At 38.7% G+C, this 576,716-nt stretch overlaps 1 pseudogene across 1 annotated transcript; it reads left to right on the plus strand.

The window, feature by feature from the left end:
- Nucleotides 1-63,184: 63,184 nt before the first annotated feature.
- Nucleotides 63,185-357,617, plus strand: LOC149146361 (RNA polymerase sigma factor sigB-like; annotated as a pseudogene). Its single transcript, XR_016264739.1, has 6 exons — nucleotides 63,185-63,406; nucleotides 63,660-63,946; nucleotides 354,640-355,665; nucleotides 356,160-356,397; nucleotides 356,535-356,675; nucleotides 356,945-357,617. The product of XR_016264739.1 is annotated as an RNA polymerase sigma factor sigB-like (transcript).
- Nucleotides 357,618-576,716: the final 219,099 nt, after the last annotated feature.

Raw genomic sequence — 576,716 nt, forward strand, 5'->3', positions numbered from 1 at the left:
CTGATTATACCTTGCTTGTGTTTCTGATTTGGCCTGAAACAGTTGATTTTTGAGCATTTTGTGACCCAGAACCCAGGAGAAACGAGAGTTTCTCCTTCAGCGCAACTGCTGTGAAGGCAGTCTGCATTTCAACGCAGGTCCCGTGAGGGCTACCTGTGCTGAATGTCAAGTCCTCAGTGTTTAGGTTGCACTGAACCAGTTTGGCCTTGTGCAGCTGGGGTTCTCTGCTCTCTGTTGCCCTGTTTTGATCTCTGTTTTTTGCAGCCTTTAACCAGCATAGGTACCAGTCTGATAACTCCTTTTCTTTGCATAGATTCCGCCTCCTTTTGTACAAAAAGACTGTGAGTGTTTTTATGTGTTTTTACGTCATTTACAGTTTTCCTTTGCATGAGTGAAATAATCGTCCTGCAGCCCTTGATTCAGATCTGATTGACTGTGATCTTAGGAGAGAGTTCATTGGCTGTTTACAGTTGATTATCGTTTGCTTTTGCTTATTGTTTTGAGTTTGTCTCTTTTAAGTGTCGAAACAAGTATTCATTTCGAAAGTCGCAAAGTGATTGTAATCTCTTCTACCCTTGTTGTTTTCGAAAAAGTAAACTTGTTTGTATCTGTCATTTAAAAGCAAATTCAAAGTTGTACAAAAAGCTTTCTTTGTAGGCATTAATACTAAGAAAGCGGAAAACAAACACCTGCATTGTGCATTTGCATTTTGATAAGTTTGCATGATTGATTTAGGAAAGAGTGCATTAGAGTGTGCTGATTGCTCTTTGAGAAAAGATGGTGTCTTTCTTTTCCCTTAGTAGCTAGGATTTTTTAAGTTGAAAAGATATAAAGCTTGCTTATCATCTTTACACTGCATTTAGGAATTTGTATCATACATCTCGTGGTGAACCTTGAAAGGCAAACTTTAAAAAGATCAACCTAAAATAAACTGAATGAACCTAACAACGCTTTGTAACATAACGCACAACATAGAGGTCTAGGCTAGAGACGTGTTCCGGCGTCGTTAAGCCTAGTGACTGTCGATCTCGTGGAAGGTGGGTGATTCCTCCTGAGGGACGATAGCGCTAGTACGGATTGTGCTCCCACGTACCGTCGCGTATATATTGGGAGACCCCTATAGGCATATATCCTTTATCCTTAGGAAGCCATGTCGGCCGCCCTACTGATCGCAATGCAGTGAACACAACATTCACGAAGATCGACCGCCCGTACCCTAAAAAGTATTCTGCGGTTTTGCGAAAAGTTTGGCACACCCTCTGCCTAGAACTCCAGAGCAGTTTCTTTTGGCCTTTTTCAGACTCTATAACAGAAAAAGTCCATCCGAGCATTTGTCACTTCGGGCTCGTTAAAACATCGAAGGAGACTAGAGTCATCTTTAGCTTTTTCTCGACTCTTTAAAAGTGAAAAAGCAAGTTGTGTCTAAAAGCGTCTAATAAAATTCATTCAATTCGGAAACACCTTTTTCCCCTTTTGTATTTTGGTTGATCGAGTAATCCGCAATCGTGGAAGAAAGTCAATTGAAACCCCGTCGTTCGTAGAGGCTTACGAGTCAACCGTATTTGTCTCCGGAATCGAAAACAGTACGGACAAAGCGAACTCGTTTAACCGGTTCAAAATCTCCTATCAAAGTTAGAACAAGTGTTCCGACAACATCTGAGATTCCGATTACTCCAAACATTTCTGGAAACCCTGCCTCTATAGAAGAAGTTCAACAGCCACAGAGGGACAGTAATACTGATCCTAGTCTGGGGGCAAATACTTGTGCTACTGAGCCAGTTCCATCTGTAACCGGTTCAGAGAGTCTTGCTCCTCAAACAACTGTCGCTGTCGATTCAACCCCTTCTTCGGCACCAGAAATATTTTACGGACCTGACGGTCTTCCTCTTCCACCGGTTTGATTGCGATAGAGGAAATTGCAGAGGACCCGCAAGCAAGTACTCCAACCCATTTTGGAGTCGGGGTCACTCTATTTCCTTCATCAGAAGTTAATCCACCACAAGTGGAAGTTCCTGTAGAATCGCTAAGCAATCTATTGGATAGACTCAAAATGTCTGAACAACTGTCAACATCGAGGACTGTGTCGAATGACACAGCGACAGCAGAAGCCCCTGCCGTCACTCCGACGATGTTTGTCGGCATACCATCTGTCCCGACTAGCTCGCAATAGCTAGAAGGAGTCCACCAAGGGACTATTTCGACAGTGTGGTCTGTTCCAGTTTGTTCGTCCGGAATAATATCCGGCAACTCTTATGTTGAGACTCGCCAGATTGATCCATTTGGAGGTCAATTTGGGCAATCCAGTCCCCAAGGACAAACAATCCCCTTGAGTTCCGGATTGCTACCGTATGGGGGGCAGTATGCCCTTTCATTACCCCCTCCGGGAGGGTACCCATACGGGAGTTCACAACAGTATTCAGGTTATGCTGGAATTACATCAAGTGGTTGGGTACCTATGCTACCTCAACAACCAAGGGTTGTATATTCTATGCAACAGTGTGTACCTGTGACAAACATCCCGACCAGACCGGCTGTTGTGACAGTGTCACAAGTTCAAGCGATGCCTGTTGTATGTCAACCTCAGATTTCTCAGGTTGTAATGCAACAGCCCCTTGACCCTGGGTCACAACCGCAATCGCCAACTGGTGGGGCGACACAGGTCCAAACAGGTACAATTACCCCACACCTTGGTCCAACAGTTAGTATAGCACAACAAAACATGGCCTCACAACCGTGGCTGGTGCAATACCAACAACCACAATTCCAGCAAGTGTACCAAGGTTCCGAGCAGCAGATCTTTGCGAACAGTGGACAACCGTATATTCAAAACGGTCAAAACCAACCGCTTTACAGTGGTCAAGTCCACCAACCGTATCAATCATACCAACATCAATTACATTATGCTGGTATGCAAAGACCCATTGCTCAAGCGATTCCGTCGTACCCTGGGTATGCTTCACCTAACCTGAATCAACAGTTACCATTTGTGGCAACTTTAGAGTTACCCGATCTACACCGGTTAACCAACGATCTGATTGCTTACGCCCCTTGGTGGCCAGCGATTCCTCACAAACTTCCATCTGACATTCCTAAATTCAATGGAAATCCAGGTGAAGACCCATCGAATCACGTGATGACTTTTCATCTGTGGTGTTCATCAAACACCCTGAATGATGATTCGATAAGGCTTCGCCTTTTCCAGAGGACGTTAACGGGTCCAGCGACAAAATGGTATATTGAATTACCTAGAGCCTCGTTCGACAATTTTAGCTCCCTAGCCACGACTTTCTTAACCCATTTTCAATTACCGATAAGGTATGAAACGGGAACAGAAATATTAACCAACTTCAAACAGACAACTGCCACTCATATATCCGATCATATACATGAATGGCGTCGTCATCGTAGGATGGTTAAAACATACGTTCCCGATCAGCTGTTAGCTGAATGGTTTATAAAGTCATTACTTCCTGCTATAACAGAAGATGTGGCAAAGGGGGGAGTCATAACAGAGGAGCAAGTTATTGCTCGTGCACAATATCTAGACTTAGTGTATACTCAGTCTGCCACGCTCTACGATAAAATACCTGACGCCCCTAGACCGGAATTTTCAATTCCTCCTCCTCCTAAATCCAATAGTGACTCTCATGCCGGCGATGGCGTGATTGGCACGGCAAACGCGAAATCGATAAAGGCTTCGTCTAAGAAAGCCCGTAAGAATTCAGATCAAAATGCAAAAGAAGAAATTCTTGCTTCGGAAGTAAATGCCGTATCAGCAGATAAAGGCAAAGAAACCAATCAACCAGGAAGCAAGAAGAAGCAAAACAAAGGGAAGAAGAAGAAACAGGGTGAGTCATCCCCTCAAAAAACTTCTTCAAACCCTCCTGGGAAAGGGAAACCAAATTATCCATGTCAAATATGTGATGAGGAGGATCATTGGACAGCCGATTGTCCATACAAAGCTGAGCTTAGAAGATTCTTTAAAAGTTCGCAAACCTCAGTTGTGTTAACTGATCCGTTCCCAAACCCAGGTCAAAATCTGGTTGATAGTGGAAATGCTTCCCCGTCGCAAGTGCTTATGTTGTCGGTTTCAAAACAGCAGAATGATGCTTTGATTTCGACAAGGAACAAAGATTACGGGAATCCGCAGCTGTCGAACGACAAAGGTAAAGATCAACCAAGTAGTTCGACAACAACTTCGACAGAAGTTGTACCACCCATCATTCCTGAATTAACAATAAAACCGCCAAAGGGAGTAGTACACAAGTCGACATTTAATCCTCGCGCCAGAGCGGCGCAGCATTATAACATAGTGGAAGATTTGGCCCAATCGCCATCCGCTATGTCGACTCTTGAAGTACTACAAAATTGCCCATCCCAAAGGCAGGCTTTGTTATCGGCTATTGGTGGGGTTGATCCCAAGGATTCCAATCTTGTATCCTTTAATCACAAAGGATACGATCCTCAGTTACCAGCTCAACTAGCTTTCCTTATTCAAGTGAAAGCCCTCAACAAGACTGTTCACCGAACAATTATTGATGAGGGGGCATCTACATGTATTATGTCGATGAGTTGCTGGAAGACTTTAGGATCTCCGACCTTGTCGCGATCTTCGACGACATTGAAAGCATTCGACGGAAGGACATATACCCCGTTGGGTATCCTTAATAACTTGAAGGTTGAACTAGGAGGAAAAACAGTAGAAATAGATGTCGAAGTCATCGATGGGAATCTTGACTACAACATCCTACTGGGAAGACCATGGATATATGCCATGGCAGCTGTTGTGTCGACTTATTTTAGGAAGATCGCATTCCCGTTTGAAGGAGGAATTACGATCGTTGACCAAAAAGACTTCCTACCTAATGGTTCCCAAGTTACAGGAAGCATTCCCATGATCCATGGAAGCAATCATTCACTCCAAAATATCGGAGTAGGTCTCCTAAAAGACCCTGCTTTAATGGGTACTTTTTCCCTACCGCCTCCAAGTAATCTGGCGGAAGTGGCCACAGTGGAATATGAAACCTTCTACATCTAATGGATTTGGACTCCGAGGACGGTTCTTATCTCATGTCAACCTCGTTAAAAAATGAAACAAGGAGTCATGAGGATAGTTCTTTTACTGTGTCAACCTCATTAAAAAATGAAACAAATCCCTTTTCAAATCTCAAAGGTAAACCTTCATTCCAACCACCGAGTTGACTGCAATGAAGCTTGGGGGGCATGCACCTCGATTTGCGTTATTATGCTGGGGGCATGCAAACTTATCATCGAGCAGTTTTAGCACATAGTTCATGCTCGTTAAAAAATAAACGCAAGATCCGAGCAGTTTTAACGTGGCCTTCATGCTCGTTAAAAAATAAACATAAGCAATGAGCAAGTGTTTCCACCAGCGTTTAAGCTCATTTTAAAATAAAAAATGAACCTACCCGGTAAATAACCACTGTGAATGTAACCTTATCAGCCATTAAAGCCTTGGTCGTGTTTGCACCGTCACCTCCACTTTTCCATTGGCCGATCGTTCACCTCCATATGTTTGTTTACCCATTTTGAGGAACAGCTGCGAAGAGTGATTTCACTAGCCATCCTTGTGACACTGCCGTGATTGGAAAATTCCAACCTGTACCTGGAATCAGCTGCTAACCCGTTTTATCACTCGTTCCTCAAAAGACGAGTCTTCTTTAAGCTCTTTTCAACTGACTCGTAAAATATGAAAAGATGGCCGAGTTTTGGCCTTCCAGCTCGTTAAAGCGACCGGAAGAGCTATCCCTCCTCTAAATTTTAATCTTTTTGGACCTGAGGGATTATTGCACAAAAAGATCGAGCGCTTGTTTTATTCGGCTCGTTAAAACTATCGAAAACTCATCCCTTCTGTATTGTTTTATACTTTTTCGGACTTAAGGGATTAGATGACGAAAAAGGAATTTTGGAGTTGACTTTATGTACCTTTTCAGACTCTCTAAAAATGAAAAGGACCGAGTTATCCTTGTCGTTAGACTCGTTAAAATCATTAAATAGCGACAAACTTGTCTTTAGACGAGAACGAGTTTCACTATCGCTAGGCTCGTTAAAACATAGCGATGGGCTTGCCCGAAGGGCAGGTTATAGAACAAGCATATGTTATCCTCCTCAAGCTTGACAAAAATAAAGAGGTACTGGTCAGCAATGACTGGGGAAAAATTGGGAGAAACTAAAGAAAACTTTGATGGTAGCAAGTCGCTCTTGAACATGACACTTTTCCTCCGTACCACATTCGGGTTGGGTTGTTTCATTCACCGGTCACATCCATGGTCTCGCCATACCATCCATAATTGGGGTAATGCTACCGATCCATCGCATCAGTGTCGCCATATGTTCAAGAGAAGTCATTCAGAAAGAGTCAACCGGGTCCCATCCACTACCATACATTATCCTTCATCCATTCATGACCGCCACCCTGAATCATATGTCACAGTTCGTTTTCACCTCCATTAAAATCATTAGCTCCGTTCCGTGTCACTGATGTGGGATTCATCAAGGCCCTCCTTTGACGGATCGCTTCTTGTCGACATCAGCTCATTATCCAAGAAGTTGATCTAGGAACAACCCCTTCAGTACTTTGAAGCTTGCATGCCTCAATGGCAAGTTTCTCACTTCCGGCGACAGGTATACATCAATGACCTTCGACCAGAAGATTTTGCGTGGTGTTCGACGCCAAGTCCTTTATTCACACCACGTGAATTGTACTGCAGTACCTTGAGGGTCATTATCATTATCGGTGATTCCTCTCGCGCTTGTTAACGGTTTACATCATTGACCGGTAATCAAGCGATGTCTTTCCATGTTCGACTTCAGCGCAGTTCTCACATGGATCGACTTGTACTTAGAGTGAAGATCGAACGAGTTTGAAGACCCCGGATCTAGTTTCATCCATCCGGGCTGCGATATATATTCAAGAGAAATAAAAACATTTGACATGTACATCATTGCAGCAGATGATCATCCTACTCAAAGGATGATAATTTCGCCAAAATTATCAGTCTACCATCAGACGATCGTCTGTTCTATGTACAAAAATGAATTTATAAAGCTGAGCATGGGAATGCCCGCCTCAGCTAGATCATGAAAACAGTATGAATCATAATGTATTGTATTGTATCTTATTACAGGTCTCCTCCCAGCAAATGGATGAACTTCGGACCCTCCTGGATAAAGCATTTCCCCCGATAAACGGCCTCATACTTTAGGGGGCAACTGTTATAGACATTTTTGTGCCTTACAGTATTGAGCATGAAATGTCCATAATCTAAGGGATCCAAAGTCCCTAAAACATGTTGTTCCGACCCCTAGAGGAACAAGGCTAACTAACCACAGCAATTCACAGAAGTTCTCCACCTGAAACCACTCAAAAACAAGTCAATTCAGGATCATGTCAACTGCTCCACTGAGCATCTGCGCTGAATGTCAACTACTCCACTGTCTACCTGCGTTGAATGTCAACTCCAACAAAGGCTACCTGCGCTGAGCGAGATTGGACAAGTGGCAGGCTCATTCCTCAATGTGTCAATGCTCAGGAAGCTTCCAAAATGACACTTGCCTCAGGGAATTCGACTGGTGATGAGTAAGAGGTTCCAAATCTCCAAGTGGAAGCAAGAACCTCCAAGTGGACTCAAGAACTGAGAGAGGGAGAGGACACTAGTCAGATCTCAAGCTGACTCATCCTCTCTCCAAACATCTATATATGGATCTCTCCTCCATGAGATCCAAGGGGCTGGAATTTTGTTATTGCAAAGAATTGTTGTTGGTTTGAGATTGGAAACATTGGGTGCTTAATGCTTTGAAGGGAGTTGAAGAAGGAATTCCATTCTGCTGGGAAGGAGATGCTGGATTGGAGCCCTCTGGGTTGTATCTCTTCCTGAACCTTGTTATCAATCAATAAAGTTATCTTGGTTTTCTCCTATATACTGGTGTATTTGTATGATTGCATTAGTGTATTTGATTTACTTCTAATCCTGAATCATTTATGAATATGAATATTTGCCTTTGTGTTGTGTTCTTCTCTCATCACAAGTAGCTACTCTCTTGTCACAGGTAGCTGTTCTCTTGTGATCTCGTGGGAATCAAGTAGCTGTTCTCTTGAGCAAGCGAGGAGGCAAGTAGCTGTGAACACCCAAAGAGAAGAGGATCTAGATCGAGGGACAAATGGAAGACAATGGTAAGTCTATCGATCTCCTCTCTTTCACATTTCATAAAGGAAGAAACCAGAATAGCTGTATCTGTTTGTTGCTAAGGCACTGTCACACCTTAGGTGGATAGGATCGTCCTGCATAGGCATTTTTCCCCACAACACATACAAACGTAAGTTCTCCACATTGACAACAGAATACATTTGCATGTAGGAAGGCAAATCTAATTGAAAAGCATTATTTCCAACCTTCTTGAGGATTTTGAATGGACCATAACGAATAGGCTTCAGCGTTTTACCTTCTCCTTGCATCCTTTCCTTACTAATGTACAGCCATACCTCATCCCCTTCTTGAAACTTGTGATCGACTCTATGCTTGCCGTGTCTTTCCTTGTACTTGCCTTGACTCTTCTCAAGCTATTCTTGAATTTGCTGATGTATTTGCTGAATTCTTTCAATGAATGAACGAGCTTTGTCAATATCCCTATGTCCCTCAATGGCAACATCTTTCTCAAGAATGAAATCAAGAGGTGATTTTGGCAAGTAACCAAAACAAGCTTCAAACGGTGAGGTGTTTGTGGAAGAGTGCTTGGCACGATTGTAAGCATGCTGTATGTAGTGCAAATGTTCATCCCAAAGCTTGGGATGTTTGCTGCAATAACCTCTCAAGAGGTGCACAATGGTTCTGTTCACAACTTCAGTTTGTCCATCTGTTTGCGGATGGAAAGCAGTACTTTTCTTCAACTTTGTGTCCATCATCTCCCATAGGTTGGACCAAAAATTCCCCACAAATCTGGAATCCCTGTCACTAATAATGGAAGTAGGCAAACCAAAGTGAATCCATACATGATGAAAAAATAATTCAGCAGTTTGTTCAGCAGTTATAGTTTTCTTACAAGGCATAAGTATACACATTTTGCTGAAACGATCAACTACTACATATAAATAATCATGCTTCTTTCAAGATTTTGGCAAACCTCCTACAAAATCCATAGAGATGCTCTCCCATGGTCTAGAAGGTACCGGCAAAGGAGTATACAAACCAAGCTTCCTGTTCCTGGGCTTGCTTGTAGCACATAATGAACAACCTCTTATGAACCTTGAAACAGAATCTACCATGCGAGGCCAATAGCAATACCTCTGTAGATGTGCAACTGTTTTGCTCACACCAAAATGGCCAGCAATAAGAGAAGAATGAGCTTCTCTTATGACATTTATCCTCTCCCCCTGTGGTATACACAACTTGCCCAAATGAAACAGCAAATTGTTATGCATGTGATAGTCATTTTCCTCCACATGATTTCCTTTACTCAAGTTAGCATACACATCTTTAAAGTCATCATCAGATGCATATTGTTCTATGTAACTATCATGTACAATGGAATCATTCTTAAGTAAAGTAACAGCACCAATAATAGGCCTTGAAAGCATATCAGCAACCTTATTCAAAGTACCTTTCTTATACCTTATTACCAAATGGAACTGTTGCAAGAAGCCCATCCATCTGAAGTGTCATGGCTGTTGTAACTTGCTTTGTGATTGCAAGTACTGTAAGGGCTGATGGTCGGTATGTATAACAGTTTCTTTGCCCATCAAGTAGTGTTTCCACTTTTTGACGCTTTGTACCAACGCATACAACTCCTTATCATATGTAGGATAATTTACAACAGCACCATTAAAAGTTTCAGAATGAAAAGCAATAGGCTTACCATGCTGTAGAAGAACTGCACCCATAACATAATCACTAGCATCAGTTTGTATCTCAAATGGCTGTTTCAAATCCGGTAATGCAAGGACTAGAGCTGAACTAATCTTCTCTTTCAAAAATTCGAAAGCTTTTTGCTGCTTGCCTCCCCATTGGAAAGCATGCTTCACACTTGTCACTGCATGCATAGGAGCTGCTATAGAAGAGAAGTTAGAGATAAACTTCCTCCAATATTGAGCTGCACCCAAAAAACTTCTTACCTCTGTTATGGATTTGGGAGTAGGCCACTTCACAATAGCCTCAATCTTAGCAGGATCAATTCTCAAAGCACCTCCTCCTACTATGTGTCCCAAATAAACCAAAGAAGTCTTTCCAAATTCACACTTTGACATTTTAAGAAATAACTGATTCTTCTTCAAAACCTCAAGTACTTTTCTAACATGCATGACATGATCTTCTCTAGACTTGCTGAAAATTAAGATGTCATCTAAGTAGACAATAACGAAATCATCAAGAAAAGGACGCAAGACATCATCCATTACCCGCATGAAAGTTGCAGGTGCATTGCACAAACCAAACGGCATCACAAGCCACTCAAAGAGTCCTTGTTTGGTTTTAAAGGCTGTCTTCCAAATGTCACTTTCTTCAATTCTTACTTGATGATATCCACTGCGCAAGTCTAGCTTAGTGAAATATCGAGCATCTTTCAGCTGGTCTAGCAAATCATCTATCCTTGGGAGTGGGTAACGATTCTTTACCGTTATCTTGTTCAAGGCCCTGAAATCAACACACATACGCCAAGTGCCATCTTTCTTTGGAATCAATACAATCGGTGACCCACATGGCGAAGTACTTGGCCTTATGAAACCCTTGTCCAACAAGTCCTTGATTTGCTTCTTTATTTCAGCATTCTCCATAATAGACATGCGGTACATGCCTATGTTTGGAAGAGGACAATCTGGATGCAAATGGATTTCATGTTGAATCTCCCTCTTAGGAGGCAAACCTGTAGGCTCCTGAAACATCTCATGATATGCATCAACTACATCATACAGATCTGATTTAAGTTTTGGATCACAATTGTCAAATGACTCATGATTCACATCAACCTTGGGCTTAATCATAAGAAGAACAAAATTCTTACTTGAATTGACCAGCCTTTTTACCTGTCCTGTATTCACCATCGCTATATTTGTCTTCTTGCGATGAGCTCTAACAATGAACTCCTTGCCATCTTTGAACAGATGATATTTGTTTTCATGGCGATGAAAGATAGCTTTCCTGTCAAACAAGTAAGGACTTCCCAAAACAATTCCTGCTATATCAAAAGGTACCACATCAAGTTCAACTGTGTCAATAAAATGTGCAGTAATTGCAAAGCGCAATGTGCACTTTCTTGAAACTTGTAAATTTGCATCCTTGCAAATCCATCCAAGTGGATATGGCTTCGGATGTGGAACGGTCTCAAGTTTAAGCTGCTTGACCAAGTCCTCTGATATAAGGTTTGCTTGTGACCCACTATCAAAAAGTGTGTCAATTTTAGTATGTTTTGAAATCACCCTCACATGAAACAGTTCAATTCTTTCTTCCTCATTAGGAGCTTGTACATGGAAGTTTGAGGTACTAATGCTGGCTTGAGTTTCAATTTCTTTTCCCTTCAAGTTTTTCAAACCCATGGCTGCAATTTTGGTTTCATCACCTAAATCTTCCCCTAAATCTTGTGGTGTAGATGTAGTAGCAGTAGTTTTCTGTTTCCCTTTGGATTTGTTAAATTGAGGTCTTTTTTCAGGATATAATTTCCAACAGTTTTTTCTCCTCATGGCCTAGTTTAGAACAGTGTTTACAGATCACTTTCTCACTCTCCTGTTTGACAGATGCATTCTTTTCGCTCTTTCCCTTGGAGGTTTTCTCTTTGTTTTTCCCCTTGGGGGGCTTGTTTCTACCCTCTTCAAATGTGTTTTTTCCCCTTGCCTCTAAATGGGTAGCTTGGACACAAACCTCGTCCAGGCTAGTAGGGTTAAACATCAAGATGGTGTGTCTAAGGTAGCTATGCAAGCCACCGATGTATTTCAGCAAGGTTTCTTGGGTCTATAAATCTACCCCTAACAAGAGAGCTCTTCTCCCGAATTCTTGGGTGTAGTCTTGGACACTCTGACCCTTAAGTTGTCTGAAATTTTGCCAATTCATAATGGCTTTCTGCATGTGAGCAAGAGGATAAAATTGTTTTCTAATGGCTAACAAAAATTCAGGCCATGTTAAGGTAACCTTACCAAATTTCTTGATCTCCTCTTTAGTCTTGGCCTCCCACCAGACCAATGCTGCTCCATCCATTCTCAAAGAAGCCAACTGAATCTTTGTGGCATCATCATGCATATTTTGGATCCTCAAGTAAACTTCCAACTACCTAATCCAGTTGTCAAGCTTTTCTGCATTCACTTCACCATTAAACATAGGTAATTCGAATTTTACATCAAGCTTCAAAAAAGGACTTTTTCCAGACGATCTATGCTTATGAACAAAAGAAGACGAGGATGAAGAGGAAGAAGGTGAAGATGGGGGTGGTGGATCACCATTTCCTCCATGTCCTTTCTTGGAATGATCATCATCCTTCTTACCTCCTGAAGATCCCTCTCCTTCATGTGGATGTTTGGACCCTTCTCCAGCCAATTTCTCATTTCTTTCTTGGTACAATATCCTCACCATTTCAGTGAGGTCTAAGAAAGCCTTTCTAAAGACTCTTTCTTCTTCTCTTGGATCTGTCTCTATAGGAATTTCTCCTTCATGTTCAGACATCCTTGAAGCTTCTGCTGAGACTCTTGAGGGTGAAATTGAAGGTGGAGGTGATGGCTCTCTGGCCTTCCTTGACTGAGGATTCTCTCGTTCTCTAGTCAACTGTCCTTCCCCTCTTTTAAGTTTCAACCTGGTAAGCATCAATACTTTGCAAGACAGTTAGAAGATCTTTGCACAAAACCCTGAGCTCTGATACCAACTTGATCTGAATTTGAAACTACTTGAAATTTGTTTGCAAGGTATTCAATTCAGAATTAAACATGTTTAAAAGATTTCCATGTCTTGCAGAAAGAAAACACATGAAATTTTCAGCTGTTCATGACCCATTTAAGCATAGCAGAGTTATTTCCTTTTACTGTTTAACACATTAAAACAAATTTTATCTGCAAAATAAATCAACCACAAATTCAAAAGAAGTTGATAAAGCAGTTCACCCCCTCCAGGGCTACGTCTGCTGGGTCCAAAGCTCCCAACCGGGCTTGTCCTTGTTTTTATTAAATGCTCAAATTGAAAATACAGCTGAATAGAAGCATCTACAGGAGAAATAGATGGTAAAAATGGATTTAGAACACTTGAATCCTTCAGGATTGACTATTGGATCACCTCCAATGGATACCTGCAACCCTATACAGTCTTCACAAAACTGGGCCCTCGTGGCTCCTAGAACTTTCACAGCTCCAAAACCTCTGCAAATGACCTCAGATGGCTGTAAGACCTGCACCAATGGCTTCATAAGGTTGAAAATACCCAAAATCAAAAAAAAATTCGTCCAAAACCAACTTTCCTAGCCAAAGTTATGGCCATTTAAAGTTTCTCCAGTTTGCCCCAAGAAAAACTCCAGCTAACTTTAGTTAACTCCAGATAGCTCCGCCAATTATGGCGGGTCCGCCAAATTTGGCGCTCCTGCCAAAATTCCGCCAACTTAACTGCAGTTACATTTAATATTTGGTGGTTGCCTCGGATTTCGTAACCGGCGGAATATTCCTTTTTTAATTTTTTTTGAAAAATTAAAATTTCTAATGTTATGGACAAATTCTTCTTTTTGCCATAACTTCCTCATACGGCGACCGTTTTTCGAACCGTTTGCGGTGCTGGAATCGGGAAGACGAGAACTTTCCAGTCATTCAACTTTGAACCAGTTCTAAGCACTTTAAATGTTGAGCATTTTACGACACTTAGGACATGAGCACCTGATCATTTACCTTCCCTTTTTGCTTGATTAGGGTTTCATTGAGTTTCTCCTTTAACTGCTTGACCTTAACCCTAGCAACCTAATCCCTTGTGTAATAATGCATGGTCATGTTTCTTTGTAGCCTATTGTCTCTGTTAGCCCTATTGAGAAGATTCCCCAAATGACGATTCACCTTGCCAAGCCAAAATTCTCTATCCTCGTCGATTTCTGTTGAAATTAGGTCAACTGAAGTCATCTGCTCGTTTCACTGTTGAAGTGCTCTTTTGAGGCCTCTGGTCCTTGGCCTTTTCCTTGTCACCTACTCCTGATGTTCATCGAAATCCTCTACATCCATCACTTCTTTTCCCTTTATATCCTCTTTTCCAACATCAACCTCATACTTTTCCAAAAGTAGTTTCTTTACCTTCAAATGCTAATTTTCCTGCTCTAGGAATGAAATCATGAAGTTTTCCTTTGATAAATTGTCCTTGAGCTTTTCTATCTCAGCATATTTCTCCATGATGACCTGCTCCATTGCCTTATGCTCCTCATTAGCCTTCAAATCAACCATGTCAGTGTCAAGATGAAATGTTTCCTCATATTGTAATGGTGCTTCATGCTGTGATTGTAATCCGTGCTTTGTTGATGATGCTAATGTAAGCTTGGCCCCTTCCACAAGATGTGGAGTAAACACAAGCCTCCTTCCTTTCTGATATGTCTGAGTTACTTCAGGCCTAGGTATCCTCTCAACTACAGGTCTGCTAGATGAACTACCTTTCACATGCTTAGGTGGTGTTCATGATGTACTAGGGCTTGAAGATTGACTAGTAGAAGACAATAGAACATTTGACTGAATGAAAGTTTCCCAAGTAATATTATTTTGAGTCAGCTGATGCAATACAATAATCTTGATGAAGGCATGGTGAAAAAGGCTTTTTTCATGGTCACTCTGCTTATGCTACACCTTTTCTACCATCTTATCCAAACTTTTGTAGAGGTAGTAGGCTAAGTTTAGTGGCTTTACCCCTATGAAATGTATGAGCAATCTGACATGGTATTTGTACAATCTTTAGAATCTGCCTTCACATGTAAATTACTTCATTATAACCCTCATCAATGGAGAAAATTTTTCAAGGAGATGTGCAAAAGGAAAAACCTTCTTAATGTTGTGTCTATAGTGGCCTTCGATGAAAGGTTGATAGTTTTGCAAACCCAAATCTAATTTCTTAAACCATTTTTCTCCATGACTGGGTATCCATGTGGCTACTACTATGATTTTAGTTGAAATAGTGAAAGTGGCACCTGAAATAGTGACCTTATCTCTCCTCAAATGAGTGGCAAACAAACTAGTCAATTTGTCATGGTATTTGACTCTTTGAACTAACTCACAAAACCCTAAACACTCTACATTCTCAAAGCACTGCTTAGACAGTGGGGAAGACATCATCTCCTTAGTGTTTAATGGTTCATATCTTAAGATTTGACCTCCTTTGTTATAGGTTTTCTTCTCCTCCTCCATTTGACTCTGTGCAAGTAAAACCCTAATTAGGAAAACAGTAGATTTGAATGAGGGGATAGGATGGAGGGTTTAGGGAAGGGGGAAAAGTGTAGAAAAAATTAGGGAGATGAGCAAGGGTGTAAAGGACCTTTGGGAAGTGGAATGGGGGAAAATGAGTAGAAGGTCTGGTCTAGAGAATTAAAACACAATCAAACTAGGGAAACAGAGAAAACGTAGTGTATGGAGTAATATAGGTTTTGCAACATGAAAACAAGTGAAATAAACTTATGGAGAGGTGAAGAGTCTAAGACTTACCTGTAGAAGGCTGTTGGAGACTTGAACTGATGTTAAAAACCTTTCAGAACAGATGTTAGGGCCAGAACAAAGAAAACGCAGTGAAAACTTGACAAAACACAGCGAAATCTGGAAAACGCAGCGAATTCCTGACAAAACGCAGCGAGACAGTTTGGATTGCCCTTGGAAGTGTTTTTGCCTCTGAAAATGGTGAGGAAATGACTTGTGGTAAATGAGAGATTCTTTAGCAATGAATATAAGAGAGAGAGGTGGAATGAAGTGGTATTTATAGCTTGTGGAACTCAATTTTATAATGGTAGGGTGGCCCACCATACATTTTCACTTTGCTTTGGAAACAAATATGTAACTTGGAACTTTAAAATGCAGCTTTGAAACATAAAACTTATTACATCAATTTGAAATGAATCATACTTTAGAACAAAACCTTTTGAGCAGAACCCTATCACTACTCCTTCATTTACAGGTTTTATGAATGACATGACAGTTTGAATGACTCTAACCCTAATGACCTAATGGTGACAATGAGCTGAATGAAGACCATGATGACATGAATGAGAAGATGATGATGAATTTTCAGTGATGGAACATCCAACTAAGTGATGGTAGTGACCAGAACATGAAAATTTTGAAGGAGCAACAATAGACCTAGACACACTAGCCAGTGACCAAATTTTATTTTGAAAACCTAGTGAAATGATAAAATTTGACTTGAGACCCCTAAAAAAACCTTGTAAGAGCATATTTGATCACTGGTGACAAGCAGAACTGACTGAAACTAACATTGGCTCCAGCTGGGGATGGCAACTCCTTGGAGGTGTCAAGAACATGGTAGACCATGGAGCCTTATTCATTGGGCATGGAGTCAAAATGCAAAGACTAAACTCAAACTGAAAACTGAATGACTGACCTTGACAAACAATAAATAAAAAAAACTGAATCTTTCAAACCAGCAGCTAATCAAAGAAGTCTTATGGCCTTCTCCTTGGGCTTCAAACTCCCATGATAGCCACTTCACACTCTGACAAGAAAGTAAACTGGTATATACAATGATAATGAAAATTTCCAGAAATTGCTCAAGTAAGGTAGTGCTTGAGAAGCCTACCATTGATCTCTCCTCCTGAGTAACTTTGTCCATTCATTTCTTCCAACAGATAAGCATTCTTCCCTCTGAAAGCTGAGATTACGTACGGTCCTTTCCATAGATTTTCAAACTTACTGTATTTGCCTTTTTCTTCATTCTATGCATCCCAATGAATAACTACATCACCCATGTTGAAATTATCTTCTTTAGTCTTGTGGTTATAAATCTTATTTATCCTTTCTTGAAGTTTAGAAGTATTATGAAATACTTCTTCCCTGGTTTGTTGTAAATGGATCATCTGACTTATTCTTCATTGCACATCATTCAGTTCGCTTCCCACTTCCTGCAGAATATTCATGACCGGGATAGCAAGAGATGAAGGAAAGATAATATCAACCCCATACACCAACTGAAAAGGAGACATGCCTATGGATTTCTTGTTACTTACTCTGTCTGCCCATAAAGCATTAATGAGATTTTTATGCTAGTTCTTCTTATTGACCTCCAACACTTTCTTGATTATGTTGATCAAAGATTTATTGGAAGATTCAACCAGCCCATTCCCTTGCGGATAATAATCGGTTGAATGGTCCAATGTGATATGATACTTCTCACAGAACTCCACCATCCTTTTTGACTTAAAAACAGTAGAATTATCAGTGATTATCTTATGCAGGTAGCCAAATTTAGACAAGATATTAGATTCAATCAACTGAATTACAACAGAATCAGTAGCTTGCTTGGTTGGGATTGCTTCAATCCATTTCATAAAGTAATTCGTGGATGTTATGATCTATTTGTGTTGTTCTAACGATGAAGGATGGATCTCCCCAACAAAATCAAGACCCCACTGCTAGAATGGAGCCGAGACTGAAACAAGCTGCAATGGCAATGGAAAAAGTTTTCTTTTCCCCTAAAAAATCTGGCATTCATTACAGCTCATCATTGTTTTATACACATCAGCAAAAGGAGTCGGCCAATAAAACCCAACCCTTAAAATTTGTTGGCTATAGTTTTCTAAAAGAGGTGGCCATCACAATCTCCCTTGTGGAAATCACTCATCACATCTTTTGCTTCATTTTCAACAAGACAATTCAGCAACACACCACCCGGATCTTTCCAAAACAAGACACCATCAAGAATGCAATATTTTGAAGCTTTCAACTTTAATGATCTACTTTTACCTTTGGGCACTTCCGATGGAGGATTTAAATGCTACAATACATAGACTATATCAGAGTACCAAGGAGATGAAGTAAACATGTCTGATACCTGTACCTGTGAATCTTTTGCTTCTTCTTCAGAGAGGGCATCTATCAAATTGATATCTAATGCATGAAAATTAGATTCAGCCATGAGCTTTGCCAAACCTTGTCCCTTGATCAGATTTGTCGGTTTTATCTCCAAATCATATTCTAGCATTGCTGTGATCCATTTTCCCCGCCTGCCTTCCGGATCTATCTGCATGAGAACTTCTTTCACTGTTGTTGTTGGAACATAAGCTACAATATGTGAATGCAGAATGTAAACTCAAAATTCCTTAAGAGCTTTCACCAAGGCTAAAGCTTGCTTCTCAATAATGTTGTACTTTAGTGCTGCATCTCTTATAGTTCGACTAAAAAAAGCTATGGGCTGCTCATTTTTCTGATCCCTCTTTTGCATTAGGACAATTGCTAAAGTATGCTCGGAAGCGAATGAAAATATAATAAAATTTGAAGTATAATTGGGACTGATCAAAGTAGGAGCAGTAGATAATGAAAATTTAACCGCATTGAATGACTTCTTAGCATCTTCGGACCATCTTACCTCACTGTCTTTCTTCAACATATTGGTCATCTCTCTCAAGTGTTCAGCAAGGTTGGGGATGAATCTCCTCAAAAAGTTGATTTTTCCATTAAATGATTGAATCTATTTTTTGTTTCTTCGGAAATCTAACTGTTGGATTGCTTCAACTCTAGCAGGGTCAATGTGAATACCATCTTTGGAAATATTGTGCCCCAACAGTTTGCCTTGCTCCATGGAAAATAAGCTCCTTTTTGGATTCATTGAAATGCCAAATTTTCTGCATCTCTGAAAAACAATTCTTAGATGATGTAGGTGCTCTTCATCAAATTTAGAAAAAATTGTGAGATCATCTAAATAAATAACCAAAAAGACATCCTTTTCGTTGGCAAAAGTAATGTCCATTGCCCACTGAAAAGTGGTCCCTGCATTCTTCAATCCAAATGGCATCTTGGCATACGTAATGTATCCCATGGTGTCTCAAGGGTTGTTTTCAATTGATCTTCTTCATGCACCAAAATTTGGTTGTAGCCCGAGTATCCATCAAGAAGTGACATCCTGCAAGACCCAACTATCCTCTGCAGAATATGGTCCATCTTCAGAAGAGGATAATTGTCCTTTAAGGACACTTTGTTCAAGTTTTTGAAATCAATACAAAGATGAATCTCCCCTGTCTTCTTTCTCACGGCACAAGATTTGACATCCATTCAAAAAAATGAATAGAAACTATAATACCATATTTGTAGAGTCTATTTTCCTCTTTCTCAATGGATGGCAGCAATTTAGGATTAATCCTCCTCAGCTTCTGGCAGAATGGCTTCTGATCAGGCTTGACTGGTATAGTATGTTGGATGATATTCTTATCATACACTTTAAGATCTGAATAGTCCCAAGAAAATACATCTGAAAATTCTTTCATCAATGCAATGTACTTACTTTTCACCTCAGGGGATAAATACTTCGACAATTTGACCATCTTGGGCTTGTCTATTGTACCAATGTTTATATCTTCAACACCTTTTTCTGTGGGGACCATTGTGGGCTTTTTGGAAACATCATCATGATCAAATAACTCTTCCAGAGGCACAAGACCTTGAGGAATGTTATTGTCTTTCAGCTGCAGCATTTCAACCTTGGTTGCTTCAATTTCTGGATCATTCTCATCAAATGCATCATCAATATGGGAATTCAAGAATTCATCTTCCATCTGCAGAAAATTATTAATCTATTTTTCATCCCAAAACACCTGCCAATATCTGAGATTTTTAGGGACAGTTGGGCGGTGTTTAAAATGAATTGAATACTTCTTATTTGAGTGGATAGGAATCTTGAACATACTTGCTGCAGTAGTAAGGGAATTAGCCATAAAATTCTGACTTCTAGGAATCAAAGACAAAGTATATTATGAAAAAAGTCTTAAGAATATCAAGGACAACATTTTGATAATCTCCCATCCTTGGATGATTGGCCTGGTACTCCCCTTTTACCTGTTTAATCACCAACTCGGAGTCACCATAAACTGAAATTTTCTTTGCTCCCAGCTTTTTAAGAATTTTAAGGCCAGTAATTAGTGCTTCGTACTCCGCCTCATTATTTGAGCAATCAAAAGACAACTTATATGAACTCAATCTTACATTGCGAGGAATTTTACATGACTGATGCAAGGGACCATGAATCCACATGCCAATCCCAGCTCCTTCCTTTCCCAATGCACCATCAAACTCCATGGTCCAAAGACCATCTTCTTCATCTGGAAACAAAACTTTGGAGGGCTAATCTATCTGAATTTTCAGAGGATGACTCACTCTCTCAACAATCTGTGTTTTGGCACTGGTTCAACAATCTCTTCAGGTGAATTTTCCAGCTGCGAACAATATGCGTCATTTTTCTCTTTTTCTACAATCAAATCTTCTTGTACACTACTTATAACATCTGAAACTTCTGAAATTTCAACAATCTGACTATCATCATCTATTGGACTCATATCACTATACAAAATGAAAGACTCTAGGTCAGTATGTACATCATGGATTGGGTGATTATTAGGTCTCTCTTTGCTACTAATCATGAATTTCATATTATTCTCTCGATACAGTTTTCTAAGCTACCCAAATACAGGTATAGTGGCATATGAGAAATCAAGTTGCAAGGTTCCTTTCAACTTTGCCCCCCAAGACCGTGAGAGAAACATGCCAAACCGTGGAGGTATGTCAGCGACCATTGCATCCATCAACACATTCATCGCTATAATTTGGTCCAGGGACACTACTAAGTCTTTGATAAGGCCAAGGCATTTGACTCTTCCTGAATCAAATGAATAGAGGTCATGGTAAGGTTGAGTGATCTCTAATCCCAGTTTGTCCATAATAGCTTTTGGCATAAGGTTATGTGAGGCATTAGAATCAAACATGGTATTATGGAGTATAAACTCATAGAGTTTCAAACTAAGATAGAAAGGTGGGACTTCATTATCCTCAGGACTTCCCTCTACAGCTAGACCAAGCAGAAATGCAGGCGCATCATCTGCAACATTTACCATGTCTGACATCTAATCTGCTTTCAACATTTTAGCAATCTGGGATTTGTATTTTTCATTCTTAACTAGTTCAGTTAGAGTAATTGAAACTTTCAACTTTGATATTTCATTCTCTAAACTAAACAGATTGGATTGCTTGTCTACCTCTTTTGTAGTGATGTCCTTCTTTTCAGGCTACCCTTTGGGATGAGACTCCTTTCTCTGACCTTTAGTTTGAGCTTCCTTGTCCTTCCTTACATTATTGGTGGAAGCTTCATTATTTTTGTCCCAACTTAAAATGATGATCTCCTTTTCTCTGTTTTGATCTGTAGAAGTTGCTTTGTCTTGTGCATCCCTCTGAGCATTTTTCCTTTCTGATGCAATACGACAGCCACATTCCTACTCCTCAAATTGTACTACTTCTACAAATGGCTGAGAGCATTTTGATATCCACGTTGGTACTCTTTAGTCTACACTTCCCATGAATCGTCATTTGCAAGGACAAGTTGTTGATCACTTGGTACAAGAGATTCCTAAGAAAAATGATCTTCCTCAGTCAGAAAAGTAGGTAGTTCATCTTCCTCAAAGAAATGATTAGCTTCAGCAATGTCTTCTTCATCTTCTTCCAGACCTTGAGTGTAGTTTTGTTGAAAAGGAGTTCTGACCTGTCCCTGAGGATCCTGAGTTTTCTGCTCTTTCTGCTTATTTCTGAATTTGTCCCTATAATTTGGATTCCTTATTGAAGGCTCCACTTGTTGATCAACGACGGTCATTCTGTCCATCATTCTTTCCATGGTCTTTATGAGAGTGTCCAGTTTACCATCAGTAGAAGAGGAGGACTCCTCCTTAATGGTGACTTTCTTCTCTGGTTTCTCAGGTTTTAATTTGGACTTCTTGATTAGTAAATTAGCCTCCACACTCACTGCGTTCTTCTGCATTTCTTCCAAAGTTGCAGGATCTCTCTTCCTAAGATGATAGGCCATATACAGGTCAAAGGCATGAGGATAGTGAAGGAGTGCTAAACCAGGGGGGTTTCATGTCATTAGGGATGGAATCATACACAAGATTGAACCTTGTTGTGAAATCCTGCACTGTCTCATTCGGATTTATTTTCATGGAATTGTACTCTGCCAAAATTTGTAATGGATTCTTCTTCTCTTGCCACTAGGCTAAGAACAACTCTAATAGCTGCCGAGAGAAATTGATGGAATTAGCTGCCAAACTAGGAAACCATTTCTTAACATCTGTGGAAAAGCTCTAGGTTATGATTCTCATTTTCATATCTTCATCATCAACCTCCTCAAGATCAATGAAATATGCCAGTTTGTCAACATGTTGTTGCGCTATGATTTCGAGACTGCCATCAAACATAGGAAGTCTTTGGCCATAGTTTTTAGGTAGAGATGCAAGTTGACCAGGCAATACTAAAGGAGAAAAACTTGCCATGACTGTTGGAGGAAGTTGTACGGGAACTACATTGGGTTGTCTTGATTGAGATGATGATGTCAAAGGAGGCAGTGGTGGATTAACAATAACGGATGTGGTGGTTGATGTATTTGGAGGTACAGTAGCAGATGTAGCAGCAGACAAAATTTCAAGATGATATTGGATGTAGGCCTTTTCGATGGTGATTTAAAGTTGGTCAGCAAGGCTTTGGATCTTATCAAAGTTCGACCAAACCTCGTGATCAAGTTTATAAAACAGAGATTTAGCATAAATAAAGTAGGAATCAAACTTTATAGGGTCAAAAACTACTTTTGTAATAGAAGATTCAGACTTTGATCGAAAAAGGGATAGCTCGAATTGAATATCAAAAAAGATCTTCAACAGTGAATAATTGATCAGGTAAACAAGTGGTTCTTACCAATTTTTGAGTTCCATTTTCAGGAAGAGGGGTTTTGAGTTTTCTCAGTGGTTTCTCTGGATCATCAACAACCAGAGGTGGATTTGGGTTAGGATTTGACCTCGTGTTTCGTTTAGGAGCACGACCTTTTTACACCTTGAACTTGATGTGATTTTTAAATCAGGCTTCTTTGAATACTGGAATCTGTCACCCACAGAACCAGTCTTGAATGCACTCTCAGAACTAATACCAGGAATAATATATCAGTCATTTCCCCGGAAACAACACCAAAATGTTATCCTCTACAATATCCCAAGGCTAAGAAGGGAAATTGAAAGAGGTAACCTCAAACCACTTGTGGTCCAGTAGCTAGCCCTGCTAAACCAGAGAGGGATCTCTCTATGAATTCACAACCAAAGATGGCTGGAATGGGAAAGGATTTTAGGCTATATATGTTAGGCTCAGGCAGGGTTTTAAAAGTTTAGGGTTTTGATGTTGGATAAGGGATCAAGACTAGGTAGCGAGGTTGAAAGATAAAAGGGTTACAGCAACAAAGATATGGAGGAGCAAGGTAGCAATAATTATGTGATGGCTTTAGGGTTTGTTGGTGTAGTGTAGTGTCTGGAAGAAGAAAAAGGTCTTAATGAGCATGTGCCCCATGAATTCATTAAGCAAGAAGGAAATTAACACACAATGATATTCCCATCAAAACATAGCTTTATGCAAATAATTATGCTTATAAACTTTAAGGAAAACCACTGAAGAAATGATGAATGGAAAGAGAAGGTGAATATATTTCGTATAAAGCTATAACAGAGCAAAAATAACATTACAAACGTACTGCACATGAACTCCTAGATAATAGCTGCAAACTGCATCCTTCGATTCCTGAAAATGTTCAAGCTATAACAGTTCTCTCATCTGATGTCCAACCCCTTCTATGACTGAAAGATAGATACATATAGATCAAAGCAACATTTCCTTGCTCTTAGGGGTCGAATCCATGAGTCTAGGAACTGCTACATGAGGTGTTCCAACCAAACCCTAATGTCTAGGGAGGTTAAAACAACTCCTCCAATTAACTTTGACTCAAACCACTCTCATTAATGAAGCCTAATTTTACATCAAACAACTTTAACAACACTATTTACTCACTATTACATCATATTTACATCAAGATTAATCAATTACACCATAGAAAGTCAAATCCAACTGACCAAACTGGAGAAAAATTGTCACAGGCAAAAAACGCAGCGAGCCTGGAGAAAACGCAACGAATTTGGGAAAACTTGTTTTTGAAGGCCCTCTTAAAGTCCAAATTCTTATCTTGGTGGATCTTTGGAAATCTGAGGATGTCTGCTACATGATGGACTCTTTAGGAGCTGAAAAAGGTTACTCTTTCCCATAAAAAATGCATTCTCCCATAGGTACTCTGGAAAATGCAACGTGGTCTTCATCAGGGTAGCAGAAAGGTGGTTTTTAGGTGGTTTTTGGGCATTTTCTCCTGTCAAAACCTGCTAAAAGTATGTTACCCTCAGGCAAAAAGTGATGTATGAACCATGCCAAATCCAAATATGAAAACCAAAAGTGATTTGGAGCTCCCTAACAAAAGCGCAGTGAGGATCACATTGCATTTTTGTCTCCATGACTATGTCAAAAAGTGTTAAAATTCTCAAAACACCAAAATTTCTCCAAAACTCTTCAAAATTGGTTTGTGAGGTCCTCAAGTGCTATGCTATGCTATGAGGGAGGCATCATCAAGCTTACCTTCCCTTTTTTCTTGATTAGGGTTTCATTGAGTTTATCCTTTAACTACTTGATCTTAACCCTAGCAACCTAATTCCTTGTGTAATAATGCATGGCCGTGTGTCTTTGCAGCCTGTTGTCTCTGTTATCTCTCTTGAGAAGCATCTAAAAATGACAATTCACCTTATCCAGCCAAAATTCTCTATCCTCGTTGATTTCTGCTGCAATTAGGTCAATTGTAGTCATCTGCTCCTTTTGCCGCTAAAGTGCTCTTTTGAGGCCTCTGGTCCTTGGCCTTTTCCTTGTCACTTGCTCCTGATGTTCATCTGAATCCTTTGCATCCATCATTTCTTTTCCCTTTATATCCTCTTTGCCAACATCAACCTCATACTTTTCCAAAAGTAGTTGCTTTACCTTCAATTGTTGATTTCCCTGCTCTAGGAATGAAATCATGAAGTTTGCCTTTGATAAACTGTCCTTGAGATTTTCTATCTCAACATCTTTCTCCATGATGACCTGCTCTAATGTCTTAGGCTCCTCATTAGCCTTCAATTCAACCATGTCAGTGTCAAGATGAAAATTTTCCTCAGCTTTCAATGGTGCTTCATGCTGTGATTGTAATCCGTTGATGTTGTTGATGTAAGCTTGGCCCCTTCCACAAGATGTGGAGTAAACACAAGCCTCCTTTATTTCTAATATGTTTGAGTTACTTCAGGCCTACGTATCCTCTCAATTGCAGGTCTGCTAGATGAGCTACCTTTCACATGCTTAAGTGGTGTTGATGATGTACTAGGGCTTGCAGATTGACTAGTAGAAGACAATAGAACATCTGACTGAATGAAAGTTTCCCAAGTGATATTATTTTGAGTCAGTTGATTCAATATAATAATCTTGATGAGGGCATGGTGAAAAAGGCTTTTTTCATGGTCATTATGTCTATGTTACACCTTTTCTTCCATCTTAGCCAAACTTTTGTAGAGGTAGTAGGCTAAGTTTAGTTGCTTTACCCCTGTGAAATGAATGAGCAATCTAACATGGTATTTGTACAATCTTGAGAATCTTCCTTCACATGTAAAGTATTTCATTATAACCCTCATCAATGGAGAAAATTTGTCAAGGAGTTGTGCAAAAGGAAAAACCTTCTTAATGTTGTGTTTGTAGTGGCCTTTGATGAAAGGTTGATAGTTTTGCAAACCCAAATCTAAGTTCTTAAACCATTTTTATCCATGATTGTGTATCCATGTGGCTACTGCTATGATTTTAGTTGACATAGTGAAAGTGACACCTGCAATAGTGACCTTATCTCTCCTCAATTAGTGGCAAACAAACTAGTCAATTTGTCATGGTATTTGACTCTTTGAACTATGTTAGGCCCCTATACTACTAGTGTAACCCCTTATTGTTATTAGTACAACCCACTTATTATATTGATGTACCCATGTAGTGCCCATATTGTTAATATTGTGCCCCACAGAAGCCCACTATCGTTATTATTGTGCCCTTACATTATTATTGTTATGTCGGCTCTAATTATGTTATAACCCCTTAGATTCCTATATATAGAAAGGAGGTCTTTTCATTTGTATCATCCAAGAATTGCTCATTTGTGTAATGTAAAGGAGGTTTCCCCCTAAAAGAGGCTAAATTCTAAGGCGTTGATATCTCTTTTCTATCTTTTTGTGAGTTGGTTTCATAACATTTGGTATCAGAGCTTTGGATTCTAGGGTTTCGCTGCTCCAAACAGATCATTGTGGCATTTTCGCTATAACTTTTTTTCTGTAATGTTTCAGAAGCTAAAAGAAAAACCCATTTGAGAAGAAATCGTGATAAATCTCGGGTCCGAACTTCAAAGCTTTTCGTGCTATATTTGCAGAGATATGATCTAATGAAGTTGGTCTTTTTGCAAACTCCTGAATTACATTCCAAACAGGTGACCTGGGGAAAATCGTCATAACTTTCTCTCTAAGCATCGGATTGAAATTTCGTAAGAAGTTACAGAAAGAGGATGGAATGTAGTTTCCTGTATATATTTTTTAGAGCCAAAGGTCAAAACAGTGACTCATGGCACGTCGTACAAGTTCGCTCTACTAAAGCAACAAAGGCCTTCGAGCATCTTAAAGAGGCAATGTGCCAAGAACCGGTCTTAGCTACACCAGACTTCACAAAAACCTTTATTGTGGAATGTGATGCTTCAGGAAATGGAATTGGTGTTGTTTTAATGCAAGATGAAAGACCCATTGCTTTTGAAAGTCGTCCAATCAAGGGAAAGTTTTTACACAAAGCTATTTATGAGAAGGAAATGTTGGCAATACTCCATGCACTTAAAAAATGGCGACCCTACCTAATGGGAAGACACTTTAAGGTAAAAACAGATCATTGTTGGCATTATGATTCTGGTTTGGATCTATAATTCAGGTGTTGTACTTGATGGCAACTCACTCAAGTGGCAAAACTCTGTTCAGGCTCTCAAAATGATGAAAAATAAGAGGTTCGTTGGTGCATCGTTCAAAAGGTGCGGACCCGCAGGTTCGCCGTTCAGGAAGTGCGGACATACCCGCAGGTTCTCCGTTCATAAGGTGCGGTCCCCCAGTTCACTCTCTCCAAAGCAGAGAAGCGCGCTCACGTGGGGTTTCTTATGTTTGGCCCTTGGTATTTAGCCCGTCGATTCATGATCTTATGGTTTTGGCTTGTGGTATAGGATCTAAATTGTTGAACCCCGGTTTGGATCCCTTGTATTAGTGTTTGATGGTTTTGTCCCATGGTGTGAATAAGGGATTGACTATAAAAAGGGGAAGGAGATCACTTGGCAAATCACTGGTGAAAATTGAATATCTTAAAATCTGAAAGTTTGGGCGATTGGTTTTAAAAAGCTAGATCTAAATCAAGGAGAAAATTTAAGGCGAATCTATTGATAAGTCGTGATCTCTCGGGCGCATGATCAGATCTGTGGATCTGACTAACTGTGGCACATTGGAGGACTGTTAATTTGGCCCTAATCAGAGGTTCGCAGGCGATCCACGGCGTAAGTGCGGGGGTACGCAGTGCAGGAGAAGACGCAGTGCGGGGGTACGCAGCGCAACAGAAGGCGCAGTGCAAGGTACGCAGCGCAGAAGAAAGCATGGTGCGGAGATACGCAGAGGCACAGAAGGAACAGTGCGGAGGTACGCGGTCTGATAGACAGTGCAGTGCGTATCTGAGTTGAGGTACGCAGTTCAGCAGAAGGAGAAAGTGTGTTGGTACGCAGAGCAGCAGAAGGATACGGTGCGGATCTGTGCAGTTCAGGCACAGAAAGAATGCAGATATCCGCAGGTTTATATCGGTGAAGTTGCAGATCTATCTTGAAACATTTGTTGGCTGTCTTTTATCTATTGCTGCAGAGATCTGGGTTTAGATTTCTGGTACTCTTTTCTGTTCACAGCATTCTGAGAAGTTGGGTGATTCATTGGTTGATTGTATAAGGATATTGGGTGATTTGCATGTACTTGATGATTATTTGATCTTCTTGGATCCAGTCTAAAAATTAATGAAACGTGGTCCTTAAAGAAGTAAAAGAGTAAAGGGGGTTGTAGCTCCCTTCCAGGAGAGACTGGAAAATGAGAGAGGGTTGTAGCTCTCTGCAGGTTGCAGCCTGCGTACTGGTAAAGGACTGCACCAGTACAAAATCCTTGTAAAAGAAGTTTCTAATTGAAAGAAGATAGAGACATATTGCAGCAGGTGGTTTTCACCCACATTGGGTTTCCACCTTATATCTGGTGTTCTTTGGTGTGCTTATCTATTTTTCTTGTTCTTGTTCATTATTATATGGCACTGACATACAAATTAATGATCAATATCTGAAGAATAAATTAAAGTATAAATCTGGAAGGCATATTGAAAAGAATTTGAAAACACTGATTCACCCCCCCTCTCAGTATTTTTTTTCAACAATCATGATAGCCTTAAATACTTTTTAGAACAAAGATTATCCTCTGAAGAGCAACAAAAGTGGGTCACAAAGATGTTGGGTTATGACTTTGAAATCATCTACAAAAAAGGGAAGCAAAATGTGGTGGCAGATGCACTCTCAAGAAAGGATGAGGATGTGGAAGCATTGTTGTGTGCCATTTCTATTATCCAAACAGATTGGACAAACGAAGCAAGGGATGAATGGAAGAAGGATGAAGAAGTATGGCCACTTATCAAAAGTTGCAAAAGATCCCAATTCAAACAATATTGCCAGAAATTGAAGAGGAAGGAAAAATTATATTGGAACCTGGAGCAGTCACAGAATCAAGAACCCGACAGCTACGAAATCAATCAATTTCAGAGTATCTCATCAAGTGGAAGAACTTACCCGCTGAAGATTCCACATGGGAGGACAAGAATTTTATACAGAAGCATCAAGAACTACTCAAGCGTTGAGGACAATGCTTTTTGAAGGAGAGGGGCATGTTAGGCCCCTATACTATTAGTGTAACCCCTTGTTGTTATTAATACAACCCACTTATTATATTGATGTACCCATGTAGTGCCCATATTGTTACTATTGTGCCCCATAGAAGCCCACTATTGTTATTATTGTACCTTTACATTATTATTGTTATGTCAGCTCTGATTATGTTATGACCCCTTAGACTCCTATATATAGAAAGGAGGTCTTTTCATTTGTATCATCCAAGAATTGCTCATTTGTGTAATGTAAAGGAGGTTTCCCCCTCAAAGAGGCTGAATTCTAAGGCGTTGATATCTCTTTTCTATTTTTTAGTGAGCTGGTTTCATAACAAACTAACTCACACAACCCTAAACACCCTGCATTCTCAAAGCACTGCTTAGATAGTGGGGAAGACATCAACTCCTCAATGTTTAATGGTTCATATCTTAAGATTTGACCTCCTTTGTTAAAGGTTTTCTTCTCCTCCTCCATTTGATTGTGTGCAAGTAAAACCCTAATTGGGAAAACAAGAGATTTGAATGAGGGGATATGATGGAGGGTTTAGGGAAGGGGGAAAAGCATAGGAAAATTTAGGGAGATGAGAAAGGGTGTAAGGGACATATGGGAAGTGGAATGGGGGAAAATGAGTAGAAGGTTTAGTCTAGAGAATTAAAACACAGTCAAACTAGGGAAACAGAGAAAATAGAACGTATGGAATAATATAGGTTTTGCAACATGAGAACAAGTGAAATAAACTTATGGACTGGTGAATAATCTAAGACTTACTTGTAGAAGGCTGCTGGAGACTTGAACTGATGTTAAAAACCTTTCAGAATAGGTGTTAAGGCCAGAACAAATAAAACGCAACGAAAACTTGATAAAACGCAGCGAAATCTGGAAAATGTAGCGAATGCTGAGAAAAAGCAACGAATTCCTGACAAAACGCAACAAGACAGTTTGGATTGCCCTTGGAAGGTTTTTTCCTCTTAAAATAGTGAGGACATGAATTGTCGTAAATGAGAGCTTCTTTAGCAATGAATATAAGAGAGAGAAGTGGAATGAAGTGGCCTTTATAGCTTGTGGAACTCAATTTTATAATGGTAGGGTGGCCCACCATACATTTTCACTTTGCTTTGGAAAAAACTATGTGACTTGGAACTTTAAAATGCAGCTTTGAAACATAAAACTTATTACATCACTTTGAAATGAATCATACTTTAGAACAAAACCTTTTGAGCATAACCCTATCACTACTCCTTCATTTACCGATTTTATGAATGACATGACAGTTTGAATGACTCTAACCCTAATGACCTAATGGTGACATTGAGCTAAATGAAGACCGTGATGACATGAATGAGAATATGATGATCACTTTTTAGTGATGGCACATCCAACTGAGTGATGACAGTGACCAGAACATGAAAACTTTGAAGGAGGAGTAATAGACCTAGACACACTAGCCAGTGACCAAATTTTATTTTGGAAACCTAGTGAAATGATAAATTTTGACTTGAGACCCTTAACAAAAACTTGTAAGAGCATATTTGATCACTAGTGACAGGCATAACTGACTGGCACTAACATCCCAATCGATAATTGGCCCATTTGCAACCCTTCTCTAGCTGTCTCAGCGATGAAATACATTCATTGCAGTGGGATTGATGCTCAGACATCCTATGCCATCTCAATTTATAGGGTGGTCATGGTATTTTCAGTGGCCTCCTGGTCTTACAGTATTTATCTCACCCACCAGTCGACTCCTTTGCTTTATCATCATCCGTAGGTACTAGTTCAATAGAAAATTCATGAAATTTGGTACAAGCTCATCCGGGGTGTTGGGTGTGACCGTGCATCCTCGACTCAAGAATCTCTATGGAAAGGTGTGGGCATACCCCCACTCACCTGATGTAGGAGCATCTAGACTTAGCCAACAATGTGAAGGTCTGTTCACATGTTGTGGCTAAAACAAGTTGAATTTCACTGACCTCAGTGGTCAAAAGTTAGTTTTAACTAAGAGGGTTGGATCTCTCAAGAAATGATTTGTATTTCATTATTGTAATAGTTAAGAAATTGTCTTATTTTAGATTCAGGGATAAGTTATTAGCATAAGTGTGTGATAGAGCTTGAAAATAGAGATTGAGTTGTTAGAATGATTAAAATAGAAGATTGAGTTGTTAAGCACAATTAGAGTGGGATTCGATTCATAAAAATAAGAAAATGTAATGTAGATGGATTGGCAGAGACGAGGGAGGATTGAGCGAAGCGAGAGTCAAGTAATAGAGCGAGGATTTCCAGATTGAAACAGGGGTATTTTAAATCGTTGTAATTGAGCCAAAGGGCCAAGACTCTGTAACATTGATAGTATTGATTAATTGATGCCGTGTGTGATTATATATCGATTCTGTGGAAACTCTCGTTTTGCCTTTGTTTATTTGTTTTCGAACAAATCAAGCATTTCCTCTGTTTTTATGCTTTATGTTATAAAACTCAGAGTTCAACGGGAATCACAGTCCTTAGTGTTAATAACAGTGTTGAAGCCCGCTTAAATCCCAACCGTTGATCTAAGTTCCAACCAATGGTGCGAAATCCTGCCGACCGTTGGATCATCCCATATCGCATCACAATATTTGTTTACAAGGGGGGTGGACTTCAGGCCTTAAGGAATTGCGATGTGCGATCACCGAAATATTGCATCGCAATAAAGCATTGGTGTGTGATAGGACCTCAGGCCGTAAGACAGTGCGATGTGCGATTGCGATCCATCGCATCACAATATTTCATTGGAAAGGGAATGGGCCCTGAGCATTAGGAAATTGTGATATGCAATGGGCGATGTGATCATTGATTAAATCACATCACAAAGTTTCATATGTATGTATCGAGCCCTAAGCGCTTGCCCATTGCGATTTGCGATTGTGATATAACGTGGACCGTCGGATCAATGTGTTACGATCTACGGTACAGTACTTTCAAACGGTTCTATTAAAAAGTGAAATATCTGTTGTCGAGCTTGTTTTAGAGGAAATCAAAGTAGTGCAGTGGAAGGCTGGAATATCAAGGGAAAAGCAAACGTGGGGCCGATTGTTGAGATTTCTTAAAACAATTGATTCTTGCGTCATCACTGCGGAGCCCAATTGGTCAGTGAAACTCCTCCAAGGTTGACAATTTGACCAACATGGCACCATGTCAGTTTACTTTTCCCCTTGGAGAATTCTCGTCGACACATGCAAATGTTGAAATATGGAAACAAGAATACTCCAATTTAATTTGTCCTTGAATTAAATTGTGAATTAAAATTGAATTTAGTCTTAACAGCTACTTGGAAATAATTAATTAATTCGATTTGAATTAACTAGTTAGAGAAATTGAAGTTAGAATTCTTTCTAAAGTCATGCAAGAGTTATCCCTTAAATTAAGGAGATAAGATTGAGTTATATTTGAGTTGTAATTAGCTAACTCAGTTTACTGAGTTAAGTCTAGTTAAATTAGTTCCAAACTGTTTGAGGAACTAAAAGTGAGTTAACAGTCAGTTGATGTATGCATGCACTCAACTAGTGCTACTCTAGTTAACTGAAGATTCCCTCATCAGAAACTCATGGATGTCTATTCTGAGAAATACCTAGTTGAGATTAAAGTCAAGGACAGTGTACTATAAGTTGCATGTGTTTTCTCAAAGAGAAAACTCATTCATGCAGTCAAGGATTCAGTCCTTGAGGATTGCGCAGTTTTGGAGGAGATCATCCACTTGGTTGAAGGAGAATCATCCCAGAGGAACAACGCAAGGAAATAGGAGCTTGGAGGGTAGAGAGGAAGGCAGGAGAGAAGCCAATATTTCCTGTGAGCATATGTGAGGATTGTACTAAGAGCTCGCTAGATGTGAGAGCTAAGGCTTTGTATAATTCCTATGTATTTCCACATGTATGATAACACAATAGTGTGGGGTTTTTAGCTGAGGATTTCCCCAAAGTATTTTCATGTGTATTGTGCGATTAATTCTTCTTCTTTTGGTTATATGGTTCAGCTCGACCTTAAAGCTTCCGCAAATTGATAGTAGAAGTAGGTTATAGTATTCTAATTTGATTTATATTGCATTATCAGGTTAACCTACCATCAGATTTTCTACATGGTATCAGAGCTGTGAATAATATACTGAGAAGAGAATTCGAAGTTTGAAGTTCAGGGTTGCAGGTGCAAGTCGAATTCATATCATACTTCAAGGTTGGCCAATGGCATTCTATGGCTTGAGACTTGAGTATGCCTTGGAAGGTAGCTCGAATTACATAGCATGGAAAGATAGAATGGAGGATGTATTAGAAGATGATGGCTTGAAGGAATTCATTGATCAAGAAATCCAAAAGCCAGCTTCAACTAATGCACAAAAGTTGGTTGAGTGGTAGAAGTGTGTGGCGAAGGCGATATGGATCATCCTTGAAGGAGTTCGAGACCATATTGTCTCGAGTATCCATGGGAAGGATACTCCATTTTCAATGTGGAATACATTGAAGGACCTCTATAAGAACAATAGCGACCAAAGGAAATTGGCGCCCAAGGATAAGCTTCAAAGAATCAAGATGGAGAAGGGTGATCCTATTTCCACATATCTGAAAAAGCTCACCACCTGTAGAGATGAGCTTGGAAGTGTGGGAATAACTACTGTCGATGATGATATGGTGAGCTTCGCTCTCCTTGGCCTTCTAAAGAGTTAGAATAGCTACCAGGACTCTGTGAATGGAAGGGAGAAACTGTCAGATTGGGAACGAATGTGGTCGGATCTTATGCAGGAGGAGATCAAGAGGAGCACACGAGATGGTTCTTCATCCAAGAATGATGGTGAAGAAAATATAGCCTTAGCAAGGCAAGGAAAGGGAAGGGGAAGGCTTCCGATTTCAAATCGAATTCTTCTCATGGAGGGAAGAAGAGTGACATGTCTAAAGTAAGATTCTTTAATTGTCACAAGATGGGACATTATGCAACTAATTTCCCATCGAATAAGTCCAAGAAGGGATCCTCAGAACGATCGGAAGGTGAGGCATTATCCTCTCAATTTGAAATGGACTTTACCCTCATCGTATGCATGGTGTCATCGATGATGGGTTGTGTCTGGTATTTTGATAGTGGAGCCTCATTCCACATGACCGGTGATAAAAATTTATTCAGTGCGTTGGAGGATAAAGACCTCAAGATGCGCATAGAGATGGGTGACAACAGAAGGTATAGTGTTTCAGGAGTGGGCACGATTTCTTTTTAGACGGAGCATGGAGCTCCTCTCACCTTAACCGATGTGATGTATGTGCCTGGACTAAAGAAGAACTCGGTATCATTTGCGATGTTGGAGGATAAAGGCTATGATGTTGTCTTCAGTAAAGGAAAAGCGTTCCTAAGACACATAGCCACAGGTCAGACCAAGAGGATAGGGATTCAGGTGAAGAATCTCTATAAACTAGAGGTAGATGATTGTGCAACATTGAGTACGAAAGCAGAATTGGTGCAAAGCCAAGACATTGGCGAGTTGTGGCATAGGTGGTAGGGCCATTTGCATCATGGGGCTTTGAAGATAATGCAGCAGATATCTACAAGAATTCCCAAAGGTAAACTTGAGCAAGTTGACACATGCAAAGGTTGTACCTTAGGAAAGTACACCAAGTCTTTCTTTCATGATCGAGACAGTCAAGCAGAGGCTTTCTTAGAGCGAGTTCATACTGATGTGTGTGGACCATTCTTGACGGCATCCACAATGAAGCAAAGGTATTATGTGATTTTCATTAATGACTATTCTCGTAAATGCTGGATTTATTTCATGCAGAAGAAGGACCAAACTTTCACAAAGTTTTGTGAGTTCAAAGATTTGGTCGAGAAAGAGTTAGGGAAGAAGATCAAGGCCTTGAGAAGTGACAACGGTGGAGAATATGTCTCTCAAGAGTTTAAGAACTTCTGTTCAGCGGAAGGAATTAAACGAGAGTTGACGGCACCTCATAACCCACAACAGAACGGGGTGGCCGAGAGGAAGAACATAATTATTGTAGGGGCAACGCTGGTAATGTTGCATGACCAAGGCCTACCACTTCACTTGTGGGCTGAGGCATGCAACACAACGGTCTATTTGCAGAATAGAAGCCTGCATGGCATACTTGGGGTGAAGACACCATAGGAAGCTTTCTTGGGTAAGAGACCAGATGTGGGTCACTTCAAGATCTTTGACTCATCGGTATATTGCCATGTGACAAAGGATGCACGGAATAAGCTTGAGCTGACAACAGGGTTGGAAATATTTGTGGGGTACACTGATACACCTCACAACTATCGGGTGTACTTACCTACTAGTTGGAGGACAGTGGTTGACATAGATCTCAAGTTTGATGAGCAGAAGGCCATGCGAGTTTCCCTTGAGAGGGAGCTCCAACTACATGCTGTGGAGGAATTTTTGGTTCCTAAGGAGGAGGAACCTCAAACTGATGCAGAGCAGCCACATGCAGAGGTTCCAGAAGTGGAGACATCCACTCAAGCAGAGTCTTCAAGAGATGGATGGAAGCGCACAAGAGAAGCTGACATATTGTTGGAGGATGTGAGAGAGAATGTGGGAGCACCATCTTCTCAGCACAGACACAGGAGGTCACCTGAGAGGTACACTGGATACATGGCCCTTGCTAGCGAATGTGTTGAGACAGGCCATATTCCTTTGAGGAAGCAGTGCAACAGCCGATTTGGGTTGATGCTATGGTGGAGGAGTATGACTCCATAGTTCGTAACAGTGTTTGGGACATGGTTTCGAGACTAGAGAACAAGTCAGTTGTGAGTTCTCATTGGATTTACAAGGTAAAGCAAGCTGCTGATGTTAGTGTCGAGAAGCATAAGGCAAGATTTGTTGCCCGTGTCTTTTCACAGGTCGAGGGGATTGACAATGATGAGACTTTTGCTCCTGTTGCAAGGTACTCATCTATCAGATCTATGTTGGCACTATCAGCACAGATGGGTTGGAAGATCCATCAGATGGATGTGAAGACTGCATTCCTCAATGGCCAGATTGAGGAAGAGGTGTACATAGAGCAGCTGGAAGGTTTTGAGACCTTCAATCGTGAATCGCATGTGTGCTGACTCAAGAGAGCATTGTACGGGTTGAAGTAAGCACCTCGTGCTTGGTACACCAGGATAGACAACTACTTCACCGGGTTGGGCTTCACAAAGAGTGAAGCGGATGCGAACCTGTACCACATCGTGGTAAAAGGTAAGTTTTTGATCATCGTACTTTATGTTGATGATATCATATTGACTCGTGATGATCAGTTGATCGTGTATTGCAAGGAGGACCTTGCAAGAAAATTCGAGATGAAAGACATGGGTCTCATGCATTACTTCCTTGGCATGGAAGTGTGGCAGAAGGATGGGGAGTTGTTTGTGTCTCAGGGCAAGTATGCCAAAGAGATACTCAAGATATTCCACATGGAGAAGTGCAAGCCCATGCAGACTCCTCTAGATGGTAACTGGAGGAAGGAGGATGCTACTTTAGGAGAATTAGTGGAGGCTACTGTGTATAGGCAGGTTGTGGGTTCACTAATGTACTTAGTGAACACACGACTAGATTTGTGCTATGTGGTGAACCAGCTGAGTCAAGCGATGGTTCAGCATACCAAGATGTTTTGGAAGGTGGAAAATCATGTATTTAGATACCTCAGAGGCACATCTCAGTATGTATTATGGTATAGACGGATAGAGAGAGTGAAGATACAGGGCTTCATTGATGTAGATTGGGTAGGGAGTCCATCAGATCGGAAGAGCACATCAGGAGGGATTTTCAACCTTAGGTCAGCGATAGTTTCTTGGTACAGCAGGAAACAGAGGTCGGTTGCACTCAGCTCGACAAAGGCATAATGCATTGTTGCAAGTCAGGCAGCATGTGAGGCCATCTGGATGCAGGATATCCTAGTTGGTTTGTTTGATCAGAGGATGGATCCAACTGTGATCTATTGTGATAATCAGAGTTGTATTAAACTCTCTAAGAATCCAGTATTTCATGATAGGTCCAAGCACATCAAAATTCGGTATCATCATCTCAGAGACTGTGTAGCAAGGAGGATCATGTTGCTGCAGTATATTTCGACAGAGGAGCAAGATGCTGACATTTTGACAAAGGCATTGTCAAAGTGTAAATTCGAGTTCCATAGAGACAGGATCGGGTGGCAGATAATCCCTTTCTTGTTGAGAGGGAGTGTTGAATATGGCAACAAGAATATTCCAATTTAATTTGTCCTTGAATTAAAATCGAATTTAGTCTTAACAGCTACTTGGAAATAATTAATTAATTCGATTTGAATTAATTAGTTGGAGAAATTCAAGTTAGAAGTCTTTCTGAAGTCATGCAAGAGTTATCCCTTAAATTAAGGAGATAAGATTGAGTTAAATTTAAGTTGTAATTAGTTAACTTATTTTACTAAGTTAAGTCCAGTTAAATTAGTTCCAAACTGTTTGAGGAACTAAAAGTAAGTTAACAGTAAGTTAATGCATGCATGCACTCAACTAGTGCTACTCCAATTTACTGAAGATTCCCTCATCAGAAACTCATGCATGTCTATTCTAATAAAGACCCAGTTGAAATTAAAGTCAAGGAAAGTGTACTTTCAGTTGCATGTGTTTTCTCAAAGAGAAAACTCATTCATGCAGTCAAGTATTTAATCCCTGAGGATTGCGCAGTTTTGGAGGAGATCATCCACTTGGTTGAAGGAGAATCATCCTAGAGGAAAAGTGAAAGGAAATAGGAGCTTGGAGGGTAGAGAGGAAGGCAAGAGAGAAGCCAAGATTTCCTGTGAGCATTTGTGAGGATTTTACTAAGAACTGGCTAGCTGTGAGAGCTAAGGCTTTGTATAATTCCTATGTATTTCCACCTGTATGATAACACAATAGTGTGGGGTTTTTAGCTGAGGATTTCCCCAAAGTATTTTCATGTGTATTGTGCAATTGATTCTTCTTCTTCTGGTTATATTGTATAGCTCGACCTTTAAGCTTCCGCAAATTGATAGTAGAAGTAGGTTATAGTATTTTGATTTGATTTATATTGCATTATCGGGTTAACCTACCATCAGATTTTCTACATGGTATCAGAGCTGTGAACAATATACTGAGAAGAGAATTTGAAGTTTGAAGTTCAGGGTTGCAGGTGCAAGTCGAATTCATATCATACTTCAAGGTTGGATAATGGCGTTCTATGGCTTAAGACTCGAGTATGCCTTGGAAGGTAGCTCGAATTACATAGCATGGAAAGATAGAATGGAGGTTGTATTAGAAGACGGTGGCTTGAAGGAATTCATTGATCAAGAAATCCCAAAGGCAGCTTCAACTAATGCACAAAAGTTGGTTGAGTGGTAGAAGTGTGTGGCGAAGGCGAGACAGATCATCCTTGAGGGAGTTCGAGACCATATTGTCTCGAGTATCCATGGGAAGGATACTCCATATTCAATGTGGAATACATTGAAGGACCTCTACAAGAACAATAGCGACTAGAGGAAATTGGCGCCCAAGGATAAGCTTCAAAGAATCAAGATGGAGAAGGGCGATACTATTTCCACATATCTAAACAAGCTCACCACCTGCAGAGATGAGCTTGGCAGTGTGGGAATAACTACAGTCGATGATGATATGGCAAGCCTCGCTCTCCTTGGCCTTCCAAAGAGTGGGAATAGCTATCAGGACTCTGCGAATGGAAGGGAGAACTGTCGGATTGGGAACGAATGTGGTTGGATCTTATGCAAGAGGAGATCAGGAGGAGCACATGAGATGGTTCTTCATCCAAGAATGATGGTGAAGAAAATCTAGCCTTAGCAAGTAAGGCAAGGAAAGGGAAGGGGAAGGCTTCCAATTTCAAATCGAATTCTTCTCATGGAGGGAAGAAGAGCGACATGTCTAAAGTAAGATGCTTTAATTGTCATAATATGGGACATTATGCGACTAATTTCCCATCGAAGAAGTCCAAGAAGGGATCCTCAAAACGATCGGAAGGTGAGGCATTAGCCTCTCAGTTCGAAATGGACTTTACCCTCATCGTATGCATGGTGTCATCGATGATGGGTTGTGTCTGGTATCTTGACAGTGGAGCCTCATTCCACAAGACCGTGATAAAAATTTATTTAGTGCCTTGGAGGAGAAAGACCTCAAGATGCACATAGAGATGGGTGATGACGGAAGGTATAGTGTTTTAGGAGTGGGCATGGTTGCTTTTCAGACGGAGCATGGAGCTCCTTTCACCTTGACATATGTGATGTATGTGCCGGGACTAAAGAATAACTTGGTATCATTCGCGATGTTGGAGGATAAAGGCTACGATGTTGTCTTCAGTAAAGGAAAGGCGTTCCTAAGACACATAGCCACGGGTCAAACCAAGAGGATAGGGATTCAGGTGAAGAATCTCTATAAACTAGAGGTAGATGATTGTGCAACATTGAGTACGAAAGCAGAATTGGTGCAAAGCCAGGACATTGGCGAGTTGTGGTACAGGTGGTTGGGCCATTTGCATCATGGGGCTTTGAAGATAATACCGTAGATATCTACAGGACTTCCCAAAGGTAAACTTGAGCAAGTTGACACATGCAAAGGTTGTACCTTGGGAAAGTACACCAAGTCTTCCTTTCGCGATCGAGACAGTCGAGCAGAGGCTTTCTTAGAGCGAGTTCATACTGATGTGTGTGGACCATTCTCAACGGAATCCACATCAAATCAAAGGTATTATGTGATTTTCATTGATGAATATTCTCATAAATGTTGGACTTATTTCATGCAGAGGAAGGACCAAACTTTCACAAAGTTTTGTGAGTTCAAATATTTGGTCGAGAAAGAGTTAGGGAAGAATATCAAGGCCTTGAGAAGTGACAACGGTGGAGAATATGTCTCTCAAGAGTTTAAGGACTTATGTGCAGCTGAAGGAATTAAATGAGAGTTGACGGCACCTCATAACCCACAACAGAATGGGGTGGCTGAGAGGAAGAACAAAATTATTGTAGGGGCAGCACAGGTAATGCTACATGACAAAGGCCTACCACTTCACTTATGGGCTGAGGTATGCAACACAACGGTCTATTTGCAGAATAGAAACCCGCATCACATACTTGGGATGAAGACACCAAAGAAGCTTTCCCCGGTAAGAGACTAGATGTGGGTCACTTTAGGATATTTGGCTCATCGGTATATTGCCATGTGACAAAGGATGCATAGAATAAGCTTGAGCCGACGACAGAGTTGAGGATATTAGTGGGGTACACTGATACACCTCACAACTATTGGGTGTACTTGCCTACCAGTCGAAGGACAGTGGTTCACATAGATCTCAAGTTTGATAAGCAGAAGGCCATGCGAGTTTCCCTTGAGAGGGAGCTCCAACTACAGGCTGTGGAGGAACTGTTGGTTCCTAAGGAGGAGGAGCCTCATACTGATTTGGAGCAGTCGCATGCAGAGGTTCCAGAAGTGGAGACATCCACTCAAGCAAAGTCTTCTAGAGATGGATGGAAGCGCACAAGAGAAGCTAACAGATTGTTAGAGGATGCGAGAGAGAATGTGGGAGCACCGTCTTCTCAGTGCAGACAGAGGAGGTCACCTGAGAGGTACACTGGATACATGGCCCTTGCTGGGGAATGTGTTGAGACCGGGCCATCTTCCTTTGAGGAAGTATTGCAGCAGCCGGTTTGGGTTGATGCTATGGTGGAGGAGTATGACTCCAACTGATTCAAGCAATGGTTCAGCCTACCAAGATGTTTTGGAAGGTGGCAAATCATGTATTTAGTTACCTCATAGGCACATCTCAGTATGGATGATGGTATAGACGGACAGAGGGAGTGAAGCTACAGGGCTTCACTGAGGTAGATTGGGCAGGGAATCCATCAGATCGGAAGAGCACATCAGGAGGGATTTTCAACCTTGATTCAGCGGTAGTTTCTTGATACAGCAGGAAACAGAGGTCGGTTGCACTCAGCTTGACAGAGGCATAATGCATTGTTGCAAGTTAGGCAGCATGTGAGGCCATCTGGATGCAGAAAATCCTAGTTAGTTTGTTTGATTAGAGGGTGGATCCAACTGTGATCTATTCTGATAATCAGAGTTGTATTAAACTCTCTGAGAATCTAGTATTTCATGATAGGTCCAAGCACATCAAAATTCGGTATCATTATCTCAGAGACTGTGTAGCAAGGAGGATCATGTTGCTGCAGTATATTTCGACAGAGGAGCAAGATGTTGACATTTTAACAAAGGCATTGTCAAAGTGTAAATTTGAGTTCCATAGAGACAGGATCGGGGTGGCAGATAATCCCTTTCTTGTTGAGAGGGAGTGTTGAAATATGGCAACAAGAATATTCCAATTTAATTTCTCCTTGAATTAAATTGTGAATTAAAATTGAATTTAGTCTTAACAACTACTTGGAAATAATTAATTAATTCGATTTGAATTAATTAGTTGGAGAAATTCAAGTTAGAAGTCCTTTTGAAGTCATGCAAGAGTTATCCCTTAAATTAAGGAGATAAGATTGAGTTATATTTGAGTTGTAATTAGTTAACTCAGTTTACTGAGTTAAGTCCAATTAAATTAGTTCCAAACTATTTGAGGAACTAAAAGTGAGTTAACAGTCAGTTGATGCATGCATGTGCTCAACTAGTGCTACTCCAGTTAACTAAAGATTCCCTCATCAGAAACTCATGCATGTCTATTCTGAGAAAGACCCAATTGAGATTAAATTCAAGGACAGTGTACTATCAGTTTCATGTGTTTTCTCACAGAGAAAACTCATTCATGTAGTCAAGGATTTAATCCTCAAGGATTACACAGTTTTGGAGGAGATCATCCACTTGGTTGAAGCAGAATCATCCCAGAGGAATAGCGCAAGGAAATAGGAGCTTGGAGGGCAGAGAGGAAGGCAGGAGAGAAGCCAAGATTGCCTGTGAGCATCTGTGAGGATTGTACTGAGAGCTGGCTAGTTGTGAGAGCTAAGGCTTTATATAATTCCTATGTATTTCCACATGTATGATAATACAATAGTGTGGGGTTTTTAGCTGAGGCTTTCCCCAAAGTATTTTCATGTGTATTGTGCGACTGATTCTTCTTCTTCTGGTTATATTGTTCAACTCAATCTTTAAGCTTCCTCAAATTGATAGTAGAAGTAGGTTATAGTATTCTGCTTTGATTTATATTACATTATCGGTTAACCTACCATCAGATTTTCTACAACAGATAGTGTGGGACTCGGTCACATTTCCTCTCACAAAGGGCTGACAATTCTACCCAACCCACTCAAGGATTACAATGGACCATTCAATTGCAATCTCAAGGGTGTCCATAGAGGGCTTAGTTGAAGACTCTGTGACTCAAATGTAGCATCATGCCGAGACTGCCAAAGCTCAAAGGTCAACTGGGTACAATATTTGGAAGGAAACTTTAGGCAGGAAGGCACAACAATCAAAACTTGCCAACTCCTATCAAGTGCCTATCATATAGTTAGTCTAGTGTGTCACTAAAACCTCTATCATGTAGCAACAAGATCATGGAGATGCCCTCTTAATTTTTTCGAATTACGGCTAGCCCATTAGAGGGAAGTCGTCCATTTTTTAATCAACAATTTTGTAGCTCTACCCTGAACTATTAGAAAATGAAAATGAAAATGAAATTTTAACGTCCATGACACTAGATATAGTCTATGGGACCACTAGCTTCCCTATTTTTTTCCTTTTGCAATTCAATCATCTTATTATTCAAATTAATAATGAGCTTACCCAACCTTCTAATAGTCCCCTCACTGAAAAGACAATGCCAAGGAACCGATGTTAACATACTGCTATAACTGTCTCCGATGTCTCTGAAAGCATCACATTCCAAAATGAAATATTTTTCTGATTCCACTGCCTTGGAAGTGAAAAAAGCACACAACCGTTCTTCCCAAGCTTCTTTAGGTCTTTTCCACCGACCTATTTCGCACCGTAGTTTATGCGAGTTAGTTCTTAATTGAGCAATAAGAATCTTTGCTCTCCACGGAATGATAGCTCCAGTGTACTCTTTTTGTTGGAGATCACAAGTGGGGTTGAATTCTTGAACATAGTACTTCTTCTTTCTACCCACCTCTTTTCCCCATATATACTTACGAAAATTCTCCATAACAAAACTCTTTAAATCGTTGCTATTTGTGGGACATGCATTGAGGTAAATATTCCATTTTTGCATCCATTTATTGTTTTGTCCCATCCATGATTTCTTTCTTTCACTCATTCATTCATTGAAGATAACTTTATGCCATCTACCTTCTCCCATTTGCTCAATTATTTGTAGATACCTTATGAGACGCACCATAATGATTGCTTCGATGGAAGTTGTTGATGTTTCACTCAAAATTATCTCATAAGAAACTGAACATTTTATTTTAAACTTGCTCATGATCAAGCTTTTTTGGATTTTCTCAACTTGCTTCCATTTTGAGATAGGGATGCTGCTAGCCCACAATTCACATCCATGTAATATCACGGGACAAACTAGAAGCCCAAAAATCACTTTAATTGTTTTCCAATCCCATAACTCTACCTCTCTACATCTGTTTTGAAGAGCATATAATGCTTTCCACCCTCCTAAAATTCTCATCTTTCTGCAGTGCCCAATTAATCTTGTTGTTGAAATCAATCTCGAGGTACTTTTATTCATTTACTTCTTCAAGAATGTTGCCTTCAAAGAAGAATGTATGCTGGCTCTACTTCTTTTTATTTGAGAAAATCATTATTTTGGTCTTGCTGGTATTGACTTGCATCCCCACTTCTTTACAAAAATTCTCAAGGGAATATAGGTGCATTTGCAACCCCTAGGTCGATTTAGCAATCAATACAAGGTCATCAACATATAAAAGAAGCTTTATCACAAACTCTTCGAAACGAAAACCATCCCCACCTTACAGATTTAGCAACTCTTCCAATTTATCAATATATAAACCAAAAAGAGTTGGGGATAAAGGGCATCCTTTCTTTACAAGGTCAGCAACATATAAAAGAAGCTTTATCACAAACTCTCCCAACCGAAAACCATCCCCACCTTACAGATTTATCCATCTTCCAATTTATCAATATATAAACCAAAAAGAGTTGGGGATAAAGGGAAACCTTGCTTGACTTCAATGTCGCTTCTAAAGCTTTCTGAAATGCCTATTGAAGTTCTAATTTTGACTTTCACCTCTTCATAGAGCCTATGGACAACAACTCTATAATGCAAAGGAATTTCAAGTTCTTCCATTCTACTCCACAACTTATCTCTAGGGACTATGTCAAATGCCTTTTTTAAGTCAACAAAGCAACAAAATACTTCTTCTTTTTCCTCCCAAACCTTTTCAATAATATGTCTCAACGTGATACCATGATCTACTGTAGAATGTTTTGGCCTAAAACCTGTTTTCCCTTTTTCCCTCTTTTCTTTGACTTCGGCCGAATTATTGATTCTATTTTCTACCATGTCACTGAAGAATTTTGCAAACAAAGGATTGATCATAATGGTTCTATAGTTGGAAGGATTATTAATGTCTCCACTTTTAAAAAGGAGTATTGCTATACTAGTTGTCCAATCTCTTGGGAATCCTTGCCGAATGACATTGTTGAATATTTCCATGATGTGCAGTGCAAGAATGTTCATTCCCCACTTTAGATATTCTGCTTGAAGTTCAACCAAGTCCTTTGCCTTTCCTATTTTCAACTTCTTAATTCCTGTCTCTACTTCCTGTAATGTGAAAAGCTTTGTAGTCGTGTTGATCCTGGGAGGAGGCTTCTCCTCTGATTCTTTCTCATAAATTTGCATTGCATAATCAAACCATTGATTGGTTGTAATATTATTTTCAATTTGCTTCTTCCTTTGTTGAAGTTCCTACCAAAAAAACTTTGGGTTGTTCTTGCTCAGATATATTAACTCTTCTCGCCTTGTTTGTATGAACTCATATTTTTTCCTTTTTAAAATTTTCTTATATAACTTTACATTCTTCTTCTCCTCGCTTGCCTTTTTCAAGGTTTTCCTTTCCATTTTTCATTCCTCATCAAACCAAGCATATATAGGAAAACAATTTGACTCGGATTTCCTATTTTTTGCTCTTTTGCACTTCTCAAGTGCACTCTGAATTATATTTGTTAACTCATGACTATTGAGATTTTGGGAACCACTCTTCCCCTTCTAAATTGATCTCTCCAACATTGTTTAGAAGATAGTACAATTTTCTTGTATTAGAAGAATTTTCCCCCTTGATATTGATTGCCGAGAGCATTGGGTTTTCCTCCTATGCTCTCTTTCTTCTAACCAAGATAGTGTTAGGTCCCTATAATACTAGTGTATTCCCTTATTATTATTGTCATTGTACCCCTTATTGTTATTGTTGTGACCATTTTTTCCCCATATTGTTATTATTGTACCCCATAGAAGCCCACTATTGTTATTGTTGTGCCCTTACATTATTATTGTTATGTCAGCTCTGATTATATTGTGACCCCTTAGACTCCTATATATAGAAAGGAGGTCTTGTCATTTGTATCATCCAAGAATTGTTCATTTGTGTAATTTAAATTATTTTCCCCCTCGAAAAGGTTGATTTTGAAGTCGTTGATCTATCGTTTCTTCTATTTTATGAGTTGGTTGCATAACATTTGGTATCAGAGCTTTGGATTCTAGGGTTTCACTGCTCCAAATAGGTCATCGTGGAATTTTCTCCATAACTTTTTTTCCTGCGACGTTTCAGAAGCTAAAATAAAAACCCATTTGATCTGAAATCGTGTTGAACCTCGAGTCCTAATTTCAGATCTTGTCTCACTATAGTTTCAGAGATATGATCCTAGGAAGTTAGGGTTTTTGCATGATCTTGAATTACATCCCAAACAAGTGACCTTGGGAAACTCGTCATAACCTTCTCTCTGAGCATCTGATTCACATTTCGTAAAATGTGACAGAACGCAGATGGATTATAGTTTTTTGGGTATCATTTTCAAAACCTAATGTCGAAACCGTGATACATGGCACCTCGTACAAGTTCACTCTACTTAACCAGTCTATAATTAGGTCATCGCGAGAGATTGGCATAACTATTTCGTCGGGAATCCAATTGTGATCAGACTTGTGGGGTTGGAAAGAGGACCCAGAGAGCTATCAAAGGAATAAATTTCAGAACTTGGATATCCGAAATTACAGAGTTACAATAATTTCAAGATCAAGTTTATACAAAGCGGAAAAAAAAAAAAAAAAAAAACAAAACAAAACAAAAAACAAAAAAAAAAAACAAAAACAAAAACAAAAACAAAAACAAAAACAAAAAACAAAAACAAAAACAAAAAACAAAAAACAAAAACAAAAACAAAAACAAAAAAACAAAAAAACAAAAAAACAAAAAAAAACAAAAAAACAAAAAAAACAAAAAAAAAAACAAAAAAAAAAACAAAAACAAACAAAAACAAAAAACAAAAAACAAAAAACAAAAAACAAAAACAAAAAAACACAAAAAAACAAAAACAAAAAAACAAAAACAAAAAACAAAAACAAAAAACAAAAAACAAAAACAAAAAACGAAAAACAAAAACAAAAAACAAAAAAACAAAAAACAAAAAACAAAACAAAAAAACAAAAAAAATAACAAAAAAAAAATGTGTGTAGTTGTTTTTTTAATTTGCATAAGTGTTGTTTGAGAAAGTAGTTTGAATTGATTCAAAGGGGATTGTGAAGCATAATTATCATTCATTGATGACCCGAAGAAAGAAAATGAAAACACCTAGTAAGAAACCTAAAATCTCTACTATGATGCATGAAGAAGAGGAAGAAATGCAACATGATATATCAAAATTACGAGACCAAGTGAAACAGATTTCACTCTCACAAAAAGTAACTTAAACTAAGATGGATGGTTTAAAGAATGGAATGGAAGCTAAGATGGATAGCATGGAAGCTAAGATGGATGGTATAGAAGCAAAACTTAAAGGCAACATGGAAGATTTGAAGATAGATTTGACAAAGTTGCTACAAGAAATGCTTACTAATGGCGAAAGGGTAGTAAAGGAAACTCATGATGAGAACAAAATAAATGTTAGTCATGATTTCATAGACTCTAACGTTGGATTGAAGACCCACCATGTTCCAAAGATCGATATGAAGAAGTTTGATGGCAAGGATCCCGTAACATGGATACTACAAATGGAGCAATATTTTGATCTCCATAATGTGCAAAACACACAAAAGGTACGCATTTCAACTTTATATTTGAAACCCAATCAATTTGTATGGTATTGATGGCTTTGCTCTTGTAAACGAATTGTCACTTAGGCAATTTTTATGAAAGAAATGATAGCACATTATGGGGATACAAAAAGCAACACCTTTTTTAACCAATTGATAAATCTCAAACAAAAGGGTTCAATGGTGGAGCACATTGAGGACTTCCAAAAATTGAATATAAGGGTAAAATATATTCCAAAGGAGCATAGGATTGATGTGTTCATAGGGACTTTAAAGGATACCATCCAACATGAGGTTCAGCTTTGGGAACCTAATTCATTGGAGAAGGCATTCAGGTTGGCAAGAAAAATTGAAAGAAAAATTATGGTAACAAGGAAGCCTACCAATCACAACTATAAAGATGGAAGTGTTGTTGCACAACCTACAAGGTTGACACCATAACAGTTGGAAGAAAAAGAGAAAAAGGGCTTTGTTATAGTTGTGATAACAAATACACTAAAGGTCATAAGTGTGCTGAGAAGAAATTATTTTACATAGATTGTGAAGAGGAGGAAGAAAAGGAATAAGAAACATCAAAAGAAGAGGATACACACCAGGAACAAACCCTAGAGAAAGAAGAATTGAATCCAACCATATCTTGTAATGCATTGCTTGGAATTACCACTCCTCAAACTATCAAGATAGAAGTACATATCAAGAAGAAAAAGGTAATAGTGTTGATTGATTCGGGCAGTACCCATAATTTTATTCATTGTAAGATAACCAAGGAGTTGAATTGCTTCCTGTATCCAGCACCAGATTGTCAAGTGATGGTCGCAAATGGAGGAACCATAAATTGCTCTGGAAAGTGCCATAATATCAAGCTATCTATGAGAGAATATGTGTTGAATAGTCCAATGCTTTCCATTCCAATGGGTGGTGCTGATGTTGTACTAGGAGTCCAATAGCTACAATCTTTGGGTACGATAGCTTTTAATTTTCAAGAAATTTTCTTGAAATTTGTTTCAGAAGGAAAGGAAGTTGAATTAAGGGGTGTCCCAGGGAAACTGGGAAAGATAATCAGCTCTAACAGCATGACAAAGCTTCTAAGGAAAGAAAAACAAGGTGTAATTGCACAATTATGTTAGCTAGAGGTTCCCACATTGGAATCATCTATTTCTCTAGATCTCCAAAAATCCTTGGACAATCATTCCAAGGTATTTGAGACTCCCAAAGGCCTCCCACCTATTCATGATCATGATCATGCTATTCATTTGATTCCAGGAAGTGTTCCTCCAAACATCAGGCCTTACAAATATCCTTATGCCCAAAAGAGTGAAATTGAATGTATGGTTGCAGAAATGCTAGAGGCTGGTATAATTCAACCTAGTGAAAGTTCTTTCTCTGCTCCAGTAGTATTGGTGCACAAGAAGGATGGATCATGCCGCATGTGTTCGGATTATAGGGAGCTCAACAAGCTCAATATTAAAGATAAATTTTCCATTCCTGTCGTTGATGAATTATTGTATGAATTGCATGAAGCAATTTACTTCACCAAGTTAGACCTTCGTTCAGGATATCATCAAATCGGAATGAATATTGAAGACATTCCGAAAACATAATTTAGAACTCATGACGATCATTATGAATTTTTTGTCATGCCTTTTTGCCTTACCAATGGACCTTCTACATTTCAAGGTTTGATGAATTCCATTTTCAAACCCTTCCTTAGAAAATTTGTGTTAGTATTTTGATGATATACTAATATACAACAAGTCTTGGAAGGATCATGTTCAACATGTTGATAGAGTGCTCAAACTATTGGAGGAGAAACAATTATATGCAAAAACCTCCAAATGTTTCGTTGGGGTACAAGAGGTGGAATATTTGGGTCATATTGTATCTCCTGAAGGTGTTAAGGTAGACCCTAGTAAAATTAAAGCCATTAAGGAATGGAAAATCCCCACATCCATGGCCTTCTCAATTCATAGGGTGGTCATGGTATTTGTAGTGGCCTCCGGTCCTTATAGTATTTATCTCACCCTCCAGTCGACTCCTTTGCTTTATCATCATCTGCAGGTACTAGTTCAATAGAAAATTCATGAAATTTGGTACAATCTCATCCAGGGTGTTGGGTGTGACCATGCAACCTCGACTCAAGAATATCTATGGAAAGGCGTGGGCATACCCCCACTCACCGCGGAGCCCAATTGGTCAGTGAAACTCCTCCAAGGTTGACAATTTGACCAACATGGCACCATGTCAGTTTTCTTTTCCCCTTGGAGAATTCTCATCGACACATGCAGATAGTTGCGGACTCAGTCACATTTCCTGTCACAGAGGGCTGACAATTCTACCCAACCCGCTCAAGGATTACAATGGACCGTTCAATTGCAAGTTCAAGGGTGTCCATAGAAGGCTTAGTTGAAGACTCTGTGACTCAGATGTGGCATCATGGCGGGACTGCCAAAGCTCAAAGGTCAACTGGGTACAATATTTGGAAGGAAAATTTAGGCAGGAAGGCATGACAATCAAAACTTTCCAACTCCTCTCAATTTTCTATCATATAATTAGTCTAGTGTGTCACTAAAATCTCTATCATGTAGCAACAAGATCATGGAGATGCCCTCTTAATTTTGTTGAATTATGGCTAGCCCATTAAAGGGAAGTCATCCATTTTGTAATCAACAATTTTGTAGCTCTACCCTGAACTATTAGAAAATGAAAATGAAAATGAAATTTTAACGTCCACGAGACTAGATATAGTCTATGAGACCACTAGCTTCCCTATTTTTTTCCTTTTGCAATTAAATCCTCTTATTATTCAAATTAATAATGAGCTTACCCAACCTTCTAATAGTCCCCTCACTGAAAAGACAGTGCCAAGGAACTGATGTTAACATACTACTATAACTGTCTCCGATGTCTTTGAAAGCATCACATTCCAAAATGAAATGTTTTTCTGATTCCATTGCCCCAGAAGTGCAAAAAGTACACAACCGTTCTTCCCAAGCTTCTTTAGGTCTTTTCCACCGACATATTTCGCACCGTAGTTGATGCGAGTTAGTTCTTAATTGAGCAATAAGAATCTTTGCTCTCCATGGAATGCTAGCTCTAGTGTACTCTTTTTTATGGAGGTCACAAGTGTGGTTGAATTCTTGAACATAGTACTTCTTCTTTCTACCCACCTCTTGTCCCCATATACACTTACGAAACTTCTCCATAACAAAATCTTTAAATCCTTGCTATTTGTGGGACATGCATTGAGGTAAATATTCCATTTTTGCATCCATTTATTGTTTTTTCCCATCCATGATTTCTTTCTTTGACTCATTCATTCATTGAACATAACTTTATGCCATCCACCTTCTCCCATTTGCTCAATTCTTTGTAGACACCTTATGAGATGCACCATAACGATTGCTTCGATGGAAGTTGCTCATGTTTCACTCAACATTATCTCATAAGAAACTAAACATTTTATTTTAAACTTGCTCATGATCAAGCGTTTTTGGATTTTCTCAAGTTGCTTCCATTTTGAGACAGGGATGCTGCTAGCGCACAATTCACACCCATATAATATCACTGGACAAACTAGGAGCCCAAAAATCACTTTAATTGTTTTCCAATCCCATAAATCTACCTCTCTACATCTATTTTGAAGAGCATATAATGCTTTCCACCCTCCTAAAATTCTCATATTTCTGCAGTGCTCCCAATTAATCTTGTTGTTCAAATCAATCCCAAGGTACTTGTATTCATTTACTTCTTCAAGAATGTTGCCTTCAAAGAAGAATGTATGCTGGCTCTACTTCTTTTTATTTGAGAAAATTATTATTTTGGTCTTTCTAGTGTTGACTTGCATCCCCACTTCTTTACCAAAATGCTCAAGGGAATATAGGTGCATCTACAACCCCTAGGTTGATTTAGCAATCAATACAAGGTCATCAACATATAAAAGAAGCTTTATCACAAACTCTTCGAATCGAAAACCATCCCCACCTTACAGATTTAGCCACTCTTCCAATTTATCAATATATAAACCAAAAAGAGTTGGGGATAAAGGGCATCCTTGCTTTACAAGGTCATCAACATATAAAAGAAGCTTTATCACAAACTCTCCCAACCGAAAACCATCCCCAACTTACAGATTGAGCCACTCTTCCAATTTATCAATATATAAACCAAAAAGAGTTGAGGATAAAGGGCAACCTTGCGTGACTCCGATGTCACTTCTAAAGCTTTCTGAAATGCCTGTTGAAGTTCTAATTTTGACTTTCACCTCTTCATAGAGCCTATGGACGACAACTCTATAATGCAAAGGAATTTCAAGTTCTTCCATTCTACTCCACAACCTATCTCTAGGGACTATGTCAAATGCCTTTTTTAAGTCAACAAAGCAACAAAATACTTCTTCTTTTCCCTCCCAAACCTTTTCAATAATGTGTCTCAACATGATACCATGATCTACTATAGAATGTTTCGGCCTAAAACCTGCTTTCCATTTTTCCCTCTTTTCTTTGACTTCCGCCCACTTATTGATTCTATTTTCTACCATGTCACTGAAGAGCTTTGGAAACAAAGGATTGATCATAATGGTTCTATAGTTGGAAGGATTATTAATGTCTCCGCTTTTAAAAAGGAGTATTGCTAGACTAGTTGTCCAATCTCTTCGGAATCCTTACCGAATGACATTGTTGAATATTTCCATGATGTGTGGTGCAAGAATGTTCATTCCCCACTTTAGATATTCTGCTTGAAGTTCAACCAAGTCCTTTGCCTTTCCTATTTTCAACTTCTTAATTCTTTTTTGAGAAGATTCTTCGGCGAAAATCACATTGAGATGCTTTTGTCAACGCGTTTCGAACCAACCAGTGTGGTTCATCGTCAGGACAAGTTGAATGAACAGATCTCGCTTTGCATATTAAATAGATAGGGCAGAACATCCAACGGCTATATTTCTAGACCAGGTAACGGCTATATTGACAACGGCTAGATTTGACCGGGAAACGGCTAGTTTGAACTTGATAAGGGGTATAAACTTTATTTAATTAAATAAGTTAATTCGGTTATTTATATTCTTATTAAAATAAAAGTAAATGGACCATTTTATAATTATAAATATATATTAAAATAAGTAAATTATAAAATAAATTAATTTAAATTGTTAGTTATCAAAGTTATTATATATAAATATTAGTTAGTTATAAAAGTTATAAAAATTAGAGTTATATATAAAAAGTTAGTTATATTTTAATTAAAATATGAGTTAAAGGGACCTTTTCATATACATATATCTATAAATATATATTAAAATAAATTAATTTTAAATTAATAGTTAAAAAGTATTTAAACATATAAATATTAGAGTAATTTAAGGGTTAGAAAAAATATTATAATATTTAAAAATTAATTAATAGTTTATTTAAGGGTAAAAATTAGTATATTATCCTAGATTAGTTTCAAGAATATTTTCCTTCTGTTATTAGAATAAAACAATAGCATAAATAAAGTGCTATTACAATAACTCCACCTATATCAACCACAACAAGGGAAAAATTACTAAAAAACAACCAGATCAAGCTAAACCAAGGGAGGGGAAGAAAGGAAGAAAACGACTAGGAGGAGAGGGCTGGGACCTAGCAACTACTGATCTTCCAACCATCCTCTCTATTGAGATTGTTCGGCCTTTTTTCAATCTCAAGGGCTTCCCTAAATTTCCGGTGATGGAATTGCGACACTCTAGCAATAACACTAGCTTCCTCGATACAGACATGATGATTGGTTTTCTCCACATGTTTTGCTAAAGTGGAAGACTTGGTTCTCCTATGCTTAAGGTCAGCTGCGTGCTCACTAATCCTTTGATTAATGGAGCGACCAGTCTCACCAATATAGGGGGTCCCACAAGAACAAGGAATAATATATACCCCTTTCATGTCCTTGGGGTCAATAGGATCCTTCACAGATCTGAGGGACTTACGAATGGTGTTAAGAGGTCTAAAGGTTGAGGGGACATTATGCTTCTTAAGAATCCTCGCAATCCTATCTGTGGTCCCCTGAACAAATGGAAGATGGACACCAGGAATCCGTTCTTTAGGTCCTCTTCTAGTTAACGAATTCTTAGCTGCTTTGAGGAAAGCCTTTTGTCCCATGTGTCTGCTATAACCGTTCTCAACAAAGACATTAAGGAGATGGGATTTCTCCTCCTCGAAGCTCTTTTCATCAGAGATACTTAATTCTTGTCTCTACTTCCTGTAATGTGAAAAGCTTTGTAATTGTGTTGATCCCGGGAGGAGGCTCCTCCTCTGATTCTTTCTCATAAAGTTGCATTGCATAATTAAACCATTGATTGGTTGTAATATTATTTTCAATTTGCTTCTTCCTTTGTTGAAGTTCCTACCAAAAAAGCTTTGGGTTATTCTTGCTTAGATATATTAACTCTTCTCGCCTTGTTTGCATGAACTCATATTTTTTTCTTTTTAAAATCTTCTCATATAACTTTACATTCTTCTTCTCCTCGCCTGCCTTTTTCAAGGGTTTCCTTTCCATTTTGCATTCCTCATCAAACCAAGCATTTACAGGAAAATAATTTGATTCAGATTTCCTATTTTTTTCTCTTTTTCACTTCTCAAGTGCACTCTGAATTATATTTGTTAACTCATGACTATTGAGATTTTGGGAATCACCCTTCCCCTTCTGAATTGATCTCTCCAACATTGTTTAGAAGATAGTACAATTTTCTTGTATTAGAAGAATTTTCCCCCTTGATATTGATTGCCAAGAACATTGAGTTTTCCTCCTATGCTCTCTTTCTTCTAACCAAGATAGTGTTAGGTCCCTATAATACTAGTATCTTCCCTTATTATTATTGTCATTGTACCCCTTATTGTTATTGTTGTGCCCATGTTGTCCCCATATTTTTATTATTGTGCCCCATAGAAGCCCACTATTGTTATTGTTGTGCCCATACATTATTATTGTTATGTCAGCTTTGATTATATTGTGACCCCTTAGACTCCTATATATAGAAAGGAGGTCTTGTCATTTGTATCATCCAAGAATTGTTCATTTGTGTAATTTAAAGGAGTTTTCCCCCTTGAAAAGGCTAATTTTGAAGTCGTTGATCTATATTTTCTTCTATTTTATGAGTTGGTTGCATAACATTTGGTATCAGAGCTTTGGATTCTAGGGTTTCGCTGCTCCAAACAGGTCATCGTGGAATTTTCGCTATAACTTTTTTTTCTGCGACGTTTCAGAAGCTGAAACAAAACCCATTTGATTTGAAATCGTTTTGGACCTCGGGTCCTAATTTCAGATCTTATCTCATTATAGTTTCAGAGATATGATCCCAGGAAGTTAGGGTTTTTGCAAGATCCTGAATTACATCCCAAACAGGTGACCTTGGGAAACTCGTCATAACCTTCTCTCTGAGCATCTGATTCACATTTGGTAAAAGGTGACAGAATGCAGATAGACTATAGTTTTTTGGGTATCATTTTCATAACCTAAGGTCGAAACAGTGATGCATGGCACGTCGTACAAATTCGCTCTACTGAACTAGTCTATAATTAGGTCATCGCGGGAGATTGGGCATAACTATTTCTTCGGGAATCCAATTGTGATCAGAGTTGCGGGGTTGGAAAGAGGACCCAGAGGGCTATCAAAGGAAGAAATTTCAGAACTTGGATATATGAAATTATAGAGTTACAATAATTTCAAGATCGAGTTTATGCAAAGCGGGAAAAAAAAATGTGTGTAGTTTTTTTTTTTATAATTTGCATAAGTGTTGTTTGAGAAAGTAGTTTAAGTGATTCAAAGGGCATTGTGAAGCATCATTATCATTCATTGATGACTTGAAGAAAGAAAATGGAAACACCTAGTAAGAAACCTGAAATCTATACTATGACGCATGAAGAAGAGGAAGAAATGCAACATGATATATCAAAATTACAAGACCAAGTGCAATAGATTTCGATCTCACAAAAAGTAACTTAAACTAAGATGGATGGTTTAAAGAATGGAATAGAAGCTAAGATGGATGGAATGGAAGCTAAGATGGATGGTATAGAAGCAAAACTTAAAGGCAACATGGAAGATTTGAAGATAGATTTGATAAGATTGCTACAAGAAATGCTTATTAATGGCGAAAGGGTAGTAAAGGAAACTCATGATGAGAACAAAAGAAATGTTAGTCATGACTTCATAGACTCTAACGTTGGATTGAAGACCCACCATGTTCCAAAGATCGATATGAAGAAGTTTGATGGCAAGGATCTCGTAACATGGATACTACAGATGGAGCAATATTTTGATCTCCATAATGTGCAAAACACACAAAAGGTATGCATTTCAACTTAATATTTGGAACCCAATCAATTTGTATGGTATCGATGACTTTGCTCTCGTGAACAAATTGTCACTTGGGTAGTTTTTATGGAAGGAATGATAGTACATTATGAGGATACAAAAAGCAACACTTTTTTAAGCCAATTGATAAATCTCAAACAAAAGGGTTCAATGGTGGAGCACATTGAGGACTTCCGAAAATTGAATATAAGGGTAAAATATATTCCAGAGGAGCATAGGATTGATGTGTTCATAGGGACTTTAAAGGATACCATTCAACATGAGGTTCAACTTTGGGAACCTAATTCATTGGAGAAGGCATTCAGGTTGGCAAGAAAAATTGAAAGAAAAATTATGGTAACAAAGAAGCCTACCACTCACAACTATAAATATGGAAGTGTTGTTGCCCCTAGCCTTTCACAACCTACAAGTTTGACACCACAACAATTGGAAGAAAAAGAGAAAAAGGGCTTTGTTACAGTTGTGATAACAAATACACTAAATATCATAAGTGTGTTGAGAAGAAATTATTTTACATAGATTGTGAAGTGGAAGAAGAAAAGTAACAAGAAACATCAAAATAAGAGGATACACACCAGGAACAAACCCTAGAGAAAGAAGAATTGAATTCGACCATATCTTGTAATGCATTGCCTGGAATTACCACTTCTCAAACTATCAGATAGAAGGACATATTAAGAAGAAAAAGGTAATAGTGTTGATTCAGGCAGTACCCATAATTTTATTCATTGTAAGATAGCCAAGGAATTGATTGCTTCCTATATCCAACACCAGAGTGTCAAGTGATGGTTGCAAATGGAGGAACCATAACTTGCTCTTGCAAGTGCCATAATATCAAGCTATCCATGGGAGAATATGTGTTGAATAGTCTAATGATTTCCATTCCGATGGGTGGTGTTGATGTTGTACTAGGAGTCCAATGGCTATAATCTTTGGGTACGATAACTTTTAATTTTCAAGAAATTTTCTTGAAATTTGTTTCGGAAGGAAAGGAAGTTGAATTAAGGGGTATCATAGGGAAATCGGGAAAGATAATCAGCTCTAGCGGCATGACAAAACAAGAAAGAACAACAAGGCGTAATTGCACAATTATGTTTGCTAGAGGTTCCCACATTGGAATCATCTATTTCTCCATATCTCCAAAAAGTCTTGGACAGCCATTCCAGGGTATTTGAGACTCCCAAAGGCATCCCACCTATTCGTGATCATGATCATGCTATTCATTTGATTCTAGGAAGTGTTCCTCCAAACATCAGGCCTTACAGATATCCCTATGCCCAAAAGAGTGAAATTGAACGTATGGTTGTAGAAATGCTAGAGGATGGTATAATTCAACCTAGTCAAAGTTCTTTCTTTGCTCCAGTAGTATTGGTGCACAATAAGGATAGATCATGTTTCATGTGTTCAGATTATAGGGAGCTCAACAAGCTCAATATTAAAGGTAAATTTCCCATTCCTGTCATTGATGAATTATTGGATGAATTGCATGAAGCAATTTACTTCACCAAGTTAGACCTTCGTTCAGGATATCATCAAAGCAGAATGAAGATTGAAGACATTCCGAAAATAAAATTTAGAATTCATGAGGGTCATTATGAATTTTTGGTCATGCCTTTTTGCCTTACCAATGCACCTTCTACATTTCAAGGTTTGATGAATTCCATTTTCAAACCCTTCCTTAGAAAATTTGTGTTAGTATTTTTTGATGATATACTAATCTACAACAAGTCTTGGAAGGATCATGTTCAACATGTTGACAGATTGCTCAAACTATTGGAGGAGAAACAATTATATGAAAAAACCTCCAAATGTTTCTTTGGGGTACAAGAGGTGGAATATTTAGGTCATCTTGTATCTCATGAAGGTGTTAAGGTAGACCCTAGTAAAATTAAAGCCATTAAGGAATGGAAAATCCCCACATCCATAAAGCATTTGCGAGGATTTCTCGGGTTGACAGGGTATTATCGCAAGTTTGTTAAGAATTATGGGGGAATAGCGGCACCTCTAACAACATTACTGAAGAAAGATGGATTTTCTTGGACTCCAGAAGCAACGAAGGCCTTTAAACATCTTAAAGAGGCAATGTGCCAAGCACTAGTCTTAGCTACGCCAGACTTCACAAAAACCTTTATTGTGGAATGTGATGCCTGAGGAAATGGAATTGGTGTTGTTTTAATACAAGAAGAAAGACCCATTTCTTTCAAAATTCATCCAATCAAAGGAAAATATTTACACAAAGCTATTTATGAGAAGGAAATGTTGGCAATACTACATGCACTTAAGAAATGACGACCTTACCTAATGGGAAAACACTTCAAGGTAAAAACAGATCATGATAGTCTTAAATACTTTTTAGAGCAAAGATTATCTTCAGAAGAGCAACAAAAATGGCCACAAAGATGTTGGGTTTAGACTTTGAAATCATTTACAAAAAAGGGAAGCAAAATGTTATTGCTTATGCACTCTGAAGAAAGTATGAGGATGTGGAAGCATTGCTTTGTGCCATTTCTATTATCCAACCAGATTGGATAAATGAAGCAAGGGATGAATGGAAGAATGACGAAGAAGTGTGGGAACTCATTCAAAAGTTGCAGCAAGATCCTAGTACATCTAATACATTTCGCTGGAAAAAGGATTCGGTATGGTACAAGTATCGCTTATACCTTTGTAAGAATTCCCAACTCAAAAAAGAAGATTCTTCTAGAATTGTGCACATCTCCCTTAGGAGGGAATTTAGGAGTTTTAAAAACTTACCATAGGGTTAAGAAGGAATTTTTTTGGGATGGCCTTCAATCTAATATTCAAAAGTTTGTGGCCGAATGTTTGGTTTGCCAACAAAATAAAGTTGAAACAATTAAGACCCTAGGTCTATTACAACCTTTATCCATTCCAAGTCAATGTTGGGAGGAGGTTTCAATGGATTTTATCACAGGTTTACCCAAGTCCGGAGGAAAGAGTAGCATCATGGTGGTAGTTGATAGACTTACCAAGTATGCACACTTTTGTGCATTATCTCATCCATTTAAAGCCAATACAGTTGCTATTGCATTTATGGAAACAATTCAAAAGCTACATGGAAACCCAAAGATTATTGTAAGCGACAGAGATCATATTTTCATTGGAAATTTTTGGATAGAATTATTTTCTTGTCTGGGTACTTAGTTAGCTCATAGCTCATCTTATCATCCTCAATCTGATGGGAAAACTGAGATAGTGAACAAATGTTTGGAAGGATATCTTCGTTGCTTTGTATATGATAAACAAACACAATAGCTCAATGGTTGCCTCTCGCTGAATGGTGGTATAGCACTTCCTTCCATACTGCAGCAAAAATGACCCCATTTATGGCGCTTTATGGATATCAACCACCATCCATCACATCATATTTAAGAGAAAATTCTAAGGTTCAAGCAGTGGAAGATCACATTGAGCATCAACAAAAAGTTCTCCAACTCTTAAAGGATAACCTCACTTTGGCGTAGAATAGAATGAAACAACAGGCAGATCAACATCGCAGCGAAAGAAGTTTTGATGTAGGTGACTGGGTATTTCTACGGCTACAACCATACAAACAAATGTCCCTCAAGCAAGCTAAGAAGGATAATAAATTATCACCAAAGTATCATGGTTCGTACAAGGTGTTGCAAAAGATTAGTACTATGAAATACAAATTGGAACTTCATGCATATTCTCGAGTGCATTTAATTTTCCATGTTTCATGCTTAAAGAAGGTTATAGGTGACAAGCTCCCAGTTCAAACAATATTGCCAGAACTTGACGAGGAAGGAAAAATCATATTGGAACCTGAAGCAGTCACATAAACAAGAACTCGACAGCTACGAAATCGATCAATTTCAGAGTATCTCATCAAGTGGAAGAACTTACCCGCTAAAGATTCCACATGGGAGGATGAGAATTTTATACATAAGCATCCAAAACTACTCAAGCATTGAGGACAACACTTTTTTGAAGGATAGGGGCATGTTAGGTCCCTATAATACTAGTGTATTCCCTTATTATTATTGTCATTGTACCCCTTATTGTTATTGTTGTGCTCATGTTGTCCCCATATTGTTATTATTGTGCCCCATAGAAGCCCACTATTGTTATTTTTGCGCCCTTACATTATTATTGTTATGTCAGCTCTGATCATATTGTGACCCCTTAGACTCCTATATATAGAAAGGAGGTCTTGTCATTTGTATCATCCAAGAATTGTTCATTTGTTTAATGTAAAGGAGGTTGCCCCCTCGAAGAGGCTAATTTTGAAGTTGTTGATCTATCTTTTCTTCTATTTTATGAGTTGGTTTCATAACAGATAGCTTTATATAAATTAAGTTATGGTCTGATTTTAAGTCCCACATATGCTATCTAATCCTAACTTCATTTATCCTTTCTATCAAGCTTTGTGAACAAATAATGTAGTCAACAACACTCGCCCCACTATATGTGTTGCAAGTGAACTTCCCAGACCTTTTCCATTTATCTAGACCATTGCAAATAATTAAGTTGAAAGCACCATACAACGTGAGCAACTCCTCTCCAAAATGATTGCTAACTTTGTCATCTTCTGAACATCTCAACCATTGGGGATTCTCCTCTTCAATGAGCCAGATATGATTGTGATCCTCTTTGCAACAAAACATACTTGCTTGTTGATTTGTTGTTTTAGCATTGAAATCTCCCACTAAAATAACTTCTCCTTGCTGAGAATATACAACAATATCTTGCTTTAAAGCTGCATATGGGTCTTTGCTATCTAGCCCCTTATTTTTGTAAGTTTTTGAGACTTGAGGTGCAAAATAGCATGCTGCAATTCTTATGTGGTTCTCATTCTCTGTTATTTTGAACCATAAATATTGTTTATTTGAATCTTCTTTCACAAACTCTATATGATGACCTTCTTTTTCTTTCACTAAAACCAGTATTCCTCCATACCCTTTGCCATTTTCTACTGCCTCGTTCCAAACTGCTAATTTCAAATAACCATCATGTTCATGAGTTCTATGAGACAAATTATGTCTCTACCTTTTGCAATAGGCCCTATCCCAGGTCCCCTCCTCCAAGGGTAACCTCTACAGTTCCAACAAACTAGAATTTGGTAGACCTGGGTAGGATTTGATTGCTACATGGCTTGGCACACAAGACTCAACTTTGAGTCTTCACCCCTTTCATCCATGTTGATCTCGTTGCTTTCCTCCCTATTATAGAATTAATTATTTTTTGTTTATTGCCAAATTGTTGTCGTGCTTTGTCACGAGGCCCAAACATAGCAATAATTGCTTTACCATTGTACAACCATGCTCCTTTCCCTTTGTTTCTTGCTGCTCTACTTTTCTCCACTTCTTCTCTTCTCTCCTCTTGTTGTTTGCTAGTTAGATCTTCATCTAAGAAGAAGTGTGAGCCTTTCAAGAGATTCTTTTTGGTTAAGAGATAGTGTTTGTCTTGCACAATTGCTATGATGAATTTTATGGGTCAGGGCCTCTCTTCACATATTTTTCCCACCCTTCTTGCTTGACAAATTTGCCCTCTCCAATGTAATTTCTCTTTCAAGAAGTTTGTTGTCAAATTGAATGTGTTTTCCTTCTTTTCATAGTCTCTTATTCCCCGTATAATAAAGTTTGTTTCTCTATATTTTCTGTCTCCATGTTCTCTTTCCTGTGCTCTATGAGAACTTACATCTTCTTTTTCCTCCATCCTTATGTAACCATTAGTGTCCTCAGCTTTGGCTTTGATTTCTTTTGGAATGTTTTCCCTCTTGATCTCTTTTGCCTTTTTTTCCTTCAGAAATGACTACCTGCTGAGATATTTGTGTATCCACCTGAGCTGCTTTAGAGATTATCACTTCCTTGTTTGCTACCATTGATTCTTTCATGATTTGCCATGTTGTCTTCATGTTTTCCCATTGTTGTTTTCCTGTCTCTAACGCCTCTTGTAGCATTGTTACTTGCTCTTTTAGAATCATATTACCTTCCATTAAAGATAGATTTGCAAATGTAATCTCTGAAATTTTGTGGTCCCTTTCTCGTTCTTTGGCTTCCAAAATTTCCAGCCTTTCCCTGGCCTTCATCAGTTCCTTGACATAGAGATCTGACAACCAAGTAAGAGGTGTAGATGCGTGACTGTAAATGGTTGACTCTTCTTTGTTTTTGCTGCTCTTATTTGCTTTCTTTTTCTGGGGTTGTTTTCTTCTTCTTTGTTCCCATTTAAAGCAAGCAAGTCTGCGCTTTAAAATGCCCCGATATTGTTTTGCATTTACCCAAATCCACTTCCCTGTTTTGTTTGCTGAAGCAATTTTGACTTGGCCTAAGTGATTTGTTTCCACAAAATCTAAGATTTCCTTGCCATTGTTTTCATTGTTGCCATTGTTTTCCATTTTGGAATGTAAATTTAAGTGAAGGTTTGCTGGAATAAGGGGCACTGATACTGAAATTTAACTTCAATGTACAATGTTTTGAAGCTGGGACTTTAAATCTTGTGCGAGCATAAACAAAACCTAAAATGATTCACAAATGTGTGCGCAGAACATGAAAATAAATTGAATAAACAGAGGAGCATTTGAACTTATCGGGCCAAAGATTTTCTTTAGCGAAAACCCTTAATTTTCCACCCAATGAGATGAAAAAAGAAAAATCACTAGCCACGAGGTCATAGCTCCGAGGTGAATCAGCAGGTCGTGGTTCTCAAACGCAAGTCTGACAGTAGGAAATAAAGGGAAGAATTCTGCAAATTTGAAACCCGCTAAGAAAATGACAGAAAGAAAAATCGTGCAAGAAAATGGCAGAAAGAAAAGTCGTTTCTGGAGAAGAAAAATCGTTCCAGGAGAAGAAGAATTGTGCAAGAAAATGGTAGAAAGAAGCAAAGTGAAGAAAATGCCAGAACCCCCTTTCAAACGATCACAATGGCTCTGAACTATTAGCCTCTATGGATGGAGCTTGCGGGGAGTGTTTCAGTGTCAGTTTTACCGCAACAAGGTCACTCGAGAGGCATATGGAGCCTTGGAATGCTGACTGAGGTATGTGGAGCCCTGGTTTGTTGTATTTATATTCAGAATGCTCACCGAAGCGTACGACAAAGTGCTCGTGACAACGTACAAGAAGCCATGCTTGTTCTACTGTAACAAGTATATTCTATTATAAACATGTGAAAAAGTTAGTAAAAAAAAACATATGTAATCTTAAGAAGCTCAACATATGGTATTGGACAACTTTCCTAATAAAACAATCCATAACACTAAAACAAATATTTTATGTTATAACCATCCATACCACTAAAACAATATTTTATATTTTTTCAACATAATATAAAATCAATCAAACCTTTGAAATATATATATATATATATATATATTTTTTTTTTCTTTTTATAACTAATTCAAACGTTAAACATTACCGCATTTCTGCCTGGCAATTATAATTAATTTTAGATGATTAAAAAAATTAATTAATTGGCATGGACCGTGAAATCCATTCAATTAAAATGTAAATCGTACCACATGTAAAAATTCTTGCTGGAATCTCGTAAAAATAATTTCAAAAATGGAAATGCTACCGTGTTTGAACCGGTAAAAATAATTTTAAAAATTAGAATGCTAAGTGTTTTTTTATGGTGGAAAAACTCTGAGCACCCTAAATTAACGAAGATTTTCAAAAAATTATGCCGGAATTATAATCTTGCCAGAATTGCCGACCATACCTTGTCTACCTTGTCTTAGATACCTACCTGTTCAGTGATACGGCGGACAAGATTTATCTTGCTCTTCTCAAAACATTTCACAACTAACACTGCGCTGCTCCGTGATTATTATTTGTCGGCCAGCGTTTGCAGCTGCAACCTGCCTGTAAGCATGCCATGATTTATATTTGCAAGAGTTGAGTAACATTAAATGTCCAGTTGTAAATAAGAATTTTACTGTCCACACACGGTCACTCACTGCGGCCTCACCACAAGCAAAATTCCTGGGTTATAACAACAAGGGCGTATGCCCTCCACAAGAATTGCAGATTTTAGTGTCCTCTGAACTCACCCAGTTGTCTAGTGTCCTTCATATTCTTTAGTAGCTTGTCATAATTTTCATGAACGTGAACGTGAAGGGTGTTCTGGGGCAATGGCACCGCCCTCGGTATGGGCATGGAGCTCATCATTACCTTCGTTGTCGGTCACTGGACGTGGGTGGAAGAAATTTGAACGAGAGATGAATCCTTCCTTCTGGTCATCATCAGACTGTCTAAATCCTAGTATGTTTGTATGTTATGTTGTTTCTTTACACACAAACATATGCTGAAACTATCAACAGCACATTCAGTACATGGGTTGTAATGTTTATTGTATGACCTAATGAATCCTTCCTTCTGGACATCATCAGACTGTCTAAATCCTAGTATGTATGTATGTTATGTTGTTTCTTTACACACGAACATATGCTGAAACTATCAACAGCACATTCAGTACATGGGTTGTAATGTTTATTGTATGACCTAAACATTTCAAGTTTGAATTCTAAAAGTTTGTAATACCCATGAAAGAAATGGAATGACTTAACCAACAATTAGTCTACTAGAATTTTTACAAGCAGATTAGAGTAATGTCTCTATGTGCCCTACCATTGAAAGAAATGGAATGACTTAACCAACAATTAGTCTACTAGAATTTTTACAAGCAGATTAGAGTAATGTCTCTATGTGCCCTACCATTTCAACTATGTTTTCATGTTTCCCCGTCTTTTTTCGCTTAAAATTATGAAAAGTTTCAGGGCCCTTGCTTGTAGAAGCTTTGACAGCTGTTAATAATGGAGTCTACTGGAATGCTTCTCTGCCTTGTATAAAACTACGAACAAGTGCTCAGTATATCAAGGATTATTCGTGTTTAGCTGCCATTTTTACCATTCCTTCGAGTAACTGTTATGGTGTGTCAGGGAAAAAACATCAGATGTCCCTTAAAATAATATCAGTTCTATTTTATTCTGTTGGGCTGTGGTCTAGTGGTAAGTTGAAGCATTTACCTTGATGATAGCCCAGCGTCAAAACTTCTTGAGAATGCTCCCCATGATAATGTGTTGACCAAGTCCTGCCAATATGTGAGGTCATATTTGTTATCACTCTAAAGTTTCCCTAGGGTTGTCATGTTGTGTTTAAAGCTAAGTCACCTGACACAGGGATTCGGGACACGTAGGGTTCGAGATTCATGGTGTCGGATTTGGACATGTTGACCCCCCGGAACAGGACACTAGGATTCGTTATATACTATTTTATTAAAATATATATATATTAAAAATTAGATATTTCTTACACAAATTTTAATTAATGATACACATTTATTGATTTCAAATATAGATCTTCATCTATAGCTATTAGCATGCATAGTACATGCAAAACTCAAATACATGTCAATCTATTATCTATTTCTTATGCTTGGCCCTCTTGCCACCCCGAGAAATGTCTAATTTTTTAGTCTTGTTGGAAAATCAGGGTCTTTGTCATTAATATCACCCTCTAAGCATTAATATCCAGAGGTATTTTTGTCATTACCTCTATATCTGTATAGGGAGATTTGTCATTAATATCACCCTTTAAGCATTAACATAAGATAGAACAAGCATAACATGTCAAGTCAAGATTTTGTTTGAGTGATGCGTACATTTTTAGGAGGGTCATGATACAGGAGTTTGACAACCAATGTCACTAACATCAAGGTACATAGAGGGATTGGTGCTCTTGATTAAATACGAGTTCCATACCCTAATACATGACAAAATTCAATGGAAACATTGCAATCCCCCAATCCTAAAATCCTGAGAAACTGATAAGTCTGCTGGATTTTGAATGAAATCTAAAATTCTACTTTCTCTATATGAAATCCAATGAGGCCGGAACCACTCTCAAACATCCTGAGTCATTTCATGGTAATGTTAAAAATTTAAGTAAAAGGATGAAAATGAAGATTAAGGAGAATGTCACTTTTACTTTTAAGAATTTAACATTACCATGAATAGCATATCAATACTAGGGCCTAGACTTGATCATTAAGCTGCCAAAACGCTTGCCAAATGAAAATATGCGTCGCTATAATGACCAAATGCGGTCTTTTCATACCTGTGCAGGTCACTTTTTCTGCCTAACGAGTCCTAGAAAACAGGACACGCTGCCAAAATTGTGACACGACCTTGGATTCGACGAGTCAGGAAAGGACGCGACGTGTCATGGTTTTTGGACACAAATCAGGGCAGAATCGCGTCGGACACACTGGATTCGGGATTCGTGGGGCCTATAGGATGAATCCGGTTATCTAGGTTTAAAGAAATGATAGAGGTAACCACAAACCTACTTTTGAGATCAAGATCTAGCCTTCCTAATGCTCAGAGAGGGCTCTCTCTTAATGATTTAACTTTGTTGAGTTAATTGATTTTAGGCTAGCTATTTAAGCTTGATTGGGTTTTGATTTGATTTGGTGGTGGAATCACTGATTCAGAGGGATAGATAAGTGTCTTTTTACCATTGGGCCATGGAGTCCAAATGTCAAGAAAATAGGACTAAATCAAGTTCTAAAAATAATGTTCACAGGGCAAGGTAGTTGAGTAAATTCAGATCTTTTAGGTTGGACGGTGGAGTGGCTTTTCAATTGGGGTCAAGAAGCAGTTAAAGATTCCTCAAACTGGATAATGAGGGAAATGAAAGAGGTCAATCGAAACTAGGGAGCAATGAAGAATTCCCTACTCTGGATATCAGAAGAAAACATCAAAATGAATAACTGTTCAAGGCAGAGTGTACTTAAACAAATTTTGTAGTAATATTCCAGTTATTTCATTCAAATTAGAAAACATTTTAACAAAATAACAATTTAACAAAATGAAAGATACTTCACTGAAGTGGCCCAACACATGAATCCTGTAATGCAATGCCTTTATTACTCAGTCCAGTCTGTTGACTTGAAAATGTTACAATAAACCCTCAGGTTTTAGATCAATATAACTATAGAAATGTTCAGCAATCCACACCTAATACTTCAAATTATGAAGTATTCATACAAAAAACTTATTACAAAATATCCTAAACTGTTTTAGGAATTATTCAAGGAAAAAGAAATATCTTCATGCAAGAAGATAGAGACAGATATGTAACTGATGCAAGCTGTCCTTTTTTTATTGTTTGATGTTTTGATCTTTTGCTGCTTTCTCTCTTTGGCTGTTGTTCTATGCTGGCTGTCCCTTTACTCTGCCTTTGACTTTTAAACTCTGTCTTTTACTTGATACTCTTTGACTTAGCTGATCTGTTAGTCTCTGCTGTTTTACCTTGGCTACCCTTGACTGCTCTATTTTACCTTTCATCTTCATAGTAAATCATTCAACTTTTCCCAAGACTCTGCATCTGGTAATTTAATATTTACCATTCTTCTGTAGATTTCATCAGTTTTTGTGTATTTTGCAAAGGTAGGCTTGTTTATAAAGAGATGTTTTACCTCATGCTGGAGGTAAAAGAGGTTCTCAAAAGTTTGATAGAGCACTTTTCCTGTAGGAATCCCTTTCATGGAGGAACTGTTGGCTTGTTCCTTTGCCACTTCTCTGATTCTCTTATCATAGTCTTCATGTGGCATCAACCTGTCATTAATCACCAATGGATTAGGTAGACCTTTCTGCCTCAAAGCATCAAATTTCACCATAAACCTAGCTATTGCTAGCTCCATTGTTTGGCATTTCTCCTCAAGTTGTATCATCAGGTTTCTCTTGGTGATTACCTTCTTTACCTCTAGTATGGTCTCAGTTCTATCAGCTATTCCAAGCTCCTGCAATTCATACTTGTTCTTTGAGTTAAGGAACTGGATTATTCTTGAGGCTTCTTCTGGCTTATTCCCAAGTTCAGCTCTAACCCTTTGAATTGCCTCACCAGCCTCTTTGACCAAATCATTCTGCTCAAATATCACATGTATAGATGGCCAAATATCATTGACTGAGTCAATGATATTGGCCCATAAAAGTTGTTTTGCTTGGGCTAGTGGCTCTTTCAGTGTCAATTCCTTCTCTAACTTCTGTATCCTTTCATTCAACCTGTTTGATTTCTGTGTTTCATTCTTATGCATGATTTGAGCCAGTTTCTTTTCATCCTCTAGACTTTTTATTTGTTCTTTAAGTCTATTTATTTCATTTGTTTGGATGGACATATCTTCCATGGATTTGATCAGTTTACTTGCTTCATCACTAGGATGAGCTGCTGCTGTTGTTGATGTAGTTGCTGATGCAGTGGGAAGTGCTGTAGCTACTGGAGCTGTTGTGGCCAGTGAGGCTGCCAAAGTAGAAGGAACTGCTGTAGTAACTGTAGGAATAACAGTGGCAGTAGCTGCTTCAATGCTGGCCTGTTTCTCTTGTACTAACTTATCCATCTCATTCTCCATTTCTTTTAATTGAGCATTTAACTGAAGAATGAGGTCCATCATCTCATCTTTTTAGCTTTGATTCTCTAGAACTTCCTTGGTTTGTGGATGTTCAAAAGGAGGCAATTTTAGCTGCTTCTTCAATGCAACAATGTCTTCATTCTTCTTTTTTATGAGCTTTTCTGCTGCCTTGATGTCATTTGGATTATATCCAATCTCAATAACCAATTCTTCTAGTGATTTAATTTTGTTATCCTTTGCTTGTGAGGATGCCTTCTCTAGTTTAAACTGTGTTGTGATATTCTCTAGAGAATTTTGAAGTTTTTGTACACTCATAGCTTTGTTGGTCATAGTTGAGTATATCATTTCTCCTGCTTGCTTATGAAATTCAATCTGATCTATAGGATGAACATTCTTGGCCAAAACTTCAAATTCTGTCTTGTTGTAATCTGCTGATGACTTAGGCTGCTGTACTGTGGGCTGCAAAAAGGTCATTTGCATTTTCCCTGTTTTAATGTCAAAAGCTGAAAGTAACCTATTCTGATTGCTAGGAGTCTGTTTGAAATATTGGGCATAGGTTTCAACTTTTAATGCTTCATTTCTCAATTTGATTTCTTTATACTTCTCCTTTATATCTTTTTCTTTATCCACTGGTTTGTTGGATGAAGAGACTTCAATACTAAGCTGCTTCTGAATAATCTGAGTATTAGAGGTTGAAGGCTGATGAGTTTCCTCTGAAACTGCTGGAACTGTTGTTGAAGTTTCTAAGTTTACTTAGTTTAGAAACCCTTCATGCACTTTTTTTATTTATTCCTACCTACTTGTTATTTTTTTTTAACAAGTTATTTACAAAGTAAATACTGAAAATAAACACCAGTGCATGCTCAACATATTACATATCAGCAACTAAAAGAAATAAGAACAAACACACCACATGACACCATTATTTTTGGACCAATGTCCTCAGAAAAACCCAATGCGGGAAACAGGTGCAACTATCTGAGGGTTTTCTTATTAAGCAATATCAGAGTACAATCTGGGTGCCGAAACTGGCCTACCCAATAGAGAATTTCCTTAGCAGCTATACCTCACAGTTTGAGAGAAATCTCCTGGCTGAAACCCCGGAAAACCCTTCCGGCAGCTCCTTAGCACAAAACTGCTCCTGCAACCCCAACGTCTGCCCAATCTGGACTGCGTTAGCCCCTCTCTGTCTCACGCTGGCCCTGCGTCAGCCTTTCTAGGCTTGCATCAGCCCCAGGAGGCCCTGTGTCAGCTCTGGGAGCCTCTGCGTCAGCTGCGCTGGCCCCTCTGGTGCTCTGCGCAGCACTTGGCTGCCTCTGTGTGGCCCTGTGTGAGCCCTTGCTGGCTTTGCGTCACCCTCCTTGGCTGCTGTGCTGCTCTCCCGGCACAATCTCTGCCTTATGTGTTTCTCTGTACTCAATGCCCATCAGTTGCTCTCCCGATCACTGATTCTACCTCTCTTAGCAAACCCCGCTCTAGAGAATAGAATGACTGATCACTCTAGTGTATTCTCCAAGTGACCCTCAAGCCTCCTCTTATACTTTTCTTATTGACATCTCAACGGTCGAGATTAAGTCCCTAATCAACGACTAAGATTAGATCTGACTTGATCCATGTCTTTTGGACCACTCTAACACAGATTCATATTAATACACATTAATATTTTATTTTCCTTAAGTTTAGGCTTAGGGACTCCATTAAAAATATTAATTATTTTAATATCTTCTGATCTGTTTAGAATTTGCCCAAACCCTTTTTGGGTATTGGAGATCTCATGTGCCCCAACCTCTCCACCAAATTTCGTGGCTAGAGCACATCCGATGCTACCCCAAATCAACACTCCCTCTTAGCGAGGACTGTGCTCTAGCAATACTCCTCACTGAGTATTACTCTGATCATCCAGCATCGGTACCTGTGCTGATGCTAGGCCTTCCTGCCCAACATCCTCTGCACTGCTGCCTCCTGTACTGCTGCCCATGGTTTTGCCACTGCCACTGCTGCATCTGTACAACAACTCCCTCTGCATCCGTGCTGCTGCTGGTCCTTTCTCCTAGCACTGCATCCGCACTGCACCTCCTCTCATCATGCTGCATCGTGCTGCTGACCGCTGCACTGCAACTCAGTTACTGAGAAGTAAGTAACTGATCTCCCAACTGATCTCCCTGTTGGGCTAGAAACACCCTTTGATGTTGAAGCTCCCTCTGCCACTGAGAAGTGCTCCCTCTCTGACCTTTGCACTGCTGTAACAACTCCCTACATCTCGCACCGTTGCACACCTCTCTATGCCTTCCTGCACTGGTGCAACACTCCTGTGCCTCTCGCACTGCTACAACTTGCTAGCTCTGCGCTGTCTCGGGACTCCTGCACTGTAGCTCTCTTTGCCGCTCCATCTGCATCCATCTCTACCCACTTAGCCAGTCCTGCTACTCCTCGTCGGGGCTCCCGTAGCAAGGTCTAATCCAAGAGGCTAGGTACCTCGAGGATCCTGCCCCTCATCGCCTGTAGTCCGCCTGACTACAGCTCGATGTCTCCCCACTTTCGCTCAAGTGGTGCGTGTGCACTCATGGCACAGTCATCGTCTGTTAAAACTTCCTTCTCTGTCCGTGTTGGCACTGCCTTAGTCTCGGAAGACTCTCCCTTACTCTTCTTCCTTGGGCATTGGGTCGCATAATGAACCATCTCCCCACAGTGGAAGCACTTGATCTTTAGAGGTCTTTCTTCTTCCGTTTCTCCTTCTTTCCGTCAGATGCTAGGCCCACATCATGCTCCTCCTACTTGACCTTGATCCCTTTGCTGCTGCTACCTGTCTTCGACTGCCATTTGATCTCTCCTGGCGAAGAGCTGCCCACATCTCGTCCCAAGGTAGGAGAGTCCCTCTGCCCAGGATACTCTGGACAAACACTTCCCAATCTTCTAAGACAACATTCAGGGCTGTCCTCACCATAAGCTCCTGATCCGGTGTTGCTCCTATAGCAGTCAATTGGTTTTGGATCTCATTCAGTCCTCCGAGGAAGGTGTTAATCGATTGACCCTTCTTCATCTGATACGACCTCATCTGGTTCTCGAGCAACATTCTTCTCTGCACAGAAGTATGCTGGTACAGGTTCTTCAGAGCCTCCCACATCTCAACTACCGTTTCCTTCTCGGCTATATGTGGTACCACATGATCCTTGACCCCATCAAGTATAATGCACTTGGCCCTTGCCATCGCCTCTTCGTACTTGTCGTTATCATTTGGGTCGACTGGGATAGATATTGTCTTCAAGGCGAAGTTCTTGACACGATTCTTGTCAAGCACTGATGAGATTTTGGTCTTCTAGACTGCGAAGTTCGATGCTCCGTCCAGTCTATCCTGGTCTCTTACCCCGTGTAGTGCCATGACGCTCCTCTACTTCCCTCCTGGAAGTTCTCTGTTCGACTCCTCTAACTCTCTACTTCCTGTCTGGTAGTTCTCTTCTGGACTCCCTCTGAGTCCTGATTTCCCTCCTGGAAATCCTTTTGCCGCTTGTCGAGATGCCCCCTACTTTGATCGTCTTGTGCAACTGCACTACTGATCTAGGTTCCTCAGCTAGAAACCCTCGGTAACAACTCCTCTGGCCCTGCTCTGTCAGGTACTGTTCAGACTACAGTACCTCACCAGCTCCACTCTGCAATATTTCTGCAGCCTTCTAGACTCCAACAACTGCCTCTCTGTGAACTGCGTTAGCCCCTCTCTGTGCCACGCTGGCTCTGTGTCACCCCAGATGGGTCTGCGTCAGCCCTCTGGCCTTCTGCGTCAGCAATGCTGGCCTCTCTGAGGCTCTGCGCAGTTCCCGGCTTCCTCTGCGTGGCTCTAGCTGGCTCTGCGTCACACTTCCTTGGCTTCTGTGCTGCTAGAAACAACTTCTGTCACCTCGGGACAGCTGTTTTCTGCTGCTATTGCTCCGCTCGGCTGATGTCTTTTAGTCCTCCTATGATCTGCAATCACCCTCTGATACCATGTTGAAGTTTCTAAGTTTACTTAGTTTAGAAACCCTTCATGCACTTTTTCTGATTTATTCCTACCTACTTGTTATTTTTCTTTAACAAGTTATTTACAAAGTAAACACTGAAAATAAACACCAGTGCATGTTCAACATATTACAGATCAACAACTAAAAGAAACAAGAACAAACACACCACATGACACCATTATTTTTGGACCAATGTCCCTGGAAAAACCCAATGCGGGAAAACCGACGCAACTATTTGAGGGTTTTCTTATTAAGCAATATCGGAGTACAATCTGGGTGTCGAAACTGGCCTACCCAACAGAGAATTTCCTTAGCAGCTATACCTCATAGTTTGAGAGAAATCTCCTGGCTGAAACCCCGGAAAACCCTTCCGGCAGCTCCTCAACACAAAACTGCTCCTGCAACCCTAGCGTTTGCCCAATCTGGACTGCGTCAGTCCCTCTTTGTCTCACGCTGGCCCTGCGTTAGCCTTTCTAGGCCTGCATCAGCCCCAGGAGGCCCTGCGTCAGCTTTGGGAGCCTTTGCGTCAGCTGCGTTGGCCCCTCTAGTGCTTTGCGCAGCACTTGGCTGCCTCTGCGTGAGCCCTTGCTGGCTCTGCGTCACCCTCCTTGGTTGTTGCGCTGCTCTACCGACACAATCTCTGTCTTCTGTGTTTCTCTGTAATCAATGCCCCTCAACTGCTCTCCCAATCACTAATTGTACCTCTCTTAGCAAACCCCGCTCTAGAGAATAGAATGACTGATCACTCTGGTGTATTCTCCAAGTGACCCTCAAGCCTCCTCTTATATTTTTCCTGTTGACATCTCAACGGCCGAGATTAATTCCCTAATCAATGACTAAGATTAGATCTGGCTTGATCCATGTCTTTTGGACCACTCTAACATAGATTCATATTAATACACATTAATATTTTATTTTCCCTAAGTTTAGACTTAGGGACTCCATTAAAAATATTAATTATTTTAATATCTCCTGATCTGTTTAGAATTTGCCCAAACCCTTTTTGGGTATTGGAGATCTCATGTGCCCCAACCTCTCCACCAAATTTCGTGGCTAGAGCACATCCGATGATACCCCAAATCAACAGTTGTACTCTCTCTGACCACTGTATCTGTATCAATGATTTGAACTGTCTCAACTGTCTCTTCTTGCTCATTTACAGGATTTAGCTTGGGCTTCTTCCTGTACATGATTTCAAATCTGTCATCTGTTGTATCCTTGTTTGAGCAAGAACCTTCTTCCCTAGTCCTTTTTGCATTTCTGTCCTGTAGGGCTGGAGTATGCAGAATGGAACTAGTATCCATCTGTTTCTCCATATCTATTAAGGTGTTTTCCAACCACTCTGACTGGTTGGCATATTTTTCAATGTCTGGCCTGGACTCATGCATAAAAGGGCTCAATTTAAACTTGAGTCTTAGTTTGTTTATGACTCCTAAAGGATCATACTGCCATTTGAAACTATTACTGAATTTCATTTCCTGCAAACATTTTTCTACTTCTTCTCTAGCCTCCCTATTATTGCAGATAAAAGGACCAAGTTGGTTTTTGATTTTAAACTGTGTTTTCTTCCTGGCTGATAGAAAATTCACATCATCTGAATTTATGATCTGCCTGATATACTCTAATGCAAATATCCTCATGGGGAGATATTTGGGCAGCTTATAGGGAGTGAGTTGGCATCCATACACCCTTATTTCAGTGTGGTTCTAGTATAAATACTAGTCTCCTATTCTACTGTGTTTGGACAACTGTAAAACTTTCTTTATCTCATCACTGATCCTGGGTTGATTGCTACTGCTTAGCATGTTAACCATTGGGTGAACAAATGAATCAATGAACTCCTTGTAGCTGAAAACAGTGGAATATTTTTGGATTAAGGGTGTCCAAAAGATAATAGACCTAGGATTGCCCTTAGTGTCCAGCTTTTGGATGTTAACTGGAAACCTGTCTGATTGGAAATATAGGAACATATGGAACAATACTGAAGAGTATTTAAATACTCTTTCATTTGGAAATCTAATCAATGGATCATGGATTTTGTTTGCTAAGAACTGGGCAAAATTGAAAACTGTAGCATACAAGACAACATGGTTACAATCTGTCTGGCTCTCTCAGAGAAAATGGTGGTAGAGTATGGAGGACTGTCTATAGGAATATGAGCCTCTTCTAAGATGAAAGTCTGAAAAATTTGAGATCTCTTGGGAAGGTCCAGCTTTAAGTACAGTTCAAGTAGGTTTTCAATAGAAAATGGGGTTTCATTTGGCTTTGGATGGATCTGCAACATTTCATTTATTGACTCTGCAGTGATTGTGAACAAGATTTGCTGGTTAGGAGAGACTATGGCTCTTTGACTTGGGATATAGCAGAGTTGGCATAGGTGGATGATTTCAGGGAACTAGTATACCCGTGGGAACAAGTATTTGGGTAAATTTGATTCTCATAGATGAATGTCATCATTCTGGTTTAGGAATTTATCTTTACTCCAGCAGTGAAGTTTTAATAGATGGCTAGGGGAGGCTGTGTCTTTGATTTGGAAATCTCTGTCGGCCAATGGGAGGTGGTCAATGTCCAAGTGAGGGGTTTGTAGGGGTTTTGCATTCAAAATGCTCTGGGAAGCCATAGTTTTGTTTATTTTATTGAATTAATTACTATCTGGCTTAAGGAGTAAGCTTAGGACCTCTGGAATAGTGTGAAAGGTGAATACAGTTTGCAGAAAAAGGGTTTTTTGGATGCACAGTGGGTTTCTTTAGTTTGGCAAGGTTTTTAATTAGTTCAATTGATTAACCTATTATAAACACTGTGCAGAGCTTTAAGTACAGGGCCTTTCTGGTACTTTCAGGAATACCTGGAAAATGAAGATTTGGTATGTAGACAGGTTCTCTGGGGGCAGCAGAGGCTTTCTGAGGCTTCAATGGTCTTTATGCTACTTCAAATCAGAATCTGCGGCGTCTTTTGGTCGTAAATGGGGTTAAAATAGTTGAGCAGAGTTTCTAGGGTTTAGAATTGGTCGGCAGAGGTTCTTGGCAACAGAATAATAGTGAAAAGGATAGAAAGGGCATTTTTTGGTTTTTAACCAACAGTGGTTAACTTTTGGGTGCGGGGTTTAGTTTGAACAGTGGGCGGTTTCATCTTACGCGGGGAGGCGGTATTATGGCTTATCGCACCGCTTTTGAGTGTAGGGTGGTATTTTTTCAGAGGACGCGATATAACGTGGGGCTGCCACGTAGCAAAAAGGCGATTGGGCAAAACCGTGAATCTCGCGTGCTTTTGAGATATTAATAGTCGGACGATCGGAGCGCGCGATATGGGTATGGGCCGTTGGATCTGGAGGTGGGTGATCGAAGGGTTATCGCGTGGCAGAGTTGTGAGGGCTGAGTCGGGGTGTGGGGTTAGGTTTTAATTAAAATGTAAAGGGAAGTAATATATGCGATGGGTATTAATAAAATGCGGGACCCGGGAAGAAATATACTAGGGATATAAGTTAAAAGGGTATCGGGGAGGGTTTTTCAATGGGGCCCGATACATTATTTAAACTTAGGATAAGGGGGTTTTAGTGGGTTTAAATAGAAAAGGGAAATTGATAAGGGGAGAATGATTTTTAAAGGGAAATGTCTAGGGAAAGGTGTGAAATAAAGGGAAAAAGGGTTAAAATGAAGGGAAAGGGTTTTTACAATGGAAATGTGTTAGAATAAGAGGAAATGAAAAGGGAAGGGTCCTTTGGAATCAAGAAGGGGAAATTAGTGAATGAAAATTAATGAAGGGGTAATGAAGGGAAATTAATAAATTAGACATGTAAAGGGTTTAGTGAAATGAGAGGAAATTAGTGAATGAGCTTTAGTATTCAGGCCTAAAATTATATAGAACTTTTAGGGTAAATACCCAAAGTAATATACAACTTTTGTGAATGTCCTTTTTCTTTGATAATTCCTCCTGCACATGAAACATAGGATTAAGCATGATGAAGGTGCATTTGAGCTAGCAACCTTATGCATTCCAAAACCTCTTTTACCTACCCTTTATTTACCCTAGCATTTTCTCTTCATTAATTGGGTGCATTTGAGCTTGTTGACCCTTTATTTCTTTTTCTTTGATAAGCAAACTATCTAATTCTAGTCTTATAACTTCCAATGGCTCAGATTAAACTGATGAGCTCATTATTATTCTCTACCTAACTATTGATCTGCCAAGATTAAACAGTTTGGCTAGATCTTTATTCTCTATCTATCAACATGAAATTTAAAGCATGAATGAATCAAGATTAAACTATTTGACCATCATGGATTGTGGCATTTTTGACAAGCTGCACACAATCTTATTTTGCCAAGTAAAGTAAAAAGTAGTGGCATTTGAATTTGCATCACTTTCAGAATCTATTTTTTATCTCTTTTTGGTGGGGTTCATATTTTATTTTATTTTTTGATCCTTTTCTTTTAGTCTTTTGATTTTTCTTTTAGGACTTACCCTCTTTACATTTTTTATTTTTAATATGGAAAAACATTTTGCAGAAAGCAAAAGTGTGTACAATATTACAAGACTGATCATAGCCAATTCAAAATTATGAATCCTATTATTATAGGACCCTAACAATATTAATGTGATAAACACTGGTTCCCTGATAATGTAGAGGTATTGTTAATGGTGGTATCTGTTCTAATGTTGTCACAGGGGATATTACAGAGGTGCTGTTATGGTGGATTCTGTGCTAATGCAGTTTTAGTGGATGAGGCTGGATGAAAGTCTTGGTGACTTTGACAGAGTTCGATCTCCCATAGTGACTGTGCCTCCATAGGTTGAATTTATTGCCAGACACCCCAGTCTATTGTTTTGGTTAAAGATCCATATCCACAAATAGTTAGTCTTAAATAGTTCCACTTTCCAATCTAAAGGGTTTGACCAATGCAAAATTCAGTGCTATTTCACTCACAATAGGTGAAAGGCCCCATCCCTGATCTGCAGTAGTTTCTCTTTGGGTCAATGTAAGTTTAGGTATGGAGTTTGGGACACAGAGGCTTGAAACCTATTATATTTTAATTAGGTCATCTGACAGTCAATCTCGAGTGGGTTGGCGTCAAGAGAATTATGACTTACTGGCAAGGGTGGTCCTCAAAAGCAATACCTGCTCCTCAACTTTCTATCTGCCCTTAGTAAACACCAAAATAGTTTGTCATTCGATCAGGAATTTTGGTTGTATTCCTCCAAAAGTTTCGAGGGCTGTGCTCTGTCTCACATCATCTGAAGCCTGAGTTTGATTTAAACTAGACACAAATATTATGAATCTATTGATTGGTGCTTGAAACATTGACTACATATCATCAAATTGAAAGAAATGACACTATTCAGCCAGTGTATGCTTCTAATGTGCTTTGAATTTCATTCATCCCATGCCACACCTAACTTGCCTTTGAAGAAATTCGTGTGTATACTGTTTAGCTAAACCAAATGGTTCTTCAAGGCATGGCATGGGAAAATCCTGTTAACTTACTTCTTGTTAGTCGGTTTACTTCTTAAGCAAACCCATTCCACACCTTTCAATGTTTATATTCAGCCTGCAATCCCCAGTCAATATCTCCTTTTGAGCTTTGATAGAGGTTTGTTTGTATGTTTTCAGGCTAACAGTGTCTCAGTTCTCCATCGTAAATTTCAGACCAGTTGTAATTTCAATTTATGCTGTTGCTAGGTATTCTTTGTATAATTTAACAATCTCCTGCAGCTCTGCTGGAGATAACTGTCTATTTATTCCAGTGTAGATACTTGTAACATTTGTAGACATCGTGGTGATCAAATACTTGTCATTTTGCTCCAAACCATACAATATTTTTTTTTTCTTAGGAAAAACTCATTACATTTTATTATTGAGATGAATCACAAAGTTGCACTCTGAAGATGCTCTTCGCATCACCAGTATTGCCAAAAGCTTTACAAAGAGGAGAACAAAGTCTCTGGACCCAAGAGGTGATATCCAAAAGGTTAAGAAACAGGATCAAGAAAAGGGAGCAGATCTGTCCTCCTTTATGATCATCATCATCATCGACCCAAAAAGAAACTGTCATCATCAATTGAAGAAACATCAGAACTTCAGTGAAACCCATATATATATATATGAACTCGGGGGGTGGGGGAGAGGGCGAGTGTCCCCACCCTATGCTGTTCAATATATATATATATATATATATATATGAACTCGGGGGTGGGGGAGAGGGTGGATGTCCCCACCCTATCAACAAACCATTTGATCAATCAATGCTTGTTTTGACAACCTATCTACGTCCTGATTGAAAACTCTCTTTATATGATAAAACTGAATTTCTTCAACTAGATTAACAGCAACTAATACCTGGTTTACCAGAGGTTTTAAAGTGATGTTTTGAAGCCTTAAAAGTTAAGAGCCTTCTAAGTTCTACAAATTCAACAACTAGGTTTGAATATCCAAAAACATGCAGTTGGGAGAGTCCTTTTTCAGATGCAATCTTTTGTAGATTTAGGAGGGCATGAAATTCAGCCCAATTGTTTGTATGTCTTCCTAATCCAATCTTGAATGAGAAGTACCGTTGATCAGGCATATGTAACATCCCACCAGCACCATGGGTCAGGTTTACCCCGTCTTGTTCCATAGAGAAAGACCCAACTTCTGGATTTGTCAATTTCTGAGGCTTAAGGTCTGAAAATCCTTCAGTTTTGGAGGTGGTTTCATATCTTCATAAACATATTGAATTTTTTGGAAAACTTCCAAAGTGGAAAAGGACAGACCCTGAGATAATATAACATTTCTGGTATCCAGATTGCCCATGATATTACACAGGGTAATGCTTTGTGGTCCTGCTATCTTCCTGATCTGCTCCAGGCAAACCTAGGAAACAACTGAGTAATTAGTCTATAGTCAGCACTAATTACTCCTCTGTACAGACTGGTGCTTCTCCTGTCGCAGGGGGGTGTCCCTAATAATCATGTTTTGTCAATACTTGAGAATCTGCACGGTTAGTACAAATGATAGCCACACAAAGCATTTGTCCTGGATATGCATGCAAGCAACCAAGGACACAAGAAAGCTCAAGTTAAATGATATGAGAAGATTCCACTTCACGAAGAAGCCAGACTATGAAGGATGAAAGAAGAGATGGATGCACCTTAAGTGAATAATATCGAAATAAAGGCACTTAGGCCACACACACTACTGCAACGAAAGCAAAACTATTCAACCAAAAGATTTGAACAGGTGTAACATCTGGCATAATCAAACCCTACTCTGTTTTGACCAAAAAATTGTTTGCAGCATGATGGCAAGTACAAAATTGGTTGCATAACAAGAATCGCCAAGAGTGGAGGCAAAGAAAGAATAAAAGAGAAGGACAATGCTGGCTCGATGAAGACTGTTGCTCAATCATCTCTAACAGAATCCCAAAAACTCTATACTAGGACAGCCTAACCATGCATTTTCATGCACACAACAATTGCCAGAAATAGTTAACCAGTGCTGTTATGTGGCCGTCTACAAGATATTGCCTAGATCTCAATGTTAACACCACTCTAGAAGAAGTTTAAGCTCAAATTTGTGCATGGAAAGGCTGACCACTAGCTGATACAAGATAAATCTGCTATTAACTGTCACTAAACTCTAAGTTATTGACCCTGTACAAGCTTAGTATCGAAGCCTTAAGCCCAAGTCAACTGCTGTTTGGATAATGCCCCTGTTATATGTGCTGTAAATAGGCTGCTACAACAACTAGATCTCACTGTGCCAGCCTAGAAAAGATCTCTGGAAACCATGCGTTCTAGAATCTATTTCCCAGACAGTCAGGAAGTAGACAATTTGCCAGATCTGTTTGAATTTTGAAACCAATACTGTGGAGGAATGAGTTGGGAACCACCAAACAGCAGGTTAATATGCTTGCAAATTGTCATTTTGATGTAGTTTGTCAGCGTTTAGGAGGAAAACTGCTGTTATTTTGATGCAATTTGTCAGTGTTTAGGAGGAAAACTGCTTTTAAGTGACTTACAACTCACCAAATCTCCCAGTATAGACTGCTGGAGCCCTCTTAAAGCCACATACATGCCCTGTCCACTCAACCATTGAAATTCCCTTGGATAATGATGGCTCAATGCAAATTCTCAACCAAAATTCCAATTATAAAGATGAGGTCAATGTATACAATTTTTTAAGCTAGCAGACATTTCAAAATAGGAGACAAAGTTATCTCATACGCAGGCTGATGAAGAGCTCAAACAGTGTTCCACGGGGACGCGTCCCCTAGGGTCGGGTGCACGCACCCCTCGCACCCGGGATGGGGAGTCTATTGGAGGTGCGATTCCCCACGCGCCCTTTTTGGGGAGACACAAGGGGGTGTGTTTCCCCAGTGTGGGGTACGAGACTCCCCAAAAGGGGTGCGTCTGGGCGTCCCCCCTGAAAAGTTCAGTATGTAGTATATAATATATGGTAATATACTAGCATGTTTTGCTTTCAATTTAGTTTCTAGAATGATGAATGATGAATTTAATTTTAAAATCAATGTAGATTGTAGAATGATGAATGATGAATGATATGGATCAATGTATTTGAATATTTCATTATTGATTTTTTTTATTGAATCTCATGGTATAAATGAATAATGAGTATGTCATATGAATGATGTATGTATCAAAATGAACGATGAGAATGGATCAATGTATGCCATTATTTAATTCAATTATGAATTTAAATTTAATTTGTGGATCAAATTTCAATTTTCAATGTATTGGTATCCATATTACTATAAGTCTATTTAATATTTATGCTTTCATTATTGAACAATGAATATGAACTTGAATTTTATATATCTATATATATAATTAAAAATTATATACCCCGATGTCCCCCCGCACCCTGGAAATTTCCCTAAAATTTGAGGGTACTCCCACATGTCCCCCCTGTGTGTCTCCCCGCACCCGCGTCTCCCCACAACGGAGTCTTCGTGGAACATTGAGCTCAAAGCCTCAAACTAGTCAAAAATAATGAAGTGCCAAGTTTTTAGTTCACCAAAGATATCATATTGAATTACGGTTTTAGTAGACCAAGTTTACTAAGGTGACTTAGGTTCCAAAGATGGTAAAGTGTCATCCATTGTGAAATTTAGAATTGAAGTTATGAGGATAGGATATAGGTTTGACTAGACGAACTTAACAACTTGCCAAAAATGCCAAAGGGGTCGAACTATGGTTTGGAAGATGGATAAGCTCAATATCAATTTGACCTAGGGTTTGTCTCATGAGACAACCCTCCCAATGGTTGCCATGTGTCACATTGAAACACTTCCACTTGCTCAATTTAAACCCATTCATAATTGCTCACTAGAACCAGGAATTTGGAGCCTATAGTTGCCATAGTAAGGATAAATATAGCCATGCCAAAAATAGTAGTCCAACTCCTAAAAAGTAAGAAAAATAGCATGCCAACTATAGCATGCCTAAATATAGCAGCCTCTTGCATGTCAATGAAATCAATCTCATCAGACTCTTTTTTGCAATGAATCCAAATGTATGCTCAGAATCAACATGCCAGCCCTAAAACCATAAATGCTTAAAATTGTAGTGTCATGAAAATGCTTTCGTGTCACTCAGAAAAAGCTCATTGGCATCATGAACTTGCAAGGACCAATAATATGTTATCCACTCTGACGTGGACCTTAAAACTTTGGCTCCCAAAAATAGCAAATTCCTTCAAATATGGTGAATATGCCCTTGAAATGGAATGTAATCATTGTGAAACCCAATGCACCTGTCATTAATTGCTCGCCCAGTGCAAGCTAACTAGACCTTAACCCTCTAGTTGCACATGCAAATTTGGGGGTTAACAAGTCCTTCAAACTTGGGTCATCAATCCATTGTTTTAGTTCAACACTCTTCACCCATTGGAACCTTGATCCAACCCATCATCACATTCGTAGAACCATGACATCCAACTTGTCCTTGCCACTAAGAGAAATGTCTAAGTATAGACACACCCAAAAATCAACCTTTGAAAAAGAACCGAGGCTATCTGATCTCCTACTTGATCAGCACTGACAGTACTAGGGTTGGCCACAAGGTTGACTTTTGTTGACTAGTTTTGAATGGACTTTTTTCGGACTGTTTTGGTTGACTAGACTTGCTGTTGGAGGCCGAAGTTGACTGGGTTTGACCGAGCTAAATTGAGGAAGTATTCTGCCTTGTTGACCAACGTTGACTTTCTAGTTAGGGCTTTCTGTTTCTGCTGTTTGACTGATCAAATTTTCATTGTAATTGGACAAGTGAATATTATACATTGGACTCTCTCTCTTAGCTGAACTTTTGAAGAATTATAAGAAGAATTTCAAGGGTTTCTCCACATTGGGGTTTGTCCCTGTCTGGTGCCATATCTTGTGTCCTCTTGTCTTGGCTACTCTTCTACTGCTATTGTTTATGTTCTATCTGCATTTTACTATCATGTTGATGTGATTTCTAAACTGGATATTGATATTGGGCTAATAAATAAATTGAAGTAAAATTGCTCTAAGCATAGAACATACCATTGTTATCCTAAAATTAACAACCACAAACCTAGCCTTATATTTCTCCATGTTGCCATTTGTAGCATACTTGATCTTGTAGATCCCTCGAGAGCCAACTACTGAATTGTCCACTAGTCTAGGCACGACCTTCCATACATCATTGATCATGATGGTGTTGTACTACTCCACCATGGCATCCTTCCACACCTGACACTGTGTAGCCTCCTGATAATTGGAAGGCTCTTTGTTAATGACCTCTGTCAACAACGCCTCATACCTGTCTGGTTTCCTGTGCTCTGGATACTCGCCCTAGGAGCTCCCACAAACTCCTGCGCATCTCTCAATGTCTGAAGCACCTCCCCGTTTCTTCTTCCGCTAGTGGTGGGTAGAACTATTGATTTCTGGTAGCATCGGATGTGATATAAGTCTCAAAATTTGCAGGGAGGCTTAGACACATGCATTCTCCAATACCCAGAAATCATTTTGGGAAATTCCACCCGGAGACAGTTTTATTAAAATAATTAATTTTTTTAATGGGACCGTAAGTCTAAACTTAGGAAATTAAAATAATTAATGGTTATTAATTTAAATTGTGGGTGTAACTTTTAGAAGAAGATGAGGATCAAGCCAAAATTATCTAAGCCATTGATTAGAATTTAATTTAGGTTGTTGGTTGTCCAACAGAAAGATATAAGAAGAGGCTTGAGGGGCACTTGGAGAGCACACAGAGGGGAGATTAGAAGTTTGATTTTCTGAAGCAGAGTAGCTGCCTGAGAGATTTTCGATAGTGATATTTTGGAGTGAGGGGCAGGGATAGTATCCGAAGGGAAATCTTTCTCGGTCTGAGAATACTTAGCAGAGAAGGAAGAGAGAGATCTAGCAGAGGCAGCGCAGAGCTAGAGAGGTTGACACAGAGCCACGCAGAGGCAGCACAGAAGCTAAGAGGGAATCCAAAAATTTGTTGAAGGAATTGATTGCAGAAGCCGGAAGCCAGGGTGTGAGACCGGGAGGTGCAAATCGGAGTTCCTGGGCAACAAATCGATCAATTGAAGGGTTGGTGCTAGGTTGTCGTAGTGACTGCGCAGAGGCAGCCAGGGGCAGTTCATTTAGTGGCTGGATTAGCCAGGATTTCCAGTGATATTGTGAGGTAACCTCATTTATCTCTCTGTCAGTGATATTCTTTATAATTGGATTGTCAGGAAGGAATCCAAAGATTGTATTAAAAAATTACTACTGCTTAGTAATAAATCCTCAACTGCTGCACTGGTTTTCCCGCATTGGGTTTTTCCGGGGACATTTGTCCAAAAATTGTTAGGATATTTCGACACATAGGAAATAGTTAAGTATAACTTGGTCTAGTGTAGAGTTAGGTAAAGTGTGTGTTTCTTTACTATGTACTTTTGTAACTTATAATCTGACGGTCACGATATGTTCTAGATATGAAGTGATCTGACGGTTCATTCTCTCCTCGGTATTATCGACACTTGATCTGTGGCTTAACACCCAATTGGTCCATGATCTCTATTTAAAGAGCATGGAGGGTCATTTGTAAGGTGACTATTCATGAGAGAAGCTTATGTAAATTTTCTTTCTTTTACATTAATAAATTGCCTGAAGTGGCTGAGTTGGCTTAGGTCGTGGACTTTTCCCTCTTTGAGGGTTTTAACCACGTTAAGAATACTAGTGTATTGATCTATGATCTGTTTGTGAGCGGTGTCATTTGGTGTTCTATCTGAGGAACTTACCCTGTAAATTCCTACATGGTATCAGAGCTATTTGAGGGCCGCATCCGTTGGTGATCCAAATCCGAAGTCAATACAACTGCATCCGACTGTCGTTTCCTAGATCTACTGTTTCTGACCGCTTTCGGGCCGAGAGGATTGCTCTATTGTGTTAGGAGCATCTGTTCCAGTGAGGAACCCCTTTCGTTTCATGCGAAAAGGTTTCCGGTAGCCCTAGCTATGTCATTTTTAAGATTTGGAGGTATACAGTCTTAATTTGCAGTTTTAGTTATTTATCTCTCTGTTTATTTTGGTTTATTTATCTCGTTTTTATTACTGGATCTATATATTTCATTTCTACGTATGCTCTTTGCCTCGCGACTTTGTGCGATCTAAGCAAATTAGAAACAAAAAGGAAAGATTTTTCTCATGTGTATGCTCTTTTCCGTCGTGCCTTAGTGTGATCTCGGCCAATCAGAAACATTGAGGAAAATATTTAGTTTCTGGCGAAATCTAACATCAAGCCGTAAGGCTTGGTTTTTTTTGCATGTTCGTTTTTGGGTTGTGTGGTTTTCTTTGTTTTGTAGGCAAAAAGGGGTTTTTCAAATAAGCATGCACCCCAAAGCTTTAGTGAGTAAAAAAAAACCCTTCCTCTTTTCCAAAAATTACTAAGCTTTTAAACTAGCTCACTTGGTCCAAAGCTACTTTATGAGAATAGAGTTCTTGGGTTCAAATCTTTCTTTTTGTTGAGTTATTTTTTCAAAAAACACATGTAACTTATGTTTTAAAGTTACTTTATGTAAAAGTGTTCTCACCCATTATAAAAAGTGAGTCACTTATAATTCTAAAGTCACTTTATCTTTTATTTAAGTTACAATTTAGTGGGTAGCTCATAAAGTACCATTGTAAAAGTGACTTTCACTTATTTATAAAAGTGGGTCACATAAAGTAATATTTTTTTTTAAAAGTGAGCCAATTAGATTAAGTTTGGAAAATGGGGGATTTTTTTTTATTTTAAATATAACATTATCATTCATTTCCAAACATTCCCGTACTTCGTCGGCATCTTCAACAACCTTTCTTCAAAAAGTCATAACTTCTTCATTCAGAAGCCGTTTTCAGAGCCGTTTTTTTTGAATCAGCCTAATTTTCCGAGATCTTTCCATTGGAACACTTAGTTTCAGCATCTATAGCTTCAGTTTTTGTTAAAATGGAAAGTCCATGCCAAGTTATTCTTGACAGCACCAACTACTTCCAATGGTTGTCCTACATTGTGGATTTACTTAGAAGTAAAGGTCTTTATAGAATAGCCTCAGGCCAAGAATCTAAACCTAAAGATGAAGATAAGGCAACAAAATGGGAAAATAAGCAAGATCAAGCACGTGGGTTGATAGGGATGTCTATTTCTCCAGACCTTAGATTCCATATCGCAGAACTTGATACCCCTGATGAAGCAATGAAACAACTCAATAAAGTTTTTGGAATTAAAAATGAAATTAAAGCCCATCAACTCGAAAATGAGTTGCTTACATTGGACCCCAATAATTTTTCTTCTATTGAAGATTTTTTGTCCAAGTTCAAGACCCTTAGACTTCTCTTGGAAGGTGTTAAGGTTAAGAAAGAAGATGGTAGCCTTATCTATTCCATTCTTACAAAGTTAGGACCAGCCTACTCTGTGTTTGTTTCCACTTTCCATTCTACTAGAGAAGCCTTTATTTCTCAAGGACAAGCCTACAAGTCCCCCTCTTTTGATGCCTTTTGTGATTCTTTAATAAGAGAAGAAGAAAAACTCTTACATCTTGGTCTTCTTAATACTGGAAATTCTTCTAAGAAAGCCTTAGCAGCCCAACAACAACCAAATCCAAAGAATTCTAAGAAGCAGTATCCTAAAAAGAATGGTCCTAAACCAAACAAGGGTCCTAAACAATTTCAGTTTCAAAATGAAAAATCAATTCAACAAAATGATAAGGCAAAGGGAAGAAGATTGATAGACATTGCAACTTTTGTAATCGAGATGACCACTTAGAATCCAAATGCTTTAAGAAGATGGAAGCCTTGGAAGCAGCAATGAAGAAACATAACATCCATTTGGAGCACTCTTCAACTTCAACTTCAACTTCATCTTCAAGAATAGCACTTTCTACATGTGGTTGTTGTTAGCCCCCTAATTTGCTCTCTTTTTGCCATTTTCCCCTTCTTAAATCATAACCATTTACCGCTATTTTACCTCTCTTATACACCCTCATCTTGCACTAGTCCAAGAACAATGACATATTTCGTATGAACTTTATATTTCATATTTTTAACTTAACTTAGCATTAATTAATTATTTATTACATGATTTCTTGCTTATAATCACTCTTGTAACTTATCGATATCTCCAATGTTTATTTGGTAGTCAAGTGCTTACCATAACCGCTGATCCTAGTGCAGGATCGGATCTTGCACCAGTGCCAGCACAACAAATCCTTGCAGCAGATCCGAACCTCCTTGATCACCGCCTCATTTTGAGCAGCTTTAGCCACAACAACAAGATAGATCTGAAGGCAGCCGAGCTCCAGCCACGACAGCAAGGTCAATCCAAAGGCAACCAAGATTGAGTTTATGAAGAACGAACAGCTAGAGATTGGCTACGGCCAGTTTTGTTGAATTGTCTAATTTTGAAGGCCGAGAAGCTAAATTCTGCATATCGGTTATGTAATTGGTTAAACGATCTTTTTGGCCTTTGGCCAAAGATCTATATAATGAAGAATGTAAATAGGATGAGATAAGTTTTTGATAGAAGTTGGTATAGAACAGAGATACAGCCAAAGAGGCGGTAATAGGCTTGTATTTTGTTATCGCCCGAATCTGGGCTGGACTATGTATTCACGCATGTATTTGCCTCAGTGAATTAATAAGAAGGGAGCTCCGCCTCATGTTTTATAAATCGTATTTTTGTGTTTGAAAGCTGATGAATTGATAAAGTACTGAGCAACGTTTCTATTTGAAAGGGAAACGCGCTGGTTGGCTAGGGCCCAGCCAACCCAACACGTTTACCCTATTTCCTGTTTCTTGTAAATTATGTTTATATTGTCAAGTGTGATTTAATTTCAAGCACATGTATTCCTGTTTGAGTGAAAGCGGATCCGCTGTGTGAAGTAGTTAAATTTCTTTTTCCTGCACTTGATTTCGGATTGGTTTTCCCGCCTGGTCCAAGCAGGAGAAATAAACCTGCACCAGTGCACATTGGTGTGCTATTCATTTTCCTGTACCTGATTTTGGATTGGTTTTCCTGCCTGGTCCAAGCAGGAGAAATAAACCTACACCAGTGCACGTTGGTGTGCTATTCCTTTTCTGCAGTTCTGTTTGGTTGGTTTTCCCTGCTTGGTCCAAGTAGGAGAAATGAACCTGCACCAGTGCATGTTGGTGTGATGCAGCAAGCCTTTCTAGTTTACTTCTCGCAACTTTCTTTCTTTCATTAAACACTTTATGACAGGATAAATTATATGGATTGTTTCTTTATTTCTGCACTTTGTCAAAATCAGAAACATTCATTTTTATGTGTGCAATTTGATTTCACAGTATAATAACACTTGCAGTAATTAAGCACTTATTTTAAATGCTAAATGCAAGAAGCTCTGATCTGGTGCAAGAACTAGTTTCTTGCCACGGGATCTGAGTGCTCTGAACCTGAAAAAGTTCAAGCCCTTGCAGGAAGTAAAACGCTTTTAGTAAAGACACCATTTATACCCTCTACATAAATCTCTGTTCCTGCACTAGTGCAAGCAGACTGCGATAGTGCAGGACAGATTAGTGCAAGAAGGAAATCTCTACATAAGCAGGTTTGAAGGGCCCATTTGATGAGACTGCTAAGTGTCTCTGCTAAAGAAAAACACACACTCAGTAGTTAATCAATAGTTAGCTAGAGTGATTGCCCCTTTATTTCTAAATCCCTTTTGCAAATGCATTCTTCCTTGTTCCAGTCTTAGATTATTTTGATGGTTCAAGTTGCCTTTTTCTCTTTTTAGTTTGATTCTGCAATCTTTCCTTTAAAGAAAGTAGGGATTGACATTAGAAATATTCATACCATCTCTGGCATTGCCTGTGCTTCGTCTCTAAGTTTACAAATCCCCCGGGTTGACAATTTAAGTGTTGAGGAGTTTGCTTAAGTGTAATTCCTGCACCCAACATTTTGGCACCGTTGCTAGGGAGGCGATTTGATTTGGTAATAATTTTCTGATTATACAATAGAGGTAATTTTTCCTTTATTTTTTGCAGGAAAAACTTCTTTGAAGGAATTTTACTGGTGTTGATTGATTTCTGACAAGCATTTTTTATTTAGGAATTGTTTTGTTATTTTTCTTTCTTTTTTGAAATGAATGCCTAGAAAAGGTAGGGGTTCAAAGCCCACTAAGGGCCGAAAGAATTCTGAAAACAATTCTCATATTGGGTCTCCTTTTGTGAGCAGGAAGCCCAATCCAATTCAAACCCATCACGCAGGAACAGTCCACCTGGATTCTGGTGACAATAGCTCAGGTGTGGTTCAGTCTATTGGGAGTAAAAGGGAAACAATGGCAGACCATGAAGATCATGTGGAAGGGACTGATGAAAACCAGGTAAGTAGGGAACAATCCACTTTTGTGTTTCCAATTGTGGACCCCGATACTGTGGCAGAAATGAAGAATATTCCACCATCAGCTCTCCCTCATTTCCATGGTAAAGTTTGTTGAAATGTGCAACAAGAAATGCTAAAAATAGAAAATGCTAAAAATAGCACTGCTATAAATAGCCCGGCTATAAATAGTAGTTCAGCCATTGGTGATCTTAGCAAAAATGGGTGAAAAGTGAAAGTGCTAAAAATAGCTTTTCTAAAAATAGCATTTCGGGATCCCTTCTTATTTTAGTCAGTCCCTGGACTAAACATAGGAAGTAAAATTCGAATTTGATATCAACAACAATTTGAAAATTAATTAATTAATTCATCTTGAGTTAATTAGTTAAGGAAAATCAAACTTGAAGTCTATGTGAGGACATGCAACAGTTTCTCCTTTGATTGAGGAATTTAACCTTCAATTAAAGAGATAAGGATGAGTTGTAATATTCAGTTGTAATCAGTTGACTTAGTTTAACTTAGTCAAGTCCAGTTAGATTAATTTAACAGTTTGTTAAATTTATGAGAGTTCAGTTAGTTAATGCTTGCATGCATGTAACTACTGTATTTCAGATAACTGAGTATTCACTCATGGATAACTCATGCATGTCAGTTCAGTTAGAGACCCAGTTGAGATCAAATGGAGGGATAGTGTACTATCAGTTGCTAGGATATTCCTTGGTGAATATTCCTTGCATGCAGAAGGAATTTATTCCTTATGGATTGCGCAGTTGGACCTGAGGTTACAGTGAGTGTAATGAGGCCAATTCACACATGTGATATCATTGGACCCCAATCAAAACTGCGCAAGGAAATAGGAGGCTTGGAGGGCTTGAGGAAGATATATTCTATGTCTTTTGAGTCTGTGAGCAGTATTGTTTGATTACAGAGAGAGCAAGATAGCTTGAGAGCTGATTCTTTTTGTAACTTGAACAAGATTGCCACTTGTATGATAATACAGAGTTGGGGTTTTAGGCTGGTGCTTTCCCCAGTGATATATCTTCTGTGTTATGGTTGATTACTTCTCATTCTCAGTTATATCTGTTCATGCTTGATGTTGCTCATGTTCGATTAAGCTTCCGCTAAATTGTTTGTAGAAGTAGATCGAGTGTTTTGCTTTAGTACATTGCATTACCAGGTGATATACAGTGGGAAAATTCTACAAAGTTCATGAAGATCCTGACTCTTTTTTATTCGAGTTTGATATTCTATGTAGAAGTTATGATTATTCAACTGATGCTTAGAAGCTAAGATTATTTCCTGTTACTCTCAAGGACTCAGCTTTACGTTGGTTTATGGGGTTAGGAGGAAACACTATAGCCTCTTGGGAACATATGAAGAGAGTGTTTTTGTCTAAATATCAAGAATATTGCAAAACTCGGGACATGCAGGATGAGATTTTTACAATCATATAGGATGATGATGAAACTCTTGAAGATTACCTAGAAAGATTTTTGTATATTTTACAAAGGTCGAAACTTAATCTTGATTCCAGTACTATTAGAACCTTGTTCTTAAGGGGACTTATTGATAATGCTAGAAATAATTTAAATCTGTTAGGGCAAGGTGATATTTCTTAGCAAACTTTCGAACAAATTTGTGAATTATGCAGGAAATTTTCAAGAAATCAGTATAGATCCGATAGAGGAACTCGAAATAGAAATAGAAAAACCGAATCTATTGATGCTATGATTATTGGACTAGAAAATAAAATGGAAAACATGAAAATTGATATAATGAACACTGTTACCAAACAGTTGGACTCTTTAAAATTTCAACAAAAACTCATAAAGGAACAAGAGTCATTATGTATTTTCTGTCCTAAATGTAGAGACAAGCATCCTCCTAAAGAATGTCCTCTTAATTTGAAAGAAACTAATAAGTGTGCTATTTGTGCAGAAGACCATGTCACAGAAAAATGTCCCTCTATACCAAGACTTAAAGCTGTATTTACAGGGGGACAGCCTGAAGCTGAATACTTGTATGCTATGGGAGCAAAAAGAAATTGGCCTCAGGTAGGTGCAGGTATGGCTCCTGAATTTTCTCCACACTATTTTGGTTATAATTCACATGCATATTCTTATCCTAACACTAATCAGCAATGGCAGTATGGAAACCAATATCAGCATGGACAGCCTTCTCAACCATGGAAACAAGGTTGGAGAGGGCCAACTCATTCTTCATATTCCTACCAGCCACCCATGTAGTCATATCCATCTACACATACACCTTATTCAATGCCTCAACCTCCGAGTCAGTCTACTCCACCATTACCTTTACCTCCACCTTTTCGACCTCCTTAGTTGCCTGCTCAACCTATGCCCAATCCTAACAATAATAAAGCAGTGCAAATGATCTATGTAACAACCCAATCTTTATTCGAGTACCAGTCTATTCCAGTTGGGGTTCATGATATTCAATTAAGATCGGGAAGGACTGTAACATCAGAAAATCAGAAGCAACCTGAAGTGATTGTTGAAGAGAAAGAAGAAGAGGAAACTCTTAATCATTCTCCGAAAGCTGTCACTAAGCAACCCTTACCCTCTGAATCCTTGCCATCTTCTTCCAACCAGCCTTGAGAAGACTCAGCCCATTTCCCTTATCCATCAGCATACTGGGTCTTCACAAGAAGATGAGATTCAGGATTTCCTGAATAACCTAGACACTATGCCTAATTTTGAGCTATTGAGCCAGATTTTCAGCCTAGATTTTCAAGATAACCATGATTCTCATTCTTCTGTATCGCTACATTTGACCACCCCCTTGAGTACTCCTGAGCCTGATATTATTCTTGTTGAGATTAGCCCCGGTAAATCCTTGTATATTAGTTTAGATTTAGACTCATCTCAGCCAGAGCAAAACCATCTTAGTGCCTTTGCATGGGGCTATGAAGATATGAAGGGTATTCCCCCTGAAACTTGTACACATCACATCTATATTCAGGAAGGAGCTCGACCTGTCCGAAAACCCCAAAGGCGAATGAATCCAGCTCTAAGAGATATTGTGAAGGAAGAAGTACAGAAACTCTTGGATGCTGGTTTTATCTATCCCATTTCCGATAGTCAGTGGGTCTTTCCATTAGTGCTAGTACTTAAGAAAGATGGGAGATGGCGTATTTGTATTGATTATCGAGAATTAAACAAATCCACTCTCAAAGATTACTTCCCTCTCCCTTTCATTGACCAGGTGCTTGATACCCTTGCAGGAAAGAAAGATTTTTCCTTTTTGGATGGCTTCAGTGGTTATAACTAGATACAGATTGCACCCAAAGATCAGGATAAAACTACTTTTACTTGTCCATGCAGTACATTTGCTTATAGAGTGCTCCCCTTTGGTTTATGTAATGCCCCGGCTACCTTTCAAAGGGCAGTCCTGGCCATTTTTGTTGATCTAGAATTTGTAGAAATTTATATGGATGACTTTTCTATGTTTGGTGATTCTTTTCAAGAAGCTCTCGGAAATTTGGAAAAAGTACTTCTTCGTTGTTAGGAAGCCCATCTCGCCTTGAGTGACAAGAAATGTAGATTAATGTGCAAAGCGGGAGTGGTACTTGGCCATTTGATTTCTAGTAAAGGTATCCAGGTTGATCAAGCAAAGATCGAAATCATTTTGCATCTTCCTGCACCCAAAACTCAAAGGGAAGTAAGAGGTTTTTTAGGACATGTAAGTTACTATAGGGGATTCATTGAAAAGTTTTCTAAGATAGCTGCCCCTCTTTTCCAACTTCTAGCTAAGGATAGTGAATTTTCTTGGACCACAGCTTGCCAACAGTCTTTTGAAACATTGAAGGAAAAGTTAGTACATGCACCAGTTTTGAGAGGTCCTAACTGGTCTCTGCTTTTTCACATTTTCTGTGATGCTTCAGATTTGGCTATTGGCGTAGCTTTAGGACAAGAGGAAAATAAGCAATCCTATGCTATTTATTATATTAGTAAGAATTTGTCTTTCGCTGAATTAAATTATACAGTTACAGAGAAAGAGTTTTTAGCTGTAATTTTTGCAATTAATAAGTTCAGACACTATATTACAGGATATGAAGTATTTGTACATACTGATCATTCCGCGATCAAATATTTGATGAACAAGCCATTAACTAGCAGTAGAGTGACTAGGTGGTTACTATTGTTGCAGGAATTTAACATTACTATTGTTGATAGACCAGGAAAATTTAATGTTGTAGCAGATTTTCTTTCTAGATTAGATAATCCTGGTGAAGCAACTCTTGTTAATGTCAGGGTCAACTGCGGGGGTTGGGCTATGAATTATAACCCGTTCTCCTTGTTCCCCTGCATAACACTTTACCTGTCTCCCTTGCCGATATTTAATCGCACTTCACTGACATGTTTGGGCTTTAATCGATGGATTGGGCCCACTTTCATAACATCTTTAACGTTGCCATTAGTGTAAAAATAAAAATTTAAATGACAGAGTAGGCTACAACATTACATATCGAGTCTCAAGATTCATCAATCTTAAAGTTTCAAGCTTTCAAAATTTGATATATAACATTTATCACTAAATTTGTAACTTGTACTTGTAACCATTACCATTACCAAGTAACCAAACGATAACAAAGAATACCTAACATGAAATGAAATGTTTCAAATTTCAACTTTCACGAAGCATCATTTTCATAATTCATTACCAATGAGTTATAATTGCCAACTTCAAACTTCAAATTTAAATTGTCATATATTGTTTACAAAAAATATCATAATAAATATGAAAGAGTCAACGGTTATAAAAACTAGTAGAAACTATAAAAGACAAGTAAATCTATTATCTATTGCTAATGCTTGGGCCTCTTTTCGCCACGAGAAATGTCGATTTTTGAGAAAGCATGTAAAATGATGAATTAGCTATAAAAAGCATAAAAACATGGATTAAACCATATAGCATCAATCATCTAGTAGCTACAATCTTCGTCAACCACAGGTCCACAAGTTACAAGTTTTGATTTATATAGCATGTAAGGGTGCACATAACCAAAATAGCATCAAGTGCAATCCATCTCTAAACCGAAAATACATCAACAAACATGCTCTAGATGGCCTCTATCATCCAAAAAAATCATGCTACAACAAATACCTACATATCATCAAAATCATTGCCTATCTTGGGATCCTTGTCATTAATATCACCCTCTAAGCATTAACATAAGATATAAAAATTGTAGCATGTCAAGTCAAGATTTTGTTTGAGTGATGGGTACATTTTTAGTAGGGTCATGATAGAGGATTTCGACAACCAATGTCACTAACATCAAGGTACATAGAGGGATTGGTGCTCTTGACGAGTTCCATATTCTAGTACATGACAAAATCCAATGGAAACATTGCAATGTTGAATTTCCACAACCTTGGTGTCTAGGATAGAATCTTAAATCTCTGACGCTACCAAACCAAGAATCTCAACAAAGCTACTTTGCACAACAGAACAATATAATGTAGTAAATCAATCACGTGCACAATAAGAACAATAACAACAATATATGTAACCCAACTTCATTATATTATCAACATATAATACAATAGTCTAGGGCTCCCGTACAAGGGATAATGGCCCTCAAATATCCACAAGTACAAGAATACAAGATACAATGACAATCTCGCTGCTCTAGTGCACAATCACAACCTCTATGTCGTATCTCATCCTGTCGGTCCTTCGCTTCCGATCTTCTCTCTAGCTGCCCCTTAGTCCATCAAGAAACAACACATAGAGACTCCAGGAGGGTTGCCACCTATCATTGTTGCAAGTCACTTCTGCTACAATGAACACAGGCTGATCCAATTTGCTCCTCTAGGCTGGCCAACACCTGAGCTCCAATCTGCCAATCTAGCAGACACTTTTGTCCATCAAAGTGCTGCACATTAGGCTCCAATCTTCACCCAATCATGCAACAGTCAACGCCCTTCTTGTTTGCTTCTCTAGGGCTACTTTGGGCTACCTACACGCTGCCCTCCAACATTCCAAAGGTGCCCAATTCAATCGTTGTAGAATCTGCTCCTAGGAAAGGGCTTCTAACCACCAAGTCAAGCCCAACCACTTGGCTTCCACAGGTTGCTCACAAATCTGATCCAAACTGGTCAATACTTGACCCAACAAGGCAAAACTGGCTGCAAACATACCCCAGGTTTGGTATTCGAATTGATGTATCATTATGATCTGGTTAAGGCACAACTATGATCCACGTTAGCCCTACAAAACACCCTCATAGGCCCTTCTCTAGTTGTGACTTTCCCTTACAAGGCACCTCTGCCCATACGTTGTTGTTCTAGGCACAAACTAATCCAAAACAACCCTACGACACCCTTGTTCTAGGTGTTAAGGCCTACGACCTACCCACAACAGTCTCCAAGGCTTACGACCTACACAAAACATAGGACCCACACTAAAATGACACCAAAAAAGACCTCTGAATAACATTCTCTTCTCGGCCCTGCTGTAGGATAAACTAGCCCTTCAAATAGTCATGTAAAGGCTACAAAACTAGCCTTCCCTCCTTCGCTGAAGTGCCTCCTAGCCTGCGACCAAACAAAAGGTCTCCTCTTCCCTTAGACTTGTTTCTTCTTTACTCCTTTGCTACCCTTGTATTGCACTCTTGGATGTGTTAAAATGAATCTCATCACCACTTATTTATACTAAACAAGAGGGCTCCAATGAATTACCTAAGTGACATGTCTTTTGAACATAACCATCTCATGTTATCAAAAATCAACACTCCCTCTTAGTGAGGGAGGTACTTCGAAGACTAGGAAGTAGCTCATCATCATCATCAGTGATCACTACTTGCAACACTCGCCCAACTCCTGGTGCTCACAACTGCAGCAATCCCTGTAGTATGAACTACGCCTCTCTCGGAAGTGTCACTGTCACTGGAAGCATCCTACTTCTTCTTCTTCTCCTGGAATGTCTTCCATTCTCTCCATGATTCCTTCTTGGTAGCTGTAGGAGCACCCTTTCTCCCCACTGACCACACGCTCTTCTTGGGCTACAAAGTCTCCCTCTGAACCTGCAAGCTCCCTCTAGAACTCGACTCCCTCTGAGCCTCTAGAACCTGGACATTCTTCTTTGGAACTTGCATTTTCCCTTTTGAAGCCTGCATCTGCACTTGCTTCTCTGGAACCTGCACTTGATCCTCCTTCTTCTTCTCATGATCCATAGGCTTGCCCGTCAGCTTGTATAGACCATGCTCTCTAACTCCAAGCACAATTCCTGCGGAGCTAGAGTCTCAAATCTGAGTCTTGCCTTCCCCTCCTGAAATAAGACCTCAAACCCCTTCTTCTTGATCACTGAGATAGATGTCATGCTATATCTGTGTCCTGGTACAAACACTACATCCTGTACCTGCATCACTCGTCCTGACTCCATCCTGAATGGCACAACTCTCGATCCTCAAATCTCCTTCTGACTCTTTTTGCCCAACACCATGTGCAACTTCAAGTCCCACTCAACTAGAGTCTTGAATATCTCCTGTGACCCTGTCATATGTTTCGACGCACCACTGTCTACATACCATGCTTCCTCATTAATGGTACCCTGCGAGAAATGAGAGATCATGGCAAAGTCTTCCTCCTCCAACCTTCTTATGAGAGAATCTATCTCAGCAGAAGTGGCAACACCGGTGACTTGCTTCCCTTTCTTCTTCTCGTCATCTCCTGTCTTCTTCTATATTGGACATCTCGACGAAAAATGACCCATCTCGCCACAGTTCAAACACTTGATTTTACTCAAGTCCTTCTTTTGCTTACCCTTCGCTCCTGCCGCAATTGACACGTCATCATCTAAAGCCCTCTTCTGCGGATGACGATCCTTGTCTCACAACTCTTCCTAAATGAAGTCGTCCCACTTCCTATTCCAGTCTAGCAACTTCTCTCTGGCAACGATCCCCTTGATGAAGGGCTTCCATTCCTTCGTGAACCCTTTCAAAGAAATCCTCGCCATATCAGAATCTGAAATAGTCACACTGATGGCAGCGAGCTCATCTTTGACCTAAGATATCCTTGTTAGGTACAAAGTCACTCCTTCACCCTGTATTCTCTTGGTGGACTTCAACTTATCCTCCAATACTAGTACCCGGTTTTCATTCTTATTCTGAACAAATTCTAAAGAGCCATCCACATCTCATGTGCAGTGTTCTTCTCGGACAATGAGGTATTAGGGGATCCTTCACACCATCTAGGATGATCAATCTCGCCTTTGTATCCAATTCCTCGTACACGTCCAACTCCTTAGGGTCAGTTGGTTTCTTGATCTCTTTCTTAGCAAAGTCCCAGATCCTGTTGACCTGCAATACCAACTTGATCCTTTCCTTCCAAGGACTATATTTGGACAACCCTTCTAACCTATCCTCATACAGGAGATTAACCTACAACTTCAACATTGTAGTGAGCCCATCAAACTAGGGCAAACGATATCTCATAAACCGACCGTCGGATCGGCTTGATTCCACCACCAAAAGTTGCGGCTTCTAGAGGAGGTTCAAATGAACCTACAATGCAGTTCAGATGAGGAGATCTTCTAGTCCACGCAGGTCAAACTTTACTTCTGCAGTTGCAGCTTCAGTTTCGGCAGCTTCCGGCTTCAAACTAGGGCAGTTGATATCTTGCAAACCGTTTGTCGGATTGACTTGATTCCACCAACAAAAGTTGCGGCTTTCAAAGGAGATTCAGATGAACCTACAACGCAGTTTAGATGAGATCTTCTAGTCCACGCAGGTCAAACTTTACTTTTTCAGTTGCAGCTTCAGTTTCGGCAGCTTCCGGCTTCACATGTGTGAGGGAGAGACCCTTTTCTGCGCAGTAGAGAAGAGACTCTTTTCTGCGTAGTAGAGAGAGAGAGATGTGATGAGATGAGTGAGTCCAAATGAGGAAAAGTCCTCCTATATTTATACACAACGTTGGTGTTTGAATAGATGCGACTGTTGGGCTTCTGAGCCTACATGAGTTGTAGGTCGGCTTGATAATAATTCCATAATCAAAATAAATTCATATCTCCATGAATAATTATCGGAATCGGATGATCTTTATATCAATCCTACACCTCTCGACGAGAGGAATCTAATAAAAATATTATCAACCATGAATAAGATGACCCACATGAAGTTTTGCCCTGGTTGCCAATTTTAACACTCCCTCTCAACTAGGGAGAACTTCATCTGCAATCTGTCTATCGGTCGTTACTATTCATCCATCAAATGCACTGCCCTATACAACCTCACCCTTGCCTTGCTCTGCTCTATTCTGCCTGTTCTGCTTTGTCTTGTTCTGCCTTGTACTGATCTGTACTGTTCTACTCTGTTCTGCTCTGCTCTTGCATTGTTCTGTTTTGCTCTGCTTTTGTTCGAATTATGAAGAAAAAGAAATGATCGAGGATGTATCATACTGACTCAAAGTCAGTCTCAGAGTATGTACCATTGGTCGCAGACCAGTCTTAACCAATCTGAAGTCCGCATCATAGTGAGTACAACTCCACTGGTCCTAGACCAGTATCATCCTCCACTGACTCAAAGTCAGTCTCAGAGTGCGTACCACTGGTCCCAGACTAGTCTCAACCGACCCGAAGTCAGCTTCATAGTAAGTACCACTCCTACCACTGGTCCCAGACCAGTATCACAGTCTCAGAGAGTGTACCACTGGTCCCAGACCAATCTCAACCGACCCGAAGTCAGCGTCATAGTATGTACCACTCTCACTGGTCCCAGACCAGTACTGCACTGACACGAAGTTAGTCTCAGAGTATGTACCATTGGTCCCAGACCAGTCTCAACCGACCCGAAGTCAGTGTCATAGTATGGTACAACTCCTACCACTGGTCCCAGACTAGTATCGCAGTCGCAGAGAGTGTACCACTAGTCCCAAACCAGTCTCAACTGACTCGAAGGCAGCGCCATAGTATGTACCACTCTTACTCGTCCCAGACCAGTACTGCACTGACACGAAGTCAGTCTCAGAGTATGTACCACTGGTCCTAGACCAGTCTCAACCGACCCGAAGTTAGTGTCATAGTATGATACAACTCCTACCACTGGTCCCAAACCAGTATCATTGATCTCAGATCAATGGAGGTCATCCTAGCGTAGGGAGTACAGTAGATACAACGATGCATCCATCGGTACTACTATGGTCCCTAACTTCATTTCCCTGCTCATTGATCAGATGAGAGGTACTTCCCATGAGTCCCATACTGCATGGGTAGGATGCCTCGACAGGAGAACTAATCAATCCTATCGTCACAGGAGAACACATCAATCCTGCTACAATCTCCATGGAGAACACATCAATCCAGGCTGCCATGGAGAACACATCAATCCACGCCTCACAGGAGAACACATCAATCCTGCTACAATCGCCATGGAGAACACATCAATCCTGGCCTCACAGGAGAACACATCAATCCTGCTACAATCGCCATGGAGAACACATCAATCGAGGCCTCACAGGAGAACACATCAATCTTGCTACAATCGCCATGAAGAACACATCAATCCAGGCCTCACAGGAGAACTAATCATCCTGCTACACAGGAGAGCGAATCATCCTGTTCCACAAGAGAGCGAATCATCTTGTCCCACAAGAGAGCGAATCATCTTGTTCCAGTGCGCACCACCAAGGGAGGGTGAGTCACCCTGTGGTCGTATGTTGCTCCAGTAAGAACCACAAGCCCTTAGAGCTCCCAGAGCTCAATGTATGCAACATGCAGGACCCTTATACAAGGGTTTCTTGTCAACTCCAAGTCGTTTGGGAAAATCATAGATTAGATCTTTCCTCGAAGCTTTGATAAGGTGTATCTACCTGTACATCATCTTAATGCGATGGAGCCTCCTTGCTCATCGACTTACCATATCTTAGATGATGTCTATCAGCTGGAGCAATCGAAAAATACGGGATTCCTCAATAATCGAATCCTACCTCTGGTTGTTACAGAGAATCACAGTGGTATGTGTTCAAACAACTCACTGAAGAGCTTCCCCAACCAGGCAGCTTCATACGAGATCATATCCGTAGATATGTATCCAGTCTCGGCGATGCTTATGGCAACCGACTTCTGCTTCCTGCTCATCCATTATATCGAAGCAGAATCCAAAGAGAAACAACACTAAAAAGTGCTCCAGTGATCCTCCACACTACCTGCCTAATCAGCATTTGAATAATCATGCAGTTTCATATTTCCGGCAGTGTATCTCAATCCATGAGAGATTGTATCCTGAAGACATCTCAGAAGATTCTTGGCACCAATCTAGTGAGGCTCAACCAAATATGAGCTCACAATGCTAACTGCAAAACATATGATCGGACGGAGGTTCACCAAGAACATCAATGCGAATGAGTTTTTGAAACTTAGAGGCATTTCCCAAATCTCGTCCGACATCACTACCATATAACTTCTGAAAGTTAAGATCCTCGAGGTAGTCACAGGCTTGCAATCCATCATACCAAATCTTTTTAGAATCTTCACCACATATTTTCCTTGAGATAGGAAAATTTCCCTTGGCTTCTGCCACACTTCAAGTCCTTGGTCCTTCATTTCAAATTCAGAAGCCAACTCCCTCTTACATTTGTGAATGAGAGGGTCTGCACCTGTTAGAAAGAGGTCATCCACATACAACACCAGTATGAGAGGCTTGTCATCTTCAACCTTAAAGTAAAGGTTAGGATCGGCTTCACTCCTAGTGAATCCCAGCTTCATCAAGTAGCTATCGATCCTTTCATACCATGCTCGGGGTGCTTTCTTCAGCCCATAGAGAGCCTTCTTCAACTTGCATACATGAGATTTTCAATCATAAATCTCAGATCCTTCGGGTTGCTCCACATAGACCTCTTCTTTGATCGAACTGTGCAAGAACGTGGTCTTGACATCCATCTGATGTAGGTTCCATCCTTGTGAAGCCACAAGGGCTATGATCAAGCGGATGGTCGTATATCTGGCAACAGGTGCAAATATCACATCATAGTCTATACCTTTCTTCTGGGAGAAACCACGAGCAACAAAACGAGCCTTATACTTTTCCATACTTCCATGTACTGCATTTTTATCTTGTAAAGCCATTTTTAATTAACAATTGTCTTGTCCTGGGGTTTGGGAACAACTTCTCGGACATCATTCTCCATAATGGTCATAACATACTTCCATACTTGATGCTTGACGGCATCTGAGAATGATGAAGGCTCATTTTGTATAATCGTGCTCATGATGGTCAGGTATCCCTGATACCTGTTAGGTTTCTTACTTTCACGGAAGGTTCCTCGGGGTGCAGCATGTCCTTCAACATCATCAAGTATCCCCCTAAGCCATGAAGGCCTCTTCCTAGAAGAGGAAGGCTCAGGTGGATAAATAGGATCCATGGGTTCCTCCACATCAGGCATTGTTACATCATCTACCCATAGAGACAACTTCCACAATCGTACGGTTCTTCCTTTCCGCCACACCATTCTGCTCAGGAGTATGTGGTGTAGTAGTCTCCCTCTTAATGCCAGCCTCAGATATGCCTGAGTGAACCAACTGTAATATATTGGAGGTCTTGCTTTGGCTTGAGGGGAATGGTCCCCTTTTGAGCTTTCCTTTGGTACATCCTGGACATACACCTTCTTTCTCTACTCAAAATTCAGGCATCCCTGTCACCATTTGTCTTACACCGAGTAGAGCTTTATAATGAAGGGGGGGCAAACCTTCGATGCCAAAGTTCAGACTGAAGAGATGTGTCATAAGACATGACACCTTGCCATCGCTGAAGGTTACCTTGTAGCGTTTGTCTTCCATTGCCGAGATGGATACTAGGTTCTTAATACATCTTGCAATTTCTAGCCTTCTTGAATGGTTGTCCTCTTCCTTGATTCCCAGCTCTCCTCTTACCTTTGCTATGAATTTGTCATTCCTTTGATTGCCATTAGAGGGATTTTAATCATTGTCCCGGTGTGAGTCCTTTTTATCGGGGCACTCCCTTGCATAGTGACCTACTTTATCGCTGTTGGACACAAATTGTCATTGATGTCAATATGGCAATATTAGAGGAGCAGATGGAGCCAAGAGGAACAACAGAACAGAGCCATCGGAGCAGATGGAGATGAGAGGAGCAAATATGCCACAGATAACACTATCGGGAGCCATCAGAGGAGAAAACACATATATATGCATGCATTTAAACATTATCGGGAGTCCATAACACTATCGGCGGCGAAAACCATGCATATATGTCTTTAACACTATCGGAGGCACAAATGGAGGCCAAGGCATCTACATAGGAAAATACACTATCAGAGGTAGAAAGCGGACCTGAATTTTTTATGAACAGGAGCATTGAGTCCTATCGAGGCCGACACACTATACCACATCGGCACTTCGGGAGCAGGCGCTACAATACGTCAAGTGGACCATTGTGATCGCCGATAGCGATTATCGCATCGGGAATTCAGAGTAGAAGTCATACAGTGGTAAGCGGCCCCTTTGCGATCGCCGATAGCGATATCGCATCGAACCTCCGCCAAGGGCAACCCCCGATTGCGATGAACTGTTGCGGACCCGACGAGTATATCAACTACTGCTTAATATCATATCGCATCCACAGCGATCGCAAGTCCTAAAGGGATGGCGCGGAAGATGCATAAGGTTTATCGGGCGGGGAGAGCAGGCTTAAGCGGTAAGCGGTAATGCTCGCACCGCCCTTGGGAGTCAAGTGGTATTCGTACATGGGCTCGCGATTCCATTAGAACTGTGACGTGTGGCAGCAGGGAACAGTTGAAAACCGCTTTATCGTGAGTTAACGCGCGGGCGGTTCGCAGGATCAGGAGGAGCGAACGTCGTCAGATCGCCTGATGAATGATCGGACAGCAGGTTTAACTTCACGTGTTTTTTTTTGACTGATGTGACAGGAGAACGGTGGATTAAGGATTATGTGAAGGCGCGCGGTTATATGGGTTTAATACTTAGCGCCTAGGGGCTTGACGGAACAGAGGTCTATGCTGAGTTATGGAGGAAAAACCAGAGAAGGCGAGGGTTAAGAGAGTATAAGAACAATAAAGGAGAAAGAACAAACAGACTGCTACGGGCTGCCTCGGCGCCTATCACACGGCCAAGCTTGCGTCTGGTCCTCCAAATGTCAAGACATGTAGCAGAGCTAACAGGGACCTCTCTGATATTTTTTAATAAGCATCATTTCTATTGTAATTCGGCCCCTCTTCCTCTTGAACGTGTCCCGTGAAGCATTGGTTAATTCGAGCGCAGAGGAAGCTAAAGCGAATGGAGGAGGGAAGCCAGAAGGTCAAGCGAGTGTTGAGGAAGCCGAAGCTCAAGCGAGTGAGAAGGAAGCCAAAGAGCCAGCGAGTAAGCGGAAACGAATGGACAAAGGCATGAGAATGTATAAAACAGTAAAAACAGAGAACTGTTGGTGCTGTTGTGATGGTGAAGAACCAGAGTGTGAGGTAGCAGAAGCAGCAGAGGCAGAAGAGGTAGCAGAAGCAGCGGAGGCTGTAGAAGCAGGAGAGGCAAGAGAGTAGGAGTGAGAGAACCTCAGCTGAATAGAGTGCAGCAACAAACCAATGTATACCAAGGTTGGGTTGGAGCCCAAGAGGTTGAGCCTCAGAATTTAACAGGACTAAATTCATTAGGGGTAGGTGCTCCTAAGTGCAGAACCACTGCTAAACAGAGTTGGTGCTTTGGAGGTTGGAGCCTCACTGAAGTCCAAGTTGGAGCTTGGCAACTATTCACAGTCAGATATATACTTATATTGTATTTATTTCATTGCATTGTCTTGAGTTTTAATAAAAGCATTTATTTTCGCTGTTGATCTCTGTGTTCTGTGTATGCATATACATATCTATATATGCTTTTGGCAATCACTAGAACAATTAAAAATAAATAAATAAGAAATACTGATTCACCCCCCTCTCAGTATTTCCAACAATCGCAGATGTAACATCGTCCTTTTCTTCCACCCTTAGGTCTAGCCTTTCCTTTTGATTTAGTCTCGGAATTATTTCTTTTCTTAGCATGAAAAGAAAAGGTAGCAGGAGGACCTTTAGACATGGGCATTTCTTGCTCTTTTACCCTTGTTTCTTCTTGAATGCATCTAACCATTAATTCCTTGAAACCAGGAATTATATTATTGTTCAGAAGAGTAGTCCTGAACACGTACCATTCAGATGGTAATGCTCCAAGAGTCGTGTTGGGTCCCTATAATACTAGTGATTACCCCATTACTATTGTAGTTGTACCCCTTATTAATATTGTTGTGCCCCTATTGTCTCCATATTGTTATTACTGTGCCCCATAGAATCCCTCTATTGTTATTTTTGTGGCTTTATATTATTATTGTTAGGTCGGCTGGGTTATATTGTGACTCCTTAGACTCTTATATATAGAAAGGAGGTTTTGTCATTTGAATCATCGGATAATTGTTCATTTATGTAATGTAAAGGAAGTTGCCCCCTCGAAGAGGCTGAATTCTAAGGCGTTGATCTATCTTTTCTATCTTTTTCTTGCGCTGGTTTCATAACATTTGGTATCAGAGCTTTGGATTCTAGGGTTTCGCTGCTCCAAACAGGTCATCGTGGCATTTTCGCTATAACTTTTTTTCTGCGACATTTCAGAAGCTAAAAAAAAAAACCCATTTGAGAAGACATCGCGCTGAATCTCGGGTCCGAATTTCAGAGCTTTTCGCGCTATATTTGCGGAGATATGATTTGAGGAAGTTGGTCTTTTTGCAGACTCCTGAATTACATTCCAAACAGGTGACCTGGGGAAAATCGCCATAACTTTCTCTCTGAGCATCAGATTCAAATTTCGTAAGAAGGTACAGAAAAAGGACGGACTGTAGTTTCTTGTATATATTTTTCAGTGCCAAAGGTCGAAACAGTGACTCGTGGCACGTCGTACAAGTTTGCTCTACTGAACTAGTCTATAATCAGGTCACTGTGGGAGATTTCGCATAACTCTTCCTTGGAGAATCCAATTTGGATCACACTAGTGGCATGGAAAGAGGACACGAAGGGCTATTGCAGATCACAATTTCAGAACTGGATGATTCGAAAGTACAGAGATACATCAGAGGCAATATTGAGCTCCTACCAACTGAAAAAAGGTGTGTAGATTTTTTTAAATTTTTGTTTAAGCTTGGTTTGAAAATTTATTTTGAAGGAATTCAAAGGGCTTAGTAGAGAATTATTATCGGTAACTGATGCCCCGAGGAAAGAAAATGCAAACACCTAGTAAGCAACCTGAAAGCTCTAGCATGACTCATGAAGAAGATGAAGAAATGCTACATGATATATCAAAATTACAAGACCAGGTGCAACAAATGTCACTCTCACAAAAGCTAATAGAAGTTAAGATAAAGGGTGTGGAAGTTAAGATGGATGATTTGAAGACAGATTTGAAGAGAGACATGGCAGATTTGACAAATTTTCTATAAGAAATACTTACTAATGGTGAAAAAGTAGTAAAGGAAACTCATGATGCGAACAAAAGAAATGTTAATCATGATTTCATAGACTCTAATGTGGGATCGAAGACCCACCATATTCCAAAAATCGATACGAGGAAGTTTGATGGCAAGGATTCCGCAACATGGATATTACAGATGGAGCAATTTTTCGATCTCAATAATGTGCAAAACACACAAAAGGTACGTATTGCAACTTTATATTTGGAACCAAATCAGTTTGTATGGTATCAATGGCTTTGCTCTCGTAAACAAATTATCACTTGGGCAATTTTTACGGAAGAATTGATAGCACATTATGAGGATACAAAAAGCAACACTTTTTTTAGCCAATTGATAAGTCTCAAACAAAAGGGTTCAATAATGGAGCACATTGAGGAGTTCCAAAAATTGAACATAAGGGTAAAAAATATTCCAGAGGAGCATAGGATTGATGTGTTCATAGGGACTTTAAAGGATAATATTCAACATGATGTTCGCCTTTGGGAACCTGATTCATTAGAGAAGGCGTTCAGGTTAGCAAGAAAAATGGAAAGCAAAATTATGGCAACCAGGAAGCATACCACTCACAACTATAAAGATGGAAATGTTGTTGTCCTTAGTCTTCCACAACCTATAAGGTTGACACCACAGCGATTGGAAGAAAAAAGAGCAAAAGGGCTTTGTTACAGTTGTGATAGCAAATACACTAAAGGTCATAAGTGTGCTGAGAAGAAATTATTCTACATAGATTGTGAAGAGGAAGAAGAAAAGGAGCAAGAAAGGTCAAAAGAAGAGGATATACTTCAGGAACAAAGCCTAAATAAAGAAGAAATGAATTCGACCATATCTTGTAATGCATTGGAAGGAATTACCACTCCTCAAACCATCAAGATAGAAGGACAAATCAAGAAGAAAAAGGTCATAGTGTTGATTGATTCAAGAATTACCCACAATTTTATTCATTGTAAGGTAGCAAAAGAATTGAATTGCTTCTTATATCCAGCACCAGAGTGTCAAGTGATAGTTGCAAATGGAGGAACAATAAATTGCTCTGGAAAGTGCCATAATATCAAGCTATCCATGGGAGAATATGTATTGACTAGCCCAATGCTTTCCATTCCAATGGGAGGTGTTGATGTTGTACTAGGAGTCCAATGGCTACAATCCTTGGGTACAATAGCTTTTAATTTTCAAGAACTTTTCATGAAATTTTCTGTGGAAGGAAAGGAAGTTGAATTAAGGGGTATTGCAGGGAAACCAGGAAAGATAATAAGCTCTAACGTTATGACAAAGCTTCTAAAAAAGGAACAAAGAGGTGTAATTGCACAATTATGTTCGCTAGATGTTTCCACATTGGAATCATCTATTTCTCCAGATCTCCAAAAAGTCTTGGACAATCATTCCAAGGTATTTGAGACTCCCAAAGGTCTCCCACCTATTCGTGATCATGATCATGCTATTCATCTGATTCCAGGAAGTGTTCCTCCAAACATCAGGCCGTACAGATATCCCTATGCCCAAAAGAGTGAAATTGAACGTATGGTTGCAGAAATGCTAGAGGCTGGTATAATTCAACCGAGTCAAAGTTCTTTCTCTACTCCAGTAGTATTGGTGCACAAGAAGGATGGATCATGGCGCATGTGTTCGGATTATAGGGAGCTCAACAAGCTCACTATTAAAGATAAGTTTCCCATTCCTGTCATTGATGAATTACTGGATGAATTGCATGGATCAATTTACTTCACCAAGTTGGATCTTCGTTCAGGATATCATCAAATCAGAATGAAGACTGAAGACATTCCGAAAACAACATTTAGAACTCATGAGGGTCATTATGAATTTTTGGTCATGCCTTTTGGCCTTACCAATGCACCTTCAACATTTCAAGGTTTGATGAATTCAATTTTCAAACCATTCCTTAGAAAATTTGTGTTAGTATTTTTTGATGATATACTAATTTACAGCAAGTCTTGGAAGGATCATGTTGAACATGTTGACAGGGTGCTACAACTATTGGAGGAGAAACAATTATATGCAAAAAGATCCAAATGTTTCTTTGGAGTACAAGAGGTGGAATATCTAGGTCATATTGTATCTCATGAAGGAGTTAAGGTAGACCCTAGCAAAATTAAAGCCATTAAGGAATGAAAAATCCCCACATCCATAAAGCATCTGCGAGGATTTCTCGGGTTGACAGGGTATTATCGCAAGTTTGTTAAGAATTATGGGAGAATACCAGCACCTCTAACAACATTATTGAAGAAAGATGCATTTTCATGGACTCCAGAAGCAACAAAGGCCTTCGAACATCTTAAAGAGGCAATGTGCCAAGCACCGGTCTTAGCTACACCGGACTTCACAAAAACCTTTATTGTGGAATGTGATGCTTCAGGAAATGGAATTGGTGCTGTTTTAATGCAAGATGAAAGACCCATTGCTTTTGAAAGTCGTCCAATCAAGGGAAAGTTTTTACACAGCTATTTATGAGAAGGAAATGTTGGCAATACTCCATGCACTTAAGAAATGGCGACCCTACCTAATGGGAAGACACTTCAAAGTAAAAACGGATCATGATAGCCTTAAATACTTTTTAGAACAAAGATTATCCTCTGAAGAGCAACAAAAGTGGGTCACAAAGATGTTGGGTTATGACTTTGAAATCATCTACAAAAAAGGGAAGCAAAATGTGGTGGCAGATGCACTCTCAAGAAAGGATGAGGATGTGGAAGCATTGTTGTGCGCCATTTCTATTATCCAACCAGATTGGATAAACGAAGCAAGGGAGGAATGGAAGAATGACGAAGAAGTGTGGGCACTTATTCGAAAGTTACAACAAGATTCCAGTACGTCTGATACATTTAGCTGGCAAAGTGATTCGTTATGGTACAAAGATCTCTTATACCTCTGTAAGAATTCCCAGCTAAAACAAAAGATTCTTATGGAATTGCACACTTCTCCCTTAGGAGGGCATTCAAGGTTTTTAAAAACTTACCACAGCGTTAAGAAGGAATTTTTTTGGGATGGCCTTAAATCAGATATTCAAAAGTTTGTGGTGGAATGTTTGGTTTGCCAACAAAATAAAGTTGAAACAATTAAGACACCGGGTCTATTACAACCTTTATCCATTCCAAGCCAACGTTGGGAGGAGGTTTCAATGGATTTTATCACAGGTTTACCCAAATCTGAGGGAAAGAGTGTCATCATGGTGGTAGTTGACAGACTTACCAAGTATGCACACTTTTGTGCATTATCACATCCATTTAAAGCCAGTACAGTTTCTACTGCATTTATGGAAACAATTCAAAAGCTACATGGAAACCCAAAGATTATTGTAAGTGACAGAGATCCCATTTTCACTGGAAATTTTTGGACAGAATTATTTTCTTGTCTCGGTACTCAGTTAGCTCATAGCTCATCTTATCATCCTCAATCTGATGGGCAAACTGAGATAGTAAACAAATGTTTGGAAGGATATCTTCATTGCTTTGTATCTGATAAACAGACACAATGGGTCAAATGGTTGCCTCTGGCTGAATGGTGGTATAACACTTCCTTCCATACAACAACAAAAATGACCCCATTTATGGCACTTTATGGGTATCAGCCACCATCCATCACATCATATTTAAGAGAAAATTCTAAGGTTCAAGCAGTGGAACATCACATCGAACATCAACAACAAGTCCTCCAACTCTTAAAGGATAACCTCGTGTTGGCACAGAATAGAATGAAACAACAGGCAAATCAACATCGCAACGAAAGAAGTTTTGATTTAGGTGATTGGGTATTCCTACGGCTACAACCATGTAAGCAAATGTCCCTCAAGCAAGCTAAGAAGGATAATAAATTATCACCAAAGTATTATGGTCCGTACAAGGTGTTGCAAAAGATTGGTACTATGGCATACAAATTGGAGCTTCCTGCAGCTTCTCGATTGCACCCAGTTTTCCATGTTTCATGTTTAAAGAAGGTTATAGGCGACAAGCTCCCAGCTCAAACAATATTGCCAGAACTTGACGAGGAAGGAAAAATTATATTGGAACCGGAAGCAGTCACAGAAACAAGAACTCGACAGCTACGAAATCGATCAATTTCGGAGTATCTTATCAAGTGGAAGAACTTATCTGCTGAAGATTCCACATGGGAGGATGATAATTTTATACAGAAGTATCCAGAACTACTCAAGCGTTGAGGACAACACTTTTTTGAAGGAGAGGGGCATGTTGGGTCCCTATAATACTAGTGATTACCCCATTACTATTGTAGTTGTACCCCTTATTAATATTGTTGTGCCCCTATTGTCCCCATATTGTTATTACTGTGCCCCATAGAATCCCTCTATTGTTATTTTTGTGGCTTTAATTATTATTGTTAGGTTCGCTGGGTTATATTGTGACTCCTTAGACTCCTATATAGAAAGGAGGTTTTGTCATTTGAATCATCGGAGAATTGTTCATTTATGTAATGTAAAGGAGGTTGCCCCCTCGAAAAGGCTGAATTCTAAGGCGTTGATCTATCTTTTCTATATTCTTCTTGAGCTGGTTTTATAACAAGTCGTGAGTGCTATTTCTCTGTCAGTAATAGTCTCCCCAATAGATAGGAGATCGTTCTTGATCTCGGTGATTCTTAAGAAGTATGTTTGCATCTCAACTTGACCCCCCTTGATTTTCCTTAGTTTATTTCTAAGAAACAAAACTTGATTTGCATCATTAACTTTAAATAAACTCACCAGTCTATCGTAGATTTCCTTAGGGGTGTCTAGTTCAGAGATGTAGGCCACCAAGTGCTTGTCGACAGAGTCCCGGATGATCTTCTTTGTTTTGACTTCTACATTTTTCCATTTGTTCCAGGCAGCAGCGGATGCATTTGATGGAGGCTCAACAATATTGCCTCTTACATGGTCCAGCACTCCTTGATCTTCTAGGGTTAGATCGACAGACATCTTCCATCCGTGATAGTCAGCTTTCTCACGGAGCTTGTCTTCGGCAGGAAAGAGTGTTGAAGACCCCATAGTTCTTTTAGGATAGCCTTGCCAATCTTCTCTTCGGTGATTGCTCTTGCTCTTGCTCGGGCTTTGTCTTCACCTCAGCTCTGATACCATGTTAAGTTATGGTATGTTCTATGCTTATAACAGTTTACTTCTTTTCTTGTTATTTCAGATTAGCAATCACATGTACATAAAGTAAAGTGCAGATAGAACATTAAACGATCGACAGAAAACAAGCCAAGACGAGACACAAGATGTGGCGGCTAGCTAGGGACAAACTCCACAATGTGTGGGGAAACCCTTTGATCAAATCTTTTTCTATCTTCAATAATTCGGCAGAGAGAAATAGTACTGTTGACCACTACAGGTCAACTACCCATAGCAGTACACCCCCTTTTTTCTTCGCAAAAAGGGATAGCGCTTGATCGATGTGTCCGTGCCATTCGACAATCATCATCGACTTGATCATATTATGTTGTAAACCCAGTCTGCATGTATAAATTGTAAATAATCTTAGCAGATATGAGTCATGTATGTAAATTGCCTAGGTGGACCTAATTTTCTAAGTGATAATCTACGTTCTGGAAGGTTTTTCGTCTCACCGATCCATGATCGGCAGAGTTTTCCTTCAGCCTAACCCCAAAGCCGGAATGGATTTTGTCATTAGAATCTTAGGAGAATCCTAGTGTGTTAATCTGCTAGATTATATTTGTGTCGCAGAACTGGGTGGTTTATGAGGGTCTATGTCAGATGGGTTTTCCCCCTTGAAATGAAAAGTTGTAAAAGTCATGATGTAATGAAATGTTTTAATCCCCTCATAAGTCCTAAGTCCTAGGTCCTAGGTGATTTTTCCAAAGGCTAAGTTCGAGGATCCATTTAAAAAATAATAATAATAATAATAATAATAAAAATTTAAATAAAAATAAAAAAATAATAAAATAAAGTAAAAACCTAAAAATAATAAAATAATAATATTTTGAGTAAATAAATGCTGAATTTCAATTTTTTAATGCATTAAAAATTCGACGGATGAGATTAAGAGATATCTTGATCCTCATCGACGGTCGAGATCATTTTGACGTGGATCACTCGAACTAGTTGTTGGGATTTTTTCCTTTAAATAGGGTGCTAGGGGTCATTTGAGAAGATTGGATCTTGGAGTCTTGTGCTGAAGAAGCTCTCTTGTAAACTTTTTCTGGTGCTAATAAAGAAAGACTTTGGGGTTGAAATCTTGCTGGTGTTACTCTCTGGAAGTGCTGTGAGCATTTTATTTTCTGCATATTTTAATTCTTAGCCATTAGTAACAGCTTATTAAAGAGTATTGTTGAGCACAGGTATCTTGTTCACTTGCTAGGGTTTGAATGGTATTAGAATTTCTGAAGTAATGGCAGGTATCTCCATTGCTTTTTGAGATCTAGTACTGTTTTTTCTCTCTTTATTGATGGTTGAAGTGAGCTGTGCAGGAAACCCTTATTGAAGAAGATCAGTGGGCGTTTGGGGAAGTTCTCGGCTGAACCAGCCAACTCCCGCAAGCACTCTCTTGCAGAGCCCAGCCAGTTTCGATCCTGGGTTTATTATTTAAGTTTGTTTTCTGATTTGCATGGGAGATTTCTAAAGCATTTCATAGCAAATCTGAAGTTCTGAAAATATTATTGATGATAACTGACAAATTTGGCTGTTGTAGAGCTATAATTTTGTAATTTTGGACCAGTTTGCAGGGTTTTAGTTTTAATATTTGCATATATTCTCCGGGTGCTTGTTTTCCCATTGCAGGTTGCAGGTCTGATAAAAATTTCTTTTATGTAAAGCCAGATCTGGCCCCAGAAAATAGCTTTTGCAGAGGTGTTTGTCTCAGATCTGAAGAAATTTTTAAAGTCTCTGAAAAATTTCAAGTGTCCTTGCAGTGTTTACTATACCCCTCACCCTCCTCACTGTACGCCATCATCAGTTGTTGTTCTACAAACGTGCCGAATCTGCCAGCAAACCTCTATCTTCACCTACACGCAGTCATTCCTACAACATACATCAAATTCCTGGTTTATTTGCAGCGTTGGTTTTTTTTTTTTTTTTTTTAAACGCCCCTCACGCTATCTATCTCACGCTACCGGAATCTCTGCGTACAGTCCTCCATCCTCCCGCTGCCACACTCATCTGCGTCCCTCAAACCAAACCATCGCCCACGCTGCTTGCAATAGACACCAAAATTGCAGAACGCGTTTTTTTTGGGGGTATACACGGGCCAGACCTGCGTGCTGAGAGAAGTAAGTCTTCAAGCGTTCGAAAGTCTTCTCTTTCCGTCCACCATCGAATGCACTCATCCGTTGGACAACCTGCGTGCTGCTTTGAGCATTGTTGGAAGCTACAAACCCGTCTGCAACCTTTCCTTCCGCCGTCAAACTCCCGCCGTCAAGCGCAGCACCAAGCAAGCTCATCGACTTTCATTTCGTTGTATATTGCAGGTTTCGTTCTGATATGTATGGTTCGAATTTTTTTTTTTAGATTTAAGTCTTAGCTTTAGTTTAGTCATTGTTTTTCTTATTTAGGCTAACACATAATTTTTATGTATCGCATTTTTTTTTTTTTTAGTTTTCTGGGTTATTTTATTTAGTTTAGTGTAAAAATTTCTTTTAGGATTTTAGATCTGACTAAATTTTTTAGTTCTAATTTAAAATTTTAAAACTTTAAAAGATCATAAAAAATATAAAATTATAAAAAGATATAAAAAGGTTCCTTTTTATTAAATTTTAACTTCAAGTTTTGTCTTAGTTTAGATTTTTTTTTTTGTTTTGTTTTTAAGTTCTGTTTAAAAAAAAAAATAAATTTAAGTTTCCGTTTCACATTAAAGTTTAGGTCTTAGATTTTAATTTAGATTTGATTTTTATAACTTTAGATTAGATTATATTAAATTTTATTTTTCTAGTTTTGTTTTTTTTTTTTGAGTTTAAAGTTCAAAAAATCATAAAAAATATAAAAATAAAAAATCATAAAAATTATAAAAGACATAAAATTTACTAGTTTAGGTTTTGAATTATTTTAGATTTAAATTGGTTGGAAGTAAATAAATAAATTTGATAAAAGGTTTCCTTTTTAGTTTAGATTTTTGTTTAAAAGTTTCATTTAGCGTTAAATTTTTGACTGTATCTGAAAAGCATAGAAATATTTTGGAAATATTTTGCCAGATTCAGTCTTGGCTCGGGGATTTATCACGTTTTATTTTTTCCTGCTGAGATTAAAATTTTGATGTGGAATTAATGTTCATCATTTTGATGTGATTTAGTATGCTTGAATGATCATGAGTGTGATATCTGGTTAGCGTTTAAAATTTCGTGGTTGTGTATCGAACTTTATCTTTCGAAGTTTTGAATTGCTGGAGTATCATTTAAGCATTTTCTCGCATTTAATAAAAATAAATCTTTGTTTGAGTTATTTGATGATAAATGATTACTCTACATGGTTTATATTTCTGCAGCATCTGATAATTAATCGTTTAAACATTAACTCCACAAGGCACTGGTCTGTTAACTTAACAAAATCAATTTAGTGCTTGTTTCTTCGTGTCTCCCAACCCAACTAGTCCACAGTTGGTCTTCATCATCTCATAGGGTCTACCCCCCTTAGCCACGGGAGACAGGCTTAAACGGAGAGATTGGGGATCAGGGTGACAACCCTCGGTCTGAGCGTTGTCGTGACAATCTGTGCGACAACATTTTTTGGCGCCGTTGCCGGGGACAGAGTTTTTTTGTCCTTGGTTCTTTCATTTCGAGCTTTTTCGTGTTTCACTTCTTGTTCAGGTGGCGACTCCACTTCATATATTATCTTCAAGAGTGTATACTAGAAGACATCCAAGCAGTCTGTGCAATCCTACTCCTGATCCTGAAAAGGTCCTCAGGGTACGATTACACAAACTCTCTTCTCGTACACTTCTTGTTAACTTTGGACAAGAAGCCCTTTCTGATATCCATTTGCTTTTTAATAGTCAAGTTAGGCACAACATCATGGATATGTATGCCCCTTGCAATTTTTCTAATATTCCAGGGTATCCCAATGCTCTTCCATCAGTTGGGATAGATAAATTGCCTAGCTTTCAGGGAGATAATGCTATTAGTGCAAATTCGCATCTAAGAGACTTTAGTATATGGATGGCTAAATACGCAAGGTCTCCTGATTTCGATCATGAAGATGTTAGAATGACTCTTTTCATTTTAACCTTGGGGGGTGATGCTCATGAATGGTTTACTGAAAAGCCTCAGAATTCATTTGATTCCTTAGAATCGATCATTAATGCATTTAAAGAAAAATATGGAGATAAGAGAGAAGGAAGACACCTCGTAAAAGCTATTAGCCTAATAAAAAAGAGAGAGGATGAAACTGTTGAAGAATTTAATAAAAGGTTTAATGGTATTGTTAGAGAATTACCTCAAGACTATAAACCTACAGACAAAACTCTCCAAGATTTTTACATTGATGCCTTTAGTCCTGAGCCATCTTATGAATTAAGGTGTGCTAAACTTAATGATTATAGAGATTGCCAAGCCTTAGCTATAGAGCTTGAAAAGGACAAGGCCGCATCTGGGAAGTCTGAGATCCCAGGTTTCGATAGGGCTGCTACGAAACTAAAGGAACCTAAAGGAAAAGTAGTTCAAGAACCTGAAAGCGAGCTTGTTCTCAAATTGCTTCAAAAGATTGAAACCATGGAAATTAATCATAATAAGGAGATAAACACTTTGCAGAATAGGTTGATCCAAAGGGAAAGAGCGCAAACGCAGAATTTTCAACCTCGAAATAATAATAATAGAAATAACAATTGGCAAAGGAAGGGTCAATCTAGTGAGCAGAGACCTCCTAATCCGCTAAGTAATTTGGTTGATAATGCTCCTCCTTACTGTCGGGTTTGTGATGCTCTTCATGAAGAGGCCACTTGTCCCATCGTTAGAAGAATTTTAGATAATGGAATGTTTGGAACAGGTGATCAAATAAATGTAGTAGGCAACAAGTTTCCTTTGTCTATGGATGATTGGATAGAGATCAAGGAAAAGAGTCGTGATGTTATGAATCCTTCATCACCTTTTAGTATAAATAACCTGGAAAATGAAGATGACATTTTGGCTAGGTTATATGGTGAAAAACCCTCTCCCGAGCAAGTCTTGGAAATTGCTAGAGATAAGCGTTTCACCTATCAGAGAAGGGATAAAGATCAAAGCGGGAATCAAATTCCCCCTCGAACTTTTAACCCTGGTGTAAACTCTGGATTAGATGTCGATTTGGGAAGTTGGTTTAACAATGCAAAAATCTGGGTTCCTGTCTCCGAGATTGCTAAAATCCCTTCCCAAAGAGACAAGTTACTAAAAGCTATTCAAGGTCCTCAAGTAAATACTTCTCAACAGAAGACTCGGGAAGTTGACTATCATGATGCTCCCATATATTTGCAAAGCTTAGATGCTGATAACAAAGATCACCAGCCTTTCTTTATCACCTTGTTAGTTAATGGATATAAATTGAATAATTGCATGTTGGATTCTGGTGCATCAGCTTGTGTAATGACTAAAAGGGTCATGGAACAGCTTAACTTAAGAGTTTCTAGACCCTACTATAACATATGCGCCATGGATTCTAAGAAAATCGAAGTGCATGGTTTAATCAAAGATTTGCAAGTTCATCTATCAGTTTACCCAGACATCATGGTTGTCATGGATATTGTTGTTGTGGATGTGCCTGATGCCTGGGGTATGCTGTTATCCAGAAAGTGGGCCTTTGATCTAGGAGGAAGTATTCAAATGAATTGGTCATATGCTATGATTCCTTCTCCTAGGGGTGATGGTTTTGTAAGACTAAATAGAGAGCCCGAAAGAAAATTTCATGTTGAAGATCCTAAGAGACCTCACAACGAAATAATCAAAGAGCAATCTGACATTGGGAACTATGCCATCATGTCTAATTTTATAATTCCTCCCAATGATAAGATTAAGGATCTCAAGGGTAAAGTTTGGTATATGTACTTCGATGGTGCATCGTCTAGGCATGGTAAAGGTGCTGGAATAGTGCTTAAATCTCCCCTTGGTCACATTTTCAAGTTTGCCTATCGATTAGAATTTGAAGCAACCAACAATGTTGTTGAATATGAGGCTATATTGTTGGGACTTGAGTTGGAAAAAGCTTTGAAGATCAAGCTGCTTAGCATTAAGGGGGATTCTGATTTAGTTATCATGCAGCTTAAAAATAAATCCACATGCAAAAATCAAAGACTAAGGAATTATCGAAATGCTGTGTGGGATACTATGGAGCACTTTGATGCTCTTGACCTCAAAGCTATCCCAAGAGAGCAAAACAGTTTGGCAGATGAACTTGCCGTAGCCGCTACTACTTTCCAGTGATGAGCTAATTAATGATAAGATCAAAATGGAAGTAATATTTAGACCATCTGTTCCAGATAACTCAGAGCATTGGCAGGTCTTCAATGATGAAAAGCAAGTCATTCGTTTTCTTAATAGTTTGGATGAGTTTGAGGATTTCCGGATAGTTTCTGAGGAGGATGGATCTTTAAATCATGAGCATATCATAAATCCTACTCCTAGGAATGTGGTTGCCTTAGAGCAACATTTTGATCAGCATGATGCCACGAAGCTAAGAGAAGAAAATAAGATGGACCCAGGCGAATATCTCGAGATAAACATTGGTACTTCTGAAAACCCAAAGATCGTTAAAATTGGTAGAGGTACTAGTGTGGAGGAAAGAAAAAAGTTAACTGATTTACTTCGCGAATATCGAGATGTTTTAGCTTTTTCTTATGATGAATTAAAGGGCTATAGGGAAGATGTCATGGAACATACTATCCCCTTAAAAGATGAAAATGCTAAACCCTTTCGCCAGAAACTTAGGCAAATTAATCCTAAATTAGCCCCTTTAGTTCAGAAAGAACTTGCGAAAATGCTTGCAGCAGGAATTATCGCTCAAACAAGGCATTCGACATGGTGTTCGAATTTGGTGATTGTTAGGAAAAAGAATGGTACGATAAGGCTGTGTGTCGATTTTCGAAACCTTAATCTAGCATGCAAGAAAGATAATTACCCTTTGCCAAACATGGAAACTTTGTTGCAAAGAGTGACCGGTTCTGGAATGATGTCGTTGCTAGATGGTTTTTCTGGGTACAATCAGGTATGGGTTAAAAAGGAAGATCGTCATAAAACCACATTCACAACGCCATGGGGTACCTTTGAATACATCAGAATGCCGTTTGGATTAACAAACGCTGGGGCTACATTCCAAAGGGCTATGGATTATGCCTTCAAGGGGTTAATCGGGAAATTTATTGAAATTTACCAAGATGATCTTACTGTTTTTTCTAAAGATGGTATCAGTCATGTAAATCATCTTAGGCAGGTTTTCGATAGATGTAGAGAATACGGGATTTCTTTGAATCCAGCTAAGTCTGTTTTTGGAGTAACGGAAGGGAAATTACTTGGCCATATCATTTCTAAGGAAGGAATCAAGATTGATCCTGAAAGAATTGAAGCAATCCAAAAGATTCCTCTCCCTCATAATCTTAAATCCCTTCAGTCTTTCCTTGGAAAGATAAATTTTATTAGAAGGTTTATTCCAAATTACGCAAAAATAGCTAAGCCTATTCAAAGTCTTCTAAAGAAAGATGCAAAATTTGTTTGGCAAGAAGACAACAAAAAGGCTTTCCAAGAAATCAAATGTGCTATTGCAAGAGCTCCTGTCTTAGTTAGTCCCGATTATTCCAAGGATTTCATGATTTTTTCTTTCGCTTCTGAAGATACCATTGCTGGTGTCCTGCTCCAAAAGAATAAAGATGGTCACGAGCAGCCTATCGCTTTCATGAGTAGAGCACTTCAAAATTCCGAATTGAAGTACAATACCATGGAAAAGCAGGCTTATGCCTTGGTCAAGTCTCTTAAGCACTTCAAAACTTATGTGGGTTATTCTAAAATCATTGCTTTCGTCCCACATTCTGCTGTTAAAGATATATTAACTCAAACCGATTGCTTAGGGACTCGTGCTAGGTGGGTTACTAAAATACAAGAATATGATTTAGAAATCAGACCCACCAAGCTAGTCAAAGGCCAAGGTTTGGCTCAGATGTTGACTGAAGGTAACGAAAAGACTCTTGGTTTGTTTTGTCTTAGCGATCTATCTTCGCCGGAGTTGCAAAGATTAGGAGAGCATGAGTGGTACAAGGACATAGTTTATTACTTGATGAATCTTGCATGTCCTAACCATTTAGTTGCTCATAAGAGAAGGGCTCTTAGACTGAAAGCCACTAAGTATTGCCTTATGAAGGATGGCCTTGGGTGGAGAAATCCTGAGGGCATAGTGCTTAGGTGTGTTGATGACGTTGAGTCCAAGAAATTAATCTCTGAGTTTCATTCAGGATTTTGTGGTGGTCATTATGCTGCTAGAACTACCGCCCACAAAATCCTGAGAGTTGGCTATTATTGGCCTTCAATATTTTCTGATGTGCACAAGTTTGTTAGAGCCTGTCAAGCCTGTCAACTATTCACTGGGAAACAGAAGCTTGCTGCCCTGCCCCTACAACCTGTCATTGTAGAGGCACCTTTTCAGCATTGGGGTCTGGACTTCACAGGGAAGTTCCATGAAAATTCTAGCAATGCCTACTCATGGATTTTGACTGCTACGGATTATTTCACTAAATGGGTTGAAGCCATTCTTGCTAAGAATGCCACTGAAAAGGTTATTATGGATTTCATTGAAAATAATATCATTACTAGATTTGGTGTCCCTGCTAAGATCACTACTGACAATGCCAAAGCTTTTAGTTCCTTAGAGTTTTCATCTTTTTGTTTCAAATATGGCATTGTCTTATCTCATTCGTCAAATTATTATCCTCAGGGTAATGGTCTGGCTGAATCAAGTAACAAGAATCTCATAACCATTATCAAGAAGATAGTAGAAGATAATAAGAGATCATGGGACAGCAAAATCAAGTATGGTTTATGGGCAGATAGAATCACTAAGAAGAAAGCTATTGGTAGATCTCCCTTTGAATTAGTTTATGGCTTGGATGTAACTTTACCTGTGCACCTGAAATTGCTAGCTTATCAGCTCCTTCAAAATTTTTCTACTAATAAAGATGTTGTTTAGAATAGAATAGATCAGATTGTGGAGTTAGATGAAGCTCGTAGAACAGCTTTTGATGCTATATGTAAAAATCAATCTAACATTAAGAAAAGCTTTGATAAATTCTCTCGATCTAGATCTTTGCAGGTGGGAGATATGGTACTACTTTGGGACCGCAAAAATGAAAAACCAGGAAAACATAAGAAGTTCGACAGTTTGTGGCTGGGACCGTACATCATTCGAGACATAGTTGGACCAAACTCATTCCACTTGAGCAGATTGGATGGCGAACCACTTGATCTACCTGCAAATGGCCAAATGCTCAAGTTGTTCTTCAAAGATGATATCTGATGCCATAGGGCATCCTTTGTATTGTATTTCTATCCCTACTCCTTGTCATTTCAGCATTTCATTTCTGTTTTAGGATTAGATTTACTTTTCATGTTACTAGATAGTTAAAGAGCTTCTATCTTTTATGTGCTTAAATGTTATATGATGATTTTTGAATGGACGCTACTTATTTCTGCTGTGTGTTGCGTGGATGCAGATTCTGGATTCTCACATTCCTACAGTGCAGCAACGTGTCCCCAAGTAGAGCCAGATGTTGACCACTACAGGTCAACTACCCATAGCAGTACACCCCCTTTTTTCTTCGCAAAAAGGGATAGCGCTTGATCGACGTGTCCGTGCCATTCGACAGTCATCATCGACTTGATCATATTATGTTGTAAACCCAGTCTGCATGTATAAATTGTAAATAATCTTAGCAGATATGAGTCATGTATGTAAATTGCCTAGGTGGACCTAATTTTCTAAGTGATAATCTACGTTCCGGAAGGTTTTTCGTCTCACCGATCCATGATCGGCAGAGTTTTCCTTCAGCCTAACCCCAAAGCCGGAATGGATTTTGTCATTAGAATCTTAGGAGAATCCTAGTGTGTTAATCTGCTAGATTATAGTTGTGTCGCAGAACTGAGTGGTTTATGAGGATCTATGTCAGAGGGGTTTTCCCCCTTGAAATGTAAAGTTGTAAAAGTCATGATGTAAAGTGTCTTGAGGGTTATGAAATGTTTTAATCCCCTCATAAGTCCTAAGTCCTAAGTCCTAGGTCCTAGGTGATTTTTCCAAAGGCTAAGTTCGAGGATCCATTTAAAAATAATAATAATAATAATAATAATAAAATAAAAATTTAAATAAAAATAGAAAAAATAATAAAATAAAGTAAAAACCTAAAAATAATAAAATGATAATATTTTGAGTAAATAAATGCAAAATTTCAAAATTTTAATGCATTAAAAATTAGACGGATGAGATTAAGAGATATTTTGATCCTCATCGACGGTCGAGATCATTTTGACGTGGATTACTCGAACTAGCTGTTGGGATTTTTTCCTTTAAATAGGGTGCTAGGGGTCATTTGAGAAGATTGGATCTTGGAGTCTTGTGCTGAAGAAGCCCTCTTGTAAACTTTTTCTGGTGCTAATAAAGAAAGACTTTGATGTTGAAATCTTGCTGGTGTTACTCTCTAGAAGTGCTGTGAGCATTTTATTTTCTGCATATTTTAATTCTTAGCCATTAGTAACAGCTTATTAAAGAGTATTGTTGAGCACAGGTATCTTGTTCACTTGCTAGGGTTTGAATGGTATTAGAATTTCTGAAGTAATGGCAGGTATCTCCATTGCTTTTTGAGATCTAGTACTGTTTTTTTTCTCTTTATTGATGGTTAAAGTGAGCTGTGCAGGAAACCCTTATTGAAGAAGATCAGTGGGCGTTTGGGGAAGTTTTCGACTGAACCAGCCAACTCTCGCAAGCACTCTCTTGCAGAGCCCAGCCAGTTTCGATCCTGGGTTTATTGTTTAAGTTTGTTTTCTGATTTGCATGGGAGATTTCTAAAGCATTTCATAGCAAATCTGAAGTTCTGAAAATATTATTGATGATAACTGACAAATTTGGCTGTTGTAGAGCTATAATTTTGTAATTTTGGACCAGTTTGCAGGGTTTTAGTTTTAATATTTGCGTATATTCTCCGGGTGCTTGTTTTCCCATTGCAGGTTGCAGGTCCGATAAAAATTTCTTTTATGTAAAGCCAGATCTGGCCCATAAAATAGCTTTTTGCAGAGGTGTTTGTCTCAGATCTGAAGAAATTTTTAAAGTCTGAAAAATTTCAAGTGTCCTTGCAGTGTTTACTATACCCCTCACCCTCCTCACTGTACGCCATCATCAGTTGTTGTTCTACAAACGTGCCGAATCTGCCAGCAAACCTCTATCTTCACCTACACGCAGTCATTCCTACAGCATACATCAAATTCCTGGTTTATTTGCAGCGTTGGTTTTTTAAACGCCCCTCATGCTATCTATCTCACGCTATCGGAATCTCTGTGTACAGTCCTCCATCCTCCCGCTGCCACACTCATCTGCGTCCCTCAAACCAAACCATCGCCCACGCTGCTTGCATCAGACACCAAACTGCAGAGAGAACGCGTTTTTTTTGGGGTATACACGGGCCAGACCTGCGTGCTGAGAGAAATAAGTCTTCAAGCGTTCGAAAGTCTTCTCTTTCCGTCCACCATCGAAGGCACTCATCCGTTGGACAACCTGCGTGCTGCGTTGAGCATTGTTGGAAGCTACAAACCCGTCTGCAACCTTTCCTTCCGCCGTCAAACTCCCGCCGTCAAGCTCCTGTCGACCTGCGCAGCACCAAGCAAGCTCATCGACTTTCATTTCGTTGTATATTGCAGGTTTCGTTCTGATATGCATGGTTCGAAATTTTTTTTTTAGATTTAAGTTTTAGCTTTAGTTTAGTCATTGTTTTTCTTATTTAGGCTAACATATAATTTTTATGTATCACATTTTTTTTTTTAGTTTTCTGGGTTATTTTATTTAGTTTAGTGTAAAAATTTCTTTTAGGATTTTAGATCTGACTAAATTTTTAGTTCTAATTTAAAATTTTAAAACTTTAAAAGATCATAAAAAATATAAAATTATAAAAAGATATAAAAAGGTTCCTTTTTATTAAATTTTAACTTCAAGTTTTGTCTTAGTTTAGATTTTTTTTTTTTTTTTAAAGTTCTGTTTTAAAAAAAAAAAAATAAAAATTTAAGTTTCCGTTTCACATTAAAGTTTAGGTCTTAGATTTTAATTTAGATTTGATTTTTATAACTTTAGATTAGATTATATTAAATTTTATTTTTCTAGTTTTGTTTTTTTGAGTTTAAAGTTTAAAAAATCATAAAAAATATAAAAATAAAAAATCATAAAAATTATAAAATTATAAAAGACATAAAATTTTCTAGTTTAGGTTTTGAATTATTTTAGATTTAATTTGGTTGGAAGTAAATAAATAAATTTGATAAAAGGTTTCCTTTTTAGTTTAGATTTTTGTTTAAAAGTTTCATTTAGCTTTAAATTTTTGACTGTATCTGAAAAGCATAAAAATATTTTGGAAATATTTTGCCAGATTTGGTCTTGGCTCAAGGGTTTGTTATGTTTTATCTTTTCTGCTGAGATTAAAATTTTGATGTGGAATTAATGTTCATCATTTTGATGTGATGTAGTATGCTTGAATGATCATGAGTTTGATATTTGGTTAGCGTTTAAAATTTCGTGTTTGTGTATCGAACTTTATCTTTCGAAGTTTTTTTTGAATTGCTGGAGTATCATTTAAGCATTTTCTCGCATTTAATAAAAATAAATCTTTGTTTGAGTTATTTGATGATAAATGGTTATTCTACATGGTTTATATTTCTGCAGCATCTGATAATTAATCGTTTAAACATTAACTCCACAAGGCACTGGTCTTCTAACTTAACAAAATCAATTTAGTGCTTGTTTCTTCGTGTCTCCCAACCCAATTGGTCCACAGTTGGTCTTCATCATCTCATAGGGTCTACCCCCCTTAGCCGCGAGAGACAGGCTTAAACGGAGAGATTGGAGATTAGGGTGACAGCCCCCGGTCTGAGCATTGTCGTGACAATTTGTGCGACAACAAGTACAATAAATCTAATTTATATCAGCAGTAGCAAACCCTAGATCAACAGCATCAACATTAGCGGCTTCATCATCAAACTAGGGCAGACGATATCTCACAAACCGATTGTCGGATCGGCTTGATTCCACCGGCAAAAGTTGCGGCTTCCATAGGAGGTTCAAAAGAACCTACAGCGCAGTTCAGATGAGGAGATCTTCTAGTCCATGCAGGTCAAACTTTACTTCTGCAGTTGCAGCTTCAGTTTCGGCAGCTTCCGGTTTCAAACTAGGGCAGTCGATATCTTGCAAACTGTCCGTCGGATTGACTTGATTCCACCACCAAAAGTTGCAGCTTTCAGAGCTCTTTCAAATGAACCTACAATGCAGTTCAGATGAGGAGATCTTCTAGTCCACGCAGGTCAAACTTTACTTCTGCAGTTGCAGCTTTAGTTTTGGTAGCTTCCGGCTTTAAACTAGGGCAGTCGATATCTTGCAAACCGTCCGTCGGATTGACTTGATTCCACCACCAAAAGTTGCGGCTTTCAGAGGAGGTTCAGATGAACCTACAACGCAGTTCAGATGAGGAGATCTTCTAGTCCACGCAGGTCAAACTTTACTTCTGCAGTTGCAGCTTCAGTTTCAGCAGCTTCTGGCTTCACATGTGTGAGGGAGAGACCCTTTTCTGCGCAGTAGAGAAGAGACTATTTTCTGCGCAGTAGAGAGAGAGAGATGTGATGAGATGAGTGAGTCCAAATGAGGAAAAGTCCTCCTATATTTATACACAACGTTGGTGTTTGAATAGATGCGACTGTTGGGCTTCTGAGCCTACATGAGTTGTAGGTCGGCTTGATAATAATTCCATAATCAAAATAAATTCATATCTCCATGAATACTTATCGGAATCGGATGATATTTATATCAATCCTACACCTCTAGATGAGAGGAATCTAATAAAAATATTATCAGCCATGAATAATATGACCCACATGAAGTTTTGCCCTGGGTGCCAATTTTAACATTCACCTACAATGTGACCAACTCCTCTTAAGCTGTACTTCGTGATGCACTTCTTTGATTCATTGTCTCCCAAAGTAGCTTAGACATGATCTGATACCATGTTGAATTTCCACGACCCTGGTGTCTAGGATAGAATCTTAAATCTCCGACACTACCAAACTAAGAATCTCAACAAAGCTACTTTGCACAGCGGAACAATATAATGTAGTAAATCAATCACATGCACAATAAGAACAATAACAACAGTATATGTAACCCAACTTTGTTATATTATAAACATATAATACAACAGTCTAGGGCTCCCGTACAAGGGATAATGGTCCTCAAATATCCACAAGTACAAGAATACAAGATATAATGACAATCTCGCTACTCTAGTGTACAATCACAACCTCTATGTCGTATCTCATCCCGTTGGTCCTTCACTTCTGATCTGCTCTCTAACTGCCCTTTAGTCCATCAGGAAACAACACATAGAAACTCCAAGAGGGCTTCCGCCTATCACTACTGCAAGTCACTTTTGCTACAATGAACACAGGTGATCCAATTTGCTCCTCTAGGCTTGCCAACACCTGAGCTCCAATCTCCCAATCTAGTAGTCACTTTTGTCCATCAAAGTGCTGCACATTAGGCTCCAATCTTCACCCAATCACGCAACACTCAACGTCCTTCTTGTTTGCTACTCTAGAGCTACTTTGGTCTACCTACATGTTGCCCTCCAACATGCCAAAGGTGCCCAATTCTATCACTGTAGAATCTGCTCCTAAGAAAGGGCTTCCAACCACGAAGGCAAGCCCAACCACTTGGCTTCCAACGGCTGCTCACAAATATGATCCAAACTGGTCAATACGTGACACAACACAAGGCAAAACTGGCTGCAAAAATACCCTAGGTCTGGTTTCGAACTACTGTAGCACTGTGATCTGGTTAGGGGACAACTATGATCCACGTTAGCCCTACAAAACACCCTCACGACTATGATGCACTTGGCAAATGGCCCTGTACTTGTATGTTGATGTGGCATCACTTACACCATCATCTGAGCTCTTACAAATGATCTATAGGCATCTTCGATTTACTTGGAGACCCATGATGTCACTTGTGTGTCTTCACAATCATTGGGAGCACCATAGGTTTATTATGTGGAGAACAAAGGGCCAACCCCTTGTCCATTTCTTTTGGAAGTCCAATTGATCATTTTGGCACTTATGAACTTCATCAGGCCTCTTAGAGAGCCCAATGACATTCATTATTGATTACTCAACCTCTTGGGAGGCTTATTATGTTGTTTATGAGCTAGTTTGGTGGGCTTGTCACCAAATGATAGTTGTTTGCACATTATTTTAGTTGATGGGATCAAATTAGGTAATTCGAACTCCTAATGAGTGTATAAATAGAAGAGACTTGAATTCATTTTGTATCATCACTTGGATTGGATCATTCTCTCTTGAGAATTTCACATTTCTTTCTTGGAGGACAAATTGGAGCATGGACAAATTTTGATATTTGGATTAGACTTTCTTATCTTGGAGCTTCTTTGTTGGCAAATGTATTGATGGTTGGATATATTCTCTTACATGTAAGTACGATATTGATGCTATTTTCTTTTACTTTGTCACATAAATTGATCATGGGATTTTTGCTATTTTAGGGCTAATTACTGCATGCATTTACTGCTTCATTGTAGAATTATGTTTCTATATAACATATCTCTATGTATGGGCCATGTTTGTTGAACGAATTGTCCTAGAGATTGAAGTTATCTTGATAATCTATCTTCATTTGCAAGCAAAGTATAAACGCTTTAAGGTTCTTTCCCTAATGTTGGACGAAGTTGCCCTTAAAGTCTCCTTGAACTAGAAACAAGATCCATTCTCATAATTCTTCTTGACTCCATATCCCCAAATCAATTAGGCACTGATCCACCATAAGGTGATCACCTTAAAACCTTTTTCTTCACCTTATTCCCCTCTTTTCTAGGTGTATCCATGCTAGGCTACCTAGGGCATCACTTTCTCGACAAAGTAGCCATAGAAAAAGTTCGATCTCCTAGCCTTTACTGTGCTGGTGTGTCCTCAAGGTCTCCTCCAAATTTGAAGAAATTTCGATAGAGGGATTGTGAGATATTCCAAGCCCGAGTTCTGAGATAAAACTTGGCCCTGGTGTTCCCTAGGCTAGTACCTCATAGGATCAATTTGACACCTTTAAGTGGAAATTCTTGTTTTGATCCTTTCCCCTTCCTTGTTTAGGTTAATATCATCATCGGTTGCTAAATTCCCTCCCCTTAACCTACGCTGGGTCCACTTGGTCCTATGTGGTTCCATACCTTTGAAAAATTAATTCTTCAAGAACCACTGGGGAAATCAAATCCAGTAAGGATTTTAGGGATTGAGAAACTCCTTTACAAGGCATATTCCTTTAACCTAGCCCTTAAATCCTCACCTCCTCCTAGAAATCTTTGTACCTTGCTTGAAGAGAAAGCAAGCTCCATTCTTAACCACCTTCTAGGAAAAGGATCATTAAGGTCACTTCACATCTATTTGTTGTTTCATCTTTCATAAGTGACTTTCTATATACCGGGTCTCCTCCCATCGGTGAAAATCCGTAAAGAGTAGGGAGTCTTAGCTGAGGTGACAGTGGGCTAAGTCTCCATTGTTGTCCTTGATCTAGTAGATGTCCCTTTAGGAGTCTGTTTAGGCCCCCTGCTAGTTTGAGTCGTAACAGTCCACACATGGCTTCTTTCTTGTGAAAGCTTCTTCAAATGTCATATTCTCTAGGATTTTATGAGGACTTCTATTTTGTATATATATTGTTGTCATTGTTGCTTCACCCCATAGAAACTTTGCTTGATCTTGATCAAATATCATAGTTCTTATACATTCTTCAACTTTTCTATTTTTTCTTTCTGCAACTCTATTCTGCTTGGGATTTTAGGGGACAATGAGATCCCTCTTAATACCCCCTTCTTTACAATATGAAACTATTGCTTCTGAAGTGTATTCCCCACCATTGTCAAATCTTAGAGTTTTTATCTTTCTTTCGATTAGGGTTTCCACTTCAGATCTAAACTCCTTGAATTTTTCAAATACTTTGTCCTTTGTCTTGAGAAGGTAAAGCCATGTCTTCCTAGAGTGATCATCAATAAAGGTCACAAAATAAAGATGGCCTCCAAGTGATTTGTTAGACATAGGCCCACTCACATTAGAATGAATGAGGTCTAATATTTCCTTAAAACTTGTATCATTGCTTGTGAAAGGCTTCCTTATATTCTTTCCCAAAGCACATCCCTTACAAACTCCTTCACGATCTTACTTGATGTTAGGTTTTGTAACTTATTTTTACCCCTGTAATATTTTCTATACTTTTCCTGCATTTTCAAAATATAAAAGAAAAATAGAAAATAGAGAAAAAGAAAAAATAAGAAAAAGAGAGAAAGGAATGAAAAGAAAAGAAAATAGAAAAAAACAAATAAAATAAATTTTCACTCTTCGGAAAGCGAGCACATTTAAATGTCGCTCACTATAGCTTGTTACATTTAATATTTTAAAATAAATTGTTGATTTGTAATAAGGTGATGTGACCACCGCCCGCAAATGGTTAACAAGCCCATATATTCCAATGGCTAAGACTTAATGCACCGAGATCAATGGTCCCAGGCGAATAGCGGGGTCCCTCGCATTCTTGAACAATAATTGAGGAGGGGGGGTCCGCAAAGTTGATTCTTTAAAACCCGCCTTTCCTACGTGGCAAGTGCTCAACAATTGTGGCCCCCTCTTCTCGATACCATTTACCATCTCCACCCCCCTGCAAACCACTCACCCACAGTGTCATATCTCCCGCCATTTTTTCCCCCCGCCATTTTTGCCGTCTGCAAACGTTCCGATATATATAGCCATTTCTATCCCTCCCGCCAAATCTAGCAAATGACCGTTGCCCATTAATTTTCTCCCGCCAACGTTCTTCAACATTTAATCCTCCACACCAATAACAGTCAAGTTAACTAAAAACCGTTATTCACTCCTAATAAAACACTGTTATCCTTTTCAAATCGACCATTTGCCAATTCTGCCTGTCACTGTAATTCTCAGAACAATACTGCAAGCAAAATCCCAGCAAACAGTGACCTCCAACCGTCATCATTTCCAGGTAACTCTCTCAATTTCCTCAGTAATTTTGTTTTTCCTAATGGCTTCCCATAAAGGAAAATCGAAAATGCCTGTAGATAATCCTCTGCTACCCCCCGTCATTAATTTGGACGAACTCCCACTAGTTGACACTCAGTTTAAAATTGTAGAGACCAATTGTGAATTCGACCTGTACGAACTTCACAATTGGGCATTTCAAAAATACAAAGATGCCAATGATGAATTATATTTTTGGGAATCCCTACTACCCCAGTTTTGTTTCCCTCAAACCCATCATTTTCCAGAATTCGTTGCTTGGTGTGGAGCCCAATATCTTCCTAGCCAAAGAGTTGTAATCGCTCAGAACAATGAAACTCTTTTCCATATAACAACTGAGTCAATTTGCCAAGCCCTACAGCTAAACCCTCAAGACTTTACACCCTTTTTTTTTTTTTTTTTTTCTGATGCCCTAATGGAAATCTATCAGAAACTTTCTTTCTCACAAAGAGCTCATATATTTGAGTCATTTTTACCAGAAAACTCAGAATTACCCAGAACAAACCCACCTTATCCCTCTGCAATGTTTCTTGAGATGTCTAGGCAGGTTATCTCCTTAGTGTCTTGTTTGTTAGGATATCCCAGTGATCAATGGGTTGATGAAGTCATTTTGGGCTTTCTATCAATGTTCTCTTCTGGTAAAAAACCTTCAATTATGTTCAACTACAGTCAGTTTCTTTCCGATGTAATTCATGATCAATTTTTAAAGTTCAGTGCTGAAGGATCATTTAAGCATTAGTCAATTTTGGTTTACTTATTCTTATATCATCAGTCAGAAAGATTCAACTTTCCTTTACAAAAGTTGGATGCTGAAGGTAAACCTCGGTCAGTGATCCATTGGACATCTTTAGTGAGAAAAACCTCTGAAGAGTTTTCTTTCAGTGATTTTGTCAATCAATTCTTGTATATAGCAACTTGTTTGTTAAACAGTGATGCAGTCCCCAGGGTTTCAACGGAGATCAAAAGAATTTTACATCTGAGTGAGTAGACTAAAGTTGGAGACTGGTATTTATACTAGAATTTCACTGAACTCAAGATTTATGGCTGCGAGCTTCAACCATATAAATTACCAGTGTTCCTCCCCATGAGGATTTTTGCACTCGAGTACATTAGACAAATGATGAACATGGATGAGGTTCATTTTGTTTCTAGAAAACAAAAAGATCAGTTTAAATTGAAAGCACAGGTTGGTCCATTCATAGTCAACACTAGAGTTGTAGAAAAAGAAGTCAATGACTTATTAAGCCAGATGAAGTTTAAGTTGAGTTTTAGTTGGTCATATGATCCATTAGGAGTAATCTCATCAATGAGAGTTGCTCAGAAATCTGCACCATATATGCATATGGCAAAACTTGAAATTGAGCAATATGCCAACAAGGAAGAATGGACAGAGAATACATTGCAGGAGGTTGAGGAGCCAATTTCTAGTCAAACAACATTGGAAACTCCAAGAATGACAAAAAAAGAGCTAAAGAGACCAAGAGAAAGTATATCTCTAGCAGGGTCAGAGTTACAGAAAGCAACATTTAAAGTATTCAAAAGGAGGAAAACTATAAATCTGGATGAAGAATCTTCAGAAGCTCAAACTTCCGAAGAGCTTACTATAATTGTACTATCAACACAATCTCCTTTTTCATTACAACAAACTCCCGAAGCTACATTGGATTCTCCTTCTTCTCCTTCTTCAAAACAACAAAGTATTTTTGCAAAATTCTTAGAGATGAAGAAGAAAAATGAGGCACTAAAGACTTCCACATATGCAAAGTTCTGGAGACAGTCTTCCACAACTCAGACTAGATTACTTTCTTCCCTTGACAGTGAAAAAGGTCAGTTCCAATTAGCATTTTTGGAACCAAAGGTCCCTGTGCCTAAAAGTGCTGAAGATTACAAAACCTTTGTGTTTTCATTTGACACCAAGCAAATACATCCTATTGATCAAATTGACCTTCACAAGCAAGCAGGAGAAATGATATATTCATCTTTGACAAGTTCTGCCATGGCAGCTTCTAAGCTATAGGCTTCTCTGAATAACATTCATTCCCAATTAAAATTGGAAAAGATGTCTTCCTTAGCAAAAGATACTAAAATCAAAGGGCTTGAAGATTTGGTTATAAAATTAGGATTAGATCCTAAAGATATAAAGGCAGCTGAGGAAATAATCAAAAGCAGAAATGTTGATATTCAAGCATTGAGGAAACAATTGAAGCTGCCAACAACTGAACATCCACAGGCTCAAGAAGTCAATCAGTTAGAGAAGGAGAAAGAGAATATGCTTCGAATGATTGTTGAGTTGAACATACAAATACAAAGGATGGAAGCATAAATCGAAAAAGGTTATTGAGGAAAGAGAGCTACAACTCAACACTTTGTTGATTTTTGGTAGCATCGGATGTGTTCTAAGTCTCAAATTTTATAGGGAGGCTAGGGCACATGTATTCCAAAGAACCTAGAAAGCGTTTTGGGAAATTCCACTTGGAGACAGTTTTATTAAAATAATTAATTATTTTTAATGGGTTCCTAAGTCTAAACTTAGGAAATTAAAATAATTAATGGGTATTAATCTAGCCGTGGGTGTAACTTCTAGAAGAAGACAAGGATCAAGCAAAAATGATGTTAGCCATTGATTAGCTTCTAATCAGGCCGTTGAATGTCAACGAGAAGATTATTTAAGGAGGCTTGAGGGTCATTTGGAAGTGATACAGAGAGTTGATTAGTCAGATCGAATTGCTGAAGCTAGAGCAGCACAGTGATTTCGTAGTGATCACGCAAAGAGGGGCAGAGAGAGTTTTGGCTGGAGTATCTTCTCCGGAGCCAAGAATACTCAGCAGAGAAGCACAGAGACACACAGAGGAGGCAACACAGTGTCCAGAGAAGGTGACACAGAGCCAGGTAGGGCTCACGCAGAGAAGCGCAAAGCGTCCCACTTAGGGGTCAGAAATTTGCTAGAGGGTTTGATGTTTTGAGTCGGGAGGGCTAGAGTCAGCTCCTAAGAGAAAATTGATTCAGCAAAGAGGTGATGCAGTGCCTTAAAGGCTGTGACGTAGGCCCGCGCAGTGACTGCATAGGGGGAGCGCAAAAGTAGCCGAGGGCTCGTTGGTTTAACTGCCGGATCAACGGGACTTGCAGTGTAGAGTGAGGTAATATCACTAATTTCTTCTGTTGAGTAATATTCTCTGTACTGGATTGCTAGGAAGTCATCTAGAGGTTGTATTGAGAAATAACTTTTACTTGATAATAAAACCCTCAGATCTACTAGACCGGTTTTCCCACATTGGGGTTTTTCGGGGACATTTGTCCAAAAATAACTGTGTCATTTATGTTGTATCTTTATATTGTTGAATTTCTTGTTTCAGAATATATTATTTTAAATGTAGGCTGTAGTGTATGTATTTCAATGTTTGTCGTAGAAAACATCAAATAACTTGTTTATGTAAATTAACAAGTAGGAGAAATTTCATCAGTTGTTGCAATAGGGTGTTGATTTGGGGTAGCATCGAATGTGCTCTAGCCACGAAAATTGGTGGAGAGGCTAAAGGACATGAGATCTCCAATACCCAGAAAGGGTTTGGGCAGATTCTAAACAGTTTGGGAGATATTAAAATAATTAATATTTTTAATGGAGTCCCTAAGTCTAAACTTGGGGAAAATAAAATATTAATGTGTATTAATATAAAACTGTGTTAAAATGGTTCAAAAGTCATGGATCAAGCCAGATCTAATCTTAGCCGTTGATTAGGGACTTAATTTCAGCCGTTGATTTGTCAACGAGAAAAGTATAAGAGGAGGCATGAGGGTCACTTGGAGAACGCACTGAGGGAGACCAGTCAATTCAATTTTTGGAGAGGGGTTAGCTGAGTAATTGAACCAGTGGTCTGGAGAGCAGTCAGGAGGCAGCAAGTACAGAACAAAGAGATGGGAGATCAACATAGAGGCAGAAAAGGCAGATGCAGGGCCAGAGGAAGCCATGCAGAGGCAGCGGAGATTGTGCAGAGCCAGCAGGGCCTGCGTCATCCACGCAAAGCCTGCAGGAGTGACGCAGAAGGCTAGAGAGGTTGCGCAGAGTCTCAACAGGCTGACGCAAAGGGTTTCAGGTCACGCAAAGGTCAGTAGGGCTGACGCTGGGTTCAGAAGAAGTGTTGGAAAATTTGTCAATCTGTGGGTAAGCCAGTTTGGCATCCTATTGTCCCTTGCTGCACCGGTTTTCCCACATTGGGTTTTTCCAGGGACATTAGTCCAAAATAACTGTGTCAATGCGTTGATTCTTGTGCATATGTTTGTTTCTGTATTACTGTGTGATATCTGCAGTAGTATTTATTTTAATGTTTATTGAAGTAAATTCATGAATAACTTATGGTGAAATAAGTAGGAAAAATAAATTAGTTGCTGCAGTGATAGAATTTTCACATGGTATCAAAGCAAGTAATTAGAGACAAAGGAAAAATCAGTTATGGGTCGAGACCATGATGCAAAGGCATCCACCTCAGGGGACTCATGTAGATTTTTAGAAGATTGCACAAGAGAAAGAGATTTCGATTTCTCTATGTTGGATTCCAGGCTGAAAGAAGAAGTGGCGTGCATGACTAGTGTTGCATCATCAGAAGTATGGTATATAGATAGTGGAGCCTCGTGGCATATGATGGGAATCAGGGAGTGTTTCTCAGAATATCGAAAAGAGAAGATGAATTTTAGGATCACCATGGGGAACAAGGCAAAGTGTAGTCCAGTAGGAAAGGGTACCATAGTTTTTCAGATAGAATCGAGAGAGCGGTTTTGTGCCACAAATGTGCTACATGTACCAGGATTGGGGATGAATTTACTTTTCGTGTCACAACTACAAGGCAAGGGCTATGACGTCTACTTCATCAAGGAAAAGGTATACGTCAAACACCCGTGCTGGAAAAAGAAAGTACAGATCGAGATCAAAAGGAATCGGTTGTATAGATTACAACTAGAATCACCAATGGCACTAATAGGCAGTCATGGGGACAAGGACTTGAATGAACTGTGGCACAGAAGGATGGGTCACTTGCACCATGGAGCTCTGAGAATTCTCAAGAGCACTGTAACAGGAGTTCGGGATCTGAGTACGGAACAAGATGATGTATGCAGGGGATGAACTTTAGGAAAGTATGCCAAGGCAGCATTTCCTAGGAGCAAACATAGGGCCAAGAGTGTACTAGGATTGATACACTCAGATATTTGCGGACCTATGTCCGTCAAAGCTCTCAGCGGTGCCGAGTATTTCCTTACCTTCATTGATGACCACTCGAGGAAAGCTTGGATTTATATTCTGAAAACCAAGGATGAGGTTTTCTGTCGATTCAAGGAGTTCAAGGCTCTGGTGGAGAATCTGACTGGGAAGAAAATAAAAGTTTTGCGCTCAGATAATGGTGGAGAGTATGTCGATAATGACTTCATTGATTATTGCGCTAAGGAGGGCATCAAAAGAGAGTGGACAACTCCCTACAATCTGGAGCAGAATGGGGTGGCAGAAAGGAAAAACAGGACAAGGGCCATGCTTATGATCAGGATATGCCAAAATCCCTGTGGGCGGAAGCATGCAGCATAACTGTCTATGTTCAGAACAAGACTCCTCATCAGGCATTGGACAAGATTACTCCAGAGAAATTCTTCACTGGGAAGACGCCTGAAGTCAGTCATTTCAGGATATTTGGGAGTTTAGCATATTGCCGCATACCCAAAGAAAAGAGGAAGAAGCTAGATCAGACTGTAGAAAAGGGATATTTGGTGGGATATAGCGAGAATGCTAAGGCATACAAAATCTATCTTCCAGGGGGTAGGAAGGTAGTAGTACGACGAGATGTAAAGTTCATGGAGGACAGAGCTTTCAGAAGATCTCGCGAAATGCCTTTCGCGGAGCAGTCGAAAGAGGATCCGTTGGTCATGCCTTTTCAACCAACGGAAGTGAAGAATTCTTCCTCAGGTCAGGACGATTCTCAGGATGAGGAGGAGGAGCGAACAGAAGAACCTACTGGCAGAGGAAGAACTAGCAGGGAACTTCGTTAGATTCTGCGTGATGCAGAGAACTTCATCGGGGAGCCAAGGAGTAGTAGGAGGGAGCGAAAACAGCCAGACAGATATCAGGTGTTAGTAGCTCAGGATGGAGAGCTTACCAGTTTCAAGGAGGCAACTCAACATCAATTCTAGCTAGATGCGATGGTAGAGGAGTATAACTCCATAATGGTGAACGATGTCTGGGAAGTGGTGTCAAGGCCTCAAGACATATCTGTGGTAGGTTCAAGATGGATCTACAAGATCAAATATGTTGCAGACGACAGTGTTGAGAAATACAAGGCTAGGTTTGTGGCTAAGGGGTATGCTCAAAAGGAAGGGATTAACTATGAGGAAACCTTTGCCCCGGTAGCCATGTATACATCTATTAGGACCGTGATATCTCTTGCAACCCAGATGGGATGGGAGATCCATTAGATGGATCTCAAGATGACATTTCTGAACGGGGTAATAGAAGAAGAAGTATACATTGAACAATCAGAGGGCTTTGAAACTCATGAAAAGAAGTCTCATGTATGCAGCCAGAAGAAAGCCTTGTATGGGCTGAAGCAGGCACCAAGAGCGTGGTATGGTTAAATAGATGGCTACTTGCAGAAGATTGGGTTTGTAAAGAGGGACGCGGATCCGAATCTCTACTATCTAGTCGTAGAGAATGAGCCGCTTATCTTAGTATTATATGTGGATGATCTCTTTCTGACAGGATCATCCAGACTCATTGAGGACTGCAAGAAGAAGTTAGCCATAGAGTTCGATATGAAGGATCTGGGACGAATGCACTACTTCCTAGGGTTGGAAGTTTGGTAGCAGAAAGGAGAAATCTTCCTTGGGCAAGGGAGGTATGCTACAAAAATCCTAAAAAGGTTTGGGATGGGAGACTGTAGACCTATGGCTACGCCAATGATCACCAACTAGAAGAAGATTGATGCATCAGAAGACAAGGATGTCGATCCCACCCTATACGGGCAGCTCATAGGGTCCTTGATGCATCTGCCAATGGTCAATACCAGGCCAGATATTTGCTATGCTGTCAACACCCTTAGTCAGTTCATGGTGGAACCAAAGAGGGCACACTGGGCAGCATCCAAACACGTTCTCAGGTTTTTACAGGGAATAGTTGATTATGGGCTCTTATACACCAAGGGGAAGGATATCAGGTTGAGTGGATTTACTGATGCAGATTGGGCGGAAAGTTCAGTGGATCGGAAAAGTACCTTTGGGTGTTGTTTCAACATTGGATCAGGAATGACCTCCTGGTGCAGTAGGAAACAGAAGTCCGTGGTTCTGAGCTCATCTGAGGCAGAATATATGGTAGCAAGCACAACTTCGTGTGAGGCCATATGGCTTAGAAAATTGATGGTGAACCTATTCAGAAGAAATATGGAGGCGACCAGGATCATGTGTGATCAATGTTGCAGGGGAGCGCCCCCCCCTCGATCCTGCTCCCAATCCGCGCTCTAGGCAGGAGCGGCTCGGGAGTGGGTCGGGAGCGCGCTCCCGAAAAGGGAGCGATTTCGGGAGCGTTTAGCCTTTATTGCAAATTTTTTTTTGCAGTAATGTTCCAAATGCAATGTTTTTCAAAGAAACAAATAAGTTTTGAGTGGGGCAACTTAATGATCAAGCCTATGGCCCTAGTATTGATATGCGATTCATGGTAATGTTAATTTCTTAAAGTAAAAGGATGAAAATGAAGATTAAGGAGAATGTTTTCATCCTTTTACTTAAATTTTTAACATTACCATGAAATGACTCAGGATGTTTGAGAGTGGTTCCGACCTCATTGGATTTCATATGGAGAAAGTAGAATTTTAGATTTCATTCAAAATCCAGCGGAATTATCAGTTTTTAAGGATTTCAGGATTTCAATGTTTCCATTGAATTTTGTCATGTATTAGGGTATGGAACTCGTATTTAATCAAGAGCACCAATCCCTCTATGTACCTTGATGTTACTGACCTTGGTTGTTGAACTCGTCTATCATGACCCTCCTATAAATGTATGCATCACTCAATCAAAATCTTGACTTGACATGCTATGCTTTTTCTATCTTATGTTAATGCTTAGAGGGTGATATTAATGACAAAGATCCCTATACAGATAAAGAGGTAATGACAAAGATACCTCTGGATATTAATGCTTAGAGGGTGATATTAATGACAAAGATCCTGATTTTCCAACAAGACTAAAAACTAGACATTTCTTGTGGTGGCAAAAGGCCCAAGCATAAGCAATAGATAATAGATTTACTTGTCTTTTCTAGTTTCTAGTAGTTTTTATAACTTTGATTTTTTCATATTTATTATGATATTTTTTTAAGCAATATATGACAATTTAAGTTTGAAGTTGGCAATCATCACTCATTAGTAATGAATTATGAATATCTTCATGAAAGTTGAAAGTTGTTTCATTTCATTTTAGAACATTTCATTTCATGTTAGATATTATTTGTTGTAATGGTTACACTTAGCTTACAAGTACAACTTTGGTGGTCAATGATGATAACTGTTATATATTGAATTTTGAAAGCTTGAAACTTTAAGATTGATGAATCCCGAGACTCAATATGTTGTATGTTACTATGTTACTAACTTGTGGACGTGGTTGATGAATATTATAACTTCTAGATGATTGTTGTTATATGGTTCGATCTATGTTTTTTTGTGTTTTTTATATCTAATTCATAATTCTACATGTTTTTGTTGACATATATGTATCAAAATATAAAAATATAAAAAATATATATATTATATAAAAAACGCTCTGGGATTCGCTCCCAAACTGGGAGCATTTGAAAATGTCGCTCCTGCACCCATTTTCGCTGCCGCTCCCTGCTTTCGCTCCCGCCCCCAAGTAACACTGTGTGTGATAATGAGAGTTGCATCAAACCCTCTGATAATCCAGTGTTTCATGATAGGTTGAAGCATATTGATATCCAGTGTCACTTTGTTAGAGATTGTGTCCAACGAAGAGTTGTACAGTTGAGCTAACAGGTGGTAGATATCCTCACTAAGGCCCTTGGAAAGTCAAAATTTGACTACTTCAGGGATAAGATGGGGATGGTAAAGAACCCCTTTCAAAAGTAGAAATGAGTATGTTAGCAACACGAATGAAGAGGGAGTTGTAGTACAGATGCAGTGTTGGGAGAAAGGACCAGCAACAACAGAGATGTAGAGGGAATTGCAATGCAGAAGCAGTGTTGGGAGAAAGGACCAGCAGCAGCGTGGATGCAGGGGGAGTTGCAGTACAGGATGTAGTAGTGCAGAGGATGTTGGGCAGGGAGGCTTAGCATCAGCACACAGACTGATGCCGGATGATCAGGGTAATACTCAGTGAGGAGTATTACTAGAGCACAATCCTCGCTAAGAGGGAGTGTTGATTTGGGGTAGCATCGGATGTGTTCTAGCCACGAAAATTGGTGGAGAGGCTAAAGCACACGAGATCTGCAATACCCCGAAAGGGTTTGGGCAGATTCTAAACAGTTTGCGAGATATTAAAATAATTAATATTTTTAATGGAGTCCCTAAGTCTAAACTTAGGGAAAATAAAATATTAATGTGTATTAATGTAAAACTGTGTTAAAATGGTCCAAAAGTCATGGATCAAGCCAAATCTAATCTTAGCTGTTGATTAGGAACTTAATCTTGGCCGTTGATTTGTCAACGAGAAAAGTATAAGAGGAGGCTTGAGGGTCACTTGGAGAACACACTGAGGGAGACCAGTCAGTTCAATTTCTGGAGCATGGTTAGCTGAGAAATTGAATCAGTGGTTTGGAGAGCAGTCAGGAGGCAACAAGTACAGAACAAAGAGACGGGAGATCAACACAGAGGCAAACAAGGCAGACGCAGGGCCAGAGGAAGCCATGCAGAGGCAGCAGAGACTGCGCAGAGCCAGCAGGCCCGCGTCATCCACGTAGAGGCTACAGGAGTGACGCAGAAGGCCAAAGAGGTTGCGCAGAGTCTCAACAAGCTGACGCAGAGGGTTTCAGGTCACGCAGAGGTTAGTAGGGCTGACACTGGGTTTAGAAGAAGTGCTGGAAAATTTGTCTATCTGTGGGTAAGCCAGTTTGGCACCCTGTTGTACTAGAAAATTGTTGAATAATAAAATCCTCCCTTGCTGCACCGGTTTTCCCACATTGGGTTTTTCCGGGGACATTAGTCCAAAATAACTATGTCAATGTGTTGATTCTTGTGCATATGTTTGTTTCTGTATTACGGTGTGATATCTGTAGCAGTATTTATTTTAATGTTTATTGAAGTAATTTCATGAATAACTTATGGTGAAATAAGTAGGAAAATTAAATCAATTGTTGTAGTGATAGAATTTTCACATAGGGATTCCAGGTTTGAGGAATTTCACATGGTATCAGAGTGGTGCCGGTGAAACAAGAAGAGAAGTGCCAGAGAACCCAACGCTGAGCAAAGAAGGAGATCAAATAGTTGCATGAGGCAGCAGTTCGAATACCCAGAGCGATTGCGCAGTCCAAGCTAGTAGGGCTGAATTTTCGAGGAAAGTCTCTCTGAGTGAGGTGACAGAGAGGAATGGCTTCCAGATTGAAATCTTTCCATGCCAGAGGGAGCAACGCAGAGCCTCAACGTTGAGGAAGGTGTTGGTGGGACACAGTCTGTTGCAGGTAGCTTGCTGGGCAGAAAATCGTCAGAAGGGAGAGGAGAAGCACAGTAAGGGAAGTTTTCCTCAGTAGACTCCCGCCAAGAAGTCCGTTTTCTTATCCGCTGAGCAACACCTGTAAGAAACAAAGAAGAACAATTCAACATTTTTGTGGCAGAGATGGTAGCTAGTGGACTGAGAGATCAGGACAGGTTGGATGGGGCATCCAACTATGTGATCTGGAAAGCAAGGATGTCGTGCCTTTTGGATGAGCATTTTCTCAAGGTCTATGTTGACAGCGTGGTGGCTGAGCCCTCGGATCCAGATCAACTGAAGAAATACAAGGGAGAAATAATGAAGGCCAAGAGGATGATCCTTGATGGAGTAATGGATCACGTGGTATGTCACATTGCTAACAGAGGGACTACTAAGGAGATGTGGGATCCCTTGGCAATGCTATATCAAGGATCTTCTGATCAGCGGAAGATGTACTTAGAGCAGAAACTGAGATCTGCACAGATGTAGAAGGGAGAGCACATATATCCGTTCCTCACTAAGCTTCAGGAGACCCGGGATGAGTTAGCAGTTGTGGGGTCTACACCTCAAGGTTTCGAGATGGTGAGACTAGCCCTAAACTCTGTCTCAGAAGATTGGCAAGTTTTGTCCACAACATCCTGGGCAGGGCATCTTTTCCAAACTGGGATAGTATGTGGGCAACTCTCAAGCAAGAAGAGTTGAGGAGAGATCTAGTCAAGTGTAAGCTTGACGGAAGCAGCAGTAGTGGGTTGAAGCCCAAGGAGGAGGAGGAAGAGAATGAAACCCTTGCATCCAAGGGGAAGCAGGAGTACGAAGGTGGAAGAAGGACATCTCGAAGATCAAATGCTTAAGGTGTGGTGAAATGGGTCACTATGCAACACAGTGTCCTCTCAGGAAGAAGGAAAAAGACGAGAAGCATGATCCGAAGGATGCACCCGCAAAAATCGAGGAGGATGAGTTTGCCATGACAACCGAAATACCTCCAGGAGGGAGGTGGGCTGATTTAGAGCTATAGTTCGAAAGAGCTACATATGGGCAGGATCCTTGAGGAGCCCACCTCTCGAATCAATTCCTTGCTATGGGAGCCCAGATTAGAAGTAGTAGGATGGACCAGTGTCAGTTGGTGCAGAGGAGTGTTGGAGTGACAGATGCAGTGCCTAGAGCGCCAAGTCTGAGCAGCATAGTGTAGAGTTACAGTAGTGCAGGGAGGCACAGTGCAGTAGCAGCAACACAGTGGCTTCAGAGGGATGGCATGGGACTAGTAGTAGTCTGATATTCAGCATCGAGATGCATCATACCGAACACCAGTTCAGTAATTTTGGATGCTTTTTCGTTGCTGATGCAATAGCAACAACAGTTTGCAGTGTAGGGGCAGTTGGCAGTGGCAGTGCCAACAACAACATGAATGCAGAAATTTAGAGGGAGTTGCAGTATGGATGCAGTGTTGACAGTGGCAGGGTCAACAACTCTATAGATGCAACAAAAACACGGTAGTTGGTTGAAATCATGTCAGACATCAGCAACGCAGAGGACGATGTTATGAAGTCAGGGTGATGCTTCAGTGGGAGACATTGCTAGAGCACATTCCTCGTTAAGAGGGAGTGTTGATTTCTGGTAGCATCGGATGTGCTCTAAGTCTCAAATTTTACAAGGAGGCTTGGGCACATGTATTCCAAAGAACCCATAAAATGGTATGAGAAATTCCACTCGGAGATAGTTTTATTAAAATAATTAATTATTTTTAATGGGTCCCTAAGTCTAAACTTAGGAAATTAAAATAATTAATGGGTATTAATCTAACTGTGGGTGTAACTTCTAGAAGAAGACAAGGATCAAGCATAAATGATCTTAGCCATTTATTAACTTCTAATCTGGGTCGTTGAATGTCAACGAGAAGATTATTTAAGGAGGCTTGAGGGTCATCTGTAAGTGATACAGGCATTTGATTAGTTAGATCGAATTGCTGAAGCTAGAGTAGCGCAATGATTTCATAGTGATCACGCAGAGAGGGCAGAGAGAGTTTTGGTTGGAGTATCTTCTCTGGAGCCAAGAATACTTAACAGAGAGGCAGAGACACACACAGAGGAGGCAACGCAGTGCCCAAAGAGGGTGACACAGAGCCAGGAAGGGCTCACGCAAAGCAGCGTAGAGCCTCCCACGCAGAGGTCCAAAATTTTCTGGAGGGTTTGACATTCTAAGATGGGAGGGCTGGAGTCAGCGCCTGAGAGCAAATCGATTCAGCAAAGAGGTGACGCAGTGCCTTAGAGGCTGTGACGCAGGCCCACGTAGTGACTGCGTAGGGGGAGCGCAGAAGTAGCCGGGGACTTGTTGGTTCAACTACCGAATCAACTGGGACTTGCAGTGTAGAGTGAGGTAATCTCACTAATTTCTTCTATACTCGTTGGTTTTACCGCATTGGGTTTTTCCGGGGACATTTGTCCAAAAATAGTTGTGTCATTTGTGTTGTATCTTTCTATTGTAGTGTATGTATTTCAATGTTTGCTGTAGAAAATTGCAAATAACTTGTTTATGTAAATTAACAAGTATGAGAAATATCATCAGTTGCTGCAGTAGGGATTCCGGGTTTGAGGAATTTTCACACACTGGAGTAAAAACTTCTACAATAGCAACTTCAACAGTAGGAATTTCTATAACAGTAGTGTCCACAACAGAGACAGAGCCCACTGGCCAAAATTCAGCAGAGCAGTTGTCAAAATCCATTGGAGACCTGTCAAAAATCAAGATGACAAGATAAGGGCTGATAATGCATATCTGGTCAAAGTTTAAAAAAATTTCAGATTAACCAAGCAAATAGAGAAATATGAGAATGAGTCATTGATTGCACAAACATTAGCCGAGGCAAAGGAGAAGATATGGATTGATATAAATTCTACCATGACTGAACTTTGGACATCTATTCAAATCATTTTTGAACAGGAGGAGTTAGTGCAAAGATCAAAAGCAATCATCACAGGAATCAAAGAAGATTTGGAGCACATGCTTGGAGAAGCTAATAAAATAATCAAAGTACTCAATTCTAAAACAAAAGAAGAACTGGAAGAATTTGGAATTGAGGACAGAACTGATACTGTCCTAGAGGTAAGAAGAGTTTTGACAAAAAGAAATTTGATGTTACAATTAGAGAACAAGTGTCAAAACTTAGAAGCACAGATTAAAAAGTTTCACAGAAAATTCAATATTCTACATCAAAAAGGACTTCCAGCTCTACGACATTCTAGTGGCCAATTGATTCCACTAGAAGATTATCAATACAAATTGCACCAGATAGCAGCAGACAAACCAAATTTGCCAAAGTCAAAGGGATAATCAGTGGTAAAGCATTCCTAGAAGGCCTAGAGTATGATCTTTTCATTCAACATGAAATTAACCATTTGTTCATTACTAGGCCAACTTTTAACAAAATTTTCTATCCCAGATGATAAAAGATGGGATAAGTTACTTGAACTCATCTAGTAAAACATAATGAAAGGAATTCAGTGACCAATCACAAAAAAAGGAGCAGTAAGTTGAAAAGGAGTAGAAAGTAGAAAATCCAGTTAAAGGCAACAATCATCAAACAACACCCTTAAATAATGTGATGATTATTCAAATCAGTTTAGAATAACTATTTTCTTATTCTATTTTTGTAAATCCAAAACAGTTATAGATATTATTTGATTTTGTAATAAATTTTATTTTTAGATCTAAGATATTTTCGAATTAGATTCTATAAGTATTTTGTAATTTGAAGAAGTCAGGGTTGAACCCTTGTAATGAACCACTGACATGATTGTAATGTTCAAAGCTATTTCTGAAGATAATTGAAGGATTCTGGATTCATTCTGAACTTGTGTATCTATGTGAGTTTGCCTTATTATCAATTGATGAGCACCAGTATTGTAGCAAGAATGCTGCAACTCTTGGGGCTACCAACTTTACTTCATCAACTCGGGGTTCATAAAAACTTGGAGGTGACAATGCTATATACACAATAGATGCAATGGTCTACTCTTGTCACTTTTCAACTGGGGCGATAGACCACTAGGGTTTTTCAAACCAGTCTTCTATTGACTAGAAGGAGTCTGACTACCAAATGGAAAAGGGAAAATTATCCTTAATGAAAGAAAAGGAATGCTGCCTACTCTAGGGAATGAAAGATTGAATTGGAAGATGCTTATAAAGTGACATGAAATCATCTAGCCACACATTTACACATTTTGCTTGCAAAAGAAACCTAGCTTAACCTTTTTTATAACATGTGATGATCTAGACTAACTGAGCATGGAATCTGATCTAAGAAGTATTATGACTGTTGCATGCATGTGCTAATTTAGAAATTGCAGAAAAAATCTTTTTTTGATGTTTAGTTTTATGAATGCAAATGCTAATTTTCACTTGTTCTTTGGCAGGGGAGACAGGTATGGACTAGTCTCAAGGGTATGGAAGCCAAGTGGAGGCCTAATCTAAGCTCAGATGACAATTTTTGCTAAATTCAGGCTTAAAACAGGCTGCTACAAGGTTTCCTGTAGTACTACTACAGGATGTCCTAGTTCTACTACAGGATGCCCTGTTTTACTACAGGAAATAGGTCGAAAGCTTAGGAGATGGTAGGAAAGGTAGAATGAATTGTGGGAAAGGTGTCTGATGGAGAAATAAGGAATGGAGGAGGTGAACACTATCCAAGGCTCAGTCAAATGCTTCAAGATAGTTGGATTTGCTTAATGGAAGTGACAACTTTGCTTACAAAACAAGAATTTGGATTTAGGGTTTAGTGGACCTTGGCAACATGGGTGGATAGGACTTGGATGAGGCGAATGAGATGAGGAATGCCTGAAATTAGAATCTCCTGCAACAACATACACTCTTGTCTTCATTTATGCACAAATTCATCTATACATGGAAAAGATTTATTGAATGGAAGAAAACAGAGTTATTATTAGCTAGTGGCTAAGTTCATGAATGGAAGTGTTGTTACACCATAGCAAGACTCAAGAGATCAAAATGACAATTGCAAATAATTCTAAGAAACTCAAAGACAATGATCTATTCATCAAGAAACCCTAGATTATGTAGTAATCAAACAAGAAATCTGTTTTTGGGCTATGTGAAGGGAACCCTCAAGTCATGATCCTATAAGGAAGATGAGGTGAAAGCCACTATCACAAGATTTTCTAAAGTGTTTACTGTCACTATGATACCACTGATCTAACTATCCACAAATGGAAGCAAACTAATTAATCACCCAAATACTTGCAGATTAACAAAACCAAAATCACTTCAACAACTAACTATGAATGTAATCTAAGCATACATGTACAAAAAGAGGAACCTTTGTTGCTAGGGTTGGGCCCTAACCCAAGAGCTTCAGCCCTTTGAGTCAACTCAGTGTTGGATCAAGGGAATGCTTCTCATTTTCATTAAAATATCAAAAATACATAAGAGTCATCAGTCACAATGTCTTAGCTTGAAAATGCCTCTTGGTTACAACAAAAAAATTCGAATCCTAATGAGGCTCTAGGCCTTCTTATTTATACAACTGAAGCTACCAACGACTTCCTTAACTTTCGGGCGGCTTGGCTCCCATCTCGAGATCAATTGGTCTTCAAATATCACTAGCTTGGCTGCCAATGACCTTAATGGCTCGGTTGCTTGTAACTCCGCGATGATGAGATTTTGTGGAGGAATCTTCGAGTGAATGAGGCGTTAAGGAGGGAGATCCAATCTCTTGAAATCCCTCTTGCTTGTCTACTTCGAGTTCCTGCACTTTAATTAGCCAAAATTTGCTCCAAAACCTGCAATTAATGCTCATTAGACCATAAGACATGACATCTCATCTTTACCCTTCTCACTAAGCAAAATATAACAAAACATGTAAGGAAATGTGAGAAAAGTTGATTTTAATAAGCTGGAGAGTGGCATTAAGGTCCATATAATTTACCCATTGATAAGCCTCATCATCACCCCCCGAAAGTGTTGCTCACCCTCTGAGCAACTCAATCTATGCCCATGTCTTTCATTGCTTTGGTGATCTCCCTGACATTCCAGGCTTCTGTTGCTGTGTCCTGCTCTTGTGGATAAAATCCTGTATGCTTTTCTATTTCCTCCCACTGCTTTCTTTCTTCTTCTTCCTTTCTTCCTTCTAACATACCCAAGAGCAATGGTGGACTGGGTTTCAAGCCAATCCAGTTTACTTTGAGTCTCTGCAGTGCCTTCTTATATAGTGGGATCCTCTCTAGTGCATCCCTCATTGTTTTATGGGAATGATACTCCTTGATCTTTAGGCTGTAGGATAAGGTGCTCCATCTCCTTTGGCATGCTTGCTAGCTTTCATCCCATAGCAATCTCAAAGTGTCCTCAAAATGAGTGACTGCTTTCTCTTGTGTAGCTAGGTATCTTGGTGCAAGCTGGGGATCATTGGCAATGAGGTTGTGGGTGCTAGTGACAGCCATGGAGTTGATCTGTTCTGCTCTGATGTAAAGGGGCTCTATTTCTTTTCTTTCTAGTACTCTTTTTACTTCCTTAGCTCTGTCCTCCTCATGACTCATCCATGATGCCAAGGCCATCAGTTGTAAGTCCCCCAGCTTTGGATTGGGGTCCCACACATTCAAGTCTGTTAAGGCCAAGTTATGTAAGTAGAATTCAAATATCTTGGCCCTGTCCTCCAGGGTGCTTTGGTCACAGAGCTCAATGAACTGCCTATAGTCTTGGAAAGGCATAGTCCCTCGTTGTGCTAGGGTTTTTATCTGAAACTGCAGCCATTGTTCTTTGAGGTACAAGGCATATGATTTTGCTGGCATCCTGCACTGGAGTGCCTCCATGGAGAGACTTGCCATAGTTGCCAATTGGCTCTCTTTTTCCTGTACTTTCCTCCTCAGCCATGTGTTCTCAGCCTCTAGTTGAGATTTCATCACTCTTTCCTTGTCTCTTATCTCACTCAACTCTCTTCCCATCTCTAGCAGCTTCTCTTCCATATGGCCCACATCCTCTACACTTTTTGATTTAGCAATTTTCATCCAGTGATGTGTCCTTGCTCTCTCCTTTTCAAGCTCAAAGAATAGAGGGATGGAAAATTTTTGTGGTATTACTCTGCCTCCCTCAATGAATCTATAATAGGAGCTAAGATTTGGCTGTGGGCTAGGTTCCTGCATCTCTTGGGACTCTCCTTTACTGCTTTTGAAGTATTTGTCTCCCCCTATACTTGTGTTGCTGCTTCCTTTCCTTCCCTTTGTCCTTGTTGTCCTTCTTGCTCCTGTTTCTATGTTTCCTGTAGTTTTGACAGAGTTTCCTGTAGGACTGTCTATGTTTCTTGTAGGAGGCCTTTCCCTTTTTGAAAAGGGGTCAAAGGTTCTTTAATTTGTTTTGCTGAGGTTGACCTGGTGACAGGCCTCCTAACATAGGTGATTGGTGACCTTGGGGAAGCCTGTTTTGATGTGCCCTCTTCACCTCTCATTCCTAGAGAGACTAGCTTTTCTTGTTCTCTTGGTGAGTCTTCAATGATTATAGGAGTCTTGGTAGGTGTTTGAGGTCTCCCTTGTTTTATCCTGGTGCTCCTCCTTGTTTTGAAGTATAGGGGAGTCTGCCTCTACCTCTTTCCTGTTGATTTTATAGGTGTACTTAGAGCAGTCAAGGCAGTAGTTGCCTCCTTCTTTGTGGGCTCAGGAGACACTCTTGGGGATTCCTCTCCTTCCTTGCTATGTATTTCAGGACTTGATTCATCCTTTTGTGCTTCTTCCCTACTATCCTTTTCTTCCTCTGTTTCATTTATCTCTGCCTCCTCTTCTTCCTCTGGTTCTTCTTCTTCTTCTCCATGCTCCTCTTCTTCAGGCTCTTCTTCCTCTTCTTCAGGCTCTTCTTCTTCTGGTTCTTCTTCCTCTTCCTCACCACTAGAATTGGGTCTCTTTCATACTCAATGGCTTGAATTACATCTTCTTTATTCATGTTTGCAAATGTTGACCACATAATAAGGATTCTTAATTGGCTTAGGGCATCTTCTAGTATGAGCTTGATCAGTCCATGATGTGCCAACTGTTGATGCTTCCCTTCTTGTACCTTGATGCTCATGTCTATCATTGATTGCAACAAAAAGTAGGGCACACTAAGTCTTCTATGAGGAGGTAACTCTTCTCCAAATCTCAACTCATGGAGGAGTCTAAACTGGTAACCATAGACTATACTGAGCCTTCCCTCACAAGAAATATACTTGAGAATGTGATAGCTTACTTCATCCCAAGGATATGGAATGATCTCCCTTCTAATCCCATTTTTGTCCTCAATTGGTTCCTCACCTTCCAAGAAAAAGTTCTTCTTGGCAAGAGTGCTGCTAGCTTTATCCTCTTTTCTCCATTGTAAACCTAGAGGAAGTGTAGTGATCCTGCTAATGCTTTCAGGGGTAATTGTTACTGACAATCCCCTCACTACAGCAGTGGCACTGACTCTAGCTTGAGGTATGAGTGACATTGAAAATTCCCTAGCTATATCATCATCATAGCCTCTAAGTAGCTCGAAGAATCCCAACCATTGATGCCTTGTAAAGATCTCTACCACAGGAGGATGTTGATGTATTCTAGTTGTTTTGGTGGGTTCCCTTTTGTTGAAACCCCCTGTCATCTTTTCTCTCTGTCAATCTAATTGTATGAAGTTTGGTGGCTATAGCTTAAGAGCTTTCCTAGGTGACTAAGGGTTTAGAGTTTAGGAGGGTGATGACTACAATTCTCCCTTTACTCTACACAATCCTCCACACAATTCTACCTATCTCTATGCACACTGTAATTACTAAAAGAAATGACAATTTCTTTTCTTTTTCTCTTTACAAATGAAAGCATAGAGGATATGGCACCTACCTTTCACTGCAATGCCTTGGTCGAGGATAATTCTTGAATAGCTGGGCCCTAGGCACCCCCTCGTAGCATTTTTGACAATTCTCACTGTTTCCTGTAGTTTTCCTGTAGGTGCTCACTGTAGGGTGGCTGAGACTAGCTTTCCTCACTATTTCTTGTAGTTTTCTTGTGTTTCTTGTAGGTGCTCATTGTAGGATGGCTGAGACTAGCTTTTCCCTTCGATGGCTCCTCCAGGTGGTCCCAGCTCTCAAAATCTCGAAATGAATGATGTCTTGCATGAAAGTTAGGGAATATTTCTATTTATGGTCGATTTCATTGAGTGATGTGCTGGCTGGTTGAGTACGTAATTTCTCCTTTTGGACCGTTGGCCCACTATTAGTTATCATGCAACCCTTTCTCATAATCATCACCCACTCCTGTACAACGTAACTCGACCACCTTTCCAATTCATTCCCTTTGATGTGACCTTGCCACGTGTTCAGTTGACTAGCACTTTAACTTTTTGTTATCGGGCTGAGGGTGGCCAAGTTAACTGGCCACCTTTAGCTTATAAAACCAACTTTTTCATATTCCTATAGTTTTAATCATATTCGTACTTAGGAGAGAGTGTGGATGAGGTGACATACCTGTGGCTTCCTTTGCTTTGTTGATGCATGTTGGAGGGTGGCTCTGCTGTGTTGCTTATGGTTCAGGTACATCTTCTATTCTGCTCTTGTTTTGTTGATTTACTCTGCTGATAGGTTGTCTTGTTGTGATGTGCAGGGGTTGGCCTCTTCTATTGCTACTGAGCTTTGGAGAGGTGCCCTAGTGCCTACAGGTGTGTTGTTGCTCTTCCAATGCATGGGCGCTGAAGGATGAGCCTGGAGACTGCTGCAATTTCAAAATAGGCTGCTACAGGGTTTCCTGTAGTACTACAGGAAATCTTGTAGCTGCCTTTTTTGAATTTATGTGGTCTTTCTTTTGCTTGGAGGGTGAATAGATATTGAAGGGAGTGGAAGGTGTGGCCATGGAGTGGTAGGTGAGGTAGGCTGCTGGTGGTGTGGCTCTTTGATTTTTCTTTGTTTTTCCTCTTTTTCTTTTTGTTTTTTTCTTATATTTTTTTTCTTCTTCTAAGTGGATTTCTTGATGGACATAGAGGGTGACATGGTCATGAAATGGTGTTGGTTGAGATGTGGTGAAGTCAATGGCCTTCTTTTTCAACCCAAAACAGGTCTGCATCATGATTTTTCAATCGAAATTTCTTTCCTGTAGATTTTCAGGACTTCCTGTAGTACTACAGGAAACTCCTGTAGTAACTATAGGAAATCCTATAGAAGTCACAAAATTGCCTGAAAATTGGATTTTTGATGGTTGGAGATGAGTATGGATGGATGAAACATGGGGGTCATGGGGGAGATGAAATGAATGAAGGAAAAATGGGGTTTTGCATGGCTTGCTTCCCTCTGAACTTGGTGTCCATTATCTTCTTGAAATCCTGCAAAAACCAGAATTGTTATGAGTGGGCAGGTTTGAGGTCCTTGCCATTATTTTTGTGTTGTTTTTTCTTTTTCTTTTTTTTTGAAAGACAACCAGGTTGCTTCAAAGGAGCTTTTCACCTAGGGGTCTTTATTTTTCTCTTTTTCCCTTTTTTTTCACTCTTGGGCCGCCTCAAGGAGGTTTTCACCCAGGGGCCTTTTATGTTTCTCTTTTTCCTTTTTATTTCACTCTTGGGCCACGTCAAAGAGGTTTTCAACCCAAAAGTGAGCCTCAGGGGCCTCATGGAGGTTTTCACCTTGGTTTCTTATTGTTTTTTTTCAAAGATTCAACAATATTCAAGAATTTGGTGAGGTGGAAGCTGAGACCCCTTCAATCACCATTACTACCTTATTGATACTACTGATGAACTCCTTCTTTGACAAAGGCTTGTTGTAGGCTTTCAATTGATACCCATTGACAAGCAAGGGGATACCTTCTTCATCAATGGTTCTTATCTGAACAACCCCATTTTCATGGCACTTTTCTATCAGATATGGGCCCAATCATCTAGTCATCAACTTACCTTTGAAATCCTTGAACCTGGAGTCAAACAATTTGTCTCTGATATTTTTGTCATGCCAGACCTTTCTTTGTACTTGAGTCACCTCTGTGTGCAGGAGGGCCTGCATCCTGAATTCATCTAACCCATTGAGCTGGAGCAGCCTCTCTTGCTGTGCCCTTGTAACATCTAGATCCAACTGTGTTTCCATCCTTAAAGTGTTGTACTCAAACTCAATGGAGAGCAGAGCCTTCTTCCCATAGACCAAATCATAAGGGGTGAAGCTAGTGGTTGTCTTCCAAGTTGTATTGTAGGCCCAAGTGGCCTCCACTAGTCTGTCAGCCCAATCCTTCCTGTTGTTGCTCACCACTTTTGTCAGAATGCTTTCCAATGCTCTATTGGTAACTTCTACTTGTCCATTGGCCTGAGGGTGGTAAGGAGTGGACTTCCTGTGCTTGATCTTATGTTGGCTTAATAGATTCTCAATCATGTGTGAGGTGAATTGAGTGCCCTGATCAGTGACTAGCTCTCTAGGGTATCCAAACTTGTAAAACACATTCTCCCTCAAGAACTCAACCACTTTCTCTTCTGTGGCTACCTTGACAGCTTTGGTTTCAGCCCACTTTGTTAAGTAGTCAGTGCACACAATGATGTACTTTTTCTGTCCTGATGGAGGATCAATGGGCCCAATGAAATCCATGCCCCACTTGTCAAATGGCTCAAAAGTCACTTGAGGTTGCAAAGGCATTTCATCCCTGGGAGTAGGTTTCCCCATTCTTTGGCACCGGTCACATTGGCTGGTATATCTTCTTGCATCTTGGTGGAGAGTGGGCCAATAGTAGCTAGCTTGTAGTACCTTGAAGGTTGTCCTTTTGGCTGCAAAGTGACCTCCATAAGGCCCATCATGACAGGCCAGAAGGATGTCAAAAACTTCCTCCTCCTTGACACATCTTCTCAGAATTTGATCTGGGCCCAACTTGAAGAGATTGCCCCCAATCCAAGTGAATGGGGCACTTTTCCTTATAATTATGCTCTTTTCCTTGGAGGACAGATTTGGAGGGAATTGTGCAGCTACTAAGTAGTTGGCTATGTCAGCAAACCACAAAGAGAGAATTGAAATGGCGAATAAATGCTCATTTGGTAGCTGGTCATCAACCATTCCTTCCTCACTTGTAGGCAAAGCCAATCTGGACAAAAAATATGCAACTACATTTTCTCTGCCAGGCTTATCAATGATAGTTAGATCAAACTGTTGTAACAAAATCAACCATCTAATAATTCAGGCATTCACATCAAGTTTGTTCATCAAATATTTAATAGCAACATGGTCAGTATGTACAAAGGTCTGGTAACCAGTAATGTAATGTCTAAATTTATTCAAGGAATGGACAACAGCTAGGAGCTCCTTTTCAGTCACAGTGTAGTTCAACTCAACTTTGGACAGATTTTTGCTGATGAAGTAAATGGCATAAGGTAGCTTGTCATCTATCTGGCCCAGAGCTGCTCCTATAGCTTTGTCAGAGGCATCAACATGGATGTGGAAAGGAAGAGCCCAATTTGGGCCTCAGAGTATAGGTGCAGTAGTCAACTTGTCCTTTAGGGTTTCTAGGGCCTCTTGGCAGCTTTCTAACCATAAAAATTCAGAGTCCTTGGCCAATAGTCCAAACAAAGGTGAGGCTACCTTGCTGAAGTCTTTTATGAATCTCCTATAGTATCCAGTTAAGCCTAAGAAACTTCTGACATCCCTCTGCTTTTGAGGAGTAGGGACCCTCTTTATGATAGCTATCTTATTTGGGTCTACTTGCAGTCCTTCCTGGGATATTGAGTGACCTATAACAGTCCCTGCAATCATCAAGAACTCACACTTCTCGGGACTAAGGGATAAGTTCATTTCAATGCATTTGTTTAATACCTTTCCCAAGTTAGAGAGAGCCTCTAGGAAATCACACCCATAGGGGGTGAAATCATCCATATAAATTTCCACAAAGTCATGGACTAGCTCTACAAAGATGCTCAGGATTGCCCTCTAAAAAGTGGCAGGGGCATTGCATAACCCAAAAGGAAGGACCCTATAAGCAAAGGTACCCCAGGGACAGGTGAAGGTGGTTTTATCCTGGTCCTTTGGGCTGATCTGGATTTGATTGTAACCACTGAATCCATCCAGGAAAGAGAAGAACTTCTTTCTTGCCAGTCCATCTAATACTTGGTCAATGAAAGGTAGAGGGAAATGGTCCTTTTTTGTGGCTTTGTTTAGCTCTTGGTAATCCACACAGATCCTCCACTTTCCATTTTTCTTTGGAACCAGAACCAGAGGAGACACCCACTCACTATCTGAGATGGGGTAAATGAACCCTGCATCCAACAACTTCTGCAGTTCTTCTTTGACTATATCCTTGAGGGTTGGGTTCATTCTCCTTTGAGGTTGGCGCACTGGCTTGCAACCTTCCTTGATGTAAATGTGGTGAGTACACACCGAAGGGTGCACTCCCTTCATTTCCTTGTAACTCCAAGCAAAAAGCATCTAGATGCTTTCTTAGCATGTCACATAACTCCTCTTCCTAATGTATAGAGAGAGAGGGGTTGATTTTCAATGTTCTTTCTGGACCAAATTCTATCATCTTGACATGAGTAGGGCTTGAGTCAACTAGGCACAGATCAATCCAAGGGTTATCTTCAGCTTTCTTCACTAACTCCTCAAGAGACATGGTGTTGGGGGGCTGATTTTGGAGGATTTTCTCAATCAGGTCATCTTCATCAGGTTGCCCCCTCCTATAGTAGCATCTAGGGTACAAATTGGGGAAGAGTAGACTTCATCTTCTTCCTCCTCTTCTAACCATAAAGGTAAGTCATTCTCTAGAGATGGTTGAGCAGGAGGGTACAAGACCAATTGTTTGGACAAATGCCCATTTTTAATGGTCATATTCCCAACCCTGCAACTTATGTAAGCATTAACAGTGGCTAACCATGGCCTCCCAAGGATGAGAGGATAACCATTGAAATTGGTCTTAGGTTGGAGAACTAAGAAGTCAACAGGGTATTCCCAGGAATCAATGGAGACCATCACATCCTCAACAACTCCCTCAGGAGCTACTGTGGACTTGTTCGCAAGCTGCAAGACTGTTGTGGTCTTTCTTAATGATCCCTGGAGATTTAGTTTAAGCATAGTCTCCTTAGTCATCACATTGATGGCAGCCCCAAGATCGATCAAGGTATGGGGGACAATGATGCCATCGATGTGCACATCTACCACAAGACTTCCAGGATCTAGATACTTTGGGAAAATCACCCACCCCAACATTAAGTTAGACAATTGTCCAATGACATTAATGGTAGGGGTATCTTTATTTCGCCTCCCAGGATGTTTGAAACTTTTCTCCTTTGATTAACTTGTTGTAGATGGGGACATCCTTGATAGCTTGGAGAAGCAGGATTTTAACACAGGTTTTTCAATTCACCCAGAAGTTCAGTCTCTTCTGGGGTGTGCTGGACAGGATGGATTAATCTCTCAGGAAAAGGAGGTGGATTTGCTTGAGGGACACTCTCCTCCTTTTCCTCTTCAAGCTCCTCAGGTGGAGATGGAGGTTGATTATCTGGAAGCACTCTTCTAGACCTGAGGTTAATTTCTTGAATTTCCATAGCATAGGCAGGGTAAGATGCTTCTCCATTGTAGACCTGTTGTGCCTATCTGTTGTTCAGGTTCGGATTTGGTTGAGCAGGCATCTAAGGTTGCTTAGGTGGAGCAGGGTGTTGAGATGGAGTTGGAGGTAGTAAAGCTAGAGCTTGGTTGTATGGGGGCCTCCACCCTTAGGATGGTGCATTCCACTAAGGTTGTGGAGGAGCATATGGCTGAAATGGTTGGTTGGCAGGTTGGGAATGGTATTGAGGTGCAAAAGACCAGGGAGAAGGTGTGGACCATGAAGGATGAGCAAGAGGGCACTAAGGGGGAATGGATGTATTTTGGTTAGGGTTTTAATATGAATAGGATGCCCCTTGCATGCCTTGCTGGTATGGTCGAGGTCCTTGAGGCCTCCTTTGGTTGATATAGTAGAGTTGTTCAGTCACCCCTTCAGTTCCCTGATACACAACTTTTAATCCAGGCAGAGAAGGGCACTTGTCTGTGGAGTGGTTTTCCTCACAGACCAAGCAGATTTCTATAAGATTTAATGGACATTCGTTCCTAGGGTGCCTCCTGGTGCATCTAGGGCAGAAGACAACTAAGGCTCTCTCTGCTTCCTCCTGCTTCCTCTTGATCTGCATGGTGTCCATTTGCAGAGCAAGGGTATGCATCATTTCACTCTTAAAGTCTTCCAACATGTTCCCAATTTCACTTTTGATGGATGTGTTGGAGGAGGATGAACTGGCCAAAGCTTGACTAGCCTTACTGTTAGGCCCCTATACTACTAGTGTAACCCCTTATTATTATTAGTATAACCCACTTATTATATTGATGTACCCATGTAGTGTCCATATTGTTACTATTGTGCCACATAAAAGCCCACTATTGTTATTGTTGTGCCCTACAATATTATTGTTATGTAGGCTTTGATTGTATTGGGACCACTTAGACTCCTATATATAGAAAGGAGGTATTTTCATTTGTATCATCAAAGAATTGTTCATTTATGTAATGTAAAGGAGGTTGCCCCCTCGAAGAGGCTGAATTCTAAGGCGTGGATCTCTCTTTTCTATCTTTTTGTGAGCTGGTTCCATAACATTTGGTATCAAAGCTTTGGATTCTAGGGTTTCGCTGCTCCAAACAAGTCATCGTGGAATTTTCGCTATAACTTTTTTTCTGTGACGTTTCAGAAGTCGCAAAAAAAACCCATTTGAGAAGAATTGGCGCAGAACCTTGGGTCCGAATTTCAGAGCTTTTCGCGCAATAGTTTCGGAGATATGATCTGAGCAACTTGGTCTTTTTGCAGACTCCTGAATTACACTCAAAACAGGTGACCTGGGGAAAATCGTCATAACTTTCTTTCTGAGGATCGGATTGAAATTTCGTAAGAAGGTACAGAAAGAGGACGGACTGCAGTTTCTGTTTATATATTTCTTAGAGTCAAAGGTTGAAACAGTGACACGTGGCACTTCATACAAGTTCGCTCGACTGAACTAGTCTATAATCAGGTCACTGCGGGAGATTGTGCATAACTCTTTCTTGAAGAATCCAATTTGGATCAGACTTGTGGCATTGGAAAGAGGACATAGAGGGCTACTACAGGTCACAATTTCAGAATTTAAAGATCCGAAAGTACAGAGTTACAGTCGTTTCAAGGTAGAGCACCTAAAATCAAGAAAAAGCAAGATGAGGAAGTTTGATGGCAAGGATCCGGTAAATTGGATACTTCAGATGGAGCAATATTTTGATATACATGGTGTACAACTGTTACAAAAGGTATGTATTGCATCTTCATATTTAGAACCAGATCAATTTTTATGGTACAAAGGGCTTTGTTCTCGTAAAAAACTTGTTACATGGTCAATTTTCACGGAGGAAATGATAGCACGTTATGAGGATACAAAGAGCAACACCTTCTTTAGAGCAACACCACAACAATTGGAAAGAGTAAAAGGGCTTTGTGACATAATGGAAAGCAAAATTATGGAAACCAGGAAGCACACCCCTCACAACTATAAAGATGGAAGTGTTGTTTCTCCCAGCCTTCCACAACCTACAAGGGTTACACCACAACAATTGGAAGAAAAAAGAGAAAAAGGGCTTTGTTACAATTGTGATAGAAAATGCACTAAAGGTCATAGGTGTGCTGAGAAGAAATTATTTTACATAGAATATGAAGAGGAGGAAGAAAATGATCAAGAAACATCAAAAGAAGAGGATATACGTCAGGACACCACCCCAGAGGAAGAAGAAATGAATCAGACCATATCTTGTAAAGCATTGGCAAGAATTACCACTCCTCAAACTCTCAAGATAGAAGGACATATCAAGAAGAAAAAGGTGCAAGAAGTGAAAGATCACATCGAGAAAGAAGAAATGAATCCAACCATATCTTGTAATTCAATGGATGAAATTACCACTCCTCAAACTATCAAGATAGAAGGACACATCAAGAAGAAAAATGTTCAAGAAGTGAAAGATCAAATCGAGCATCAAGAAATGAATCCGACCATATCTTGTAAAGGACTGGAAGAAATTACCACTCCTCAAAAGATAGAAGGACATATCAAGAAGAAAAAGGTTCAAGCAGAGAAAGATCATATCGAGCATCGACAGCAAGTTCTCCAACTTTTAAAGGATAACGCCACTTCGATGCAAAATCAAATGAAACAACAGGTAGATCAACATTGTAGTGAAAAATGTTTTGATGTAAGTGATTGGGTATTTTTACTACTACATCTCAAGCAAGCTATTTATGAGAAGGAAATGTTGGCAATACTACATGCACTTAAAAAATGGCGACCTTACCGAATGGGAAGATGCTTCAAGGATGAGGATGTGGAAGCATTATTTTGTGCTATTTATATTATCCAACCAAATTGGATAAACGAAGCAACAGATGAATGGAAGAAGAACGAAGAAGTATGGCCACTTAGTCAAAAGTTGCAAAAGATCCCAATTCAAGCAATATTGGCAGAAATTGAAGAGGAAGGAAAAATCATATTGGAACCTGGAGCAGTCACAGAAACAAGAACCCGACAGCTACGAAATCGATCAATTTCAGAGTATCTCATCAAGTGGAAGAACTTACCCGCTGAATACTCCACATGGGAGGACAATAATTTTATATAGAAGCATCAAGAACTACTCAAGCGTTGAGGACAACGCTTTTTGAAGGAGAGGGGCATGTTAGGCCCCTATACTACTAGTGTAACCCCTTATTATTATTAGTATAACCCACTTATTATATTGATGTACCCATGTAGTGTCCATATTGTTACTATTGTGCCACATAAAAGCCCACTATTGTTATTGTTGTGCCCTACAATATTATTGTTATGTAGGCTTTGATTGTATTGGGACCACTTAGACTCCTATATATAGAAAGGAGGTATTTTCATTTGTATCATCCAAGAATTGTTCATTTATGTAATGTAAAGGAGGTTGCCCCCTCGAAGAGGCTGAATTCTAAGGCGTGGATCTCTCTTTTCTATCTTTTTGTGAGCTGGTTTCATAACACTTACCCTTCTTTCTAGCTGCCCTAGAATGATTTTTGAAAACTGTCTTGATATCATCATAGGGTAACTAATAGATGTCCCCTCCTGACAACAGGTTTAGGGTTTCTAGGAGATCTTCCCTGATCCCTCTAAGAAGGACTAGCTTAAGCGATTTAGGATCAAGGGTGCACCTGGCCCTTTTGTAGCTGAGTTGGAATCTTTCCTCATAATCTTCTAAAGATTCATCATGTCCCAAGGTCATTCTAAAAATTTCCTCTTTGGTATCTTTGGACTTGCAGTAGTCCCTATACTTATTGTTGAAGGCTTGTTGCATCTAAGCCCAGGTGGTGATGTTGTCCCTAGGTAAACCCATGAACCAGCGCAAGGCTACATCTTTGAGAGTGGATGGGAACAATTTCAACTTCTGGTCATCAGAGGTGTAATCATAAGTTCTGCATATGACAACAAATTCAAACAAAAAGGTACCCGGGTCCTCTGAGGTTAGGTCAGGAAAGTGAGGAAGGGCAGAGGGGTTTATGTTTTTCATCCTTTCATCCCCATTAGTTTTTCTGATGGGAAAAGCACCCTCAGCTCTATTCTTAGCTCCTTCTCTGTCTCCAACCCCATTTCTATTTTCAGCCATGGTGTAAGTTGGTGGAATGGTCTCTTCTTCTTCCCCAATAGGCTCTTCAAAAATCTCTGGTTGTTCACCTAATGGGTCCTCTAGCTCACAACCACCAAAGAAGAGGGAAGGTTGGTTGTTTGATGCACTGGGGTTATTTGGCAAAAAACTCTCTAAGTTGTCTCTACTCCTACAAGGCACGAAAGGAGTTTTTTTTTGTTCTTCTTTATGGTTTTTTTAGAACTACTTGCAAAATGAAAAGAAAGAAAAACCAAATTGCAACTACTCGATGAATGGAACTACTTGCAGAATTGGAAAGAAAACAAAAGATTGCAACTATTTGCTGAATGGAACTATTTGCAGAATTAGAAAGAAATAAGGAAAGAAAGAAAGCATAAATCACATCTACTTAGACAACTCCCCAACAACGGGGCCAAAAAGTGATGAGCACCAGTGTTCAAGAAGAATGCTGCAACTCCTGGGGCTACCAACTTTACTTCATCAACCCGGGGTTCGTACAAACTTGGAGGTGACAGTGCTGTATACACAGTAGATGCAATGGTCTACTCTTGTCACTTTTCAACTAGGGCGATAGACCACTAGGGTTTTTGTAAAGTTTTGTAGATGTTCTATGCTAAGAGCAATTTCACTTTTCTCACAGCAATCATACATGTAGATAAGCAAAATGCAGATAGAACATATAAGCAGATCTTACAGAAGACAAATCAGAAACAAGAAAAATGTATGTGTTCGTTTCGGCGGTCAACAGGATGCTTCAACCAGCAAAGTCTCCTTTGGTCAGCCAGCCCAGCATATGTCACAACAACCCTCCAGGTAGCTCGTACTTTTAGGATGAGAGAGGAAGATGTGAGTTGTGTTGTGTTCAAATTCTCTCCAACTTTTCCTGTATATATATCCATTAATGAGGGTGTGTGACACATCTGTTGGGCATGTGAGCCTACATTACAAAACTGGCTGACCTTGCACATATAATTTATTAAGAATAATAAATTCAAAATATAAGTTCTGCTCATCGGATTAAGACTATTTTTATATGGATTTTACACCTCTCAGAAAGAGGAATCCAACAAAAATATTAGCCTCTTAATCTGAGCATCAGAACATGGAGTTTGGACCTAGTTGTCCAATTTTAACACTCCCTCTCAACTAGGGAGAACTCCATCTATTAGTGCAATTAACATCGTGAGTCATCCCGCCGAAACTTGCTTTGCTGGCTTCTTTATTTCAGAACAGAAGTGGGTCAGTCACAAAGACATCATTCCCCGACTGACATAATCAGTCCAGAGGTCCCAGACCTCACAAATCTTGATCCCAGATCAAGTGGTTGGACCATGCCATCCTAGATAGAGAGTACGGCAATCTCTGATGCGTCCATCAGTCTTTGCTAATAGTCTCTAGCTTTTCCACACCTCATTGGCCAAATGAGAGGTACTTCCCATGAGCCCTGAACTCAATGGGTAGGATGCATACGGGGCACAGATTAAATGAGTGGCGAACCAGCTCAATAATCACAAGGGTGGGGCAGAAGCATTATGAGTGCTTATAGCTCCGAGAAGCTATCCCCAAAGCCCCCCAGAGCTCCCAGAGCTCATCGTCCAACAGGACCCACATCATAGGGTCTTTCCACGACACCAAGACTCTCACGGAAGGTTAGGAACTTGACCTTCCCCAGGGGCTTAGTGAGAATATCCGTGACCTGCTCATCAGTTCCTATATGATCGAGCCTTACGGCGCCTCGCTGTACCATATCCCGGATAAAGTGGTACCTGATATCAATATACTTGGATCGGTCGTGGAACACAGGATTCTCAGTCATACGAATCCCACTCTGATTATCACAGAGTATTACAGTGGTATCTAGCACATGTTGGAACAGCTCACTAAAGAGCTTCCTCAACCAAACTGCTTCACAACAGGCCATACTAGCAGCAATGTATTCGGCCTTCGCGGTGCTCAAAGCCACCGACTTCTGCTTCCTGCTCATCCATGAGATCGAAGCAGAACCAAGATTGAAACAGCATCCAAATGTGCTCTTACGATCCACCACACTGCCAGCCCAATCGGCATCAGTATATCCCCGGAGTATCACACTCCCGGCAGTGTATCTCAGCCCATGGTTTATCGTGCCCCGAAGATATCTCAAAAGATTCTTGGCACCAACCCAGTGAAAATGATGAGGCTCAACCATCTGTTGACTCAAAGTATTCACTGCAAAACATATGTCCGGACGGGTGTTCACTAAGAACATCAAAGCTCCTATGAGTTGACGATACTCAGTAGGATTGGCCAAGATAGGCCCTGCAGCGCTGCCACTCAACTTCTTAAAGTTGAGTTCCATTGGTGTCGACACGGACTTACAGTCCACCATCCCAAATCTTTCCAGAAGCTTCACAATATACTTTCCTTGAGAAAGGAAAATCTCTCCAGGTCTCTGCCAGACCTCCAGGCCTAGGAAATAGTGCATCAGTCCTAGGTCTTTCATCTCGAACTCAGCAGCAAGCTCCCTCTTACATTGATGAATGAGAGGGTCATCACCTGTCAGGAAGAGGTTGTCCACATACAGCACTAGAATGAGAGGCTTTCCTTCCTCAACCTTAAAGTAAAGGTTTGGATCAACATTGCTTTGAGTGAAGCCCAGCTTCATCAAGTAACTATCCATCCTCTCATACCAAGCTCTGGGTGTTTGCTTTAACCCATAGAGGGCTTTCTTCAACCTGCAGACATAAGTGTCTCGATCTTGAACTTCAAATCCCAGAGGTTGTTCTACATACACCTCTTCCTTTATTGCACCATGCAGAAAAGCGGTCTTGACATCCATCTGATGAAGACTCCATCCTTGCGTAGCAGCAAGGGCTATGATGGATCGGATGGTGGTATATCGAGCCACAGGTGCAAATATATCGTCATAGTCAATTCCTTCCTTTTGAGAGAAGCCACGGGCAACAAATCTTGCCTTAAACTTTTCAGCACTCCCATCAGATCCATGTTTAATCTTGTAGAGCCATTTAGCGGTGACAACAGATTTGTCCTTCGGTCTCGGGACCACATCCCAGACATCATTCTTCATAATAGCCTCATATTCTTCATGCATAGCATCCTTCCAGACTTGATGCTTGATGGCTTCCTCAAAAGATCCAGGTTCAGATTGTATAATAGTACTCATGGCAGCTAGATACCCTTGGTATCTACACGGCTTCTTGCTTTCTCGGAATGTTCCCCTTGGGGCAGCATGACCCTCAGCATCTTCGAGGGTGTCCCTGAGCCATGATGGCCTCTTTCCTAGAGAAGGGGAAGGATCAATAGGGTCCATTTGCCCTTCAACATCAGGCATAGTCTCATCCTGGGGTTCTTCCAGATTTCCAGGTCTTTCTTCATGGTTTTCTTCAGATCTAGGAAGATCTACTACTTTCTTCAGGGAAGCATCTTCGTCAAAAGTGACATCATGGCTTTTCCCTTTGACCAGGTACATAGACTCTATATGCCTTAGAAGTCTCACTGTAGCCCACAAACATTCCTTTCTTCCCAGTAGCATCCAGCTTACTTCTCTTTTCTTTCGGCACATGAAAATAGACAGGACATCCAAAAATTCTAAAATGTGAGACATCAGGTTTCTTACCAGAGAAAACCTCTTCGGGAGTTTTGGAGTCCAAAGCGGAATGAGGGCATCGGTTTTGAATGTACACAGCAGTATTTGCAGCTTCTCCCCACAGAAACTTTGGAAGACCATGGTCACATAGCATGGCACGGGCAGCTTCCACAATAGTCCTATTCTTGCGTTCAGCAACACCATTCTGCTCAGGAGTATATGCAGTGGTAGTCTCCCTTTTAATGCCAGCTTCTCTGCAAAAGTCTTTGAACTCATTTGACTCATACTGCATCATGCATCATCATGCTGCTCTTGATCTCATGCATCACTGTGCAGCCCATACATCATGCTGTCCATGATCTACATCATGCTACCCATACATCATGTTGTCCATGATCTGCATCATGCTGCCCATGCTCATGATCTCATTTATCATGATGCTGCCCATTACATTATTCACCACAGTTGCACCTTTACTGAGATCATGCTTGCTGTACCTTTTGAAGTTGTTACAGCAGCATCTTCCCAATGATGAGATCTATTGAGATCTTCACTATGCTTTTTGTTAGATAGCTTCATTTAGGGCTTCATTATTATAATGACAGTTTCATCATGATTACATAAACACTATATAGAAACTGTAATGATAACTGAGAGATTACCGTTGTGACAACATTTGAGAAGCTCATCCTTAAATTGATGCCGAGACATTACTGCTGAGCTTGCTGTGGTTAAGTGTCTCTATTTACAGCGAGTAACTATCTTCCTTACTGCGGCTACCATTGCCTGAGTGATCTTACTACGTCTTGCTGCGTTGTTTATTTCTTGCATAATTTCCGCATGTATGTTGCCTTCATTTCTTGCGAAATTTGCCAACGAGTATGGTCTCTCTACCCTGTGTATAGATGAGGGAATTACATTGACTGTAAGGTCTCTCTGCATATAAATGAATTACGTTGACCGTGCAGAGAGCGTAGAAATGTCTTGGTGATTGCGTATATATTACAACATATTGATATCTCCATGTCTGCGTAGAAGGAGTCTTCATTAACTACGTAGGTCAACATATTGTGGCTGCGTGCATTTGGCTGTGGCTCCATACGCTGACTTCGGCTTTGTGCATTTGCTGCGGCTTCATGTATAGATTGCATTTTATATGTCTCCATGTACGGTGTTATACACAGCGTATGAGATCTTCCATGTTGTGCGTATACCATGACGCTCAGCACATACATAACATATATTAATGTCTGCGTATACATGACAAATTATTCCCTGCGTACACATTTCCATGACTGCGATATTACTGTATACATGATAGCGTTGAATTTCCCTGTGTATACATGACCTCATTGAATTTCCGTAACTGCGTTATGACATCGTATAACCTCATCATGTACAACGTGTAATCCATCGTGGACAGCGTGAGAACTATATATAATCTCCAGCGTAACAATATCTTTGTTTCCTTTGCCTGCGGATCTTTATGACATGCGTATGTGTCTTCATTGTTAGCAGAGACTGCGTTTACTCCTTCCCTTACTGCGGCTAGGCTCCACTACAGCGTAACGTTGACTGTGGAAAGCATGACCATTGACGCGTTAATATTTCTCATGACGGCATGAAACCAGCGTATCCACTACAACATATAGGTTTGCATGCGTGACTGTAATTTAGGGCCTTTCCTCTGGCTGTATATATATAACCTCAGCGATGTGTACAGGACCTCTGTGACTTATATAATATTGTATAAAACTTCTGCGGCTGATATAACTCTTCTGCAATGCGTACAAGACTTCTGTGACGTGTACAGGACCTCTGCGTGTATATATATAACCTCATGCGATGTGTACAGGACTGTCTAGCGAATAATTGCACAACGTATATATAACTCCAGCTACACCTCAGGACTGTGGAATTTAGACTGCGGTTGACTGTGTCCTTTTATTACTGCGTCCACCATTTATCATACAGCGTGTAAGTTCCTTAAGAACAACGCATATATGTATATATTGTGCTCCATAATATTTCTACAGCGAAGCATATATATATTGCGTTCCCAGCGTATGGCTGCGTGTCATTATTATCTGCGTGTAAGATACTCTATGAACTGTGCTTTGACAACAATGTATATAATCCTTTATGAACAACGTATATGATCCTCTATATAAAGGCATCCATTAACTGCGTTTAGGGCTGCTTAGAACAGCGTATAAGTTCATGACTGCGTTCTCCGTTAGGGCATCATACTAGGCCGGTGAAATCTAGTGTGAATCTCCTTCTCCAAAAACCCAAGACGTGGAGAGGAGATCACTTGAAGTGAGTTTGTCTTCACCTCAGCTCTGATACCATGTAAAGTTTTGTAGATGTTCTATGCTAAGAGCAATTTCACTTTTCTCACAGCAATCATACATGTAGATAAGCAAAATGCAGATAGAACATATAAGCAGATCTTACAGAAGACAAATCAGAAACAAGAAAAATGTATGTGTTCGTTTCGGCGGTCAACAGGATGCTTCAACCAGCAAAGTCTCCTTTGGTCAGCCAGCCCAGCATATGTCACAACAACCCTCCAGGTAGCTCGTACTTTTAGGATGAGAGAGGAAGATGTGAGTTGTGTTGTGTTCAAATTCTCTCCAACTTTTCCTGTATATATATCCATTAATGAGGGTGTGTGACACATCTGTTGGGCATGTGAGCCTACATTACAAAACTGGCTGACCTTGCACATATAATTTATTAAGAATAATAAATTCAAAATATAAGTTCTGCTCATCGGATTAAGACTATTTTTATATGGATTTTACACCTCTCAGAAAGAGGAATCCAACAAAAATATTAGCCTCTTAATCTGAGCATCAGAACATGGAGTTTGGACCTAGTTGTCCAATTTTAACAGTTTTTCAAACCAGTCTTCTATTGACTAGAAGGAGTCTGACTACCAAATGGAAAAGGAAAAATTATCCTTAATGAAAGAAAAGGAATGCTGCCTACTCTAGGAAATGAAAGACTGAATTGGAAGATGCTTATAAAGTGACATGAAATCATCTAGCTACACATTTACACATTTTGCTTGCAAAAGAAACCTAGCTTAACCTTGTTTATAACATGTGATGATCTAGACTAACTGAGCATGGAATCTGATCTAAGAAGTATTATGATTGCTGCATGCATGTGCTAATTTAGAAATTGCAGAAAAAGCCTTTTTTGATGTTTAGTTTTATGAATGCAAATGCTAATTTTCACTTGTTCTTTGGCAGGGGAGACAGGTATGGAGGGAAAGGTATGGACTAGTCTCAAGGGTATGGAATGTTGAGAAGTCTAAGGGCTTGATTAGTTAATGATTTCTCTATCTTGATAACTGCTTGTGAAGTAATTTCATTCTTTAGACAATTTAAACAAGATCTTTCAAATGTTAGAGATTATTAACTTCATCAACCAACTACCATGCATAATAACAAAAGAACAATGACCTAAGATAGAGGCAGCAGCCAGGGAAAAACCTGTCCAAACTTGAGAGGAAAACCCATGGTAATTCTTCTTATAGTTTCTTCTCTTGACAAAATTTCCAAGACCAATACAAAGACCCTTGAGACCAAGTGACTCCAAGATCAAGGCTAGAATATCATCTTACTGCTGTCTTCTTCGCTTGCTGCAATATGGATCAGATCTGCTACCAAAGCATGGATGATTTGGCATGCTACTCCCTTCTCCTCTTCCTCCAATCTTGTTCTTGCTCAAGATAGTCCACTAACCTAGTGGATCTTCTTAATGCTGCCCATAAACTAGATGATCTGTCCTTTTGTAACTTCATCAACCAACTACCATGCATAATAACAAAAGAACAATGACATAGGATAGAGGCAGCAGCCAGGGAAAAACCTGTCCAAACTTGAGAGGAAAACCCATGGTAATTCTTCTTATAGTTCTTCTCTTGACAAAATTTCCAAGACCAATACAAAGACCCTTGAGACCAAGTGACTCCAAGATCAAGGCTAGAATATCATCTTACTGCTGTCTTCTTCACTTGCTGCAATATGGATCAGATCTGCTACCAAAGCATGGATGATTTGGCATGCTACTCCCTTCTCCTCTTCCTCCAATCTTGTTCTTGCTCAAGATAGTCCACTAACCTAGTGGATCTTCTTAATGCTGCCCTTAAACTAGATGATCTGTCCTTTTGAGGTTGTTGCTCAGAAACCCTAGGTCAAGGTCTGAAACTGATACCTTTCTTCCCACGGGTGAGTGATCTTTTGGCCTAGAAATCTTCCCCTTCATTTGCTAGGCTAGGAGACTCCTTCTAGGCATCCAACTGAATTCTTTTAGACTGCAATTCAGCCCTAGACATGAGGACTTCATGAATTGTAATGTTTCCCTAGATATGAACAATACTTCCGCATGTGTGGAGGGTTTGGGCTCTCCTAGCCCTCTTAACCCTTCGCTCTACTAGCCAGACTTCCTCGCACAAATCTGTCTCCGAACTAGACCCAAAACGAGATGTCTCCTTGATGTTGAGGGCAGATTGAGTGATGCCCTACCTTTGCACGTGAGGCAGACTTCTGCGGCTTTGACTGCGGCTATAGACGGTCTTGACTGCAGCTCCTTTCTCCTCCTTATCCTCGCACCCACGAACAATATCCTTCACATAGAATAAGACCCAAATCATTGATGATCCGAATGCATGAGGAGAGGCCTATTTATAGTGTTTGAGGCCTTCTTTTCAAGCCGACATGAACTCTCTTAGTCGACTTCAAGCCGACTTGATTATTCATTTATAAATATATTTTTATGCCGAAAAATATATTGCTTCTATTGCATTCGTTTGGAGGGATCATTTAGTAGCTCTTTTGATCTTGTCTTTGAGGGAGCTTTTGAGTTTTGACACATGATTCTGCCCTTGATCTTGGAGTCATACTTGTACATTTCAAGTGTAAACATTAATGACACAACCTATCACCTAGAGCTCATAATGAGAGCTACAAAGATAAATACATTTTTGAGCATGAAACCCATGACTCAAATTCACAAAATATTTTGCTAGATACAATATACATCATTTGCTTTGGAATGTGACATTATGAAGACCGAACCTAGTTACACTTTCTTCAACATGGAAGCCAAGTGGAGGCCTAATCTAACCTTAGATGACAACCTTTGCTAAATTCAGGCTTAAAACAAGCTGCTACAGGGTTTCCTGTAGTGCTACTACAGGATGCCCTGTTCTACTACAAGAAACAAGCCAAAAGCTTAGGAGATGGTAGGAAAGGTAGAATGAAGTGTGGGAAAGGTGTTTGATGGAGAAATAAGGCATGGAGGAGGTGAAAACTATCCAAGGCTCAGTCAGATGCTTCAAGATGGTTGGATTTGCTCAATGGAAATGACAACTTTGCTTACAAAACAAGAATTCGGATTTAGGGTTTAGTGGACCTTGGCAGCATGGGTGGATAGGACTTGGATGAGGCGAATGAGATGAGGTATCCCTGAAAATTAGAAGCTCCTGCAACAACATACACTCTTGTCTTCATTTATGCACAAATTCATATATACATGGAAAAGATTTATTGAATGGAAGAAAACAGAGTTATTATTAGCTAGTGGCTAAGTTCATGAATGGAAGTGTCTTTAAACCATAACAAGACTCAAGAGATCAAAATGACAATTGCAAATAATTCTAAGAAACTCAAAGACAATGATCTATTCATCAAGAAACCCTAGATTATGCAGTAATCAAACAAGAAATCTGTTTTTGGGCTGTGTGAAGGGAACCCTCAAGTCATGATCCTATAAGGAAGATGAGGTGAAAGCCACTATCACAAGCTTTTCTGGATGTGTTTACAATCACTATGATACCACTGAGTTAACTATCCACAAATGGAAGCAAACTAATTAATCACCCAAATACTTGCAGATTAACAAAACCAAAATCACTTCAGCAGCTAACTATGAATGTAATCTAAGCATACATGTACAAAAAGAGGAACCTTTGCTGCTAGGGTTGGGCCCTAACCCAAGAGCTTTAGCCCTTTGAGTCAACTCAGTGTTGGATCAAGGGAATGCTTCTCATTTTCATTAAAATATAAAAAATACATAAGAGTCATCAGTCACAATGTCTTAGCTCGAAAATGCCTCTTGGCTACAACAAAAAAATTCGAATCCTAATGAGGCTCTAGGCCTTCTTATTTATACAACTGAAGCTACCAACAACTTCCTTAAATTTAGGGAGGCTTGGCTCCCAACTCGAGATCAACTGGTCTTCAACTATCACTGGCTTGGCTGCCAATGACCTTAATGGCTCGACTGCTTGTAACTCCGAGCTAATGAGATCTGGTGGAGGAATCTTTGAGTGAGTGAGGAGTTAAGGAGGGAGATCCAATCTCCTAAAATCCGTCTTGCTTGTCTACTTCGAGTTCCTGCACTTTAATTAGCCAATATTTGCTCCAAAGTCTACAATTAATGCACATTAGACCACAAGACATGACATTTCATCTTTACCCTTGTCACTAAGCAAAATATAACAAAACATGTAAGCAAATGTGAGAAAAGTTGATTTTAATAAGCTGGAGAGTGGCATTAAGGTCCATATAATTTACCCATTGATGAGCCTCATCATCAATTATGTTTTTCATATTTATTTTTGCACATGTTCAAGGTAACATAGAAGTTTGGGCCAGGATAGATTGAATGTCAATCTCCCTGAAAGCCGCTGCAAAGTTATAATTATTAAAAGAGATTAATTAACTTAACAATTTGTCTTAGTTAATTCCTCTAAATCTTTTAATTGTTTCCTTTTGTCATCTCTTGGATGTGTATTGTCTGGCTATAAAAAACTTCTACACGCATCTACTGTATATGATAAATTAGATGTTCAATATGAATGTTTAACAATTATATACCTTCTTAATTTCTTCTTTTCAAATCAATTTAAAGATTAATTCTGTTAGGAATGAAAATCAACCCTTTGGTTTTCTTAAAAATACTTAGAAATTATATTTGTTTAAAGGTTTAATGCATTTGTCATCCACTTAAATCAAAACCGTACTTAGATGCTTTGGCACAGTTCCCCATTCTAGAACTGTCTACAAAGATACAACATTAGGGATGCCATTTACCATTTGATTGAGAGAGGGAATGATCTTTTATCGTATATGCCCATATCTTCTATGCCATAGTTCGATAGGATTGATTTGTTGGAAATACTGAGAGGGGGGTGAATCAATATTTTCTTTCAATTGTTATTATTACCAGTTAGATTCTTCACAATTTAATCAGAGAAATGTATAAGAATAATTTTATTGAGTATAAAAGGATAAATACAATGTATGATAATTATTCCCAAGCACCAACTTGGTTTTGATGAGGCTCCGACCTCTAGGGCTTCGACCCTATCTAATCCAAGGCACCTACCTTGTGTTTAGGAGCACCGACTCCAAGGACACCAATCCTGTTGTTCTTAATAGAAAGTATAAATATAACTTACTTGAATGTTCTTATTCCAGAAATACTTGAGATTAACTTCACTTACTTTTCACTGTACCTTGTCCACCACTAGACTTCACTATTGCTGCAATCTCAGTTCATAAACCATAGCTCAGCTACATAACAAGCTCCAAGCCACTGTACAAATTGGTCATTTCACTTCACTGCATCATAGAGAATCCTCCACTATCATTGCTGTTTGAAAAGAGTGTCCAGGTCTCTATTTGAAATACCTTTCCACAGTTCGAGCAATACTGGAGCCAAAAAATCAGAGTTACTGTGTTAATGGAGGCATAGTTATGATCCACTGTGATTAAGTATCCGTCACGATCAGAGTTTCTGCACCGCAGTCTAAGCCTGAATAAGATGGTCCACCGCTTAAACTGTATACAGTTCTGTTTTAAGATGATGTCTCTGTCTGCAGTCCTTAAATACTTCTCCACAACCTTTTACAGTCCACAGTTCATTGATTTAATCAGCAGTTGGACAGACCCACAATTAAGTAGACCCTTGTGAAGTATAAGTGCAAACCCCTTATCCGCACTTCAGTTTTTAGGCACAACAATCCGCAAATTAGTTCTTAAGGTGGCTAGCTCTGTCCTTAGTTCACGAGATGTGAACTGTATATCCTTATCTTTTCACACCAAATTGTTCTGTCCTTCAAAAATGCGGAGTTCCTTCTGTATATATACTTGTTTGCGTATGAAAAACGAAAGGTCGTGTCTCCTAGCTAAGCCGACATGAGTTTGACAAGTTCAGGTCAGCTTACTGACCATAATTATACCCTTTTCTTAAAAAATTCATATCTCCTAAAATATTTGGAGTTTTGGGGCATGTGATAGCTCATTAGAAAGCTAAAAGTATGCTCTAAAATATGGTATGGGTCTCATGATGATATTCTTCCTCTAAGATGGAGAAAAATATTATTTAATGTGACTGATCATCATTAGTGTAGAAATGGAGGTAGGGCAGAGTGTCTTTGAGTGTTGGGCTTCTCCATCGTTTGGTTCCTTCATTGATTGCCACCAAGTCCCTGCCTTCTTCAATATATTGACATCAATGACAACTAGATTAACAATCTCCCCCTTTGTCATTGGATGGAAATATTTTTCTTCTCTCCCCCTTTGACATCAATGGCAAAGGAGTGCACAAGGACTCCCCTTGTCGAACTGCTCCCCCTATCATGCAGCATCTTAAGAATCAGCTTAGTGTGATGCTAGAGCAATAACCCCCATCTTTTGGTGAAGATGTTCAAATGCTTCTCGAGGAAGAGGTTTTGTGAAAATATCAGCAATCTGCTCCTTGGTATTGATATATTCCAACTTTATGTTTTGTTCAGCTACTTGTTCACGAAGGAAATGATACTTGATTGGTATATGTTTGGTCTTTGAGTGCATCACCGGATTTTTGCTGAGACTGATAGCACTTGTGTTATCACAATAGATGGTGATTGGTTGATTGGTACCTATGTTGACATCTTTCAGAGCTTCCTTCATCCATAATATTTGAGTACAACAATCTGCAGCAGCTATATACTCGGCTTCAGTTGTAGATAGTGATATGGATGTTTGTTTTTTGTTGAGCCAAGATACTAGACAATCTCCCAAGAAGAATGCATTCCCACTATTACTTTTTCGATCATCGACACTTCCGGCCCAATCAACATCGATGTATGCAGTCATAATAAGAGTTGAGCTCTTAGGGTACCATAGACCAAAATCAGGAGTTCCTTTCAAGTATCTGAGAATTCTTTTTACAACCAACAAATGGGATTGTTTAGGAGCTAATTGAAATATTCCCACCATTGCTACTGCTTGCATAATGTCAGGTCTCGTAGCAGTCAAGTATAGGAGGGCTCCAATTATTGACCTGTAATGAGTTGCATCTACCGGAGGAGAGTCATCATCTTTGCTTAATTTGCAATCTATGGTCATAGGTGTGCTCATGGGTGCACAGTCTTCCATTCCATATCTTTTAAGCATGTCTTTAAGATATTTTGCTTGAGATATGAACATGCCTGCTGTGGTTTGAGATACTTGTAGTCCAAGGAAGTAAGATAACTCTCCTATCATCGACATTTCGAACTCTTTTGACATATTTTGAGCAAACTCATGGCTCATCTCATCATTATTGCTAGCAAAAATCAGATCATCAACATAGACAAGAGTGACTAGTAACTTATCCTCATCTATCTTCATGTAGAGATTACTTCCTGCCACCCCCTTCTTGAAGCCTTGTTGTTGTAGATAGTGATCCAATCTTGCGTACCAAGCTCTAGGAGCTTGTTTCAACCCATATAATGCCTTTTTCAACTTACAAACAAAGTCTTTTCCTTCTGCTAGATTAAACCCTTATGGTTGCTCCATGTAGACTTCTTCCTTGAGTTCCCCATTCAGAAATGCTGATTTTACGTCCATCTGATAGACTTTGAATCCTTTTGAGCAAGAAAATGCCAAGAACATCCTTATAGCTTCCATACGAGCTACCGGTGCAAAGGTTTCTTCAAAGTCGATTCCTTCAATTTGTGAATAACCTTTACAAACAAGCCTTAACTTATTTCTGATGATTTGTCCATCTTCATTCATTTTGTTTTTGAACACACTTGGTTCCAATTATATTTTTATCCTTTGGACGAGGTACCAACTCCCATGTCTCATTCTTCTCGATTTGAGACATTTCTTCTTCTATCATAGATAGGAGAGCAACATCATTTTTCCTAGGTGTACTTGTCATCCTTCTTCGAGTTTGTATCCCCTCATCTAGATTGCCAATAATCTGCTCTTTCGGGTGATCTTTTTGGAGGAACTTCACCTTTGAAGGGGTTTGAGATGATTCTTTTTCCCTTCGTTTTTCTTGATCTTTTTCCTCTTTTCAGGTTCTTCTTCATTTTCTTCAATGGGAGGGTCAACTTCATGATCTTCAATTTCCTTTTCCGGAAGGTATTCATCAATCTTCACATCAATGCTTTCCACTATTTTCTGTAGTCGATTATTGTAGCACTTGTAGGCTTTGCTCCTTGTAGAATATTCAAGGAATATTCCTTCATCAACCCGAGAATCAAATTTTCCTGGTGAGTCATCATTGATTTTTATGAAGCACTTGCTTCCAAAAATCTTGAAGTATTTTACTGAAGCAGGTCTTCCTTTCCATAATTCATAAGGAGTCTTCTCATTATTTGGTCTTAGTTGAGTTCGATTCAAGGTATAAACTGCTGTCTTGACTGCTTCTCTCCAAAATTTTGGTTGCAAGTCAGCTGCTAGTAACATTGTTCTTGCCATTTCTTGAACAGTTCGGTTTCTTCTTTCAACAACCCCATTTTGCTTGGGTGTTCTAGCGGCAGAGAGTTCTCTTTTGATTCCATGTACTTTGTAGAATTCATCAAATTCTTTTGACGTGAATTCTCCCCCTCTATCCGTTCTAAGACATTTAATCTTAGAATCCTTTTCATTTTCTACAAGAGCTTCAAGATTCTTAAAGCATTCAAATGCTTCGGATTTATATTTTATGAAATATACCCACATCATTCTAGTATAGTCATCAACAAATAAAGCAAAGTACCTTTCTCCTTGGAGCGTTGGAGTTCTAGTTGGTCCACATAAATCAACATGAATGATCTCCAAAGGTTTTGATGTAAAGAACTCCTTGGTCTTGTGGCTGGTTCTAGTTTGCTTTCCATGTTGACATGGACCACATACACCTTGATTTGGCTTGAATAACTTTGGGATGTCTCACACTACATTGATCTTGCTGATATTGATCAAGTTATCGAAACTTGTATGTCCCAGTCGCTTGTGCCACAACCAACTTTCATCTGTTTGACTTAGATAACATTTATCTTCTTGAATTTTGTTTAGAATGTATATGTTATCTGATGTTCTAACTCCTTTCGCCACAAGTTCTCCTGAGGAAGAGTTCCTTATTTCACAATCTTTGGTGCTAAAGACAACATTATGTCCTTGATCACAAATTTGGCTAACACTCAAGAGATTGTGTTTGAGCCCGTCTACTAGCGAAGCATTTTGAGCCTGTTGACCACTACGTGTCAACTACCCATAGCAGTACACCCCCTTTTTCGCAAAAGGGATAGCGCTTGATCGACGTGTCCATGCCATTCGACTTTCATCATCAGCCTGATCGTGTCATGTTGTAAACCCAGTCTGCATGTGTAAATTGTAAATAATCTTAGCAAATCTGAGTCATGTATGTAAATTGCCTAGGCAAACCTAATTCTCTAGTGATAATCTACGTTCCGGAAGGTTTTATGTCTCACCGATCTGTGATCGGCAGAGTTTTCCTTCAGCCTAACCCCAAAGCCAGAATGAATTTTGTCATTAGAATCTTAGGGTAATCCTAGTGTGCTTTGAGTCTATGTAAAAGTAATTTGGAAATAATTCTAACTATTTGGTTATGTTATTACAAATTGCTTGATCTGCTAGATTATATTTTTGTCGCAGAACTAGGTGGTCTATGAGGGTCTATGTCAAATGTGTTTTCCCCCTTGAGATGTAAAATTGTAAAAGTCATGATGTAAAGTGTCTTGAGGGTTAGAAAATGTTTTATCCCTTCATAAGTCCTAGGTCCTAGGTGATTTTTCCAAAGGCTAAGTTCGAGGATCCAATTAAAATAATAAAAATTAAAAATTAAAAAATATAAAAATAAAATAAAAACAAAAATAATAAAATAAAAATAATAATAAAATTAAAAAATTAAAAAATAACCTAAAAATAATAAAATAATAAAATAAAATAAAATTTAAAAATAAATTAAAAAATAAATAAAATAATTAAAAAAAAAATAAAATAATAAAATAATAATAAGTCAAAATTTTGAGAAAATAAATGCAAAGTTTTAATTTTTTAATATATTAAAATGCATTTAAAATTTCGACGGATGAGATTAAAAGGGATTTTGATCCTCATCGATGGTCGAGATCATTTTGACATGGATCACTCAAACAAGCCGTTGGGAATTTATCCTTTAAATAGGGTGTTGGGGGTCATTTGAGATCATATTCGATCTTAGAGTCGTGTGCTAAAGAAAGCTCTCTTGTAGTCATTTTTTGTGCAATAAAGAAAGACTTTGGGGTTGAAAATCTTGCTGGTGTTACTCTTCTGGAAATGCTGTAAGATGTTTTATTTTTCTGCATAATTTTATTTTCAGCCATTGATGATAGCTTGATGAAGATTGATTCAGGCACAGGTATCTTGTCTGATCTCTGGGGTTTGAATGATAGTTTAGATTCTGAAATATAATGGCAGGTATCTCCATTTGATCTGGATTTCACTATTGTTTTCTCCCTCTATGTTAATGGTTGATTTTAAGCTGTGTAGGAAATCCTTTTTTTTAGATTACCGGGCATTCGGGGAAGTTCTCGGCTGAACTAGCCAACTCTCGGATTGCGTTTTCTGAAAGAGCCTAGCCATTTTTAATCCAGGGATTATCATTTAAATTTTTTTATGAATGCATGAAGGGTTTTCTGAAGCATTTCACATTAAATTTAAATTCTGAGAATATTTCTGTGGCATAGCGATAAATCTGGCTACCTAGAGCCTTCAATTTGTAAATACTGTAATTCTTTAGCTGGTTTTTGGGTTTCTTTTTCAGGTTTAATTCTTGCACATTTTATTTCTGGGTGTTCGGTTTTTGCAGGTTGCAGGTGCAGATTTTGAAAATTTTTCAGGGTTTTCCATCAGGCAATCTGAAGCGGATTGATTTAAAATTTTTTACAATTTCTGAGGAAATTTCAAGGGTTTTTTGCTGCTGCTTACAGGGTTTCTTTTCTGCAGAAGGATTTTAAAAATTTGTTTCAGGTGTGCACTGTTCAACCTCCAGATCTGCATACTTCAAGCTGCAGCATTGGCCATCAAATCCTTCATTCTCATGCTTCCGCATTTCTTCTGCCCCACGCAGCTCCCTTGGCTTACATGCTACTGTCCAAAGCCAAATTCGCAGTCACTTTTCCTCTGCTCCACGCATAACCCATTGAACTGCCATAACCTACGCTGGCAAAGAAACCCTTCACGCTGTTCCATCGAATTTTTTCTCTGCCAAACGCTCATCACCTGTGTATTTCCTTTTTAAAAAAAAAACCTCACATTTGCTCCACCACGCAGCCATTGCTATTCCTTTTTTTCCACTCTTTCTACCCACGCTTCCTACGCTCCTCCACGCTAAAACCTGCAAACCCAATGCAGCTAAACCTTCCATTCAGGCTGCCAACTGCCTCACGCAGTCCCAATCCGAGGCTACATTGCATCCCGTACATCTTCCATACTCCCTCTCGCTGTTCCGTCATGCTGCCTTCGCCGCCTATCCAATCTGCAAAACAAACACAATAAAAATTCAAAGGCATTTTGATTTTCATTTTCAAACATTTGATACGATTAAGTTTTTTTTCCTTAAAGATAGATGTTTCGATTCCAGTTTTTTTTTTTTTTTTTTTTTTTTTTTTTTTTTTTTTTTTTTTTTAAGTTAGACGTTTGATTTTAATTTTTTGTTTATGTATAGTTTAGCTTAGGCTTAGTCTATTTAGATTTTAGAATTAAATTCTTGTCTTAGTTTACATACATTTAATTTTTGTTCGATTAAAGTTATTTGTTTTGTGTGATTTTTCTTAAGATGGGCTTTAGTTTTGACATTTAGAATTTTTTTTTAAAGTTTAGTTTTGTTTTCATAAATCAAAAAATCTCATAAAAAATAAAAAATGAATAAATCATAAAAAAATAAAAAAATAAAAAGAATTTCAATTTTCTTTTTTTTGTTATAGATGAGGTGTTAGTGCTTTTATTTTGTTTTTAGTTTAGCTTTTTAGTCTTAGTTTTAGTCTTAATTTAGATTCACTTTTGTTTAAATTTTAATTTTAAAAAATAATATCAAAAAGCTTAAAAATAAAAAATTGATTTTCATTCTTTTTTTTAGATTAGCTGTTAGTTTCAAATTTGGTTTTGTTCTATTTTTTAATAAATCAAAAATCATAAAAAATATAAAATATAAAAAATCATAAATGGTTTAAAAAATAAAAAGGTTTCTTTTTAGTTTAGAATAGATTTTAGTTTTATTTAGATTTTAGTTCTTCTGTTCTGATTTGTTAATTTTAGAATTTAAAAAATAAAAAAAGTTAAAAAGGGTTAGTCTTTAGGTTATTTTTAATTTAGATTTAAGTTTAGATTAGATTTTAGTTTTGTTTTATTTTTAGATTTAAAATTTCATAAAATATATATATAAAAATTAATTTTTTTTGAAAAAAACTAACAAAAAATTGAAAATTCATTTTTGATGTCTTTCGTGGTATCAATGTTCCACTTTTCTATAGTTAAATGTGCTTAAATGTTTATCTAAAGTTAGCTATATGAAAGTGGTAAGTGGTTAGCATTTGAATTGTATGGTTGTTTAAAGCATTTAATCTTTAGAAATTTAATTGCTAGATCATTATTAGAGCGTTGTGCATTTATTGAACATCTTACATTGCTTGGGTTATTTGATGATAAATGATTGTTTTACATGGTTTATATTTCTGCAACATTTAATAAATAATTATTTAATCATTAACTCCATAAGGCACTGGTACATTAATTCCTAAAATCAATCAAGTACTGGTATCGCCTTGTTGTGTCTCCCAACCCAACTGGTCCACAGTTAGTCTTTCTTCATCCCATAGGGTCTACCCCCCTTAGCCTCGGGAGACGGCTTAAACGGAGGGATCGAGGATTAGGGTGACAACCCCCAGTCTGAGCGTTGTCGTGACAATCTGTGCAACAACATTTTTTGGCGCTGTTGCCAGGGAATCGATTATTTTCGGCATTTCAACGACATTCATCATTCATCTTTCATCTTTCTCATCTCTCATTTGAGCTGGCAGAGTCAACATTTTTTTTCTTTTTTTTTTTGGCATCATCTGGATCTTTTCATCGCTTTATCTTTCGTCATATCAGCAACTACTCTTCAGTTCGTTTCTTGTTTGGGTGGCGACTCCATTTCTTTTATTTTTTTCCCAGACAAGAAGCGTCCCTCATATCTGCTTGTTGGTTGCTTTTTGGATCCTAGAATTAGATTCATTGTTCAAGTGGTGACTCCACTTCTTTCATCTCTTGATTTTCTTGAGCAGAGATCTCTTTCTATTATCCATTTGGTCCCTCGTTATTCATCATGGTTTATTCATTTAAACCATGTCATTTTACTGATGATCTCCATGATGTTCCGGAAGTGGCCATTTCTAAATTACCTTTGTTCTCAAGTGGTGATTCAGTGGCTGTTAAAAAGCATCTAGGTAAGTTTACTCGTATAATGATCATGTATTGTAGATCTCCTCAGTGTAATCATGAAGATGTCAAAATGCGTCTATTTGTCCTTTCTTTAGATAATGATGCTTTGATTTGTTTAATAATTGTCCTGAAGATTCTTTCACTTCTTTACAAGACATTGTCGATGCTTTTAAAGATAGATATGGTGATCCAGATAGCTCGCCTTGTGCCTCTAAAATTGTGCAACAGAATGAAAGTAATCTTATAAAAGGTCCAGCTGTCGATGAAAGATTTCAAGACAATTCTTCATATCAGAATGTGCCATCCACCTGTGCCATTGTAGATCAAATCCATGATAGTGGAAAATTAGGGACAAATTATAAAATCAGTGTCGACAATGAAAAGGAAGATCAGAAGCAAATTATAGAAGAATTAATGCAGCTGTTAAAAAATATGGAGATCAATCAAACTAATTATGCCAATGATGTGAGAACTTTATGCACCCACCTGGAAAACGTAATAAGGAGATGAAGATCATGCAAAATTAGCGTGCTAAGGAAATTGAGGTCATGAAAACTAATCATGACACATAAATTAGTTTTATGCAAAGCAAGTTATCAGGCTTAGAGGAAAATATGACGACCATGAAAGCTAATCATGATAGGGAAATTAATTCTATGCAAAATAAGTTATTGACCATGGAAGAAGACCATGCCAGGGAAATCAGTGCTATGAAGATTGAACACTCTAGTCAGATGGACGCCATTACAATACAGGTTCAGAAATTTCAGCAGCCGTCAGAGGATGAAAGAAACTAGAGAACGTCAATAGATCAGGAGCCTCCTTATCTGTTACGGCAAGCTCCATCTTATTATGAGGTCCTTTGTTCCATTGAAAAGTGGATAATTGAAGGTGACCTGGATAAAAGGGAAATTAATAATCAGGTTGATGCTCACACGGTTAATCCACCAGTCATAGAAGATCAAGTTATAACTCATGGCACCTGTGAGATTGATCCATCATCCTTGACAGGGCAGATGCAGAATGAAGAAAGACATGTCACGCATATCTTACATACTTCATCTGAGAGCTTTGAAGCAGAAAGTTCCACATCATCAGTGATACAGCCTGCCACGAAGAAAAAGCGCAAGAGAAAGAAAATGAGAAAAAGATTTGATGCATCAGACGGCCACGAGTAGCTTGATTTTTGGATAGGGAAAAGTCCTACCGTATGTAGAATTGGACATGGCACATCTGACAAGCAGCCGACAGATTTGCCTAAAAGCAGGCAAATGCTCAGTATACAATATATTGAACACATCTGATGCCATGGGGCATCCTTTGTATTTCTAACCCTACTCCTTGTTTTTTCAGCATTTTCATTTCTGTTTTAGGATTAGATTTACTTTTCATGTTACTAGATAGTTAATAAATGAAGAGCTTATATCTTCCCTGTGCCTAATGTTATATGATGATTTTTGGATGGACACTACTTATGTTTTATTGTGTGTTGCGTGGATGCAGATTCTGGATTCTCACATTCCTACAGTGCAGCAACGTGTCCCCAAGTAGAGCCAGATGTTGACCACTACGTGTCAACTACCCATAGCAGTACACCCCCTTTTTCGCAAAAGGGATAGCGCTTGATCGACGTGTCCGTGCCATTCGACTTTCATCATCAGCCCGATCATGTCATGTTGTAAATCCAGTCTACATGTGTAAATTGTATATAATCTTAGCAAATCTGAGTCATGTATGTAAATTGCCTAGGTAAACCTAATTTTCTAGTGATAATCTACGTTCCGGAAGGTTTTTTGTCTCACCGATCCATGATCGGCAGAGTTTTCCTTCAGCGTAACCCCAAAGTCGGAATGAATTTTGTCATTAGAATCTTAGGGGAATCCTAGTGTGCTTCGAGTCTATGTAAAAGTAATTTGGAAATAATTCTAACTATTTGGTTAGGTTATTACAAATTGCTTGCTCTGCTAGATTATATTTGTGTCGCAGAACTGGGTGGTCTATGAGGGTCTATGTCAAGTGCGTTTTCCCCTTTGAGATGTAAAATTGTAAAAGTCATGATGTAAAGTGTCTTGAGGGTTAGGAAATGTTTTATCCCCTCATAAGTCCTAGGTCTTAGGTGATTTTTCCAAAGGCTAAGTTCGAGGATCCAATAAAAATAATAAAAATTAAAAATAAAAAAATATAAAAATAAAATAAAAACAAAATAATAAAAAATAATAAAATTAAAAAATAACGAAAAAAAATAAAAAAATAAAATAAAATTTAAAAATGAATTAAAAAATTGAAAAATAAAATAAAACAATAAAATAATAATAAGTCAATTTTGAGAAAATAAATGCAAAGTTTTAATTTTTTAATATATTAAAATGCATTTAAAATTTCGACAAATGAGATTAAAAGGGATTTTGATCCTCATCGACGGTCGAGATCATTTTGACATGGATCACTCGAACTAGCCGTTGGGAATTTTTCCTTTAAATAGGGTGTTAGGGGTCATTTGAGATCAGATTCGATCTTAGAGTCGTGTGCTAAAGAAAGCTCTCTTGTAGTCATTTTTTGTGCAATAAAGAAAGACTTTGGGGTTGAAAATCTTGCTGGTGTTACTCTTCTGGAAATGCTGTAAGATGTTTTATTTTTCTGCATAATTTTATTTTCAGCCATTGATGATAGCTTGATGAAGATTGATTCAGGCACAGGTATCTTGTCTGATCTCTGGGATTTGAATGATAGTTTAGATTCTGAAATATAATGGCAGGTATCTCCATTTGTTCTGGATTTCACTATTGTTTTCTCCCTCTATGTTAATGGTTAATTTTAATCTGTGCAAGAAATCATTTTTTTTAGATTACCGGGCGTTCGGAGAAGTTCTCGGTTGAACCAACCAACTCTCGGATTGCGTTTTTTGAAAGAGCCCAGCCATTTTTAATCCAGGGCTTATCATTTAAATTTTTTTATGAATGCATAAAGGGTTTTCTGAAGCATCTCACATTAAATTTAAATTCTGAGAATATTTCTGTGGCATAGCGATAAATCTGGCTACCTAGAGCCTTCAATTTGTAAATACTGTAATTCTTTAGCTGGTTTTTGGGTTTCTTTTTCAGGTTTAATTCTTGCACATTTTATTTCTGGGTGTTCGGTTTTTGCAGGTTGCAGGTGTAGATTTTGAAAATTTTTCAGGGTTTTCCATTGGGCAATCTGAAGCGGATTGATTTAAATTTTTTTACAATTTCTGAGGAAATTTCAAGGGTTTTCTGCTGTTGCCTAGAGGGTTTCTTTTCTGCAAAAGGATTTCAAAAATTTGTTTCAGGTGTGCACTGTTCAACCTCCAGATCTGCATACTTCAAGTTGCAGCATTGGCCATCAAATCCTTCATTCTCATGCTTCCGCATTTCTTCTGCCCCACGCAGCTCCCTTGGCTTACATGCTGCTGTCCAAAGCCAAATTCACAATCACTTTTCCTCTGCTCCACGCATAACCTATCGAACTTCCATAACCTACGCTGGCAAAGAAACCCTTCATGCTGTTCCATCGAATTTTTTCTTTGCCAAATGCTCATCACCTGCGTATTTCCTTTTAAAAAAAAAAACCTCACATCTGCCCCACCATGTAGCCAATGTTATTCCTTTTTTGCTTCCTACACTCCTCCACGCTAAAACATGCAGCCCCAATGCAGCTGAACCTTCCATTCAGGCTGCCAACTGCCTCACGCAGTCCCAATCCGAGGCTACATTGCATCCCGTACGTCTTCCATACTCCCTCTCATTGTTCCGTCATGCTGCCTTTGCCGCCTATCCAATCTGCAAAACAAATACAATAAAAATTCAAAGACATTTCGATTTTCCTTTTCAAACATTTGATACGATTAAGTTTTTTTTTCTTAAAGTTAGACGTTTCGATTCTAGTTTTAGTTTTAGTTTTTTATTTTTATTTTTTATTTTATAAGTTAGACGTTTCGATTTTAGTTTTTTGTTTGTTTGTTTATGTATAGTTTAGCTTAGGCTTAGTCTATTTAGATTTTAGAATTAAATTCTTGTCTTAGTTTAGATACATTTAATTTTTGTTCGATTAAAGTTATTTGTTTTGTGTGATTTTTCTTAAGATGGGCTTTAGTTTTGACATTTAGATTTTTTTTTTTTTTAAGTTTTGTTTTGTTTTCATAAATAAAAAAATCTCATAAAAAAATAAAAAAATGAGTAAATCATAAAAAATATAAAAATAAAAAGAATTTCAATTTCCTTTTTTTGTTATAGATGAGGTGTTAGTGCTTTTATTTTGTTTTGAGTTTAGCTTTTTAGTCTTAGGTTTTAGTCTTAATTTAAATTCAGTTTTGTTTAAATTTTAATTTTAAAAAATAATATCAAAAAGCTTACAAATAAAAAAACGATTTTCATTTTTTTTTTTTTAGATTAGCTGTTAGTTTCAAATTTGGTTTTGTTCTATTTTTTAATAGATCAAAAATCATAAAAATATAAAAGATAAAAAATCATAAATGATTTAAAAAATAAAAAGGTTTCTTTTTAGTTTAGAATAGATTTTAGTTCTTCTGTTCTGATTTGTTAATTTTAGAATTTAAAAAATAAAAAAAGTAAAAAAGGGTTAGTCTTTAGGTTATTTTTAATTTAGATTTAAGTTTAGATTATATTTTAGTTTTGTTTTATTTTTAGACTTAAAATTTCATAAAAAATATATATAAAAATTAATTTTTTTTGAAAAAAACTAACAAAAAATTGAAAATTAATTTTTGGTGTCTTTCGTGGTATCAATGTTCCACTTTTCTATAGTTAAATGTGCTTAAATGTTTATCTAAAGTTAGCTATATGAAATTGGTAAGTGGTTAGCATTTAAATTGTATGGTTGTTTAAAGCATTTAATCTTTACAAATTTAATTGTTGGATCATTATTAAAGCGTTGTGCATTTATCGAACATCTTGCATCACTTGGGTTATTTGATGATAAATGATTGTTTTACATGGTTTATATTTCTGCAAAATTTAATAAATAATCATTTAATCATTAACTCCATAAGGCACTGGTACATTAATTCCTAAAATCAATCAAGTACTGGTATCGCCTTGCTGTGTCTCCCAACCTAACTAGTCCACAGTTGGTCTTCCTTCATCCCATAGGGTCTACCCCCCTTAGCCTCGGGATATGGCTTAAACAGAGGGATCGAGGATTAGGGAGACAGCCCCCGGTCTGAGCGTTGTCGTGACAATCTGTGCAACAACATTTTTTGGCGCCGTTGCAGGGAAATCGATTATTCTCGGCATTTCAACGACATTCATCATTCATCTTTGATCTTTCTCATCTCTCATTTGAGCTGGCAGAGTCAACATTTTTTTTCTTTTTTTTTGGCATCATCTGGATCTTCTCATCGCCTTATCTTTCGTCATATCAGCAACTACTCTTCAGTTCGTTTCTTGTTTGGGTGGTGACTCCATTTCTTTTATTTTTTTCCCAGACAAGAAGCCTCCTTCATATCTGCTTGTTGGTTGCTTTTTGGATCCTAGAATTAGATTCATTGTTCAAGTGGTGACTCCACTTCTTTCATCTCTTGATTTTCTTGAGCAGAGATCTCTTTTTATCATCCATTTGGTCTCTCGTTATTCATCATGGATTATTCGTCTAAACCATGTCATTTACTGATGATCTCCATGATGTTCCGGAAGTGGCCATTTCTAAATTACCTTTGTTCTCAGGTGGTGATTTAGTCGTTGTTAAAAAGCATCTAGGCAAGTTTACTCGTATAATGATCATGTATTGTAGATCTCCTCAGTGTAATGATGAAAATGTCAAAATGCGTCTATTTGTCCTTTCTTTAGAGGATGATGCTTTGAATTGGTTTAATAATTTGCCTGAAGATTCTTTCACTTCTTTACAAGACATTATCGATGCTTTTAAAGATAGATATGGTGATCCAGATAGCTCGCCTTGTGGCCCTAAAATTGTGCAACAGAATGAAAGTAATCTTATAAAAGGTCCAACTGTCGATGAAAGATTTCAAGACAATTCAATGTGCCATCCACCTGTACCATTGCAGATCAAATTCATGATAGTGGAAAAGTAGGGACAGATTATAAAGTCAGTGTCGACAATGAAAAGGAAGATCATAAGCAAATTATACAAGAACTAATGCGGCTGGTAGAAAATATGGAGATCAATAAAACTAATTACGCCAATGATGTGAGAACTTTATGCACCCACCTGAAAAAACGTAATAAGGAGATGAAGATCATGCAAAATCAACGTGCTAAGGAAATTGAGGCCATGAAAACTAATCATGACACAGAAATTAGTTTTATGCAAAGCAAGTTATCAGGCTTAGAGGAAAATATGACGACCATGAAAGCTAATCATGATAGGGAAATTAATTCTATGCAAAATAAGTTATTGACCATGGAAAACGACCATGCCAGGGAAATCAGTGCTATGAAGGTTGAACACTCTAGTCAGATGGACGCCATTACAATACAGGTTCAGAAATTTCAGCAGCTGTCAGAGGATGAAAGAAACCAGGGAACGTCAATAGATTAGGAGCCTCCTTATCTGTTACGGTATGCTCAATCTTATTATGAGGTCCTTTGTTCCATTGAAAAGTGGATAATTGAAGGTGACCTGGATAAAAGGGAAATTAATAATCAGGTTGATGCTCACACGGTTAATCCACCAGTCATAGAAGATCAAGTTTTAACTCATGGCACCTGTGAGATTGATCCATCATCCTTGACAGGGCGGATGCAGAATGAAGAAAGACATGTCACGCATATCTTACATACTTCATTTGAGAGCTTTGAAGCAGAAAGTTCCACGTCATCAGTGATACAGCCTGCCACGAAGAAAAAGCACAAGAGAAAGAAAATGAGAAAAAGATTTGATGCATCAGATGGCCGCGAGTAGCTTGATTTTCGGATAGGGAAAAGTCCTACCGTATGTAGAATTGGACATGGCACATCCGACAAGCAGCCGACAGATTTGCCTAAAAGCAGGCAAATGCTCAGTATACAATATATTGAACACATCTGATGCCATGGGGCATCCTTTGTATTTCTAACCCTACTCCTTGTTTTTTCAGCATTTTCATTTCTGTTTTAGGATTAGATTTACTTTTCATGTTACTAGATAGTTAATAAATGAAGAGCTTATATCTTTCCTGTGCTTAATGTTATATGATGATTTTTGGATGGACACTACTTATGTTTTATTGTGTTGCGTGGATGCAGATTCTGGATTCTCACATTCCTACAGTGCAGCAACGTGTCCCCAAGTAGAGCCAGATGTTGACCACTACGTGTCAACTACCCATAGCAGTACACCCTCTTTTTCGCAAAAGGGATAGCGCTTGATCGATGTGTCCGTGCCATTCGACTTTCATCATCAGCTCGATCATGTCATGTTGTAAATCCAGTCTACATGTGTAAATTGTATATAATCTTAGCAAATCTGAGTCATGTATGTAAATTGCCTAGGCAAACCTAATTTTCTAGTGATAATCTACGTTCTGGAAGGTTTTTTGTCTCACCGATCCATGATCGGCAGAGTTTTCCTTCAGCGTAACCCCAAAGTCGGAATGAATTTTGTCATTAGAATCTTAGGGGAATCCTAGTGTGCTTCGAGTCTATGTAAAAGTAATTTGGAAATAATTCTAACTATTTGGTTAGGTTATTACAAATTGTTTGATCTGCTAGATTATATTTGTGTCGCAGAACTGGGTGGTCTATGAGGGTCTATGTCAAATGGGTTTTCCCCCTTGAGATGTAAAATTGTAAAAGTCATGATGTAAAGTGTCTTGAGGGTTAGAAAATGTTTTATCCCCTCATAAGTCCTAGGTCCTAGGTGATTTTTCCAAAGGCTAAGTTCGAGGATCCAATAAAAATAATAAAAAAAAATAAAAATTAAAAAATAAAAAATATAAAAATAAAATAAAACAAAAATAATAAAATTTAAAAATAACTAAAAAAATAAAAAAATAAAATAAAATTTAAAAATGAATTAAAAAATAAATTAAAAAATTGAAAAATAAAATAAAACAATAAAATAATAATAAGTCAAAATTTTGAGAAAATAAATGCAAAGTTTTAATTTTTTAATATATTAAAATGCATTTAAAATTTCGACAAATGAGATTAAAAGGGATTTTGATCCTCATTGATGGTCGAGATCATTTTGACATGGATCACTCGAACTAGTCGTTGGGAATTTTTCCTTTAAATAGGATGTTAGGGGTCATTTGAGATCAGATTCGATCTTAGAGTCGTGTGCTAAAGAAAGCTCTCTTGTCGTCATTTTTTGTGCAATAAAGAAAGACTTTGGGGTTGAAAATCTTGCCGGTGTTACTCTTCTGGAAATGCTGTAAGATGTTTTATTTTTCTGCATAATTTTATTTTTAGCCATTGATGATAGCTTGATGAAGAGTGATTCAGGCACAGGTATCTTGTCTGATCTCTGGGATTTGAATGATAGTTTAGATTCTGAAATATAATGGCAAGTATCTCCATTTGTTCTGGATTTCACTATTGTTTTCTCCCTCTATGTTAATGGTTGATTTTAAGCTGTGCGGGAAATTTTTTTTTTTAGATTACCGGGCGTTCAGGGAAGTTCTCGGCTGAACCAGCCAACTCTCGGATTGCGTTTTCTGAAAGAGCCCAACCATTTTTAATCCAGGGCTTATCATTTAAAATTTTTTATGAATGCATGAAGGGTTTTTTGAAGCATCTCACATTAAATTTAAATTCTGAGAATATTTCTGTGGCATAGCGATAAATCTGGCTACCTAGAGCCTTAAATTTGTAAATACTGTAATTCTTTAGCTGGTTTCTGGGTTTCTTTCTCAGGTTTATTCCTTGCACATTTTATTTCTGGGTGTTCGGTTTTTGCAGGTTGCAGGTGCAGATTTTGAAATTTTTTCCGTGTTTTCCATCAGGCAATCTGAAGCGGATTGATTTAAAATTTTTTACAATTTCTGAGGAAATTTCAAGGGTTTTATGCTGCTGCCTAGAGGGTTTCTTTTCTGCAAAAGGATTTCAAAAACTTGTTTCAGGTGTGCACTGTTCAACCTCCATATCTGCATACTTCAAGTTGCAGCACTGGCCATCAAATCCTTCATTCTCATGCTTCCGCATTTCTTCTACCCCATGCAGCTCCCTTGGCTTACATGCTGCTGTCCAAAGCCAAATTCGCAGTCACTTTTCCTCTGCTCCACGCATAACCCATCGAACTGCCATAACCTACGCTGGCAAAGAAACCCTTCATGTTGTTCCATCGAATTTTTTCTCTGCCAAACCCTCATCACCTGCATACTTACTTTAAAAAAAAAAAAACTCACATCTGCTCCCCCACGCAGCCATCGCTATTCCTTTTTTTCCACTCTTTCTACCCACGTTTCCTACACTCCTTCACGCTAAAACCTGCAAACCCAACGCAGTTGAACCTTCGATTTAGGCTGGCAATTGCCTCACGCAGTCCCAATCCGAGGCTACATTGCATCCTGTACGTCTTCCATACTCCCTCTCTTTGTTCCGTCATGCTGCCTTCGCCGCCTATCCAATCTGCAAAACAAACACAATAAAAATTCAAAGACATTTCGATTTTCATTGTCAAACATTTGATACGATTAAGTTTTTTTTTTTTTTTAATGTATAGTTTAGCTTAGGCTTAGTCTATTTAGATTTTAGAATTTAATTCTTGTCTTAGTTTAGATACACTTAATTTTTGTTCGATTAAAGTTATTTGTTTTGTGTGATTTTTCTTAAAATGGGCTTTAGTTTTGACATTTAGAATTTTAATTATTATTATTATTTTTTTTTTAAAGTTTAGTTTAGTTTTCATAAATAAAAAAATCTCATAAAAAATATAACAATAAAAAATAAAAAAATGAATAAATCATAAAAATATAAAAATAAAAAGAATTTCAATTTTCATTTTTTTGTTATAGATGAGGTGTTAGTGCTTTTATTTTGTTTTTAGTTTAGCTTTTTAGTCTTAGGTTTTAATTCACTTTTATTTAAATTTTAATTTTAAAAAATAATATCAAAAAGCTTAAACATCAAAAAATTGATTTTCATTTTTTTTTTAAGATTAGCTATTAGTTTCAAATTTGGTTTTGTTCTATTTTTTAATAAATCAAAAATCATAAAAAATAAAAAATAAAAAATAAAAAAATCATAAATGGTTTAAAAAATAAAAAGGTTTCTTTTTAGTTTGGAATAGATTTTAGTTCTTCTGTTTTGATTTGTTAATTTTAGAATTTAAAAAATAAAAAAAAGTTAAAAAGGGTTAGTCTTTAGGTTATTTTTAATTTAGATTTAAGTTTAGATTAGATTTTAGTTTTTTATTTTTATTTTTAGACTTAAAATTTCATAAAAAAATATATATAAAAATTAAATTTTTTTGAAAAAAACTAACAAAAAATTGAAAATTCATTTTTGGTGTCTTTCGTGGTATCAATGTTCCACTTTTCTATAGTTAAATGTGCTTAAATGTTTATCTAAAGTTAGCTACATGAAAGTGGTAAGTGGTTAGCATTTAAATTGTATGGTTGTTTAAAGCATTTAATCTTTAGAAAATTAATTGCTGGATCATTATTAGAGCGTTGTGCATTTATTGAACATTTTGCATCACTTGGGTTATTTGATGATAAATGATTGTTTTACATGGTTTATATTTCTGCAACACCTAATAAATAATCATTTAATCATTAACTCCATAAGGCACTGGTACATTAATTCCTAAAATCAATCAAGTACTAGTATCGCCTTGCTGTGTCTCCCAACCCAACTGGTCCACAGTTAGTCTTCCTTCATCCCATAGGGTCTACCCCACTTAGCCTCGGGAGACGGCTTAAACGGAGGGATCGGGGATCAGGGTGACAGCCCCCGGTCTGAGGGTTGTCATGACAATCTATGCGACAACAAAGCCCTTCCTTTTCCATTAATAAAGGTAACAGTTCCTTTTCCAACAATTTTGGCAGATCCACTTCTAATGGATACATTTCCTTTCTTTTTGTTCAATGAGACAAACTTCCTTTTGTCACTTGTCATATGTCTGGAGCACCCACTATCCACAAACCAATGATTTTCATCACTATGAGCACATAGGGCTAGGCCACATTTATCCATATTGGGATTCTCATTTTTTGCTTCTCTTCTTTTGAGGGAGCAATTTTGTTCATTATGTCCATTATCATTACATAATGAGCAGATTGGATCAAATTTGGCCAAAGGATCAAAAGAGTTGTAGGTCTTGATTTGTCCTTGCCCTTTGAGACCATATGGTTTGTTTGTTTGATCCTTCAATTTTGGTGTTTTATTCTTACGAGCCATGCAATGTTTAGCTTGATGACCAAAATTTTTACAATAATAACAATGCCCAAAAAAGATAGTTTGGTACCTGTTGTAATAGCCATGATTTGAATCAACATTCTTCCTTGGAGTTACTCTTTCTTCATTCTTTGGATTTGAGATGGGCCTTTGATGAAATGATTTTTCTTCCTTTGGGTTGCTGGAAAGTATGTCGGCATAGCTTTTCGCATTATCCTTAGTACTTGATGATTCTCCTTTAAAACCTATCCCAGATTTGTCATATTGAGGTTTTTGAGCATTTAGGATAATGTCAAGTGTTTGAGAGCTTTCCCAACTCTTTTTGACTTGCTCCAATTCCTTCCTCAGAGATACTATTTTAGCTTCATGATTTTCACAAATTTCTTCCTTTTCTTTTAGCTTATTTTCCAAGAGGTCTTCCCTTCTTTTTGCTTCCTCCTTTTCTACTTTGAGAGAGATGATTTTATTTCGTAATTTCTCATTTTCTTCAATGGCACTCATTAACAATTCATCTACATTTCCTTCTAGTCCTAAATCATCATTATTTGTGAATGCCATGAATAATACTTCTTGGCTTCCAACATAGTCATTTTCTTCATCTGATTCATCATTACCTCCTTTGTGATGAGGGAAATGATTAGTTGATTTCCTTTTGATGACTACAAATTCATCTTCATCAGACTCATCTTGCTTAGAGAAGAAATTCTTCTTATTGAACCCTTTCTTTTTGTATACCATCCTTTTAGAATCCTCCTCATCATCACTATCATGCTTATGAGGACATTTTGCAGCATAATGACCTATTCTTCCACATTTGAAACAAATAAGAGGGTACTTACCTTTTAGCTTGGATCCTTTCTTTAGTCTTCGTACAAATTGTGCCAATTCAGATTCAACATCGGAGTCATCACTGCTGGTATTCCATCCTTTCCCCTTTTTTGATTTTGAGGCCTTGAATGCTGCATCTTTGGAACTTGGGATTCCTTTTCTCATCTCATAGGCAATGAGGATTCCATGAAGTTCATCCATCTTGAGAGTATCTAGGTCCTTCATTTCTTCTATAGCACTTACTTTGGAGTCAAATCTATTAGGGAGAGATCTTAAGACCTTTTGGACAACAATGCTTTCTTCAATCTTTTCTCCCAATCCTTTAAGAGAGTTGACCACGTTACCTACACGGAGAAAGTATGATGCAATATCTTCTTCATCATCCATTTTCAGACTTTCGAATTTCCTTCTATGAGTTTGAAGCTTTGCCTTCTTAACTTTGGAGTCCCCATCGTATAAGCTAACCAACTTATCCCATACTTCTTTGGCCAAGTCACAATTCATGACTTTTGTAAATTCAGAATCAGTGATTCCACTAGTGATGGAATTTAAGGCTTTTGCATTTGCAATGTAAGATTTCCTTTCATCTTGATCAGTTGGAAGAGTGGAAGGAGCAGTGTACCCATTCAAAATTGAATGCCAAACTTCAGGTCCAAGGGACATTAAGTAGTAGGACATTCTTTTTTTCCAAAAACCAAAATTTGTGCCATCGAACAAAGGAAGCCTTCCTGACACTTCTTGATTTTTCATTGTGACTAAGAATCCTTCTTCTAGCTGTTAGGCTGATTATGAAGAAGCTGGCTCTGATACCAATTGTTGGAAATACTGAGAGGGGGGTGAATCAATATTTTCTTTCAACCAGTTAGATTCTTCACAATTTAATCAGAGAAACGTATAAGAATAATTTTATTGAGTATAAAAGGATAAATACAATGTATGATAATTATTCCCAAGCACCAACTTGGTTTTGATGAGGCTCCGACCTCTAGGGCTTCGACCCTATCTAATCCAAGGCACCTACCTTGTGTTTAGGAGCACCGACTCCAAGGACACCAATCCTGGATTTCTTAATAGAAAGTATAAATATAACTTACTTGAATGTTCTTATTCCAGAAATACTTGAGATTAACTTCACTTACTTTTCACTGTACCTTGTCCACCACTAGACTTCATTGTTGCTGCAATCTCAGTTCATAAAACATAGCTCAGCTACATAACAAGCTCCAAGCCACTGTACAAATTGGTCATTTCACTTCACTGCATCATAGAGAATCCTCCACTGTCACTGTTGTCCGAGAAGAGTGTCCAGGTCTCTATTTGAAATACCTTTCCACAGTCCGAGCAATACTGGAGCCAAAAAATCAAAGTTACTGTGTTAATGGAGGCACAATTATGATCCACTGTGATTAAGTATCTATCACGATCAGAGTTTCTGCACCGCAGTTTGAGCCTGAATAAGATGGTCCACCGCTTAAACTGTATACAGTTCTGTTTTAAGATGATGTCTCTGTTTGCAGTCCTTAAATACTTCTCCATAGCCTTTTACAGTCCACAGTTCATTGATTTAATCCGCAGTTGGACAGACCCACAGTTAAGTAGACCCTTGTGAAGTATAAGTGCAAACCCCTTATCCGCACTTCAGTTTTTAGGCACAACAATCCGCAAATCAGTTCTTAAGGTGGCTAGCTCTGTCCTTAGTTCACGAGATGTGAACTGTATATCCTTATCTTTTCACACCAAATTGTTCTGTACTTCAAAAATGTGGAGTTCCTTCTGTATATATACTTGTTTGTGTATGAAAAACGAAAGGTCATGTCTCCTAGCTAAGCCGACATGAGTTTGACAAGTTCAGGTCGGCTTACTGACCATAATTATACCCTTTTCTTAAAAATATCATATCTCCTAAAATATTTGGAGTTTCGGGGCATGTGATAGCTCATTAGAAAGCTAAAAGTATGCTCTAAAATATGGTATGGGTCTCATGATGATATTCTTCCTCTAAGATGGAGAAAGATATTATTTAATGTGACTGATCATCATTAGTGTAGAAATGGAGGTAGGGCAGAGTGTCTTTGAGTGCTAGGCTTCTCCATTGTTTGGTTCCTTCATTGATTGCCACCAAGTCCCTGCCTTCTTCAATATATTTACATCAATGACAACTATATTAACATGATTTCCATGTGAACTAGGGCTTGAGGAGATGGTGTTATAACTCTATATAGTCTTCCTTCACAAACTCCAATAAACTTCGGTTTTTCAATGCTTGAATCCTTTTCCCAAACCAAAACTTTACCATCTACACAGGCAACCCTATCTCCTTTATGTTCTAAACAAGAAATTGAAAGTAAATTCTTTTTCAAACCTGGAACATAGATTATATTGTTGAGGTGTAGCTTTGCTCCATTTTCTAGCTTCAAAGATGTAGATCCAAGGGCCTTGACTGCATAACTGTTGTTGTCTCCTAGCTCCACTGCATGAGATGATTGTTCCTTTGATAGAGTATGAAATTGTCTTCTTTCTCCTGTCATATGTCTTGATGCTCCACTATCAATGATTTGTGCATTGTCATCATTAAGAGTACCTATAAGGGCAGCCAAGAACCCTTCGCTTTTGAATTTCTCAAATGAGTTGTAGATGATCTTTCCTATCCAACTTCCTGCAATTCTTACGATATTGAACCCCATATTCAAGTAACTTGTAATAGAGGGAGTAACCTTTTCTTCCAAGCCAACAAAGTGGTCTCCAACCTTCTTCGACCTTAGCTTCGATTCCATGTTGAGAAATCAATGCTAGTAGATATTAGGGTTTTGATTCCTCTTTCTTGATAATTACTTGTGAATAATGTTGGCCTCTTTTACTTCTTTCCTAGATTATCTTTCATCAAGCAATTACCAAATTATGTATGTGTGAAGATCACAAAAGCAAGAGACACAAGATGTAGGTGCATAGCCAGGGAAAACCCATTCAAGAACTCTTCCTTCAGTAATTCAATTCAAGTTGAGACACTTCCAAACTTCTTAGACCTAGACAAAGACTTTCTCCAACCACCAAGTCAACCCTTCCTCCTTGTAGATATCCTTTACTCAACCTTCCAAGTGACAACTCTTCAAAGTGCAGCGTCAGATTAAAATTTCGGCCCCAACAATAGATTTTTGGTCCCCAGCTTCAGAACTTCGACCCTGCAATAGAGACAAAATTTTCGGCCCCAACTTCAGCTCAATATCTTTGCACGCGTGAGAGAAGGTAGCCAAAAAACTCAATTTTCCTCTTTCTGGTTTCTCTCCTTCTTCTCCTGTAACTTCGCACTCTTTTCCAACTACTTCTTCTTAGAGATCGAACTTGTTGATGATACTTTTTAAATGAAGTGGAACTGCTCAATATTTAGGCTTTGTATGAGATCGAATTTCCCTAATCCAGGATGACTTATTGAGGGCAGGGCTGACTTGGTGAGGAGGTGACAAATTACCCTTTTAACTTAAAAATAGTTATTTTTACATGATACGAAAGCCCAAGAAGGGTCTAATAATAATGACAATGACTCTAGTGACTCATGACAAAACCTAGAAGTCCTCAATGGGGACTTTGACCTAGAAAACATTGACCTAAGCATGAAACCATGCTTTAATAATTCATTTGATTCAATAATAGAATTTTCTTTTGACAAGTACAATTATGAAGACCGAAGCTAGTTACATTCTTCAAAATGGCTCAATACCAGTGTTACAAATTTACATCATCCACTTATAGCCCAAACCAGAATTTTCGTCATGACTTGAGAAGCAAAATGGGTTCTATTTATAGAGAAATCCCTCTTAGTGAAAAATAATGGCTAGTTGGCTTGATCCCCGTCTAAATAATGTCGACCGTCGAGAAATATTTGATCATCTTTTATTCTCCACCATCGAATATTTTATTTTGAGGAAAATTCGAAATTTTCTTAAAAACCACTTTTAATTAATCCAAAAATTAATATTTTGGATTAGTTTCCTCAAAATTTTGACTTTGACTCAACCACCAAGGTCCAAGGGCTTAATTTTTCTTAAAATATCCATTTTTCCCTTGGTGGGGGACCTCTAGAAATCAATTTTCCTTTGACCCACAAATTTTCCCCTTGGAGAAGAATTAATTTCTCTAAAATTAATTTTGACTCTAAATTAATTAATTTTCTGGCTTAGGATTTAATTTTATGTTTGCTAGAATTATTAATTAATTGACACTAGAGGGGATTAATTATTTTTCCACCTTGCGACGCCGGAGGCATCGGGTGTGTTGGATAATCCAAGGAAGGTATCATTAATATAGCCGTTGTTGTCTTTCTCTTGGACCCCTTCCACAACTTACATAAGAGACTTGTTTCAAAACAGTCAAAAGAAAGGTCACATCTAGAATAGGCATTTAGATTAAAAGTAACCAAGATAATTGCATCAAATTTTAGTTTAGGTGCATTTCATTTTACTATTTTACTTGCAAATTATCCATGTACTTGTTATTGATGAATATGTTTTGAATTGAATACTTTATTTGGGCAAGTATCATCTTATTTATTTTTGCAAGTAGAGTTCTAACTTGTTTCCTTTGCAAGTCATTTCCATATTGCTTCCTTGCATGCTTTGAATTTATGAATGATCATATATTTTAAAAGTATTTCTTGAAAGCATATTTTATATCTTGCATTGGTATCATATCTTGCTAACATCTTTTGTTTGATTGACAGGATTGCTTGTGTTTCAATTTGAAACACTTCATTTTATTTTGAGCAAGTATTATTTATTCTTAAAGCAATATTTGAAGGCACTAGTTTTATATATGCTTATCATTATCTCATGTGTTGATGGTTATTGAAGTTCATTTTATTTCATATTGCTCACATTATATTTGCTCATAATCTTAAAAGTAATCCATTTCACTCTAACATCTCCTAGAAACCTTCTAACTTAGTTTTCCTTTAGGGACCACCCCCCTTAGCTAACCTAGGAGAGAGTTTAAACGGAGAGAGTTGGGAATAGGTGACAACCCCATCTCACCTTGTGGGGTTAAGGGCTTTTTTCACTAACTTAGCTATGTGTGACAGACTACAACAACTCCCACTTCCCTTCTTGAATAAGTAAGTAATTGTTGATACCAATGCTTGAAGGGGCTATGAGATCACCTTCTCCAAGGTCTTCAAAGGGTAGATTACTAGAGATAGTATCCTTAGAAAAGGTAGGGTTAACCATAAGTTCACTCTCTACAAACTCACCCTCCTTATCACACGTGCTTTCGGAATTATCGTCATGCCTATTTTCGTCATGTGGACCTAGCGAGGACCCTCTTTCTTACTCAGCATCTAGATTCCCAAGGTGATGATGATGCTCAATGAAAGCTAAGAAAGCCAGCGAAAAACTCCTCAATAGATGAGATGCTCCTAGGTTCATGATTATGCAACCATGAGTGATGACCATGGAGAGAGCTCATGAACAATAACATATGAACATCCTAGTGGATCACATTCTCCTTTAAAGTATGCGAAATAAATCTCTCTACATGATCAATTGTGGAGAGTGGATGACCATCAAACCGTTAATATTAGGTATGTTCTATGCTTAGAGCAATTTATTTCAATTTTCACAGTTAGCTCAATATCTTTTCCAGATTAGCAATCACATCAGCATTAAAATAAACTGCAGATAGAACATAAACATAAATCGCAGAAGACAACCCAAGACATGAGGACACAAGATGTGGCACTAGCCAGGGACAAACCCCAATGTGGGGAAACCCTTGATCAATTCTTCTTATATGTTCTTCAATAGTTCAACAGAGAGAGAGAGAGAGAGAGAGATAGTATGTTTACAACAAAAGTCAACACTTTGACTTATCTAGATAAGAGCAAAGATCATCTCTAAGAAGATGATACATGAGATCAGTTGAAGACATGCTGCTTCAACTGATTCTCCAAGGTGACTCCTTCACCTATCGTTGTGCTGCATTTCGTCATCATGTTGCACCTCACTGTGCTGCACCATGCTGCACCCATCATCACTATGCTGCATCTCATCATGCTTCATTAATCATGATTGTACCCATCACTGTACTGCATTATGTGCCATTGCTGCACCATGTTGCCATACTGACCTATGTGCTGGCTGCATCTTGCTTGCTTGTTGTCCCTAGCTTTCTTGTTGTCCCTAGCATGCTTGTTGTCCTTTGCATGCTTGCTGTTGCATGCTAGCTGTCCCTTGCATGCTAGTTGTAACATTGCATGCTTGGTGTATTTGCTGCTAAGTACCATACAATTGTCCGAATTTTAGTTAATTGTCCCTTGCATGCTACTCTCCTTCGGAGACAGATGCTTTGGCTGTTCCGGCAATTCCGGCTGTTCCCGACAATTCTGGCTTCTGTCGTCTGTGTTAGCTTTCCCGCCTGTTCCGGTAGTTCCCGGCAGTTCTGGCAGTTTCGGCAACTCCGGCTGTTCCGGAAGTTCCGGCAATTTCAGCTATTCCCGGCAGTTCCAGCAGTTCCGGCAGTTCTCAGTAGTTCCGGCAGTTCCCAACAATTCTGGCTTCTGCCCTCTGCGTCAGCTGTTCTCGGCTGTTCCGGCAGTTCTGGCTATTCCCGACAGTTCCGGCTATTTCCGGCAGTTCAGGCTTCTGCCTTTTGGATTAGGGCAGCGTTATCCCTTAGGATCTCTCCTCCTACTAAAACCCAAAGACAAATAGAGAGGAAGAGATCCCAAGTGTGTTGAAATTACTTGAAGGCCACCTCTATTTATACTAAAACGTTGAGCACAAGTGGGGTTTATTTGGTCGCTGGCTGACCTTGACGAATTGTCCCATAATACAAATAAATTCATATTTCCATGAATACTTATCAGAATCGGATGATCTTTAGATCAATCCTACACCTCTTGATGAGAGGGATCCAAAAAAAATATCAGCTTCCATTAATAAGATGACCCACATGGAGTTTGGCCCTAGTTGCCAATTTTAACAATGAAAGCTTCCTCTTAAATGTTTAATGTTGGGCACACTTGAAAATGTCTAAGAAAGCCAACAAAAAACTCCTCAATAGATGAGATGCTCCTAGGTTCATGATTATGCAACCATGAGTTATGACCATGGAGAGAGCTCCTGAACAATAACATATGGACATCCTAATGGACCACATTCTCCTTTAAAGTATGCGAAATAAATCTCTCTACATGATCAATTGTGGAGAGTGGATCACCATCAAACACAGACACCCCATGTACCATCCTTCCTGTGACATGATTAGGGTGCCCAGGGATGCTAGTGATGTCCAAAACAGTGAAATCATCAAAGAAAAACATCCTATTGAGATATACATGTAAATTATGTAGGAGTCACTAGGGTGAATTTAAAGATGCCTAGAGAAATGCTTGCTTCACCCTACAAGCATTGACTCTAAAGTTTAGTGAGGAACTAGGGCTTTGTTCTTCCAATGGAGTCACCAATAAAAATATATCAATGATGTCGTATGGGAACAAGACACATGTCTCATGTCCCCGACAACGACGCCAAAAATGTTACCACTCAAACTAACAGGGGTCCTAGGAAGGGATCCTATAAAGCAACTACTAGGTCAAGGGAAACGATGGAGCGATAGCCCACTGTCACCTCAGCTAAGGCTCCCTGCTCTTTATGGAATTTCATCGATGGGAGGAGACCCGGTATAAGAGGAATCACAAGGAAGGGTGAATCTATGGAAGTATAAGAAATGATTCCCGAGGCCTATTCACAAGATAGGCTCAATTAGATAGCTTGCTTGCTTTAAAAGCAAGGTGGTGGGTTCTCTAGGAAGGGCTAAAGTGATTCTCGAGGCTAGGGTTTGGGAATATATTTTGTCAAGATGATTCCTAGACCGGAGAATCTTTGTGGAGAATTGGCCTTTATGTGATCTTTGTAAAATTAGAGTTATAAAGTTGCGAGACCACAAAGGACCAAGTGGAACCAGAATTAGGTCAAGGGTATGGAGTTGATCAACCAAGGAGGGGCCTAACCTAATTATAGAAGAGAAGAGGATCAAAGGACAAATTTTCTTTGAGGATTGAAATGCAATGATCCAAATGAGGACACTAACCCAAATCAACCTAGAGAGAGAAATGATCCTTGAGCTAGGGCTCACAATATCTTGGGATTCCATTGTCGGATTGTGCTCAAATTTGGAGGATCCCTTGAGAAGACCCCAACACAGTTGTGGACCAATTTTGAAGGTGTTTGAAAGACTATAAAAGATTTCGATTGATATCTTTATCAATCGAAATATTTTATAGTCATCCAACCTAGGTGACCCTCTAGGGTTAGGCCTAAAATTTGGAAAAATGAAGAAAAGAGAGATAAATTTGACTACCAAAGGGATACAAGGATCAGTTCCTTATTTCTTGGGCTTAATGGAGTCAAGATACACATGTATCGAGAATTTTGGTGAGCTAAGGAGCCCTAACTGATCTTTTGCTAGCCTCTCCAAGGGAAGCAAATAGGTCAATAGGGATTTATACTTCAAATTTGCCAAAGAGATGAAGTTTCGAGGCTTAAAACATATTAGGTGCCTCTAGGAACATTAACCACTCTCTTCAACTACAATGCATGCATTAAATCACTTATTCAAGGTTCCCACAAGAATTTCGCATTTACTTTAACCCATACAAGAATAATGATAACCAAAACATGCAGTAAACCAGTAAAATAACAAGAATAACATCAAAATTTGACTTACATGAGAGAGAGAGTATATCCATTCATCAACTTCGCATTAGAAAGAAGCTCCAAAGACAATAGCGAAAATCCAAACATCATAGTGCATCAAGAAAACTCCAAAAGGTTTACCCAATAAAAAGTGCGAAAATATCTTAAGAGATACCAATCCAATCCAAGTGATGATTTGATAAATGAATCACCTCTCATCTATTTATACAATTCAAAAGGGGATTCAATTAGCCTCATTTAGCCCCAAATAATAAAATAATACATAATAATGACATGACTTGGTGACAAGCCCACCGAGAATAATGCAAATAGCCTCTCAAGAGGGAAAAATACAATGAATAGCCTCTCAAGAGGGAAAAATAATAAATATGATGAGTCGCTGGGCCATTGAGAAGGCCCAATGAAGTCCAACGCATGCCATGGTGAGGGAATTGTTGAGTTGAGGTAGCATCAGATGTGCTCTAGCCATGAAAATTGGTGGAGAGGCTAAAACACATGAGATCTCCAAAACCCATAAATGGTTTGGGTAGATTCTAACCAGTTTGGGAGATATTAAAATAATTAATATTTTTAGTGGAGTTCCTAAGTCTAAACTTAGGAAAAATAAAATATTAATGGGTATTAATATAAAACTGGGTTAGAAGGTTGCAAAAGTCATGGATCAAGCCAAATCTAATCTTAGCCATTGATTAGAGATTTAATTTCGGTCGTTGAAGGACCAATAGGAAAAGTATAAGAAGAGGCTTGAGGGTCAGTTGGAGAACGCATTGAGGGAGACCAGTCAGTTCGATTTCTGGAGCGAGGTTAGTTGAGAAATTCGAATTAGTGGTCTGGAGAGCAACAAGAGGCAGCAAGTATGGAACAGAGAGTCAGGATCAGCACCAGGGGAACAACGCAGAGGTTGGAGAGGCAGACGTAGAGCCTCTCAGGCAGACGCAGAGGCTGCAGACTGTGCAGTCATTGGAGGGCCTGCATGGGTGACACAGAGAGGCCCAGTACTGACGTAGAGAGGCAGGGGCTGATGCAAAGGGTTTGGGAGCTACGCAGAGGTCAGCCAGGCTGATGCTGAGACTGGGGGAAGTGCTGAAGAATTTTCTCTTTGTTGGGTAAGCCAATTTGGCACCCAGTTGTACTGAAGAATTGCTGAATAATAAAATCCTCCCTTGCTGCACCGGTTTTCCCACATTGGGTTTTTCTGGGGACTGATTGTCCAAAATATTTGTGTCGATGTGTTAATTCTTGTGCATGTGTTTGTTTTTGTATTATGATGTGATATTTGCAGTAAAATTTATTTTAATGTTTACTGAAGGATTTTCATAAATAACTTATTGAGAAATAAGTAGGTAAAATAAATCAATTGTTGTAGTGATAGAATTTTCACATGGTATCAGAGCAAGTAATCAGAGACAGGAAGGGAAAATCAATTATGGGTCGAGACCATGATGCAGAGGCATCTACGTCAGGAGACTCGCACAAATTTTCAGAAAATTGCACAAGAGAAAGTGATTTTGATTTCTCTATGTTGGCTTCCAGGCTGGAAGAAGAAGTGGCGTGTGTGACTAGATTTGCATCATTAGAGGTATGGTACATAGAGAGTGGATCCTCTTGGCATATGACGGGAATCCGGGAATGTTTCTTAGATTATCGGGAGGAGAAGATGAACTTTCAGATCACCATGGGGAACAAGGCAAAATGTACTCCAGTAGGGAGGGGTACCATAGTTTTTCAAACAGAAACGGGAGAGCGGTTCCGTGCTACCAATGTGCTGCTTGTACTAGGATTGGGGATGAACTTACTTTCCGTGTCGCAACTTCAAAGCAAACGCTATGACGTTTTCTTCATCAAGGACAGAGTATATGTGAAACACTTGAGCTGGAAAAAGAAAGTGCAGATCGGGATCAAAAGTAATAGGTTGTACAGACTACAATTAGAATCACCAATAGCACTAATAGGCAGTCATGGAGACAAGGATTTGGACGAACTATGGCACAGAAGAATGGGACATTTGCACCATGGGTCTCTGAGAATTCTCAGGAGCACTGTAACAGGAGTTTCGGATCTTAGTACAGAACGAGATGATGTATGAGAGGATGTGCTCTAGGAAAGTATGCCAAGGCAGTGTTTCCTAGAAGTAAAAATAGGGCCTAGAGTGTACTAGGATTGATACACAGATATCTACGGACCCATGTCCACTAAAGCTCTTAGTCGTGCCGAGTACTTCCTTACCTTCATTGATGACCACTCAAGGAAAACTTGGATTTATTTTCTAAAAACCAAGGACGAGGTTTTTTGCCGATTCAAAGAGTTCAAGGCTCTGGTGGAGAATTTGACAGGGAAGAAAATAAAAATTTTGCGCTTAGATAATGGTAGAGAGTATGTTGATAAGGACTTCACTGATTTTTGTGCTAAGGAGGGCATCAGAAGAGAGTGGACAGCTCCGTACAATCCATAACAGAATGGAGTAGCAGAAAGAAAGAACAGGACTATTGTAGAAGCAACTAGGGCCATGATGTATGATCAGGATATCCCAAAATTCCTGTGGGCAGAATCATGCAACAGAACAATCTATGTTCAGAATAGAACTCCTCATCGGGCATTGGGCAAGATTACTCCAGAGAAAGTCTTCACAGGGAAGATGCCTGAAGTCAGTCATTTCAGGATATTTGGGACCTTATCATATTGCTGCATACCCGACGAAAAGAGGAAGAAGCTGGATCAAACTGCAGAGAAAAGATATCTAGTGGGATATAGTGAGAATGCTAAGGCATACGAAATCTATCTTCCAAGGAGTAGGAAGGTAGTAGTTCGACGAGATGTGAAGTTCATGGAAGACAGGTCTTTCAGAAATTCTCGAGAAATGTTTTCCGAGGAGCAATCAAAAGAGGAACCGTTGGTCAAACCTCTTCAACCAACGGAAGAAAAAAATTCTTTCTCGGATCAGGGAGAATCACAGGATGAGGAGGAGCTTACAGAAGCACCTGTGAGCAGAGGAAGAACGAGCAGGGAACTTTGTAAGATTTTGCGGGATGCAGAGGACTTCATTGGTGCACCAAGGAACAATAAGAGGGAGCGAAAACAACCGTATAGATATCAGGCATTAGTACCTCAGGATGGGGAGCCTATATCAGGCATTAGTACCTCAGGATGGGGAGCCTACCAGTTTTCAGGAGGCAGCTCAACATCAGGTTTGGCTGGATGCGATGGTAGAGGAGTACAACTCCATAACGGTGAACGATGTCTGGGAGGTAGTGCCGAGGCCTCAAGACAGATCAGTGGTAGGTTCGAGATGGATCTACAAGATTAAATAAGCTGCAAACGACAATGTTTAAAAATACAAAGCCAGGATTGTGGCTAAGGGGTATGCTCAAAAGGAAGGAATTGACTACGAATAAACCTTCGCCTCGGTAGCCAGGTATACATTTATTAGAACTGTGATATCTCTTGCAGCACAGATGGAGTGGGAGATTCATCAGATTGATGTCAAAACGGCATTTCTGAACGGTGTGATAGAAGAAGAGGTATACATTGAACAACCAGAGGGCTTTGAGACACATGAGAAGAAGTCTCATGTATGCAGATTGAAGATAGACTTGTATGTGCTGAAACATGCACCTAGAGCGTGGCATGGGCGAATCGATGGCTACTTGCAGAAAATGGGATTTGTCAAGAGTGACGCAGATCCAAATCTCTTCTATTTGGTTGTAGAGAATGAGCCTCTAATCTTAGTATTATATGTGGATGATCTTTTCCTGACAGGATCATCCAGGCTCATAGGGGATTGCAAGAAGAATCTATCCACAGAGTTCGACATGAAGGATTTGGGACAAATGCATTATTTCCTGGGGTTAGAAGTTTGGCAACAAAAGGGGGAGATCTTCCTTGGGCAATGGAGATATGCTACAAAAATCTTGAAAAGATTCAGGATGGAGGACTGTATACCCATGTCTACTCTAATGATAACCAACTCGAAGAAGATTGATGCATCAAAAGACAAAGATGTTGATCCCACCCTATACAGGCAGCTCATAGGGTCCTTGATGTATCTGGTCAATAACATGCCAGACATTTGCTACGCTGTCAACACCCTAAGTCAGTTCATGGTGGAGCCGAGGAGGGCGCATTGGGCAGCAGCCAAACATGTTCTCAGGTATTTATAGGGAACAATCGATTATGGAATCTTGTACACTAGGGGTAAGGATTTCAGATTGAGTGGGTTTATTGATGCAGATTGGGCAGGAAGTTCAGTGGATCAGAAAAGTACCTCTGGGTATTGTTTCAACATTGGATCATGAATGACCTCTTGGTGCAGTAGGAAACATAAATCCGTGGCTTTGAGCTCAACTGAGGCAGAATATATGGCCGCAAGCACAGCTTTGTGCGAGGCCATATGGCTTAGAAAATTGCTTGTGAACCTATTTAGAAAAAAGATGGAGGCGACTAGGATCATGTGTGATAATCAGATTTGCATCAAGCTCTCTGAGAATCCAGGGTTTCACGATCGGTCAAAGCATATTGATATCTGACATCACTTTGTTAGAGACTGTGTCCAACGAGGAGCTGTACAGTTGAGCTACACTCCTACAGGAGAACAGGTGGAAGACATCCTTACCAAGGCCCTTGGAAGAACCAAGTTTGATTATTTCAAGGAGAAGATGGGGATGATAAAGAATCCATTTCAGTAGCAGAAATGGGTATGATGTTGCAGTGCAGTAGCAGTCAGTAGTAGCACGATGCAACATGATGAGAAGGAGTTTGCAGTGTAGATGCAGTGTTGGAAAGAAGGACCAGCAGCAACACGGATGCAAAGGGAGTTGCAGTGCAGATGCAGTGTTGGGAAGATGGACTAGCAGCATTACGGATGCAAAGGGAGCTGCAGTACAGATGTAGCAGTAGCAGTGATAAATCCATGGGTAGCAGTTTAGGATGCAGCAGTGCAGAGGATGGTGGTCAAGGAGGCTTAGCATAAGCACAGGTACGGATGCTGTATGATCAGAGTAGTGCTCAATGTGGAATATTACTAGAGCACAGTCCTCGCTAAGTGTTGATTTGGGGTAGCATTGGATGTGCTCTAGCCATGAAAATTGGTGGAGAGGCTAAAGCACATGAGATCTCTAAGACACAGAAATGGTTTGGGTAGATTCTAACCAGTTTGGGAGATATTAAAATAATTAATATTTTTAATGGAGTTCCTAAGTCTAAACTTAGGAAAAATGAAATATTAATGGGTATTATATAAAACTAGGTTAGAAGGTTCCAAAAGTCATGGATCAAACCAAATCTAATCTTAGCCGTTGATTAGAGATTTAATCTCGGCCGTTGAAGGACCAATAGGAAAAGTCTAAGAAGAGTCTTGAGGGTCAGTTGGAGAACACACTGAGGGAGACCAATCAGTTCGATTTCTGGAGTGGGGTTAGCTGAGAAATTCGAACTAGTGGTTTGGAGAGCAGTAGGAGGTAGCAAGTATGGAACAAAGAGTTGGGAACAACACTAGGGGAACAACGCAGAGGTTGGAGAGGCAGACACAGAGCCTCTCAAGCAGACGCAGAGGCTGCAGATTGTGCAATCACTGGAGGGCATGCGTGGGTGACGCAAAGAGGCCCAATGCTGATGCAGAGAGGCTGGGGCTGATGCAGAGGCTCTGGGAGCTACGCAGAGGTCAGCCAGCCTAATGCTGAGACTAGGGGAAGTGCTAAAGAATTTTCTCTTTGTTGGGTAAGCCAGTTTGGCACCCAGTTGTACTGAAGAATTGTTGAATAATAAAATCCTCCCTTGCTGCACCGGTTTTGCCACATTGGGTTTTTTCCGAGGACTAATTGTCTAAAATACTTGTGTCGATGTGTTAATTCTTGTGCATGTGTTTGTTTCTGTATTATGATGTGATATCTACAACAAAATTTATTTTAATGTTTACTGAAGGATTTTCATAAATAACTTATTGGGAAATAAGTAGGTAAAATAAATCAGTTGTTGCAGTGATAGAATTTTCACAGGAATGGACTCCAAACATAGTAAAATACAAAGAATAACCTCTCAAGAGGGCAAAATAATAAATATGATGAGTCGCTGGGCCATTGAGAAGTCCCAATGATGTCCAAAGCGTGTCATGGTGAGGGAATGGACTTCAAACATAGTGGACAAGGGGTTGGCCCCTTGTTTTCAAAGCAAGTCACTATGATGCTCCCAAGTGGGTGTGGGGGCACTAGGACATCTTCATGGGTCTCCAAGTGGATCGATAATTCTTGTATACCATTTGTAAGGGCTAGGATGATGACATAAGCCCTCTGATTGTCTCTTGCAGTGAGACACATCCTCATCTGGAACCTGGAATCTCTATCAAATGTGTGGTACGAGTGTGGAGCCGGTTGGGCATGGTGGTCCACGTGCATCATCCTCATCCAAAAAGGTGGAACACGAGCAATCACTAAATGGTGTTGGGGATCCATGAAGTAATCTTTGCTATGGTGGAGGCCCATGGCTTTCAACGCTCACCCTAGAAGTGCCAATGTGGCTCTTTGGAGGGCTTGGATCTTGTATAGGGAGACCAAACCCCAAATGGAGACCCACGTGCAATCTTGCATAAGATCCAATGCGTTCCCTTGCCCTCCAATACAACAAATCATTAGAATAATCAAGTAAAAGAGCTTACAAATCATGGAATCAATGGGGCACTTCATGGTGGCATGCCCTTCCATAGTGGGCTTTGGCATGTACAAGTGTCTCCAAGCTTAATAAGGGGGTTAACCAATGATCCAGGTGGATATTGGTGGCCACCCACTTATTCCACCTAGACCTCTAGTCGGTTTCGTTTGTTTCCTTGATTATAGCAACATTTACTATTTTTAGCAGTTTTTTGGGTCCTAAACTTCTGAATTTTTTTTGACCCCCTAAACGGCATTTTTTTTAGGTCCGCATGTTCATCAACTTTAACATCAATACAATGAACTACTCTCCTTGTATTCTTGTTGTAGCATCTATAACCCTTTCTATTCTAAGAGTAACCAAGAAAATACCTTCATCATTTCTTGCATCAAACTTTCCAAGATTTTCATCGTTCTTCTTGATATAACACTTTCTTCCAAACACTCTGAAATGCCTAACTGTAGCAGGTTTTCCATACTAGAGCTCATATGGAGTTTTATCATTATTTCTTCTGAAGTGTGTTTTGTTTAGAATCACCACTGTTGTGTGAATGGCTTCAGCCCAAAATATCTGTTATACATTTCTTTCTTCCATCATGGCTCTAGCCAATTGCTAAACGAATCTATTGGCTCTCTCTACTACACCATTCTATTGTGGAGTCTCCGCTATTGTAAATGACCTTTTGATGCCATGTTGCTTGCAAAATTCATCACAATATTTTGAAGTAAACTCACCTCCATTATCAAACCTTATGCACTTTATTTTATACTCTATCCCATTTTAAGCCATGGCCTTAAAGTTTTTAAACTTATCAAATTCCTCTATTTTTTCTCTCAAAAATGCTACCCACGTCGTTCAGCTGAAATCATCAATGATATGAAATACAATTTACTTGAAGGTGACTGAGTTTTTGAAGGACCACACAAGTCCATATGTATCAATTGCAACGGCCTGGTTGATGAGTTCTCATTGGATTTGAATTGTACTCACACTTATTTTCCAATCTGACAAGACTTGCAAATAATATTTTCTAGCTTTGAAAGCTTTGGTAGATCTCTAACATCACTCTTCTTTCCCAATTTGACAACCTGATCAAAATTTAGATGTCCTAGCCATTGATGCCACAACCAACTCTCATCAATCTTTGACAAAAAATCCTCATAGCCTTGGTCACACATCTGAGACACACTAAGTAAATTATGCTTCAACCCATCAACAAACAACACATCCTTGGCTTTACCTCTGCCATTAGCTAGGCTGAAAATTACTTTACCCACAATCTTACCAGGTGCATTATTTCCAAACGTTACATTTCCATGAGAAAAACTTTCTTTTATATCGTGACATATTCCTAAAACAACCACTGTCAACATACCAATGGATTACTTTATTCCGAGCATATAGAACCACATTATAGTTTTTTGTGTTCTCCTTTTTCTTCTAAACTTTGTGTTCATAGCTTGTTTGCTTGATATTTGGATCAGGCCTTTTGTTTCTAACTCTGTAATAAACGTCTCTTTGGACAAAATTATGATAGACATAACATTGAATCAAATTGTCCAAAAGAGAGAATGAATTGCTATACCTAGGTCTTCTCATCCTTTGCATGAAAATTGGTTATTTGGCTGATGATTTCTTCTTCGTTTCTTGAGCTATCTAAATGATAGATTCACCGTGCAATTTGCTGCCCTGTGCCCAGAATTTGTATAAGTAAAACAATAGTCTAGGAAGATGTATGCATACTTGGGAGAAAATTGATTTATGAAGATTGGTTAAGTTGTTCTCTGAGAAATTCTATTATCTTCTCCTTCTTTGTCAACCTTTTGTTGAATCAAATTCCTTCTTCTATTTTGCAATAGTTGATTTGTCTTTTGATGCAAGTTGGATTGTGTGATTTCTTTATCTCTGGCTATTGCATTGTTTGCATTTTTTAATGCTTTTCATAAAGGTAATTACTTTCTTTCCCTTCATATCAGCTGCTAAGCTTGACTCAGCCTCAAATCCACGACTAGTTCTGTTATTGGAGACTCTTTGTGCTTCAAGGAGATCATTTAATCTTCTAGTCCATTTTCCAATTTTTTTCGTTAAAGCTTAGCTGGGATTTTTCTTTTTCAAGCACTTTCATCAGAAAGACAACTTCTCCTTCAAGATTTTCACATGCTTGATTTTTGTCATTAAGTTGTTGTTTTAGATTTTCTTGGATCATTTTGCTTTCTTCAGTTGTAGGAGAAAAGGTTTTATTGCTTTAGCTTTGTCCTTGATTAGCAATTCCTTTTGTTTTTTATTTTTCTGCCTCAACCTCTATATCTCTTCAATAGCACTGACCAACTCACTTCTAAGTTGACCTTGGCTTCTTCTCCATTAGAGTCAATAACTTCTACTTCCATATTGTCTACAACCATGAGCATAAATTCTTTTGAGCTTACATGAGCTTTGTCCTCATATGATGATTGGATACCTTCACTCTCAGAGGAGCTGGAGACTTGGATGTAGAAGCATTTCTTTTTAGCCTTCTTTCTGTCCTTTTGTATTTTTCTAAACTTCTCTCTGGGATGATATTCATTCTTCTTTTTTGGACAATTAGAAGCATAGTGGCCTATTTTACTCTAGTTAAAGCACTTAAAAGGTAGCTTACCTTTGTACTTCCCTAAGCCTCTCTTGAGATTCCTCATTGATCTAGGTGGATATTGGTGGCCACTTGCCTATTCCACCTAGAACTCTAGTTGGTTTCATCAGTTTCCTTGATTATAGCAGCATTTACTATTTTTAGCAGTTTTTTGAGTCGTGAACTTCTAGCCCTAAACAACATTTTTTTGAGGTCCGCAGCTGGCCCATAGCCATAGGAAATGGCCTATTGCAAATCCTATAATACTTAGATAGATCTTTCCAACGAGGTATCGTATGTGCCAAACGAAGATCATATGATCAAGTTACAACCCTGGGAAGTTGGCTGCCCAACTAACCCCAACGAGGCCTGTTGTCGCACAGATTGTCACGACAACGCTCAGACTAGGGGCTGTCACCATAATCCCGATCTCTCCGTTTAAGCTTGTCTCCCGCGGCTAAGGGGGGTAGACCCTATGGGAAAATGGATGACCAACTGAAGATCAGTTGGGTTGGGAGACACGAAGGGGAACAAGCACTTAATTGATTTTACTAAGATAATAGACCAGTGCCTTACGAAAGAGATGATTAAACGATTATTTATCAAATGCTGCAGAAATATGAGCTCATTAACAATCATTTACCATCAAATAACTCAAACAAAGGATAACTTTTGCCAAATGCGAGATAATCGATAAATGCTTAATGGCTTAATGATACTCCAGCAATTAAAATTTTGAAAGATAAAGTGCTTTAAACAACCACGTAAAGTGTTACCTAGAGATCACATTCATGTAGTTAATTTTCAAATGAACATTTAAGCATGTTTAACCATGTAAAGAAATGATAAATATTATTCCCACATCAAAATTTTAGCCTCCGCAGAAAAGATAAAACATAACAAATTCCTGAGCCAAGACTGAAATTGGCAAAAAATTTCCCAAAATATTATTTTTATATTTTTCAAATAAAACAAAATTAAGCTAACAGAAATCTAAATAAATAAAATTTAAATCTAAAGAAAAATCTAAACTATAATTTTTTTTTTTATTTTTTTATTTTTTTTAAAACTTAAATAAAAGATTTAACTAAAACCTTAAAGCTACAACCCTTTTATGATTTTTTATATTTTCTAATTTTTATGAATTTTTATTTGTTATATATATATTTTTAGGTTAAATGAAAAACTAAAAAAAAAAAACTCAAATCCTAAATCTAAATCTAAAACTAAAGTAAAAATTTATTAAATCTAAAACTTAAAAACTTAAAAGGGACTCTTTCTTTTCTTTTTTTTTGATATTATTGAAATTTAAAAAAAAAAAAACTAAACTTTAACTAAATCTAAAAAAAATGAAACCAAAAAAAATTTAAAAGCTGAAACCTTTTATGATTTTTTATTTTTATTTTTTTTTATGATTTAAATCTAACTTTAAACAGAAGTCTAATAAAAATGAACTTTTTTAACTTTTTTATTTTTTATTGATTTGTTTAAAATCAAAACTTAAAAAAATTTAAATTTAAATCTAAAACTAAATCTAAATCTAATTCTAGAAATTAAAGTCTAAATTAAAAAAAGAAAAAAGAAGCCTAACGTACAACTAAACAATGCACATATAAAAAATGAGAGACGGAAGGACTTACGCTAACCTAAGAACCCAATCGAATTTTTTGTTTTTTGTTGCTGTTTTTTTTTTGTTTATGTGTGCAGGCCTGGACGTTTGACGCAGCGGAGATTGCAGCGATGGGGTTCTACAGACAGGGGATGTGAGGTGGAGCAGCTGTGTGAGATAGCCGGAGGAGTGAAAAAATTTGCTGCGTGAGGGGTCGATGGAGCTCGGATCAGATAACACGCAGGTGAGGAAGATTGCAGCGTGAATGTAGCTGAGCTTACAGGAAGGTTTTGCAGAAATCTGCACTTTGGATGAGCTGGAACGATGGAGTTGGATGTGTAGTGGACGCAGAGAAAAAAATAAAAATGCATGGAACAACAGTGAAGAATGGGATAGCAAAGGCTGCAGATTTTGAATGTTTATTTTATTCTATTTTTGAGGACTGAGTGTAGATACGCGGAGAATATGGGCAGCGTGTAAAGAATTTTTGGCAATTGGATAATGCAGAGTTTTTGCAGGGATGGCAGCGAAGAAAGGTGGAGAAAATCACGCAGAGAATAGAGGAGCTGAGGTTGCAGCTCTTGTTTGCAGGTTGGGTGGAAGAGGAAATGGGGACGCAGAAAGCTATGGATCGATGGAGTAAAGCGAACTGCATGTGAGGAACAGAACTTTGCGTGGATTTGAAGAGATCTGTAGGTAAAGACTGGCCAGATCTGCGAGGGTAGATGTTGGAATGGTATGCAGGGAAGAACTGTGGCCCTTTTTGTAGCAGTAAAACCCTGGGCAGTAGTGAAAATTGAAAACGCAGGTAGCAGACCTATAGTCCAGAAAATTTTAAATCCTTCCTGCTCCAGATTGCTTGATAGAAACCCTGAAAAATTCTCAAAACCTATACCTGCAACCTGAAAACAATGAAAACACATAGCCAGAACTTGAAAATGCAAAAAATAAATAAAACCCTAAGAACCAGCTAAATAATCACAGTGATTACAAATTAAAGGCTCTAAATAGCCGGATTTTCCATTGTGCCACAGAAATATTTTCAGAACTTAAATTTAATGTGAGATACTTCAGAAAGCCCTGCATGCATTCATAAAAAAAATTTCAAATGATAAGCCCGGGATCAAGAACTGGCTGGGCTCTTTCAGAAAACACAATCCGGGGGTTGGCTGGTTTAGTCGAGAACTTTCCCTAACGCCCGATAATCTAAAAAAAAGATTTCCTGCACAACTTAAAATCAACCATTAACATAGAGGGAGAAAACAATAGTGAAATCTAGATCAAATGGAGATACCTGCCACTATATTTCAGGATCTACACTATCATTCAAACCCCAGAGATAAGACAAGATACCTGTGCCTAGATCAATCTTCATCAAGCTAAAATCAATGGCTGAAAATAAAATTATATAGAAACATAAATCATCTTATAGCACTTTGAGAAGAGTAACACCAGCAAGATTTTTAACCCCAAAGTCTTTCTTTATTGCACAAAAAGTGACTAAAAGAGAGCTTTCTTTAGCACCAGACTCTCAGATCAAATCTTATCTCAAATGACCCCTAGCACCCTATTTAAAGGAAAGATTCCCAACGGCTAATTCGAGTGATCCATGTCAAAATGATCTCAATCATCGATGAGGATCAAGATATCTTTTAATCTCATCTGTCAAATTTTTAAATGCATTTTAATATATTAAAAATTGAAATTCTGCATTTATTTACTCAAAAAATTTGATTTATTATTATTTTATTATTTTTTAAAACTTTTATTTTATTTTTTAATTATTTTTAAATTTTATTATTATTTTTATTTATTTATTTTATATATTTAATTTTTTTTTATTTTTTATTTTTGTTTATATCTTTATATATATGTATACATATATATATTTTTTTTCAATTTTTTTTTTTTTTAAATGGATCCTCGAACGTAGCCTTTGGAAAAATCACCTAGGACTTAGGACTTATGAGGGGATTAAAACATTTTCTAACCCTCAAGACACTTTACATCATGAATTTTACAATTTTACATCTCAATGGGGAAAACCCATTTGACATAGACCCTCATAGACCACCCAGTTCTGCGACACAACTATAATCTAGCAGATCAACGCACTAGCATTTCCCTAAGATTCAAATGACAAAATTCATTCCGGCTTTGGGGTTAGGCTGAAGGAAAACTCTGCTGATCATGGATCGGTGAGACAAAAAACCTTCCGAAACGTAGATTATCACTAGAAAATTAGGTCCACCTAGGTAATTTACATACATGACTCAACTCTGCTAAGATTATTTACAATTCACACATGCAGACTGGGTTTACAACATAATATGATCAAGTCGACGATGACTGTCGAATGGCACGGACACGTCACTCAAGCACTATCCCTTTTGCGAAGAAAAGGGGGTGTACTGCTATGGGTAGTTGACACGTAGTGGTCAACAAGGCCCACAAACTCTTGGAGTTCCATCTCCTGGGGTTAGGGTTTTGGTTGTTTATGGTTTCCCTTTGTTGTTCAATAATAAAAAGGCCCTTGGGCCTCATTGTAATACAGTTTAGAGGCTTTTAGCTGTCACATCTCTTCTCAATGATAAGCTACCATCCCCCGAGCTAGTTTATTTCCATTTTGTATGTAAGCATATTTCAGTGCTTTGATATTAATGAATTGAAGTTTTATTTCTGCTGCATCTCTGTGTTTATGTTTATATATGTATTTCGTTGTGTTCTTGTATAAGCCTGGATCAGTGGTATTAGAGCGGTCTTTTGTTTCTCTATTTTTCTTTGCATGTCCTCAATGAGATCAGGATATAAGGAGTTAGGGCCCGAATTGGTTGAACCTTTGCAAGACCAGCCTCGCAAACCCCAATGACCTCCCATGGCGGAAGAAAAGAAAGACGAGGGAGCAAGAGATCCTTTCAAAATATTGCTCGAAGAAGCCCTCGAGCGACAAAGGAACGCGATGATGGACAACTTTGCCCAGATCCTTTGACGACTACCCGAAGACAACGCATCTTCATCCAACAACCACTCTGGAGGCGCCACTTCCTTTAATGTACAAGTCAAGTTTTACATCCCCATATTTGAAGGCCATATAGATGCGGATGCCGTAGTTAAATGGTTAAATATGTTAGAAGGATATTTTTCTATTCATGATTTTTCCAATTAGGAAAAGATTACTTTTTCACTCCTCAAAGCCGCCCCCCACGTCAAGGACTGGTGGGAAACCTACTGTGAGAAGAGGGACGAGAGGGAACCCTCACTATTTTCAGTGCCACCCATGTAGAATTCTTTCTGAGATGCCATCAAGGAGAAGTATTACCCCGTTGGGAGCTATGAAGATAAATACATAAAGTGGACCATGGTGCGACAGGGAAAAGACCAAGACATGTTGAAGTTCAAAAATATTTTTCATACCCTTTGCACGAAGTTGGGTATCAAGGATTTTGAGTGGCATTTGGTACTCAAGTACCGTGGCTGTCTACACAAGTACATCCAGGACAAGATGGAGTTCCTAGACATCTCCTCAGTCGGCGCTGCCTATCGATATGTTGTCAAGATTGAGCAGAAGTTTAAACAGAAGAAGCGAGACCGGATCTGTGAATCCGAAGCAAGGGAAAGGCACCCCCAAACTGTAGAACAAAGGATAAAGCCAAGTCGGGGCGACCCAGGACAACTCGTCGAAGCTGCAAGGAAAGAAAAAATCCACGAAGAGAAAGAAGGACACAGGAAAGTGGTGTGAGTTCCATAAGACCTCCACTCACAACACGAGTGAGTATCAAGCCAAGCAGTCACTGGTGGTCGAGATGAAGGCTTCCGAATCAGATGCATGTTTTGACTCTAAGTCAGAATCTGACAAGGTGAATGACAAAGGGAAGCAAATTATTGATTCAGAGACTAGTGCCATCGTTGCCACCACCAAGATCCAAAAGATTAAGTCTGAAGATCTAGAGGAGGGGGAATGCCTCTTCCACTCATAGATGTGGGTGAAGGGTTCTCCGCTGAAGTTCATTTTTGATAGTGGGAGCCAAAAGAACCTCATTTCAGTAAAGGTTGTGAAGCAGATGGGCCTACTGACCGCACCACACCCGCAACTGTACACCATCGGGTGGATTCACCATGGACGAGATCTCTGCGTCAGCCAGTAGTGTTGCCTTCCCTATAGCATCAAGCCCTTCATAGATGAGGTACTGTGTGATGTTGCCCCTCTTGAAGTTTGTGATGTATTGTTAGGCCAACCATACTTGTGGAAGCGTCATGCTATGTATGAGCTAGGCCTCGCACTGTTATTATTACTTCAGGAAATAAGTTGTACAGGATACCGGAGGTAGTACCGCCTACCACCATCTCTTTGATCTCTGCGAAGCAATGCAGTAAGATCATTTCCTAGACCAAGGAGTTTTTCTTTCTTATGATTCACCCTCAAGGAAAGAAGAATATTTTGGCCACCTCCACGGCCTCAAGACAGTGTTTAGTCTTCATAAATATACTTTTGATAGTTGTCCTTATTAAAGAAAAGAAATATTATTTTTATAATATATGTCAATGAGTTTCTTGCTCATTGAAGTAGGTCTAGCACATGTCAAAGTGCTATAGGTGAGTCAAATAGTCAAAAGGAAATGTTGAAGGCCTTAAGGGCAGGTTACACCATGTATAAATATATATTAAATTCAAAAGGAAAACCTCCAAGCAAAGTCAAGTCTACTCCTATGGCACCATCAAGAAGCTCCTTCAAGCATGCTACACCACCATGGAAACTATCCGAAGTCTGATCAACAAAACAACCTCCAAGAAGCCCTCAAAGTCGGCCTACAAGTAGTCAATCAAGTCGGCCTAAATGGAGGGATAGTCCTCTATTTATAGAGGGTGTCCACTCCAAATACAACGTACTACTCGAGCTTTGAAATCTGCAAGGGAAAGAAGACAAGGAGGAACGAAGGAATTCGAGGTAAAGGGTCTACAAGGTGCAGCAAAGAAAGGAGGGACAACGAAGGTAAAGGACTGTTTCTAGGGCTAGAAATAGTCACACGTGCGAGGAAGAGGAGGAGAAATCTGCGGGTATGACAACAGGGACAAACAGTCCATAGTTTTGTGTTGTTTGGGTTTGACACTAGACTCACAAGGTCTCTCAAGACAAGCGAAGGAGCCTCTCTCTCTAGCGAAGGAAGAAAGACCCTAATACACTAAGGGTACTCTCCACACGTGCGAGAAACTAGGGCAGCAGAATAGCAGAACAATCATACACTCAAGAAGGATCTTGGTTGGTCAAAGATATACTTGAGCAAGGGATAGAAGAGTAACACTTCATCTAGAAGACTCATTCAAGGAAGGTCTAACTCTAGACAAGAATCATAGTAAGAAGAAGAAGTGCCGGAAGAAGGAGGACGAAGTGCCGAAGAACAAAGTGCCAGAAGAAGTGCTGGAAGAAGTACCAGGGAATAAGGTGCAGGAAGAAGGAAGGACTTGACTTGTGCTTGGAGGATACTCTTGTTAGGGGTCTAGGGTTTGGCATTGATCAATAGAAGCTTCAATAAGAGAAATTCACTAAAGGGTTTTCCTCTTAAGAGAAGAGAGGTTTTGGCCCTGGAAGAGAGCCAACATCTTATGTTCTGTTGTGCTGTACAACAACCCCCCATTTGGTAAAATCCTTTAGATAACAAATGGGGACCCTTTAGAAAATAATTTGATTTAAAATTCATTAAAATCTAAATAAAAAATCCAAGAACCCCACTACATAGTGAAATCTCATTTTGCATTTCGCAAAGATTTGTGTGCAACACTTAACGTTATCATTTGAAACATCATCGACTTGCGATATGCGCAGAATCTTGGAATATTCTTTTCTGGTCAAATCATGTCAGACTTTTCGCATCGCAAAAAAGAAATAAAACATGTTAAACCTTCCTTTATGTTAAACATGGACTTGACAAATGAATTAATTCTAATATCAAAACATGTTCGCATCCGTCAGATCGCAATCTCGCAAATCGCAAAATCGCGAAACTGGCAAGCAAACTATTATGTGACATTGCGAATAGCTGATTTGTGAGAGAATCCGGACCCACTGACATGTCATTAAATTATATTTCACGTATTAAGGATGGTACATTCCGAAAAGATCGTTGGAAATTGACTACATTAATGTGAGTTAATCCGAATCTTACGCAGATATCATTTCAGGTTATGGATATTTATGATCTCGCAGCTCAAGAAATTCGATGTCTTCTCACCATTACGGGTGCATTTAAGTGTTTCAGTTTCATTAATTTGAATAAGGTTTTCGTATTTGCATGTCGTTATAGTTCTATTTCTCATCCTCTGCACTATCACTCTCGTCTTCTTTGTGGTGATAGGAATATAACAGAGGCTCGATTACTCGGCTTGATGGTCAAGATGAATAAGGGAAAGGTTACACAGTCCACGACTGAAGATGTATTGGAATCATCACCTTTATTTTCTAATACAACTTGTCTACCAGAGTGTGGTGCTGGCTCCTGGGAAAATGTTTATGATATATTTGAGAAGGAAATACAGAAGGAAGCGATGATAGATGATATTCAATCCTCAGACGCTTCTTATCCTGAGGTTGCATGCTCTGTTTTGCATAAGATAGCAGCTAGGCCAAAATTATTACCCTACACTGATATGGTGAAATGGGTTATTGAAAATGTGAACATTGAAGACAGAGAATTCGTGACCTCAAGGCAAGTGGTCATCGGCTCTTTTAAACCAGAGGATATCAGAAGAATGTACCATTTACCTCAACCGCACAAGGTTTATGATAAAGCATTTGTTGAGAAATTTGCTGCTGAAAATGAAGAACCCTCTAAAGTTATAAAGCAATGGAGGTCAAATCCTAGCAAGCACAAGATGGATAGAACTGGTATGTATTCGATAGCCTCTCTTGCCACTCCTTATTTATACATTGTTGCAATGCTATGTAGATTATTTGGGTATGCAGACGCTACCAAGTTTTCAGTTGAATGGGTGCCTCTCATTGATGCCGCTTCTAATTCTATAATAATGGATTGGGCCACAATTTTTTCAAATAACTTAGCCCACCATATCATAGAATATAGGAAGAACCATTTTGTTACTACAAGAACCATTCCTCCATTTTATATGTGTGCCTACATCATGGATGCTGTGTGTTTCATTTTTCCTTTTCCAATTATGGGATGGAAGTGGACTCCTCAAGATTCCATGCCAATTCATGTATATCATAAAGCCCTTTGGAAATCTTGTTTCAATGAACATTTCTATCAAATTTGTTAGGGGGTTATGCTCCCTATTCATTAGGCTGTCTTTGACAAGAAAGCCCCAAGGTTATTAGAAGAAGCCAAGGCTGATATTCAACCTGTGGCGAGATGGTTTGGAGAAGAATTATTTACATATATCAGAGTTTTTGGAAGCACGCTCCACCACATGTACTTCCATGGTATGTCCCTGATAAATTATTAGCCAGAGAAATTGCATACCAAACAGTTAGCAAGGGCGTAACCAGGTCTCTCAAAGAGTCTAAAAAATCTCTCTGGCCCACTTTTCCACTTCGGTGTGGTGTTTATTGTTTAAATGACTTCAGACATGCACAGGTTGAAGTCAAACACATTCACAGTTTGAATCTTGTTGAGTTTCGAGAAAGGCAATATGACCCTATTAAGGTCGTGTATGATTTTACCTCGGTTGTTAAAGTTAAGGCATTTGTTCATGAGGATGATCGTTTTGACGATCTTTTTGAAGCAGTTGAACAATTTTCACAGGTACAGAGTTTAGCCACCCTTAGACTGAATCCGGCTGAATTAGCAGAATTTAAGGAATACAGATATCAAAGGTTAATGCATGTGCCTTTGAATCTACTTAAAATAATCCCGCAGGAATCTCAGGAAGAAAGGGTTTCTACTAATGTCTCAGAGAAGGATGAAAATAAAGCATCCAAAGATGTTGAATCACAAAAGGAATCTACTATAGAGAAAGACATAGAAGAACCTTCCAACAAAAAGAATACTCAGAAGGGACTTGATCAGGAGAAAATGCAGAAAGAATGGGGTAGTTTGAATAGATCATCAATGAACCATAGGGTGGTACGAGTCAAACACAAACTTTGCCCGAAACACCAAAACATCCCATAGGGTAGCAAGCTAAGTGGGCTTGATTGTGGGGAAAAACTCCACAGTTAAGCGCGCTTGAGCCAGAGGAGTTCTGGATGGGTGACCTCCTGGGAAGTCCTGGTTACCGGGTGCAAGCCCCGGAAGTGATGATTGATGCTATGTGATTCGTTCTCCACATTTCACTAGTTTCAATCCCATTTCTTCACCCCTGTGAGCATCACCCGATGCAATGAGTGCTAAGTGAACTATTCAAAAATCATGAGAAATTAGTCAGTTACGACTACCTCTCATGGAAATGGTCATACGTTTGAATGACTTACTTAACGCAGTTGAATCCCAAAAATGATATCTAATATAATGCACTGCGTAAATCCCCCATACTTAAATTCAAAAAGAGTCAAGGGATCTCTACTTGAATGGTTCATGAGGCACAATACTTGCTAAGGTTTTGCAAATGGGTAGCAAGCTAAGTGGGCTTGATTGTGGGGAAAAACTCCACAGTTAAGCGCGCTTGAGCCAGAGGAGTTCTGGGATGGGTGACCTCCTGGGAAGTCCTGGTTACCGGGTGCAAGCCCCGGAAGTGATGATTGATGCTATGTGATTCGTTCTCCACATTTCACTAGTTTCAATCCCATTTCTTCACCCCTGTGAGCATCACCCGATGCAATGAGTGCTAAGTGAACTATTCAAAAATCATGAGAAATTAGTCAGTTACGACTACCTCTCATGGAAATGGTCATACGTTTGAATGACTTACTTAACGCAGTTGAATCCCAAAAATGATATCTAATATAATGCACTGCGTAAATCCCCCATACTTAAATTCAAAAAGAGTCAAGGGATCTCTACTTGAATGGTTCATGAGGCACAATACTTGCTAAGGTTTTGCAAATGGGTAGCAAGCTAAGTGGGCTTGATTGTGGGGAAAAACTCCACAGTTAAGCGCGCTTGAGCCAGAGGAGTTCTGGGATGGGTGACCTCCTGGGAAGTCCTGGTTACCGGGTGCAAGCCCCGGAAGTGATGATTGATGCTATGTGATTCGTTCTCCACATTTCACTAGTTTCAATCCCATTTCTTCACCCCTGTGAGCATCACCCGATGCAATGAGTGCTAAGTGAACTATTCAAAAATAATGAGAAATTAGTCAGTTACGACTACCTCTCATGGAAATGGTCATACGTTTGAATGACTTACTTAACGCAGTTGAATCCCAAAATGATATCTAATATAATGCACTGCGTAAATCCCCCATACTTAAATTCAAAAAGAGTCAAGGGATCTCTACTTGAATGGTTCATGAGGCACAATACTTGCTAAGGTTTTGCAAATGGGGTAGCAAGCTAAGTGGGCTTGATTGTGGGGAAAAACTCCACAGTTAAGCGCGCTTGAGCCAGAGGAGTTCTGGGATGGGTGACCTCCTGGGAAGTCCTGGTTACCGGGTGCAAGCCCCGGAAGTGATGATTGATGCTATGTGATTCGTTCTCCACATTTCACTAGTTTCAATCCCATTTCTTCACCCCTGTGAGCATCACCCGATGCAATGAGTGCTAAGTGAACTATTCAAAAATCATGAGAAATTAGTCAGTTACGACTACCTCTCATGGAAATGGTCATACGTTTGAATGACTTACTTAACGCAGTTGAATCCCAAAAATGATATCTAATATAATGCACTGCGTAAATCCCCCATACTTAAATTCAAAAAGAGTCAAGGGATCTCTACTTGAATGGTTCATGAGGCACAATACTTGCTAAGGTTTTGCAAATGGGGTAGCAAGCTAAGTGGGCTTGATTGTGGGGAAAAACTCCACAGTTAAGCGCGCTTGAGCCAGAGGAGTTCTGGGATGGGTGACCTCCTGGGAAGTCCTGGTTACCGGGTGCAAGCCCCGGAAGTGATGATTGATGCTATGTGATTTGTTCTCCACATTTCACTAGTTTCAATCCCATTTCTTCACCCCTGTGAGCATCACCCGATGCAATGAGTGCTAAGTGAACTATTCAAAAATCATGAGAAATTAGTCAGTTACGACTACCTCTCATGGAAATGGTCATACGTTTGAATGACTTACTTAACGCAGTTGAATCCCAAAAATGATATCTAATATAATGCACTGCGTAAATCCCCCATACTTAAATTCAAAAAGAGTCAAGGGATCTCTACTTGAATGGTTCATGAGGCACAATACTTGCTAAGGTTTTGCAAATGGGGTAGCAAGCTAAGTGGGCTTGATTGTGGGGAAAAACTCCACAGTTAAGCGCGCTTGAGCCAGAGGAGTTCTGGGATGGGTGACCTCCTGGGAAGTCCTGGTTACCGGGTGCAAGCCCCGGAAGTGATGATTGATGCTATGTGATTTGTTTTCCACATTTCACTAGTTTCAATCCCATTTCTTCACCCCTGTGAGCATCACCCGATGCAATGAGTGCTAAGTGAACTATTCAAAAATCATGAGAAATTAGTCAGTTACGACTACCTCTCATGGAAATGGTCATACGTTTGAATGACTTACTTAACGCAGTTGAATCCCAAAAATGATATCTAATATAATGCACTGCGTAAATCCCCCATACTTAAATCCCAAGAAATCTTCAGAAAAAGCTCTCACTACTTCAAAAGATATCGAAGTTATTCTTGCTTTTCCTTCTTCAAAAATTGTTTTGAAAGAGAAGAAATTCCTCCTCTAGATATTTTTTATAGTCCCGAACATTGGGCAATCATGAAGAGACAAAGGAAAAAGAGAAAAATTGACCATGCTGCTATTAGCTTGCCAGGCAACGAGCCAATGGACGTTGTCTGGAAAGATATGCCTATAGATCCATCTGAAAATTTGACCAATTTATCTCAGTTTGCAAGAGCTTATGCTTCTGCGACAATTGACAAAGCAGAAGAAGTAAGAAATTTGATCAAAGAAAAGGAGGAAAGAATAAAGCAGTTGGAAGATCAACTCACAAAAGAAAAGGTGAATACATAGGAACATATTAAATCACAGCTTGAACAAATGCAATAGAGTTTTGACAGCCTAAGACTTCAAAGCCAAGCAGAATTAAATGCCAAAGACACTGAAATCACACAGCTGCGATTTATTGCAAATCAGATGAAGGATTACCCAAAAGTTGATGAATTCATCAAAGAAGCTTTAGAAATCAATGTGTTGCTATCAAAGCAACAATCAATCTTTTGTAAGCAATTAGTAGAGATTAGTCCATTGTGCCAAGAAGCTGATGCATTAGTGAGTCAATTCACAGATGCTAAAATCAACTTTGAGGAAATAGATGAAAATATTTCAAACTTGATCACATGGCAGGACAATTCAAAGGGAAAAACAACAGAATTTCCAAAGATCAAAGAATCTCACAAGGACATTCTCTTTACTGATTGGGAAATCCAAATAAAATAGGCTGAAAGGGCAGTTTCTAGTGCAAGCGAAACATCAAACAATATGATAGAAACTATTAATGATAATCTTTGGTATGCAGGTTTTATTCAAAGATGTTCGCCAAGAAATCTGCCCGAAATCGATGATTTGCAATCAAGTTGGCACGAAAGTCTTGCAACAAAAGAACAACAGATTAGACAACTGTTGCATTTAAATTGGGAAGCTTATTGGTCATACCTGGTAAAACCGCATAGTCAATTGATGGCCCTACGATGCTTAACCAATTCTATCATCCATATGACACCATCGTTATCAGATACAGTTTATGCGGGACAAGTGAAGATAAGCATAAGGCAACCTCCAGGAGTTCAAGCAATGATAGATATCTATGAGAAGTGGAAGCAAATCAGAAACCAACACCAATCAAAGTCAGTTTTTTAAGTTTTAAATCAATTTTAGTTTTACATTTTTGGCACTGATTCTAAGGAGAGCCGTTTCACTCAGAATTTAGTGCTTAGCTATTTTTGTAATATTTTTTGACATTTAAACCTCCTTCATGTATTTAGAAAGGGGTCTGACAATTTTATTTGAGACACTTTAAAAACATACACTTCTGTACTTTTAAAGGTTTTCTTTAATTTTGAAGATCTAGTCCATGAAAGTTTATTTGAGAAAGTTTGCTAAGAATTGCACTTCTGTTTTTCTGTGATCAATCTTGGAGAAAACACATGGATTGCAGCTTTATTGTCTATGGATCAATCATCTCGCATTGGGTACTTTTATCATTGCGTAGTGATTATTTTATAAACTGTTAAGCTGTTTCTTCTATATGTACATTGTTTGTCAATTATGTTTTAATACAACCTGTTATTTCTTCACTTTTGAAATATAGCTAAGTTGTCATCCTCTTTAATTTTGATAAGAAAAATTTTGTTAGATATTTGATGTGATACGTTTTACAGTCAACCATTTCGATTAACTATTTAATCGAAATAGTTGTTTTTACGAAAGTTTTATACTTCTTGTTTGAATAATCTTCATTATCATTCAAGGTAGTCATTTATCTAGATTGCACAAATATTGATTTAAGCCTGGGTAAATAGTAATATATATAGATAGTTTGATTTTTCTGTTGAAACCACCCTCATTTACAAACCAACTTTGATAATCAAACACATAACCCATCCTACCATCTTTCTGATTGGGAAACTGGTCCCATAAATCTAGTCGAAGCCATCAAACCAAATGGATAAGGGATGGTATTCAAGTCCCCGACCAGGTGATTATCCCCCATGTTGTCGCAGCAAATTTCGAGGCTTCGACATGTTCTTGTTCTTATGTTTTGGTAGTAGTTTGATGAAGTACACACACATGGACTAATAATAACAAGAAGAAGATTAAGATAACTATAAAAAGTAAAAAGACTCCACAAATTGTTATCAAGTAACAAAGAATCACACTACACTACTTTGCCCTAGATTATTCAACAATCTGCACAAAAGCAGCAGATGGACAAGGTCATGGAGGAGTACAGGGACATCTTCACCTCACCCATAGGGGTACCCCTACACTATCAAGTCAATCACTCCATTGATCTGACCTCATGCGTGTCGCTGTCGAATGGACTGATCTACCGATGCTCTGTTCTAGAGAATGATGAGGTCAGGAGGCAGATTCATGAGCTATTGTAGAAAGGGCACATTAGGCCAAGTTCATCACCCCGTGGGAGCCCGATCGTGTTGGTACAAAAGAAGGATGGAACTTGGAGGCTCTGTATTGACTATCAGGCGTTGAATAAGATCATTGTACGGAATAGGTATTCAATCCCACGGATTGATGACCTTCTGGACCATCTCAAGGGTGCCAAATACTTCAACAAGATTGACTTGAAGTTCAGTTATCACCAGGTACCAATTGATCCATCCGATGTGTGGAAGATCGCCTTCAAATCCAAGGAGGCCCTTTTCGAATGGTTGGTCATGCATTTCGAGTTGACGAATGCCCCCGCGACCTTCATGTGGATAATGGACGATTGCAACCCTTCACCAACTCGTTCGTGGTAGTTTACTTGGACGACATCCTTATCTTCAGCTGGAGTTGGGAAGAGCACATACACCCTATCCAACAGGTCCTCCAAATCTTGCGACAACACAAATTGTGTGCCAATTTGGAGAAATGCACTTTTGGTATGACCCAAATTCAATATCTGGGGTACATCATTGATGAGCGGGGTGTGCATGTGGACCCAACCAAGATACAAGTTATTCGGGATTGGCTAGCCCTAACCACTCTAACAGAGCTTCACAACTTTTTGGGTCTTTCCAATTTCTATTGTAGGTTCATGTTGGGATTCTCTCATATCACTTGGTCTTTGAGTCAAGTCACCAAGGACTGAGCGGAAGAAAAGTTATTTTGGTATGAATCCCAATAGAAGGCATTTTTTGAGTTGAAGCATTGCCTCTGCTCTGCACCAGTGCTCACATTACTAGACTTGCAACAACCATTTGAAATAAAGACATGCGTCTTTTACTATGCTATTGGTGCAGTTCTTACCCAGTAGGGGCATCTAGTGGCATATCATAGTGAGACACTGTCAGATACAACCTGAAAGTATCCCACTTATGACAAAGAGATGTATTCTATTGTGCAGACCTGCTGACAATAGAAGCATTACATTCTGGGGAAGGAAATGGTTATCCACACAGACCACCAACCATTGCAGTTCATATAGACACAAGGAAAGTTGTAGAATGATCGCCATCAGAAATGGATCACATATTTTGCAACAGTTCCATTTGAAACACCAATAATGTTACAGATTATCTCAGCCAACCATCGGTTATGGCGTTGACCATTGTGCTTGAATCTTGTGGACACGAGACTTCGAGGTGGCCGCATCTTTACAAGAGCGATCCAAAATTCGACAATATGTACCATATGCTCCTGGAAGGAAAGTAAGTTCCAGATTTTCACCTCCAAGGCACACTATTATGCCACCTGGGACACCTTTGTGTTCCTTCAAGCGAGCATGCCAAGATGATTTTGGAGGTGCACTATAGTTGATTCGTTGGACATTTTGGTGTAGAGAAAATAGTGGCAGTGCTGCAGAAGTATTTTTATTGGCCAAACCTTCGACATGATGTTGGGAAGTGCATCAGATCCTTCACTTCTTGCGCCATTTCCAAACCGACAATTAAGAGATAAGGCTTATATACTCTTAGTTGGCCTTGGGAATCCATCTCCATGGATGACATGTTGGGCCTTCCTTCTACTAAGCATGGCAACGACTGTGTTTTTGTGGTCGTCAACGAACTCTCTAAGATGGCCATTCTGGTGGCCCACAAGAAAAGTATCACAACATAAGCCACTTCTAAGATCTTCTTTGAATGAGTATGGGTACACTTTGGGATCCCATAGTCCATTATCTCAAATCGGGACAACAAGTTTCTGAGTACATTTTGGTTAAGCCTCTAGTTTATCCTGGATACCAAGCTCACTAAGTCCATGACCTTCCACCCCCAAAATCATGGCCAAACAAAGGTTTTCAATAGGATGATCATGCACATTTTGTGCATGTACAACTTGAAGCATCCATGCACATGGGATTAAAGCCTCCCCTATGTCCAACATAGCTACAACAGATCTCTCCATAGCTCAACTGGCCACAGCCCCTTTTAGGTGGGGTTGGGATTTCAACCACTATGTCCCATTGATGTGGCTATACCATTTACAACTATTAAGGTAGATTCGGTTCATGTCCAGATAGCTTAACTTCATCGAGTGCATTCAGCACATCTTCCAGTAGGTCCATGACATATTGGAAAGAGCCAATGCTAAGTACAAGCAACGTCATGATCAACATTAGGTGCCGCACAAGTTCTAGGTGGGCGACAAAGTTTGGTTACATTTATAGGAGCACCTCACTAGGCCCCACCGCAAGCTTCACCCACTCCGATATGGGCCATATGCTATCACCAAGGATGTAGGGGAAAATTCCTTTAAGCTCAACATTCCATCGTTCCTTGGCCTGCATCCAATATTCAATGTGGACTGGATGCGACCATATTTTCCCCCATTATTGGACACATCCAACGTTGTTGAGCAGTTGACACCAATAGAGCTCAACTGAAGGTGCACCTAACAGGCCAAAAATAACATGATCATGGACACACAAATCAAGAAAAATCACCAGCAAAGTATCCAACTATATCTAGTTGTCAAAGCAGGCCAACTCCTCCACCAGGGCAAGTGGTTCACCAGGGACCGGGTTCAACATAAATTTCCCCACCACATGGAGGCTCTGCATGCAATGGGGACCATTGCTTCCTAAGGGTGGAGGACTAATCAAGGTGGATATTGGTGACTACCTGCCTATTCCACCTAGACCTCTAGTCAGTTTCATAAGTTTCCTTGATTATAGCAACATTTGCTATTTTTAGTTGTTTTTTAGGTCCTCAACTTCTAGATCTGTTTTGACCCCCTAAATGACGTTTTTTTGAGGTCCGCTATAGACCATATCCATAGGAAAGGGACTGCCACAAATCCTGTAGTACTCAGAGAGATATTTGCAACAAGGTATTGCAGGCGCTAAACAGAGATCACGTGACCAAGTTACGACACCGGGAAGTTGGCTACCTAACTAATCCCAACATGGTCCACAAACTCTTGGAGTTCCATCTCTTGGGGTTAGGGTTTTGGTTGTTTAGGGTTTCCCTTTGTTGTTCAATAATAAAAAGGCCTTTGAGCCTCATTGTAACACAGTTTAGAGGCATGTAGCCCCCACATCTCTTCTCAGAGATAAGCTACCATCACCCAAGCTAGTTTATTTTCATTCTGTATGTAACCATATTTTAGTTCTTTGATATTAATGAAGTGAAGTTTTATTTCTGCTCCAACTCCGTGTTTTTGTTTATATCTGTGTTTTGTTGCGTTCCTGTATAAGTCCAGATCACTCACGAACTTAACTTCCTCTTCATCTAATTCATAACATGAATCATTATGTTCTTCCTAAGGCTTATTATATGCTTTGAAGGTTGACTCCTTTGTTGTAGGCTTTCCATTAGTAATTCTCATTTCATAAGCAGTAAGAGTGCCAAGTAGTTGGTCCAAAGTGAGAGTCTTCACATCTGCCATATCCTCATTGGCTGAAACTTTAGGATTAAATCTGTTAGGGAGAGATCTCAACACCTTTTGAACTACTATTGGCTCTTTTAACTCTTCATCAAGACCTCTTATTATATTCACAATTTCATCACCTCTAAGAAATTGTTTAGCAACTTCTTCATCAACATGCATCTTCACAGGTACTCATTTTATTTCTGGAAATTTTCAGTCTTCTGATCCAGGATTTTAGGGTTTTATTTCTTCATTTATTTAGTTTACGTAGAAATAAAGTTACTTTAATAATTTTGGTGGTTGAGAGAAATTTAGTCTTTGGCTTTGTTTGGGTTTAATTCACCCGAGGGATCTGGGATCTAAGAGGAGAAAAAAGAAAAGAGTTGTAGAGGGTGGCCACAAATTTTTCGACCTGCGAATTGCCCTTGTCCATGCTCAATGCTTCTCTTCTTTTCTTCACCAAAGTTTTACTATCTCAGTCTCACTTGCTGGCAGCGGTTGTTGCAGCACTATCTTCACAGTGAACTTGAACAGGCTCAACAGGCTCAATCAACAGTGAACTCGAACTCGGCAGGCTCGACAGGGAGAAGTTGCAGGCTTAGCCGGGTGGGGCTGAGTGGGAACTTGGAACTCATTCTGTTTCGAGCATTAGACCTACTGTGTTTAATCTCGAACATTGACAAAAGGCACAAGACTTTTGACCTCTGCATTTGCTGCCTTGTCTTCACTATTCACAGTCAGTCAGTCGACTATTCTATGGACGAGGAGTGGGAGAAGAGGGAGTAGGTGTTATATTGCCGCTGCCTGTTCCCCCCCTTTGTGTTCTGCTCTGTTGGGTAAGAGGTAAGTAACTGGTGGCATCCGAATGCTATTTTTATATATATTTGATTAAGTCCAAACCAAGGAGAAAAAACAAGCCAACACAGATAATGTACTCTACACAGTCACCATTTTCATCTCTAACTCATCCTTCCATTTCATCTCAGTCATTTCATTGCATCCTTCCATTTCATGTTGTAACTGTTAATTTATGCTTCAGTTTTGAGTCGGTTCGATTCTGGGTTTGGGTTTGGCCCTTTCAATTATGGGTTCAGATTTTTAGGTTTGGAGAGTGGCAGTGGAATTCGGGTTTAGGGTTTTACAAGTAGCCTCATCCCAAAATGGAAAACAATGGCAAGGAAATCTCAGATTTTGTGGAAACAAATCACTTAGGCCAAGTCAAAATTGCTTTAGCAAGCAAAATAGGGAAGTGGATTTGGGTAAATGCAAAACAATATCGGGGCATTTTAAAGCGTAGACTTGCTCGTTTTAAATGGGAACAAAAAAGAAGAAGAAAACAGTCCTAGAAAAAGAAAACAAATAAGAGTAGAAAAAATAAAGAAGAGTCAACCATTTACAGTCCCACATCTACACCTCTTACTTGGTCGTTAGATCTCTATGTCCAGGAACTGATGAAGGCTAGGGCAAGGCTAGAAATTTTGGAAGCCAAAGAACAGGAAAGGGACCACAAAATTTCAGAGATTACACTTGCAAATCGATCTTTAATGGAAGGTAATAGGATCCTAAAAGAGCAAGTAACAATGCTACAAGAGGCTTTAGAGACAGGAAAACAAGAATGGGAAAACATGAAGACAACATGGAAAACCATGAAAGAATCAATGGCAACAAACAAGGAAGTGATAATTTCTAAAGCAATTCAAGTGGATACACAAATATCTCAGCAACAGGTAGTCATTTCCGAAAAAAAGGCAAAAGAGATCAAGAGGACAAACATTCCAAAAGAAATCAAAACCAGAGCTGAGGACACTAATGGTTACATAAGGATGGAGGAAAAAGAAGATGTAAGTGCTCGTAGAGCACAGGAAAGAGAACACAAAGACAGAAAAGATAGGGAAACAAACTTTATTATAAGAGGAATAAGTGACTATGGAAAGAATGAAAGCACTCTCAATTTGACAAGAGACTTTTTGAAAGAGAAATTACATTGGAGGGCAAATTTGTCAAGCAAGAAGGGTGGGAAAAATATGTGAAGAGAGGCCTCGACCCATAAAAGTCATCATGGCAAGTGTGCAAGACAAACACTATCTCTTAAGCAAAAAGAAACTCTTGAAAGGCTCACACTTCTTCTTAGATGAAGATCTAACTAGCAAACAACAAGAGGAGAGAAGAGAAGAAGTGGAGAAAATTAGAGTAGCAAGAAATGAAGGGAAAAGAGCATGGTTGTACAATGGTAAGGTGGTTATTGCAATGTTTGGGCCTTGTTGACTACTACGTGTCAACTACCCATAACAGTACACCCACTTTTCTTCACAAAATGGATAGCGCTTGATCGACGTGTCCGTGCCATTCGACAGTGGTCGTGAACTGATCATGTTATGTTGTAAACCTAGTCTGCATGTGTAAATTGTAAATAATCTTAGCAGATCTAAGTCATGTATGTAAATTTCCTAGGTGGACCTAATTTTCTAGTGATAATCTGCGTTCCGGAAGGTTTTTTGTCTCATCGATCCATGATCGGTAGAGTTTTCCTTCAGCCTAACCCCAAAGCCAGAATGAATTTTGTCATTAGAATCTTAGGGGAATCCTAGTGCGTTGATCTGCTAGATTATATTTGGTCGCAAAACTGAGTGGTCTATGTCAAATGGGTTTTCTCCCTTGAGATGTAAAATTGTAAAAGTCATGATGTAAAGTGTCTTGAGGGTTAGAAAATGTTTTAATCCCTCATAAGTCCTAAGTCCTAGGTCCTAGGTGATTTTTCCAAAGGCTAAGTTCGAAGATCCAAAAAAAAATAATAATAAAATTTAAAAAAATAAAAATAAAAATTAAATAATAATAATAATAATAATAAAGAAATAAAAAAATAATAATAAAATAATAAAAAGTCAAATTTTTGAGTAAATAAATGCAAAATTTTAATTTTTTAATATATTAAAATGCATTTAAAAATTCGACGGTTAAGATTAAAAGAAATCTTGATCCTCATCGACGGTCGAGATTAGTTTGGCATGGATCACTCGAACTAGCCGTTGGGAATTTTTCCTTTAAATAGGGTGCTAGGGGTCATTTGAGATCAGATTAGATCTGAGAGTTTGGTGCTAAAGAAAGCTCTCTTGTAGTCATTTTTTGTGCAGTAAAGAAAAGACTTTGGGGTTAAAAATCTTGCTGGTGTTACTCTTCTGGAAGTGCTGTAAGATGATTTATTTTTCTGCATAATTTTATTTTCAGCCATTGATGATAGCTTGATGAAGATTGATTTAGGCACAGGTATCTTGTCTGATCTTTGGGTTTGAACGATAGTTTAGCTTCTGAAATATAATTGCAGGTATCTCCATTTGATCTGGATTTCACTATTGTTTTCTCCCTCTATGTTAATGGTTGATTTAAGTTGTGCAGGATGTTAGTGTCAGTCTTTCCAGCCTTCCTCCAGTGATCAAATATGCTCTTACAAAGTGATTTTGAAGTGTCAAGGTCAAATTTTGTCATTTCAAAGAGTTTTCAAGCAAAATTTGGTCACTAGGCATTAGGTCTAGGGTTTGCTTTAACTCCTTCTAAAGTTGTCCAAATGTCGGTCCATGTCACCATTCAGCTGAGTCTATCATCATTCATAGGGTTGTCATTATCATCTCAGTGTCTAATGAGTCATTTTACACCTTGTCCATGCTTCAGTTGCGCCTAGGCAGGGTCATTTCCCTCTCCTAGGGTTTTGAAAGCCAATTTCTCTTGGACGGTCAAGTCATCGGCAAAACTTGTATCCAGATGTTCATACACCTTCCCCTATCCTTAAAATACCCTATCAAATGCTTCCCATCCCTTAGATCCCCCAAATTCCTCATTTTTGCACAAACCCTAGTTTCTAGTTACAACCTGACAATTTTCTAGGTTGGGCCTGTGTTTTGCCCTTTTGGACCCCTTTCCCTCGCTCAATCTCTGAGATTCCACTTTCCCCTGCTTCCTAACATCCCTCCCCACTCCCAAAAATTTCCCCAAGAATTTAGAAGCCCCCTATCCCCTTCATTTCGCTCCATTTCGACAAAATTCCTTGTTTCACACATCGGGACAAGTCGTACTCAAATGATGTTCCAGAGCAATAAAAGATGAATTTTGGAAAACTGAGAGAGGTTTTTGTCCATAACATGCCAAAGAAGAAAAACCTCCTTCACTTTTTGCACAGGTGTCATGGTTTTAGAGAAATGTCAAAATTGCAATCGCCAGATTCAAGGCGGTTCGTCAAAGCACAAAAACGGAGAAAAAGGCCCGATCCCCTCCATATCTTGGCCGAGGCTTCACTGAAGGACCAAGGCACTAAATAGCCTAGCCACAACACAAATCCCAAGAAATTTTGAGCATTTTGGGTAAATTTTGGTTTTTTCAGGCAATTTACAGGTTTTCTCCATTAACGGGTCTCACCCCCCGCACGATCCTTCATCCTGGCAATTCCATTTTGCAAAAACTCAGCATTTCCAGATTTTTCATGAGAAGTTACATATGCTCATCCATGGACTAGAGATTTGATGAAGTTTTGGGCCTCCAGAAAGTAAAAAAAAAAGCAAAAAATGACTTTCTGCCACATTTTTGACACACAGAAAGCAGTCTTGGGAGATTGCAATTTTGGAGGGGCAAATGACAACCAAATTTAGAAATTCCAGTTGGGTTGGAAAGTAGACTCACAGACCTTTCCAACAAGCCTACTCTTGCCTCATTTGGACACCTGGAAGTGCCCCAAAAGTGGTCCCAAAGGCGCGCGACCCGTCAGGCAGAGGCGCGCGACCCATCAGACAAATTTCTCCAAATTTCAGTGTACAGCTCAGAAAAACGCAATTTGACCCTGTTTGACTTTTTGGGGTAGATTATTATGCTCTTTGATGTAATTAATGTACTTTTATGACACTTTTACACTTATGTACCTCTTCTAGAAGATTCATTCATGAAAAAGGTGAAAATTAAATAAATGAATTGGTTTCCTAGCTTATAGAGGCAAGTTGTTTTGATTGCCTAGTTTTCAATGCTTAGTTTAGAAGTGGTTGAAACAGCTCCTAGGATAGTGAGCTCGACCCCTAGAGGCAAGGAAAGGTGTTAGCTTGCCTATATTATGTATTTTCTTAGTCATTTTCAGGGGTTGGAAGGTTGGACTCTTGAGGGATAAGCTATCATTGTATTATTCACTGTATCTCTGCAATTTTTGGCTAAGGAAGACCAGGGTTTTGCAGTCCTTTTTGGGATTCTTGTGGTTACATGTATTGATGGTGTGTTTCTCTATGTACCTGTAAGTGTGTTATGTGAATCATTTCCTTTCTTTTCCTTCTGCACATTAAACCAACGAAGTGTTAAAGTAAGAATTCATGACTGTCATGCTCTGCTTTTAAGTTTGTTTAATTTCAATGTTTTCTACTGTTTAAGGAGAATTCAAAGTTATTGTTTGCTCTCCTTAGCTCATCACCTGTCATTCCGGACCATCCACCTCAATCTAAGGCATCAATACTGTATCCTATCTCGCCCCAAAGAACCCCCTGCAGAAACTGTGTCCTATCCCCGCACCCAAAATTGCCACTCCTCAATTTGCCACCAAAAACCCTAAAAATTCCAAATCAACCCTTTTGATCAGTTTACTAGCCTAAAATCAATGTTACCCTATTGGTTATCTCGCCCATTGAAGATCTTTATCGAGATAGACCGGAGAGAGCCCTCTCCCGCCCCGTAGGGCTAGCTACGAGGGTAAGTGGTTTGATGTTGCCTTGAGGTTTACCTTTCTCAGCCTGAGGTGAAATTTCAAGCGCTAACACAGGATATCCTTAATTTTGAGTTTACCGGGCGTTAGGGGAAGTTCTCGGCTGAACCAACCAACTCCCGGATTGTGTTTTCTGAAAGAGCCCAGCCAGTTCTTGATCCCGGGCTTATCATTTGAATTTTGTTTTATGAATGTATGAAGGGATTTTGAAGTATCTCACATTAAATTTAAATTATGAAAATATTTCTGTGGATTATTGACAAATCTGGCTACCTAGAGTCGTTATTTTGTAATTATTTAGTTAAATTTTGGGTTTTTGTCCTTGCATATTTTGCCTCTGGTTTTTTTTGCTTTTGCAGGTTGCAGGAAGAGATTCTTGCTGGAAGCCAGATCTAGGCCCTGGGGGGTAAGATCTGGCCTCACAACCAGTTTTTGCAAGGTCACTGTTTTGCTGCCCGAGGGTTTCAAATTCAATCACTGTTAAATCTGGAAATTTGTTTCAGGGTTTTGAAGCAAAGGGAATTAAATTTTCTTTCAGTTTTCAGAAGGAGCTCAAGGTTGTACAAGCCATACCACTCTTGCGTGAATCCCTTTTTTTTGATTACCCTGGCACACCCACGCTTCCAGTTACAAAACCGCAACCTCATTACGCTGCCTGCATCTTGTTTCTGCCTTCAACGTTTGTTTCTGCTGCAGCTCAGCCACTTACTCACGCTGCAAATCCATCCCTTTTGTGATTTCTTCAATTTGGCATCAACTCTCCTCGCTGCTCACTACTCACCCTGTCACCATTCGCTTCCCAGCTCCTGTGGCTCACCCTCGCCCTTCCATTTCGCAAGTTTCTGTAGCTCTCCACGTATTTTTCTCGGAACCCCGCGTCTATACCTCAGTTCTCTCTACTTGCGTTCAGTCTCCACGAATCTCTCTCTGCTGCGCACCCATTCCCTGCCATTTTTATTCTTCCGTCCACCTGCAAACATTCACTTCACTTCTCCTCTCTTGCATCCACATTGCCATTCAATTTTTTTTTCTAATTTTTTTTTTACGCTGCTTCACATTCACCTGCCATCGGTTTTCCAATCCCCAAGCAGCAACCCTGCAAGTCGAAAACCTCCCACGCGCAGCCAATCCACCTGCAAAAAACTTGCTGTCCCCGCACCTACAAGCAACATTCAAAACCCTCGACGATTCCTTAGCTACTCTTATTGGCTCTCCTCCACGCAATCTCCTTCTTTGTCGTTGAGCTCCCAAGCCTCCGTAAAGCAAAAAAAAAAAATTTCATGCGTTTGGATTTTAGGTTTAGAGTTAGATTTACATTCGTTTGATTTTTTTTAGTTACGCTTTAGTTTTAGGACTATACATATTAGTTTTAATTTAGTTTTATCCTAGTTTCTAGTTTAGAATTTTTCTTCCTTAGGTTAGCGTATTCTTTTTAGATAGATTTGAGTTTTAATTTTTTTTTTTAACTCTTAGTTTAGTTTAGTATAAATAATTTCTTTTTTAGTTGTATTTACTCTGATTTTGCTTATTAGTTAATTTTGGTTCTATTTAAAAAAATCAAAAGAAAAATTAGAAAAATATAAAAAAATTTATGGGGTACCAAAAAAGTTCTTCTATAGTTTAGATTTTTAGATTTTAGTTTAGTTTTAAATTTAGAATTTTAAAATCATAAAAAAAATAAAAAAAATAAAAAACAAAAAAAATATAAATTCGATTTTCCCTTTTACTTGGTTTCTAACTTAATAAAATCAGCAACTATTTTTTGGGTTTAGGTTTAGTATAGTTTAATCTTTATTTTTTTTACTTTTGTTTTATGTTTCAGTTTAAAAATAATATGAAAAAAGCATAAAAGGTCCCTTTGGATTTAAGTTAGATTAGATTTTAGTTTTGTTTTAATTTTATTCTCAAAATTAAAAAAAAATCGTTAAAAAAAAGAAAAAAAAAGAGGTTTTGTTTTAGGCTTTCTTTTAGGATTAAATTTTAGATCTAGTTTAGATTTTTATTTGATTTATATTCAGGTCTGAGTTTTATTTTTGGAATTTAGATTTAGTTTTCATTTCTGTTATAGTTTAGTTTAATTTTATTTTACTTTAGAATAAAAAAAAAAAAAATTCATAAAAGATAAAAAGTTCCTTCTTTTTATTTTTCTTAGACTTTAGTTAGGATTTTAGTTTAATTTTTAGATTTAAAACCTTATTTTAAAAAAAAAAAAATTATTATTTTATGGTTTTAGATCAAATTTTAATTTAGGATTTCAATTTTGTTCTATTTTGATTTTTTTTTTTTTTTTGTTAGCTTAGAATCATAAAAAATATTTAAAAATTACAATATTTTGGAAAGGCTTGGCTAAAAACTGAAAAATCATTTTGGTGTCTTTTTGTGGTATTTTTCTATAGCTAAATGCACTTAACGTTTATTTGAAGTTAGCTATGTGAAAGTGGTAACTGGTCAGCATTTAAATTTTATGATCATTTAAAGCATTTGATTTTTCTTGAAGTTTAATTGCTGGATCATCGTTAAAGCATTGTGCATTTATCGAATATCTTGCATTGCTTTACAGGGTTCATATTTCTGCAATATTTAATAAATAATCATTTAATCATTTACTCCATAAGGCACTGGTCTATTAACTTAATAAAATTAATTAAGTGCTTGTTTCCCCTTGTGTCTCCCAACCCAACTGGTCCACAGTTGGTCATCCATTGTCCCATAGGGTCTACCCTCCTTAGCCGCGGGAGACAGGTTTAAACGGAGAGATCGAGGATCAGGGTGACAGCCCCCGGTCTGAGCGTTGTCGCGCTGCCCAGACAATCTGTGTGACAACATTTTTTGGCATCGTTGCCGGGGAATTTTATTCTCGGCATTTCAACGACATTCATCTCCTCTTTCTCATCATTCTTTCATCTTTCTCATCTCTCATTTGAGCTGGAAGATTCAGCATTTTTTGGCATCATTTGGATCTTTTCATCACCTTATCTTTCGTCATATCAGCAATGACTCTTCAGTTCGTTTCTTGTTTGGGTGGCGACTCCATTTCTTTTCATTTATTTTTCCCAGACAAGAAGCCTTCCTCATATCTGCTTGTTGGTTTCTTTTGGATCCTAGAATTAGATTCATTGTTCAAGTGGCGACTCCACTTCTTTCATGTCTTGATTTTCTTGAGCAGAGATCACTTTCTATCAACCATTTGGTCCCTCATTATTCATCATGGATTATTCGTTTAAACCATGTCATTTTACTGATGATCTCCATGATATTCTGGAAGTGGCCATTTCTAAATTACCTTTGTTCTCAAGTGGTGATTCAGTTGCTGTTAAAAGACATCTAGGCTTGTTTACTCGTATAATGATCATATATTGTAGACCCCCTCACTATAATCATGAAGATGTCAAAATGCGTCTTTTTGTCCTTTCTTTAGAAGGTGATGCTTTGAATTGGTTTAACAATTGTCCTGAGGATTCTTTCACTTCTTTACAAGACATTGTCAATGCTTTTAAAGATAGATATGGTAATCTAGATAGCTCGCCTTGTGCCCCTAAAATTGTGCAACAGAATGAAAGTAATCTTATGAAAGGTTCAGCTGTCGGTGAAAGATTCCAAGACAATTCTTCATATGAGAATGTGCCATCCACCTGTACCATTGCAGATCAAATCCATGATAGTGGAAAAGCAGGGACAAATGACAATGAAAAGGAAGATCAAAAGCAAATTATACAAGAACTAATGCTGCTGGTAAAAAATATCGAGATTAATCAAACTAATTACGCCAATGATGTGAGAACTTTATGCACCCACTTGGAAAAACGTAATAGGGAGATGGAGATCATGCAAAATCAGCATGCTAAGGAAATTGAGGCCATGATGACTAATCATGACACAGAAATTAGTTTTATGCAACGCAAGTTATCAGGATTAGAGGAAAATATGATGACCATGAAAGCTAATCATGATAGGGAAATTAATTCTATGCAAGACACGTTGTTAACTATGGATGAAGAAATGACTATCATGACATTCGATCATAATTATCAGTTAGCTACCATGCAAGCAAATCATAAGGAAGAGATAAACTCTATGCAACATTGCTTGATGACCATAAAGGAAAAAGATGATAAAGTAATAAAAGATATGGAAGCTAATCAAATATGTCTTCTGAAAAAGTTATTGACCATGGAAGAAGACCATGCCAGGGAAATCAGTGCTATAAAGGTTGAACACTCTAGTCAGATAGATGCCATTAAAATACAGGTTCAGAAATTTCAACAATGGTCAGAGGATGAAGGAAACCAGGGAACGTCACTAGATCAGGAGCCTCCTTATCTATTGCAACAAGCTCCATCTTATTATGAGGTCCTTTGTTCCATTGAGAAGTGGATAATTGAAGGTGACCTGGATAAAAAGGAAATTAATAATCAAGCTGATGCTCACACGGTTAATCCACCAGCAATAGAAGGTCAAGTTATAAGTCATGGCACTTATGAGATTGATCCATCATCCTTGACAGGGTAGGTGCAGAATGAAGAAAGACATGTCACACATATTTTACATACTTCATCTGAGAGCTTTGAAGCAGAAAGTCCCACGTCAGCAGTGATACAGCCTGCCACAAAGAAAAGGCACAAGAGAAAGAAAAAGAGAAGAAGATTTGATGCGTCAGACGGCTGCGAGCAGCTTGATTTTCGAATAGGAAAAAGTCCTACCATATGTAGAATTGGACATGGCACATCCGACAAGCAACCGACAGATTTGCCTAAAAGCAAGCAAATGCTCAGTATACACTATATTGAACACATCTGATGCCATGGGGCATCCTTTGTATTGTATTTCTAACCCTACTCCTTGTCATTTTAGCATTTTATTTCTGTTTTAGGATTAGATTTGCTTTACTAGATAGATAATAAATGAACAGCTTATATGTTTCATGTGCTTAATGTTATGTGATGATTTTTTGGACGGACGCTACTTATATTTTGTTGTGTGTTGCATGGATGCAGATTCTGGATTCTCACATTCCTGCAGTGCAACAACGTGTCCCCATGTAGAGCCAGATGTTGACTACTACGTGTCAACTACCCATAGCAGTACACCCACTTTTCTTCGCAAAAGGGATAGCACTTGATTGACGTGCCCGTGCCATTCGACAGTGGTCGTCGACTTGATCATGTTATGTTGTAAACCTAGTCTGCATGCGTAAATTGTAAATAATCTTAGCAGATCTGAGTCATGTATGTAAATTGCCTAGTTGGACCTAATTTTCTAGTGATAATCTGCGTTCCGGAAGGTTTTTTGTCTCACCGATCCATGATCAGCAGAGTTTTCCTTCAGCCTAACCCCAAAGTCGAAATGAATTTTGTCATTAGAATCTTAGGGGAATCCTAGTGCGTTGATCTGCTAGATTATATTTGGTCACAAAACTGGGTGGTCTATGAGGGTCTATGTCAAATGGGTTTTCCCCCTTGAGATGTAAAATTGTAAAAGTCATGATGTAAAGTGTCTTGAGGGTTAGAAAATGTTTTAATCCCCTCATAAGTCCTAAGTCCTAAGTCCTAGGTGATTTTTCCAAAGGCTAAGTTCGAAGATCCAAAAAAAATAAAATAATAAAATTTAAAAAATAAATAAATAAAAATTAAAAAAAATAATAATAATAAAAAATAATAAAAAGTCAAATTTTTGAGTAAATAAATGCAGAATTTTAATTTTTTAATATATTAAAATGCATTTAAAAATTCGACAGATGAGATTAAAAGAAATCTTGATCCTGATCGACGGTCGATATTAGTTTGACATGGATTGCTCGAACTAGCCGTTGGGAATTTTTCCTTTAAATAGGGTGCTAGGGGTCATTTGAGATCAGATTAGATCTGAGAGTCTGGTGCTAAAGAAAGCTCTCTTGTAGTCATTTTTTGTGCAATAAAGAAAAGACTTTGGGGTTAAAAATCTTGCTGGTGTTACTCTTCTGGAAGTGCTGTAAGATGATTTATTTTTTTGCATAATTTTATTTTCAGCCATTGATGATAGCTTGATGAAGATTGATTTAGGCACAGGTATCTTGTCTGATCTTTGGGGTTTGAACGATAGTTTAGATTCTGAAATATAATGGTAGGTATCTCCATTTGATCTGGATTTCACTATTGCTTTCTCCCTCTATGTTAATGGTTGATTTAAGCTGTGCAAGATATCCTTAATTTTGAGTTTACTGGGCGTTAGGGGAAATTCTCGGCTGAACCAGCCAACTCCCGGATTGTGTTTTTTGAAAGAGCCTAGCCAGTTCTTGATCCTGGGCTTATGATTTGATTTTTTTTTTATGAATGCATGAAGGGTTTTCTGAAGTATCTCACATTAAATTTAAATTATGAAAATATTTCTGTGGATTATTGACAAATCTGGCTACCTAGAGTCGTTATTTTGTAATTATTTAGTTAAATTTTGGGTTTTTGTCCTTGCCTATTTTGCCTCTAGTTTTTTTTGCTTTTGCAGGTTGCAGGAAGAGATTCTTGCTGGAAGCCAGATATAGGCCCTGAGGGGTAAGATCTGGCCTCACAACCAGTTTTTTCAAGGTCACTGTTTTGCTGCCCGGGGGTTTCAAATTCAACCACTGTTAAATCTGGAAATTTGTTTCAGGGTTTTGAAGCAAAGGGAATTAAATTTTCTTTCAGTTTTCAGAAGGAACTCAAGGTTGTACAGGCCATACCACTCTTGCGTGAATCCCTTTTTTTTGATTACCCTGGCACACCCACGCTTCCAGTTACAAAACCGCAACCTCATTACGCTGCCTGCATCTTGTTTCTGCCTTCAACGTTTGTTTCTGCTGCAGCTCAGCCACTTACTCACGCTGCAAATCCATCCCTTCTGCGATTTCTTCAATCTGGCATCAACTCTCCTCACTGCTCACTACTCACCCTGTCACCATTCGCTTCCTAGCTCCTGTGGCTCACCCTCGCCCTTCCATTTCGCAAGTTTCTGTACCTCTCCACATATTTTTCTCAGAACCCCGCATCTATACCTCAGTTCTCTCTGCCTGCGTTCAGTCTCCACGAATCTCTCTCTGCTGCGCATCCATTCCCTGCCATTTTTATTCTTCCGTCCACCTGCAAACATTCACTTCACTTCTCCTCCCTTGCATCCACGCTGCCATTCGATTTTTTTTCTAATTTTTTTTTTTTGTACGCTGCTCCACATTCAGCTGCCATCGATTTTCCAATCCCCAAGCAGCAAACTTGCAAGTCGAAAACCTCCCACGCACAGCCAATCCACCTGCAAAAAACTTGTTGTCCCCGCACCTACAAGCAACATTCAAAACCCTCGACGATTCCTTAGCTGCTCACGTCGGCTCTCCTCCACGCAATCTCCTTCTTTGCCGTTGAGCTCCCAAGCCTGCGTAAATCAAAAAAAAAAAATTTCATGCGTTTGGATTTTAGGTTTAGAGTTAGATTTACATTCGTTTGATTTTTTTTAGTTACGCTTTAGTTTTAGGACTATACATATTAGTTTTAATTTAGTTTTATCCTAGTTTCTAGTTTAGAATTTTTCTTCCTTAGGTTAGCGTATTCTTTTTAGATAGATTTGAGTTTTAATTTTTTTTTTTAACTCTTAGTTTAGTTTAGTATAAATAATTTTTTTTTTGAGTTGTATTTACTCTGATTTTGCTTATTAGTTAATTTTGGTTCTATTTAAAAAAATCAAAAGAAAAATTAGAAAAATATAAAAAAATTTATGGGGTACCAAAAAAGTTCTTCTATAGTTTAGATTTTTAGATTTTAGTTTAGTTTTAAATTTAGAATTTTAAAATCATAAAAAAAATAAAAAAATAAAAAACAAAAAAAATATAAATTCGATTTTCCCTTTTACTTGGTTTCTAACTTAATAAAATCAACAGCTATTTTTTGGGTTTAGGTTTAGTATAGTTTAATCTTTATTTTTTTTAGTTTTGTTTTATGTTTCAGTTTAAAAATAATATGAAAAAAGCATAAAAGGTCCCTTTAGATTTAAGTTAGATTAGATTTTAGTTTTGTTTTAATTTTATTCTCAAAATTCAAAAAAAATCGTTAAAAAAAAAAAGAAAAAAAAAAGAGGTTTTGTTTTAGGCTTTCTTTTAGGATTAAATTTTAGATCTAGTTTAGGTTTTTATTTGATTTATATTCAGGTCTGAGTTTTATTTTTGGAATTAGATTTAGTTTTTATTTCTGTTATAGTTTAGTTTAATTTTATTTTACTTTAGAATAAATAAAAAAAAAAAAATTCATAAAAGATAAAAAGTTCCTTCTTTTTATTTTTCTTAGACTTTAGTTAGGATTTTAGTTTAATTTTTAAATTTAAAACTTTATTAAAAAAAAAAATTATTATTTTATGGTTTTAGATCAGATTTTAATATAGGATTTCAATTTTGTTCTATTTTGATTTTTTTTTTTTGTTAGCTTAGAATCATAAAAAATATTTAAAAATTACAATATTTTGGAAAGGCTTGGCTAAAAATTGAAAAATCATTTTGGTGTCTTTTTGTGGTAGTTTTCTATAGCTAAATGCACTTAACGTTTATTTGAAGTTAGCTATGTGAAAGTGGTAACTGGTCAGCATTTAAATTCTATGATCATTTAAAGCATTTGATTTTTCTTGAAGTTTAATTGCTGGATCATCGTTAAAGCATTGTGCATTTATCGAATATCTTGCATTGCTTTACAGGGTTCATATTTCTGCAATATTTAATAAATAATCATTTACTTCATAAGGCACTAGTCTATTAACTTAATAAAATCAATTAAGTGCCTGTTTCCCCTCGTGTCTCCCAACCCAACTGGTCCACAGTTGGTCATCCATTGTCCCATAGGGTCTACCCCCCTTAGCCGCAGGAGACAGGCTTAAACGGAGAGATCAGGGATCAGGGTGACAACCCCCGGTCTGAGCGTTGTCGCGCTGCCCAAACAATTTGTGTGACAACAGGCCTCATGACAAAGTAGGGCAGAAATTTGGTAGTAAAGAAAAAACAGTTAATTTTGTAATAGGGAGGAAAACAACAGGATCAACATGGATGAAAAGGGGTGAAGACTCAAATTTGAGTCTTGTGTGCCAAGTCGTGTAGCAATCAAATCCTACCCAGGTCTAGCTAAGTCTACTTTGTTGGAACTGTAGAGGTTACCCTTGGAGGAGGGGACCTAGGATAGGGCCTATTGCAAAAGATAGAGACATAATTTGTTTCATAGAAACTCATGAACATGATGGTTGTAAAACTCCTATGTTTGATGGTTATTTGAAATTAGCAGTTTGGAACAAGGCAGTAGAAAATGGCAAAGGGTATGGAGGAATATTGGTTTTAGTGAAAGAAAAAGAAGGTTGTCACATATAGTTTATGAAAGAAGATACAAATAAACAATATTTATGGTTCAAAATAACAGAGAATGAGAACCACATAAGAATTGCAGCATGCTATTTTGCACCTCAAGTCTAAAAAACTTACAAAAATAAGGGGCTAGATAACAAAGACCCATATGCAGCTTTAAAGCAAGATATTGCTGTATATTCTCAGCAGGGAGAAGTTATTTTAGTGGGAGATTTCAATGCTAGAACAACAAATCAACAAGCTAGTATTTTTTGTTGCAAAGAGGATCACAATCCTATCTGGCTCATTGAAGAGGAGAATCCCCAATGGTTGAGATGTTCAGAAGATGACAAAGTTAGCAATCATTTTGGAGAGGAGTTGCTCATGTTGTGTGGTGCTTTCAACTTAATTATCTGCAATGGTCTAGATAAATGGAAAAGGTCTGGGAAGTTCACTTGCAACACATACAATGGGGCAAGTGTTGTTGACTATGTTATTTGTTCACAAAGCTTGATAGAAAGGATAGATGAAGTTAAGATTGGAGAGCATATGTGGGACTTAAAATCAGACCATAACCCAATTTATATAAAGCTATATTGGTTAGAAGAAAGTCAGCATAGGAGGAAAACCCAATGTTCTCGACAATCGATATCAAGGGGCAAAATTCTATTAATCTAGGTTGTCATTGATGTCAATATGGAATTCTTGGGATGAAAAATATTCTTGTGATGCATATTATGATGATGTCCTTGCTCATGATGACAAGTCCCTCTTGTTTGATAAAGATACCATTAATGAAGATCTCAAGCTATTAATGATGCCATTATGAAGTCAAGCCACTAAGAAGATGTCTTGTCCTAGATACTTGAACTAACCATAACCTCATGTATCCTTGTTCTTGATGAAGAAGCCCTAGAAATCATGATGATGTTCTTACTCTTGATGAAGAAGCCTAGAACCCGGATGATGTCCTTACCCTTGATATTGAAGGACTGTACATGAATGACCACACTTGATGATGTCATACGTGACGACACTTGATGAAGGTCTTGATGACATGGACAATGATTGGAGACATGACATGAAGGACTAGAAATCACTTAATGGCAAGACATGACATGAAGGACTTGGAAATCTCCTAGTGGCAAATTAATAAATGTTGCACTATGATTGGTGACTGTCAGGCCAGGCAATAACTCCAATAGGCAGTAAAACTGATTCGATTTATTTCATTAGGTATGCTATTGTTATATAAAAAAGGGTGTGACTGCTCAGTTCATCTCCTGATGACTATTCATATTCCTAATTTAACTATTTACATAAATTCATCCAGTCGTGAGGATTAGGTGTCAACATTCCCCCCCTTAATCTGAAGGGATGTTGGTGAGTCCAAGCATCGTTTTGAATCTTTCAAGTTTTTCTCTTCCAAGCGCTTTGGTGAAGATGTCTGCAATTTGCTCATTTGTGGAACAATGACGAAGATGGATTGTTTTGGCCTCAACATGATGTCGGATCAGATGATATTTAGTATTGATGTGCTTTGTTCGATCATGGAACTTTGGGTTCTTGGCCAACTTTATTGCAGAGGTGTTGTCAATCATGAGTGGAGTTGATTGTACTTGTTTTACCTGCAAATCTTCAAGAATTTTCTTGAGCCACATAATTTCTTTTGTTGCTTCAGCTGCTACCATGTATTCTGCTTCTGTTGTGGAATCTGCTGGAACTGATTGTTTGCGTGATCTCCAAGAGACAGCTCCTGATCCAAGACTCATAGCATATCCTGAGGTAGATACCCCAGTTTCTTTGTCTCCATCGAAGTCTGAATCAGAGTATCCGATCAAACTGAAGTCATCCACCTGTGTGTACTTGATTCCATAGTCTTGAGTTCCCTTCAAGTACTTTAGAACTCTTTTTGCAGTAGACCAATGTCCCTCACAAGGCTTTTGCATAAACCTGGAGAGGATTCCAACAGCAAATGAAATGTCTGGTCTGGTAGTAGTAAGGTAGTTGAGACTTCCTACAAGCTATCTATACTTTGTTGCATCCTCAAATTCCTTTCCTTCAATAGATGTGAGCTTTAAGTTTTGTTCCATTGGAGTAGTAAGAGGATTGCACTCTGTCCTGTTTAACAAATCTCCATTGTATTTCTTTTGAGAAAGAAATATGGACTTTGGATGTTGGGTTACTTCAATGCCAAGATAGTAATGAACATAGCCCAAATCAGTCATTTCAAAACTTTTCCCCAATTCCTTCTTTATGGATGCAATGTAGCTTTCATTGTTCCCTGTCATTAAAAGATCATCTACATATACCACAAGATATACAACTGTTTTTCCAACTTTCTTGACAAATAAAGTTGCATCATCAAGATCAAAATGATTGAAGTTGAGTTTCAGAAGATGCTTAGTTAGTTTTTCATACCAGGCTCGCGGTGCTTGTTTGAGGCCATACAAGGACTTCACAAGTTTGCATACTTTATGTTCATGTCCTTTCACAGCAAATCATTCAGGCTGGAACATAAAAACATTCTCTTTTAGATCTCCATTCAAGAAGGCAGTTTTTACATCCATTTGATGGACTTTCCAACCGTTCTGAGCTGCTAGTGCAAAGAGTGTCCGGATGGTGGCCCATTTTGCTGTGGGGGCAAAAGTTTCCTCATAGTCGATCCCTTCCTTCTGTGCAAAACCTTTTGCCATAAGCCTAGCTTTGTGCTTGTCAAGTGAGCCATCAGCTTTGTACTTGTTCTTGTAGACCCACTTGCAGCCAATTGGTTTGGTTCCAAATGGAGGATCAACCAGCTTCCAAGTGCCGTTCTTTATGAGGGCATCATACTCCTTTTGCATCGCTTCTTTCCATTCATCATGAGAAGCAGCTTCTTTAAAGGAAGTTGGTTCAAAATCTGTAGACAAGTTCAATTCACAATCATAAGAAACATCCATATCAACAGGTGAATTAGAGTCATCTACATCACCTCCATTTTGCCGGTTTGAATTTCTGGTTCCTGTTTTTCCAATTTCATTAGGAAGAACACTTCAAGTGTCTTTGTCAGCCACTTTGGGGGACCTTTCTGAGATGGTCCAGGCTACTCTGTTGATTGAGTTGGGACTGAATCAAGATTGAGTCTCCCAATTCTATCAATTACATCACTTAAAGCATCATCCGTTGTTGGAGTTTCATTCGGGGGAGAGTGTTCTTCAGAAGAAGATTCCACATGTTGATTTAGAATAGGAATCCCCCCTTCAAGATGTGGAATCTGATTATCAAATTCTTGAAATGATTTTGTTTTTGCGAATCTATCCAAGCGATCAAGTTGCCGCTCAACAACATTGTCAGATTTGGATGATTCAAGTAAAATTACATCTCTAGATATAACAAACTCTTTATTTACTTTATCATAGAGGCAGTATGCTTTGGAGGTGTTTGAATACCCCAGGAAGATACACTTACGACTTTTAGCACCAAGTTTGTTTCTATGTACCTTTGGTATCAAAGCATAACAGGTGGAACCAAAGACCCTGAGATGTTTTACCGAAGGAACATGTCCATACCACAATTCATAAGGAGTCTTGTTTCTTATAGCATTAGATGGGCATCTATTCTTTATATATGCAGCACATAGAACAGCATCAACCCAAAACATTGTCTTTACATTTTTGAAGAAAAGCATGGATCGTACCATATTCAAGATTGTTCTATTCATTCTTTCAGCTACACCATTCTGTTGGGGATTATAAGGCACAGTTGTTTGATGTTTGATCCCATGTTGGCGAAGATAGTTTTCAAATTCATTTGATGTATATTCTTTTCCATTATCAGTGCGAATAGACCCAATATGAGATTGTGCATCATTTTCAGTCCATTTATGAAAATTCTTGAATGTTTGAAAAGCATCAGATTTGTTCTTCAATAAATAAACCCAACACATTCTGGTGTCCGTGTAGTCATCAATAAATGTCATGATATATTTATTTCCATTTGTAGAAGGAACAGGCATTGGACCACATAAATCTGAATGAATAAGTTCAAGCTTCCTATGTGCTCTTGAATGTGAATCATGAAAAGATTGTTTGCTATGGTTTCCTAGAATGCAAGCATCACATTGCTTAGGTTTTCTAGGAATTGTAGGCAAACCAGCAACACCATTTTTCTTCAATAAGCGGAGACTGTCATAGTTTAAATGTCCAAATCTAGCATGCCATAATAAACTTGATGGAAGTGTACCTTCTTCATGATGAGAATTCTATGAGAAATGTTGTGCATGAGAAGATGTTCCTTGCAGCTTAAGAAGCCTTTCTTCTTCTATTCCCCTCATGACAAGTGAGTGGTCAGATGCTTTTCTTACCTCAAGCTTTCCATCAAACATATGAATGGAGTGACCTTGCTGGCGGATGTGGACCAAGGACAACAAGTTTCTCTTGAGCTCTGGGAGATATAGAACATGATCCATAAGAAAGTCTGGAAGACCAGGCAGTTTAAGCCTGATTGTGCCAAGCCCTGATGGCTTGATTTTTGATTGATCTGCAAAGTATACTGCTCCATCAACATTGTCAGTGAAATCTTCAAAAAGATCTTTTCTATGAGTCATGTGACAGGTTGCTCCTGAATCAAGCAACCAATCATTTTTCCAGGAAGTAAGTGAAGCATTAAACAAATCTTCATTTACTCCAATGTTACATTGTGCCTCAAAATAGTGAGCGGATTCAGGTGCTTTACCTTTGTTTGTATCATCAGTTTTACCTTTCTGTTGGTTTCTTTTCTGCTCAATTTTGTCCCATGGTAGCTTGCATGTAGAGGCATCATGTGACCCATTTCTTTTGCAGCGAATGAAATGCAGATCTGCCTTTTCTCCTTGAGAATGTCTGCCCCCCATGCCTCTGAAATATCTTCCTCTTTCTCTTCGTCCACCTCTTCCTCTTGTAGAATCTTGAGCAGGATGCTTTTCTTGATGAGCAAGGCACACAGTCTCTTCAGAAGACTCAGGGGTTGTCTTCTTTCCAAAAGCTTTCTCTCTTTCAGCAAACTTTTTCACAAGAGAGTCAAAGGTTATATCTTTGAGATTTCCATTTGCTTGCAAAGACTCAAGATAATTGGAGTAAGTAGGATAAAGTGCCTTGAGAAAAGCAATAAGAGGGATATCCAGCTCAACCTTAGTAGATTTGATATCATGCATTATAGACTTTACTTCAGATGCAAGAGTAAGAGGATCATTATTTTGCAGTTCAAGAGTGAAGAGTTTAATCATGAGTTGGACAACTTCAAGTGCAGAATGTGAGTCATAGAGTTCTTTCAGTTTTTGTAGGGCTTCAAAGGAAGTTGAATATGACGAAATATGGCGACTCACCTCTTCATTTACAGATGCTGCGATTAATGCATAAGCTTTGCTGTTCTTGTTTTCCCAAATGACGAGCTCTTTGTCTGAGGTAGGCTGTACTGGGTCATTGTCTCCTTCTCCGACACACACTCCTTTCCACAACTCATTGAAGATGAGGGTGTGTTTTATCATCCGGGACCATTTAGGATAGTTCTCCTTGCCAGTGAGAACTATTCCTACCATGGAGATGATTGAATGCATTCTGTAAAAAAAAAACTTTTGCTGATAGAAAAGAATACTTCTGCCAATGTACTAAAAAAGGCATTCTCAAAAGATTTCAAATCCACAATGTGACCCATATAAATCCATCATTGTATAAATTCACCTCACATAAACCTCATATAAGTTTCATATAAGTCCATCATATAAATCTCATAAAACTTCACCTTATAAATCTTATATAAATCTCATAAAACTCCACCTTATAAATCTTATATAACTTCACCTATAAATACCATGGTCATGCGCATTCTTTGAACTGTAATTTACAGCGGTCAACCTCGGCAAAGCATCAAACATATGAATGGCACCAACAATCAAATCGGATCCAACTGTAGGGACAGAAGCACAGAATCTCGGCCGAAAGTGAAAAAAAAATGGTGCTTCACGTATGGAGGTATGGGTGAACCAAGTTATATGGAGGCCAGCGCATGTATTAAAAACAGCAGCATTGAAAACGTATTTGAAATAGCCAACGTTCAAAACTTATGTGAAACAGCAGCTTCAAAAACGTATTTCAGGCAGCATTCGGACTTATATAACCAGCGTTGAAAACTTATGTGAAACAACAGCTTCAAAAACGTATTTCAGGCAGCATTCGGACTTATATAACCAGCGTTGAAAACTTATGTGAAACAACAGCTTCAAAAACGTATTTCAGGCAGCTTCAAAACGTATTCAGGCAGCATTCAAAACGTATTTCAAACAAAATCACCAGATACCGTGGCTTGTAATGTTGCATAGCATTCGAACTATTCAGAACGTATTTGAAACCATTCACCATACCATTGGATCGTATGAGATACCGCGTTCAAAACAGTTGTGATACCGCGTTCAAAACTTATGAGATCTCCGCTCCGGCACCACCTGGGCTCATCATGCTTCCGCTGCGCTCACACACCATTCACTATCAATTCACTGAAAAAACGCAGAGGACAGAGGCGTTGAGGCAATGGAACACAACGCAGAGGACAGAGCTCAGTCAGAACAGTGCTCAGGTCAGAACGACAGAGGACAGCGCTCAGACCAGCGTACAGCCCACAGTAGCAAAAATGAAGGGAGTTACAACTTATTTTGAGAACTAGCTCTGATACCATGTCAGGCCAGGGAGTAACTCCAATAGGCAGTAAAACTGATTCGATTTATTTCATTAGGTATGCTATTGTTATATACAAAAGGATGTGACTGCTCAGTTCATCTCCTGATGACTGTTCACATTCCTAATTTAACTATTTACATAAATTCACCCAATCGTGAGGATTAGGTGTCAACAGGGACATATCACTGCACTATTATTGGATACATGATGCTATACTATCGTGATGACATGAATGCTAAATTCACTATCATGATGCCGGATACACTATCATAGTGACATGGATGACTTACATGATGACAAAGCACTTGGGGACACACTAATAACCTCTTTCTGTGCTAATCATCAAGCCCTAATAACCTATTGCTGTCCTAATCATTTTTCTGCACTAAAAATTCCAAACAGACATAAAGAAAATTAATTTTTGACATCTTGAAGACATCATTTCATTGTGACTCCTTGACCATCTTGTAGAGGACTCTTTCCTCTTTCTAATGAGCCCTTATTTGTCCCGAAACTCCTAGTAGTTTGTGAGATATCGAATTTTCAAGTTAAAAAAATATATATTTCTGATATTGAGCCGACTTACACTTAGACATTCATGTCGGCCTACCTGCAGAAAGACGTGTCCTTTAAGTTCAAGGTGAAATCCTATATAAATATGACGTCTAGCTCCTCATTTTAACTATGATTTCAGCGATTAATTCAGAGATAAGGTACAGAAAGAGAAACAAGGCCGAAGAGATAAAAAAGAATACAGTTTGGGTTATAAATTGACAACTAAATAAGATACAGGAACCTTTTAACGACTACAGACCTTGTTTTTCATGTTGCAGCGTCAGACCAAGACTACAGGAATCCGAGGAGCAGGAAAATGTTGTTTTTGGGCAGATTCTTTTTGAGGACAGTCTTGTGTTAAAGGTTTGATTTCTTGCACAAAACTCAGACCTGCCATCATTACTATGTAACCTTGTTGTGGCACAGAATTGGAGCATTTTTGTGGATCGGACCTGTTGTAATATTTCTCCACAGGAGCTCGGAATAAGCTACAGATCTAGCACAGAACCTTGGTCGAGTGATATCTGGAGCAGCAACAAGATATTTTGAACCTGTTATTGGAGGTACAATACTAATATTTCAAGGGACAGTATTAAGATCCTTTTACAGAGAAATCCCTTGGTTGAAGGCACAAAATTGGCAATATATTGCAGACCTGTAATATTTTGTTTCTAGCGAATTTGTGAAAGATATTGATGCTATTCTTTGTTGTGTAATGGAAATTTCTAGTGTAGATATTCAATGATATTTTTGCAGACTTGTGATGACATTTATAGTAGGCCTATGGTGGGTGAAAGTCTGAAGAAACATTGAAGAATACTTGTCAAAGAACAGACCTTGTGATGTCCTTATTGAAGACATTATAAACCGTTGAAATATTGATTGAAGGCTTCATTGAAGCATCTCTAAGCATAGCTGAAGATCCTTTGGAGTTTGTTGAGCAAATATATTAAAGAAGTTTTTTGTGAAGAAGCCTTAGAGAAGCATTGTGTAGACATCTTGAAACAGCGGTTTCATTGACCTCAGTGGAGCTTTAGTATTGTAGTCACCGGAGGAGCTTTGACCTGTGGAGTGTGTACACATTTAGGCCTCTACCTGTTGCAGCCTTGGACCTGTGTGAGGAAGTGAAGTTTTTGGGCAAGAGAAGTATTGAACAATGAAGACTTGGGTCTTGGAGATAATATTAAAGACTATGATGCACTAGCCATCATGAGGTGACATTGGAGAAATTTTTTGGTACCATGAAGAATAGAGGAGTCATATTCATGTGAAGATCAAGGTTGTCATTGATGCTGTGACGTGGAGACTAAGTAAAGGCATTACTGAAGATTGACAAGGCTCGGTGAAGAAGACATTGGGAGCTGTGAAGTACAATTAAACATATCTTGACAAAGTAAAGCAAGGGTTGGAGCCCAAGAGGTTGGAGCCTCCAAAAGATAAGGTTGGTGCCTTGGAGGATAGGGTTAGAGCCATAGAGGATTGGTGTCCTCAAGAAACTAGGTCGGAGCCAGTACTAGAGAAGGGTTGGTGCCCTAGAGGTTAGAGCCTCTAAACGCAAGGTCAGTTCCTTGAGAAGATAGGGTCGGTGCCCTAGAGGTCAGAGCCTCACAAAAGTCCAAGTTGGTGCTTGGCAACAGGTTGGAGCCTGGGAGATTGAAGATCAGTGTCTTCATCTAGGGTTGGAGCCCTATATATATTGTACTTGATTCATTGTAAAGATTATATTAATAAAAGCATTTATTCCTATTGTTCATTTTGTGTTCTAAATATAATTGATCTAACTGGTAAAAGTAACAATTGAAAAGAAATACTGATTCACCCCCCTCTCAGTATTTCCAACAATTGGTATCAGATCCAGTACCTTCACTCAAAGCCTAACAGCTTGAAGGTTGATCATTAGAACACAAATGACGAAGCCAAGGAAGAAAGTCTCCAATCCTCCTAAAGATGTGTCTCCCTCAACCACCGAAATTGAAGTCAATCAATTTGTGAAGGCTCCATTGTTCAATGGAAACTTTGATATATGGAACGCAAGAATGAGGAATTTCTTAAACACTCAAGGCATTGAAGTTTGGAAATCGGTGATTGTTGATAGCATGATGGATGGAGAATCAAAGGAACATAATACAAGAGCAATGAAAGCAATCTTGAATGGGCTCCCTGATTCTATGAAGGCCAATTTTGAAAAATGTTCGTCAGCAAAAGACATATGGGATGAACTTCATGATCTTCACTCAAAAGGAACATTGACAATGATCTCTAGTCAAGAAAATGATGGAAAACAAGAAGGAAATCCAGAGCCCATCAAGGAAGTCGAAGATAAGAGTGATAACATTAAGGCTAAAGAAGACCTAGAAGAAGAAGAGAATGAAGAAGATTTTGAAGAAGATCTCCTCACTAAACTTATGGCTGCCATGGAAGAGATTAAGAATTTGGAAAAGGAAAATGAGGAACTTAAGAAGAAAGCGCAAGTTGGTTACCAGGACAAGACAAGGAAGGCAGTTGACCTTGTCAAGCTTCAAGTACAAGAAAGAGATGAGGAGCTCACCAAGATTAATGAAGAATTTCATCAAAACAAGAGAAAGCATCATGAAGAAGTCATATCCATGACAAATCAATTGGATAAGGCAAAGGAACGAGATGATACCTTGTGAAGCCACCTTGAACAAAGGCACAAGAGCTTGAACAAACTTGAAGTAGAGATTGGTCAATACAAGGAAGAGGTCTCCTCCCTTAGATCTCAACTAGAAGAAGCAAGGAAACAAGCGCAAGGAGCTGAGAAGGTGATGGAAGCTTTGACATTCATAGAAGGACAAGTTGATGAAGCAGAAAAGGAGAGAAACACCATGATATGCCAACTAGAAGAAAAGGATGATGACATCACCAAGTTAAAATCAGAAATCACTTCTCTTAAGGCCCAATCATGTGAAGCAACTAAGATGAAGGAAGAAATGGAGATCATACTATCAAAGAAGGATGAAGAATGCAAGAACATGAAAGAAGAAATTGTCTTTCTTAAAAAGGAAGTTGACTTGCTGAATAAGAACTTGAAGAGTTCTCAAACCCTAGATGACATCCTAAGTCATCAAAGGTCTCCCCTTGATAAATCAGGTCTCGGCTATGTAGGTGAATCCTCAAGCAAGAATGATGCAAACCCTAATGCTTCAAACAACAAGGATGTGAGGAAGCTTGGAAGAAATGTTGATGCTCCCAGTTCCAACAAAGGCAAGGAGAAGAATCAAGAACACATTGAAAGAAATCCTACTCCAAGAAGACTTGCAAATGGTGTCAAGAATACAAAAGGCAATGAATATCATCAAATAATCCCAAGGAAAAAAGACTTCAGAAGTACATCAAGGAAACCTTCTTCTCCCAGGTACCAAAGTATATTTCTTGGTTATTGTTATTCTTGTACAAACTTTGGGCACATGGCAAAAGATTGTAGGGCATATCACAAAGATAATTATTATGGTCCCCGTCAATCTCCAAGAAGCAATTTTGCAAGAAGAAGTCATGAATTTTTATACATGAACAATATAGAGTGCTTCAAGTGTCATAACATTGGACATATGGCATGTGATTGTAACTTGACTTGGGCCCCTACACAAGCTAGAACCATACCAGAGAAAAAGGTTACACAAGTATGGAGAAGGAAGCAAACACAATCTGGAAGTCTCTTGAACTCACTAGCCAACAACACATGTTGTTGACTTGATGATGTCATCCTCGATATTCCAAGTATTTGATGGGGAGACTCTACCAAAAAGAAGACCATGCATACAGTTAGGGGGAGCTTATGATGATTAAGCACTCTTGCAGAAGCTATCCATGAATGGGCCCTATGAAATCCTTGATGAGCCACTTGGACAATCATCCTTTGATAGATCATCTCTTGAAAGTAATTCCATTGAAGAACATGATCCCTTATTCATCCATGAACTATTATTAAACATCTCGTCCACTTGATCACTAATCTTTCATGAGCTAAAGAAGGTCGTGTAGACAGGGGGAGTTGGTTCATCACATGAATGAATGTAAGCACATCTATCATGGACCACATTACCAGAAAGAAGAGCACCATGACAGGGGGAGTAACATACCCATGAAGATCTACTATTCATGAAGAAGAGAAGCAGCTTGATAGGGGGAGTTCTTGGACACCCCGTTTGCCATCAATGACAAGAATGTTTGAAAGGGCAAGAATATTGCCATCAATGACAAAGGGGGAGAGAATATGTGAAAGGGCAAGAATATTGCCATCAATGACAGTGGGGGAGATTGTTAATCTAGGTTGTCATTGATGTCAATATGGAATTCTTGGGATGACAAATATTCTTAAGATGCATATTATGATGATGTCCTTGCACATGATGACAAGTCCCTCTTGTTTGATAAAGATACCATTAATGAAGATGTCAAGCTATTAATGATGCCATTATGAAGTCAAGCCACTAAGAAGATGTTTTGTCCTGGATACTTGAACTAACCATAACCTCATGTATCCTTGTTCTTGATGAAGAAGCCCTAGAAATCATGATGATGTTCTTACTTTTGATGAAGAAGCCTAGAACCCGGATGATGTCCTTATCCTTGATATTGAAGGACTATACATGAATGACCACACTTGATGATGTCATACGTGATGGCACTTGATGAAGTTCTTGATGACATGGACAATGATTGGAGACATGGCATGAAGGACTTGGAAATCACTTAATGGCAAGACATGACATGAAGGACTTGGAAATCTCCAAATGGAAAATTAATAAATGCTGCACTATGATCGGTGACATATCACTGCACTATTATTGGATACATGACGCTATACTATCATGATGACATGAATGCTAAATTCACTATCATGATGCCGGATACACTATCATGGTGACATGGATGACTCACATGATGACAAAGTACTTGGGGACACACTAATAACCTCTTGCTGTCCTAATCATCAAGCCCTAGTAACCTATTGCTGTCCTAATCATTTTTCTGCACTAAAAATTCCAAACAGTCATAAAGAAAATTAATTTTTGACATCTTGAAGACATCATTTCATTATGACTTCTTGACTATCTTGTAGAGGACTCTTTCCTCTTTTTAATGAGCCCTTATTTGTCCCGAAACTCCTAGTAGTTTGTGAGATATCGAATTTTCAAGTTAAAAAAAAAATATATTTCTGATATTGAGCCACTTACACTTAGACATTCATGTCGGCCTACCTGCAGAAAGAAGTGTCCCTTAATTTCAAGGTGAAATCCTATATAAATATGACGTCTAGCTCTTCATTTTAACTATGATTTCGGCAATTAATTCAGAGATAAGGTACAGAAAGAGAAACAAGGCCGAAGAGATAAAAAAGAATACAGTTTGGGTTATAAATTGACAACTTAAGAAGCTACACGAACCTTTTAAAGACTACAGACCTTGTTTTTCATGTTGCAGCGTCAGAACAAGAGTAAAGGAAGCCGAGGAGCAGGAAAATGTTGTTTTTGGGCAGATTCTTTTTGAGGACAGTCTTGTGTTAAAGGTTGGATTTCTTGCACAGAACTCGGACCTGCCATCATTACTATGTAACCTTGCTGTGGCACAGAATTGGAGCATTTTTGTGGATCGGACCTGTTGTAATATTTCTCCACGGGAGCTCGAAATAAGCTACAGATCTAGCACAGAACCTCGGTCGAGTGATATCTGGAGCAACAACAAGATATTTTGAACCTGTTATTGGAGGTACAATACTAATATTTTAAGGGACAGTATTAAGATCCTTTTACAGATAAATCCCTTGGTTGAAGGCACAAAATTGGCAATATATTGCAAATCTGTAATATTTTTTTTCTAGCGAATTTGTGAAAGATATTATGAGGCTATTCTTTGTTGTTTAATGGAAACTTCTAGTGTAGATATTCAATGATATTTTTGCAGACTTGTGATGACATTTATAGTAGGCCTATGGTGGGTGAAAGTCTGAAGAAACATTGAAGAATACTTGTCAAAGAACAGACCTTGTGATGTCCTTATTGAAGACATTGTAAACCTTTTGTATAAACCGTTGAAATATTGATTGAAGGCCTCATTGAAGCATCTCTAAGCATAGCTGAAGATCCTTTGGAGTTTGCTGAGCAAATATATTAAAGAAATTTTTCGTGAAGAAGCCTTAGAGCAACATTGTGTAGACATCTTGAAATAGTGGTTTCATTGACCTCAGTGGAGCTTGAGTATTGTAGTCACCAGAGGAGCTTTGACCTGTGGAGTGTGTACACATTTAGGCCTCTACCTGTTGCAGCCTTGGACTTGCGTGCGGAAGTGAAGTTTTTGGGCAAGAGAAGTATTGAACAATGAAGACTTGGGTCTTGGAGATAATATTGAAGACCATGATCCACTAGCCATCATGAGGTGACATTGGAGAAATTTTTTGGGTGCCATGAAGAACAGCAGAGACACCTTCATGTGAAGATCAAGGTTGTAATTGATGCCGTGATGTGGAGACTAAGTAAAGGCATTGCTGAAGATTGACAAGGCTCGGTGAAGAAGACATTGGGAGCCGTGAAATACAACTAAACATATCTTGACGAAGTAAAGCAAGGGTTGGAGCCCAAGAGGTTGGAGCCTCAAAAAGACAAGGTTGGTGCCTTGGAGGATAGGGTTGGAGCCTTAGAGGAATGGTGTCCTCAAGAAACCAGGTCGGAGCCTGTACCAGAGAAGGGTTGGTGCCCTAGAGGTTGGAGCCTCTAAACGCAAGGTCAGTGCCTTGAGAAGATAGGGTCGGAGCCTCACAAAAGTCCAAGTTGGTGCTTGGCAACAGGTTGGAGCCTAGGAGATTGAAGCTCAGTGTCTTCATCTAGGGTTGGAGCGTTATATATATTGTACTTGATTCATTGTAAAGATTATATTAATAAAAGCTTTTATTCCTATTGTTCATTTTGTGTTCTAAATATAATCGATCTAACAGGTAAAAGTAACAATTGAAAAGAAATACTAATTCACCCCCATCTCAGTATTTCCAACAAATTCTTCTAACACAAGAAAATTGCACTATCTTCAAAACAATGTTGGAGAGATCAATTCAGAAAGGGAAGAGTGGCTCCCAAAGCCTCAATAGTCATGAGTTAACAAGTATAATTCAGAGTGCACTTGAGAAGTGCAAAAGAGCAAAAAATAGGAAATCTGAATCAAACTGTTTTCCTGTAAATGCTTGGTTTGATGAGGAATGCAAAATGACAAGGAAAAGCTTTAAAAAGACAGGCAAGGAGAAAATGAATGTAAAGTTATATAAGCAGATTTTAAAAAAGAAAAAAATGAGTTCATGCAAACAAGGCGAGAAGAGTTAATATATCTAGGCAAGAATCACCCAAAGCGTTTTTGGCAGGAACTTCAACCAAGGAAGAAGCAAATTGAAAATAATATTACAGTCAATCAATGGTTTGACTATGCAAGACAACTCTATGAGAAAGAATCAGAGGAGGAGCCTCCTCCCAAGATCAACACAACCACAAAGATTTTCACATTACAGGAAGTAGAGACAGGAATTAAAAATTTGAAAATAGGAAAGGGAAAGGACTTGGTTGAACTTCAAGCAAAATATATAAAGTGGGGAATGGACATTCTTTCACCACACATCATGGAAATATTCAACAACATCATTCAACAAGGATTCCCAAGATATTGGACAATTAGTCTAGCAATACCCGTTTTTAAAAGTGGAGACATTAATAATCCTTCCAACTATAGAACCATTATGATGAATCCTTTGTTTGCGAAGCTCTTCAACAACATGGTGGAAATATAATCAGTAAGTGGGCGGAAGTCAAAGAAAAGAGGGCAAAAGGGCAAGCAGGTTTTAGGCCGAAACATTCTACAGTAGATCATGCTGTCACATTGAGACACATTATTGAAAAGGGTTGTGAAGGCAAAGAAGAGTTTTTTTGCCGCTTTGTTGACTTCAAAAAGGCATTTGACACGATCCCTAGAGATAAGTTGTGGAGTAGAATGGAAGAACTTGAAATTCCTTTGCATTTTAGAGTTGTTGTCAATAGGTTGTATGAAGATGTGAAAGTCAAAATTAGAACTTCAGTAGGCATTTCAGAAAGCTTTAGAAGTGACATCTGAGTTAACAATGACTTCCCTTTATCCCCTACTCTTTTTGGTTTATATATTGATAAATTGGAAGAGTGGCTAAATCTGCAAGGTGGGGATGGTGTTCGGTTGAGGGAGTTTGTGATAAAGACTCTTTTATATGCTGATGACCTTGTATTGATTGCTAAATCATCCCAGGGATTGCAGATGCACCTATATGCCCTTGAGTATTTTTGTAAAGCAGTGAGGATGCAAGTCAATACTAACAAGGCCAAAATAATGATTTTCTCAAATGAAAAGAAGTAGAGCCAGCATATGTTCTTCTTTTAATGCAACAATCCTGAAGAAGTAAATGAATACAAGTACCTCGGGATTGATTTCAACAACATGCTTAATTGGGAGCACTGCAAAAAGAAGAGAATTTTAGGAGGGTGGAAAGCATTATATGCTCCTCAGAACAGATGTGGAGAGGTAGAGTTATGGGATTGGAAAACAATTAAAGTGATTTTTGGGCTCCTAGTTTTTCCAGTGATATTATATGGGTGTGAATTGTGGGCTAGCAGAATCCTTGTCTCAAAATGGAAACAAATTGAGAAAATCCAAAAACGCTTGATCATGAGCAAGTTTAAAATAAAAAGTTCAATTTCTTATGAGATAATGTTGAGTGAAACAGGAGCAACTTCTGTCGAAGCAATTGCTATGGTGCATCTCATAAGGTATCTTCAGAGAATTGAGCAAATGGGAGAAGGTAGATGGCCTAAAGTTATTTTCAATGAAGGAATGAGTGAAAGAAAGAAATCATGGATGAGACAAAACAACAAATGGATGCAAAAATGGAATATTTACATCAATGCTTGTCCCACAAATAGCAAGGATTTGAAGAGTTATATTATGGAGAATTTTTGTAAGCATATATGGGGAAAAGAGTTGGGTAGAAAGAAGAAGTACTATGTTCAAGAATTCAACCCCGCGTGTGATCTCCAATAAAAGGAGTACATTGGAGCTAGCATTCCATGGAGAGAAAATATTCTTATTGCTCAATTAAGAACTAACTCACATCAATTACGGTGCGAAACAGGTTGGTGGAAAAGACCTAAAGAAGCTTGGGAAGAGCGGGCGTGTACTGTTTGCACTTCTGGGGTAGTGGAATCGGAAAAACATTTCATTTTGGAATGTGATGCTTTCAAAGACATCCGAGACAATTACAACAGTATGTTAACATCAGTTCCTTGGCATTTTGTTTTCAGTGAGGGGACTGTTGAATGGTTGGGTCAGCTCATTATTAATTTGAATAATAAGAGGATTGAATTGCAAAAGGCAAAAAGTAGGGAAGCTAGTGGTTCTATAGACTATAGCTAGTCTCGTGGACGTTAAAATTTCATTCATTCATTCATTCTTCAACAACTCGAATTGCATTCTAAAACATTGAAGTTTGGCTTGCTTTACCTTGTTATTGCCTTCATAGTAGCTACTCTTCTTGTCCCAAATAGCTTTTACAGTAGGGAAATCCATGACCTTGACTTGTTCTAATTTAGGTAGGTTGGTGAGCAGAGCATTCATAACTTTGGCATTGCATGTAAATTCCATCTTCTGATCTCTAGTAATTGGGGCTTGAGGATTTTGATATTATTCTTCCACTGCATCCCATACATCAGCACAAAGAGATTGAACATAGGTTTTCATCCTAACCTTCCAAAAAACATAGTTCATTCCATTGAACATAGGTTCCCTATTGGTGTATCCTCCTTCCTTGTTTTCCATGGTCCCTGATATTTCTGCCAATTGTTAAACTAATTTGGAGTAACTTGGGGCTCTCATACCAATTGTTAGAAACCAAGACAATACTGAGAGGGGAGGTGGGGAGGGTGATTCAATATTGAGAATTTTAAAACTTTCTTTCACAAACAAAGAATACTAGGACACCCATAAACACTTTAGAAACCATTCATATAAGCATCATAAGAATCAACACAAGAAGAAAAAATTAAACACATATTCTTCAAACTTCTATTCAATTACTTTCAAAAGAGAAAGCTTCAATTTGCTTTTACAAATTTCTATCTCCAACCAAAAGGAAGCAACTAATCCCTAATTTATCAACTACTATTGAAAGGAGCTACAAACCCTGATTTATCAGCTACTACTAAAAGGAGCTCCTACCCCTCAAATTTCTATTCAATTACTTTCAAAAGAGAAAGCTTCAATTTGCTTTTACAAATTTCTATCTCCAACCAAAAGGAAGCTAATCCCTAATTTATCAACTACTATTGAAAGGAGCTACAAACCCTGATTTATCAGCTACTACTAAAAGGAGCTCCTACCCCTGATTGTTTACTAGCCACTACTGAAAGGAGCTGCAACCCCTAGAATGCGAGATACCACTTGCTTGACCTCCTTGATTAATCTTTCATTCCATTTTAGTATTCAAATCATGAAGGGCACTTCCTTTCATAAAAAAATAAATTCCTCCTCAATGAAACACCCCAAACAGCATCAAAATCACTTTCAACAATATTTGAACTCTTATCAATTCACCATCACACACTAGAAAAACTAACAACATCAACTTCAACAACTGTCTTCTTCTTTCTAGTTCAATTATGCTTATACAAAATTAGAGCTAATATTTTTTGTTTTAGAAATTTAGTTAACGTCAACTCTTTATCTTGCATAAATCCTTATTTTTTCTTATGTATCACTTTTGTCAAATCTTCTAGATGTTTTCTTGAAGTATTCAATCTATGATCTACAATCCCTATACAAAAAATTGAGCTAATCTTCCCAAAAGTACAATTTTGGAAAATATCAGGGTTTAGTTAGACTTTAGCTTCTGTTCTAAATCAAACTATCTACCAAATTTGTGTAGGTTTTAACCGTGTACAGAAATTACTTGCAAACAAATTCTAAAAACTATAAATAAACAATGACGAGAATATAAAACAAATACACAAAGATTTCCCCTAGATCCCAAAACTGGGACTACAAGAGTGATTTTTCATTATATTCCTTTCAATGTTACAACACATATATATACAAGTCGAAGCATTCGTAAACCCCAATCCATTAACCCTGGATTAGAACATAACCATAGTTCCCTTGACCGGATCTACAAGATACCATGGGCAAAAAATCATCATGCCCAAAACCATGTGCAAAACCCATGCACAAAACCATAGGTAGGTCCGCCCACCTAATATAGGGTCCAATTTTTTTTTCCTGGGGAACTGCCCCGGACCCCGTAGAAGGGGTTACCATCCCCCCACTATGCCTAGTGCAACGAAGGGGCAGATCCCGCCCCCCCTCTAACACCCTGCTTCGTGCGTGGGTCTAGTCGTGGAAAGATTATAACACACACCCAACAATTTGGCTAAACTTCCAATGATCCGAATGGAAAATGACATCCACCCATGGTATTTATCCACTCATGGTATTGTAAGTGGCATCCACCCTTGGTATTCATCCTCCCATGGTATTTATCCACTCATGAAATTTACCCATGTTATTGTAAATGACATCCAACCATGGTATTCATTCACCCATGGTATTTACCCACCCATGGAATTTACCTGTGGTATTGTAACAAAAAAATGCTATAAGTAACAAGTCGCATTTTGTAAAAGGACAGATTATCCACCAGAATGCAGCTTTTACAGTTATTCTCTGTTTTAATAAAAAGGTTTTATTGTTTTGTTTACTGTGTGTTCTCCTCTTTCCTTCTAGCATTTTAATTTTTTTTTAGATCTTTGGGGCCTCCCCCCAAGATTTGGATCAGTGGTATCGAATTCAAGTTATGGCTCCATGGGAATGAGGGTTTGAAGCATATTTCTATTTCAAAGTTTTGCTACAATCTTCATAAAGCTTCATGCAAGTTCCACGAGCTCCACATAACAGTTTAGAAGGTGAAAAATAACTCATTCGAAATTATTTTCTATTAGCTCAAATGGGTTTTTTACGGAATTTGATTTCATTTCCCAGTTTGAGAGATATGAGCAATTGAAGTTACACCCATCTGGAACATTGCGCGTACCATGATTTTCTAGAATCATTTTCTCACTCCACAGGTCATGAAATTTCAAGTGTCTTATATCAATGGAAATATCTCTTCAATACCTTAAATGGGTCTTTGACGGAATTTGATTTCATCACCTGTAGTAGAAGTTATCAACAAAGTTGTAGCAAGAGGTCTATAATGTGAAAGAAGCCTTTACAACATCTCATTGGATAGGAGAATCTACATCACCCATGGCCACTTTTGTTATGAGTAGTTCAGGAACATCTCTGTTGTGGTTTGGATTTGTACCCCATCCAAAATCCATGAGTTTTTATATCTGGAGCAGCATTCGGCGCGGGTTCCCTTTGGAGATGTGCCCTCCCACCTCGCTTTAGTAGGAAAATGCTTCACATTCATCAGTTTCAGCATAGTAGCATTTGAGTTGGGTTGTTTGGAGACATGCCCTCCCACCCCAGGCTATGTAGGCACCTGCTACTTCATAAACAATCAACATCAAAGTTATGGGTCAACTGCACAAAACCCTTGTCATCGAAGTCCATTTGCTAGGCCACACACTGTTAGTATCATAGTTGGTCACAAGAATTACAAGGTATCTCTATCCTTGGATGTTCGTTCATCATGGTTATGGGCTAATCACACAAAACCCTTCTCTTTAGTGGCTCTTCATATTCAACAAAGGCTTCTTAGGAGGGAACTTCATGCAATGGGGACCATTGCTTCTTAAGGAGGGAGAAATGATATGAATGGAAAATTACATTCACCCATGGTATTCATCCACCCATGGTATTTATCCACCCATGGAATTTTCACATGGTATTGTAAGTGGCATACACCCATGGTATTTTCCCATGGTATTGTAAATGGTTCCACCCTTGGTATTCATCATCCCATGGTATTTATCCATTCATGGAATTTACCCATGGTATTTATCCACTCATGGAATTTACCCATTATATTGTAAGTGGAATCCACCCATGGTATTCATTCACCCATGATATTTTCCCATGGTATTGTAAGTCGCATCCACTCTTGGTATTCATCCTCCCATGGTATTTATTCACTCATGTAATTTACCCATGGTATTGTAAGTGACATCCACCCATGGGATTTACCCACCCATGGAATTTACCTGTGGTATTGTAACAAAAAAAGGCTATAAATAACAAGTCACATTTTTTAAAAGGACAATTTGTCCACCACAATGTAGCTTTTACAATTGTTCTTTGTTTTAATAAAAAGGTTTCTTTATGGTTTTGTTTATTGTGTGTTCTCCTCTTTCCTTCTAGCATTTCAATTTTTTTTTAGATCTTGGGGGCCTCCCCCCAAGATTCGGATCATCCAAATAGGCTTCCAAATCTATTCCTGCCAACTCATTCAAGCACTCTGCCAGCTTGGTGTAAAATCACCAAATATGGCATAAAACACCAAATATAGCTACCAACCCATTCATGTTGGGCCCTTGCCCTTGGTCACAAAACCTTCGCATAGGACCTAGTGCTGGAGCCAAGCCTTTAGCTCCCAACTTTTATTTCCCCAACAAAACTCAACTAAGCACATTTTTTTCCTTCGGGGTTACTTGTCTTGGTGGGACCACCTTCCAATTCCACTTGCACGCTTACGATTGGTCTGCCACTCTAGCTGTATGCCACCTCGTCTGTGACCATGTCTTATAGATACATCAACCCTAAGAAAATACTTGTGACTCATTCTAAAAACACTAGGGTATCTGGCCTTCCGGGGTTTGGGATGACATGTCCCTATGGGACCTCACACTGTACACATGGACTAATCACAAAATCATCCGGGTGATGTAACTTTTCCACCTAGATGCCACTGTGTCTAAGAGGCTATCTTGCTAGACTTTCCGACTTGTGCACCCTTGTAAACTTGTGGGGTCATTTCTTCCAGGACAACGTGTCTACCACAACAATGCCACCTGTATTCCTCTGCCATGTGTCACTATTGTAGGGATTAATGCACGGGTGGTTGTGGACAGAAAAAACCCTCTCGAGTCTCCCAGGACCAAAGGAAAATAGAATTAGGTGACCTGCAACTGTTCAAAGATACATGCACATATTCATGTCAATTTAAAATCGACGAAGTAAAAGAGAAGAGTTACCTCTCAATCTCTATAGTAGTTTCACCGAAGATCTCAGTGTGGCAAAGGGAGGACCGCTTCACCTACTCCTAGAACAAAACCTGCACATAGACAAGACAAGAAGTAACCTTCATAGCATATACATCTTGATGATTAAAAGAATTAACATTTATGAATATATAAAACTAGCATGCATCTAAGAGAACAATCATTCTCGAATTCGCATCAACATATACAGAAAAGAAGTCTCAACATCATCTAGTAGACATACCAAGAGCAAATCTATATTATCAGATGAGAGAAGAATGATTACAACCATGGTTGTTGAATCAAGTCTTCCCTTATCTCCTTGGCTCCTTTCCCTCTCTCTCTCTCAACTCTTCGAAAACATAACAATACTTGTCTAAATATTCAGATTCAAATCCACACTCGTTACAATGGCCAAGCCTCTAATTTATAGATGAGGAGAGGCTCTCTCCTTGTCAATTTCTTCATGAGTTCCAATGAGGCAAAAGCTTGGATGTTGCCTCGCTTTATTGCTCTTTCCCTTCCCATGAAGCTTTGTTAGGATTAGCAATGTCCTTAGTTAGGACTGAGGCAAATGTTTTCTTCTTTTCAAGTTGACATTAGAGTGAAAAGTGGAGTGTCAGTCAGTCAACTCGCGCTTTGACCTCTGGAATCCCATAAATATTCAGTAACGCTTCCCTTTAGGCAAAACGAAGCGTTAACCTAGGGACTAACACCTTTTGTTGAGTCATGAGAAGCGTTATAACTCGCTTTTTCTGTTTTTGGGGTGCGTTACCCTGGCAAATGGGCCTGCAACTTAGTGTTTTCTTCCAGTCAAAGTATCCTTCTCCTCTGAGCTGATGAAGAGGTCATTTTATGTATAACATATGCCCCCTAAAGTGTGAGGTCAGAGATGGAGACAATGGCCGAAATACTTTATATAAGAGAGAGAGAGGATTGGAGCTTTGGAATTGCAGGAGACCTGAAAACAACAACATATGTCAGAAATATATAAACATGTCCTGAGTCGGGCATTCCCATGCTCAGTAGCTGTATCAGAGTGATTCTCAAAAGAGGTATGACTTTCATGTCCACCGATAGGCACAATGTGGAATATGTGTCATAATATGATCAATCTGAAGAGCTGTCTCCAAAAACAATATACGTAGCTTGGGAGAGGAAACAAGGCTAAGTGATGTAAGCCTCTACCCAAGGTCTTGGTCGCCGCCTCTCTGAACGACATATTTCTGCACATGTGAATAAAGGAGTTGAAGTCAAACATGTGAGAAATCATCTGATTACCAGTCAATAATGAAAACTGTTAATAGACGTGAGGATGACCACCAATAAGGATGATGGTCTCCAAGATGTCTAGTACAAACTAGCAAGTGTGAAAATTTTGTTTTTGTTGAACACTTGTAGAATCGTTCAACTGGGAGCCAATAGTGAAAACCCCCAATCAAACGCAGGGTAACTTGCCACTGAGCACTGCAAGTTCTACGGTACTGATATGTTTTTGGATTTGCTTCCTAGATAGGATGTTGAAGTCGATAGGAAGAGATCTATCAAAGGTAGGCAATAAGGTGTCCTACATCAGTTGACATGAAACGGGACAAGAATGATTGTTTTGGAGATAGATTAGAGCAATGGGTCAAACAGACGGAGGGCAATTTCAGGCATATGATGGTATGTGTTGTAACATATTTTGGTACGCTGAAAATTAAAAATATTTCAGTGAGAAATTTCCATTTACTTCTAGGATAATGCTGAGATATATATTTATTATGCTTTTGAATGGTTTATAGTTTATATATAATAATTTTAATTTTTATAAAAATGTAATTGTATATTTTTATGGAAATATTTATTTAAAACTAAAATTATATTATAAAAAAATAAAAATTCGATCCCATTTAAAGCCAACACTCAAAAGCTAAAGGTCAAAGCCTATGGCCCACCCTGCACTTAACTATTTAAACTCCCCTATTCTTCCATGCCTCAAGATATGGGCACATTTAATCCAAGGGTTATAAATATATTTCGCACCCCCCAGCTCTTCCGACATTTAACTAGGGGGGGTCCGAAAAGATGTTTTTTACATTATTGCTTTTTACACGTGTTATTTCCTCATAACTTCGCACCCCCCTTCCTAAACCACTTACCACTACCCCCTCCGCAAACCATGAACTTTATTGTTTTGACTTTTATAAATATGGCGGGAATGGAATTTCATACTATTATGAAATAAATGCTATGTGGATGGGAGGCCGAATGAAAAAGATGAGGTGAAACTAGATTTTAGAGGAAATTCACAATTGGAAGGCCAAGTTGGTGAAATGAAATAACAGGCTAAGGTGTAAAATGATTTTATAGCGACACGTAAAATGAAATTCACGGATGCAATGAATTTATCAGAGAAAATAAAAGGGAAAATTTCATATGTTTATGAAATTAATGTACAGGTGAGAAAAGATGACATTCATGTAAATGCATTTCATGATGGGAGATTAAGGTAAAAGAGGCATGGTAAAATCAATTTACAGGCATGGTGAAATCAATTTACAGGTGTAAATTGATGTTGCAGGTGGAAGTAAAGGAGTAAAATGAAAATACTCTACCAACCACACAAATCAACACATTGTTTTGCAAAACCATCCAGGTATTCTACAAGGGTAAAAGGAATTTATAGGTATGAAATGAATTTACAGACGAAGGTGAAAAGGAGAAACAAACCATGGAATTTAAAAAACTACATATGGTTTTGTAAATCCATGGGAAAGGAAAACAATACACTGATTTGGAAAACTAGATGGTTTATCAAATCATTTAAATAAATATATTGAAATTCTAAATCCCTAAATTCATTTAAGAGTTTAATCAAATATTTGGAAATTTTATTTAAAAATATATTTTTTTCAAATATTTGTGACAAAATAAAGGATGATGAAAATCAGAAAATGACAAAAATAGAATTCAAAGGGGCAGATGGCAGACCAATCAGGTTTAAAGGGACAATTAGCTGATTATGGGAAAATAGTTTCAACCTTTTTCCAGACTTCAAGGGAATGAAGATCAGTCTAAAACACCTAGCAGCAGAAGATCAGCAGATTGAGGATTATTTTGCAGATTTTCAGCAGTCATTCAACCAATTCCAGATCTCAAGGCAAGATACTTGCAAGCAGTTCAAAGTTTCCAGCAGATAATTTAGAGAGAGTGTTTTATTTTTAGTATACTATTCAAGATTGTATTCCATAATTATTGTAACAGTTAGGAGAGATCTTGTCTATATATATTATTTCATTTGTAATAAATAGTGAAGGCTTTTGATGCCAAGGCTCTTCATTTTGTAATAGCTTCTATTATAGTATTTCTAATGAAAGCCTTCTGGCTCCAGTTTGACAGAATTTTGTGTTTTCTAGTATGTCTTTCTAGTGTTTCATATCTTATTTCTACACATGTTCAAAGCATTTATAGGAAGGTCTGGGTAAGTGTAGATTGAGTATCAATTTATTCTTAAATCCCCTGCAAAATCATAGCCATTAAAAGAGATCAGCTTATTGGACTATCTGTGCAAAATAACTCCTCTTATAATTGGTTTCTGTTTGGCCTTCTTAAATACTTTGAATATGTTTTTTTGGGCTGTAGAAATTTTCTACACGCATCCAAATTTCCCTTGTTGTTAAGAAGTCTGTTTGACTGCTTAATTATTAGGAATCTCCTTACATTCTTCTATCATAATCCTTGAAAGGCTAAGTTATTTTGTTAGGCTGGAAGCTGACACATTCTGAAGGGACCCTGTGAGAGAGACTTTAATCATGGATAGGGATTGTCATTGATCGCCAACCACCCCCAATTAAAACCATAAATCTGGCCATTGTGCTTCAAAGGCTGTTGTTCAGTGATAGGTGAACAGTGTTAAACAAAGCCTCGTAACCACTGAGGGAGCCCCTTCTGGTTCAAGGGCGAGCTTGAACCTACAAGCTGGTTGAGTTGGTTTCCTAGCATAGTTTTCACAGCCAAGGACTGCCAACGGGAAATAGGTACAACAGTATGTTTGATAAATGAAGTAGAGAGAGATGAATCCTATGAACAATAGAAGGCACGACATCAAGGTTACTAGGAAACTTAGACTCATGAACACCAAAGAGTGTTAGGATACAAGGATGCAGGAACATCGGAGTATGAAGGCTAAACTCATAGGATGGTAAGGTTCGGTGAGAAGCTAACAAAGAGGTTTCATGAGGGGGTGCCATGTTCAAGGGATTGACTGCTGCCAAAAGATCCTTTAGAATATAGATATTGAGTCACTGTTCTGTCCAATTTTTCCCCATTTGATTAAGTTTAGACAGGTAAACTTGGTGGTCTTTTCATATTTAGAGAGTCTGAAAAGATCGTAAATACAAATCCAAGGGGTAGCTTTGTCATGGTTGATGACTGGGTGCGACAAAGGGTTAATAGTATATCCGACACAGTTTCTTTTTCGTAAGTGATTCCATTGTGTCTGGATAAAGTGATAAACGTATGCTCAATAGACATCTACCTCATTTTGTTATGAGTACGAGGAGACAAAGTGAACTCGATATTCTTCGTGAAATTTTAACGAGTCAAACGAAGAAAACTCATTAGATCTTCATAAAATTTTAACGAGTCAGATGAAGGAAACTCAATATATCTTTTTTCATTTTAAGGAGCGAGAAAAAGAGATAAAAAGAATTGCTCAGGTCTTCTTCGTAGGAGTTTTATGAGCCCGAAGAAGGTAACTCGAGGGTTTTTCAGTTCAAGGGCAAGAAAAGGTCCCAAAAAAGAATGTCCTCATCCAGAGTCAAATTTGGTCAACTCTGCATAAAGAAACTAAAAGATCATCGGAGCATAAGTAAAATTTGACAGATTAGCGATATGATGCATGTTTAAACAAGATAGGAATGAATAGCTTCAATTTCAACGACTAGCTAAAGTGAGTCATACCTCTAGAGTGACCATAAGAAGGGTGATAGGCCCTCATTTTCACTGTTTGAAGTTTGTGAGAGTGCTATGAAGAGAAAAAGGAACAGAACTTTCCCGAGCGATTGTGAGCAATCCAGGCGACCATTTGACGTTTTGTCAGTTCCAGGTAGGTGGCTTGATCTTCATCCTGCATTTAAATACTTAATTCATGTTGGTTGCTGGGAAATTTAACATTTTTGAGAAAGCCCTTGGTGCCTTGGATGGCTAACACGGTCGCCTGGGTCCTGGGACGCGTTAAACGCTTTTCTCGTGAAGGGGAATGCGTTAGCATGCCCCGTGGGCACAGGAGGGCCGCGTTAGCCGACCGAGTGCAAGGATAGCTTGGTTTTCTTGATTTCACAGGGTTTTCTGCCAACTAGAAATTGATCTAAGGGTTGTGTTATGCAGGGATCAGGCTTACAAGATGAGTCTTTGGAGAGAAAGAGCCCATGATGCTGAGGAACTACAAATGCTGAATGATCCGACATGTTTGGTAGCTTTGAGATGATGTGGGCTGCTAAAGTATGCCAGACTTGACTTGATGAAAAGTCAGGAGGATCTCTTGAGTTGGATTATCCAACGGTGGGATGAACAACAGGGATTGTTCAAGATTGGGGACCATGAGCTCTCTATCGAGCAAGATGACATATACTTCCTCACTAGTTTATCGTGCAGAGGTGCACGAGTAAATGTGACAGGAGGGAGAACTGATCTGAGGACCATCATGGAGTTGATCCGAACATATTGCAGTGAAGGCAGTCGACCAGTGAGCAACAAAATTCCAATGGAGCGGATAAGAACAAGACCGATGAGGTATATTATATGGATGATTGTGTGCCTGGCAGGGTCTAAGAGTCAACATGTGGCTACAAAGGCCCAATTGCTACTGGCATTGGATTGCTTGCAGCCACAAGTGTTCAACTGGTGTGAGGGAGTCCTCCATCAGGTGAAAGCAGAGTTGACAACATGTAAGACTCGGGCCCAAAGAGAGTTTGGGTATGGCACTTTGATCATATCCTTCATACTAGAGAGGGTGCCTATGATGAGGCCTCACATGAGTCTTGGTATAGCTGGTCCCAGGGAGCCTAGACAGGAGCGATGGGTAGCCCTAGTGCCTTGTACATGAGGGGGACCAATTAGACATTTCTTTGAGGATGACTTCTTTGAGTGGCTCAGCAGCCATATCTTGATGATTGAGGATTATCCGTATGCCGACATGAACTATACAGGGGATCCAAAATTGATATTGCCACTCAACACTCAGTGGGGGCCACTAGGTAAGAGGATAGATCAAAGTGAAAAATATTTTTTTCTTTTGAAGTTTATGCAATTTTTTGATTTATGGGTGAAAAAATTTGACATGAAGCGTTTGCTTGACACATATGTGGCACCGGTTTGTCTTGCGGGTATGCCTCGCCATGCTAGGTGAGGTGATCAACTACCTGGGGATGGAGTAGTAGCAGAGGGTGTGGTAACCACTGAAGAGGGAGATGACACACAAAGTCTACGTGAGGTTGCTAGGAACCTCGAAGGTTTGAGCATGGGTGTGCCACCTCTTCCCATGAGAGAGATACCTATCCACATGCAGCGACACACAATGGGTGTGCCAGAGCGGTTTTTGGTGCCTCTGAGGAGGTTAGCTAGAGCAATGATCTGTTACCATGAGCAGCAGGCTCAACAGGAGTAGAGTATGGCCAGCGGGTGTCAGAGTGAGGCTTAACAAAGCCATTTTTGTATTAAAACACCCAAGTTTTGGGAATTTTTGATGTAAAAAGACTGGAAACAATCTATATTATATATATTGATATTTTTTTGGCAATTTAATGGTATATTTGTTTTTTGATTTTTGTAAATTTTTACTATGAAAATTTTACACTCATGCATGTAACTATAAAGAATGTGATAGATGCCAATCCAATACATAATTTGCCAACGAATCAACTAATGCATTAGATTCTCTAGGAATGTGTTCATAAGTAATAAACTCGAATTGACGTTCTAAAAGTCGTACCCTTAAAAAGTAACGTAACAAGATTGGATTGCGAATGTGATAATGATTAGTCAATTGCATAACAACATACTGGGAGTCTAACCTGACCACCAGATTAGAGATGTTGCGAGATGTAGTTTCAGTAAGGAGTTCGATAATGGACATGTACTCAACAATATTTTTGGTGGCAGAACCAAGAAACCCCCCTCGGAACTAAGTAGTTCCGACTTAGGTGTATAAAGAACCCAAGCAGCTGATGCAATGTGCCGTGTGTGATGATTGACACCATCCACATATCCGACGTATGGTAAGGGTGACAAATACTTCTATGCAGCGAGAGATGTATGAGAGAAATATCCATTTAAAAGAAAAAAAAATCCAAACACACCAAAAGAAGCAAAACTTACATACACAAAATTACAAAGCAGATGCCTAGTAGAACACTAGGCGAAATAATTTTTCGGATAGAGCCCGTTACGAGGCTCGGCGAGCAAGATTCCCTCACTGTCCTGAAATTCATAGGCACCTTTAGGAACCTTAGTAACGACATATGGACCAAACCATAATGGTTGAAGTGTTCCCACCCCCAAGAGATCATGCTTCTCATCGTAAAGTAAGACGAGGTCCCCCTCTTGCAAGATCGAGGCTTGACATGTTTGTCGTATTGAGCTTTGACTTGTTGCTTATGTGCTTTGAGAGCTAGTGCGGCATCTCGACGAGTCTCATCCAGCCGATTTAGTGACAACAAGCACTCTTCTTCGGCAGTAGTGTGTTGGGTGTGTGTTATATTCTTTCCACGACTAGTCGCACACGCTTTTGTGTATTTGTTTTATATTCTCATCAGTGTTTATTCTCTATTTTTAGAATTCGCCTGTAGGTAATTTCTGTACAGGGTTGAAACCTACATTTGGTATCAGAGCTATTTCGGCTTCAAGGGGACGCCTTTGCTGTTGAGGGGTTTTGCTCGGACTTGTGGTAGACCCTGTTCAGTGGGAGATTTGTGGGATTGATTCTTGCGGTGAAAGAAGATGGCGAGCAGTAGAAAGATAAAGATCGAGAAATTTAATGGTCAGAGTTTTGAGTTGTGGAAACTCAAGATGGAGGATATGCTGGTGGACAAAGATTAGTGGATTGTGGTAGATCTGGGTACTAAACCAACGAAAATGTCAGTTGAAGACTGGGCAAAGTTGGATTGGAAAGCAAAGAGAACAATACAGTTGTGTATCTCAAATTCAGTATTGTTGAATGTATCAGGGGAAGCTACGACGAAGGCTTTGTGGGACAAGTTAGGGACTTTGTACCAATCTAAGTCTTTGGTGAACAAACTGTTCCTACGGAAAAAACTGTATAACCTGAGGATGAAGGATGGAGACTTGGTGACAGAGCATCTGAATGCCTTCAATACTATGGTAAGTCAACTATTATCTGTTGATATTAAATTTTTAGATGGAGATAGGAGCATCAGTTTGTTGTGTTCTCTACCAGATTCTTGGGATAGTCTGGTTGTTGCAATAGGTAGTAATACAACTACCTTGAAGTTTGATGAAATAGTCTCATCTTTGCTGTCAGAGGAGATGAGACGAAAATGTATGGAGGGCCAGAATGGAGATGCCTTGTTTGTACGAGGACGATCCCAAAACAAAAACAAAAAAAGTCCTTGAGTGGGAGATCTAAATATCCAGAAAAACCTGTAAAGGTGTGCTGGAAATGCGGAAAGGAAGGGCTCTTAAAAAATGATTGTAGATCTAAAGCTCTTGAGAAAGGAAAGGATCTGATGATGCTCCTTCTGCAGAGGCGAAAACCACCTCAGATGAAGGTGGGGATGTGTACTTGGCTTTTTCTACAAACACACATGTAGATCACGAGGCATGGTTGTTTGACTCAGATGCATCCTTTCACTTCACTCCCCACAGGGAGTGGTTCTGCGAGTATGAGAAATATGATGGTGGTGATGTCTTCTTAGGGGATAATAGGAAGGCTAGAATCGTTGGACGTGGAAAAGTCAAGATAAAGTTGAAAGGTGGAAGGATTAGAACACTTCTGGGTGTTTTGCATATTCCTGCATTGGCCAGAAATTTGATTTTTGTAAGCAAGATGGATGATGCAGGTGTAAAAACAGTGTTAGAGAAAGATACCTACAAGATGTTTCGGGGAGTACTGATATTGATGCGGGGAGTTCGGATTGGAACTCTGTACAAGCTTCTGGGTAGTACTGTTATTGATGGGTGCAACAATTTTGTGGTTCCTAAAAGTGGAGCAGAAAATCTAGTGGTCTCTGGAGAAAAGACCATGTTGTGGCATCAAAGGCTTGGACATATTGGAGAGAAGGGCCTTCGAATACTTCATGGTAATGGTATGGTAGAAGGTATTTCTAATTGCTCTCTAGATTTCGATTTCTATGAACATTGTGTATATGGGAAGCAAAATCGGGTGAGTTTCCCCTCTAGTGCTAAGAGGGCGAAAGGGATATTAGATCTTGTGCACAGTGATGTTTTTGGACTTGTGTCGGCTCCATCACTGGGTAACTCTGTGTACTATGTATCATTTATAGATGACTTCTCAAGGAATACATGGATATATTTCCTTTGGAAGAAATTTGAAGTCTTTGACAGGTTTAGAGAATTTAAGGCTCTGGTGGAAAACCAGACAAAGAAGAAGATAAAGGTGTTGAGGACAGATAATGGTGGAGAGTTCTACAAGAAGGAATTTGAAAAGTTCTGTAAGATGTGTAGTATAGCACGACAAAAGACTACCCCATACACAGCTCATCAAAACAAAGTTGCAGAAATAATGAACATGATGTTGTTGGGAAAGGCAATAAGCTTGCTCAGTGGTGCCAGGTTAGGACAAGAGTTCTGGGTAGAGGCAGTGGAGACTACATGTTACCTGGTTAATAGATCACCTTCATCAACATTTGAGGATAAGTCTCCACATGAGGTATGGATTGGTAAGAAACCCTCTCTTTCACATCTGAGAATGTTTGGCTGTGATGCATATGTACGTTTTCTAAAAGAGAAAAGAACCAAGTTGGATAGCAAATCTGAAAGGTGCATCTTTATTGGGTATAAGGATGGTTTAAAAGGTTATAAGCTTTGGAACCCAGAAACAAGGAAAGTTGTGTACAATCGAGATGTGTTGATTAGAGAGGTGAAAGATGTTATTAAACATGAAATTCTACCAAAGGAACCTGAGAAGTTAGAGTTTGAGCTAAATGAGGAAGAATCAAATTCTATAACAGAACAAGAATTAGAAGATGAAGAGCCACAAACTCCAGCTATGAGAAGATTAGTTCGAGAAAGAAGGCAACCATAAAGGTATAGTCCATCTGCTTTCTATTCAAATTTTACTTTATCTATTACTGATAATGATCCCAGAACTGTCAGGGATGCAGTGGATTCAGAGGATGGAAAACTCTGGAAAGAGGCCATGGTTGATGAAATGGCATATTTGGACTAAAACGAGGCTTGGGATTTGGTGGAGTTGCCAGCTAGAAGGAAACCCATTGGAAGCAAATGGGTGTTTGAGAAGAAGATGAATGCAAAAGGCAAGGTGGAGAAATACAAAGCTCGGTTGGTAGCAAAAGGTTATTCCCAGGTGCCAGGAATTGATTTTGGTGATATTTTTTCTCCTCTTGCCAAGGTAGCTTTGATTACATTACTTTTATCTATTGTTGTTGCTGCTTTTGATTTTGAGGTAGAACAGGTGGATGTGAAGACAACATTTCTTCACTGGGATCTGGAAGAAGAGATCTACATGAAGCAACTTGAAGGCTTTGCAGTGAAGGGAAAGAAAGAACTGGTATGAATGTTAAAAAAGTCTCTGTATGGGTTAAAATAGTCACCAAGGATGTGGTATCAGAAATTTGATACATTTATACGGGGACTTGGCGTCACCAGAAGCAAAGCGGATCACTGTGTGTATTTTAAATTAATTGGTGACCATGTTATTTATCTGGTCTTGTATGTGGATGATATGTTGTTGATTGAAAATGACAAAGAAATTATCCAGGATTTGAAGGCCCAATTGTCCTCCAAATTCAACATGAAGGATCTTGGTGCTGCAAACTATATTTTGGGTATGGAAACTAAATGAGATCGGGCAAAGAGGAAGCTCTGGTTAAACCAGAGAAAGTATGTCGAGACAATACTGCAGAGGTTTGATATGCAGGATAGTAAACCAGTGAAGGTTCCTATTCCTGTAGGTGTAAAGTTAGCTGCTGAACAGTGTCCCAAGACACAAGAAGAGGAAGAGGATATTTCCCGTGTTCTATATGCAAGTGCAGTCGGTAGTCTAATGTATGCAATGGTCTGTACTAGACCAGACATTGCACATGCAGTAGGAGTATTGAGCAGGTTTATGTCAAAACCAGGGAAGGAGCATTCGACAACAGTGAAGCGGGTTTTCAGGTATTTGCATGGCACTAGTGATTATGGTTTGTGCTGGCAAGGAAGACCAAGATTGGATAGAGTTTTGGACATCCATGGCTTTGTTGATGCAGATTGGGCTGGATATCTGGACCAGAGAAGATCTACAAGTGGGTATGTGTTTAAGCTATTTGGAGGTGTAGTTAGATGGATGAGCAAGAGACAATTTGTAGTGGTACTTTCAACTGCAGAGGCAAAATAGTAAATACATGGTAGCCACTCATGCAAGAAAGGAAGTAGTTTGGTTGCAGAGATTGTGTTCAAGTATGGGGTTAGTACAACGAGCTATAAGGATAGACTATGACAGCCAAAGTGAAATTTTCTTGGCAAAGAACCTTGATTATCATTCAAAGGCAAAGCACATTGATGTTTAGTATCACTTTGTGAGGGATATGGTTGAGGACAAAAAGGTGTTGCTGGTAAAGGTGGACACTTTGAAGAATGCTACAGATGCATTGACGAAGTCTGTGAGCACTGATAAGTTTTCTTGGTGTAGAGAAACAATGGGCGTTGCAGGGCTGGACCAATGACTAAGCTCTCTTGTGATCTCCTGTGTGGAGAAGAAAACAATAAGTGGGATAATGTTGGGTGTGTGTTATAATCTTTCCATGACTAGTCGCACGTGTAGGGGGGTCACAGGGGGGCGCAACCCCCCCTGTCAGGGGGTTAGTGGGGGGCGGTAGCCCTCCTGTACGGGGTCTGGGGCAGTGCCCTGGAATTTTTTTTTTGGACCCTATATCAGATAGGTGGACCTACCTATGGTTTTGTGCATGGGTTTTGCATACGGTTTTGGGCATGATGGTTTTCTTCCCATGGTATTTTGTTGATCCAGTCAAGGGAACTACGGTTATGTTCTAATCTAGGGTTAATGGATTGAGGTTTATGAATGCTTCAGCATGTATATATATGTATTGTAAGGTTGAAAGGAATATAATGAAAAATCAATTTGGTAGTCCCAGTTTTGGGATACCAGAGAAATCTGTGTATTTGTTTTATATTCTTGTCATTGTTTATTTTTTGTTTTTTGAATTCATTTGTACGTAATTTCTATAGAGTGTTAAAACCTACATAATGTCGGGGAGGAGTTCAACAACTAGTTTGAGGGAGGGAATCTGACACCGATAGGAAGAACTGCTTCCAGGCCATAGGAAAACTAAAATGGCGTGAATCCTGCAATGGTTTTTACTGGCGTTTGGTATGCCCATAGAGCAGGGTATAACATTTGATGCCAGCAGGTTTCATGATTTCCCACTAATTGACAAATCATGGTCTTGAGGACACCATTGATGGCTTCCACTTGGCCATTGACCTGTGGTTAGTAGGAGGAAGAATGTTCTTGCCAAAAACCAAGCAAAGATGTTAAGTCAGACATCATATGGTTCTGAAAGTGGGAACCATGATTTGTAGCGATCGTGTGGAGTGTTGAAGAATCAAGGGAAATTTAGGTGTAGTGTGATTCTTCTTGACTTGATAACAATTTGTGAAGTCTTTATACTTTTCTTGTTAGCTTAATCTTCTTCGTCTTATTAGTAATGCATGTGTGTGTACTTTATCAAAATGCTACGAAAAACATAAGAACAAGAACACAAGATGTTGGCTCTCTGCCAAGGCCAAAATCTCTCTTCTCTTGAGAGGAAAACCCTTTAGTAAGTTTCTCTTATTGAAGCTTCTTATTGATCAATGTCAAACCCTAGACCCTTGACTAGAATATCCTCCAAGCACAAGTCAAGTCCTTCCTCCTTTCTGCACTTTGTTCCCCGACACTTAGTCTTCCTTCTTCCGACACTTCGTTACTCGGCACTTCGTCCTTCTTTCAACTGTTGTTAGACCTTGTTTATGTGAGCTCTAGATGAGATGCTTCTCTTCTATACTTAGAGATATCCTTCACTTGTGTGGACACCTTCCTTCTTTCAACCAAATGAGATCCTTCTTGAGATGTAGGTGTAGACTGAAGTGACTGTACAACAGCCCTAGATTCTCGCATGTGTGGGAGGTTTCCCCTATACTTTGGTTCCTTTCTCCTTTGCTTGAGAGACTCTCTTCTTCGCTTGAGTAGGAGGCCTTATAGGCCTAGGATACTAGCCCAAACCATGAGATATATATGACTGTTATCTTACTGTTGTAGTGACTACAGACTGTCCTCTATTTCTCGCACGTGTGACTGTTTTTCACCCTAAAAACAATCCCTGCAACTTCGGTTTAGGTCTCTCCTTCTTCGCTGCCCTTGGAGACTCTTCTTTCGTCCTTCAACAACCCTTTTTCTAACCTTCTACCTTCGTTGATTTCGAAGAGAATGCTTGACATTATAGTGGAGTGGACAACCTCTATATATAGAGGATTGTCCCTCCTTTTAGGCTGACTAGAAGGCCGACTTGAAGACTGTTTGCAGGCCGACTTGCTATCTTTGTTTTGGATGGCTTCTTTGGTGGTGTCACATGCTTGGAGGAGACTTGACTTTGCTTGGAGGGTTATTCTTTGACTCTTATACAAACATATACATGGAGTAACATGCCCTTAAGGTCTTCAACATTTTCTTTTGACCATTTGACTCACCTATAGCACTTTGAAATGTGCTAGACCTATTTCAATGAGCAAGAAACTCATTGACATATATTATAAAAAATAATATTTCTTTTCTTGAATAAATACAAATATCAAAATTACATTTATGAAGACCGAACCTAGTTTCATTTCCTTTAACACAGATGGGGTACATCGAAATGACAGATTACTTGATTAAACAGGAATAGAGTAGTGGTTTGTCCATCAGCCTGAAAAGTGGGAATGGCTTCAACCCATTTTGTGAAGTAGTCTACAATGACAACAATGTAGTTGTGTCCGTTAGAGGAAGTGGGATTACAAGTGATGAAGTCAATGCCCTATTTAGCAAAGGGGCCGACGGAAATAACTGGGTGAAGAGGGGTGGGGGGACACACATTTTCTTTGTGTAGATTTGACAAGGATGACACTGTTGGACTACAGTAATACAGTCTTTAAACAAGGTTGGCCAATAGTATCCCACGTGCAAAATTTTCTGGGCAGTAGCCATGCCAGAAAGATGACTGCCACATGCCCCAGCATGGCAGTCATTAAGAACGTGTTTTGCCTTGGCATGTGTAAGACAACGTCGAAGAACTGAGTTAGTGCCACAACGATATAGAGTATCATTCAGCACTAAGTAGTGCTTAGCTTGGTGGCGGATGTGATGACAGTCGTCTGACGATAGATCTGGGCGAAAACATTGTGTTTGGAGGTAGACAAGAATGTCTCCGTACCAAGGATCAGTAGAGTCAACCAGATAGACAGATTCATCAGGCATAGGATTGTGGGCTACTTCATCTGGGTCAACTCTGGGAAGGTTCGACAACAATTTGATGAAGACTAGGGATTTTTTAGCCTTGGTAGTGGCAAAAACTAGATCAAATTGTTGGAGGATCACAATCCATTTGGAATATTTTCCTCCAATAATTTGACGAGACATAATGTGTGGAGGTTTGCCATTACACCAAAACCCGCAGGTGTTGGTAAACATTACAAGCCAGTAACTAGGATCCCCAGGGTGGAAATTATGGATTCTATAGAGGTGCGGTGATTCTTCCAACACCCCCCCTCAAACGCAACTTGGGGGAATCGAACCTGGGTCCAAGCTTTGATACCATGTGGAGGTTTGCCATTACACCAAAACCCGGAGGTGTTGGTAAACATTACAAGCCAGTAACTAGGATCCCCAGGGTGGAAATTACGGATTCTATAGAGGTGCGGTGATTCTTCCAACATAATGTGTCTCATGGGATTCTCCAAGGCAATGACAGTAGTCTGTCGCAGCAGGATGTAGTGTCGGAAGCGATTGACAGAAAAAACAACTGCCAAGGATAGTTTCTCCACATGGGAATACCAGAGTTCAGGCCCGACAAGGCCTTTTGAGAGATAGTAAACCACATGCTCACTATGATCATCATGAGTTTGAACCAGAACCATGCCAATGGAGGATGGTGAGGCTGCTAGGTATAAAAGAAAGTCGCGCGAATAGTTAGGAGGACTGAGTAGTGGGGCTGATATGAGTGCCTATTTCAAGGCATCAAATGATCATTGAGCTTGATCGTCCCACAAGTACGGTACTCCTTTCTTGAGTAGGCACATAAAGCCTTTCATTAATTCAACATAATTCACGATGAAACGACGTAAGAAGTTTTCCTTCCCTTGCAAACTTTGGAGTTGTAGGATGGATTGTGGTGCGAGCAATTGAGTAATCGCCTTTACCTTATCGAGATCAACCTGTATCCCATGTTTAGAGACAATGAAACCAAGCAGATGTCTAGATTCGACAAAAATACGCACTTATGCGGATTCAGACGGATGTTATAGAACCTACACCTAAGAAAGATTACTCGAAGATGAGCTAGGTGTTGGGATCATTTCCTGGAATAAGCCAGAAGATCATCCAAGTAAGCTTGAAAAATATGTTTGATACTATGTTGCACGAAACTTCTAGGAACCCAACATTTCGGGACGTACCCGTACCCGAAACTCCGAAACTCAGCGGAAACTTGACCGAAACTCAACCATTATGTAATCATCTATGAGAGTTAATATAGACTTGGTTTTCCTTCTAAATTGTCATCTATGGGTCTTATTACCTTTTTTCTTGCAAGATAATGTCTTATTCACTTATTTCGATGTTTCCATTTTTGGGAGGTGACGTTTCTAAACGTACCCGTTCCAGAAACTCTGAAACGTTTCGGCGTTTCGTGCAACTTAGGTTTGATATCGTAGAAGGCATAGTCCATAGCCCTCTAAAAGGTTGCACCTGCATTCTTGAGATTGAATGGGAGCTTCTGATATGCAAATGTGCCCCAAGGACAGATGAAGGCAGTTTTGTGCTGGTCATTAGGTTTTATAGCAATTTGGTTATACCCTGAGAAGCCATCCATGAAGGAGAAGGATTCACAACTGGCGCAATTGTGGATTATTTGGTCAATGAATGGAGTTGGATAATTGTCTTTTGGACATGTGGCGTTCAAATCACAGTAGTCGACACAGACACAGATGGTACCTTGTTTTTTGTCTATAGAAACCAGATTAGAAACCCATTCAGTCAAGGGAACGGGGTAGATGAAACCAACACTTAACAATTTTTTGACTTCAGTCTTGATAGCTGTTGTTTTGTGGGGGTGGATGGGTTGAGGTCTTTGTCAGACAGGCCTGGCATTGTCATAGATATTGATCTCATGCTCAACAATAGAAGGATCTATGTCAGGCATTTCCTTGTAAGACCAAGCGAAAACATCGCGAAATTCCTTGAAAAGGCAGGTGAAGTTCGCAATTTCCTCAGGACTGCAGTAAGCTCCAATCTGAATATTTTCCACGATACCTGTTTTGACCGAGATATCAATGAGCATAGTCTTTGAAAGATTTCCCAAGTTACCTTATGAATCCATAGTTTGGATAGTCGTATAAGCTGAAGGAACAATCTCAGGTGGGTCAAAAGGCAGGATTTGTAGAGGTGTCGCGTCCAAATCAGATATCAAAGTGCGGTGATGAGAATTTTCCCAAGGTTGCTCTTCTAAAGACATGATCTCTCGAATAGCTTCGTCTGAAGGTAGGACTTCATTGAGGAGATTGTTAGAAGGAGCGGTGATGGGAGAGGAAGTGGTACCATTGGTCGTAACCAAAGTAGCGGAAGAATCAGATGTAGATTGAATGGCTTGATAAGCCAATTCAGCTGGTGAAAGTGACATCTGTTCTCCATAAGAGTCAATGTCTGAAGGGGTCGGGAGGATCCAGGGATCGGTAGGGTCATGAGGAATGGTAGAGACCATAGAAACCATCTGTGGAACCTCGGGTAGTGGGAGAGGAAAACAACCCAAAAGGGAGGAACCCTTCAAAAGATCGATACCTACACTGACATAGGAGTCAAGTATACCACCCACTAAGGGCACAGTGCCGCTAGGTAACATGGAGTAATCTGGGGTACAGAAGGATAGCTGATCCATTGTGACTATTTTCCCATCCAAAGGGAAGAGGATGAGTCGGAAGATCGAAGAAACAATGGCAGTCATGGCATAAGTCCAACTGCAGCCCAAAAGCAAATTATAGTCGAGATGACGATCTACGACTTCAATATCCACCGTTATCATTTTCCCACTCAGAGTGATGGGGTAGCTGGCAAGGTATCCTTTTGGGATGAAAATGTGGCCATCGAATGATTTGAGGGAATTCGACGGTGGTGTAAGAGTGGGAGAACCTAGTGCGAGCCAACATGAAGTGGACATTACACAGGTCGAAGCACCTTCGTTAATGACCGTTCGATAGATAACTCTACCTTTCGATATAACTTGCACCTAAAATGCAAGCTAGTGGGAAAGGTGAGGCTTACTTTTTTCCATGTAAAAAATTGCTAGCATGGAATCCTGAGGACCAATTGTCAAAAGAAAAGCTTTCTGTTGTGTTGGACAGGTTTGTAATACTTCGAGGGTAGACATGGATGACGGTGCTTGTGCCAAATCTTCTACAATGCTTTAGTTTTGGGGAGCACGTGCAAAGTGTTGGACATTGAATAAACCAACGCTCCTCGTGTGTTTCACAACATGGACTAACCGCCTCTCATGGATCCTTATCTCTGGCGATGTGATCGTTGACTAACACCTGCAGGTTTTGGTCTAACGACAATCGTGATTCCCAACAAGTGGTATCAGAGCGTAGGTCACGAGTTCGATACACACCCAACTCGCATTGGGGGGGAGATTGTTGGACATTTGATAAACCAATGCTCCCCGTGTGTTTCGCGACATGGATTTATTGCCTCTTGTGGATCCTTATCCCTGGCGATGTGATCGTTGACTAACACCTGCAGGTTTTGGTCTAACGTCAATCGTGATTCCCAACACAAAGGTTTTGTGTGTCGTGTGACGAAGTGCCCCTTTAGGGGGATGGATCACAAGGTCAGCAGCAGGCCTTTTGATATGATCGTTAGGCGGTGGTGGATTTTAACTCAAGGCAATGTCGGGAGCGTTAGTGACTGGAGTTCCATAATACCTGGCTCACATTTGTAGATCAACCATTTCAAAGGTGTAAATAGTTGATGATCCTTCACCAGAGGAAGGAGGATGTGAACTATCGTTGCTCCCATATGGGGTTTGCGGTGGGTTCGAAATAAGGTGTTGTTGCTGCTGAGCAGGGAATGTTAATCAAGGTTGTCATTGATGTCAATATGGCATTGTTCGTGATGGAAAATTCTTGTGAGCTATGATGTTGCCCTAGATTCCCTCTGATCATAGTGCCCTAGATGTCCTTGAACTAACCATGAAGATGCCATAACCTCATGCATATTATGATATCCTTGCATCATGAAGACAAGCTCTTCTTGATTGATAAGGATGCCTAATCCTAATGACAATGTATGGAGCCCTAATCCTTATATACAAGCCCTTGCCCTAACTAGCCCTTTTGAAGAACAATGACAACACATTGCATTTGATGACATGGACAATGATTGGAGACATGATGTGAAGGACTTGGAAATCGCTTGATGGCAAATTTATGGATGATGCACTATGACATATGGATGACATATCACTGCACTATTATTGGATACATGATGCTACACTATCAAGATGACATACATGATGACACACTATGATGAAGAGCTTGGAGTCATAACAATAAAGAAGCCCTAATGACCTTGCTGTCCTAATTGTTGATTTGGGGTAGCATCAGATGTGCTCTACCATGAAAATTGGTGGAGAGGCTAAAGCACATGAGATCTCCATGACCCAAAAATGGTTTGGACAGATTGTACCCGATTTGGGATATATTAAAATAATTGATATTTTTAATGGAGTTCCTAAGTCTAAACTTGGAAAAAATAAAATATTAATGGGTATTAATATAAAACTGGGTTAGAAGGTTCCAAAAGTCTTGGATCAAGCCAAATCTAATCTTAGCCGTTGATTAGAGATTTAATCTCGACCATTGAAGGACCAATAGGAAAAGTATAAGAGGAGGCTTGAAGATCAGTTGGAGAACACACTAGAGTGATCAGTCATTCGATTTGCTAGAGTGGGGTTGCTAAGCAAAGTCGAATCAGTGATCAACAGCGAGGGGTAGTGAGTACTGGACAGAGAGGCAGAGATAGTGCCGAGAGACCAGCGCAGAGGCAGAGAGCAAGAAGCAGCAGCCAGAGCAAGCCACGTAAAACCCAACAGAGACAACATAGAGGCCATAGGGCCTGCGTCATCCATGCAGAAGGCAGCAGGAGTGACGCAGAGGGTCCCAGAGGCTGCGTAGTGCCTCAAAGGGTTGATGCAAAGGGTTCTGAGGCTGACGCAGAGCAGCAGGAGGCTGACATAGTGCTTCAGAGTTGCTGGAGAGGGTTTCTTGGGACAAGTTTTCTGAATACCTATTTCCGAATAGAGAGGTATTATTGCCGGTTGTTTTTCTCTATCAGGTGAGCTAGTTTGGCACCCAATTGTACTCAAGGAAATACTACATAATAATAAACCCTCAAAATAGCTGCACCGGTTTTCACGTATTGGGTTTTTTCAGGGACGTTTGTCAAAAAATAACAGTGTCACTTGTGTGTTTGTTTTCTTTCAGCAGTTGATCTGTAGATGTTGAGACTGTATTGTGTTTATTTCATTATTTATATGTTTTAAATAACTTGTTCAGAATTAACAAGAAGAAGAAATAAACGAGAAGAATACAGATTAAATTTCTGACGGATAGACTTAGAAATTTCAACATGGTATCAGAGCATGGTAGCAGATCACAGGAGAGCTGAAGGCATCAGCTAAGCAGAGCATTTTCAGTAGAATCAATTTGTCCCGAGTGACAGAAGCTGATCCTTGCTGAAAGCAACAGAGGAAGGGTTGACGCAGAAGGATCATGTCATCAGTTCGGGCCAGAGAGAGGCCACTGCAGAGGCCGAGGAGGGCAGAAAGAGGCTCACGTAGAGCCATGTAGAGACCAGGAGGGTTGACGTAGTTGGCTAAGGGAGATGTTTTGCTAGTGTCGGGAGTGCGCAGAGCCTAGAGGCTCAGTCCTTCAATTGCTGGGGCATAGGAAGCTATGGGCAGTTTGCGGGAGCAAAGCAGGTGGGGTACTGTGGGCAGAATAGTACCTAACAAGGCAAAACTAAGGTAGAGGGAGTTGCTACTGAGGAAGATTTCTAGCCAAGGAATTTGGATCAGTGTTGCAGGTGCACAGAAGATCGGAGAGGTGCAACTTGACGATTGGCAGGAGGATTTCCAGAAGGGAAATCGTGACTCAAAGGGAGTCCAGCAGAGAACTTCCAGGCGAGAAGTAGAGAGACTCAGCAGGAGTTGAAGAGTGAACTTCCGGAGGGAAGTAGAGAGACTCAGCAAGAGTCGAAGAGAGAACTTTCGGAGGGAAGTAGAGAGACTCGGAGGAGTCGACAGAAGAGCAGAGAGATGGCGATGAATGGGCTGAGGGATCAGGACAGGCTGGATGGGGTGTCCAACTTCGTGGTCTGGAAGGCGAGGATCCTGTCCATTCTAGATAGACATCGCATCAAAGCCTTTGTCTTGAGAACAATGGCAATCCTAGTTGACCTAGCTGAAAATGAAAAGTTTGAGGAGGCAATGGCTAGGGCGAAGTGCATCATCCTTGATGGGGTCAAGGATCATGTGGTCCAACATATTGCTGAGAAGGAGACAGCAAAGGAAATGTGGCACGCCCTGAAGAAATTGTACCAGCATACTTCCGTGCAGAGGAAGATGTTACTTGAGAATCAGCTCCGATCATACCAGATGCAGAAGGGGGAGCAGATAGATCACTTCCTCGGTCGGTTGAAGGAGATCCGGGATCAACTGACTTCCATAGGGGCCACGCCGAATGAAGAGATGTTGGTGAGGACCGCACTTAATGCAATCTCTGAGGAGTGGGAGACATTGTCCAGAGCATACTGCGTAGGGCGGATCTTCTAGATTGGGAAGAATTGTGGGCAACTCTTCACCAAAAGGAGATCAGGCGGTTGAGCAAGATGGGAAGTAGCAGCAAAGGAGTTCGGATCAGGAAGGAAGAGGAAGAGGATGCAGCTTTGGCATTTGCAGGAAAGCAGGAGAAGAGGAAGAAAAAGGACCTCTCTAAGGTCAAATGCTTCAACTGTGGGGAACTGGGTCATAATGTGAACCAGTTTCCCAAGAAGAAGAGTAAGGGAAAGGCATCTAACTCTAAGGCAGCACCAGCGAAGGCAGAGAAGGAGGTCGAGGAGGATGACGATTGTGCCATGAGTGCTCAGTACCTCTAGAGAAGAGGTGGGGAGACATCGAGCTGTAATCAGGAGGACTACGAGCTATGAGGGGTGTTGTCGCACAGATTGTCACGACAACGCTCAGACCGGGGGCTGTCACTCTGATCCCCGATCTCTCCGTTTAAGCCTGTCTCCCGCGGCTAAGGGGGGTAGACCCTGTAGGGAAATGGACGACCAACTGTGAACCAGTTGGATTGGGAGACACGAAGGAACAAGCACTAAATTGATTTTATTAATTTAATGGACCAGTGCCTTATGGGCTTGATGTTTAAACGATTACTTACTAGATGTTGCAGAAATGTAAACCGTGTACAGCAATCATTTACCATCAAATAACTTGAACGATGCAAGATATCCAGTAAATTCACAATGTTTTAACGATGATCTAGCAATTTTAAAACTTCGAAAGATAAAGCTCGATACACAACCACGTAATATTAACCAGATATCATATTCATGTAGCTAATGATCATTTATGCATGCCAACTCACATAAAATGATAAACATTCATTCCACATCAAAAAAAAAAATTAGCCTTAGCAAAGATAATAAAGCGTGATGAGTCCCTGAGCCAAGACTGAATCTGGCAAAATATTTCCAAAATATTTTTATGTTTTCAAATAAAACAAGACTAGGCTTAACTAAAGTCTAAATAAATGAAACTTTAAATCTAAAATCTAAACTATAGAACAAAACAAAAAAGGCCTAAAAATTATTTTTTATGCTTTTTTTAAAGTTTTATAATTTTTTATGAATTTTTTATTGTTATATTTTTAAAACAAAACTTAGTTAAAATCTAAACTAAAACTAAAGTAAACAAAACTTGAAAAAAAAAAATTCTAAAATCTATCTAAAACACTAAATTCTAAACTACATAAAATCAAAAGTAAAAAAACTAAGGACTAAAACTTTTATGGTTTTGATTTTTTTAATTTTTTTAATTTTTATACTTTTATGATTTTAAAATTCAAAATTAAAAATTTAAACAAAACTTGGAAGAAAACGATCTAAAACTAGACTTTAGATCTAAAAATTAAACAAAACTTAAATCTAAAAGTAAAATCCTAACTAAAGACTAAAAAGGGGGACTTTTTATTTTATTTTATTTTTTTTAATTTCTAAACTTAAAACCAAAAGAGAACAAAGCCGGAATCTAAGTATCTATATCTAAACTCTAAAATTTTATTTTTATCATTTTTTTTTTATGAAACTAGAATCAAAACTAAATCTAAAAAAATAAAAAAAATGATACGTAACTATATGCTAATCTAAAAGAATCAAACGTAACCTGTAAAACCTCCTTTGCAACGCGTGAAAATAGAGGGTTGAAGTACGTTGGTGCAGATTGTGACGGCGGCAGCAAAAGGAACCCACGCGTTTTTATTATTTTTTGGACAGGTGATGAGGTTTGAGACTGCGTGGAAGAAGAACGTGGTTGTCGCTGCAGACAGAATGGAGAATGGTGGATGCAGTTTTGATCGCAGGTGTGATAAGTCGGAAGAGGGACAGGGAAGAGAAATGCAGGTAGATAAAATGGCTGCGCAGATAGGAGGATGAAATGCCTGGAGAAAGAGCTGCGTAGGGAGAAGGAAAGTCAACAATGGGCAGAGATATGGCAGTATGCAGGTGGATGGATAGGCAGGACACTGGAGGAAAAGGGGCAGCGATTTGTGAGTTTGCTGAATGATGAGAGGACGCAGAGACTTTTTGTAGATATGGCAGCGTACAGGATGGGGAGCCTGTTGCAGGCCCAGAGCAACACATAAAAAAAAACTTCTGCCAATAATGAAACCCCAGTAGGTAGATAGCTGACCCTCTTTAGATAGATTGAAAACCTGCACTTGCAACCTGAAATCAACGAAAACAAGCAACCAAAACCCTAAAATGTAAATAAAAATAAATGAACCAGCTAAAATTATTTACAGCTTTGTGACTTTACAAAAGCCAGATTTGCCAGTTATCATCAATAATATTTTCAGAACTTCAGATTTGCTATGAAATGCTTTAGAAAAACTCCCATGCAACTCAGAAATAAACTCTAACTGATAAACCCAGAATCAAAACTGGCTGGGCTCTCCAAGAGAGTGCTTTGCGGGAGTTGGCTGGTTCAGCCGAGAACGTCCCCAAACGCCCACTGATTTTCTGAATAAGGGTTTCCTGCACAACTCACTTCAACCATCAATAAAGAGAGAAAAAACAATACTAGATCTCAACAACAATGGAGATACCTGTCATTACTTCAGAAAACCTAATACCATTCAAACCCTAGCAAGTGAACAAGATACCTGTGCTCAACAATACTCTACAATAAGCTGTTACTAATGGCTGAAAATTAAAATATGCAGAAAATAAAACAGCTCACAGCATTTCCAGAGAGTAACACCAGCAAGATTTCAACCCCAAAGTCTTTCTTTATTAGCACCAGAAAAAGATTACAAGAGAGCTTCTTCAGCACAAGACTCACAGATCGAATGATCTCAAATGACCCCTAGGACCCTATTTAAAGGAAAAATCCCCAACAGCTAGAATGAGTGATCCATGTCAAAACGATCTCGACCGTCGATGAGGATCAAGATATCTCTTAATCTCATCCGTCGTATTTTTAATGCATTAAAAAATTGAGATTTTGCATTTATTTACTCAAAATATTATTTTATTATTTTTATTTTTTTTTTAGTTTATTTATTATTTTTTATTCCTTTTTTAAATTTTTTATTTTTTAGTTTTTATTTTTTGTTAAATTTAATTTATTATTATTTTTTAATTTTTTTTTTAATTTTTAATTTTTAGTTATTTTTTAATTTTTTAAATTTATTTTTAAATGGATCCTCGAACTTAGCCTTTGGAAAAATCACCTAGGACCTAGGACTTAGGACTTATGAGGGGATTAAAACATTTTCTAACCCTCAAGACACTTTACATCAAGACTTTTACAACTTTACATCTCAAGGGGGAAAACCCATTTGACATAGACCCTCATAAACCACCCAGTTCTGCGACACAACTATAATCTAGCAGATTAACACACTAGGATTCTCCTAAGATTCTAATGACAAAATCCATTTCGGCTTTGGGGTTAGGCTGAAGGAAAACTCTGCCGATCATGGATCGGTGAGACGAAAAACCTTCCGGAGCGTAGATTATCACTTAGAAAATTAGGTCCACCTAGGCAATTTACATACATGACTCATATTTGCTAAGATTATTTACAATTTATACATGCAGACTGGGTTTACAACATAAATTGATCAAGCTGTCGAATGGCACGGACATGTCGATCAAGCGCTATCCCTTTTGCGAAAAAGGGGGCGTACTGCTATGGGTAGTTGACCCGTAGTGGTCAACATCTGGCTCTACTTGGGGACACGTTGCTGCACTGTAGGAATGTGAGAATCTAGAATCTGCATCCACGCAACACACAACAGAAATAAGTAGCGTCCATTCAAACAACATCATATAACATCTAAGCACATAAAAGATAGAAGCTCTTCATTTATTAACAAGGAAAGTAAATCTAATTCTAAATCAGAAATAAAATGCTGAAACAAGGAGTAGGGATAGAAATACAATACAAAGAATGCCCTATGGCATCAGATATCATCTTTGAAGAACAACTTGAGCATTTGGCCATTTGCAGGTAGATCAAGTGGCTCGCCATCCAATCTGCTCAAATGGAATGAGTTTGGTCCAGCTATGTCTCGAATGATGTACGGTCCCAGCCACAAACTGTCGAACTTCTTATGTTTTCCTGGTTTCTCATTCTTGCGGTCCCAAAGTAGTACCATATCTCCCACCTGCAAAGATCTAGATCGAGAGAATTTATCAAAGCTTTTCTTAATGTTAGATTGATTTTTACATATAGCATCAAAAGCTGTCCTACGAGCTTCATCTAACTCCACAATCTGATCTATTCTATTCTGAACAACATCTTTATTAGTAGAAAAATTTTGGAGGAGCTGATAAGCTGGAAATTTGAGGTGCACAGGTAAAGTTACATCCAAGCCATAAACTAATTCAAAGGGAGATTTACCAGTAGCTTTCTTCTTAGTGATTCTATCTGCCCATAAAACATACTTGATTTTGCTGTCCCATGATCTCTTATTATCTCCTACTATCTTCTTGATAATGGTTATGAGATTCTTGTTACTTGATTCAGCCAGACCATTACCCTGAGGATAGTAATTTGACGAATGAGATAAGACGATGCCATACTTGAAACAAAAAGATGAAAACTCTAAGGAACTAAAAGCTTTGGCATTGTCAGTAGTGATCTTAGCGGGGACACCAAATCTAGTAATGATGTTACTTTCAATGAAATCCATAATAACCTTTTCAGTGGCATTCTTAGCAGGAATGGCTTCAACCCATTTAGTGAAATAATCCGTAGCAGTCAAAATCCATGAGTAGCCATTGCTAGAATTTTCATGGAACTTCCCTATGAAGTCCAGACCCCAATGCTGAAGAGGTGCCTCTACAATGACAGGTTGTAGGGGCAAGGCAGCAAGCTTCTGTTTCCCGGTGAATAGTTGACAGGCTTGACAAGCTCTAACAAACTTGTGCACATCAGAAAAGATTGAAGGCCAATAATAGCCAGCTCTCCGGATTTTGTGGGCGGTAGTTCTAGCAGCATAATGACCACCACAAAATCCTGAATGAAACTTAGAGATTAATTTCTTGGACTCAACGTCATCAACACACCTAAGCACTATGCCCTCAGGATTTCTCCACCCAGGGCCATCCTTCATAAGGCAATACTTAGTGGCTTTTAGTCTAAGAGACCTTCTCTTATGAGCAACTAAATGGTTAGGACATGCAAGATTCATCAAGTAATAAACTATGTCCTTGTACCACTCATGCTCTACTAATCTTTGCAGTTCCGACGAAGATAGATCGCTAAGATAGAACAAACCAAGAGTTTTTTCATTACCTTCAGTTAACATCTGAGCTAAACCTTGGCCTTTGACCAGCTTGGTGGGTCTGATTTCTAAATCATACTCTTGTATTTTAGTAACCCACCTAGCGCGAGTCCCTAAGCAATCGGTTTGAGTTAATATATCCTTAACAGCAGAATGTGGGACGAAAGCAATGATTTTAGAATAACCCACATAAGTTTTAAAGTGCTTAAGAGACTTGACCAGGGCATAAGCCTGCTTTTCCATGGTATTGTACTTCAATTCGGAATTTTGAAGTGCTCTACTCATGAAAGCAATAGGTTGCTCGTGACCATCTTTATTCTTTTGAAGCAGGACACCAACAATGGTATCTTCGGAAGCGAAAGAAAAAATCATGAAATCCTTGGAATAATCGGGACTAACTAAGACAGGAGCTCTTGCGATAGCACATTTGATTTCTTGGAAAGCCTTTTTGCCGTCTTCTTGCCAAACAAATTTTGCATCTTTCTTTAGAAGATTTTGAATAGGCTTAGCTATTTCTGCGTAATTTGGAATAAACCTTCTAATAAAATTTATCTTTCCGAGGAAAGACTGAAGGGATTTAAGGTTATGAGGGAGGAATCTTTTGGATTGCTTCAATTCTTTCAGGATCAATCTTGATTCCTTCCTTCGAAATGATATGGCCGAGTAATTTCCCTTCCGTTACCCCAAAAACAGACTTAGTTGGATTCAAAGAAATCCCGTATTCTCTACATCTATCGAAAACCTGCCTAAGATGATTTACATGACTGATACCATCTTTAGAGAAAACAGTAAGATCATCTTGGTAAATTTCAATAAATTTCCCGATTAACCCTTTGAAGGCATAATCCATAGCCCTTTGGAATGTAGCCCCAGCGTTTGTTAATCCAAAAGGCATTCTGATGTATTCAAAGGTACCCCATGGTGTGGTGAACGTGGTTTTATGACGATGTTCCTTCTTAACCCATACCTGATTGTACCCAGAAAAACCATCTAGTAGCGACATCATTCCAGAACCGGTTACTCTTTGCAACAAAGTCTCCATGTTTGGCAAAGGGTAATTATCTTTCTTGCATGCTAGATTGAGGTTTCGAAAATCGACACACAACGTTATCGTACCAGTCTTTTTCCTAACAATCACCAGATTCGAACACCATGTTGAATGCCTTGTTTGGGTGATAATCCCTACTGCAAGCATTTTCGCAAGTTCTTTCTGAACCAAGGGGGCTAATTTAGGATTAATTTGCCTAAGTTTCTGATGAAAGGGTTTAGCATTTTCATCTTTTAAGGGGATAGTATGTTCCATGACATCTTCCCTATAGCCCTTTAATTCATCATAAGAAAAAGCTAAAACATCTCGATATTCGTGAAGTAAATCAGTTAACCTTTTTCTTTCCTCCACACTAGTACCTCTACCAATTTTAACGATCTTTGGGTTTTCAGAAGTACCAATGTTTATCTCGAGATATTCGCCTAGGTCCATCTTATTTTCTTCTCTCGGCTTCGTGGCATCATGCCGATCAAAATGTTGCTCTAATTCAACCACATTCCTAGGAGTAGGATTTATGATGTGCTCATGATTTAAAGATCCATCCTCCTCAGAAACTATCCAGAAATCCTCAAACTCATCCAAACTATTAAGAAAACGAATGACTTGCTTTTCATCATTGAAGACCTTCCAATGCTCTGAGTTATCTGGAACAGATGGTCTGAATATTACTTCCATTTTGATCTTATCTTTAATTAGCTCATCAGATAACTGGAAAGTAGTAGCAGCTACGGCAAGTTCGTCTGCCAAACTATTTTGCTCTCTTGGAATTGCTTCGAGGTCAAGGGCATCAAAATGCTCCATAGTATCCCACACAGCATTTCGATAATTTCTTAATCTTTGATTTCTGCATGTGAATTTATTTTTAAGCTGCATGATAACTAAATCAGAATCCCCCCTAATGCTAAGCAATTTAACCTTCAAAGACTTGGCCAACTCAAGCTCCAACGATATAGCCTCATATTCAGCAACATTGTTGGTTGCTTCAAATTCTAATCGATAGGCAAACTTGAAAATGTGACCAAGGGGAGATTTAAGCACTATTCCAGCACCTTTACCATGCCTAGACGATGCGCCATCGAAGTACATATACCAAACTTTACCCTTGAGATCCCTAATCTTATCATCAGGAGGAATTATAAAATTAGACATGATGGCATAGTTCCCAATGTCAGATTGCTCTTTGATTATTTCGTTGTGAGGTCTCTTAGGATCTTCAACATGAAATTTTCTTTCGGGCTCTCTATTTATTCTTACAAAACCATCACCCCTAGGAGAAGGAATCATAGCATATGACCAATTCATTTGAATACTTCCTCCTAGATCAGAGGCCCACTTTCTAGATAACAGCATATCCCAGGCATCAGGCACATCCACAACACCAATATCCATGACAACCATGATGTATGGGTAAACTGAAAGATGAACTTGCAAATCTTTGATTAAACCATGGACTTCGATTTTCTTAGAATCCATGGCGCATATGTTATAGTAGGGTCTAGAAACTCTTAAGTTAAGCTGTTCCATGACCCTTTTAGTCATTACACAAGCTGATGCACCAGAATCCAACATGCAATTATTCAATTTATACCCATTAACTAATAAGGTGATAAAGAAAGGCTGGTGATCTTTGTTATCAACTTCTAAGCTTTGCAGATATATGGGAGCATCATGATAGTCAACTTCCCGAGTCTTCTGTTGAGAAGTATTGACTGTTGAGATTGCAACAAGATGATGGAGCTTAGTGAAAAGAGTCGCCTTCACTAAGTGGGCCCGCAGGCTATTTTTGGCGCAAGTCTATTTTTAGACTATGTCTATTTCTAGACATATGGATCATGTCTATGGATTGCAGGTTGCTGTTTATGGATGATTGATCAAGTTGGGAAAAAATAGATGGACTTCTATTTTTGATGAAAGTGTGAGTGATCACAGTGTGAGTGATCAAAGTCTATTTTTAGACTGGCTGTCAAAAATAGAAAAGTCAAATATTATTATCTCACAATAATATTTGGACTATAAACTTAATCTTATTCTCTTGGAGCACTTCAGTTTGAGCTACAGAGGTGGCACATGCAGCTGTCAGAAGGAAATACGCTTTTCTTATGAGTCAGTTGAGTTGTTGCATGCATGACTTCAGTTAGAACTCAACCAGTTGAGTTTGGTGGAGTTGATTGTGGAGTTGATGGAGTTGTGTTCAGTTTAGCTTTGTTAAACTGGTTGTATTTAGTCTAACTGGCAAATAGACTAGAGATGAGTTGGGTGAATTAGTTATTAATTAATTCACAAGTTATTAACTCATAATACAACTAATGAATACATCAGTTAACTCAGTTGCATGTCAGTGCATGTTCAGTTCAACAGGGACAGGTGGTAGAGAATCAGATTGCTATCAGTTGTGACTATAGTTGTGCACCAGATCTTGCACAATCAAGGGATTGAGTATGCCAATGAGTTTGCTCACGTATTTGCCCACATTATAGCTTGTGCTCACGTCCAACAAAGTGTGAGTGACTATTTTGCAGGTGAAAAACGAGTTTGGTGAGCCATTCTCATCAGTTCTTGAGCAGGTATTGAGCAGTGGAGGCAGGCAAGCAGTGGAAGAGATTTGGAGATCAGATCTGAGCTGTATTGTGTGTAACAGAGGTGGAGATACTTGTGAGAAGTATTATGCTGTGTAATGTTACATGACTCAATCATTAATATACAGATAGTTGGGGTTTTTAGCGAGATGCTTTCCCCGGGATACATACTGTGTTAATGTGTGAATGCTCTTGATGTTTTATTGTTATTGATGCTGCTATATTGATGATCAACGTAGAGGAGCTTATGTATTGTGTATGTTTTCCGCAATAGTACATGATCAAGATAATCTCCATTGAATATGTGTTAAATTATTCAAAATTTCTACATGGTATCGGAGCGAGCTAGATAATTGTAGAAAAAGTTTCTACATGGTATCAGAGCTGCTTGATTTGTAGAAGAGATTTTTACAGGATATCAAGCGAGGATTGATCATCAGATCTACTATTCAGGAAGTGTTTACATTCTATTTCTTCAGGCAGAGTCTGTAATCGGGCCAGGTAGCCTCTGGATTCATCCTTCCTTTGGAAGGTGAGATATCTGGTGAATGCCCATACAGTCAATCTCTGTACGAGAAATATTGTGTTCTCATGAATTCTAGATCGGAAGCGGTTGAGTTTGGAGCTGGTGGAATTCGAATTTGCAGCAGTGTGGTTGAAAATGTCTTTTAACGGATTGCAAATGTTATTCCAAAGCAAGAGCGACCTGGCGCTCAAGGATAAACTCAGAAACAATAAAGGTGAGAATGGATCTTCATTAAAGGTATTTGATGAAGAGAATTGTGCTTTGGCTGCCAAAGCAAAGAAGGGGAAGAACAAGAAAGCTTCTCATTCCGGTCCGAAAGGCAAGAAGCAGGACATGTCCAAGGTGAAGTGTTTTCACTGTCACCAGCACGGACACTATGCCACTAATTGTCCGCAAAAGAAGAAGAACAAGCAGGTTGCTGGATCTTCAGCAGGAGAGGCTCTAGCCTCACAGTTTGAGCTTGATTTTTTGTTGATCGCATGCTTGGTTTCAAGTGTGATGGGATCAGTGTGGTTCTTGGACAGTGGTGCGTCTTTTCACATGACGGGAGATAGAGATTTGTTCTCTGATCTGGAGGACAAAGATCTTGGAGTGCACATCGAGATGGGCGATGATGGTAGATACAGTGCGACCGGTATCGGTACCATTTCCTTTGAGAGGGAGTCTGGTAAACCCTTTGTATTGAAGGAAGTCATGCATGTTCCAGGATTGAAGAAGAATCTCATCTCAGTGGCGATGTTAGAAGACAAGGGGTATGATGTTGTTTTTAGCGAGGGAAAGGCCTTCCTGCGCAGCAAGACAACTGGTGAGACCCGGAAGATAGGGGTTCGAGTGAGGAACCTTTATCAGTTGCATGTAGATGGATGCGCAGCAATGGCAGGCAAGGCAGAAGGATTGGTGAGCCGGGATGATGGCGAGTTGTGGCACAGGAGATTGGGTCACCTTCACCATGGAGCCTTGAAGATACTGCAGCAGATCACTACAGGGCTTCCTAAAGGCACACTTGCGCAATTAGATCAGTGCAAGGGGTGTATTTTGGGGAAGTTTGTGAAAGCCACCTTTCACGAGAAGGATAGTCGCGCCACGACGATCCTTGAGAGAATTCACACAGACGTGTGTGGACCTTTCTTAGTTGCTTCGACAGCAAAACACAGGTATTATGTGATTTTTGTTGATGATTTCTCTCGTAAGTGCTGGATCTTCTTCATGCAGAAGAAGAGCGAGACATATTCAAAGTTCTGTGAATTCAAAGCACTGGTCGAGAAGGAGTCGGGGAAGAAGGTGAAGGCTCTTAGGAGCGATAATGGTGGTGAATACATCTCGGACGAGTTCAAGGATTTCTGCAAGGCAGAAGGGATTCGTAGAGAGCTCATAGCTACCCATAACCCACAACAGAACGGGGTAGCTGAGCGGAAGAACAGAACGATTGTGGGAGCTGCACGGGCAATGTTGCATGATCAGGGCCTACCCCTTCACTTGTGGGCGGAAGCATGCAATACAACAGTTTATGTGCAGAACCGTTGTCCTCATAGGATACTTGGCATGAGTACACCCGAGGAGGCTTATACTGGTAAGAAGCCTGATCTTTCTCATTTGAGGATTTTTGGTGCTAATGTTTACATGCATGTGACGAAGGATGCCAGGAAGAAGTTGGAGCCGACCGCAGAGGTTGGGATATTTGTGGGGTTCACTGATACGCCCCACAACTATCGTGTGTATTTGCCAGACAATGGTAAAACTGTTGTGCGACGGGATATAAAATTTCAGGAGGAGAAAGCCATGAAGTGTTTGCTTGAGAGGGAGCTACACTTGCATGCAGATGAGGAGCTATTAGTTCCTAAGGATGAGCTTCAGGATGTGGATCAGCCACAGGACGAGGTTCATGGAGTGGAAGAGACCACTCATGCAGCGCCAACCATCAGAGGGCGAAAGCGCTTGACAGAAGTTGAGCGACTGGCTCAAGATGCAGAGAAAGTTGTAGGACCACCTATAGCCCAACGCAGGCAGAGACAGTCACCTGATCGGTACACTGGATACATGGCTCTTATGAGCAAGTGTGTTGTGACTGAGCCATCCTCTTTCGAGGAAGCTGTGGAGGATCCCGCATGGGTAGACGCCATGGTGGAAGAGTATGATTCGATTGTCAGAAACAATGCATGGGAGATTGTTCCTAGACCGGAAGGGAAATCAGTGGTGGGTTCGAGATGGATCTACAAAGTTAAGCAGGCAGCTGATGGGAGTGTGGAGAAGTACAAGGCAAGATTTGTTGCCCGAGGCTTTTCACAGATTGAGGGGATCGATTATGAGGAGACCTTTGCACCTGTCGCAAGGTATTCTTCCATATGGACGATTCTTGCTCTCTCAGCGCAGATGGGATGGCACATTCATCAGATGGATGTGAAGACTGCGTTCCTCAACGGAGTCATTGAGGAGGAGGTGTACATTGAGCAACCCGAAGGCTTTGAAGTCTTCAGCAGCGAGTCGCATGTGTGCAGGCTCAAGAGAGCGCTGTATGGGTTGAAGCAAGTAGCACGTGCTTGGTACACACGGATAGACAGCTATTTCACAAGACTTGGATTCTCCAAGAGCGAGGCGGATCCGAACCTATACTAGATTGTGGTGGAGGGTAAGTTGCTTATCATTGTACTGTATGTTGATGATTTGATTCTAACAGATGATGAGCTGTTGATACTGTCATGCAAGAAGGATCTTGCTACAGAGTTTGAGATGAAAGATTTGGGCCTCCTTCACTATTTCCTGGGATTGGAAATATGTCAGCACAGTGGTGGACTGTTTGTTTCTCAGGGCAAGTATGCTCGGGAGATACTGGAGAAGTTCAACATGCATGGCTGCAAGCCTGTTGATACTCCTCTTCCTGGAGGTTGGAGGAAGGAGGATGCCACTTCGGGAGAAGAAGTGGATGCCACTGTTTATCGACAGTTGGTGGGGTCGCTGATGTATTTGGTCAATACACGACCTGATATATGCTATGCAGTTAACCAGCTTTCACAAGCTATGGTTAAGCCTACCAAGCTCTTCTGGAAGGCGGGAAAGCATGTATTGCGCTACTTGAGAGGCACATCGGGATATGGTTTGTGGTACAGACAGGAGGATGAGGTGAAGCTATGTGGCTTCACGGATGCAGATTGGGCAGGGAGCCCAACAGACAGAAAGAGCACATCAGGAGGGGTCTTCAGTATTGGATCGACAGCAGTTTCTTGGTACAGCAGGAAACAGAGATCCGTGGCACTCAGTTCAGCGGAGGTTGAGTACATGGCAGCAAGTTTGGCTACATGCGAGGCTATATGGATGAGGAAGATCCTAGTTGGTTTGTTCGGTTCTCATTTGGACCCTACTGTGATTTACTGTGATAACCAGAGTTGCATTAAACTCTCGGCTAATCCTGTATTTCATGATAGATCTAAACATATTGACATTAGGTACCATCATATCAGAGATTGTGTGCAGCGGAGGATCATGTTACTTTCGTACATTCCAACGGAGGATCAGGATGCTGATATTCTGATGAAGGCTCTCACCAGGAGCAAATTCGAGTACCACCGAGGCAGGATAGGGGTTGCTGATAATCCATATCTTGTCGAGAGGGAGTGTTGAGATTGCAACAAGATGATGGAGCTTAGTGAAAAGAGTCGCCTTCACTAAGTGGGCCCGCAGGCTATTTTTGGCGCAAGTCTATTTTTAGACTATGTCTATTTTTAGACATATGGATCATGTCTATGGATTGCAGGTTGCTGTTTATGGATGATTGATCAAGTTGGGAAAAAATAGATGGACTTCTATTTTTGATGAAAGTGTGAGTGATCACAGTGTGAGTGATCAAAGTCTATTTTTAGACTGGCTGTCAAAAATAGAAAAGTCAAATATTATTATCTCACAATAATATTTGGACTATAAACTTAATCTTATTCTCTTGGAGCACTTTAGTTTGAGCTACAGAGGTGGCACATGCAGCTGTCAGAAGGAAATACGCTTTTCTTATGATTCAGTTGAGTTGTTGCATGCATGACTTCAGTTAGAACTCAATCAGTTGAGTTTGGTGGAGTTGATTGTGGAGTTGATGGAGTTGTGTTCAGTTTAGCTTTGTTAAACTAGTTGTATTTAGTCTAACTGGCAAATAGACTAGAGATGAGTTGGGTGAATTAGTTATTAATTAATTCACAAGTTATTAACTCATAATACAACTAATGAATACATTAGTTAACTCAGTTGCATGTCAGTGCATGTTCAGTTCAACAGGGACAGGTGGTAGAGAATCAGATTGCTATCAGTTGTGACTATAGTTGTGCACCAGATCTTGCACAATCAAGGGATTGAGTATGCCAATGTGTTTGCTCACATATTTGCCCACATTATAGCTTGTGCTCACGTCCAACAAAGTGTGAGTGAATATTTTGCAGGTGAAAAACGAGTTTGGTGAGCCATTCTCATTAGTTCTTGAGCAGGTATTGAGCAGTGGAGGCAGGCAAGCGGTGGAAGAGATTTGGAGATCAGATCTGAGCTGTATTGTGTGTAACAGAGGTGGAGATACTTGTGAGAAGTATTATGCTGTGTAATGTTACATGACTCAATCATTAATATACAGATAGTTGGGGTTTTTAGCGAGATGCTTTCCCCTGGATACATACTGTGTTAATGTGTGAATGCTCTTGATGTTTTATTGTTATTGATGCTGCTATATTGATGATCAACGTAGAGGAGCTTATGTATTGTGTATGTTTTCCGCAATAGTACATGATCAGGATAATCTCCATTGAATATGTGTTAAATTATTCAAAATTTCTACATTGACTTGAGGACCTTGAATCGCTTTTAGTAACTTGTCTCTTTGGGAAGGGATTTTAGCAATCTTGGAGACAGGAACCCAGATTTTTGCATTGTTAAACCAACTTCCCAAATCGACATCTATTCCAGAGTTTACACCAGGGTTAAAAGTTCGAGGGGGAATTTGATTCCCGCTTTGATCTTTATCCCTTCTCTGATAGGTGAAACCCTTATCTCTAGCAATTTCCAAGATTTGCTCGGGAGAGGGTTTTTCACCATATAACCTAGCCAAAATATCATCTTCATTTTCAAGGTTATTTATACTAAAAGCTGATGAAGGATTCACAACATCACGACTCTTTTCCTTGACCTCTATCCAATCATCCATAGACAAAGGAAACTTGCTGCCTACTACATTTATTTGATCACCTGTTCCAAACATTCCATTATCTAAAATTCTTCTAACGATGGGACAAGTGGCCTCTTCATGAAGAGCATCACAAACCCGACAGTAAGGAGGAGCATTATCAACCAAATTACTTAGCGGATTAGGAGGTCTCTGCTCACTAGATTGACCCTTCCTTTGCCAATTGTTATTTCTATTATTATTATTTCGAGGTTGAAAATTTTGCGTTTGCGCTCTTTCCATTTGGATCAACCTATTCTGCAAAGTAGTTATCTCCTTATTATGATTAATTTCCATAGTTTCAATTTTTTGAATCAATTTGAGAAAAAGCTCACTTTCAGGTTCTTGAACTGCTTTACCTTTAGGTTCCTTTAGTTTCGTAGCAACCCTATCGAAACCTGGGATCTCAGGCTTCCCAGATGCGGCCTTGTCCTTTTCAAGCTCTATAGCTAAGGCTTGGCAATCTCTATAATCATTAAGTTTAGCACGCCTTAATTCATAAGATGGCTCAGGACTAAAGGCATCAATGTAAAAATCTTGGAGAGTTTTGTCTATAGGTTTATAGTCTTGAGGTAATTCTCTAACAATACCATTAAACCTTTTATTAAATTCTTCAATAGTTTCATCCTCTCTCTTTTTTATTAGGCTAATAGCTTTTACGAGGTGTCTTCCTTCTCTCTTATCTCCATATTTTTCTTTAAATGCATTAATGATCGATTCTAAGGAATCAAATGAATTCTGGGGTTTTTCAGTAAACCATTCATGAGCATCACCCCCCAAGGTTAAAATGAAAAGAGTCATTCTAACATCTTCATGATCGAAATCAGGAGACCTTGCATATTTAGCCATCCATATACTAAAGTCTCTTAGATGCGAATTTGCACTAATAGCATTATCTCCCTGAAAGTTAGGCAATTTATCTATCCCAACTGATGGAATAGCATTGGGATACCCTGGAATGTTAGAAAAATTGCAAGGGGCATACATATCCATGATGCTGTGCCTAACTTGACTATTAAAAAGCAAATGGATATCAGAGAGGGCTTCTTGTCCAAGGTTAACAAGAAGTGTACGAGAAGAGAGTTTGTGTAATCGTACCCTGAGGACCTTTTCAGGATCAGGAGTAGGATTGCACAGACTGCTTGGATGTCTTCTAGTATACACTCTTGAAGATAATATATGAAGTGGAGTCGCCACCTGAACAAGAAGTGAAACACGAAAAAGCTCGAAATGAAAGAACCAAGGACAGAAAAACTCTATCCTCGGCAACGGCGCCAGAAAATGTTATCGCACAGATTGTCACGACAACGCTCAGACCGGGGGCTATCACTTTGATCTCCGATCTCTCCGTTTAAGCCTGTCTCCCGCGGCTAAGGGGGGTAGACCCTGTAGGGAAATGGATGACCAACTGTGAACCAGTTGGATTGGGAGACACGAAGGAACAAGCACTAAATTGATTTTATTAATTTAATGGACTAGTGCCTTATGGGCTTGATGTTTAAACGATTACTTACTAGATGTTGCAGAAATGTAAACCGTGTACAGCAATCATTTACCATCAAATAACTCGAACGATGCAAGATTTCCAGTAAATTCACAATGTTTTAACGATGATCTAGCAATTTTAAAACTTCGAAAGATAAAGCTCGATACACAACCACGTAATATTAACCAGATATCATATTCATGTAGCTAATGATCATTTATGCATGCCAACTCACATAAAATGATAAACATTCATTCCACATCAAAAAAATTAGCCTTAGCAAAGATAATAAAGCGTGATAAATCCCTGAGCCAAGACTAAATCTGGCAAAATATTTCCAAAATATTTTTATGTTTTCAAATAAAACAAGACTAGGCTTAACTAAAGTCTAAATAAATGAAACTTTAAATCTAAAATCTAAACTATAGAACAAAACAAAAAAGGCCTAAAAATTATTTGTTATGCTTTTTTTAAAGTTTTATAATTTTTTATGAATTTTTTATTGTTATATTTTTAAAACAAAACTTAGTTAAAATCTAAACTAAAACTAAAGTAAACAAAACTTGAAATTAAAAAAAAAAAATCTAAAATCTATCTAAAACACTAAATTCTAAACTACATAAAATCAAAAGTAAAAAAACTAAGGACTAAAACTTTTATGGTTTTGATTTTTTTAATTTTTATACTTTTATGATTTTAAAATTCAAAATTAAAAATTTAAACAAAACTTGGAAGAAAACGATCTAAAACTAGACTTTAGATTTAAAAATTAAACAAAACTTAAATCTAAAAATTAAATAAAAGTAAAATCCTAACTAAAGACTAAAAAAAGGGGAATTTTTTTTTTTAATTTCTAAACTTAAAACCAAAAGAGAACAAAACCGGAATCTAAGTATCTATATCTAAACTCTAAAATTTTATTTTTATCATTTTTTTTTATGAAACTAGAATCAAAACTAAATCTAAAAAAATAAAAAAATGATACGTAACTATATGCCAATCTAAAAGAATCAAATGTAACCTGTAAAACCTCCTTTGCAACGCGTGAAAACAGAGGGTCGAAGTACGTTGGTGCAGATTGTGACGGCGGCAGCAAAAGGAACCCATGCGTTTTTATTATTTTTTGGACAGGTGATAAGGTTTGAGACTGCGTGGAAGAAGAACGTGGTTGTCGCTGCAGGCAGAATGTAGAATGGTGGATGCAGTTTTGATCGCAGGTGTGATAAGTCGGCAGAGGGACAGGGAAGAGAAATGCAGGTAGATAAAATGGCTGCGCAGATAGGAGGATGAAATGCCTGGAGAAAGAGCTGTGTAGGGAGAAGGAAAGTCGACGATGGGTAGAGATATGGCAGTATGCAGGTGGATGGATAGGCAGGACGCTGTAGGAAAAGGGGCAGCGATTTGTGAGTTTGCTGAATGATGAGAGGACACAGAGACTTTTTGTAGATATGGCAGCGTACAGGATGGGGAGCCTGTTGCAGGCCCAGAGCAACACATAAAATAAAAACTTCTGCCAATAATGAAACCCCAGTAGCTAGATAGCTGACCCTCTTTAGATAGATTGAAAACCTGCACCTGCAACCTGAAATCAACGAAAACAAGCAACCAAAACCCTAAAATGTAAATAAAAATAAATGAACCAGCTAAAATTATTTACAGCTTTGTGACTCTACAAAAGCCAGATTTGCCAGTTATCATCAATAATATTTTCAGAACTTCAGATTTGCTATGAAATGCTTTAGAAAAACTCCCATGCAACTCAGAAATAAACTCTAACTGATAAACCCAGAATCAAAACTGGCTGGGCTCTCCAGGAGAGTGCTTTGCGGGAGTTGGCTGGTTCAGCCGAGAACGTCCCCAAACGCCCACTGATTTTCTGAATAAGGGTTTCCTGCACAGCTCACTTCAACCATCAATAAAGAGAGAAAAAACAATACTAGATCTCAACAGCAATGGAGATACCTGCCATTACTTCAGAAAACCTAATACCATTCAAACCCTAGCAAGTGAACAAGATGCCTGTGCTCAACAATACTCTACAATAAGCTGTTATGCTGAAAATTAAAATATGCAGAAAATAAAACAGCTCACAACACTTGCAGAGTGTAACGCCAGCAAGATTTCAACCCCAAAGTCTTGCTTTATTAGCACCAGAAAAAGATTACAAGAGAGCTTCTTCAGCACAAGACTCACAGATCGAATGATCTCAAATGACCCCTAGGACCCTATTTAAAGGAAAAATCCCCAACAGCTAGTTCGAGTGATCCATGTCAAAATGATCTCGACCGTCGATGAGGATCAAGATATCTCTTAATCTCATCCGTCGAATTTTTAATGCATTAAAAAATTGAGATTCTGAATTTATTTACTCAAAATATTATTTTATTATTTTTAGGTTTTTTTTTTAGTTTATTTATTATTTTTTATTCCTTTTTTAAATTTTTTTATTTTTTAATTTTTTTTTAAAATTTATTTTATAAATTTTATTTATTATTATTTTTTTATTTTTATAAATTTTTTTATTTTTAGTTATTTTTTAATTTTTTTTAATTTATATTTAAATGGATCCTCGAACTTAGCCTTTGGAAAAATCACCTAGGACCTAGGACTTAGGACTTATGAGGGGATTAAAACATTTTCTAACCCTCAAGACACTTTACATCAAGATTTTTACAACTTTACATCTCAAGGGGGAAAGCCCATTTGACATAGACCCTCGTAAACCACCCAGTTCTGCGACACAACTATAATCTAGCAGATTAACACACTAGGATTCTCCTAAGATTCTAATGACAAAATCCATTCCGGCTTTGGGGTTAGGCTGAAGGAAAACTCTGCCGATCATGGATCGGTGAGACGAAAAACCTTCCGGAACGTAGATTATCACTTAGAAAATTAGGTCCACCTAGGCAATTTACATACATGACTCATATCTGCTAAGATTATTTACAATTTATACATGCAGACTGGGTTTACAACATAAATTGATCAAGCTGTCGAATGGCACGGACATGTCGATCAAGCGCTATCCCTTTTGCGAAAAAGGGGGCGTACTGCTATGGGTAGTTGACCCGTAGTGGTCAACAAGGGGCAAGATCCTTGAGGTACCCAACCTCTTGGATTATTCCTTGCTGCAGGAGCCCCGAAGAGAGAGTAGCAGGACTGGCGAATGTCAGTAGAGACGGATGCGGATGAAGCGGCAGAGAGTCTTACAGTGCAAGAGTCCCTAGGCAGTGCGAGGCTGGTAGGCTGCAACAGTGCGAGAGGCACGGAGAGTGTTGCAATGGTGCAGGATGCCACAGAGAGGTGTGCAACGGTGCGAGATGCAGGGAGTTGTTGCAGCAGCGCAGTTGTCAGTAGAGGGAGCACTTGTTAGCGGTAGAGGGAGCTTCAGCATCGGGAGTGTTTCTATCCTGACAGGGATGTCAGTAGTTAGGAGGATCAGCTACTTACTTCTTTGTAACTGAGTTGCAGTGCAGTAGCATGATGCAGCATGATGAAAGGTGGTTGCAGTGCAGATGCAGTGTTGGGAGAACGGATCAGCAGCAGCACGGATGCTAAGGGAGTTGTCGTACAGATGCAGCAGTGGCAGTGGCAGGGCCATGGGCAGCAGTACAAGATTCAACAGTGCAGAGGATGTTAGGCGAGGAGGCCTAGCATTAGCACAGGTACCGGTGCCAGATAATCAGAGTGATGCTCGATGAGGAGTATTACTAGAGCATAGTCCTTGCTAAGAGGGAGTGTTGATTTGGTGTAGCATTGGATGTGCTCTAGCCATGAAAATTGGTGGAGAGGCTAAAGCACATGAGATCTCTGAGACCCAAAAATGGTTTGGATAGATTGTACTCGGTTCGGGAGATACTAAAATAATTAATATTTTTAATGGAGTTCTTAAGTCTAAACTTAGGAAAAATAAAATATTAATGGGTATTAATATAAAACTGGGTTAGAAGTTTCAGTCATGGATCAAGCCAAATCTAATCTTAGCCATTGATTAGAGATTTAATCTCGGCCATTGAAGGAGCAACAGGAAAAGTATAAGAGGAGGCTTGAGGGTCAGTTGGAGAACACACCAGAGTGATCAGTGATTCGATTTGCTAGAGTGGGGTTGCTAAGAAAAGTTGAATTAGTGATCAGTAGCGAGGGGCAGTGAGTACTGGACAGAGAGGCAGAGATAGTGCTGAGAGACCAACGCAGAGGCATCGAGCGAGAAGCAGCAACCAAAGAAGGCCATGCAGAGGCTAGAGGGCTTGCGTCATCCACGCAGAAGGCAACATGAGTGACGTAGAGGGTCCCAGAGGCTGCGCAGTGCCTCAAAGGGCTGACGCAGAGGGTTCTGAGGCTGACGCAGAGCAGCAGGAGGCTGACGCAGTGCTTCAGAGTTGCTGGAGAGGGTTTTGTGGGATAGGTTTTCTGAATACCTATTTCCGAATAGAGAGGTATTACTACCAATTTTTTTTCTCTGTTGGGTGAGCTAGTTTGGCACCCAGTTGTACTCAAGGAAATACTACATAATAATAAACCCTCAGAATAGCTGCACCAGTTTTCCTGCATTGGGTTTTTCTAGGGACGTTTGTCCAAAAATAAGGTGTCACTTGTGTGTTTGTTTTCTTTCAGCTGTTGATCTATAGATGTTGAGACTGTATTGTGTTTATTTCGTTATTTATATGTTTTAAATAACTTGTTCAGAATTAACAAGTAGAATAAATAAACCAGAAGAATACAGATTAAATTTCTAACGGATAGACTTAGAAATTTCAACACTAATCTCCTTCTTCACATAAACATTTTTAAGGACAGTCACAAAGAAAAATTATTTTGGACAACTTGGAGGCATCCTTTCAAAATGGATCCTAGACCATCTTAAAGAGGATTTTTTCCTCTTTCTAACGAGCCTTTATTTGTCGCGAAACTCCCAGTAGTTTGTGAGATATTGAATTTTTAAGCTATGAAAAATATAATTAATGTTGAGCCGACCTATGCTCAAAGACACAAGTCGGCCTACCTCCAGAGATGTGTCCCTTCAATCAAGCAACAAAATGTGTATAAATAGAGACCGCAAACCCTCATTTCTAACACAGAAATTTCGGTCAAGAAAACAGAGAATTTGGTGGAGAACTCAGAGGCAAATAAGAGGCCGAGGAGGCATTGAAGTTTATTGTTTGGGAAATTTTTTAAGGAAGACGAGGAGGAATACATTATAGCAGACTACATTATAGCAGATCAGTGGCTGTGTTTGTGAGGCTTGGTTTTTGTCACAAGTGTGTTGGTAACTCTTCCTGTGGATGACATTCTTTTGTGGAGGGCTCAAAACAGTTACAGAAGGCTCAGACAAGTGTTTTCTATGGTGATTTTTGAGACCTATATTTCTGCTGTCACAAAACTCGCACCCAGACAGATTGTTGACTTGAGGCCAGAACTGTGGAGGACAGTCATCTATTGAAGCTTGAAATAAGAGAACAGTGGAGGAAAGCTTGTTAAGAACTTATCAATGCTAGATTGAAGACAATCCTCGAACAAATTGAAGGTATTTTTGGGCTCATTCAGAAGATATCCTTGGAGCTGAAGTGTGGAGAAGACTTGGAAACACTTGGTTGTAGAATTTGAAGAGGCTATTAAAGAAGGGCATTGAGCAACCTTAGAAGAGAATTTAAGGAACATCTTAAAGACTATTCAAAGAGATATTGTACCAGATCTTGAAGCATTTGGAGGAACCATTGTGAAGACACCTTGAGGCATCTTGGTTGAAGTGTCTTGGAAGCCATTATTGGGACAACTCTTGGAAAATATTTTGTGGAGACTTAAACCTTGCTAGAGCATACTTGTTGAACAGATTTGAAGCCTTGAAGAAGAGTTTGCAGTAGTCCTTGTACTTGAAGCTATTTTGAAGACCTTGTGCAAAACTTGTGCAATTGATTGAAGGACTTATAAGACACCCTTGGTTGGAGAATTCTTGGGACAACCTTTTGAAGACATCTTGTTGAGAAGCCTTATTGAATACCATGATGCATTAGTCATCATGAGGTGACCTTGGAGAAAGCGTTTGGGTAAGATGAAGAGCAGTGGTGACACCTTCTAAGAGATCAAGGTTGTCATTGATGATGTAATGTGGAGACCAAAGTGAAGACTAAGCGAAGATTGACAGGGCTTGTTGAAGAAGACATTGGGAGCCATGAAGTATAACCAAATACATCTTGATGAAGTAAAGTGAGGGTTGGAGCCTCGAAAAGACAAGGTTGGTGCCTTGGAAGATAGGGTTGGAGCCCTAGAGGATCAAAGTCCTCAAGAAACTAGGTCAGAGCCTGAACCAGATATAGGGTTGGAGCCCTTGAGGTTGGTGCCTCAAAATTGACAAGGTTGGAGCCTTGGAAGTCCAAGTCGGTGCTTGGAAAATACAGGTTGGAGCCTGGGAGATTGAAGATCGGTGTCTTCACCTAAGGTTGGAGCCCTACATATATTGTACTTGATTTATTGAAGAAATTAATAAAAGCATTTATTCTTATTGTTCATTTTGTGTTCTAAATATAAGTGATCTAACTGGTAAAAGTAACAATTGAAAAGAAATACCAATTCACCCCCCTCTTAGTATTTTCAACAGGGAAAGGGTTGTTGAGGACCGCGGGGGTCTGACAAATGTCCTTTTTAGTAAGAAGGTCTGTGCGTTCTTGAAGGTGAGGACATTTGTAAGTCATGTGGCCCTTCGTGTGGAAATTTCTAAATCTAACACATCAGAAACCCCTACTGCAATATCTGGTTCATTATCTCCTACTTGTTATTTACATTAACAAGTTATTTAATAATATAAACATCGAAATAAACACAATTGCAGCCTTTGCAAACATATAGATCAACAACTGAAATAAACTAAGACAACACAAGGGACACCGTTATTTTTGGACAATCGTCCCTGGAAAAACCCAATGCGGGAAAACCGGTGCAACAGATATGAGGGTTTTATTATTATGTAGATTTCTGAATACAACTAGGGTGCCAAAAATGGCTCACCCTTCAGAGATTTTCCTTGGTAGAAGTACCTTGCTCTGGAGAAAAATATTCCGGCTGATCAGCAACAGGATGATGAGCCCCATAGTGACTTCGACTATTCCTTAGCTGGACAACGAAAGATGCTCCAAGCTTCTCTCTGGAACCGCGTCACCCTCCAGGGACTGCGTCACCCTCTATGGCTCTGTGTTTGCCTCTCAGCTCTCAGTCTGCCCCATGAAAACACCACAACGCAACTCTTTCTGCCCAACGTCAGCTTTTCTAGCCTTTGCGTCTGCGTGCATCAGATTCTTGGCCTCCTGCGTCCTCAGCGCTAGACCTCCAAGCCTCTGCGTCAGCTCTAGCTGCCTCTACGTTAGCCCAGGCTACCTCTGCACTGTCTCTCCGACATTTTCTCTACCTCTCTGCTATGTATTCTCAGCCTTCTGCCAAACTGCCTCTTGCTACAACAGATCACTAACTTGATTTCTCAGCAAACCCTACCCCAGAAAATCGAATTTATTGATCAACCTTGTGTGTCTCCAACTGACCCTCAAGCCTCTTCTTATACTTTTCTTGTTAACAATTCAACGGCCGAGATTAAGTCCCTAATCAATGACTCAGATTAGATCTGGCTCGATCCTCATTATTTAGAACTTTCTCACCCATATTATATTAATACACATTAATATTTTAATTTTCCTAAGTTTAGACTTAGGGTCTCATTAAAAATATCAATTATTTTAATATCTCTCCATCAGAGTGGAATTTCCCAAATGATTCTGGGCCTTGGAGATCTTATGTGCCTTAGCCTCTCCACCAATTTTCATGGCTGGAGCATATCCGATGCTACCAAAAATCAACACTCCGCACAAATCTTACAAGGGAACTTGACAGTTTTTTCCTTCCCGTTATCAGATTTGGCAATAGCTTTCTGTTTGGGGTTGTTTTGCGTAGCAGGCTTCTCCTTAGAAGGAGAGGTCTTTTTCTTATTCTTCTTATTCTTACTGTTGGGTTTTTGTGTAGACTGCACAGAGTTTATCGCAACACTTGGAAGAGTAATTGATTGGGAAGTAGGAGCGGTATTGACAGATAACTGGGTAGCTTGCCTGCTGAGTTGTTTTACAACAGCCCCAGAGGTAGCGCCAACGAGGCTGTCAGCATGCGCACTGGGTTGCAGAGTAGCAGGAGCATTGGAAGTTCAAGGGGCATGGGGGATTACATTATAGAGTGTGCCAGATTGAGAGTATATCAAATCTAAATGCTAGGAACGACGAATGGATTGGTCTTCCATGACCGCACCACCTAGGGCAACGTCCTTGGCAATTTGGGGAAGAAGTGACTTGAAAAACCAATCTACTAGCAAGTAATCTGGAATGGGAGCTTTGATAAGCCTCCACCTGTGTCTCCATTCATGGATATGATCAAAGATGTGGGTAGAGGTGTCTTGGCATAGAGTAGTGAGGAGTTTTGTTCCAGCTTCATAGCGAATAGGAAGATGGAAGTGCTTTAAGCATTCCATTTCCAGGGCACCGAAGATATTAACTGATGCACATGGTAACTCAATGTACCACTTGGCAGCATTGCCAGTAAGGGTGCGGGGGAAGAGTCTGAGTCAGATACTGTCATCAACCATGGATTTCGATACACACCATAAATGGTAGGTGGTGACATGCATAGCTAGATCATCCCCTTGTTTCCCTTCAAATTTTGGAATGTTGGCAGGTATCTTGTGTGGCATTGGAGGCCAATGTAAAAATGATTGATGGGATAATTTGTCAACTTATATAGATTGGGGATATCAAGTGTTTCCAGAAAAGGAAAAGGTGTAGGTGCCCCCGAGTTTGACCAAGGTGATGTAGGATGACTTGAAGGACCAAGATGTCCCCCCATCAAGTTGGTTCCAACAAGATACATGGGATTCATCGAATAATAACCTCATGGTTGTGGTGGTGCAGCCATATAAGATACCGTTCCATATGGGATATTAGGCTGGGGGGCAAAAGACCGGTTGCCCCCAGGATAAAAAGTGCCCCCCCTAAATCAATTGTTGTGGAGGAGGGGGTGCCCAAATGGATGTAGTAGACCGGGTTGAGGGATACCGCTAGCCATATAGTTTGCAGTAGGCACATGACTGACACTAGAATAGTGTCCACTTGGAGGAGGTAAGTCAATCAGCGAAGAACCAGGTTGTCCTATAGGCAGAAGGGGAACAATAATGCCCTTGACCGGTATATGCATGTTGGGAACATTGCCCCTAGGCATCTGAACCTAGGGGTTAGAACTTAGCAATGGGTTCCAACCAAAAGGGTTACTGAAGGCGGTCGTGCTAACAACGCTACTAGGAGTGATAGCCGGTGGTCCAGGAGCTGACACGAAAGGGGTGGAGATTGGGATGTGCGGGACTCCACTCATAACTGGTGTAACAAGGTTGCTCGGATTAGGCATAGTCTGAATAACAAGGTGACCAATCAACTGTGTAGTACTGACCATAGGCGGGGGAAGTGATGGTGGAGCAAAATTGTCCACAAAGGACCACGACCCATTAGTCGTTGCAGGAATATTGGATGTGGGTACTAATGAAGACATGACAGGTACAAGTGCTACCTGAACCAACATTGGTCCAAGAGGATCGGTGAGGGGAGGATTGTAAGGAGGTACAACTCCTTCGTGAAAAAAGTCCTCAGGCAGTATGGTGTCTTGGGAAGTGTTATGTGATTTAGTGTTGGACACTAGAGATTGATTTCCTGAAGAGGGAGAATCTGACTCACCAAGGCTTGACAGGTCCTCTAGAGTCAGTGGAGGAAGACCTTGTTGTCGTCTAGATAGACGATGAGGGCCGAATGTAGCCACGGTGACAGATATATTTTATCAAAAAAATTTAAAGTGATATTTGTTATAGTCTCAGTGTCAACAATCCAGCACCTAAAAATAAAAAAATACTCTAAAGGCAATCAACAAGCAGCCAGGGAACATAACTCTGTTTGATAACCACCACTAACTAGAGATGAAACCCAGTATCATAGTGGCTAAAAGAGAGAGCCAACTAAATGTACAATTACGATTACTCCTGAGCTTCACCCAAACCTTGGTAAGAAGGGGCCAAGTACTCTTGTGAAGACGAGCACCCTCCCAAAAAACCAAAGATGGAGTAGGTTCATCTGTTTAGGTACCAGGGCAGCCCGCCCTAGTCACCTTGTGTTCGTCCCTAAAAAGTTTGGCCACTAAGGTTACCTCAAATCACAGACACCACCAAGGGGGTCATGGTCGTAGACAGTACGTTGTGTGGGCAGGATACCTGAGTCCCCAACTCAGCTCCGATATCTCGAGGGGATCCCCAGTACACAGAATACCCACTGGAAATGCAATCAAAGGCGGGCTACCTTCTCTCACACTCCGATGTTGTCTCACATTTAACTCCTTTGTGAGGGGAGCGGTCTCGGATGATATGAGTGCAGCAGGATTTTACTCTCATTAATGACACTAGTCTCAGTTTTGTGATCTTGGGCAGTTTACTCACCACTGCCTAGCCCAAGACCCTAGCTTAAACTAATCTGTGTGTAAGCTCAAAAAAGAGAGTTGTTGATTACTTTTATTAAGAGTTGATTTTATGTGAACTTGTATTAGTGTCTCCAGAGGGGTGTTGACGTATGGAGTTCAATGAGACTCTGACTCAAACCATGCAAGAAAAATGCTTTAAGTTTTTCATTTGATGAAAGAGAGCTTCTTACAAGGAGAGATTATACATCATTTCAGCAATACACATCCAAATGCAGTAAAAAACACATGCAAAAAATGCAGACATACAATTCTCTAACAACTAACCCAATATAATCAGAAACAAACCAAGCTAAAATAGAAAGCTAAAGTAATTTTTTCATTTTCCTTTTCTGAAAATCAAATGCAATTAAGCTATTCTCTAAAAAGAAAAATGACCATGCAAGTAGCCAACCAAGCAAACTTCACAGTTGCAGATCCCAAGGCTAGACCATAGGCAACCTATCAACCCAAGAATCCACAAAACAGGGTGGATGTCAAGATACTAGTTTAGTAATGCTTCTTAGAAGGACAATCAGAGTGTTAGAAACAAGACTAACGCTCTATTCTAGACACTGGGGGCGTTATAATGCTCTGGATTGCACGAGGAAGTGCAGTACAGAGAAATAGGGTGCAAAAAGGGTCCAATCAGGGTCTGATCAGAAGTTGTGAGTAGTAGAAGAGGTCGGGAAGCACAAAGGGTGATCAAAATATGAATCCAGAAGAGCAGGAAGGCTTGGAGAGAAAGAGAGATATAGGAACAAGGAGAGCAAAGCCGGGAACTAAGAGCGTTCCCCAGCGGAGTCACCAATTCTACTGTAGGGATTAATGCACGGGTGGTTGTGGATAGAAAAACCCTCTTAGGTCTCCCGGGACCCAAGGAAGATGAAATTAGGTGACCTGCAACTGTTCAAAGATACATGCACATATTCATGTTAATCTAGAATCGACAAAGTAAAAGAGAAGAGTTACCTCTCAATCTCTAGTGTAGTTTCGTTGGAGATCTCAGTGTGGCAAAGGGAGGACCGCTTCACCCGCTCCTAGAACAGAACCTGCACATAGACAAGACAAGAAGTAACCTTCACAACATATACATCTTGATGATTAAAAGCATTAACATATAGGAATATATAAAACTAGCATGCATCTAAGAGAACCATCAATCTCGAATTCACATCAACATATACAAAAAAGAAGTCTCAACATCATCAAGTAGATAGAACAAGAGAAAATCTATATTATCAGATGAGAGAAGAATGATTACAACCATGGTTGCTGAATCAAGTCTTCCCTTAGCTCCTTGGATCCTTTCCCTCTCTCTCTCTCAACTCTTCGATAGCATAACAATACTTGTCTCAATATTCAGATTCGGATCCACCCTCGTTAGAATGGCGAAGCCTCTAATTTATAGATGAGGAGAGGCTCTCTCCTTGCCAATTTCTTCATGAGTTCCAATGAGGAAAAAGCTTGGATGTTGCCTCGCTTTATTGCTCTTTCCCTTCCCATGAAGCTCTGTTAGGATTAGCAATGTCCTTAGTTAGGATTGAGGCAGATGTTTCTTACTTTTTGAGCTGACATTTGAGTGAAAAGTGGAGTGTCAGTTAGTCAACTTGCACTTTGACCTCCAGAATCCCATAAATATCTAGTAACACTTCCCTTTAGGCAAAACAGAGCATTAACCTAGGGACTAACGCCTTTTGCTGAGTCATGAGAAGCGTTATAACTCCCTTTGTCTGTTTTTGGGGTGCGTTACCTTGGAAAATGGGCCTGCAACTTAGTGTTTTCTTCCAGTCAAAGTGTCCTTCTCCTCTGAGCTGATGAGGAGGTCATTTTGTGTATAATAGTCACTAGATGATAGGTGCCATGTGTCATCCATTTCTAGCCCACTTGGCCACTCAAAAACACCAAATCTGCATGCCATGTGTCACATCCTCATTAGTTCCATTTTTCCTACTGACATCATCACACCCTTGTGGCACCATTGTGGCTCCATGTCAAATTTGTAAGCCAATCAAACTGTGCCAAGTGTCCTCTTTAGATTTGTCCATTTGGCCATCAAAGGTACTAATGTGAGGGGGTCCATGATTTTCTTTGTAAAAGTTGATAGACCAGGATGAAAATTTCGTTGCAACTATTAGAAATATTTCTCATTTCCCCGAATCTATCTCCCTAAAGATTTTTTATGAGGCTCCTTTTGAATATTTCGGGGAAGGACTTTCGGGGTGATGTGTTGTGTGGGGTTCCTTCACCAATTAGCACTCACTGCTCAATTTACCTAAATGTCACGTCCTCGTGGCTCCCCATCCTCGAAGGTTTAGGTTGTGCTTGCCTTTGAAACTTTCAGGGACAAGCCTCCAGGGTTACATGTATTCCATGGGGTCCTACGTTAGCCAATCACTGCTCACTTGCTCCACTTTCCATGTTCTTCAGCCCGAGCTAGTTTATTTCCATTCTGTATGTAATCATATTTAAGTTCTTTGATATTAATGAAATGAAGTTTTATTTCTATTGGATCTCTGTGTTTATGTTTATATCTGTCTTTTGTTGCGTTCTTGCATAAGTCTGGATCAGTGGTATCTGAGCGGCCTGCTCTCTATGTTTTTCTTTGCATGTCCCCAATGAGGTCAAGGTATAAGGAGTTAGGGTTCGAACTAGTTGAACCTTTGCAAGACTAACCTCGCAAACCTCGACGACCTCCCATGGCAGAAGAAATGAAAGACGAGGGAGCAGGAGATCCTTCCAAAATATTGCTTGAGGAAGCCCTCAAGCGACCGAGGAATGCGATGATGGGTAACTTTGCCCAGATCCTTCGATGACTACTCACAAGCGATGCATCTTCATCCAGCAGCCACGCTGGAAGCACGACTCCTTTTAAGGTACAAGTTAACTTTGACATCCCCATATTTGAAGCCTAGATAGATGCAGACACCGTAGATAGATGGTGAAATATGTTGGAAGGATATTTTTGGGTTCATGATGTTTACAATCAGGAAAATATTACTTTTGCACTCCTCAAAGCCACCCCCCATGTCAAGGACTGGTGGGAAACCTACTATGAACAAAAGGATGAGAGGGAACCCTCATTGTTTTCAACCGCACCGACTTGGAATTCTTTCTAAATGCCATCAAGGAACAATATTGCCCTGTCGGGAGCTATGAAGATAAATACATAAAGTGGATCACGCAGTGGCAGGGAAGGGACCAAGATGTGCCAGAGTTGACAAATATTTTTCATACCCTTCACACGAAGCTGGGTATCAAGGATTCTGAGCGGCATTTGGTACTCAAGTACTGCGACTGTTTACACAAGAACATCCAGGAGGAGATGGAATTCATGGACATCTCACTTGGCACCACCTATTGATACACTCTCAAGATCGAGCATAAATTTAAATAGAAGAAGTGAAACTTTGCATCTGCGAATCCTAAGCAAGGGAAAGGCGCCCCCCAAACCGCAAAACGAAGGACAAAGCCAAGGCAGGGCGGCCCAGGACAACCTGCCGAAGCCGCAAGCGAAGAAAAACACCTTGGAGACAGAAGGACACAGGGAAATGGTGTGAGTTCCACAAGAGCCCCACTCACAACACAAGTGAGTGTCAAGCCAAGCAGTCACTGGTGGCCACGCTGAAGGCTTCTGAATTAGATGCATGTTACGACTCTGAGTCAGAAAGCGACAAGGGAAATGACAAAGGGAAGCAAATTATTGATGCAAAGCCTAGTGCCATCGTTACCACCACCAGATCTAGAAGATTGAGCCCGAAGATCCAAAGGAGGAGGAGCGACTCTTCCACTCATAGATGTGGATGAAGGGTTCTCTGTTGCAGTTCATTGTTGACAACGAAAGCCAAAAGAACCTCATTTCAGCATAGGTCGTGAAGCGGTTGGGCCTACCTACCACATCACATCCGCAACCGTACACCATTGGGTGGCTTCACTAAGGTCGAGATCTCCGCATCATCGAATAGTGCCGCCTTCCCTACAGCATCATGCCCTTCACAGATGAGGTACTGTATGATGTTGCTCCTCTTGAAGTTTGTGTTGTATTATTAGGCCAACCATACTTTTGGAAGCGTCACGCTGTGTATGAGTTTAGGCCTCGAATTGTCATTATTTCTTTGGGCAATGAGTTATACAGGATATCGGAGGTAGCACCGCCTACCGCCATCTCTTTTATCTTTGTGAAGCAATGCAGTAAGATAATTTCCTAGACCAGGAAATTTGTCTTCCTTATGATTCGCCCTCAGGACAAGAAGAAGACTGGGGCCACATCCACAGCCCCTAGATAGGGCTCCTCCGCACGGCAGCAACAGATGGACAAGGTCGTGGAAGAATATAGGGACATCTTCACCTCACCCATAGGGATACCCCTACACTGTCAGGTCAAGCACTCCATCGATCTGACCCTAGGTGTGCCACTATGCAATGACCGATCTACCGATGCTCTGTTCTGGAGAACGATGAAATTAAGAGGTAGATTTCGGAGTTGTTGCAGAAAAGGCATATCAGGCCAAGTTCATCCCCCTGTCAGAGCCCAATTGTGTTGGTACAGAAGAAAGACGACACCTGGAAACTCTGTATTGACTATCGAGCGTTGAATAAAATCACTGTCCGGAGGAGGTATCCAATCCCACGGATTGATGACCTTCTGGACCAGCTCAAGGGGGCCAAATATTTCAGCAGGATTGACTTGAAGTTCGGGTATAACTAGGTACCAATTGAACCCTCGATGTGTGGAAGACTGCCTTCAAATCCAAGGAAGGCCTTTTCGAATGGCTAGTCATGCCTTTCGGGTTGACAAATGCCCCCGCAACCTTCATGTGGATGATGGACGACATCTTGCTATCCTCTACCAACTTATTCGTGGTAGTGTACCTAGACGACATCTTGATCTTCAGCCAGAGTTGAGAAGAGCACATACACCATATCCGACAGGTCTTCTAAACCCTGCGATAGCACAAATTGTGTGCTAATTTGGAGAAATGCACTTTTGGTATGACCCAGGTTCAATATCTTGGGTACATCATTAATGAGCTGCGTATGCATGTGGACCCAGCCAAGATACAAGTTATTTGAGATTAGCTAGCCCCAACCACTCTAACAGAGCTCCAAAACTTTCTGGGTCTTGTCAATTTCTATCGCAGGTTCGTGTTGAGATTCTCTCATATCACTTGGCCTTTGAGTCAAGTCACCAAGGGTGGAGTGAAAACAAAGTTTTTTGGTCTGAATCCCAACAGAAGACATTTGTAGAGTTGAAGCATCGCCTTTGCTTGACACGAGTGCTCACATTACCAGACTTGTAGCAACCATTTGAATTGAGACAGACGCCTCCGACTATGCTATTGGTGCAGTTCTTACCCAACAGGGGCATCTGGTGGCATATCACAGTGAGACACTTTCAGATACAGTCCGAAAGTATCCCACTTATGACAAAGAGATGTATTATATAGTGCAGGTCTGCCAACAATGGAAGCATTACATTCTGGGGAAGAAAATGGTCATCCACATAGACCACCGACCCCTTCATTTCATACAGACACAAGGGAAGTTGCAGAACGATCGCCATCAGAAATGGTCCACATAACTGCAATAGTTCCATTTGAACATCAAGTACAAGAAAGACAACACCAATAATGTTGCAGACTGTCTCAGCCGACCACAGGTTATGGCGCTGACCACTGTGCTCGACTCTTGTGAACACGAGACTTCGAGGTGGCCACATCTTTACAAGAGTGATCCAAAATTCGGCAACACATACCAGATGCTCTGGGAAGGCAAGCAAGTTTTAGATTTTCACCTTCAGGGCACACTGTTATGTCACCTGGGACACCTACGTGTTCCTACAAGCGAATGTGTCAAGATGATTTGGGAGGCACACTACAGTCAGGTCGCTGGACATTTCGGAGTAGAGAAAACAGTGGTAGTGTTGCAGAAGTATTTTTATTTGCTGAACCTTCTACAGGGTGTTGGGAAGTACATCAGGTCCTGCACTGCTTGCGCCATTTCCAAACCAACAATCACGAAGCAAGGCCTATATACTCCTTTTCCTACTCTTAGTCGGCCTTTGGAATCCATCTCCATGGATTACATGTCGGGCCTTCCTTCTACTAAACATGGCAATGACTATGTGTTTGTGATCATCGACAAATTCTCCAAGATTTCCATCTCGCGGCCTGCAAGAAGAGTATCACAGCTTAAGCCACTGCTAAGATCTTCTTTGAATGAGTGTGGGTACATTTTGGGATCCCACAACTCGTTATCTTAGATTGGGACAGCAGGTTCTTGAGTACATTTTGGTCAAGCCTTTGGTTGATGCTGGATACCAAACTCACTAAGTCCACGAACTTCGAACTCCAAAATGATGGCCAAACAGAGGTTGTCAACAGGGTGATCGTGCACATTTTGTGCATGTACAACTCGAAGCATCCACGCACATGGGATGAAAACCTCCCCTATGTCCAACACAACTACAACAGAGCTCTCCATAACTCAACTAGCCACAACCCCTTTCAGGTGGGGTTGGGATTCCAGCCACTATGTCCCATTGATGTGGCCATACCATTTGCAACTACTCAAGCAGATTCGGCTCATGTCCAGTCTGAAGCTGACCGGGATAACAACTTCATTGAGTGCATTCAGCACATCCGCCAGCAGGTCCATGACATATTGGACAAAGCCAATGCTAAGTACAAGCAACGTCATGATCAACATCGAGTGCCACACAAGTTCCAGGTGGGCGACAAAGTTTGGTTACATTTGTAGAAGGAGCGCCTTGTTGGGCCCCACCGCAAGCTTTGCCCACTCCGATATGGGTCGTACACCATCACCAAGGCTGTAGGGGACAATGCCTTCGAGCTCAACATTCCATCGTTCCTTGGTTTGCACCCAGTATTCAATGTGGACCGGTTGCGACCATACTTTCCTCCATTGTTGGACACATCCGACGTTGCTAAGCAGCTGACACCAACAGAGCTCAACCAAAGCTGCATCAAGCAGGCCACAACTGACAAGATCATGGACACACAGATCAAGAACACTCGCCAATAGAGGATCCAGCTATATCAAGTTGTCAAAGCAGACCAACTCCTTCACCAGGGCAATTGGTTCACCAGGGACTAGGTTCAACAGAAATTTCCTCACCTCATTGAGGCTTTGCATGCAATGGGGACCATTGCTTCTTAAGGGCGGAGGACTGATCTAGGTGGATATTGGTGTCCACCCGCCTATTTCACCTAGACCTGTAGTCGGTTTTGTCTGTTTCCTTGATTATAGCAGCATTTACTATTTTTAGCAGTTTTTCGGGTCGTGAACATCCAGAGCTATTTTGACCCCCCAAACAACGTTTTTTTGAGGTTCGCAACAGGGCTGCAGTCGTAGGTAGGGACCTACGGCAAATCTTGTAGTACTATAAGAGATCTTTCCAACAAGGTATTGTACGCACCAAACAGAGATCATATGTCCAGGTTACGACCTCGGGAAGTTGGCTGCCCAACTAACCCCAACAGGGCCCACAAACTCTTGGCGTTTCATCTCCTGGGGTTAGGGTTTTCCTTTATTCAATAATAAAAAATTCCTTGAGCCTCATTGTAACACAGTTGAGAGGCATGTAGCCGTCACATCTCCTCTCAGAGATAAGCTACCATCACCTGAGCTAATTTATTTCCATTCTGTATGTAAGCATATTTCAGTTTTTTTATATTAATGAAATGAAGTTTTATTTCTACTGCATATCTGTGTTTATGTTTATATATGTATTTTGTTGCGTTCTTGCATAAGTTTGGATCAACCAAGTACCCTATTAGGTGGTTTCAACCTTTAAAAGGGGTGACATGTCCATGGTACATCCATCAGGAGATAGGTGGCAAGTGATATAGTCATGGGGATCAGGGGAATGCTCCAAGCCACAAGTCATGGTACAAGGGTAGCTATGATGAGGGAAGCCCACACTTAGGTATATGAGTGTAGGAGGGAGCAAATCATGGTACATGAGTTATCCCAACCCTTGTTTTTCCACCCTTCTTGATATGCCTTTTGCCTTTGATTATTTTTTCTTCATAACTGCTCGGGGCTCCAGGGGATGAGAGCATGATGTGTAGGATATAGTAGTAGGTACCCCCTTTTGAGGTGGGGCATTTTATTGACCACCAGGTGTTGGGACAATCATGGGTTCTTTAATGTGGAGGGGGATTATCTAGGGCCCATAGGAACTATGGTGATGGCCATAAATAAGGGGTAGAGCTCATCTTTTGCCCACGTGATAAATTTGTATGTCCCGACCAACTTTTGCATTTTCTGGTACATTTCCTGTTGAGAGTGGCCAAATTATGCTTTTTCTTTTCTTTTTAGTTGCCTTAACCTTTGGGGTGTCATTCCAGGCCCAACCCAAGGTGTGGACAAAGGGAGGGGGAGGCTAACCCTATGTGGACCTAGTGGACACATGTGTACCCGGAGGGGAAAAATGATGAATGGGGCTAGAATGAGCGGAAGGGAGTGATGTATATGGTATCGAGAAGCGGGACCACATAGCCAAAATCAAGATTTCCCATGTAGTGCCAACCCTAAAGCTAATGGCCAGTAAAGGCATGACTAGGATACAAGGGTAACCACAAAATCAAGCGGAGGAGACAAAAGTATAGACCTAACCCACTCTTTCTGTTGAATCCCCACACCAATCCATGCCCAAAAATGTCCATGATAAGTAAGGAAAATTACTCAACTATACCAATGAAAAGACGTACCTTCAGGGTCGAGAGGCCTACCTTCAAACATATGATTATAACAGATGGGTGAGGGATCACATGGCTGGCTCAGGTGGTAGAGATAATGGCACATCGAGCTATCTGGTGGCTGCAAGGGGTTGCTGGCTACCTGATGAGGACCATCTAGGAGAAATTTTTTCTCCTATGCATACTACCCACAGATGGTAGGTAACAGGGCTAAAATGAGTGGAAAGGAGTGATGTATATGGTGTTTGGAAGCGGGACCACGCAACTAAAATCAAGATTTTCCCATGTAGTGCCAACCCTAAAGCTAATGGCCAATGAAGGAGATCCCACGGGACTAGGGTACAAGGCTAACCACGAAATCGGGCAGTGGAGACAAAGGTACAGACATAGCCCACTCTTATCGCCAGATCCCCCCACCAATCCATGCCCAAAAGTGCCCATGAAAAGTAAGGAAATTTGCTCAACTATACCAATGAAAATCCATACCCTCGGGGTCGAGAGGCCCACCTTCAAACATACAATCATAACAAGTGGGCGAGGGACTTCATGGCTAGCTCAGGTGGCGGAGATAATGGCACATCAACCTATGTGGTGGCTACAAGGGGTTGCTGGTTGCCGACTGAGGACCATCTAGAAGAAATTTTTTCTCTTGTACATGTTACCCACAGGTGGTGGGTAACATCTGGCTCCAATTGGGACATGAACTCTTGGGAAAGTGCACGAAGCTACTCGAATGAGACGTCATGAGAACACAAAAATATCTTGGTGCCACAGACCTATTACCTGCACTTATCAAAGACCAAGCACACGGGGCACCATGTTTTTGTGGTGTCTTATGATCACCCATGCTTAGTATTAGGCCGTAAAATCAACAAGAAAGTAAAATCATTTTCGATTCAAATCTAATCTCGATGAAACTAATCTATCATGATAATATCATATGATGCTAGTTCTAATGAGAAATCGTCATGCAATGCATCCTACCCTAACATGCATACAACAAGGCTAATACTAAGTGTAATAATAAAGCCAGTGCAACCAACATATCATCAAATCAATATACATATGTCTGCCTATATGATTATTCACGCAGTGAATCCCAAAGCCAATGTAGACACAATCATGTGAGGGATGATGCGGGTGGGAGGTGAGAAAATATGATACCCATGTGGCATAGAAAGGAACCTTGGGTGAGGGAAAGGAGGTCAATCCAGAAGTGCGAAGCCTCTCAAGGAACCCTGGATGAGGGAAAGGAGGTCAATCCAGAAGTGTGGAGCCTCTCTTCCAAGCATAGGATAGAAGAATGAGTGATCAAACTCAAGAACTCCCTATCACAATCATTGCTCACAATGTTATGCTTAGTAGATGCCACAATGTTGTGATGGGAGGGAGGAGGGGATTGAGGAAAAGAAGGGGCGCAACAATCAGGGTACTTAGTGTGATGGTCACATTGGAGAGGGACAATGATGTGCTCATAATCCTGAGGATATGATGGGGGATAAAGGATACATCTTACAGATGGCTCTTCCTCAACTTGACACCAAAAAGGGGGAAAGGGATCACTATAAGAGATGGTATGAGACTCGGCATGGTCGGGGTTCATGAACAATGCAGCTAAGTCATTGGGATCCTGGAGAAGACAAGGGAAATTAAGGCCTTTATCAGTGTCATTATCGGTATCATAAACGGGGCCTGCTATTTCCAATAAACTTCCTTCATGCATGGGAAAACAATGATCCTCCATTTCCATGATGTGAGTAGATATATCGTTATGAGTAATGTCTTAGAGAAAAGAAAAATCAACTTCAACTTTATCTTCCTTGTCAGTATAATACATAGGATCATCGTCGAAGCGATGGTTGAAAACCCAATTTCCCTTGTTTATATAGAGGAATTCAGAAATGTCGACATCATAGGGGTCCATAATAACCATATCCTCTAGTGCCTTTCCTCGAATGAGAGGCCCTACATCATCACGTTCATCTTTGTGGATTTCAATGGGGCCAACATTCATATCCATTCCCAAATCAAGATTTCTCAAAATTTCTTCGCTTGGTTATCCTAATTTTCCTCAAAACCATCCTTATTACCTGGCAAGCGAGAGCCAAGACTTCTCTTCTTCCCTCTTTTCTTGGAGAACAATAGCTAAGGTATTTGTTACATGATCTTGGTATAATGCTTCTAGGAAGAGGGCATTAGTAGGGTTCTCTCTATATTCACATTTCATTTTATAGAGCTTCTCCTCTTGCTTATATAAATGGAAGAATAAGTTTTTAGCATTATATGCCTTTACTAACCCCCTGCATGACCTACTATATTCGTCCATTCTTTCTTGTAGGGCTTGGAGGGTTTCAATGTCAAACTCTTCGTCATCCTCAGAGGAGATGTTCCCCACCTCATTGCTATTGGCTTCCAATTCTATAATTGATATTTGCTCATCATCCTTGCTTTCTTGATCATCTTGGTCATCAAAATCCTCATCTGGCAATGAGCCATATTTTTCTTTGATCTTGTGAGACAAGGAATTGAATGCACTAGTATAATAGGTAAGCTCAGAGAAGAGATAATCTGTGGGGCTTTCTTCATACCCTTCCCTTATGTTGTGGAGGTTTAACTTGCTCTTTTTATAGAAATTGATTATGAATTCTTCTTTCTTGTGCTCTATCAGATGATCACAAAGCTGGGCCCACAAATCCACTCTTTCCCATAGGGCTTGGACTTCTTTGGGGCTAATATCATGGATACTTTCTTTATCAAGATCAGTTTTTTTTCACGATTTTGCATATAGTGCCCAAATGGAGTCGCCAGGGTGAATATAGGTGCCTTGATAGATGCTTGCTTCACTCTACAAGCAGTGACTTTGATGTTCAATGAAGAACTAGGACTTCGTTCTTCCAATGGAGTCTCCAAGAATGATATATCGATAATGTCATAGGGGAAATAAGACACACATCTCGTGTCCTCGGCAATAGTGCCAAAAATGTTACTGCTCAAACCAGCAGGGGTCCTAGGAGGGGATCCTATGGAGCAACTACTAGGTCAAGGGGCAACAATGGAGCGATAGCCCACTGTCACCTCGGGTAAGGCTCCCTTCTTTTTATGGACTTTCACTGATGGGAGGATACTCAGTATGATGAATCACAGGAATGAATAGGTCAATGAAAGGATGAAGGGTGATTCCCAAGGCCCATTCACAAGAGAGACTCAATAATATGGTTTTCTTGCTTGAAAAGCAAGGTGATAGGCTCTCTAGGAAAGGCTAGGAGGATTTTTGAGGCTAGGGTTTGGGAGTATATCTTGTCAAGAGGTTTCCTAGACCCGAAAATCCTTGTGGAGAATTGGCCTTTGTGTGATCTTTGTGGAATTAGAGTTGTAAGGTTGCGGGACCACACGAGACCAAGTGGACCCAGAATTAGGTCAAGGATGTGGAGTTGATCAGCCAAGGAGGGGCTTGACCTAATTATGGAAGAGAAGAGGACCAAAGGACAAATATTCTTTGAGAATTTAATGTAATGATCCAAATGAGGACACTAGCCAAGGAAACCTAGGGCAAGAAATGATCCTTGAGCTAGGGCTTGCTATATCTCAAGATCCCACTGTTGGAATTTCTTGAAATTTGGAGGGCCTCTAGAGAAAACCCTAGCGCAGTTATGGACAAGAGATTGAACTTTTTTGATGGATACAATGGGAGAAAAATGATTCCCTAGGTGACCTATGGAGGCTAGGCCTAGAAAGAGAAGGAGAGGTGAGAGAAATATTCTTTAAAAGTGATCACTTAGGGATTAGTGCCTTATCCTTTGGGAGAGATGGAGTAGAAAAGAATTGATTGTTTAGAAAGGATTTACCTGATCAAGGAGGCCTTCAAGCAACTTCGCATGACATTAGGGCATGAGAGCAACTAGTTAAGGTCTTTATACTTCGATATGCAATAATTGATGACTTATCAAGATGTATTTAACAACAATAATCTCTAGGAACATTCACCCATTCATACAAGGCCCATGGAATGATGCAAAGCTGCAAAAGATCAAAATTTCCACAATTTCACATAGAAAAGCAGTAAAATTCAGACTTATATAACGAAAATCCTAGCAACATTTCGTGTGACAAAATAAATAACAAAAATAAGCATGAAAAATATCACTTACATGTACAAATGAGTATACCCATCAAATTATGCCAATGATGAAGCTCCAAGGCAAGAGAAATAGATCCAAACATCAAAATTCATCCATGCAATCCAAACTCGTCCTCCAAAGGGGAATGCGGCATTCTCAATTAGCTACTTGTTGACCACTACGTGTCAACTACCCATAGCAGTACACCCCCTTTTTCGCAAAAGAGATAGCGCTTGATCGACGTGTCCGTGCCATTCGACTATCATTATCAGCCCGATCATGTTATGTTGTAAACCCAGTCTGCATTTGTAATTTGTAAATAATCTTAGCAGATCTGAGTCATGTATGTAAATTGCCTAGGCAAACCTAATTTTCTAGTGATAATCTACGTTCCGAAGGGTTTTTTGTCTCACTGATCCATGATCGGCAGAGTTTTCCTTGAGCCTAACCCCAAAGCCAGAATGGATTTTGTCATTAGAATCTTAGGGGAATCCTAGTGTGCTAGGTCAAGTTTATGTAAAAGTAATTTGGAGATAATTCTAACTATTTGGTCAGGTTATTACAAATTGCTTGATCTGCTAAATTATGTTTGTGTCGCAAGATTGGGTGGTCTATGAGGGTCTATGTCAAATGGGTTTTCCCCCTTGAGATGTAAGATTGTAAAAGTCATGATGTAAAGTGTCTTGAGGGTTAGAAAATGTTTTATCCCCTCATAAGTCCTAGATCCTAGGTGATTTTTCCAAAGGCTAAGTTCGAGGGTCCAGTAAAAATAATAAAAAATAATAAAATTAAAAAATTAAAAAATAATTAAAAAAATAAAAAATAAAAAATAAAATAAAATAAATTTAAAAATAAATAAAATAATTGAAAAATAAAATAAAATAATAATAAGTCAAAGTTTTGAGGAAATAAATGCAAGATTTTAATTTTTTAATATATTAAAATGCATTTAAAATTTCGACGGATGAGATTAAAAGAGATTTTGATCCTCATCAATGGTCGAGATCATTTTGACATGGATCACTCGAACTAGCCGTTGGGGAAATTTTCCTTTAAATAGGGTGTCAGGGGTCATTTGAGATCATTCGATCTTAGAGTCGTGTGCTAAAGAAAGCTCTCTTGTAGTCATTTTTCATGTGCAATAAAGAAAGACTTTGGGGTTGAAATCTTGCTGGTGTTACTCTTCTGGAAATGCTATAAGATGTTTTATTTCTATGCATGATTTATTTTCAGCCATTGATGATAGCTTGATGAAGAGTGATTTTAAACACAGGTATCTTGTTTAGTCGCTAGGGTTTGAATGGTAGTTAAATTTTTGGATATGATGGCAGGTATCTCCATTACATTTGGATTTTAGTATCGTTTTCTCCTTCTTCGTTAATGGTTGATTTAAGTTGTGTAGGAGATCTTTTTTTTTAGATTACCGAACGTTCGGGGAAGTTCTCGACTGAACCAGCCAACTCCCGGATATCATTTTCTAAAGAGCCCAGCCAGTTTGATCCCGGGCTTATCATTTGAATTTTTCTTATGAATGCATGAAGGGTTTTCTGAAACATCTCACATTAAATTCAAAATTCTGAAAATATTTCTGTGGCATATTGAAAAATCTGGGTAGTTAGAGCCTCTAAATTGTGAATACTGTAGTTATTTAGATAGTTTCAATGTTTTTTTTTTTTTTTTTTAATTTTGTTTCTTGCACATTTTACTTCTGGGTATTCGGTTTTTGCAGGTTACAGGTCGGAAGAAAACTTTTTGTCCGAAGCCAGATCTAGGCCCTGGAGGGTAAGATCTGGCCTCAGGATCAGCTCTGGCAGGAATATTCACTTCAGATCTAGAAATTTCTTGTGGGGTCTTTCATCAGGGAAATCTGAAGCGGATTGATTTAAAATTTACAATTTCTGAGGAAATTCAAGGGTTTTCTGTTGCTGCCTGGAGGGTTTATTTTTCGTAGAAGGATTTCAAAATTTGTTTCAGGTGTGCACTGTTCAAACCTCCAGATCTGCATCCTTCAAGCTGCAGAACTGCACACTGAAAACATTCCAAACCCTCACGCGGTCTTGCCCTCGCTCCAAATCCGCATCCTCATTCTGCAGCCATAACATTTCTTTCTCCACGCAAATCCGCAACCTCCATCACTTCATATGCTGCCTCTGCGTGCCTTTCCCATCGATCACCTGTAGAAAACACACACCTGCATTCCTCACGCAGCAACAAGCTCCCTCACCTGCCTACTCGTCCATCTCCGCTGCCTATCATCTACCTATTGCTGCCAAAGTTTTTCTCCCTGCAGCTAGCAACCCTCCTTCCTCTGCTAACTCCCACAATCCTTTCTTTCCTCACACATCTTTCACCCCCTACTCTTCGCTGCAACCTCTTCACGTTGCTCGGCTCCCTGCGTTCCCTCATCTTTACCTTTCGCTGGCTGACGTGATCTCCTCTCCATCTTCCGTTTTCCTTCTGCCGTCAAACACCTGCCTAGCAAATCAGAAACACGAATTTGATTTTTATTTGTATATGCGATTTCAGGCTAGGTTAGATTTTTTTTTTTTTTATATCTCAGTTTAGTTTTATTTAGATAAACTTCAGATTTTCATAATGTATATACGTTAATTCATTTTTAGATTTTTTTGGCTAGGATAGATCTTTATTTTAAATATGAGTTTCATTTAGTTTAGGTTTTAGATTTGAAGTTTTATTTAGATTTTTGAATTGAATTTTTAGAATTAGATTTTAATAATAAAAAATCATAAAATATAAAAATCATAAAAAGTTTGAAAAAAAAAAAAATTCGATTTTCATTTTTTTAGATTAGGTATTAGCTTTAGTTCATTTCTTTTTGACTTTGATCTTAAGTTTAGTTAGCGTATGTTTTCTTTTTTTTTATGAAGTATGTAAATATATAAAAATAAATAAAAAAAATTCGATTTTCAGAGTTAGACTTTTTATTTATTTACTTTTGCCTAAGTTTTAGTTTCGATTTTTTCCTTTGGGTTAGGCTTTAGTTTTGATAATCAGATTTTTTAAAGTTTAGTCTTGTTTTAACTTTAAAGTAAATCAAAAAGTCATAAAAAATAAAAATATTTAAAAATAAAAACTTTTGAAAAAAGACTAATTAAAAATTGAAAATACCTTTTCATGTCTTTTTTCTGTTGCGGGATTAATATTTATCATTTTTATATAGTTAAACATGCTTAAATGTTTATTTGAAGATTAGCTATATGAAAGTGTTAACTGGTCAGCATTTAAATTTTATGGTCATTTAAAGCATTTGATTTTTTGAAGTTTAATTGTTGGAACATTGTTAAAGCATTGTGCATTTATTGAATATCTTGCATCGCTTGGGTTATTTGATGATAAATGATTGTTTTACAAGGTTCATATTTCTGCAACATATAATAAATAATCATTTAATCATTAACTCCATAAGGCACTGGTACATTAATTTCTAAAATCAATCAGGTGCTAAATTGCCTTGTTGTGTCTCCCAACCCAACTGGTCCACAGTTGGTCTTCCTTTATCTCGTAGGGTCTACCCCCCTTAGCCTCGGGAGACGGCTTAAACGGAGAGATCGAGGATCAGGGTGACAGCCCCCGGTCTGAGCGTTGTCGCGCTGCTTGGACAATCTGTGCGACAACACTACTAAATCCCAATCCAAGTGATGATGAGAGATTGAATCACGTCTCATCTATTTATACAATCTCTAATGAGTTAAATTTACCTAATTTTGTGTAATTCAGCTCCAAATAATAAAATAATGTGCAATAATAACATCACTTGGTGACAAGCCCACTAAGATAGCTCAATAACATAAGAATAAGCCTCTCAAGAGGGTAGGATGATCAATAAAATGAGTCGTTGGGCATTTGAGGAGGCCTAATGAAGTTCAGAGTGTGCGATGTGAGAATGGACCTCAAACATAGATGACAAGGGGTTGGCCCTTTGTTTTCCGAGCAAATCCCTGTGGTGCTCTTAAGTGGGTGTGGAGGCACAAGGACATCTTCATAGGTCTCTAAGTGGATCGAAAATGCCTATAAACCATCTGTAAGGGCCAGGATGGTGACATAAGCCCTCCTTTTGTCTCTTGCAGTGAGACATTCTCATTTGGACCCTGGAAGATTTGCCAAGTGTATGGTGTAACTGTGGATTCGGTTGGGCATGGTGAACCAGGCGCATCATCCTCATCCAAAATGTGGAACACGAGAAATTAATGAGTGGTTTTGGGCATCCATGAAGTAATCTCTGCTATGGTGGAGGCCCAAGGCTCTCAATGCTCACCCTACAAGTGCCAATGTGGCCCTTTGGAGGGCTAGGACCCCATATTGGAAGACCAAGCCCCAAATGGAGTCCCACCTACAATTCTGCATAAGTTCCAAATGGTCACCTTTCCCGCCAATACAACAAATCATTAGAATAATCAAGTAAAGGAGCTTACAAGTCATGGAACCAATGGGGCACGTCGTGTTGGCATGCCCTTCCATAGTGCGTTTTGGCATGTACAAGTGTCTCCAAGCTCAATAAGGGGGTTAATCGAGGACCCTATTAGGTGGTCTCAACCTTTAAAGGGGGTGACATGTCCATGGTACATCCCTCAAGTGGTAGGCGGCAAATGATATAGTGATGGAACGGAGTGGGGGTCAGGGGCACGCTCTAGGCCACATGCCATGATACAAGGGTAGCTATAATAAGGGAAGCCCACACTTGGGTATATGAGTGTAGGAGGGAGTAAATCGTGGTATATGAGTTACCTTGACCATTGTTTTTCCACCCTTGTTCATATGCCTTTTCCCTTTGACTGATTTTTCTTCATAACTGCTCAAGGCTCCAGGGGATGAGAGCATGATGTGTAGGATGAAGCGGTGAGTACCCCCTTTTGAGGTGGGGCGTTTCATTGCCCACCAGGGTTTGGGACAATCATGGGTTCCTTGATGATAGAGGGGGCTCATCTAGGGCCCTTAGGAACTAGGGTGATGGCCATGGATAAGGGGTAGAACTCATGTTTGGCTTTTGCCCACATGCTAAAGTTGTATGTCCCGACCATCTTTTGCATTTTGTGGTATATTTCGTGTTGAGAGTGGCCAAATTATACTTTTTCTTTTCTTTTGAGTTGCATCAACCTCTGGGGCATCGTTCCAGGCCTTGTTACCCACAATTTGTGGGTAATATCCCTAGGAGAATTTTTTTTTCTCCAAGATGGTCCTCAGCCAGCAATCAACAGCCAACAGCCCTTTGCAGCCACCAACTAGCTCATTGTGCCAATTCTCTGCCACCTGAGCCAGCCATGTGGTCCCTCACCCATTTGTGATGATCGTATTTTGAAGGTGGGCCTTCTGAACCTAAATGTATGCCTCGTCATTTGGAAATTGAGTATTGTAGTTTGCTTATCATGGACACTTCTACGCATGGATTAATGGGGGGATTTAGCGGAAAGAATGGGCTAGGTCCGTGCTTTTGTATCTTATGCAGGATTGCAGATGGTTTCCATCTTGGGTTTGGCCTCCCTATACAGGGTCCTAATCCTCCAGTGGGCTACATTGGCACATGTAGGGTGAGCATTGAGATCCATGGGCCTCCACAATAGCAAATTGCACTCCATGGATCCCCACAACCATTCAAAGATTACTTGTGGTTCACTTATTGGACGAGGAGGATGCACCTAATCCATCATGCCCAGCTGGCCCCAGATCTACACCATACACTTGGCAGATGATCTAGGACTTGCACGATGATGTGGCATCACCTATACCATCATCCTAGCCCTTGTAGGCGATCTGCAAGCATCTTCGATTTGTTTGGAGACCCATGAGGACACTTGTGTGCACTCACATGTAATTTGGAGCACCACGGGTTATTACAAGGGGCCAACCCCTTGTCCACTGCTTTTGAGGGTCCTATTCTTCATTGTTGCACCCATGGACCTCATTAGGCCTTTTAGAGGGCCCTACGACATGCATAGATTTTTATTTGACCTCTTGAGAGGCTTACTTTTTCATTCATGAGCTAGTTTGGTAGCCTTGTCACCAAAAGTTGAATTATTAGAACGTTATTTTATTTTTGGGGCTTATGTAGGCCAAGGAGGCTAATTTGAACACCTAAGTTGTGTATAAATACAAGTGAGATGAACTCATTTGTTCATCATCACTTTGGTTTGGATCACTTCTCCCTCTTGAGATTTTCGCACTTTTTCTAGAGGATGAATTGGAGCTTTATGGATGAATTGTGACGTGTGGATATTGGGCTATCTTCTCTTGGAGCTTCTCTATTGTCAATTGTGAATGGTTGGATATACTTTGTACATGTAAGTACATGCTTTTTGATGTTATTCTTGTTTACTTTTATCATATACATTGGAGTGAGATTTTTGTTGTTCTAGGGCTAATTGCTGCATGCATTTACTGCTTAAAATTGTGGAATTTGTCTCTATTATAGCATCTCTCATTGTATGGGCCATGTAATATGAGCGAAATTAGGGGTAATTCTATCAAAGAATTTGACCTTTATAAGCCATTCCTTTTTCACATCAAAGTATAAAAGCTGCAAGGTTGCTTCTTCTTGACCTAGAAGGCTAGCAAAGTGATCTTGAGGCCTCCTTGACTGGGAGCCAAGAAATCTTACTCATATTCATCATAGACTCCATTCTCCCAAAGATTAAGGCACTGATCTACCAAGGTTGGTCACCAAAACTCATATTCTTTCACCTCCTCCCAAGTCTAGCCAAGTTGGGTACCTATGGCATCAATTTCCTGACAAGCTAGCCATAAAAAAAATTTGATCTCCTAGGGTCTCCTACGCTGGCCTTCCCTCAAGCTCTCCTCCAATTTTGAATCCATTTCGACGGTGGAGTTGGGGAAAAGCCATGCCCTAGCTCCTGGATCAAAACTTGCCTTGCCATCCCCAAGGCTAGTACCTCATAGGGTCAAAACATCTTCAAGTGAAATTCTTTCTTTGATCCTTTCCTCCACCTTGTCTAGGGTAAGAATATCATTGGTTGCTACATACTTTCCTCATACCCTAGACTAGGTCCCCTTGGCCCCTTGTGGTCCCGCTCCTTTGAAAGACCGTTCTTCAAGAACCATCCGGGATACCAATTATAACAAGGCTTTTAAGGATTGGGGAACTCCTTCACAAGTTATATCCCATAAACCTAACCCTCTAATCCTCTCTTCCTTTCCCTAGAATACATAGTACCTTGCTTAGAAGGCAAGCAAGCTCCATCCTTCATACTCTTCTGGGAAACGGTTTAGTGGGGTCACTCATATCCATTGACTTATCCATCATTGGTGATTCCATACATACCGGGTCTCCTCCCATCGGTGAAAGTTCGTAAATAGAAGGGAGCCTTAGCTGAGGTGACAATCGGCTAAGTCTCCATTTGTTGCCCTTGGCCTAGCATTTTCCCTTTAGGGATCCCCCTTATGTCCCCTGCTAGTTTGAGCGATAATAGGCCCGACCCAAGGTGTGGACAAGGGGAGGGGGAGGCTAACCTTATGTGGACCTAGTGGACACGTGGAACCAGATGGGAAAAAAGATGAATGAGGCTAAAATGAATGGAAGGGAGTGATGTATATGGTGTCAGAATGCGGGACCACGCAACTAAAACCAGGATTCCCCATGTAGTGCCAACCCTAAAGCTAATGTCCAATGGAGGAGACCCATGGGACTGGGGTATAAGGCTAACCAATGAATCGGGCAGTAGAGACAAAGGTATAGACCTAGCCCACTCATTCTACCAGATCCCCCCACCAATCCATGCCCAAAAGTGCGCATGACAAGTAAGGAAATTTACTCAACTATACCAATGAAAATCCATACCCTCGGGGTCGGGAGGCCCACTTTCAAACATAACAATCATAACAAATGGGTGAGGGACCACATGGCTGGCTCAAGTGGCGAAGATAATGGCACATCGACCTATTTGGTGGCTACAAGGGGCTGTTGGCTGCTGACTGAGGACCATCTAGGAGAAATGTTTTCTATTTTACATGTTACCCACAGGTGGTGGGTAACAATCCCCATATCTATTTTTGAAGGCAGTAACAATAGCTTGCAGAGAATCAAAAGAATTATCAGGAAAATCATATTGTTGATCAGTGGTTGTCATTGATGTCAACCCAAGCAGTACCAGGGGTTACCCCAATCTTCCATGGGAATTTTGACTTGACAAATTACTCTATTTTGAGTCAAGGATCTTCTAGATGTATTCTGCTCGTCGATATGTTTCCGTTGATATATGGCACGCCAAGTATTTCTTCACAGTTTGAGAGATATTCATGTTTGAAGTTAGTAACCCTAGTTAGTGGGCTAAAACCCTATGGGGTTGTGGCATGGCACACATAATTGTTTGTGGTCATTAAATAGTCAATAATTAATAAAAAAAAAATCTCCTAAAATCCCTCCAACGTTCACTTGTTGAGGACCCCCTCAACTCAAAACATTCATATAAATAATGACCCTCATATCCTCCTCTAGTAGGGATTTTGTGGCTTCAAACAGGGCATCGTGGAATTTTCTCTATAACGTTTTTCTGCGAGCTTCATAAGCTGAAATTAAAACCCATTTGAGCATAAATCTTGATGAACCTCGTGACTGAATTTCAGATCTTGGTTCGCTATATTTTTGGAGATATGATCTGAGGAAGTTAGGGTTTTTGCAGGCTCCCGAATTCCATGTCAAATAGGTGATGTTGGGAAAATCGTTATAACTTTCTCTCTGTGCATTGGATTCCAATTTCGTAAATAGTCACAGAAAGAGGACATATTGTATTTTTTTGAGTAGCATTTTTAGGGCCGAAGGTCGCAACAGTGACACATGGCACTTCGTACAAGTTCACTCTACTGAACCAGTCTATAATCAGGTCATCGTGGGAGATTGGGCATAACTCTTTTTTGAAGAATCCAATCTTGATAAGAACTGTGGGGTTGGAAAGAGAACTCAGAGGGCTACCACAAGATGAAATTTCAGACCTTGGAGATCCGAAATTACATAGATACAACAGATTCAATATCGAGCTCCTAGAAGGCAAGAAAAAGCATGCATTCAAGGATCACTGCAGTAAGGACCACACATCAATATTCAAGGGTAAATCTCCTACAACAAGGTATGTATGATTATTGTTTACATTTGAATTTTGAGTATCATCTTTGACATATGTTTTTGCAGGACAACGTAAGTATATACAGTGTCTCGGTTATATCTCTATGTCTCTACATGTCACAATTAGTTTTTCAGATGTCCTATTCTTGATACTACACATTTTTTGCTACATATTCTTGATGCTACACCAAGTCTGCTAAATCTATATGATGTTGTAAGTTCATGTTACTTGTCATAGTTGATAGAATGGTCTCTGTTGTTGTACTTAGAACTTGGTCCATCACAAGTCTAGGGTATGTCATTAGTTTTTATTGTATATATCTTTAGGTCAGTTTTGGATATAGTCTTGCATAGAGTCCAGGCCTATATCAAGAGTGGGAGTCTTTTTCTACTACTGCAACAAGTCAACAACAAAAGTGACAAGCACACTTCAGGTACGCATTGTAATTTTAATCTCTATTTATTCAGTATTATGCACTTACATGTGTTTTGCAGTGAGAGGCAAGTTGAAGGGTATTTTGATTTGTTTTGGGATTGGTTTCACCGAACAAATTTTGCATGCACGTAGAAGAAGATTCAAGTACAACTTCAAGCAAGAATTCAATAGTAGAAGTATCAAATCAAAGGAAGAATTGCAACGAGACATCCTTTCAAGAGATGACAACCATCCATATATTGTGAAGAAGTGTCAAGGCCAAGAGTCATCATTGTAAAGTCGTAAAAGAGTCATTTGTAAAAGTGTCATCATTGGAAGAGTCATTATTGTGAAAGAGTCAATCTGCCTAGAGTCGAAAAGGTATTGTTGGGAGATATAGGAGTCTTTGTTGGGATGATGTCATGGTTGGGTCGTAGGTCATAGTGTGATTGGGTGTTCGGTCAAAATCATTGTAAATCATATTGTATCGTGGATCGTTGTCCCTGGTACGGGAATCCACACTCGTCTCATTTCAGTCATTATAGGGTGGCAGGGAGGTGCTAGGCTGGTGCATGAAGTCGCCTATAGGTTTGAGCCTGTGAACACTTAAGGGTGGTAGGTTGGTCTAGGATGTTGGGGCATCCATTTAGTTGACTACTGAAGAAACCAGAGCATCGGGGCGTCCTTCCAGTGGGAGCTGGAGAAGAATGCTTTTCTAGAATTCGAGGAAGCTGTTGCTTTAATTTCAGTAGGGGCTGAAGATTAAAGAATTCATTAGAAAATTGTTCAGGTTTTTGACCCAGAGGGGGTTTTCCACCTAAAATTATTGTGTCTACTATGTTCTTTTATTTACTGTTATTACTGCATAAACATTAATAATAATTAAAGATTAACTAATGCTCTGAAAACATTTAAAAGTGTTAATTGCTAAGGAATATTGATTCACCCCCCCTCTCAGTATTTCCAACATGTAGTGCCAACCTTAGAGCTAATGTCCAATGGAGGAGATCCCATGGGAATGGAGTACAAGGTTAACCAATAAATCGGGTAGTAGAGACAAAGGTATAGACCTAGCCCACTCTTTTTGCCAGATCCCCCCACCAATCCATGCCCAAAAGTGCCCATGACAAGTAAGGAAATTTACTCAACTATACCAATGAAAAGCCATACCCTCAGGGTCGGGAGGCCCACCTTCAAACATACAATCATAACAAGTAAGTGAGGGACCTCATGGCTGGCTCAAGTGGCGAAGATAATGGCACATCGACCTATTTAGTGGCTGTAAGGTGCTGTTGGCTGCCGACTGAGGACCATCTAGGAGAAAAACTTTCTCTTGTACATGTTACCCACAGGTGGTGGGTAACAATTCCCGTATCTATTTTTGAAGGTAGTAACAATAGCTTGCAGAGAATCAAAAAAATTATCAGGAAAATCATGAAACCAATCCATAGCATCATCTTCCATACAAAGGACAAAGAGTCGCATCTTGATGTCTTCATGATTATAATTTGTAGAGCTGCACCACTTATTCATACAAAGGCTAAACTTCTTGATATGATCATTATCAGTAATTGTATTATTACCTTGAAACATAGACAAATTATAAAAAGCTTTCTCTGGAAGGTAATGAGGATAACCTTGAATGTTAGTAAAATGACAAGGGGCGAACAAGTCATCCATGATGACTTACTCAAGGGCAAAAGGAGCTAATGGATGTTAGAGAGAGATCCTTGTTCAAGAAAAATAAGGAGTCTTGAAGAAGGGAGCTTCTAGTAGAAATTCTTGCAAAAAATGAAAGAAGTGGAGTCGTCACTTGAGCATGAATCTAACTCCAAAATCCAAAAGGCAAAAACCAAAAAGTTATGTTAGTTTCTATAGCATCGGATGTGTTCTAGCCACGAAATTTGGTGGAGAGGCTAGAATACATGAGATCTCCAAAACCTAGAGGTCGTTTATGGAATTCCCCCCCTAGAGATGGCTTAGTTAGATTATTAACCAACTTTTAAATATTTCCCAAGTCTAAACTTAGGGAATATGGTTAATTAATCATAATTAATTAAGTCAATGTGCGAATCATCTAGGAACTCACATGGATTGACTCCAAGATGATCCTAGCCATTGATTAAGTTTTAATCTTGGTTGTTGGTGCTCCAACAATGAATTATAAGAGGAAGTCGATGGGCACTTGGAGAATACATCAGTGCAGACACTCAGTAATCTCGGCAGATTGATTTTCCAGTAGCTGAGTAAATTAACAGGAGGATTCGAGCCAGAGATCGAGTACCAGGTGGTAGAGGAGTGAAGCAGTATTCTGGTGGAGGTTCCTAATGTCGGAAGAGTCAAATTGAGGGAGTGTGAGTTTTCCCAGAGGGACTGCGCAATGACTACGCAGGCATAAACAACAGAAAAATTCGATTTAGCTGGAGGAGCAATCAATTTAGTAGATGGTGGCTGAGATTTTGATCAGGAGGACCAGTGAATTAGTTCCAGAGCCAGGGAGAAGCAGAGTTGTAGATTTCAAAAGTTTCTAGAGGTAGCAACAACAAGGAATGCACAAGCACTGTGTAGAGGTTGATGTAGAAGGCTGTACGAATTGTCGAGGGGCCAATCTTGGGAGCTGAAATCAGTTGTGGGATGAGGAAAAATCCTCAGAATAATTTTGCCAGTGATTCTCTCAGATTGGATTGTCAGTTTGGCATCCAAATTATTGTACTCAGATTTGCTGCTGAAGAATAATAATAAAACCCTCACTGCTGCACTGGTTTTCCCAAGTTGGGTTTTTCCGGGGACAATTGTCCAAAAATAACAGTGTCAAAATTCTTGTGTGTGCTAGAATTTCTTAGTTTCCAGTATTTTGTTTTCCGCAGTATTTTTATGGTGAAAATTGCAGTTGTGATTTTATTCATTGTTTGCTGTAGCAAATAAATTGCATGATTAAATTTATAATTAGGAGAATAATTTCCAGTTACTACAATAGATGAATTTTTCACATGGTATCAGAGCATAAGTGATCATCTGGGAAGCTCAGTAGTGGAGAAAGGAATTTCGCTGTTCAGAGGGAGGAGAAGATCGAAGTTCCCAGAGAGACTGCACCGAGCCCAAGATGGGCAGTTCAAATTACCGAGTTATGAGTTCGATTTTTCATTGTAGGATTGGCAGAAAAAATGGATTTTCCGAGAACGGTGATTCCAACAGTCAGAGGGAGCAGCAACAACTTATATTTTCGTTGAGCAAATATCTGGTTGGACGCAAAGGGTTTTGCAGCTGTTTTGAGTTGCAGAGTCAATGTCGGGTGGAAAGAGGATTAACAGGATCAACTTCATAGGGTGTCTGGTATATAAACAGTGGAGCATCAACTCATATGACAGGGGTTAGAGAATATTTCTCTAGATACAATGAGGAGCAGATGGACTTCCAGATTACGATGGGAAACATACCAAAGTGTACTCCAGTAGGGAGAGATACCATCGATTTTTAGAGGGATTCAGGATCAGGCACCAACGCTACAGATGTATTGCATGTGCCAGGATTGGGTATAAATATTAAATATGATTTTAGTATCCCAGTTACAGGATAAGGGATATGATATCCACTTCGTAGGGAAGAAGTGTTTGTCAAACATTCAAGATGGAAGAGGCATTAGGGGAATTTTGAGGTCTAAAATGGGCCTCCTAAGGAAATTATAAAATAATAGTGGAAATAATAAAATAATATTACATTACATCATTAAATTTTAGAGGGAAAAGAGAAAAAACTATATTTTCAACTTATTTCCCTATGGATTTACTCAAATTTTGAGCGGAAACACTAGTTGGATGCAAAATTTGATTCCTCATCCAAGGAATACCCATGTTGCATACTTTCGATGGACCCTACTACACGAAAATTGAGAAATACATGAAAAACATGATTGCAATCATGCTTTTTCATCTATTTCTCATTTTTCGTGTAGCAAGGTCCATTGAAAGTATGCAAAATGGGTACTCGTTGGATGATGAATTAAATTTTGCATCCAATGAGTACTCCCGCTCGAAATTTGAGTAAAACCTTAGGGAGATAAGTTTAAAATATGAGTTGAAAATGTAGTTTTATTATGTTATTATTTTTTAATCTTTTTACTTTTTTACTCCAAAAATGGTGAAGCATGCCCATGGTTGACATCATCGTATATAATCCTATTGGTTATAAAGTTTATTTTGGTTGTACATTTTTCTTAGGAGGCCCATTTTAGACCTCAAAATTCCCCTAATGGTAAGACAGGTTGGAGTTTGAAGCAACAGATTGTACAGGTTGCAACTCGACTCTCCAATGGCACTAATAAGTAGTGACAGTAGCAGTGGGAATGCACTGAATGAGTTATGGCATAGAAGAATGGGACATCTACACTATCGGGCACTCAAGATGTTCAGGGGAATAGTAACAGGGGTTCTAAAACTTAGCACGGAACACGATGATATGTGTAGAGGATGCGTACTTGGGAAGTATGCTAAGGCAGCATTCCCAAGAAGTGACAACAGAGAAGATGATGTGTTAGGACTTATACATTCAGATATTTGTGCCCGATGTCCACTAGAGCTCTCAGTGGTGTCGAATACTTCGTCATCTTTATTGATGACCATTCCAGGAAATCCTGTATCTACTTCCCGAAGACCAAAGACGAGGTCTTCGATTGTTTTAGATAATTTAAGACTCGTGGAAAATGCCACAGTGAAGAAGATCAAGGTGCTTTGTTCAGATAATGGTGGAGAATATATTGATAAAGACTTAACAAATTTTTACGCAAAGGTAGGCATTAGAAGAGAATGGACAACTCCATATAATCCGCAGCAGAATGGAGGAGCAGAGTGGAAAAATAGAACCATAATTGGGGCTACAAAAGCTATGTTGTATGACCAAGATTTGCCTAGGTTTTTATGGGAAGAGGCATGTAACACGACAGTGTATATTCAGAACAAGACTCCTCATAGAGCATTGGGGAAGAAAACGCCAGAAGGGGTCTTCACAGGGAAGAAGCCAGAAGTTAGTCACTTCAAGATCTTTGGTAGTGTTGCTTATTGCCACGTGCCAGATGAAAAGCATACCAAATTGGATTAGACTACAAAGAATGGGTTTCTCGTTGGGTATAGTGAAACCTCAAAGGCATACAGGACCTACATTCCTAGCAATAAGAAGACTGTGGTGAGACGAGATGTGAAGTTGATGGAGGACCGAGATTTCAGGAGATCTTGTGACATTCCTATAGGTGATCATAATAAATCAACATAAGCTCCTTTGATCCAACCACAGGGGCAGCCAGTGGGACCGACAGTAGGACAGTCATAGGGATCGAGTACAGTGACTAGTACTAGTATTTCCTCAGGGGCAAGAGATCTGGGAACTTCATAGTAGATGGAGCAGTAGAGGCAAGATGAGGAGGAGCTGGTTGAACCTCCCACCACTAGTGGTCGAGCCAGCAGAGAGGTTTGTCAAACATTGAGAGATGCAGAGGATTTTATTGGAACTCCTAGGACGAACAAGAGACAATGCAGACAACTTGATAGGTACCAAGCATTGGTGGATCAGGTTGCAGAACCTTCCATCTTTAAGGAGCCTGCACAACATCAGGTGTGGGTAGATTCCATGGTAGAAGAGTATAGCTCTATCATGACGAATGATGTTTGGGAGGTGGTGCCAAGGCCTGAAGACAGGTCAGTTGTAGGTTCTAGATGGATCTACAAGATCAAGTATGCTGCAGATGGCAGTGTGGAAAAGTACAAGGCTAGGTTTGTGGCAAAGGGGTATGCACAGAAAGAAGGGATAGATTATGAGGAGACCTTCGCCCCAGTTGCTAGATACACTTTTATTTGGTTAGTTATATCCCTAGCAGCTCGGATGGGATGGAAGATTCACTAGATGAATGTTAAGACAACATTTGAATGGGGTGGTAGAGGAAGAGGTGTACATAGAACAGCCAGAGGGCTTCGAAACTCATGATAGGCACACTCATGTGTGTAGACTGAAGAAAGCTCTATACGGAATCAAGCAGGCTCCCAAGGTGTGGTATGGTTGGATTGACAGCTACTTGTAGCAGATGGGATTGTCAAGAGTGACGCAGATCCCAACCTTTACTATTTGATGGTAGAGGGTGAGCCACTCATCCTAGTATTGTATGTGGATGATCTCTTCTTGACAGGATCATCAGGGCTCATAGAGGACTGCAAGACGAACCTGGCAATAGAGTTTGATATGAAGGATTTAGGGTTGATGCACTATTTCCTAGGATTGGAAGTGTGGCAGAAGTATGGGGAGATCTTCCTTGGGCAGGGAAGATACACTACATATATTCTAAAAAGGTTCAGAATGAAGGATTGTAGACCCATGTCTACACCCATGATCACCAACTGGAAGAAGATAGATGCATCATATGACAAGGATGTCAACATCACCTTGTATAGATAGCTTATTGGGTCTCTCATGTATCTAGTCAACACTAGGATAGATATTTGCTTCGCAGTCAATACCCTCAGTCAATTTATGGTAGAGCCAAAGAGGGTACATTGGGCAGCGACAAGGCATATTTTTGAGGTATATGCGTGGAAAAGTCGAGTATGGGTTGAGATATACCCGAGGGGATGACGTCAGACTATGTGTGTTCACAAATGCAAATTGGGCAGGCAGTTCAATAGACAGGAAAAGTACCTTCGGGTATTGCTTTAGCATTTGATCAGGGATGGTTTCGTGGTGCAGCGGGAAGCAGAAGTCAGTAGCACTGAGCTCTGCAGAAGCAAAATACATGGCAACAAGCACAACTACGTGTAAAGCTATATGGCTTCGGAAGATGCTAGTAAGCTTGTTCAGGCAGAGGATGGAGGCGACCAGTGTCTACTATGATAATTAGAGTTGCATCAAGCTCTCTGAGAATCTAGTGTTTCATGACAGGTTGAAACATATAGATATTCAATGTCATTTCATCAGATATTGTGTACAGCGTGGTGCGGTCCAGCTACAGTATGTTCCCACAAAAGAGCAGGTTGCAAATATACTCACAAAAGATCTAGGGAGAGCTAAGTTCGTCTATTTCAGAGAACAGATGGGTATGGTGGAGAACCCATTTCAGTAGTAGGGACAAATTATTTTGGATGCTTCTCAGTTGCAGTAGTTGCAGTTGCAACAGCAACAGATGAGAGGGAGTTGCAGTGCAGATGCAGAGTTGACAACAGTATGGCAGTGTCAGTAGCAACACAGATGCAACATCAGAGTTGCGCAGTGGTTGGTGGGAAGTTTTGCCAGATATCAGCAACGCAACAGGAGCTGATACAGAGACAGGGTGTTATAGCGGAATGTGCAGTACTAGAGAGAGAACACAATCCTCGGTAAGAGGGAGTGTTAGTTTCTCTAGCATCAGATGTGTTCTAGCCACAGAATTTGGTGGAGAGGCTAGAATACATGAGATCTCCAAAACCCAGAAACCATTTCTGGAAATTCCGCGTAGAGATAGCTTAATTAGAATATTAACCAGTTTTTAAATATTTTCTAAGTCTAAACTTAGGGAATATGGTTAATTAATCAAAATTAATTAAGTCAAGGTGAGAATCATCTAGAAACTCACACGAATTAACTCCAAGAAGATCCTAACCATTGATTAAGTTTTAATCTTGGTCATTGGTGCTCCAACAATAGATTATAAGAGGAAGTCGATGGGCACTTGGAGAATACACCTGTGCAGACACTCAGTAATCTAGGCAGATCGATTTTCCAGTAGTAGAGTAATTCAGTAGGAGGATTCGAGCCAGAGATCGAACAACAAGTGGTAGAGGAGTGAAGCAGTATTGCAATGGAGGTTCTTAGCACCAGAAGAGTCAGATTGAGGGAGTGTGATTTTTCCTAGCGGGACTGCGCAAGGACTGTGCAGGCAGCAGCAACAGAGCAGTTCGATCTAGCTAGAGGAGTAGAGGATTTAGTCGCTGGGATTTTGATCAGGAGGACCAGTGAATTAGTTCAAGAGCCAGAGAGAAGTAGAGCTATAGATTTCAGAAGCTTCCAGAGGTAGCATCAGCAAGGCCTGTGCAAGCACTACGTCGAGGTTGACACAAAAGGCAATACGAATTGTTGAGGGGCCAGTCTTGGGAGCTGAAATCAGCTGTAGGGTGAGGAAAAATCCTCAGAATAATTTTTCCAGTGATTCTCTCAAATTGGATTGCCAGTTTGGCATCCAAATTATTGTACTCAAATTTGTTGTTGAAGAATAATAATAAAACCCTCATCTACTGCACCGATTTTCCCAAGTTGGGTTTTTCCGGGGACAATTGTCCAAAAATAACAGTGTCAAAATTCTTGTGTGTGTGCTAGAATTTTTTAGTTTCTAGTATTTTGTTTTCTGCAGTATTTTTATAGTGAAAATTGCAGTTGTGATTTTATTCATTGTTTGCTGTAGCAAATAAACTGCATAATTAAATTTACAGTTAGGAGAGTAATTTCCAATTACTGCAATAGATGAAAATTTCACAAGTTAGTCGAGAACCAGGAAGAGAAAAAACTCTACCCCTGGGTTAGGGAAAGTGTTGGAAATAATACTGAGAGGGGGGGTGAATCAGTATTATCAAATCAATAACCTTTTCATTTCCATTATCAGATTCATATACACTACTTCAGTTAAGGATAACCACGTGTGTATGCAATTGTGTTTAATGCAACTAGCGTATATCCAGTAAACTTATGATTCAGTGTGTTGATCTTCAATGAGTGCATCAGAACATTATTAACCATATGAACATTAAATAGGTGTAGTAAAACAGAACAGATCATCACACATAAGAAGCATACATGAACACCATGATATAAGGTGGAAACCCAATGTGGGTGAAACCACCTGCTGCAATTCGTCTCTATCTTCTTTTAATAAGAAACTTCTTTTTACAATATTTCTGTACTGGTGCAGTCTTATACCAATACGTAGGCTTCTACTTGCAGAAGGCTACAACCTTCTCTCGTTCTCCAGCTTCTCCTGGAAGGGAGCTACAACCCCCTTAGCTCTTGTACTAGCTGATGTACTAGTACGTAGGTGCTGACCTACAGAAGGATACAACCTTCTCTTTTCTTTCAGGGACCACGTTTCATAAATTTTCAGACTGGATCCATAAATACAAAACAATCACCACTGCAATACAATCATTAACTCTGAATCACCCAACAACTGAATCACTGAAACCCTGTCATCAAAACATAGTCACCAGAACACAGACCAGAGCCCAGAACTCTGCAACAACCACTAGAACCAACAGCAACCTGAAATATCAAATCTCATAATGTATACGCTACTTGACTGTGTCGAACCAGCGTGTATACGCCCTTTCACTAGAGAGAACACGCGTATAGATTTGAAAATAATTACTTATACCTTCGCTGCAATTTTCAACTTCAGATATACCTAGAACATAAGATATAAAGGATAAGACATGCGTCAGTATTCAGATCTATTCATAATCATACCATATAATGATAATGCATTTTAGTCTTCATGATCCTGGTCCATCAACCTTTATCAACCGCATAGGTGCCTCCTTTGTTCAGATCGAACAAAGCATCACAAACCCATAACCAGCATACTAGATTTCACACTTCATCAGATATTCATCACTTGCACACTTCCTCTCCCTTGGCCTAATGATCTTCTCCTTATATAGTCTTAGGCCTTACTCAATACCATGGTCCAAAACCACTTAGAACCAATACCTGGGACCCAATACCTGGGGTCAATACTTCGGATCAAATACCATGGACCAAATACCACAGACCAATACTTAGATTCCCAACATGTATGCGCCTTTCCTTCTATAAATATGCATGTGTACGTATATTCGACTTGGTATATGGTAAACCCGCATGTATACGCATTATTGTCACAACGAACCTGTGTATACCTCTCTGATCATTCTAGTTGTACTATGATCTGTCATCTGAGTGAGTTGCCATCAAGGACAACACCTGTATCATACCTGTATCATAATGCCAGCAATCTCCCCCTTTGGACTTGATGGCAACCACCACACCAAGTCACTCTCCCCCTTTGACATCAAGGGCAAAGGACAGTCCAAGATGTTCTTTCCGTTGGTATACCTTTTGCTGTCCATACTCTCCTTGAGTACCTTCTGAAATCTCTGATTAAGCTCCCATGCCAAGATGTACCAATCCGTCCATGCTCCCCCTGAGCACATGCAAGGTCTGCAAAAACATAACATGACTCTATACATACATCAACCAAGTGGGAATACACCATTTTTTACTCATCCACCCAACCAAGTGGGGATATACCAAATGTTTATACATGACTCAAAAACAAGAAACATTGCATCATCCATCCCATGCATAGTGGGGTAACAAAATACATCATATGACTCACAAAGACCAAGGGCCTAAACAGGACCATGATAGTTATCAGCAACTATCATACACCAAAGACTTCTAACCATAATGCCAACAATGCATTATTCGAAGCATATGCTCCCCCTGAGCCTGTGCCAACCATCATATACCATGACCGAACCATTTCCTGAGTCTGTTCTGCTGCTTTTTCTTCAGAGCTCCATATACGCGACTCTGCAGCTTCTAACTGGTATATACGCGACTTATCTTCATAATATTTGCGTATGCAAATTGGAATACTGAAGGTCTACACTTTCAGTTTTCCCTGTGTTTGTTATGTCAGCTAACTAAGTTATGCCACATCTTTCTGTCTCTAATTCTGTGTTCTTCAATACCTGGAATTGTGATGATGTATGATCCTCTTGCTTTGGAGTTCGAATTTTGCTTCTGCATTCCCTTACTTTATGTCCAAACTTGTTATATGCATAACATCTTACATGTTTCATATTCCTCCTATAGCAGTCAATGGCTTTGTGACCAAAAATATTTCAAGCAAAACAATATCCCTTGAAGTACCTGGAGCGTGATGATCTTTTTGTGTGATGGTATTGACCCATTTTGCTTCTGCATCTAGCTGCAATATGTCCAAAGTTATGACATACATAACATTCAACATTATTCATTTGAGGAAATAACCGACTATCACTTCCATAGTTAGGAGGAAAAGATCTTCTTTGAAGAATTTCTTTCCTTGGTTGTTGCTAGGGTTGACCACTTATCTCTTCGTTGATCATTTCAGATTTTGCATTAGAATTATTTTCCTCAACCTGTGAGCTAGATTCACCTTCGACAACTTCATAAAAACCAAGACGAGTTTTGATAGCAGGGGATCTTTGACTACTAAGAATATCATCCAAAATCTTAGTACTGTCTTGAAATCGTAACAGTTTATCCTTTTCTTCTAATTTACCTTTTAAGATATTTACCTCAACCTAATGTTGTTCTTCCTTTTCCAGATATTGCTTCCTTATGTTTTCTTCAACTTTTCTTCCTTCTTCCACTTGTTGCCTTAATTCAAGCACTTCATGTTCTTGTTCTTCAAGAGCTTCTTTATTCTGCTTCTTTGATTCTTTAAGATCTTCTTTTAGAGAGAGGATCTTAGATTCAAGTCTTTGAATTGTTATGCTCTGATCTTTTACTACATCCTGCAGCTGCTCCCTTACTCTGGTTACTGTCTCCAACTATTCTTTTAATCTGGTAACTTCTTCTGTTTCTACGTCCTTATTTTCATATGCCATGAGAAGTCTAATGTCTTCATCACTATTGGATGAGTCATTACTTTTATCATGAGTATAATAACTTGTATTAACTTCTGCATACATCTTTCCTTTGTTATGAGGGCATCTAGCAGCGTAGTGACCAACTCTACCACAAGAAAAGCATTTGAAAGGTAGCTTACCTTTGAACCTTCCAGATCCCCATTCAAGATTCTTGACAAAATTTACCTCATATTCTTCTTCTGAAATGTATCTTGATTCACTGAGTTTTTCTTTTCCATTTGTTGATACTTTAAATGCGAATTCTCTCATATCTGATGGTCCTCCTTTTCTCATCTCAAAAGCAGTTAAGATTCCGTGAAGCTGCATCATAGTGATTTTCTGCAGATCCTCCTTTTCTTCTATGGCAGACACTTTGGATTCAAATTTAGTAGACAAGGATCTCAAAACTTTCTCAACTAAGACAACTTCCTTAATTTCTTCACCCAGATTCCTCATACAATTGACAATCTCATCTATACGCAGGAAGTAATTAGCTATGCTTTCATTACTATGCATATTAAGAGTTTCATACCGTATTCTGAGAGTTTGAAGCTTAGCACGTTTTACCTGATCATCTCCTTCGTAGCTTAGAATGATTTTATCCCATATTTCTTTGGCTGATTTGAACTGCATGACCTTGACAAATTCTGATTGTGACAAACTTCCCAATAAGATAGTAACAACTTTGGCATTGAGTTCATATTGCTTTCTACCTGCTGTATCTGTAGGAGTTGCTGATGGATATGTATATCCTCCTTCCATGATTCCCCAAACATCTGTTCCAAGTGATTGTAGATATGTTGTGGTTCTTATCTTCCAGTAGAAAAAATTGCTCCCATCGAAGATTGGTGGTCTGATGGATCCCTCTCTTTCGTGATTACTCATCCTGATGGATCTTCCTTCAAGCGATCACACTCCTTCTGAAGGACCCGCTCTGATACCAATTGTTGGAAATAATACTGAGAGGGGGGGTGAATTAGTATTATCAAATCAATAATCTTTTCATTTCCATTATCAGATTCATATATGCTACTTCAGTTAAGGATACCCGCGTGTATATGCAACTGTGTTTAATGCAACTAGCGTATATCCAGTAAACTTATGATTCAGTTAGTTGATCTTCAATGAGTGCATCAGAACATTATTAACCATATGAACAGTAAACAGGTGCAGTAAAACAGAACAGATCATCACACATAAGAAGCACACATGAACACCATGATATAAGGTGGAAACCCAATGTGGGTGAAAACCACCTGCTGCAATTCATCTCTATCTTCTTTTAATAAGAAACTTCTTTTTACAATATTTCTGTACTGGTGTAGTCTTATACCAGTACGCAGGCTTCTACCTGTAGAAGGCTACAACCTTCTCTTGTTCTCCAACTTCTCCTGGAAGGGAGCTACAACCCCCTTAGCTCTTGTACTAGCTGATGTACTAGTACGTAGGTGTTGACCTACAGAAGGCTACAACCTTCTCTTTTCTTCTAGGGACCATGTTTCATAAATTTTCAGACTGGATCCATAAATACAAAACAATCACCACTGCAATACAATCATTAACTCTGAATCACCCAACAACTGAATCACTGAAACCCTGTCATCAAAACACAGTCACCAGAACACAGACCAGAGCCCAGAACTCTGCAACAACCACTAGAACCAACAACAACCTGAAATATCAAATCTCATAATGTATACGCTACTTGACTGTGTCGAACCAGCGTGTATACGCCCTTTCACCAGAGAGAACCCGCATACAGATCTGAAAATAATTACTTATACCTTCGCTGCAATTTTCAACTTTAGATATACCTAGAACATAAGATATAAAGGATAAGACATGTGTCAGTATTCAGATCTATTCATGATCATACCATATAATGATAATGCATTTTAGTCTTCATGATCCCGGTCCATCAACCTTTATCAACCGCATAGGTGCCTCCTTGGTTCAGATCGAGCAAAGCATCACAAACCCATAACCAGCATACTAGATCTCACACTTCATCAGATATTCATCACTTGCACACTTCCTCTCCCTTGGCCTAATGATCTTCTCCTTATATAGTCTTAGGCCTTACTCAATACCATGGTCCAAAACCACTTAGAACCAATACCTGGAACCCAATACCTGGGGTCAATATCAAATACCATGGACCAAATACCACGGACCAAAACTTAGATTCCCAACATGTATGCGCCTTTCCTTCTGTAAACATGTGTGTGTACATATACGCGACTTGGTATATGGTAAACCCGCATGTATACGCATTATTGTCACAGCGAACCTGCGTATACCTCTCTTATCATTCTAGCTATACTATGATATGCATCTGAGTGAGTTGCCATCAAGGACAACACCTGTATCATAATGCCAACAAAAAGCAAGTGGATATGAGGGAGGGATTCCTATTTGAGAAAAATGAATGCTTACTCGAATATAATTTGTTTAACCAAGCTATGAGAGCGGGGTTAATCAAGCTACCAGGATTTCTTCTAGTATAAGATTTTGTAAATGGAGGAATAAGTGGAGTTGCCACCCAAATAGGAAACTAACCCAAATGTCCAGGTGCAGATAGAAACTAGAGGATGATGTCATGATGAAGATGAGAAACAATATTTTAATGGTGCCAAAATGTGGCTTTGCCGGATTAGATGAAAATATGAAAGGATGGAGAAAATGTCATTGAAGCACCGAGAACAAGATAAATTTATCTCCGGCAACGACGCCAAAAATTGTTCTCGCTCAAATTTTATAGGCACGAAGCGACAACGATCAGGACGGGGGCTGTCAATCTGATCCCCGCCCTCTCAGTACTAGCTATCTCCCAACAACAGGCTATGGGGGGTAGTCCCTATGAAATGTGAAGATGAAAAGACCCATTGGCAACCAATACGTCCAGGAGACACAACTGAATGGCCTAACAACTTGGTTAATTTAGCAAGCTTAATGATTAGATTAGATTATCTTGAGAGATCAATGCCTTAATGGAGTCAAAATACTTGCTTAATTGAATTATCTACCAAGCTACCGGATGAACAGTTGCTGCTTCAGGATGCTTCACTATCCTATATGAGATGCAACACCTAAAAACTAAGTGAGATGCAGGATCTTGGTTTATTTTAAATTATATGCCTAATTAGGTGAATCCTTTCTCCTAGCTTCTTTGAGGCTAGTCTCTAGAGTAAGTTGTGGAGAGAAACCGAGGGGAAGCAAGTTATGGCTTGATTAACGATCCCTCCCCTTGAGTTCTAACCACTCGATGCCTCCGGTGTTGCAAAGACTATGGTTTTGACCACTGCAAGGTCACTGTGTTAACCACTAAAGAGAGTCTATCCTTCGCAAGCTAAAAGAGAAAATGTGGTCCTATCTTTTTATCAACCAAGCTTATGCATGGAGGTAAATTGATTAGTGCAAGACAATGCCTCGAATGTAGATGCAATATGAGGGAATGCTTCAATAAGATTATTAATTAGATTAAGTACTCCAATAAGATAAATTATTTAAATTCACATGCTTGTAGTGATATTCAATATGAGAGCAATTAAATGAAGCACTTAAAGAGCAATTGAACAACTATCTCAAGTGAAGCAAGATAAACAATTGCAGTGAAACACAAGTGCACAATTATCAAGAGATTACTTATTATTGTGCTACTTAATGTTACTTAAGAACAAACTGAAGCACTTAATGAGACAAGGCTAACAATTCAAGCGAAATGAAATTAACAATTCCAATTAGGGCTTATCAATTATGTCAACAAGACCATATCTTATGACTAGCAATATTATTTAGTGATTAGGCAAGCTACCAATTATATCATAAACCAATGAAGCACATTGGATGACAATAGAGACAAGCTCAAAATGTGATTGCTTATAATGATGATGCAAAGATGCAAAGGTGCAAGAGGAAAGTCAAGACAAGACTAGTATTAAGATACCAAAGCAACTTAAGATATTGGAGAGCTCCTTTTGCAATAACTCACTGTTATAGATCAACAAACAAGTTACTCAATAGCAGTTCCAAAAATCACTTGAAAACAATCACTATTTCAATGATAAACCTTTAGCAATTAGATAGATTACCTTTAGACTTGTCAGGCTGCAAACTTATATCAATTTTCTGCAATATAGATTAGACCTCAAGAATGCATAGGACAACCAACATAAATCAACAAGCTTGATGAATTAAACCCCTATAATCAAAGTGCGATGCCTTATATGAGTTATTAGATTATTAAGAGGTTACTTTGGATTATTCTTTGATTTGTTTGCCACTGCTAACAAAAAATCAGATTGTTGTAGGTTCTTTATCCAGTAGATGACAATCAATTATATGCTAATATGGACTCTTAAATGCATATATAGAATAGCCAGTTCGCAAAGAATACTTTTAATGCCAAGAAGAACAAGCTAGGCTAGGAAAAGACCACTGAAACCTCTAGATCGAATCTCTAAAATTTATATCGGACCTTTGAATATTCAAATCAGTTAATTATTAACAGAGAGATCAACAGCTTTTGACAAGATCTATTCACATAAATGCATGAAAACAAAGCCATAACACTTATAATGTTCTTGAAATTAATATGTGGTGAATTTAGAGTGTTTTTAGGTTTGTTTCTTTTGAATTTAAGGTCTGCAATAAAATGTTCAGATTTGATTTGATTTATGCAACAAGTGAAAGAGAAGGTAAGAAAAGAGATCAAACCCTTTAGGCCTCTAGGCCTAAGTCCAATGGCTGATTTAGCTAGCCAAGACACCAATGAGGCCAGTTTTAGTCTTGAAGTGCAAATTGTGGGCTTGCCAACACCTGTAACCACAAATGTAAGTCTGAAATAAAATAGACCAACCATCAAAAAATGCCTTCAAACTCAAGAATCCACCAGCCTACAAAACAACGTTAGAAAATAATTTGCCCAAGAAAGCCCCAGTTGGTGCAACATAAAGACCCTTTAAGAATAGCGACTTCCTCTTCCAAGCCCAACGTCCAGATTTGGTGATATGGGTTTTGTAGATCATGGACCAATAAGGGGATATATACTTTGAAGCCCCACAAAATCCTTTCCAAAATAAAAACGCTAGCCAAAAAATGGGTAAAAACCCTCAAAACCCCAGTCATTGGGCAAGAATCTTTAGATTTGCAAAATAACTCACTTCTTCAAATCGATGGGGCTTTCACTTGCCAAAAGTCTTTAAACACAAAATCCTCACAACCAAAAACTATATTTAGACAACCCACGTTAGATAAATACAAAAATATATATACAAAACAACAAAAAATCCCAAAACCCCAAGTGCTACAAAATTAAAACAAAGGTTAGAAATAATTTACAAACATTTACAATATTTACAAATTAAAATTACAAGCTCTCATTAGCAAATTAGTTCTTTTTGGCCCAAGATCAAACAAAAATTATTTTTAAGAATTTTGAAATAAAATTTATAGATGAATAATTTCGTAAGATAGCCAAGCCAAAACCCTCTTGCAAAATAATTTACCAAAACGAAAGCTTAGAACCCAAACAAGGTCGGCTTTGCTCCACAGTCTATGAAGTTGGGGCCCAAGGGCTAGCGTACTTGTATATCTCTATAGATTCTTAAGATAAACTATTAGCTCATATGGTGAATCAGATCACCTAAGATACTTGTATCAATAGAATGTTCCTATCACTAACAAATGAAATAACAGTTAAAAAATATTATTTAGCACAATATAGGATAAACACATGGCCAATGCATACCACAGATCAACAGATAGAAGAACACCATGAGGTGAACCCCAAAGTCTTTCTATTATGATAAAAAATGTTCTTAGCAAAGTTGTAGCCTAGTACAAAAGAAAATCACCTTATCCAAATATGGGAAAATAGAAGCTAAATGGCTTCTTTATATAGAGAAACTCCTCCAAGTGAAAAATAACAGCTATTTGGCTTGATCCTCTTCAAATTAATCTCGATTGTCGAAAATAACTTGATTATCTTTTAATGTCCACCATCGAATTTTAATTTTGAGGAAAAAATCGAATTTCTCTTAAAACCCATTTTTTATTAATAAAAAAAGTAATATTTTGGATTAATTTCCTCAAAAACTTGACTTTGACTTAACCACCAAGGTCCAAAGGTTCATTTTTTCTTAAAATATCCATTTTTCCTTTGGTGTGGGACCTCCAAAAATTGATTTCTTTTTGACCTACGATTTTATTATTATTTTCCACTTGGAGAAAACTTAATTTCTCTATAATTATTTTTTGACTCAAAATTAATTAATTTTCTGGCTTAAGATTTTATTTAATTGAGTTAGAAAAATTAATTAATTGACTATAAAAGGGATTACTAATTTTTTCCGCCCTCAAATGTTTTAGCCATGGTTTTTGATTGCAAGGGACCATGCACTAAAATATTTTTTACATAAGATAATTACAAATTCAACCCTTACAAGGGAAAATACATATTCAGGCTTAGACCCTCAAGACATTACCCAATTCTACAACACAATATGATCTAGTATGAAATGAGGTGTGCTTGTAATAAAATCATTTAGCCAATGTGTTAAATTGATTCCCAAACATACTTTTACAATAGACTCGATATAACACTAGGATTCACCTCAGACCTTGTCAACCAATTCCACTCTAGCTTTTGGGTTTTAAGCTAGAAGAAAAACTCCGCTGATTGGGGGGGTTAAAAACTTCCTAGGATGAAATACTTTGCCAAGATCAGAGACTTACCTAGGTTTTGTTACATAATGAAATGGTCATACTAGCATCCTTTACAATAAAATTGCAGATATTGGGTTTGCAATGATATATTTGTGTTGGCTGATGACTTTGATCTTTGAAAACATTTGATACTTCAATGCAAATGAGATCAAGACAAGAGCTACTCCAATGCAAATTGAAGCAAGTTAGATTTAAAATTATGCTAATGATAATTAGATCAAGTAGTTAACCATATTACTCAATGAAATCAAAACAAGCCAACTAAGAGATGATTAGAAACTAGATCTAGAAAGTAGATAATGAAAAATCAAGATGGATCAAGTGATTGAAACTTCTTTTCAAAATGAAAGTTAGATCTAGATCTAAGAGCTAGATGATGTAATGAACAAGTTAGTGATTAACCATTCAAGAGATTCTCCTACCAAAAGAGGAGATGGGATACCATGGGGAAAAATCCCAATCTCCCTCCAAGAAAAATATTTTTATTAATGTTACAAGATGAACCCTCTTAGACAAGAATGAAGGGTTTACAAAATGGAGTTTTAATACCCTTCCTCAACATACAATGAGAGAAAATTTTATAATGATTTACAAAATAAGCAAATTTCTCTCAAGATAGGAATCGATTTTCCTCCTAATGAGATTTTCTCAGGCAACTTAACGTCCAAGCTCCAAGGGGAAAATACTGGTTTTAAGTGAAAAACCTTCTTATGCTTGCGGCTAAGGGATAGAAGCTTCAAAAAATGTAAACTTTAAATTTATCAAGTCTCCCAGAATTTTAATCTCAAATTCCCAAGCCTAAAAATGAAAACGACTTGCCAAAAAATTTCGATCTTGCTTCAGAAAATGAAGACGACCTCCAAAATTTTTTCGATCTATAATTTAGCTTTGAAACCCTAGCCATCTAGGAGAGAGGAGAGGGTTTGATGAATGAGAAAGTGTTGAGCTTCAAAATTTTAGTTTGTCTCTTGATCCTCAAGCTTCAACCTGCAAATTTTTTTTCAAGAAAATTCTCCAAGCCAAACCCTTATTCCTTTCTTCAAATCTGTAAGAAAATAGAGAAAAAATCCAAGCTATATACAAGATATATATATATACACAAAAATTGGTTAGAAATACATACAAAATTTACAGATCCACTAGCCCAAAGAGTGTTAGTAAGTACAACTCTGCTCTTGGGTAGCAAAATATAAGCTCTAAAATTGTTGAATCATTCAATGAAAGCTCATTAGAAAAGAGAAATAGATCTTGAAATATAGAATGATTTGAAGCAATGGCAAGAAAACTCCGTTCAAAATAAATCTTATGATAAGCCTTTGAGGGAGATCTAAGTGGGTTCTTCCACTTCTATGATTGAGAGTTGGTTAGTCCAACCAAAAATGTCTTCGAACGCTCAAGATCTGATTCAGAAAAATATTTCTACACACTTTCAAAATATTTTGTTAGATCCAAATGGGATTAGATAGTATAATGAAAAGGAATACTAGGGGATCAACTCAAAACCCACTAGCGTTTCCAGATCTAGAGTATTTCCCTAATCCAAATATCAATATAAGATAACTATACACCAATAAATCCAAAATGGCAAATGGAAATAACAATTTATAGCACTAGTAGAACATTAAGCACAAGAGAATCAAAAAAATATTACCATAATCATGGAAGAATAACACCACAGAAATTTTACCCCCAAAGACTTTATTATTCAGAAAAATCTAGTACAAAACTTCCGATAGAGTTCCCAGAGCCAAGAGCTTGATTACATGATGTTACAAGGAGGAGCTTAGAGCCTTCTTAAATAGAAAAATGAGAGAGATAGACCCCTCTCCAAGTGAAAATGGCTAGATCCAAGTGCTAACAGCTAGATCTCCTCCAAAACATTTCTATCCCTTGATGAGCTAGCACAAATTTCTAGGAGGGAATTCGTTTTCCTTGAGGGAGGAGCTGGATTGACCAAAATTTGATCCCATAGTGGTTTGGACCACTAAAATATTTTTCTTTATTTTTCTCCTCGAGAATCTCTCATTCAAAATAACAATCTTGGACCAAGCCTTCTATATACCTCGATGTTGGTGGCATTGACTGTTGAGCTCCCTTCATGACCCTAGTAAAAATGTACACTTACTCTATTATTCATGACCCTAGTAAAAATGTACAATTCACTCAAGCAAAATCATTAATTAGGATGTTAAGTTTTTTCTATCTTATTTTAATGCTCAGAGGGTGATCTTGATGAGGAGGATCCCAATATGGACAACGAATTTGATGTTATGTAGCTATTTGTTGTAGCATGATTTTCTTTATATTTCGGAGGCCATTTAGAGTCTCCCTATTGATCTATTTTGATTCACTCGGTGATATTTTGTTTATGTGCACCCTTGCTATATACAATAGAAATCTTGCATATTTGAGTATAATAATTCGAATTCATGTGGATGCACATGAATTATATGTTCTTTTCAAATTTGAATTTCTATGTTTTTTTGGTCGACCAATCTTTTGGTCCTGTTCCAATAACATTATTGAGGATGACCATTTTCCATAAGGCAAACAAGGGGAAATCCATTGTTTTCATTGCCATGATTCATCTCATGAGATGCATTTATTTTTGTTTTGATATGATTATGTATCATTCTATTAGATCTTATGATGTAGGACAAATATCATGTTTCAATATCAATGTCTGATGTATCACTTGACATCCTATGCATCTTATATATCAATTTTATTTCATATTTATGTAGCAACCTGTTTGTTTGATGTTGTTGTTGTTTTAGAAGTTAAAACAATGAGAAAAAAAATATTTTTGTATTTTTTAAAATTTCCTGATAATTTCCAATATTTTTCTCAATATTGCTGACAATTTAAATTTTGGATGCCTGGCAATAAATTGCTGATAACAATAAATGTAATCTTGATATAAAGTCTCCAAGTCAATGTCTTTACCGTGATACAACTATATATCAAGACATGAAAAATAGACAATTAAAGTATTGAAATTAATATCAAGAGGGTCCCCAGGGAAATAAACTCATAACACAATCATTAGTTAGGCATTAAAATTGGTGGAATGTCATCAATACACAAAATTCCACATTTTGGCTGGGTTGCTGCTCCACCACGGGGTATATGCACTCCAATGGATTTGCTATGCAAAATTTCTACAATTCTCCCATCATGCTGCAGAGTCAAGTTCCACAAAGCTGCAGTCCAATCCCCAGTTGGTCACAGGTTAAATTTCCACATAGTGCAGAAGTTAGAACTGTACATTACAGAACTCTCAACTAACTAATTTTGCAACTAATCCAGGTTGGCATCATCACATACCAAAGTTTTGCTCCTCAAAATGTTGCAAGCTTCCTTAAGTGCTTATTGATGATTCATATATCCAGGTTGCCATGCAGAAAATGGAAGTTACTACGCTCTGTCATGAAGTCACATACATTCATAAAACCAGCCCAAAAATCATCTAAAGGCTACACTTTATCTTGGGAAATGTTCTCCAAGCTGACACCCAGAGGCCCAAGATGTGAGAAATAAATGCTCTATGGTGTCAAAAATGAGCAAATGGTGTGGTATATAGAGTTTGTTCCTCAGCCCTTTGAACCCTTACTGGCCGATGTGCAGTTCTTTGGTAGTGCTGCTTTAATGGAGCCTGCCAACATAGAACCATATCACTGATCACTACTATTGTGGACTGGCTGATATGGAGCTTTAAGATCGTGTGAGGGGCATTTTTTGAATCTGTTGACACTCCTGTGGCTTCGTTTTCATCTATCAAAAGAATTATTAATTATTTATACTTCACCTAAGCTATTTGAGCCTCTAAATTATTTCTTTTCTTTGACTTTTACTTGGGCTGTAGCAAGTTGAAAATATTTTGTTGTGATGGTTGGCTTCTTTCTGATGGTTAGTGGCATTCCTCTCTATGTTGTAGACAGTCCCAGGGTATTTTGTGTATGGTGATTCTTGCTTCTATCATACATGGGTACCTCTGTTAAAGAGTCTTGCTAACATATTTCTCAAAGTTGAGTGCTTCTTCAACTTAGAAGTTATAAAAGGTTGATTTTTTATTCTTATTGAAAAGTTATTTTTCTCACAATGGTTGGTTTGTTCATTTCTGATCAACCTGTGATGTTTCTTCTTTTTCAGGATACAAACGAAGAAAACAATTCACAGCAACTTAAAATTTTCATCCCAGTCACATATAGCTGGAATTTATATCAAATCGATACATATGACGAAGCACTTGACTCAAATTTTGATTCCTGGTAAAAGACCTAACTGTTATATTATTCTTTCCTGAGTTGTTTCCACAATTCTTCTGTGCAGTAAATGGAGACTGGAGTGCAAGAGAACAATAGTTTTCCTCCCACTTGGGGTCTAACTGGGTCCTGGGATATGGGGTCATGTAAAGAAATTCAGTATTCATGTGCAATATGAGACATAGACAATTCGAGTTTGTTGATTTTGCATTGCTTGTAGTCTGGCACCGTTATCACAACAGTTGCAGGTGCATTCTCTTCCTTCCAGTGGATCTCAGCAAATCTTGCAGTCTTTATGCACAAACCCATCAGTAGCCAGGGAAAGCTTGACTGTGAATGAAGAGGCCCTGCTGCCATAGCTGTGATAGATGTTGCATCCTTTGCAAAGTCAGCAGTCAAAGTTGTATTAGCAAGAGCTCAGGCCCTTTCAGGTGCTGATATCCACAGCAACTTTCTTTATACAGAACCTTCACAACCTTCAAGTGAAGATCATGACAATATCCAGATGAATGGATCCATGACTATGTTGGGGAACTGTAAATTGTTCAACTTAAACATACGAGAAAATAGATCACAGTTGGATCAGCAGCAGCACCAGTCAGATACCCCTATCAATGTGCAACTTCCTAAGCAGCACCAGTCAGATACCTCTATCAATGTGCAATTTCCTAAGCAGAATGTGTTTGTCAGGTCTAACAGACGAATCGAGAGAAATTCTAAGAGGAATCGGATCTCACAGAAAACTAAGGAAGCTACTTCTGTAATTGCTTCTTCAGAAGTATGTCAAAAGGGAAGGAATCCAGTGATAGCTAGCTATGTCCCTACCGATCCTATTTCTTCACTCCTACAAGAACCAGAGAGTAGAAAGCTTTTATCTGCAAGTGAGCAAGCAGAATTATCAAAGGGAATGCAGGCATGTTTGAGACATCTAAAATCTTAGCTTAGATTGTCAGTTTCTATGTAATGAATGTCCTTCCAGAGTGCACATTTAATGTGGAGAGATTAGCTTTTGCTTATTCAAAGAGTTAAAACTTAAAACTCACTGTCCGTTTTGTAGATTTAAATACAAGCAATTGAAAAATTCCAGAAAATGGTGGTTTAGAGGATAAAGAAAGGGAAGCATTGAAAACCTTTACATTAAAAAAAAACTAAATATTTTATAAAACTATTATATTTATTTAACAAAATTTTTCCTAGTTCTGGTAATTTTTTAAAACTACTACAAAGTTTTTTGTATGTTTCACAGAACTTCTGTGTTTTTTTTCTTCTCCTACCTCTTAGATTCTTTGCCGTTTAGGTTGTCAATTCTCTGGATAAAGCTTTCTGACAGCCTTTGCAAGGAATTAAACAATACTAGTACAAAATCTATGCAATGTTGAATTACTATGTTTTGTTTCATGCTTTTAGGACCTACTGAAATTAGAGAAAGTAAAGGCTGGTTTGCAAGCACAGTTTGGCCGTCAACCAACTTCAATTGAGTGGGCAAAACTTAAAAGCTATTGGCATCAACCAGAAGTCTTTGGATTCACGTTTACAAGCAGGGTTAAAATGCAGAGATAGGATGATTAAGAGTAATATTCGTTTGGTTATCTCTATTGCAAAACAGTATCAAGGGTATGGCACGAGTCTTCAAGATCTTATTCAGGTTGGTTGTCTAAAATATTGTCTGATGTTTTTGCAGTCTGTCTTAAAGGTTGTTTTTGGATTATATGCCTTTTTTATTGATTATGTTACACGAAAGTGCTCACAATAATTTGATCGCTATCCACTTTACCATGGCAGGAGGGATCCATGGGTCTTATGCAGGCCGTGGAGAAGTTTGATTACAAAAAGGGTTACAAATTTTCTACTTATGCTTATTTTTGGATAAAAGAAGCTCTGACAAGAGCTATAGCTGATCACTCGAGGATCATCCGGTTTCCTGTATGAAGTGTCTCTCACTGAGATGGATTTGTCTACAATCTTTTTCAAGCAAAAGTGCCTGTGACTTTGTTGTTGAAAAATTAATTAGTTAACAATTACAGAAAATTGATAGTGCGTGGCGATGAAATGGATCAATATGCTTTGTCTTAATATAATGTAGCATAATTGTGATGGTTGTTTTTATACACATTTTGGGAAAAGTAAATATGTGTTTCTCATAGTCTTTTCCCTTACGGATAGTTTGATTATCATGCTGAATGTTTGTCTAGGGGCATATATTCAAAGTTTTGGCTCGAATGAATGAGGCAAAAAAGTTACTATACCAGGAACATGGAAGGCATCCAAGAGACGAGGAAATTGCTGAAGTTGTAGGCTTGACAGTTGATAGGCTGAAAATGATTATAAAGTCTGCAAGGACTCCAAAATCACTTGACCAGCCTGCTAGGAAGGACCAGAAACCAACTTTAGCGGTGTACTTAAGATTACGACAGTAACTCTTTTATGGTGCTCTTATTTCTGCATTTGATCTAGTTCATTAATTTAAGAAAATAATCAGTTCATACAATTTTCTTCAGGAAATCATTGCAGATCCAAATGATGAAAGCCCCGATTCCATCATCACAAAGCGGTTGTTGAAACAAGATGTTGACAAACTCTTGCAAACACTTACACCTAGGTAAAGAGATGTAATAAGCTTACGATATGGCTTGGATGGTGGTGGAATGAGGAGCTTTAGAGTAGGTAATATCTCTAATATCGGCACAGAGAGGATCCGGCAAATAGAATCGAAAGCTTTGAGAAAGCTAAAGCAACCAAAGAAGAGTAAATATCTAAGACATTACTTGGGTGTGTTGAATGGCATGTGACAAGCAGTGTATATTTGAAGTGGTCATAAGATGTTTACATTATACTCTTTTCTCAATGCATATACGTTCATTTGGTTTTTTGAGAGGTCATGATGGTAGCAAGATTATCTGTTAATATGGTAGATCAGTTAATGCACTGTAAATAAAATCTTACTGTGATGGTAGAAACATCATCTGTTATTCTTGTAGATCAGTAAATGTAGTGTACATATAATTTTACTGTCAGACACATAGTAGCAAGATTTTGATACCAATCCAAATATGATTTGGTAATAAAAAATAAGTAACGGAAGTATGGCTCCAATACTGTAATTTACATCAATATACATCTTCACAGAGACAAAAAACTGCATTTTTTTTTGCAAATTTTATAGAAAGTTCAACCTCATAAACGGGCATAAAAAGACTATTCTTTGTAAACATGACAACTTCATATTATAAGTCTTTGAGGGTTTTAAAAAAATTGACCTTTTTCTCGGATTTATAAGTGGGCAGGTTTTAAAGGCAATGAAATATATTATTAGGAACATTAAGAATTAAAAGGTAATTAGACTGTAGCATATCGGGACATAACAAAAATTCATCCAGTTTCCTATTATTACCATCAAATTTTCATACGGCAAAGGCCAATACTGCTGCATCTTTAAACTATACACTGTACTCAGAAAGTGGTTTTAAATTGTTACCACTGTATTTCCTAATGCTTTAACAAGATTCATATAAATATGAAGTATTTTCAATTCTTTTAAAATATTTGATTACATACTATGGTGATTGCAGACACAAGCTAAAAAATCAAATTTTCCGTAATAATATTTCTAATTTGGTGCCTGTGATTATATTCTCCTATAGAAATTCTGTGTTGCTGTTGTACTTTTACACTCAGCTGTCAATATACTCGTACTCTTCATTTATTTGTTTTCTTGTCATCAATTTCCATTTTAGGTGTAACTCCACATGACAATTCCCTGTAATTTTATATGAAGAAAAACATGTCAAATATTTCTAGTTGTGATGCCTGTAATTTGATTATATTCTCCTATCAAAAATCTGTATTGGCTGTGTACTTTTACACTCTGCTGTCAATATATCTGTACTCTTCATTTACTTGTTCTCCTTGCTATCAACGTGCATTTTAGGTATAATTCCAGGGGATTCTATTCCCTCTGTTTTATATGATGAAAAACATGTCAAATATTTCTATTTAATTATCTTATGACAATTTGGGCTACAAGAAGACAGTAGTTGTGTCATGGTTCAGAAACTGGCATAATTTATGTTAGCATGTTATCTTAGGAGCCATAATTGTAGGAGTAAACATTTATAGAATAATAGCTCAGCAGTGGGATTCAACCACTTAGGTATACAATGCACTAGCTACCTTCTGTGGGATGCTTTGTAGTAGTTTAAGGGTGTCTCACGCTACATTACCATAATGGCACCTGATAGGGACATTTTTGGTGCAACCCATCTAAAATGGAAATGACACTATGGGGCTGGTTTTTCCTTTCCGAGTGGGAAACTTGTTCTGTATTGTTTATTGAGAAATTGTGAAAATTTATGTTGGTTGTCTCTTGTAGGTTGCTGTCTTACCAAAAGATAGTCGACAGAAAGGGATAAAGACACACTTCACAATAATATAACTAAAAAGAAAGTAAGAAAAAATGTGCATAGAAAAATATTTAAAAAGGAAATTCAAGGAATAGTAGGACAAGTAATATTTGTAAAAAAAAAAAAAACCAAAAATTGAATTTGTATTGCATTAAAAATTCTATGTAACACAACTTTTCTAATTTTGGTCAATACAATATCAGAAGTCCCCGGAGTATACATCTAGATCTTGAGCAAGTCCAACCTTCCTAATGTCCCCTTCACAATTGCCTTTCTTGCTTGTTTTTTTGTTTCAAAGAATCTCCAAAATGCCCGTTTCTTTAGAGTTAAGATTTTCCTTTTTATTGACATATCATTATAGGCTTGTTGGCTTTACAAAATTTAGTATATGTTTTCATTATAAAGTTTGATATCTGAAACTCCAAAGCTAGCAACATTTCGTTATGCAACTAGGTCACAAAATAGAAGAAAGAGATAGATCGATGACTTAAAACGTAGTCCCTTTGAGGGGGAAACTTCCTTTACATTACACAAATGAACAATTTTTGAATGATTCAAATAACCAAAACCTCCTTTCTATATGTAGGAGTCTAAGGGGTCACAATATAATCAAAGCCAACATAACAATAATAATATAAGGGAACAACAATAACAATAGTGGGTTTCTATGGGGCACAATAATAACAATGGGGGGACAACAAGGGCACAACAATAACAATAAGGGGCTACAATGACAATAGTAATGGGGGAATCACTAGTATTATAGGGACCTAACATGCTCCTCCTTCAAAAAAGTGTTGTCCTCAACGCTTGAGTAGTTATGGATGCTTCTGTATAAAATTCTCATCTTCCCATGTGGAATTTTCAGCGGCTAAGTTCTTCCACTTGATGAGATACTCTGAAATTGATCGGTTTCGTAGTTGCCGAGTTCTTGTTTCTGTGACTGCTTCAGGTTCAAGTATGATTTTTCCTTCCTCGTCAAGTTCTGGCAATATTGTTTGAACTGGGAACTTGCCACCTATAACCTTCTTTAAGCATGAAACATGGAAAACTGGGTGCACTCGAGAAGATGCAGGAAGCTCTGATTTGTATGCCATAGTACCAATCTTTTGCAACACCTTGTATGGACCATAATACTTTGGTGCTAATTTATTATCCTTCTTAGCTTGCTTGAGGGACATTTGTTTGTATGGGTGTAGCTGTAGAAATACTCAATCACCTACATCAAAACTTCTTGTGCTACGATGTTGATTTGCTTGTTGTTTCATTCTATTTTGCACCAAAGTGAGGTTATCCTTTAAGAGTTGGAGAATCTGTTGTTGATGCTCGATGTGATCTTCCACGGCTTGAACCTTAGAATTTTCTCTTAAAGATGTTGTGATGGATGGTGGATGATATACATAAAGTGCCATAAATGGGGTCATTTTTGCTACAGTATGGAAGGAAGTGTTATACCACCATTCAGCCAGAGGCAACCACTTGACCCATTGTGTTTGTTTATCAGATGTGAAGCAACGAAGATATCCTTCCAAACGTTTGTTCACTATCTCAATTTGCCCATTAGATTGAGGATGATAAGATGAACTATGAGCTAACTGCGTACCCACACAATAAAATAATTTTGTCCAAAAATTTCCAGTGAAAATGGGATCTCTGTCGCTTACAATAATCTTTGGGTTTCCATGTAGCTTTTGAATTGTTTCCATAAATGCAGTAGCAATTGTACGTGCTTTAAATGGATGAGATAATATCCAAAAGTGTGCAACTTGGTAAGTCTGTCAACTACCGCCATAATGACACTCTTTTCTTCAGACTTGGGTAAACTTGTGATAAAATCCATTGAAACCTCCTCCCAACGTTGACTTGGAATGGATAAAGGTTGTAACAGACCTGGGGTCTTAGTTGTCTCAACTTTATTTTGTTGGCAAACCAAACATTCCTCCACAAACCTTTGAATATCAGATTTAAGGCCATCCTGAAAAAATTCCTTCTTAACCTTATGGTAAGTTTTTAAAAATCCCGAGTGCTCTCCTAAGAGAGAGGTATGCAATTCCAAAAGAATTTTTTGTTTGAGTTGAGAATTCTTACAGAGGTATAAGTGATCTTTGTACCATAACGAATCATATTTCCAACTAAATGTATCAGATGTACTAGGATCTTGTTGCAACTTTTGAATGAGTGCCCACACTTCTTCGTCATTCTTCCATTCATCCCTTACTTTGTTTATCCACTCTGGTTAGATGATAGAGATGACACAAAGCAATGATTTCACATCCTCATCCTTTCTTGAGAGTGCATGTGCAACAACATTTTGCTCCTCTTTTTTGTAGATGATTTCAAAGTCACAACCAAACATCTTTGTGACCCATTTTTGCTGCTCTTCTAAAGATAATCTTTGTTCTAAAAAGTATTTAAGGCTATCATCATCCGTTTTTACCTTGAAGTGTCTTCCCATTAGGTAAGGTTGCCATTTCTTAAGTGCATGTAGTATTGCCAACATTTCCTTCTCATAAATAGCTTTGTGTAAATACTTTCCTTTGATTGGACGACTTTCAAAAGCAATGGGTCTTCCTTCTTGCATTAAAACAACGCCAATCCCATTTCCTGAGGCATCACATTCCACAATAAAGGTTTTTGTGAAGTTTGGCGTAACTAAGACCGATGCTTGGCACATTGCCTCTTTAAGATATTCAAAGGCCTTCGTTGCTTCTGGAGTCCAAGAAAATGCATCTTTCTTCAGTAATGTTGTTAGAGGTGCTACTATTTTCCCATAATTTTTAACAAACTTGCGATAATACCCTGTCAACCCGAGAAGTCCTCGCAGATGCTTTATGGATGTGGGGATTTTCCATTCCTTAATGGCTTTAACTTTTCTAGGGTCTACCTTAACACCTTCATGAGATACAATATGACCCAGATATTCCACCTCCCGTACTCCAAAGAAACATTGGAGGTTTTGCATATAATTGTTTTTCCTCCAACAGTTTGAGCACCCTGTCAACATGTTGAACATGATCCTTCCAAGACTTGCTGTAGATTAGTATATCATCAAAAAATACTAACACAAATTTTCTAAGGAAGGGTTTGAAAATGGAATTCATCAAACCTTGAAATGTGGAAGGTGCATTGGTAAGGCCAAAAGGCATGACCCAAAATTCATAATGACCCCCATGAGTTTTAAACACTGTTTCGGAATGTCTTCAGTCTTCATTATGATTTGATGATATCCTAAACGAAGATCCAACTTGGTGAAGTCAATTGCTCCATGTAATTCATCCAATAATTCATCAATGACAGAAATGGAAAATTTATCTTTAATAGTGAGCTTGTTGAGCTCCCAATAATTCGAACACATGCACCATGTTCCATCCTTCTTGTGCACCAATACTACTGGAGCAGAGAAAGAACTTTGACTAGGTTGAATTATACTAGCCTCTAGCATTTTTGCAACCATACATTCAATTTCACTCTTTTGGGCATAGGGATATCTGTAAGGCCTGATGTTTGGAGGAACACTTCCTAAAATAAAATGAATAGCATGATCATGATCATGAATAGGTGGGAGGCCTTTGGGAGTCTCAAACACCTTGGAATGATCGTCCAAGACTTTTTAGAGATCTAGAGAAATAGATGATTTCAATGTCGGAACTTCTAGTGAATATAATTGTGCAATTACGCCCCATTGTTATTTCTTTAGAAGCTTTGTCATGTCATTAAAGCTGATTATCTTTCCTGGTTTCCCTGCGATACCCCTTAATCAACTTCCTTTCTTTCCCAACAAAATTTCATGAAAAGTTCTCGAAAATTAAAAGCTATTGTACCCAAAGATTGTAGCCATTGAACTCCTAGTACAACATCAACATCACCCATTGGAATAGAAAGCGTAGGACTATTCAATACATATTCTCCCATGGATAGCTTGATATTATGGCACTTTCCAGATCAATTTATGGTTCCTCCATTTGCAACAATCACTTGACACTCTATTTGTTGGATATAGGAAGCAATTCAATTCCTTGGCTATCTTACAATGAATAAAATTATGGGTACTACCCAAATCAATCAACACTATTACCTTTTTCTTCTTGATATGTCCTTCCATCTTGAGAGTTTGAGGAGCAGTAATTCCTGCCAATGCATTACAACATATAGTTGGATTCATTTCTTCTTTCTCTAGGATTTGATTCCTGATGTATATCCTCTTCTTTTGACATTTCTTGTTCATTTTCTTCCTTCTCTCCACAATCTATGTAAAATAATTTCTTCTCAGCACACTTATGACCTTTACTGTATTTGCTATCACCATTGAACCCTTTTGTTTGAGATTTATCAATTGGCTAAAGAAGGTGTTGTTCTTTGTATCCTCATAAAGCTCTGACCAATTGTTATGCAACTAGCTCACAAAATAGAAGAAAGAGATAGATCAATGACTTAAAACGTAGCCTCTTCGAGGGGGAAACCTCCCTTACACAATTCCCTGACCCTTATTATTCTCTATTCTAGCAAACACTTTTATTTTTTCCTCCTTTGTGTTGTCTCTTGAATGTTCTTTTTTTTTCTCATACCTGCCTTGCCTTGAGTCCTTTTCTTCTTCCTATATTCTATTATGGTCTCGACTTAGACTAGCTTGTAGGTTCAAGGATTCTTCTCCTCTAATTCTTAAGAATTTATCCCATGTGAGTTTGCAAGTTTGTCCCTCTAGTGCATGCTTGCTTATTAAGTCTATGATGGGTTAATTTATCCACCTTTCTTGACTATACTTTAGAACTCATTTCTTTAAGAGATTATAACAAATAATAAACAAAATTCAAGTTCTTTTCAAATGATTGATAGTAAAAATGCTTTAATTGATGTAACAATCTAAGGTGAATTGCATAGACCATTCTATTCCTTCCCTTGCAGGTTATGTAATTTTTCATGTGCAAGGCTACCTCATCCATGGTGAATGCAAACTATCTATTTTAACACCATTGTCATTCTCTTCTATTATTTCAAGGCTCTTAGGAAGCTTACTTTTGTGTATAGGATTGATTTTCCTTCCTCCTTGTCCCATGTCAATCTTATAGGTGTTGATTTTTGTAGTTTGGGAGGTACTCCAAGCCTTGAGGATCAAGGGTTTGGAGGAAGGAGCTCAACAAGTGGCCTTGTGGGCTTGAAACCCAAGCCTGGGGTTTTGCACCCATCGATGTTTGGCCCAAAACTGTGATGAGACTTGGACATGTGATGGATGGAGATGATAGAGGATGTTGACACGAATCCAAAACAATGAAAATCATCGAAATCTGACATGTAGAAATGGAGACATTAATTTTTATGTGTAGAAGTTGGGTTTGCTCATGAAAATCCAGGTCGGCTTGTGTTAAAGTAGACCCTCAAGGGAAGATTCGTTGAGCCCTTGAAATGCATATAAAAAGAGGTGTTGTAGGAGGACAAGACATATCCTTGAGCAAGAAAGAGAGGCTCATATTAGAGAAGGAGATCTTTGTTTGGTTGCAGGAAGGAAGGGACCCAATGAAGGTGAAAGAGGCATAGGTCATGCCCTCTTTCTAGACTGTTTGGGGACCTAGTATGCACAGGTAGGAGGCTGAAGTCTTGGAGGGAAAATCTGGGCAGTAATAAGGAGAATCCTTATAGCTAGAAAGGTCGAGTTTCCTTATGTGTTTGCAGGTCAGAAAAGGAGGCTTTTTTGGAGGCCGAGTTGGGTAATAGGCCCTCCAAAACAAGACCACTTTCCGTTGAAGCAACAATGAGGTATAGAGGGCTTTGGTGAGGGCCCCTGCGATGTTTTTCAGTTATAAGGTATTCCCTAGATAGGGTCGAGTGAGTGTAGGAGCAGGCTGAGGCTTGAGAGTCAAGTCTGAAGTGATTTTGAGGATGATAAGGGTGGTTTCTCTTCTGTTTTGACAGGCCACAATACAGAAGGTTGTTCTGGTCTGTTTGTGAGTGGTTTTGCATGGGTTATACCCTTATTTCATAAGGACACAACCCTATGAGGAAGAATAGGTAGGTTGCAAGCCATACCTTTCCTAAAACAGGGTACCGTGAGGGTGTTAAAGGACTGGTAATTAGCCCTGACCAACAACAAGAAGGTTCATGAGTATAGGAGGACAAGGCCAGAACTGAAGAGAAGGGTTTTGGAGGAAGAAAGGAGCATTGTAGCAGTATGGTTGCAACCCTAACCAGATCCATGACCCACGACAGTTGAACAGACCATGAATAGAGGTATGTATTGTTAACGAGTTTGATGCTAAGGATGTAGTGTTTAGGTTGGACATTTTTTGGATGACTATGGAAGCTATAAGAAATGGTTTCTTAATGGGAATATGCTACAGTATGAAGCACACATCCTTAGGCAAGAGGACAATAGTAGGAGGAGTTGCATATGGCCTCTTGGATGACGGTTTGATGGTGTCCTAGGAGAGGACTGGTTCATGGAGTCTGTTGGTAGCCAAGAGGAAGGTCTTCCTAAGTGTTGGATGTCCTAACTAAGAGAATATGCTACAAGTATTGGTCACTCGTGGACTGTTGGAGTGCATCGTGAGAGTGGACCAAGTGTGGATAATGACTGGGCATTTATGGTCTACGGGAGGACAACGTGATAGTGCCCAAGTTGGAGCCCAATGTGCACCATCTTCATGGACTTAGATGGTTTCTAGAGTGGCAGTTATTGAGCTCAAGGATTGATGAACCAGAGGAGAAATTGAGTAGCCTTAGACTTGTGTGTGGAGGACTTCTACAACAGATGATGGGCAGTCATCCTAGCCCGTGTTCACTGTGGGAGATGGACATCTTGCAGTGATAGATGGCAGCCCTCTATGCCCTATGTTGGTCTTCATTAGAGAAACGCAAGAAGTCCCTGAGTAGCTAAGGAGCAACAGTGGGCGGTTGAGAGTTGTGTTGGAAATACTGAGGGGGGGGGTGAATCAGTATTCCCTAGCAATTAGCACTTTTAAATCTTTTCAGAGCATTAGTTAATCTTCAATTATTATTAATGTTAATGCAGTAATAATAGTAAATAAAAGAACATAGTAGACACTAGAATTTTAGGTGGAAAGCCCCCTCCGGGTCAAAAACCACTGAATGCTTTTATAATAAATTCTTTAATCTTCAGCCCCAATTGAAATGAAAGCAACAACTTCCTAGAATTCTAGAAAAGCATTCTTCTCCAACTCCCACTGGAAGGACGCCCCAACGCCATGGTTTCTTTAGTAGTCAACTAAATGGATGCCCCAACATCCTAGACCAACCTACCACCCTGAAGTGTTCACAGGCTCCAACCTATAGGCAACTTCATGCACCAACCTAACACCTCCCTGCCACCCTATAATGATTGAAATGAGACAAGAGTGTGGATTCACGTATCAGGGACAACTGTCCACGATACAATATGATTTACAATGATTTTGACCGAACACCCAATCACACTATGACCTGCAACCCAACCATGAAATCATCCCAACAGCGACTCCTATACCTCCCAATAATTCCTTTTCGACTCTAGGAAGATTGACTCTTTTACAATAATGGTTCTTTCAATGATGACACATTTACAAATGACTTCTTTACAACTTTACAATGATAACTCCTGGCCTTGACACTTCTTCACAATATACGGATGGTTGTCATGTCTTCAAAGGATGTCCCACTGCACTGCTTCCTTTGATTTGATACTTCTGCTCTTATATTCTTGCTTGAAGTTGTACTTGAATCTTCTTCTACTTGCATGCAAAATTTGCCTGGTGAAACCAATCCCAAAACAAAACAAAATACCCTTCAACTTACCTTTTCCTGCAAAACACATGTAAGTGCATAATATTGAATAAATACAAATTAAAAGTAAAATGCGTACCTAAACTGTGCTTGTCACTTTTGTTGTTGATTTGTTGCAGGAGTAGACAAAGACTCCCACTCTTGATATAGGCCTGAAATCTATGCAAGGCTACATCCAAAACTGACCTAAAGATATATACAATAAAAACTGATGACAAACCCTAGACTTGTGATGGACCAAGTTCTAAGTACAACCATAGAGACCATTCTATCAACTATTAAAAGGCAAGTAACATGAACTTACAACATCATATAGATTTAGCAGACTTGGTGTAGCATCAAGAATATGTAGCATCAAATGTGTAGTATCAAGAATAGGGCATCCGAAATGTGGTATCAAAACTCACTGTGACATATAAACTAATTGTGACATATAGAGACATAGAAATATAACCGAGACCCTGTATATACTTACGTTGTCTTGAAAAAAAATATGTCAGAGATGATACTCATATTTCAAATGTAAACACTGATCATACATACCTTGCTATAGGAGACTTACCCTTGACTGTTGATGTGTGGTCCTTATTGCAGTGATCCTTGAATGCATGCTTTTTCTTACCTTATAGGAGCTCGATATTGAATCTATTGTATATATGTAATTTCGGATCTTTGGGGTTTGTAATTTCGTCTTGTGGTAGCCCTTTGAGTTCTCTTTCCAACCCCATAGGTTTGATCAAGATTGGATTCTTCAAGAAAGCGTTATGCCCAATCTCCCACGATGACCTGATTATATACTTTTTGAGTAGATCTAACTTGTATGAAGTGCCGTGTGTCACTATTATGACCTTCGGCCCTGACTACTCAACAAACTATAGTCTGTCCTCTTTCTGTGAATATTTACGAAATTTGAATCCAATTCTTAGAGAGAAAGTTATGATGATTTTCTCAACGTGACCTGTTTAACATGGAATTCGGGTGTCTCCAAAAACTCTAACTTCCTCCGATCATATCTCCGCAAATATAGCGAACCAAGATCTGAAATTCAATCATGAGGTTCATCAAGAGCTCGGCTCAAATGGGTTTTAATTTTTGCTTCTTAAGCTTCACAGAAACAAAGTTATAGCTAAAATTCCACGATGACCCGTTTGAAGCCACAAAATCCCAACTAAAGGAGGATATGAGGGTCACTATTTATATGAATGTCTTGAGTTGAGAGGATCCTCAACAAGTGAACGTTGGAGGGATTTTAGGAGATTTTATTATTATTATTAATTATTGACTATTCAATGACCACAACCAATTATGAGTGTCATGCCACAATCCCATAGGGTTTAGCCCACTAACTGGGGTTACTAACTTCAAACACAAATATCTTTCAAACTGTGAAGAATTACATGGCATGCCATATATCAACGGAAACATCTCAACGAGTAGAATCCATATAGAATATCCTTGACTCAGAATAGAGTAAGTTGTCAAGTCAAAATTCCCATGCAAGATCAGGGTAGTCCCTAGTGTTGCTTGGGTTGACATCAATGCCAACCACTGATCAACAATCTCCCCCTTTGGCATTGATGGAAACACAGGTACTCCCACTATGATCATGGCACATTTTCCTACTACCTTCTCTCCCCCTTTGTCATCAATGGAAAAGGGTAACTCCCCCTGACAAACAGCCATCCTTCGAACCTATACACACTTCCACTCCCCCTTTCTACTCGAGTAGATAAGAGAAAGAGTCTAATGAAAATTTGGGAGAATACCAAGAACAATGTAAACTTTGAAACGGGAACTATAAACTCAAAACGGGAACTCTGGCCAAAAAACCCCAAAAAAACATCAAAAACAGTGCTAAAAACGAAAAGTGTTGATGCTGGAATAACACCTTTTTTTTTCTTGGGTAAATTTTCAACATGTTTTAAAAATGGTGGTGAACACCAATTTTTTGCACAAAAATTATCCAAAAAACACCCTCAAAACAAATAGTGTTAATTCTGAGAGAACACTTTTTTTTTTTCGAAAGTAAAATTTCAACATTTTGAAATAATGGCGTAAAATATTTTTTCATGACCCTGAAAAACATTAAATTTAAAAAAAATAATAAAAACATAAAATAAAATAAAAAATAAAAAATTAAAACAACGAAAAAACACAAAACAAAAAAAAAGTTTAAAAAAATGACAAAACATAAATTAAGATATATAATAAAAACAAACACAAAATAAAAATATAAAACTTAAAAAAAATCAAATATAAAAAAAAAAACATATCGATCATAAAAATGTAAAAAAACAAAATTAATGGTAAAAATTAAAAAACCAAAAAAAATTATAAATTATAAACAAATAAATAGTGAAAATAAAAAATAAAAAACCATCAAAAAATTGGCAAAAAAAAAGAAAATACGGAAAAGAAACAAAAAAACATTTAAAATAAACTAAAAATTATGTAGGTAAAAATAGAATTTTTTTTTTTTTAAGAAAAAACAAAAAAAATTAAAAACAAACTAGATTTAAAAAAATATAAAATTAACAAAAATAAAAAATAAAAAAAAGTTTAAAAAAAAATTATCTCACAAATCGAAAAAGAATTTGGAGAAAAAAAAAAAAAAAAAAAATATATATATATATATATATATATATATATATATAATTAAGTAAGTAAAAACAGAGAAATTAAAAAAAAAACATTAGCAAAAACGGGAAAATAAGAAAAAGAAATTAAAAACAAACTAGTTTTCAAAAAAAATTAGAAAATTAACGAAAAGAAATTAAAAAACTAGTGAAATCAATATTAAAAAAAACAAAAAAAAAATCAAATTAAAAAAAAAAAACCAAAAGAATGCATATTTTTTATTAAAAAAAAAATCTAATTATTTATTATTAAACCTACAATTTTTATTTTAAAAAAGGAAAAAAAAAATTTAAATTTAAATTTTATTTTAAACAATCTTTTTTTAAACATTTTTTTTTTAATTTTAAAATACAAATAATAAAAAACATTTTAATTTTTTTTCAAACAAAAAAAATAATTTTTTAATTTCAAATTTTAAAAAAATTATTAAAAAAAAAATTTAAACGCGTCGACAAATGATGTCTCATGTGATCTTCGCCGAAAAATCCTTTATAAACTTAAAATTTAATTATTTTTTTTAGGGAATTTTTTTTAAACCTAACCTTTTTATTTACAAAAAAATTAAAATTAAAATTAATTTTTTTTTAAACAAACTTTTTTTTTTTTAATTAAAAAATTATAATTTTTTTAAACATTTTTTTTTTAAATTTAAAAATAGAAATAATTAACAAAAAAATAAAAAAAATTAATTTTTAATTTCCATATTTAAAAAAACTATTAAAAAAAAAATTAAAATTTAAATATGTTTTTAACGGAATTTTTTTTTTATTAAAAAAAATAAAAATTTTTGGGCCCCACCCCCCGGCCGCCCGTGGTGGCGCGGCCGTGGGCGGAGGGCCTGCGGGCAGGCACCTCCACCCACGGCCGCGCCACCACGGGTGGCTATGGGCGGAGGTGCCTCCTCGCAGGCCCTCCGCCCACGGCTGCGCCCGCCCCCCGGTCGCCCGTGGTGGCGCGGCCGTGGGTGGAGGGCCTGTGGGGAGGTACCTCCGCCCACGGCCGCGCCACCACGGGGGGGCGGGGAGGTACCTCCGCCCACGGCCGCGCCACCACGGGCGGCCGGGGGGCGGGGAGGCCCTCCGCCCACGGCCGGCCAGGGGGTGGGGGCCCAAAAAAATATAATTTTTTTTTAATTAAAAAAAAAAATTTCCGTTAAACAAATATTTAAATTTTAATTTTTTTTTTTAATAATTTTTTTAAATATGGAAATTAAAAAAAATTATAATTTTTTTAATTAAAAAAAAAGTTTGTTTTAAAAAAATTATAATTACAATGTTTAAAATTTTGTTTAAAAATTATAATGTTTAAAAAAAATTATAATTTTTTTAATTAAAAAATAAAAAGTTTGTTTAAAAAAAATTTAATTTTTATTTTTATTTTTTTTAATAAAAAGGTTAGTTTTAAAAAAAAAAAATTATTATTAACTTATAAAAAATATGCATTTTTTTGGGTTTTTTTTTTTTATATATATAATTTTAATTTTTTTTTTTTTTTTTTTTTTTTTATATATAATTTGAATTTAAAAAAAAATTCAAAAATAGGTATTTTTTTTTTATAAATTGTAAATGTTTATTTATTTATTTTTTCATTTGAAAAGATATATTTTTTCTGCCATTTTAATATTTTTTTGGGTTTTTTTTTAATAATTTGATTTTGTTTTTGTTTTTTTAAATATTAATTTTACTAGTTTTTTCATTTTTTCGTTAATTTTCTATTTTTTTTAAACTAGTTTGTTTTTAATTTTTTTTATTTTTTTTCCTAGTTTTGCTAATGTTTTTTCTTAATTTCTCTATTTTTACATACTTAATTATATATATATATATATATATATATATATATATATATATATATATTTTTTTTTTTTTTAAATTTTTTTTTTTCCAAATTCTTTTAGGGTTTATGAGATAATTTTTTTTAACATTTTTTATTTTTTATTTTTCTCTTTTTTATATATTTTTTATATTTGTTTTTTACAGACAATTATTTCATTTGGATTGAAAATTTAATTAACAATGTATAAATATGTAGAATATCGAAAATGCAAAATATCGACATTCTTCTTTAAATATGCAAAACAATAAAAACCTCACTACAAAAAAAATTAAAAAAATAATTAAAAACAAGATAATATGAAGAAGAAGACCACTTCCAAAATTATTAAATTTAAAAAATAATTATTTACATTTCATACAACAAAAAAATTTAAAGTCAAAAAATAGGTCTTTTAAAAAAAGGGTGCGATGCAGAATAACCACTTTTTTAAATCAGCATGAAAATCACTACCATTCACTACCATTCTAAAACGCAATGTACATAAAAAAAATTAAAGTGCCAAAAACTATGCTCTAAAAAAAACATGTGTGTTCTGCATCATCCCTTTTGAAAATCGGGTCACTTTTTTGCTACTTTACAAAACGGGTAACAGTATCAGTTCCCGTTTCAAAGTTTACATTGTTCAAGATTTTGGCGACGATAATCAAATGCTTCACGAGGTAATGGTTTGGTAAAGATGTCAGCAGTTTGTTCCTTTGTGCCAACATATTCAAGATTGATATTCTTTTCGGTGATCTGCTCTCTAACGAAACGATATTTAATCGGAATGTGCTTCGTTTTGGAATGCATCACAAGATTCTTGGAGATACTAATGGCGCTGGTGTTATCGCAAAAGATGGGAATAAGCTAATCTAACTTGACTTAAAGATCTTGCAAACTTTGCTTCATCCAAAGAACTTGTGTACAACAAGCTGCTACTGCAATATATTCTGCTTCTGCTGTGAATAATGAGATTGAAGACTGCTTTTTACTTAACCATGAAACAAGACAACCACCTAGATAGAATGTTGCTCCACTGGTACTCTTACGATCATCAAAATTTCCTGCCCAATCTGCATTTGTATAAGCTTGGATAACCAAATCATTTCCTTTGGGATACCATAGACCATATTCCGCTGTGCCCTTTAAGATATCGAAGAATTATTTTGACGGCAATAATATGAGATTATTTTGGTGCTACTTGGAATCTTGCTACTTGTCCAACTGCCTGCATCACATCAGGGTGAGAGGCTGTCACATATAGGAGACTACTAATCATGGATCTATACAACCTTTGGTTCGCATCCATTGATGGATATTCTTGTAAACCTGTTACCATGGGGGTAATGATAGGCTTGTAATCTTCCATATTTAATTTCTTGATCATTTCTTTGATGTTCTTGATTTGATATATGAAGATTCCTTTATCCTGTTGAGATATCTCGATAATCGTTAGATTGTCTTGATCCACGTTCCCATAGAGATTGCTTGTTACCACTTCCTTTCTTGAATATGTAATACTTCAACTATTCTTCTCCCCCTGAACATGTAATGAAACTGCCATCTTATTCAAACTACATGTCTATCAATCGTAGACTTGTGTCATATACTGTTGCATAGACTCCTCATCTTCAAATTTCTAGGAGTCGATAAGCTGAATTGTTCAGAATAGTGTGTTATTTAATGGACCATCTTGACTCGAGTCATTAATCGAAGGAGCTATTGATTCCTCACAATCCATTACGAATTGTGAAATCATAACTGTTGGGACCTTATTGCCTTCTTGCTTTTCTTTCTCATATTGCACTTGTTCATCTTGTACCTGTTTTTGTTAAATTATGGTATGTTCTATGCTTAGAGCAGTTTACTTATTTTTCTTCTTATTACCCACAGATTAGCAATCACATATACATAAAGTAAAGTGCAGATAGAACATTAAATGATCGACAGAAAACAAGCCAAGACAAGAGACACAAGATGTGGCAGCTAGCCAGGGACAAACCCCAATGCGGGGAAACCCTTTGATCAAATCTTCTTTTATCTTCAATAGTTCAGCAGAGAGAAATAGTACAAAATCAGAATTCTGTAATTTTATATCAGCAGCAACAAACCCTAGATCAGCAAAGTCAAACTTGGTCAAATGAGTGGAAATTGACCTCCAATATGTTTGGTCAATTTCTGGTCAGCTAACCCTTGAACAGCCTGAAGAAACAACCCTTGAACAGCCCTGAAAATGTAGTCAAACTGTAGTTGACTGAAGTCAACTTGCTGCCCCAAACTAGGGTAGTCAACACCAGTCAAACCAGAGGTCAGATCACCTCGGTTTTCATGCCAAAATTTGTGCCCTACCTAGGAGAGGTAGCCACACCAAATCCGCACTCCTAGATGGTCAACGCTGGTCAAAGAGATGACCTGCAGCCCTTGCGTCCTTCTTCCTGCGTCTGCCTTGCCCTACTGCGTCTTCTTTTCCAACCACAGGTGAGAGAGAGAGAGAGAGACTCCTTTGATGCGTAGGAGAGAGAGAATATGAGTGATTGAATGAGTTCCAAATGACTTAACCTCTCTTCTATTTATATGAAACGTTGGGCATGTGTGCCACACACTTAGCTGCTCGCTGACCTTGACAATTTGTCAAGTAATTAGAAATAAATTCATATCTCCATAAATACTTGTCAGAATTGGATGATCTTTAGAACAATCCTACACCTCTCAATGAGAGGAATCTAGGAAAAATATCAGCATCCATAAATAAGGTGACCCACATGGAGTTTAGCCTTAGTTTCCAATTTTAACACTCCCTCTCAACTAGGGAGAACTCCATTTGCAATTTGTTTAACTGTCGCTACTATCCATCCATCAAATGCACTGCCCTGCACAACTTGACCCCTGCTCTGCTCTGCTATGCTCGAACTATGAAGAAGAAGAAATGATTGAGGATGTATCATACCATCCTCCACTGACCCGAAGTCAGTCTCAGAGTGTGTACCACTCTCATTGATCCCAGATCAGTATCATTGATCCCAAATCAATGGAGGTCATCCTAGCATAGGGAGTACAGTGGATACAATGATGTGTCCATCGATAGTACTACTATGGTCCCTAACCTCATTTCCCTGCTCATTAATCGGATGAGAGGTACTTCCTATGAGTCCCAGACTGCATGGGTAGGATGCCTCGACAGGAGAACTAATCATCCTGTCCATAGGAGAACGAATCATCCTATCCAATGGATGCCATAGAGAACTAATCATCCTGGCCCACAGGAGAATTAATCATCATGTTCCACAGTTGCCACAGAGAATGAATCATCCTGGTCCACAGGAGAACTAATCATCCTGTTCCACAGTCGCCACAGAGAATGAATCATCTTGGCCCATAGGAGAACTAATCATCCTGTTCCACAGTCGCCATGAAGAACTAATCATCCTGGCCCACAGGAGAACTAATCATCCTGTTCCACAGTCACCATGGGGTGTCACAGGGGAAGATTGAACCTTTTACCTTGTACATAGTGCACCACCAGGGGATGGTGAGTTTCCCTGTGGTCACATGTCGCTCGAAGAAGTACCCCGCACCCCCTTGGAGCTCCCAAAGATCAATACATCATACTCGACCCTCATAAGAGGGTCTCTGAATGACACCAAGTCATTCTTGGAAAGTCAATAATTTGACTTTTCCCAGGGGCTTTGTCAAAATGTCGGAAACCTGTTCATCTATACCGATATGTTGGAGCCTTATTGCTCCTCTCTCCACCATATCTCGAATATAGTGGTACCTGATATTGATATGCTTGGAGTGATCATGAAATACAGGATTCTCTGATAAACGAATCCCACTCTGGTTGTCACATAGGATCACGGTGGTATCCAATGTAAATCCAAACAGCTCATTGAAGAGCTTTCGCAACCAGACTACCTCATAGGAGGCCATACTTGCAACAATGTACTCCGCCTCGACGGTGCTCAAAGCCACCGACTTTTGCTTCCTGCTTATCCAGGATATCAAGGCAGATCCCAAAGACAAACAACACCCTGAAGTGCTCTTTCGGTCCACCACACTACCTGCCCAGTCAACATCAGTATATCCAAGTAGTCTCACATCTCCAGCGATGTATCTCAAACCATGAGTGATCGTGCCACAAAGATATCTCAACAGATTCTTGGCACCAATCCAATGTGAGTGGTGAGGCTCAACCATATGTTGACTGCAAAGCATATATCCGGATGGGAGTTCACCAAGAACATCAATGCTCCAACGAGTTGATGATACTCGGTAGCATTTCATAAAACAGGTCCAGTAGTACTACCGCTTAACTTCTTGAAGTCAAGCTCCATCAGGGTAGTTACGGGCTTGCATTCCACCATGCTGAATCTCTCCAATATTTTCACCACGTATTTTCCTTGAGATAGGAAAATCTCCCTTGGTTTCTGCCAGACTTCCAGTCCTAGGAAATAGTGCATAAGTCTTAGGTCTTTCATCTTGAACTCAGAAGCCAACTCCCTCTTAAATTTGTGAATGAGAGGGTCTGCACCTGTTAGAAAGAGGTCATCAACATATAGCACCAGTATGAGAGGCTTGTCATCTACAACCTTAAAGTAAAGGTGAGGGTCAACCTCACTCCTAGTGAATCCCAACTTCATCAAGTAGCTATCGATCCTCTCATACCACACTCAGGGTGCTTGCTTTAGCCTGTAGAGGGCCTTCTTCAACCTGCAAATTCTCGATCATAAATCTCAAATCCTTCAGGTTGCTCCACATAAACCTCCTCCTTGATCGAACCATGTAAGAACGCAGTCTTGACATCCATCTGATGTAGGTTCCATCCTTGCGAAGCAGCAAGGGCTATGATCAAGCGAATGGTGGTATATCGGGAAATAGGTGCAAATATCTCGTCATAGTCTATACCTTCCTTCTGGGAGAAGCCACGAGCGACAAAACGAGCCTTATACTTTTCCGCACTTCCATCAACTGCATGCTTTATCTTGTAAAGCCATTTTGAAGTGACAACTGCTTTGTCCTGGGGTCTGAGGACCACATCCCAAACGTCGTTTTTCATGATGGACTTATATTCCTCAATCATAGCATCCTTCCATACTTGATGCTTGACAACATCTGTGAATGATGAAGGCTAATTTTGGATGATCGTGCTCATGATGGTCAGGTATTCTTGATACCTGTTCGACTTCTTACTTTCACAGAAGGTTCCTCTAGGTGCAATGTTTTCTTTAGCATCATCAAGTGTCCCCCTAAGCCATGAAGGCCTCTTCCTAGAAGACGAAGGCTCTTGCGGAGGAGGATCAATAGGATCCATAGGTTCTTCCACATCGGGCATCGTCTCATCTTCCTTTCCCTTCAATTCCCCGGTGTCAGTTTCTTTAGATCCTCTTAGAGTGGGAAGATTGTCTACTTTGCTAAGAGCCATATCTTCATCAAAGGTGCTGTCATGGCTAATCTCGACTTCCCTTTTACCAGCCACATACATTCTATAGCCCTTAGTATTTTTGCTATAGCCCATGAAGATTCTTTTCTTTCCAGATGCACCCAATTTATTCCTTTTCTCCTTCGACACATGAAAATATATAGGGCTTCCAAAAATTCGAAAATGAGATACTTCAGGTTTCTTACCAGTGAACATCTCTTCGGGAGTCTTGGAACCCAATTCTTGATGAGGGCATTGATTTTGTACATATATGGCAGTATTTGCAGCTTCAACCCATAGAAACTTTGGAAGTCTTTGATCATGGAGCATAGCACGGACAACTTCCACAATCGTACGTTTCTTCCTTTCCACCACACCATTCTGCTCAGGAGTATATGGTGTAGTAGTCTCCCTCTTAATGCCAGCCTCTTTGAAAAAGTCATGAAACTCATTGGATTCATATTCAGTCCCATTATCAGTCCTTAAGATCTTGATCTTCTTTTTAGTCCGATTCTCGATCAAGGCTTTGAAGTGCCGAAACCAGGATAACACTTCATCCTTATTTTTTAAGAAGTATATCCAAGTCTTGCAAGAATAATCATCTGTAAAAGTGAGGTAATATAAATATCCTCCCAAGGAGTTCACAGGCATCATACTAGATATGTCTAAGTGAACCAAGTGCAATATATCGAAGGTATTGTTTTGGTTAGAGGGGAAGGGTCCCATTTTGAGCTTTCCTTTGTCACATCCTGGACATGCACCTTCTTGCTCTAATCTAAATTCGGGCATCCCTGTTACCATTTTTATTATATCGGGTAGAGCTTTATAATGAAGGTGAACAAACCTCTGATGCCATAGTTTGGAATGAAGGGATGTGTCACAAGACATGACACCTAGTGGAATTCCTCCGATCTGATATAATGAATCAACTCTAAACCCAAGAGTGAAAGCATCTTTAAAGTTATTTTTCCATACACATACCTTGCCATCGCTGAAGGCCACCTTGTAGCCTTTGTCCTCCATTGCCCACCAGGTTCTTTCTGAGATAAGGTACATATAATACATCTTGTAAATGGATTGTATTTCCCTTATTCAATTGAAGAGTGACATTTCCTACACCTTTCATGGGATATTTTGAATTGTCCCCAAGAAAAATTTCCAGGTTGGTCTCCTTCTCTACCAAATTAGAGAGAGCTTCTTTGTAACCAGTGAAGTGCCTTGAGGCCCCACTATCAATAAGCCAATTTCCCAGCGAGTCCGGGGAGCAGTAGTAGAGAGAGCCACTGGTAGATAATATTCATCTTGCTTATTGTTAACAATGTTAGATTCATACCTGGAGTTTCTTGCCTTCTTGAAGGGTTGTCCTCTTCCTTGATTTCCGACATTTCTTTTGCCTCTACCATTTGACCTGCCATTCCTTTGGTTGCCTTGAGAGTGATTTTGATCATCGTCCCGGTGTGAGTCCCTTTTATCAGGGCACTCTCTCGCATAGTGGCTTGTTTTATTGCAATTGTAACATCATCCTTTTCTTCCACCCTTCGGTCCAGCCTTTCCTTTGAATTTAGACACAGAATTGTTTCTTCTTTTAGCATGAGAAGAAAAAGCAGAGGGATGGCCTTTAAGTACGGGAATTTCTTGCTCTTCCATCCTTGTTTCTTCTTGAATGCATCTAGCCATCAATTCCTCAAATCCAGGAATTATGTTATTGTTGAGAAGAGTAGTCCTGAATATATACCATTCAGATGGCAGTCCTCCAAGAGTTGTGAGTGTCATTTCCTTGTCAGGAATTACTTCCCCAATAGATAGTAGATCGTTCTTGATCTCGGTGATCCTTAAGAAATATGATTGCATAATCTCATATTTTCCCTTCTTAATTTCCTTCAGCTTATTTATAAGGAACAAAAATTGATTTGCATGATTAACTTTAAATAAACTCACCAGTCTATCGTAGATTTCCTTGGAGGTGGTCAGCTTGGAAACATAGGCCACCAGGCGCTTGTCGATAGAGTCCTAGATGATCTTCCTTGCTTTGACTTCTTCCTTGGTCCATTTGTTCCTAGCAACAGTGGATGCATTTGATGGAGGCTCAACAATTCTGCCTCTCACATGGTCTAACACTTCCTGCTCTTCTGATGTTAGATCGAGAGACATCTTCCTTCCGTGATAGTCAGACTTCTCACGGAGTTTGTCTTCAGCAGGGAAGTGTGTTGAGGACCCCATGATTTCTTTAAGATAACCTTGCCAACCTTCTCTTCGGTGATTTCTCTTGCTCTTGCTCTTTCTTGGGCTTTGTCTTCACCTTAGCTCTTATACCATGTTAAATTATGGTATGTTGTATGCTTAGAGTAGTTTACTTATTTTTCTTCTTATTACCCACATATAGCAATCACATATACATAAAGTAAAGTGCAGATAGAACATTAAATGATCGACATAAAACACACCAAGACAAGAGACACAAGATGTGGTGGCTAGCCAGGGACAAACCCCAATGCGGGGAAACCCTGTGATCAAATCTTCTTTTATCTTCAATAGTTCATTAGAGAGAAATAGTACAAAATCAGAATTCTGTAATTTATATCAGTAGCAGAAAACCCTAGATTAGCAAAGTCAAACTTGGTCAAACGAGTGGAAATTGACCTCCAATATGTTTGGTCAATTTCTAGTCAGCTAACTCTCGAACAACCTGAAGAAAGAGCCTTGAAAATGTAGTCAAACTATAGTTGCCTGAAGTCAACTTGCTGCCCCAAACTAGGGCAGTCAACACCGATCAAACCAGAGGTCAGATCACCTCGATTTTTGTGCCAAAATCTGCAGCCTGCCCAGGAGAGGCAGCCACACCAAATATACACTCCTAGATGGTCAATAATTGGTCAACGCTGGTCAAAGAGATGACTTGCAGCCCTTGCATCCTTCTTCCTGCGTCTGCCTTGCCCTACTACGTCTTCTTTTCCAGCCACACATGACATAGAGAGAGAGACTCCTTTGATGCATAAGAGAGAGAGAGAAGATGAGTGATTGAATGAGTTCCAAATGACTCAACCTCTCTTCTATTTATATGAAACGCTAGGCATGTGTGCCACACACTTAGATGCTAGCCGACCTTGAAAATTTTTCAAGCATTAGATATCATTTTGGGATTGAAATGCGTTAAGTAAGTCATTCATGTATGACCATTTCCATGAGAGGTAGTCATAACTGACTAATTTCTCATGATTTTTGAATAGTTCTCTTAGCACTCATTGCATCGAGTGATGCTCACAGGGGTGAAGAAGTGGGATTGAAACTAGTGAAATGAATCACATAGCATCAATAATCACTTCCAGGGCTTGCACCTGGTAACCAGGACTTCCTGGGAGGTCACCCATCCTAGATCGCCTCTGGCTCAAGCGTGCTTAACTATGGAGTAGCAAAATGGGGTAGCAAACTAAGTGGGCTTGATTGTGGGGAAAACTCCATAGTTAAGCACGCTTGAGCTAGAGGCGATCTGGGATGGGTGACCTCCCAGGAAGTCTTGGTTATCTGGTGCAAGCCCTAGAAGTGATTATTGACGCTATGTGATTCATTTCACTAGTTTCAATCCCACTTCTTCACCGTTGTGAGCATCACCCGATACAATGAGTGCTAAGTGAACTATTCAAAAATCATGAGAAATTAGTCAATTACGACTACCTCTCATGGAAATGGTCATACATGAATGACTTACTTAACACAGTTCAATCCCAAAATGATATCTAATATAATACACTGCGTAAACCCCCATACTTAAATTTGTCAAGTAATTAGAAATAAATTCATATCTCCATAAATACTTGTCGGAATCGGATGATCTTTAGATCAATCCTACACCTCTTGATGAGAGGAATCTAGGAAAATATCAGCAGCCATAAATAAGGTGACCCACATGGAGTTTTGCCCTAGTTTCCAATTTTAACAGTTTTCCTTTCCAAACCTTCTTATTCTTGTCGTCAAGATTTTCATTCATGGTTGATTCCATCTTGTACCTACAGCTACGAGTTATGTGTCCATAGTTATGAAATTTGTAACATTCGATGTTATTCATAGAATATTCTGTTTGATGTCTATCTCTCGATCTTGCAAATTTACTTCTAGGGTTTTGCCGATAATAGTTGTACCTACATGGAACTTCACAATCCCTAGCCATATGTCCAAAATTGTTATCGACATCATCTCTCAAATGATCAAATTTGTTAATATTATGCTGAGTTCTAGAATATCCATTTCTGAAGGATCTCTTGGAATTATATTCATTCCAAACATACATGCGGCATTTTGCAACTCTATGTCCAAACCTTCCACATGAATAACAATGACCATAAAATATAGGTTGGTACCTGGGAGGAAATCTTCTTTGAGGAATTTCCTTCCAAGGTTCTTCCTGCAAGTCTTGATCTCTTGATTTAGCTGAGAAATCTATCTGCTTGGTAGATTTTGCATATCCATCTTCTTTAATTTTCATAGAAGGACTTGACTTCTTTTAAAATTTTTCTTTGTAACGAAGATGAGTCTTGTTGTTGTATGATTGTTGGTTGCTGATGAGTTCATCCAAAGACTTTGAATTGTTGGCGTAGTTTTGAAAAGTTTTTCCATTTTTTAATTCCTTTTGTAGAGAAACTATTTCAGCTTCCAATGCTTCTCTTTCCTTCTTGTTTTCCTTTAATTCTTTCCTGAGAGATTCTTCAATTCGCTTGTATTCTTCAACCTTGATTTAAGGTTGAGGAACTATTCTCTTTCTGTCTTCAACTCGTCTTCAAGAGTGTTGACATGCTTCTTCTCGACTTTGAGTTCTTTGATAACCCTGATCACTTCGTTTTGAAATTCAACCTCAGTCATTTCTTCTTCTTCGTCTCCTTCGTCAGGTGCCTCTTGCTTATTGTGCTTGGCCATAAACAATAATCTTCTGTTGAATTCTTCTTCGTTATCATTGCCTTCTTCGGATGAGGAACTATCTTCTTTGGTGAAGAAACTTTTCTTAAATCATTTTTTCTTGCCTTGCTTGTTGAACTTCCCAGGACCTTTCTTTCCATTCGTAACAACCTCATTTTTGTGTGAACATTTGGCTACAAAATGCCCAACCTCACCACAGTCAAAACATATTAATGGAATTTTACCTTTGAATTTTCCCGTACCTGTTCTCATTTTTTGCATGAAGTAGGCAAACTCTTTATCTGAGAATTATTCTTTATCTTCTTCCTTTTCCTCATCCTTACAATTGCAAGTTTTTGCTTTTGGAGTCTGCTTATCCTTACTGTTCTTCTTGGATGCGGAAAATGTTGTTTCTAAGTGAGGTGTGCCATCCTCTTCTTCAATCCTCATTTCATATGCCGTAAGAATTCCATGCAATTCATCTATGCTGAGATTGGTCAGATCCGATCTATCTTCCAAGACAGATACCTTAGGATTAAATCTTGTTGGCAAGGTTTTGAGGATCTTTCGGACAAATTTTTTCATTTCAACAGGTTCTCCCAAACCTTCTAAAGTATTTGTTGTTTCATCAACACACTGAAAGTATGCAACAATATCTTCATCTTCCCTCATTTTGAGTTTCTCAAATTTTGCCCTGAAAATTTGAAGCTTTGCTTCTTTCACCTTTGAGTCACCTACATATATATTTTCAAGCTTACCCCATACCTCTTTAGGAGTTTTGCAACTTAATACCTTAAGATAAGCGTATTTGATAAGCCCACTGATAATAAGATCTTTTGCCTTTGCATCATATACCATATTTTCTTACCTTGTTCATCCTGGGTCGGTGTGAAGCCTTTCTCAATGATTTCCCATACTTTGTATCCTTGCACCAGCAAATGAACCTGCATTCTTCCACTTTAAAGTGCATAGTTATTTCCATTGAACAAAGGAACTCTATTCTTAGTATACTCCATGATCTCCTTCCAATTGTTAGACTGCTATTGAAGGAACCAAGCTATGAAACCAATTGTTGGAAATACTGGGGGGGGGTGTGAATTAGTCTTCCTTAGAAATGAGCACTTTTAAATCTTTTCAAAGCATTATTTAATCTTCAATTATTATAAATTTTTATGTAGTAATAACAGTAAATAAAATAACACAGTAGACATAAGCATTTTAGGTGGAAAACCCCCTCCAAGTCAAAAACCAACGAATATTTTTCTAATAAATTCTTTAATCTTCAACCCCAACTGAAATGAAAGCAATGACTTCCTAGAATTCTATAAAAGCATTCTTCTCCAGCTCCCACTGGAAGGACGCCTCAACACCCTGGTTTCTTCAGTAGTCAACTGAATGGATGCCCCAACATCCTAGACCAACCTACCACCCTGAAGTGTTCATAGGCTCCAACCTGTAGGCGACTTCATGCACATGCCTAGCACCTCCTTTCCACCCTATAATGTCTTAAATGAGACAAGAGAATGGATTCCCGTACCAGGGGCAATGATCCACGATACAATATGATTAACAATGATTTTGACTGAACACCCAATCACACTATGACCTGCAACCCAACCATGACATCATTCCAACAAAGACTCCTATACCTCCCAATAATGCCTTTTCGACTCTAGGCAGATTGAATCTTTTACAATAATGACTCTTCCAATGATGACACTTTCAAAAATGATTCTTTTACAACTATACAATGATGACTCTTGGCCTTGACACTTCTTCACAATATACCGATGGCTGACATGTCTTCAAAGGATGTCCCACGACACTACTTCCTTTGATTTGATACTTCTTCTCTTGAATTCTTGCTTGAAGTTGTACTTGAATCTTCAAGTTGTACTTGAATCTTCTTATACCTGCACGCAAAATTTGCTTGGCGAAACCAATCCCAAAACAAAAAATTACCCTTCAACTTACCTCTCCCTGCAAAACACATGTAAGTGCATAATAATGAATAAATACAAATTAAAATTACAATGCGTACCTGAAGTGCGGTTGTCACTTTTTTTGTTGACTTGTTGCAGCAGTAGACAAAGACTCCCACTCTTGATATAGGCCTAGACTCTATGCAAGACTATATCCAAAACTCACCTAAATATATATATAATAAAAACTAATGACAACGCCTACACTTGTGATGGACCAAGTTCTAAGTACAACAACATACACCATTCTATCAACTATGAAAAGACAAGTAACATGAACTTACTGTAGAAATTTTGAATAATATAACACTTATTCACAGAGATTATCATGATTATACACTATTTGTGGAATGCATGCACAATACATAACCTCCTCTATGTTGATCATCAATTTTTCAGAATTAAGAAACAATCGCATGTGCACATTGAAACATCAATCACACATATCAACACAGTATGTACTGGGGAAAGCATATAGCTGAAAACCCCCAACTATATGTATATTATAATGATAGAGAACATGTAATAATACATAGTACAATACTCCTCACAAGTACTCAGTACTATCTCCACTTGCTACACACAAACTAGCTCAGATCTGAATCAAGTCACAGGTTCAAATATCCTCCACTGTTTGCCTGCCTCCACTGCGCAATCCAAGATGAGAATAGGAATGATCCAAGCTCGTTTTCCTTGGCTTGTACTGCGCAATCCTCATTGGCAATCTCAATCATTGATTGTGCAAATCTCATGTACAACTATAGTCACAACTGATAGTAGTCTCCACCTCTAACACCTGTCTCCACTGAACTGTCCATGCACTGAGTTAACTGATGTATTCTTTAGTTGATTTATGAGTTAATAATTAGTCAATTAATTAATAATTAATTCACATCACTCATCACTAGTGTATTTGGCAGTTAGACTAAATATAACTAGTTCAACTGAGTCAAACTGAACACAACTCCATCAACTCCTCAATCAACTCCACCAAACTCAATCACTTGAGTTCTAACTGAAGTCCATCATGCAATAGCTCAACTAACCCATAAGAAAAGCGTATTTCCTTCTGGCAGTTGCATGTGCCACATCCGTAGCTCAAACTGAAGTGCTGCAAGAGGATAAGATAATGTTTATAGTCCAAATATTATTAAGAGCTAATAATATTCGACTGTTCTATTTTTAGCCTAGCAGTCTAAAAATAGACTCCGCCCATATGTCTAAAAATAGAAGTCCATTTATTTTTACCAACATGACCAATCATCCACAAATAGCATCCTGCAACTCATAGACCATGATCCATATGTCTAAAAGTAGACATAGTCTAAAAATAGACTTTGCGCCAAAAATAGCCTGCGGGACCACTTAGTGAAGGCGACTTCTTTTCACTAAGCTGCATCATCTTGTTGCATTTTCAACACTCCCTCTCAACAAGATATGGATTTTTTGCAACCCTTATCCTGCCTCGGTGGTATTCGAATTTGCTCCTAGTGAGCGCCTTCGTCAAGATATCAGCATCCTGATCCTCCGTGGGAATGTACGAAAGTAACATGATTCTCCGCTGCACACAATCTCTGATATGATGGTACCTGATGTCGATGTGCTTAGATCTATCATGAAACACTGGATTAGCCGAGAGTTTAATGCAACTCTGGTTATCACAATAAATCACAGTAGGATCCAAGTGTGACCCGAACAACCCGACCAGGATCTTCCTCATCCATATAGCCTCGCATGCAGCCAAACTTGCTGCCATATACTTGGCCTCTGCTGAACTGAGTGCCACAGATCTCTACTTCCTGCTGTACCAAGAAACTGCTATCGGCCCGATACTGAAGATCCCTCCAGATGTGCTCTTTCTGTCCGTTGGGCTCCCTGCCCAATCTGCATCCGTGAAGCCACATAGCTTCACCTCATCCTCTTGTCTGTACCACAATCCATATCCCGATGTGCCGCTGAGATAACGCAATACATGCTTGCCTGCCTTCCAGAAGAGCTTGGTTGGCTTAACCATAGCTTGTGAAAGCTGGTTAACAACATAGCATATATCAGGTCGTGTGTTGACCAGATACATAAGCGACCCCACCGTCGATAAACAGTGGCATCCACTACCTCCGCTGAAGTAGCATCCTCCTTCCTCCACCCTCCAGAAAGAGGAGTATCAACAGGCTTGCAGCCATGCATGTTGAACTTCTCCAGTATCTCCCGAGCATACTTACCCTGAGAAACAAATAGTCCATCACTGCGATGCCAAATTTCCAATCCCGGGAAATAATGAAGGAGGCCCAAGTCCTTCATCTCAAACTCTCTAGCAAGATCCTCCTTGCATGAAAGTATCAACAGCTCATCTCCCGTTAAAATCAAATCATCTACATAAAGTACAATGATAAGCAACTTACCCTCCACCACAATCTGGTATAGGTTAGGATCCGCCTCACTCTTGGAGAATCCAAGTCCAGTGAAATAACTGTCTATTTGTGTGTACCAAGCACGAGGTGCTTGTTTCAACCCATACAACGCTCTCTTGAGCCTGCACACATGCGACTCACTGCTGAAGATCTCGAAACCTTCGGGCTGCTCTATGTACACCTCCTCCTCAATGACTCCGTTGAGGAATGCAGTCTTCACACCCATCTGATGAATGTGCCACCCCATCTGCGCTGAGAGAGCAAGAATCGTCCGTATAGAAGAATACCTTGCGACAGGTGCAAAGGTCTCCTCATAATCGATCTCCTCTATCTATGAAAAGCCTCGGGCAACAAATCTTGCCATGTACTTCTCCACACTCCCGTCAGCTGCCTGCTTCACTTTGTAGATCCATCTCAAACCCACCACTGATTTCCCCTCCGGTCTTGGGACAATCTCCCATGCACTATTTCTGACAATCGAATCATACTCTTCCACCATGGCATCTACCCATGCGGGATCCTCCTCAGCTTCCTCGAAAGAGGATGGCTCAGTCATGACACATTTGCTCACAAGAGCCATGTTTCTAGTGTACCGATCAGGTGATTGTCTCTGTCTGTGCTGCCCTGTAGGTGGTCCTACAACCTTCTCTGCATCTTGAGCCAGTCGCTCAGCTTCTGTAGTGTGCTTTCACTCTTTGATGGTTGGCACTGCATGAGTGGTCTCTTCCACTCCATGAACTTCATCTTGTGGGTGATCCACGTCCTGAAGCTCATCCTTAGGAACTAATAGCTCCTCATCTGCATGCAAGTGTGGCTCCCTCTCAAGCGAACACTTCATGGCTTTCTCCTCTTGAAATTTGATATCCTGCCGCACAACAGTCTTGCGACTGTCTGGCAAATACACACGATAGCTATGGGGCGTATCAGTGTACCCCACAAATATCCCAACCTCTGCGGTTGGCTCCAACTTCTTCCTGGCATCCTTCATCACATGCATGTAAACAGGAGAACCAAAAATCCTCAAATGAGAAATATTAGGCCTCTTACCAAAATAAGCCTCCTTGGGTGTACTCATGCCAAGTATCTTGTGAGGACAACGGTTCTGCACATATATTGCAGTATTGCATGCCTCCACCCAAAAGTGAAGGGGTAGGCCCTGATCATGCAACATCGCCCGTGCAGCACCCACAATTGTTTTGTTCTTCCGCTCAGCAACCCCATTCTGCTATGGGTTATGGGGAGCTATGAGCTCTCTTCGAATCCCTTCTGCACTGTAGAAGTCCTTGAACTCGCCAGAGATGAATTCACCACCATTGTCACTCCTAAGAGCCTTCACCTTCTTCCCCGATTCCTTCTTGACTAGTGCTTTGAACTCACAAAACTTTGAGTATGTCTCGCTCTTCTTCTGCATGAAGAAGATCCAGCACTTTCGAGAGAAATCATCAACAAAGATCACATAGTACTTGTGCTTTGCTGTCGAAGCTACTGAGAAAGGTCCACACACATCTGTGTGAATTCTCTCAAGGATCGTCGTGGCGCGACTATCCTTCTCGTGAAAGGTGGCTTTCACAAATTTTCCCAAAGTACACCCCTTGCACTGATCTGACTACACAAGAGTGCCTTTAGGAAGCCTAGTAGAAATCTGCTGCAGTATCTTCAAGGCTCCATGGTGAAGGTGGCCCAATCTCCTGTGCCACAGCTTGCCATCATCCCGACTCACCAATCCTTCTGCTTTGCATGCCATTGCTGCACAACCATCTACATGCAATTGATAAAGGTTCCTGACTCGAACCCCTATCTTCCGGGTTTCTCCAGTTGTCTTACTACGCAGGAAGGCCTTTCCCTTGCTGAAAACAACATCATATCCCCTGTCTTCTAACATCGCCACAGAGATAAGATTCTTCTTCAATCCTGGAACATGCATCACTTCCTTTAATACGAAGGGTTTACTAGACTCCCTCTCAAAGGAAATGGTACCGATACTGGTCGCACTGTATCTACCGTCATTGCCCATCTCGATGTGCACTCCAAGATCTTTCTCATCCAGATCAGAAAACAAATCTCGATCTCCTATCATGTGAAAAGACGCATCACTGTCGAAGAACCATACCAATCCCATCACACTTGATACCAAGCATGTGATCAGTGAAAAATCCAGCTCAAACTGTGAGACTAAGGCCTCTCCCGTTGCAGATCCAGCTGCTTGCTTATTTTTCTTCTTCTGTGGACAATTTGTGGCATAATGTCTGTGCTGGTGACAGTGAAAGCACTGCACCTTGGACATGTCCTGCTTGCCTTTCGCACTGGAATGAGAAGCTTTCTTGTTCTTCCCCTTCTTTGCTTTAGCAGCCAAAGCACAATTTTCTTCATCAGATGACTTTGATAAAGATCCGTCCCTGGTATTCCACTTGATCTCCTCTTGCACAAGATCTGACCAAAGTCTCTCCCATCCTGGCAATTTCTCCCGACCATTAACAGAGTCCTGATAGGAATGCCAACTCTTTGTAAGACCAAGGAGAGCCAAGCTCACCAAGTCCTCATCATCGACAGTCACCCCCACACTTCCTAGCTCATCCCGACACTGGGTGAACTTCGTGAGATACTTGGGCATACTGTCTCCTTTCTCACAGTTAATGTTTCTGAGTTTATCCTTGAGCGCCAACTTCCTCTGGTCGCTCTTGCTTTGGAATAAATCTGTCAATGCTTTCCACATCAAATATGGAGAAGCCTTTCCATGCAGGCTGGATACAATGTGATCCTTCACGCCCTCCAACAGAATCCTTCAACACTTTGCTGTCTTCTTTTTCCAAGCCTCAACATGAGTAGCATCAGTAGGCTTTGGGACCTCAGCCTCTATGAAATCCTTCAACCCATTGTCATCTAACGCCGCCTCCATCCTGTCTTTCCATGCAATATAATTCGAGCTGCCTTCAAGGGCATACTCCAATCGCAAATCGTTGAAAGACATTTCAACTTTGACACCAAGAAAACACTGTTGCAAATTCGAATTCCACCAGCTCAAAACTCAACCGCTTCTAATCTAAAATTCGTGAGAATAAAGGATTTCTCGTACAGAGATTGACTGTATGGGCATTCACTGGATATCTCACCTTCCAAAAGAAGGATGAATCCAGAGGCTACCTAGCCCAATTACAGACTTTGCCTGAAGAAATAAAATGTAATCACTTTCTGAATAATAGATTTGATGATCAACTCTGCTCCGATACCATGTAGAAATTTTGAATAATATAACACTTATTCACAGAGATTATCCTGATTATACACTATTTGCGGAATGCGTGCACAATACATAACCTCCTCTACGTTGATCATCAATTTTGCAGAATTAAGAAACAATCGCATGCGCACATTGAACATCAATCACACATATCAACATAGTATGTACTGGGGAAAGCATACAGCTGAAAACCCCCAACTATCTGTATATTATAATGATAGAGAACATATAACAATGCATAGTACAATACTCCTCACAAGTACTCAGTACTATCTCCACCTACTACACACAAACTAGCTCAGATCTGAATCAAGTCACAGGTTCAAATCTCCTCCACTGTTTGCCTGCCTCCACTGCGCAATCCAAGATGAGAATAGGAATGATCCAAGCTCATTTTCCTTGGCTTGTACTGCGCAATCCTCATTGGTAATCTCAATCATTGATTGTGCAAATCTCATGCACAACTATAGTCACAACTGATAGTAGTCTCCACCTCTAACACCTGTCTCCACTGAACTGTCGATGCACTGAGTTAACTAATGTATTCTTTAGTTGATTTATGAGTTAATAATTAGTGAATTAATTAATAATTAATTCACATCACTCATCACTAGTGTATTTTGTAGTTAGACTAAATACAACTAGTTCAACTAAGTCAAACTGAACACAACTCCATCAACTCCTCAATCAACTCCACCAAACTTAATCACTTGAGTTCTAACTGAAGTCCATCATGCAATAGCTCAACTAACCCATAAGAAAAGTGTATTTCCTTCTAGCAGTTGCATGTGCCACATCCGTAGCTCAAACTGAAGTGTTGCAAGAGGATAAGATAATGTTTATGGTCCAAATATTATTAAGAGCTAATAATATTCGACTGTTCTATTTTTAGCTTGGCAGTCTAAAAATAGACTCCGCCCATATGTCTAAAAATAGAAGTCCATCTATTTTTACCAACATGACCAATCATCCACAAATAGCATCCTGCAACTCATAGACCATGATCCATATGTCTAAAAATAGACTTTGCGCCAAAAATAGCCTGCGGGCCCACTTAGTGAAGGCGACTTCTTTTCACTAAGCTCCATCATCTTGTTGCATTTTCAACACTTACAACATCATATAGATTTGGCAGATTTGGTGTAGCACTGTTACACAGTAATTTGTCACTCTCTTGTCACTCCTCGTTCTTGATCTCGGAGAACCCTAGTAGTGACTATTGTGTTATACTTTCACCGTGAAACCTATACTCTTGGATCCCTTGAAGTTTGAAGAAAGTAGTCCCCACTCCCTTCAGAACATTTCCAGAGAATCCTTCTTAAAACCTAGTTTTTAAGATCAGCTCTCTTTCCTAGTGTCTCACCCGCGCCGATGGCAAAATTTTACATTGTGACTCACGCCAATTGGCACTACTGTTAGTCCACTACCTGCGTCGGTCTACTTCTAGAAAGTTTTTATAAAATGAAATGGAATTTCATGTCTAGAAACTTCTAGTGGCGATGTGCTGGATGTTCATTTGGTTGGATAAGGGTCGAGAACTCCATATAAGGTTCTTTCCCCTTAAAAGTGGACCTTCCCAAGGAGATAATACCTTCTTCCCCCTTGAGTGGATCTCATTCTTATCCTCCTCTCCCTATATAAACCACTTCCTCTTACCCTTTTTGGTTACACACACACAATACAACATATAATGAAGCTGCAAAATTATGAAATCATTAGCTTTTGATAGAAGAAGATTAGTCTTAGATGACAAAATAATAGTCTTTAGTAGCTAAAGTATGAGGAAAGAGATTTGGTGCTTGGAAGCCATTTCATGTCAAGCCAGGGGAGGAAAAGAGTGTTGAAAAGACGTATAGCAGGACTTGGATACCGCAAAGGAGATCTCCAACATCAAGGCTTTGGTTGTATTTCTCTTTGAAGTTTATTTTAATACAACTAATGGTTTATTTCCTATATCAGGTGTAATATTACATTTGATAGCTTAGAACTCCTTGACCTTTTAAGTAGATTGAATTCGATTTTATGCTATCACATTTGTTGTTGTTTCTTGCATGTTTATTTCAGGTACTTGAACGAAAGGAACGAAAGGATTAGCGTTACATTATATTGTCTTGTTTGTGGCTAGACCCACTCTCTTGGGCTAGAGGGATCGTCTCTATCCGCAGAGAGGATACTCCTACACCACAAAGTGGCGACTCCATTGGGGAAATACATCTCCTTTTCATCACTCTGTTTTTTCTACTTATGTGTCTAGTTTGTTTATTTATGGTCTTCTGGATCTGTATTGACCTGTTTGAAGGCATACAAACACTAGACCACCCTTTGATGTGTTCAGTTTGGCTTTGTGTGAAGTTATTTTTTATTTTTTTCTTTGAATCCCTCGATCAACACTATTTTTGGCCAAACAGTCGCGCCGATTAGGAAAATCAGCGCTAGTTTTAGCCTGACAGTTGTGTTGGTCATGCCGATTAGCGCTACTTTTAGCCCAAAAGTCATTCCGATCTCTGAGTTAAGAAAAAATCAGATTTTTTTCCCATTCTAGTGCTAGTGTGTCTTGACCCTCAAACTGTCTTCTTCCGCCCAGAAGTGACTAGGATAATTTGTTTGCTGGGTTTGATTGGCTTGAAGTTTCATTGCTTGATTTTTTGAGTTTTTTGGATGGTTTCTATGAACCTAGGACACCTAGGTCAATTTCTGTTCATTTGTTAATTCAATCATTGTTTCAAGTTTCTGATTTTCTGCTTCATTTAGCCCGTCTTTCAGTCCTAGCCTCTTCATTGCTTCAGTTTCGATTGAATGAGTGAAAGAGTCTCGTTTTCTCTCTTGTTTCGAGCGTCCCTTTTCTCTTTCTGAGCATAGATTACATTGATTCGTTTGTCGATTGAAGCATTTGTGTGTTTTGTTTGTTCGATTCAGGGAAGACGTTGCTTTTAGTTTCATTTATCATGCTTTGGATTTGATCAATGCTTGTTTGTTCGGAATTGTGAAATTTTTCATTAAAGTGCTTTATGTGAAAGATTCATTTTGGATTTTGTGAAAAGAAGAACATCATTTTAGTTTACTTAAGCGAAAACATTTCATTAGTACTATTATTGAGAGGCTATAATTGCATCATCATAGGCATGAGAAATGAAATAAACTTTTTGTTGTTAAAGGAATATTAAGTGCATTTAGGACATGTATTAGTAAAATATTTCATTCTTTGGTTGTTGCGTTGATTGTGTGTTCTCTATCCCTCAATTAATGTGAACCTTCATCGAAGACAAAGATTTCTTTTCTCATACAGCTGCACATAGGAGTTTTCAGATGACAGTAGTACGGCCTTGGAATTGAAAATTAATTCAAGATCAATCATTAAAATTTATTGAATTAACCTAAGGAAGCATTGAAACTTAACGCTCACATTTAGTGGTCTAGGCTAGAGACGTGTTTTGGCGTCTTTAAACCTAGCAACTATCGTTCACTTGGGCTTTTGAAAACGCTAGTACGGACTTGTGCTCCCAGTACCATCACGTATATAAAGGGATACCCCACTAGGTTTGCAATCCTTTATCCGTAGGAAGTCGAGTCTGTTGCCTTGTAAACGTGATACACTGAACAAAGCAGTCGAGGAGATTGCCTGCTCGTACTTTTCGGTTCGCCAGGAGGTATTCTGCAGTTCACGGTTACCTGGTTATCCCTTTTTCCTAGATTATCTTGAGTAGTCATTTTGGTCTTTTTGACTCCTTAAATTTAAAAAATCATCAAGAACTTGTCCTTTTGAGGTTGTTAACTCCAAAAGCGACTAGAGTCAACTTTTGCCCTTTTCTCGACTCTTAAAATATGAAAAGGCAAATTTTTGTTTAGTGCCTTAAAATTAACTACCCACGAAATATTCCTTGTTAAAGTTATCTTCCTTAGTGATTCCTTAGGGTCGTTTACAATGGCAACATTTCTGGAGTCTACCAGTCAAGGATTCCCCTCGGATGGGAATCCTGGTCCTTTTCCTTCTTTTGGAAATGCCAGTGCTCCTTATATGGCAACGTTGTCCCTCCCTAGGTTAACCATTGGTTTACCTATCTAGTTATTTTCATCCTCGGTGGTCCCGAGTGTCCTATCTCCTACCCAACCATCTCCTTCATTTTAACCACATCACATTGATTCTAAGGTTTAACTCTCACCTTCTTCCCCTATTTCTTCACCCTCGTCTTCTACTTCGCCTGGTGAAAGTTTGAAATCCAGTAACCAGGAGGCTAAGAAGAAGAAGAAGAAGACGAAGAAGAAGAAGTCAGATAAGCGAGAGGCCAACTGTGCAGCTATTGCTCCAAATGCACTTCCCGTCGAAAAACCTTCTGATCCTTTGCGGAAGGTAAAACTCCCTTGTAGGCTATGTAATGGTGACCATCTCCTTCGAGACTATCCTAGTATTCCCAAAGTCTTAGAGGTATGGTCTCAAAGTCTAGAGTAATCATCCCCATTGACCTCTAGAGATCATGTTGATGCTACACCCTTGGCTAGCAATGGTAAGAAGAAGGGAAAAATTAAATTCCCCAGTAGGTTATGTGAAGGAGAGCATCTTCTTCACCTTTGTCCTCTTATGGATAAAGCTTCCAAAGTTTTGGAAAACCTTACATCTCCTCAACCCCAACTTCCTGTTGGTTATCAGAGGCTTTCTTCTAACCCTCTCCTATTTGGTAAAGAGATTGACTTGGATTTATCTCTTGCTCATCTTGCTCTTCCTGAGCATGACTCTCTTGTGTTTGTTCCCGACTAACCATTGGTTGAAAAGAGTGTCGACTTAGCTCCGCCTTCAGTTATTCACTCTGTTCTCGAAGAGAGTAGTGATCATACTGCTCATGTTCTTCTCGTCTCCTCAGATTCTCATGAATCGAAGAGTGGCCCTCCTATCCCAGTTGTTCAAGAGAGTCCTTCTCCTATTCCTGTAAAGCATGGGGGAAATCCTATGATACCCCCACCAAGTAGTTATGTTGTTTCTTTTGATTGGAGTCAATTGACTGCTTTCCGCCTCCCATCTTATGTGCCTTTCTAGATCATAGTACAAGCCTATAATATGGTAGTACATGACACTATATTAGATGAAGACACATCTATTAGCATCATGTCTTCTACTACTTGGAAAGCTTTGGGTTCCCCACAACTTGTGCTTATCACCCAGAATCTGTTGGCTTTCAATGGAGGAACCAGTCAGCCCTTAGGGATACTTTTGAAGTTCCCTATTACTTTGGGAGGAAATACTGTCTATATAGATGTGATGGTAGTCCAATGTCCCTTAGATTTCAATATTTTCCTTGGACGCGACTATCTTTATGTCATGGGATCTCTTGTTTCTTCGCTTTTCCGTGTGGTTTGTTTTCCACACGAAGGGAGAATAGTGACCATTAATCAATTGTCGTTCATTGGTCACCAAGTGCCTCCTATGCAACCATCATCCCCTATTGGTTCTTGTTTGCAAGCAATACCCTGCCCGCCACAGGTCAATTATGTGGCTACCCATTCCATCTCCACATCTGCTGACGATTACACAGATGGTATAGTACATTATGTACTGGGGGCTTCAGAACCCGATTTGTCATTGGTACCAGTTAACATATATTCCTTCCAGAGCGTGGTTCTCCTGTCTAGTGAGGACCTCTTGGGGGCCATGTTCTTGTATGATCCATGATCAACAAATTTCGAGGATAGTTTTTTCCTCTATCAACCTCGTTAAAAAATGAAACAGATGTTATGACGATATTTCTTTTTCTATGTCAACCTTGTTAAAAAATGGAGTAAGTGTCTAAGCATGGTTCTTTTCCTGTGTCAAGCTCGTTAAAAAATGAAACAAATCCCCTTCCAATTTGAGTCTTTGATTATATCTCGTAAAATCCCAATCGAGTCTTTCACTTGATCTTGTAAGTGAACCTTCTTTCCATCCACTTAGGTGCATGAAATGAAGCTTGGGGGGCATGTACCTCGAATTGAGTCATTATGCTGGGGGCATGCAAACTTAACTCAAGCATAGTTTGTCTTTATTTCAATCTTGTGTAAAAATGAAACCAAACTCAAGCATAGTTTTTTGTTTCATGCTTGTGTAAACATGAAACTGAATTCAAGTAGAGTTCCCCATGGTTCAAGCTTGCTTAAAAATGAACCCATGCCCAAGTTAACCCTCGTGATTGCCATTTTTATTAGCCTCTCCCATCACATAAGCCTTGGTTTTTCTCCATTCCATCGCCACCATATTTTTGGCTGATCATTCACTTTCACTTGGTTTTTTTACCCTTTCTTGAGGAACCATAGCGATGAGTGGTTTTACTAGCCAACCTCTTGACCTCTTAGTTTTTTAGCAATTCCACCATAACCGAAACTAGTTTCTACCATTTATACCACTCGTTCCTCTAGGACGAGTCACCTTTAAGCTCTTTTCTGACTCGTAAAAAATGAAAATATTGCCGAGTAGTTTTCCCTTTTAGACTCGTTAAAGAAAATAAAAGCAGGGAGTCATCTTTGCGCTCTTTTTTGACTCTCAAAATATGAAAAGATTGCCAAGCTCTTGTCATTTTGAACTCATTAAAGGTTGCAAAACGTCATTTATGCAGTACACGTTTACCCCTTTTTCGGGCTGGGATAAACTATTTATGAAAAAGGTACTCCTTGGTTGACATGGTCAAGAGGTTCTTTCGAGTATTGTTTTCAACCTTTTCGAACTTGAGAGACAACTTTACGAAAAGGAACCTTTTGGATTTTTCTTTTCCTTTGTTGGTCTTTAAAAGATGAAATGACATAGGACTTGTCATTATGACGAGACCAAGCTACCCCTACCTAAGGCTCTTAAAACTTACTAGGATGGATCAGTCCGAAGGATGAATTTATATTACAAGCATATGCTATCCCTGTCTAGCTTGTGTAAAAATAACTGGGGTACTTGCCATAAATGGTGGGGGAAAATTGGAAGTATTTCATCAGTTGTATGCTTCACTTGAGGAAGCATGTCTCTCTTGAACATTGACACTCATCTGCTATTCATGTCAGGTTTTGGGACATCTTCACTCTGTCACTTGCCTCCCTGGGTTTTGGGATATCCATTTTAAACCTCTCATATGATCTCTGCCATGTCACCATGACCTTTGATCCTATAATGTCAAATGCTACCAAAATCTAGAGTTGTGTCATCCAAATGTTCAAGAGAAGTCTTCCTACCTGTACATTGTCTGATCATATGTCACCATCTTTGATTACTCTCATTCATTGTGTTTCCCGTTTCATGTCGATGATGAAGCATTCATTATGACCTTCCTTCCACAGATCACTTCTTGTCAACTTCAACTCATTATCTAGGAAGTTGATCTAGAAACTCTATTCCAGTACCTTAGATCTTGCATGCCTCAATGGCTAGTTCGTCGCACTTAACGATAGGTTATCATCATTGGTCTTCAATCGAATGATTTCACGAGTGTTTGACTTCAGTTCCTTATTCACACTTCGTGAATTGTATTGATAGTACCTTGAGAACCATTGACATTATGGGTGGTTTCTCTCGCGCTTGTTAACAGTTCACATCATTGGCTAGTAATCAAGTGATTTTCTAGCATGTTAGAATTCAACACATCTATTCACATGTTAGAATTTGTACTTTGATTAGGTCGTGTTGGAGCGCAAGACCCTGGGCTTAGATCACAAAAGTCCAGGTTATGAGGAGTGATGAATTCATGATTATATACATGATTATATAGATGGATGGCTGTGACCATGTCGTGGGTATCATTTTGATCTTGCTCAGTCGAATGGCTACGACCATACCATGGGTATTTTCATTTTGATCCTCTCTATGTGGATGGCTGTGCCCATGCCATGGATCTATTTCATATGATCCCTTTAGTCAGATGGCTGCGTCCATGCCGAGGATCCATGTACATGATCCTTTTCTTGATGGATCATGGATCCATGTATTGTTATATGCCTCTCATGTTTATCAGGCATGACTATTAGATTTCAGATATGTACATGTATGTTTGACTTGCAAGTCTTCTGATGTTGGTATTCCATGTCCTCACTCTGTCTTAAATCATTTCAGCCATCACTCTCAGATCTGACTTCATGATTTAGGGGGCATTTGTTACACAGTAATTTGTCACTCTCTTGTCACTCCCCGTTCCTGATCCCGGAGAACCCCAGTAGTGACTATTGTGTTATACTTTCACCATGAAACCTATACTCTTGCATCCCTTGAAGTTTGAAGAAAGTAGTCCCCACTCCCTTTAGAACATTTCCAAAGAATCCTTCTTAAAACCCGGTTTTTAAGATCAACACTCTTTCCCAATGTCTCACCCACGTCGATGAAAAAGTTTTACACTGTGACCTGCGCTGATCGGCATTACTGTTAGCCCAATATCCGTGCCGGTCTACTTCTGGAAAGTTTTTATAAAAAGAAATGGAGTTTCACGTTTAGAAACTTCTAGTGGTGATGGGTTGGATGTTCGTTTGGTTGGATAAGGGCCGAGAACTCCATATAAGGTTCTTTCCCCCTTAAAAGTGGACCTTCCCAAGGAGATAAGACCTTATTCCCCCTTGAGTGGATCTCATTCTTATCCTCCTATCCCTATATAAACCACTTCCTCTTACCCTTTTTGGTTACACACACACAATACAACACATAATGAAGCTACAAAATTATGAATTCTTTAGCTTTTGATAGAAGAAGATTAGCCTTAGATGACAAAAGACTGGTCTTTGGTAGCTAAAGTATGAGGAAAGAGAGTTGGAGCTTGGAAGCCATTTCATGTCAAGCTATGGGAGGAAAAGAGTGCTAAAAAGGTGTGTAGTAGGACTTGGATACCGCAAAGGCGATATCCAATGTCAAGGCTTCGGGTGTATTTCTCTTTGAAGTTTATTTGAATACAACTAATGGCTTATTTCCTATATCGGGTGTAATATTTCATTTGATAGCTTAGAACTCCTTGAAATTTTAAGTAGATTAGATTCAATTTTATGCTATCACATTTTCTATTGTTTCTTGCATGTTTGTTTTAGGTACTTGAACGAAAGGAATGAAAGGAAGCTCGAGCAAGGAAGTAAGATCACCATCAAGCAAATTAGCGTTATAAGAGGTAGGCCCTCTTATTTGGTTATAATATAAGGAAATTTACATTAGATTGTCTTGTTTGTGGCTAGACCCACTCTCTTGGGCTAGAGGGATCATCTCTATTCATAGAGAGGATACTCCTAAACCAAAAGCATCAAGAATATGTAGCATCAAATGTGTAGTATCAAGAATAGGACATCCAAAATGTTGTATCAAAACTAACTGTGACATATAGAGACATAGAGATATAACTGAGACCCTATATATACTTACGTTTTCCTGCAAAATCATATGTCCGAGATGATACTCATATTTCAAATGTAAACACTAATCATACATACCTTGTTGTAGGAGACTTACCCTTGATTGTTGAAGTGCGGTCCTTACTGCAGTGATCCTTGAATGCATGCTTTTTCTTGCCTTCTAGGAGCTCGATATTGAATCTATTGTATATATGTAATTGCGGATCTCTAGGGTTTGAACTTTTGTATTATTGTAGCCCTCTGAGTCCTCTTTCCAACCCCATAGGTCTAATCAAGATTATATTCTTCAAGAAAGTTTTATGTCCAATCTCCCACCATTACCTTATTATAGACTAGTTCAGTAGAGTGAAATTGTATGAAGTGCCACGTGTCACTGTTGTTACCTTCGGCCCTAAAAACACTATTCAACAAACTACAGTCCGCCCTGTTTTTGTGAATATTTACGAAATTTGAATCCAATTCTCAGAGAGAAAGTTATGACGATTTTCCCAAAGTCACCTGTTTGACATGGAATTCGGGACCCTGCAAAAACCCTAAATTCCTCAGATCATATCTCTGAAAATATAGCGAACCAAGATCTGAAATTTGGTCACGAGGTTCATCAAGATTTCAGCTCAACTGAGTTTTAATTTCGGCTTCTGAAGCTTTGCATAAAATGTTTTATAGCGACAATTACATGATGTCCTATTTGAAGCCACAAAATCCCAACTAGAGGAGGATATGAGAGTCATTATTTATATGAATGTCTTGAGTTGAGAGGATCCTCAACAAGAATGTTGAAGGGATTTTAGGAGTTTTTTCTATTTATTAATTATTGACTACTCAATGACCACAACCAATTATGAGTGTCATGCCACAACCCCATAGGGTTTAGCCCACTAACTGAGGTTACTAACTTCAAACACGAATATCTCTCAAACCGTGAAGAATTACATGGCGTGCCATATATCAACGGAAACATATCAACAAGTAGAATCAATATAGAAGATCATGGACTCAGAATAGAGTAATTTTTCAAGTCAAAATTCCCATGCAAGATCGGGGTAGCTCCTGGTGCTGCTTGGGTTGACATCAATGACATCAATGACAACCACTGAATAATGTTGGGATACCTTCTATTTTGGGAGCCATAGTATCTATGGTAATTACAAAGCTAATGCAGGATGTATAAGGTTGTTGGAGAGGGTTGTAAGGCCTCAATCCTACAATAGAGCCTTATTACAGGTAGCATAGGGCAACAACTATCCAAGGAAGGGAATCTGCATTAGAATCTAGGTCTGTTGCAGTGTATGGAAAGGGTAAAACAGGTCTGTGTTGATGCCCTAACCAGAATAAGACTACAACAATGCACCAAGCCTATGTGAAGGTATGTTTTCATGTCAATTTGTTGGTCCTAGTTTGGATAGTTGGATGGTTTAGTTGTTGCAGCCTATTGGTGCCGTGTGGAGGACCTTCCGTGTGGTGAAGAGTCCATCCTAGGAGAAGAATCGACAGTGTATTATTGGGCATCTTTTGACTGTTGGAGGGAAGTGTCTGCATGTCCAAAGTAACCCTAGACTAGCAGTCTTGAAGTGATGAAGATAGCTAGAGATTGGGTGAAGTTTGTGGCCTTATGAGAAGCTCTTTAATGGATGGAAGAGGCTACTAGAACGCAGTTTGGAGCTCAAGAATTAGGCCTACCTAGAGAGCAGATTGGATTAGCCTGTGTACAAGCTACGTAAGTGAATTGCAGTAGTTTTAGGTGGCAAACCTCCTTGAGTCTCGATGTGTTATCCTTTGAAGGATTAAGGGGAAAGTAGTGAGCAATACGAAAGGGAAGGACCGACAGGACAAGATACGACATAGAAGTTGCAACGAAGTTTGTCATTGTATCTTATATACCTTAGACTGTTTTATTTTTCAGATTTGGTTTAATATAATGAAGATTGGGTTGTACATTATTGTACAATATTTGTTAAAAACTGTGTATATTTGTGCATGTGTGATTTACATCTTTATATTTCCGATGTGAAAAGTAGTTTATGATTGAGATTCTTGAATTGGTAGGGTTAGTGATTTAAAACTCTAACCTAGACCCAAGGTTGTGGAAATTCAACATTGTATCAGAGAGTGTCTGAGCTACTTTGGAAGTAAGTAAATTAGAGTTGTGAGCAATGAAGTACAATGTGAGAGGGAGTTGGTCATATTGTAAGTGAAGGGCTCACTACAATGTCGACGTTGTAGGTAGGTCTTTGGTATGAGGATAGGTTGGAGGGGTTGTCCAACTATAGTCCTTGGAAGGAAAGGATCAAGTTGGTCTTGCAGGTCAACATGATTTGGGAGTTCTCCAAGAAAGGGATCAAGAAGCCAACCGACCCTAAGGAGATGGAAATATATGAATATTTGGATGCGAGGGGGATATTGATCATCCTAGATGGTGTGAAGGATGCCCTAATATATCATTTATCTAGGAAGAACAATGCACATGATATGTGGATGGCTGTTCAGAATTTGTTCCAGAATAAGAACGAGAACTGGATACTGGTATTGGAGTATAAGTTGAAGTCCACCAAGATGATAAAGGGTGAAAGCGTGACCTCGTATCTGACAAGCTTGTCTCAAGTCAAAGATGAGCTTGATGGCATCAGTGTGACTATCTCAAATGGAGATATGGTAAGGATTTCCTTGAAAGGGTTCACCGAGGAATGGAAACCGTTCATCAAAGGGATCATTGCCAGGGAGAAGCTACCAAACTGGGATATGCTATGGGATGACTGTTTGGTCAATTTAGTGTGATCTAAATTGCTATTTATAATGTCAACCTGGGGTTCGTAAACTGATGAAGTGAAGTGTACTATATGTACTAGATAACCATTTCCTTAGTCTTTTGTCGTTTTTAGTTTTTTTTTAAGTTTGTTTTTGGATTTATCTTTCCCTAATGTGAGATGATGAAAAGGTGATAAAGCAAGTGAAATATGGATGATTATGGTAATCTCTAAGTGGTTTTTCAAAACTTAAAAGAAAGAAAGCTTTAAAATAACTGCAATGAAATCAATTCTTAAAAATAAATAAAGACATCAAACAATGAACTAATGACATCGGCCTAGTATCTTTGTTGCTGAATGAAAATGAAAGTGAAATCTACACTAAATTCAATTAAAAGTAGGAACAACTAATCCACACTATTTCAACTCTTCAACTCAATCTTCCTTGTGAAAAGATATCATGAAATGTTAAGCAATGTGAAATCTAAAAGAAGTTAAACTGCATAAAAGAAACTAATCACACTACTTTAACTTTCTTGACCTTTTGCCTTTCAGCTTAATTTATCCTGTGAGAAACAATCATGAACAAGTCAAGCAATGTGAGATCTAAAGCAAACTAAATCAAGCTATAATGAGTGATATTCTAGTTCCCAATAAAGTTATTTGATTATAGAAAGAAACCGTTAACAGATGAATAACATGATATCTAAGAGCAGAAAATAAATGTACAACTTAAGGAAATGACAGTACTGGAAATCAAACTTCAGAAAACAAGAGTCAGCGACAAAGACAAGATGATCTCGTATGCCAATAGTTTTAAAAAGAAAAGATGAAAAATTGCCCCGGGCTGCCTAAGAAAACCTGCAGAAAACACTGATCAGTTGTAACCATAAAAGAGCAGCAATGAAAATGTAAATCAACAGAAATCAAAAAGCTTTGTTATGTACAGCTAATATACATGATGAAATAAAACGCAGCATTTAAATGACAACTGTACAACTAATATACATGAACAGGAAAAAAATAATGCAAGAGTTAAAGGACAACTGTACAAGGCTTTAGTGAGCAGGGGCCCTCTACCACTTCTGCCGATTCAATGAACAGCTACAAGCTTAAGTTTAAACCAGTCTTCTCATATATTAAACAACAACGTAAAAGTGCAGTGGGGAAATACAACAACTTCGAATTACATTACAAAAGATTAATTTTTTTACAGCGTTCATGGACGCGTTATTTATAAGGAAAGAAAGTTAAACAGATTAACTAAATCTACACTATTAACCACGCTGCCAGAGACACGTAAATCCTCTTCAGCCCGGATCTAGGTAACTGTCATCATGTTTATTAAATCTGAGAGGTATGGCTGTTGGATTCACGCTACCAGGATGTCTTCGTGGCTAAGGACTGTGCCACGTAGCTTCATGTGCTCAAAAACAGAGCTACGCAGAGCCGTGCCACCGCTGAACACTTCCGTTGACTATCCTTTGCCCCTTGTTTGACCACGGGCTTTTATGGCCATGCTGGATGATCTGGAGGGACACATTCCATGTCCTTGACTCCTGTAACTTGCCCATGTGGCTCATTTCTTCAAAGGACACCTGTAGCATGGTGTTTGACAAAACGGCTACGGAATCCTGTGCTGGTTGCAGAAACCTGGGTCGGCCGCGGAAACCTGTGTAGGCTGCGGAAACTGAGAAGCTTCCGCAACTGTCTGAACAAAATTCTAAACCAAACAACAGTCATCAACGTAGTTAGAAAACCATGTCAAAAGCTCGTTTTTAAACTAAAATACAATGATTTAATCAACTTGGTGGATAAAATGAGTGGAAAAAGAAGGCTGAGAGGGTGTATAGGAAGGTGCAGGTTCGAGGCTCAACATACCCCCACTGTGAAGGTGTTGCATGTCCTCATGCAACCAAAACTTAGTTATTTTCCCTCAATCCATATGCTTTGAGGCTTCTGCAAGAACATCTAGCCCTCTTCTCTTTCTCTTTGATGCTAAAATGGTCCTTGGTTTCCTGACTAGACATTTGAACTTAAGATTAATCAATGCCCTGCTCAACTTTTTACACTTTTTCTTCAGCTTCCTGTTCTTCTTTTGCCACAGTCCTAAATGGAGCATAGTGTTATCATGGACAATCTTGTCTACCTTACTCTACTCTTTGAGTGCTTCGTTTTCCTGTTTGATGTGCCTATTTAGGACTTCCAATTCAAACACTTCCTGTTTTAAAGACTGTACTTGTGCATCAAGTGGCAAGGTGGTGCTTGGTCCTGCAGCTGATTGTTCCAAGGACTCTAGGTAGTTATATGCTTCTTGCTGATTAGAATCTACCTCAGGTGTCTTTCTCGGCCTGAACTCAAATTCTGGTGAAGGAGGACTGCTTTCTCTTTCCGGCTGAAAAGGGCTTTCCTCACGTGGAGGACTTGGCTCAATGCTTGGCTGAGTTGGAGATTTCTCAATTGTCTCTTTATCTAAATCAATAAAGTGAGACTGTTTTTATTTGGTTTTATTCCCCTTCCCTTTTAGCCTAGTGCTCCTTCTTAGGTATGAACTAGTACTCTTTTCTTGTGCACTCTGTTTTCCTCTTTGCTTTTTCTTGGTTATGGCAGCAGCTTGAAGATCTATTAATCTCTCTGACAGAGGTTGATAATCTTCTTCTATGGATTGCTCAGGGGATGGATAGATTTCTTGGATAGTCCTTTTACCTTTTTCCTTTTTCTGTTCCTTACGTCTAGCTCTATCTTCTGTTCCTTTTCGAACTGTTTCTTGAATTTCTATTGTAGGGGAGTCTTGGATTGTAATGCTTTTTTCTTTCCTCCTACTTTTCCTTGGAATTTTTGGGGAACTGCTTCCAGAGGCTTCAGTCAGTTCTTGGAAGTGGTTTCTTGTCAAAAACTTTTCCCAAGTATCCTTAGTGTTTTTAAACTGATCTTCAATAAGGATTTTTATGAACCCGTGATGGTAAAGATGGGGTTCAATACTGCCTACGTGTTTTTGAACAATAGAGCTCATTTTCTTCAAGCTTGATAACAGAAAATAAGGAAAATTAAGGGTATAACCTTCCATAAGATTCATCATTAGCCTGGCATGATACATGTACATGGTACCAAAACGACCCTCGCATGTGATAAATTTCTGGATAAGTAATAACAGAGTGGACCATTCTTCTTTTATTGCATGCACAGGGATTCCTTTTGTAAATACAGAGGTATCCATACCTGGGTTTTGGAGCATGATTCTCCATCCTTGATCGTCCACACTTCTGTTTTTGAACCACCTTTCACCTTCTTGTGGGAGACTTGTTGCAGCTGCTATTGTGGCCTCGGTCACTGTAAATTTTAAGTCTCCTATCTCCACTGCGTGTCCATTAAAGGACCATGCAAAGGATTTAGTCACTTCTTTGTTATAGCCCCTGAACTTTTGAATGAATCTCAACCACCTTGCTTTCTTCAATGACTCCTTCGTTTGAGGATAACCCTCCAGGTATTTTGGTCCTTCCGGTTCAGCTCTTAGTAGTTTTCCCATTCTCGGCTTTAAATTCCGACTGAAAATTCTACTACGTATGAAGGTTCAGGGAAAAATGGGATGATTACGGGATTCTTAGGGTAATTGGAGTGGCCGTAATCGAAGTTCAGGATGTATGTGGTGACTGTAGTCAGGGTTTGGAGCAAGCTGTAGTGGATGCAGCGGAAATGGAGAACAGGGAATGGTATGAGTACCGAGGGAGTAAAGGGTAAGCAACAGTAACGAGTTCAACATCGAATGCATGCGGGAGTGAAGTGATAAATGGGCAGAATAATGGCTAAGTCCTTTTGAATCGGATGACTTGCGCACACATCTCAGCAGACGGTTGCGGAAATTATGGTGAAGGAGAGCCGTAGTACAGTAGGTCACGTCTCAAAGTACAGCCAATAAATGGGAGAGCAGTCCATAAATTTAGAATGATCATGGGACCGTTAGAAATGAATAAGGTGTGTATGGAATGACATCGTGGAAGAGGAGTGGTATGGGGCTTGTCGTATCAAATCATTGAATTTAGTGGAACTTGCCATGGTTTAAGTAACTATGCATAATAATGACATTGAATTGTTATTTGGTAGAGATTTTTGATCATACCTTTGGAAGTTTATCATTTCTTGATTAAGGCTTTTGACCCATTATTGTTCTTTGATCTTGAAGATGCCCCATGTCTTTGCTGCACTTGGTGATGATGACACTAACCTTTGACTGTGATTTTTTTGAAAACAGAGTGATGCCGGCTGTAAAGACAGAGTGATGCTGGTTGCGGAAATCGTTTCTGGCTGCGGAAACTGATTCTGGCTGCGGAAACGGTTCCCAGCTGCGGAAACTGAGACAGCACCCTTTTAACTGCACAAAGATAGTTAGAAAAAGAACTGACTGAATGAAAATAGTCCTAAAGGGGACTTTTATTGATGGAATGAAATGAAATGAGTGGAATGAAATGGAAATGAAGTGGAGTGAAGTGGAATGGAGATGAAAATGAGATGGAGGTGAAGTGGAATGGAGATGAAAATGAGATGGAGGTGAAGTGAAATGACAAGTGAGGTGGAGTGAAGATGGAAAGAGAGAGAGATTTTTTTTTTTTTGGAAAATATAGAGTGTCAGGTGCCCCTGATTTTCACTCTACATTTTCTGTATAAGACTGCCAATCTATGATTGGTTTTCAGGCTTATACAAAAGACTTTTTTTTTTTTTTTCAACTGAAAGAAACAAAGACTAGGCTAATGGAGGAGAAGGATTCCTCTCCACCAGCCTCATTGCAGAATTTTCTTGAAACATTTTGACAAAGTCTTCTTTTGAGAGTGGCTTATGATAAATTTTCAATCGGTGGCCATTCACAATGAGAGGAGTTTGAAACTCATCAATGGTCTTGACTCGAACTGCTCCATTGCTAAAGACTTCGTCAATCTCATATGGTCCAAGCCAATGAGTCTGAAATTTTCCTTTGAAGTCTTTAAACTTGGAATCAAACAGTAACGCCCAATCTCCCTTTTGAAACTTTTTCTCTTTGATATATCTGTCATGCCACTTAGTTCTTTGGTGCTGAACTAGATCAGTCCTTAAAATTGCATCTTGTCTTATTTCATCTAGCTCATTCAGCTGCTCCATTCTGTGCTTTTGGGCTTCTGATAGATTCATCCCCAACTGAACTGCCATCTTGAAAGTCTTGACTTGAAACTCAATGGGGAGCAGGACTTCTTTCCCATAAACAAGTTCATAGGGAGAATATCCTGTTGTGTTCCTCCATGTAGTTCTATAGGCCCATAAGGCTTCAGGAAGCCTTTCTGCCCAATCTCTTTTGTGGAGATGAACAGTTTTGGTGATGATGCTCTCAAGAACTTTGTTTGTAGATTCCACTTGACCATTTGCTTGCGGATGGTACGGAGTAGATTTTCTGTGCTTGATTTTGTATTCTTCCATCAGCTTCTCCATCAAGTTAGATGTAAATTGACTTCCCTGATCTGTCACAATTTCTCTTAGGACACCAAAACGAGTAAAAATATCCTCAAAAAGAAATTGAACAACTGAATTTTCAGTGGCAGAAGGCAATGCCTTGGCTTCTACCCATTTAGTGACATAATCAGTGCAAACCAATATATATTTCTTTTGTCTAGATGGTGGATTAATAGGTCCAATGAAATCTAAAGCCCATTTTTCAAAGGGTTCGATGAGTACCTGTGGCTGTAATGGCATTTCATTTGAAAGAGTTGGTCTCCCAACTCTTTGGCAGCTGTCACACCTTCTAACATATTGTTTTGCATCTTTGAAGAGAGAAGGCCAATAATATCCTAAAGAAAGGATTTTATAGGCCATCCTCTTGTCAGCAAAGTGTCCACCGCATGGTTCATCATGACATGCCTTAAGGATGTCAGGCATTTCATCTTCCCGAACACATCTTCTGATCACACAATCTAGCCCTATTTTGAACAATTCATTAGAAATCCATGAATAATTTGAACTCTCCTGAATAATTTTCCTTTTCTCATTAGGAAATAAGTGTGAAGGTAGCTTCCCTGTAACCAAATAGTTAGCAATATCTGCATACCAAGGAGTTTTAGTAGTTACTGCAAACAAATATTCATCTGGAAACTTATCCTCTACAAGAGAATCTTCGTTAGTATTTTGGATTCTAGACAAGAAATCAGCTACTGTATTTTGTTTCCCTGGTCTATCTAACACAGTAATATTGAATTCTTGTAAAAGTAAAAGCCATCTTGTAACTCTGCCATTAGTAACGGGTTTGTTCATGAGATATCTAATTGCAAAATGATCAATATGGACAAAAGTTTCATAGCCAGTTATATAGTGACTAAACTTGTTGATTGCATGAACAACAGCTGTTATCTCAAAATCAGGCCCTGGAAGGCTGCAGACCAGGAAGACTTCAAGTAACTATTTCAAACCAACTTTTGGCTGAGGCTTAGCCTCCTCAACCTGAGAGGGCTCTCTCAAAGGTTAATGATTTTGATAAAGATTAGATGGCTAACTCTATGAAACAAGTATGAAAAATATGAATGGTGGAAACACATTAAACAAAACTATCCATTGGGCTTATGGAGTCAACAACACCTCAATATAACAATGAACTCAACCTTACATGGAAGTCAGGGCACTCAGCGTTTAAATATTTAGAACATAAACTCATATGGGACACACAGTTTATGCATGTATACAGGAAGTCAGAGCACATTCAGTGAATTCTGAGTGATTATACATCCATACCACTGTAAGAATTAAGAAAAAGGACAACATCACATATTCTGAACATGAAAAACCCTTCATGAATCCTGAGAAGCAAAGTCAAGCATGTATTATTGAAAATGAGTCATACATATGCCAAATACAAGTTTTTCCATAAAAATTTCCAACCCTTTGTACATCAGCTCTTCTGCTATATATAGAGCTCTTTACACAACTTAGATTCCTCCTCCAGCATGAGGGAAATTCGAATTCATCCTACTATGACACCTATTGATACTCAAAACTAACTATTAAATGCAAATGACACCTAACTAGCAGTCCTAGAGACCTAATACAACTAGGAGTGTAACTCCTTATCATGATTCAACAACCTTATCTAAGCATTTAAAGCATTATTTGACAACTTGCAACCTCAAGAAGTCGAATTTGATGAAGCCTCCCACGTGGTCATCTGACTGCTGAAGACAAACCCTAGAAATTAGGGAACATGTTTCCTTGTTTTTAGGTTTAGGATCCCTGAAAATGGCACGTGGGACAGAGCCTTTATCTCTTCATCCATGACACATTTTACGAAACTGAAGGAGATTTTTGTATCCCATGTTTTCTAGAACAAAAACCTCTCCTGGTTTTTTAAAACATTCCTCCAGCTGTTCAGAATCTATCCTTGAAAAACACGTGTCAAACAGGTAATTGTCCCTTGCTCTGTTCTGGCTGAAAAATAGGTCTTGGGACAGAGGTCATAACTTCTCGTAAAAAATGTATTTGGAAAAACTGAAGGAGGTTTTTGTGAACCAATCCGTGCTTAACAAAAACCTCTCTTGGTTTTTTGAAACACTTTTCCTACCGCCGAGAATGCGTCTTTGAAAAACAGGTGTAAAACAGAGAAATAAGCTTGTAGAAAACTGCACCTACAGCAGTTTCGTAGCGCAAGTTTGGTCCTTCATTTCTCCCAGATCATAATGGATTTGAGGAAACTGAAGGAGGTTTTTCTAGTTTAGTCTGTTAGGAATAAAAACCTCTTTCCATTTCCCAAAATAGGCTTTCAGTTGCTTTAGAGACCTCCTGGAAGTTGACTAGTAAAACCAGGGAAACAAAACTCCTTTTTAGAGTTTCATTCTTTTGACCATCATCCAGCATAACAGTCAGAGAAACCCTGTTCTTGTCTAAGTGTTGCACCACTGCAAACGCTTGCTGCTCTGATGATAATAGTAGGCCATCACTAATAATAGCCGGTTCACTTACTTTCTCAAGTAAATAAAGCTCCCTACAAGTATTTCCAATTTTTATTAGTAATATATGTGAAGCAACTTAAGGTCGTGGAGGCGGCGTAGTGGTAAAGTCGGCCTCGTTATGATGGACCGGTCTTGTGTTCGATCCCGAGCAAGGTCGTAGCTCGTCGTACGAGTAGTAACCGAACCGGGCCAAGCCCACTACCTTTAGTACAGTGATGTGTGGTTTGACGGTAAGACACATGGGCGAAGCCCGGGAGGTCTGAAGTTCAAATCTCATGGAGTACAGTGACCTGCTGTGGTGGCGGCTAGAGGGGCGGACCCCCCTACCGTGGGTGTGCTCTTGCCAAAATCATAGGATCTTAGTAGACCCGACTTGCAGGTGGTTGGTTATGCTCTTGGTGTTATTGTGGCAGCAATGAGGTTTGATCCTGGGTCTCCCGTGGATTAAACTTGATAGTTACCGATTCACCATGTTGTTAAAAAAAAAAATATATGTGAAGCAACTTTTAAATGTAAAAGCACCTTCAAATTTTAATGGAAGGAGTTCTGCCTCAGATGAAAAATCTTCAAAAGCAGCCACACTTGATTTCTCAATAAAACCTATTGCATAAATGCTTTCTCTATCAGGAGATAAAACAATCCTTTCAACGCTGTCTTCAGTTTGCTCACTCCCAATAGAAAAGTCTATTCGCCAAAGTAGTTCTCCATCAATGCCTGACACGGCATTTCTCCAACCTCTACCATAAACAAGAATAGCATTCTCCTTGTCATCTATAACCTGGCTGTAATAACTTCTGAGTTCATTGTGAGCTGCAACAAGCTTTGTAATAAACTGTAACATGTACTTCTCCTTTGATTATACAAAAATATCAGAATGCCACGTCTTTGTGTGCTGTCAACCTTTGTCCATGTGTGAAGACAAAAGCTCCTCCAAGCTGCCTGACATATTTTGGACTGTAGTAAATGTATTCACTTTATGACAAAAGTTTAAAGTTTCATTCGAATACATGTTTCTTCCACCTGTATTAACTTTGCTGAAGATTGATAATTTGTAATTAATCTTTTGCAGAGATTCCCCTTTGAAAATATTTCCCTTTGTCTCTCAAAATTGGCCCATCGAATGATAATATGTAGCTACAGCAGTTTCGTAGCGCGCTACGAAACTGCTGTGCATGAGGCATCACCTACAGCAGTTTCGTAGCGCGCTACGAAACTGCTGTGTGATTTCAAAAACACAGCTTACATGCCAAATTTGACTGTCTTGAGCTTTTTTATCTTGAAATGTCCTTCTCATCTGCCTTGAAACTTGCTTGCCTTGCTTGAGCCTTCAAAGAACCTTTATGTATGCTGACCCTGAGTTTGCCAAGTGCTTCTTATGCATGAAAGGAGCATGACAATAACCAAGACCAAATCTTTCTTACCTTACCCTTTTCCTTTGAGATTTGTTTAGTGATAACAGTGGCTCCACTTGGGATAGTGTGCTCCTGTAGCACACTAAGAACTCGCAGGTCCAGTGCTTTATCCTTTTATGACAAACTAAAATTTGCTTGACAAGTGTTCCCTTTAAGCTTCTTGGGCCTTCACCTTGGGCTTAAGCTTGATGACCACTGTGGGAAAAAGAAATCTACCACTACTGAAAAAACGCTCAGTCAACCTTGAGCTTATTTGCATTTTCCTACCTACCTACCCTATCAGCTGCAAGCTCCACTTGTAGCTCAAGCAACATGATATTTCCAATAAAGACAATCAATTGTCTTCTCTGATATTGGAGGCTCTTGACTGCATTCAACCTCAAAATAACCATGGTAGTGAGATGACCAAGTCAACCTATAATGTATATGATCTTCATAATGCAAATGAAATTGAAATGCTGATGTGCAAAACTTTGCCATGTATTCATTTATAGGGTCAAAGAAAACATGGTTATTTTGATAATCATCATAACATTCTATCTCTTTAGACAACTGATCCTTAGCCACACAAAATTCCTTTGATGTGCTATCCAACTGCCTTTCTTCATGACTCCCATAGACAATGTAATTTTCCTCACTATTGTGATCATTCTTTGATGTAAGCTGCTGCAAGGAATTACATAAATGATCAACCTTTTCCTCTACCTGAGGGTTATAAAAATTTTCTTCCAATATTTCTTCTTGTTGTGTGTAATCATTTTTATCTTCATTATGATTCGAAGACTGAGAATACTGCTGCATCTCTTCATTCATATCAAAGGATGAAACATGGTTTTCACAAGTAAATCCCTGCTGCTCTTCATGCTGCGTTTCATGAGATGTTATACTTTCTTCTTGGTGTTGAAATGCATTGTTATGAAGAGCCTCTAAAATTTCTTCATCCATAAATTCATCATCATCATAACAATCCTCCAAATATTGAATAAAACTCGTAGAATGTTTACAACAATCTTTGACCAGCAATAAGGAGGGATGACACTCTTTATACATGTCATAGAACACATCATGGAAATCAACAAGAGAATATAATGAACCATTTTCCAAACTTTTATAGCAAGACCACGCTTTTCCTTCTAAAGTGGTCATAAACATCCTCACGAGACTATCTTTAGGGAAATGAACCTTAAGACTGCGTACATGCATATGAAACCTAACCAAATGAAGAGCAGCATTGTCTTTCTTTTCATCTTTGAATATCGGAAGATCCTCTAACCAATCAACCTTTGGCATAGGATTTGGAAAAACAGGGATATGAGACCGATTCATAGGAGCATACCTGGCATTCATTCTTGCAGTGGAATTCATCTTGTAACTTCATCAAGCTACTGATCTTCTAGAAGTGGAGTCACCTTCCAATTTCTTATTCGATGTGTGGAGTCGCCAAGGTAGTTTTGCAGCCTCAAAATGATGTCTGAGCTCCTGCTACCTTCAGAAGTTCAGTCTCTTGATTTCGGGAATGAATAATCTTCAGACTCCCGGCAGACGCACCAAAATGTTATCTCAAAATCAGGCCCTGGAAGGCTGCAGACCAGGAAGACTTCAAGTAACTATTTCAAACCAACTTTTGGCTGAGGCTTAGCCTCCTCAACCTGAGAGGGCTCTCTCAAAGGTTAATGATTTTGATAAAGATTAGATGGCTAACTCTATGAAACAAGTATGAAAAATATGAATGGTGGAAACACATTAAACAAAACTATCCATTGGGCTTATGGAGTCAACAACACCTCAATATAACAATGAACTCAACCTTACATGGAAGTCAGGGCACTCAGCGTTTAAATATTCAGAACATAAACTCATATGGGACACACAGTTTATGCATGTATACAGGAAGTCAGAGCACATTCAGTGAATTCTGAGTGATTATACATCCATACCACTGTAAGAATTAAGAAAAAGGACAACATCACATATTCTGAACATGAAAAACCCTTCATGAATCCTGAGAAGCAAAGTCAAGCATGTATTATTGAAAATGAGTCATACATATGCCAAATACAAGTTTTTCCATAAAAATTTCCAACCCTTTGTACATCATCTCTTCTGCTATATATAGAGCTCTTTACACAACTTATATTCCTCCTTCAGCATGAGGGAAATTCGAATTCATCCTACTATGACACCTATTGATACTCAAAACTAACTATTAAATGCAAATGACACCTAACTAGCAGTCCTAGAGACCTAATACAACTAGGAGTGTAACTCCTTATCATGATTCAACAACCTTATCTAAGCATTTAAAGCATTATTTGACAACTTGCAACCTCAAGAAGTCGAATTTGATGAAGCCTCCCACGTGGTCATCTGACTGCTGAAGACAAACCCTAGAAATTAGGGAACATGTTTCCTTGTTTTTAGGTTTAGGATCCCTGAAAATGGCACGTGGGACAGAGCCTTTATCTCATCATCCATGACACATTTTACGAAACTGAAGGAGGTTTTTGTATCCCATGTTGTCTAGAACAAAAACCTCTCCTGGTTTTTTAAAAAATTCCTCCAGCTGTTCAGAATCTGTCCTTGAAAAACACGTGTCAAACAGGTAACTGTCCCTTGCTCTGTTCTGGCTGAAAAATAGGTCTTGGGACAGAGGTCATAACTTCTCGTAAAAAATTTATTTGGAAAAACTGAAGGAGGTTTTTGTGAACCAATCCGTTCTTAACAAAAACCTCTCTTGGTTTTTTGAAACACTTTTCCTACCGCCGATAATTCGTCTTTGAAAAACAGGTGTAAAACAGAGAAATAAGCTTGTAGAAAACTGCACCTACAGCAGTTTCGTAGCGCAAGTTTGGTCCTTCATTTCTCCCAGATCATAATGGATTTGAGGAAACTGAAGGAGGTTTTTCTATTTCAGTCTGTTAGGAATAAAAACCTCTTTCCATTTCCCAAAATAGGCTTTCAGTTGCTTTAGAGACCTCCTGGAAGTTGACTAGTAAAACCAGGGAAACAAAACTCCTTTTTAGAGTTTCATTCTTTTGACCATCATCCAGCATAACAGTCAGAGAAACCCTGTTCTTGTCTAAGTGTTGCACCACTGCAAACTCTTGCTGCTCTGATGATAACAGTAGGCCATCACTAATAATAGCCGGTTCACTTACTTTCTCAAGTAAATAAAGCTCCCTACAAGTATTTCCAATTTTTATTAGTAATATATGTGAAGCAACTTTTAAATGTAAAAGCACCTTCAAATTTTAATGGAAGGAGTTCTGCCTCAGATGAAAAATCTTCAAAAACAGCCACACTTGATTTCTCAATAAAACCTATTGCATAAATGCTTTCTCTATCAGGAGATAAAACAATCCTTTCAACGCTGTCTTCAGTTTGCTCACTCCCAATAGAAAAGTCTATTCGCCAAAGTAGTTCTCCATCAATTCCTGACACGGCATTTCTCCAACCTCTACCATAAACAAGAATAGCATTCTCCTTGTCATCTATAACCTGGCTGTAATAACTTCTGAGTTCATTGTGAGCTGCAACAAGCTTTGTAATAAACTATAACATGTACTTCTCCTTTGATTATACAAAAATATCAGAATGCCACGTCTTTGTGTGCTGTCAACCTTTGTCCATGTGTGAAGACAAAAGCTCCTCCAAGCTGCCTGACATATTTTGGACTGTAGTAAATGTATTCACTTTATGACAAAAGTTTAAAGTTTCATTCGAATACATGTTTCTTCCACCTGTATTAACTTTGCTGAAGATTGATAATTTGTAATTAATCTTTTGCAGAGATTCCCCTTTGAAAATATTTCCCTTTGTCTCTCAAAATTGGCCCATCGAATGATAATATGTAGCTACAGCAGTTTCGTAGCGCGCTACGAAACTGCTGTGCATGAGGCATCACCTACAGCAGTTTCATAGCGCGCTACGAAACTGCTGTGTGATTTCAAAAACACAGCTTACATGCCATATTTGACTGTCTTGAGCTTTTTTATCTTGAAATGTCCTTCTCATCTTCCTTGAAACTTGCTTGCCTTGCTTGAGCCTTCAAAGAACCTTTATGTATGTTGACCCTGAGTTTGCCAAGTGCTTCTTATGCATGAAAGGAGCATGACAATAACCAAGACCAAATCTTTCTTACCTTACCCTTTTCCTTTGAGATTTGTTTAGTGATAATAGTGGCTCCACTTGGGATAGTGTGCTCCTGTAGCACACTAAGAACTCGCAGGTCCAGTGCTTTATCCTTTTATGACAAACTAAAATTTGCTTGACAAGTGTTCCCTTTAAGCTTCTTGGGCCTTCACCTCGAGCTTAAGCTTGATGACCACTGTGGGAAAAAGAAATCTACCACTACTGAAAAAATGCTCAGTCAACCTTGAGCTTATTTGCATTTTCCTACCTACCTACCCTATCAGCTGTAAGCTCCACTTGTAGCTCAGGCAACATGATATTTCCAATAAAGACAATCAATTGTCTTCTCTGATATTGGAGGCTCTTGACTGCATTCAACCTCAAAATAACCATGGTAGTGAGATGACCAAGTCAACCTATAATGTATATGATCTTCATAATGCAAATGAAATTGAAATGCTGATGTGCAAAACTTTGCCATGTATTCATTTATAGGGTCAAAGAAAACATGGTTATTTTGATAATCATCATAACATTCTATCTCTTTAGACAACTGATCCTTAGCCACACAAAATTCCTTTGATGTGCTATCCAACTGCCTTTCTTCATGACTCCCATAGACAATGTAATTTTCCTCACTATTGTGATCATTCTTTGATGTAAGCTGCTGCAAGGAATTACATAAATGATCAACCTTTTCCTATACCTGAGGGTTATAAAAATTTTCTTCCAATATTTCTTCTTGTTGTGTGTAATCGTTTTTATCTTCATTATGATTCGAAGACTGAGAATACTGCTGCATCTCTTCATTCATATCAAAGGATGAAACATGGGTTTCACAAGTAAATCCCTGCTGCTCTTCATGCCGCGTTTCATGAGATGTTATACTTTCTTCTTGGTGTTGAAATGAATTGTTATGAAGAGCCTCTAAAATTTCTTCATCCATAAATTCATCATCATCATAACAATCCTCCAAATATTGAATAAAACTCGTAGAATGTTTACAACAATCTTTGACCAGCAATAAGGAGGGATGACACTCTTTATACATGTCATAGAACACATCATGGAAATCAACAAGAGAATATAATGAACCATTTTCCAAACTTTTATAGCAAGACCATGCTTTTCCTTCTAAAGTGGTCATAAACATCCTCATGAGACAATCTTCAGGGAAATGAACCTTAAGACTGCGTACATGCATATGAAACCTAACCAAATGAAGAGCAGCATTGTCTTTCTTTTCATCTTTGAATATCGGAAGATCCTCTAACCAATCAACCTTTGGCATAGGATTTGGAAAACCAGGGATATGAGACCGATTCATAGGAGCATACCTGGCATTCATTCTTGCAGTGGAATTCATCTTGTAACTTCATCAAGCTACTGATCTTCTAGCAGTGGAGTCACCTTCCAATTTCTTATTCGATGTGTGGAGTCGCCAAGGTAGTTTTGCAGCCTCAAAATGATGTCTGAGCTCCTGCTACCTTCAGAAGTTCAGTCTCTTGATTTCGGGAATGAATAATCTTCAGACTCCCGGCAGACGCACCAAAATGTTATCTCAAAATCAGGCCCTGGAAGGCTGCAGACCAGGAAGACTTCAAGTAACTATTTCAAACCAACTTTTGGCTGAGGCTTAGCCTCCTCAACCTGAGAGGGCTCTCTCAAAGGTTAATGATTTTGATAAAGATTAGATGGCTAACTCTATGAAACAAGTATGAAAAATATGAATGGTGGAAACACATTAAAAAAAACTATCCATTGGGCTTATGGAGTCAACATCACCTCAATATAACAATGAACTCAACCTTACATGGAAGTCAGGGCACTCAGCGTTTAAATATTCAGAACATAAACTCATATGGGACACACAGTTTATGCATGTATACAGGAAGTCAGAGCACATTCAGTGAATTCTGAGTGATTATACATCCATACCACTGTAAGAATTAAGAAAAAGGACAATATCACATATTCTGAACATGAAAAACCCTTCATGAATCCTGAGAAGCAAAGTCAAGCATGTATTATTGAAAATGAGTCATACATATGCCAAATACAAGTTTTTCCATAAAAATTTCCAACCCTTTGTACATCATCTCTTCTGCTATATATAGAGCTCTTTACACAACTTATATTCCTCCTCCAGCATGAGGGAAATTCGAATTCATCCTACAATGACACCTATTGATACTCAAAACTAACTATTAAATGCAAATGACACCTAACTAGCAGTCCTAGAGACCTAATACAACTAGGAGTGTAACTCCTTATCATGATTCAACAACCTTATCTAAGCACTTAAAGCATTATTTGACAACTTGCAACCTCAAGAATTCGAATTTGATGAAGCCTCCCACGTGGTCATCTGACTGCTGAAGACAAACCCTAGAAATTAGGGAACATGTTTCCTTGTTTTTAGGTTTAGGATCCCTGAAAATGGCACGTGGGACAGAGCCTTTATCTCTTCATCCATGACACATTTTATGAAAATGAAGGAGGTTTTTGTATCCCATGTTTTCTAGAACAAAAACCTCTCCTGGGTTTTTAAAATATTCCTCCAGTTGTTCAGAATCTGTCCTTGAAAAACACGTGTCAAACAGGTAACTGTCCCTTGCTCTGTTCTGGCTGAAAAATAGGTCTTGGGACAGAGGTCATAACTTCTCGTAAAAAATTTATTTGGAAAAACGGAAGGAGGTTTTTGTGAACCAATCCGTTCTTAAGAAAAACCTCTCTTGGTTTTTTGAAACACTTTTCCTACCGCCGAGAATTCGTCTTTGAAAAACACGTGTAAAACAGAGAAATAAGCTTGTAGAAAACTGCACCTACAACAGTTTCGTAGCGCAAGTTTGGTCCTTCATTTCTCCCGGATCATAATGGATTTGAGGAAACTGAAGGATTTTTTTCTAGTTCAGTCTGTTAGGAATAAAAACCTCTTTCCATTTCCCAAAATAGGCTTTCAGTTGCTTTAGAGACCTCCTGGAAGTTGACTAGTAAAACCAGGGAAACAAAACTCCTTTTTAGAGTTTCATTCTTTTGACCATCATCTAGCATAACAGTCAGAGAAACCCTGTTCTTGTCTAAGTGTTGCACCACTGCAAACGCTTGCTGCTCTGATGATAACAGTAGGCCATCACTAATAATAGCCGGTTCACTTACTTTCTCAAGTAAATAAAGCTCCCTACAAGTATTTCCAATTTTTATTAGTAATATATGTGAAGCAACTTTTAAATGTAAAAGCACCTTCAAATTTTAATGGAAGGAGTTCTGCCTCAGATGAAAAATCTTCAAAAACAGCCACACTTGATTTCTCAATAAAACCTATTGCATAAATGCTTTCTCTATCAGGAGATAAAACAATCCTTTCAACGCTGTCTTCAGTTTGCTCACTCCCAATAGAAAAGTCTATTCGCCAAAGTAGTTCTCCATCAATGCCTGACACGGAATTTCTCCAACCTCTACCATAAACAAGAATAACATTCTCCTTGTCATCTATAACCTGGCTGTAATAACTTCTGAGTTCATTGTGAGCTGCAACAAGCTTTGTAATAAACTGTAACATGTACTTCTCCTTTGATTATACAAAAATATCAGAATGCCACGTCTTTGTGTGCTGTCAACCTTTGTCCATGTGTGAAGACAAAAGCTCCTCCAAGCTGCCTGACATATTTTGGACTGTAGTAAATGTATTCACTTTATGACAAAAGTTTAAAGTTTCATTCGAATACATGTTTCTTCCACCTGTATTAACTTTGCTGAAGATTGATAATTTGTCATTAATCTTTTGCAGAGATTCCCCTTTGAAAATATTTCCCTTTGTCTCTCAAAATTGGCCCATCGAATGATAATATGTAGCTACAGCAGTTTCGTAGCGCGCTACGAAACTGCTGTGTGATTTCAAAAACACAGCTTACATGCCAAATTTGACTGTCTTGAGCTTTTTTATCTTGAAATGTCCTTCTCATCTACCTTGAAACTTGCTTGCCTTGCTTGAGCCTTCAAAGAACCTTTATGTATGCTGACCATGAGTTTTCCAAGTGCTTCTTATGCATGAAAGGAGCATGACAATAACCAAGACCAAATCTTTCTTACCTTACCCTTTTCCTTTGAGATTTGTTTAGTGATAATAACAGCTAAGAACTCTTTTTCAGTCACAATATAATTTAACTCAGTAGGAGTCAAATTTTTACTGGTGTAGTAAATGGCATAAGGAACTAAATCCTTTTGACCCAACACAGCTCCTAGAGCTGTATCTGAAGCATCTGTAGAAATATGGAAAGGAAGTTTCCAATTTGGCCCTCTCAAAATGGGTGCTTCAGATATTCTTGTTTTCAAAGTTTCAAATGCAGATTGACAGTCAGGATCCCACTTGAATTCACAGTCTTTTGTAAGTAATTTGAAGAGTGGAGATGCTATTTTGGTGAAGTTTTCAATAAATCTTCTATAATATCCAGTAAATCCAAGAAAACTTCTAACATCTTTTTGACAATTTGGAATAGGTAACTTGGAGATGACTTCAACTTTTGATTTATCAACTTTAATCCTATCTCCTGAAATATGATGTCCTAAAACAATCCCTTCAGTAAACATCATAAAACATTTTTCATGACTTAATGAAAGATTTGTTTCTTTACATCTTATAAGGACTTTTTCCAAATTTTCTAATGCCTCTTCAAATGAATTACCATAAACTGTAAAATCATCCATATAGACCTCTACACAATCATGAATTAGATCAGAAAAGATTCCTAGTACTTCCCTTTGAAATGTTGCGGGTGCATTACATAATCCAAAAGGAAGTACTCGGTAAGCAAAAGTTCCCCATGGATAGGTAAATGTGGTCTTGTCCTGATCTTCAGGTGCTACCTGAATCTGATTGTAACCACTAAAACCATCCAAAAATGAGAAATACTTTTTGCCTGCTAAAGTATCTAATACATGATCAATAAAGGGTAAAGGAAAGTGATCCTTCAAAGTTGCTTTGTTCAATTCCCTGTAATCAATGCAAACCCTCCATTTACCATTCTTTTTAGGTACTATAACCAAAGGAGAAACCCACCGGCTATCTGAAATGGGGTAAATGAAGTTTACATTAAGTAACTTTTGGAGCTCTTCTTTCACTATCTCCCTAAGGTTTGGATTCATCCTTCTTTGAGGTTGTCTGATTGGTCTACTGTTTTCCTCAATGTAGATGTGATGAATGCAAGTCTTAGGGTCAATACCTTTCATGTCGGTATACTCCCATGCAAATGCAGTAGAATGTTTTTGCAAGATTTTGGTTAGCTCTTCCTGTTGTGATTTTTCCAAGTTTCTGTTGATATTCAATGTTTTTCCTGGAAAAATCTCAATGGCAGAACTACCAAATTCTTCCATAGAGAAAAGAGACATTTGTCTAAATGATAGACACTTAATGTCAGAATCCAACTGAAATTGTGTGTGGTCATATTCTGAAGATGGTTCAAAGTTTTCTAATGTGTTCAGAATTTGACTATCTTCACTGATCTCAGAAATGGTAAAGACAGGTTGTATAGTATATTCATCATCAACCCACTCATTATCTCCTATTTCTGTAATTGCTTTTGCTGGAGGATACAGATTGAACTTCTTTGTCGAATTACCATCAGAAATATACATATCCCCAGACCTACAACTGATAAAAGCATCAGCTGTCGCTAGCCAAGGTCTTCCTAAAATAAGAGGATGTCCTCCTAGATTACTCTTGGGAGTTAAAATCATGAAATCCACTGGATATTCCCAAGAGTCTAAGGAGACTGGAATGTCTTCTAATACACCATCTGGTTTAATAATTGATCGATCTGCAAGTTGCAATAAAGTAGGTGTAAAAAGAAGATTAGGAAGTTTTAGCTGTTCCATAGTCTGTCTACTCATGATGTTGATAGCAGCCCCTAAATCAATCAAAGTATTTGGTATTTCTACCCCATTGATATGTGTTTTGACAATTGGACTACCGGGATCTACATATTTCTGCATAGTAATTTTTCCCATCATGATATCTGCAATTTTCCCTACCAGGTGGATTCTTCTTGTATCTCTTGGTTTCCTTCCTGGTCTTTTAAGACTCAACTCCTTTATTGTTTTTGCTAGAATAGGAATCTCTTTAATGGCTTGTAACAAGGGAATCTTGATACAGACATTCTTCAATTCATCTAGAAAATTATAGTCAGGCAACCAAATTTGTTTTTCCACTCCTTTGTCAATTTGTAATCTTTCAGGAAAAGGAGGTGTGGATAAAGATGCAGGTTGCTCAACTATGGGAGTTGTGGGGGTTAACTCTTTTTCTTTTTCTTTTTGAGTACTTGGGTTTTGAAGAGATGCTTCAGAACCCTTATTGGCTTCAAGAGAATCTTCCCCAAAAATGCTTTGCTTTTGAGCATTTATAGAAGGCTTATCTAGGACTCTACCTGATCTGAGTTGTACTTCATTAAGAGGAACAATCATATAGGTAGGAAATTGTTGTCCTTCTTGTTATAGCTCCAAATCTCACTCTTATGGTTTGTGATGCTGTACTCATGGCCTAGGGCAACCCCTCCTTCCAGACCTGGTCCTAAAATTTAAAAAACAATGTTTTATTCCTTATACGCGACATTGCCCTGAGTTAAACGCGTGTATACGCGGGTCTGTGTATATCCAACCCACGTGTATGTATTAAAACACTTAAAAAAATATAAAATTCCTTCTTTTTGGGCGGAGATCGCGGGTTTTACCTGCTGATCACCTGTTAGTGCCCGTGGCCCAACTGTTCCCAACCAACTCCTAACTAAAAAACTACTTTGGAGATGGTATAAAAAGACCTCAAAGGGAAGGCCTAAGGGAGGAGAGAATAGAGAGAAAGGTTATTATGCTGAGATTTTCCCCTTGACCAGGTCTGAAGTCCCTTGTGCCTTCTGCACTTCCCCCATTTTGTACAGGAAACCTTTGTTTCCTTATGTGTTGATGTTCATCCACCATTTATGACATCATGGAGAGAGTCATGGAAGGAGTTTTGTTAGAGGCTTGAGGTTGGAACGAATCCGGAAGGAAGCTTTGCTTGGAGCCTGCTGAAGGTGACTCAGGTGAACATATTCCTTTTTATGTACTTTATTTGTCTATAATAAAAAGAAACACATGTCTTGGTTCCCGAATTGAATCTTCTTTATGTTAATGATATTCATGTTTTGAATTCATGTGTAGATGGTTGTTTGGATTTCATAACTAACTACCTTTCTTTGTAACATGAAGATGGTTTCTTTATAAGTTTTTGTCCATGTACTGCTGTGTTCTTTGAATTGTTTGTTTTGCAGGACAAAAGTGAAGAAGGGAACTCCAAGAAGGGTTTGGACCCTAAAGGCCTTCTCAAACGTAGGACCGAAGGTACGTACCCTTATCATAGAATTTGCTTATAATAGCGTAATGGCTGTATGAATGCATGTTTATTTGAATAGACAACTTTCAGTCTACTAGGGTTTCAGCCAAAAAGCCCTAGGGGAGTAATTCCCCCTACCAGAATTGGCGACTCCACTGGGGACAACACTCTTGTTGTTCCTAGTTTGGGTGTGTTTCAAGCCAATCGGGGCTCAGCTGCCTTGTCTGCTTGTTGTTACTGTCTGGTCTGTTCTTGAACTTTAAGCTTTGCCAGTTTCTTCAGTTTGTCTTTTTTATTTTTCTTGAAGCTTTTCATATACGCCGTTTTTATTAGATATAGAGGCATATATACGCTAGTTTCTGTTATCACTGAGAATTGTAGTCACATGTATATAAGTTTTGTCCAAAGTTTCATTGTCAAAAATGAGTGTCAAATGTTGTTATCCTATGTTTACCACTTAGGGGTTATGTTTTTCAATGATATTAATGAGAATCATTTTCAAAACCGTTAGTCTTCCTTCATCGTGATTGAATAAGACATCTCTTATCTCGTATATGTCATGTGTCCTTTTCGCATTTTCGCAGCGCAGTTTGATTGGTTGATTTTGCAGCGCAATGATGTTTTAGCCTTTTCGTAGCGTCAGCCATTTCGCAGTGCATGTTGCTAAATTATAACTGTCTGCACTACGAAATCACGGATTCGGGGATTTTCGCAGCGCAGATTCGTAAAATGTCATGTCTAGGGATGAGTCATTGTGTCCGTTCGGTTGTTGTCAGTTGGTGTACCCTCCAAGCACTTACGAGCCATCATTCCACCAATAGGTTCATAGTCATGCACATTAAGTTCATTTAAACGGTTTTGTCATATATGGTTGTGTCATGATGTTTGTTAATATTGCATGGAGTGGCCAGCTTATATGATAAGACATCTGAATTGAAAATGAACCCAAGTTTCTTCTTCAAGAGAGCCTGGTTGCAAGCGAGCTTGCGTTCTAAAATTTGAATTTGCTTTTCAAGTTGAGGCTGGTGGTGTCTTGCTGTGCGAAAGATTTCAAAGCATAATGGAAAAGAAGGAGCATCGGTCTGGAAGGTGTCAAAGGGCAGAACCTGAAGGATTGGACCTTGCATTGAAGGATGAAGGTGTTAAAAGGGCCTTCAAGGATGCTGGTTGCTGGAGTTTCTGTGAAAAGCTGAAGGGAGGACACACTCAGGTAACAAAAGAGTTTGCCTTGAATTTTACAGGCTTAAATTCCAAGGTATCTATGTTAGAATTCCCAGTATCTCCAGAGGCTATTGCTAGTGTGACTGAGATTCCCAGAGGGGGGCAGGAGTGGTTTAAAAATTTCAAATTTGATATGAGCCCCTGTAAAGAATTCTTGAAGGAAGCCTATGCAAATCAAGATTTAACCAAGGCTGTGCCTAGAAGTTATGTTAAAGAACACTATGCTATGCTTCTTACATGTATTCAAAAGTATTTAACTTGTGAGGGCAGATATAACAAAGTTTATTCCTATCATTTTAAGTTGTTGCTGCATTTTACGGGTAAAACATCTATAGACATCCCATTTTACCTGTTTCGAAGCCTCAGCAAGATGTGTGACAAGGTTCAATTGAGAAAGGATGATTGTGAGACCTCACTATTTCATCATGGTCTAGTCAAACTGTTAGTGCTGGATGCTCTGCAAAAAATTGGTAGGGATTGGAATTCTTTCATCTATATGGCCGGTTTCCAGAATAAGACAGGCCTCACCCCACAGCCTGTTAGAGAAAGAGAAGAATCAATGGAAGAACCTACAATAGCTGATCTTAGGAAGGAGGCTAGGGAGAAAAAGAAAGTTAAATCTCAGTTAAACAAACCAGTCAAGCCCTTGGTTATTAAAGAGCCACCTCAGCCACCTCAGTCATCATCAAAGGAAAAGGTCAAGCACAAGAAAGATGTACATGGATCAGCTGTGTCCGAAAGAGCATCAAGAGTTAAAACAAGGGGTCAATTAAGCAAGGAGAAAGGTAAATCAGTAGCTGTTGAGGAAAGTCCAATTTCGAAAGCCAGCTTAAGTGATTTACTTGAGGCAATTGAATTTGAGCAGGAAGAACCAGTTCATCTTGAACCCATGCATATTGACTTGACCCAATCTTCTCCTGAGAGCACTAAGAAATCAAAAGCTTCAAAGAGATTAAGGTTTGATGAGCCTAGTGAGGAGTTTATGTTCAAGCCAAGAAGACCAGTTACAAGGAAACAAATTAGAGAAGCTGAGAAAGTGCATAAAGAGGGAGAAGCTGTAAAGGAGAAAGTGCATAAAGGAGAGAAAGCTGTAAAGTCACCCAGAACAGAGGTAATTGAAGTATTGACCAAAACAGTGGAGGCAGTCAAACATAAAGACAAGAACAGAAAGGTTATCATCACCCAAGGAGGAAATGTGATTGCCATAAAGAATCAAGTAGGAGCAGGCAAAGAGGAAATTGTCAAAACAAAGAATGTGATTAAGGAGCGTGCTGTTAGGTATGCCAACTATAGAAAAGCTATGTTAAAGGGTAGCAGAAGCCTAGTGAGTCATGTAGATTCAGTGGCTGATGTATATACCTGAACGGTTCCAGCCCTCAAACAAGCTAAACATATCAGGAAAATGAACGTGACCCTGAGAGCTAAAAACAAAGCTTTGAAGAAGGAGATTGCAAATTTGAAGACACAGCTAGGTCAACTAGCTCACTGATTTGAGGAAAAGGTGATATTATTAGTTTTGGTCAATTTTGTTTAAGTTCCACTATTTTGAGATTACCTAAGTCTTTGACACCTGTAGAAGGAGTTTGAAAAAGTCATAAGTTCAAACAAAAGACGCTTTAGTGCAAATGTACTCTGTTTTAGCAAAAACAGCAGTTTCGTAGCGCGCTACGAAACTGCTGTAGGTGCTGTTTTATAAGAAAAACAAAGAGTTTAATGATGAGGTCAGCAAATTTTTGAAGGAAATGCCTCAAGAACATAATGGAGACCATAAAAGACTCTCCTAGCTATTCAGAGAATGACAGATGTACATTTTGGGAAAGGTGAAATATTTTGTTTTTAGCTAAAGCTTCGTTAAAGGTACTTTATGACCGAATTGTTAGGGTTCTGGTTAAGATTACCGGAGATTTTGGTTTGTACACCTGTTCAGTCCACAAGGCTTCCAGCTCATTGGGGAGTATGGTGATATGCGTTGTTTTTGAAGAATTAAAGAGAGGGGAACATGTTCTTTAAGTAGTGAAGAATGATGGGAGACAAGGACCGTGAAAACAGGGCACTTATCTTGATTGATTAATGAGCCATCTACGCAGCCAGTATCCAAAGCCAGCTCGTTCAGTGTATTCTCCTCCAACATATCTCGGCCAAAACAGAAAATATACAGGTGTCAAGGATCAGAAAGTCATCATGCTACGAGGAGGACAGATTTGAGTTTTGAATTAAGTAGGATCTTTTGTAATTACAGTTCAGCACTTATGTAATTAATAAATTAGTTAAACAGCAGATAGGGATAGTTAATAGCAGCCTTCGATGCTCCCCTCATGCTGGAGGAGGAAGCTCGAGGTGGTTAAGCATGTATTCCTATATATGGATCAGACTTGGATGTAATTAGGGTTGGATGTTTTTGAAGAAACAGAGTTTATATTGGCTTATGTAAAGACTTGTTGCAGTGATATAAAGACTACTTTTTCTTCTCAGGATTCATACTTTGTTTAGATGCTCAAGATGTATGTGGCTTTGTTTTATCCTTTATGTTTTACAGCTTTATAGATACACAATCACTCTGAATTCACCTAGCTGCTCAGATTTCCTGTGTGTATTTATGAGTTGAGGTTCATTTGAGAAATGTTTTGAGTGTTTAAACATTACATGCCCTGACTTCCATGAATGAGTAGTTTTATGGTTTACTGAAATGGTGTTTGACTCCATGAGCCCAATGGAAGAAATTTTATGTTGTCTGTCCAACCAGCATGTTTATTAAGTCTTGATTTCAAGAGTTAGCCCTCTTAGTGTTAATCATAATCAATAGTTTGTTTTGAGAGAGCCCTCTCAGACTAGGGAGGCTAATCCTTAGTCAAGAGTCTGGTCCGAAATAGTTACATAGAGTCTAACTGATAGCAGCCATCAGTACATGATTTTGTGATAACAGTTTCTTTGAGTGAACCCGCATATACGCAGGTTTCCTCAAACATAGTCGCGTATACACGCAATCTGTACTACAATACAGTCGCATATATATTCTAATTTTCAAGATTTGTAAATCTTTTTGGCCTCTGAAGGTTTGTCTGGTGGTTTGAGTCAGTCTGAAACAGTCATTTTCTAGTATCAGTTATTTGTTTTACAGCGAGCATCTCGTTCTGAATTCTCTCTGATTATAAGGAGTGTTGGTTTGGTTTTTGTTGATTGCAAGAGTCATCGTTTTGGCTAAAGCACCCAAGATTTCTTGCTAGGAATCTTGGATGCTCTATTTCATCAGGGTAGGAAGATTGAATTAAATATTTGTGTTAATTTTGCTTTTGGTGACCTTCTGTTTGCTTGACAAAATCGCTTTTTGTGACCATCTGCTTCTTTGTTTCATGAAAGTTGTTGTTTGACACTTTCTTGGAATTTGTCTTTTTGATCTTTTTGGTTTTCATTGCCAAGGCTTTCATTGCTGCTTTTGATTGTTAAGAGCGATTTCAAACACATTTATTTTTGTTGGATTTTCATCCATTAAGTGGTGTTGATTCGCAAAAGTGTTTAATTGCCTATTCTTCAATCACAAGTTTCAGTTTTGTTGAGAGCATTTTTTGAAAAGACTTTTTGTTTTTTGCTTTGAAGAAAATCTTTTGAAAATCTTAGTTTTGCTTTCTTGAACTTTCTTTTCATTTGGTTTCCTTTTAGAGAAGTGAAAGTGCTTTATGTTTGTCTTAGAACTTGTTTTTAGTGTTTAGACGAAATGAATGGAAACATTTCATATTCCATCTAGGCATCTTAAGTGGCAAGATAAAGTTTGATAAACAAGCAACTTTCATTTTTGTTTTTAGAGTAGTTTTGAATCTTGCATCTACATATAGTCGTTGCATTAGGATAGATTTGCATCCCCTTTTAGGCATATATAGCTTTGTTAGCTTTTGTGAGTGTGAAGTGTGCATTAACAAAAAGAAAAGAAAAATTTGTTTTATTAGAAGTACCTTTGAACCCTATAGAAATTGCTCTTCATCGAAAAACGAAAAAGTGCATGCGCATGTAGTTAAGTTTTTATTAATTTCTTTTGTGTCAAAAAACACCACTAGTTTCACTTCCGTTACCTTGTGACTTAAAGAACAGCCTAATAAAATCAAGTGCTAACTAAAATTCCCTAGAACTTTTTGTTTTAGTCAGTTACACCAACAAGATTAGGATTTTAGGGCCTTGGATTAGGCGAGTGGAGAGTTAACTCTCCAAGGCCATATAAACGTCAAACGTAGGAGTTTGAATAAAGAGAGAAAATCCAATAGCGTTAGGAAGACCAGGAAAGCTCCGGATTTGGGAGTTAAGCACGAGGGTCTGTGAAGACAGGGAAGAGAGATACCCCCTCTCCTACTTGTCCGAACTTACGTCACGACTGTTTTTCCTGGCTTCTGCGACGAGTTGGTATCCATAGTTGCTTCTCCTAGGGAACTACATAGGTGGCTGTGGAGGGGAATCCCGTGGCACCTGAGGTCGACGTTGCATCACTCTCGACAGTACTACTGGAAGGCACCCTTGCGAAGCTTGGGGGCTTGCACCGGCGCAGGCTGTTGTTAGGAGGTCAGCGTAACTTCCTCTGATACCTTCGCTGATAGGACTGGGCCCTCATCATCCCAGACTATCTTCGGAAGGTCCCTTATTTCACTTTCTCGTATTTTGGTGTCCGGTCTTAATCACCTGGAGCGGAAATACTTGGAAGTTGTTTGACTGGCTGTATCTTTAGGGACTTTATAGTGTGTGCTCTGTGCTCCTAGTTGGCCTAGCTTTCAATTTTTTTTGAGTCTTTAGTTAGATCATAACAAAAAATTCAAAGTGGCTGACCGATCTCCAAGACGGTCTCGAAGACTTCGTGGTCTCTCGCCACCAAGTTTAGAACCTTCTCCTAGAAGGCGCAGAGGCAATACTACCGGTGGGTTCCGTCCCACGTCGGTTGACGCATCGGGGATTGATCCTCCTCTCGGGGACATTAGCGGACAAGCAAGGCCTGGCACTTCTGAGCAAGAGAGGGACACTCTAGTCCTTTCTCGAGTTCGCTTTCAAGCGGAGAATAACATAGAGGTAGAAGAACTTTCAGAGTCATTAGTGGCTCCAAATTCTCCACTACCATATAGTCATCCAGACGTATTGCAATACGTTGGGACTCCGACGCATAGACCGTCAAGTCCAGGTTACGCTACGCGCTTACCATCGATGACCACTACTGGAAGCATGGTTTCTACGAGTGCTACGACTATGCAAACCCCAACATCGGTGCAAGGGGAAGAACCATTTCCATCCCCTTCGCTTCCTTGTTCGGATCTTTTGCTAGCACATCTTTAGTTGGGTCTACCTCCATTCCGTCCACGAGTGGAAATGCCCAAACCAATGCTTTTGGTACTGGACTCTTCCCTTTTGGCACCCAATCACAGGGTATTCCATCGGTTCTGTTTAGTGCCGCTACGTCCATGATGGGCGGATCGGCTTCATTCCAGGGTTTTCCTTTCGGAAGTGGTCATATACCACATTTCAACCCAACGGTAGGATCCATGCCTTTTTCTTCTGTAGGACAAAGCAGCAATCCTTTCCAAGGTTGGAATAACCCTGGGGTTAGTAGCGCGGGAATTGGGAATCCGTTTATCAGCCAACAAGGGAATAGGCCGTACTCCACAGTTAGCATGTTTCAAAGTATTCCTCCCCTTGCTTCGGCTTGGAATCCGTATCAGGGGTTATCAACTCCCTATAATCCTTTAGGAGGAAACTTTGCTGGTTATGGAGGTTATACGGCCGAAGTTGGTCAAACTCCGAATTTTCCTAGACCACAAGGCCTGCCTTTTGGTTCAGTCGGTTCTACTGGTCACTTCGGGCAGCCTGGTGCCTCCCAAATTCCAGGACAATCTTTTCAGAGCTTTGGGAGTTCTGCCCAGTCTGGGTGGAATCCCCAAGGTCCTCCTAGGCTTCTGTTTCTGGAAACGTTAAACTTGCCAGATCTCACTAAGTTAACAAATGACCCAATCAGGTACAATCCGGCTTGGCCTCCGGTCCCAACCAAACTCCCTCCGGACATTCCAAAATTCGAAGGGAAGAGTGGTGAAGACCCAGGCGACCATGTAACCACATTCCATTTGTGGTGCTCATCTAACTCCCTTATCGATGACTCGATTAGGTTGAGACTCTTTCAGCGCACCTTGACTGGTAATGCAGCCAAATGGTATATAGAGTTGCCAGGGGCAGCTTTACATCATTCGCTGACTTAGCCAGTATTTTCTTAAATCACTTCCAGTTGCCTGTCCGTTGTGATGCCGGAAGTGAACTTCTGGCCACCTTTCGTCAGGATAAGGCAACCCACATTTCTAACCATATTCAGGAATGGAGACGGAGAAAGAGGCTCATTAAAGCCAAAATCCCTCTGGAGTACCGTCTCGAGTGGTTTTTGAAGTCTTTACAACCCGAGATCTCCAAGGATGTCTCCATGTCTGGCGTCTATTTTGAGGAGCAAGCCATTTTTAGGGCCCAGCAATTAGAATTGATCTACTCTCAGTCTGGGATCCTACAAAAGTACTTGCCAGATGCTCCTGGATCTAAGGTTGATGTAGCTAAGTCGAAGCCAGGTCCGCACGTGGATGGTATCGTCGGGTCAGTAGACACAACTACCGTGAACTTGTTGAATCAATTGCAGCAGTTGTCCTTGCAAACTGCTTCTAACAACCAAGTCACATCGTCTAATCCCCCCTCTTCCCAAAATTCTTCAATAAATGCCGTCCAATCTGATAATCCCAAAGGAAATCAAAATTCCAATGGGAAAAAGAAAGGATGAGGTAAGAAAAAGAACCAGGATGGGAAGCCTGATGCAAATAAATCCGGCAACAATGCTGGTGGTGGTAGAAATGAGTCAAGAAAGAAAGTCAAGTTTCCATGCAAGTTGTGCAATGGAGACCATCTAACTCATCTCTGCCCTAAGATTGAAGACGCTCAACGCTTGTTAGGACAGCAAGTGACTTCTAGTTCTCAAGCTGTGTTAACCAACCCGTTTCCCCAAGGGCAGCAACTTCTTGCTGGCACGAGTTCGAACCCTGGAACCTCCGCTGGGGGCAACCAGGAAGGGGAAAAATTGTCAAATGTTTTCATGATGGGTTCTAACGTCCATGTGGCTACTTGGTCACGTGATTATGGTGAAGCCGAAAAATCCAAGGACAAGACTGTTCCCGGAAGTACTGGCCTTCATATCGAGCGACCCTCTGTCGAGACTATACCACGAATATTGAAAGGTTCCGCTAAACGCGCGACGATTAATCCTAATGCCAAGGCCGCCCAGAATTACTCCATTGTGGAGGATCTGGCTCAGAGTCCGCGCGCCATGTCCGCTTTAGAGGTTCTCCAGTTGTGTCCAGCTCAGAGAAGCGCTTTACTCTCCGCGATTGGAGCAGTCAATCCAGCTAACTCTTTAGTGCTCACTTTTGACATGTTAAATGTCAAAAAGCGACTCCCTCATCATATGGCTTTTCAAATAAAGTCCACATACCGGAAAATCAATATTTTTCGCACCGTAGTAGATGAAGGAGCTTCCACATGCGTTATGTTGATGTCATGCTGGAAGGCTATTGGATCACCTTCGGCTGTTCCTTCACCCATCGTCTTGACTGCATTTGACAGTCATTCTCACAAGCCGCATGGGATTATCCCGGCCTTTCCTATATGTGTTGGGGGAAAGGTTGTCAATATTGAAGTAGAGGTCATAAACGCTAACCTAGACTATAATCTCCTATTAGGAAGGAACTGGGTATACGAGATGGATGCCATTGTTTCGACTCTATTTCGTGTTATTTTCTTTCCTCATGAGGGGAAAATCGTTAAGGTTGATCAATTGGACTATTGAGCTCTGACTCTACTGTCCCTTTAGTGGATAACCCTTGCCCGCCGACTGAGAATTTAGGAGTAGGGATGTATTCCTCATTGATGGGTACATTTGATCTTCCCTCTCCTTTCGCTAAAATTAATGCTATTTCATCATCTAAGGAGTCTCCTCGAGAAGAGTTCTTCCAAACTCATTATTTTTCAGACCCTTGGACCTTGCCTTCACCTACGACCACATTAGTTGAAGGACAAGTAAATGGAATGGCATTCCCTATATCTGCAGCTGAGCTTAGATATCAGTCTATCGTAGACTCTGCAGACAACCATTCTACTCCTTTTTCCGAAGAGGAGTTAGATGGTCATGTGGCCCCGGCTTGGAGCCTTGATTCTACCTCTGCCTTGGACTGCTTAGACTTGGTTCTGCCTTCTGAAGAAGCAATCCTCGAAGTATAGATCGACCATGGGAAGACTTACACCATCGTTCATACTTTCTTCCTCCATTGCAGGAAGTAGAATCTAGATTCTCCGAGCTCTTCACTAGTGATGTTTGTACGGTGTCAAACCCTTTGGCTCCAACACACGTTCGTGCCGAAGGTAATATGTCGGTAATTTCAAAAACGATACCTATAAACATATCTAGGGACCCTAACGTCATCGAGAATATCTTCATCGGAATTGAATGTTCCCCTGAAGAAATTCAAATTTACACCGACCTATTCAAGGAATATCGTGATGTATTTGCTTGGTCTTATGAAGAAATGCCTGGCATTGATCCTTCTATAGTTCAACATGAGATCAAGACGTACGAAAACGCAAAGCCGGTTCGTCAAAGGCTTCGGCTGGTCAACCCTAGGAAAGCAGCAGCTATCAAAGCTGAGGTTGAGAAGCTGCTAAGGGCGGGTTTTATATACCCTGTTCCTCTTACTGATTGGGTTTCTAATCCAGTCCCTGTGGACAAAAAGCAAGGAACAATCCGAGTATGCATCGATTTTAGGGACCTAAACAAGGCTTGTTCGAAAGACAATTACCCCACGCCATTCATTGATCAGATTATCGACGAGTGTGCGGGTAATGAAATTTTTTCCTTCATGGATGGTTTTTCGGGTTATAATCAAATCTCTATCCGTCCTGAAGATCAACATAAGACAACTTTTATATGTCCTTGGGGTACCTTTGCATATAGAAAGATGCCTTTTGGTCTTAAAAATGCTGGAGCCACTTTTCAGCGGGCCATGTCATACGCTTTCCACGACATCAAACATGTCATCGAGGCATACTTGGATGACCTCGCTGCTCGTTCTCGAAAGAGAACTGATCATCCTAGTCATCTTCGATTGGTTTTTGAACGTTGTTGTTTTTATAAAATCTGGTTGAATCCCAACAAGTGCGTTTTCGCGGTTACATCCGGTCGGTTGTTAGGATTCATAGTGTCCAATGAAGGGATTCGAGTTGATCCCTTCAAGGTAGAGGCAATAGTTCAGTTGCCTCCCCCGTCCTCAATTCGTCAACTTCAAAGTCTTCAAGGGAAGGCTGATTTCTTAAGACGGTTTATAGCAAACTATGCCGATATTACTAAAGGGTTCATGCGTTTGCTACGAAAAGGAGTTCCATTTGTCTGGGACGACTTTGCGCAGTGGTCGTTTGATGCTTTGAAAAAGGCATTAGTCTCTGCCCCGCTTTTGAGTCCACCAGATTATAGTAGAGACTTCCTTTTGTATTTCGCTGCAGCAGAATCAACCATTGGTATGGTTCTAGTTCAGGAAGACGATGCTCTTGCCGAGCACGTGATTTATTATTTGAGCCGAGGCTTAATAGGTCCTGAACTACGCTATTCTCCGGTTGAGAAGTTGGCCTTGGCAGCTATCCACGTTGTCCAGAGGCTCCGTTATTATATCCTGCTTCGCAAAACTTTTGTCTTAGCGGCGGTCAATCCATTTCAATTTGTCCTCAGTAGGCGAGTGATTGGGGGCAAATATAATAGATGGATAGTCATTTTACAAGAATTCGATCTCGAGTTCTTGTCTGCCAAGTCCAAGAAATCTATGGTTTTCGCGGAGCTAATTTCTGAGCTTCCTTGTGGAGAGGATACTATTTATGAGGAAAGTTTTCCCGACGAACATTTATTCCTCATCTCTTCACTCGACCCTTGGTATGGAGATATCATTGTTTATCTCTAGACTTCGAAGTTTCCCTCTACTTTCTCCAAGGATGAACGTCGCAAATTACGTCACCTGGCTAAAAACTATGTTATCATTGGTGACACATTATACCGTCGAGGGGTTGATTCAATCCTTCGGCGCTGTTTAACCTTAGAGGAAGCAGAGTCTGTGCTTAATGATTGCCACAGTGGAGCTTGTGGTGGTCATCTATCAGGGCTTGCTACAGCCCAGCGCATCTTACGTGCCGGCTATTTTTGGCCTTCACTCTTTAAGGACTGTGTGGAAGCAGTAAAACGCTGTCACCCGTGTCAAATTTTTACTCGCAAGATGCGCGCGCATCCAGCTCCCCTTTTTCCTGTTGTCACCGTCGGTCCCTTTACTAAGTGGGGTATTGATTTTACAACTTGTAATCCGCCTTCATCGGCGAATCACAAGTACATTATCGTGGCTGTAGACTACTTTACGAAGTGGGCTGAGGCCATGCCTACTTATAAGAACGATAGTGACACGACAGCTTTGTTTCTTTTCAATCAGGTTATCTCAAGATTCGGTATCCCAAGAGAGATTGTCACTGACCATGGCAGTCATTTCCAAAATCAACTAATGTCCGAATTGGCTCTTAAATTAGGTTTCCGTCAGGAGCATTCATCCCCTTATTATCCTCAGGCCAATGGACAGGTCGAGGCGGTCAATAAAACTCTTAAGACGATACTCCAACGGATAATCGATAAAAATCGGTCCAATTGGCACATTATGTTGTATTCGGCTCTTTGGGCATACCGAACCTCCGTCAAAACGGCTACTGGTTTCACTCCTTTTCAGTTGGTTTATGGGATGGAATCTATCTTTCCGGTTGAATGTGAAATTCCATCTCTAAAGTTGGCTGTTGAGCTTCTTCCTGAGACCTCGAGTCTTGAGGAGCACCTGGTTCACTTGGAACATCTCGATGAGCAGCGTCGAGATGCTGCCACGATGAATGAGGCCCATAAGAAAAGGGTTAAAATACAGTATGATAAGTCTGTCCGTCCTCGAGTCTTTTCTGAAGGTGACCTTGTCCTGGTCTATGACCAAGATAAGGATGCCTTGGGGGCAGGAAAATTTAAGCCTATGTGGTACGGTCCTTTCATTATTAAACGAGTTTTAGAAAAAGGATCGTATGAGTTAATTGATTTCGAGGGAAACAAGCTGGCGGAGCCCCGAAATGGGCTATACCTAAAGAAGTACTTTGCTTAGTTTTACCAGGAAATGGCTTCTTTGTATTTTATGTATATTTGTACATATATCATCAAGAGTTTTCTGATATCAGCACTTTTTGGTCTGCTTTGGCAGGTGTTGATGGATGATTTGGTTTATTTTGGGTTCGCCGATGGTGCTAGTCGGCACACTCGGAATCTTGCTTCCGCAGCTTGGGTACTCTATTATCCAACTGGTCAGTTGATGGCATCAAGAGGCGTGTGCATTGGTCCTGCTTCAAACAATATGGCTGAGTATACTGCTGTTATTAATTTATTATACGAGGTGATCTCTCATGGGATCGACTCGTTGGTAGTTTATCTTGATTCTCAATTGATAGTGTCTCAATTAAATAACATTTATCGGGTACGGGATCCATCTTTATATCGTCAGTATTTAAGGGTGAGGTTTTTGCAAAGATCATTTACTTATATTAATTATTTGCATATTCCAAGATCTCAGAATTGGTTAGCTGATTCTATCGCTAATCAAGCATTAGACTGGCATATTAATCATTCATCACAATAAAATCAAGCATCAAAAAGTCAAACTGTATATATATATATATATATATATATCATAAAGCATCTCGAGTGTACATATGTGTGTCCAAAAATATGCAAAATTGGGACTCAAATGCCCATAATCATGTCCGGCATATCTAATGCCTCGGCTCAGGATGAGCGTCTAAGTATGTCACTATAGCATTGGCCACGCGCCGAAAGATGCGAACCCAGTCACGTGGCATGCCAACCACATGACGCTGCATATCCAGAGGAAGGTCCTCTATAACGGCCATCGGTACTCAGTAGCTCAGTCTCGCCAAGTGTCGCTGGACGTTGTTTAGAGTCTATTCCGTATCAGCAGCCGCCTCTTCGGCTCCTCGGCCACGCCGTCCATGCCGCGGGAATCCATCTGGTCGTACAGGCCCAATGTCTGGAACATGATCACCATATCAGTCATTTGAATCTCATCAATTTTTTTTTTTTCAAAATTCATCATTATATTTGAAAAATCCAAAAAATCATAAAATCATAAAATCTTACCAATCTCGCCCCATGCTGCATTCGGTGGTAACGCTAAATCAGGATCTCCTCGGAAATCCAGTCCAGCATAGGGGTAGTCATCCACGGCGATGATCTGCTGATCCCACCAGGTGAAGAAGTCATCGTCAAATGCAGTCCTTGGGACCTCCCCACCCCCCAGACGTTTCATCAGATCAGCCCACCGGCCCATGCATGGATCGCGTGGGGTGCTGATGGAAACTGCTACCCTGGGGCGGAGTGCAGGAACCTTCTCGAAAAAGAAAGTGCACAAGATGCTTCCATAGCCAAAGTTTTTAGTCTGACCCCTCCTGATAGAAGTGAGCTGGCTCTTCATGTTGGCCAGAAGAGGAGTACACCAGTCAAACACAGTAGTAAGACAGTCAACTGCCATGCTCATGTTTTGCCGTGATGCCTGATGCAGAGAGGATGATCCGTTCACCCGAGCCATGGTAAACAGGATTATCCTAAGTGACAAACTTGCCACATGTGTGATGGAAATCTGGCTCCCAACCTTCTTGGGATGTCCAGGGCAGTATATCTGTACATAGTCCTCTATAGAGAGGGCACTCCGTGACCTGCACCGGGACTGTACTACCTCTCCCCTTCGGGAAAGGCCCGTGATAAAATAGATGTCCTCCACTTCTACCCTGAGCGGCATCTGATCGATCATAAAAGCTTCCTCATCGACATCCCAATCAATGAGCATCTCGAGCAATCGCGTGTTCGCTTTCATATTTGGCAATTTGAAAAATTTAAGCAAATCGCATCCCCAGAGTGCATCCAATGCTTCTGGACTGTTCATAACTTCATTGTCTACCACTGCATGTTCTCTTTCACGCCACGTGATAGGCATCCTGAGAAAAAATCGAGTTTAAACCGTTAGTTTTTGTTTAAAGTGATTCGCGGCGTATACGCGGGTCCCTTTGCACACAGTCGCGTGTAGGGCTCGCGTATACGCGGGTTCAATATTACCAACCCGTGTATACGCCGCGAGCGAATTTTTGACAAAAGTTTAACGGTGAAACATCAATCATAATTCTTAAAACTTGTCACAATCAATTGCAAGCTAAGTATAAGGGTTACCTGGAGGTATTCGATGAATTTGAATGGTTGAATCTGGCTGTGGGAAGTTTGCTCCTTTTGCTCCAAATCTTTTGCTCTCAAACTCAAATGGTAAAAATGGTGAGTCCAAAATGCTTTTTATAAGTTTTGAAAATGCAAAATTTTTTCAAAATTTTATTTTGTTTGGCCTCATGTGACTTTTAACTTGGGAGCTTGGAATGTCAAGATTGGTTTGTTTTTTAGGACATTTTGGACGTTTTCGACAGTTCGAGACGGTTCCATGACTGCTGACCCGTCATGGCAGGTATTGTGTTCTCACTGGCATATAGGTTAGGGACACCATTTTTCCGTTGCATTATGCATACTAGCCTCCATTTGACCGATACATCTGCCATAGGGTCGATCCCATCGTGTTATGGTTCGCAAGCCATCTTCACTCGCCGATTCTCTAAATCATGACACAATGGTAGAGCCATCCTTTACATGGGCATCCTAGTTAGCACCTCACTGACATTTGTTGCCCATGCTGCTCCGATTTGAGTAGGCTTGGGAGTCCTCTGTAGTCCTGCCATGACTTATGCATTGAAGACTCATTCCTCTTAGCTTCTCCGCTTTGTTCTGGCCGTATAGCCTAGAGGCTCCTTTGTGTTGAGTTGTACTACTGCATTGCATGGTGACCATTTGCACCTTTTGGCCTGGAGCCGGCTTCACTTGGACTCGTGTTTAAGCCAACTTTTGACCATGACATCTGCAAAATCAACCTTGCATACCTTTGACTTCTACAGCTTGACACACCTTGACCCGTGGAAGGAGCATACCTTTGAGTGTCACTGACCAGTTTTCACCTCCCTGCATTGAGCATAGGAACGTTCCTGTCCCAGGAACTAGATCATCTGTTTCACCGAAACTCGCTCTTTCCACTGTACCATAGCATTCTTTTATTCTTTTTCCAACTTAACAGAAAAAGACAAAAAAATTAAATATTCCAAAAAAGAGCGGGAACGGGACATTATTTCCATTTATTATTGGCAGCTAGAGTCAGCCATGTCGCCCTTGAACAAAGCACTCAAAACAAAGTCTCCTCCACATGGGTGGGATTTAGTTTGACTTAGGTACGCCATAACCTTGTTATTGAGTCAGTTCTCCCCCGATTGGTTATCTCTTCCAATCATATGGAGGGTTCGTTCGTGCCTCCTGCATGGCGAACTTATACAGAGTCATCATATGCTGCCACATAGTCACATTGAGTTGTGATTTTGTTCAAGGGAAGTTAGCCTGAGTCGGCCTCTCTGCGGTGTCTCTTGACTCATTTTTCAGTCGGCCATCCCTGGTTGTCAGTGTCATGTCTATCATCACATCAGTTATATTGGTCCTTTACTCGTGCTGGTTTGAGAAGGTCCCCATTTACTTCTTGCTGGCGGGTCTTGTCCTTATCGACGACGACACCTTGCTCTGAAGACAGGCCTAGAGCCGCACCCTGGTCCTATTTTCATTATTGATAGGTCACCTTGTGCTCAGCATCGATCAGTATCATGGGTCTTTGACTGAGTGGTTTCCCTTGTGTTCGACATCAGCTTACATTATCACACATTGGGATTCGTGCAGTACCTTGGTCTCCATTTGATCCTATTGGTGGATACCTCACCTCTGTGTCAGCTTTCATTATTGGTTGGTTCAGAGGGTTTCTGCCGTGCGCTAGCCACATCTTGTGTACGCCGGAAACGTACTTCGGTTGGGTTACTACATCTTTTTCGTCCGATTCCTTCCACATTATTGGCCTACGGGTTACACTCGCGCTAGATTAATGGAGGATGCCTTAATGCCTTCCTTCTAGCGGATCTTTCCCTATCGACTCCGACTCATTGCTCTGGGGCAAAGATCTAGAGTCCATTTGGCAGTACCTTGGGGTTTGCAGTCATTAGTGGCAGATCCTTCGCTATCGATAGTGGGAAACCATCATTTTCTCTTGATCGATAGATTCTTACAGGTGTTCGACTCCAGCTCATCTATTTCACACTTGCTAGATTGTACTGGGTACCTTGACGCTCATTATCATTATCGGTGAGTAGTCTCACGTTTGTTAACGGTATACATCAATGACCGGTAATCAAAATATTTCTCACATGGTCGACTTCAGATCATTTATTCCCATGGTGTAGAAATGTACCACGGCGGTTGGTGAAGACCTCAGGTTGTATCAGCATTCATTGGTTCACTTGACAATTGCTCCTGTTGCTGCTAGTTGATACCACTCCACTTTATATGTTGCAGTCAGTTATGGCGACATTCTATATGCTGGCACCTGAGTTTGCAGTGTAGTACCATCCTATTCCATCATGTTCAGTTGGTACCTTTTGGGATCAGTCTTTGATATCAGTGATCCGTTGCATCTTTCAGCATCATTGACAGTCTTATATGTGATATTCAGACATGCACTTGTGCATTATGATCAGATGATCCATTATGTATCTTTCAGTCATTTATACTTGTATACTTAGTGGATCCGCTTGTACTTGATATGCGGACATGCTTTACTTTTTCTGAGCATGGGTATGCCCGCCTCAGACAGTGTTTCTTTCTGATCTCCTTTGGTGGCTTGGTAGGCTGAATTCTGGTGAAGTCCTCCTCGGTTTTTGACGGACTTCCTTTCCATGTACTCGCATAATATATTTCGGCCATCATGTACCCCTTCTGACCTCATATATTAGGGGGCATCTGTTATTGCTCCAAATCTCACTCTTATGGTTTGTGATGCTGTACTCATGGCCTAGGGCAACCCCTCCTTCCAGACCTGGTCCTAAAATTTAAAAAACAGTGTTTTATTCCTTATACGCGACATTTCCCTGAGTTAAACATGTGTATACGCGGGTCTGTGTATATCCAACCCGCGTGTATGTATTAAAACACTTAAAAAAATATAAAATTCCTTCTTTTCGGGCGGAGATCGCAGGTTTTACCTGCTGATCACCTGTTAGTGCCCATGGCCCAACTGTTCCCAACCAACTCCTAACTAAAAAACTACTTTGGAGATGGTATAAAAAGACCTCAAAGGGAAGGCCTAAGGGAGGAGAGAATAGAGAGAAAGGTTATTATGCTGAGATTTTCCCCTTGACCAGGTCTGAAGTCCCTTGTGCCTTCTGCACTTCCCCCATTTTGTAAAGGAAACCTTTGTTTCCTTGTGTGTTGATGTTCATCCACCATTTATGACATCATGGAGAGAGTCATGGAAGGAGTTTTGTTAGAGGCTTGAGGCTGGAACGGATCCGGAAGGAAGCTTTGCTTGGAGCCTGCTGAAGGTGACTCAGGTGAACATATTCATTTTTATGTACTTTATTTGTCTATAATAAAAAGAAACACATGTCTTGGTTCCTGAATTGAATCTTCTTTATGTTAATGATATTCATGTTTTGAATTCATGTGTAGATGGTTGTTTGGATTTCATAACTAACTACCTTTCTTTGTAACATGAAGATGGTTTCTTTATAAGTTTTTGTCCATGTACTGCTGTGTTCTTTGAATTGTTTGTTTTGCAGGACAAAAGAGAAGAAGGGAACTCCAAGAAGGGTTTGGACCCTAAAGGCCTTCTCAAACGTAGGACCGAAGGTACGTACCCTTATCATAGAATTTGCTTATAATAGCATAATGGCTATATGAATGCATGTTTCTTTGAATAGACAACTTTCAGTCTGCTAGGGTTTCACCCAAAAAGCCCTAGGGGAGTAATTCCCTCTACCACTTCTACCATATAAGCATTTTGAAGGTTTTTATTATTGGGGTTTGGCAATGGCTAAGAAGGAAGTTGATTTGACTTCTGTTGGAATGGAAGCAAGAGTTGAGAATTTGGATTCTGTTGAGAAGGTTGTTGTTGTTGTGGAAATGGCAATGATAGTTGTGTATTTTGATTTGGAAGTTGTGGAGCTTGTTGGTTTTGAAAAGATGGGGGATATTGGTAAAATTGAGCAAATCTCCCATAAGGATTTTGCATACCTTGTACCCATGATTGAAAAGGATTTTGAGGTTGGGACCAAGGTTGTTGCCAAGGATTCCAATTTGGTGGGGGTTGAAAATTCATAGAGTTGCTAAACCCTTGATTTTCTTGCCCCTGCCAAGGTCTCCTTGCAACAAAACAGAGAGATTCGATTGTATTTGGATCTTCTTGAAAGACAACTTTGAGCCCAGGAATTGAAGGACAATCCTTGGTCTCATGATTCTCTGAACAAATTACACATGTTTCTACAACTTTTGCATCCAAGGGACATTCCCTTAGAGCATGTTTCTTCCTACACTTTGGGCGAAAGATGGCCAAAGCCTCAGCTTCTGCTTTCTGCTTATTGTGAATCTTAAGGGTGTCTAGTTGCTCGCTAAGACTCCCTAAGATGTCAGTTTTGAATTCATCAAGCATGTTGCCAATCTCAGCCCTACTTACTGATCCAGTTGCAGATTTGTTTGCTTTGATGAGAGAAGGATCTCTAGGCCCTTTTTGAGTTTTAGATTTCCCCCTTGAGAGATGGACACATAGATCTGCTATATCATGAAGTGGAAGTTGAGATATGTCTCCTTTTCCCATCATGTTCAAAATATCTATCCATTCATCTCTAATGGCTTTTAATAGAAGGGCTTTCAAGGTCTCCTCATCTAAGTTACTCATTTTTTCTCTTTTCTGGTTGTATTGAAATCTTTCAAGTAAATCCTCCAAGTTTTCATCTTCTCTTTGCACCATTTTGAATACCTCATCCTTGTGATTGGTGGGCATACAATAGTCCAGGTACCTATCCAAAAATGTTTGTTTCATATCATTCCAAGTCCTAATGGATTGAGTGAGTAATCCCATGAACCATTTCAAGGCTGCTCCTTTCAATGTTGAAGGAAACAGTTTGAGTTTTTGAGAGTCTTCCAGATAATCATAAGTTCGACACACGACTTCAAACTCAAATAGAAATGTTTCAGGGTCCTCATTCCTTAACCCATGGAAGTTTGGGAGGATAGATCATGAGATGTTTTTCATTGTGGCTTGGGAGTCCTCATCGACTATAGGAAATCCGAATGAGTTATCTCCATCCCTATTTCCCCCAATGTTACCTCTACCTCCTCCATTGTTTCCTCCTCCTCCTCTACCTCTACCTCTACCAAATCCAGTTGCTCCTTCCTCTGTCATGGTAGTTTCCCTGGAGACTTCAGAGTCTTCTGGTTCTTCTACTAAGGGTGAACGAGAAGGAATTTCTCCCTCTTCTTCTTCAGATGATTCTACTTCTTCAATTACAATTTGTCTCTCTGCAGAAGGAAGGAAAGGATCTCTTTCTAATTCAGATTCGATGGAAGGTGTAGGAGAGTCAACTCCTGCCTCTTGAATTCCAGGAATCCTAGGGCTAGGAGTGTAAGTTGGAGATGATGGAGGTGTCTCTTTTCTATTCCTTGAAGTAGATGGACTTGTAAAAATTGAACTCTTGGCTCTAGCTAAAAACCTTCCCCTAGAATCTCTTGCTCTATGCATGTCATTTTTTTTTTTTTTTATTTCTTCAAGTCGGGGTAATAGTTCCTTTTCTGATCTTCCAGGTCACTCTAGGTGCAAGAAGAGAGCATACTCAAGAAACTATTAAACCAATAACTTTCTCTTTTCTGATCCTCCAGATCACACTAAGTGCAAGAGGAGAGCATACTTTGAGAGGTTATCAATTTTCCTTGAAATTTTCTTGTTTTTTTTTTTTTTTTTTTAAGAATTTGGCTACCTAATTTCACTTCCCCGGCAACGGCGCCAAAATGTTTGGTAAATTTAGTGTGATCTAAATTGCTATTTATAATGTCAACCTGGGGTTCGTAAACTGATGAAGTGAAGTGTACTATATGTACTAGATAACCATTTCCTTAGTCTTTTGTCGTTTTTAGTTTTTTTTTTTAAGTTTGTTTTTGGATTTATCTTTCCCTAATGTGAGATGATGAAAAGGTGATAAAGCAAGTGAAATATGGATGATTATGGTAATCTCTAAGTGGTTTTTCAAAACTTAAAAGAAAGAAAGCTTTAAAATAACTGCAATGAAATCAATTCTTAAAAAGAAATAAAGACATCAAACAATGAACTAATGACATCGGCCCAGTATATTTGTTGCTGAATGAAAATGAAAGTGAAATCTACACTAAATTCAATTAAAAGTAAGAACAACTAATCCACACTATTTCAACTCTTCAACTCAATCTTCCTTGTGAAAAGATATCATGAAATGTTAAGCAATGTGAAATCTAAAAGAAGTTAAACTGGATGAAAGAAACTAATCACACTACTTTAACTTTCTTGACCTTTTGCCTTTCAGCTTAATTTATCCTATGAGAAACAGTCATGAACAAGTCAAGCAATGTGAGATCTAAAGCAAACTAAATCAAGCTATAATGAGTGATATTCTGGTTCCCAATAAAGTTATTTGATTATAGAAAGAAACCGTTAATAGATGAATAGCATGATATCTAAGAGCAGAAAATAAATGTACAACTTAAGGAAATGACAGTACTGGAAATCAAACTTCAGAAAACAAGAGTCAGCGACAAAGACAAGATGATCTCGTATGCCAATAGTTTTAAAAAGAAAAGATGAAAAATTGCCCTGGGCTACCTAAGAAAACCTGCAGAAAACACTGATCAGTTGTAACCATAAAAGAGCAGCAATGAAAATGTAAATCAACAGAAATCAAAAAGCTTTGTTATGTACAGCTAATATACATGATGAAATAAAACGCAGCATTTAAATGACAACTGTACAACTAATATACATGAATAGGAAAAAAATAATGCAAGAGTTAAAGGACAACTGTACAAGGCTTTAGTGAGCAGGGGCCCTCTACCACTTCTGCCGATTCAACGAACAGCTACAAGCTTAAGTTTAAACCAGTCTTCTCATATATTAAACAACAACGTAAAAGTGCAGTGGGGAAATACAACAACTTCAAATTACATTACAAAAGATTAACTTTTTTACAACGTTCATGGACGCGTTATTTATAAGGAAAGAAAGCTAAACAGATTAACTAAATCTACGCTATTAACCACGCTGCCAGAGACACGTAAATCCTCTTCAGCCCGGATCTAGGTAACTGTCATCATGTTTATTAAATCTGAGAGGTATGGCTGTTGGATTCACACTACCAGGATGTCTTCGTGGCTAAGGACTGTGCCACGTAGCTTCACGTGCTCAAAAACAGAGCTACGCAGAGCCGTGCCACCGCTGAACACTTCCGTTGACTATCCTTTGCCCCTTGTTTGACCTCGGGCTTTTATGGCCGTGTTGGATGATCTGGAGGGACACATTCCATGTCCTTGACTCCTGTAACTTGCTCATGTGGCTCATTTCTTCAGAGGACACCTGTAGCATGGTGTTTGAAAAAACGGCTGCGGAATCCTGTGCTGGCTGCAGAAACCTGGGTCGGCTGCAGAAACCTGGGTCGGCTGCGGAAACCTGTGTCGGCTGCGGAAACCTGTGTCGGCTGCGGAAACTGAGAAGCTTCCGCAGCTGTCTGAACAAAATTCTAAACCAAACAACAGTTATCAGCGTAGTTAGAAAACCATGTCAAAAGCTCGTTTTTAAACTAAAATACAATGATTTAATCAACTTGGTGGATAAAATGAGTGGAAAAAGAAGGCTGAGAGGGTGTATAGGAAGGTGCAGGTTCGAGGCTCAACAATGACTTCATTTAGGAAGAGTTGCAAGATGAGGATCTTCATCCCAAAAAGAAGTATTTTGATGATGACATGGCACTTGCAGTGCGAATGAAGGGTAAGCAAAAGAAGGACTTGAGTAAAGTCAAGTGTTTCAACTGTGGCGAGATGGATCATTATTTGTCGAGATGACCAATGAAGAAAAAGGGAGATGATGACAAAAGGAAGGGGAAGCAGGCCACCGATGTTGCCACTTCAGCTGAGATAGATAATCTCACCAGGAGATTGGAAGAGGAGTACTTTGCTATGATTTCTCATTTCTCATAGGGTACTATCAATGAGGATGGATGGTACGTGGACATTGGTGCGACAAAGCATCTGACAGGGTCACAGGAGGTTTTTGAGACTCTAGCCAAATGGGACTTCAAGTTACACATGGTGTTAGGCAACAAGATTTAGTTGGAGATCCGAGGATCAGGAGTTGTGCCATTTAGGATGGAGATAGGACATGTGATGCAGGTCCAGGATGTATTGTTTGTACCAGGACTCAGATATAGCATGATTTTCGTCTCGATGATCGAGAGGAATGGGTTTGAGGTCTTGTTCTAGGATTGAAAGGCAAGACTCAGGGCCAGAGGCTCTAAGTCCAATGGGATTTTATTCAGAGTTAGAAAGGATGGTCTCTAAAGGTTAAAGGGAAAGCTTGTGGATCATGGAAAGAAGGTGAAGCAGGTGTAGGTTCCAGAGAAGCAGGAGCAGGTGCAGGCTTCAGAGGAGTAGGTACATGTTCCCAAGAAGAAGGTACAACTTCCTAAGAAGAAGGTCCAAGTTCCAGAGACTTAGAGAGAGTCAAGTTCGAGAGGGAGCTTGCAGATTCAGAGGGAGACTCTGTAGTCCAAGAAGAGTGCATGGTCAGTGGGGAGTAAGGGTGCTCCTACAACCTCCAAGAAGGAATCATGGAGAGAGCGGAAGACGTTACATGATAAGAAGAAGAAGCAGGGTGCTTCCAACAATGACAACAACACTTCTGAGAAGGGAATAGTTTACCGTAAAGGGATTGTTGCGATTGTGAGCGCTAGGAGTTGGGAAAGTGTTGCGAGCAATGATGATGATGATGATGATGATGAGATACTTCCTAGTTTTGGAAGTACCTCCCTTGATAAAAGGGAGTGTTGATTTGCATATTTTGGAGGTACTCCAAGCCCTAGCGTTCAAGGTTTGGAGGGAAAACCACCACAAGGTTCACTTGTGGGCTTGGAACCCAAGTACGGGGTTTGCACCCATTGGGATTTGGGCAAAAATCATGATGAATTTGAGCTTGAGAAAATTTGAGGTGATAGATCTTGGCAAGCCAATTCCAACCTAAAGATCACTCAAATCGGAGCTCTAGAAATGATGTTATGAATTTTTTAAGTTGAAAATTTATTATGGACAACCAAAGTCATGTAGGCTTGAGGAATTCATCCAAGAGACATGTCTTTTCAAATGAATTCGTGGAGCCCTCTTTAAGTGTATATATAGAGGTGAAATGGAGGACTTATTGTATCCATCCAAATGCAACAAATTGTGGAGAATACCTTTTGAATGAATTGCAGTTTGAACAAGGAGGAGGCTGAAGTTGGACGTGATTGTTTTGGATCAAATTGGGAGAAAGAACAAGGCTGAGGAGCATCTAGGTTAATCCATAGGGAGACAGGGTTGTTTTGGTGCAAAATAATGTTGAAATTTCTTATGTTTTTGGAGTTGCAGTCTCTATGGTAATTACAGAGCTAACGTAGGTTGTATAAAGTTGTTGGAGAGGGCCGTAAGGCCTCAATCCTACAATAGAGCCTTATTATAGGCCACGTAGGGAAGCCTCTATCAAAGAAATGGAATCCGTATTAGAATCTAGGGCTGCTGTAGTGGTTAGAAAGGGTAAAACAAGTCTACGTTGATGCCCTAACCAAAACAGGACTACAATAGTGCACCAAGCCTATGTGAAGGTATGTTTTCATGTCAATTTGTTGGTCGTAGTTAGGAAAGTTGGATGTTTTAGTTGTTCCAACCTATTGGTGTCGTGTGGAGGATCTTTTTTGTGGTGAAGGGTCCATCCTAGGAGCAGAACCGACATTGCAGTATTGGCCATTTTTGGACTATTGGAGGGCAACGTGTGGATCTCCAAAGTAACCCTAGACTAGCAGTCTTGAAGTGACGAAGATAACTATAGATTGGGTGAAGTTTGCAGCCTTATGAGTAGCTCTTTGATGGATGGAAGAGGCTACTAGAAGGTAGTTTAGATCTTAGGAATTAGGCCTACCCAGAGAGAAGATTGGATCAGCCCGTGTACATGCTACAAAAGTGACTTACAGCAGTGTTAGGTAGCATCCCTCCTTGAGTCTTGATGTGTTGTCCTTTGAAGGACTAAGGGGTAGCTAGTGAGCAGTATGGAAGCGAAGGCCTGACAGGACAAGATATGACATAGAAGCTACAATGAATTTTTTCATTGTATTTTGCATACCATAGACTATTGTATTATTCAGATTTGGTTTAATATAACGAAGATTGGGTTGTACATTATTATACAATATTTGTTAAAAATTGTGTATATTTGTGCATGTGTGTTTTACTGCTTTATATTTCCACCGTGCAAAGTCGTTTATGGTTGAGATTCTTGGTTTGGTAGCGTTAGTGATTTTAAGACTATAACCTAGATCCAAGGTCGTGGAAATTCAATAGTTCAGTGGTTAGATGGAATTGGAGCATTAATAGATACAAGAGCTACAGATCAGGAGCCGAAGGACTGGTTAGGTACAAGGTACAACCAAGGCAGCTATGAGGAGCTCTACATCAGCTAGATAGTCAGAGTATCTTGTTGAGGGTAGATTGGTTGTCGATGGACTAACAACAAGCCCTAGTTTTGTCTTGTATCAGTGGATGTATGAGTGTTATTATCCCTGGTATGAGAACCTTAGACTGTTGTATTATATGTTGATTAATATAACGAAGTTGGGTTGAAAATTGTAAAAAGTTGTCCATATTTTGTGCACTAGTAGATTTAGTGTTGTTTATATTCTATTGTGCAAAGTAGTTTCATTGTGATTCTTGGTTTGGTAGCGTCATATATTTAAGATTCTATCCCGGACACCGAGATCATGGAAATTCAACAATAGGAAGTCTTGTAACCCTCACCAACATAGGTTCAATTATTTTGATTTGTAAACTTTAATATGGTTGAGTATTATTGTTCTTCAAAATTCATGGAATTTCTTTGCAAATTCATGGGTAATCCTTGTTAGAAAACCTGAATGACATAAGTATTTTCTTATGTTGATAATTACTTGTGTAGTCTTAATGTTCTTATTAACTTCTTTACATTCTTTCCTTATCTTATTTCATCAAGAAATTACCAAAACCAAAGCACAAAGATCAAGGACACCAGATGTAGGCACTCAGCCAGGGCTAAAACCCCTATATAGGGGAAAACCTAGTTAAGAACTCTTCCTTTAGTAATTCAAAATGAGATGGACCAAGACCCTAGACCAACAAACCTTCCTCCTCCACCAATTCATCCTTCTAAGATGATTTAGTTGTCTCTCCTTATCCAACAACTTAAACCTAGCAATAATCCAGAAATTTGACTTCCTAGCTACAAAATTTTGATCTCCAACAACAGAATTTCGCCCCCCTCTTACAACTGCAAAGCTTCACACGTGTGGGAAAAAGAGAGAGAATTTGACCTTTTATGCTTGAGAAATACCTCCTCCTTCGCTATCCTTCTTCTTCTTCTTCCTTGAAATTCACACTTTTCCTAGCCCAAAAACTACAGATCGAACTTCTTGTGAGTGAGTGACTAATGAGTTCGAGTTGCTGTCTTTATATAGTGATTCTACTACCCTGTTTAGGCCGACTTGTCTAGTTTTGAGGTTGACTTGGTGGAGGAGGTCTGATTGATCTATTTTACAACAAAATATTTTTTTTCTTTGATAAATAAATCCCAAGAATGGTTCTTTACGTTATGACATGGACAAGGACACTTGATATAAAGCCTAGAAGTCTTCAATGGAAGCTTTGACCTAAAAGCAATTGACCCAAGCATGAAGCCACACTTTAATAAGTCATTTTCTTTTAATAATAAAATTAATTTTTCTTTCTTTTGATAAATAAATTACATTATGACTTAAATGCAATTATGAAGACCGAACCTAATTACATTTTCAACACTCCCTCTTAACTAAGGAGGTATTCATAATTACAACTATATAGAGGTACATGGAAGATCTCCAAAATGAACTGCGAAGAGTTCTAGCACACTCAGTGCTACATACTAGAAACCTGACTAGGGTATTCTGTCCGGGCAGGACTAAGATGGAATCAAGATTTCATCCAGTCTAAGTACCATCAGGCTTACTTTCTAACCATCAACCCATGGATCTAGGTGCATATCCAAGGTCATATCTCCATGAACGCCACCCTCCATCTTCGTGATCTAGACATCAACACATAGGTCGTCCAGATGTCCTCCCAAGCATCCATCATTAGATGCTTCAACTCTCCCTATCAAACTAGATATATCCATGCTTCCCAATTGTTCATCCTTCTTCATGGAGAGATTTACTTGTACAAACACAAACCCCAACCAACAATAAAATTTCAAATACATATACAAGTAAACACAAACCTTCAAGGTCCTCATTTATTCAGATGCTGCTATCATCATTACATTATACATATGCAATTTTTCATAAGCTTTCTTCTTCTTTAAATTCTTTAGCAACACCAAATACATCTTCAATTTATTTCATATCTATTCATTATCTGATTTCTTGTATAAGTTATCCATCATAATATGTCCTAGCTCTCAATTGGGGGGATGTATTACTCTCTTCTAACCATTCTCCTTCTTGACTTAGGGAGATCAAAAATTTCTTATTTTCTTTCATGAATTTATTTTGATCATCATCATTCTTATAGTTTCTTTTCATCATGCTCATTATTATAAACATCTTCAACCACGAACATCTTCGATATCTTAAAGATCATATACCTGCAAAACTTTAATAGAAAGTACAACAAAGTACACATATTTTTTTTGTGTAAGTCAGAGGATTATATTAAAAGAGTAAAAATATAGTACAAAAATTTGCCATAGCAGATCGAGGCCTGAAGAAAACTAGCCAGACACCATGATTTCCATCCATAAAACCACAAAAAACTATCAACTGCACACCACGCAGGGTGGCTGATCCTGCTATCTAACATCGCCTGAGAATAAAAGATATTAAAACGAGGACCACAGCCCTTCAACCCGCAGAGACTATGGTAATAACAAAACCCCAGATCTTGGGGAGACAAAAAAAAAACACCGGTCAGGACATATGAACATCCGGTTAAGATGGATGAGAATTAACATCAGAACACAAATATTAAGGGGACTTCCCGAACCTGCTCGCTATGTCCAAGGCGTGTTCCAGAACATGGCTGTCCGCTCTTTCTTGCAGGGATTGATAGCTGCGGCATTCCGCCTGATTTTCTTGCTGCGGTCCTCCAGTTTGCCTTGCTTCTGGACTGAGCATCTGCCTGAGGAGCTTAATGAGCACCGTCACCTTCTTGGACAGAGAGTCTACTACCTCATGCACTGCAGTGACTTTGAAATCCGAAGCTTCATAAATGTCGTATAGAATTTTCATCTGTGCCTCAGGGATGACCTGGTCACTCTGAGCTAGCCTCTTACTATCTTCTTTCGCATCCAGAGCACGCACCGGCAGGGTTTTAACTCTCCAGCTTTCCGCCTGAGTGCGCACAAACTGAGTTGTGCGTTTAGTTACTGTACCAGGATCTTGAAGCCAGTCAACTTCCTGCGCTATATCCTCCTCCGATCGCTTTTGCTATTCTTCCTTCACAGAGGCCTCCAGTTCAGACAATTTGCGTTTGTTCTTCAACGCGGTTCTGGTTTCATACATTTCCCTCGCTGTTTTGAGCTCCATATTCGCAGTGGCACTGCGGCAGCCGTCACCTTCCATTCTTATCTTAACACTTGCAACGTGAGAACAGGCACTGAGAGCCAAAAGTAAATGAATCGGAACGATGCACTGCAAAATTCTGTTCATGACTATGCCTCTACTCGCTGTTAAATAGTTGATCTGGAGGATATTGCTCATGACTAACCGATCCTCCCGAAACGATGTGGATGTACTAACATAATTGTTACTTCCTTGAACTGTGTTTTCCGAGTGATGTATCCAACCTTTGACATCAATGTTACCTCTTCCTTCTCTAATCAGAAATTGCCAAGTGTCCTCCAACTTGCTGTGGTGACGACAGTGATTGTGCGGCACATAATTTTAGATTTGTTTCCTTTATTCCCCTTCTGTTGCCATAAACGCACCGGAATTACCTGTCCTTTTGTCTTCTGCCAACTTTTAATACCCGTATCCACTCCTTTGTGCTTTATCATAGAAAAACGCGGAGTCCGAGCGCCTTCCGGTTAAGCCCGGTTGGCATTATCCTGGTCTTGCTTGGCCAGCTGGATGCATTTCCTTTTCAGGTCTGGGCAGTTCACCTGCTGCCAACAGCTGTCCCATTCCCTATTTTGGTTGTCGATGCCATGATTTGTTAGGTGGTCCGCTATCACATTCGCCTTGCGTCTCACCGCCTGGAAGACTAACCCTCTCATGCCGCTGAATAACTTGGCTATGTTTTCTGTCACCTTTGCTAATCTCCAATGCTTCGTTGCTTTGCTCGCTTTGGTTCCGCCATAGATTCTCTTTGCCACAGAGATTACCAGGGCCGAGTCACCTTCTACCACCGATGTATAATTCTGCATGTCTTTTAGAATCCGTAGTCCCTGTTCTAAAGCTACAAACTCCATTTCATTGTTCGTCCCTTCTCCCAGTGCTTTGCAGTAAATATGAAGAATGTCTCCTTTATGGTTTCTTATGATGCCTCCGACACCCGCCATCCTAGGGTTTCCTTTGGACGCGCCATCAAAATTCAACTTCAGCCAGCCAATCGACGGGTAATTCCAACTATTGGACTCAGACTGCGGGCTTTGTTGGCCTCTCGATGTGGCCATGCTCTGGTTGATGTGCAGCTGGAAGAGTTTTAAAATCCGTAAGTCCCCAGACAAAGGCTTCTCATTAGTATCCGCTTTCACTTTTACTTGAATTAACTGTTTAATATTTCTCATAAGAGTATCTATGGCATGCTCTGTGTTTCTGTATTCATCTTGGAATATTCTCCTGTTACGCTCCTTCCATATGGTCCATGTTAAGAAACTCGGCATAACTTTCCAAATGCTGTTGACTCTGGAATTTTTTGAGTAATTTTTTTGCCAATTTTGTATAGTATCCTGAATGGACTCCCTATTTCTGTTAGAGTATAGCATAATACCCTCCGCCCAATTCCATAAATGACAAGCCCAGTCACAGGAATTAAATAAATGATTTATTGTTTCTTCCTCTACCAGGCACATTGGGCATCTGGATGGCCCATGAAAGCCTTTATTGCGTAGATTTTCCCATGTCAAGGTTTTTTTCCTCATTAAAAGCCAGAGGAACGTTTTGATTTTTGGCCAAAACAGGCCTTCACACACATTATGACTCCAAGGTAAGACCTCCCTTTGCTCTGCATTTTTTATCAGTTCCCTGGCTTCCTTGAGTGATAAATTTCCGTTGCCCTTCATTCCCCATCTAAGCTGGTCCTTTTCTTCCGTATTCCTTATCTTCCTTTTGAGTAGTTGGTCAATTAGATGCTTTGTGCTGTCGTTTTCCCCATTGCTGTTGTCAAAGTCGAAGTTTATCCATTCTCTCCAGATGGGATCCCTGTTGTTCCAGTTCCAGTATTGATGAACTCTGTGTCGACCCTGGTGTTGGCATTTCTGCTTGAGAAGATCGAGTTCGGGCTTTTCCAGTTTTGGGAGCTGCTGCCAAGCATCTTCCCAAAAGAGAGCTGAATGCCCATTCCGGATTTCCCAGAAACTGTTTTCCTGCACCAAGTTGCGATTTTTCCTGGCAAGATTCCATATGGGTGATCCCTCAGGAACCTCCTGAAGCCTAATAAGATCCTGATTATTGTGTTCGGGGGTATATTTCTCTTTCCAATGTCTTGCCCAGGGGAGATGGGGCTCTTTTATCCATCGCCACCAGATTTTAGCACCACAAGTCATGTTGATGATTGAAGGATCCACCAGATTTAGGCCTCCCAAAATTTTTGGTTTGCAGAGTTTGTGCCATGCCACAAGCGCCCATTTTTTCTTCTCCCCATTACCATTCCATAAAAAGGATCTTTGGATTGTTCTAATTTGTTGGAGGATGCCCTTTGGGGACGGCAGCATGGAAAGTAAGTACTGAGGGATAGCTTGCAAAACTGCCTTTGTAAGAACTAATCTCCCCGCAAAATTAAGTGCTCTGTGCGTCCAGTGCTTGCACCTTTTCTCCAGGTTAGCCAAGATTTTCTCCCAGTGCACTTTTTGCCAGGGTTTGAGTGTTAGAGGTGCTCCAAAATATCTTGAAGGTAGGCATCCTTTTCTGAATCCAAGTAAATTAGAGAGGTGCTTCTGAATAGATGGATGTGTGTGAAAGAAAAAAATCGTGGATTTGGAAAAATTAATTTCCATTCCGGATGCCTTGCTGAAAAGATCAAGGATTTTCTTAAAAGCCAGAGCCTCTTTCACTGTGGGGGTTCCATGTAACATCGTATCATCCACAAATTGTTAGTGCGTTGTTGCTGGAATAGATTGGAGAGGCTGAAGGCCCTTGATTTTCCCTTCTCTTTTTGCTTTGGCTATGAGTCTACTGAGTCCTTCCATGAGAATTACGAACAGGATGGGGGAGAGAGGGTCTCCTTGTCTGATTCCACGAGTGGGTGAAAAGGGTTTAGAGGGGGATCCATTGACAAGGATCGAGAATCTGGAGGACTAAATAAGGGCTAGGATCCAATTGATCCAATTCTTGCAAAAACCGAAGGCTTTTAGAATGGCTTCTAGATATTGCCAACTAACTTTATCATAGGCTTTCGATAGATCAAGCTGCATTAACATCCTTGCTAATTTTCTAGTTTGAAGGGTGTGAATCATTTCTTGAGCTAGAAGAATATTGTCTAAGATCTGTCTCCCTTCGACATACCTGGATTGCTCTTCTGATATGAGACCAGGAAGAATTGGCTTTAGTCTATTAGCTATAACTTTCGATATGATTTTATAAATGACATTGCACAGAGCAATTGGTCTAAACTTCTCAGGAGAGTTTGCTTCTTCGTTCTTTGGGATAAGCGCTATGAAGGTGGAGTTGAGAGATTTGAGGACGGAACCAGATCGCCTAGAGTCCTCAACAACTTCCCATATCTCATGTTTCACTAGGTTCTAGCAGGCTTTGTAAAAATTAATGGTGAAACCATCCGGTCCAGGGGCCTTATCACTAGGCATACTTCTGACTACTTCCTCCACTTCCTCTAAGGTTATTTCTCTGCTTAGAGCTGAGTTCTGATCGTTGGTAATGGTTTTGGGGATGGCCAAGATGAGCTCCTTTATGGCATTCTCTCTGTTTGCTTGCAGTTCCTGGGCAATACTACTAAAATGCCTAGTTAGTAAAGCCGCTATGTCTTGGTGATTCTTTAAAGTTTCACCATTCTCATCCTTGAGTTCTAGAATCCTATTCGCACTTCTGTAATCTAGAGCAGATTTGTGAAAAAATTTGGTGTTCTGCTCACCCTCTTTAAGCCACTGAATTCTGGATTTCTGCTTCCAAAGAATTTCTTCCTGCTGACAGCGTGTATGCCACTGATTAGTTAGATCTCTTTCCTGCTCTACAGACTCCTTACTATTGTGCCTTGAAGCCCACGCTTTGTGAATCTGTTCCAGTTTATCTTCTATCAAGGTTTTCTCCTTAAAAATATCTCCAAACTCCGTAATGTTCCATTCTTTGATTTTGGCTTTAGTATACCTTAGTTTCTTCTGAAGGTTAAACATTTTGGATCCCCCTCTAATCACAGGTTCAGACCACCATTTCTCCACTAGATTGAGGAAATTGGGGTGTTCCAACCAAAATTTTTCGAATCTGAAAGGTTTATTCCTTGGGGCGCCATGGATAGCTGCTATTAAAGATATTGGCCAGTGGTCAGATCCTCCACTAGGAAGGATGTCTGACTCAACTAGAATACCATCCATAATGATGCTCTTAGAGATGATGAATCTATCCAGACGAGAGGCAATCAGCCTATCGCCCCCTCGCCTATTATTCCATGTAAAAGTACCACTCTTAGGTGGGATATCCACCAGTTTAGCATTATCAATGAAATTTGTGAATAATTCCGCATCCTTACTGAGTTTTCTTATTCCCCCTTTCTTCTCCAGAAGGGTGGTTATCATGTTAAAGTCACCCCCCATAATGCATTTGGAATATGGATGCCTAGAAATCAAACTTGACAAAGAGCTTAAAAAGGTTATTTTATCCTCTATCTTCTGCGGTCCATAAACATTAATACATAAGAAGGATTCAGAGTTACCTGTGGGTTGGGCTTCCACAGCTATAAATGCTCTGGTTGCTTCTGCTGAGAGGACTTGAAGCATTCTTGAGTCCCACATTGTGACTAAACCTCCTTCTCGCCCCTGACTTTCTACTTCCATATAATTTATGTGGTTTCCAAGCTTCTTATTAATGTTAGTCATGCTTGCATTGCTGCTTTTAGTTTCCTGAATGAAAAAGATATCCGGTTTTTCTTTCTAAAATTTTCTTTTCATAACTCTCTGCTTTGCTTGGCTGTTTAGCCCTCTTGCATTCCATGATATGATTTTCATGATTAACTAGAAGAATTATTGGTAAGATGGGAAGGCATTTAGAGCCTTCATCTTCCCTGATTTTATCATTATTATCCCAAGCTCCTGTAGAGCTTCACCACTTGTTCTCCATCCTCTATTCTTCTTTTGCTTAGAACTTGTTGAGTTGCAGAGGAGACTCTTTGGGTGGTTCCCAACTCCTCTTGCTATACCTAACTTTCTACTTTGCCTTTCTAACTCTGCTTTTTGCCTTGCTATGAATAGCTCATTGACCTTCCTGATTTCTTCTTCCGGCATGTTTTCTATGCCTCGAGCTTTCCAGTTCTCTGCCATGACTGGTAGGTTCATCCCTTCCTTTGCTATAACCTCCTCTAGTTCTAAATCATCGCTTCCTCCATCGCTGGTGAGCATGTCTGCATCCTCCTCGGGCTCTTCTGTTTGTTCCTTCATTTGGACTTCTGTGCTAATAATGGTTTCTTCTGTTTCTCTTGTGGTTTGCCCAGTTTTACCTGTTGGCCCTCCATTGGAGGTTAGAGCTTTATTCAGATCCTCTGAGTCTGTGTCTAACTCTAAGATTTCAAAAGTGTTCCTATGGTTCCCTCGTTCTGTTTCTATTCTGTTTGTTCTTCTTCGGTTGGCTCTTTGTCTTATCTTTGGTTTTACAAAGTTATCTCTGCCTCTATCTGCTTGCTCTGTTTTAATAACTTCTTCTTGTTTTTTCAGAGGGCATTCCCTCATTAGATGTCCATTCTCATGACATCTTCGATAGCGAAAAGGAATTTGTTCATAGTCTATAGCTTGGAAGTAATCCTCATCCCTGTACTCTACCCATAAACCCTCATGTAGAGCACCAAATACATCCATTTCCACGCAGATTCTTGCACACGAGGTGTATTTTCTTTGTATGGTCGCTTCTGAGGCCTTGACAAAACTACCCAGCCGATCCCCAATTTGTTTCAGAGCTGATATACCCCAATAGTCTATGGGAAGAGAAAATAGACGGATCCATACTGGTACCTGAGTGAAAGTTTCTCTTTCTGGAACAAAAATTGCTTTCCATGGCCGCATGTAGAGATCTGCTGAAGCTAAGAAATACTGGCCTCCATCAAAAATTCTGTTCTTGTCTTCTAGGTTGGTGAAAACTACAGTGAAGAAGCCTTTTGCTCCTAAGTGTAGTTTCACATCGCCCTTGGGTTTCCAGTGTTGTCGTATCCATTGACATAGAGCTCTTTCAGTTGGCCATAAACCCATAAACTTGCAAATGACTGCATGCTCTGCCATGTGCTCTCGATAAGCTTGAATCTCCTAATCTACTATGACAACTCTAAGGGTCTCTGCTTTTTTAGGTTTGCAGGTTCTGTTTGCTATTGGGTGGTTGCTGGGGTTCGAGCTGGTTTCACATTCCGTTTCTTCTTTCCCCTGGGGGCCTTCCTTATGCTCCCCCTTCTCCTTTGACTGCTTCTCATTATGAACTGTAAGTTTTTGTCCTGTAGTGTCATTTTTTCCATTATTCTCCAAACCCTCATTTCCTTTTTCTTTGACTTGTGGGTTGCTGCTGGGTTCTCTGACTTCTTCTTGTTTTTTCTCCTTGTTTTTCCCGCTGTTCTGCTTGAGCCTTTCGTATCCTGAAATTCTGACTCCTTCCTGCGCTGTTAGCTTCTGCTTCTGCATGACTATTTGTTTAAAAGAAGGGGTCCCAATGGACCCCTCGTTGACCATCTGTAGGGTCAGATCTTGTCCCCTTCTGAGTAAAACCGCTAGCCTCGATCTATTCGCTTCCAGCTCTGTGTCTGTAACAGTGCTCAGAAACCCTAACCTAGAGGCGCCGCCATTGTTTCTCCCACAAAAAAGTACACATATGGAATCATGAAGTTAACTAAATAATATTACTATAATGGAAGCAATCAAACATTCGAACTTTAGACACCAAATACCTAGGCTTAGTTAGGTTCATATTCAATAAGAGACATACTAAACTTCAATTTCTATCTAGGGATTTTGTCACAAACCCCTAGACTTTATCATCGAGACAAAAAGCCTTAGATATTGACAACTTAACAATCCAATCATAGTACTATACATCTTGGGCTTCAATATTGTATGATAGACTCTACTAAGGTTTGTTGCAAACCCTAGATTTTATCATAAAGGAAAATTCATATGAATAATTGAAAACAATATCATTATTTCTTAGAGTATCAATTTCCATAAGGGTTTTGTTAGAAACCCTAGATTTTACAGACTAAAACATGAGTATTAATAATTAAGTTAGCATTCTCACATATATATAGGATTTCATAGCCATGTACTAACATCTCCCAATAATATCTACTAAGTAAATACAATACACAAATATTAATACATCAAAGTTAGATATAGAATAATTTTGACCCAACTAGGGTTTCGATTAGACATATGAATATGTACCTAGGGTTTCATTCCTTGGATCATACTATGACTATTCAAAGGTTTAGCTTATAAAACCTAATTTACCAAACCCTAAAGTTCATAACTTAGACATTGACAGCAAACCCTAAAGGGCTAGGGTTTCCATCATAACAATATCAAAATTCTAAACATTAAGAGAATCAGATTTCTAGACTTTATCAACAACCCTAAGTAGACTAGGTTTTCATAAATATGGACATACCCTTAGGTTAGGGTTTTATAGTGAACCTTTTTAGGGTTCCATAAGAAATATAATAAGGGTAGATTGAATCTGATGATTAATCACCCTACCAAAAATCTTTGTGATTCAAAACCCTAGACGTAACAATGTTAGTAATGTAAAGAAATTTTTTAAAGAAGAGTGATCATACTTTTTATATGAAGAGAACTATATAAAAAAGTTTATAGTCTAAGGCATACCTTTGAGTTGTTTCTTAACAAACCTTATAGGACATCAAATTTTGATGGGTTTCAATAGAACTTCTTTCATGCTTCAAGTCTATCCTTTGAAGTCCTTTTCATAGCCTTTGAGCATTTAGTAAGTTTTCTTATCGAGGGAAACATATAAAGAAAAGATTATTAGTTTACAATACAAACAGATTTTGATATGAGAGATAAAATAAATATAAAATAGGATACAAGGAATAAGATACTTATCTTTTTTGTAAAATGGTGAAGGTTCCCTCTTAATCTAGTCTTGAGGGATACCTACAGCTTATCAAAAATAATTCAAAAATGTTCTAACAAGACATGTTAGATTTATAAACTCTAGTAATCAAAACATAAAGGAAAATAATTCAAACGTAAAAGACTAAGAGGGCTATGTGTGTGAGAGAGGAATTAGTAGTATAAGTCATTGACTTATGATTCTTTGGTCTTGTTCTTCTTAGGTGGATATTCATCAGCAACATTCACTTGTTCCCTTTATCTCTTTTTATTTCTTGGATTCTCTGGGCAATGGCTTTTGTAGTGACCCATCTTGTGGCAATTGTAACATTCAATCTTGGATAGGTCCATTTTCTTCTTTAGTCCTTTGAACTTCTTGAAGGTTCCCTTCTTCTTGTGATGAGCAGAATAGGAATTCAAGGTGTTTTCTTCTCCATCCTCCTTGTTATTGTTTATTAATGATATTTTGGCTTCTTCTTGACTACAAGAATTCCACAGTTGTTCAAATGTTGGAGTATCCTTCCAACTGTTAAGTCCTGATGCAAAGGCACTCTAAGATTTTGGTAGTCCTAGAAGGGTAGTAATTACGAGCTCCTTCTCTGGGAAAACTTCATCTATTGATTGGAGGTCATCTCTAATTCTAGATATCCTTATAAAATATTATGAGACAATATCATCATTTGTCATCTTAATAGTTCTTAGTTCATTCTTGAGGCTTGTTATTTGACCAATGTTATTGATTGTGAATAACTTGGAGAGAGGCTCATACATTTCTTGGGCATAATTTATGTTGGATATGTATGGAATTAGGTTATCCTTAAATCCATACACTATAAGGTTCATGGCTAAGATTTCAATTTCTCTAAATTTTTCTTTTTTTTGCTTCACTTGATTCATTTGTAGCCTTCTTGATTTTTCCTTCAACGAGCTCCAAAACTTTGTTCTTTTTAATAATGAGGTCTATTCTCTTTCTCTAGACCTTGTAATTGGATGCCCCTTCTAATTTTTTCTCTCCCTTCATAGTGTTAGACATAGTTTCCATAGATATAGCAGGTTTTTCACTATATATGATCCCCTTGAATTTTACTTGACCTTCTTTTCCTCAATAGATATTTATCCTGCCTTTTTCTTCCTTCTTCACCTTGGCTCTGATACCATGTTTGAAAATTAGAAAGGCAAAAAGATTTTCTTATGTTGATAATTAATTGTGAAGTCTTAGTGTTATTATTAAAATTTTTATGTTCTTTCTCTATCTTAGTTCATCAAGCAATTACCAAAACAAAAATACAAAGATCAAGGTGTTACACAAAATATTGTCACCATGACTTTCTGCAGTCAGTGTGAGTCTATCACCACTCATATTGTCCTCCTTTGCAAGTCTCAAACCTCAGCTCTTCATGTCAAGCTTTAAAAATGAGAGAAAGTCTTTGAAAATCTATAAACCTCTGGTTCCGCACTTTCTCTTACCATTACCTGCGGTCCCGCACCCCTTGGTCATGTTACCTGCAGACCTGCCCGCTCTGTCTCTAAAGGAGTGGGTGCGGACCCCTGTGAAAGTCAAAAAGGTGCAAGTTTATTCTTAAAAACTAACTTTGGGTTAATTCTGGATGTTTCTAGAAGGAATCTTGACGTGGATGGTTCGCTCCTAGGTGGTTCATGCATCCCATAACTAAAGGAGCTAACCCCTTGATGAGAGGAGCTTATCCCTTTGAAGGAGGGCTCTATCCCTTTGAAGGTGGACCTAGTAACTTCCCTCCTCTGCACTATAAATTGAGGCATTGGGCTGGTTGCTGGGGAGGTTGAAAGCTGAACATTTTTGAGGGTAAATGCTGTTGGAATTGAGACTTCCTAGTTAAGCTTGAGAGGAGAGATTACATACCTTTTGGCTTCTTTGGGAAGAGAGTGAAACTTGTCAAAGTAGAGGAGATTCTTGCTGGACCCTGGGAGGAGCTTGTACAGCATCAAGGCACCAAGGTTGTAAAGTTCTTCTTTGATTAAATTTAATACAATCAGATTCATTTTTCTCAATAAATTGTCTTCTATGGTTTATTTCATGAATTCCTTGATCATCATGATAAATATGGTTTATTATATTGGTTTTTCAGGTGTTATTTTCTATGTGTGCCTGTTTGTGTTTGCAGATTCTTTAAAAGGGAGCTCATTTGGATCAACGGAGCGTGGCTTCCACAAACTAGCACTGGACCCGAGGTAGGCCTAAAACATCTATTAGCCTTTATTTATAAATTGCATATTTAGAGAAAGATAGAATTTGTTTGGTTTGCTTGTCGCTAGATATCATTAGATACTAGGGAGATTGGTCTTGTCCGCAAGAACAATTCATCCGCCTGACAAAATGGCGACTCCACTAGGGACTTGAATTTTTGGTTTTTTCCTTTGATTTTACTTTGACTTGAGAAACTGTTTCTCTGTTTCTGGTTTTTGCTTGATGTGTGTGGGATAGGGTAGGTTCTGTAGATTTTGAATTATTTTTTATTTTTCATGCTTTTGGAAGAGGACTGCACCCTCTGTTTGTAACACAGTGCGGACATCCCCGCACTTTTTCTTTACACGCAGAGCGGTACCGCACCTGGTTGTATTGGGAGCCTGCGGACCCTCTCAAAATTTTGAAAAACTTAAAATTTTCTCATTCAATTAAGATTAGGATTTGTTTATATGTTTTAGCCTCTGCCCAGATCTGCACATGTCTTGTCAGAAACTTTTCGTAGGTTAATTCCATTGGCATTTAGGTTTTAGGTGAATTTCTAGAAGCTTTGTGTGCCTGGCTTGATTTTTGTTTGGTCTTTGTAGTAACTCAGAGCTTAGAAGCCTTAGAAACCTCAGATCACTCTGGTTTTTGCTGGTCTTCTTATGAGTCTGACGGATTTGTAAAATCTGCCTTTGTTGAGGAATACATCTTGTTTTTCTCTTTGCGAAGCTTCGAAAGAACTTGTTTTGAAAGTTTTGGATTTAATTTTTAAAAAAGAAAACAAAAGCTGATTGTTTTTTGATTAATTTGTGATTCTGGACAAATTAGTCCTTAGTTTTCTCATAACTAAGTAAAACATCCTTGAAAAGAAATTTTGTAAGCTTTTACTTCAATTAGTTTTTTAGAATTTATAGATCTCAAGATTAGATTTTTTAATAGTTTTGAGTGTTTTATAAAAATTAAAAAAAAAATCTCTTTTGAAAAAGTTTGTTTTTGAGGTATTTGAGTGTTTGAAAGAAAAATGATTTTTTCGTGAGCATAACTAGTTGTCTCGTTTTTGAGTTAATTGAAAAAGACAAAAAAGTTCTTCTTTTCATTTGATTGTTAATGAAAGATTTGGTTTTACAAGAATTTGCATTCTCAACTCTTTCTTTAGCTAGAAATTCATTGAAGAAAAAGGATTGTTTATCATCTTAAGTGCATTTTTAGTGTATTGGAGTCGAGTCTTCACACCATAAAGTTTCATCTCCACACCTTTTGACTTAAGAAAAAACCAATAAAAATAACGCTTAAAGTAAAATCTATCTAGCAATGTTTTTATTTCTAGGGCTCTTTATCACCAACATAGCTTAGGCTAGTATCTTGGAGTAGGGAGTAATTAACTCTCCAAGATAGTAAAACAAACAAGTAGCTGTATCTTGCGGTAGGAGATAAATTCCAATTGTTACATCTATGCTCTAGGAAGCTCCTCTTAAAGGAGTCAAGCACGAGATCGTGTCCGAACGAGTGGGGTAATCAATCCTTCCTCATTGGGAACGATACAAGATATACACATATTAAAAATGGTAAACCTCGGATTAACCATTATCGAGGAGCCTGGGGTCACTTGTTGGTAAACCTTGGATTATGTCAAGGAGCCTTCAAGGGGATTGAGCTTTCTACTCTGCCCTTGCGTGTGTATTGGATCACAGACTGTTCCCCCAGGTATATTTGTTTCCGTTGGTAACCATAGTGACCATAATCTATAGGATTCTTTCCTAAGGTGACGGTGGAGGGAAGATCCCATTATACCTGGAGCAGACGTTGGCTAGACTCACTTGGATTTTCTGGGGGGTTCTCTTCACTCAAGAGGGTTTAGTGGAGAAACTTGTGCCAGTCTATTCATTAAGTAGGTTGCTGGGGTAACTGTTCCAACCGCCATTTTTGTATTGAATTCTGTGACGTTGGATTTCATCACCAACTAGTGTTTTCGGTACGGAAAGTTATTGTTTGTGTGTTTTTTGACCTCCTAGATTCTTTAGGCATGTGATTCAAAATTGTTTGGTTCTTTAGAGACTTTAGGTGGTTTTAATTGAGATTTTTCTTTGTTTGCGTGTGAAGTAATTAAAATTTTTAATCGTGGCTGAATTACCGAGGCAGTCTCGCAGACTTAGGGGCCAACCTCCTGAGTTTTCACCAAGCCAGCTTGAAGGGCTACAAGCCCTTATAACTCCTAGTGACAGTAGAGTTGGGTCACCTGAAGAAGGAGAGTCTTCTTTAGTTGTACATCCTGATTATCAAGTTCAAGCACCAGAGTATATTATTGAACCTGTTTCTTTTTCGAAGTTACTGGTAGTTTTTCTTCTACTAGTGAATTAGCCAAGGAACCTGAAATATCTGAACCTGAAACTGAACCTGCTGCTACTCCAACATTAGGATTTGCCTCTCCAACTTCCAGTGGTCTTGGTTCACCCAGGGTAGAAAGAGTCATTACCCAAAATGTTCCTTTTGGACTTATTGCTATTGAAGAACTTGTTACTTCGGAAGAAGGTATACCTATCCCTGAAAATCAACCAGCTATAGAACTTAGGGAGCATGAATTGATCTTTTACAGTCCACCTAGGAGGGACGCTTGGTATCTTTCATTGACCAATTTTTTGGAAAACTCGGGACTAAGTTTTTCACCACCTCGCATTCTTTTTCATCCAACACCTAGGGGTTATTATCCTCTGAATATGTCGAGACAGTCATCCATGTTTTCTTAATCTCCAGAAACATTTTTATATGGCGGTCCTTCTGTTCCCTCTAGGTATCAGTCACTTACTGGTACTTTTTCGGGAGCATCTCCTCAACCTGTTGAACAAGGGTTATTAACTGGTAATAACAGAACTAAACCGTTGAGTGTAGAAGATATTCTTATTATGTCAGGTACCGTTCCAAATCCGCAACCTCAAGGTGGCCAGTTACCGCCTGGGGGGTAGCCTCAAGGTCCTCAATTATCGCCTGGGGGGCAACCTCAAGGTATCCAATTACCGCCTGGGGGGCAACCTCAAGGACAGTACATACCTACGGGACAGTACATTCCTCAAGGTCAACCCCAGACTCAGTATGTACCTCAAGGTCAACCCCAGTACCAATATATGCCTTAAGGTCAACCCCAGTATCAGTATGTGCCTCAAGGTTATCAACCTCAAGGTCAGTACCCAAACCAAGGTTTCCAACCACCTTAAGGTCAATCATTTGTCCAAGGAACTGGAAATGTACCTTTGAATTATCAACCCTACCCTCAACCCAGTTATGGTGTCCAATATGCTCAACCTTCTATGGGTCCATACCCTGGAATGAACTTAGTGTGGGATCCATCTCAATCTCAACAGATCTTGCAACCGAATGTGCAGTTGTCATCTCAATCTGGACAACCCTTGGTTTCTGGTTCAACCCAGCAACCTGTCCAGCCTACTATTCAAACTTCTGCACCTTCTGTAGTTTCTTAGCCTGGGCCTAGTTTGCCTCGAACTCCGCCTCAAACGACTGCTGCAACTGCTGCAACATCTGTTCCATCTACCCCACCTACTTCTGGAGTATCGACAGCTCCGGTTTCTACTGTTCCTGCATCAATTCCTCAAGCATCTTTACCTCAGTCTGGACCCACAATTCAGACTTCGGTTCAAATGCCTGTAGGACAACCTGGTCCAAGTACGGTTGTCACAAGTCAACCTCAATTTACTTATCAACCGTACCAGGGACAGTACCAATTCAGTCCTGTTGTGCAGAACCCAGTCTATCAGTATCAACCATACCCTGGATATACTTATCAGCAACCTCAACAACCCCAGTACGGTCCGGTTAATCCTGGTTTTTCGGGAGGATATAATATCCCAAATGCAATTCCAATTCCTAGTTATCCTGGATATCCTCCTCCTGGGGCTGGTCTCATGACCCAGGGTTTCGGAGACCTTAATCGTCAGTTCCCGTTCATTGCAACTTTGGACTTGCCTGATTTGTCATGCCTTATGAATGATCCGATTAATTATCTTCCGTTTTGGCCGCCAATGCCGAATAAGTTGCTCAGTGACATCCCAAAGTTTGAAGGTAAATCAGGAGAGGATCCGTCGAACCATGTGATGAATTATCACCTCTGGTGTGCATCTAACTCCATTTCGGATGATTCAATTTGTTTACAACTTTTTCAACGCACTCTAGTTGGTCTTGCAGCCAAGTGGTACATTGAGTTACCGTGAGCGTCTTTTTATAATTTTAGTTAGTTAGCTACTTCGTTTTTAACTCATTTTTAGTTGCTAGTCAGATATGACAATGGCACAGAATTATTAACTTCATTAAAACAGTCAACGTCCACTTACATTTCAGATCACATTCATGAATGGAGACGTCGACGCCGTTTAGTGAAAGTTTTTATTCCGGATCAGATCTTAGCAGAATGGTTTGTTAAATATTTATTACCAAAAATCACTGAGGATGTAGCTAAGGCAGGAGTCGTTACTGAAGAGCAAGTAATTGCTCAAGCTCAGTACCTTGACCTCGTTTATACGCAGTCTGGTACCTTACCCAAGAAAATCTCCGACCTTCCTAAACAAAATCAAATAACTGCAGCTCCTTCAAGGTCTCATGCCGCTGATGGTATGATTGGTACAATTAATACCAAAAGTAAGAAGAAATCTTCCAAGAATTCTTCTCCTATCATAACTTTACCAGATTCCCCGACAGGAGACTCTTCCGTAGAAATTTCTGCTGATATTCATGTCATAGAGTCGTCTACGGCCAAATCAAAATCCGGTGGTAAAAAGAAAGGGAAGAAGAAAAATAAAACAAATAAAAATACGAAAGAGAAACCAGAAAAAACGGAATCTACTGATGAGAAACGTAAACCTCGTTATCCTTGTCTCATTTGTGACGAAGAGCATTTTACAAGAGACTGCCCTCATCGCGCCGAGGTTGCAAAAATAGTTAAAGGTTCCCAAACGCCTGCTGTTTTGAAGGATCATTTTCCTAGTAAAGACAGTGAGATGATAGGTTCTTCCTCAAATGCCTCAGAAGAACCCATAATGATGATGTCCCATGTTAGGATTGCGACACAATCGCAAGATTATGGAAGTAAAAGTCTTGTTGGTGGTAAGGAAGTAGAATCTTCTAATTCGAACCCATCAACTTCAACTCCCGGTTCCGATCCACTACAGATCGAGAAACCTAACCCAGACTTAGTAATCAAACCGCTCGCCAAGAGTATACTTCGAAAGTTAGCTTTCAATCCACATGCGAGAGCTGCTCAGAACTATAACATTGTTGAAGATTTGGCTATTTCACCTTCAACAATGTTGGCTTTGGAGGTGCTGCAATCATGTCCAGCACAACGTAAATTGCTATTGTTGGCTATAGGAGCTGTTGATATTCAGGACTCGAACCTTATAATTTTCGATCTAGAAAATAGTACACCTCGCTTGCCTCATCAAATGGCTTTCCAGATTCCAGTGTTAGTAAAAAACAGACCGTGCTATAGGACTGTGATTGATGAGGGAGCCTCAACGTGTATTATGTCGATCCAGTGTTGGAGATCGCTTGGTTCTCCTACACTTAATAAATCCCCGACGATTCTAAAGGCTTTTGATGGCTGTGGGTTCCATCCTTTTGGCATTCTACATGATTTACCTATAGGGGTTGAAGGAAAAACTGTTAATCTAGATGTGGAAGTGGTTGATGCCCCTCTAGATTACAACCTTCTCTTGGGTCGTAGTTTGTCTTACACTATGATTGTTGTTGTTTCATCGGTCTTTCGGCTTATAAAGTTTCCTCATAATGGAAAGATCGTAACTATAGACCAGCTAACTTACTTTTCATCTGACCCAGCCTCTTCTGAAAGTATCCAGCATGTTGGCAAAACAACTATCCCTTATAAGGATGTTGGAGTAGGACTAGTTAAAGATTTTGGTTTACTAGGAACTTTTTCCTTTCCTCCTCCTAACGTATCGCCTTCTACTGCAACCATTCATATGATTTCATTAGACAATATTGTTTATGATGATCCTTGGATCGTATCTTCCGAATCTGAGATAGATTCATTTGGTGATGCCATGCCTTTGAGTCCATATGAAATTGCGTATTGGGCCGTACAGTCGTTTTCCGACCCTTCTTCAACCGAAATTGACTTAATGAATGTAGTCCATGAAGAATCACTTTCAACATCAAACTTAGCTTCAACAACTTTTTCCGAACTTGTTCACACAAATGAGAAAATTCGTGAGATCTTGTCTATTGATGATTTACCATGGGAAGATCTTCATCATAGATCTTTGTTTTTACCTGAGATTGATCGCTTTGAAAATGATTTTTCATCTTTTTTTATGATTGATTATGTCAAGGAACCTCAGAATCCATTGAAAAATCTTGATTCTGAGTTAAATTTGGGAAATATTTCTCGAACTATTCCTATTGACATTTTGGTTAAACCTGGAATTGTTGAAAACATTCATATAGGTGCCTCTTGTACGGAAAATGACATTCAAACATATAAGGCCCTATTTCAAGAATTCTGTGACGTGTTTTCCTGGTCATATGAGGAAATGCCAGGAATTGACCCAGCAATTGTTGTTCATGAAATCAAAACTTACCCGGATGCTAAACCCATCCGGCAACGTTTGCGTCAGATCCACCCGCGAAAAGCTGCTGCTATTAAAGCAGAAGTTGAGAAATTACTTAAAGCAGGTTTCATTTATCCAATTCCATTAATGGATTGGGTATCGAATATTGTTCCTGTTAACAAAAAGCAAGGAACAATAAGAATATGTATCGATTATAGGGATATTAATCGAGCCTATCCAAAAGACAATTACCCAACTCCCTATATCGATCAAATCATTGATGATTGTGCCGACAATGAAATATTCTCCTTCATGGATGGTTTTTCCGGATACAAACAAATAAATATTCTACCTACTGATCAACCAAAAACGACTTTCATTTGTCCATGGGGAACATTTGCTTATTGCAAATTACCTTTTGGGATTAAGAACGCCGGTGCAACTTTTCAAAGAGCCATGTCTTACGTGTTTCATGACATCAAGCACATTGTGCAACTCTATCTCGATGATTTACCTGCTCATTCATTACATCGAGTTGATCATCTCATTCATTTACGAGCAATCTTTACAAGGTGTAGGCATTATCGAATTAGGTTGAATCCACATAAGTGTGTTTTCTGTATAGAAACGGGTTGGTTACTGGGATTTTTTGTTTCGAAAGCCGGCATTCGTGTCGATCCCTTGAAGGTTGAAGCTATTGTCAAATTGCCTCCTCCTTCGAGTCTTCGCCAACTCCAAAGTTTGCAAGGGAAAGCAAACTTTTTACGTCGATTCATTCCTAACTACGTCGAGATAACAAAGGGTTTTACCCGGTTGTTGAAACATAATGCTCCATTCTTTTGGGATGAGATAGCTAACAAATCTTTTGATGCACTAAAACACACGTTGACCCATGCACCGTTATTGCATCCTCCCAACTACAACCAGGACTACTTCTTATATCTCGCCGCCTCACATTCCACCATCGGAATGGTATTAGTTCAGGAAGATGAATTCGGTAGTGAACATGTGATATATTACCTTAGTCAAACCTTGAATCCAACTGAGCTAAAATATTCACATGTGGAGAAATTGGCCTTGGCAGCTATTCAAGCTGTCCAACATTTTCGTCATTACATTTTACTACGCAAAACTACTGTAATTTCCGATTGCAACCCTATGATCTATATTTTGACCAAACAATTGCTAGGGGGCAAGTATTCCAAATGGATTGTGATCCTACAGGAATTTGACTTGGAATTTAAAAAATCTAAGTCAAAGAAATATTTAGTTTTTGCGGAGTTAATGTGTGACTTCTCGCGTGCTGATACTGAAACTGTGGTGGAAGAGCCCATTGTGGACGAATCCTTGTTTCTAATCAACACTTTAGATCCCTGGTATGGAGATATCATAGTTTATCTCCAAAGCCAATCCTTTCGACCTGAAATTTCATGATCTCAGCGTTGGAAAATACGATTCCAGTCCCAACAATTCAAAATTATTGGAGATACACTTTATCGCCGTGGGGCGGACTCTGTTTTCTGACATTGTTTAACTCATGAGGAAGCTAAAAGGGTTCTAAATGACTGTCACTCTGGAGCATGTGGCGGTCATATGTCTAGGTTTGCCACATCCCAAAAGATATTGCGCACTGGCTATTTATGGCCGTCTTTGTTTAAATATTGTATTAATGCGGTCCGAAAATGCCACAACTGCCAAATTTTTGATCGAAAGATGCGCGATCCACCTGCTCCTCTCCACCCTATAATTTCCGTCGGTCCTTTTGCAAAATGGGGTATCGATTTTATTACATGTAACCCTCACTCGGCTGGGGGTCATGCGTATATCATCCTTGTAGTAGATTATTTTACCAAGTGGGCCGAGGCGATGCCTACATTTTCGGCAGACAGAAAAACTGCTGCGATTTCCATTTTCAATCATATAATTGATAGGTTCGGTGTTCCACAAGCGATTATCACTGATCATGGGTGTCATTTTTAAAATATTATGATGACTGAACTAACAGACCAACTTGGCCTGCGTCACGACAATTCAACTCCATATTATCCACAGGCTAATGGTCTGGTTGAAGCCATCAACAAAGTTCTAGTCATTATGATCTGATGAATCATTGGGATTCATAGGTCAAATTGGCATAACATGCTATTTTTAGCGCTTTGGGCGTATCGAACCTCAGTAAAAACATCAACTGGTTTCACTCCTTTCCAACTAGTTTACAGTTTGGAAGCTGTGTTACCCATTGAATGCGAAATCCTGTCATTGCAAATGGCCATAGAATTACTTCCAGCCACTTCCGAAGAGGAGAAACATTTGTTGTACTTGGCTCAGCTAGATGAGAATCAACGTGATGCTACACTAGCAATCGAAACTCATGCCAAACGTATTAAATCTCAGTATGATCGAAATGTTACACCTCGTAATTTTTCGGAAGGAGACGTAGTCTTATTGTACGATCAAGCAAATGATAAATTAGGTGTTGGAAAATTCGTACCCATGTGGCATGGTCCTTATGTTGTTAAGCGAAAGATGGAAAAAGGGGCCTATGAATTGGTAGACTGTGACGGAGTCTCTTTAGGTAAACCCAGAAACGGTCTTTACCTGAAGAGATATTATGCTTAAATCTGGGTGTGGAGATTTTTAGTTAGGTTAGTTTTCTTTCTAGCTGGTTTGTTTTCGATTAAAAAGTGTGCTTAGCTTAGAGAGTGCCTTTGTCATTATTCCTGCTTATCTTGATTTTACTCTTGATATTGCAGATGTCGATGTCTCTCCAAACATACATTGGTTTTGCTGATGGTGCTTGTCATAATACACGAAACATTTCTTCCGTAGCTTGGGTTATCTATTCGCCCTCTGATGAGTTGGTTTCTATGCATGGGGTAAGCCTCGGTCAAATAACGAACAACATTGCAGAGTATAGTGCAATGTTTGAGTTATTATCTGAATCCATCTCATTTGGCATTCAGAGTTTGATTGTGAGGTTAGATTCTGAACTCGTTGTATTGCAGCTTAACAGAGTTTATGCCATTAGAAATCCAGTGTTATTGAGAATATTTTTGAGAGTTCGTCTCTTGGAACGTGAATTTGACTATATTTAATATCACCATATTCCAAGATATTTAAATACATTAGCAGATGCAATTGCTTCTCGAATGTTAAGTAGACATTTGCAGTAATCAAACAAGTAAATTTAAAAACATTCCATAACATGTTTTACAAGATAACCGGTAATAGTGATATAGCATAGCATAGAAGTGTGTCAAATATACATCGTCTTCGATCATAGGTTGAAAAACACCTTATGATCGGCAAAAATGATAGTACAAAAAGCAAAAATGTCATATGAGTCTACAACAGGCGATCATCCTATCACTGGTGATGATCACGATAAGAAACCACTGTACGAGCCACCATACAAAGGAACCTCCTAAAAGGTCCTGGGACCCCAATCACATAGCGATGTAGCCTAAGAGGAATGTGATCTATGCTAGTCTTTGGAATGTTTGCTGTCAAACGCTCTAGATGGTTTTCCAGTTCGGCCAAGGTCTCTGTAGATTCGTCCCATGGGGCTGGTGCTGCTGCAGCTAGCTGTTTCCTCTCATAGGGCCGGAGAGTGGCTGGTTGCCGTGGACCTACATTTGCATTTGAAACTTTTTACTATCAATTTTGGGACGATTTAAAAAAAAAAAAAAAATTAAATTAGAAAATGTTGAAAATGATTTTACCTGAGTCATCCCATTGCTCTCCTGGTGGAAGAGCCATGTCTGGGTCACCACGATAATCCATCCCAGCATAAGGAAAATCCTGAATAGAAAAAACTTGGTTCTCCAACCAATGAAAATACTCAGGAGGAAATCGAACAACTTCTGAACCCTCCTTAGGATGACGGGCCATAACTGCAACCCAACGCATCATTTTGGGCTCTCGGGGAAGTCTAGTTCCAACGGAAAGATGCTGTGGGACCAACATTAGGAGCCTCTCTAGACCAAAGATCACAACTAAGAAACCATATCCAAAGTTTTTCAGTTGTCCGTTCTTTGCTCTAGTCAGTTGGACTTTTACATTAGCCAACACAGCTTCACACCAGTTGAAGATGGGGCGCCAAAAGCAGTCTATTACCATCCACATTTGGGATCCAGTGGCCATATGTAGTGCTGTGCTTCCGCAGAGTCTGGTGACAGTAAATGCAATCACTTTGAGTTTAGGACGGGAGATGGTTTTGATATCAATCCCTTTATCCTTGGTTTGGTCGTTACAAAACTCTAGCCGGAGGCTATCGACAGACTGGCCACCTGGCCTAGCCCCGAATAGAGTCAATTTTTCACCTCTCTTAGGCAAACCAATCAAAAAGTAAATGTCTTCTGGCTCCATTTCAAGCTGGTGGCCACCAATAAAGAAACACTGGTCCTGTACATTCCACCTGTCTACCAGCCATTGCAAAAAGTCCACCTGGGCCCTCATGCCAGGTATGGCCAAGAATTTGAATAAACCGCATGCCTTCAATGCATCAATCGAAGGTTGATGATTAATTGCGGCGAGGTCCACATCCTCGTGCTCCCGTTCCCGCCAGTTAAGCATGGTGTATACCCTACATTCAATAAAAAGGCGGATTAAAACATTTAAATCAAATTTTTTGGGCGGAATTTGAAAAATTTAAGTTTGAAAACCCATGCCACGGGGACCACACTCTCTATGTTAGAGACAGTGCGTAGGTCCGCACTCTGGCTATACAGCAGGTGCGGGCCCCTAACTTTTTTCTGCATGCGAAAAAGTCGGGGTCCGCAGGTTTCGCATGTTGCGCCTGCAGACCCCCGCGCGCGGTCTTTTAACCTAAATATTTCCTAAAAATCAAAATAAAACCCTAAAAACAAATTTCAAATGGATGAAATGCAAGAGTAAGATGATGTGGATTACTTGGAGGTGACGGTGTTCGATTCCAACAGATGGATTTTCCGCAATATTCACGGGAAATTTCTTACCAAAAGCTCTCTTTTCTCACTCTGAAGTCAAACGGTAAAAATGAATTTACAAAAGCCCTTTTTATAAGCTTTTTTGAATAAATGAATTTTTAATTTGTTTATTTTTCACTTTAAAGAGGTAACTTTTGAAGCATTTTTATTTATTTTAAACATGTATGAGTAATGTTTGAGTTTTTGTGCAGGATAACAGATTTTTCAGGAAAAATTGATCATTTTTGACAAAAAACATTAGAGTCACCTTTAAGCTCTTTTCTGACTCCTAAAATATGAAAAGATTGCCGAGTTTTTCTTTTTTAAGCTCGTTAAAATGAAATTAAAAAGACGGTCCACTTACAGCCCTTTTCTGACCGTAAAAACATAAAAAGATTGCCGGATTTTTGTCGTTTCAAATTCAATATTGGTTATAAAACGACGTGTCATTGATCGCTTTTTTACTTTTTCGGATCAGAGGCACTAATTATGAAAAGTACTCCTTGATCGTAATGGTCAAGCGGTTCTCTCAAGTATTATTTTATACTTTTTTGGGCTTGGGAGACAAAAATTTACGAAAAAGGACAACCATGGAGTTTTCTTAAGTTTTTTCAGACTCCCTAAAATTGAAAAAATGCCGAGTTTCTCCTATACTGGACTCGTTAAAATTTAACAGTAAAGGACCTGTTCAATTACAAACAGGAACGGACCACTCCTTCTTAGGGTTCGAATTTAAACTAAGTTGGACTCATCCGAAGGATGAACTTATAATCAAGCAAATGTTATCCTCCTCAAGATTGTAAAAAATAAAGAGGTACTTGCCAGAAATTGTTGGGGAAAAGAGAAAAAAATGAACCTGTTTGTCATACTTTGTGTCTCAGAAAAACATTTAACCACTCTTGAACACGACACTTTTTATTCACCTGGGTTGGGAAATCCTTTGCCTAACAGTTAATCAAACCATATTGAAAGTCTTCAGCCGGTTTCTGGGTATTAGCTTTGGGTCAATTGTCACCAAACCATCTGTAGTGTCGTTATGTGTTCAAGAGGTCAGTGCAAATAAACCATTCATCTGCAAAATATCTGTCATCCATCTTGACCATCCCTGAGTCAGTCCTTGCAACTATATTTCTTCAAACTTGATCTATGATTTCGTGTTGTGGGCTTGCCTACGACGGATCACTTTCTATCGACTTCAGCTCATTATCTAGAAAGATGATCTAGAAATCGTCTGTACCTTGGGAACCGCATGCCTCAATGGTAGGTTTCTCGCCTTTGACTATAGGTTGCATCATTGACCTTCGATCAAAGGATTCCGTGACATGTTCGACATCAACACATCTATTCACATTTCATGGATTGTACTGAGTACTTTGAGAGCCATTGACATTAATGGTGGTTTCTCTCACACTTGTTAACATTTTACATCATTGACTGGTAATCAAGTGGTTTCTACCATGTTCGACTTCAACACATTCATTCACATGGATAGAATCGTACTATTTCAGGAAGGAGAAATCAAGACCCTGGATCTAGTTTCCACCATCCAGGCTGCGAGGAATTTTGTATTCATTATACAGTGGACTATTCATAAATAGATGGCTGCGTCCATACTATGTCTACATGTGTCTATACTTGTGATGTATTGCAAGATCATTCCTATATCAGAGCAGTTTAGTTAGTTTGCTAGTCAGTTTTGATATGAGTATGGGAATGCCTACCTCAGCGATCATATGATCTCATATATATATATTTTGTATTGAATGTTTTTACAAGTTCCAACCAGGCTCTCCACAAGATGATCCTTGAAATGATAAAGTACTTCACTCTTCTTAGATGATAAATGAAATCCTCATCTACTACAGACTTCGCACTTTAGGGGGCAATCTGTTACACAAAATATTGTCACCATGACTTTCTGCAGTCAGTGTGAGTCTATCACCACTCATACTGTCCTCCTTTGCAAGTCTCAAACCTCAGCTCTTCATGTCAAGCTTTAAAAATGAGAGAAAGTCTTTGAAAATCTATAAACCTTTAGTTCTGCACTTTCTCTTACCATTACCTGCGGTCCCGCACCCCTTGGTCATGTTACCTGCGGACTTGCCCGCTCTGTCTCTAAAGGAGTGGGTGCGGACCCCTGTGAAAGTCAAAAAGGTGCAAGTTTATTCTTAAAAACTCACTTTGGGTTAATTCTGGACGTTTCTAGAAGGAATCTTGACGTGGATGGTTCGCTCCTAGGTGGTTCATGCATCCCATAACTAAAGGAGCTAACCCCTTGATGAGAGGAGCTTATCCCTTTGAAGGAGGGCTCTATCCCTTTGAAGGTGGACCTAGTAACTTCCCTCTTCTGCACTATAAATTGAGGCATTGGGCTGGTTTCTAGGGAGGTTGAAAGCTGAACATTTTTGAGGGTAAATGCTGTTGGAATTGAGACTTCCTAGTTAAGCTTGAGAGGAGAGATTACATACCTTTTGGCTTCTTTGAGAAGAGAGTGAAACTTGTCAAAGTAGATGAGATTCTTGCTGGACCCTGGGAGGAGCTTGTACAGCATCAAGGCACTAAGGTTGTAAAGTTCTTCTTTGATTAAAGTTAATACAATCAGATTCATTTTTCTCAATAAATTGTCTTCTATGATTTATTTCATGAATTCCTTGATCATCATGATAAATATGGTTTATTATATTGGTTTTTCATGTGTTATTTGATATGTGTGCATGTTTGTGTTTGCAGATTCTTTAAAAGGGAGCTCATTTGGATCAACGAAGTGTGGCTTCCACAAACTAGCACTGGACCCGAGGTAGGCCTAAAACATCTATTAGCCTTTATTTATAAATTGCATATTTAGAGAAAGATAGAATTTGTTTGGTTTTCTTGTCACTAGATATCATTAGATACTAGGGAGATCGGTCTTGTCCACAGGAATGATTCATCTACCAGACACAAGGACACCAAATGTAGGCACTCAGCCAAGGCCAAATGTGGAAAACCTAGTCAAGAAATCTTCCTTCAGTAATTGAAAATGAGATGGAGAAAGACCCTAGACCAACATACCTTCCTCCTCCACCAATTAAGCCTTCCAAGATTATTTAGTATTCTCTTCTTATCCAATAGCTTTAGACCAAAAACAATCCAGAAATTTGACTTCCCAACTACAAAATTTTGACCCCCAACAACATAATTTCGGCCACCTAGCTACTACAAAATTTCGCTCCCCTCTAGCAACTGCAAAGCTTCACATGTGTGGGATAAAGAGAGATAAAGACCTTATTCTTCACCATCCTTCTTCTTCTTCTTCCTTGAAATTCACACTTTTTCCTGGCCTAGAAACTGCAGATCGAACTTATTGTGAGTGAGTGACAAATGAGGTTGAGTTGCTGCCTTTATATAGTGATACTTGTTAGAAAATAAAAAAAAGGTAGAAATATTTTCTTTAATTGATAATTACTTGTGACATCTTTGAATTATTTGTATCTTTCTTATGTTCTTCTTAGTTCATCAAGAAATTATCAAAACAAAATATGAAGATCAAGGACACCAGATGTAGGTGGACAACTAGGGCTAAAACCCCTATATAGGGGAAAAACCAGTCAAAAACTCTTCCTTAAGTAATTCAAATTGAGATGGACCAAGACCCTATATCAATAGACATTCCTCCTCCACCAAGTCAGCTTTCCAAGATGATTTAGTAGTCTCTTCTTATCCAGCAGCTTCAGCCTAGCAACAATCCAACGATTCGACTTTCCTGTTGTAGAATTTTGACCCCCTGTAGCAGAATTCCGACCTCCTATTTACTGCAAAATTTCGACCCCCTTCCAACAACTTCAAAAATTCACACATGTGGGAAAGAGAGAAAAAATTGATTTTTATGCTTGAAAGAGTCCTCCTTCTTCACTATCCTTCTTCTTCTTCTTCCTTGTATTTCACACTTTTTCTTGGCCCAGTACCCGGAGATCAAACTTTTTGTGAGAGAGTGAAAAATGAGGTAAAGTTGTTACCTTTATATAATTATTATGCTACCCATTTTAGGTCGACTTGTCCAGTTTTGAGGCCGACTTGGTGGAGGAGGCATAATTGACCTATTTTACAATAAAATAAATTTCTTCTTTGACAAATAAATCCCAAGAAGGGTTCTTTACATTATGACATTGAGAAGAACATTTGACACAAACCCTAGAATCCTGCAATGGACCTAAAAATAATTGACCCAAGCATGAAACCGATGATTTAATAGGTCAATTTTATTAATAATAAAATTTCTTTTTCTTTTTTTTGATAAATATATTTCATCATGAGTCAAGTATGTTCACACCTAATCCGAAGGCGGTTGGGTAAACTGGAACGTGAACAGTCATCAAGAAGATGAACTGTTCCGTCTCCTTTTTGTATATAAACAATAGTTCTCTAATGAAATAACAGATCAGTTTTCTTCTGTTCATTCTGGAGTTACCCTAGCCTGACATGGTATCAGAGCACAGGTCCCAGGTCCCTTTTTCTGGCGTGCCTTGTAACTCCTCTACCTCTGCCAGCGCTCTCTCCTCTAGTGTAATTGCATTCGTTGGTTAACGCCTCTGCCTATGCCAGCGCTCTGTCCTCAAACGGCTATGTCAATCTGCCACACCTGCTCTGTCCAAAATCGTTCCAGCGTTCCTCTGCGTGACAACGCTTGTCTCTGACCTGAATCTGCCACACCTGCTCTGTCCAAAATCGTTCCAGCATTCCTCTGCGTGACAACGCTTGTATCTGACCTGAATCTGCCACACCTGCTCTGTCCAAAATCGTTCCAACGTTCCTCTGCGTGACAACGCTTGTCTCTGACCTAAATCTGCCACACCTGCTCTGTCCAAAATAGTTCCAGCGTTCCTCTGCGTGACAACGCCTACCCTTCACCTGTGGCAGGCAAACCCATATGTTATTCACTAAAGCTCAAGCTGAAACGCGTTCTCCTTCCTTTAGAGATGAAGGCAGCATACAATCTTCCGCAGAGTGGTAGCGCTCCATAGGGGAGGGCAATGAATGAATAGCACTTCATGCTACATGGGCCATAATTCCTAACACCTTCCTTACTCGGAGGACATTGTAGGATTTGAGGAAATAGTCTCCACTGGTTCCTTTCTTTTCCATTCGTCGGAGAAGTCTGCGATGAAAGAAGAATAGACCACGGATATACCCGTTTATCCTGTTTAGAGGATCGATCCCGGGGGCCTTGTTTCGAACCTTTATATTTCTCTGGTTTCGAAAGAACACAAAACCCTAATCGATCTGTCCGAACCCGGACAACCTGCTTCCATTGGAGGGCTTGGGCAAGGCGTGAATGGGAAGTTGAGTACAGCGATTGCAGACATTTTGGAGTCACGCTGGTATAAAAATGTTATGAAACTTATAAATGCTTTCCATGTCCACGTTGCATCTTGTTATAAATAATGTTTCATATACTCGGAAACTTTTGCACCAGATTCGTATTGCAAGACTTGTGAAATGAATAGAAGTGGCATTCGTAGATGGTTTTCGAAAGGCTCAGTAGTAAATGTCTTATTAGATAGCCAATTTAAAAATATGGCGACATGAGAGCACTGTAATTTATTTGAGAGCAGTTTTGTCATCATTTATTATTTGAGAGCAGTTCGGATTCTGTTTGTCATCACTCACGACCGCAAGGATATGAGTGTGAATGTCCGAATGGTAATGCTGTGAGTCAAGTATTGCGCAGTTTATGTAAGCTGTCATTCAAAGCAGTCAAAGTATTGTGCAGTTTTCAAAGGGTTTATTTATCATTCTGAGTATTGCTTTGTTCTTCAAAGTATTTATATATATCAATCAAAGTGTTTGATACTACGCAATTTATTACACAGTTTTCTTTTGAATGATAATGTTGCATTGAAAAGTTATCATTTCAATGCTGATGCTTCTAGCAAACATTAGAGGGATTTGAAGGCTGTAACGTAAGGAAAGTTTTTTTTTATCAGCAGAGACATTTTTTTTACATAATGCATTCAATCATCTCCATGGTAGGAATAGGTCTCACTGGAAAGGAGAACTATTCTGAATGGTCTCAGATGGTAAAACACACCCTCATCTAAAATGAGTTGTGGAAAGGAGTGTGTGTCAGAGAAGAAGACAAAGACCCTGTGCAGCCTACATCAGATAAAGAACTTGTCATTTGGGAAAACAAGAACAGCAAAGCCTATGCATTGATTGCAGCATCTGTAAATGAAGAAGTAAGTCGTCATATTTCATCCTATTCCACTGCCTTTGAAGCTTTACAAAAGCTGAAAGAACTCTATGATTCACATTCTGCACTTGAAGTTGTTCAGCTCATGATTAAACTCTTCACTCTTGAACTAAAAAATAATGATCCCCTTGCTCTTGCATCTGAAATAAAGTCTATAATGCATGATATTAAATCCACTAAGGTTGAGCTGGATATCTCTCTTATTGCCTTTCTCAAAGCACTCTATCCTACCTACTCTAATTATCTTGAGTCTTTACAAGCAAATGGAAATCTTAAAGACATAACCTTTGAGTCTCTTGTGAAAAAGTTTGCTGAAAGAGAGGAAGCCTTTGGAAAGAAAACAATCCCTGAATCTTCTGAAGAGACTGTTTGCCTTGCTCATAAAGAAAAGCATCCTTCTCAAGATTCTACAAGAGGAAGAGGTGGACGAAGAGGAAGAGGAAGATACTTCAGAGGCAGGGAGGGTAGACATTCTCAAGGAGAAAAGGAAGATCTGCATTGCATTCGCTGCAAACAAAATGGATCACATGATGCTTCTACATGCAAGCTACCATGGGACAAAATTGAGCAGAGAAGAAATCAGCAGAAAGGTAAAACTGATGACACAGACAAAGGTAAAGCACCTGAATCTACTCACTATATTGAGGCACAATGTAACATTGGAGTAAATGAAGATTTGTTTAATGCTTCACTTGCTTCTTCGAAAAGTGATTGGTTGCTTGATTCAGGAGCAACCTGTCATATGACTCATAGGAAAGATTTTTTTGAAGATTTCACTGACAATGTTGATGGAGCAGTATACTTTGCAGATCAGTCAAAAATCAAGCCATTAGGGCTTGGCACAATCAGGCTTAAACGGCCTGGTCTTCCAGAATTTCTTCTGGATCATATTCTATATCTCCCACAGCTCAAGAGAAACTTGTTGTCCTTGGTCCACATCCGCCAACAAGTTCACTCCATTCATATGTTTGATGGAAAGCTTGAGGTAAGAAAGGCATCTGACCACTCACTTGTCATGAGGGGTATAGAAGAAGAAAGACTTCTTAAACTACAAGGAACCTCTGCTCATGCACAACATTTCTCATATATTTCTCATCATGAAGAAGGTACACTTCTGTCAAGTTTATTATGGAATGCTAGATTTGGACATTTAAACTATGATAGTCTCCGCTTGTTGAAGAAAAATGGTGTTGCTGGTTTGCCTACCATTCCTAGAAAACATAAGCAATGTGATGCTTGCATTCTAGGAAAGCATAGCAAACAGTCTTTTCATGATTCACATTCAAGAGCACATAGGAAGCTTGAACTCATTCATTCAGATTTATGTGGTCCAATGCATGTTCCTTCTGCAAATGGAAATAAATATATCATGACATTTATTGATGATTACACCAGAATGTGTTGGGTTTATTTATTGAAGAACAAATCTGATGCTTTTCAAACATTCAAGAATTTTCATAAGTGGATTGAAAATGATGCACAATCTCATATTGGGTCTATTCGCACTGATAATGGAAAAGAATATACATCAAATGAATTTGAAAACTATCTTCGCCAACATGGGATCAAACATCAAACAACTGTACCTTATAATCCCCAACAGAATGGTGTAGCAGAAAGAATGAATAGAACTATCTTGAATATGGTACGATCCATGCTTTTCTTCAAAAATGTAAAGATAATGTTTTGGGCTGATGCTGTTCTATGTGCTGCATATATAAAGAATAGATGTCCATCTAGTGCTATAAGAAACAAGACTCCTTATGAATTGTGGTATGGACATGTTCCTTCGGTAAAACATCTCAGGATTTTTGGTTCCACCTGTTAGGATTTAATACCAAAGGTACATAGAAACAAACTTGGTGCTAGAAGTCATAAGTGTATCTTCCTGGGGTATTCAAACACCTCTAAAGCATACCGTCTCTATGATGAAGTAAATAAAAAGTTTGTTGTATCTAGAGATGTCATTTTTCTTGAATCATCCAAATCTGACAGTGTTGTTGAGCGAAAACTTGATCGCTTGGATAGATTCACAAAAACAAAATCATTTCAAGAGTTTGATAATTAGATTCCACATCTTGAAGGGGGGATTCCTATACTAGATCAACATGTGGAATCTTCTTCTGAAGAACAATCTCCCTTGCATGAAACTCCAACACCGGATGATCCTTTAAGTGATGTAATTGATAGAATTGGGAGACTCAATCTTGATTCAGTCCCAACTCAATCAACAGAGCAGCCTGGACCATCTCAGAAAGGTCCCCCAAAGTGGCTGACAAAGACACTTGAAAGTGTTCATCCTGATGAAATTGGAAAAACAGGAACCAAAAATACAAACCGACAAGATGGAGGTGATGTAGATGACTCTAATTCACCTGTTGATATGGATGTTACTTATGATTGTGAATTGAACTTGTCTACAGATTTTGAACCAACTTCCTTTAAAGAAGCTGCTTCTCATGATGAATGGAAAGAAGCGATGCAGAAGGAGTATGATGCCCTCATAAAGAATGGCACTTGGAAGCTGGTTGATCCTCCATTTGGAACCAAACCAATTGGCTGCAAGTGGGTCTACAAGAACAAGTACAAAGCTGATGGCTCACTTGACAAGCACAAAGCTAGGCTTGTGGCAAAAAGGTTTTGCACAGAAGGAAGGGGTCGATTATGAGGAAACTTTTGCCCCCACAGCAAAATGGGCCACCATCCGGACACTCTTTGCACTAGCTGCCCAGAACGGTTGGAAAGTCCATCAAATGGATGTAAAAACTGCATTCTTGAATGGAGATCTAAAAGAGAATGTTTTTATGTCCCAGCCTGAAGGATTTGTTGTGAAAGGACATGAACATAAAGTATGCAAACTTGTGAAGTCCTTGTATGGCCTCAAACAAGCACCACGAGCCTGGTATGAAAAACTAACTGAGCATCTTCTGAAACTCAACTTCAAACATTTTGATCTTGATGATGCAACTTTATTTGTCAAGAAAGTTGGAAAAACAGTTGTATATCTTGTGGTATATGTAGATGATCTTTTAATGACAGGGAACAATGAAAGCTATATTGCATCCATAAAGAAAGAATTAGGAAAAAGTTTTGAAATGACTGATTTGGGCTATGTTCATTACTATCTTGGCATTGAAGTAACCCAACATTCAAAATCCATATTTCTTTCTCAAAAGAAATACATTGGAGACTTGTTAAACAGATTTGGCATGACAGAGTGCAATCCTATTTCTACTCCAATGGAACAAAACTTGAAGATCACATCTATTGAAGGAAAGGAATTTGAGGATGCAACAAAGTATAGACAGCTTGTAGGAAGTCTCATCTACCTCACTACTACCAGACCAGACATTTCATTTGCTGTTGGAATCCTCTCCAGGTTTATGCAAAAGCCTTGTGAGGGACATTGGTCTGCTGCAAAAAGAGTTCTAAGGTACTTGAAGGGAACTCAAAACCTTGGAATCAAGTATACACAGGTGGACGACTTCAACTTGATTGGATACTCTGATTTAGACTTCGATGGAGACAAAGAAACTGGGGTATCTACTTCAGGATATGTTATGAGTCTTGGATCAGGAGCTGTCTCCTGGAGATCATGCAAACAATCAGTTCCAACAGATTCCACAACAGAAGCAGAATACGTGGCAGCATCTGAAGCAACGAAAGAAATTGTGTGGCTCAGGAAAATTCTTGAAGATTTGCAGGTAAAACAAGTACAATCAACTCCACTCATGATTGATAACACCTCTGCAATAAAGTTGGCCAAGAACCCAAAGTTCCATGATCGTACTAAGCACATCAATACTAAATATCATCTGATCCGACATCATGTTGAGGCCAAAACAATCCATCTCCGTCATTGTTCCACAAATGAGCAAATTGCAGACATCTTCACCAAAGCGCTTGGAAGAGAAATGCTTGAAAGATTCAGAACGATGCTTGGACTCACCAACATCCCTTCGGATTAGGGGGGGGAATGTTCACACCTAATCCGAAGGCGGTTGGGTAAACTGGAACGTGAACAGTCATCAAGAAGATGAACTGTTCAAAGTACAATTATGAAGGCTAATAGTAGTTACATTTGTCAACGCTCCCTTTTAACTAGGGAGGTATTCATAATTACCTATATATGAAGGTACATGGAAGATCTCCAAAATGAACTACAAAGAGTTCTAGCACACTCAATGCCTTAGATTAGATATCTTACCAAGGTTATCTATCTTAGTGGGACTAAGATGGAGTCAAGCTTTCATCTAGTCTAGGTACCATCATGCTTACTTGCTAACCATCAACCCAATGATCTAGGTAAGTATCCAAGGTTAAAGCTCTATGAACAACACCACCCTCTATCTTTGGGATCTAGACATCAACACATAGGCCACCCAAATGTCCTCCCAAGCATCCACCATTATATGCTTCAACTCTCCCTAATAAACTAGATATATCCATTTGTCCAAGCATGCTTTCGAAGTGTTCAACCTTATTATGGAGAGATTTACCTGTACAAACATAAACCCCATTTAAAAGTAACATTTCAAACATATAAACAAGTAAATACAAACCTTCAAGGTCCTCAAATATTTGTATGCTTCTAGTATCATCAAGTTATATACAATTTTATCAGAAGATTTCTCCTTCTTGTTTCAACACCAAATATATCCTTAATATAAATATATTCATTCTCTAATTTCTTCTACAAGGTATCCATCATGACTATCATAATATGCCCTTCCTCTCAACTGGGGAGTTTTACTCTCTTCTTCTAACCATGCTCTCTTATTTTAGGGAGATCAACAATTTTTCTTCTTCTATAACATTAGAGAAGCTTTAACCTTTAATGGCTTCATCAAAGTCATCTTCATCATCATCATCCTTATATCTACCTTCATCATGTTTATACGAACATCTTCATCATCTTGAATATTATGTACCTACAAAAATTTAATAGGAAGTACAACCAAATACATATATAAGTATGAGGTTAATTATATCAAATTATTATAATGGAAGCATCAAAGCACTCAGAATTTAGACATAAAATACCTAAACCCAGTTAGGTTCATAATTGATAAGAGACACATCTATTTGGATATTAGATTCCAACTTATTACTAGGGCGTTGTCACTACATCATCAAGACTTAAATCAATTTAATAAGATATAGGTCTCATTACATCTAGGGCCTCAACATTACTCTCGGAGATATATGACAAAATTTACTATGATTTATTACAAACCCTAGATTCCTTCTTTGAGACACAAAGCCTTAGCCATAAACAATTCAATCAAATAAAAATTCTATTATGCATCTAAGGTTTCAAAAATTTGTTTTCACTTGTTAGAATTCTACTAGGGTTTGTAGCAAACCCTAGATGTTATCATTATATTGAAATCAATATCATCATATACTAGAATATTAATCTTCTACTAGGGTTTTGTTACAAACCATATATTTCACAAACTAAAACATGAGCATCAAAAGAAGGTTAGCATACATGCATATATATATATATATATATATATATATATATATCTATCTATCTATATATATATATATATATATATATGATTTCATGCACTAGCATCTCATATCAATATTCATACGTACTAGGTAAATCTAGGACACAAACATCAATGCATCAAATTTAGGTATATAGTAACTTTATTCAGACTAGGGTTTCGATCTTAGGACCTCTTTTAAGCTAATACAAGGGTCTTACTAATAAACCCTAATTCACTAAACCCTAAATATCTAGGATTATAGTACATTAAAAACAAACTCTAAAGGACTCGAGTTTCTATACCAAAACTCTAAGCATCAAGAAAATAAAATTTCTAGACTTCATCATCAATACGAAGTAGACTAGGGTTGAATAATCAATATTGACACTCCCTTAAGTTAGGGTTTTATAGAGAACCTTTTAGGGTTCCATAAGAATGATAATCTAATAAGGGTAGATTTAATCTAATCATTAATCACCCTAACAAGAATCTCTTACGATTCAAAACCCTAGACATAACAATGTTAGTAATGTAGAGCAAAATTTAAAAGAAGAATGATCGTGCCTTTATATGAAGAGAACTTTGTAACAAAGTTTTGTAGACTAATATATGAAGAGAACTTTGTAATAAAGTTTTGTAGACTAATAGAGTAATTGTTTCTTAACAAACTTTGTAGGACATCAATTCTTGATGGACTTTCAGAAGTTATTTCATGCTCGAAGTTTATCCTTTGAGGTCTCCTCCATCGCCTTTGTGCATTCTGCAAGCCTTTTCCTACCAAGGAAAGTCATGAAGAACAGGTTATTAGCATATAATACAAACAAACTTTAATGTGAGGAAGAAACTAAATATTAAAGGATGAAACAAGGAACAAGATACTTATCTTTTGGTAAATGATGGAGGCTCCCTCTTAATCCAATCTTCGAGGGATACTTATAACTTATAAAAATAATTAAAAAATGTCTTAACACAACATGTTAGACCTACAAATTTTAGAAATCAAAACATAAAGGAAATTCAAAACTTAGAATAGAAAACTAAGATAGGATATGTGAAATGGAGGACTTAGTAGTATAAGTCCTTGACTTCTGATTCTTCTTTAGTCTTGTTCTTATTTGGTGGTGCTTCATCAACAACATTCACATATTCTCTTTCTCTCTTCTTATTCCTTGGATTCTCAGGACAATGACTCTTGTAATGGCCCATCTTGTGGCAATTGTAACATTCGACTTTGGATAGGTCCATTTTCTTCTTTGGTCCTTTGAACTTATTGAAGGTTCCCTTCTTCTTGTGATGAGAAGAATAGGCATTTGAGGTGTTTTATCCTTCATCCTCCTTCTTGTTGTTTATTAACGATATTATGGCTTCTTCTTGACTACATGCATTCCAAATTTGTTCAAATGTTGGAGTATCTTTCCAACTATTAAGTCCTAAAGAAAAGGCACTCCAAGATTTTGGTAGTCCTAGAAGGGCAGTAATTACGGGCTCCTTTTCGGGACAACTTCATCTATTGCTTGGAGTTCATCTCTTATTCTAGATATCCTTTTAAAATATGATCAAAATGTATCATCATTTGTCATATTAACAGTTCTTAGTTCATTCTTGAGGCTTGTTATTTGACCAATGTTCTTGATTGTGAATAACTTGGAGAGAGCCCCATACATTTCTTGAGCATAATTTATGTTGGATATGTATGGAATTAGGTTATATTTAACTCCATCCACTATATGATTCATAGCCACGATTTCAATTTCTCTAAACATTTATTTCTCTTCATCATCTTATTCATCAATAAGCTTCTTGAATTTTCCTTAAGCAAGAGCTAAAAATTTGTTTTTTTTTAGAATGAGGCATATTCTCCTTTTCCAGGCCCTATAGTTGGAGGCCCCTTCTAATTTGTTTTCTCCCTTCATTGGGTTTGTCATAGTTCATGTAGATAGTTGATATGTCTCTTTATATGATCCCTTTTCCTTAATGGCCCTTTTCTTAATCTTCTTTTTCCTCAATAGATCCTTTTAACCTGCCTTTTTCCTTTTTCTTCACCTTAGCTCTGATACGATGTTAGAAAATCAGAAAAGCAGAAATATTTTCTTTAGTTGATAATTACTTGTGATATCTTTAAATTCTTTGTACCTTTCTTATGTTCTTCTTTTATATTAGTTCATAAAAAAATTATCAAAACAAAATATGAAGATCAGGGACACAAAATGTAGGCAGACAGCCAGGGCTAAAACTTATATATAGGGGAAAACCCAGTCAATAACTCTTCCTTTAGTAATTGAAATTGAGATGGACCAAGACCCTATAACAATAGACCTTCGTCCTCCACCAAGTCATATTTCCAAGATGATGTAGTAGTCTCTTCTTATCCAACAACTTCAACCTAGCAAAAATCCAACAATTTGACTTTCCAGTTGCAAAATTTGGACCTCTTGCAACAGAATTTCGGCCTCCTAGTTAGTGCAAAATTTCGACCCCCTTCTAGCAGCTGCACAAATTCACACGTGTGGGAAAGAGAGAGAAATTTTTTATTTTTATGCTTGGAAGAGTCCTCCTTCGCTAACCTTCTTCTCCTTCTTCCTTGAATTTCACACTTTTCTTGGCCCATTAACTACATACCGAACTTTTTCTGAGTGAGTGAAAAATGAGGTCAAGTTGCTTCCTTTATATAGTGATTTTGTTGCCCAGTTTAGGTTGATTTATTCCGTTTTGAGGCCGACTTGGTGGAGGAGGCCTAATTGACCTATTTTACAATAAAATAAATTTCTTCTTTGATAAATAAATCCCAATAAGGGTGTTTACATTATGACATGGATAATGACACTTGACACAAACCCTAGAAGCTTGCAATGGAGGCTTTGACCTAAAAATAATTGACCCAAGCATGAAATCCATCCTTTAATAAGTCAATTTTATTAATAATAAAATTTATTTTTCTTTCTTTTGATAAATATATTTTATCATGACTCAAGTAAAATTATGAATGCCGACACTAGTTACATTTTTCAAAAATTTTGTTGCCCAATTTAGGCCGACTTGTCCAATTTTGAGGCCGACTTGGTGGAGGAGGCCTAATTGATCTATTGTACAATAAAATAATTTTTTCTTTGATAAATAAATCCCAAGAAGGGTTCTTGACAATATGACATGGACAAAGGACACATGATATAAACCCTAGAAGCCTTCAATGTACACTTTGACCTAAAACCGATTGACCCAAGCATGAAACCAATGCTTTAATAAGTCAACTTCTTTTAATAATAAAAGTCCTTTTTCTTTATTTTGATAAATAAATTACATTATGACTTAAATACAATTATGAAGACCGAACCTAGTTACATTTTGAACAATCCCATCATGAAATCCTTGAAACCTATTTAAGTATTCCAACCAATTAGATTTTTGGAATACTTCAACCATTTTAGGGTGGATATACAGTTTAGGAGGGTTTGTAGGTTTCCTCCTACTAAAACTAGCTTCCATTTTGGTATTTTAGTAGTATTCTTTTCTAGATTTCATTTTACTTGGGGTCTACGTCACTTTGCTTAATCATATGATAGTATAAGCAAGAATTGTCTAATGTACTCATAGATTTGAAAATGGAAGATATACATTAATTTGAAAATAGCGTAGCCATACAGAAGATATCATAAAAGGGAACACAATAATTGTAGAGAAAATCATTGTGGCAGGGTAACACAATTAATTATTCCTTCATAAAGTAAATCACTCCCCAAGCAATGCTTGCTACAATTATTATATACTTCACAATACTTCATTACAATGCTTTCTTTTTCATATAATTCTATCCAAGCTCCTAGGAACTTTCTAATGAAGAAAACTTCTAATAAGTGAAACCTTGTAACAAACCTTCTTACAATTATTACTTTCACACTATATAATATTATGCCCCTTGGGTACCTACCTATGCACTCCATATTATACTATCTAGGTACACTAATCCTTTTTGGGATACTTCATTCTCAAAACATAGAGGAATGTAATAGCCCCAGGTTAAGTATCCATGTAAATAAAAGGGCATTATAGAAGAAAAAATAAAACAAAGGTCATGGGACATATATTCCAGGCTGAATGGGGGAGAAAACATTACATTGGGATCCACTAGTGGTTAATTATTTATCATTGGCTATGGAAATTGACATTGGCATTGACAAGAGGAAAAATACAATAAATGGAAAATTATTTATTAAAGGCTCGCAAGGAACATGTGGTAAGGATGCAAAAGAAATAAAGGAAAATGAAATAGATTCCATGCAAGGGAAAATGAAAAATATGCATGCAAGGGAAAATGGAGAAAAAAAAGAAAAAGAAAAGAAAAGTAATGGGAGGGAGGACATTCATTCATTCATGTAGTGAAAAAGAAGAAACAACACTATAGAAAGAGAGAGGAGAAGGTCACTTGTACACAAGCAATGAACAAACAAGGAAAGAAAAGAAACAAAAGAAGAATTTTTGTGTCATACAAGAGAAGATTTGGATAACAAAAAGCAAGGGCAAAAAATAATTGAGGATTTGCAAGTAATAGTGTGCATGCTTGATTATATTGCTGGGATTTGAATGCATGGTTCATGCATTGGTCTATTGGTTATTTTGTTGTCATTGGCATGGGATTTTCCTGGATGGAAAATCATGTACAACCTTTCCTTATGCCATTTATTGGATAGACATGATGTAATGGGTTCCCTGTTTGGTTGAGATATGGATTTCCGGTAGATTTTGGATCTTGGTTGGGGTGGTCTCAGGAAAATACCAAGGGTTGAGGGTGGAGAAGGTTTTCTCTGGGAATCTCTTGACATGTGGGTGGAAATAGGAAAATTCCTCCAGGTTTCGTGAAGAAATTCTGAGGCACCAAGCCTGTATTGGTTTTGGTGATTTATGGATTGGTTCAGGTGAAATCATTGTGGTATGAGGGCAGAGGTGGTTTCCTCTGGATTCCCTATATGGTTATGTTTTGGTTTATCCCATGTGATCCCACATTCATTCTGGGAATATTGCACGAGGGTGATTGGCTGGAAGAAAGATTTGGTTTAGCCCAATCTATGGTCAGGTGGTACGTGGAAGTCCTTGACTTAGTTGGTGTTATGCATATATTAATATGTGTTATTCTTTAATGACATCAATGAACACAAGTTTTGGTTTATTGTGTGAATATATGACTGGTTTGTCATGGCTACTTTCTGGTTAAGTTTTGGTTGCATGCATAATTTATTTATTATTATAAGATGTGCTCTTGTTATTGGTCTTGGTCATGGTTTGAAAAGCTATTGATTAATCTATATGAATACATGAGCTAATATGTGTTTGTGACAACTAGTATGAGAGGGATGCAAGCCTTCTTGATGAAACTAATGAAACAATGAACACATCATGTATTCAAGCCTACAGGTTTATTGGCAACGACATGTTTGTAAATATGAATGACTTTTATCAGATGAGATTGAGAAAAATAGAACTTAGAAACAAAGCATGAGGACTCAGGAATCTTGTTGACAAAGTTCTAGGCAAGTCTACGCAGTTGGCCTATAGGCTAGCCTTGAAAATCCTCGAACAATTCTATGGTTGCATTGTCTTAACTGGAAGTTTTTGGCCACAACCACGCAGAGGATGTGTTGTGCGAGCGAATGGATCCCTCTAGCCACACTGAATGGCCTTCATGCATGTGACTGGACTGCAAGTTAGGTCATAATGTGGTTTCAGCTTAGGGAAAAGGTCAATAGTGGAATTGGTCTGACATTTGTGTGATCATGTTTCTCTGAGTGCTGAAGTAAGTTTGACAAATGGATCCCATTTCCATAACTAAATCTTGGAGTTTGGGTCATGCATAGTAACTCTCAGCTCAGGTTTACCCTGGTAAGCTTATAAAAGTGGGAAAATGTGGGGTGGGGTGTTACAGGGAAAGGCATACAATATGATATGCTAAGCAATGTAACTAATTGGTACCAAGCATGAGCATCCATCCATCCTAGTGGAATGTGATGATGGGGTCCAATTACTTCCTTGCCACCTCGATCTAGATTACGATTTCTCCTCGTTGTGTTACTTTGATATCTCGTTGCATTGTTGTTAGTCCTCTATGTGTCTTCCACCTAGTTGTCTTTTAGGTTCCACGTTGGTACATAATAAGTTTTTATATATGAACACTCTTGTCTGATTACCATTGTTTCTTCGTGTGTGTGGGTGGAAATACAAATCAACCTTAGCTCTTGGTTCTTCTTGCCTGGACTCTTAAAAACGATGTTTCTTTGAGTCATTTAGCTCAGTAGTTTCTCAACTTACCAATTGTATAAACTCTTCAACAATTTCAAACTCAACAAGGCATCCAAGGTTGTGATTATTTCAGCCTAAGGGAGATTGTGAAACCACTGATAAAAATGAAACTACATAAAACATTTGAGACTAGTCGTAAGATGGATGTTATTATTTTGGATATAAAACTATAAATTCTATAGGACATTCCCAAGAATCTAAAGGGACTATAGCATCTATTACTCCTTTAGGTTTTATTATAGATCTATATGCTAATTATAAAATTACAGGTGTGTTTCGAACATTAGAAAATTATAAATCATCCATAGTTCCCTTCATCATAACATGAATTATAACTCCTAAATATTTGAAATTAGTTGCAATAGGAATGTTATTGGTGTGAACTTTAAGAATAGGATTACTGAGATCAACATAGTTTTCCATAAAGATTTTACCTAACATTAAATTTTCTAATTTTCCAACGACTTCTATTTTTTGGGGGGTCTTTTTTCTTTCTTCCTAGTTTCTTAAACATAGCTCCCTAATGATTTTATCATATATTGGAATATATTTTATTATTTGTAGTAAATAAATTTTAATACAAATGTTCTTTAATTCACCTAATAAATAAGATTCAAATTGTTTGATTTTCTTATCCAAATTCAACCTCTCTAAAAAATGAGATTTGTTGGTTGTGGTTGATATATTGTAGAAGAAGAAATTTGTTTTATTGCAATATAACTATTATTATTACTTGATTGATTAGGATTTCCCTCCTCAATTTTTCCATTAACAATAGTGGGAGAATATTTATGAATTACTTTTCTTGATCCAAGATGAATATCATTTAAATCAAGAGGGTTAATCATATAAGCTGGAAAATTTTATAGCTCAACATTATAAGGGGGTTGAGCTACTTTATTGCCAGGGTTTGGAATAGGTTGTTTAGGTAATTGGATAGGTCATGTAGGAGGTTGATCTTATGGTAATTGTAATTGTTATGATTGTGGAATTTGTCATTGTTGAGGTTTGGTAGGATAATATTGTTGAATTTGTGGGGCCTAATGGGTTTACAAAGGATATTTGGAATTTGTTTTGGGAAATATGGATAATTTGGAATCTTTCCATATTTAGACCCTCACTATCCGCATTTACAAGGTTGGTTTTGATCTTGGTATGGTGACCATGCTTTCCAAGGCATAGGAGGCATCCATTTTTTTGGTGTATTGTTCGTTTGAATAATAAGAATTAAATCATTGTGTATGGTCTTGAGACATAGCTAATGCCTGTGGCTGCCAAGGTATTTTTTGAGCACTGTTTCTAATAAGTATGAACTATTTAAATAGTTTCTAACAAATATTCGGTAATATCTTGTATCTCCCAAAGTCAAACATAACTCCTTAACTAATATGGGTGCTACCCATCAATTATCACTGCGACCTTCATTGGAATCACAAGTAGGCCTTCATTACATACAATGTACCCCAACAAATGTGCCAAAGGATATATAGAATATGCATTTATTTAGATTCAATTAAATCTACCTACATCTATCAAGTATCAACCTTAACACCTATATATGATCCTTCAACAAGCTAGATATAGTCCAATTATATAGATATAATTCCAGGAACATGTTCATGAAATCCTTAAATATTTCTACTATGATCCTTGAAAATATTATAGGTGTGGTATTAAACCCAAAAGAGATCACTATGTATAGAAATGAGCCTCATTTAGTTGCAAACACAATCTTAGCTCTATCTTCCACTATCATGCATAATTGATGATACCCTCAGATGTTATTCATGAATGAATAAGCTTCCCTTAATTTTACATTTTCGACTACTTCATCTATGAATGATGTAGGTAATGGATCATGCACAAATGCTACATCCAAGCCTTGCAGGTTGATTGATCAGGTGCTTAATATTTATCTCGAAAATCAAAGTGCTCGGAATAGCTTGAAACCTAAATGACTCTGTTCGTCTCAGTGATATGATCCCAACGCAATTCGTTTCACTCCAAACCGAGCTCGTATGAGGAAGATATCGCGTTTTGTCCGCTTTTCTAAACAAAAGAATTTTTGAAAAAAAGATACAGTCAGTGCGCAGTCAGTAGTCTGTACTACTGATGTGGCAGGTGAATGGGCAGGTCAACAGGATGATTAAGGGCCAGTAAGGTTTCACCAAGTGTCAAATTGTGGTTGGTTAATAGTGTGGTGATTTGGCTCATTTTTATTGGTTTATGATGGGCCAGTGAGGAGGGGACAAGTGACAAGCCTGGAGGTCGCCACATGTCCCTCCCCGAAGGTTGGGTTCATCGGCATGCCAGGGTAAAATTTATGGCCATTTCGGTGGAGTCGAACCCATGACCTCGCCCGAGCAAACCTCGTGCCGTACCACTACACCGCAATCTTGGTTCTTATTATACTATGCTCACCATATATATTTGAAGTCATATATGTTGGTAGTTGGGGGTTAGGAGGGAGTTAGACCACGTGCTGGCCCCCTCCCATGTGAACACACCATAACATCCAACAGTTACGGTTAACCAAAAACCACGAGCGTAACCATTGGCATTTACTGCACATGTGACCTCTACCATGATAACCAGAGTCTAGAGGTTAGCCTAACCATGCGGTGTTAGCGCTAATTATAGGTTTAACATTAATTAATCCCCGCTTAAAATTTAATTAACTTGCATTTAGTTTGGTGGCATATTTGGCGGTCCCTCCAAATTCGGCAGTAACTCCAGTTTTAGTGGAGTTAACTAGAGTTCCTCCAGTTTTAGTGGATTTTTACTAGGAGAAACTATTTTGGGCATAACTTTGGAAAAATTTGACCAAATTGGGATCATGAAAAGTTGTTCCTAGATGATTTTGAGGTTCTGAGCACATTGAAGTAGGTTTCAGGAGCAATAGAGCATTGTAAACAACACTTTTTCCATTTTGAGCTAATACAGAGGCCCAAGCCATGGAAGCTAGACCAAGGAGATGTAGCCCAAGAGGGGTGAACTCCTTCATCAAAAAACTGTGTTAAGTGTTCATTTTGATGGTTTGTTGTACATTTGATTGCTGTTGTTCAACACTTCACTTTTATGCTATTTTGCTCATGAATTTGACATAAATTTACTTGTTCATTCACAAACACCATAATGGAAACCTATGCACATGAAGAAAATGTTAAGAAGTTGTTTTTAAATCTGAAGTTGAAATTATCACAACAAAACTAACATTCAACAATAGATTAAGTTGTTATCAGAGCAAAGGTTATTTTCTTGATTGCTTGAGTTTTGTGCAAGTAGGGTTTTAATGGTTGAAAATTTGTGATGCTCACAAGGTTAAAAGTTGCAGAGACGAGAAGGGAAACTATTGGTTGAAACTCCTGAGGTAATTCCCAGAAGAAGGAGAGCCACAAGGCCACAATCTCCACCCAAAGTTCCAATCCCAGCTACACTTGAAGCACCTCAAGTTTTACCTTCAATTGAGATTGAGGAGGTACAAGCAGTACCAGAAGCTGAGCTTGAATCCAAAGCCATCATGTCTAGAGCAAGAGAGATTGAAGGTCTTTCAGAAGAGGAAGCATTCAAGAAATATTTCTATGATTTAACTGACATGGTTAGAGTCCTCTATGAAGAGAGGAATACTAGAATGGCTGGAGAGAGTTCTAAGCCCCCACATGGAGAGGGAAGCTCAGGAGATAAAAAATATGAAAAGAAGGATTCAAAGGGTAATGGAGGAAATCCTCCTCCATCTCCACCATCTTCATCATATTCCTCATCATCTTCATCATCCTCAACATCTCAAACAACATCGTCTTCCACTTCCACCACAAAATATTTTCATACTCATTCAAAAACCCCAAAGGAAAATATTCGCTTACTCAAATTAGACATTAAGTTTGAACTTCCCATGTACAATGGTGAGGTGAATGCAAAAAAGTTAGACAATTGGATTCGACAATTGGAGGTTTATTGCTGAATTCAGAACCTTCAAGAAGATGACATAAAGATCCCGTTGGATTAATTAAGGCTAGAAGGAGAAACATTAGTCTAGTGGGAAGTAAAGACTCAAGAGGAAATGTGAATTCATGGTAAGATATCCATTTCTTGGGTTGAATTTGTTTTTGCAATTAAAAGAGAATTTTATCCTTTCATCTATATGTAAAAAGCCATTATGAATTGGAAAAATTTTAGGCAACTCAAGGGCCAAACAATTCAAGATTATACCCAAGAGTTTAGGAAGAAATCTTTATTGTTAGGAGTAAACTTGAATTCCCAAGATACACTGTTGAAATATATTGGGGGTTTACATTCCTACTTAAAACATACTATCCTTATTTTCAATCCAAGCAATTTGGATGAGGTATGTGTGCAAGCCACGCACCTTGAAGCAAGAGGAAAGAACATTCAGGAAGAGGGTAGTAAGAAGAAGCCATTCAAGGGTAAGGAGAAAGAGAAGGGTGGAAAATGGAAGGGAAAGAAGAATGAAAGTGTGAAGAAAGAAGGAGAGAAAACTATATGCCAACATTTTTCCAAAGCTGGGAATGATGAAACCCATTGTTGGAAATTACATCCTGAACTAAGGCCTAAAAAACCAAACAATAAGGGAAAACAAAAGACGACCGCTACCACACAACATGATCTTGGAACAAATTCTCGTGATGAGACCAAGATTTCAGCCATGGTTACAAAAGGAAAAGAAGCTGTTGCAAGCACCAATTCCTCACATAGTCATAACAACACTTCAAATGAAGAATCAAGGATAGAATTGTTCCATGTAAGGGTAATTTCAAAGCATACAAAGATTGATGCATTATTTGATAGTGGGTCACAATCGAACTTAATTTCAGAAGACTTGGTCAAAAAGCTTAACCTTGAAACTGTACCTCATCATAAGCCATATCCCTTGGGTTGGATAGTCAATAATGCAAATTTACAAGCTACAAGGAAATGCTTATTCAATTTTTCCATTATTGAAAAATTTATTGATGAAGTTGAGTTAGATGTAGTTCCACTTTACATCTCAAGAATCATTTTGGGAAGTCCATATTTGTATGAAAATAAAGAAATATTTTATTTCCATGAGAACAAATATCTTTTTCTCAAGGATGGAGTGGAGTACATTGTGAGAGCCCATTGCAAAAAGTTAAACATTTCTTTGGTTAATGCAGGACAGATGAAGAGACTAGTAAACGCAAGTAAATTTTCTTTGCTTCTCATGATCAAGAAAAAAAATGATATTGATTATGAATCTTTTGAAGGTTGTGATGAAAAATTAAAATATGATTTGTTTGATGTGGTAAGCAAGCATGGCGAGATGTTTCAGGAACCAAAGGGGTTACCTACCAAGAGGGGAATTCAGCATGAGATACAACTGTAGTAGGATGTTCCACTTCCAAACATTGGCATGTATCGCATGTCGATTATGGAGAGCATGGAAATCAAGAATTGTTGAACAAAGGTATCATAAGCCCATCTATTTTTCCATGTGGTTCACCTATTGTCTTGGTGCCAAAGAAGGAGGGGGACTTGGCACATGTGTGTGGATTTCTGTGCACTGAAGAAAATAACGGTAAAGAATCATTGTCCATTCCCAAGAATTGATGATTTTCTTGATCAGTTGAGGTATGAAAAGTATTTCACTAATTTATACTTACGAAGTGGTTATCATCAAGTTAGAATAACTGAAGAGGACATTTGGAAAACCGCATTTAAAACCAAACAAGGGTTGTTTGAGTGGCTTGTTATGCCTGTCGGTCTTACAAATGCTCCATCTACTTTCATGAGATTTATGAATGATATATTGAGACCATTTCTAGATGAATTTTTCATTGTTTACTTAGATGATATTCTCATATTCAGCAAATCGAGAGATGAACATGTCATGCATGTGAACAAAGTACTTGATGTCTTGAGAAAAGAATAGTTGTTTTTAAAGATGTCATAGTGTGAATTTGGAAAGACTTATTTAGTGTATTTGGGACACATTGTTGGAGGAGGTGAGCTGAAGATAGATCCCTCTAAGGTTGAGGTCATTTTGAATTGGCCCAGGCCTAATATAGTTACAGAGGTAAGAAGCTTTCTAGGGGCAGCAAAATATTTGAGGAAATTTATTGCTAATTTTTCTTCCATTGCAGCTCCACTACATGCATTGACTAGTGTGAAGAAAATATTCCATTGAGGAGATGTACAGTAGAAATCATTTGATGCTTTAAAAAAAATATTGGTTCAACGCTGGTATTGGCTCTTCCAGATCTTAGAAAACCATTTGAGATTCAAATGGATGCTAGTGATTACGCCATGAGAGTAGTTCTTATTCAACATGGTAAGCCCATTTCATTTCATTCTGAAAATTTTAATGGAGCTGTGACTAACTATCCCACTTATGACAAAGAACTTTACGCATTGGTACAAAATGTCAAAAAATGGAAACACTACTTGATGGGGAAGGAGAACATTATCCATACTGACCATCAACCATTTCAGTACTTACAGTCACAGTCAAAGTTGCAGCAATCACGACACTTCAGATGGATGGGTTTTCTACAACAGTTTCATTTCGTTATCAAGTACAAAAAGGGAATCTACAATAAGGTAGCTGATATGCTTTCTAGGCCTATTGTAAATTCATCTATTATACTCAAGCATAATTATGTTTTACATGAAAGTTACATTGAGCAATATGCATATGATAATGACTTTCAAGATGTGTATGCAAGCTTGAGTAAAGGAAATCAAATTGAAGAGTTAGATTACCATGTACACAACAATTTGTTGTATCACTTGGGCAAGTTATGTATTCCATAGGGAGAAAGAAACAATATCATAAGGGAGGTACACATTTCATTGATTGCTGGACACTTTGGTGTAGGAAAGACAACAATGAATCTCCAAAGGTATTGTTATTGGCTAGGCATTTTTGATAATGTATCTCGTTTCATTAGAGGATGTTCTTTGTGTGCAACAAGTAAGCCTAGCAATAGGAAACTAGGATTGTACACTCCACTTCCGGTACCTTCATGTCCATGGGAGATTATCTTAATGGATTTTGTAGGAGGTCTTCCATTGTCAAGGAAATGTCATGATTACTTGTATGTAGTTGTAGACAGGTTTAGAAAGATGTGTATTCTAACACCATGTAAAAAGAAAATTATAGCTGAAAAAACAACTCATCTTTTCTTTCAAAATATTTGGGTTCATTTTGGTCTTCCTACTTCCATTGTAAGTGATCGATATTCTCGATTTGTTGGGAATTTTTGGTCAATTTTGTGGGACATGATGGACACTAAGTTGAAGAAGAGTACAACCTTTCATCTGCAAACAAATGGAAAAACCAAGGTGGTCAAAGGGACAATCATTCATCTTCTTAAAGGATATTGCAGCAAACATCCCAAGTTGTGGGATGAACAATTGCATTACATACAACATGCATACAACAGGGAAAAAAATTCTTCCACAAACACATTGCCATTTGAGGCATGTTTTGGGTAGTTTCCAAGATCTCCATTGGACTTCATCTTTGAGAAAGATGTTTCCATCAATGGTCATATCGACATCGATAAGGCAAGGAAGTTCATTGAGCAAATTCAGTTGATACATCACACAATGCAAGAACAACTTGAAAGAAGTCAAAGCAGCTACAAGGAAAGACATGAAAAACACCGTGTTGATCATAAATTTCAAGTTGGAGACGAATTTTGGTTATATGTTATCAAAGAGAGACTTCAAGGGGAAGGTAAAAAGCTGAAGAAAATCCGTTATGGTCCTTTTAAAATTCTAGAAAAGATTGTAACAACACATTTAAGCTAGATTTGCCTCTTTATATGCAAATATACTTTGTTGTTAATGTTGAGAATTTGAGATTGTTTGAGCCTCCTTTGATTGATGATTAAGGAGAGCATGTTCAGCTGCCATCAATAGATGATTTCTCGCTAGAATATCTTGATGAACTTCAGCAAGATCTCATACATGATAGAAGAACCAGAACTTCAAAGAGAGGGAACGTCGAATACCTTAGAGTGGGAGTCAAGGGACAAAAACCTTCTAAGGCCAAATGGTTGTAGATCAAGAAGGTGAGGGAGCTGTACTTTCACCTGCTGAAAAATTGACAATATCTTTTGGGGTCTAAAAGTCTTCTAGTGGGGATGAATGATCAGGTGCTTAGTTTTTAGCCCAAAAATCAAAGTGATCAGAATCACTTGAAACCTAAATGACCACATCTGTCTCGTTGATACGATCCCAACACAACTAATTTCACTCCAAACCGAGCTCATTTGAAGAAGATATCGTGTTCTATCCTCTTTGCTAAATAGAAGATTTTTTGAAAAAAAGATACAGTCACTGCCTAGCCAACAGTATGTACTACTGACATGGCAGGTGACTGGGCAGGTCAACAAGATGGTCAAGGGCCAGTAAGGTTTCACCAATTTTCAAATTGTGGTTGGTTAATAGTGTGGTGATTTGGCTCGTTTTTATTGGTTTATGATGGACCAATGAGGAGGGGACAAGTGGCAAGCCCGAAGGCCGCCACTTGTCCCTCCCTAAAGGGAGGGTTCATCGATGCACTGGAGTAAAATTTATGGGCAATTCAGTGGAGTCGAACCCATGACCTCACCCGAGCAAACCTCATGCCATACCACTACACCGCAAGCTTGGTTCTTATTATACTATGCTCACCGTATATATTTGAAGTCATATATGTTGGTGGTTGGGGGTTAGGAGGGAGCCAGCCCGCGGGCTAGCCCCCTCCCATGTGAACACACCATAATAGCTAACGGCTAACGGTTATGGTTAACCAAAAACCGTTAGCGTAACCGTTGGCATTTACTGCACATGTGACCTCTACCACGATAACCAGAGTCTGGAGGTTAGGCTAACAATGTGATACTAGCGCTAATTACAGGTTTAACATTAATTAATGTGTGCTTAACATTTAATTAACCTGCATTTAGTTTGGTGGCATATTCAACGGTCCCTCCAAATTTGGCGGTAACTCCCGTTTTAGTGGAGTTTTACTAGGAGAAACTGTTTTGGTCATAACTTTGGCAAAATTTGACCAAATTGGGATCAAGAAAAGGTGTTCCTAGATGATTTTGAGGTTCTAAGCACACTGAAGCAGGTTTTAGGAGCAATAGAGCATTGTAAACAACATTTTTTCAATTTTTAGCTAATACAGAGGCCCAAGCCATGGAAGCTGGATCAAGAAGATGTAGCCTAGGGGGGGTGAACTCCTTCATCAAAACACTGTGTTAAGTGTTCATTTTGATGGTTTTCTATACATTTGATTATTTTTGTTCAACACTTTACTTTTATGCTATTTTTCTCATGATTTTGACATAAATTTACTTGTTCATTCACAAACACCATAAAGGAAACCTATGCACATGAAGCAATTGTTTTTAAATATGAAGTTGAAATTAGCACAACAAAACTAACATTCAACAATAGAGCATTGATCCAAATATAGATGTCTCCATTCTTTTGATCCTATACAACTATCTGTCAATTTAATTAAGCTTTAAATTCCATTACATTAAATTATCAATCTAAGTAGGTAAACCTCTAAAGTATACAACAAAATATGTTAGGAATTTAGCTTTCAATTCTACTTGAAATAAATTGACATGAAAGAAAATATTACTCTAGGAAAGCTTTGGAAACATTAATCTAAGGAAGCAAATGAAAGCATTGAAATTTAATCTAGAAAGTAGTTAAATTTATTCTATGAAAAACAAGTGAATTGATCCTATGAATGTGTATAAACCTATTCTAGAAAAGCATGGAATTTTAATCTATGAAAACATATGAATTTAACCTATGAAAACAAGTATAATAATTGTATTAAACTGAGTAACTTTAATCTATGGAAACAAAGAAATTTACTTCGAAGAAAGCATATGAATCTATCTTATGAAAGTAGGAAATATATTCTAAGAAAACATGGAAATTTATATTATGAAAGAAAGAAATTTACTCTAGGAATGCATAGAAATATATTTCATGAAAGAAAGGAAGTATATTCTAATGAAATTAGGGAAATCTATTTTATGAAAGCAAGAACTGTTAGTCTAGGAAAGCGTGAAAGACTAATCTATGAAAGTGTACAAATGTATCTTAAGAAAAAATGTAAATTTATTCTACAAAAGTATTGAAATTTTATCCACTATGAAAGAAATAAATTAAATCTATGAAATATTGGTAAATCTTATTTTAGCAAGCATGAACATAAATTTAAAATCTAGTTTAGTGGAAATCCTTCAATGCACAAATGAAAATGTTGTAAATGTAAACCCTTTTGGGTTTTTCAAGTGCTTTATTGCAATATGGAAAATAATAGAGTAATGATTAGAAACCTAAAATAGAGTACCTAACACAATGCTATAATATAACATAATTAATTTGGTCCATGAAAAAATTGAATAGCAAGGTATTGAAATATTTTACACTATAGAGAACTCATGTTTCCACAAGGGGTGTTGAAAATGCAACAAGATGATGGAGCTTAGCGAAAAGAAGTCGCCTTCACTAAGTGGGCCCGCAGACTATTTTTGGCACAAAGTCTATTTTTAGACTATGTCTATTTTTAGACATATGGATCATGGTCTATGAGTTGCAGGATGCTATTTATGGATGATTGGTCATGTTGGTAAAAATAGATGGACCTCTATTTTTAGACATATGGGCGGAGTCTATTTTTAGACTGCCAGTCAAAAAATAGAACAGTCAAATATTATTAGCTCTTAATAATATTTGGACTATAAACATTATCTTATCCTCTTGCAGCACTTCAGTTCGAGCTACGGATGTGGCACATGAAACTTCTAGAAGGAAATATGCTTTTCCTATGGGTTAGTTGAGCTATTACATGATGGACTTCAGTTAGAACTCAAGCGATTGAGTTTGGTGGAGTTGATTGAGGAGTTGATGGAGTTGTGTTCAGTTTGACTTAGTTGAACTAGTTGTATTTAGTCTAACTGCCAAATACACTAGTGATGAGTGATGTGAATTAATTATTAATTAATTCACTAATTATTAACTCATAAATCAACTAAAGAACACATCAGTTAACTCAGTGCATGGACAATTCAGTGGAGACAAGTGTTAGAGGTGGGTGAAAGGGTGAGACTACTATCAGTTGTGACTATAGTTGTGCATGAGATTTGCACAATCATTGATTGAGATTGCCAATGAGGATTGTGCAATACAAGCCAAGGGAATTCGAACTTGGATCTGATCTATTCTCAACTTGGATTGCGTAGTAGAGGCAGGCAAACAGTGGAGGAGATTTGAACTCGTGACTTGTTCAGATCTGAGCTAGTTTGTGTGTAGCATGTGGAGATAGTACTGAGTACTTGTGAGGAGTATTGTAATATGTATTGTTACATGTTCTCTATCATTATAATATACAGATAGTTGGGGTTTTCAGCTGTATGCTTTCCCCATTACATACTGTGTTGATATGTGTGATTGATGTTTCAATGTGCGCATGCAATTGTTTTTTAATTCCGCAAATTGATGATCAATGGTAGAGGAGGTTATGTATTATGCATGCATTCCAAAAATAGTGTATAATCAGGATAATATCTGTGAATAAGTGTTATATTATTCAAATTTCTACAAGGGGGCACTCCAGGTGACCGCATGAAACTTGAAGAAATGCATATATTTTAAGCTAAATGAATCAATCACTCATGAATGTGTAATGACAATAAAAGGATTGAAGGAAACAATGTACACGTGTATTCAAAATCAAAATTTTGTTTATTGTCCTTCACTCGCCCTATCAAGGTCAATTTATATTGTTTTTGAAATAATAAAGTCAGAATAAAAATGATACAAATCATAATAAATACAATGACTAAGTGTCCTTTTTCTATTTTTTAGATTTAGTCCCTATGCCTCTCTTATAACTTAGCAAATGCATATGAACATGTAATCTATCATTGTGCTATCCCTCAACATGTTCTATCCATGAATATATCACACTTGTTTGATTTCGGTTTCTATGCCATATAACAATATTGGTGTAATATGTCTTTGCACTTTGTGCCAGACAATGAGTTGACCAAAGGTTTGACTGCACCATTGTGATGATCTAATTGATTCTTTGACACACCATACAGGTGGATCAAAATATTGGAGTCTTTTTCCACCTTCCCATTGTTGGAAAATGTAAAGTGGTAGCTTATTTAAATCTTATTTTCCTTAACCTTAATATTTTCTTGTGAACTTAGTTATTCTTCTTGTGTTCTTTAGTTAGATATTTTCATCAAAAAAATATCAAAAATGAAATAACAACAGAGGACATAGAAATTAAGCTCCATTCCAGGGTAAGGCCCCTCCAAGGGGAAAACCCATAAACTCTTCTCTTCTTAGAATATGCTTCATTTGAGACACAAAGACCCAAAATCTAGACCAAGTTATTCTCCAAGTACCAAGTCAGCCCTTCCAACAAGTCCTTCCTTGAACCTACATCAACCAACTACAAATTGAAATTGTTACCTCAATTATGCACCTTTTTCTGCACCTTCGACTTAGTTCTGCACCTTCAGCCAGTACTATACCTACGACCTATTTTGCACCTAGTTCTGTACCTTTGACCTATTCCACACCTGGTTTTGTACCTTCAGCCTGTTCCACACCCAGTTCTGTACCTTCAAATTATTTCGCACCCAGTTCCGTACCTTGAACATGTTCCACACCTGGTTTTGTACCTTTGGCCTATTCCACACCTAGTTTTGTACCTTCGATGTGTTCCACACCTAGTTCTATAAGGCTTCGGCTTGTTCCACCTAGTTTTGTATCTTTGGTTTTTTTGGTACCTTTCATGAGAGATTGATCTTCTTGAGTGAGTGAGTGTGAAATGAGGTTGAATTGCTTCCCTTATATAACCTTCTAAAGGGGTAAAATTCCCTCCTTTGGGCCGACTTGTACTTTTGGAGTTTCCCATACTTTCTAGACTTAAAATTAATTATTTTTACAATTACAAATTGCCCATAAGGGTCATATAAACATGATGTTGACTCCTTTGACCCGTGACAATAAATCCTAATAACTAACAAACCCTAGAATCATGAAGAACGTGATTTTACCTAGAATACCATCAATAATGAGCATGAAACCCATGATTTATAATAATAACTTTTTCTTTTCTTCTCTTATTTGTTACATATGATACATATCAAAATGAGTACAAGAAATATGAAGACCAAAACTAGTGACATTTTCAACACTCCCTCTTGACTAGGGAGGTATTCATAATTGTACAACATCATTATCACATTGAAGAGTTCTCATAGGAAGATTCAGATTGATAAGCCATACTATAAGCATCATCATCATCACCAACATTATCTCTGAGGCCTAGCTAGACATGCTCTTCTTTAATTAAGAGCATTACGCTGGGAGGCTTAACGTGTGATACCGCGCTACCTCTATAAGGTACATATCCCATCCATATGTCCACAAGGTATTCCATTTTAGGACTATTCTTATCTTGGATATCCAATCCTGAGTCCTCAAAGAATATTGGTCCTCTTTGACCACTCTTCTCTTGAATGTTTATCCCATTCTCAAAGAGTGTCAGTACCTTTCCTTTCTTGGATTTTATATCCTCAAGGAAACCACAAATGCTTATCCAATCCTCCACCATTCTCTCTTCATGACCTTCACTTAGACTTACGGTTGTTAGTCCTAGTCAAGTGCATGACACATGAAGAAGAGAATGCCCATGTGATGTCCAACATCACTCCCTCTCAAACCGAGAGGACATCCCTATTCTCCCTTAACCTTGAGAATAGAACCTTTCTCCTTATTCAAGGAGACTCCTTTTCTCCCTCTCAAAACTAGAGGAGATTCTTGACTTCCTTTCAGTTTGGGAAGTCAACACCTTATAACTTGTTTTTCATTAGATTATTTGTTATCAGTTCTTCATAGTTTCCAGGATTCCTCTTTCCTTTGCATATCTTGTATAGAGCTTACTTTCTTTCGAGGTATCATGGAGTCATCTCCACTCTTTGTTCTTGTGACAGGGTCTAGGTCATCTTTCTTGCTCATCACTTTCATCTTCGACCTGAAGGAATTGCATTGAGCCTTTATACACTTCAATCTTATCATAACTTCCTCATGAAAGTGACCTCTTTGACCTTCAGGTTATCTTATCACACTGCTACCTTCCAATCCCAAGATGGTCATATCTTAACTTCATAGTTTCTAGGTATCAAATGTTGAGCTTTACTAAACATTCTCCATCCATTTCCATCCATACAGCTGAACTTGCGTCAACAATCATTATGAATTCCTACAACATCCTTCTAGGTAGAAAAAAATATATTAACCACATAACCAAACGAATATTAAAGTAGAATTACCTCATTATGATGAACTTATCATTTAATCAACATCCTCCTTGACCATATCCATTTGAAACTTCCTTCATGCATCAGAGTGCCCAAGGATCTAACTTGATTACCATGTTACAGCTTTTTCTTTCGGATATTTTTTTATTTATTTTTTTTTTAATTTTTTTAATTATTTTATTTTATTTTATTTTTTTATTTTTTATTTTATCTAGATATATATATATATATATATTTTATTTATTTATTTATTTATTTTTTTTTTTTCAGAAAGAAAAAAACACTTTCATTGATAGTTAACGAAAGTACATTGCCAATATGTGAGCCATGTATCCCGAGAGTTCATAATTATAGGAAGTTTAGAGGGATACCATCATATCCCAATAAAAAAATGTTTAATATTTCTTATCATAATTTTTATCGGGAAAAAACTAGCAAAACATAATAGAAGCATAGGTAGATAGACAAAAATAAAAATATTAGAAAGGTGTGTCATGGAGAAGAAAGAACAAATGTAAAGTGAGAACAAAGTATAGAGCCTTTAGAGTATGATCTATCCATATCACAACAAAACCTCTGTGTTGAATTTCTGAAAGTGGATCGGCCTGGGGCTGCATAACATCCTCTCTTGGACAGATCATCACCCTCTCTTTTTTTCTCACGAAATATGTGTGAAAGAGATATTTCGAAAGGACAGAGTAAAAGCCCTGATCCTCTACTTACAATTGAGAAGAGAAGGTGTTTGAATATTGCAACACTCATTCGCCCAATCAATCGTTGACTTCGAATCCCAGAAAATAGCAATCTTCGTTAAGCAAATCCATTTAGCACAATGAAGGATGCCCCATAATGCCAGTAGTTCAACCTTGGTATTCGAGCTTGAACTATTGTGCCATAAAAATATGTAATGATGAGAAAGTCTAGGTAGATGACCATGTTGTTGCCACAAGATTCAAATGAGTTGGCTTCGTAAAAGAAACCGACAGTGAATATAGTCCATAGATCCTTATGGAGTCGTGGAGAGAGAAGAGTCTAATTGGTCACTATGAAGAATTGAGATAAGAACGGGAGATAATTGTGGTTCTTGTTGACAATGAACCATAGTTGGAGGAAATTTGCAATGATCGACCAGTTTGAAACAACTTTGGAATCAAGAAGTATAAGCACTCCTAACCATACCGATATGGAGAAAGAGCAGTGAAGGAAAAGGTGTGAGGTATCTTCTCCATGATCCCTGCATAGGACATAACAACTCGAACCTTGAAATCCTCGTTTGGTTAGATTTTACCAAGTTAATATCTGATTGTCAGCCACCAACCAAAGGAATCATTTGAACTTTTGAGTCACATGCCATCTCCATGTCTTGGACAACGAAGAGAAGTTTGGATCCAGAACCACAAGTTGGTCTATGATGGTATAGGTCTCTTTTACTAGGATTTGTCCTTTGTGCAAATTCCCATTCCATTGCAATTTGTCTTCTGAATGGGACAATGATATCCCAACTAGTTTTAATTTTAGAATATAATCTAACCATTCTTGGACAAGATGTGCCGGAAGGTTTAGCATGTGAGCATATTTCCAATGAGTGTAGGAGGATGCAACAAATATAAAAACAATGTCCTTAAGCACCTAAATGTCCATGCCATATAAGAAAGAGATCAATGAGAAAGAAAGGGAATGTGAACCATCCATACTTGAGAAAATTTCCAGGCTGATTTTAAGAAATTATATTGGACATTAATCATTATTTACATATTATGGAGAAATTTCTAATCTTTATTCAAAGTAAGTCAAATTCTATTCTTTTCTAGCATCATATATCCATACACTTAAGAATATTTTATGATCAACTTTCTTATACATATGAATATTATCCAAAGTTTTCCATCTAGCATGCACTCCTATGCTCTTACCCAATCATCTACCTATATTCCCTAAAGTGAGCCCGCAACTTGACCCATTAGATTCCTTCATCCCTTCAGTAGTATCCATTCCAAATTACATGGAATGTCTACTAGCCTTGTCATAGTGCTTCTCCAAGAACCTTCCACAATTATAGTTCTTCTAGGATCATGATGATCCACTTAAGAAAGATGACTACCTCTAACATAATGTTAGATAATACTTGGATGAGCATTATGAAAATATGGTCTATCTATCCATCTATCTAGATGATCTCCACAAAGCAACTTAATCATGTAAATTCTAGACATGTTGTTATCATATGCTTATCTCTATGATGCTACACATAATCAAGATTAACAATACATACCTTATAGAGAACCTGATTTCTAGCGTGCCTTCTTCACTAGTAAATATCCTTTACTTCTTCCTTCTTTGGCTTCTTCTTCGGTTCTCTCGTTTCCTCATCTACATGAGCTTCACTCCTCTCCTTTTTCTTGTTGTTTTGTCAGCATGGACTATCCCTCTTAAAGTGTCCAAACTCATTGCACTTAAAGCATTGAACCTTGGACATGTCTTTCTTCCTTGACTTTCTAAACCTTCCCTTTTTCAGCTTCTTGACTCGGGATGGAAAGGCTTGAGTCTGCTCATCTTATCCACTATCATCCTTGACCTTGATCCTTGATTCTTTGAATGTGCATTGGGCCCACAACTCATCAAACGGAGTTGAATCCTTGTTGGAGTAGATGCTTGTTGTAAAGTTTCTCCATTATGGTGGCAATGCATTCAATACACAAATAGTTACTTATGATTCAGTAATTGGTTCCCCAAGTCCTTGTAGAAGGTCTCTTATCTGAGAGAATCTCATGAGAAAGGATGCCACATCCTCATCCTTTAATTTCTTCATTATGTATAATTTATTCCGCAAAGACATCTTTTGTCTTGTTGTACTTACAAAGTATAAATTCACTAGCTTGTCATACATAGCCTTGGAAGTCTTTAAGTTTGCAACAAATGGAAGAAGAGAATCCTTAATTGATTCAAATATTATCCTTTGAGCCCTTACTTCCTCTTTCTTGTACTTTTATAGTTCTTGTGTCTTGTATTTTCTTGGTTCAGTAATTTCCCCAGTGACATACTCCATTACTTCTTGTTATGTGAGTATCAGGCTGATCCTTTTCTTACATGTTAGGTAATTTGATGCTCCAATGAGCTTATTTCTCTCCTTGTAGGAAAAAACCATATGACCTGTAGATTCAAACATGATGTAATAATATGATACTTAATTGATAACCTAGATTCTTCTTGATGATGTCTCCAACCTTCTTGATGCCTTCAATATCTTTGAAGAGACCTCCTTGAAATATGTTACCTAAGATTCTTCCACCAACAAATTCCAGGATTGATGCCTTCCAAATAAACTTCTTCTTATGAGATCAACACCATTCTTGCGAGATTGATGTAGTCATAGTATTCTTCTATGTAGAAACCATATACTAGTAGATCTTATACCAATGAGTCTTTAACTAGATTCCTTCAAGAGACACTCCTTGAGAGTTTCCTTTTTCCTTCCCTTTGACATGTAAATCCTTCTAATGTCCTTCCATTTACCTTCCTTGTTCACCTTAGCTTTGATTCCATATTGGAAAATGTAAAGTGGAAGCTTATTTAAATCTGATTTTCCTTAACCTTAATATTTTCTTGTGAGCTTAGTTATTCTTCTTGTGTTATTTAGTTATATCTTTTCATCAAACAAATATCAAGAATGAAACAACAACAAAGGACACAAAAATTAGGCTCCAAGCAAGGGAAAAACCCAGAAACTCTTCTTTTCTTAGAATATGCTTCAATATAGACACAAAGATCCAAACCCTAGACCAAGTCCATCTCTAAGTACCAAGTCAGCCCTTCCAACAAGTCCATCCTAGAACTTGCATCAAAAAATTACAACATGCAACTTTTACCTCAGTTCTGCACCTTGTTCTACACCTTAGCCAGTTTTGTACCTACGACCTATTATGCACCTAGTTTTGTACCTTTGGCTTATTTCGCATCCAGTTCTATACCTTCGGCTTGTTCCACAACCATTTTCATATGTTTGGCCTGTTTTGCACCCATTTTTGTACCTTTGGCCTCTTTCGCACCTGGTTGTGTGCCTTTTTCTTGTTCCAAAACTAGTTCTATACCTTTGGCATGTTTTGCACCCGGTTTCGTACCTTCCACCTTTTCCACACCTGGTTTTGTACCTTCAACTTGTTTTGCACCTGATTCATTACCTTCGACCTGTTTCACACCCAGTTATGTACCTTCAGCTTGTTCGGTACCTTTGAAGAGATATCAAGCTTCTTGAGTGAGTGAGTGCCAAATGAGGTTGACCTTATTCCTTTATATAGCCTTCTCAAGGGGTCAAATTCCCTCCTTTGGGCCTTGTAACTGCTAGGGACAATTTGTAATTTGGAGTGTCCAATACTTTCTAGACTCATTTTTTTTTTACAATTACAAATTTCCCAGAATGGTCTTATAAACATGATGTTTACTCCTTTTACTCATGACAATAAATCCTAAGACCTACCAAACCCTAAAAGCATGAAGAACATGCTTTTACCTAGAAGACCATCAATAATGAGCATGAAACACATGCTTTATAGTAATAAATTTTTCATTGCTTCTCTTGTTTGTTACATAGGATACATGATTGAAATGGGTACAATAATTATCATGACCAAAACTAGTTACATTTTCAACACCCATTTGCTTCATTCGGCTTCACACTTCATGATCTGTGCTAACCTTGGATCTTGCTATATTTTAACTGAGGAGCTAAATAAATTGTCAATTTCTGCAATACTTACATATTAGCCTTATTTTACAAAGAAAAACGTATAAAACCATAGAATAATGGACTTGTCTAACCTTTGCAGCTCAGATGGAAAATGTTCATGTGGAATATAACAAAATGATGTTTATAGGATGATTATGAAGGTTTATGTAAGGAAAAAGTGGTCAAACTAGAGTAGGATATTGAAAAAAAGATACTAATTCCTAGGCCCATCATTCCCCCACACTTAAGATATTGTATGTCCTCACGCACCTTGACAAAATCATAATTTTTTTGTCAAATTCCTGATTCAAATTATGGTCTTCGATGCCTAGATGCGAATGTCTAGGTTATTTTAAGTACCCTTATTTTTCATTGCAAAGGACCATCTCGATTTTATTATCATCATTTTTTCCTTTGAGCCTTTAATCTTTAAGTGCAATTCCCTATTAGTTTTCTTGAGCTTGGAATTTTTATGGTACTAGTGATACATCATTTTGAGCATCTTGTGATTTTAATCTTTAAGGATTTCATTCTCTCTTTTGATGTGTCTCTCTAAAAATTCAAGTTCTTCTACCTGTCCTTTTAAAGATTTGATGATATCCTATCCCAAAGGAATTTCAAGAGACAAATCACATTATTTTGAACTATTAATTGGAGGTGTTGGTATGTCATTGTCAAAAGAATGTTCAGGATTATGAGAATAATTTAGTACCTTTTCATTATGTGCCTTTTTTTCTAGGGAATTGATGTAGACAAAGACCTTTTGTTGAATTCTTTTAACCTCTAGACTCTCTCCACCGAGCTTTACTGGTGATGATTCAGGCTTGGATGCTTTTTAATTTTCCCTTTTTTTAGGTGAAATAAGGCTATTCTCATTACCTTGTTCCCTTCTATACCTATTTTTTCTTTCTGAATCCTTTACTTCCTTAAAACTTTCCCTTTTAATACGTTTCTTCTCTAGAACATTTATAATGTCGACATCATGGTCTATTTTTTCAAGAGTCTTATCATTTGTTTTTTTTATTGTCTCTCTTTAAAATTGTCTTCTTTTAAGTCTTAGTTTGTTGTTTTGGTCTTGTACTCTATCTTTTTACTTTCTTTGATTTTGATGAATCTTCTTGCTTAGAAAACTTGAGAGCTGGAGTTTCATCATTATTAGGCACTTCTTCAAATTTTGGTATTGAATTCCCCATAGGATCCTCTGTTGTATGTGGAGCATGATTGTTCAGAGGTCTTTGTTTTAGTCGGATGTATACCCAAGGAAGTTTGTACACCCCTCCACGCGGGGGGGACTTGTCCCCCCCGCGGGGGTACGGGGGGGCCGATCCCCCCCGGCTGGGGGGTCCGAGGGCCAGCGGTTCCCCGACGGGGGCTCGGGGGCAGTGCCCCCGAAGCTAAAAACAAATGTAAAATTGCCTTGTAAAAGTATAGTAATTTCTAGTCAATCTGGGCCGTTCATTAGGCAGATGATCTGACGGTAGAACTTATGTTTAGTTTAGGGTTTTTTTCCTAGAAGGCAACCCCTCTCTTTGTATGATGGTATTGTATTGGAGGCTGAGATATAGATGTGTATTCTGTGAGCGAGAAACAGAGAGGTGAGATTGTGAGAGAAAACAGAGGATATTACAACGGATTTGTTGTAGGTTGTGTCTCTTCATTTTGCTGGATAATAGAAAGGAAGGACTGGCTGTTCGGGGTGGACGTAGCCCAAACTGGGTGAACCACGTATATCTATGTCTCTCTTGTTTTGTGCGTTTTCTCTATTTATATTTCTGTAATATTTTATGTGTTCCATTGCTCCGTAATATATAATTTTCTAACAACTGGTATCAGAGACGAAGGTCTATTTGGCTGATAAACTCGCAGGAAAGACGGGTTCCTGGTTCGAGTGGGAGCAATGGCGGAAGATGGTAAGTTTAGGGTCGAGAAATTTAACGGCCAAAACATCTCGCTGTGGAAGATGCAGATGGAAGATTATCTGTATCAGAAAGATCTATACCTACCATTGGGCGGAAAAACAAAGATGCCGATGGGTATGAAATACGAAGAATGGAACCTTCTCGATAGAAAGGCACTCGGAATAATACGGTTGTGCCTTGCTGTGTCAGTCGCCTTCAACATTTCGAAGGAAACCACGACAGAGGGTTTGATGCAGACGTTGTCGAAACTATATGAAAAACCCTCGGCCTCAAACAAGGTATTTCTTATGAAACGGTTATTTAATATGAATATGTCGGAAGGTGGATCTGTTGCAAACCATTTAAATGATTTTAATACAGTTACAAGTCAGTTAAGTTCTGTAGGGGTAAACTTTGAAGATGAAGTTAGAGCTCTATTATTCTTGTGCTCATTACCAGAAAGTTGGAATGGTTTGGTAATGGCCATTAGTAACTCCGTTTTGGATCTAGTACTTTAAAGTTTGATGATGTTGTCGGTGCTATCCTTAGTGAGGAAATGCGACGGAAAAGCTCTAGTGAGACATCGGAAATGCTTTGAGTGTAGAGTCTAGAGGAAGAAAAATGGAAAGAGGAAAGAGCTCAGGATATTGCAGTAAATCAAGGAAAGGCAGATCCAAGTCCAAATCGGGGATAGTGTGCTAGAAATGTGGAAAGAAAGGACACCTAAAGAAAGACTGTAGATCTCGGAAGGGAAAAGAAGGAGATGCACAGAAAGAAAACAATCATGAAGCAAATGTGACAGGTGAGGTGTTACAAGATGCTTTGATATTTTCTTTCGAAAATATTATTGATTCCTGGGTGGTAGATTCAGGGGCTTCATTCCATGCCACACTTGATAAGAAATACTTTCATGACTATGTTCAAGGAGATTTTGGACAAGTTCGTCTGGGTGATGATAAACCCTGTAAAATAGTTGGAATGGGTAAGGTTCTTGTAAAACAGAAAAATGGAAACCAATGGCTATTAAAGGAGGTAAGGCATGTTCTAGATCTAAAGAAAAATCTGATTTCAACAGGCCAGTTAGGCAGTGAAGGTTGTGTGACAACTTTCACAGATAAAGCTTGGAAGGTCACCAAAGGAGCCTTGGTAATAGCAAAAGGCGAAAAGGTTGGTACATTGTATTTATGCAATGGTATTTCTAACTCTGTTAATGCTTTAACTTCCAAAGGAGCAGATGCAGCATTATGGCATCATAGGCTCGGACACATGAGTGAAAAGGGGATGAAGATTCTTCACTCAAGGAATTTGTTGCCGGGTTTGAAGAATGTTGATTTGGATTTCTGTGAGAATTGCATTTATGGAAAACAGAAGAGAGTCAGATTTCTCAGAGTTGGGAAAGAAAAGAAGAGCAAAAATTAGAGCTTGTGCATACAGATGTATGGGGACCTGCTCAGGTATCATCTCTCGGTGGCTCTCGTTATTATGTTACTTTTATTGATGATGCAACTAGAAAAACTTGTATTTATTGTATTAAGAATAAATCTGATGTATTTGATACTTTTAAGAAATGGAAAGCTTTGGTTGAGATTGAGACAGGAAAGAAATTGAAGTGTCTTAGATCAGACAATGGAGGTGAATATTGCAGCAAAGAGTTTGATAGGTACTGTTCAGAACATGGAATTCGCAGAGAGAAGACAGTTCCAAGAACACCACAAGAAAATGGTGTGTCAGAAAGGATGAACAGAACAATCATGGAGCGTGCAAGGTGCATGAGATTGCATGCAGGATTGCCTTTACAGTTTTGGGCAGATGCTGTAGATACTTCTATTTATCTAATAAACAGAGGGTCTTCAAGTTCCTTGGATGGTGGTGTTCCGGAGGAAGCATGGACAGGTAAAAAGGTAAATTACTTTTTTTTAATGCCTTTTGGTTGTGAGGCCTTTGTCCATATTGATAAAGAAAATAGAACAAAGCTTGAGGCAAAGTCAAAGAAATGTACCTTTATTGGATATGGTGTTAATGATTTTGGTTATCGCTTATATGATTACGAAAATCACAAAATCATTAGGAGCAGAGATGTAATATTCAATGAAAAGGTCTTGTATAAGAATCAGTTGTAGGAAAAGAAACAAGAAAAAGAAAACAAGGAATATGCAGTTCTTGATGAAATCACTGAAAAGGTAAAGGTAACTGAAAATAATAATAATCAACAACAGCAACCACCACAATAGCAACAAGCACCCCAAACACCTGAAAGTGGTGTTATAAGATCTACCAGGATAAGTAGACCCCCTGAACGATACTCTCCTTCATTATATTATTTATTGTTGACTGATTTTGGTGAACCCGAATGTTATGAAGAAGCAATGCAGGTTGAAAGCAGGAAGAAGTGGGAGGTAGCCATGGAAGAAGAGATGGACTCCTTGATGCATAACCAGACTTGGGATTTAGTCAGGTTGCCTGTAGGAAAAACTACATTGAAGAATAAATGGGTTTACAGGCTGAAGGAAGAAGATGGAGGAAAACAGAGGTACAAAGCTAGACTTGTGGTGAAGGGGTTTGCATAGAAGAAAGGTATTGATTTTGATGAAATATTTTCTCCTGTTGTTAAAATGACTTCAATAAGAACTATTTTAAGTCTTGTAGCAGCTGAAGATTTGCATCTTGAGCAGTTAGATGTAAAGACAACCTTTCTCCATGGGGATTTGGAGGAATATATATGCAGCAGCCACAAGGATATGAGGTGAAAGGGAAGGAGAAACTAGTGTGCAGGTTGAAGAAGAGCTTGTATGGCTTAAAACAGGCTCCAAGGCAGTGGTATCTAAAAGTTGACAAGTTTATGTCTGAACAAGGTTATACTAGATGTCACTCTGATCATTGTGTTTATCTGAAAAAGCAAAATGATGGCAGCTATATTATATTGTTATTGTATGTGGATGACATGCTTGTTGCAGGATCTAACATGCAGGAAATAAATGTACTCAAAAGAAAATTGGCAAATTCATTTGCAATGAAGGATTTGGGAGCTGCAAAACAAACCCTTGGTATGAGAATCACTAGAGACAGGAAAAATCGCAAATTAACATTGTCTCAGAATGAGTACATACAAAAGGTGTTGAAAAGATTTAATATGCACAATGCAAAACCAGTTAGTACACCTTTTGCTAGCCATTTCAAACTTAGTAAGGAAATGTACCCAAAGACCCAAGAAGACATGGATTATATGTCTAAAGTTCCATATGCATCAGCAGTTGGAAGCTTAATGTATGCAATGGTCTGCACAAGGCCTGATATTGCACATGCAGTGGGAGTTGTAAGTAGGTACATGAACAATCCAGGAAAGGAACATTGGATGGCAGTGAAATGGATTCTCAGATATTTGAAAGGTACCACAAATCAAGCATTATGCTTTGGTGGTGCAAACATTTCTCTACAGGGATATGTTGATGCAGATATGGCAGGTGACAGGGATAACAGGAGGAGCACTACAGGATATGTATTTACTGTTGGTGGAACAGCTGTCAGTTGGATTTCAAAAATCCAAAGTGTTGTTGCACTTTCAACAATAGAAGCAGAGTATGTTGCTGCTAAAAAGGCTAGTAAAGGAAATGATTTGATTACAAAGGTTTATGGGTGAATTGGGTAAGGAGCATGATATGGGCACGTTATACAGTGATAGCCAAAGTGCCATTCATCTTGCAAAGAACTCAAAAATTCATTCTAGGACTAAACACATACAGCTCAAGTACCATTTCATACGATCAGTGTTGGAAGATGGAGAGTTGAAGCTGGAAAAGATACACACTAGCCAGAATCCCGCAGATATGCTAACAAAAGTTGTAACCAGGGAGAAACTGAGAATATGCTCAGTTTCAATTGGTCTTCAAGGATGACGATGAAGATGAGAAACAACCAGGTCCAAAGAGGAGTCATTGTCCAGCAAATGAAGCAGCGGTGGAGTTTCTACAATCATTCTCCAAGTGGGAGATTGTTGTGTGTGGAGCATGATTGTTCAGAGGTCTTTGTTTCAGCCGGATGTATACCCCAGGAAGTTTGTACACCCCTCCATGCGGGGGGGACTTGTCCCCCCCCGGGGGTCCGGGGGGGCCGATCCCCCCCGGCTGGGGGGTCCGGGGCCCAGCAGTCCCCCGGCAGGGGCTCGGGAGCAGTGCCCCCGAAGCTAAAAACAAATGTAAAATTGCCTTGTAAAAGTATAGTAATTTCTAGTCAATCTGGGCCATTCATTAGGTAGATGATCTGATGGTAGAACTTATGTTTAGTTTAGGGGTTTTTTTCCCTTAAAGGCAACCCCTCTCTTTGTATGAGGGTATTGTATTGGAGGCTGAGATATAGATGTGTATTCTGTGAGCGAGAAACAGAGAGGTGAGACTGTGAGAGAAAACAGAGGATATTACAGCGGATTTGTTGTAGGTTGTGTCTCTTCATTTTGCTGGATAATAGAAAGGAAGGACTGGCTATTCGGGGTGGACGTAGCCCAAACTGGGTGAACCATGTATATCTGTGTCTCTCTTGTTTTGTGCGTTTTCTCTGTTTATATTTCTGTAATATTTTATGTGTTCCATTGCTCCGTAATATATAATTTTCTAACATCCTCTGGTTTTGTAGGCACAATTTCCTCTATTTCTTATGTTGATTCTTTCATGACTTTTGAATTTACTTCTGTATGGTTAAGGTTTGAGGTTTATGAAATCAAAACCTTATCACTTATTTGTTTTCTCTTTGAACCATTGTTTATATTCTTAAGATATCTCGTTAAAATGATTTCTTATAAGAAAACTCTCCTAATTATCATGTTTGAGTTTCAACTTCTGAATTAGAATTTTTACTAAGCCAAAATGATAAAGACTCTTGTCTATAGTTTTGGAGGTTCTTTGTATATTGAAATCCATTTTCTTAATCTTTCTAATCAAGTAATAAGATAAATTGATTTTTTTCCCTTCTAAAAATGCATTAGAAGTCTCATGTGATAAAATACGACTATGTCATACCTTCCTTTGCATATTATGAACTTTTGTAAGATATCAAACAAATTTCTCCATTTCTTCTTAAATATGACACTGGTATCCCTTTTCTCCAACTTGTGACATCTAGCTTAGGGTTTTTAAGAAAAATATTCCATAAATCATCCCTAATTCTCTGACATTTGAAATAATTCTCCCCTGTCCTCGATAGCTTTGTAGCTTCCTCTAGAAAATCCTATGTCAATTTTAACCCGATTTCTCCAATTTCTACCTCAACATCATTAAAAGCTTTGGAAAACGTCCTTGTTACCTCCACATAATGGCCACTAAATTTCTTGAAAAAATTCAACCATTCAAACCTTTGTAACTATATTTTACATTTCAGATGTGCTTCAAGAAATTTTTTTTTTTCCCACTAGCTCTTCTCAAACAATGATGCATGTCTCTAAGTTTTTGAAAATTCCAAGCTTTTGAATGTACCTTGATTCAACTACTATAGGTACATAATGGTTTCGGCGATGGATGGTATGAAGTCTTTGTTGGTAGTGGAGTGAAATTTGGAAACGAGGTGGATCATTAATTGAGTAGGAGGCAGTAAAATAATGATAGCACTGTCTAATGCTGTAATAGTTATATGATTTAACAATAAAACCACAATGATTTTATGATTAATGCATTGGTAATGTTTTAATGAATAATAAATGGAATAAGGTATGACATTGTTTGGGGGTCAGAAAAATATGGAGAATTTTTTTTCCTTTATTTATGGGTATGGAGGTTTTTGAATAGGCCTTTATTGAGCTTAGGTTAAAAAATATATGTATTTCCTGTTGGAAATAATACTGAGAGGGGGGGGGGGGGGGGGTGAATCAGTATTATCAGATCAATAAAACTTTTTCAATACTCAGAAACATATACGCTACTTCAGTTAAGTGAACCAGCGTGTACACGCTACTGTGTCTAAAGCAACCAGCGTATAACCAAAAATATTATGATTCAGTTAGTTTATCTTCAGTAAATGCATCAGGACATTATTAACCATATTAAAAGTAAACAGGTGCAGTATAACAGAACAGATCATCACACAAAAGCCACACACATGAACACCATGATATAAGGTGGAAACCCAATGTGGGTGAAAACCACCTGCTGCAAGTCGTCTCTATCTTTCTTTAATAAGAAACTTCAGTTTACAATCTTTTGTACTGGTGCAGCCTTATACCAGTACGCAGGCTACAACCTATAGAAGGCTACAAACTTCTCTCGTTTTCCAAACTCTCCTGGAAGGGAGCTCCAACCCCCTTTGCTCTTGTACTAGCTAAGATACTAGTACATAGGTGCTGGCCTACAATCTTCTTTCCTTCAGGTACCACTTTTCATCAATTTTCAGACTGGATACTCCTGAAGCACAACATTACAATCTGAAGACCACAATTCATTCACTTTTCATAACAAATCATTGAAGCACAAAACAACCAATACTAGCATCATCAATCCTTGAATCACTGAACCACTGAAACCCTGTCAACACTCAGTCACCAGAACATAGAGCAGACTACAGAGCTCTGCAATAACAGTCAGACCCAACTACAACCCCAAAAATTAAGCTTCAAAAGATATACGCTACTTCAATGAAACCAACCCACGCATACACGCGCTTTTACCAAAGACAACCTGCGTACAGATCTAAAAATAATTTCTCATAACTTGCAGCTGTACCAGACATCAATCATACCCAGAACATAACATTGCGTCAGTATGCAGATCTAAAAATATGCGTAATCAACCATATACCGATAGTTCATTTCAACCATTTGATCCCGATCTATCCTTAGATCTAGTCTTCCATCAACCGGTGTGATTTCTCCTTAGCTTAGATCAAGCAACCCAGAACCTGCATACTAGATCTCTTTCATTATCAGATATTCAAGACTTTTTCAGTGCACAGTCCTAATGATCTTCTTCTCCTTATATAGCCTTAGGCCCTTCACAATACCACGGTCCAAAACCATAGTAACACAATACCATCAACTTCAAAACTAGGGATCAACACGTCTGTCGAGATACCTTGGTCAAAAACATAGGCTTAAGTACCGAGGACTAACTACCACGGACCAAAGGAAAGCTTCTCGACATGTACGCTCTTTTCGGTTCATGAAACTGCGTGTATACGCGACTTCGTATATAGCGAGCCTGCGTATCCGCGACTTAGTATATAGCGTACCAGCGTGTATACACAACTTGGGCTTAATGAACCTACGTATATGAAATTTCTCTTCATTCTTGTAGTTTGGACTGAGATCTGTCATCAAAGAGAGTTGCCATCAAGGACAACACCTGTACCGTAGCGCCACACCTGTGCCAAAATGCCAACAATCTCCCCCTTTGGACTTGATGGCAACCCCAAGATCCTTAGAATCATTCTCCCCCTTTGTCATCAAGGGCAAAGGGCTGTGCTCCCCCTGAGTACATGCTGATATCTCTGCTCTGCTGTGCTGAACATGCTCCCCCTGACTGTAGGCAAGATCTGCAAAAGATGTCCTTCAAAAAGAACCAAGACTTATACATCATAAAGGACCTTCCTATCACCAAAAGACTCAATATATACATCCATACTCCCACCCAAGAGGGGATAGATCAGAAATTTACATATAACAACCAATTACATTACATCATTCATCCCAGGCATAGTGGGGAAACCAACAAAGGCCGTTACATGACCTTGACATCATAGAAGAGATATCACAAAAGAGATACATGACATAGAGACGAAAACTCTAGACCAAGACTTATGAAAGTCACCAGCAGCATCTGATAATCATCTTTTAGATCAGCAACCAAGATTTCCTTCTCCTGAAACCAACAACAGTTGTAAACTAGAACCAAAAGCATCTAAATGCCAACAATGCTTTAAGCTGCTCAAGTTCTTCATCCATTGCTTTGACCCAACATTCATCTTTGCATGCCTCTTTCACATTTTGTGGTTCAGTGGAAGAGAGTAATGCCAAATAGCTTGAAGCTTCTGCAATTGTTCTTCTTGTTTGTACTCCTGCTTCTTTCTGCCCCACAATCTGAGATTCTGGATGATTCTTCTGAACATATCTGGATGGAGTCTTCTCTTCTATTCTTGTCTGCTCCTCTGGTTCTTCTTCTTCTTGAGGTTCTTCTTCATCATTCTGTCTTTGAGGGTAGCCTTCATCTTCTTCGATGTCTTCATGATGAACTTGCCTAGGAATGTATCCCTTCTCATCAACCACAACATCAATGCTTTCGAAAATTCTGCCAAGTCTTTTATTGTAGCACTTGTATGCTTTGCTATGTGGAGAATAACCAAGAAGAATGCCTTCATCTGCTTTTGGTTCAAGTTTGCCAAGTTTCTCATCAGTATTCTTAATATAACATTTGCTCCCAAAGATTTTGAAGTGCTTCACCGAAGGAGTCTTACCACACCAGAGCTCATGAGGAGTTTGAGTGATGTTTACTCGGACATTTGTTTTGTTGAGAATAATAACCGCAACATGTGCAGCTTCACCCCAGAAAGTTGCGGGAGTACCTGATTCATCAAGCATAGCATGAGCCATTTGTTGGACTGTTCTGTTCATTCTTTCCACAACTCCATTTTGCTGAGGAGTTCTAGCTGTAGAGAATTCTCTTCTTATCCCATGTTCTTCACAGAAATCAAAAAATTCATTCGAGGTAAACTCCCCACCTCTGTCAGATCTGAGGCACTTAATTTTGTGTCCTGATTCATTTTCAGCCAAGGCTTTGAAGGATTTGAATTTTTCGAATGCTTCATCTTTGTGCTTCATAAGTCCTAACTAGACAAACCTGGAGAAATCGTCAATGAATAATATCAAATATTCTTCTCCTCGAGGTGTTCTTTTTCTGAATGGACCACATGTATCTGTATGAACTAGCTCAAGAGGCATGCTAGCTGATCCTTCCTTCTCATGAAAATTAGTTCTGGTTTGCTTTCCAAACTGACATGATTTGCATATGGTGTTGTCTGGAATTTTGATATCTGGAAGATCACGAACTGCCTGATATTTGCATGCTTTCCTTATTTGTGGAAAGCTTAGATGCCCCAACCTCCGATGCCATAGCCAGTGTTCATCATTCTTGCTCAAATAGCATTGTTTTTGTTTTTCTTCAAATATGTATAGATTATTTGGAGTCCTTCTTCCTTTGATCACTATTTCACTTGTATCAAGATCACGAACACAACATCCATTTGATCTAAATATTACCTCTGTTCCTTGATCGCACATCTGACTGACACTCAGAAGATTATGCTTCAATCCATCAACATACAAAACATTTCCAGCTTTGACCTTCTCTTGGAGCAATGCCTTTTCCTTTTATGGCTGCAGAGATATCGTTTCCAAAAGAAACTTTCTTTCCCTTTTCTAATGCGGTATATGATTCAAGTTTTTCTTTGTCCCCTGTCATATGCTTCGAACATCCGCTGTCAATGTACCATAGACTTTCTTGACCTTCTGCGTAAAAGGCTATCCCACATCTTTCTGGTTGCGGTTCCTTTATTCTCCATGTTCTGACATTTGAGGTTTGTTCCTTCTGAGTTGTCTTCCAGAACCTGCTCCTGCATTCAGAGTCTTCATGACCAAAGTTATTACAAATAGAGCATTCAACTTCATTTTCAAGAACCGAAAAGTTGTTATAAGTCCTTTTCATGGTTCCAGTCATACTTCTTTGCTTTTGAGCTTCTCCAGTCATGATTGTCTTGTAGGCAACACATTGAGCTGCTTTGTGACCGAAGTTATGGCAAGAAAAACATTGGCCATTAAAGAAATTTCTCCGATAATCAGATCTATCATCCAACCGATTGTAGCTTCTATTGACATCCATTCTTGGGGAAAATTGGGAAGATTTTACCTGTGGCTGATTGTAGCTTTTGTTTGTCCTTAAGGCAGCTTGTCCCCGAATTTCTTGATAGTCTTTATTTGTTCTTGAGGTAAACTTTCCCTGATTCACCTGATGACTTTTATTTGGTCTTTGCTCGCTCCTCCTTGCTGCATCAAGATAACTTTTAGAGGTAGAAGCTTGAGATGTTTCTCCATTATATCCCAGACCTGTCTTGATCAGAGGAGAACGCTGCACATTGATAATCTCATCCAAGGTTTCAGATCCTTTAACAAATTTAAGATTAATCGCTTTTGTTTTCTCAATCTCCTTTCTAAGACAAACAATCTCACCTTCCAATTTTTCAAGATGTTTTTCCTTTTCTTCCAGTTGACATTGTAGAGAATCAATAATAACACTTTTCTCTTCTAAGAAAACTTTGAGATTATTCATTTCTTCACAAAAACCTTCTACATCTATAGCATCCATGTAGTCATCATCTTCAAAAGCCATTAAAAGTTTATATCTATAACCCTGTTCATCTTCGTCACTATTTGAAAGACCATCACTATATTCATGAGTGTAATAGCTTTTCTTCTTTTCGTTCTGTTTCTTGTTCCATTTAACAGGTTCCTTTCCCTTGTCATTCTTATCTTTGTGAGGACATTTGGCAGCATAATGACCTACTCTTCCACAAGCAAAGCATTTAAAAGGTAACTTACCTCTGAACCTTCCAGAACCCCTTTGAAGATTTCTGACAAAATTTGATTCTTCTTCTTCATCTTCTGGCACGTGACTTGCTTCATAATAATCTTCTTTGCCTGAAGCCTTGAAAGCAGCTTCTCTTCTGTCTGATGGACCTCCTTTTCTCATTTCATAAGCAGTTAGAATTCTGTGAAGCTGAGACATAGTAAGAATTCATAGATTTTCTTTTTCTTCTATTGCAGACACTTTAGATTCAAATTTGGGGGACAATGATCTTAGAACCTTTTCAACCACAATAGCCTCTTTTATTTCTTCACCCAAGTTTTTCATGCAATTAAAAATATCATCTACCCTAAGGAAATAGTTAGCCACACTTTCATCATTATACATTCTGAGAGTCTCATACTTAATCCTGAGAGTTTGAAGTTTAGCACGCTTTACCTGTTCGTCTCCTTCATAGCTCGTGACAATTTTGTCCCATATTTCTTTTGCGGATTTATAGTGCATTACCTTCATGAATTCCGATTGGGATATACATCCTAATAGAGTATTGACTGCTTTCGCATTTGTTTCATACTTCTTTTTCTCGGCTGGATCTGTAGGAGTAGCTGAAGGAAAAGTGTAGCCTGTCTCTACGATGTCCCATACTTCTGTACCAAGAGATTGAAGATAGGCAGTAACTCTTACCTTCCAATAATTGAAGTTTGTCCCATCAAAAACCGGTGGCCTGATTGATGCTTCTCTCTCGTAGTTGCTCATGATGAACGATCTACCTTCAAGCGATCAAGCTTCTCTGAAGGACCTGCTCTGATACCAATTGTTGGAAATAATACTGAGAGGGGGGGGGTGAATCAGTATTATCAGATCAATAAAACTTTTTCAATACTCAGAAACATATACGCTACTTCAGTTAAGTGAACCAGCGTGTACACGCTACTGTGTCTAAAGCAACCAGCGTATAACCAGAAATCTTATGATTCAGTTAGTTTATCTTCAGTAAATGCATCAGGACATTATTAACCATATTAAAAGTAAACAGGTGCAGTATAACAGAACAGATCATCACACAAAAGCCACACACATGAACACCATGATATAAGGTGGAAACCCAATGTGGGTGAAAACCACCTGCTTCAAGTCGTCTCTATCTTTCTTTAATAAGAAACTTCAGTTTACAATCTTTTGTACTGGTGCAGCCTTATACCAGTACGCAGGCTACAACCTGCAGAAGGCTACAACCTTCTCTCATTTTCCAAACTCTCCTGGAAGGGAGCTCCAACCCCCTTTGCTCTTGTACTAGCTAAGATACTAGTACGTAGGTGCTGGCCTACAATCTTCTTTCCTTCAGGTACCACTTTTCATCAATTTTCAGACTGGATACTCCTGAAGCACAACATTACAATCTGAAGACCACAATTCATTCACTTTTCATAACAAATCATTGAAGCACAAAACAACCAATACTAGCATCATCAATCCTTGAATCACTGAACCACTAAAACCCTGTCAACACTCAGTCACCAGAACACAGAGCAGACTACAGAGCTCTGCAATAACAGTCAGACCCAAATGCAACCCCAAAAATTAGCTTCAAAAGATATACGCTACTTCAATGAAACCAACCCACGTATACACACGCTTTTACCAAAGACAACCTGCGTACAGATCTAAAAATAATTTCTCATAACTTGCAGCTGTACCAGACATCAATCATACCCAGAACATAACATTGCGTTAGTATGCAGATCTAAAAATATGCGCAATCAACCATATACCGATAGTTCATTTCAACCATTTGATCCCGATCTATCCTTAGATCTAGTCTTCCATCAACCGGTGTGATTTCTCCTTAGCTTAGATCAAGCAACCCAGAACCTGCATACTAGATCTCTTTCATTATCAGATATTCAAGACTTTTTCAGTGCACAGTCCTAATGATCTTCTTCTCCTTATATAGCCTTAGGCCCTTCACAATACCACGGTCCAAAACCATAGTAACACAATACCATCAACTTCAAAACTAGGGATCAACACGTCTGTCGAGATACCTTGGTCAAAAACATAGGCTCAAGTACCGAGGACTAACTACCACGGACCAAAGGAAAGCTTCTCGACATGTACGCTCTTTTCGGTTCATGAAACTGCGTGTATACGCGACTTCGTATATAGCGAGCCTGCGTATCCGCGACTTATTATATAGCATACCAGCGTGTATACGCAACTTGGGCTTAATGAACCTGCGTATATGAAATTTCTCTTCATTCTTGTAGTCTGGACTGAGATCTGTCATCAAAGAGAGTTGCCATCAAGGACAACACCTGTACCGTAGCGCCACACCTGTGCCAAAATGCCAACATTTCCAAATATTCCAGGTCTATAATTTATCTTTAGTAAAACCAAAATAACATGTGTTACCTTTGTTACCTTCCAAGATGTTTGGAAATTACTTACTCGTTGAGGTTGCTGCTGATGTAAAAATTGGACTGTGTTAGCTGCTTGGATCTTTGATGAAACTAGATAGCCACTGAAATTCTTTCTGGGTACATAAATTTATCAGGCTGAAAATATTGTGCTTATACTAAAAATATGGTGTAAATCTTTGCAAGACAAGCTAATGATGTTGTTGATAATAACTCTTCTAATCTTCTTCAAAGAAAAACAAGGTCTTCATGTTGAAAATATAATTTTTTTTTGCAAATTTTGAAGAAAAAGAAAGTAAATTTTGATTGCCAAATTCTTGGTTTTCAATTCGTATTTCCGCATAGTTATGCCAATACGTTGGTTTATATATATATATATATATATATATATATATATATATATATATATATATATATATATATATATATATATATCTATATAATAATAATAATAATAATAATAATAATAATAATAATAATAATAATTGCATCATAAGCCTCTAATAAGAGAGGAATTTATTCAAAATTTACAATGAAATTTAGAATTGAAATTGATGGAAAAATGAGACCATTCTCCTTCACCACCAAATGCTAATATGTGTATAAATAAATTAAATAGCATTTGGTGGTGAAGGAGAATGGTCTCTTTTTTCCATCAATTTCAATTTGTGTGGCAAATTTTGAATAATTTCCTCTCTTGTTAGGGGTTTTTGTTACAATTTTAATGTATTCCCATTAACAAGAAAAGTCACTCCTTGTTCATCAATTATTTTGATTCTCATTGATCCACTGTCAAAGATAGCTTCTATTTCATAGGGGCCTAACCAGTGTGTTTGGAAATTTCCTTGAAATATTTAAATTTTGAATCAAATAAAATATCTCAATTACTTGATTTGAACTTCTTTGTATTGATGAATTTATCATGCAATTTTGTCATTTTTTTTAATGATGTTCATTCTATGAATTTTTTTTTTTTTTTTATTTCATCCAACTCATTTAGCCGAGCCAACCTTTGATTTTTGGATTCAAAGAGATCTAGCCCCAATTTTGCTAATGTTTTGAATGTCTCCACTTGGAAATATATAAGAAGTAGAACTTTATTTCCATAAATAAGCTCATAAGGTGTATGTCTAATGACATTTTTCCATGTGGGCTAGTATGCCTAGAGTGCTTCCAGAATTCTATCTGCCCCATGTTTTCGATGCAGATGAGATGTCTTGGTTAAAATAACTTAAATAACTTTATTCTTTGACTCAAATTATCTATTAGCTTATGGATGATATGGAATAGACTTCCGATGATTAATTTTATATTGCTCCATGATATTTTGAACAAGATTACATGTGAATTGTGCATCCTGATCTGTAAAAATTTATCTTGAGATGCCAAAATGAGTAAATAAGTCCTCAAAAAGAAATGTTACATCAAAAATTTTAGTAGCAAAATTCAAAGGTTTAGCCTCTACCCATTTAGTGACAATCAATATAGACAGGACTATACCTATTTCTGCTTGGAAGTTAGATTAGCTGGACCTACAAAATCTAGAGCCCATTTTTCAAATGGTTCTATCAATATCTAAGGTTGCATAGGAATTTCATCTGTTTGAACATGTCTCTCCATTCTTTGGCATATGTCACATCTCTTGACATATTCTTTAGCATATTTAAAAAGGGAAGGCCAATAATATCCAGAGAGGACTTTGTATGTAGTTCTTCTATCAACAAGATGTCCTCCATAAAGCTCATCATGGCATGCTTTGCCAAATATATCAAGTACTTCATCTTGTCGCATAAACCTTTTGATGATTAGATATGGTCCAGTTTGATATAATTCTCCTTCTATCCAAGAGTATGACACATTGGATTTGGTAACTTTTTGTTTTTATTTGGCTGATAATTGTGGTGGAAAATTTCCTGTTGCCAAATAGTTAGCAATATCTGCAAACGAAGGAGATTTAGTAGAAATTGCAAAAACATGTTCATCAAGAAAATGATCCTCTATGGGAACTATTGTATAAGTATTTTGGATCTTGGAGAGAAAGTCAACAACTATATTTTACTTTCAAGTTTGTTCGATATAGTGATATTAAATTCCTGTAACAATAAATACCATCTAGTTATTCTACCATTAATTTTAGGTTTATTCATTAGATATCTAATTGTGGAATGATTAGTATGAATACAATTTTCATATGTAGTGATATAATGCCTGAATATATAGATGGCATGTACCACTGCTAAAAAATCCTTTTTAATAATTGTATAATTCAACTCTGAAAGAGTTAAATTTATGCTTATGTAATAATTTACATAAGGAGTTAGATATTTTTGTCCAAGTACAACCCCTAGAGTTGTATTTAAAGAATCTGTAGAAATATGAATTGGAAGGGACCAATTTGACCCTCTTAAGATATGATCTTAAGAAAGTTTTTGTTTTAATGAATCAAAAGATAACTGACATGAAGAATCCCAATAAAATTCACAATCTTTGGTGAGAAGTTTAAAAAGCGTTGAAGCTATTTTTGTGAAAATTTCAATGAATCTTCTTAAATATCTTGTAAATCAAATAAAGCTTCTTATGTCATTTTGAGATTTGGGTAACCAAATATTGGTAATGACTTCAACCTTTGCTGAACCAAATTTAATTCCAAAACCTGAAAGGTGATGCCCAAAAACAATACCTTCATTAAGAATCATAGAACATTTTTCATTGCTAAAAGAAAGGTTAGTTTCTCGACATCTAATAAGGACTTTTTCAAGTTTTTCTAAAGATTTTTCAAAAGAATTTCCATATACTACAAATCTTCCATATATGCCTCAACGCGATTAGGAATCAAGTAAGAGAGAATACCTATTACTTCTCTTTGGAATGTAGCGAAGGCATTGCATAATCCAAAAGAAAGTACTCTATAGGCATACGTTCCCCAAGGACATGTGAATGTAGTCTTACCTTGATCTTCTAGTGCCATTTTGATTTGATTATACCACTGAAGCCATAAATAAAACAAAATAGTTTCCCTGCTAATGTGTATAAGACTTGATCAATAAAAGGAAGTGGAAAATGATTTTTTAAAGTTTCTTTAATTAGTTCCTTTTAATATATACAAATATGCCACTTACCATTCTTCTTTGGCACAATAAGTAACGAGGAACCCCACTAACTATCATAAATTGGATAGATAAAGTTTACATTGAGCAATTTTTGCAATTCTTCCTTCACTATTTCCCTCAAATTAGGATTCATCCTTCTTTGAGGTTGTCTAATGGGTCTAACATTCTCATGTATGTATATATGATGCATGAAAGTGTTAGGATTAATTCCTTTCATATCGTGTATTCCCATGCAAAAGTAGAGGAATGTTTTTGCAGCATTTTGATTAATTGATCTTTTTGGAAATCTTCCAGGTTATTATTAATGTTTAAGGTTTTTCCTGGACTAATTTTTACAGGAGTACTATCAAATTTCTCCATAGAATTTAGTGATAGCATAGAGTGATGTGATGAAAAATATTCAATCTTACAATTTTCTTGAAAACCTTTTTCTAACATATTCACACAATAACTTTTTTTTTCAAGATATTGAGAAAAATCACAATTATTCATAAGATGCATTAACTGATTTTCTTCATCATCTTGCTTAAAAGAAATTGCTTGTGAGATAGTTAGAATGGTTTGTATATATTCATATTCTTCTTCATCATCATCAATCCATTCTTCATTTTCAAATTCAGTAATTTCTCTAGCTGGAGGATATAATGTAAGCTTTTTCATTGAATTTCCATTAGAAATTATCATGTCACCAGATCTACAACTAATAAATGCATCAGTTGTGGCTAACCAAGGCCTACCTAATATCAATGGATGACCACCCAATTGGTTTTTTGGTGTTAATACCATAAAATCAGTTGGATATTCCCAAGAATCTAGGGATATAAATACATCTTCTAATATACCCTATGGTTTTATGGTATATCTATCTACTAATTGTAACATAATGGGTGTATTTTCAATATTAGTTAATTGTAGTTCATCCATAGTACTTTTAGTCATTACATTTATTGTTTCACCTAAATCAATTAATGTGTTTAGTATTGAAACATTATTAATGTGAATTTTCATGATAGGACTTCTGAGATCTAGATATTTTCTATATTAGTCTTTCCCATCATGATTTCTGCTATTTTCCCAATAAGTTGAACTTTTTGAAATTATTTCCTTTTTCTACCTAGCCTTTTAATGCATAAATCCTTTATTGCTTTTTCATAAATTGGAATATCCATTATTTCTTGTAGCAAAGGAATTTTAATGCAAATATTTCGTAACTCATCTAACATATTATAATTTGGAAAAATCAATTTTTTTCTACATCTTTATCTATTTGTAATATCTCTAGAAAAGGAGGGTTTTGTAGAGATATGGAAGGTTATTCTGCTAAAAGGAGTAGAAGGATTTTGTCTTATTTCTATGTCATCTATTTTGTTAGGAATTTATTCCTTGTCATGAATTTCTTGTATGGATATTCCGACACATAGGAAATAGTTAAGTATAAGTTGGTCTAGTGTAGAGTTAGGTAAAGTGTGTTTCTTTACTATGTACTTTTGTAACTTACAATCTGACGATCATGATATGTTCTAGACATGAAGTGATCCGACGGTTCATTCTCTTCTCAATATTACCAACACTTGATCTGTGGCTTAACACTAGATTAGTCCATGATCTCTATTTAAAGCGCATGGAGGGTCATTTGTAGGCTGACTGTTCATGAGAGAAGCTTATGTAAATTTTCTTTCTTTTATTAATAAATTCCCTGATGTGGGTGTGTTGGCTCAGGTCGTGGACTGTTTCCCTCTTTGAGGGTTTTAAGCACGTCAAGGATACTGGTGTATTGATCTGTAATCTATTTGTGAGTGGTTTCCTTTGGTTTTCTATCTGAGGAACTTACTCTGCAAATTCCTACATGGTATAAGAGCTATTTGAGGCCACATCCGTTGGTGATCCAAATTTGAAGCCAGTACAACTGCATCTGACTATCGTTTCCTAGATCTATTATTTCCGACTTCTTTTAGGCCGAGAGGACTTCTCTATTGTGTTAGGATCACCTGTTCCAGTGAGGAACCCCTTTCGTTTCACGCGAAAAGGTTTCCGGTAGCCCTAGCTACGTCATTTTTAAGATCTGGAGGTATATAGTCTTTATTTGTAGTTTTAGTTATTCATGTCTTTGTTTATTTCGACTTATTTAGCTCTCTGTTCTTTTATTACCGGATCTATACCTTTCATTTCTGCGTATGCTCTTTGCCCCACGACCCTATGCAATCTGGGAAAATCAGAAATAAAAATGAAGGATTTTTCTCATGTGTATGCTCTTTTCCATTGCGCCTTAGTGTGATCTCGAAAAATCAGAAACATTAAGGAAAATATTTAGTTTTTGGTGAAAGCTAACTTTAAGCCATAAGGTTTGTTTTTTTTTTGCATGTTCGTGTTCGGTTGTGTGGTTTTTTGTTTTGTAGGCAAAAATGGTTTTTTCAAGTAAGCACCTACTCCAAACCTTCAGTGACTTAAAGAAACAAAAGTAAACCCCCCTTCCTCTTTTCCAAAAGTTACTAACCTTTTAAACTAGCTCACTTGGTCCAAAGTTACATTATGAGAATAAAGGTCTTGGGTTCAAGTCTTTCTTTTTGTTGAGTTACCTTTCCAAAAAGCACATGTAACTTATGTTTTAAAGTTACTTTATGTAAAAGTGTTCTCATCCATTATAAAAAGTGAGTCACTTGTAATTCTAAAGTTTCTTTATCTTTTATTTAAGTTACAATTTAGTGGGTAGCTCATAAAGTACATTGTAAAAGTGAATTTCACTTATTTATAAAAGTGGGTCACATATATTTTTTCAAAGTGAGCTAATTAGATTAAGTTTGGAAAGAGGGGGATTTTTTTTTTAAATATAACATTATCATTCACTTCCACATATTCACGTACTTTGTCGGCATCTTCAACAACTTTTCTTCAAAAAGCCATAACTTCTTCATCTGGAAGCCATTTTTTTTAATCGGCCTAATTGTTCAAGATCTTTCCATTGGAACACTTAGTTTCAACATCTACAACCTCAGTTTCTATTAAAATGGAAAGTCCATGCCAAGTTATTCTTGACAACACCAACTACTTCCAATGGTTATCCTACATTGTTGATTTACTTATAAGTAAAGGTCTTTATAGAATAGCCTCATACCAAGAATCTAAACCTAAATATGAAGATAAGGCAGCCAAATAGGAAAATAAGGAAGATAAAATATGTGGGTTGATAAGGATGTATATTTTTCCAGACCTTATATTCCATATCGCAGAACTTGATACCCTTGATGAAGCAATGAAACAACTCAATAAATTTTTTGGAATTAAAAATGAAATTAGAGCCCATCAACTCGAAAATGAGTTGCTTACATTGGACCCCAATAATTTTTCTTCCATTGAATATTTTTTGTCCAAGTTCAAGACCCTTAGACTTCTCTTGGAAGGTGTTAAGGTTAAGAAAGAAGATGGTAGCCTTATCTATTCCATTCTTACAAAGTTAGGACTAGCCTACTCTGTGTTTGTTTCCACCTTCCATTCTACTAGAGAAGCCTTTATTTCTCAAGGACAACCCTACAAGTCCCCCTATTTTGATGCCTTTTGTGATTCTTTAATAAGATAACAAGAAAAAACCTTACATCTTAGTCTTCTTAATCTTGGAAGCTCTCCTAAGAAAGCCTTAGCTGCCCAACAACAACCAAGTTCAAAGAATCCTAAGAAGTAGCATCCTAAAAAGAATGGTCCTAAACCAACCAACGATCCTAAGCACTTTCAGTCTCAAAATGAAAAATTAATTCAAAAAAATGATAAGGCAAACAAAAACAAAGGGAATAAGACTGATAAACATTGCAACTTTTGTAATCGAGATGGACACTTAGAATCCAAATTCTTTAAGAAGATGGAGGCCTTGGAAGCATCAATGAAGAAGCATAACATCCATTTGGAGCACTCTTCAACTTCAACTTCATCTTCAGGAATAACACTTTCTGCATGTGGTTGTTAAGAATCTCGGTCTATTTATGCACTAAATGTATCTTCTTATTCTCATTCTCATGAGTGGCTTATTGATTCTGGAGCTTCTTATCACATGGAAAAAAACAAATCCATGTTTTCTTATTTAAATGATTGTAACACCAAAAATATATATGTTGGTGATGATAGATCTCTTAGTGTTGTAGGGACAGAAACTATTCATCTAGACAATGGTCAATTTAATGATGTATTATGTGTTCCTACCTTATTCTACAACCTTCTATCTGTATATTAGATAACTCATTCAGGGGAAGGTAAAACCGTTTAATTTTCACCTCATGATGTTGTAATTAAGGACCTCAGCTATCATAGACAGATTTTAGCTACTGGAATTGTTGATGATTCTACAAGGTTGTATAAGTTTAACAACTTTGGGTCATCAACTCTTCCCTCGGCATTTTTGCTTATAATGATGAAGTGAGAAAAATTTGGCATGAGCAACTTGGTTACTTAAAATATTGCTCCCTTAAAAATCTATGTAAAGAAAATATGGTGACAGGTCTTCCTATTGTATCTTGCAGAGATGGTGTTTGTTCTGGATGTGTACTTGGAAAACATCATTAGGATAGTTTTGGAAAATGTGCCTCTTGGGACGCCTCAACCCCTTTATAGCTTGTGCATAGTGATTTATGTGGTCCACTTCTAGTTGTTTCATTCTCTGACTAAAATTATTTTATGACTTTCATTGATGATTTCTCCAGACGCACTTGGGTATAATTCTTAAAAATCAAGAGTGAAGTATTTAACATGTTCTTGGCCTTTAAGGCCTTTGTTGAGAAACAATCTGGACATCAAATTATTAAGCTAAGATCTGATAATGGCAGAGAATATGTTAACAAAAAATTCATCAACTTTTACTCTGAGCATGGAATTCAAATGCAACATACTGTTCCATATACTCCACAACAAAATGGTGTCGCTGAAAGTAAGAATCACACCTTAAAAGAAATGGCTAATTGTATGCTCAATCTAAAGGACTTAGTCTTAATTTTTGGGCAGAAGCAATTAACTATGCAAATTACATAGTAAATCGCACTCCTACTAAGGTTTTAAAGAATATCACTCTAGAAGAAGCATGGAGCTCAATTAAACCAAATGTAAGTCACTTTCGTGTTTTTGGAAGTGAAGCATGGGCCCATATTCCAGATGAGAAACATAAAGCCTTAGAACCGAAGAGTGAAAAATGTATTTTTGTTGGATATTCTGAAGATGTCAAAGGATATAGAATTGTTTCACCTAAATCCAAAAATGCTATCATTAGAAGAGATGTAAAGTTTGTTGAAATTATATTGGCCTATGAGCCTCGTTCGACAGATGTGCCACCTCTCTCAATCCCTTCTACTGTTGAAAACATTTCTTCTTCAGATGATGACAGCAAGGATGACAATCCTCCCCCACCTTCTCAGGATCCTCCCTTAGCTCCTCAACTTCCAAAATGGGTCCATGCTACTCGGGATGCAGCAGGTTCTCTTGCAGGTGATCCTACAAATCAGCGACATACATGTTCTCATTTCGATAGAGCCTCTTCTTTACTGGCTCAAGCTTCAACGAATTATGATCCTGGAACCTTTGGAAAATCTTCAGGCCATCCATATTGGGACGCAGCTATGAATGAAGAATATAGTTCATTATTGGAAAATGATACATGGGATCTTGTTCCTCTTCCAAAGGGAAGAAAACTTGTTAGATTTAAATAGGTTTACAGAACCAAGTTTGGACCAGATGGAAAGGTTGATAAACATAAAGCTTGTCTTGTTTCTAAGGGATTTTCACAAGTTGAAGGCAATGAATATACTCAAAACCTTCTCCCTTGTTTCCAAAATTAACTCTATCCACCTTATTCTTTCCCTTGCTGCCTCTTTCAAATGGGAAGTCCATTAGATGGATGTTAAATCTACCTTCTTGCATGGGGACTTGCATGAAGAAATCTATATGGAACAACCTCCTGGCTTTATACAAATAGACTCCAGCCTTGTATGTCAGCTTAAGAAATCCATTTATGGTCTGAAGAAAGCCTCTTAGTCTTGGTATGCCAAAATGGATAGATTTCTTTCAAACATTGGCTTTTCTAGGTGTCATTCTCACAATACTGTCTGCACCAAGAAAGTGGGTAAGTCTCTTATCATTCCTGTTCTTTATGTTGATGATCTTATCCTTACTGGTAGTGATCCCAACCTTAGAAACCATGTGAAGTCCAGCCTTAAAAAGTAGTTTGAAACGAGAGACTTAGGAAACTTGCATTATTTTCTTGGTCTTCAAGTCTTGCAATCCAAGGAAGGTATTTTCCTTTCCCAGTCCAAGTATTCCCATGATCTTATATACCACTTTCACATGGAAGAATGTAAGCCAGACCCTTCTCCCTTTCAGTATAGAGCCAAACTTTCAATCACTGGTACCAAAATTTCCCTTGAAGTTGATGCTACCGTATACCGTTAGCTTGTAGAAAAACTTTTGTATCTAACCCATACTCGTCTGGACCTTTCCTTTGCTATTGGCCTTATTGCTCGGTTTATGCAAAACCCACATGAAAGTAATTGGAAATAAGATAAAATAATACTTTGTTATGTTGAGGTATAGTTCAGTTTGGGATTCATTACAGTGTAGACACATCTCCTCTCTTGGTTGGTTTCACTGATTCTGATTGGGTTAGTGACCCTGATGATCGGAAGTTTACTGCAAGTTATGTCTTCACTCTTGGTTCTAGACCTATTACATGGGCTTGCAAGAAAAAAAGTTCCATTTCTCTTTCTTCAACAGAAGAAAAGTATCGTGGCGTCGTACAAGCTAGTAAGGAAGCCCTATGGCTTTGTCAGATCCTGTTAGAGTTTGGCTTTCAACAGCATCATTCGACTACACTTTGGTGTGATAATCAAAATGCCATTAAAATATCAAAAGATCCAATCCAGCATCATGAAAACAAACAGATTGATCTACACATGCACTTCATCAGAAAGCTCATTCATGACCATGTTCTTGAAGTGCAATATTGTTCAACAGATGATCAAGTTGCAGACATCTTTACAAAGGCTCTCACAGAGGTGAAGTTTACTAAACTTCGATTTATGGTTGGAGTTCAGGAAGTTGTAACTAAAGGGGGATAGGCCTTAATTCCTCCTTCCTTCTCCTATTGTTTCATATTTTTACATCCTTCAATCCTATCCCAAGTTGTTCTTAAGGGGGGATGTTAGGATATTCCGACACATAGGAAATAGTTAAGTATAAGTTGGTCTAGTGTAGAGTTAGGTAATGTGTTTTTCTTTACTATGTACTTTTGTAACTTACAATCCAATGGTCATGATATGTTCTAGACATGAAGTGATTTGATAGTTCATTCTCTCCTCGGTATTACCGACACTTGATCCGTGGCTTAACACCCGATTGGTCCATGATCTCTATTTAAAGAACATGGAGGGTCATTTGTAGGGTGACCATTCATGAGAGAAGCTTATGTAAATTTTCTTTCTTTTATTAATAAATTGCCTGAAGTGGTCGCGTTGGCTCAGGCCGTGGACTATTTCCCTCTTTGAGGGTTTTAACCATGTCAAGAATATTGGTGTATTGATTTGTGATTTGTTTGTGAGCGGTGTCCTTTGGTGTTCTATCTGAGAAACTTACCGTGCAAATTCCTACATTTCGTCCACTTTTTTTTTCTTCAATAACAACAAGGCAATCCTTTTTTTGTAACACTCTTCCTAATCTAAGATGGATATCATTTAGATCAAGAAAATCTCTCATGCATGTTTGGAAATTTTGTATCACAACACTATAAGTGGGTTGAGTTACTTTATTGTTGGGTTTTGAAAGTGGTTGTGTACGTAGTTGAGTGGGTATTTGAGGTGGTTGTGCAGTTGGTCATGGGAGAGGTTGACTGGAAGTCAACTGTGGGTGTAACTAAGGTTGTGGTGGAGGTGGATGGTATTGAGATTGGAACTAATAATATTGAGGGTATTAAGGGAAAAATGGTAATATTATGGATTTCTTCCATAATATCCTTTCCAACCTTGTTTCCAAGATTGATTTGAGGTTGGGGTGGCCAAGGTTTCCAAGGAAATGGTGTATTCCAATTATTTTAAGATTTTTGTGGATAAGCTTGAAATTATTAGTTAGGATCTTGCATCATACATGACTGTTGGAGATTCCAAGGTCTCGTTGGGGCCACAAAGAAAATTTGTTCTAGTGTTTCATTTCTCCACTATCTTCTTGGTATACTATTTTCAATCCTGGTAATGATGGACACTCCTTTGTAGCATGTGTTTTCGCACATATGACAAAAATTTCAATATTTTCAAGTGAGAATTCTCTCAAAGGATGCTTCTTTCTACACCTAGGACAAGACATAGATAAAGCATCATTCTCAACTTCTTATTTATTTATTTTGAATTCTTAACATATCTATTTGTTCACTTAGATTGCCAAGAACGTCTATTTTAAATTTATCTAGAAAATTTCCAAGTTCAACTCAACTTATCGGTTTGGAAGTTGATTTACTTTCTCTTGCCATGGATAGGCCTCTAGGGATTTTTCCATAATTTTCTCTTCCTTTGGATATGTTCTTGAAAAACTCACAAATTTTCTCAAATGACCATTGGGATACATCCCCTTTACCCATTAAATTAAGGAGATCAATCCACTCATCCTTGATTGCTCTAAGTAAAAGTGTTTTTAATGTATCAAATCCTATTTTATGTAAATTTCCCCTTTCAACATTATACACAAATATTTATACAAGGCCCTAAAAGTTCTCACCTTCTTTTCTTCTCATTTTGGATGTTTCCTCTTTAAGATAATGTTGTATACAATAATATTTATATTTTTCTAAAAAAAGTTGTCTCATATCATCCCATGATCTTATAAAGTTAGTACCTAGTCCCATTAACCATTTAAGAGCTCCATCTTTTAGTGTAGTAAAAAATAATTTCAATTTTTGAACATCTTCTAAGTAATCATAAATTCTACAAAGTACTTCAAATTTAAAAAGAAAAGTTTTTGAATCTTTTGACCTCATACCATGGAAGTTTTGAAGTACATATGGAGAGATATTTTTCATGTTAACATTTGTATTAGTATCTTGGATGGTAAATCCACAAGGATCTGCTTTGTTGTCATCATTTCTATCTTCACCTCTTCCTCTACCTTCTCTACCACCGCTTCCACATCTAGGAGGTAGTCTTATTCCTCCTATGCCACCTCCAAGTGGTGGTCTTTAAACTCCTTCTCCTCCTAATATTTTGATGTAGGAGCATCATCATCAGTAAATTCAATTTGACCACGATGGTCAAAAATTCATTTACTATAGGAAGTGGGTTTCCTAAGTTTATTTTAATTGTTTGAAATAATTAGGAGAATTAGTATTTAAGTTGGAATTGTTATGTATTTGCATAAATATAAAATTGTTGTTGCTAATTCTGAGAGATATTGTAAACATTTTATTATTTGGGTATTTTCTAGATTTAGGATTTATATCCAAAATTAGTGGATCTAAACTGATTATTCCTTTGCATTAAAAACAAGCTCTATAGCTAGAGAGGAGGGTTCTAAGAATATGAGAGGGTGAGTGCGTGAGTGTGGATTGGTGTGGGTTCTTAAATTAAACTTTAATGAATTCAAATGATTATGGTTACTGGTGTTCTGTTTTAATTCAATTTTCTTCCAAGCTTATTTTACAGATCAATTATGAAATCTATATGTTAAATTTGTTCCATACTATAATATATATTGTCTCAACATTAGTTCCAGTTTACAAATTGTCTGAATGAAGAATAATATCAACGTTGGATTCTTTAGTAGACACACACACACACACACACACATATAGTTACGACAATAGTCCATACAAATAGTGCATGCTTAATATAGAAGTTTCGTAATCAACAACCAAAGCACAAAAATGAAATAAAAGGAATTTCTTTATGTTTCAAGCAGTGGCACAAAATTCGAGGTGAAGTTGGGCCATCGAGGCAAAATTTCAACACAACTTATGAAATTGGTTTATATCCTTGATTCATGTGGAGGGCCTTTCAGAGATCACGCAAAAAATGTTGGAATTATGATACAGGTATGATACAGGTGTTGTCCATGATGGCAACTCACTCAGATGACAGATCATAGTATAGCTAGTAAATAGCAATGAATTAATGATCAGAGAGGTATACACAGGTGTGATGTGACAAAGAAGCATATACACGCGGGTTCACCATATACCAAGTTGTGTATACGTACACACACACATTTACAGAAGGAAAGGCACGTACATGTTGGGAATCTAAGTTTTGGTCTGTGGTATTTGGTATTGGTCCATGGTTTTGGTCCGACGTGTTGACCCCAGGTATTGGGTCCAAGGTATTGGTTCTACATGGTTTTGGACCATGGTATTAAGAGAGGCCTAAAACTATATAAGGAGAAGAAGATCATTAGGCCAATGTGCAAATGTGCAAGTGATGAACATCTGATGAAGTGTGAGATATAGTATGTTGGTTATGGGTTGGTGATGCTTTGCTCGATCTGAACCAAGGAGGCACCTATGCTGTTGATGAAGGTTGATGCTCTAGGATCATGAAGACTAAAATGCATTATCATTATATGGTATGATCATGAATAGATCTGAATACTGACACATGTCTTATACTTTATATCTTATGTTTTGGGTATATGTGAAGTTGAAAATTGTAGCGAAGGTATAAATAATTATTTTTAGATCTGTACGCGGGTTCCCTTTGGTGAAAGAGCATATACATGCTGGTTTGACACAGTCAAGTAGCATATACATGATGAGATTTGATATTTGAGTTTGTTTTTGGTTCTAGTGGTTATTGCAGAGTTTTGGGCTCTGCTCTATGTTCTGGTGACTGTGTTTTGATGACAGGGTTTCAGTGATTCAGTTGTTGGGTGATTCAGAGTTGATGGTTGTATTGCAGTGGTGATTGTTTTGTATTTATGGATCCAGTCTGAAAATTTATGAAACGTGGTCCGTGGAAGAAAAGAGAAGGTTGTAGCCTTCTATAGGTCAGCATCTATGTACTAGTACATCAGCTAGTATAAGAGCTAGGGGGTTGTAGCTCCCTTCCAGAAGAAGCTGGGGAATGAGAGAAGGTTGTAACCTTCTGCAGGTAGAAGCCTACGTACTGGTATAAGACTGCACTAGTAAGGAAATATTGTAAAAAGAAGTTTCTTATTAAAGGAAGATAGAGACGAATTGCAGCAGGTGGTTTTCACCCACATTGGGTTTCCACCTTATATCATGGTGTTCATGTGTGCTTCTTATGTGTGATGATCTGTTCTGTTTAACTGAAGTAGCGTATGTGAATCTGATAATGGAAATGAAAAGATTATTGATTTGCTAATACTGATTCACTCCTCCCCTCTCAGTATTATTTCCAACAATTGGTATCAGAGTAGGTCCTTCAGAAGAAGCTTCATTTCATGAAGGAAGATCCATCAGGATGAGTAATCAAGAAAGATAGGGATCCATCAGACCACCAATCTTCGATGGGAGCAATTTTGTCTACTAGAAGATAAGAACCACAACATATCTACAATTGCTTGGAACAGATGTTTTGGGAATTGTGGAAGGAGGATATACATATCCATAAGCAATTCCTATAGATATGGCAGATAGAAAGCAATATGAACTCAATGCCAAAGCTGTTACTATCTTATTGGGAAGTTTGTCAAAATCAAAGTTTGTCAAGGTCATGCAGCTCAAATCAACCAAAGAAATATGGGACAAAATCATTCTAAGCTATGAAGGAGATGATTAGGTAAAACGTGCTAAGCTTCAAACTCTCATAATACGGTATGAAACTCTTAAGATGCATATTATGAAAGCATAGCTAATTACTTCCTACGTATGGATAAGATTGTCAATTGTATGAGGAATCTGGGTGAAGAAATTAAGGAAGTTGTCTTAGTTGAGAAATTTTTGATATTCTTGTCTGCTAAATTTGAATCCAAAGTGTTTGCCATAGAAGAAAAGGAGGATCTGTAGAAAATCACTATGACGCAGCTTCATGGAATCCTAACTGCTTTTGAAATGAGAAAAGGAGGACCATCAGATATGAGAGAAGCCGCATTTAACATATCAGAAAAACTCAGTGAATCAGGATACATTTAAGAAGAATAATATGAGGTAAATTTTGTCAAGAATCTTCAACGGGGATCTGGAAGGTTCAAAATTAAGCTACCTTTCAAATGTTTTTCTTGTGGTAGAGTTGGTCACTATGCTGCTAGATGCTCTCATAAAAAAGGAAAGATGTCTGAAGAAGGTAATAGAAGTTATTATACTCATGATAAAAGTAATGAATCATCCAATAGTGATGAATAAATTAGACTTCTCATGGCATATGAAAATAAGGATGTAGAAAAAGAAGAAGTTACCAGATTAAAAGATCAGCTGGAGATAGTAACCAGAGTAAGGGAACAACTGCAGGATGTAGTAAAAGATCAAAGCATAACAATTCAGAGACTTGAATCTAAGATCCTCTCTCTAAAAGAAGATCTTGAAGAATCAAAGAAGCAGAATAAAGAAGCTCTTGAAGAACAAGAACATGAAGTGCTCGAATTAAGGCAACAAGTGGAAGAAGGAAGAAAAGCTGAAGAAAACATAAATAAGCAATATCTGGAAAAAAAAGAAAAACATCAGGTTGAGGTAAATATCTTAAAAGGTAAATTAGAAGAAAATCATAAACTATTATGATTTCAAGACAGTACTAAGATTTTGGATGATATTCTTAGTAGTCAAAGATCCCCTACTATCAAAACTGGGATTGGCTTTTATGAAACCGTCGAAGGTGAATCTAGCTCACAGGGTGAGGAAAAGAATTATAATGCAAAATATGAAATGATCAACAGAGAGATAAGTGGTCGACCTCAACAAAAACCAAGGAAAGGAATTCCTCAAAAAAATCTTTTGCTCCTAACTGTGGAAGTGATAGACAGTTATTTCCTCCAATGAATAATGTTGAATTTTATGAATGTCATAATATTGGACACGTTGCAGCCAAATGCAAAAGTAGAATGGTTCAAGAAAGATCATCACGTTCCAGGTACTTTAAGGGATATTGTTTTTCTTGCAGTATGTTTGGTCACAAAGCTATTGATTGCAATAAAAGGAATATGAAACATGTAAGATGTTATGCATGTAACAAGTTTGGACATAAAGTAAAGGAATGCAGGAGCAAAATTCGGACACCAAAGCAAAAGGATCATACATCATTGCAATCCCAGGTATTGAAGAAGATAGAATTAGAGTCAGAAAGATGTGGCATAACTCAGTTATCAGACATAACAGACACAGGGGAAACTAAAAGTGTAGACCTTCAGTATTCCAATTTTCATACGCAGATATTATGAAGAGAAGTCGCGTATATACACGAGTTAGAGGCTGCATAATCGCGTATATGGAGCTCTAAAGAAAAGGCAGTAGGACAGACTCAGGGAAAGTGTTATGAAACCAACTCACAAAAAGATAGAAAAGAGAGATCCACGCATTAGAATTCAGCCTCTTCGAGGGGGCAACCTCCTTTACATTACATAAATGAGCAATTCTTAGATGATTCAAATGACAAAACCTTCTTTCTATATATAGGAGTCTAAGGAGTCACAATATAACCCAGCCGACCTAACAATAATAATATAAAGCCACAAAAATAACAATAGAGGGATTCTATGGGGCACAGTAATAACAATATGGGGACAATAGGGGCACAACAATATTAATAAGGGATACAACTACAATAATAATGGGGCAATCACTAGTATTATAGGGACCCAACATGCCCCTCTCCTTCAAAAAAGTGTTGTCCTCAACGCTTCAGTAGTTCAATATGCTTCTGTATAAAATTCTCATCCTCCCATGTGGAATCTTTAGCGGATAAGTTCTTCCACTTGATAAGATACTCCAAAATTGATCGGTTTCATAACTGTCGAGTTCTTGTTTCTGTGACTACTTCTGGTTCTAATGTAATTTTTCCTTCCTCGTCAAGTTCTGGCAATATTGTTTGAACTGGGAGCTTGTCGCCTATAACCTTCTTTAAACATGAAACATGGAAAACTGGGTGCAATCGAGAAGCTGCAGGAAGCTCCAATTTGTATGCCATAGTACCAATCTTTTGCAACACCTTGTACGGACCATAATACTTTGGTGATAATTTATTATCCTTCTTAGCTTGCTTGAGGGACATTTTCTTATATGGTTGTAGCCGTAGGAATACCCAATCACCTACATCAAAACTTCTTTCGCTGCGATGTTGATATGCCTGTTGTTTCATTCTATTCTGTGCCAACATGACATTATCCTTTAAGAGTTGGAGGACATGTTGTTGATGTTCAATGTGATGTTCCACTACTTGAACCTTAGAATTTTCTCTTAAATATGATGTGATGGATGGTGGCTGATATCCATAAAGTGCCATAAATGGGGTCATTTTTGTTGTTGTATGGAAGGAAGTGTTATACCACCATTCAGCCAGAGGCAACCATTTGACCCATTGTGTCTTTTTATCAGATACAAAGTAGCGAAGATATCCTTCCAAACATTTGTTTACTATCTCCGTTTGCCCATCAGATTGAGGATGATAAGATGAGCTATGAGCTAACTGAGTACCAAGATGAGAAAATAATTCTGTCCAAAAATTTCCAGTGAAAATGGGATCTCTGTCACTTACAATAATCTTTGGGTTTCCATGTAGCTTTTGAATTGTTTCCATAAATGCAGCAGAAAATGTACTGGCTTTAAGTGGATGTGATAATGCACAAAAGTGTGCATACTTGGTAAGTCTGTCAACTACCACCATGATGACACTCTTTCCCTAAGACTTGGGTAAACCTGTGATAAAATCCATTGAAACCTCCTCCCAACATTGTCTTGGAATAGATAAAGGTTGTAATATACCCGGTGTCTTAATTGTTTCAACTTTATTTTGTTGGCAAACCAAACATTCCGCCACAAACTTTTGAATATCTAATTTAAGGCCCTCCCAAAAAAATTCCTTCTTAACCCTGTGGTAAGTTTTTAAAAATCCTGAGTGCCCTCCTAAGGGAGAAGTGTGCAATTCCATAAGAATCTTTTGTTTTAGCTGGGAATTCTTATAGAGGTATAAGCGATCTTTGTACCATAACAAATCATTTTTCCAGCTAAATGTATCAGACAACTGGAGTCTTGTTGTAATGTTCGAATAAGTGCCCACACTTCTTCATCATTCTTCCATTCCTCCCTTGCTTTGTTTATCCAATCTGGTTGGATAATAGAAATGGTGCACAAAAATGCTTCCACATCCTCATCCTTTCTTGAGAGTGCATCTGCCACCACATTTTGCTTCCCTTTTTTGTAGATGATTTCAAAGTCATAACCCAACATCTTTGTGACCCACTTTGTTGCTCTTCATAGGATAATCTTTGTTCTAAAAAGTATTTAAGGCTATCATGATCCGTTTTTATGTTGAAGTGTCTTCCCATTAGGTAGGGTCGCTATTTCTTAAGTGCATGGAGTATTGCCAACATTTCCTTCTCATAAATAGCTTTGTGTAAAAACTTTCCCTTGATTGGAAGACTTTCGAAAGCAATGGGTCTTTCATCTTGCATTAAAACAGCACCAATTCCATTTCCTGAAGCATCACATTTCACAATAAAGGTTTTTGTGAAGTCTGGTGTAGCTAAGACCGGTCCTTGGCACATTGCCTCTTTAAGATGCTCAAAGGCCTTTGTTGCTTCTAGAGTCCATGAAAATGCATCTTTCTTCAATAATGTTGTTAGAGGTGCTACCATTCTCCCATAATTCTTAACAAACTTGCGATAATACCCTGTCAACCTGAGAAATCCTCGCAGATGCTTTATGGATGTGGGGATTTCCCATTCCTTAATGGCTTTAATTTTTCTAGGGTCTACCTTAACTCCTTCATGAGATACAATATGACCCAAATATTCCACCTCTTGTACTCCAAAGAAACATTTGGATCCTTTTGCATATAATTGTTTCTCCTCCAATAATTGTAGCACCCTGTCAACATGTTCAACATGATCCTTCCAAGACTTGCTATAGATTAGTATATCATCAAAAAATACTAACACAAATTTTCTAAGGAATGGTTTGAAAATGGAATTAATCAAACCTTGAAATGTTGAAGGTGCATTGGTAAGGCCAAAAGGCATGACCAAAAATTCATAATGACCCTCATGAGTTCTAAATGTTGTTTTCAGAATGTCTTCAGTCTTCATTCTGATTTGATGATATCTTGAATGAAGATCCAACTTGGTGAAGTAAATTGATCCATTCAATTCATCTAGTAATTCATCAATCACTGGAATGGGAAACTTATCTTTAATAGTGAGCTTGTTGAGCTCCCTATAATCCGGACACATGCACCATGATCCATCCTTCTTGTGTACCAATACTACTGGAGCAGAGAAAGAACTTTGACTCGGTTGAATTATACCAGCCTCTAGCATTTCTGCAACCATATGTTCAATTTCACTCTTTTGGGCATAGGGATATCTGTACAGCCTAATGTTTGGAGGAACACTTCCTGGAATCATATGAATAGCATGATCATGATCACGAATAGGTGGGAGGCCTTTGGGAGTCTCAAATACCTTGGAATGATTGTCCAAGACTTTTTGGAGATCTGGAGAAATAGATGATTCCAATGTGGAAACATCTAGCGAACATAATTGTGCAATTACACCTCTTTGTTCCTTTTTTAGAAGCTTTGTCATACTGTTAGAGCTGATTATCTTTCCCAGTTTCCCTGCAATACCCCTTAATTCAACTTCCTTTCCTTCCATAGAAAATTTCATGAAAATTTCTTGAAAATTAAAAGTTATTGTACCCAAGGATTGTAGCCATTGGACTCCTAGTACAACATCAACACCTCCCATTGGAATGGAAAGCATTGGGCTAGTCAATACATATTCTCCCATGGATAGCTTGATATTATGGCACTTTCCAGAGCAATTTATTGTTCCTCCATTTGCAATCATCACTTGACACTCTGGTGCTGGATATAAGAAGCAATTCAATTCTTTTGCTACCTTACAATGAATAAAATTGTGGGTACTTCTTGAATCAATCAACACTATTACCTTTTTCTTCTTGATTTGTCCTTCTATCTTGATGGTTTGAGGAGTGGTAATTCCTGCCAATGGATTACAAGATATGGTCGGATTCATTTCTTCTTTATCTAGGCTTTATTCCTGGAGTATATCCTCTTCTTTTGACCTTTCCTGCTCCTTTTCTTCTTCCTCTTCACAATCTATGTAGAATAATTTCTTCTCAGCACACTTATGACCTTTAGTGTATTTTCTATCACAACTGTAACAAAGCCCTTTTTCTCTTTTTTCTTCCAATTGTTGTGGTGGCAACCTTATAGGTTGTGGAAGACTAGGGGCAACAACACTTCCATCTTTATAGTTGTGAGTGGTATGCTTCCTGGTTGCCATTATTTTTCTTTCCATTTTTCTTGCTAACCTGAATGCCTTCTCTAATGAATCAGGTTCCCAAAGGTGAACACCATGTTGGATATTATCCTTTAAAGTCCCTATGAACACATCAATCCTATGCTCCTCTGCAATATTTTTTTACCCTTATGTTCAATTTTTGGAACTTCTCAATATGCTCCATTATTGAACCCTTTTGTTTGAGACTTATCAATTGGCTAAAAAAAGTGTTACTTTTTGTATCCTCATAATGTGCTGTCAATTCTTCCGTAAAAATTGCCCAAGTGATAATTTTTTTACGAGAGCAAAGCCATTGATACCATACAAACTGATTTGGTTCCAAATATAAAGTTTCAATACGTACCTTTTGTGTGTTTTGCACATTATTGAGATCGAAAAATTGCTCCATCTGTAATATCCATGTTGCGGGATCCTTGCCATCAAACTTCCTCATATCGATTTTTGGAATATGGTGGGTCTTCGATCCAACATTAGAGTCTATGGAATCATGATTAACATTTCTTTTGTTCTCATCATGAGTTTCCTTTACTACCCTTTCACCATTAGTGACCATTTCTTGTAGCAACTTATTCAGATTTATCTTCAATTCTTCCATCTTATCATCCATGCCATCAATTTTAGCGTCCATGCCATTCATCTTAGCTTCCATGCCATCCATCTTAGCTTCTATGCCTTTCTTTAAACAATCCATCTTAGCTTCTACACCTTTCTTTAAACCATCTATCTTAGCTTCTACATCTTTCCTTAAACCATCCATCTTAGATTCTGTTGCTTTTTATGCAAGTGACACTTGTTGCACTTGGTCTCGTAATTTTGATATATCATGTTGCATTTCTTCCTCTTCTTCATAAGTCATGCTAGAGATTTTAGGTTTCTTAATAGGTGTTTGCATTTTCTTTCCTCGGGGCATCAATTACCGATTCAAACTAATTTTTCAAACCAAGCTTATGCAAAAATTTAAAAAAAAAACTACACACCTTTTTTCACTTTGTAGAAGCTTGATATTGAATCTGATGTATCTCTACAATTTCGGATCATCCAGTTCTAGAATTATGACCTGTAGTAGCCCTCTGTGTCCTCCTTCCAATGCCACCAGTCTGATCCAAGTTGGATTCTCCAAGGAAGAGTTATGCACAATCTCCCAAGATGACCTGATTATAGACTAGTTCAGTAGAGCGAACTTGTACGACGTGCCACGAGTCACTGTTTTGACCTTTGGATCTGAAAATGATATAAAAGAAACTAAAGTCCATCTACCTTCTATACCTTCTTATGAAATTTCAATCCGATGCTCAGAGAGAAATTTATGACGATTTTCCCCAGGTCACCTGTTTGGAATGTAATTCAGGAGTCTGCAAAAAGACCAACTTCCTTAGATCATATCTCCGCAAATATAGCGCGAAAAGCTGTGAAATTTGGACCCGCGATTCAAAAAGATTTCTTCTCAAATGGGTTTTGTTTTTAGCTTCTGAAATGTCACAGAAAAAAAATTATAACGAAAATGCCACGATGACCTGTTTGGTGCAGTGAAACCCTAGAGTCCAAAGCTCTGATACCAAATGTTATGAAACCAGCTCACAAAAAGATAGAAAAGAGAGATCCACGCCTTAGAATTCAGCCTCTTGGAGGGGGAAACCTCCTTTACATTACATAAATGAGCAATTATTGGATGATTCAAATGACAAAACCTCCTTTCTATATATAGGAGTCTAAGGAGTCACAATATAACTCAGCCGACCTAACAATAATAATATAAAGCCACAATTATAACAATAGAGGGATTCTATGGGGCACATTAATAATAATATGGGGACAATAGGGGCACAACAATATTAATAAGGGATACAACTACAATAGTTATGGGGTAATCACTAGTATTATAGGGACCCAACAGAAAGAAGTCTGATATGGTTTAGTCATGGTATGTGTTGGTTGGCACAAGTTCAGGGGGAGCATATGCTTCGAATAATTGTTGGCATAATTGTTGCTACTTACTGTTGGTTGGTCAAGAGAATGATTTTGTAGGTTACAGGTTGCTGATGTTGATGAGAGATGCTTATAGTACATATCATATGGTGCATGATAGTTGCTGATGACTATCATGGTCTTGTTTAGACTCAGAATGTGCTTAGGGGGAGCATGAACGGATTGATACATCTTAGCATATACAAAGGGGGAGCTCAATCAGAGAATTCAACATGTACTTAGGGGGAGTATGGACAATAAAATGTGTATCAAGGGAGAGAGTATCTTGGTCCGCACTTTTCCCTTGATGTCAAAGGGGGAGAGTGACTTGGTGTGGTTGTTGCCATCAAGTCCAAAGGGAGAGATTGTTGGCATTATGATACAGGTATGATACAAGTATTGTCCTTGATGGCAACTCACTCAAATGACAGATCATAGTACAACTAGTAAATAGCAATGAATTAATGATCAAAGAAGTATACGTAGGTGTGCTATGACAAATAAGTGTATACACGTGGGTTCACCATATACCAAGTTGTGTATACGTACAGATGCACGTTGACAGAAGGAAAGGTGCGTGCATGTTGGGAATATAAGTTTTGGTACGTGGTATTTGGTCCATGATATTTGGTCAGAAGTGTTGACCCCAGGTATTGGGTCCAAGGTATTGGTTCTACATGGTTTTGGACCATGGTATTGAGAGAGGCCTAAACCTATATAAGGAGAAGAAGATAATTAGGCCAATGTGCAAGTGATGAACATCTGATGAAGTGTGAGATCTAGTATGTTGGTTATGGGTTGGTGATGCTTTGCTCAATCTGAACCAAGGAGGCACCTATGCGGTTGATGAAGGTTGATGGACCGGGATCATGAAGACTAAAATGCATTATCATTATATGGTATGATCATGAATAGATTTGAATACTGACGCATGTCTTATCCTTTATATCTTATGTTCTAGGTATATCTGAAGTTGAAAATTGCAGCAAAGGTATAAGTAATTATTTTCAGATCTATACGCGGGTTCCCTTTGGTGAAAGAGCATATACACGCTGGTTCGACACAGTCAAGTAGCATATACATTATGAGATTTGATATTTGAGGTTGTTGTTGGTTCTAGTGGTTATTGCAGAGTTCTGGGCTCTGCTCTGTGTTCTAGTGACTGTGTTTTAATGACAGGGTTTCAGTGATTCAGTTGTTGTGTGATTTAGAGTTGATGGTTGTATTGCAGTGGTGATTGTTTTGTATTTATGGATCCAGTCTGAAAATTTATGAAATGTGGTCCCTGGAAGAAAAGAGAAGGTTGTAGCCTTCTGTAGGTCAGCACCTACGTACTAGTACATCAGCCAGTACAAGGGCTAGGGGGTTGTAGCTCTCTTCCAGAAGAAGCTAGAGAACGAGAGAAGGTTGTAGCCTTCTACAGGTAGAAGCATGCGTACTGGTATAAGATTGCACCAGTACAGAAATATTGTAAAAAGAAGTTTCTTATTAAAGGAATATAGAGACGAATTGCAGCAGGTGGTTTTCACCCACATTGGGTTTCCACCTTATATCATGGTGTTCATGTGTGCTTCTTATGTGTGATGATCTGTTCTATTTTATTGCACCTGTTTACTGTTTATATGGTTAATAATGTTCTAATGCACTCATTAAAGATCAACTAACTGAATCATAAGTTTACTGGATATATGCTAGTTGCATTAAACATAGTTGCGTATACACGCGGGTTGCCTTAACTGAAGTAGCGTATATTAATCTGATAATGGAAATAAAAATATTATTGATTTGATAATACTGATTCACCCCCCCCAGTATTATTTCCAACAAAAACATGTATTTTTATTAGAGAAGTTAGCCTCGACCTATAACCGAGCTCATTTTGTTTTGGTGGTCTTTTGTGATCGGTCCTTACCACAAACCTATCCATAACATAGTCGGCACCGACCCCCTGACCTTAGTCGGTCCTTAAAACCCGACCTCACAAAGAAGCCCCACTTATGAACTTCGACTAGTCTATGGTTAGTCAGCATCAATGGTTAGTAAGCCCCAACCCTGCTAGGGAGATTTAATAGAAAGTCGGAGGAGGGATCCGACCTGACTTGCTAAAATTGTAGAATAGGTCTACCATTTTGTAGAATTCTTGATAAAAGTGTATTCTTAAAAGTTTTCTTTGGATTTTGCATAAGTGGTTTTTGTTCTTATAAATTTTGGGAAGCAATTAGTTAAGTAGGGGCATTGGAGAGACCAAATCGACATTAGTTGTGGTATTAGAGCATATTTCTTTTAATTAAAAGGAAGAGTGGAAGATCGGCGAGGAGTAGGTCAAGGGAGACTTGTAGTGAATGTGGCCTTGCAAGCTGAAATAAGAAGACTTTGAGAAATAGTAGCAATTGGAAACTAAACAGAGGAGAGAAACTTACACGAGAGATGTCAATGATGTTGGAGAAGATTCTTCCAGTGATTAGGAGTTAGAAGAGTCAAAAGATGTAAGGATGATGTAGATGTTTGCTAAGATAAATTCTAGATTGAAAATGGAAATTCTTCCCTATGAAGGTAATTTAAATGCTAATGAATTAATGGATTGGATAAATGCTCTTGATAAATATTTTTATTATGTAGATGTTGAAGTCAATAAGCAAGTTAATATGCAATAATTATATTGAAATACCATGTTTCACTTAGGTGGGATGAAGTGCAATCTGAGTGGAAGAGGAAAGGAAAAGCTAAGATCCAATATGGGGACATAATGGTGGAAAAACACAAAAGCAAATTTTTACCTAAGGAATATTAGATTAATTTTTTCAAATAGATACAAAACCTTAGTGTTAGGTCCCTATAATACTAGTGTATCCCCCTTATTGCTATTTTTAGTTTAGCCCCCTTATTTTTATTGTTGTGCCCATGTATCCCCCATATTGTTGGTGTTGTACCCAATAGAATCACACTATTTTTATTGTTGTGCCCATACCTTATTATTGTATGTAGACTCTAATTATATTGTAACCCTTTAGACTCCTCTATATACCAAGGAGGTATTTTCATTTGTATCATCCAAGAATTATTCATTTATGTAATGTAAAGGAGTTCCCCCCTAGAAGAGGATAATTTTCAAGTTGTTGATCTATCTTTTCTTCTGCTTTGCGTTCTCGTTGCATAACATTTGGTGTAAGAGCTTTGGATTCTAGGGTTTCACTGCTTCAAATAGGTTATCTTAGAATTTTCACTATCTATATATATATATATATATATATATATATATATATATATATATATATATATATATATATATATATATATATATATATATATATATATATATATATATATATATATATATATTTCTGCGAGGATTCAGAAGCTAAAATTTCAATCACGTGGATTTGAAACCTTGGTGAACTTTGTGTAAAATTTTCATAACTTTCTATAGAAAAATTGGATTTGAATTTTGTAAAAAGGGGACTAAAAGTGCATAGAATTTATTTTTTTGTGTCATTTTTAGGGTCGAATGTTGAAACAGTGAAATGTGTCATTTTGTACAAGTTCACTCTACTGAACTGGTCCATAATCAGGTCATCATGGGATGTTTGGCATAACTTTATTTTGAAGAATCCAATCTCAGTATGACTTGTGGCATTGGAAAGAAGACTCATAGGGTTGCCACAAGACAAAATTTCAGAGTTTGGAGAGATGCAATTACATAGATAAAATGGTTTCAATATAGAGATCCTAAAAATCAAGAAAAATGTGTGTATTTGTTTTTAATTTTTGTTTGAAAAATTATTTTGAAGTGATTCAAGGGGCATAATCAAGCACAGATATCATTGTTTGATTACAAAATGAATTGAAACAAAAAAATGGACACAACTAGTAAGTAACCAGAAAGCTCCACTATGACGCATGAAGAAGAGGAAGAAGTGCAACATGATATATCAAAATTACAAGACCAAGTGCAACAAATTTCGCTCTCGTAAAGAGTAACCAAAAATGAAATGGAAGAAAAGATGGATGGTTTGAAGAATGGTTTAAAAGCAGACATGGAAGGTTTGAAGGATGACATGCAAGCAAATATGGATGGTTTGAAGAATGGTTTAAAAGCGGACATGGAAGGTTTGAAGGAAGGTTTGACAAAGTTGTTACAATAAATAATTCCTAATGGTAACAAGGTACTCCATGAAAATCAGGTCGATGGTAAAAGGAATATGAAATATGATTTTAGAGACTTCAACATTGGGTTTAATATCCACCATGTTCCAAAGATTTATTTGTGGAAGTTTAATGGAAAGGATCTAGTAACATGGATACTATAGATGGAGTAGTACTTTGATCTACATGATGTGCAAAAAACACAAAAGGTACACATTGCATCTTTATATTTATAACCTAATCAATTTGTATGGTATCGATTGATTTTTTCTCTTAAATTACTTGTAACCTGGTCAATTCTATAAAAAAAATCTATAAAAGAATTGATAACATATTATGAGGATACACCGAGCAATACCTTCTTTAGCCAATTAATAAATCTCAAACAAAATGTTTCAATGGCAGATCACATTGAGGACTTCCAAATATTGACTATCAAGATAAATGATATTCCAAAGGAGCATAGGATTGATGTATTCATAGGGACTTTAAAGGATAACATCCAATATGAGATTCTCTTTTGGGAACCTAATTCATTGGAAAAGGCATTCAAGGTGGCAAGAAAAGTTGAAAACAAAATTATGGCAACAAGGAAATCTACCACTCACAACTATAAATATGGAAGTGTTGTTGCTCCTTGCCTCGCACAACCTACAAGATTGACACCACAAAAATTGGAGGCAAAAATAGCAAAGGGGCTTTATTGCAGTTGTGATAACAAATACACTATGGGTCATAAGTCTGTTGAGAAGAAATTATTTTACATAGACTGTGAAAAGGAGGAATAAATGGAACAAGAAACATCAGAAGAAGAGGATATACACCATGAACCAACCCTAGAGAAAGAAGAAATGAATCTAACCATATTTTGTAATGCATTGGCAGGAATTACCACTCCTCAAACTCTAAAGATAGAAGAATATCTCAAGAGAAGAAAGGTAAAAGTGTTGATTGATTCTGGTAGTACCCATAACTTTATTCATTGTAAGATAACCAAGGAATTGAATTTCACCAGAGTGTCAAGTGATGGTTGAAAATGGAGGAACTATAAATTTCTCAAGGAAGTGCCATAATATCAATATAACCATGGGGGAATATGTATTGAATAGCCCAATGCTTTCCATTCCAATGGGTGGTGTTGAAGTCATATTAGGAGTCAAATGGTCATTAGAGAAATTTTGAGGTCCAAAATTGGTCTCCTAATGAATATTATAAAATAATAGTGGAAATAATAAAATAAGATTAGATTACATCATCAAATTTTAGAGGGTAAAAAAGAAAAAAAACTATATTTTCAACCTGTATTTTCAACTTATCTCCCATCGGGTTTACTCAAATTTCGAGCGTGAGTACTCATTGGAAGAAAAATTTAATTCCTTATCCAAGGAGTACCCATGTTTCATACTTTCAATGGACCCTTCTACACTAAAAATGAGAAAGACATGAAAAACGTGATTTGAATCACGCTTTTCATGTATTTCTCATTTTTCGTGTAGCAGGGTCCATCGAAAGTATGCAACATGGGTGCACCTTGGATGAGGAATTAAATTCTACATCAAATGAGTTCTCCCACTTGAAATTTAAGTAAAACCATTTGGAGATAAGTTGAAAATATGAGTTGAAAAATTAGTTTTTTATTTTTTATTTTTTAATCTTTTTATTTTTTTACTGCAAAAATGGTGAATCATCCCCCATGGTTGACGTCATCATATTGAATCCTATTGTTTCTTATAAATTAAATTTTGGTTGTAAATTTTTGTTTTGAGGTCCAATTTTTACCTCCCAATTTCTCTAATGTTATAATCTTTGGGGACGATAGCTTTTAATTTTCAAGAAATTTTCTTGAAATTTTCCTGGGAAGGAAAGGAAATTTAATTAAGGGGCATTGCAGGGAAAATGGGGAAGATAATAAGCTCTAATGGCATGACAAAGTTTTTAAGAAAGAACAACGTGGCATAATCGCACAATTATGCTCACTAGATTTGCAAACATCGAAATGATCTGTTTCTCTAGATCTCCAAAGAATCTTCGATAATCATTCCAAGGTATTTGAGACTCTCAAAGGCCTTCCACCTATTCGTGAGCATGATCATGTTATTCACTTGATTACAATAATAATTCCTCCAAACATCATATCTTACGAATATCCTTATTCCCAAAAGAGTGAAATTGAACGTATGGTTGCAAAAATGCAGAGGCAAGTATAATTCAACCTAGCCAAAGTTATTTCTCTACTACAGTAGTATTGGTACATAAGAAGGATGGATCATGGAAAATGTGTCTGGATTATAGGGAGCTCAACAAGTTCAATATTAAATATAAATTTACCATTCATGTCATTGATGAATTGTTGGATGAATTACATGGAGCAATTTACTTCACCAAGCTGGATCTTCATTTAGGATATCATCAAATTAGGATGAATACTGAAGACATTCTGAAAACAACATTCAGAACTCATGAAGGTCATTATGAATTTTTATCATGCCTTTTGGCTTTACTAATGCACCTTCCACATTTCAAGGTTTGATGAATTCCATGTTCAAACCCTTCCTTAGAGCTTTTGTTTTAGTATTTTTTGATGATATACTAATCTACAACAAGTCTTGGAAGGATCATGTTCAACATGTTGACTAGGCTCTCAAGTTATTGGAGGAGAAACAATGCAAAAATATCCAAATGTTTCTTTTGGGTACAAGAGGTGGAATATTTGGGCCATATTTTATCTCATGAGGGTGTTAAGGTAGGTCCTAAAAAAATTAAACCCATAACAGAATGGAAAATCCCCACAACCCTAAATCATATTCAAGGATTTCTCGAGTTGACAGGGCATTATATAAAGTTTGTTAGGGATTATAGGAAAGTAGCAACACCTCTAACAACATTATTAAAGAAATATGAATTTTTTGACTCCAGAATCAACTAAGGCCTTTGAACATCTTAAAGAGGAAATGTGCCAAGCTAAGGTTTTAACTATTCCAGACTTCAAAAAAACCTTTATGGTGGAATGTGATGCCTCAGGAAATGTAATTGGTGTTGTTTTAATGCAATAAGGAAGACCCATTTATTTTGAAAATTTTCCAATCAAGGGAAAGTATTTACACACGCCTATTTATGAGAAGGAAATGTTGGCAATACGACATGCCCTGAAGAAATGGTGCCCTTACCTAATGGGAAGACACTTCAAGGAAAAAATAGATCATGATAGTCTTAAATATTGTTTGGAACAAATATTATGTTTAGAAGAGTAGAGAAAATGGGTCACTAAGATGTTGGGTTATGATTTTGAAATCATATACAAAAAAGAGAAGAAAAGTGTTGTTGCAGATGCACTCTCAAGAAGGGATGAGGATGTGGAAGCATCGCTCTATGCCATTTCTATAATCCAACCTGACTTGATAATTGAAGTAAGGGAGGAATGGAAGAATGACGAAAAGGTGTGGACACTCATTCAAAAGTTGCAACAAGATCCCAGTAAGTATGATACATTTATTTGGAAAAATGACTCATTATGGTACAAAGATCGCTTATATCAATGCAAGGATTCCAAATTCAAACAAAATTTTCTTTTGGAATTGCACACGTCTCCATTAGCATGGTACCCAATATTTCTAAAAACTTACCACAGGGTCAAGAAGGAATTTTTTTGGGTTGGACTTAAATCTGATATTCAGAAATTTGTGGTAGAATGTTTGGTTTTCCAACAAAATAAATTTGAGACAATTAAGACCCAAGGTCTATTACAACCTTTAGCCATTCCAAGTTAGCATTGGGATGAGGTCTTAATAAGGAAAGAGTATCATCCTGGTGGTAGTTGATAGAATTGCCAAGTATGCACACTTTTATGAATTATCTCATCATTTTAAAGTCAGTACAGTTGTTGCTACATTTATGGAAAAAATTCAAAAGATACATGGAAACCCAAAGATTATTGTAAGTGACATAGATCCCATTTTCACTCAAAATTTTTGGACAAAATTATTTTCTTTCCTTGGTACTTAATTAACTCATATCTCATCTTATCATCCTCAATCTTATGGACAGACTGAGATAGTAAACAAATGTTTGGAAGGATCTCTTCGTTGCTTTGTATTAGATAAATAAACACAATGGGTCAAGTAGTTACCTCTGGTTGAATGGTGGTATAACACTTCCATATTGCAACAAAAATGACCCCATTTGTGGCACTTTATGGATATCATCCACCATCCATCACATCATATTTAAGAGAAAATTCTAAGGTTCAAGTAGTGGAATATCACATCAAACATCAACAACAAGTTCTCCAACTCTTAAAGGATAACCTCACTCTGACGTAGAATGAAATGAAACAACAGGAAGATTAGCATCGCAGTGAAATAAGTTTTGATGTAGGTGACTGGGTATTTTTACAGCTACAACGATTATCACCCAAGAAAGCTAAGAAGGATAATAAATTATCACCCAAGTAATATGGTCCTTACAAGCTATTGCAAAATATTGGTACTATGGCACACAAATTGGAGTTGCCTGCATCTTCTTGATTCCACCCAGTTTTCCATGTTTCATGCTTAAAGAAGGTTAGCATGACAATCTCCCAGTTCAAACAATATTTCTAGAACTTGACGAGGAAGGAAAAATAATATTGGAGCTTGAAGCATCCATGGAAACAAGAACCTGGCAGCTACATAATCGATCAATTTGAAAGTATCTCATTAAGTGTAAGAACATACTCGCTCAATATTCCACATGGGAGGATGAGAATTTTATACAAAGGCATATAGAACTACTCAAGCATTGAGGTCAACACTTTTTCTGAAGGAGAGGGAAATGTTAGGTCCTTATAATACTAGTGTAGTCCCCTTATTATTATTGTTGTTCCCATGTAGCCCCCATAATGTTATTGTTGTGCCCTTACGTTATTATTTTTATGTATACTTTGATCATATTGTGACCCATTAGACTCCTATATATACCAAGGAGGTCTTTTCATTTGTATCATCGAAGAATTATTCATTTATGTAATGTAATGGAGGTTTCCCCCTCGAAGAGGCTAATTTTCAAGTCGTTGATCTATATTTTATTTGGTTTTGTGATCTAGTTGCATAACAATTAGATAGAAGTCCATGTCAGTTCAAGAATATACAAAGGAGCTTTATCAATTCAACGTAAGAGCTAGTCATGTAGAAGATGATGTTGAGAAAGTTGCTATGTATATTAATGGTTTGAGATTTGATATTCAATATGAATTTTGCTTATTGTTTTTAAACACTATTGAAGATGCATATCAGGCTACCTTGAAGGAAAAACAGAAGCTTGCTAGAAAACAAAATCAAAGGAGTTGAGGAAGGGGTCCTATAAGAGGAAAATGAGAACCAACTAGAAGAGGAAGAATTAAGTCTACAAAAGGAGAAGATGAAGGAAGTTCCAACAATCAATAACCAAGAGGATGTGATTCGAGAGGGAGAATATCATTCTCTAGAGGTAGAGGTCGTGGAAGAGACTATCAGCATAGATGTTTCAAATGTGGGAAAATTGGGCTTATGTCATGAGATTGTGATAAGAATGCACCACCAAGTCAGAGAGGTGCGCATGTTGCTAAAGTAGTGGAAGAAAATGAGAATCTAGTTGTTATTGAAGAGGTTCCTGAAGTAGGAGAATCATTATTAATGAAAAGAGTGTTGATAAAAGTTGAAAAGGAAGTCAAGGAACCAACTAAAAGAAGAAGTTTATTTCAAACCATGTGTAAGTCAAAAGGGTAAGTGCTGCAAACTTGTTATTGATAGCGAAAGTACTGATAATTTTGTTTCTATGGAAATGGTAGAGAAATTAAATTTAAAAAGAACCACACATCCTCATCCTTATAAAGTATCTTGGCTACAAAAAGGACACCAAGTGTTGGTTAATGAGTAGTGTAAAGTAGATTTTCAGATTGGAAAATATAAGGATGAAGTTATTTGTGATATAATGCCGATGGACGTTTGCCATGTGTTATTGGGGAGACTGCGGCAATATCATAAGAGGGCCATACATGATGGCAGAAGGAATAATTACACTTTTGAAAAGGATGGACAAAAGCATGTGTTGTTACCCTTATCAGATGAATAAATCAAGTAAGAGGCAAGTCCCAACGAGTTGCTTATGAGTGGAAAGGATTTTTTGCGAGAAGAAAATAAAGAAGAATTGAACTTTGTTTTAGTTGGGAAACCACAGATAATTGTTACTAGCATAAATTAAATGATTTGTCAGAGGAAATTAGAAATTTATTAAATCAATTTGTTGATATTATTACATATGAGATACCAAGAAATTTACCTCCTATTTTAAGTATCAAACATCACATTGATTTAATTTCGGGATCTAATTTGCCAAATAAAGCTGCTTATAGAATGAGAAAACAAGAAAATGAAGAAGAGATAGGTTCAAGAATTATTGGAAAAATGCCTTATTAATGAAATATTGAGTCCATGTGATGTGTTGATGGTGTTAAGTAAAACAAACGATGGAGGTTGGAGAATGTGTATTGAATTAAGGGAAATTAATAAAATTACCATTAGCTATTGATTTCCACTTCCACAAATTGATGACTTAATTGACTGCTTAAGTGAAGCAAAATTATTTTCAAAAATTGATTTAAAAAGTGTATATCATCAAATTTGTATCAGAGGGGGAGATGAGTGGAAAATTTCATTCAAAACAAATCATGGGTTGTATGAATGGCTTTGATGGCCTTCAGTTTGGCCAATGTACCCAACACTTAATGATATTAATGAACAAAGTTTTAAAGGATTTCATAGGCAAATTTGTCATTGTTTATTTGGATGATATTTTAGTATACAACAAAACTAGGGAAGAACATATCCAACATTTAAAATCAGTTCCAGGTACACTACAAAAAGAAAAATTGCAGCTTTATGAAATAGGAGTTAGTTTATCTGGGTTTTGCAATTTCTAAAGATGGGCTGAAGATGGATCTAGATAAAGTGCAAGCAAATATAAATTTGCAAGTTCCATGAAATGTGTATGAGGCTTTGAAGAAGTGGTGACATTATTTAATGCCAAAGGAGTTCATTTTATTCAATAATAATCATGCATTACAATTTATAAAGAGTTAGTCAAAACTTAGCCAGAGGCATGCTAAATGGTTGGAGTTTTTACAAAATTTTACTTTTGAAATCAAGCACACTATTGGTTCTTCAAATAAAGTGCTAGGTCCATTAAGTAGAATTAATTTAATTCTACAGGAAATTTAGTTTCATGTTATGGGATTTGATGAAGTCAAAGGAATGTATGTGAATGATGTTGATTTTAGGGAGACATGTGCAGCATGTAAAATCTCTTCAACACAAATACAACATAGTGGTCCAATTATATAATCCAAGATGGTTTATTATTTAAATACAAAAAACATTGTATTCCAAAATTCTCCACGAGAAATAATTTGATATAGGAGAAACATATTGGAGGATTGGATGGAAATTTTAGAGCTGATAAAACATTGGTTGTGTTAAATTCATTTTATTATTGGTCGATCGAGCAAGTTAATGTGAAAATATTTGTGGAAAAGTGCAATATTTTTCAGCAGGCGAAAGGAAGAAGTCATAATACTAGGTTTATATCAGCCATTGCCCATTCCCAACAAGTCTTGGGATTCAATCAACATGGAATTTATTTTGGGATTGAATTGAACTCAATGAGGTAATGACTCTATTTTGTTATTATGGATAGAATTTCAAAAATGGCACATTTCATTATGTGTACCAAAACCACTGATGCAACCAATGTTGCAAATATATTTTTCAAAGAAATTATGAGACTATTGAATTAAGGCTCCTATGATCCATATCAAGGTTCAAAATGTGTCGAAAAATGAATTTTGATGTGATTATCGTTGATTACATGTCTCAAAACAATTCTGAGACCACACAGATTGCCTCGTAGTATTGTGTCAGATATGGATACCAAATTTGTGGGTACTTTTTGGAGGGAATTATGGAGGAAGCTAGGTACCAATTTAAATTTTAGTTCAACATATCACTTGCAAACAAATAGTCAAACAAAAGTGGTAAATCAAAGTTTGGGAAATATTCTAAGAAGTTTGGTAAGTGATCATCCTAAATAAAGGGATCAAGTGCTCGCCCATTCTAAATTCACTTATAATGACTCACCCAACAAGAGTACATGTATGAGCCCATTTCAAATTTTATATGGAATGCATTCTAGAGGTGTATATGAATTGAAAATTTTGGGTAATCAAGAATTTATAAGTGCAGCACGAGAGGATTTCACAATTAGTATGCAGGAGTTAGAGGAAAGGGTGGAGCAACAATTATAGGAAAGTAGCAACAAATATAAACAATGGATAGACATGAAGAGGAGACAACAAGAATTTTAGATTTATTACTTACTCATGGTACATTTGAGAAAGGAGATATTTCCAATAAAAACTTATAATAAACTCAAAATGAAAAAGATTGGTCCTTGTAAAATCTTGACGAAATTTTCCTCTAATGCATATGAAATATAACTCCCTCGAGACATTGGAATTTCACCTATATTCAATGTAGCTGATTTATTTTCTTTTAAAGGAGAAAACAATATTCTGAGTGGTACAATTGTTAGTGATGAAAATCAAACTGGTGGATGGGAGAGTAAACTACCAAAAGAAATTCCTAAAGAGATTGAAGTTGTGTTGAACCATAAATTAAAGAAAAGAACTAGAGGCAAGGAATATTATCAATATTTAATCATGGAAGAACCAACTAGTTGAACACTCTACTTGGATGAAAGAGGCATAAATTTTGAAGTGTGGCACCACTGTATAAACTCTTATGAAGAATTTATTTTCTTTGGATTTTGATGCAGGAGAATCACCATCAGTAAATTCATTTTGATTGCGATGATAAAAAAATCATTTACTACAAGATGTGGGTTTCCTCAAAAAAATTTAATTGTTTTAAGTAATTAGGAGAATTAGTATTTAGTTAGAGTGTTATGTATTTGTATAAAATAAAAAAAATGTTGTAGTTGATTTCAAGAGATATTGTAAACATTTTATTATTTTGATATTTTCTAGATTTAGGATTTAGATTCACAATTAATGGATCTGAACTAGTTATTCCTTTGTATGAAAAACAAGCTTTGTAGCTCAAGAAGAGGGTTTTGAAAATATTAAGTGTGAGTGCGTGAGTGTGGATTGGTGTGGTTTCTTAAATTAGAATTTAATGAATTAGGATATTATGGTTACTGGTGCTCTATTTTAACTCAAGTTTTTTCCAAACTTATTTTACATATCATTTATGAAATCTCTATGTTAAGTTTGTTCCAGATTGTAGTATAGACTGTCTCAGCATTAGTTCCACTCTACAAATTGTTTGAACGAAGAATAGTCTCAACATTGGATTCTTCAGTATATATATAGTTACGACAATAGTCCATACGAACAACATGTGCTGAATATAAAAGTTTCATAATTAGTGACCAAAGCGTAAAAAGGAAATAAAAGGAATTTCTTTATGTTTCAAGAAGTGGTACATAATTTGAGGCGAAGTAGGGCCATCATGATAGAATTTTACCATAGCTTATGTGATTATTTTAGAGTCCCGACCCCCAAGTAGGTCCTTTTGGAGATCGTGCAAAAGCTTGTATTATAATTGGAGTAGTTAACCCCAACCCATAGTAAATCTCACTTTTGTTTGGTAGATTTGTGTAATTGGTCCTAACTCCCAACTTATCCATAACATAGTTAGCCCTAACCTCTTGACCTTAGTCAGTCTCGAAAACCCAACCTCACAAAGAAGCCCCACTTCCGACCTCTAACTAGTCTACAGTTACTAAACCCTGACCTTATCAGGAACATTTAATAGAAAATCAAAGGGATCTGATCCAACTTGCTGAAATTGTAGAATATGTTGGCCATTTTGTAGATTTTTTTAATAAAAGTGGATTTTTAAAAAATTTCTTTGGATTTTGAATAAGTGGGTTTTTTTCTTATAAATTGTCGGAAGCAATTAGTTAAGTAGGGGCATTGGAAAGACCGGACTTACATCATATTTTTTCATTTCCATTGGGAAGATGTAATACTTCTCCATCACCTTCTGCCATTGATTCCTCAGAACTGAGGTAACAAGGTTCTTCAATTGGATTCCCTTCTTATTGTTCTTCAATTATTGCTCTTCCAAAGAATATTCCATCTCCTGCTTCTTCCCCTTCTTCTCCTTTAGTAGATATCTCAAGTTCTTGTGCAACGAGTTTTTTCCCTGTTAAACGAGAACGAAAGATGAATGTCTCAGTTGAAGATGTTGGTTCATCCACCACTACTTTTGTTGTAGAAGTTGACTCCTCTCTAGTTCAATTCTAGTTCTTTGTACCTTAGGATATCTTCTTACACTTGCAAAAGTAGGAATTCGTGATGTGACTCTTATTACACCACATGATCTACTGGGGGTGGTAGGTGATTGTGGAATCGAAGTTCGTGAAGTTCATCCTCTAATGAATCAAACTTATAATCTCTTTCTGTATATATTCATTCTATAATAATGAAATTTAACTTATGTGACTAAAAATGGATGCATAAAAAATGAGATGCAATTCAACCACTAAGGTTATGAAAGACCTCACAATGTGATGTGCAAGTTCTTACCTCTCATCTTACCATATCTCCTTTCCAAAGTTATGTGAATTAAAGAGAAGTCTAAATTGAAGGCTAAATTATATGTATATTCCTCGAATTCCGATGCGCTGTCCATCATATCCCTTCCATGCTCTACAACAGGTCATTCCTCCTCCACCTAAAACTATCCTCACCTGTATGGATTCATTAGTTATATGTATATTTCCTCGACAATGACGCCAAAAATGTTGGTTAATTTAATTAAGCTTTAAAGTATGTTACATTAAATTATTAGTCTAAGTAGGTAAACTTATGAAGTATATGACAAAGTATATGCTAGGAATTTAGCTTCTAATTCTACTGGAAATAAATTGACATGAAAGAAAATATTAATCTAAGAAAGCATTGAGAACATTAATCTAACGAAGCAAATGAAAAATTTGAAAGTTAATATAGACAACACATAAATTTATTCTATGAAAAACATGTGAATTTATCCTATGAAAACATATAAACCCATTCTAGAAAAGCATGGAATTTTAAACTATGAAAGAATATGAATTTACTATATGAAAACAGGTAGAATTATTATATGAAACCAAGTGATTTTAATCTATGAAAACAAATAAATTTACTTCTACGAAAGCATATGAATCTATATTATGAAAGCAAGAATTCTTTTCTAAGAAACCATGGAAATATGTATTATGAAAGTAAGAAATTTACTCTAGGAAAGCATAGAAATCTATTTGATGAAAGCAAGGAAGCCTATCCTAATCAAAGTAGGGAAATCTATTTTATGAAACAAAGCGCTCTTAGTCTAGGAAAGCATGAAAGAATAATCTATGAATGCATACAAATGTATCTTAAGAAAGAAAGTAAATTTATTCTACAAAATTTTATCCACTATGAAAGCAATAAACTAAATTGGCAAGCATGAACATAAACTATAAATCTAGTTTAATGGAAATCCTTCAATGCACAAATGAAAATGTTGTGAATGTAAATATTTTTGGTATTTTCAAGCGCTTAATTGCAATTTGGAAAAGAACAAAGTAATGATTAGAAACCTAAAACAAAGTACCTAACACAATATTGTAATAGTAAAAATAAAACCAGAGCATGAAAACAAATGATCCACAAGATAATGAATTTTTTGAATATTATAGACAACGCGTACGTCCAGAAGGCAGGCCTCTAGGTGACCGCATGAAGCTTGAAGAAGCACAAAGACTTTACTTTAAATGATATCAATCACTCATGAATATGTAATGGAAATAAAAAGATCAATTATCTGATATTATATGAAAGGAAACAATGTATACATGAATTCAAACTCAAATATCTATCTATTGTCCTTCACTCTACCCATGGAGGTCAATTTATGTTGTTTTTGAAGTACAAAACTCATAATAAAAATGCTACAGATCACAATAAAGACAATGACTAAGTATCCTTTTTCTATTTTCGAGATGTAATTCCTATGCCTCTCTTGTAACTTATCAAACACATATGAACATATAATCTATATTTGTGTTATTCCTTAGCATGTTTAATCCATGAAGATATCACGATTTCTTGATGTTGGTTGATCTACTAGATAACGGTCCTGGTGTAATATATGTCTACACTCTGTGCCACGTGATGAGTTGACAGTAGGTTTTACTATGTCATTTTGATGGTCCAATTTCTTCTTTGACATGCTAGATGGGTGGATCACCCTATTGGATTCTTTTGCCACTTATCCATGTGCTTCATTTGAATTCACAACTTCATGATTTGTGCTAAACTTGTATTTTTCTACAGTTTAACATAGGAGCTACAGGAATTGACAATTTCTATAATAATTACATATTAGTTTGAGTTTACAAAGAAAAACATATAAAAGCATAGAATAATGGACTTATTACCTATGTGTAACCTTTACAACTCAGATTAAAAATGTTCATGTGGATTGTGACAAAAGGATGTAGAAAGGATGATTATGAAGGTTTCTATAAGGTAAAATTGGTCAAACTAAAGTAGTATATTGACAAAAAAATATTAATTCATGTGCCCATCAACTACCATGGCGTTGATCCATTTAGATTCCTCCACTATAACTATAATTCTAGCTTCTAACATTTGGTCCAATTCCCTACGCACTTTTCCTTGTACTTTAGGTTGAGTATGTATTGTCTCTTTTTAATTAGCTTAACATCTATAGATAGCTAGATCTTCATTTTCCTAGTGACCTTGCAATACCCTTCATTTCATTGAAGCTCTTGGGAAACAAATCCTCTTACTATTTGAGTAAATCCATCACCTAAGTCATGGTCTCTTGATCCCAGTAAACACTAATAGCCGTTATCTTCAACGCATATTCTCTACCCATATTTTACTTCTTTATCCTCAGTGGTTGAGTGTAAGTTAGTGCAACTTTACTTGAGGAATTTTCTTGTATTACATTCTCTCCTTTAGATTTGGGAAAATCATCATAAATTTTTCTCTGAGCATTGGATTCAAATTTTGTAAATAGTCATAGAAATATGACGGACTGTAGTTTTTTGAGTAGCATTTGCAGGGCCAAAGGTCACAACAGTGACATGTGGCACTTCATACATGTTCTCTCTACTGAACCAGTATATAATTCGACCATCATGGGAGATTGTGAATAACTCTTTCTTGAAGAATACAATATTGATCAGACCAGTGGGGTTAGAAATAAGACTCATAGGGCTACCACGGGACAAAATTTCAGACCCTGGAGATCCTCAATTACATATATACAATAGATTCAATATTGAGCTCCTAGAAGGAAAGAAAAAGCATGAATTCAAGGATCACTGCAGTAAGGACAACACATCAACAATCAAGGCTAAGTCTCCTACATCAAGGTATGTATGATTAGTGTTTACATTTGAATTTTGAGTATCATCTCTGACATATGTTTTTACAGGACAATGTAAGTACATATAGGGTCTTAGTTATATCTCTATGTCTCTATATGTCACAGTTAGTTTTGATACCACATTTCAAATGTCCTATTCTTCATAGTACACATTTGATGCTACATATTCTTCATGCTAAACCAAGTCTGCTAAATCTATATGATGTTGTAAGTTCATGTTACTTGTCTTGTCATAGTTGATAGAATGGTCTCTATTGTTGTACTTAGAACTTGGTCCATCACAAGTCTAAGGTTTGTCATCAGTTCTTATTGTATATATCTTTATATCAGTTTTGGATATAGTCTTGCATAGAGTCCAGGCCTATATCAAGAGTGGGAGTCTTTGTCTTCTACTGCAACAAGTCAACAAAAAAAGTGACAAGCACAATTCAGGTATGCATTGTAATTTTAATTTGTATTTATTCATTATTATGCACTTACATGTGTTTTGCAGGCAGAGGTAATTTGAAGTGTATTTTGTTTTGTTTTGGGATTGGTTTCATTGGGAAAATTTTGCATGAAGGTAAAATAAGATTCAAGTACAACTTCAAGCAAGAATTCAAGAGCAGAAGTATCAAATCAAAGGAAGCATTGCAGCAAGACATCCCTTGAAGACATGACAACCATCCGTATATTGTGAAGAAGTGTCAAGGCCAAGAGTCATCATTGTAAAGTTGTAAAAGAGTCATTTGTAAAAGTGCCATCATTGGAAGAGTCATTATTGTAAAAGAGTCAATCTGCCTAGAGTTGAAAAGGAATTATTGGGAGGTATAGGAGTCACTGTTAGGATGATGTCATGGTTGGGTTGTAGGTCATAGAGTGATTGGGTATTTGGTCAAGTACACGAAAATCATTGTAGATATTATTGTATCGTGGATTATTGTCCCTGGTTTGGGAATCCATAGTCTTGTCTTATTTCAGTCATTATAGGGTGGCAGGGAGGTGCTAGGTAGGTGTATGAACTCGCCTACAGGTTGGGGCCTGTGAACACTTCAGGGCGGTAGGGTTGTGCTAGGGAGAGTTGTGTCTTGCTATGGTGTTGGGGCATCCATTCAGTTGATTAGTGAAGAAACCAGGGAATTGGGGCGTCCTTCTAGTGGGAGTTGGAGAAGAATTGTTTTCTAGAATTATAGGAAGTTGTGGCTTTCTTTTCAGTTGGGGCTGGAGATCAAAGAATTTATTAGAAAATCATTTGGTGGTTTTTGACTCGGAGGGGGTTTTCCACCTAAAATTCTTGTCCCTACTTTTTTCTTTTATTTACTGTTATTAATGCATAAACATTAACAATAATTGAAGATTAACTAATGCTATGAAAATATTTAAAAGTGCTAATTGCTAAGGAATATTGATTCACCGCCCCTCTCAGTATTTCCAACAATTGGTATCAGAGCTTGGTTCCTTCAATAATAGTCTAACAATTGGAAGGAGATCATGTAGTATACTAAGAATAGAGTTCCTTTGTTCAATGGAAATAACTATGCACTTTGTTGTGGAATAATGCAAGTTTATTTTCTGGCTCAAGGATATGAAGTATGGAAAATAGTTGACAAAGGCTTCCCACCGGCCCAAGATGAACAAGGTAAAAAAAATATGGTATATGATGCTGTTAAACACGCATGGACAGCAAGAGAAATATGAAAGATAAACATGAGAGTGTAATTTTTATTAACAAGAGATATACATTTATAGTACATTATGTGACCGTTGGGTTCCACATCCCAAGGTCTCTTGGACTACTTTGTCTATTCGGCTTCCACACTAACCCATTGAGGATTAGGTGTCCAACATTCCCCCCTTAATCCAAAGGGTTATGTATGAGTCCAAGAAGAGAGCTGTAATACAAAATTTGCAAAAATGCATGGTAGCATTAGGCTGAATGTGCTCTCTGAAATGTTGGTATAAAGGGCGGTGGTTTAAGGATGACCACCAACATTGGAATGCTTAGTGCAATTCCCGGAACTCTTCCAAAACTGGCAATAAGCTGAAGTATTCCGCTAGAGGAAGTGCTCCTATTGTTTTGAAGAGGGAAACCTTCAACCAATAAAGGGAGGTCTCACCCCGAATAAAAGGGAGAAATTCAACCTGAAAAGGGAAGTCTCAACCTGTGATGGTTTAAGGATGACCAACAACTTTGGAATGCTTAATGCAATTCCCGGAACTCTTCCAAAACTGGCAAGACGCTGGAGTCTTCTGCTAGAGGAAGTGTTCTCAATTTTGTTCTTGGAATTCTTTCGACACTGGCAAGAAGCTGAAGTCTTCTGCTAGAGGAAGTGTCCTAGATTTCCAACTGAAGGCATGTTCACGGGCATCTTTGTCTCTGGCTACAACTCTGAAACTGGTGTGGTAGGTTGTGGCTCAGGCTCGCTTGATGTGGCTTTGAAGCTTGTAGATGACCATCATTTCCCCCCCTGTCAGATACAAGGTGAGATGATGGAGAAAACTCAACTGCAATACTGTTCAATACTCTGGAACAAGTTCTGACATGTGTTTGGAATATCTTCTTGGCTTTTGATTCCCATTGCCAAGAAGCGATCCATCCAAGATGAATCTTTGTTCTTGCAGGACGTTTATTTCTGAAGCATCTGTGTGAAGAATGGGTGGTTTTATGACAGTGCTTACATGGATGAATATCAAAATAGTGATCTTTCAAATGGCCAACTCGGTCACAGTGTTGGCATTTCGCATTTTGTTGCTGTTGTTGTTGCTATGGAAGAGGGGCAGAATCTGGAACAATTGGCAGTGAACTGTCATGCGGAGCAGATGAACTGTCATGAATGATTCCAGCACTCTGAAACTGAATGGGCTTTGAGTAGTCTGGAATATGAAAGGACAAGTCCTTATCATATCCAAGACCAGTTCTATGCTTGTTGTGGACAAGCTGTTCCCAAGGTCTGATGATGGGCTTGGGAAGTGCAGACTGAGTTTCTGCATCTGCATGTGACTTTGCTGCTTCCTTGGGCACTGGATTTGAATCAACTTGCTGCTTATGGGATTCTGTTTCAATGTTCTGAACAGAAACAGGTTCAGAATGATGACTCCATTGCTGCAATTCTTCTTGCTGCAGTTGTGATTCAAGTTGCAGAAACTCTATCTTTTCATGTGCATTTTGCAAATAAGTTTGAATGTCAAAAAGAGTTTCTTTGTTGACTTTTACCATCCCATCAACACTAGAATGAATTAGGATATTCAATAACTTTAATGCATCTTCAAGTCTGGCCATTATCTCAATAGATAAACCCTGATATGCAAATGATTTTTGCCACAATGTTCTCCACGATGGGTGATTTTCATAAGTTTATTCACTGTACATTGTTTTTAATGCTTCCACATGTAGTAACAGTCTCCAAATAAACTTATATTTTCCAATAGAAAATTCAGAAATTAAATGCAGTAGCCATTAAGTGATAGCTCCTACATAATGGACTTTTCTCATTCAAAAACTTAACTAAACAATGAGCAGATTAGAAGATAGTACCTGATAATTAAATGATATCCAACAAAAATTAGTACATATGCAATTATCCGTCCCCAAAATGGCACCTCAATTTTTTTTCTAATGTGCACTGCCCAAGAAATGGAAGAATAGATTCCCTCTTCACCACAATCCTTATATCATCATCAACCACACTCATTCAACCTTTGAGATAACATGCAGTCCCTTCAATGCAGCTACAACAATAACAGAAGGTGGAATGATGCAACAATAACAGAAGGTGGAATGATGACTTTAGGCCCCGCAGAAAGAACTCCAGAATTCGTGGTTATGCCCATAAACGGAGTACGACCTCTTGATTGTTGGTTTCACACCCCAACCACATGACATGGCCAAACACATTCAACGCAAATGTAGTCAAAATATTCTGGATGGAGGGACAAATTCAGTGAAATGAGAATCACACTTGATGCAAATACTTGATGAGGATTATAGTTCAGTTGCAGCGAAGAAATTCTCTTACAACATCATCGTTGGCATCGACATCCAAGCAGCAAGATGTGCCCTGGAGAATTCGAAATGTTCTGCTTCCCCTGATGTGCTTCCCCAAGCTTCACGCACGGTGTGAGGAGGGTCAATGTATGACTGAGATTATGAACCAGTGGAGTGGTGGTGCGATGTGATAGCGCAACAGTCATGGAGCCTCGGAGACACGAACACGCAAATCCGCAACAGTAGGTGAGTGGGTGAACGGGTCTGTTCGCTGAGTAAGAATTGAGTTTCCTTGACAATTCCCGACTCGTTCTTTATTCTCCTCCTTTGGTGGAATGAATGGAAAAACGAACCGACTGTATTGCTTGGAAACCACAGCTATATAGCTAGTCGAGAACAGCGTAGGGCTGCTTAGAGCTTCAGTACATGTTCATGGTATTCATATACGTGGTTCAGCACATATACATCGTTCGAATTGTGAGCACTGCGTTCAATCAAAGAACAAAAAATGCCAGCACAAATACACGTTGCTTCAACGCTCAAAATACTGTACTATAGTTTAATTCTCACCCTACAAACTTGTAACAGAGGCCTTTTTTTATGCGTTATAAAATAGAGGAGGCGGTTTGGACCGGCGGTATGCAAAGGAGTATGTGTGGCGGAATGTTCAGAAAACAGCGTATATATGAAGTGGATATGAAAACCGCGTATATATAACAGAGGTTATGTAAAGCAGATTTTTAAACCATAACATTTCTATAAAACAACGTTTCTATAAAGCAGCATTTAACACATAGCATTTCTATAAAACAACGTTTCTGTAAAGCAGCATTTAACACAACATTTTTGTAAACCATGTATTCAATGGACTCCACGCTCACCGCATCTCCACGATACCCTGCATCTCCACTCAGCCTCGCATCTCCACGATACCCTGCATCTCCACTCGGCCTCGCATCTCCACCAGACTCCAAATGGGGACGAGGTTTGGGGTTCAATACGAGACTCGATAAGACTATCTTAGCCACAGAGGGTAGGCAACCACGGAGTAGGTCAGACCAGCGATAGAGCAATGTGACCAGGAGTGAGTTACTACAGTTCTGTCTGGTATGAGTTTAGGGTCGGAAGGATGAAAACAATGAGCAGGTTTTGTGAAATCACATGGGTCACCCCCAAACAGGCAGAGATTGCGCATTTACACTTCTCGGCTCTCCTATCACTTATACCCAATATTCATATGTAACTGGTACATCAGTCATGGGGTATTAAATATAAAGAAGGAATTTTGCGATATCACAGTTTGGAGGGCCGACTGTCAAAGGAGAGGAGTCGCTAGCTTTCAAAAGAGTCACCATCATTCAATACATTCAACCTGAGTCTCCAGATATGGAGGCCGGATGCACAGTCGAGTGTTAGAAGTTCATTACCTCGTTCTCAGCAGAAAAGAAGGCAACAGTTTGAATGCTAGCTCTATTCCAAAACGCAGAGGAACGCAGTAGCGTATGGCAAGGTCAGACAACTGATAGGCAAGTAATGGCAGCGTATTGTATGGAGCAGGCTTTGTATGGAGCAGTGCTTTTAAATGGAGCGTTTATGGACAGAGAGCGCAGGTAATGGCCGACAGAAGTCAGGTAATGCAGAAGAGAGTCTTAAAATAGCCAGAGTCAGGTGTAGCGTATACAGTGCCAGAGGTAGAAGACGCAGCAGATTTCTAGCAGACAATGAATTAATGGAGCATTTCAGGTAATGGGCAGAATTGACATATATATAGAGACCACAAAACAAGTGGCTCAAATTGGAGCAGGAACAGGAATCGCCCGCTCTGATACCATGTTAAACACACATGGACAACAAGAGAAATATGGAAGATAAATCATGAGAGTGTAATTTTTATTAACAAGAGATATACATTTATAGTACATTATGTGACCGTTGGGTTCCACATCCCAAGGTCTCTTGGACTACTTTGTCTATTCGGCTTCCACACTAACCCATTGAGGATTAGGTGTCCAACAGATGCAAAGGCTAAAGACCTTATTGTCAGTGGGCTTATCAAATATGTTTATCTTAAGGTATTGAGTTGAAATATTGCTAAAGAGGTATGGGGCAAGCTTGAAAATATATATGCAGGTGACTCAAAGGTGAAAGAAGAAAAGCTTCAAATTTTCAAGGCAAAATTTGAGTGACTCAAAATGAGGGAAGATGAAGATATTGATACATACTTTCATCGTGTTGATGAAATACCAAATACATTAGAAGGTTTGGGAACCTGTTGAAATGAAAATTGTTGTCCGAAAGATCCTCAGAACCTTGCCAGCAAGATTTAACCCTAAGGTATCTGTCTTGGAAGATAGATTGAATCTCACCAATCTCAACATAGATGAATTGCATGGAATTATTACGACATATGAAATCAGGATTTAAGAAGAGGATAACACATCTCACTTAGAAACAACATTTTCCACATCCAAGAAGAATATTAAGGACAAGCAGACTCTGAAAGCAAAAAATTGCAATTATAAGGATGAGGAAAAGGAGGAAGATGAAGAAGGATTTTGAGATAAAGAGTTTTCCTACTTCACATGGAAAATGAGAATAGGTACGGGAAAATTCAAAGGTAAACTTCCATTAATATGTTTTAATTGTGGTGAGGTTGGGAATTTTGTAGCTAAATGTCCTCACAAAAATGAGGTTGTTACGAAAGGAAAGAAAAGTCCTAGGAAGTTCAATAAGCAAGGCAAGAAGAAATGGTTTAAGAAAAGTTTCTTCTCTAAAGAATATACCTCCTCATCTAAAGAACACAATGATAATGAAGAAGAATTCAATGGAAGAGTATTGTTTATGGCCAAGAACAATAAGCAAGAGGCACTTGATGAAAAAGGAGACGAAGAAGCATAAATGACTGAGGTTGAATTTCAAAACAAAGTAATCAGGGTTATCAAAGAGTTCAAAGATGAGAAGAAGCATGTCAACGCTCTTGCAAACGAATTGAAGACAGAAAGAGAAAATGTCCTCAATCTAAAAATCAAGGTTAAAGAATACAAATGAATTGAAGAATCACTCAGGAAAGAAGTAATAGAAAACAACAAGGAGAGAGAAGCATTGGAAGCTGAAATAGTTTCTCTATGAAAGGAAGTAATGTTGGAAATAATACTGAGAGGGGGGGTGAATCAGTATTATCAAATTCTTTTCAATATATATTCCTTATTTATACTTTGAATAATTATTCAAATATTGATCATTACTTTGTATGTCAGAATCATAAAATAATGAGCAGGAACAAGAAAAGAAAATAGTCACACAAAAGAACACCAGATATAAGGTGGAAACCCAATGTGGGTGAAAACCACCTACTGCAATATGTCTCTATCTTCTTTTAATAAGAAACTCCTTTTACAATGATTTTGTACTGGTGAAGTCCTTTACCAGTACACAGGCTACAACCTGCAGAGAGCTACAACTCTCTCTCTCGTTTTCCAGTCTCTCCTGGAAGGGAGCTACAACCCCCTACTTCTTTTCTTTCAAGGACCACTTTTCATTAATTTTCAGACTGGATCCAAGAACATCAAAAACCCATCAACTACACTTGCATCATCAATCTCTGATTTCACCAAAGCCAACCCGCATACAGATCTGAAAATATTTCCTTATAACTTTGCAGTTGTTACATCAGACATACCTAGATCATAACATGTGTAAAATAAAACATGCATCAATAATTCAGACCCAGATTATTAGATTTATAGATCAAGCGTATGCCACATATCACAAATCAAAATCATATAGAGATACCACTATTCCAGCCTTAAGATTTTGACCCATCAATAGAACTTATCCTTCTCCTTACACTCAGGTTCCTTCTTCATTCAGATCCAGATCTGCACCATAACCCAATCACAATATTCCAGATCTAGCACTTTATCAGATATTCGATAATTCAGAAGATGCTTTGCCAAATGATCTCCTTCCTCTTTTATAGCCTTAGTCCTTTCTCAATACCATGGTCCAAAACCATAATAACACAATACCACAGACTCAATACTTGGGATCAACACTTTTGGATGCAATACCACGGACCAAAACCATAGGATCAAAAACTGTCGGACTAATACCATGAACCAACCATGAAAGTGCGTGAGATCAACACTTTTGTATGCAATACCACAGACCAAAACCATAGGATCAAAAACTGTCGGACTAATACCATGAACCAACCATGAAAGTGCGTGAGATCAAGACTTTTGACGAGGTACCATGGTCCAAAACCATAGGTTCAAACACCAAGGACTAACTACCATGGACCAAAGGTAAGTTCTCCAACATATACACACTTTTGACGAGGTACCATGGTCCAAAACCATAGGTTCAAATACCAAGGACTAACTACCATGGACCAAAGGTAAGTTATCCAACATATACACGCTTTTCCTTGCATGAAAGTGCGTGAACTTTTTTTCTACATGAAATAAACTTTTCTCTGCATAAAAGTGCGTGAACTTTTCTCTACATGAAATAAACTTTTCTCTGCATAAAAGTGCGTGACCTTTTCTCTCCATGAAATAAACTTTTCTCTTCATAAAAGTGTGTGAACTTTTCTCTACACTTAATTTATTATCTGAGATGAGTGGGTTGCCATCAAGTACAACATATGTATCATAATGCCAACAATCTCCCCCTTTGGACTTGATGGCAACAACAACCAATCACTCTCCCCTTTGACATCAAGGGCAAAGGGTTATGCTCCCCCTAAGAACATGCTCCCCCTGACTATAAACCAGATCTGCAAAGAAGAACCATAATCCATGACCATGAAAGAGATAGAGACGTATTGCAACAATATTCAGACCAGCATCCATGATCTCCTTTTTTACTTCCTCCATAATGCCAACAATGCATGATATGCTCCCCCTGAACCTGTGCCATTCGATCTTTGACCAATCCACAACCTAGCACATGTACGCATATACTTCAGATGAACCTTGCGTACAACCAACAATCAGAAGAGATTCAACAACAAGATGATGCATCAACAACCCCCAGCTTTTGCCTGAGGTATTCAAAGGTCTCCCTAGGCAATGGTTTGGTGAGTATATCGGCAACCTGTTCCTTAGAAGGAACATACTCCAACTTGACCTTTTGTTCAAGCACTTGTTCCCAGAGAAAGTGATACTTGATTGGTATGTGCTTGGTTTTTGAATGCATGACTGGGTTCTTTGAAATGTTGATTGCACTTATATTATCACATAAGATGGAGATGGGTGGTGTACAAGTGATTTGAAAATCCTGCAAGGTCTGCATCATCCAAAGGAGTTGAGTGCAGCAAGATGCAGCAGCAACATATTCTGCTTCAGCTGTAGACAAGGCAATCAAACTTTGTTTCTTGCTGAACCAAGATACTAATATGGAACCCATAAAGAATGCACCACCACTTGTGCTTTTCCTGTCATCCATGCTTCCGGCCCAATCTGCATCTGTATAAGCATGAAGTGTGAGATCTGTATCTCTAGGATACCATAAGCCATAGTTTTGAGTCCCTTGAAGATATTTGAAGATTCTCTTCACTGCCTGAAGATGAGTTTCCTTTGGATTTGCCTAAAATCTTCCAACTATTCCCACTGCATGCATGATGTCTGGTCGGGTACCTGTCAAATAAAGTAGACTTCCAATCATAGATCTGTAAGTTGGTTGATGCACTGCTGCTGATTCATCATTTGCACTGAGGTTACATCCTGTGACCATGGGTGTACATACTGGTTTTGCTTCTTCCATACCATATTTCTTCAAAATCTGCTTGAGATACTTGGTTTGAGACAAGAAGATCCCTCCTTCATTTTGTTGGATTTGCAAACCAAGAAAATATGTCAATTCTCCAAGCAAGGACATTTCGAATTCTTTCTGCATCACCAAGGCAAAGCTTTGACTCATAGATTCTTCATTGCTGCCAAAGATAATGTCATCTACATACACAACAAGTATTAGCAATTTGTCATTTTCAATTTTTATATAAAGATTGCTATCTGCTGATCCTTTTGAAAAACCTTGTTGATGAAGATATTTGTCCAAACGATAGTACCAAGCCCTTGGAGCTTGTTTAAGACCATAGAGAGCCTTTTTCAATCTGCATACAAGATTTGGATCATTTCCAAGAATGAAACCATTTGGCTGCTCAATGTATACTTCTTCTTCTAAGTCTCCATTCAGAAAGGCTGATTTCACGTCCATTTGAAATACTTTGAACTTTTGAAAGCTTGAGAGAGCAAGGAACATTCGGATGGCCTCAAGTCTTGCAACAGGAGCAAAAGTTTCCTCAAAATCTATTCCTTCTTGCTGTGCATACCCTTTACAAACAAGTCTTGCCTTGTTTCTAATTACTTCCCCATTTTCATTCAACTTATTTTTGAAGACCCATTTTGTCCCTATAACATTCTTATCCTTTGGTCTAGGAACCAACTCCCAAGTGTTGTTCTTTTCAATCTGCTCAAGCTATTCATCCATTGCTTTGACCCAACATTCATCTTTGCATGGCTCTTTTACATTTTGTGGTTCAGTGGAGGAGAGTAATGCCAAATAGCTTGAAGCTTCTGCAATTGTTCTTCTTGTTTGTACACCTACTTCTTTCTGCCCCAAAATCTGAGATTTTGGATGATTCTTCTGAACGTACCGGGATGGAGTCTTCTCTTCTATTCTTATCTGTTCCTCTGGTGCTCCTTGAGGTTCTTCTTCTTCATCATTCTGTCTTTGAGGGTAGTCTTCATCTTCTTCGATATTTTCATGATTTACTTGCCTAGGAATGTATCCCTTTTCATCAACCACTACATCAATGCTGTCAACAATTCTTCCAAGTCTTTTATTGTAGCACTTATATGCTTTGCTGTGTGGAGAATAACCAAGAAGAATGCCTTCATCTGCTCTAGGTTCAATTTTGCCAAGTTTCTCATCAGTATTCTTAATATAGCATTTTCTCCCAAAGATTTTGAAGTGCTTTACCGAAGGAGTCTCACCATACCAGAGCTCATGAGGAGTTTGAGTGCTGTTCACTCAGACATTTGTTTTGTTGAGAATAAAAACTGCAGCATATGCGGCTTCACCCCAGAAAGTTGTGGGAGTTCCAGACTCATCTAGCATAGCACGAGCCATTTGTTGGACTGTTCTGTTCATCCTTTCCACCACTCCATTTTGCTGAGGAGTTCTAGCTGTAGAGAATTCTCTTCTTATCCCATGTTCTTCACAGAAATCGAAAAATTCATTTGAGGTAAACTCCCCACCTATGTCAGACCTGAGGCACTTAATTTTGTAACCTTATTCATTTTCAACCAAGGCTTTGAAGGATTTGAATTTCTCGAATGCTTCGTCTTTGTGCTTCATAAGTCCTAACCAAACAAACCTGGAGAAATTGTCAATGAATAATATCAAGTATTCTTCTCCTCGATGTGTCCTTTTCCTAAATGGACCACATACATCTGTATGGACTAGCCAAGAGGCATGCTAGCTGATCCTTCCTTCTCTGGAAAGTTAGTTCTGGTTTTCTTTCCAAACTGACATGATTTTCATATGGTGTTGTCTGGAATTTTGATATCTGGAAGACCACGAACTGCCTGATATTTGCATGCTTTCCTTATTTGTGAAAAGCTTAGATGCCCCAACCTCCGGTGCCATAACCAGTGTTCATCATCCTTGCTCAAATAGCATTGTTGTTGTCCTTCTTCAAATATGTATAGATTATTTGGAGTTCTTCTACCTTTGATCACTGTTTTCCCTGTATCAAGATCACGAACGCTACATCCATTTGATCGAAATAACCTCGGTTCCTTGATCACACATCTGACTGACACTCAGAAGGTTATGCTTCAAGCCATCAACATACAAAACATTTCCAGCTTTGACCTTTTCTTTTAACTGAGCTGTGCCTTTTCCTTTTATAGCTGCTGGAGTATCATTTCCAAAAGAAACTTTCTTTCCCTTTTCTAGAGCAGAATATGATTCAAGTTTTTCTTTATCACCTGTCATATGCTTCGAACATCCACTGTCGATGTACCATAGATTTTCCTGTCCCTCTACATAAAAGGCTATCCGACATCTTTCTGTTTGTGGTTCCTTTATTCTCCATGTTCTGGTGCTTGAGGCTTGTTCCTTTGTCTGCTGAAACCTGCTCCTGCATTCAGAATCTTCATGACCAAAGTTATTGCAAATAGAACATTCAACTTCATTTTCAAGAGCCGAAAAGTTGTTATAGGTCCTTTTTGTAATCCCGATCATACTTCTTTGTTTTTGAGCTTCTCTAGTCATGATTGTTTTATATGCAACACATTGAGCTGCTTTGTGACCAAAGTTATGGCAAGAGAAAAATTGCCCATTGAAGAAACTTCTGTGATTATCAAATCTACCGGCCAAATGATTGTAATTTCTATTGTCATCCATTCTTGAAGCAAATTGAGAAGATTTTACCTGTGGCTGGTTGTAGCTTTTGTTCATCCTTAAGACAGATTGCCCCTGGTTTACCTGATAGTCTTTGTTCGTTCTTGATGTAATTCGTCCCTGCTTTACCTGGTGATCTCCATTGTGCTTTTGCTCATTCCTTCTTGTTGCATCAAGATAACTCTTTGAGGTGGATTCTTGAGATGTTTCTCCATTATACCCCAGACCTGTCTTGTTTAGCGGAGAACGTTGTACATTGA

This window comes from Pinus tabuliformis, chromosome X (assembly GCF_031772625.1).
Source record: "Pinus tabuliformis cultivar Carrire ecotype Pingquan chromosome X, CPIR1, whole genome shotgun sequence".
Lineage (NCBI taxonomy): Eukaryota > Viridiplantae > Streptophyta > Pinopsida > Pinales > Pinaceae > Pinus > Pinus tabuliformis.